At 36.5% G+C, this 576,716-nt stretch overlaps 3 protein-coding genes and 3 pseudogenes across 3 annotated transcripts; 4 read left to right on the plus strand and 2 right to left on the minus strand.

Annotated features, from left to right (window-relative positions):
• Positions 1-24,203: 24,203 nt before the first annotated feature.
• Positions 24,204-24,772, plus strand: LOC129065064 (39S ribosomal protein L40, mitochondrial-like; annotated as a pseudogene).
• Positions 24,773-40,515: 15,743 nt separating this feature from the next.
• Positions 40,516-43,567, plus strand: LOC129065065 (polypeptide N-acetylgalactosaminyltransferase 12-like; annotated as a pseudogene).
• A 53,428-nt stretch (positions 43,568-96,995) lies between these two features.
• Positions 96,996-429,508, minus strand: CFAP47 (cilia and flagella associated protein 47). The gene is made up of 64 exons (XM_054566336.1): positions 429,317-429,508; positions 425,373-425,524; positions 422,711-422,826; positions 415,682-415,820; positions 413,022-413,247; positions 412,204-412,364; positions 410,428-410,555; positions 406,211-406,446; positions 397,925-398,114; positions 396,725-396,938; positions 394,566-394,718; positions 393,745-393,931; positions 393,548-393,644; positions 387,610-387,826; positions 387,055-387,296; positions 381,906-382,036; positions 379,583-379,705; positions 377,684-377,815; positions 375,657-375,734; positions 371,699-371,843; positions 367,822-367,916; positions 353,222-353,363; positions 346,661-346,755; positions 341,202-341,361; positions 334,948-335,143; positions 331,559-331,795; positions 319,979-320,079; positions 319,070-319,298; positions 315,843-316,064; positions 306,505-306,587; positions 304,995-305,080; positions 296,099-296,291; positions 277,307-277,404; positions 276,901-277,017; positions 271,679-271,813; positions 269,077-269,192; positions 262,339-262,489; positions 260,410-260,498; positions 257,844-257,930; positions 250,534-250,580; positions 248,629-248,771; positions 239,576-239,690; positions 238,748-238,974; positions 232,513-232,672; positions 215,449-215,645; positions 214,357-214,500; positions 213,583-213,756; positions 208,153-208,264; positions 195,699-195,863; positions 195,229-195,231; positions 188,308-188,399; positions 182,413-182,588; positions 180,330-180,437; positions 176,525-176,633; positions 174,070-174,174; positions 169,346-169,502; positions 159,753-159,848; positions 129,820-129,979; positions 128,304-128,398; positions 124,774-124,926; positions 111,311-111,482; positions 106,774-106,935; positions 100,813-100,981; positions 96,996-97,208 (listed from the first exon to the last, which is right to left on the minus strand). The coding sequence occupies exons 1-64, from the start codon at positions 429,506-429,508 to the stop codon at positions 96,996-96,998; spliced, it is 9,345 nt and encodes a 3,114-aa protein (XP_054422311.1).
• On the plus strand, positions 356,438-356,737 carry LOC129065021 (small nuclear ribonucleoprotein E-like). Its single transcript, XM_054566309.1, has one exon. It carries the CDS (start codon positions 356,438-356,440, stop codon positions 356,735-356,737), a length of 300 nt encoding a protein of 99 aa, XP_054422284.1.
• An 83,201-nt stretch (positions 429,509-512,709) lies between the features above and the next one.
• Positions 512,710-513,693, minus strand: MAGEB16 (MAGE family member B16). Its single transcript, XM_054566337.1, has one exon. It carries the CDS (start codon positions 513,691-513,693, stop codon positions 512,710-512,712), a length of 984 nt encoding a protein of 327 aa, XP_054422312.1.
• A 44,861-nt stretch (positions 513,694-558,554) lies between these two features.
• LOC129065069 (28S ribosomal protein S28, mitochondrial-like) lies at positions 558,555-559,512 on the plus strand (annotated as a pseudogene).
• The last annotated feature ends 17,204 nt before the right edge of the window (positions 559,513-576,716 follow it).

The following is a 576,716-nucleotide window of genomic DNA, read 5'->3' on the forward strand; positions in this document are numbered from 1 at the left end:
TGGTATGTAATCTATAATAATGATGGCAGAATTGAAGAATCAAAATGTGCAAAATTCCCATAAATAACAGAAAACAGTGATATTATTTTTCCTTCTTCACATATGAGACATTCTTGAACTGTATGAGCTGTGTTTCCCCATAGTTCTTATGAAATATATCCTTGTCCAAACTGAAATAGTAATTTCCCTCCTCCATGTAAAGAAAGACCAATATATGGGAAATGTATACTCCCACATAAACTGGGGATACCAGACTGATCGAAGATCCTCCAGAGTATACTACTGCTTTGAGACCATCAAGGACTTTAGTAAACTCGAGATAATAAGAAATTTCACCCATTAAAAATGTACATGTTACAGAGCCTATTTATGCTCATAAAGGATGAAATCCTTAAGCATTCTTGAGTTGGCTACCCTATTCCTATCTTGTCTATTCACAAAACCAAGTTATATAAACTCAAAATCTGTTAAATAAGATACTTTATAAATTTTATCTGTTAATCTATTAATTATCTAGCTATCTTTATCTAAATATGTCCTATACATACACATACGAGTTCTGTCCAGAAGGTATCCAACCATGTAATATGAAAACTAGACATTTATTGAAAAAGATACAAGAAACAAGAAACACTGTACGTATGACAAGGACACCTCAGTTTCCTTCAAAGTAGGCACTTTGGGACCTCACAGTTCTTCTAATCGCCATCAGCTGTCCCATCGTATTTTCCTGAATCTCATCAACAGTCTGAAATCTTTTTCCTTTTGAGGGGGATTTTAGTTTTGGAAAAAGCCAGAAGTCGCAGGGCACCACATCTGGGCTGTAGGAGGGCTGGGTCACCTGGGTGATCTGATGTTTTGCCAAAAAAATCTGCACGAGATGTAATGCATGAGCGGGCACATTGTCTTGATGCAGCTGCCAATCACCAGTTGCCCATAGCTGTGGTCTTCTGAATCATCTGAACAGTTTCTGTGGAGGAATACTCAAGCTTCATGCAAAATCTGATGCAGAGTCCTTTCTCTTCTCACTCAGTCATTTGGAAAGCAATGGCCACACAGTACACATGCTCACTGAACAGAAATTGACAACTGAATGAAGTCTACTGCCCCTGCTGACTAGTACATTGTAGTCATCATTATTCATGCATGCACATTCCAGTTCAGTCTCCTTGGCTGTGAAGTTACAGCAATGTCACACAAACTATTCTTGTGCTATTAACAGTGGCTGGACTTTTTCCAGACAGACCTCATATACAAATATATCCATAGCCTTTTATTTGTTTGTATTTATATCAGTGTATGGCGTTGTGTATATCTATCTTTATATTCATCTCTTTATCTATCTCTCTATCTGGAAGATTGCACTATAAACTGATAATTGTATTTGCCTCTGAGGATAGAAGCCAAGGAACTCAGGCTCAGGAGTGAAAAGGAGATTTAGTTCTCTCTATATATTTTTTGAACAATTTCTGTTTTACAATTATGCCTATGTATTATTTAAAAGTAAAGAGAGACCATCAGTGAGAAAGGACCTGGAGCATGTTAGATACTTAAAGATGTTTATGGATGTACAGTGGACCTTCATGGATGTACATGAAAACCTCCATACACCTAAGATGCCTCAAATATCTCTACATTTTTTCCTCTCTTCCCCCAAAAAAGAGTTGAAGGAAATGTGGTATGTAATAACATGTTACACTTTGGCAATGTGTAGTGGCTTTCACATGGCTAGGTCATTGGACTGCCTGGACAGGCATGAACCCTATAACACAACAATTTTGAACCTTTTTTATCTCATGGCACATATAAGCTACTGACTAAAATCCTGTGGCACACCAAAAAATATATTTTTTGCCAATCCGACAAAAGAAATAGGTATAATTTTTATTCATTCACAACAGATGGCTATTGTTGTGTTGGCTGTTATTTTTTTATTTGACAATCTAAGAGAAAAGAGGTCAGTGCCCCTAACTAAATAGTTAGATATTGTATGTTTTAAAAATTCTTGTGGCACACCAGTTGAAAATCTCGGCTGTAATGCAGAAAGCACAGTTTAAACCTTTCTTGCTGCCCCCAAAATCCCTTCATGGAATGTGCAATACTGAAATAATGTGGACCATACCTACTACAGGCCTCTTCTCCCACTACTCCATCAAACGCCTCCAATCTCCCAGCATCCTCTGCTCAGCATTGAAAAAATACCAAAAATAAACATGCTGCTGTCTTTTGAGAGCAAAGACCTTACAAATACAAGAGGGGACCAAAAGCAATTGTGATGGAACATAAAATGCTATGTATGCACTTAGTGGAGCCGTAGCACAAAAACGGGAGAGTCAACTGTCTGGAGAGAGCAGCATGAGTGGATAGGAAAAGCAAATGTGTTATTTAATCAGAGTCTTGAAGGATGAGTCAGCATATCAGGACATGGGGATGGGGGTGGCAGGGGGCAGGGTTGGGGCAGAAGGAGGGGTTGCCAGTGGTCGGTCTGAGGGACAGAAGAGAAGGTGCAAAGGCACGATGCTCCGTACATACTGGATGGGGGAGGAAAGTGTGAGTGGGTAATCATGAACTATGTTTTATAATACTTTACTTTTCCAAAATGCTTACATATGCACTTTATTCACTGTTCACAATTCTCATGTAAAAAGGCCAAGGAGGCTTTTAGGTTATATTTCACAGATGGTGAGTTTGAGGTCCTAAGAGATATAAATGACTTACTCAGTAGCACAGGAGTGACACAGCTAAAATGTTACCCGGGCCCTATAACCATGTCATTGCCGCTTCAGTGTCATCAGAAACAGCAATGAGGATGGAGGTGGGCCCCTGACTCCTCCATCTCTATGTGTAAGCTTCGGCCTCCACCTCAGCTCTTAGTTTAGATACAAAACGGAGAAGGCTTTGTCTGGAATGTTCTATGCTGATAAGATTCCTGACATCACACCCAGCCACCTGTGAGGCCAGAACAATTTGTGTGGACAGTTTAGCTTGGAGGGAGCCTTCATGGCCACATCTGTGATATGAAATGCTGCAATGAAGCCAACAAGCTGTAATCATAAGACAAATCCTAATATTGAAATCTGATGTGATGAAGCAGACTACTACTTGTACATAAACTGATAATACACAATGCTCTTTATTCTACTGAAAGGTGTTAACATTAATTGTCTTCTGGGTGAAAACAATCCCCTTTGTCCTCTAACAGGTATACCACTTTCTTTTCACTGGATATTGGCATTGTCATACATTGTTGAAATTAAATCTTGCGGATATAGCAATACCCCCTTATCTGCAGAGAATTCATTCCAACCCCCCAGTGGATGCCTGAAACCACAGCTAATACCAAACCCCATATATACCATATATTTTCCTATACATACATGCCTATGATAAAGTTTACTTTATAAATTAGGCATGAAAGGAGATTGACAACAATAGCTAATAATAAAATAGAATCATTATAATAATATACTGCAATGAGTTACATGAACATAGTCTCTCAAAATGTCTTATTGTACTCTCCCTCCTTGTGATGGTATGAGATGACACAGTGCCTATGTAGTGAGATGAAAGGAGGTGGATGACATCGGCATTGCAACATAGTGTTAGGCTACTCCCAGAAGGGGGATTATCTGCTTTGCATGATCCTGGGTCATGGAGCCATGATGATGCCAATGGTTAGATGTCAGGAGCAGACCATGTTGATGATTGGGAAAATTTAATATTTTCAGACCACAGTTGACCACAGGTAACTGAAACTGCAGAAAGTTAAACAGGATAAGGGAGGCCTATTGCATCACCAATGATTATGGTCGATGATCAGCATTAATGTCAACAACAGTCCAGTGAGCAGCAAAGCTCACATCTGGGAGTTAGTTTGCAGCAAGGGAGCAGCCCAACTCAATAAAGTTAGGCAGAGCAATTTGTTGTGCATGTCAAAATTCATGTCAAAGGCTGATGTAATACAATAAGAAATGCATGAATCCTGGAGGGAACATCATTAATCAGAGTAGTTATCAGATTCCTCCCCAAATCCTTATTGTCAGCTTTGCTAGAAAAAAATACATATGTGAGAGACGAAACACTGATAAAAATTTTACATGACCCTTATCCCAATATGTCTATGATATATTATGAACCCAGAAAATGTGAAAGTTAACCCAAAAATCACTATAGAAAAAAGACTCCATTCAGAGTGAGTGGAATGGCAAAATGATCTATGTGACAATAGAGCAAAGAGGACTGACATTATGAGGGAAGATTGATGACAGGGTTACTTGGAGTTATCTCTCTTTTATACAAATTTAAATGTAGAGCCTCATCAAGTGTTTTACTTGCCTTAAATATATACATTGCAAAATTAAGCTTTTCTTTCTTGTTTCTCTGACCTGTTATAACAACAATATTTGCCCCATACCAGTCCCGTGCTCCACTGACTCCACAGAATGCATATGGAACATTTCTGCAAAGGGGTTCTCATCAAAAGGAAATTTAAAATATAAAATTCTGAAATTAAGAAATAGAAAATAAAGTCCTTTTCTCTGTGAATGAGTGACTGACTTAGTTTATCACCTTCTCTGAAATGTTGAAGTGTGATTTTGAAGTGTTTAGTTCAAAAAAGCCAAAAAATAAAAGTGAAAAATAGAAGGAAAAGTGAAGAACTGGAGATCAGAAAATCTATGGCAAATTTAGAAAGATATTAACAAATAAAAAATTGGGACAATATTTCCTAAGCATTGTGGATCAAGATTTTGCAACGATATTCATGTAAGGTAATTTTACCCTCTCTGAAAATCATCTGTTCATGGCTGCAACTAGATTATGTCAGGGTTGGCAAGACAGCATGTAGCCATACCATGAAATCACATATGGATGACAACAAATATAATAATTAAAAACTGACAATGGGTTCCTGTCTTCCCTCCTTCTTTCTCTCCTTTTTCCCCCTTCCCTTTTTCTCTTCTCCCTCCATCCTTTCCTCCTTTCTTCCTTTGTTTTTCCTTTTCTCCTTTCATTTTCTAATCTCCCACTCTGGATTACAGTCTGGACTAGTTAGCATACCATAATTTGTGCAAGTAGTTTTTGACAAACCTGAATTAACTGCCAATCCAATTCCAATTTATTTTAGTGGTGTCTTGTCACTCCCTTATACCTTGACACCCTCCAGGAATGACCTTGATTCACCACTCTTTGATTATATTCTTAGTGAAAAGAACATACATATGCAGCGGGGGAGTGTTCTAATGGTTCTATATGCAACATGCTATAGTATGACAAGAAAGGAGGCAACTGATCATACCTCGAGGAGTTTGGGACACTTTATATAAGAGGCAACATTTGATATGGCATGGAACAGTAAACAGGAATTTGCCATACAGACGAGATGAGGAGGAAGGGTATTCCTTGGAGAAGAGAGGTAGGTGGGAAATGTGGTTAATCCAGTCAATTAAAAATGGATTAGTTGATTTAGGAAATATTTTGTGAAATGTTATTTAAAATATGAATTTCGATAGTCAGAGTCTAATCCTACTTGCTCCCTACTTGAGTTAAGTGAAATGTATAAAGGCTCGTGTTGACACTACAATCAACTAACGCCAAAGTTAGCCTGAAAGAGCAAGAATATGCTGCTGACCACCACATAATGTTGTTCACACTGTGCTGCCAATGCCAGGGTGGTCTAGATCGCCCTCAAGGGGATTAAGGAAGATCCTGGAAATGTTAGCAGATCATGATGGCAAGATGTTGGAGAAACATCCTGAAAACGGGCATCCATAAATATATGTGCTCTAATTTGTGGGATTTCTTAGATATCAGAAACTGCTTACTCTCAGAATATAAAACAGCTTGTACAGGATATTATTTCAGACATTCAGATATTTCTTTTCACAACCAATAATATTGATGAAAACTCTTAGTTACTTATGGTGTTTCCTTTTAGGAGCAAGGAAGAGATATTCTTCATATGCATAGTAGATGTTTTCTTTTCCCCAGATTATTGGTATCTTCATGTAAATATGATTCCCAGATTACATGCACTATGAGTTTATTTCTTGTATAAATGCATTTTTGTACCCTGTTCTTGCCTAAATTACATTTTTTCCTATACATATAGACTGGAATTCTATCCAAAGAACAGGTGTATAGGTAAGTAAATTATAAAAAAATATTCCTGTATTTTTTTACACAGGAATATTATTGATGTGAAACATGAAAACTAACTTAGAAGTAAAGTGATCCAAAATCACCTTAATGCAATGAGATTCTGATGCATTGAAATTGTAGAGTTTATAGCCTAAAGTAATCTTAAAATGATTTACGTCAGTCTCCTCATGTCGAATATAGGAAACATAGGTCAAATGAGGTCATGACCTGCTCCTAATTCCTCAGTTATTGTAAAAATCCTAAAATTAGAATTTCAGTTTCTGGATTCCCAGCACCATGTTCCTCCTTTGCTCTGCTGTGTATATATGTATATATATATGACTACCCGTTCTTTAGACGCAATCATAGAGGAACTGCCAAAGACCATTTAGTGCCCCTGTTCTTTGAGTGACTAGAAGTATGTGTTTTGCATAGACTTTAAACTATAAGCTATTAATTTCTTAATAAACTGACAAATAGCAAATTAGAGTATTATTAAAATGTCATCCCCAAATTATCATCTTTTTCTAAATAAATGAAAGTGATTTTCATTCTTAAATGGAGTATTATATCTTGGTACAAACATTCTTTTATATTATAGAAAAACTCCACGAAAAATGGAATGCAATTTGTCAGCAACATATACATTCTAAAATAAAGAAACTTCATTATTATCTTTAAAAGAGCAGTATCATTAAAAAATGTTTAGAAATTATCTCAGTTGCCAAGGATTCATTTAATCCAAATGAGTCATTTTGCAGCAGAAGTCCCCTCTACCCCATCCTTTGGGATTTTTGCTGTGAAAAATCAGCCTAGTTATATTTCTGAAAAAAATAAAAGAAAAAGAAGAAGGAGGAGGAGAAGGAGGAGGAGGAGGAGGAGGAGGAGAAGAAGAAGAAGAAGAGTACTCAAAGATCTGGGCCATCAGCTCCCAACAGCTTGCAATCAACTCACAAAGGTACCAGGAACAATTCTGCCCACACAATCAATTATTTACCAGGTAACTCCAAAGTCCACTTGAATTAGATTTAGTCAACTGCACATAGGCAGCATTGCTACATCATTCAGAAGTGTCTACTATACCATGAACTGTGCAAGGTATGAACTTTGTAAACCGGGCCTCACACTGAACCATCCTGTTATCTTGGGCCACTCTCCCCTATATCTCTGACAGAGGGCTTTGGAAGCAACGTAGGTTCCAATTCCTGCTGTGGCACATGTTAGTTAAGTAACTTCTCTCTAATCCTCAGTTTCTTCATTTGCAAAACGGGAATAAGAATATCTAGCTTAAAAAGATCTAAAGAAGGCCAAATAAAACAATACTTAGAAAATACTTAAGCAAATTATCTAGAGTGTAATGTGGAATTGGAAATGTTTATGCACCAAATATTATGATTCACTTTGGTTAAAATAAAACTATAAACCAAATATTTTAATAGTATTAATACAAAAACTTTAGGGGAAATAATATTTGATACAAGTGTTTTTGGGAATGCAGGGTACAGGTCTCCTTGTGAATCCTTATTGAAAAGATAATAGAGATTGCTGGAAATATTTACAAATCAGTTATCATTAAGGTACAAGGTATAAGTAGTATTAGCTATGCACAGATTTAACTTAATCTATACATATTTCTTATCTAGCCCTTGTAAAATTGACCTGGGGGCAAGTTTGTTGCAAGTGGAAGAAATCTCTGGTGATATTCTATTACTATTTGCAGAGCTTTATTTTTATCCCTAATGCAATGTCATCTTTAACCTGAAGACTATGAGTAGAAGGGGCTTGTTGAATATGTATTCTATAGAAAATGTTATCTGTTGGAGTATTTATTACAGGAAATTGGATTTACTCACCACAATTGTAAAGCACTAGCCTTCTGATGTTTAGCTCAATATGTTTGTCTTTGCTCAGTGTAGTGACACATCTACTATATACGTGACATAGATTTACTTGTTCACAAGAAAGCTTTTTAACTTAAAATTTCTTCTTGTGGACTTGTTTTAAAAAATAATACTTGTGACTCTAATACAGTCATCTCTAAACAAAACACAGAGATTTATTCTTCTACGATGAATGGTAAATACAAAACCAGTGTTGACTCTTGCTACTAAGATAAGTACTTTCATTATTTATTCTCCCTTCAACCATTTGACAACTGCCCCAAAATTTATAGAATAATAAAAGTAGATTAATTTTGTCTTCTCTTAGGGGAAAACAAAGTTTGACATACGAGGGCTCAGGACTGAGTTGACTCTCCAGCTACCATCTGAACTTTTGTCTTTATCCTTGTCTCTACCTTCCCATAATAATTGCCTACAAATAATGAGGGCCCTTTGAATTTGGGGCCATGTCTACTCTTGCTATTTCCCTTACTAAATACTGGTGTCCTAACCAAACCCAAGATTATGGCTGGTGTCCAGCACCTGCTGAGCATTACCCCCAAATTTTAGTGCCTGTTGATCTGTCTGCTTCTCTGAATAATATCTTCCCCAAAATTCCTTAGGCACCTGTCAGTCAAAGGAATGACAACCAAATACTGACTTTGGGTGATATTGTGCTCAATTACATCCCACAGTGAATAAAAGTAAATGTAAAATCCTGCAGTTTGAGTCATGGACCTGGTGGTGTTTTTCGCTCTGAGTGTAAGGATCATCCAAACTAAAGGCACTGAGACAGAAGGCATCGGGTTAGTAATTGGTTATCCTCAGGAACAGAAAGGTAAAAAGGAACTCAAATGGTGAACTTGCTACTTCCTTTCATCCTCTGGACTGAAAATAGCCAGGGTTCAACAGTGACATGAATAAATTATAATTAAAGAGCAAACACAGTCTAACAAATATAACTCAATTTTGACACTATCTACCTAGAGACAGTGTCAGATCCCAGAGGCTAAGGGTTTAGTCCTATAAGGCTGCCCCTACCTTCACTTCAGACACCAGTCACAAGTCCAGGTTGTCACCTGTGCTTCTGAATGAACTGCTATAGATGGGAGGTTCCAATGATCCCTCCTTGTGTTTCATTCATTTGCTAGAGTGGCTCACAGAACTCAAGAGAAACATTTTACTTAATAGACCACTGGTTTATTATAAAAATTTGTAACCCAGAAACAGCCAGATGGAAGAGATGCATAGGGCAAGGTGTGTGAGAAGGGGCACAGAGCATCCAGGCTCTCTCCAGGTCGCCACTCTACCAACATATCCATGTGTTAAACAAACTAGAAGCTCACCTAACCTTGTCCTTTTGGGTTTTATGGAGGCTTCATTACATATGCATGACAAACTCACTGGCCATTGGTAATTTATTCAACGTCCAGCCATGTCCCATCCCTGGAAGTCTGGAGATGAGACTAAAAGTTACAACTCTCTAATCACAAGATTGGTTTCCCTGGCAAACAGCCCCCATATTTAGGTGCTTTCCAAAAGTCACCTTATTAATACACCCAGAAACCTCTATTGCTCTCATCACTTAGAAAATTCCAAGGGTTTTAGGAGTTCTGTGCCAGAAAGTGGATGAAGACCAAATATGTGTTATAAATTACAATATCGCAGGAATGATAGAACATTTCTATGACAGCTGAAGCTCTCATATCACAAGCATCCTGCTGTGTTTTCTTTAAACTACAAAAGCAAAACCAAAAATTATGTAATAAGCTATGACCATTAAGAAAATATAGCTAATAATATGGAAGGTAAGGCAGGATTAGTAGGTTGCTCAGGCCCAAGAGATTTTAGGAGTAGGATCACCCTACTCCTGGGAGACCATGAGGGTTGTCCTCACCTATGTTTCTTTGGAACCAGACAATTAATTCCAAGAGACAAACCACGACTCTGTCCTAGATGAGAAGGCAGGAACAGAGATTTGTGTTTTGGAGCCAGGCCATTTTACATGTACTTTCCAAACAGAGAAAACATTATGCTGTTTTCTCAACATCATTTAAGACTAAGCAGTAACCAGGATTAACATTTTTTGATTGAAGTAACTAAGAGGAAGAAGCAGCAAATGCTGAGGATGTAGTCTCCCAGCAGTAGAAGTTGAAAACATACCTCCCCAAGGAAGGAGTTGAACATAGCACCCAGGATCCTGGTCACCTACGTGATGATAGTGGGCAGTTTTACACTGCCTATAATATGCTTAACATTCTACACACACATACACAGATGCACACACATATATTAGATGTGTATCATTTAAACAGTTAGCTCAAACAATAACTTGGGTCCAGATACACTAAAGAACAATGCACAGTACCAGTCAGCTGCTACTCAAATAGGAAGTCTATCCTCAAGAGGCAATAACTGAAAGTGATTCTGTTCCTTAGTTTTCAATCAACAAACTGGGATTTGTGAATTAACATATTAAATATCAGAAATGAAAGGTTGGGGTGAAATAGGTATGTTGAATAGAACAAGGGTTTTTGTAAATGGACTCTCATAGAAAAATAAAAATTAGTTAAGGTTTACAGATTGACTGAATCTAGTGTAAAAATACTGCCCATACCTGTACAAAGAGATTTTGAGAATCAATGAGGTTGGTAGATTTTACCCTTTGGAATGAAGCCCAAGCCTAGATTGACTTGTAAACAGCCATACATCCCACTACTGGTTGAGAAATGTGGTTCTTAAACTTGGCTGCATATTAGACATACTTGAAATGTGATTAAAAAGTTGAAAATGCTTGAGCCACACCTTAGAACAATTAAATCAGAATCCTTGGGGGAGCAGTCCAGACATTAGGGGTTTTCAGAGCTCCCTAGGTGATTCCAACATGCAGCAAAGGTTGAAAACCACTAATCTGAGAAGATATATAGGGATTATTATACTGTTTCCAGATACCAGCCTCTGCAATGGGTTTGGATCTATCTAGACTGACCCTTTCATGCAAGAAGGTAGTTAAAGCTCCTAAAGGGACAGAAACCTGGACTTCATGAAGTTCACAGCATAGGTTGTATGAACTGTTTCATGCCTATTTGATAATGTTTGCTTAATCTATAAATTTACATGTGTCTGTTCTAAGATAATTTATCCTGACAGAAAAGTTTATGGGGAAGCAACTACCCTCACCCATCTGCAACATTTTGGCAGCATTTTTTAAATCAAAACTAAACTAAGGGTTGTGCAAGATCAAATTAGACTAAGATTGCAGTGGTTGCTAGGAATGTAATATTACCCACCCAACCATGACCTGTATTATGGACAGAGACTTAATTACTATATTCATCATATTCATCAAAGGGTGGATGATGGATGGATAAATATATAGATAGAAAGATAGATAATATGAAACTTCACATTGGAACTAACAACCCATGCTGGCTTTGGCTGAACCGTATAATCTTAATTGATTTATTAGTTGACAGGTATCCACTTCTTCTGAGAATCAAATGTCCATGTCCTTTCTGCTCTGTGATGCTCAGTTTATTGTAGACCACTGTGAATCATCATTTTCCAGTCATTTTGAGGACTCCTAGAGTCTCCTGCTCACTCTTAGCCATTTTTATATTCCTCTAAAGGGAAGAGGCTGTTTTTGGATGTTCTCCTACCCACCACATTGAGGAACATGTGTCACAATTTGTGACTCCAGATTTCAGATGCCAAAGTGGCTTTGGGATTTCTCCAGGGGCCTTTCATAAACCCCTCTTTATGTTTGGGTCCCACTAAGCCTGTCTAGATTTCTGTAACACATGATACCCTAGAACATGATCCTGTGATACTTAAGCCACAATTTAACTCCCTTGATCACCTCTGCCAAATGTTTTGCTTTCTTTAAAGCAAATACATGGGTTATCTGCCCAGAGGCAAGAAACTGTTCTCATATCCTCATACAATCATAAACTCTACGACTGCTTCCTTCATGGCTGAGTTTATTGAGATGCCAAGTTTTTACAACTCCATTGTTCTATGAGAATATAAAATATGCTCAGAAACTCTAACTTCTGTAGTCTCAGCTGAGTTAGCCCTCCCCCCTGACTCAAGGAATACCACTAACCCAATAGAGTGGCCAAGACTGTTAAAAATAATGGAAGAAAGAAAAGCCTTGATTGTCATCAAAATATTGCTTCCTGCCACACCTATAACAAAGACCTGTGGTTTAGATAGTTGAGCTTGGGATATCTTTATCTGGATATCTTCATCAGGATACCTCTATTAGCTTATGTTTTAGAGTGCCTTCTTGTGAGAAAACTGAAGATCTGATACGCTAAGTGACATGTCTGAGGCCACAGTGATAATTAAGAGCAGAACCAGAAAAGTACAGTGTTTTTCTGTTGCTGGAAGCTCTAAACTTGGATTGGAGAAATGGAAAGGGGCATCCAGGTAGCTCAATGTTGCTGATTCACAAACATGACTATGCATTAGAATCAACCACAGAGCTTTTGAAAAATATATATGACTTTCCCACAGCAAGCATGCAGATTCAAGATGTCTGGGGTAGGTTCCGCAGATGATTTCTATGTTTTATAAAATAAGCAAAGCTGAAGAGCAGGTGTAATGCACATCCAATCTGCCTCACATGTGGCCTTCCCTGGGCCTCCTTCCAGCAGCTCTGCCCTGGTTTCTGTCAGCGTCCTGAGACCCTCTGGGAGCAACTAGGCTAGCATCAGCTCTGATAGATGCACAGCTAGAGGCAGCGTTCTTCACACTTTTGTGGGCTTCAGGATCACCTAGGATTCTTATTAAAAATGCAATTATCAGGTGCCACTTCCGAGTTGCATGAACTGCTTTGTGAACACTTGATAATGGGTAATTAATAAGCGAATATATGCTAGGATTTGATCCAAAGCCTGCGTTTATTATCACCTGGAAGTGAGGCTGTGGGGCCTGTTCAACTCTTACCCATATCAAACCTTTGGCTGCTCCTGTCGTGTACTTACCAAAAAGAACCTAATAGATGTGCATGAGCAAGTTGATTTAGGTCATAGGGCTTATTTACCCAAGTGAGTTTGAACCTTTTGTTTTTTGGAGGCTGCAAACAGTCTGTCCCTGGTCCTGGCTTTGGAACATGGCCTGGTAGGCAGTGGGAGGGGGAACATATTTGTCTATTGGGGGACCTGTCAGGATGGCATGTAAAAATATTTCCCAAAGTATTTCTGAGCCTGTCCATAGAAATACCGACGGTCTTCCAAACCTCTAAAAAGAGCTGTGATGTTTACTAAGTGTTGAGTTTGAAGACACTGAATTTGTTGATTGATACATTCCCATTTGGAGAAGAGAGAATGCCTGCCAAGTGCACTCTGCCACTCAATAATTTTCAGGGAACACAGATGGCAAGAGTGTTTGGACTTAAAAGCTCTGGTGATGCAGAGGATTTGTTGGCAGTTTAATTACTTTGCAGGTAAAAAAAGGGACAGATGTATCACACCGGGGCCAGCAGCAGGATGAACCTATGCCTCAGACCAAACCATCACTCCTTGGCTCCTTGCATGAATTCCCCCAAAATACAGGGACAAGAGCCACAGATCTGTGTGCTGAGTTCTAAGTCCTGTGCGACCAGACAAGGCAGGTGAGAACCATTAGGAGAAATGCCCCATCAGAATCATTATTAGGGTAGCCTCTTACCAATGGATTGACAGCCAAATAGGAGGAAAACTTGTGAGAGTGGGGAGAAACATAGGAGGAGAAATAAGATGAAAGATTAAAGGTGATCTTGGCAAGACATTCAGGAAATCTCATTTCAGCCAAGAACAGCCTACCCTACTGCTTTGCTTTGCTATGTGCTTCAGTTCCAGGGACGCCTAAGAGCAGTGAAGACAGAAACTGTAAAAGTGATGCACCTGAGGAGCACTGGAAAGAACTGAAACAAAACAAAACAAAAATACTTCCTTATGGAAAAAATATGGTCCTCTTTGTAACTGGTTTTATTCACTGAAGTGACAGGGATGTAATTGCCTTTTTTACCTATTACCCTAACTGCACTCTGAAAACTGAATGGAGGCATGGTGGGATATTTATTGTGGTAATCCCAGCACAAAGTATAACATTTAACACATGGTGGGTGTTCAGTACATGTGTGTTTAATGAATGAACATAGGGACAATGTTTCTGTTAAAGTGGAAGGATACATTGACGCAGAAAATGAGATATAAATTCTACAGGCATATATAATAACGCTCATATTTCTAGATTTCTGTCCTTTTGTTTCCTTGCTCCCTCCATTCTTTATTTCCTTGTCATCCCTTCACTTGCCATGCTTCTTTCTGCCCCCGCTTCATTTCCTTCCTTCTCTCCTTCCTCCCTTCCTCCCTCCCTCCTTTGTTCCTTCTTCCCTCCCTCCCTCCCTTCCTCCTCTCCTCCTTTCCTTTCTTCTATTCCTCCCTCCTTTCCTTCTCTTTCTCCCTTTGTCCTTCCTCCCTTCTGAAATTGAGAACTGAGGCTGAAAGGGGCTAGAGGACATTTCCATGTTCCTCCATTAAGGTGATGACAGCTGAGACAAAGACAATTTCTTTTGTCACCCACGCCAGGTCTGTTTTTTGCTACATCACACATACTTTCCCTAGCTTAGATATACAATCCAAGAAAGTCAAGCCATTGCCATGACACCAAATGAAGCTCCTCATTATTCTCCATGCAGTGCTCTGTAATTATTACAGCTTAGGAAATGACTGGCACTTCACACCCTGCTGTAGTGCAGGCAGAGGAAATGCTTGACCAAGATGGTCATTAAAAGGACAGGCATGAGACCTAGGAAACAGATTTTGTTAATAAGTGTGTGTCCAAAAGTCCAATATGCATGGATTATCAACACAATAAATGTTTCCTAAAATTGACTGCTCTGAATTGCAATCACTATCTTGGGCTTTGTCACATTTCAACTGTATCCTCACAGCACCCAAATTAAAATGAAAATATGTAAAATCTGTCAGTTTATATTTGTTTGAGGATACAATTCCATAAATGTGCATGCAGTTTTTCCAGCTAAATCCATCTGTTATTTTGGTATCCTGTAGACATATTCACAATTGTAATTTTATTTTTTTGTATGGGGCAAGCGAATGTTTCAGGAGGCAGAAGACCTGAATACCCTTAGGGCTTTAACAGCCTCTCAGTAACCTAGAGAAAAGTTACTAAGTCTGAGTCCTACCTACTAATATTAAAACTAATAATAAATGCTATTAGGCTATTTCCCAGAGGATTATAAATGCAAGTTAAATCACATTCAATGCACAGAGAAAGCTTTCCAAGGGTCAGTAAAAGGCATTCGTTATTTTATATTTTAAGTGGAGTGAAATGGTAATATTTGCTGAGGGAACAGGAAGCACTAGGAGGAATTGACCAACTTTATTTTCCCTCATACATATTCTTACTTTTCCCTAGAACTAATAAGCTCTGACTCTCTCTGCTCAGAAATAATGAATAGTCACATCTGAAGTTCTACTCAAATTTTGTTCTACCGTTGGTTTTTTTCCCTCTTGCATTTATACCTTCTGTTTAAATTCATTTTCTTATATATACTTAGCTTATTAGAAATTGTGCTTTAGGGAACCTGTTTTAATTTTTTATTAATTTACCTTTAGCAATGATTATGACTTGATGCAATTTAATTTAAAGGACTGGAAGGGAAGAACTGTAGTCTGGGAAGGTAACTTGGAGGTCACTAGTTTGTGAATTGGTTAAGTCCTTGGCAAGTGATAATCAAGAAAGCCATAACTATAAACAAGAATCATACTACTGTTTTGTTTGTTCTGACCCAGAATTATCTGTAAGTTTTATTGGATTTTCTAAAACATGATAAACGAGGTTAATATTTTCTATGCACTGGAACTTTAGAACAAAAGTTATATCTAATGAAAATATCTGGTCAATGCCCCTTTGTTTTTTCTCCCATCTGAGCAGTAGTGCTAAAAATGCAAAAATGATTGAAAAGAAAAAACCAAAATGAGCAGTACAGAAAAAGTAGCTGAAGACAATTCATTAACATAATCTGCCTTAGAAATTATTCTTACCACTTGCAATAAAGAATCTTGAGTATTGGAAGAGATAGAATTCTATGAATCATTGTGTACCATGGGAAAGTTGAACAAGATGTTAGTGATGGGTGGGTGGAACCAGCTGGTAGATTTTTGCTGGGTTTTCAGGGGGGTTCAACATGAAGTTACCCTGAGGGAAGATAATGTGCCATAAATCTCTACATCTGGCTGGATTTGGAAAATTACCCCTGAGGATCCATGGAGGTTCCTTTGACTAAGCAAATCTAGGACTTGTTAATATACAGGGTCTGGCATAAATAACCCCCCTGTTTTATCACAAAATCATAAGCATGTCATTCTGTGACATAACAATATCACACTGAAGCACACCACATGACATTTTAGGTGAAATGTTCAAATTAAAACTATAAATTATTACACCCATATTATTACCCTACCAATCACTCATGCAGGCATTACTTCTGCCTGACCCTGTATTTTAATCAAGGGTTTCCTCATGGGCATCCAGGATCACTTCAGAAGCAGAACTATAGTCCCATGCAGAAACTAGTGGAAACCCATTTCTCTTTGAATAGTATACTTATGATATTTAAATCAACTTTAAGTTAAGCATTCTTCCTCCCCCAAAGTCTAAGAACTTCTGAAAATTTTTTATATGTGTGGTCATATTGTGTTATTTAATGCTTTATTACTTGTGACTCTTTTGGTTTCCTATGATGTAAAGCAATAAAATTCATGTTAACTAAACTAAATCACCTCCTGGATTTTTTTTTTTTTTTGCTTTTATCTATTGACTAGAAAGGCATTAGGCCGCCTTCCTAAACTCTCTTAGTTTTCTTATTTAGTAATTTGGGGAAGGGAAGTGGTATTTGGACTCCCTATCAATATAGTTATGAGAATTTTACTGATAATGGTTGTGAGAATTTCATTGTATACGATGTGTCAAGCACATAGTAAGCATTCAAAAGAGGTTAGTCATTATAATAATTATTCAATATATAAAACTCACATCTCCTATCCCAGTGACTTGATCCTTATCATAAAGCATGAATAGAGATTTAAGAGTGATGTCAACAATATGGCAGAATAGAAACTCTCAGACCTCACTCCCCACAGAGACACCAACTTAACAACAATATATGGTTCAGAAAGGCTTTATGAGGACTCCAGAAACCAGTTAAGATGACTCAGTACCCCAGGAAAAGGCAAAGCCAAAAATAGCCACACTGAAATTGGTAAGAAAAGTTGCTGCATTTCACTCCTGATAGCCCTTCCCCCAAGCCAGCACAGCTTGGTGTGACCACAAGAAAATATTCAACTCAGTGCTTCCCCTTTGGGACAGGAAGAGAAGAGTGAAATGCACAATCGATGTTCCAGTTTTGCAGGCGGCTGCCTGAGGGACTGGATTCTGTCACACCTGACTCAGAGTGCTTGTGGAGAACCAGCTGACTTTTGAAGCCTGGGGGCTGCTGAGAACAAGGCAGAGCTTGGCAGCATGTTGTAGCACCAAAGAACCTAGATAACTGAAATCGACACCAGAGGGAAGAGGAGAGCACAAACTCCTGAAAAAGTAACTGGAAAATATGTATACTTAAGAAATTACATGCACAAGGACAAAGAAGACACATCCTCAGAAAATGTTCGGGAGGTTCCTAGAATCTCTATCCAAGTTGATTGGTGAACGTCTTCTGTACAAAGGCAGTTCAGAAATACTGGAAGCAAGAAATAACAAGGTACCAGGAAAATATAGCTCAATCAAAGAAACAAAATAAATCTCCAGAAATGGGCCTTGAAGAAATAGAGATCTATGAATTAGTTGACAAAGTTGACAAATAATCATCTTATAGAAGCTCGAGCTTCTATCAAAAAATAAATTAAAAAAAAAGAAAAGAATGTGTTTGGTGAGAATGTAGAGAAATTAGAACATTTGTATACTGTTTGTGGGAATGTAAAATGGTTCAGCTTCTATGGAAAACAGTATGGAGGCACCTCAAAATATTAAAAAGTGAATTAGCATATAGTCTAGAAATGCCACTTACATAAATACATAAAAATATTCAAAACAGGATCTTTAAGAGATATTTGCATACCAGTGTTCATTGCAGTATTACTGTCAACAGCCAGGAGGTGGAAGCAATCTAAATGTCCATCACATATGAACAGATATCTAAACTAGTCAAACTCAGAAACTTTAGAAAGGGGAATGGCAGTTGCCAGGAGCTGCAGGAATGAAGAAAAGAGCTGTTTTTAGTGGGTAATGAAGATTCAGTTTCGCCAGGTGAAAATTTTCTAGATATCTATTGCACAGCATTGTGCTTATAGTTAACACTTCCGTACTTCATGCTTAAAAATGATTAAGATTTTAAATTTTTATGTGTTTTTAACACAAGAAAGAAAGATTTCATGCTAGTGTTAAGCCCTAAAATAACTATTTATACTTCATCTATTCTCCTCTATTCCTATGCCAGCATTTCATCATATTTTCTGTCTCTCTTCTCCTTGAACTTACCCCTATGAACATTTCTTTTGTCTTTTGAATTTCTCATTTAGTGCCAACTGTCTGAGAATACTTTTCAAATTCCTTTAATAAATCCCTATAACAAAAGCATAAAACTCTGGAGATTCAATCAATAGATGTTATTGTAAACCACAATTGTTTCTACGTGCTGGACTAACCTGTAACTATGATTAGCTCTTTGAGTAATCTATTGTTGGGGAGGAAAAATAATTTTACCTCTATCTTTAGGATCTTGGTTGAGATTCCTCTTTATAACAAGGTCAGAATAACAGGAGAAAAACAAACAAAAGTTTATTAACCTGTATAACTCCTGTATACATGGGACATACCCAGGAAATCTGAGTAACTTCCTGAAATGCCCCAAATTTTTACCGTAAGTACCATGTTCAGCTAAAGACAAAAGATGTTGGGGTGGGCGAAGCCAGTTATGGGAGGTTATCAGGCAAAACACAGTAAACAAGGGTATTTTTTTAATGTAGATTAAAGTCCAGGCCTTCTCCACTGATAAGAGTTTCTAGATTTGTAAAAAAGATTCTACTTATTATTTTTAGAGACAGGGGGAGGAGGGAGAGAGGGAGAGAAACATAGATATGTGAGAGAAACGGTTGCCTCTTGCATGCCTCTAACAGGGGACCTGGCCTGAAATCCAATCATGTGCCCTGACTGGGAATTTTTTTTTCAAATCCTCACCTGAGGACATGCTTATTGATTTTAGAGAGAGGGGAAGGGAGGCAGAGAGAGAAGGAGAGAAACATCAATGCTAGAGAGAAACATCGATCAGTTACCTCTCATAGATATCCTGTCCTGATCAGGGGCCAAACCTGCATTCTAGGCATGTGCCCTGACTGGGAATTGAACCAGTGACCTTTCAGTTTATGGGATAATGCTCCAACCAACTGAGCCACACCAGCCATGGAAGTTTCTATATTTTAATTATCCTCCTCTTACTGGTATGGAGCTTCTCCTATGTCTGCTGTTTCTTAAAAGTAATCAGATCAAAGTAATCATTATGCCAAAGAGGCAAATATTGGAGTGGTATATCCTGCTCCCCTTCAGAATAAACCAATTCTAAAACTAGAGAAGGTAGAGTGAAATGTACCTTTAAATTAGTAAAGGAAAAAATACATTACACTGAAGGTGTTCCAAACAGGCCTCCCCCAAATGTGCTACTTTGGCATGTGGATTATTGTGACCTGAAGGCAATCAGGAAAGACTTCTGCCCCTCCCTTATCTATCTAGAAGAATCTAAATTGGAGGCCTTGCTCATAATAAGAGTTATTACTAGAACAAACTTTGTATGATTTACCTATATGGGTGGCTGGGCCAACTTCTAATTACTGAACATCTGCTCTTCTAATGGTCCTTTCGGATTCCCTCTTCCCCTCTGAAGCCCCAAGGCATTTTAGGTCATTCTTTTACTCAGAATGACATACTGTTGCTCTATAGGCAAGGTGTTTACAATGCACCGTCAGCTTCTTTCAAGATTTTTTTTTGCCTTTGGTTTTTGTGCACTTTGGACGTGATGTGGATAGGTGTGGCTTCTTGGTTGTTGTTTTCTTTTATTTTGTTTTTTGGTATTTATCCGGATTTGTCTTCTCTGACCTTCCCAAATCTGTGGTTTGGAGTCCATCAATAACTGGGAAATTCTAGGCCATGAATACTTCAAACGTTTCTTTTGTTGCATTCTCTTTCTTCTGCCTCTGATATTTTAATTACATATAATTTATACCTTTTGATATTGTAACCTTGTTCTTGGATATTCTGTTCTGTTATTTTTTCTCTTTGCATATAAGTTTGTGAAGTATACATTATCTACTGATAAGCCATTGAAGGGTTTCTTCATTTTTGGTACTGTATTTTTTTTTAATTTCTAGCACACACTTCTGATTCTTAGCATTTCTGTCACTTTGCTAACTCCACCCACTTACATCATTCTTTCATATTGTCATTTTTTGCAATAGAAACTTTAAATTATTAATCATATATGTTTTAAATTTCCCTCCTAATAATTCCAACATCTGTATCATAGCTAAGTCTGGTTCTGATGTTTGTTTTTTTCAGCAGACTGTTTTCCCTTGCCTTTCGGCATGCCTTCTAATTTGTATTGAAAGCTGGATATGTTCTATCAGGTGGTAAGCACTGAAATAAACAGGTATTTAGTGTGCATATTTATGTTAACCTTGCTAAGAGTTTGCCAGTATTTAATGTTTGGTGTTGCTATAGTTGCCAGAGATTTCAAACTCCTCTAGAGTCCTTATTTTTTTTTTCCTCCTCTTCACTTTAGGTTTCCCTAAGTAGTCTTCAGCTCTTTCAACTCTCATCCAAAGCTGTTATACTGGAGCCCTGTAGGTGACATGGTAAAATATGGGAATGAGAGCATATTCTACAATCTTCTGATTCAATCTCAGTCTTTCAGTGGCCTTGTGTATTGTGGCCTCTGCAAGAATTTCTCCAGTGCTATATAGCTCCCTGTCCTCCAACTCCATATTGCCTTCCCCAGCTACAACATCACAGTCTATTTCCTTGAAGCCCCAAATCTTGTTGACTATGCCCCTCTACTCCCTTCTGTAAAACAGGAAGACTAGAGGAGGCTGGAATGTGAGAATTTTTGTGATGGAGAAGGCTCAGAACATATTTCACAATGGTTGCCCTTCCTTTTTCCTTGCCAGAACAGTAAGGGGATCTTCCCTGGATTTTTTGACAAGAGCCTGCCAAGGTTCCCAGAGATAAAGCCCACAAAAGTGTAGAGGTTTTCCTAAGACTGTGATTGTCTAAGAATTTTTCATTCTCACACTAATCTATACCCAGCCTCCAACTATTCATCAAAGTTACTCTTTACATGTCCATGCCAGTTACTGGTTCCATCAATGTCTACTCCAGGTAAACAGATCTTAGCTGTGTCTCTCTGGATGTACCTGTATCTTCTGATTGGGGGGTAGCAATTTGCCCTGTGACCTTAATTCCCTGATGGGTCTGAGAAAAGTCATTAAATTTCCAGCTTTTCAATCTTATTCTTGCAAGGATGGGAGCAATGAATTTCAAGCTCTTCATGTGTTTAGGGTGAAACAAGAAGTACAAACATTTCTATGTATAGATTAGGCTACTTATAGCCACTTAGTTCAAATATAAAATGTATTGCAGTTTATTTAGAAAATTAATATTCAAAGACAAAATATTTTTAGGAAGAAAGTTTTATGTCTAATAAGAATGTACACAGAAAAGCTGAAATAAAACTAAGTTTGCACTAAATTTATGCCAATATAATTGCATCTGGGTGAATTTGGTTCGCAACAATTATATACCCCAGGCTGTGTGTGAAAGGTACTCTGCCAATACAGAGATGCACGAGTAAAAAACCACAAAACTCAGGGAGCTGATCTTCATTTGGCAATAGACCAGTGAATAAAGAATATAAGATATGCCATAAAGAAATACAAATATGGTATTATGGAAAAAATGCAGTGATCTTCAATATAAAAGTGCAATTTCAGAGTTAGTTTTCCATATATTCATTCAGATTTCTGTTCTAAGCTCTTTGAAATGCACTCACTAATGGAGTTTGTTCCTTGGAGACCATGTGACTTTGGAGAATGCCAGGGACATGTGTCAGGAAACGTTCTGCACATAAATTGCATTAGCATCAGTATTAATCCCCATTTCCCTTGTTGGCTTACTGAAAACCATCTCTAATGTTGACATTTCTCTATCTTATCTCCTTTTCAAAGAACTTCAGGGTCCAGTTTTGACATGAATATATATATTTAATTCTCAAGAAAAGTACATAGAGCTATCACAACCTTAAATGGAAAAAACAAAATAAAATAAAAATAGTATAATTTCATCCTTGAACAACAAAATGTGACAGTCTCAGACAGTAGAGACAGGCACTTTACAAAGAATAATAGAATCACTGGACTGGCACCAGGATATGCATTGCCTAGCAACCTTCTGTGATTAGCATCGATTAAATCAGCAGGCCCAGTGGTGCCAAGGTATAAAACGATCTCTGCATAATTCTTTAAAATATTTAATTTTTGGCTTCCAAAATTTTCTTCTCAATTATTTCTTTTTGCTGTTATATTGTTACCCTGATTTCTGCATGGATTGGTATGTGACTCTTTTTTGCATTTTGACACTACATACAGACCATATGCTTACAGAAAAATACTGTAACTCTGAGCTATCTTTTGGACCATTTAATAAAACTCCTTTTTCCTATGCTTCTATGACTTTAAATTTCCTCTTCTCACACCCTCACCTCATACACAATATGTGCCTCACTTGCACACCACACCAGGGATATTGATGTTTCTTAATAAGTTAATAGTAGTACCTCTTGGTTTTTATACTCTCTAAAAGGCTGAGAAAGACTACAGCTTAAACGGAAAGACTGAAGTGCTTCCATTTAAAGTGGATTCACAACATCTTATTTTTATTCTTTAGGCAGCCAGCATGTTTTTTGTTGTTGTCGTTGTTGTTTTGCTAGACCAAAGAAATGGGACAGAGAGCTATGTGGCTATGTGCCCAAGTGGATGACTTATCAGAGTCATCTTCAGAGAGAGCAGTGGTGTTTCTCTGTTCGAGCTGAAGTCTGATGCTGAATAAGCTGTCTCCTTTTTCTGCCCTCTCTTCTTATTGCCCTCTCACAAAGGTTGTGGAAAAATTTAAAGGATAAATGGTTCTTATAATCCCTAGCACAGTGCATTCCTCTACCTATATGTTTGTAATCTTAAATGGCCTTTAATATGTCTCTGTACTTCTGGCTTCCTCTTTCTAAATGGAACAACATGAAACATGAATGACCTCCAAGGCAGGCCCTTGGCCTTGCCTTGCAAGCACTGGCCAGCCAGCCAGTGTAGTTACAGCAGGGCCTGATGCTGGCTTTTGTGATAGTCACTGCTTAAAGTGGACACACCTGAGGTCAGTGTCTTCATCCATAAACACACTGGATACAAGGACACAGTGAAAGACTAGAACACAAATATTTACTTGTCTGTTGCAGAGAGGCATATTTCTCTCCTCCTTTATTAAAGGAAGTTGCTTAGTAATCATGAAAATGAAATTCACTCCTATTCTGTGGAGATCAGAGTGGCTAATCTTTGTGTCTACATATTCCCCCTAGATCCATCAGGACATATTCGAAGTATATTTGAAGGACATTTAGGAACCAACATTAGCCTAAAGCCTTAGAATATGCTTTCTCCATCTGAGTGATTTTGTTATTAAAAAGTTTTTGGAAGAGAGAGCACATGAAAAAAGCAGAAGCTGAATCTACCAAATGTTCACTGGTTGTTCTAATATTTCCATGTGAGACTAAACTAATGGATTTATGGATTATTGGTATATGCACACATGCTGCTTGAAAATCCCTCTAGTTTTTTGGAGGCCACAAAAATTAGAGGACCACTTATTTCTTTCAGTTAGCATTCATGGATCCTGCAAAACATGATTTCCAAAGCCCTAGACATCACAAACACAAATATTAAAAACAACTTGGACTGTAGCGCAAGGCATCATGGGCTGGACTGCTGAGGTTCATGCCCAGGAGCAGCCAGTTGGCTGCTTTAGGGGCCAAGACCACCACGGTGCTGGGAGCTACCACGTACTCTGTGCTTGACAAGCTGACATCTGGGAACTTGGCAAATACAGATTAGAGACACCTACCAGTGAGCTTGTTGTCTTTCTGGGAACTCATTGCCAAGAGAGCAGAACCTCTGAGAAAGAAGAAGATAGATTTTTAAAAAGACCAGGCTGCAAAGGACCCTTTGAAAAAGAGGATCAGATCAGATGACTAGAAAAGGCTCACCAGGATTTAATTCCCATTGAAGATTTTATTATGCCTGTGAGTCTCTTGGATAACGTGAGACAGCAGCTTCAGGTATTGCTTTCCTTTGAGGAGGTTGAGTGGAGAACTTTGCTTCTGAAGAGCTTTGCTTCTGTACAAGCAGCGAGAGCATGGGATGGAGAGCCGTCTGAAAAGCCGTCAAGTCCATGCTTGAGGCCCAGCCGGAAGCCGTGCAGGAGCTGCAACTCATGTCCCAGAAACTCCATATGTAAAGCCATCAAGTCCCAGTCTGTTCCCCTCTGAGAGAGAAGGGCCAGATTACACACTACCGCTCTCCAGCTACCATCCCCCTGAAGGCGGGTACCATGTCATTGCCAAGGTGTATACACAGGTGGAGTTCAAGGGATAGAGCTGCAGGCAGCTGTTGGAACATGCTGCCCATGAAAACCAGAATGACCAGGGCTCAAGCCTGCTTGTCACAGAATTAGGCATGCTAAGAATAAATGTAAGTTTAATCAAGAAAAACATTCTATAACATATGCTCAAGAAAGACATAGTCAACTAGGAATTGGCATATGTTTGTCATAGCAAGTTGTAGATGCCAGTTTTGTATGCAAGTTGATGTCCTGGGATTATTTGATTTTGAGTGCTTGTACTCATATAACTAATTACATATTTGGCTCTTCCCCTCCTTGTTATCCATTCTTAAGTTTATGTTATTTAAATCTGAATAAAAATAATCAAAATAAGTAAAGACATTATTTCAGTAAGCATTGTGTTAGGAACATAGGCACCAGGAGAACTTGAGGCTTGATCTGTTCCCACATTGAGCTACAAATGGAGCATTGAGGAGATTCTACACATATCAAACTCAAAGACTGTTTATCTAAAATACTCAGTGAATAGAGCCTGTGGTATTTTTTTGGCTCAAAATCTTCACACTATTTCCTCCATGTTCCATCTGGCTTTCCATAAATAGTACCAACTCAAATTTCTGAAAGAAATTTCTTTGTCCCAAAGTATATCTTCTATGGTCACTGCTTCCACTGTGACTATTGGAACACATAAGGACTATGATGGTTGATTGGGGCCATATTGTTAAAGGCAGGTTGGAAAAGGAGATATAAATGGTGGGAGAGTCACTGAATAGGATGCTGCTTTCCTGTAGGAGATAGGTTGAACTTAGAATTATTAAGGGCTTTAGAAAGGAGGGGTGATCCCCAGAGAACCAACCAGCCAGACTTTTGGTGACCTGAAGGAGGTAAAGGATGATATGTATTTTTAAGATTTTATGTATTTATTTTTAGAGAGAGGGGAAAGGAGGGAGAAAGAAAGGGAGAGAAACATCCATGCGTGGTTCCCTCTCATAAACCCTCTACTGGGGACCTGGCCCACAACCAAGGCATGTGCCCTGACTCGGAATCAAACCAGTGACCCTTTGGTTCTCAGGCTGGCACTCAATCCACTGAGCTACACCTGTCAGGACTAAAGGATGATATTTTTAAAAATGGAACCATACTTATACTTCCAGCCAAGATGTTAATAAGGACTGAATTTACTCTTTCACATAAAACAACTAAAAAAAACTGGTCAAGATATATGAAAAACTAGTTTTCAAGGAATCATGCAATGAGAGATAGTGATTGCTGAAATCTGAAAAACAAACTGAACCACCTAACTATTGATGAGATGGATTGGGTAAATATGATTAAAAAGTGGCAATACATTTCAAAAGTTGGGAGATAGGACAGGTAATGTACTTTAAAAGCATGGGAGCTCTTGGACAAGCCAAGACTGTAAAGACAGATGAATTGTAGATGCTTTAGTTTGCATTTTTCTTTAGATTTGTGTTTTTGTTGTTTTGTTCTGTCTTAGACATATGCTCTAAGTTTATAGGTGAGTTGGAGAAGCCCTAAATACAATGCAATTTGTGGCCAAAGATCAGTAAATCAGGATCAGGAAAGATAATTTTTAAAAAATCATACATTGACCAGTGGCAACTTTACTTTAAAGGGAGCTCAATTCAAAACAGCTGAAAGTTAAGGCTGAGCCATTTGCGCTACAAAGTTATTGAGATGTATTTCATTTCCTCTTATACTAGATCTTTATAGCCCAAACTGTTGTAGAGGAGTGGCCATTGTCCACTGAGTTGAGGTAGTAAATAACTCAACCTGAATCCCACTATGTTTTCATTTTTTATAGTAGAGTTGAAAAGCATGTCTAAGAAACAGTTATCATTTGTCTGTGTTTAGGACATTTTCTTATCATTCTCAGTGACTCGAGTAAGAAGAAATTTCACAAGCTATTAACATTATTTAAATATTCACAAAATAAAAAGAAAACTCCCTTAGTTTCAGCATAAACACATAGGCACTCCTTCTCCCTAAATACTCTCTCATCTTCATGACATTCATTTGTTCACTTACAGCTGGGATTTCTGCCAAGCTTCTAGTGAAATAAGACATGTTTATGACTAAGACTTACCTTCATAGCTTCAAAAAACTTTCAGCTAGATACTTAGGAAACTTAATATCTTCCTTCCCTAAAAGTCACTATAATTCATGGAGATAGCAATGTCAAGAAATTTGAATTTCTTGTGGTTGCAGAGTTACAATCAGTATTTTACAGTTAGGGGATCTATTAAGAACACCATCAGTTCTTTCTCGAGTTTGCTGAAGAGTAACTTGATTTCTTTGACCTGCTTTCATATTTTTACCTATGGTGTTCCCCCATAGGGTTTTATATTAGGTTTCCCCATGGAAAATACAGAAGACTTCCACAAATTAGGGCTTGATATTTAAAATGTTCATTGCTTGTCTGATATATGGTTTGCAAATATTTTCTCCCATTCTGTAGATTACCTTTTCATTTTGTTGTTATTTCCTTTGGTGTGCAGAAGCTTTTTAGTTTGATGTCATCCCAATTTTTTTTTTACTGATTTTTGCTCTTGTTGCCTGTGCTTTTGGTGTCATGTCCAGAAAATTCATCGCTAAGAACAATGTCAAGGAGTTTTTCCCTATGTTTTCTTCTAGGAGTTTTATGGTTTCAAGTCTTAAATTTAAGTCTTTAATCTATTTTGAGTTAATCATTATATATTGTGTAAGATGAGGGTCTAATTTCATTCCTTTGCATGTAGATAACCTGTTTGCCCAACACTATTAATTGAAAACACAATCTTTTCCCCATTATGTATTCTTGGTACACTTGACCATGCAAATACTATATAATTTCACTTGTATGTGGAATCTGAAATAAGTTAAACTGTTAGAAGTAGAGAGTAGAACAGTGGGTTTGCCAGGGTCTGGGAGGTGGGGAAAATGGAGAGATGTTGGCCAAAGGATACAAACTTTCAATTAAAATGTGAATAAGTTCTGGGGGTCTAATGTACAGCATGGTGACTATATTTAATAATACTATACTGTGCATTTGAAATTTGCTAAGAGGCTAGATCATAGCTGTTCTCAATATACATAAGAAGTGGTAACTATATGAGGTGATGAATGTGTTAATTAGTTGATTGTTCTAATAATTTCACAATTTATATGTATACCAAACCATTACATTGTATACCTTAAATATATGCAATTTTTATTTGTCAATTATACCTTACTAAACCTGGGGAAAAATGAGATAAATGTTCATAGCTTCATAAAGTTCCCACTTGGCAATGAAATCCAGGATTGTGCTGTCACTAGCTAAGCAATGTATTTGAATTTTAAAATTTGCCCCAATATACACTGTCAAAACTTAGATAATTTGGTTTTCTTTTGAGTATGTTACCAGCAGAATATTAATTCTTGGATGACTTAGCTCAAAGTTCAATTCTAGAAGAGCTTCAGGCAACACCCACATACTTCTATGACAGATTTTAATGAGAAACAAAGACATATTACTCCTATAACCCCCAAGCTTCAGGCACTGCTTTGGACCTCAGAAAAGAATGGCAGTGAAATAAACACTATTGTAAATCTTCCATTATGTGAATTCCATATTGTTTCTCTATCAAGCCTACAAACTCTTATCTGACAGCCCTAACATCAGCCAGTATATTGTATTTCCTCATATTTATCAGGTATTTAAAAATATTTGTATTGCAAAATTAATCAGTCTAAAAATTCATAAAATCCAAAAAATGTTAAGAAGAAAATAAAATAACCTATAGTTCTGTATTCCAAAGAGAATTTCAGTTCTCTCTTTTTGTTTTGGCTACATTATTCTGACCATCTTTTCATATCCTTACACATTTTATAAAGTCAATTTTATTGGTTGTAAAATGTTTTACTGTATTCAGGTGATACATCATTTATTAAATTATATCACTATGGTTATAAGTATGTTTTAACATTTTTTTAATTATTGTAATATGGTTCATGTGCTGGAACTAATCCTCTAACTCACAGTAGATATATGCTTTATTTATGTATTTATCCTTTTGATTATCTAGTATCCATGTCTTGGCTCACCAAAATACTTCATCAAACTCTCTTGGAAACAACGAATAGCCAAGGGAAGATTTTGTGACCTAAGTAGGTCAATCCAAGGCATTTTTTTTGGTTTGATAGAGAGGTGGTATGAGAATAAGAAATGCTCTTTTATCTCTGGAGTTGCTAAAGCAAAGACAATGGGAATCTGCAGTTGTTGGGGGTCATGTTTCTTTTCTTTGAAAGGAAACCTATTTGAAGAATAAAGTCAAGTGAAACTAGCAAAGAGGAATAGTAGATGAAGTCCAGGAGAGTCTTGGCATACACTCTTTCTTATTACCTGAGTGTGTGCCCTGGGTGTTGCAACACTTTCCTCAATTATGTGAACTTTAGAATTCTTTCTAGTGTTAAGAGCAGTCACATTTCCACTTTTTGCTTAGATTATTTTGATTTGAGCAACCATGACTTAAAAATGAAAAATAAATTTTGTTTATTTTGGCATCTATGAGTTCCTTTTGAGGACCACATTTAAAAAGCAGAATTTATGGTCCAAAGAATACTAACATTTCAAAGGTCTTGATATGTATTGCAAAATTGAATTCCAGGAAATTAACACCAATTTCTACTCCATTAGTAATGAATGTATGCCACAGATAAGTTTCTGGAAAATCTCAAAATGGTGACGTATTTGTGGGTTTGAGGCCATTTATAATTCTTAATTTTCATTTTTATGTTCCTTCAATAACTATAGAGCAGCTGCTACAGTGTGTCAATAATTGTCCATGAATTAGAGTACAAAAATGAAGAATACATAGGCCTAACTTAAAGGACCTCACATTCAGTGAGCAAAGTAGAAGACTTCCCATCCAAATACATCATGATGTGATCAGGGATATAACAATAGCGTGCTAGGAAAGTGAGCAAACAGGAGGCTATCAGCACCTGGACTGACTATGCAAGATTGATAAAATATATACAATCTTATTAAGAGTCTTTCCACAAGAAGGAATAAGAAGTATGAAGCATTCATATCCATAGAAAAGATCTAAGAAAGCGTCAGGACTCCTAACAGAGTGGAAGGAAGGTACTTTTCTCCTGAAGTCAGTCACTAAAGACTGAAGGAGGTGACCAGCAATGCAAGGTTTCAAGGAACATGAAAAATCAAGGAGACATGACACCACCAAAGGAACATAAAAATTTTCCAGTAACTGACCCCATAGAAATGGAGATCCATCATTTGCCCAATAAATAATTTGAAATACCAGTTTTAACAAAGTTTAGTGAGCTACAAGAAAACACAGAAAGACAATTCAATGAAATCAGAAAAACAACACATGAACAAAATGAGTTTAATGGAGATAGAAATCATAAAGAAAAATAATAACCATAACAGAAACCCTGGAGCTGAAGATTATAATGAAGAAATAAAAAATGCAATAGGGAGCATCAACATCAGAGAGAATCAAGAAGAAGAGAAACTCTGTGAAGAAGAATACAGATCATTTGAAATTATCCAGTCATAGAAGAAAAATCAATGAGAAAGGGTGAAGAGAGCTTGTGTGAACTATGAGTTGTCATTAAGAGAAATAATCTAAAAATACCATTAAGAGAAACTACCTAAGGATATTGTTAAGAAAACATTTATACATTATTGGAGTTCCAGAAGGAGAAGGGAAAAAGGCAACAGAAAGTTTATTTAAAGAAATAATAGCCGAGAACACTCCAAATCTGGGGAGAGATCTGAATATCTAACTTCATGATATTCATAAATCTCCCCAAAATATCAACACAAAATGTTCTTCTACAAGAAACATTATTTTTTTTTAAATGTCTAAAATCAAAGACAGACAGACAATCTTAAAAGTAGCAAGGAAAAAAAATCCTCACATACAGGGGAAACTTAATAATGCTATCTACATTTTTTTTTAAACAAAAACCTTGCAGGCCAGGAGAGAGTGGAATGATTTAGTACTGAAAGAAAAAAACCTGCAAACCAAGAATATTTTATCTGGCAAAGTCTGTCAAAATGAAGGACAGACTTTCCCAAATAAACAAAAGTCAAGGGAGTTTATCACCACTAGACCTGTCTTATAAGAAATGCTGAAAGGAACTATTTCTGCAGATGATATGATCTTATAAATATAAAATCCTAAAGACTCCAGCAGAAAACTGTTAGAATTAATAAATGTGAAAAGCAGGTTTCTTGCTGGAAAAATTCTTGAAGATTCTATTTTTATGAGTTTGATGGATCTTAAAATAACTTTTCATTTAGGAAAAAATGGCTTCCTATACATGTCATACACTATCCATGTATTTAACAATATCATTCTCTTTAGTTTTCCCTGTTTTCATCATTTTTCCAATCACATCATCATTTCCCTTGGGAAGTCTCACCTTCTACTCGTGATGGTAAGGCACATGATGGTTGCAAGCATACCACTGGGGACTCCATTTGTGCTTTCTCGAGTCAGTGCACCACAAATCAGGATTCTGACTGAGGACAGTCCCTCCTTGCCTGACTGCCATGCTGGATGCACAGTCTCAGAGCAACCCATGTAATAGGAACACTCTTGACAACTTGGCCCCTCATTGATGGCCCCTTCCTTCTAAGCCCAGGTCCCCAGCCAAGTGGCTTCTTGGCTTTTTCTACAATGTAACGACGACATTGAGGAACATTTCTCTTTCCCTTCATTCTCTCTACCTTCTTGTAGGAGTTTATGGGATTCTACACAGTAAATTGCCCTAGAAGGCTGTCAAGAATCTCTCTTTTTATGCCCCTTTGTATGTTCTGACATTTAGGAATAAAGATCGGAACTTGTCCTGGTGGTTAGGGCCACCCGAAAGAAGCAGATAGCCTGTGTTTACTTGAATGATGGGCTCGCTCGAGAGGTTTTATACCAGTTTGCAAGCCACAAAACACGTCTTTATTTTGCTTTGCTTTTTTGTTCTTGTTAAGTAAAATGAGAAATGGCTTACAATATATTAATGGTCATTGCACCCCTTAGGAAAGGGGTATTCTGTAAGTAATACTTCCATGGGTATATGAATAAGCAATGGCTATTTATCAAGAAAAATGTGTACTATTCTAATAATGATTACTGTTTTCATTCATGCTGCCCTGTCACATAATTCTCCATTTCAGTGCTTACATAGATTTCCAGATAAATTTTTAAACTCCTCTAATAAAGAGATAGTCTTCATTCTGGGCTTTATTCACCCAAGACACTTAGCAAAGGCGTGTGTGTGTTTACATACATGTATATATACTAAATATGCCACATATATACATCATATATGTATCTTATCTATTTTATAATATATACATTACATGTATATATAGCTTTTATAGCTTATAAGATACATATGCATATTATACCTCATATAGATTTTATAATTAATATTTTATATCTGAAGTGGTTCTTATTTTAACAGGCTAAATTATTATCAATTTCATGTGTTAATACTTATATTTATACTAAATTAGTTTTTTCATACTCGATGTGATTCTTGTGTGTATTTACATACATATATGCTAAATATATTATGTATATGTATTATGTATGTACTATATATTTATATTTTGTACACATAATAAATATATCACATAAATATATCTTACATTATATGCCTCACATGCATGCTTATCTTGTATAGCTTATAGGATATATATGCATATATCATATCTCACATATATCTTATATTTAATATTTTCATACGTGGTGTCGTTCTTATTTTAACACTTAATTTTATCCTTAAGGAAGTGAAAGCCAAATATTAAAAGATTTAGAATCTTAAAAAGACCCACTTTCAAATATTAACAATGCTATGAATTCCTAAGCTGTGTGGTAACCAAAACATTATTAAAATGCTAATATTCAAATACTGTGAAAAATACCAGGGAGGGACAGAAGTGAGAACTGTAGTTTGTAGAGAGCAAACCAGAGACTCACTCTTGGGACAGTTGGGGAAATAAGGACACCAGAGCAGGAGGTGGACGGATGTCATTGTGAGAATTCTCCGTGGGGCAGGATCCAAACCCTCCCTCTACATGTTCTGATGCCGCGAGTGGGCTCGTTTCACCGGGACTAAAGAACTCCGCCTGGCTCCTGCCCTGCGGCAGGCACGGCCTGCGAAGCAGTGGGAGGCGGCGCTCCTCGGCGTAGACAGGCGTGATTTGCTCCTGCGCTGAAGGGGAGGGGGCAAACCCGGGAAGCTTCCCTCATGAATTTCACAGGCAGGCCTCTTTACCGCGGCTGTTTGTTGGACCTGCCAACTGAAATAAGTGGTGAGAAATAAAATCAGCTGTCCAGCGAGAGGCTAGAATGCCGGCTTGATCGTGGCCTTTGTCAAGTGTGATTGTATTTCAATGCAGTGGAAGTAGTTCCACAGGGAAAGACAGAACTGTGGAGACCAGTTTGGATCTGAGATTAGGCTTCACGTCAGGCCCCGAAAGGCTCGAGCTGAAACGATCTCCTTGAATCTCTGTGCCATGGCCTGAGGAGAAGCTGCCGTGGCCTGTGAGGAAGTTGCTCTCGCCTGTGAAGAAGCTGGTTTGGCCTGTGGGGAAGCCGCTGTGGCCTGCGGGGAAGCCACCTGGGCCTTGGCACGCTGTCCGTGCATTTGCACAGTCCCAGTTGTGGTTGTCAACTTGTCATCCTCAGCTGAATGACCTCTTTTCTAGCTTGTTCTCCGACCAGCATCTCATGCCGTGTGAATCTGCTTCCTATTGCACATCCTCATCGACCTCTTGGTGACTCCAATCTGCAGCCTGCTATGGTAAACACACTCGGAGCACCGGAGTTCATTTTCAATGCTTTCAAAGTGGGTTCTCATTGCCTTTCCCTTCCCTCCTCCCTCCTCATTCTAATGGCTTCATCTGTGCTAATATGGTCTACTCAAGCCTTAAACTGCATCTCCCAGTATACACATTCTAGCCCCTTCCATATCAAAAGTGAACGATCTTTGCTCTGACTTTCCCACTTTGGTAGGAGGTAGGAGGATCAATTCAGGGAAGCCAGGCAGGACAATAAAACAAATTCTTTCACACACCAAATTTTCCTAAATGGATTATTAAATGTATATTTCTAATCACATAATTTTGCTTGTGCAAAACAGAGAGAGAGAGAGAGAGAATGTCAAGATGTTATCCACTGCTAATTACAGATGAGAGGATTAAGTTGGAAAGAATTTTACTGCAGCAAAATGGCAAAGGAGAAAAATAAAGAAGCCTAATATTATTGTTCAACAGATAAGACAAATAAAGAAAACAGAAGCTTTTCTTCAGAGGAATTATAGAGGCAATTTGATAGATTTTTACAATCCAATTAGCTTATTTTTTTATAATCAAAAGTTCAAATTGTACCATAAGTGCATTTTTAAAACAAAAGAACCCATGGAATGGCAAAATCTCCCCAGCATAGACAAGAAAAAAGGGGAGTCAACAATTTCAGGGCAATATGTTCTTCACCATGAACTCCTTGATTTCTACCTCTTTTTGTTACTTTCTGCACAGTGTCCTTTGTTCCCTCATAACATCACAAGCTTTACACCCAAGCCATCTAAACAGGCACACTTTCCCAATATGATTTTGAAACTTTATTGGCCATGCTAAATTAATCTTAGCCTACAATACAGAGTACATGTTCTTGTGTCTCAGAAATGTATTTGTTCATCTTTAGGTGTTTCTAGGAATAAATTACTTTGCTGCATAATGCAACATAATTCCACGCCTCATTGTGTTCTTTATACTGATTGAATTTGTCTGCAAAGAGAGAGGTTTGGAAAGTTAACACCTTCAAATCTCCAATCCCAGTGAATTCGTTATTATCTATCAAACAGACATGGTGTGACCCACAGAATTGACAAGGGAAAACCTGGGCCATACTGCTTCTTCAAGTGGTATTTTAAATATTTGTAAATCTCCATCATTAAGTAAAGAAATGATTCCTCTTTTAACTTAAGCTAACAGTTTTAAGTCGGATAGTAGAAAATAAAGTTTTCTTACAATTTTTGAAATGATAGTCACTTTCATTATTTACTTCATTCATGTCCTATAAATGTATAATGTAGCTAGAGTGTCTAAACCTTCTATTATTCCTCAATAAAATATGGAACTATAACTATAAATATTTACAAAACTAGGAATACAAAACTAATGTGATGTTATTTTGTTTGTTAATGCAGATAAATCTGCCCCTAATAAAAGCCAGGGGTTTACTGCAAAACGCAGTTACGGAGAAAAGCTTATTATGATATGCATGCTGTAACTTCAGTTCATAGGGGAAGTGTAAGTAATTGAAATCTTTAAATCATTTCCACACTTTATTTCAGATATTCAGCTCTACCTTTTTCCAAAATAAATATTGTACCATATCTATTGTATTGTAACTTTAGAATATAAATCTAATAGTAAAAAGAGCCACTTGGATTAACATTTTTTATAATTGGCAAGTCATTCCATCATTTATTTCCCAAAATAATTATTGAGCGCCCGCTGCATGTGCTACAGGGTTAGAACTGTGAGAAGACATTCGCAGCCTGAGCTGAACAGAGGTTACAGCAGAGCTGTTGTGACTTTGCGCATTTCTCTAGTTCCCATCGTCTTCTAACTAAGAGCTGCCTCCGTGCTAGAAGGGTGACCTGTGGCTGTAGCTCAGAATTTTCTCATTTAGAAGACATCTCATTGGGATGAACCTGCCAACGCTGCCAGCATCTCTATCCCCAGAAACAAATGACGGAGCAGATCAACCCGCGCAACTTGGAATCCAAATACCGCAATTTGGGTTTCATTTTCTCAAGTTGGTTCACACCTCAGGAGGAGGTGCTAATAGTCTAGAGAAAACAAAAATGCCTGTGTATCTTCCTTTTTACGCCACCTCCTTTCATTTCAGCAAGGCGGTGCCTTCTTCCCCCACCCCTTGGTGAGTAAGAACACGCATTTCAGAGGAGAAGAGATAGAAGTACTGCTTTCTGTCTGTGCTACTTGGAACACATTATGCAGCATTCTGTTGTTTTTTACAGCTTTAATGAGGCATAGTTATCATAAAATATAATACATGATTTAAAAACATTCAGTTTGATAAGTTTTGGCATATGTGTATATCTGTAAAACCATTATCACAGTCCAGACAATGAACAAAGTGATAACCTCAAAATGATTCTTTTTTTTTTTTAATCCTTACCCAAGGACATTTTGCACTGGAGAGAGACAGAGAAAATCGATGTGAGAGAGGACCATCGATCCATTGTAGGGTAAATGGAGGCAATCTGGCTTCTTCACCCAGGTGTCTGGGGAACTAAGATAAGTAGTGTTCTCATAGCTGTAGAACTGGGCCCAAAAAGTATTCCCATAGCTTTGAGTCTGGGTCCTATAAATGGTTCCCATAACATTGAGTAGGCTCACACACGCAGAATCTCACTATGTTACACAGTCTGTTGGCTCACTGCTGGCTTTGTCTGTTTCCAGTATATTAAGAGGGTAGGGGCTCCCTGCTGAGGATGAAGGGGCATGTGGTAGGACACTCAGTAGAGAGAGGGGACAAGTGACATGCAGTGTGACACATGGAGACACACAGCTTGCAGCATGTGTAGATTCACCCATTCTTGAATAAAGGCATGTAAAGTATCCCCACAGCTCCGCGACTTTTCTTCCATCTGCCTGAGTCTCCAGTGAATCTGCCTGGTCTTGACAGGCTGCAACACAGCGCCCCAACCAGGGATCTAACCTACAACCCTTTGGTCTACAGGATGATGCTCCAACCAACTGAGACACACTGGCCAGGGCTGAAAATGATTCTTTACACCTGTTTGGTACTTAGCATTCTAAGCCCCAGATTCATCTGTAGAATAATCATAAACATAGCAACCTTATAATATAATTACAGAACCAGCTCAAAATGGTCCCATCCTGTTTCTAACAAGATACTGAGCTGCTTTTTAGAGACAACAGACCTAAACTGACCAAGTCATGCAGTCGAAGCATGTACAGAGGAAAGAACTTTGACCTCCAGCTGCACACAGAACCAAAGTCTCGTCCCTCACCCCCTCACCAAACCAAAGGACCTGGACAAGATAGGAACTTGAACACCAGAATCTTCTCAGAGGCAAAGGGTCTGTTGTCCAGGAAGATCTGGTGCTGAAGCCCCTTACCATAAATGGCCAAGTTTCAAGGTCCTCCGATTATAACTTACCCCTCTGGTGCTTCAGCATACCCCTTCCCTCTAACCCTTTAAAACGCCACCCAAAACTCTGGATCAGAGAGGCAGGTTTGGCTTTTCTCCCTGTCTCCTCCTTGGGCTGCTCTTGAAACAAACTTTTTCCTTGTATACTCAATGCTTTAGTGACTGGTCTTACTATGCACCAGACATACAAACTTGGGTTTGATTACAGTAACGTAGTAAGAATTTACAAAGTACAGTTAAAGAGCGTACTATGTAGCAGGAGTGAGTATTCATGAGCAATCAAATTCTAACTGATTCTACCATTTTTTTTGAATGCTTATCATTACCCTCCCTGCAATAAATCAAATCTTTCCTCAAGCTTACAACCAGAAATAAAAGATTTATATGTAAGCTCTGTTATGTGAGAAACTTGGTTCTTCTTACTGATAGAGTAAAGAATTACAGATCAGCGAATCTATTAGCATGTAAGCAGGGTTTATTTGTGATGTGTTCTCATGAAAGAGACTGAGTCTTGCTCAGGCAGGGGGGAAAAGGAAGAACAAGGGTGGCGAAGGCAGGCATGGCAAGAACAGGGGTGGCCAGAGGCCAGGTGGCTTGAGGCTGGGCAGCCAGAGAGAAAGTCCTTTATTCTGAGGGCTTATATAGTTGGTGGGATGGGGGTGAAGAAGTTACATATTGATTGACAGGTAAAGGTTGTGTATGTCAACTTTGGGGGCCAGGGTGGGGGGTGGAGGGCATGAATACCCAAAAGTGTTAATGGGCTTCTTCCTTTGGGCACTGTGGGTCCTTTCCAGCCTTTCAGGCCTTGGGATGAAGGCACAGTTTCAAAGGCTTTCTTTCCAGATAGTGGAGACGATACACAGAATTTCAAGGACTTTCCTCCTTCCATGTTAGTGTGGTGTTTCTTATAATGTAGTAACACCTGGTAATACTATTGGACCAGGCTCAGGACTGCTGAGTTAGTGGGTGAGACATGTCTCCCTCTGCCTCCCTGCCTTGGTTTGCTATCTATACTACCTAACAGCTCTACACAAGTTTGTTGAGCTCGCGGTAGGGAAGACAGAGCTAGACATTCTGAACTATCCAGGGAGTGGATAGTAACTACAGATACAAGCCCCAGAGATGGCTGAGAGCTGAGCAAATAAATTTCTGTACATGTGTGTGGAAGGGAGGGAGTGAATCAAAGGCATTAATGTCACTACCTAAAGGGAATTTGACCTTTCATCAATAGCTGACACCAGGGGATGAGGAGTCACAAAATTCTGTCAGCAATGAAATGGCTATGTGATTGAACAAGATGTCAGCGAGAAAACTTAGCTCCCAGGAGGAAGCTGTGCTTACCTGAGTCCACATGGAATTAGCTGGTATTCAGTACTGTAGATGTTCAAAGTAAAATGGCCAAGATGTGGTGATTCCTTAAGAATAGATTGTTTTCATGTGCCTCTGTAGGAAAGAGGGAAGAAACTGATGAAAAACAGAATTTGCCTTCCCAAAATATACCTCTTTGACAAAAGGATATATTTAAGATGATTATTTTTAAGAAAAGCAGACAGAGGAAAAGCTCTGAAAACTGAGAAGTTACTCTTTCTGTAAGAGGCATTTAATTTACAAGGGGAATCTCCATTCATAAGGTGTCTTCCTCTGTACCTAGAAGAGAAGAATAACGAAAGCTCTAGAAACTGTTATCTATTGAGAAGGCAAGGACTTAAATCTGCATAGCAACCATACCCTTATTTACTCTGCTTTTCTTGGTTACTTCTCATAAGTGACCCCGGACCATAACATCATTTTTATTTAACTGGAGATGGTATTTAATTTGGTGGTTTGGGCCATTTCAGGAATTACTCAGTTTTTCTGAGTTTCTCCCATGTATACAGGAGGTATACATGTTATTAAACTTCTGTTTCATTTTATTCCTGTTAATATGTCTTTTTATTACAGAGGGCTCTCAGCCAAGAACATAGAATTGTAGAGAAAAAAATTATTTTCTTCCCTCACAAAATTATCTTTAGTAATCCACTTGCATGTTTGAAAAGGAATGGATGGGATTTTATCACATTTTACAGTTAGAAGGAAATCCATATCTGACTGTGAACCATTCTCTAATTTTAAAGTTGCCATTTAGTTGGTTAGGTCATTTTGAATTGAATCCTGTGAGTTTTCTAACTTTAAAGTGCACAAGTTTAAATAACATTCAAGCACCAGATGATTCAAAGCAATATAAGGCTGTCGAAGTGGAATTTGGGGGGAAAAAAACAACACAGAACATTAGTAAATGATTCACACCCCTGACACACATAGGCCTATAAAATATTTCCATTCATTGTTTTCTAGCTTTGGATATCACAACATCAACCATTTTTATTATGCTTTTTTAAAAAAGTTTGTATATTGGAGACAGAGTTGCAACTATTTTTTAAAGTGTTGGAAACAGATGAAATGGTATTAGATTTAACCATAAGAAATTGCCACTTGCCAAGTAAAAATCATTCAAATATAGGTGATTTTTATGATTGATCCTTTTTGGAATCTCTTAAGAGAATCTCAGGACAGAGTCTACTTCTAAGAAATTAGTTTGTATTGGGTCTGTATGTTTTTTTCCGTAAAATAAATGACACATTTTTCACTTACACCAATAACTTTATTGATTTGGATATTTTGAGTATGTTGGCTATCTCCTGCGTGGTAGAATGTTGATTATTCTCAGGTAGTGTCTTGATTTGATCGCTATCAACTTCAGCTGGTCTGCTAGACCGTGTAGCATCATCCAGTGACAAATCTCTAGCATCAAACTTTGCAAACTGCTTTTGTCATATTGGGTCAGTCACAGCACCCTCTCCATACACTGCACAAACCTTTTTTTTTTTTTTTGCATTTAGTTGCATTTTTACCTTTCTTGAATAAAGCATAATATGCCAAAAATGTTGCATATTTTCTTCCAACTTCAATATTCAAATGGCTATACAAAAATTCACCAATTTTGATTAAGCTTCTTTTAAAGCACCCTGATATGACAGCTGTCACAATATAATCTAACAAAATAGTTTTGAATGAAGTTAAAGACAACTAAGCCCTACAAGGGCCATCTTACAGAAAAAAACCAAACATTCTTTTTGGTCAACCCAATGTATTTGGGAGTTTTCGTGAAGTATCTCTGTTGGTTATATTTTTTAAAAGGCATATGAGAAAGACCAGTAGTATTTATACTAATTTAAAGCTGTGTGACTGGCCTTATGTTAGCTGTTTCAAGCTACTGAAATCATATCTGCTGATGTTTGATTCTTCTATAATTTTAAAGGCATTATCATTGTTGTTTATTTCTATTCCCATTGAGTGACATGTCCTAATTATGTTATAACACTCAAGTTGCCCAGGGAGCTTGTTAAATGCAGATTCCTGGAACAATTCCCAGACATACTGGGAGCTGTGCTTTAGTCATCTTGAGTTGCTATAACAAAATACCATAGATTGGGTGGCTTAAACAACAGATGCTTATTTCTCACATTTCTGTAGGCTGGGAAATCGAAGATCCAGGTCCTTGCAGATTAAGTATGCGGTAAGATTCCACTTCCTAGCTTCAAGTCTTCTCTCTCTCTCTTTCCCCACCTCCCTTTCTTGTAAGGGCACTAATTACATGATGAAGACACCACCCTCATGACCTAATTTCTAATGTAAACCAAATTACCTCGGGGCTGCGCCACTGCCTCAGGGCACCTCTGTCGCTTGCAGCTGCTGGTGGGCATGTGTTGCGGGCATGGCATGGTTGTGCTTCCCGTTGGGGCTGGTCAGGCTTGGCCTAGTGCTTCAGGGTACATGGTGGGGCCAGGGTGGCGGAGCTGGGAACTCCGTGTACCTCGCTCTCCAGCCAGCACAAGTGGATACTGCTGCGGCCCCCTGCGGTGCTCACACTCTGGGTGCAGAGGGCAAGGCAGTGTGGTTGCAGCTAGATGGAGAGCAGCTGCCGCTTACAAGAGGAGAGAATACAGCTGCAACAAGTAACATCTACTTTAGCAACCATATCTCGCTGCAACGCCGCCTGCTGGAAGGCGGGAACCCACTGTTGTGCAATCACTTTGAAACACTGCAGATGACCTTTGGGGCTTACGGTATCCCATCTCCATGGTGAGGCAACTGCCCTGTGTCCTATCGGGCTTTGCTTATAGATCCTTCTGTGTCATTTGCCCTGAATCCAAACCCAGCGTGATAAGGAATATAAATGCCTCCTGCTTTTAATTCCTGCAGCAAGGCCTGTTGGGTTATTCTCGATTAGCTGGAAAGAAAGGTACAAAGAAAAGAAATACAATTATTATCATTTGCCCATGACATCTGTTATCGCAGCATTTTATGGTGAAGCCTGGTCAACTCTCCTTTGGACAGTTTACATCCTCTAGATGTCCCCAGACATCCTGCTAGAAGGTATCCTTATAGATGACTACGGTGATAGCACCTGAAGGAGTGCGTGGCCAATGAGCTATGGGGGCTGCCCAAGGTGACTCCCCCTCAACAAGAGGGAGGGTCTGGTGTGAGCCTGGCTGCTGGGGGCTTCCGTGGCAAAGTGCCACATGCTGACCTTCCAGGACTGCCACTGTGAGTGCCATCAGGGGTGGCTGGAGCCACTGCTGCAAAGCATCCACAAAGTGGTGCGCCTTGTGATTGATGTAATCAACAGTGTCAAGGTAAGAAACATTCAACCCTGTAGGGAATTTTTATGAGTTTATTTGAGCCAAACTGATGACAATTGCCAAGAAGCAAAATCTCAACAGGTTGAGAATTGCTCTGCCAAATGGCAGTTTTGCACCTTACTTTCTATACATTACAATCAAAGGAGAAGGCGTAAGGGGGTTACATGAAATCCACCAGTGATAGGTTAGGGCGGCAGGAGAAAACAAAGGGGGGAAACCTCTGGAACTGGATAAAAAGTAAAACAATAGACACATACTTCTTTTACACAGGTGGGTACAGGATAATTAACAGTCAATTAACAAAATGATAATAACAATGAGGGGAATCGTGATCTCTGCTCTGGTGTGTTTGTTGTGCTGGGAAGGATATGGAAAAAGGGAAGTTACCATGGCATTTCAAATGCTTGTTTATCAGGTATGGTACCCTAGGTGCAAAAAGAAAAGAGACAGGCTTAATTAAGGTAAAGATTGACTTTTGTGAGGGAAGAATCCAGCCTAGCACATGACTACTGGCCATAAACTGGTTTTAGCTAAATAAGTTTTAATTTCATACCACCCTTTGTGGTTACTTTCGGTCTCCAAGTTTGCAAGGCCACCGCGCAGGCCTCCCCAGAGTTTGGCAGGTCAGCATGTGGCTCCTTTTCCATCCAGAACAGGAACACCTTTGAGTACCCAGGGAACTCCAGGGAACCCCAGATCGGAGGTTTCCACTAGAGGCCGGTGTTCATGTGACACGTGTTTCCCGAGAGGGCGAGGATGTGGATGCGGCCACTCACTGATGTCATCAGATCTCCAACAGTGGCCAGTGGCCTGTTTGCTGTAAGAAACATTTTGAATATCTGCAGTCTTATGATACAGGAATGGAAGCTTGGGGCAGAGAACACCTTGAATTGTCCTTTAGAGTCTGGCAGTGCGGTGGGACCCTGGCGACACACCCCTGTCCTCACGTTGGCCACATTTTCCCAAGCAAGCTCCCTGCTCCTGCAAAAAGGCTCAGGCCAAGACTGTCCGTGCAGCTGAAGTGTGGGTGGGTGAGTTTAAAGAGCTGTATTACCACTCCGTTCTCTGAGTGGGAGATGAGAATGGGAGTAAAGGCTTTCAATTCTCCAATGCAGGATGTAAAATTTTGCTGTTATTGCAGCCCAAACTTGTAGCTAACTTTGGAGATAGTAAATTATTACCTACGCTCTTGGAGCAGAACATAAATTTCATGTGTTTTTGTGCAAAGTAAATTGACTATTTTGAAAGGAGGCAAGCTTTAAGAAAAAAGTTTCTATCTGATATGTAATAAAATAAAACAAAATCATGATATATGAAAAAAAAAAGAACTCTACTATCATCTCAATCCCCATGTCTTCTTGTAACCCTCTGGGGATGTGACAGAGAGGAAGTAGCTCTATGCCAAGCTTCAGTGAAAGGACTTCAAGTGGTTCTTGGAGACCATGTATTCAGAACTGTACGTGCCTAAAGATAGGCCTGGCTTGTTTGGGATGTTCAAGAACAAAGGACTGAAAGACCACTGCTTTGACTGTAACCCTCCCAATGAACACAAACTCACTGGACACCGGGTCCTCCTATACCTCTGTCACGGGATGAGTCAGAACCAGTTGTTTGAGTACATGTCCCAAAATGGAATTCACTATAACATCCACCACCCTGAAGCCTGTGTAGCTGTGGAGGCAGGAACAGATATTCTCGTCATACATCTCCATGAGGAAACGGCCCCAGAGCACCAGAAGTTTATCCTGCAGGAGGATGGTTCTTTATTTCACATACAATCCAAGAAATGTGTTCAGGCTGAGAGAAAGGCCTTCAGCAACAGTTTCGTACCACTCTTAAGAGAGACTGTACCAATTCAGAACATCAGAAATGGTCCTTCAAAAGAACGCATGTCATAGTGTGTCACCAAGTGAATACCTGAGATGAATACTAAATCCATCATTTTTGAGACCATGTTATATACTTTTTACATATCTTCCTAATTTAAAATTTATAGCAATTGTATGTGGTGCATTTTATAACTGGTATTTTAAAAAGGAGGACTGAAAATTCAGTGAGACTAAATAATTTGCCAAGGTCTGACAGCTACAAAGTTCAGACAGATTTCAAATATGTGATTTCACCACCATGTTTCAAGCCCTTTGTATGCCTATTAGTTTTTATCCTTCAGGAACCTTTTGCACATCAGTCTAAGTCAAATAACAGTAGCTTTACTGTATTAAGACTGGAAAAATATTGGCTATCTGAAAAGAACAGCTGTGTTCTGGGAAAAATAGACATGGTTGGTAATTCTAAGAATCGAAAATACTGTAGTAAGAAATCATCCAAAGAACATAAAGAGAGCCTTCTGAAAAATCTATTCTTCATCATGATAATTTGTCAGTTAGGATTTGGCTGATGATAGAACAGAGTTCTGAGGCAGGATGGAAAGAAGTCAGGGAAAGATCCCAAGATGTGGAGTGAGGAAGTAGGAGCTCACATCCTCTTAACAAGGCCCCCAGCTCAGGGTATGATCAAAGGGAAACAGTTAATGGCAGGAAACCCTGAGTTGGTTGTAGAAGTCACAACAACAAGGCTACCTCACAACTAGAAGGCAAAGTCAGAATTTGGTGCCATGAAGGTTGGAGACAACCCCCCAACATACACACACTTTTAAACATGTTGAGTTGGCCAAAAAGTTTGTTTTTTTCTGTAAGATGGCTCTAGTAGTGCTTAGTTGTCTTTAACTTCATTCTAAAGAATTTCATTAGATTGTATTGTGACAGCTGTCATATCAACATGCATTTAAAAAATAAACATCAAAAATGGTGAATTTTTATGTAGCCACTTTAATATTGAAGATAGAAGAAAATATGCAACAGTTTTGGCATATTATGCTTTATTATTTCAAGAAAGGTAAACAATGCAACTGAAATGCAAAAAGAGATTTGTGTGGTGTATGGAGAAGGTGCTGTGAGTGATCAAATGTGTCAAAGTAGTTTGCAAAGTTTTGTGCTGGAGATTTTTCATGGGGTGATGCTCTAGGGTTGGGTAGACCAGTTGAAGTTGACAGCAATCACATCGAGACATTAATGAAAACGATCAACATTATACCACGTGGGAGATAGCGACATACTCAAAATATCCAAATCAGTATAGTTATTGGTGAAAATGAGAAATGTGTCTTTTATTTCACAGAGAAAACCATATGGGACTTTTTGGCCAACCCAATAAAATCCCAAGAACTAACTGACCACAGGTGCAACTCATTCTCCCGTTGGCTCATGTCCACTCGGGCATGTGCTTTTCACTTCTTTCACAGCAGCACCTGCACCCATACCTCTTTCTTTCTTTTTTTTTCTACCTGAGTAAAACTTGCTTTGTTCTCATTATCACTCCAATTCATCCTTGAAATTTTTTTCTGGGCAAGTCAAGCACCTAGAGGTCACCTGGAACTCAAAGGCCCTGTTCCCTGAGGGGCAGGGCCAGCCTGAGGAAATGGTCTGGTAACAGTTTCTCTGTTTACAAAGGCTGAAGTAACCCAAACCTGAGTTTAATGACCTGTAATTTAGTGGAATCCCATTTATAAACAAGGCATGAAACACACTTGCTTCTGTAAGTCAAAGAGCCATGATACAATCTTTTGCCACTGATTCCTTCCCTCCCTCAGATGCCAGGACATTGCTAGTCACATCATCCGTGCACCTGGGAAACATCCTGCCATAAGTCCCCCAGGGAGGCCAGCTGCTGCTCTGGGAACAGTAAGCCGTCTGCTTCAGCTACTGAGCTGGGAATTCCTTGTTGTCCTTCTCCAATTGCACCTCAAGTGAAAGCTCATTTTTTCCCTCAGGATCTTAAATACCATCATGGGAGGGATTGCTTATTTGCAGCTTCTCTAAAAACAAATGTTCTTATTGATGACACACAGCAGCTGCAGGGGAAAACCTGTGGGATCCAGCATACAGAGAAATAAGCAGCACACCAGACAAAATAGATTCAACATAAATGAAAAATCTCGGGAAAAATGTATGTCTGCTGTGAAATAGTCCCATGAGGTATCAATAAATTGGATAACACAAATCTCAATTTATTAGTTTGTCAATGGCAAATGTGCTCTAACATTGAATTAGGTTAAGATGTTTCCTGAATATTTAATATAGCTCATAACAACCATGAAATAGAAATTTAGTGTACAGAGGGTTGACAAAAGAGGATCTCAAGAAAAAATATTTATTAGAGATAAAATTTTGAATTTTGAAGGTTTAAAACATCATCATTGACATATGCAGACCACTCTACTCAATGGCAGAATATATATTTCTCTCAAGTACACCTGAAATGTTCTCCAGGACAGACACTATCATAGGCTGAAAAACTAAAATTTTAAAAGATTGAAATAATACAAAATTCTTTTCTGATCACAATTAAGTGAAATAAGAAATTGTTAACAGAAGAAAAACTGGAAAATTCACAAATATGTCAAACGTAACATACTCTAAAACAACCAATGGGTCAAAAGAAATGAGAGAAATTGCAAAATACCTTAAGACAAATGAAAATGCAAACAAAGCATACAAAAACTTATGAAATGAAGTGATGCAGTTCTAAAAGGGAAATTTATAGCTGTGAATACATCATAAAAGATCTCAAATCATTGACTGATCTCAAATCTTAAGAAACTAGAAAAGGAAGAGAGAACTAAACCCAAAAGTAGCATAAGGAAAGAAAAAATAAAGATTAGAGGTGAGATAAATAAAATGGAAAGGAAAACAGAGAAAATCAAAATACCAAAGAACTAGAGCAAATAATCTTGAAATATGTATGGCACCACAAAAGACCCCAAATAGACACAAATATCTTGAGAAGGAAGAACAAAGTTGGAGGTATCACATTCATATGATTTTGAACTATACTACAAAGCTACAGTAATCAAAACAGTATAATACAGGCACAAAAACAGATACATAGATCAATAGAACTGAACAGAGAGCCCAGAAATAAACCAATACTTATATGGCCATTAATCTATGACAAAGAAGGCAAGAATACAAAAAAAAAATGAATCTCTTCAATAAATGGTGTTTGGAAAACTGGACAACTATATGCAAAAAATGAAACTGGACCACTTTCACACACCACACAAAAATAAACACAAATGGATTAAAAACTAAAGTGTAAGACCAGAAACCATAAAATATCCAGCAAAAAAAGCATAGGCAGTAAGTTCTGACATTGGTTTTAGAAATATTTTTTTGGATATCTCTTCAGGCAAGGACAACAAAAGCAAAAATAAGCAAATGGGATTATAGCCAAATAAAAATCTTTTGCGCAGTGAAAAAAATCATCAACAAAACAAAAAGGCATCCACTGAATGGGAGAATATATTTGCAAATTGTATATCTAATACATGTTAATACCCAAGATATATAAAGAACTCATACAACTCAACATCAAAAAAAAAAAAACCCCACAAATACAATTCAATTAAAAAAATGGGCAGAGGACCTGAATAGTGTAGCCACTATGGGAAACAGTGTGGAGAGTCCTTAAAAACATTAAAATTGGAACTGCCTTATGATCTGGTGATTCCTCTTCTGGTTACTGTATTTTGCTGTGTATAATGTGCACCCACATTTTTGTGTGCATTATACACGGGATTATTATACCGACTATTATACCCATGGTATGTACTCATTATGTCCATGTATAATGTGCATCTTTATTTTTCCCTCAAAAATTTGGGCAAAAAAGTATGCTTTATACAGGGCAAAATACGAGTATGTATCCAAAGAAACCTAAAACACTAACTTGAAAGAATATATGCACTCCTCTGTTTACTGCAGTGTTATTTACAATAGCCAAGATCTGGAAGCAACCCAAGTACCCATCAACAGATGAGTGGATAAAAAAGTCATGGTACCTATATAGGAAGGAATTTTACTTGGCCATAAAAATGAATCATTTCTTATCATGGATGATCTGGAGGGTATTATGCTAAGTGAAGTAAGTCAGGTGGAGAAAGACAGATACTATATGATTTCACTTATATGTGGAGTCTAAAGAACAAAATAAATAAACAAAATAGAAACAGACTCATAGATATAGAGAACAGACTGATGGCTGTCAGAGGGGAGGGTGGTTGATGACAAGGTGAAAAAAGGTGAAGGGATAATGAACTACAAATTGTTATTCACAAAATAGTTATGGGGATGTAAAGTATAGCATAGGGAATATAGTTAATAAACTGTAATAACTATGTATGGTGCAAGGTGGGTATGTAAATATGGGTGGGGCCACTTTGTAAAGTATATGACTGTCTAACTACTATGCTGTATGCATGAAACCAATACAAAATAATATTAAATGTAAGCTGTAATTGAAGAAGATAATAAATAAATATAAAAGAAATTAAAACATGTAAATAAATAAATCAGTCATGAGGATGTAATATACAGTGTGGTAACTATAGTTAATAATACTCTATTGCATATTTGAAAGTTGTTAAGAGAGTAAATTTTAAAATTCTTACCATAAGAAGAAAGATTTTATAACTATGTGATGGCAGATGTTACCTAGGTGTATTGTGGTGATCATTCTACATAATATAGAAATATCTAATAATTATGTTGTACAACTAAAAACTGACATAATTTATATGTCAGTTATACCTCAATAAAAAATAAGTAAAAAAATAGAAAAAGATATCATACCAACACTAATCAAACAAAAGTAAAATCAGTTATTGTATTTTACTGTGTATAATGCACACCCACATTTTAGTACTGATTCCCATGTATAATTTGCAGTGTACATGGGAGTTAGTATTACCCATGTATAACACACATCCTTATTTTTCCATAAAAAATTTGGGCCCCAAAATATGCATTATACACAGAAAAGTGTGGTATAGTAATTTCAGAGAGAAGATTTCATTGGAAAGAAAGTTATAAATAGGGGCACTTCCTAATGATAAGTGGGTCAATTCTCAAAAGATACATAACAGTTCTTAATATGTACACAAATAAAAACAGAACTTTAAAGTATGTGAGGGAAAAATAGATTAATCCAAATTTATAGTTGGAGACTTTGGCATCCCTCTATCAGAAATGGACAGATACAGTAGGCAGCATTCACTTAGGATATAAGTGAATGGTAGCACTATCAATAAAATGAATATAACTTATATTTATAGACTGACTATTCATCTACCAACAGCAGAATTCACATTTTTCTCAAGCTTACATGGAACATTCACCAAGATCACATTCTGGGCAACAATAAACATTAACATATTTAAAAGAATTTTAAAATTACCCAATGTCTGGTCTCAGACCACAAAGAGATTAAGCTAGAAAGCAGCAACAGAAAGACAGCTAGAAAACCCCAAACACCTTTATAAATAACACGAATCAAACCAGAAGTCTCAATAGAAATAAAGAATACTTTGAACTAAATGAAAATGAAAATACAAAATTTGTGGGATGCCAAGAAAGCGATACTTAGAGGGACATTTATAGCATTGAATTTATGTATTAAAAAAATGAAGAAAGATACCAAATCAATAATCTGAGTTTCCATCTTAGGACACTAAAGAGGAATAGCAAATTATATCCAAATTAATCAGAAGAAAAGAAATAATAAAGCCTAGAGCAGAAGTCAATGAAATTTAATAGAAGAAATTAATAGATAAATTTAATAGAAGTAATTAATAAAGAAAATCCAAATTTGATCATTGAAAAAGATTGTTGTGCTGAGTAAGCCAGCCAGAGAAACACACGTACCATATGATATCATTTATATGTGGAGTCTAAAGAACAAAGTGAACTGGTGAACAAAATAGAGGCAGAGGTGCAGATATGTGGGACTGACTAGTGGCTGTCAGAGGGGAGAGGGAAGCAGGAGGGGGTACTGGATGAAAGAAGATGATGGGATTAGCCAAAGAACATATATGCATAACCCATAGACCTAGACAACAGGGTGGTGACAGCCCAGAGGGAAGGGGAGCCAGGGCTGGGTGGAGGTGGGCAAAGGAGAGGGGAAGGGGAGACATAGTGTCAACAATGAAAAAAAAATCAATAAAATTGATAAGTTTTGAGCCAGAATAACTAAGAAAAAAAGAGAGGACACAACTAATATCAGAGATGAAAGAAGGGACTACACATCCCATGGACCTTAAAAGAATAATCATAAAAGAATATTATGAACAACTCTATGCCATTCATTTGAAACCTAGATGAAATGCACTAATTCATTGAAAGACATAATTTGCCAAAACTCACACCAGAAAAAAAAAATCAACAAATTGAGTAAGCTGATATCAGTTTTAAAAATTGAATCACTAATTAATAACCTTAACCTTTGTCCCTTATGTTGAGTAAGAGGCTCCATGGAGCAATTTAGGAGGGATTGAGCAAAAGAGAGAGAGTGAAAAAAAATCTCATGGACAGGGCCCTGCTGGTGTGGCTCAGCTGGTTGAGTATCAGCCCACAAAGTGAAAGGAAGCCGGTTTGATTCCTGGCCAGGGCATGTGCCTAGGTTGTGGGTTCAGTCCCTGGTTGGAGCATGTACAAGAGGTAACCAATCAATGTTCCTCTCTCACATCCATGTTTCCCTCCCTTTCTTTCTCCCTCCCTACCCCTCACTTAAAAATAAATAATATTTAAAAAAAAAACCTCATGGACACAGAAAACAGTGTGGTGATTGTGGTGGTGGGGGGGTAAAAGTAGATATAGGGGCATAAATAGTGATGGAAGGAAACTTGACTTGGGTGATAAACACCCAATACAGTGTACAGATGATGTGGTGTGGGGTTGTGCATCTGAAACCAGTATAAGTTTGTTAACCACTGTCACCCCAATGAATTCAATAAAAAAGGGGAAAAAATGTCTGTGATGTAGTCCACCACAGTAAAGATGGGAAGATGGGTACCTATGTGGGGCTAATCAGAAATCCAGTATACTGCTTTAGCTTTAAGGGAAATTGAATTTGATATTTGCATACAGACATTCCTGGTTTAATACTCTTATGGAACCAGTTAGATGGAAATTTAATAAAGGTTACATGGCAAAAAAACAAAAACAAACAAAAAAACCCATCTGAATGCCGAAGAACATATTAATCTCAAGAAAGCATCCAGCACAAATTGAAAGCAACACTAATTTATTATCATCTCACGACACAAAAAATGCAGGTAGTTCTTGAGCATCAATGATAACAGACCACAACTACTTTTATATATCCAAGGTGATTTTATCCTATTAACAGTGGAACTTATGGAGTGAACATTCCATTTATGTGATGTTCCCTATTATTAGAAAAATTCCTGGTTCATTGGCTCTTCTATGAGGATGGAAGTTTGCATAGAAATCTTTAACGTATGGAGAATTTTAGAAGCCCAAATGGCAGTGGAATTAGTTTAGCCTGCAGTGTTGTATGCCACCATTACTATGCAGGGGAGACATTTTCAAGATGGATACTTGATTGGTAACAGTATGATTCCTCAAGTTAATATCTCAAGCAAGCAGAATTAATAACCCCGCTGGCAACAACCATCTTTTCTGCACACTTGGCAAACATCAGAGTTTAAACAAATGCCATTTGAATGTTTTGAATCTCCTGTTTGTTTTGGAATGGCATGACCCTCTTTGACTTTAGAAATGATCATTTCATTTCCTACCCCTGACTGTCATTGATCATACCCATCATGCCTTCTAGCTCAGAAAGACATATGGCATCAGGGGCTGTCAACTCCATTATAAAATAGAGTAACGAGGCTTCAAAAACAATTGTAGAAAGTTTACTTCTCTCCATCCCCCTCCTTGCATGGTCTGAATATCTCTTTTATCAGCCTGTCTTAATTGTTCAACTGCCACACTTCGGGTTAAAGTACTATTTCACAGACAGCCCTGTTAGAGTGAATATAGAGACTGACATAAAGCAGGATCCCAATAAATGTTTATTGAATGAAATGTTTTTGAAATGCCAACACTCTTAAGCAGGGGTGTCCAACCTGCAGCCTGCAGGCCACATACAGCCCAAGATGGCAGTGAATGCAGCCCAACACAAAATCGTAAATTCACTTAAAACGTTACAAGATTTTTGTGTGTGTGTGTGATTATGTATCACAATGTATTTAATGTGTGGCCCAAGACAACTCTTCTTCCAGTGTGTCCCAGAGATGCCAAAAAGTTGGATACCCCTGCTTAAGTTTTCAGAAAGAGAAGAGTTGCTCAGATGAACTATTGCCTTCTGAAGCCCTTCTAGAGCATCTCTTGAGTCAAAAAGCTTCCTCCAATAAATAGTTCATCTGCACGGTGCCTCCCAGCAGTCATCAACCTTGCCTTCCTGTCTTCGTTTGCAATCTTCAGTGATTCTAGATTCCTTTCCAAAAACTGGTCATTATTATTTCTCATCAAGTTGTTGTGAGAATGAGATACACATAAAACCTGGCCCAAAGTAAATACTCTATACATTTTATTTCACAGTTGAGAAAGAAGGTTGAAAGCCTGTAACTAATTTGAAGCCATACAGCTGAGAAGTGACAGACTGTGTATGTTAGTGCCAAATTCTGAGTTTTTTCTACAACACAAATGCCTCTATTATCTGCTACAGAAGTTGATGTGTTCGGGGAATATTTACAAGGTAGTAAATATTTGCAAAAATGGCCCCCAAGATATACTCTTTAGAGTTGCTTTACCCCCATTCTGCAATTTTTAAGTGATCTGTGCAAAACACAAGCAAAGGCTGATGCATGAACCCAAATCTCTTTGGCTACCAGTACAACTTTTTCCCTATGTATTTTCCTAGACATACTCCTCCAAAGTTTTTCTAAAATTCCCGTCGTATGTCTTTAAAAAGAAAGTGCCTAGAGTTCAGAAACTGTCATTTATTTAAATCTGCACACATGAGGTTCTCCCACACAACTACATGCACACACATCCACATCCACTGACATGTGCTTTCACATTACACAATACTAGCACATAGGGCCCATATAATGATGTTTGTTGACTGCCTCATACTTCTAAAGATTAGACTTCTACCACTGCAACATAGGGACTATAGTAAAAAATGTTGAAATAACTATATTTGGTGACAGGTGGATACTAGACTTATTGTGATCACTTCATAAGGTATATAAATGTCTAACCACTATGATGTACACCTGAAACTAATATTCTCCATCAACTATAGTCGGAAAATAAATTAATGTTAAAAATAATTAAATAAATGCAAATATGACTATATGTAGGTCCAATTCACCTTTCCAACTACCACAGTTTTTTTCTATATTTCTATGCTGCCACTGAACATAGGTGATTTCATACCAATTACTATGAGGTACACATAGAAGTAAAAAACCTTTGAAGACTTTACCCAAGGTACTAATATCATTTATAAGCAGTGGTTTAGCCACAATAAACCAGCTGGTTACAAAATCATCTAGATATATGATAACTCAGCTATAGCTTTCCTCTTTTTTCCCCAGAAGAATAAAAGGACATTGTAATACACTCTCAAAATACAGATATGTTATTATATATTCTTCATTTGATTAGTTTTCCTATAAAAATAAATTTGACTTTTCTCAATTTATTCTTTTCTTATGTTTTTAAAAATTTTTGTCATGTTTATTCTATTAGAGTTGTCTCAGTTTTTCCCCCATTGCCCTCCTCCACCTATCCCACCCTGCCCCCCGCTCCTACAGTCAATTCCCACTCTGCTGTCCATGTCCATGGGTCATTCATACATGTTCTTTGTCTAATGAACCTATGCAAGATCCTTGTGATCAGGGCTCAGTTTTAAAATTACAGCATTTTAAAATCTTATTATTTATCCACAATAATGGCTAGCTTTCTAATGATACTACTCCAACAGGACTCTAGAGGATATAATTTATTCTCTTTCCCAGACTGGAAAATGGAAATATATATTTATATATCCAACATTCTGGCAAATGCTCACATCTTTCTGATTCTTCAGAGGATAATAGAAGTTTTCTGATAAACTCATTATATATTATTACTCTGTAGAGCAAAACATTGTATAAATTTGATTTTTTAAATAATTCTCACAATTTCAAGTCTTTGGATGCATTTTGAATCTGACACCTTGGCAGAACACTGGGAGTGGAAAGGGCAGTTGTCCATGCAGATTTTACTTCACATCAAAGAAACTAATTCTGGAAAGAACCAACAAGTACTCTAAAAAGCACAGTCGTTTTCCACTGGAAACTCTTCTCCTTCAAATACTTTACCAACTAGTAGCCTGTAACTTCTCTTTAATTCATATGTTTGTTCTTCAATTTATTTTAAATTAAAAAATATTCTATTTATATTTAGAGAGAGGGGAAGGGGGGGGACAAAGAGAGGGAGAAAAACATCAGTGTGAGAGAAAAATATCAATCGGTCATCTCTTGTACATGCCCCGACTAGGGACCAAACCCGCAATGCATGCATGTGCCCTGACTGGTAATCGAACCAGCAACCTTTTGCTTTGTGTGCTGATGCCCAACGAACTGAGCCACACCAGTCCAGGCTCTTCAATTTTCTTTTAAAACTCTTTCTACTTGATGGACAAAAACATCCCTTAAGTAACATGAGATGTGTGTTTGCTTTCTGTAATCTGTTATAACATCATCCCATCTCTTTTCTTATTCTATTTACTGCAAGTATAATTCAGTAGTGATTTATTCTTATTCACATTTCTTTCTCAAGCCTCCATTTATTATAAATTTTAATTGTCCTGATGCTAGTCTTATGGTTTTACTCTTTTCTATTTGCTCTTCATTATATTTTCTACTAATAACTTGAGGATACGAGTCTTCCTTTTTATAACAATACTGTTTCTTTGTAAAAAATGAACACTTACAAGTTCTTAAGTGATATAATTTGTGAAAATTTTAGAAAATTTCTCTTTCCTATCAAAATTCATTTATCATGTATATTGGCAACTAAAATTGCTTTAAAACAGATGAATCTTTCCTTCTGTAATTTTAAGATAAGCACAGAAATGCATATTTAGAGAGGCAATATTTTGAGATTAAATACCTATTAAATATTAATTTCTGAAGAAGTCACATATCAAATGAGGTTCAAAATGAAGAAAAATAGGGGAGACTATGTTTGTGGGAAAGTAAATTGGTGTAGCCACTGTGGAAAACGGTATGGAGTTTTCTCAAATAGTTAAAGATGGAACTGCCTTATGACCCAGTGATTCCACTTCTGGGAATATAGCCAAAGAAACATGAAATATTGATTTGAAAGAATATATGCACCCCTATGTTCACTGCAGTGTTATTTACAGTAGCCAAGATCTGGAAGCAGCCCAAATGCCCATCAGTAGGTAAGTGGATAAAAATGCTATGGTACATTTACACAATGGAATACTACTCAACCATAAAGGTAAAAAGGAAATCTTACCTTTACAACAGCATGGATGGACCTAGAGAGCATTATGCTGAGTGAAATAAGCCAGTCAGAGAAAGACAAACACCATATGATTTCACTTATATGTAGAATATAATGAACAAAATAAGCTAGCAAACAAAATAGAAAGATTCATAAATACAGAGAAAAGACTGACAGCTGTCAGAGGGGAGAGGGATTGGGAGGCTGTTTGAAAATGAGTGAAAGAACTAAACAACAACAACAAAAACAACTCATAGCCACAGACACCAGTATGGTGATTACCAGAGGGAAAAGTCATGGGGGAGGTAGAAGAGGACAAAGGGGAGATAAATGGTGATGGAAGGACACTTGACTTTGGGTGGTGGACACAAAATACAGATGATGCATTATAGAATTGTACATCTGAAACCTATCTAATTTTTATTAACCATTGTCACCCCAATAAATTCAATAAAAATAAAAAAAGAAAACATAAGGGAGAACACAACACTGCCTAAAATGGTAGGACACCCCGGAAACTGTGTCCTTTATACATGCAAGCATCTTTTTTTTTCTTACATAATATTCCTTTTGAAAGCCAGCCACATCACTAACCCTAGGGCCCCACAGTGCCCTCTATGTGGCTTTATCAATCACACTGGCCCCATCCTGGGTCTCTCAGCACTAGTCTTCCCCTACACCCCTCTAGTTTGTTTGTTTGTTTTAGTCTAACTTTTGGCTATATTAAGATCCTTAAACTTCTGTCCTTTCTCATTCAAGAACTCTCCCATACAACACATAGCCAATAATCCACTTCAGGCCTTTCTTCTTTGGAAAGCAAAGGGGTTACAGAGGAAAAGTGAGAATGATAGTGTTTTGATTTTGCCTGGCTTCAGGGGATTCTCCTTCTGCCTTCATACATCATAGGTGGCTTGAAGTATAAGTGCCGGGCTCTCTATTCCATCATTACAACCTCTTAGTTAAATAAAAGACCCATTTTCTCTTTCTAGGAATTATATTTCTGAGAGGTTTCAATGGAGTATCTAGAGCAAGGAATCGGGATGTGGACCACAAGAAAGCTAAGGGCATGAACACACTTCACTTTTTCTTGTAGGTCTTCAGGTGAAGTGATGGGTGCTGTGCAAGAAAGTCCTCCTCAGATGCTTGTTCAGCCCCAGGCCCCAGGCAATGCAAGGTGCTGTGGTTTGGCAGTGGTACTGATTATGCCTAAATATCATGGCCATTTGCTACACTATCATACACTGATGATCTTTCACTGTTAACTAGACAGTCCATTTGAGGGTCTGTCTACCTGCTTCTCCAAAGCTCCACTGATTTCTGATCTCTCCTTTTCTTTCTTTTTAATTTTTGATTTTAGAGAGAGGAGAAGGGGAAGGGAAGAAGAAAGAGAAGGAGAGAAACACTGATTGGTTGCCTTCCATACATGCCCCAACCAGATGCCAAACCTGCAACCCAGGCATGTGCCCTGACTGAGAATTGAACCAGCGACCTTTCGTTTATGGAATGACACCCAACCAACTGAGCCCCACTGGCCAGGGCGATCTCTCCTTTCTTTTGACTTTTCTTCTATTACTTCGCTCCTCTCCCTGCATCCCTAGGAATTCCTACAAAGCTTAAACACAGAGCCTCACCATTTCCCAGTCCTAGTCTCTCAAACCTACTTTCCAGTCCCTATAGGTCATAATGAAAATGAAAATATATTCTCAGCATTTTTCGAGTATCTCAAAAAATTTACCAAAAATGTTTTAATTTAAGAAAGCACAAATTCTCTATTCCAAATGAGTCAAGATTGCCTTACTTCATGCAACATGGCACTCTGGTGCTGCTAGAAACAGACTGTGTAACACTTTCTGTGAGAACAATGACCTGTTTTCTTTTTAGACAGCTGATTCTCAATCTGTCTGCTCATAGAAAACACCTGGGGGTCTTTAAACACACTGATGCCTGAGTCTCATCTCCAGACTGATTTAATGGATCTGGAATGAGGCCAGGATTTTGGAGTTTTTAAAGGCTCTAATGTGCAGCCAAGATACACACCATTGGTCTAGTCCATTTGTACCTAACTCCCTTGAATCATAGAGGAAAAGAACTGTCTCTTAACCTATGTAACCTGCATTACAAGACAAATTCTACCCCATGATACAGCTGCTATTGCTTTGATTTGGTAATTCTGTACAGTTTTTCAATGCCTCTTTGATTTCTTACAACAGATAAGAAAAATGCTTGAGGGCATCAGATATGTCTTAAGAAAGTAAGAGATCCATACATGCTTCAGCATTTTTTCCCTCTATGGAAGAGAAGAAGTCAAAAGATAGATATGTCTATTATCTTAACTATGTTGACAATTTTATGGGTATACAAAAGGTCCTCACTTAATGTCACCTATAGGTTCTTGGAAACTGCAACTTTAAGTAAAGCATAAAATGAAACCAATTTTACCATAGGATAATTGATATAAACAAGGGTTATTTTCCTATGGCATTTTCCTGGTCACAGAAACATCACTAAATTCTAAATGAGGACCCAAAAAGCTTCTAATATTAAACATTTAAATAAATGTGAGCTATGCATACAGCTAAGAAAGATGAATAAAAACAAGTAAGAGAATTCTTTTATTCCATTTTAGGGTCATAGGTAGCTGGAGCCTATTCCAGCTGCTCAGGGCTATGGTATTTAGTTAAGACATTAATTTAAAAAATAACCGATTATATAGATCTTACTCTATTGTTATCAGTGCTTCCTAAATATTACCCATTTAAGTTCATAACAAACTTTTAATTGATCTTGAACAATTCAGTTAATTTTTTATGTCTCAGTTTTCTTATATGAAGTTAACTGCATTATAGTTATGGAATAAAATATCCTTATTCTTAGGAAAATTCAGGCAGAGAGTAGACAATGGGAGATTCAATTTTCATAAGTCATACTGAGTATCACAATTCAAAAGTTTCAAAATTACCATAAAAAAGCAAAAATCATCAAAGCTTAGGCTTTCGTAAGGTTCACAAATAATAAAGAAGACTAGTGTTCCTGTCATGACAAAACTAACTGTTTTCCCTTCATAAAACAATGCTGAAATAAAATTCATGTTTTCAGAAATTGAAATATTAGTCAAACTGTTGTTAAAATGTCTGCCTCTTCCAAAAAAAATACTCAAACTGCAGGGAACTGAAGTTACAGATACTGAAAATGACCCGTATTTACAGCAATAGCGAAGTATTTTTATCTGAGTAAAATGTGTTAATATCACCACTGACATTCATTTTTGGGGAAAGAGCAAGAACCTATTTTCCCCAAAGTTCTAACCCTGATGGAAAATCAACTTATAAAGACAATAACAATAATGTTGGAAAAGTTTCTCGTCTGAGAGGCTCAATAGGGAAGGAAAGCACCCTTCTAGCTGTTGATAGACTGCGTTAAGCAGTAGACCATGATACAGAAAAATAACCTTCTACTGTGCACTAAGCCGGCCACTCAGCAATTGTCATCTGCTAGAAATTTCCAGCAAGCCCACGAAATGTCAGCAGGCTACTTAATGAGTAGCGAATTTCTGAAATGGGTGCGTTTATCTGTCATGGAGTGTAGAAATGCCAATGCATTCTGCACAAGATTGCATCTGGCCTGCATCTCCATTCTATGTCATATTTGTCACAGGGAAACACTATTGCCATGCCTAGTGGCATAGCAGCAGAAGAGAAGCTTTTAGTGAATTCTGTCATGGCAGTCTAGAATGCTTGGGGTGGGTAATGGAAGTTTGTGTGTTCTCAACTGATTTGGGCCCCATAACTGATGCTCTTAGTGCCCTCGGCATTCACCTCTACATGCTAAAGGCTGCTTATTGCATATACTCCCTTGCTACTCTCTGCCTAAGCACTTTGTTTGGAGCTAGATCAGTCTCTGGAGTGAGCAGAACAAAGTGCCCAAGAAATTTAGTGCCCCAAGAAGCAGCTCTCAAGTAATGATGAGCAGGGCAGAGGTCCCTAGTAGGACTAAGTTCTAATTATTCACAGTAGTTACTATTAGTGGCTTCCCCCCTTGTCTCACTTCACTATCCCTTAAAGAGTTTCCAAGGAATAGCTTCCAAAATTAAATAATTGTCTCGGCTTCTGCCTTTTAGGGAAGGCCACGAACACAAACTTCCATTGAAGAATTTTTAAAGCCCCTTAGATAGGAAGTAATATCCCCCTAGGTCATCAGACCCACTATGAATCATATACTCATATATCTTATTATGGATGAAATTATTTTATCAGTAAAAATGAATTATGGCCTTTAAGAATAAAAATTTCACAAAACAGATATGCAGCTTAAAAGACAATTGAAAGGAAGAAGTTCTGCCTACTTTTACCTGTTGGCTGTATGGAGTTCACATCTTACTGAATGCAATGTATGAGTATATATTTATATAGGTGACCCGAAGTATTTTAAGTATGACTTAAAGGAGCAAGTTTTTTCATTTTCTTGACTTTTGCCTCTGTATTCCCTGAGTCATTTCTTCACCTGGTCCATCAATATAAACTCAGATAAAAGCAAGATCTACCAACAAACATTTCTTAAACTTTGGGTAAGCTTTAAGTGGCTTCCCTGGGGAAGTTGGGAGTGGCATATTCAGAAAAAAGGTATGAACCAAGAGCAAAGGAAGGAATATACAGGGCCTGGGACAAATAACACTCCCTTTTTATTACAAAATCATAAGCATGTAATTCTGTAACATAATAGTATCACACCTGAGCACACCATATGGCATTTTTGGTGAAATGTTCAAATTAAAACTATAAATTATTACACACATATTATTACCTTACCAACCACACTCAAGCAGGCGTTACTTCTGCTGCACCCTGTGAATTTGTTAGAGAATGAGGGAGAGCTCTCAGTGTTGAGATCCTTTAGACTTTGCTGACCTACCTGTCCTTCTCCACCCTACATCATTGCCACTTATGAATCTCAGGTCTTTTAGATTTGAATTGGTGCTTTGGGGAGAAAATCCCATTGGTACTTTTTTCACGGTTATGCCCTCATCACCCTGAGAAATATATCCCTAGCACTCCTTGGTGGCCAGGCAGTCCTGGGCAAAGTTTAAAACGAAAAATTATCTGCTGGAGTCCATGACCTCTCTTTCTTTGACAATTCATGAACCTCTCATTCAAGCACAGTCATTCTCTCTTGTTTTACCCTTATTTAGACTACTTTCATAGAAGATTTTGACCTCAATTATTTGCATTAGCTCTTCTAAGAGTGGTGGAATTCTCCTTCATTATGTGATGGAAAGTTTAATAACTCACTAATGACATGTTTGGATACAAACAAATAGACGAGAAATGGATATAGGAGTGGGAAATCTTTACTTAGAAAGAATTAACTCACAATTACCTCTTTATCAACCATCCCTAGAATTTCCCACAGCCATTTCTCCATAGAATTTAGGTTTTTCATGAAACTTGGGTGAAAACATTCCATATGTAATTTTGGTCAAAGAATCACTATTATGTGATAACATGGCAAATAGTGTGTATTCACTGAACCACTGGGAATGAAAAGTGTGTCAAAGAATCATTTCTTGAAAATTTGCCACGTGATTCTACATAGTCTTATAAAACTCATGTTATTTGAGGGTTCAAATGTTGCTTTCCAGAACATAAGCATCATAAGTGGGAAGGCAAATTGGCCCTTTAGGGGAGTGGACTAAATGAGGCCAGGAGGTTTTCAAGAAAAGCGTGTGACCCAAGTAACACATGCCACCCCATGCCATTTTATTGAAAACAGAGAACTGCATTGACCCCATTTCTACCCTATGAGACCTGATGCTAATGTAATCTCAACTCAATTTAAGGTAAAAGTTTAGAGGCTGAGATAGAATGTAGCAATAGAGAAGTATTGGTCTCTTCCTTTCAGTTCTGTAGCATGTGTGGTTGTTACTCAATAGTCTTTCTTATATATTAGATCATAACACATTTTTCTTTTTAAATAATGCTAGTCATACTCATATTATTCTATGTACTCAGGTGCTTTCTTAGTAGTTAATGTAAAGATAAGCATTTAAAAATGAGAAATGGTGTTATCAGCTTGTCCAGAATTCATTCTTCTTGGATAAAAGGCTTAAGTCTCATATACATTTAAAAAAATTTTCCCTATTTTTGTGAAAAAGCCTTTGGAATTTTGATTGGGATTACAATGAATCTGTAGATAACTTTAGGTAGCATGGTCATTTTAACAATATTAATCATTCCAATACCAAAATTCAAGATATCTTTTCATTTATTTGTGTTTTCTGTATGTAGGTCTTTCATCAACTTGGTTAAATTTATTCCTAAGTATTTTATTATATTTGATGCTATTGTAAATGGGATGACTTTCTTAATTTCTGTCAGATAGTTTGTTATTAATATATAGAAATGCCACTGATTTATGTATGTTGATTTTATATTCTGCAAGTTTACTGAATTCCTTTAACAGTTCTAACAATTTTTTTGAGGAGTTATTAGGATTTTCTGTATATAAGATCATATCATCTACGAATAAACACAATTTTACTTCTTCATTTCTGATTTGGATGCTTTTTATTTTTCTTTTCTGATTGCTCTGGCTATGACTTCCAGTACTATGTTGAACAGAAGTAGTAAAAGTGGACACCCTTGTCTAGTTCCTGATCTTTGAGGAAAGGCTTTAATTTTTCACCCTTAAGTATGATGTTATCTATGGGCTTGTTATATATGGCCTTTATTTTGTTCAGGTACTATACCTGATTTCTAACTATTCTAACTCTTCTAACTATACCTGATTTGTTGAGAGTTGTGTTTTTTAATCATTTGCATTTTGTCGAATCCTGTTTCTGCATCTACTCTGATGATATGATTTTTATCGTGGATTCTGTTAATGTGTTGTTTCACATTTATTGATTTTCATTTGTTGAACATCCTTTTATTTGAGGGATAAATCTCACTTGATCGTGGTGTATAATCCTTTTAACGTGCTGGGAATTAGTTTTGCTAGTATATTTAGTTGAGAATTTTTGCAAATATGTTCATCAAGCATATTGGCCTGTAATTTTCTTTTCTTGCAGTTTCCTTGTTTGGTTTTGGTATCAAGGTAATGTTGGCCTTGTAAAATAAGATTGAAAACCTTTCCTTATCTTAAAATTTCTGTGTTTAAGGAGGACTGGTGTTAATTCTTTTAATGTTTGGGAGAATTCTCCAGTGAAATCATCTGGTCCTGGACTCTTCATTGTTAGAAGATATTAGATTGCTCATTTAATCTCATTATTACTTATAAGACTATTCAGATTTTCTATTTCTTCTTATGATTCTGTCTTGGTAGGTTATATGTTTCTAGAAATTTATCCACTTCTTCTAGGTTGTGTAATTTTTTGGCATATAAATATTGGTAGCAGTCTCTTATGATCCTTTGTATTTCTATAGTGTCAGTTGTAGTGTCTCCTCTTTCATTTCTAATTGTACTTGAGACTTTTCTTTTTTCTTAGTTTGTATCACTAAAGATTCATAAATTTTTCTTTATCTTTTAAAAAACAGCACTTATTTGTGATCTTTTCTATTGCTTTTCTATTCTCTATTTCTGCTCTGATCTCTATATCCTTCTTTCTATTTACTTTGGACTAAGCTTTTTTTTTTTCCCTAGTTCTTTGAGGTGTAGATTTAGGCTGTTTATTTGAAATCTTTCTTTTTTTCTTCATGTTGGTGTTTATCATTATAAATTTCCCTCTAGGACTGCATTAGCAACATCCCATACATTTTGGCATGTTGTGGTTTCAGGTTTGTTTTTTGTTTTTTTTTAATCTCAAGATATTGTTTGATTTCCTTTTTAATTTCTTCTTTGACCTACTGGTTGTTTCAGGAGTGTGTGGTTTAATATTCACAATTTATGAATTTTCTAGTTTTCCTCCTGTTATTGATTTCTAGTTTCATACCACTCTGGTTAGAAAAGATAGTTGGTATGAATTCAGTCTTTCTAAATTTGTTCAAACTTGTTTTGTGACCTAATATATGATGTATCCTGGGGAATATTTCATGTGTGTTTGAGGAGAATGTGTATTCTGCTATTGTTGGACAGAATGTTCTTTAACATTTGTTTCTTAATATTTGGCCCTTGGAGACTGGTTATACTACACTTCACAATGTACCCTAATTTTAAAGAATAACCTGCTTTGTGTTAATAACCATTTCTCCTTAATGTGATCAATTTTCAGGGCCCTATGAGATAAAGTGGGAAGCACCATGAATTTTCATGTTTGCTTCCCCCATAGCCAAAAGGAATCCTACTATTTATAAAACATCATGCAACTTTTGGGCATATAATACAACATTTGTTCTTAAAATAGCCAATAGCTTGCTCAAAATATTACCTAGTTATGGAAAAGTCTCATTCTTGTCATTCCCATAAAACAATACTTCAACTTGTCTTTTCAAAACTTTGGGAATCAAGTTGTTTTAAAAAGAAAGTAATTCTCTTTAAAAAGAAGATTAAATAATATGTTAAATAGGTTTATTTTTGCTCAGGAAGCCCACTATGCATTTTCATACCTTCTAAACTTGCAGAGGTAAGGTTAGCAAGTGCCTTAGATGGAGGATTTCCAAACCACAATATGCATAGACATTCCCTGGGTATCTTGTTAACATGCAGATCCTGATTCTGTAGTTGTGTGGTAGGACCTCTTATTTTGAAGTTCTAACAAGTTCCCATGTGATGCTGGACCACATATCATCATACTTTTGAGTAGCCAGTGACTAGACATGCAAAAATGACAAATTTATTCTGCCCAAAGCCCTGGTAGGAACACGCTACCTTAATCTTTATCACTTTTGATTTTGTATTTTAGCTTGGCATGAACAAAAGTGACCAACTGTAAGATAAAATTACAGAATTTAAGTATAGTTTTAGGTTCTCTGAGACAAATCCAAGTGTAAGCATTTTCGATGAGCTTTGCAGAAAATTTGGGCTATCTCTTTCTACAGCCTAAATTGCCACATTTACCTTTTTTCATTTGGCTTATTTTGAATTGCTCTACCAATGCACTCTCTGCCTCCTCCCTTTCTTGCTCCCAGACCTGCAGAAACCTCAAATATCTACACCCAGCACAGCTGCCATACATTCTTTTGAAAACCCTGTCGAGCACATGCACAAGGAGAAGCTAACTGCAAAATGTGTTCAAGGCCTGTTATCTGCCTTCCTCTCTTCCCTGTTTAATTTCTTTGGACACTAGCACAGGGGGCCCAGCCTTTTTTGATCACTGCAATCCCATAGATACTCTAGTGAAGAAATTAGCGACTGCCTCTACAAACCATCCTTCCCTCTGCCCAGGATCTTTCTATTGCTCATTACCATTTGCAATACCCTGCAGTGTTAAGTACAACAGTATTTTGATTAGTTGTAGCAAAGAAAACAAAACCAAAAGAAGGGTGGAGCTGTTTCTACAGGAGGAAACCTAAGATTTTTTTTCCCCACTACCACAAGTAGAAAAGCAATTTCACAGAAACTGAGTTGATTGATCTTATAAATCCTTTCTCATTAGAAACCAAGCTGATAGCTAACAGATTCTGTTCCGGTAACATAGTGTGTCTCCTTAAGGGACCAGCAGCATGTGGTTTTAGGAAGAGATGAGGAGGAAGAAGAAAAGGGGGATACTGTTTACCAAGGCTTTTACTAGAAAGGCTCTAATTAATTCTGCACCAATATCTTACAGTCCTCCTCTGTGTACTCTGCAAGGGATGCCATAAGGAATGGTGTTTTTAGGTGACATAATTTTCAGTACATACACTGCCCATAGCAGTAGGTTGCTATTAGGAAGTAGCATTCTTACTTTTAAAAACGGAGCTTTATTTTATTTTGTAATCCTTGCCTGAGGATACATTTGTTGATTTAAGAGAGAGAGGAATGGGGCTGAGGGGGGAGAGAGAAAGAGAGAGAGAGAGATACATTGATGTGAGAAAAAACATCAATTGATTGCCTCCCATATGTGCCCAGACAGGGGATCAAACCCACAACCTAGGTATGTGCCCTGACTGGGAATAGAACTCATGACCTCTCAGTGCATGGAACGAGGGTCCAACCAACTGAGTCACACCTGCCAGGGTGGAAATGGCATTCTTACTAAAGTCAAAGGAAAATGCTAGAACCTTTTCATTTCCTGGGCATTATTAGTGTAAGCCTGACAATTACTGATACCTAGTCAGAACATTGTGTTTTTTTGCTTTCTGGGCATCTCCTAATTATTAATAATTATTCCATTAATCATGTACTTGAAACAAGTAAATTATCCAGCAGAACATCATAATCAGTTACATCAAAGCCCCCCTGTGGCTTAGTGTTAGCCTCTCCATTTATAGCTCTCCCCAGGTTACTTTCAGGAAGTCTGGAGTCAATGGCTTGTCTTCTAGCACTGACAGGCACCCACCAGTGGACACCTTTACAAATGAAGTTACATCCTTTGAAACAACTGATCATTATTCACTTATTCGGGTTTTGTGGCAGCCCCATGACCTGCCAGACTTAACTCTGTGGGTGACCACCAGGGGATGCTACAGAGAGACAGTGACCACTGGCAAAGGACTGGTCCTTCCTGGGCAGTTAAGGGTTCCTGACATCCCAGCTACCAGCTGGACTTCCCTACTATATTAAGATGTCCTGATCCAGGAAGTAAAATTATCCTCAGTCCACTGATAAAATGAAAATCGTTATTAAATTTCCTCAGAGGATCCTCCCCAACTTCAAACTTTGGTGAAGAATGACTATCTGTAACTTCCCTCCTTTCCTCCCCTCTTCTTCCTTTCTTCCTTCCCTTCCCTTCCTCCCTTTCTAAATTTGTGCTGACAAATGAATGCCCGAATCCCTCAATCTGTAATACATCTTGCTCCTAGCCATTATTGTGGGTGCTGGGAAAACAGATTACCTTCTGGGGATGTCACTGGAATCGCAGGCCCCAGAAAATGGTATTTCAATTTTGTTTAATATTGCATTTCTTATTTTCAGTACTTCTTTTATTATCCCTTATTATTTAAGATTTTAATCCTTCTTTTATAAAGAAGAAAATTGAATTCAAAACCAGAGTCAGAACCACCAGCAATAGCAAATGGCACAAAGACTACATTGACAATGAAGGGAAGGGAAGAGGGTAAAACATTCTGTAATGTCATTCTATTAAACACAATGCTTAATTGTGACCTTCCTGGGCACCAGGTGCCCTGCCAGGTCCTATATTTTTTTTGTCTGTGTGTTGAGAAGGGAATGGGAAGATATGTATATGAATTAAAGATAATTCTTTTTGTCAGGGAAGCTGAAATGTGACACATAATTGAATCCAGCCACACATTCCAGGTCCATGTTTACTAAATAGATTCTTTGAGACAGCTTAACATACTGGGTATCCACACATTGTTTGGCTGCATTGAAGTGGTTGATGAGTATCTAATGAGACGTCATAAAACATTTATTACACTTATAAAATTAATAGACAAGCTGGGGATGCAGAAATTTAATGTGCAATCAGGTGTGGGAGACAGGGTTATACTGGCTTAGGTCTCCTTTCAAGAAAGAACTTGTTGTTCAGTGAGGGGTGCATTTGGCTGACAGCCCCCAGCTGCATTGCCTTCAGGGTCCCGCTCAGGTCTTAGCGGCTGAATGCTCGCGTGTCCTCTGAAAATTCATATGTTGAAATCCTACCCCCTAATGTGATTGGATTTGGAGGTGATGCCTTTAGGGGAGGATCAGGTCATGAGGGAGGAGCCCTCATGAAGACGATTAGTGCCCTTTTACTGAGGAGACATGGGAGATCACTTTCTCTCTGTCTGATCTCCACCATGTGAGGATACAAGGAGAAAACCGTTATCTTCAAATGAGGAAGTAGGCCCTCACCACACACCAGATCTGACAGCACCCTGACCTTGGACTTTCTAGCCTCCAGAACTTTCTTTCTCCAGAACTGAGAAAGAAACTGTTGTTTCAGCCACATCTTATAGTGTATTTCTTACAGCAGCCTGAACTGACTGTGACATTTTCCCACAAGATGCCATGCTCTTCCTCGGCAGCTCGTAGTCAATGTCTGCACAGAGCGACACTAGTAAGGCCTCACCATTCCTGCCCAGTACAAGGATCCCCTCACAAGAAATCTTTGTTCCGCAGCTCCCTACTAGGTTGGTTGAGACTGTGAAATCTGCATTGTGCACTAAGGCTCTTGTTGCTCAACCCAGTTCCCTTTCCCCTTTTCTCTTTCTCAGGCATTATTATTCCACTATAGCCTTCTTGTGCTCATAACTCTGTCTCCATGCCTGCTTCCCAAAGGACCCCAATGACCGCCATGGTGTCTGCTTAAACCTGTAATGGTTTAAAGAAAAATAGAAATGATTTTAAATCAAGGCCAGAGATTGTAAAATGTCTGCAAAATACTCTGCTCCTCAGTAAATTTCCTTTCCTCAGAAAAATAAGTTTTGTTTGTTTGGGCAAATCACCGAGCCAGGGTAAGTATCTTTGGGGGAAGTCCTCAACTGGCAGTCACGTAACAAGGGAGGTTTCATAGGGACTGCTCCAAGGGCAGGCAGTACATTGTCATCTTTGCAGAAATGAAAAATAATAATAAAGTCAACTAAAAGTTTGTATTCTTTTATGATCAGCATGGGCTCCGTAGTTTTGTTTTGTTTTGTTTTGTTTTAATGTTAGTGATAAAATACGTTTTTCCTGTCAGGGTGGAATACATGCCCCTGTCCCCTAGGCCTTACTCTGGTTCACCACTGTGAACTGGTTAAATTATAAGTCTGAAATAGTTGAATGTAGTTAAAAAGAAAGACAATGAAATTACAACTTATTTTCTGGTCCTCTATTATGAAATCAGGCAAATCCTTTATTTTTTAGATATTAAATTTTTGTCTTATTTAAGTATATAATGCCATAATTATTATGTTAAAGTTATTACAGTTAACACTGAGTTTGTGTGTCAAGAGGACTGGAGTGATAGGGATTGTGATCTATTCCCTTTATCACTCCTCCTTCGCTGAGTGTGCCTCTGTGTATGTGTGTGTTAGTGGGGTCTGGGTCTGGATATTCATTCTACCTCACTTCTACACATATAGCTCCTCCAGGTTTGGGAACAGGGAGGAAAATTAGGGGCACAGAGATGCCCATACCTAACTGTTGGCTATTGGAGCCCCATGCCTCACCCTAATTTGGCTTGATTTTGCCTGTGGCTACAGGCATTTAGTGGTATGGTTGATAATCAAGGTGGACATCAACTTTACTCGGGATCCCCTCAGCACTGAGGACGCCTATAGAGCAGTAATAGATTATCTCCCTCTGGCCAGTACTCCAACTTCCTATCCTTTCTCTGGGTTGAGCATCACAATGTTTGGCCAGACAGTGGCTTGAAAAACCCTAGAGCTCCTCTTAGAACTAAAGGAACTTCTCTTGTCCCATTTTCCAAGGACTATGAAACTGTAATGGGATGAAAATGCCTCAATACTTTTTTCAAGCCCTTCTATGTCATGATCTCTTGGAGTCTTGCTGGCCTCAACCACTGCGGTTGTACTCTCATCTTCAGAAACCTCTAGATCAGAAAGTGGCATCAATATTTCTATCCACTATGCCATGAACCTCCAGAGGATGCCTGGCAAACTACTTCTAAAATACTAATAATCCTTTTAGGCTATGGTACCAGGGCTTCCAGGTGAGAAAGTAGGAAAAGAAAACCCAGTCTCCCCTTCTTGCGAACTAGCCACAACTTGTAAATGATACTCTTAGAACAAACCCATCACTATTAGCAATTGGATTTAGGAAAAAAGTCTTGGAGAGGGAAGGCGGGAACCTTTCTTTGGGTACTCTGTACATTACAAAAACTGTCAAGCCTGACTCTCCTTCCTCCCATCTCTAGGTCTTGGCCAGTTCTGGGATGAAAGGGTGCCTGATGGTAGTAGAGCTGATTCTATTGCCTCTGAATGTCTTTGAGTAGATGGTGTTCATAGAAAGGCCTTCTTGAGATTAAAGGAATCACAGGTTGTGTGTGTGTGAGTGTGTGTGTGTGTGTGTGTGTGTGTGTGTGTGTGTTTAACCAACTGTTTTCTTTCATGGCCAAGGCTGGTCTAACAGGAAAAATCCCACTCAACATCCCATTACTGTAGCTCCTTACCTATAAAATGAGGAATTAGAGAATATAACCCCTAAAAGTTTCTTTCAGTTCTAATAGTGCATAAATCAGATATTTCTTACCAAAATCAGGATTATAACACTTTATCCCCACTGAAGCTATTTATTTACTCATCACACAGTTTTGGAATCCTTAAAGTTCTCTATATCACATCATTACATAATTTATTTACATATATCTCTTCCTATTATACTATTAAATTCCTGAACTGCAGCAGAACTATGTATTATTCTGGTTGTTTCCCTATCATATAATGGATGCTTAATAAATCTCACCTGATGGAATATGTCTTTTTTGGAAAATTACAGAAAACTGTCAGTTATGGCTTGTGGATAAAAAAGCATCATTGAATAAACCAATGTTTGTAATTCCATTCTTATGAGCCTACAATCATGCCATGATTCTGGGACATTGAAATAGAAGACATGGTTCCTAATCTCATGAAGAACAAAGCCTAACTGGGAAAGAAAACTTAAATTAAGGAAGACAGAGCTGTGTCTTAATACACAAATTAGAGAAGTTGTCCTAGAAAACATATGAGCAAGAGATTAAAAAGTAAATATGTTTCCAGTCACATGCTCTTACAACTACTATGTTAAGATGTGAAATAAGTGGTCTTGCACAGGGAATGAAAGGACAACCATTTCTATCTGAGGACCCTATGTAGCAAATAAATACCACATGGCCATTTGTTGCTGGTGCAGCCTTGTGAGGTAGGAGAATGTTGCATTTGAGCCCACAGTCTCTCCAGCCCCCACACACCTTATTATTTCTATTGTGTTGGGAAAGTTAATAATGCTCTTTGTGCCTTTACCTCTTCATATAAAAGATTAATAATAGAATTTTCCTCATCAGGTTGTTGTGAGCATCACATTGGTAAATATAAGTAAAAAGCATGGCTTGGCACTTATGTACCACAATATCAATGTTTGCCTTTCTTTTTTCTGAACATATCAAACTTCTAAGGTTGTGAAAATATTAATTTGGAGTTTGTGTTAATCCTAAGCTACTAAAAATCAGAGTCCTTGGTAGGAGTTATGTGTGTGTGTGTGTGCATGTGCGCACACACACATATACACATATGCATACACACACATTTTGTTCAAATATTGCTCTCCTGACTTCAGTGAGCATCTTTATGTTATTTTAAATTCTCTTCAGGTAATTCACCTATCTATATTTCATTAGGGTTGGTTTCTGGAGATTTATCTTATTTATTTGGAACACAGTTCCTTATTTCTTCATTTTCCCTTACTCTCTGCATTGGGGTCTGCACATTAGACAAAATAGCCACCTTTCCCAGTCTTCAAAGACTGGCCTTGTACAGAAAAAAACACTCATCATCCCAGCCAGAGATCTTTGGTGCCTCTTAACAATAGACAGATCATTCAGACAAAAAATCAACAAGGAAACTGGACTTGAATCATACCGAAGACCAAATGAAACTAACAGATATACACAGAACCTTCCATTTAACAGAATACACATTCGTTGAGAGCACACACAGACCATTGTAGAGGATAAATCATATGATAGGTTACAAAACAAGCTTTAGCAAATTTTCAAAGACTGAAATCATACCAACTATGTTTTCCAGCCACAATGATATGAAACTACAAATCAATGTCAGGAGAAAATCTGGAAAATACACAAATATATGAAGATTAAAGAACATGCTCCTGAACAACCAATGGGTCAAAAAGAAATAAAAAGAGAGATAAAAAAATATCAGAGACAAACAAAAATTAAAACACCATATAGAAAAATATATGGGATGTCACAAAATCAGTTCTACAGGAAAGTTTATAGAGATAAATGCCTACATTAAGAAACATGTCGATTATATCTCAATAAAAACATAAAGATCTCAAATAAATGACTTTACACCTTAAGGAACTAGGAAAAGAAGCATCAACTATGATCAAAGTTAGCAAGTAAAGGAAATAACAAAAATAAGGGCACAAATAAATGAAATAGACACAAGAAAAAAAACAATATAAAAGACCAATGAAGCTAAAAACAGGTTTTAAAAAAATAAACAAAGCTGACAAACTTTTAGCTAGACTAAGACAGAATAAAAGAGAGAATTCAAATAAATAAATAGAAATGAAAGAGGAGACATTACACAGATACCACAGGAATACAAAACTTCATGAGAGTACTATAGACAATTATATACCAGTAAACTAAATAACCTAGAAGAAACTGAAAAATTCTTAGAAAAATATAACTTACCAAGACTGAATTATGAAGAAATAGAAAATCTGAATAGACTAATAACAAAGAGATTGAATCAGTGATTAAAAACCTCCCAATACAAAAGCCCAGGACTAGATGCTTTCACTGGTGAATTCTACCAAAATATGGAAAGAAGAATTAACATCAATCCTTCTCAGACCTTCCCAAAAAACTGAAGAGAAGTAAACTCCCAAACTCATTTCACAAGGCTGCATTACTCTCACATAAAAGTCAGATAAAAACAGTAGAGAAAACCTAAAGACCTATATACCTGATAAATATGGATGCAAAAATCCTCAACAAAATATGAGCAAACATTAAAAAAAATCATACACCATGATCAAACAGGTTTTATTCCTGGGATGTAAGGATGTTCAACATATACAAATCAATAAATATGATACACCACATTAATAAAACAAAAGATAAAAGCCATATGATCATCTCCATAGATGCAGAAAAAGCATTTGACAAAATACAACATTTCATGATTAAAAGATTGAACAAATTGGGCATAGAGGGAATGTATCTCAATACAATAAAGGCTACATATGACAAACCCAGAGCTAAGTCATATTTAATGGTGAAAGTTTGAAAGCTTTTCACCTAAGATCAGGAACAAGACAAGGGTGCCCCCTCTCACCATGTCTGTTCACCTTAGTACTGGAAGTCCTAGTGAGAACTGTGAAAAAGAAGAAAATCCTGCCATTTGCAACAACTTGGATCAATGTTGAGGGCATTATGCCAACAAGGGAAAAACAAATACAATATGGTCTCACCTATATGTGGAATCTAAAAAAGCCAAAGTCCGAGAAACATAGCATAGACTGGTGGTTACCAGGAACTGGGAGTTGGGAAAAATGGAAAGATGTTGGTCAATGAGAAAAACTTCCAGTTATAAGACTAACAATTTCTGGGGCTTCAATGTACAGCATGGTGATTCTAACTAATAATACTGTATCACATACTTGAAAGTTGTTAAGAAAGTAGACCTTAAATTATCTTACCACAAAAAAAGAAATGGCAGTTGTATTATGGGATGGGCATATTAGCTAATGCTATGGTGGCAATTATTTTGCAAAATATAAATGTATCAAATCAACACATTGTGCACCTTAAACTTGCACAATGTTACAGGTCAATTATATGTCAATAAAGCTCAGAAAAATAAAGGTATTCTCATGTTTCTCATTCTGAAACACAGGCTTAATGGGCAGAGCTACGTAGGCCATATTTTTCTCAAGGCAGGAATCTAAATCTCCCAGAGGGGTGCTGTACAATGCCTCTTAAGACCTAGGTTTGGAAATTGCAAAGCATCACTTCTACCTATTTTCTATTGGCCAAAGCAAGCCACATGGGGAAGTTCAGCATCAATGTGCTGGGGAAGGGCAAGAGTACCCTTCTCAAGGTGTCAGGGATGATAGATAACTGTTAAAAACTAATATAATTAATCGTAGTCATAATTTTAACCATCCTTTGTTTTTTTTAACAATAAAGCCAATATGTCTTATAATGTCAATATCTACAGTCTGTGAATCTTTTTGTCAACATTCTTTCATGGTAATTGTTTCTTTGTTTGTATATGCATGTATGCTTTATTGGGATATTATATATCATAGAATGTTATCCGAAGTAATTTTTGGAGTTTAAGTACAATCTTCCAGAGATAAATTTTTTTATTTCTGCTAAGAAACTGATGATGTATTCAGCCCCAGAGATGGGAATACTAGCTCCCATGCTTTTTGAAAAAAGAGGCAGTTTATCAGGAAAGACAGAGCAGACAAATTAGCAAAGGTGCCAAATATTCTCCAGAGAAAAGATCTACATGGGATATGACTCATTTCCATTTTGGAGGTCCCACATTCTTCAAAAACCTTTTATAAATGAATTGGGTGAGAAAGCAGAAGGAAGGAATTTGGAGCAGTAACCAAGGTCTAAATCAAACTTTTAAACTATCAGGATGCATTTGATCAGGAAGGCTAATTACTGTAATGACCAACCCCCAACTTCTGTGGCTTAATGTAACTCAAACGTTGTGCTCGCTCATGCAACAGTTCAACATGGGTGTCGTGTGGATGGCCTTTGGTGGAATGACATAAGGAACAGGCTTTACCTTCTTATAGCATGGCTACCACATAGGAAGAACCTCAGTGTCTCCTGCTGAGTTTTCTTTTTCTGTCAGCCAGAAGAAAGTGGAGGGGAGAGCAAGAGATATTCTGTTGTGCTGGTCCTGGAAGTGGTGTTTAAAATATCCATTCACATATGCAAAGGATGTGGGAAAAGCGGCGTGTGCATAAAAGGAAATGGTTTTGGTAAAGAACTCACCAGTGAGCATGATGCATGCAGTTATAAGCATAACTGGCTGAACCTGAAACCTTCCTATAATGAAATAACTCAAACACCGTGGGGTAGCTTTAGTATTAGTGACTATATAATAATGGTAAAAGAACAGGTTATAATGTTAGGAAGTCTAAACTAGGGTGGTATGTGGTAGCCACAGCTGACTGTGACAGGGGAGGAGAGAGAGCGCTTTATGTCTGTGCTGCCTCATACTCTCCTCTCCTCCCTCCCTACCCCAGCAACCACAATAAGAGGACACAGAAGAAAACCTAAGAAGTTATACCTGGACTACCAAAGGCATCACTGTATCAGTAAGCATGAATGACATAGGACTGTTAAAACCACCTGGTTTTAAACTGAGGTAAGGGTAGTTTGGAGTTCCGTCTGGCTCCATGGATTCTGTTTATGGTGGGTCACCTTGGCAGGGGCAGTAGAGGTTTTAGAACAGTGTCCCCAGATTTCTGTGCATGAGTGTTAATCTCCAGTTTCACTATGAGCTGTTTGGCATCTGCTTCCAGTGGTGCATGCAGAATCCCTCCCTTTATGTTTGCATCTCAACTCGAGACATAACATAGTTCCTACAGAATAAGAATACGACCTTCCAGAAAGTGGGCTTCAACCATATCCCAGTGATGAGCCCTATGGGAGGAAGGGAGGACAGTCTTGCAGGGCTGACATGGGAATGCATACAAATGCTGACATTATGATTAAAATCATTGTGACCTTATTTACACACCTAGTGTGTGAAGAAGGTTTTGTCAGTTCTATCAAGAACAATTTTAGTGATGCCCATTATGGGTAGAATTAAATTGATCATCATAAAACATACCCAAATTTTACCATCAGAGTGATATAGCTGAGCACTTTCACAGTTTGCATGTCCGCTTGGCATGGGTTCAGTCCCCCATTAACTTCTAAGTCCCCTGCAGCAGCACATAGATATATATATACATGCAGGGACTGACTTTCCTTTACTCAGAAGCTGACCTTGAACACTGCTATCAGCTGGCAAAGTAATGATCCCACTTCCTGTAGAAATAAGCTATCCATTTGCTCCAAAGATATTTCTTGTAGAAGAGAAAAAAAAACCAAACAAACAAGGTTTAAAAATACTCCAAACCAAGAAGGGCTGAGCTCACAAACAGCATGGCTTGTTCCTTGAATGCTGCAGGCATTGCTTCAAGCCAGGCCGTTTTGTCTTGGTCATCTCACAAGGCTGCCGGGCCATGTCAGAGAAGAGCGGTGAACCCATGGTCTCCTGGAAGAAACCTGGCCAAGGTCATTTTTCATTTATATATCCTGCTTTTCATTTTCAAGAAACCTCCCACTTGGGTTTTTGTTTGTTTGTTTGTGTTTGTTTTTGTTTTTTTTTTACAGTGCTTGCAAGGTGCTGTATTTACGCTCTGTGTGCTTAAACAAAGACTCCTTCAGCAGAGGCTCCTTCACCTCTGATGTTCATGTCCTAGGCTGCATGTTCTGTCATCTAGACCAGGTTGTAAATTCTTGATTTTAGCATGAACTTCTCTGTCCCCATAACACCAAACTACACTGCTCACAAATCCATAGATTTTCAAGAGATGGCAATGATTTATTATAATGAATTGCTCCTTGTCTCTGACCCCTGACACTCGTTGCCATTAGATGTGGTAAATTATGTAGAATCAGGCATTGGGATCTCGAATTGGAGTTTTGCATCGCATTTGGAAAGTACTCCTAAGGCAGAGAGATTAACTAGGTGGGTAATAACTAAGCAAAGGAGATTCAGATTGCAAATTTTCAGGATGAGATGTCAACACATGCTACATTTAAGTAACAGATTGGATTGCTCCCCATAGCCTGAGCCCCAGGTCCTCCTGCGTAAAATAAGGTGCTTTTCGGAATGGAAAGTTTTATCACAAATCCAAACAAATTTCAGGAATGCAAGACAAAAAGGGACACCGGGGCTTTCCCCTGAGCAAAAATCCACCAAGATTGACTATGCAAACAATTCCAGTGCATGGTAACACAAGCAGGCATTGAGTGTTTCCAGGTTCTGCTCCACACATGACACAGAGAGGAAACTCAATAACATATATGCTCTTCTTGAATCAGGCCCCAGAGAAGGCCAAGTGAAAGCGTCCCCCGCAGGAACCCTAAGAGGAAAGTCAGATAGGTTCCATATATGTGCATTCAGGGGATGAGCTTCAAGTGAGGACCAAGTGGAAGGGAGTCCTCCACTGGGTCCCTCAGAGGAACAGACAGAAGTGGTCAGCATATGTGAGCTCAAGGAATCAGGCTAGAGAAGTCACGGTGAGAGGGCATCCACTGCAGGATTCCTAAGGTTTAAGAAAGGGAAAGTGCCTGCATGTTTGCACTCAGGGATCAGACCCAAGAGAAGGCCAAGTGAAAGGAATTCTCTGCTGGATTACTCCAAGGAAAGGGATGGGGGAGGGGTAGCAGCCTGTGTGCTTTCAGGGAAACAGTCCAGGGCTCTCACTTGCTCTTAAGTTAGATTCCTAAGAAGTCAAGACGGGAAGGCAACTTACACCAGGTAAGGGAGGGAAGAAGAGAAAGCATGAGGGTAGGTGCTCAGGCACATTTGTTATAAATGGATGAAGAGAATGTGTCTAGATGGCATTAAGGGACAAAGTGAATCTTGGCTAAGCTCTTCTGTTTCTTTCTTCCACTTTGGTTTTGCATCAGGACAGTGAATGTCAGAGCTACCGCTCCCTTTCTATATTGATTTATGAGAGTTTACATTATTGAAAACAAGGAGATGCTTTTTCTTATACGTCTTTGATATAATAACCCCAAGTCAAAAACATTGCCATGCATTGATAGTACATATCCCAGTGGTGGAAAGTAAATCACAATGAAGAGATCAACCTCAGACTGCAAAGGCAGGTCTGTGAGGACACAGTTCTTCATGGGTCCTTCCTACTCCTGCACATCTTGTGAACAGAGATTTTAAGTGTCTTTTTTATAGACTGTCTTTTCAAGGATGTTTGTATAATGAATAAGCTTGGAAGATGAAATGATGTCTCTCTCTGGAACAAAGGGTGAGTTCACATACTGTCCAGTATAATAAACAGTACTCTGTCCCTCCAGATCAAAGGGAAGGCATGTTTACTGCCCTTTATAGAATGATTGAGACGCTCTAATCTCAGCATTGCTCATGTGAAACGCAACCTTTGTTTGTACGGATATCCATAGAGGCCCATTTATTGTCCCTATGGAATGTGGGACAGAGGGAGCTGATGCAAATATTCTGAGGCTCATACTGCTTGTTGTGCTGTGAGTAATAATTTCATTTATCTCTGACACAGGAGTCTCATGTTTTCTGACAGTATCTTTGGAGCAGACTAACATATTAGCTTGCAAGCGTTATAAATTCTGAGACCCTTCACTGTTCTTGAGGCAGCCTAGGTGGGCACTCCAGGCCCAAGTTCAAATATAAACATATTAGTGATCTAGAGTTTTTACCTTAGGGTACTTTGTTGTTGTTTATAAAAATTGATTACTCACCAAAAACTCAAGACCTATATATTATATATAATTCTATTAGAGATTTACTTATGACAGTATTGATTTGTTACCCAAACTAAATCATGAAGTTAAGAATAAAAGACAAGTTGTAAGCCATGCAACAAATTTCCTGAGAAAATTAGCATTATCTGAGGATTATAATATGTTCATATTGAATGCTAGAAATAAATAATTCAAGGGGAGAAATAAAAGGGTAATTAACGGAAGAAATTCAGTGTACATAAATTATGTGCACATTTAATTTAGGCAAATTCAATTTTATGTTTTTATGAGAGAGAGTAATAGTGGCAATGAAAAAGATTGAGAATGAGGGAAAGGAGGGAGTGAGGGAGAGAGAGAAGGGAGAGACAGAGAGGAAGAATTTGAATAGAAGTTCAAGTAACGTGGGCAAATCAGTCTACCACTGCAGGAAGCACAAGGTGAGGAAAAACAAGGTGAGAGGTATGATGTTACATGGGCCAGTCCCAGTTCAGGCATGCATCTCAAAATGAGCAGCTATTTGTTTCCAGTGAGATTCCAGTGTTTAAAGGTGTGTGCTTTTCAGATAACAGGGCTTCTCCAGACAGCCAGTCACTTCATTTGGTGCTAAACTAAAGAAAGAGCAACCTACTCCCATGCTTAGGCAAGTATCATGTGTTGGACTTTCTAGGTAGCATTTTAGCAGCTGATGTGTCACCTTTCTAAGGAATTTTCAGTTGTCATTTTGATGTAATATGGGGTGGACAAAAGTAGGTTTATAGTCATTCATATGGAAAATAATACAATAATTAACAAATACTAATACAAGTATCAATTGTGTGTTTCACATACTCATGACTGTAAACCTACTTTTACCCACCCTGTATAATGACTTTTGTTCCTAATTCTCCAAGCACTGTTTTTCTCAGCCTAAGAGAGATCCATGACTGTATCCATCAGAAATAAGTCAGCACGACAGATGCCACCCTAAGCATCTCAGGGAGAAAGGAGTTTAATATAGGAAATTAGAGTATGAAACAACCATTGAAAGTGCTAGAAAAGTCAAAGTTAGAAATAACACACCTGTGTTATTTTCCTGTGTTATTTTTCAGGGAATCTGCAAGTGAGGGAATCTGCACAAGACGCTGATGACATCTCAGCTGCCCCACAGGAGCTCACACTATGTCTTCTGCAAACCCTTTGCAATTTCCCAAGAGTCTTCTTTTAATACTGCTGCATTGTAACATCTTCTACCTCTATTCTGCCTTCCAAATAAAATAACGTGTGGATCCTTCTTACTGGCAATATTTAACTGAAGCTTCCCCACTGTGATAGAGATACAAGTATAAATCAGGGTGTAGATTGTGCTGATTTGATAAAATCTGTCACACTGTACCCCCCTTTGACAAGTCCATATCTAAACCCACTATATGTAACTTTCAAATGACAAAAATGGTCCCAAATTCTTTCACCTCACATGATAGAAATAAGACACTTTCACTTTCTCCTCCCAATATGAAACTCTAAACTCCCAACATTCCTTTATTCATTTTTTCTGTGATATTTATTCCCCTTCTAGTTTAGTCACAATTTTTTTGATGATCTGTGACCTTAAGTTATAAGGCTAACCATCTTGCATATCCATTATAGAAACTAGCGTGTGTAAAGAAGATGGTGGACATAAATTTGTTAATATATGTGTACATATATAGACACATATACATACATATATATATGAATATATCCCAAAGCACACAGAAAAAATGCTTAACACGTAATGTCTTTATTTTTGTAGTTGGTCACAATGTAGGTGTCTATAACTTCCTTCTTTCTTTACCCAGTCAATTTTTCTTTTTTTCATGGCTAATCATCGTGGTTTACCTCTCCTAAAAGATATGACTCCTTAAAGATCCTGCCTGCCTTGAATTGCTATATTTTCCAGTCATTTTTAACACTAGCACAGAAGTCCTCCAAAGAATCATTTGAATTCCATACTCAACACATATCCACCTTGACCCCTCACCTTCTCATAACAATCAGGATCAATTAATGCAGAAAATAGAGTAACATTTTGCCTGTTCATTAACTGCTGGGCTGAATCCTAAATGGGTCATTTGGCAATTTTGGTTTTTGCATCATTGGGAGAATTGTTGCAGCTCTGGTGGAACTAATATTCTAAACCAGCAGAGCTCTCAATGATGTGAGGGATTAATTATAATCAATCTGCCACCTGGTAAATCATTTCCCTCTCCCTCACAATGGCGCCATGTTGAGTTCTCAGCATTTGTCCTTGCCATTGGCAGATTGGTCGCTCAGCAGTGGGAGTAGAGAATCAGTAGGAAAACTAAGAAACAGTGCCTTACCTAAGGTAAGCGGAAAATCAGGGCCAGCCTTTTTTCTCATACTTAGGTATTTTTTAACCTATATCATTGCTCACATTATTTATATAAACTTTTGTCATCATTGGGGAAAAAATCTACAAATAAATCTCTGCATTATCTTTCCTATTCATACCTCATTGGCTCCCAAGCAATTTGGAGACAAAATTATCTTTAAGATTGAGCAGCCAGATTATTCTATAACGTCTCAACAGCTAGATCACATGCTTTCTTCTGACTTTCTTATACAGGCAGCTGCAAACTTGTCTCGGAATAGAAAATTTAAAATTTTTCTTAAAATATTTTTCAGTTTCAGTAGGTGCAATATTGATATTGCCCAAATAATTTGACAAATAACAATAGTAAGCAATTCCAAGGCACTTAAACCACTGCATATTCTTTACATGTAATGAGTCCTTTGACCCTCATAACACCTTTAGGAGGTAGGTACTATGTATACCCATTTTATAGGTTTGGAAACTAAGGCAAGGTGTTAAATTACTTGTCAAAGGTCACACATCTACAGTCTGGTGGAGTGCAAATTTAAATGCAGGCATTTTGATTTCAAAGTGCATGCTCCTCCTAATCTCTTAGCTATCTATCTCACACTTGGCCCACCATGATACATTTTTACTAACCTCATTTTGAACTTTCATAATCTACCTCCTATATAGTTTGCTGTTGAATCTCTCTAGGAGAAAAATCAGTTCATAGACTAAAAACTGTCATGTTTAAAAGATGATGAGTTAAACCAAATTTTGTAACTTTATTTTAATTTAAGACAACACAATATTTTTTAATTTAGGCATTGATAGACTGTTTTGATTGTCATTAGAACTTCCACAGGAAAAAACCCTCTGATTTTATTTTGGCAGTGTTTAAGTTTCTTATCAATTAAACAGATAATAGCCTTAAATAATATATGTCCAAAGGCTTTGATTTATCTAGAGATTTTCCTGTGTCCACTATCCTCTCAGTTAAAAAATAAAAACAAAACAAAATATTGTGCAATTTTATGCTATATGAAGATTTACAACCTTTTGGCTAATCTCTGAGCCAGGATACCTAAACAGGTTTGAGAAAATTAAATTGGTGAAGATGGGATAAAAGCATTGCAACAGTACTGAACACATGAGTGAGCTCTGGTGAATATGTATACGTGTTGGTACCAAGTATTGGTTCAACTTGGTGTATTAAATCAGAGGAGGAATTGATAAGAGAGAAACCAAAAGACTGTTTGCCAAGTGTGTGGGATAACTATTGGCTTTCTGGCTGCTACTTCAGAGTCATTTGGGTTTTCCAATGAATATGTGGGAAGATGAAACATGGAGAAAAGACATGAGGAATACACTCCTGCTTTTATGAAGACATTCCATCCCTACCTCCAGATATTTCCGAACAACATAAAGACCATGCCAGCAATGAGAATTGAGGACATTTCTCTAAAATTGCTGATAGCATCTGTACCTGTGGATTGTCTGAGGGATATAGTATCTGCAATGTATATGGGTCCATATTTTAAGAGCAAAATCTAAATGATACTTTAAAAAGGTGTCAAATTGCATTATCCTGGGATGTTTTGAGGAATTCATAACCATGGATCAAGCCTTTCTCTCCTTCTCTGAGGCAAGCAATAGTACCTCTTTGGAGAACAAAACAGCTGCACTAACTCTTTAAATATTGGTATAATTGGCATAAAGAACTGTAAAGGAACAAAATGGTCACAGCCAACAAGCCATTTACAAATACTTAATATTCAAAGGAAGAATATTAGCATTTTATCATGGAAACACTCACACTTTACAATGGCATTTTAAATATTATTACTGAAAAAGAAGGAAGTGTGACCTATGTGTATAAAAGGAAAAAAAAAAACACCATTCCCACAGTCAAAAAGAACATTCACAAGGACAGACGGCATAAAGCTGGAGAGCAAGTATAAGCCTTTCCAACCATCCAATGTGAAATGTTCACTGAAGATACTTATTTGATCTGTGTTGCTCCTTTGATCTACATAAAATACAATTCTCTCTTCTGTCATTTGCCCATTTTTTTCTCATCTTTTCTTTCTACTCTTTAAGCCTATCTAACTTTAATTTCCTGCTTCTCTTACACATACTGTGGGTTGAATTGTGTCTCTCAAAAAGATATAACCTAATCATATCCTGACCACCAGTACTGGAGAATGTGACCTTATTGGAAATAGTACCTTTCCAATTATAATCCAGTGAAGATGAGGTTGTACTGGATTACGGTGATCCTCAAATCCTTATTTCCTTACCCTAGTGTCCTTACAAGAAGAGACAGGGACACAAAGGAAGAAGACCATGTGATGACAAAGGCAGAGTCATGAATCTCAAAATCTATTTTGTCTTAAGTCTATTTTGTCTTAGAAGACTTAAGTCTTTAAGTCTTTTGTCTAGTATTAATAAGGCCACTCCAACTTTCTTTTGGCTACTTTTTTAAAAATAATTTTTAGGTGGTCTGCCTGAGCAGGATGGCTGCTGCTGCATGGGGGATGGGTCACTGCAGGGATCCGGCCGGCTACTCTCAGTTCTATTCCCGGAGCCTCCTTCCCCGGTCTCTCCTTGGGCATCTCCAGCCCATTCTGCACCCCTCTCCCCTTTGCCGGAGAGCAGGCGAGAAAAAAGGAAAGGAAGGGAGAGAGAGAAGCTTCGATTGGTTGCTTCCCATATGTGCCTAGACCCGGGATCGCTCATGCCCAGATTGGGGCTCAAACCCAGATGCAGAACATGGACCTAGATCAAACCAATCAGCATATTTCATTGACTCTGGTCTTGGAGGCTGGTTTAAGGGAGATCATGTGAGCTAAGCCCATCTAATCCTAGTGAATCTTAAGAATTATTCTGGAAATGCAGGGACAAAAATGCACCCATTTTAATGCTGGATATGGACAGTTGTGGTAATTTTTTAACAACAGAGATGTAATACAAATAGAAAGGTTAAAGCAATGTTTAACAAGATGCTAGGAATGGCAACATTTTATTATAGAGTTAACTAAAAATATTTTGGAGGAAAAACATTTTTTTTTAAAGATTTTATTTATTTTTAGAGAGGAGAAGAGGGAAACATCAATGTGTGTGCGGTTGCCGTTCACGCGCCCCCTGCTGGGGACATGGCCTACAACCTAGGCATGTGCCCTGACTGGGAATATGAACCAGCATCCCTTCTCTTTACAGGTTGGAGCTGAGTGTTCACCTGTCTTTGACCAAAAAAATGGCATGGCTCCTGTGCCCCACCTACCCTATGCACCTGATCTCATGCCAAGAGATTTTTTCTTTTTGTTTCCTTGGATAAGAAAAGTCCTCAAAAGGAAATAGAAGAGGTGAAACAAAAAAATGGCAGAAGCACTAAAAGGCACCAAAATCAATGAGTTTTGAGCAGTGGAAAGAATGTCTCGATAGGTGTATTGCATCAAATGAAGAGTTCTTTGAAGGTGACTGAAGTCTAAACATATAGGAATAAATACACTATTTTTATAAATAAATTCCATTTTCTGGCCCCCTCATATCTATTTAGGATACAAAAACACAAACCATAAAATAAAAAATAATTAAACTGCATCAAAATTGAAAACTTATGCTCATTAATGAAGAGTGTTAAGAAAAATAGGCAAAGCTATAACCTGGGGCAAAATATTTCCAAAGCACTCATTTGACAAAGGACCAGTATCCTGAAAATAAGTATTTATCATTTGTTATCAATTAACATAAATGCATAATAAACATATATGTGCATTTTACAATTCAATCCTGAGAAGACAAGACACAAAAATTGGGAAAAAACTTGAAGGGATGCTTCAAAAAAGAACATATAGGAAAGACAAAAATGCACATGTGAAGATGATCAACATCATTAGTCATCAGGGAAATGCAAATTAAAGCCACTATGTTATACCAGCACTATCTCCCAGAGGACAAGTATTAGTGTGGATGTGGAGCAACTGGAACTCTCACACTTCGCTGCAGGCAACAACTTTTGATAACAATTTGACAATTTCTTCTAACACTAAAAATATATAACCATAAGACCCAGCCATCCCACTTTCAATTATTTATCCAAGAAAAATGGAATCATGTATCCAAATAAAATCTTGAACATAAATGTTCTTAGCAACCCTATTCTTAATATCCAAGATCTGGAAACAATCCATATATCAATCAACAGGTAAATGGATAAACAGACTACATTATACTCACATAATGAAAAGCTACTCAGCAATAAAAAGAAATGAACTACCGATATACACAAAAACAGATTTATTGAAAGAAGCCAGACACACACACACACACACACACACACACACACACACACACACACACACCCGCCAAACAGAGCAATCAGAGCAGATGTTATTTGGGTCAGGAAGTGGGGAGGATTGACTGCATGGAACATGGGTAAACTTTCTGGGATGATGGAGAAGTTCTACAGTTTGATTAAAGTGCTGGCCCAAATAGTATATAAATCTTCTGAAACTCCATAAACTGCGCCTTTAACATGGGTGCATATATTGTATGTGAATTTTACTTTAATAAAATTTATTCTGTAAAATAATATAATGGAAGAAGAGGATAACCATTTAAATACAATAATATTCATTTCAACATCACTTTCAAAAACAAAAATGTTTGAAAGTAGAGATGTATTCTGTTAGTTTGCTGGGGTGCTATAACAAAGCACTACAAACTCAGTGGCTCAAACAACAGAAATTTATTGTCTCACAGTTCTGGAAGCTAAAAGTCCTTGGATCAAGGTACCAGCAGATATCTGAAGCTGCTAGGGAAGGATCTACACCAGGCTTCTCTCCTAGCTTCTGCTAGCTGCTTGCATTGTGGCAGCATAACTGCAATCTCCCCATAGTAATCTCCCTGTGTGCGTGCTTGTCTGTCTTCATATGGTTTTCTTTTCATAAGGACGCCTGTCATATTGGATTAGGGACCCACCTTACTCCAGTATGACCTCATCTTAACTAGTTACATCTGCAATAACCTTACCTCCAAATAAGGTCACAGTTCGAGGGGTTGGAATTTCCAAATAGTGAACTTTTTGTGGGGGACACAATTCGACTCATGATGCTTTTAAAATTGTGCTGTGCCTATAAATCCGAATAGCATTCAGCTTTAATAAATCATACTCCCAACTAAGGATATTGTAAAATATTACATTTTGTTGTTCAATGAGTAAAACAGCTTAATACATGTATGTATCTATATAGATACATGAATACATATGTGTATAATTATTTTATATGAATATATATGTGTATAATTATTTTATAAGTACAATTCTGTGCATAAGATATTGACATTAATATTTTGTTATTTTTGTGATTGTACAATTAGAAATTTCTTGAATTGTAAGCTAAGTATATTATAAGGATGGATTTAGCTTTTTGAGTCCTCTTCTTCATGTGCCTCAACTTCACATGGAATAACAAAAGCTAATGACTTTATATGACAATTGGAAGCTCTACTACCATGTTGACATAGTCTTATTGATACAATAAGCTTATTGTATCATTTAAAAGATGTTTTTCCAAATGTCTCTACTTTTTAAGAGCATAATGGGAACATTTTATTTCAGATAGAGCTCATCAACTGATGTATGATGGGTTCACTGAGGCTAAAGCTTAAGATCCTGCAAATGAGTTGTCAAATTCCCTTAAAAGCCAATTTAAACTTCTGTAGCTGACTTTTACTCGTAATATTACTTCCACACAGACCAAAGAGTAGCCAAGCTTGACAGGAAAGAAACAACTGAGACACAAAGCATTGAAAGTAAGACTCTCTGAGCATAACAATAGCAATGATTTTGATCCTAAATATACTTTAGGCATTTCACATTCATATTTTGAATTATGGGAAGAAACTAAAAAAGTGAAAACTATGATTATATGCACTGGAAATAAAATAATCTATTTTTTAAAAAAAACATTTAGAGAGCTCTGGATGTGTTTTGAGTGGAGGATGGGTAAGTAAGCTGCTTCAGTTACCCCAATAAAACTGAGAACAGACAAGGCTAAGAGAGACTCACAGATTCAATGCAATACCTATGAATATCCCAATGGCCATTTTCCAGAAACAGAAAAAAAACAGTTCTAGAATTCATATGAAACCACAAAAGACCCCAAATAGGCAAACCAGCCTTTAAGAAGGCCAGTCAAGCTCAAAGCATCACAGTCCTGATTTCTACATATATTGCAAAGCTACAGTAATAAAACCAGTGCGGTACCGGCATGAAAACAGACACATAGAGCCCTGGCCAGCATGGTACAGTTGGTTGGAGTGACGTCCTGTATATTGAAATGTCACAGATTTGATTCCTGGTTAGGTCACATGCCTGGATTGCGGGTTTAATCCCAGTCTGGTGGTTCAAGAGGCAACCGATCCATGGTTCTCTCTTACTTTGATGTTTCTCTCTCTCTGTCTCTCTCTCTGTTTCTCTCTCTCCCCATCTCCTTTCCCTTCTCTTTAAAATCAGTAAGCAGGTACTAGGGTGAGGATAACAACAACAAAAAGACACATAGATAAATGGAACAGAATAGACAGTCCAGAAATGAACCCATGCAAATATAATCAAGTGATCTTTGAAAAAGACAAATGTATTTAAAAAGTAAATAAATTAATTAAAAAAAAAGAAAAAAAAAAGAAAAAGTGTGGCAAAAATACATCCTGGGGAAAGACTAGTGTGTTCAACAAGTGGTGATGGCAAAGTTGGATATCCACATACAAATGAATAAAATTGGATCCTTATCTTACATCATACACAAAAATCCACTCAAAATGGATTAATGATTTCAATGTAAGATGTGAAACTATAAAACTCTTAGGAAAAAAATATAGGTAAAAACATTCATGACATTGATCTTCACAATGACTTCATGGATATGACACTAAAAACACAGGCAGCAAAAGTAGAAATAGACAAGTCAGCCTATGTAAAATTAAAAATCTTTTGCATACCAAGTAAAACAATAGACTAAAAAGGCAACAGATGAAATTGGACAAAACATATTTTCTTAAGATTTTATTTATTTATTTATTTCTAGAGAGAGGGAAAGGCAGGGAGAAAGAGAGGGAGAGAAACAACAATGTGCAAGAGATACAGTGACCAGTTACCTCTCGCATGCCCCCAACTGGGGACCTAGCCCGCAATCCAGGCATGTGCCCTGACTGGGAATTGAACTGGAGACCCTTTGATTTTCAGGCTGGCACTCAATCCACTAAGTCACACAAGCCTGAGATGGACAAAACATTTTTAAACATATGTCTGATAATGGTTAATTTCTAAAATATAAAAGGAACTTCTGCAACTCAATACAAAAAAACCTAACAATCCAATTTAAAAAATGGGCAGAGGACCTGAATAGACATTTCTCCAAAGAAGACCTACAGATGGCCAACCCATATGTTGAAAGATGCTTGACTTCTCCATGGTCATGGAAATGCAAATGATATCATCTTACACATATGAGGATGGTTATTAACAACAACAGACAACAAATATTGGCAAGGTTGTGGATACATTGGAACCCTTTTACACTGTTGATGGGAAAGCAAAACTGTGCAGTTACTGTTAAAAGCAGTATGGAGGGTCCTCAAATATTAAAAGTAGAATAATCAAAATATCCACCATCTTACTTCTGGGTATTTATCCATAAAAAAATTGAAATCAGGGTTTTAAAGACATATCAGCACTGCCACATTCATTGCAGTATAATTCACAATAACAAAATTTTGGAAACAACCTAAATATCCATCCAGATTCATGGATAAAGGAAATGTGGTACACTCATACAGTAGAATATCATTCAGCCTTAAAAAAAAGAAGGAAATTCTGCCATTTGTGACAACATGGATGAACCTTAGGGACATTATGCTAAGTGAAATTAGCTAGACACAGAAGGACAAATACTACATGATTCCATCTAAGAGATATCGAAAGTAGCCAAACTCAAAGAAGTAAACAACAGAATTGTGGTTTTCAGGGGCAGAAAGGAAAGGTACATAGGGAACTGCAATAAACAGTTATATAATTTTAGTCATACAAGATAATTTGTAGAAACCTCCTGTACAATATTGTACCTGTAGATTATAATGCTGTATCACACAGAGAATATTTTGTGTTCTTAAGTTCTTAATTATGTTAACCACAAGAAAATTGATAGTAATAAGAAAAACCTTGCTGGTACCTTGATCTTGGACTTCCAGCCTACAAAACTCTGAGAAAATACATTTCTGCTGCGTACACCACTTGGTCCGTGGTATTTTATGGCAGCTCAGATAGACTAATACACCAGGGAATTCACAGCCATGTTCCTCAAGTCCCAAGGTCTGCAGGCATCTTTCTTACTGCCTTTCAGAGTATTCCCATGCTTGGTGTGGTGTTAGGTTCGGGGCTTTTAGTTATAAGACTGAAAACCTAGAGAAGGGGCTTTTCCATGTCTGGCACTGTCCTTTGAATGCAAGCACTTGAAGGTCACCAGGCAGAGGTATGGGAGAACTGCCTTACGTAACCCCATTTCAATTTATAAGGACCAAATGAAATAGGCTTATTTTAGATATATGGCGGGATTAGACCTATTTTTTTTTGTGACCCTCCTATTCAGATCACTATACCCTCAGCATTAATGGGATTAAAATATGCATCAGATTCAGTTCCCACAACACTGCTCTTCTCTCTTTTAATTTATTCTTTCAATCAGAGTACACACCTGCCTAGAGACCTCGGCCACCTTAAACACCTAGACTTATTTCTTCTTTGCTAATTCCTGCATCTCTGGAGATTTTAACTTGCTTTAAGGCACACATAAACACCTGTCTATAAATCTCTATAGCTGCAGCTTTGCAAGCCTTATATTTGCTCCCTGTACAGTTTAATTCTAGCCCATTACTGTCAATAATTGCAGGTATTAAATAATATACAGAGACCGGCAGAAGTAACGCCTCCTCGAGTGTGGTTGGTAGGGTAATAATAAGGGAGTAATAATTTATAGTTTTAGCATTTCACCTAAAATGTTATATGGCATGCTTGAGTCTAATATTGTTCTGTTACCCAATGACATCCTCATGATTTTGTAATAAAAGATTTTGTAACAAAATGGGGCGCTATTTGTGCTGGACCCTGTATATATTTTTTTTGCTTCTTAAAGTTAAGTACCTTGTTTATCCACAAGACATTTCAAATCTGTAAATAACAGGATACTATGGGATGGAAGGGGCTGCCTGTGGATTGTTACAAGAGAACTGACCCCTTTTCTCAGACCTGGATATGACATCCTCTGAACCCAGAGGTCCCAGTAACTTGACACTTTCCTGGTGCCCATTAAATTGTTCTTTAACAGTGGTTGAAAGGTTCCAGCAGCAACTCTGAGAGCCACCAGAGGTACTGCAGCATCTGTGGGGTTGCAGGGCCTGCCGCCTTGTGGCTCATCATATCTCAGAAAATGAGCTCCTGGCTTCTTCCACCTTCTCAGCCCAGCCCTGGTTACACCCCTCTAAATCCAATATGCCTTCCAGTCATTGCTATTGTTTTCACATGCTTAGCCTTGGTAATCTGGCAATTAATGTTGGCACTTCAAAGAAATTACTAATAATGCTTGACTCCTGGTTCATATACTCTCTGTCCTTCATTACGATGACTCACAGTGGCCCAAATTTCATGAGACTTTGAATTTTTAACATCTTTTTGTGACCCAGAGGAGTGTGGTTGACTTGTATAAAGACCTGACCAGGTTTGGTTCTTACAAGTCCTTTAAAATCACTTTTTGGGTGCACATTAAACTCTTATTTGTAAATAGTTACAATTAAGTGTTAGTTTTTAAAAATGTGTTACAGAAATAATTAGTCCCTACTCTGCATCAAATAGAATGCAGAGTTTTAAAAATACAAGTAAATAATCCCAAGTCATCTATGCTTAACATCAATAGTAATATCCAAACACCAATGCCGATTAAAATGAAAACCATTCACTATTATTTGTGAAACAATATTTGCATTTTGGAACTGTGTTTGAAAATGAAAATGAACTCTCTTCCATATATACACAAAGAACCATTAATTAAACACAATGGTTTAATCGTTAGCAGCTTGCAGAGTCAACCAAGCCATATGATTTTCCAAGCTCTGGAGAGCAGTTTCTCAGAGAGCACATTTCCTCACCTAAGTTGCATGTATCAGAGTCATCCTCAAAGGCCAAACTAGAAACAGACCAGGAGACAAGAAGATCCAGACTTCATCTGGAGAAGAGGGAACTGATGCTCAAGAAAGGTAAGTGGCTTGTCCAAGGTTATAAAACCAGATGATACTCAACTAAAATTTCTCTTAATGCCCGGACTGCTAATTCAAAATCTCAGAAGTTGCTGGGTGAAATTTGACACTGACGCCTGCACACTGAGGGCAAGGAGAGGATGAAGGAAGAGACCTCTCGATTGGTAGGTAGCAGGTTAATAAGCAAGGGAACTTGCTTACCTGGCTTGTCTCGGATGGCCGCCAGGATGAGTAGAACTCCACACCCAGCCACACAACCGCTCACCAGAACCTTAACGTTTATTCTGCGGCCTTAACTGGGTTCCGTCATGTGCACCACCCAGCGGGGTTCAATCACACATTACCCTCCCCAGGCTGAATTCTTGAAGTGATTCCTGGGTTGGTGGGGAAAGAGCCTCTTGAGGGCTCAGGTCCTGCTTGAGGGTCAATCAGCGGTCACATCTTCCTGATGATTTCTTCCAACACCGACCAATGCTATTTTTATTACATTAATGATTTTCACATTTTAGAGTTATATTGGTGGGACCAAAGAACTTGCCTTTCAAACAAGTTCCCAGATAGCTGCTGATGCTGCTGGACCCAGGAGCCACTCTTGGAGAACCACGGAAGGGTGGCATACGTTTGTGTATTATTTTAATTTTTAAGCACCTTTTTAAAAAGTGTTATTTTGGAGATTTTTGGAAATGCACAAAAGTGGACAGAAGTGTATAAGGCAGCAATTTTCAAACTTTTTCATCTCATGACACACATCAATTAATTACTAAAATTTTGTGGCATCCCAAAAATACATTTTTTGCTGATCTGAGAAAAATAGGTATAATTTTGATTCATTCATACTAGATGGCTATTGTTGTGTTAACTATTGTCATTGTTTTATTTGACAATCTAAGGCAAAAGAGATCAGTGCCCCTGAGTAAATAGTTGGGTATTGCATGTTTTAAAAATTCATGTAGCACACCAGTTGAAAATCACTGGTATAAGAAATAATCACAAATCTATTGAGCACCAACAACAGTCCAACAAGCAATCTAAAAGCCTTAACATGATGCTTTATTATTTTTTCCACACTTTCTCCTGGGAGACAGGCACTCTCTTAAGTTCCAAAATTATAATGAAAATTATGTTTTGCATTTTCACCTTACTAATTTTCAGTTTGCAGTGCTACTTAATGTACTCTGTCTCTACGACTCTAAGAAAAGGTGGAGACGGTGGTTTCTCAGCTTTCATATAACAATGAGGGAAATGGAGGCTCACAAGGTTATTAACCTAGGACTCATACTGAAGTCTGAAAACTCCCCTTATTATTCGATTGTTTCAATTAAAGTTAAGCTCATCTGATTTGAAGGCGAAAGCACATTACTAGGCTGCACTTCCATGAGCGTAGCCAGCAATGGTGACACAATCTCAGACTTGTGGCCAAGTGTTATGTATTTGGTGGCCCAGGTTGCTTTACGAATTTAATCACCACCACCTGACTTAATGTTCATGTCAGAGTATGGGCGTTCTCTTTTCAGGTTAGGACCTGAGTCTCTCTGGGATTCCCTCTCTTGTTTTCAGTAATGTGCACAGTTCTTGTTATTTGTGTGCCTTAGACAACTTGTGAGGCTTAATGAACTATCAAGAGCTTTTTAGATGAATGCTCATTTATAGTAGCATGTGTCTCTAAATAGTTCTCTATATTACACACTCATGCATATTCATATATAGAGTAATCCATATGCATTTGTGATTCAGTACTCAGAAAAAATTATAAAACACCTATGCATGTCAGATAAAACGCCACTGATATCTTAAGAAATCTTTTCCTAAACTGTTAACCTTGGCCTTGTTCTAGCAGTTTCCTCTGTGAGACGGAACTGACTTAGTCAGTGTTGTTATATGCCTCTCAGATAATTTGTGATGGACACTGTGCTCTGGCCGTTTTATGATTAACACAGAACAAAAGAGTGAATGGTCAAAAACTCTCTGGGATAGCTTGGCAGTTACAGTATATTCTTTTCACTGATCTGTGGCTTTGGTATGTGATTCTGGTTTCTACTCTTCAAGTTTATTGAATTATAGTAACAATAAATGGTTTTAGGGAATTTGTGAAAAAACAACTGTTTTCATTTAAGATCTGTAAAGAAATATGAAAATTTATGATACATTTTTTACTCAGGTATGATTGATATTAACGTTGTGTAAGTTTGAGATGAACCTGTTGGTTTGATCCATTTATATATGGCAAAATTATAACTATAGTAGTGTTAGCTAATACCAGTAGTATGTCACATAATTGTCATTTATTTTTTTGTTTTTTCTGTTGAGAACAATTAATATCTAGCCTCTTAGCAACTCTGAAGTTTATAACACAGTATTGTTGACTATAATCACTATACTGTGCATTAGATCTCCAGAATTTGTCTACCAGTTTCAAGTTTGTACCCTTAAACATCTCCTCAATTTCCCCACCCCAGCCTCAGTTTAGGTAACCATCATTCTACTGTTTTCACAAGTTTAGTTTTTTCTTTAGTTTCCATATATACGTGATATACAATAGTTGTCTTTCTGTGACTTATCTCACTTAGCATAATGCCTTCAAGGAAGAACATTGATCCACCTTAAGGCTTTATGATACTTATACTATTAAGAGGCTATTTTCCAGTTTGGACTGCTAATTAGTATACAAAAAGGTGCTCAACATCCTTAGTCATCAAGAAATGCAAATTCAAACCTCAATGAGGTATCACTAGAATAATACCAGAGTAATTAAAATTAAAAAGACTGCCAATACCATGTTGGCAAGGATAAAAAGTAACTGGAACTCTCAGTTAGTTGGAAGGTAAACTGGTGAAACCATATTGGAAAACTGACAGCAACTAAAAAAATTTACAAACATACCTAGGATCCAGCAATTTCACTCCCAGCTATATACACTACAGACATATCTATACGCATGCACCAAATAACATGGACAAGGATGTTCTTGGCAGCTTTGTACGTAATGAGCCAAACCTGGTAATAGTGCACATGTCCATCACAGGAGGAAGGATAAATACCTATATTTATATGTGATATATTCATACAGCGGGTTGTAACTCAGCAATAAGAAATGGATATATGCAAAAATGTGGATGAATGTCACAAAATATGTGAAAGAAAACCAAGCAGAAAAGAGGACCAATTATATGATTTTTTTAATATGGGAATCAAAACAACCACAATTATTTGCTAATGATAGTGTAGGAGATCACAGTGACCCTATGGAGAGTATTAACTATGACACGGTACAATGGAGTTTTCTTGAGAGCTCAGTATGTTCTGTATCTAGATCTGGCTACTGGTTTCATAGGTATATATACATACGTAAAAAAAATCATTGAGCTTCATAATTGAAAATCATTTACTTACTAAAATATTTTAATAGAAATATGATTATATGTCCAGTAGTGTAGAAAAGCCCTGTTGAAGGGACACTTCTGGTCTGGCTGATTTCCAAGCAGCCAGCCTTGGTCCCAGAGTGACCTTGTTTCTGGACAATATAATTTAAATTCTGTGCTTAGGAGCCAGTGATGCTGAAATGTAGATTCAGTGCCATTTCTTCTTCTTATGAAATGCCATGCAGTCATAATTACTTATCATTTTCTGTTCTCAAACACAGACGTTAGCAACTTAAAACCAATTTACAGACTGCTTATCCATCTATGTAGCCAGCACAACTTTCCCAACTCCTTGTAAGCTATTGTTTAAGTAACAACTAGGTGTATCTATTCTTGGAGGACTGTGATGTAAGTCTAAAAGAAGAGTTTCCTTAATAGTCATCTTTTTTGACTTCTAAAAATACATGTCCAATAAATACCTTATTTCATAATTTTTTCATATCAATGTCTTATTTTCAGACACAATATATTATTGTTTCAAAGGATGACAACATGGAGACCTGGATAAAGGTACAGACCCCATTTCCAAAGCATGCTCTAAAGGGCACTGTTTTCTATCTTGGCCCACAAGGCAGGAAGGCACACAAGCCACTACTGGAAATTCAGGCCACTACATCTGCTGAAGCACTGAGTTTTGCTTTTGTTGAAGTTTGGCATGGTCCTCTGTGAGCAGCTGTCCCAGATACAAAATCACGTAAGGGATTAGTTCCCTGGGGATGAAGCAGAAGTCACAGGTTTTGTTTGTCTTTGGAAAGCTCAGAATGCTGTTTCAGTACTGCCTTTCTGATCTTTGAGATGGAGCAAACCCCCATGCTCAGGAGATGATTTTGACACCAGAGGACATGCTTGAATGTCATTTTTCTTCTTGGGAGTGTTTGTTTCTTAAATGGTTACCTTGACATATTATTAAATGTGTCACTGCTCTCAATTAAAATCTCTTTTTACAAGCCAGGTGCCACTCTCAGTATTGCAATGGCTGAAACAAAGTAAAATATGGAAGATTTTTCACATCAATGGTCCTGGTAGAGCCAGAAAATTAATTGGATTCCTTTTAGATGAATCTTTTATGGGTCAGCAGATTTATTCAGAGTTACTTAAAAAGCAGTTAACATTCCATTAGCAACAAACTGTGATCTGTGTCAGCAATAAGACACTCTTTAGTCATTTATTTTAGTGCAAGAAGTCACTTCAGAAAAATGCAATTACTGAGTATCTAAGAGGCAAATAAATACTGAGGCTAGACGAGGTCATTTTTTTTCTTATAGAATTATGCGCATTCTCTTTGATTCTTTGTTTCATTTAATCAAAACATTTGGATGTTTTATTTTTGTCAGTTTATGATCAGGAAAGATGAAATGATTTTTTTAAAACAACACTAAAGCTAACATATTTTTTAAAAGTTCATAAGAAATCATTTCAGTAACAAGTGCTTGGAGCCATTGTACACAGAGGATGGAAAATGCTCTGTGGGGTTTCCCAAGCCCATGTTGAGGGACAGGGACGCTACCAGACATGAAGAGAGGCCTCACCTCAAATGCTGGGGAATCTCAGGGAGGCCAGCGTTCAGATGCTCATTAATGCACCGCACCCTTCACCTGGACTGCGTTGGGCTTAACATCAGTGCCTATACTTTTTGAACTTCTCTTGGTATTGAGAAGAGAGAAGCAGATAGTAGGAAAATACCAAAGGGGTCAGTTATGCTGAAGTTGGCTTCCTATACAATAGAGATGTTCACAGAGCTGAGGCCTTTTTGACTTTAAAAAATATGTATTTATTTATTTATTTTTAGAGCAGGGAAGGGAGGGAATAGAGAGTGAAACATCAATGTGCGAGAGATACATGGATCAGTTGCCTCTCGCATGCCCCCAACTGGGAAACTGACCTGCAACCCAGGCAAGTGCCCCGACTGGGAATTGAACCAGCGACCTTTTGGTTCACAGACTGGCATTCAATCCACCAAGCCACACCTGCCAGAGCACTTTTTGACATTTGAAATAAGTGGATGACAAGGATGCTGGAGGAAACTGAAAGCATCCATGTTATTTTTCTCTCTGAGTTAATGAAATGAATCTGAAATGAACCTCTTTTCCTGGGAAGATGGGAGTAAATTTATTTATCCCCTTTCCTCCCAATAAGTACAACTAAAATCTGTATGTATATACATATACCTATTTTTATATATATCTAGATAGGTGGATGGATATAATTCTGAAAGATGAAGAGGAGAAGGCTGACTGGCTAAAGACAACCTTGGAACTCAAGAAAGGGCCAGGAAAAGGTCAGTCTAGTGGACAGAAAATTTAAGACAGTAACTTGTCTACTCCAGCCAGACCCCATAGAAAGAACTGTGGTCTCACACTAACAATTTAAGGCCAAATGGCAGCCTCTACCTTTACACTCACACTTGCCAGGCTGTAATGAAGTGCCGCAGCCCCTCTTCAGAGGGGTGTCAGGGAAAGTTGAGTAGAAGGTAAGGCTTCCATACTCATAAACAGTAAGAAGGCTCTGCCCCCCACCCCTCACTGCCAGAGAGACTGCATGGAAAGCCTGAACTAGTCACATCCGGCAGTAACAAGACAGTTCCTGCCCTTCCCACCTTGGGTAGTGCAGAGAGAGGACTTTCACCATCTGTCACTCATGATGAGGACACTATCCTTGTGATGTCACTGGGGGCCATGTGAGGAACAAGAACCAGGCACTCATAGCTCTCCTGCCATAGGACGCCCAGTGGGGAGCAGGAACTCCCAGCTGACCCAGCAGTGTTACGCAGCCTCCCACCACTTGAGCGTCAACGGAGGCCGATGGGGAAACCTGGACTTGTACCCTCACTTGGCAGTAACAAGTTGGTATCATATCTTCTCCTGCTTGTGTGCTACTGTATGACACCAACCAAAAGAGAAGGTTTAAATAAGATTCAGGGCCTCATAACGTAATACCCAAAATGTAGAAGTTTCAAATAAAAATCCTTCTTCATATCAATAACCAGAAAGATTTTAATTTGAAAGAAAAAAAGACAATAAGCACCGGCACCAAGGTGGCGGAGATGTTAGGATGACCTGACAAAGATTTTAATGCAGGCATCTTCAACAAGCAGTAATGATAACAAAAGCTTCAGGAAGCAATTGTGAACATGTCTGAAATAACAGTGAGTATCAACAAAGAAACAGAAAGACAGCAGAGAAATGGATGATATGAGGAAGAACCAGGTAGAAATTTTAGAACTGAAAGACACGATAACTGAAATTAAAAAAAAAACAAAACTTGTTGGATAGCACATAATACTCCAAATAATAGTTATCAGAAATGATGAATCCTTCCATCTTATATGCTAATTTTACCATTAATGTTTTGAAGACTCATAAGCAACATCAACATGAGAAAATGAGCAGTACTAGTAACAGAAATAGTATTGTCATCAAAATCACTTTCTTCAGTTTTACAATAAATGTACTCCTGTAGTTTAAAAGCAAACCAATTTCAACATTTGCATCCAATCCATTAACTCATAAATTACACGTAACATATTCAGAGAATAGATTTACTATTAAAAATCAATACATAAGGACTATTATAATTGAAACAGTATTCCTCAGAAAATCAAAAGATGAAATAATCATGAAAATATGTTCAATTTTACTTAAGAACAAGAGATATTTTGGAAAAAATATTTTTTATTTTTTCTTCAACATCAAAGGAGCACCCTTGATGGGAGAGGACACCCCTGTCCTTATGATATTAGTATTTTCAATGACAAAATTGTGCCGGATAATTTGCTTTTTGTCCAAATTCTTGTTAGTTGTGTCAATTTTGGCTTTTACATTCCTTGGTGGCATAATGGCTTCAGGAACTCCATTGACAAGATACAAACGGTACATATCCAATGTCTGGAAACAAGGAGAGGAAGAAATTTTGTATAAAATATGCAGGGACTGAGAAAACTGTAGGAAAAAGTTTACCAAATTAACACCCATGTTCTCCATGTATGGTCTAGGAAAGGTACAAAACTGAAGTAACATGGATAAAAGCAAATAATATGGAAAATCACTTCAGAAAAGCATTTGGTTTAATGCATTAAGAAGCATTCACTGAAAAGTTTCTCATAACTAGAGGTCTGCCATGTGAATGAACTAATAAGCATCCATTTGATATAAGAGGAAGCAATCTACTGGTGTGCATGAAACTGTTGCCCAGCAGGAACTATAACTAATGGAAACAATACATTGCAAGGTGAACCTACACATGACAATTTAACTGTGGCAATAGAACCAACTGCTAAAATATGTGGAGCTGCTGCTACTTCTTATTTTTAGATTATGAAAGTACATAATTAATACAACCATTTGAAATTTCTAATCATGGTGTAAAATTAGTAATCATAATCTAAATCCAAGTCAGTACAACTTATACAGGGACTTATTTTAAAATGCTTCATTTCTTCTGCATAATGCACAAGATGGCAATATTACATTAGGCAGACTAGCATTTTCTGCATGGTTACATTCATACTTAAATCCCACTGCTCTTGCAGAATTTCCTGATGCTGCCTGTGTTCATCTAGGACTTCTACCTTGCAGTAAGATTTGTACCATGTATGTTCAGAAAATGCATTCAGGCTAAATCCAGGCCAAGTGAATACTGTAGTAACTTCAGGGTTTAATATCTATCAAAGAATGTTAAGGGCAGGCATTGCTTGCACATCTGGAATGGCCCTATTTTAATCATAACTGGCCCTTCTATCTAGTGTTGACAGTAATCATGCTTTCAGAATCAATGAGTTAAAAGCAGAACAAACTAAGAATTATTTAATGCAGGTGAGTTAAATAACATTTTACTTCATATGAGAATGTGAAAAACAAAGCTACATTTTGGTGATTGTGCTTATGTATTGTAAATTTGCACATTACAAATGAACCACTTCATGAGTACAAATGTATAAGCTACATCAAGAGACCTGTGCTAATGACCCACACAGTGTGTAAGAGCTCTGTGAAGGAGAACGTATATTCCTATCTGAAACCTATTGGGCATAAATGGGAAATACATGTAAGGATTTGTTCTTTCACTCAACACATCTCCAAGACCCTTTAAAAATAATTACTAAATGTTATTGTATGCATTTCAATATTTTAATATAGAGTGTATAAAATATATATATATATATATACTCTATATATTATATACACTCTTTTTAAGTTGAAGAGATATGAGATTTATGAGTCAATTGGTAATTTGAACACTAAATGGGTATTTCATATGTGCTGATCTTAAGAAATTATTGTTAATTTTTAGGCGTGATAACATATCATGGTTATTAATTTTTGTCTTTTACAGATTAATAGAAAATTGCCGATAATAAGATGTCTGGGATTTTTTCTTTTCTTTTTTTTTAAAGATTTTATTTATTTATTTTTAGAGAGAGGGGAAGGGGGGAGAAATATAGGGAGAGAAACATCAATGTGAGAGATGAACTTCAATCGATTGCCTCTCATGTGTCCTGACTAGGGACCGAACCTGCAACCCAGGAATGTGCCCTGACTGGGAATAGAACCAGCGGCCTTTTGCTCTGTGGGGTGATGCCCAACCAACTGAGTCACACCAATCAGGGCAGATGTCTGAGACTTTCTTCAAAATAATATGGAAGCTGGGGAAGGGGGTGGGAATATACTTGAAGAAGGATTTGCCATGAGTTGATAATTGTTCATAATGGATGATAAGTGCATAAAGATTAATTATTCTATTTATACACATATTTGGAATTGTCTATAATAAAAAGTAAATCAACAAAATGTTGATTTCTTAAACACAGTTCAATTTCAATGTCCTCCACACAAGCTTTATCAAAGTGTACCACTTCGTGACTAAATGAAACTCATATTCTCAGCTGATGCCATATACCAACTTAGTCTCTCACAAAAACCCTTCAGTTCTGCTTCCAGTGACTGAATTGTCAAATCAACAGAGGGAAACCAGGCACAGATTTAGTTGGCAAAGTCTCCTAAGTAGTTAATTCCAGAAATGTCCAATATACATTAGATAAAATGATCACCATTTTCATCTGTAGATTTTAAAGATGTCACTTCATCCCCTTGATTAAAAAGATGTCTTTATTTCTTAAGAAACAAGTACACCAACATGATCATCTTAAATCAAGGCTTTATATTTTTACTACCTCGGTTGCAAGAACTCTCAAAAAGGTGAAAAACAACCCTAGCTGGTATGGCTCAGTGGATTGAGCACTGGCCTGCAAACCAAAGGGTCACCAGTCCGATTTCCAGTGTAGAGCACATGCCTGGGTTGCAGGGCAGGTCCCCAGCAGGAGGTGCATGAAATGCAACCACACATTGATGTTTTTCTCCCTCTCTAAAAATAAGTAAAATCTTTTTTTAAAAGGTGAAAAATATAAATACTGTTCTCAAGCAATACTCAACATTGTTCTTTTTTCTATTCATTAAAGCAGTAACACCACCTTTGGCTGGCCATGACACTGCCTAATTAGTTTCTTATTTAGAAGTCCAGTGTTTACTGTGGCATCAATAATTGTGTCATGAAATATGACTACATGTCTTTTGTGCCTGTGCTCTGAAATAGACAGTGGCATTTTTTTCTTTTTCTTTTTCTTTTTTAAAAAAAGATTTTATTAATTTTTAGGGAGAGGGGAAGGGAGGGAGAGAAACATCAATTTGAGAAACATTGAAGGGCCACCTAAAGTCCCTGAATAGGTTATTATCCCGACCAGGCACCAAATCCACAACCCGGGATGTGCTCTGACTTGGGATTGAACCGGCCACCTTTTGTTCTGTGGAATGACGCCCAATGCACTGAGCCGCACCAGTCAGGGCGACAGTGGCATTTTTTTCCATAAGTAATTTGAAAGTTGTCTCTAGCCTCAATGTTCTTAGTAAAATATATGTGTAAAATTTAATGGAGAAATTTGACTTACTGGATAAATTTTCAAAATTGTATTTATGTTAACTCAATAAAATGATCACTTTAACAGACTTTTATAGTAATGACCCATTTTACATTGTGTTTTTTTTTCAATTCAAAATAAATTTTATCTTCTATTTAATCTTCTATATTTTAGGCTTTAACATTTTGACACTACCTTATGCCTTAATTAAAGGTTCCAAAAATCTCTATCTCAAATCACCTAAAGTCCCTGAATAGGTTATTATACAAAACATTATGTTACTATAATATCATTTTGCAGTCATTACTTGTCTCTTCCCCATTTCCTTAATATGGAAGGGAAATCATTTCTTACTTGCCACTGGTGATGACAGCATTTTTGTTGTAGTCCATAATTAAAAGTTCTTTACTGGACAACAGAAAATTCAAATAAGACAGAGCAATTGAAGCATGTCAACTTTTGCATGATAATGTTGCTATTCTTTATCTGTGATCATTGGGTGAAACCTTTTCTCCCTAGATCATTTAATGCATTCGGTGACATCAAATATCCTTGACTATTGCCTTTATACAACTCACCTGTATTACTAATTTTGCTCTGTATTTTCTACCATATATTACGGGTGTAAAACCCACGGAGATGGGAATTCCATCAGCGCCATAAGGAGGAAGTTCTCCGGACTGAGGTTTTACGGAAAACCCAGGGTCACTCTCAGGTAGGAAGTATGCAGTGAATGGATCAGGACATCTGAAACAAAAATATAAATATCATCTTTAAATTTTATCATTACTCCAGTCTCTTTGTGCAAACTTGATGAACAGAACTGATACCCTGCTGCACTGGCTACAGTTAAACACTACTGCTGCCCGCAGCTGTCAGTCTGATACTTGTCACTTTATGGAATTCTTAAAGAATAACAGGGAAGTCACTTAAAAATTACTGGAGAGTGTCATTCTTCTCAGTGTGACGAAATGGAATCTTAAAGATTTTTTCCCATCACATCTTATATTTACAATGTACAAATAATAAAATGCTTTCTATATTAAAAATTAGAATAACTCAATGTTTTAATTGAAAATTCAGTCATTTGTAAATAAATTCATATCTAAAATGCCTGACCTCGATAGCTGTTATAAAGCCTTTGTTTTGACTATGATTCCAATGTGCTATTTGCTCACTCCTTTCTCTTTCACATTGTGAAGTAAGAAGAAAGTAGTTTACAGGTTCATTAAAGATCCTTGGGGCTGAAGATGAGTTGCTATGATCTGGAGTGAATTGAGTGACATGTAAGATTCAAGTGACTATCTTCCTGTCAAGGTTGATTACATTTGAAATGAAGACTGTGAAAGAAGTTGAGGAACTTCATGGTAGAATAAAGCAGGACAGAGGCACAGCACATGGGGAGGCTGTGAGTAAGAAATTTAAAATCCAGACTGACAGGGAGACTCAGGGAGAAGGTAAAAAACAGTTTCCTAGAACATATCTACCAGTGAAACATAGAAGAAAATACAGGAGGTTCAGAGGGGGACTTATTCATCCATTCAGCAAATGCGTATTGAGTATCATGGCACAGGGTTTAAAAGGTGGACTATGGACATGGGTGGCCTGGATTAGAATGTTAGTTCTATGTGGGTGCATGACTTCAGGCAATTTACTAGCCTTTTTGTACCTGTTTTCATATCTGTTAAATGAAGTTAATTCCTATAAAGCCATTAAATTAATGCCTGACATGTGGAAACTGCTCTATAAAGATTAATCAATATTAACATAGTCATTGTTATGATTGTTGTTTTGAAACATTTTATTACTAGTGCTAGGCACTGATGCATGATCCAATTATGAACAAAGTCCACTACTGAAAATGCAAAAGACAGAGGGAAAATGAGAAAGAAATAAAACCTAGGCATTGCCTAGAGAATGAATATATATAAATGAAACCTGGCTGGGAAGATAAGGCGCATGCATTAAAAGAAAAAACAATGATTGGTTTACATAGTGCTACAGGAGTTTAAGGTCTAACTGGTCAAGTAAGATTTTATTGTGAAGAGAAGAACAACGAGTAGAATTCAGAAAGTTGGAGAGGCGTTAAAAAGGGCATGCAGAAGCAGAAAGAAAATGAAGACAAGTGAGAAGGAGCAATGGGCAAGATAGGCTCTGATAATAGTGACTTTTACCATAAGATTGAAACAGAAGATCTATTTTAGACAGCAAGGAAAGGAAATCTGGAAGGTCTGAGTGGGTTAGGACAATGAAGTGCATATATAATTTGGATGTCACCTTGGGTGAGAAACAGGGGACTATCAGATGTTTTTCACAAGGAAAATTACATGTTAATAACTTGTAATAATTTGCTCTAAGGAGATTGGTTTTATTACAATGTATAAAATGGACTGGAATGAAAGGAACTACATATGGTATTAGTGAAACAAAATATATATAGAATTAGGGGTAGTAAATGTTAACATTGTGTATAATTGAAAAAATATAATTTGAGAACCTTATGCCAACTGTTTTTTTTCCCAATATTGCATTTGAGGAAATTATTGGTTATGAGGAAATCAGTTGAAACTATTTCACTAGCCCTGAAAAATCTTTTGAATGCATTCAATCAATTTACATATAATCCAAAATATCTAATAACTTGAAGTATTTTTGGAAGTTGTAAATAGGACTACAACAGATTCAAAATGGCTAAGTGAAACCCAGGTCTCTCCAATGATCCAATGCGAGAGATCCAAATATAACAGGTGATTATATATTTAACTGTCCATCATTCATTTTGAACTAAGTACATAAAATACCTCCAGGCATGCCCAGTACTTTTGTAAACTTAATTTCTATGGTGCATAGAGGATCAGCATGAGCCATCATGAAACACAGGCAGACAAGTCATTCATTTTATAAATGAAGAAAACCAGTAAATTAAGCGCTGCCTTCACCTATTCCACTTCTCAGATCTTGCATAGCATAAATGGGGAATGTGCTCACTCTGACCCAGTAACATGAAACCCTTCACCCCCAACTTATCAAAGGTTAGCTTTCTGTGGTCAGTAAACAATCTTTCATTCAGAAGACATCTGACCTGTGTAGGCCCTGTAGCAAAGAAATTTAGAGTAATTATCATCAGACCTTAGTCAGTGTTTTGAATATAGAATTTCGGGAGGTATTTATATGCTGGTTCTTTGAAAACATCAATAAAATTCATAAGCCTCTAGTCAGGCAAACTAAGAGAAAAAAAGACAGGACACAAATTTCTAGGACAAGAAATGAAAGAGGGACATCACCACAGACCCCACAGAAATGAAAATGATCATAAGGAAGTACTATGAACAACTCTATGCAAACAAATGTGATATCCTAGAGAAATGGATCAATTCCTTGATAAAGACAATCTACCAAAAACCCTATATGATCTAAAGAGGCCTTTATCTAATAAAGAAATTGAATCAATAACCAATAACCTTCACAAAGAGAAAGCAGGAGGTCCAGATAGGTTCACTGGTAAATTCTACCAAATACTATAAGACAAAAATCAACTGCTTTCCTATATGCCAACAATGAACAAGCAGAACTTTGAATTAACATCACACCATTTATATTAGCATCCTCCCAAAATGAAATACTTAGGTACAAATCTAACAATATGTACAAGATCTACAGCAGGAAAACTACAAAACTCTGATATATGAAATCACATAAGAAATAAATAAATGGAGATATTCCATGTTCATAGACAGGAAGACTCAATATTGTCAAGATGTTGCTCTTCTCAGTTTGATCTATAGATTCTAGTCAATTCCAATAAAAATCCCAGTAATTTAGTTTATAGATATCAACAAATGGACTTTAAAGTTCATATGGGGAGGTGAAAGACTCAGAATAGCCACCTCCATATTGAAGGGGAACAAAGTTGGAAGACTGACAGTCCTTGATTTTAAGACTTACTATCAAGTTGCAGTAATTAAGTGTTGTATTGGTGAAACAATAAATAAATCAGTCATAGAACTTAAGAGAGCCCAGATATAGTCATAAATATAGTCCACCTTTGACAAAGGACAAAGACTATACAATGGAGCAAAGATAGTCTCTTCAACAAATGGTGCTGGAACAGACCATCCATGTGCAAAAAAACATTAATCTAGACACAGACCTTACACTCTTCTCAAAAACTAAGTCAAAATGGGTAGTAAACCTAAATGTAAAACATAAAACTATAAAACTCCTAGAAGTTATCATAAGAGAAAATCAAGATGACCTTGGGTATTGTGATGAATTGTTAGATACAACAGTAAAGATACGACTAATGAAAGACATAATCAATAAACTGAACTTAAGTAAAATTTAAAATGTTCTACTCTGTGAAGGACAATATCAAGGGAATTAGGAGATACCCAAGACTGGGAGTAAATACTTACCAAAGACACATCTGATAAAAGACTGTTATCCAAAATATACAAAGAACTCTTAAAAGTCAACAATGAGAAAACAAACAGCCCATTTTAAGTATGGGCCAAGGACCTTATCAGACACCTCAGCAAAGAAGATATGCAGACAGCAAGTAAGCATTTGAAAAGATGCATCACATCATATGCCATCAGGGAGATGTAAACTAAAACTACAGTGAGAGACTACTATACGAACCACTATATGAACTACTTCTATTAGAGTGGCCAAAATCCAGAACACTGGCACCATCAAATGCTTGTGAGGATGTGGAGCAACAGGAACACTCATTAATTGGTGGTGGGAGTGCAAAATGGTACAGCCACTTTGCAAGACAATTTGGTGATTTCTTTAATTCATTCATTCATTCATTCATTCATTTATTTTTATACTTGCCTGAGGACATTTCCTCATTGCTTTTAGGGAGAGAGAAAGATTGATGTGAGAGAGACACATTGACTGACTGGCTGCCTTCTCTTATATGCACCCTGACCAGGGATCGAACTCACAACCTGGGTATGTGCCCTGATCTGGAATCAAACTCATGACCTTTCTGCCTATGGGATGATGCTCCAACCAAATGAGCCATACCAGCCAGGGCTGGTGATTTCTTACAGAACTAAATATACTCTTATCATAGGATCCAGCAATTGTGCTGCTTAGGTATTGACCCAAAAGTGTTGAAAACTACATCCACATTAAAACCTGCGCCCAGATATTTATATCAGCTTTTTTGTAATTGCCAAAATCTTAGAGGCAACCAAGATGTCCTTCAGTAGGTGACTGGATAAATAAACCATGGTACATCCAGACAGTGGAATATTATCCAATGCTAAACAGGAATGATCTATCAAGACATGGCTAAACCTTAAATGTATATATGACTAAGTAAAAGAAGGAAATCTGAAAAGTTTATATACAGTATGATTCCAATTATATGACATTCTGGAAAAGGCAAAACCATAGAGAAAATAGACAGACTAGCAGTTGCTAGGGGTGGGAAAGAGGGATGAATAGAGAGAACACAGGATTTTTAGGGCAGTAAGAATACTTTGCATGATGTAATCATGGCTATGTCACTATGCTTTTGTGCAAACCCATGGAATGTTCAACACCGATAGTGAACCCTAAGGTAAACTATGGACTTTGGGTGATCATGATGTGTCAAAGTAGGTTCATCCTTGTTTAAAAATGTACCATTTGGGTGAGTGATGTTGATAACAGAGGAGGCTATCTGTGCATGTGTAGGCTAGGGGGTATAGGGCAATCTTTGTACCTTCCTGTCAATTTTTTTGAAAGCCTAAAATTGCTTTTTAAAAAGTTTATAAAAGACATATTGGGTGATTTTATTTATTTGAAATAACCAAAGAAGGCAACATTATAGAGATAGAGAGCAGGTCACTGCCCTCCTGAGACTGTGTGTGGGAGTCGGGGGTTATTGCAAAGGGGCTTGAGGGAAATTTGGGGAGAAGATGGGAGAGTAATAAACCTGGAATGTGGCTATGATAGGAAATTCTATAACTTTTCAAAAAAAATTACTGACAGGTACAGTTACAATGGATGAGTTTATGGTAAGTACATTGTACCTCAAAACAGCTGTAAAAACGTATTTCACATGTGAGACAGGTAAAAGTTGTGTGGTTGTGTTGCCTAAGTTATCACAAGTATAATAAAGATAGCTATGGCTGAGCAGAATAATAATACAGAAAACTGAATCAATAAGTGACCCAATCATCTCTTCTTAAACTACTTGATAATCCCAAACCATTAAAATTTACTAAAGAACATTCCATTTATCTTTATAAAAATATATTAAAGCATCAATTGAAAAACAAATAGAAACATTATCCTAAATTTCAATATCTAATCATTTAATTTTACTTCTTGTTTTTTGGTCTTCACTTCGTAGGCCCTATTTTCAAAATTTTAAATAAAAATTATGAAATATAAAAAGCTTTTATTCATAGAAGCAATACTGCTCTGGCTTAACCAGCAGAAGATGACGTAATCAAATTTTTCATTTTAAGTTTTGTTTCTCAGTTCAGCATAAATCACATTCATAAAGCCAGTTACATACTCTTGCTTGATATATTTACCTTTTCTGACCTGACAGACAGAACGTAATAACAGATTCCTTCAGTAAACCAATCCCTGCAATATCAATGACACCATCCACTTCAGGGTCATCAGCAATTAACGTTATGGGAAAGTTCCAGACCCCATCCGTTTTGCACTCTATTCTCAGTATAATTTGAGTCCTTGAATAGAAAAAGAGATTGTAATGGATACTACAGGATAACAAGCAAAGAGAATACAATATAGCAGATGAAAATCTAAGGTGAAAAGTATAAGCAAACTTTGTGGTGTCTCTAAAAACATTGGGACTATTCTTTTTTTTTCTTTTAATTGTTCAAATATTTTTGTCTCCATTTTCCCGCCACCACTTTGGGACTTTTAATTCTTAAAAACCGTAGAAGACTGTTAATTACGCTTTAGAAATAATTTTTAGGTCACAGGTTATATTATCATTCTCCTTTTACAGTAATTATTTTGTAGCACATCTTATTTACTCTCTAGTTATTTAGTAAAAGTCAGGAACATCTGTAGACCTGACTCAAAATTTTCTGTGACCAGAAGAGGAAAGGTTGGCAAATGGTTCCAAGTATTATGCTAATAGATGTTCCAAATGGAACTTTTCTGTTCAAAATGAAACACTGTAAAGTTTTTTTTCAACCCTTTCTTCACCTACAAAAATAATACTGTCTGTGAACACTTAACAAAGCCCCATAACACTGACTTATACTAAAGCTTTTAAAAATTATATTGTAATTGATAAAGATCACACACACCTTATACACTAACATAAAATTGGGTGACAGTTGAGTTAATGAAGAGAGTAGAGATAGCCTTTCTAAGCCTTTGTGCAGAAGGGTGGAGGCAGAGTAGTACCTGAAGTTGAGGAATGGTTACCTCTTTGCTTGCTTGGAGTGGAAATGACTCACACATGTTATGATGTGGCAATATCACATGTCACACTGGACAAAGAAATCACAATCCTCTTATGGAAAACTGTCAGGAAGAACAGTTCTGGGGACTCTTAAGCTCTTTAAATAGCTAGCCAACCATTTAGGGACTAATTGGACAATATCTTACCGATTTTGAAGCTGCACACATTAAACCAGCAATTTCACTATTAGTAATTTCCCCCAGAGATAAGCATCGAAGATTTCAAGTGATATATATGAGGATGTTCATTTCTGTATTATTAATATGCCAAAAAACTGGTGCCAAAAATTTAAAAATAGTCCTTCCATAGAGTGCCGATAACAGTAAAGTACATTGCATTGAAACAGTGGACGGCCCATAATGACTGATACAGCTTACTGAACATGTATGCAAAGTGTAAACCTTACACTAGTACTTCTTTCACACTCTCCTGCCATAGTAAATGAAACTATTCCTCTCAGCACTATTTCAAGAACACTCTTTCAGTAACTGGTCTCCCTGCTTCTAATCTTGCCATCTACGAAGGAGGAGAGGACTTCCATAATTTCAAGCTATTGTTTTATTTTGTTTTTTCTTATTTAACTCTGTATCTACCTTTGAACCATCCCAAATCCATATGGAGCAAGGAATGGCAGAAATAAATGAATATGCACATATATGCACAAAATAGAGTTGTTAAATAACAACAGATCATCACCCAGAACTTTTATGAATCATGTGCACAAATTATCCTAAATCATTCCTCCCTGCCAATTTACCCTTCAGTCATTTCCAATTGTTTCTATTGTAAAAAACAAATTCATAGCCTCAAGACACTATGTGATCAGATCCTGGCCAAACTCTCCAAAGTTACTTTCTCCTTTGCCCATGCATTAGAGAAACACTGGCCTCCTTACTATTGTGTTCATGTCAAATGTTCTCCTGCATTTATTTCAAGATCTTATCTATGTCTTTGTTCAGATATCATCTTTTCAAGGAATCTTAACTGTCCACTTACCTGATATACACCCTTCATAGCTCTCTATTCCCCCTTGTTTATTCTCGTCTTAGGACAGTCTGAAATGTTTTGGTTACTTATACATTCTCTCTTATCTATTATACTCACTAGGCCATTTAATCCAAAAATGCAGGGGTGTTTTTCTTTTTTGTAGATGCTAAATGATTTTTGAATAAATGAATGAACATGTTCAAATGAACGATGTTGACTAATTTCATTCAGCGGACCAATTCTTTGAGTTAGTAGAGGCCACTGAGACAGACTTTTTGGCCCATAGCAAGGTATACAACTCAGTTTCAGGGATGATCCTATGAACTACTTTATGGCCAACACTGTGGATTTCTAACAATGTACACGTGTGATATTTCTTTTTCTGTCTCCTCCAAAGTCTATAAAATTGAACTTTGGTTTCTCATTCTGTTCATCCCTTGTGCAAGTGAAAATTTCCAGGAAAAAGTTGAACTAAGATAATTACTATTTCTAAAGATGTCCTAAGACAAATGATATCTATCATATCACTATTTTTTGAAAAAGTTTACATCTGTGTTAAATTAGAATCATCAGAGAGATTCATGACAATATTAACTATTGCTCTCTTAAGTATTTGTATTAAATCCTTGATTTTTATTGGGGAAAAACGGTCAAGAACTTTAGGAATAATATTCCTATTTTATTTCCTTTCTAAAACCACCATTTAGGGCCTTGACCATTATTTTTATTATGTACAACACTATTCTGTGAAAGGATGGATGCTAAAAATTACGTTGTATTTGCTATTGTAAAACATGTTATATTTTCCTTTTACCAAAACATGAGAGTTTTTTTCTTTTTTACCTTGCCAACTAGGAATAAATAATTGAATTTAATACTTATTTTAATTATCTAGGTAAAGCATGGTTTGGGTATAATCATATTTTGTTCCTTTTTTTCATAGTTTAGAGTATTGATTTTATTTTAGTTTTTCTCATTTAACTGTGTGTCTTGCAGTGAACCATCCTTAATATATATGGGAGAAAGAATGACAAAAATAAATATATTTATAAATGTATGCACAAAATAGAATTCTTAAACTACACAGAACATCACACAACACTCACAAAAACTTATGAATCATGCATACAAGTTGTCCTTAAATAAGTTTCTCAAACATTCACAAAGAAGCTTTAAATCCACAAAATGTTAAATGAGTATAAATTCACATTGATTCTGCTCATATTCACTAATGATAATATTTTCCTCTTCTGGTTGTTGCTGGTAATTTGCATATCACTAAATTAACACAATACAAAGCTAAATGTATAAAAATACTGACAAATAAGCATAGGAAATTATGAAAATGAAAAAGAAGACAAAACAGGGTTATGTCAATCTTTATAGGGTACTTTCTTCTTGCAGCTTGATTTTATCACTGCCTCATGAAGATGACCCTGGTATCTTTTAGTTACTGGACTACATATTCACAGCCACTTTAAATATATGCCTGGCTATATCAGATACATAGCTGAACTACAGAAATGATTAGAAGCACAAGTAATACTTTCAATTGTTTTTTCATTGTCAGGCTGTATTTTGTATTTTGTGCATACTGTGGTTCTGATCAGTATCACTGCATTAAGATATAAATAAAACCCTATTTCAGATGTGACCTATCCCACAGTATTTGCAGGGACTAAGTATCAGTTGCCTACAAAGTAAATATAAAGACCCTGGATGAGGCTTCCCAGTGGACAGACATTTAAAGTTTGCTATTCTAACAGATTCCAGTATAACCCTCTTAAACATTACTAAACTACGTGCAACATTATGGCTTTAGGGGTAATGACAGAAATTGCAACGTTAGAAAGAACATAGTTTAGGATTTTTATCATTTGAACTGGTTTTGAGGAGTATCAAGAAACATCATGTTGCCAATGTATAATGCAAAGTCAGTATTTCTTTTTTCTTTCTTCATTTTTTAAAAAAGATTGTATTTATTTATTTTTAGAGAGGGGGAAGGAAGGAAGAGAGGGAGAGAAACATCAATGTGCAGTTGCCACTTGCGCACCCCTCTACTTGCGCGGGGATCTGGCCCGCGACTCAGGCATGTGCCCCAGACTGGGAATCAAACCAGCAACCTTTTGGTTTTCAGGCCAGTGCTCAATCTTCTGAACCACACCAGCCAGAGATCTTTTTTCATTTTTAAGACATTTTTCATTAAAGTATAGTTGGCATATGCTGTTCCATCAGTTTCAGGTATACAATATTTATGATTAGACATTTAGATGTGATCACCATACTAAGTCTAGTAACTATGTGTCACCATGCAAAAGTGTCACAATAATACTCCCTTTCACCTTTTTATTTTTACAAGGCAGACTCCTGTCTTTTGTTAATATTATACCCTAATGACCTTAGGGAGGTCACAATTCAGGAAGGGTATCTTAGATTTCTAATCATTTAGACTGCTTTTCCTCATCAGACACTTTTCACAGCTTGATAGCTAGAAAAATAATCTAGCTCAAAATATTTACCTCAACAGCATTAAATAAGTAATGCAATCCAAATATTAAAAATATGGAAAGAAAAATAAACACTAGTTTAAAAGAGTAATAATATTGTTTAAGGAAAAGAAAGGATAAAAGCAGGTTTACCTCAATGGTCTCTTTGGTGAAAATATCACATTGAAGTCCAATGTTATCGTCTGAGTCTTGACATTGTAAGATCTCGTCCTCAAATATATAGACACAAAGGGCTCCAAGTAAGACTTCACCTCTTCAGATTTATATAAAATTTCATATTCAAATTCACGTTTTATCGGTAAAACTAGGAAAATCAAGATTGAAATACATTTCAATTTAATTAAATATGTATAGAATGGACATCAGTTACATGTCAACACTAATCATACACAGGTATTTAGAGGGAGGGAGAGGGTAGATGTTATTTGTTGTGTTTACAATACTTAGTGTATTACCAGGTAAATAATAGTACTCAGTATGCTTTTGTTAAAAGGTAAATAAATAAATGAATGAATATAAAAAAAATCACCAAAGATAATTCCCACCATCCTTAAACCTTTAAAATTCAGAATTATAAAATAAGAAATAGCCAAATGGAAATGACTAGTCAATATTTACTGTAAAATACAAATAACATGACATGCTCTATATAATAAATGTAATAAAAGTGTATAGACATAATTTATAAAGAAAGATTTGAATTAAGTTTAATCAATATTAACAAGAGGGAAGGGGGGGCAGGGAAAGGGAAGGGAAGGGGAAAGTCAAGGAACATATAGCAAGGACTCATGGACAAAACCAAAGGGGAAGAGCTGAGGGAGGGAAGGTGGGAGGGGGCAAGGGAAAGAGGTGGGGGGGGAAGGCAGAGACAAATGTATTTAAAAAAGTAAATAAATTAATTAAAAAAATAAAAAAAAGTAATAGATATAAACAATAGCAGTGGCAGGCATTCAACAGATACTCAATAAATATTAATCTATTTGCCTCTTCAAAAAAAAAAAAGTTTAATCAATATTAAAACAGTATCCCAATCTATTAGGGCAGGAGTTTCAAGTTTTAGTTTATTTTGCTCAAAGAGAAAGTTCTTCATGTTTTAGTCTCTGAGTATTATAGACAATATGGTTAACCGTATTTTCTTAACTAGTCAGTTACCAAAGGAAAAGTTACAGCAGGGTGTGGTTAGGTACATTGTGAAAAAAAAGTCAGGACTGGCACATAGAAGAGAAGCACAAACATCTATTATATTTACTCTCCACATACATGTAAGCAGCCCAAATTCCAAGTCAAGGAGTTTGTTACATGTGGGTCATGGAAGGGAGGTCAGAGAACCATGACCTGGTCCACAGGCAAGCTAATTTCTAAAACCCATCTCTAGTGTATAAGGTAAAAGTGATCTTTGGGTATACCAAAGTGATGGCCACCTGGCTCTAAGAAACCCTAACAGAAACCAGACCACCTTCCAGATATAGGTGATTATAATTTCTGCAATAGAACTCTGAAAAATAGCTTGGGAATAACATGCCCAAGTCACATTTAATAATTACTCAGCAAACCTTATTAATGTAAGATAACTGACCCACACCCTTACAAGATCTCTTTTTTTTTCTTTTTCCACATGTAAAAATAAATCTCTGACCTTCTGAATTGCTGGTTTTCATCCTGTTGACAAAGCGGCAATTGTTCTTATTGGTAACTGTTCTTTGCTCTAGCAAAATAGTAGTCTACATATATTGTGTCTATTTATTTTGGGGATGGGATGTGGAAATGTTCTATAGGAAGCCATATTCCATACAGAGAAATGGAATTTAAGAAATTGAAGAGTGTTTAATGAAATTCCCATTTCAAGAAGCCAATACTGTAGTTGAGATCTGCATCCATTTCTGCTTAATTACTGAAGCCTTCATGGGAATGGTTGGGTCAGAATGATGATATGAAAGGAGAAGTTAAACTTAGTTTCAGGAGCTTTGAATGCCCTCTGGGGAATCTGTCACTATGGACGTTGTAATCCCAATCCTCAAAAGATCCATTGGTACAAAATACAGAAATGCTTATCAGCTAGGGGATGGAGAGTGGACGTGAGGCAAGTAGAAACCACATGAGTATATTTTTCAAACTACACATATCCCCTTTGTCTATAACTTGAATATATTGACATGAGTATCTAGGGGAGAGGAACAGAATCAAGTTGGACAAAATCATGATAAACTGACATTCTGTATTGTGTCTTAAAGCTGCTCTGTTGATTCTCTGCACTTTATTGGAAAAATTATATTACCCAGTAAGAAACATGCCTCTTGCTATGTTCCTATTTTGGAGAGAACCTATATAATACTTTCATGTGGACTGGGTTGATAAGAGGTAAGTTACTTAGGCCAGTGTAAATTAATTATCATCTGATCGTTAGATGAAATTATTCTCTCATCACAAGCATAGCTCATAACTTTAAGAGACTAATTACACAATTCTAAAAGAAATGTGTTTTAATAAATGTAGCTTTCTATAATACACATCACAATTTCAAAGTTACAAGTCAACAGTCCTTGGGACTAGTGTAACAATTTTTTCAATATTGGAGGGAAATTCTGTCCTTTTACAGCAAACCTTAAAAAGACACTTGAATTCATGAGATTAATAATAAGGATAACTACATATTTAACTTCAATTGTGTTTTAACAGGTATGTCAATATTTACTAACCTCTGTTTTTTTCTATCTTACAACATAAAATGGTTATCCCGTGCTTGTTTTAAAGCACCTCCCATTTTCAATTATCTCCTATTCTCTGAAGATTTGCATGAATGCTAAGACCTGTAGATTTTGCCCCAATTAAACTTTCTAGCTTTGGCTAAATTAATGAACATGAGGCAGATAGTTTTGTTCCCACATCAAACATTTAAACATACTTTAAAAACATAATATTTTTCTTATCATTTACTCATTTCTTTATTCATTCAGTGAATAATAATTGAAAGCTTTCCTTGAAATGATGGTTCTTGTCCTCATAGAGCTTATGAGTGAGAGGAAAGAACAGCCAATAAACCAGCAGTGATATCATTAGTTTTAAAAAATATTACTGTGATAATTGCTACTATGGAGAAGTAAAGGAGGCTATGAGAGCAGAGGTCCTGAGGAGGAGACCAATACACCAAACTGGAAGGCAACAGGAGCTACCTGGATGTAGAGAGAAACAAAATGCCTCCTAGGCATCAGAGAAGCATGAGGAAATTTTCCATGGTAGAAACCAGCTCAGCCCATTTGAGGAAGAACTTATGTGGGTAGAGCAGAGAGAATGGAAAGAACATGTCAAGAGGTAAAGCAGATGAATGCTTGGTAGTGAGGATTTGGGACTTCTAAGAATAATGGGATGCCACTGAATGTTTTAAGTATGGAAGTGATGTGCTCAGTTAATGTATACTGAACAGAAGGGGATTAGAAGATAAGTTACTGAAGATTCTACAGTAGTTTAGTCTAGGTTGTGACTGGACAGGAGAGGAGTTTGTACATTAAGATCAAGAAATGTGTCCTGACTGCTGAGGCTCAGTTGGTTGGGCGTTGTTCTGCAAAGCAAAAGGTTGCCAGTTCAATTCCCAGCCAGGGCATATGCCTTGGTTGCGGATTTGGTCCCAGGTCGGGGTGCAGGCGAGGGGTAACCGATTGATGTTACTCTCCCTCTCTTTCTCCCTCCCTTCCCCATTCTCTAAAAACTAAATAAGTAAAATCTTTAAAAAGCAAAGAAACACCCAACTATGTATAAAGTGGGAACTATGTGAGTAGTCATTAACTGGTAACTAGAATCACTGTTTATCAATTCAGTACTGTATTCATACCCTTAATATATACACAGAATATTTAATCAAACAGGTTTCAGAGAATTTCAGAGTATCATATATCTACATCTATCTATCTACATATTTATCATGTCATTAAAATAATAATGATAATAATCATTTGGGTATGCCAGCAAAGTCATTATATTGAACAGAAGACATACGTGTCCAACCCAAATATTGTCCTTGCATAATGATCATTCAACAGAATGCCTGTATCATAGTACCAAAAAATCATGCAGTGGGAGCTCCGTTGGCCAAAGGTTTCTGTTACTAGGGTGAATTTTCTCAAGACACCTGACTAAATTTTATTCAATGTGGAAGAATATCAGTAATTAAAAAAAAAAAAAGAGCTCTTGACTGAATGTGCTAAATAATCACAAAGTAGTGAATTATAACAAACTTATTTGCAAAATAGATTTTGAAATTACTCATTATTATACCACATACATTTTAATCTATAAGAAATACATTTTACAGCAAAACAAAAGGGCCTCAATTATGGAGAAATGAACATCAGAGTATAATAAACACTGTTATTCCTCTAAATTTCTGTGATGCTCTTTATTAATAATAGGCATATATATTTGTTTGGCAGAACATAATAATCACATAAGGAATGAATGGTGTACTGTAGACAAGTATGAAAAAGAATGAAGACAACAAGGTATTCAAAGAAGATAGAGGAGATAGAAGATAGAGCTATTTACTTTGAACAGATAATGAAGAATATGTCATGGGCACACTTATTATTTTTATAAAGTTGCATATTTTAAGAGGAATGACAGTTACATGTTTCATTCACTTTAATAAGGTAATTTAATAGATCAAACATGTTGATTAACAAAATAACTATATTCCTCTGATATGACTGCAAGTACACTGTTCTACAAAATGAAAATTAAAGGAAGAAAGCGGCCACATGGCAGATGTTTTTCTCATCAGAAATAAAACATAAAGGGATTAATTTTAACATAAATATTTTAACTGAGCTTTTAACAATTCACAACCAATTTCAGACTCTGTCCAAGATTTGGGTGCCATATTTTTGTACTTTTTTTGATAAAATATTCTTTTGCATATTAATGATAAAACTCACTGAATGACATTGAGAGGACCATGTTTCTATCCCAAAATATCATTTGCCAGTAAATAAGGAGAGGCCGCTAGTACATCACAATCATAGAATACCTAGCTAGAGCTTAATTTTTTAAAAAGATTTTATTTATTTTCAGAGAGAGGAGAAAGGAGGGACAAAGAGAGCGTAAGAAACATTGACATGCGAAAGAAACATTAACTGGTTGCCTCTCACACCCCGCAACCAGTGACCTGGCCTGCAACCAGGCATGTGCCCTGACTGGGAATTGGTTCACAGGCTGGCACTCAATCCATTAAGCCACATCAGCCAGGACAGAATACCTAGCTAGAGCTTTAAATGCTGATAATGTTACTATCTAATACTTAATGAACACTCACTGAGCAGCAGGTACTTTGAAGGATTCTATACATTTCCACTTAATCTTAAAAAATATCCTATGAAGGAGCTACCATTACTATCTCCATAGTTGAAGAAACTGAGTTTATAGAAAGGTAATGTAATTTTCTCAAGGCCCCACAGAGACTAAGTAGAAGAACTAAGCTGTCTGACTTCAGACTTCACAACCTAGAATATCAGGCCTTTCCTATGGCACGATGCCAAGCAGTCATCGTCAGCATCAGCATCTGGAAGCATGCAGGACATAACCTGTACAATAGGTGTGGTAGCCCTCAGGGCAGAGATCTGGGTCACTCAATACAGATTCTGGTCACAGGAAGAGAAGCAAACAATGGAGAGAAGGATAGCCACTGAGATAATAAGTTAACAAGGCTAGTCATGAACACAGTAGCAGATAAAATTCTCCAACTGAGTCAACTGGTAAATGCTGCTGACAAGTTGAAGAAGCTCAAAACACAAATCTGAGAATCAGATTAGACATGCTAGAGAAGGCTGCCCATTTGTTAAGGGCCATATCATTAGAGTAATTAGGACAGAAGCCTTAATGGAGTGAGCTGAGAAGGGAAAGTAAAATAAGGAGAAACCAACCAAAGAATCAAGTTGAGAGGCTAATGTGGGGCCATGGAGGACCTATGTGAGGTTTATCAGGGCCTGTTTGTGATTACAGACCAAACCTGAAATGGGATTTTATGTATGACATGCAAAAAACATACAGCCTGACTGGCCTAGGGTTAAAAGAGACGAGTGTAACATATAAGTCAGCAAATAAGACACACAAAAAAAGACCACAGATTAAGCAAATAAAAATAGCCTCAAGTGGCAGAATACCTGGGAAGTAAAAGGAAGAGGCATGAATCTGAATGCCGTTAAATGATAAAACCACTCTCACAGAAAAAGTCCCACAGAGAAAGTCACTGAACTACTCCTCAGAGAGACACAAAGAATGCATGGACCAAAAGCCACTTAGAAAGAAATACAATTAAAAGGGAAATTCTCCCCACAGAGAAGAATCTGTAATGTTATGAAGTGACATTGCAAAATACAGTGTAAATATCCAAGTATAATAATATCCCAGTAGAGCAATACCAATAATACAGGTACATAAATCCAATATGTTAGATAGATGTTCTTTGAATTCCAAGTCTGTGTCTTGCTCATTTCAGCATCCCTGGGGCTCAGCATAATATCTGGCAGCAAAGATGCTCATTAGGTTGTTGTTGCATGAAGAAGATATGAAAGTGATCAATCCTAGTTAATGCTATGCTGTGTTTGAGGAGTAGGGGAAGAGAGAGAGAGAGAGAGAGAGAGAGAGAGAGAGAGAGAGAGAGAGAGAGAGAGAGAGAGAGAGAGAGAGAGAGAGAGAGAGAAGTCCTGGCATTTTGAAGCCTCGATGAAGCTTCATAGTTTTATTGGACTCTCTGGGAAAAAAAGATTACGATAAAGGGAGAAGGATGGAAAGAAGAATGGTGGAGATTCTTATCTCTTACTTACCATGTTTACACAGACAGGCCTATTCACTCACAAGAAGGAAAAATTTAGGAGGAAAAAAAATATCACCATCAATTTGTTTCCTCCCTCATGACTTGTCATCAGAGGAAAAGTGACATATCTGATGAGTGTATTTGGGTGAAGGAATGGAACATGAGCAGAGGACACCCTTCTGTTCCTTTCCCAATGTCTTGAATCCAAGATGCATACTTTCCCCTCCTCCTACACAGAGTCTATAACTGGGTAGTTCGGGGTGAATGCACTCAATTTGGTAAAAGGTATTAATAAGCACAAATCAGTCCCTAGTACCAAATCATTTTCCAGCCCACCTTTATAATGAATAAAGATAACCTTTTGATCTCAATCTGCTGTATTTCAACATCTACTTCTCAGTAAACTCAGACGAGGGAATACAGAATATAATCAATGATCACACTGAAAATTCCACTACAATCCAAGCCACAGAATGAAGTGCTTTAATTTACACCATAAGGAGCTGAAGAGACATTAGAAAGTGCAAAATGGCACAAAGAGTACGACTCTGTTGGCCACTATTTGTTGAGTAAACTATAATTATACACATGAGGAAGAACAGCTGGTTTGTCTTTGCATGTACTAAAGTCTAAAAACAGTTTTGAGATTTTGTGGTCAGGCTTGTCCCTTCATAAAAATATAAGTAAGAATGGAAAGGCTAGTAGGAGTTTTGCAAAGAGTATAAGCAACTTGGTTACATCTTTGGAATAAGGGTAGAGAAAGGAATCAAGTTATTACCCAATGCCTTTAAGGCAGGGGTCCCTAACCTTTTTGGCACCAGGGACTGTTTTCATGGAAGACAATTTTTCCATGGATCAGGATGAGGGGGGTAGATGGCTTTATAGCCTGCCACCAGATGCAGCTTAATTGTCACTTGCCACTCACTGATAAGGTTTTGATATGGGTCTGCAAACAATTGATTTATTATGGCCTCTGTGCAGCCAGATCTTTCTGCTAATGATACTCTGTATTTGCAGCTGCTCCCCAGTGCTAGCATCACCACCTCAGCTCCACCTCAGAGCATCAGGCATTATATTCTCAGAAGGAGCTCACAGCCTAGATCCCTCCATGCACAGTTCACAGTGGGGTTCACACTCCTATGAGAATCTAATACCACTGCTGATCTGACAGGCAGCAGTGCCCAGGCAGTAATGTGAGTGATGGGGAACAGCTGTAAATACAGATGAAGCTTCGCTCACTCACTGCCACTCACATTTTGCTGTGTGGACCCGTTCCTACAAGGCCATTACCAGTAACTGGCCTGTGGCCTGAGGTTTGGGGTCCCCTGCTTTAAGGAATCCAGCCAAGGAAGAGGTGAGCTGATTTATCAGATATTCAGGAACTATAAAGACAGAGAAAAACATTAAAGTTGAGGGAAAACTGAAAAAACTCTACCTCTGGATAGCAGGGCAAGTTTCAGGATAGAAACATTCATAAATTAAAATGTCTTTATCCAAAAACTAGATGAGCTTCTTGAATTTGTTGGTACTGAAGAATGAAAAAGCTATTATAGAGGAAATGATAGGAAGAGAGATGTCTGCAAACCTTCCACATAGTTTCAATATTAAGTGTTATTTTTCATCATGAAAAGTACTGAAACAGTGAAATATGAGCCATATCAAAAGGCATATTTTGTTTTATTTATTTATTTATTTATTTATTTATTTAAATTAATTTATTTACTTTTTAAATACATTTGTCTCTGCCTTCCCCCCAAATATGACCAGCAACACTGAAAGGAAAAGAAATCAACAGAGACAAGAGGGAAGGGGGGGCAGGGAAAGGGAAGGGAAGGGGAAAGTCAAGGAACATATAGCAAGGACTCAGGGAAAGAGGTGGGGAAAAGGCATATTTTGAAAAATTGTTTGGTAGAGACTGTTTTCCTAATATAATATGACTTTAAGATCTCCCAAAATGATGTTGGCAGCTTCCTTATAGATCTTGCTTATCTTGAAGGAAGTAGATTTTTCCAGGTAATAAGATTTAACAAATTTCTATTATCATTATCAGAATTATAATTTCTTTAGCTTGCAACCTAAGAAGAACACAACTTAAGCAATTTAAGGTAGTAAGATCTTATTAAAATGGTTCCTCCCCCACATACAGAGCCATAATGCACTGAGGTGGGTTGTCCTGCCCTGGTGAATACATAAGACTCCACCCCTTACAACATAACAGGTGCACCAAGACAAAGAAATCTGGCCCAAATGAAAGAACAGACCAAAACTCCAAAAAAAGAACTAAGTGACAAAGACATAGCCAACCTATCAAATGCAGAGTTCAAAATACTGGTCATCAGGATGCTCACAGAAATGATTGAGTCCAGACACAAAATAGAGGCAGAAGTGAAGGCTATGCAAAGTGAAATAAAGAAAAATATACAGGGAACCAGCAGTGAAGGGAAGGAAACCAGGACTCAAATCAACAATTTGGAACAGAAGGAAGAAATAAACATTCAACCAGAACAGAATGAAGAAACAAGAATTCAAAAAAATGAGGAGTGGCTTAGGAACCTCTGGAACAACTTTAAACGTTCCAACATCCAAACCATAGGGCTGCTAGAAGGAGAAGAGGAAGAGCAAGAAATTGAAAACTTATTTGAAAAAATAATGAAGGAAAACTTCCCCAATCTGGCAAAGGAAATAGACTTCCAGGAGGTCCAGGAAGCTCAGAGAGTCCCAGAGAAATTGGACCCAAGGAAGCACATACCAAGGCACATAATTAAATTACCCAAAATTAAAAATAAGGAGAGAATCTTTAAAGCAGTAAGAGAAAAGGAAAGAGTTACCTACAAAGGAGATCCCCTAAGACTATCAGCTGATTTCTCAAAAGAAATCTTACAGGTAGGAAGGGGCTAGAAAGAAGTATTCAAAGTCATGAAAGGCAAGGGCCTACACATCCAAGATTTCTCTATACAGCAAAACTATCATTTAGAATGGAAGGACAGATAAAGTGCTTCCCAGATAAGGTAAAATTAAAGGAGTTCATCATCACCAAGCCCTTATTATATGATATGTTGAAAGGACTTATTTAAGAAAAAAGACGACGACCAAAAACTATGAACAGTAAAATGACAACAAACTTACAACTATCAACAACTAAAAAATAAAAACAAACTAAGCAAACAACTAGAACAGGAACAGAATCACAGAAATGGAGATCACATGGAGGGTTATCAGCGGGGAAGGGGAGGGGGGAGAATGGGGGAGAAGGTACAGGGAATAAGAAGCATAATGGTAGGTACAAAATAGACAGGGGGAGGTTAAGAATAGTGTAGGAAATGGAGAAGCCAAAGAACTTATATGTACAACCCATGGACATAAACTAAGGAGGAGAATGCTGGTGGGAGGGGGTGCAGGGTGGAGGTGGTAAAGGGGAAAGAAAAACGGGACAATTGTAATAGCATAATCAATAAAATATACTTAAAAATGGTTCCCATATATACAAGGATTTCTTTACCTTCTTCCATACTTAATATCATAGCATCATCATTTTGTCTTCAACAGGATAGATTTCAAACTGAATTAAGGTTTGAATACTCAGCTATTAACATTCACTCAAGCATAGGAGTTGACACACCGAAGATTTCACTTCAGAAAGGGACTAGATATTCACTATGGTACAGTTACTATAGGTTGGCTGCTTATTAAAATGACAGTCTATTTTTTAAATACATATCACTTATTCATTTTTAGAAAAGGGGAAAGGGAAGGAGAAAGAGAGGGAGAGCAATATCGATTGGTTGCCTCTCGAATGCCCCTAACGAGAGACCTGGCCCACAACCCAGGCATGTGCCCTGGCTGGGAATCGAACCAAAGACCTTTTGATTCACAGGATGATGCCCAATCCACTGAGCTGCAGCAGTCAGGACAGATAGTGTATTTTAATTAAAAAAATTATCACTATAAATTGGCAGCTGTGTTACATATTTAAACTCATGTTAATCTACATTAATATTTTTATCCATGATCTGCATAAATAATCAGAATTCTATTTCAGTATTGGTTACTGGTTAAAGAAAACAAAGCCAACAGGGAATCATTTATTTAAAGATCACATTTCCCACATTCCTCCAAGGCTACTACATGATTCACTAAAGCAAAATCTGTATCTAACTTATAATGATGTCTTTTGAGATAAATGAAAATTGTTTGCATTAGCCTGATTTCATTATTAAAAGACAATTTTTTAAGGAGTAATTGAATAGGCTTGTAATAGAAAATTCCCTTCTCATTTGAATTTATTTCATTTTTACAATAAATTTAAGGGGTCTATGATTAAGTTGTCATTTCTGCAATTATAAAACTAAAATTCAAAGAGAAAAAGAAATAATAAATTAACATAATTAAAAATTTAAAATCTCATTATGCAACCTAATAATAGGATTAGTATCTCCTTATCTCACATAGCTTACAAAATCAATAACTAGTCAATGACTAAAAAAAAAAACATTAGTGTGAACTAATTGTTTTATAATTCCAAAGATTTTATGAAATACACTGGACATTTATAAATACTCATTGCATAAGCCTATCTCCAGTTTTTAAAATACTGCCTTCCAAATCTTTTTTTGTTTTTTAATTTTATTTTTAAATCATGTTTATTCTATTACAGCTGTCTCAAGTTTTCCCTCTTTGTCCCCTGTGCCCATCTGGCCCCACCCCCGGCTCCCACAGTCAGTTCCCAAATCTTACAGCAAGATTGTATATGGAAAGATTATTGACATTTTTGTAATCCATTTAAAAAATATTGACTATTTCCAGACGCTCTTCTATATTTACTTTAAGAATGCTTGTTTGCAAATAACACAACCCTACTTTGAATGATGTTTTGGAAGTTACTGAGGGTGTCATGAAATAAAAGAAAGGACTGATTGATCATGACTGAGCCACATGTAGGCAGAGAAAGTAGGCCTGAAAAGGGAAGAGAAAAACAGATATGCAGAGAGAGAAAAAATACTCCACAGCCTTACTTATTGTGGCACCAGCAAAATGAAGAGAAACAGACTTTCTGTGTTCTGACTACAAAAGTTTTGGGGGAGAGGGAAAACTCACAAGGCCAACCTCCATTAGATGCCTCCTGTGAGCAGGGGAAGACTATATGACTGAAATATTGTAAGGATTATATGGCTAGTAGGAGTAGTTTCCACAAGAAAGGAGTGGAAGTTGGTAAGAGGGGCTGGGCAGGCTATTTCACAGACATTCACCACTCTGGGAAAGTAGGTGGTAATTGTACAAAAGTAGCAAGTGGTCCCTCCCACTCGGTTGAGTAACAGGTTAACAAGCTAGAAAAATAAGGTTGGAAAGATAGATAGTAGGGGGCTAATGGTGAAGGCTAATTCTGGAATATTTTATATAGACTGCATCATGTGAAAAGACATTTTTGTAGATAAAAAGATCAACTATCAGTGATTTCATATGAAACACATTTCTGTGGTTCAAAAATGGATGAATAGTGGTAATTTTATAAGTTTCAAGGTAATATCTTACTCAGAAAACAATAGGTAAACACTACTACTGAAAAGAAAGAAAAACAGGATCAAACGGGGTAGGAAGTATTGAGTTGGCCAAAAAGTCTGTTTAGTATTTTCCATAAAATAAAAGACACATTTTTCATTTTCACCAATAACTTTGTTGATTTGGATTTCTAGAATATGTTGGCTATCTCCCATGTGATAGAATGTTGATTGTTCTCAATTAATATCTCGATTTGATCACTATCAACGTCAAGTGGTCTACATGAATGAACATGGAGCAGTGCCCAGTCAGAGATATCCAGCAAGAAACTTCACAGACCACTTTTGACACATTCAATCAGTCACAGCACCTCCTCCATACACTGCACAATTCCTTTTTTGCATTTCAGTTGCATTTTTACCTTTCTTGAAACAATAAAGCATAATAGGCTGAAAATGTCACTTATTTTCTTCCATCTTCAATATTAAAATGACACTCAAAAATTCACCAATTTTGATAAGTTTTTTTATATGCACCCTGATATGACAGCTGTCACAATACAATCTAACAAAATTGTTTCAAATGAAGTTAAAGACAACTAAGTGCTACTAGAGCCATCTTATGGAAAAAACAATGAACTTTTTGGCCATCCCAATAAAATAGAACAGCATGCAATCATAAAGGAAAGTAGAAACAACTCTTGCTTACTGATTGGCCATTCTGTACCAGGCATTATATTTTGTTAGGAAACCTCTTAGAAAGCTTTGCCTTTGTAAATTTGTTTGGTAACTACAGGGCTTCGGAAGGGAAGGCAATTAGGTTAGGACTGATCACAATACAAATAGTTCAGAACCTACTACTTCACATCTAGGTTTTAAATCTAAAGTTATTTCAAATTTAAAAAAATGTTTTACAAAATAGTCCCACCTGGATTTATATACCATGCCTTCCACTGCTGTGTAGTATGACCCTGTACAAATCATTACTTACATTTCCTCACTTGTAAAATAAAAATAGTCATGTTACCTGTTTCATAGGTTAACTCATGATAAATCTTGTAATAACAGTGTAGTCTTACAAAGCTATTAACAACTATAATTATCATCATTTTGGAAATAATTACTCTGAAGAAAACAAATATGACTGAACACTTGAACACTATTTTAATGCTACATTGTAAATGAAAAATAAATGGTCATGGGTTTTCATGTAACTCACTAATCAGCAACCTCCAATTTAAGGAAAGTGAGGTTTTATTTATCATTATGTATCATATGCATGACTGTGGTTCTCTTACCATCAATATCTTCATAAGATGAGTATGAACGACTTTTTGGAATCACGACAAAATCTGATACATATATGATAGGATGCTCTCCAAAAAAATCACCAGTCAGTGAGACTTCCAGGTTCTTTTCTATCTGTTTCCTGGCGGGACACTCTACGACAACTACGAGAAAGAAAAGCTTCCAGTTAATTGGACTATTAGGTTATATGATCATTCTTGAACTAGAACAAAATAAATTATTAAATTGTGTCATAAAAAAAGGTTTCTTTGGAATGCTTTTACCTGATATTGTTTTTGGCATTCATACACAAGCACACATTCTCACACTCACAGTATCTATATATATTGACATTGTATAATAAAATATGAATATTAATATGTAAAAATAGCATGACAAGAGATAAATCTAGAAGATATAAATTAGGTAACAGGAGATTGTACTAGGGTATAGAAATCTGATTTGAAAGCTGACCTAGTTATATCAATGATTCAGAGGGTAGTCATGAAAATGTGAATTTTTCAGCTATCTATGTGTTCTGTGTGGTAAATATCAAACTCCATTTATATAATTGTACTATAGAAAATACATTAAAATAATTTAAAATAAGTTCTGTAATATTTATTTTGTAACAAGTTTTAAAGTATTTCCTATTATATTATTTACATGCACCTTAAAATTCCTTTTAAAAATATTTCAATAAAATATTTTGATTTTCACTTGCGAATTGCTTTTAAATTTAGAAAATACATAATTAACAGTTAAAAATATAATTGTTAGAAATTATTTAAAATTAATATTAAAATGTGACTATTAATTTATTGTATTGCATAAAAACTTTATATATTTATGTATATATTAAATTCCAGTATTTTCTTACATCAAGTACAGAAGTTGTTGTCAGTGACCTTGTGAGAAACCAAAATATTGTTTTTGTGTAAAAATACTAATTATATAAAGGAGCATTAATGTATTCCTTTGGCATTAGCCCTATATTATATTATGGGGCCATGCATGCTAGGGTCTACATCGATGAGAATATTATTTCTCCAAAATATATTAAATGCTATTTTTTTTCACTTTAGGTCAACACAGGGCATAAATTGAATATAAGGGATAAAAAGGGAACCATAATATTAAAAAAGCTTTGAAATGTATTATTCTATACTTTTTTTGTGGCATCAATAATAATATATTCACCTACACTGCAAAATTGGTTAATGTCCTCAGATTTTTGTGTTTTCAGTAGACACATGACATTTATAGTATTAAAATGTTTAAAATAAATTTATTTTTAATTCTATATTTTACAAGCTGAAAGTCAACATTGTGGACTCAATAAATGTGAAATGTATAAGAAGGGTACAAAGTTAGATGTAAATTGAGAGGGTTGAAATGGTTGAAGAAAATGTACAAGCTTTTCTGGTTATCCTTCACTTCAGTCTTAAAGCATTAAGTTGGAAATTAGTGTGATCAAAGTTATAATTAGTATCATGTCACTGGTCTTGTCCTATAAATCCGAGGAAATTAGTGCCCTGACAATAGTAAGGATCACGCAATCACAGTGGATTCACATTCCACTGTGACTGGTAGTGGAGTCCTTTTCCAATTATCTGCCCCAGTGGACAAGAGCAGATAAGAATGCACAGAGAGAGTAAAATACAACAAAATGACAAAAGTACCCTGAGTTTGAGAGTAACCTGGGCAATGGATACATAAAAAAAGAAAAGAAACAATAAATATTGAAAGTCATACTGTTGAGTTGGGAAAGCAATACTTTAATGTGTTCTTAGGAATGAACAATGGACTATACAGAAAGTAAATAATATGTATTTATAAAATTGTACCTATTTGTTTCTCCAGGGCATTTGTAGATAAAAATAATTACTAGAATAGGTTTTAGACTTCTGTAAAAATGATTTAATAGGTAGTACACAATCTGTTTCAGAACACTGATGTTCCTAATAGGTTGGGCTAATGCAACAAAAGCTATTTACAGAACTCACATTTAATTTAAAAATAGAATAATAACCAAGAGATATGACTGGATGGAAAGTACTTTTATGTGCCTGGAGCACGTTTAATTTTCTTTGAAGGAAAATGTACAGAAATTATGTTTATGTTCTCATAAGCTTTGGTTTAGACTGAAAAACAGCTTTCAATCTTTAACGTGGTTAAAACAAAACTGTGTCTACACAGATACAAGCAACACAGGACTGCAACAGAGTAATGTCTAGGCTTTATTACATCAGGTTGATCAGATGACTGCACTACAAATTTTAAACTGTCCAGCTCCCTAGAAAGTATACAGACAGCTATCTTCTAGAAAGAAAGAAACATTTTGACTTGTTTGTGAAGCATTCTGAAGATAATTCGGTATATTTAAAATATTTATATATGTTGATAATTTTTTAACTCCAAAGTAAAAATACTTCAAATAAAACAAATGACATTTATTGTCAAAGGTACTGCTAGATATGTGGGTTTTTCATTCCAGTTAAAATGAAACTCCATAGGGAAATATGTAATCTTGGCCTGTCTTCTAGTGTATTATTAGGGGAAATGGTGTTATTTACAAGGAAAACTTATGTACTCTTCTTTCAAAGTGTGGTCACATCATTTATGTCAGTAAAGGACTTTTTCACTAGCAAAGATTGGTAATGGAGGGAGAAGGAAAATTCAAATTTCAAGGACTTTTTTTCAGCTCATCCGAGTTGCTCAAGGGGGACATCCAAAATAAGTATCCCTTTGCTGTGCACAGCAATTCAGTGTTTCTTAGTCACGGAGAACTAGGCCTAGAACCTGGCAAGAGGATGGGATACTGAATTTCATTTTATGGCTAACTAAGGATGGGTTTCTTAAGCTGATCATCAGAAGAAAGTGGGAAAAGCAAGGAATGTGAAAGAAGCAGGAAGAGGGAAGACAACAAACAGAAGCTTGACAAAAGTCTAGAGCATGTGGAGGTAAAAAAAAAAAAAGGAGTCATCGAGGAAAAGAAAGGCATTTTAAGAGTAGCGATTTTAGGCTGTGGTTTATTCCTTCAGCAAACAAATCTTTTTGAGAAGTTTAGTACATTCTGACTACTTTTTGGAGAACATCATAAAAGCTGGTGTCTGAGACAACCAAGAAAAGAGACATAGGATAGTTCTTGGATAGAAACTGAGTTACACAGAAGCTGGAATATGGTGATCAAATGTGATGGGAGAACCAAAGTACCTGGGACTCTCACAAATCTAATGTAGGGCTTGGAGCGCCTCACAGAAACGTGAGATAAAGGGGCCTGAAGTTAATGCTATTTTGATATTAGCCAACTGGTGGACAGGGAGTGCACCAGGAAACGGTGTGGTTTTGTGGAAAGATCACTGGGCTCCTTGTTAGAAAACCAGATTCAGTCCTAGAACTCCCTCCAAGAGGGCTGGCTACTTCACAACTTACTATCTCTGGACCTCAATTTTCTTACTTGTACCAAGTAAAGGTGGGACTAAACAGCCTCTAAGGTACCTCCAAATCCTGGTGTTTTCTGACACTAAAATATACCTACCAGGAACGAATTCTTCATGTTTTGCCTCCGGGAGTCCAATAATAGGGTATATCCATCGTATTGCTTGGATTTCTCCACTCTCTACTTCCATAAGTCTAATTAGAAATTAAAACAAGAGTGAACAAAAAACATAAATACCGTCAATATTCGTATAAAAGAGCATATGATCTACGAACCAATGGCTTTTGAACAAAACTCGTGAATTTAAACTTTGGCATAGAGAAGCTAAATATGAAATATAAGACATTTTTGGCAAATGTTGATTTTATAAACATTTTAAAGCAAACCCTGGGAAATGATCACAAACAAAAATGGAATGCAACCTTTATGAGATGTATGGTAAAACTGAAAAACTTTTCCCCATGCATTTAAAGCTTGGTACCGATGTGAATAAAATGTGAATCAGAACTAATACAGTTCCCATGGATTATAATCTAAATTGGGCAGGCAAAGCACAAAAAAAGGTGCCATTAAATTAAGTATAAGGCTTCAGAAAGTGTTGAGTAATTTACTTCTGTGGCATGCCAGTTAAAAAGAAAGAGGGCATTTTCTCAAAATACTTTAAGTTCATTATACACAATCAGGAGGACAACAATTCTAGGAAAATGGTGCTGATCACTGTTGAAACATGACTTATGTTTCATTGTGAAAAATGAAACGTAAGTCATGGCAGGCAGGACCAGCTCTGTGGGCACATGACCTGTGCTACCACACAAACACTATGCACTTAGAATTGCTCCATGCTTGTTCAATGCACCACAGTAACTGTCTTAAAATTACTAATGCACAAGGCCCCCTCATTTTCATTTTATGCTGTGGCCCACAATCCCGTCAGCAGTCTTGACTGCAGTAATGTTGAAAAGTACGGCTGAATGGGCCCAAAGGAGAGATTTCTTTTCCAATGCACAGAAGAAATATGTGCAGGTAGGGCAAAGGAAGAATTTCTTTTTAATGAAGATTTCGAGACCATTATTTAATGAAACTATAAAAGCAGAGTAAACATTTAAATTTTGCATCATTACTGGAGTTTGCTGAAATTCCAGCGAAGCAAAGAAGGCATGAGTAAGCTGCATTCGGGCACTAAAACAGCATCCCCTAGTCACAGGAGACGTTCGTGAGGATGGCGTAGCCATCTGGCACAGTGCCATCGTCTGGTGAATGCCAGCATCACAAGCCCTATACTTTGCCCAGACAAGCTGTTTTAGGTCGTTCTCTAGATACAGATTATTTATTGTTTTAGCAGCAGTAACTATCTTCCCAGTCAAAAAGGAGGCCCTTTGCATGTCCCTGACTCTTATTCATTGATATGATTCTTAAGATTGACTTGATCATCACTCTGAACTTCAAATCAGCAATGATATATACCATACCATGTATTTTCCTCCCCTGAACATACACATTTCAGCATGTTCGAGAATATAAAATCATGAACTTTGCATTGCATCAACATATAAAAGAAACCGATCGTATCAGTGCCAGACGCGAAATGAAATCAATATCCTTATTTGAACGTTACCTTTTCATCTCTGTGCTCAATTCATCAAAATTGTCAATAGGCCACTTTTTTCCATTTGCCCTCATCATTTGAACAACGAGCATTGTTTTCTTTAATTTTATAACTCTGGGAGTAAAATGCACTGGAATATAAATAATCTCTCTAGGAGGCACTGCTACTCCTGGAAAAAACACAAAAATAATTTATAATGTGGTACAAATTTTCAGAATATAGTTTGAACACCAGAAAGTAATCACCTAATTCCTTTACTGATAAGTGATTTTTCAGGACCACTTTGGAAAAAAATACATTATACAAAAGTGTAAGTGCACTTTACTGGCTTCATCATTAATTTTCCTCAAGGGGAAGGGAGGAGGAGGGAAGGAAACATTAATATGAGAGAGAAACATTGATCAGTTTCCTCTCACATGCAATCCAACTGGGGATTGAACCCACAACCTAGGAATATGCCCTATCTGGGGATAGAACCAGCAACCTCTCAGTTCGCAGGATGATGCCGAAACTACTGAGCCACACTGGTCAGGGTGGCATCAACTCTTTAAAAAGTACATTTTATCCAGAGGCAAGAAGGTTCTCCAGAAGACGCTGGTGGGTGGAGGGAAAGTTAAGACTGATAGCTTGGGTTCTCCTGAGTGACAGAAGAACCATAAAACCAGTAAGTATTTTCAAGTCACTACATTTTGCAAAAGACAAAAGTATAGCCATTTTGATTCTTTAATTCCTTGTGTATTTCCTTCCTAGACCATAACACGCCAAGTTTCTGCTTGGAGCCCCCAAAGTGCTACCATAGACTGTTCATTTATTTAACTGATGCCATGAGAGAAACCAAAGCTTAATTGTGAAAGAGAGGGGCATCCGCTCCAAGTTGTAAAAACCAGAAGACAAAAAAAAACTGACAGCATTTTGCTGTGTTCTAATGAACATTAGAATTTTTGAATCTTTACTTTGCACAAGAACCACCTGGGAAATTGATCGGATACGGAGTGTGCCGAGCCCCATGTTTAGAAATTCTGATTTCTTCGGTCTGGGCTGTGGCCCAGGAAGCTGCATACTTAAGTAGCATCTAATGGGATACAGAAGCAGATTGTCATGGGACCATGCTCTGAAAACAAACCCTGCCTGTTGGACAAATATTAAGAGGTTGGAAGAGTGGTGAGCTTCTGTCCATTTGTAACAATGAGGGCTTCCAAGTGAGGCGTGTCTTCCTTTATTTTGAGGAGTAACACTATTTTTTTTACAAGAAAATAAGGGGTATTGACCACATTTTGTTTTTTAAAAATTCTTTGTTATAAGATCGACAATACTCACAGCCATTTCATTTCAGAGGAGAACACTGTACTAAACTATTAAGAACATCAAGAAAGGAAATAGAAAATTGCCCCTGTGGAAAACATCCTAACTCAAAATTCTTACAAGTTTTCAAATTTTAAATTTTATTCCTTCAGGAAATGAAAATATTGTAAAGTTTATTATAGTGTATAATAATTATTAGTATTTATTGAGTACTGACTATATGCCAGGCTTCATGCTAAGTATTTTTCACGCATATCTCATTTCATTCTCAGAAAATCACTGTAAATTAAGTGCTATTATGTCTCTTGTTTGAGAGATAGGGGAGTTGAGACAATCTGGTTGACCTGCCCAAAGTCCCAATGAAAGACTGTATTGTTTGCTAAGCAATCTAAACAATGACTTATCTTCAGCTTGGTCATTATGAACTCTATATTTTTAGTGAATCACTGATTCAAATGAATTAAAACAGCAAGAGCTGGAATAGAATAAAAACAGCAAGAGCTGAGTCAACTAAACCATCATGCATTCCCAAGGAAATGAAGTTTAGAAATGGTCACTTACCATTACCAAATTCTATTATCACTAAAATTATATTATATTATGACTGAAAATAAACCTAAACATTTGGTGGTCTAAGAAGTCAAGACAAACACAAAAAAGGGAAATTCATTGTGAGCACCATGCTTTGTTATGTCGTCTGAGTTGAAAGTGTGGAAAGATAATGCTAAGACACATAAGCCTATTTACTTAACAATGTAGTAGCCTATCTGGGACTGTAAGTATTTACCAGACTAGAAAGAACTATTCACTACTGAATTCACTATAAGTTTCTTTATTGTTATTTGCTTGAATAGTAAGAATCATTGTGATGTTAACTTATAAGAAATCACTGAAATTTAACATTGAAAAAAAAACTTTGAGAATTTATCAAAGTCATTTTGTCTCACCACTGAATTTTATTTCCTGTGATTCTCCCATTGTCCTTTGCAACACTTTGAGTAGAGACAGGAAAGCTGCTCTTACTTTTATTTTGTTTTTTAAGAGAGGGGGAGGAAGGGGAGAAAGAGAGAAACATCAACATGACAGACAAACATCAACTGCTTGCCTCTTGCATGTGCCCTGACCGAGGACTGAACCTGCAACCCACGCATGTGCCTGGACTGGAAATTGAACTGGTGACCTTTGGTTTCGCAGGACAATGCCCAACCCACTGAGCCATACCGGTCAGGGCTGTCCTCACTTCTATCTTATAAAGAATCTACCCATTTTTTTAAATACCTATATGCTTTCATTTTTATAGTTAAATATCCAATCAATATGTAATTTATCCATATGTATGGAATGAAGAATGTATTGAATGTTGTGAATTTTCTATAGGAGGCTACTTATCCAAAAGCTACTTATTTAAAAGTTAGCTGATTTGAAATGCTGCCTTCATGGAGTTTCTGTATGTATTTTGGTCTTGGATTCCCTAGATTTCTTTGGTCTTTCTCTTCTTGTGCAAGTACCACATCGTTTTCATTATAGGTGCTTCAGTTTCTAATAGGACTAACTGCCTTGTCCATCAGCTCATTTTTTAAAAGAATTTTTCTAAATTTGGAATGAACGTAGCTTCAGAAAGTGGATGACATGGGAAATAGTACTTCTAGAGAGATCACCCTACATTTATACTTTAGGGATAATTGACATTTTTTTTCCATTCATGATTTATCCAAGAACAAGACTATGGCCTTTATTTTATTTCTCTCATTTGAGTATTATTTAAGGTGCCAGTGTTAGTTTTCAGTGTTACTAGAGGTTTTTTCCAGCATCTTCCTAAGTGTTTAGCAGGAAGCTGGGAAAAAATACATCAGTTGCTTTTATCTTCTAACTGGGCAATCTAGCTAGTATGATGATTACTATATTCATTAGATTAAATAATCTGAAAAAAGATATTCTAAACTCAAAACATTTTCTGAGCTTATTGCTTTCTGTTTTATTCCATTTCCATATAATAACTATAAAAACCAATTACAGATGTATTAGCTTTTCAATATTGTAGTTATCATTGCTGATGTTCAAAAACCCAATAAGCATCTGGAGAAAATACATACATTTTGTTTTACATATTTATATATTTTATGAGAGGTGTACGTTATAGAATCTTTGAAACCCTGACAATACTTCATGTTTAGTATCAATAAATATTAGAAAGGGTGACTTTCCTTGAACTATTATTATTAGTTTTGCTTTTGAAATCTCTTATGGCCTAGTTAGACTTAGCATTCAAATTTACTTCATTGTCTTTTAAAATTGCTATTTTGATTAAAGTTGTTAGAAATATCTATGCATTGATATCCTACGTGGTATACAAAAATTGTACAATGTTTTAATGGCTATGAGGTTTCCTGCCTTCTTAGGGAAAAATCTTCTCAAGAAAGTTAATATCATCCTCATTTTAGTAATGAAAGTATTTCATCCAGGGAGATTCGTTTTTAATCACTTTACTGCTATTATATTACTGCTCCACACAGCATAACTTTTAATATTTAGCATGGCATTAGAAATGGCCCATGTCAGGCAATCAAAGAGATACTAAGGAAGATACTACCACCCTAGGTCATGCCATTATTTTTGTTACAGTGGTTTATTTTAAATAAGAATACAAGATTTTTTTAAACATAAGTCATCAAAAACCATTTTTACACCTGAAATCTATTCACTTTCTACTTGAATATTTTAATAATTTATTTAAAAATAATCTTTAACTTATGACTAAAAATGGAACAGAATCACTAATGTGGTGGTTTGGAGAAGAGTCCATTCAGTGGTTCTTCAGAGATACTATGGAGCTGAATTTTGTCCCTCCCACCTAAGTCATATCTTGAAGCCCTAATTGCCAGTATGTCAGAATGTAGCTATATTTGGAGATAGGGCCTTTTAAAGAAGTGGTTAAGTTAAAATAAGACTGTTAGGGTGAGGCTGTAACTCAATTTGACTGGTGTCCTTGTAAGAAGAAGATATTTGGACACAGGCACATACTAGGAATGCACTCACACAAAGGAAATACCATATGAGGACATAGTGAGAAGGTAGCCATTTACAAGTCAAGAAGAGATACCCCAGAAGAAACTAAACCTCCCAATCTCTTTAGCTTAGACTTCTAGTCTCCAGGATTTTGAAAATATAAATTTGTTTAAACCACCCAGTCTCATATTTTGTTAGTGCAGCCCTAATAAACTAATGTAAGAACTTATCTTTCTTTCATGTTATCTTGGAGGCCAATGTATGGGATGCCACTGAATTTGCTGATATTAATTCTAATTCCAGGATGTCAAAACACAGGGCACATAGAGAAACTTGGCTGTAATTGCCATTTGCCTGCTATGATCATGAAAAAGCTAGGGATGAAGCATTCTTCCCTTCCTGCCTGTATCTCACTGAATGAATGTGCACATCTACTGAATATCATGAAGGGCATTCCAAGGACTGAATTTTCTTTGTGAAGAATTAGAGACTGTTGCTTCTTTACCCCGTCCATCTTTTACAGAGCTAGCTAATGTTTGTGTTTTAAATAACAAGTTATCCACAGTGTCCAAAGGGTCTAGTGTAGAAAAAGCAAGCACTAAGGGAAGTTCACATTTACTCAGATGGGTAATTGGGGAAAAGATGCGAACCCATGTTTCTTAGAAAACAAATGTTCAGCTTAGGACATAAAATGTTTTTAAAGTGTATGTTGGGGTTATCCAACACAAAGATGATTGCTAAGGTAAATTTTATACTATGAACTAAAGCACTTGTAAGTTAAAGGTTTATGTTTGCTTTTTTAAATCTAAGAATACATTAGCAAAAATAAAATATTTCAAGAAAATATTTATTTTAATGTAAACATTTTATTGCTGGCTCAAAATGACTGAAAATCTACTATCAGAGCATCGTGACCAGAGACAAAGTGAAAGATGGAGTTTTCTGTCATGAAATGCCATCAAGCACATGCTGTGTAACCACTGATGATAGTGAGAGAAGAAACGGTTTTGAGCTTGCATGAGTATTTGGAATAGAATATCTTGATACTTCTTCCAGCCCTAATATTCTATATAATTTTCCATTATAAACAGAAAAAAAATACCTAAAATTCAAAAAAGAAATGTCAGGGAATTGATTACTTTCTTTTCAAGTAGGTAATACTAATTTCAATTAAAATTACCCACAGAGAATTTTAAGATTATGCCCAGTACTACCACTAACACTACTAGTACTACTACAACTAATATACCTTTTTAAAAAATATATTTTATTGTTTATACTATTACAGTTGTCTCAATTTTTCTCCCTTTGCCCTCATCTACCCAGCCCCCCTCACTCCCTCAGGCAATCCCCACAATGTTGTCCATGTCCATGAGTCATGCATATATGTTCTTTGGCTACTCTGTTCCCTATGCTGTACTTTACATCCCCATGGCTATTCTGTAACTACCAACTTGTACTTCTTCACCCCTTCAGCTTTCTCACCCATGTCCATGATCCCTTCCCATCTAGCAACCATTGAAACATTCTTCTATAGATATAGATATATGATTTTGTTTCTGTTCTGCTTGTTTGTTTATTTTGTTTAGATTCAACTGTTGATAGATATGTATTTACTGTCATTTTATTGTTCATATTTTTTATCTTCTTCTTAAGGAGCACCCTTTAACATTTCATGTAATAATGGCTTGGTGGTGATGAACTCCTTTAGTTTTTTTTCTTGTCTGGGAAGCACTTTATCTGCCCTTCCATTCTAAATGACAGCTTTGCTGGATACAATAATCTAGGCTGTAGGTTCTACCTTTTCATTACTCTGAATATTTCTTGCCAGTCCCTTCTAGCCTGCAAGTTTCTTTTAAGAAATCAGCTCACAGTCTTATGGGAGCTGTTTTATAGGTAACTAACTGCTTTTTTCTCACTGCTTTTAAGACTCTGTCTTTGTATTTAACCTTTGGCATTTTAATTATGGTGTGTCTTGGTGTGTGCCTCTTTGGGTTCATCTTGTTTGGGGCTCTCTGTATGTCCTGGACTTGTATGTCTATATCTTTCACCAAGTTATGGAAGTTTTCTGTCATTATTTTTTCAAATAGGTTTTTAATTTCTTGCTCTCTTCTCCTTCTTGCACCTCCATAATGCAAATGTTGGTACATTTGAAGTTGTCCCAGATGCTCCTTACACTATCCTCATTTTTTTGTATTCTTTTTTCTTCTTGCTGTTCTGATTGGTTGTTCTTTTGCTTCCTTATATTCCAAATTGCTGATTTGATTCTCAGCAACTGGAAACAGCTTGGGTGTGCCTAAAAGATGGGTGGGGCAGAGCTTTGCAGAATAACCAGGGAAGGGCAAAGAGTGTGAGCAGTGTTGATGGAGTCTCAGATAAGGCACCTGCCTCTCTTCTGGCTTTGTGGATCTGTGGGGAGGAGGGCTCAGAAAAGGAGTAATGGCTTTTGCCAGCACTTCTGTCTGAGAGAAAGCTGTCCTCCAGCTCTCACCCTGATGCCAGACAATTCAGTTCCTTCCTGTATGTCTCTGATGCCTTTCAATCTGCTGCCCCAGCGCTGGAGCTCAGAGGAAGTGAGTTTGTGTGAGTCTGTATTGGGCCATTTAAGAGAAAATGCCTGGGACTCCAGAAGTTTCAGTCTTTCACAGCCTCAATCCCCACTGGTTTTACAGCCGGAAGTTATGGAGATTTATCTTCCTGGCACTGGAACCCTAGGCTGGGGGGACTGCTGTGGGGCTGGGACCCCTTTTATGTGCCACACATGGATGCGGGACAAGCCCATTCCATGTCTCTGCCCCTCCAGGGTTTCCTCTTTAATTCTGTAGTTGCTTTCTTCTTTAATTCTATTGTTGTTGGACCTGCATTCAGCTCAATTTCTGATGGTTCTTTTTAAAGATTACATTTCTTATCATCCCTGCCTCTTGCCAGAGGGATGAAAGGAGAGTGGTTCTTTTTTTTTTTAAAGATTTCATTTATTTATTTTTAAAGAAAGGGAGGGAGAAAGAGAGGGAGAGAAACATTGATGTGTGGTTGTCTCTCAGCGCCCCCCTCACTGGGTACCTGGCCTACAACCCAGGCATGTGCCCTGACTTGGAATCGAACCAGCAACCCTTTGGTTCACAGGCCGGCACTCAATCCACTGAGCCACACCAGCCAATACACAATTTCTGATGGTTCTGAATGACGGTTGTTCTATAGTTTAGTTGTAATTTTGATGTAGTTATGCAAGGAGGTGAGTCGTGTTTACCTGTACCAGCATCTTGACCAGAGGTCAACACTAATTTAGTTTTTTGATTAATTACCCTGTCTTCCTTGTCCTCTGCACTGTACTAAGTAGTGTGTGTGTGTATGTGTGTATAAAATCTCTCTTCAGCTGCAGGAATACACTATGATAAAATATAGAGCATGGATTTTAGAAGTTTAAATCTATGCTATTACTTACTAGTTCTGTGAAACTGAAAAAGTTAATTAAATTTCTAAGTGAGATTTTCTTCATATGAAAAAAGAAGCTAATATAATACATACATCAAGCTATTGCTAAGGCAAAGGTACTACTCCAGTTCCATCCAGATAATCCCATTTTGTACAGCACACATTAATTCTGCACTATTTTACCCTCTTACTTATTCATACTGAAAATACTATGTGCCATGCACTGTAATAAGCAGCGAGGATAAAATAGTGAAGAAAATAAATCCCCTGCTTTCCTGCACCCTGCATTCCAGAATATGTTGGGAGAGTGAGGATAGAAGTAAAACAATAAATAAAATATACTGTATTTACAGTTGTTGAGTAAATAAATGTTTAAAAGCGTTAAAAAGGATGTGGAAATTAATTAATACAGGGTGATTCAGGAAGATCTCTGTGATACAATGAGGAGGGCACCTAAGTATGTTTGAGAAGACTCCTAGACATCTGTGGGGGGAATATTGAGATAACATGTGACTATAAGAGTCTGGATTTAAAGAGAGGCCAAGGCTGGGGCTATCAATTCACTAGTTGTTGGAAGTTTGCATGTGACTAAATGAAATTCCATTGGGAATAAGTGTGGAAATGACAAGAGGAGAGAAGACTAAGCTTTGGGTCTCTAGGAAGTCAGGGGGAGAGGAACAGAGGAAATACATGCAAAAGAGAATGAGAACTTACTAGAGGGAAAAAGAATCAAAGGAGAATCGAGCCCTCGAGGGCAACTGTTTCCAAAACAGTGAGTGATCAGCTGCATCAAGCTCATGAGTTGAGCAAGATGAGGACAGCATATAGATGATTAGATCTGGCAATGTTATGTTATTGATTAACTTAAAAAGAGCAGTATTAGTAGACAGATGGGGAATAAAGCCAGATTTGCTTGTATTCAAAAGATAATGATATAAGAAGTGAAGGCAGTAAGTACAGAGAAGCTTTCGAATTGTTTTGCTACACAGAAGGATCAGAGTAAGGGGACAGTAGCTGGCACAGATAAGGGATAAAGAGAGGCATATCTTTTAACATCAAGAGCTTTTCTTGCATGTGTATGTTGATAGAAATAATCCAATAAGAATCATTATAGAGAAGACAGAGAGGAGAACTCCCGGAAAGCTCCACACAGTTGAGTAGGTGTGCGATTCAACGAACAGGCAGAGGGATGGCCATAAGAGCACAGAGCTTTCTGATACAATGGGAGGGACCACAAGGCACATGGATGAAAACAAAATTAGGCTGATCGATATAACACAAGAACTAGACAATTAGACTCTGATTTGACTCTATATTGTTAATCAAATGGGAAGGAAGAAAATCAGTTGTGAGAAGGGGAGGAAATGATGAATGTCAGCAGTAGTTATCAGGTTTCAATGAAAGTAGGAAATTTTACTCTACCAACTTTTGTTAAAGGAAAACCAGGTTCCATTAAAAGTTTATCACTTGCTCACCATTTACCTATTTCTCTACAGTCCTTTCTCTCTATCTACCTATGTATATATACATCGACCATGCTACCTTTTTAAAAAGCCTTACGCTTTATAATTCCTAAAAAGTCCTCTCTTTGTTAGAAATATTTACCTGCATTTGTAAAATGAAGAAAAGTGCATAAAATGGTAGAAAAGAGAAATGGCACTATGCCTTAGGTTCCATTTTACAAGCCCAGACCCTGTATAATATTTTTATAAGTTCAATGTGTATTTTCATCATAGAAATGTTCTAGTAGTATAAGTAGGACTAAATTTCAGGTTATAGAGATTTTTCTGAAGGAGAGGCATCCAGGCATCTTTGCATAACAAGGCCTGTAGCTTTGTTTTTCTTTTTAACAATAAAATCAGTAACTTCAGTGACTACCCAAGAAGTCCACCTACTTTATGCTATAAATCATAATACAAATCTATGTGACTAGAACCTGAACTCATTCTTGTAAAAATTGGCCATTTGACATAAGAAAAGAAATTTTATAAAAAATGTGAAATCACGCTCAGCTGCCGACATAATTTAGTAAACATTCATGACAGTGATCTGAGATCTGGGCATGCTTTATGTGCAGGCAGCAGCATGCATCATTAAATGTCACTAAACACCGAGTTCTTAAAGACATTTTCCAATTCTTAAGTAGCAACATTTAATTTCAAAAACATTATTTTTGCAAATACCATTTTATTATTGATGTTGAAATACATGATACATGTTAACTAAGATCAACATGAGACATAGTAGTTATCTCTCATAAGAAAAAAATGTCTTTGCTAAATGCTAATGCTATCGCTCTGATTATTTAGCTTTGATTATTAGCAATCACATAAACACAAATGATGCATATTTTACCTTTAAAAAATGTATATTACAGATACCAAACATGGTGTGTCTCTATCTTTTTGACTATTCTCATATTGTAATATGACATAATCCCTATCCAATATGAAAATATGTGAGAAAATTATAAACATGCCGCTGTAAGTAATGAAAGCAAGATCCCATGTACCCTTTACCCAGTTATCGTCCATGTTAACATCCTGTAAGACTATACTCTAATACAAAACCTAGAATATTCATATTGACGGAGTGAAAATAAAGAGAGTTTCATCACAACAAGCATCCCTGCAGTTGACCTTTTATATACTTCCCTGCCTCTCCCACTACTTCATTCCTGAAACATTACAACTGCTCATCTATTCTCCATTTCTATAATCTATAACATGATTGATGTTAAGTTAATGGAATCACCTAGTATATAAACTTCTGCAGTTAACTTTTTCACTCAGTAAAATTCCCTTGACATTCAATCAAGTTGTGCCTATTAAAAATGAATTTAGTAAAATAACAGGATACAAAATTAACATTCAGAAATTGGTCGCATCTTTATACACTAATAATGAACTATCAGAAAGAAAAATTAAGAAAACAATCCCACTTAAAATTGAATAAAAAAGAATAAAATACCTAGGAATAAATTTAACCAAGGAGTTAAAAGATCTGTACCTGGAAAACTGTAAGGCACTGAAGAAACTGAAGAAAATACAATAAGTGGGAGGATATACTATGCTCATGAACAGAAAGAATCAACACTGTTAAACCGTCCATACTACCCAATGCAATATACAGAGTCAATGCAATCCTTATCAAAATACCAATGGCATTTTTCACAGAACTAGAAAAAATAATTATAAAACTTATATGGAACCAGAGAAGATCCTGAATAGACAAATCTTGAGAAAGAAGAATAAAGTTGGAGGTATTGTGCTACCTAATATCAAACATTATGACAAGGCTATACTAATCAAAGCAGCATGGTATTGGCATAAAAACAGATACATAGGTCAATGGAACAGAATAAAGAGCCCAGAAATAAACTCATGCCCACATGGTAAACTAATCTATGACAAAGGAAGCAAGAATATACAATGGGGTAAAGGCAGTCTCTTCAATAAATGGTGTTGCAAAAACGGAATGCGCGCGCGTGCACAGACACACACAAAATAAACTAGACCTGTTTCTTAGACCATATACAAGAATAAACTCAAAATGTATTAAATACTTAAATGTAAAACCCCAAATCATAAAATTCCTAGAAGAAAGTGTAGGCAGTAAATTCTCTGACATTGCTCTTAGCAATATTGTTTTGGATAAGTCTCCTTGAGTAACAAAAACAACAACAAAAAACAATGGGACTACATCAAATTAAAGAGTGTTTGCACAGCAAGGGAAACCATCAACAAAAGGAAAGGACACATACAGAAAGGGAGAACACATTCACTAATGATACATCCAATATGAGGTTAATATCCAAAATATATCAGGAACTCATACAACTCAACACCAAAAAACCGCCAAAAAACAAACCCTAAACATGCCATTAAAAAAATGGGCACAGGACCTGAATAGACACTTCTCCAAAAAGGACATACAGATGGTCAACAGACACATGAAAAGATGTTCAACATCATTCATCAGGGAAATGCAAATTAAAACCATAATGAGATATTAACTCACACCTGTCAGAATGGCTATCATCGGTAAATCAACAACCAAGTGGTGGAAAATATGGAAACGACCATCAATAGATGAATGGACAAAGAAGAGGTATACACACACAAATAGTGGAATACTACTCAGCTATAAAAAGAATGAAATTTAGCCATTTGTGACAACATGTATGGACCTGTAGGGTAGAGAGAGAAAGAAATACCACATGATTTCACTTATATGTGGAATCTGAAAATCAAAATAAGAAAACGAACAAAATAGAAACAGAGAACAAACTGATGACCACCAGACTGGAAAGAGAGAGTTGGGTGAATGGATGAAAAAGGTGAAAAGGATTAAGGATTATAAATTGCTGGTTTGTAAAAATAGCCACTGGGATATAAAGTACAACATAGGGACTATACAGTCAATAATATTGTAATAACTACATGTATGGTGTCAGATGGATACTAGACTTAACAGTGATCACTACATAAGCTATACTATAAATGTCTCATTACTATGTTGCACATCTGAAACTAATATAATATTGTTTCAATAGGTTAACTCTAACTGAAAAATAAATTTTTTAACAAGTTGTACTTATTAATGTTCATACCTTCCTATTGCTGAGTAATACTCCTCCATGCTACAGATGTGCCAGTTCGCTTAACCATTCATCCATTGAAGGGCATTTTGGTTGTTTCCTGATTTTGACTATTATTGATAAATCTGCTACAAACATTCATACACATGTTTTTTGTGTGGACATCCTTTTTTATTTTTTTGTTTTTCTGGGATAAATCTTCTAATTATGCATGTTTACTTTTGTAAGAAACCCCAAACAGTTTTCCAAAATGTTTGTGCCTGAACATTCCCATGAGCAAGTTGTGAGTGATCCAGAGCCTCTACATCCTAGCTAACATTTCATGTTGTCACTATTTTTTTTATTTTAGCCATTCCAATAGATTTGCAGTAAAATCTCATTGTAGTTTCATTTTGCACTTCCCTAAAGACTAATGATGTTGAACACCTTTTTCATGTGCTTCATAACTATCAGCATATTCTTTCTAGTGAAATGCCTGCTCTCATTCTTTATGAACTTTCTAATTTAATTGTATTTTTATTAGTGAATTTTCAGTACTTTTATATATTCTAGATACTAATCCTTTGTCATGCATGTGGTTTGCAAATATTTTCTCCCACTTTATAGCTTTCAATTTCATAATTTTGTCATGGGCTTTAATAGAGCAAAATATTTGTTTGATGGTGTCCAACTTATTAATTTCTCCTCAGGGAATTTGCTATTGGTGAAACCTAAGAACTATTTGCTTAGCATTATTATGTTGAGTTATTTTCTGCGTAAGTTGTTAGCATCTTGGTAGAAACTGCATTCAATTTATAGATTAATTTGGATAAAACTGGCATCATTGCTACATTGAATCTTCCAGTTCATGAATACAGCATATCTGTCCCTTTACTTATGTTTGATTTTGTCATTTTTGTCATACAAGTCCTGTACATGTTTGTTAGATTTATTTCTAAGTATTTCTTTTATTTGGAGAGATTATGAATGGTATGTTTTTAGTTTCCACATTTTCATTGCTATTATATGTAACTGATGTGTGTGTGTGGGTGTGTGTTATTATTGTTTCCTGTGACCTTGCTGAACTCACTTAATATTTCTAGAAGCTTTTTTTGGTAGATCCCTTGGGATGTCCTAGTACATCACATGATATAAAAATAGGGACAGCTTATTCCTTCCTTTCCATTCTATTTGCCTTTTGTTTCCTTTGTTTGCGTTCCAATGTTACATGAAATAAGTGGGGAGTGCAGGCATGCTTTTGTTGCTGCCTATATAAGAGAGAAAGTATTCAATGTTTCCTAATTAAATGTGATATTAGCTGTAGTTTTATCATGTAAGCTTTTGGTCAGGTTGTGGAGGTTCTCTTTTATTCCTTGGTTTTAAAGAGTTTTAGAAGAAATAATAGTGGGTTTATCCTGATGTTTTTTCCTATATTGATTGACATGTGATGTTTTTTCCCTTCAGTCTTTTTAACAGGATGGATCACCTTAATGGAATTTCAAATACTGAACCAGTCTTTGCTCTAGAATAAACAACGTTTGGTCTTGGGTATATATTTTGTTATATAGTGATGGATTCAGTTTACTGATATTTTGTTGAAGATCTTTGTGACTAATTTCATGAACAGTATTAGCTTGTAATTTTATTGTTGTTTTTTTGTTTTTGTATCAGGGTTATTAAGGCTTGTCTCATAGAGTAAGTTGGAAAGTGTTTCTTCCTCTTTTCTTTGCTTGCAGAAGTTTGAGAAGGATTGGTGTTAATGAATTTTGGCAGTTTGGAGTTTACTAAAAATGGATCAATTTCTAGGAAGCTGTTGAATGTATGTGTTTAGAGTTGTAATACATAATTTTTCTAATATCTTAGGTTATTTATAATGATATTCCTTTGGTTTTCTTGAACATATTAGGATTCTAACTGATTGATAGTGGTTTTTCTGTATATCACTTCATATAATTTTCTTAGTTCTTTTAAATGGCACACATGCGCACACAACTTATTGCTGTCCACAGGGATAAATGTTTAACTACCTTGAATGAAGTGCATATATCTTGTTTTAAAATGTATCTGGGATTTGTTTTAATCATGTATGATAGGATATTTAGACACTGAAATGACTGTCATGAAGAAAAAGTTTTTATACTCCCATATCTTTAGAAAGGGGAGGCATAGCCTGCCATGCAGGACCACATGAGGAAGCACTAGAGTTGGTCATGGGCTGGGGGAATGGGTAGGAGTCTTTACTGTGGTGTTCACGGGAATGAATGAGTAAAGTAGGCTAAGCAGGTTTAGGACTGGTTAGTTTGAATAATTTCAGTGGACTTTATAGTATAGGGATTCCTGACCCTGGGATGTAAGTGTAGGAGTACATTGGTCTGGAATGTAAAACCCTAACAGAAGAGGTGCTGGAAGTATGGGCTTTGGATTGGTTAGTTTGAATATGAAAGTAAATTACATCTGAGTAATCTACTATCTCCGGGAATTAGCTAACTCTGGGGGAGGCATTTTCTTCCCTGTCAGCAAGGCACCAGATATATATAGATCTATATAGATTTATATAGATCTATATATATATATACTGTTTTAAGACTTCCCTCTCTGTATATATCAATATGTAGATAGACATAGCTATGTAGACTCCATATCAGAGAGTTATAATTTTTGCCTCAGTAAGCAAATATGATTTAAGGAACTCAAAAGAAGTAGGATAGCCTATTATTAATATATTAATATTTATTTTACCCATTCTATCTAATATTCTTCACTTTCTGAAGTTTTAATCCTTCTTATATTTCCTATCTACTGAGAAAACATCCGTTAGCCATTCTTTAAGGGCTGATTTGCTTATAACAAATTTTCTATTCTCATATCTAAATATGTCTACATTTTCCTTTTATTCATGAAGAATTTATTCTTGGGATACTGAACTTACAGTTCACCATTCTTTCAGTACTTGAAAAATATGTACCACTTCCTTCTGGCCTCCATGGTTCCAGATGAGACATTTCTTATTATTTTAATTGATGTTTCCCTATAAGTAATACGCTGTTTCTCTCTAGCTTGTTTTCAAAATTCCTGTCTTTAGTTTTCAGATGTTTAACTATGATGGGTCTTGCCATGGATTTCTTTGGCTTGAAAATACTTGGGGTTGATTCAGCCTCATCAATCTAGAGGCAAGTTTAAATCTCTTTGGCAAATTTTCAAGTATTATACCTTTGAATAATGTTTCAGTGTCACACTCTCCTTTCCCTATGGGTTTCTGATGAGATGACTGTTACTTCTTTTATTTTCCTACAGACTCCTGGAACTCTGTTCTTTTCCTTTTTTTAAGTTTATGTTTTCTCTATTTTTCAGATTGTATAAATTATATTGATCTCTCCTGACATTCGCTGATTCTGTTCTCCATCATCTCCATTCTCTTTTTGGTCCCACTCAGCAAGATATTTATTTAACTTACTATATTTTATCAGTTGTGTAATTTCCAGTTGCTTCTTTATTTAACTTACATTTTCTCAGATTTTCTACTTCTTCTTCTGTTTCATGAGAATTCAAAATAATTTGTTGAAGTAGAATGTGGCGTATTGATTTGCACTACCTCATTGCAGAAGGGTTGGGTGAAAATTTTGTTCCTTGAGGGGCTCAAGAGAAGAAACCAAAAAGAGATAGGAGGAAGCAGAGTTCCAATTAGCTCCATCTCTCATCTCTTCATTCTGCCTTATTGGTGGTAGGTGTGGCTGGAAGCTCAGTTCCCATTCCTCACATCACTTCATTCCATCGTCTTGATGCGAATAGGGGTGTGGATTGCGATCCCCACCGGATCTCACAGACTCTAGGGACTGGGCTAGAGTAGGAGTGTCTACTGACCCTGCATTACAGACTACTGGATCTTGCTAATGCCAAGAGTGGGAAGAAGAGTGGACTGCGTACTAGTCCAACTTGCACCAATTTGCTCCATCTCACTCACAACAGGTGCACTTAGAGGTGATTAGATCCTCCAGGCACCATCCCTTTAAGTCTCATTATTGCTGGGTGGGGATGGATCCTCAGCTTGTGATAATCCCATTGACAGTACCCTGGTAGGGTACTTGGAGCTCTGCCTGTTTCTTCCAGGAAATAAATAAAAGATAAATTTCCCTCTCAGCCCCATCAACACTATTCTGGTGGGGAACTGGAGGTATGTCTATGTTAGGGGAGGCAATGTTAGGTTAGTTTGCTGCTTAGCCCCATCAACACCACAGATAGGAGAAAGAAAGGAAATCAGAGCATACTGCTTGTGAGACATGAGGCTGGGGCGCGGTAGAGTAGGAAATTAATTATCCACTTGGCCCAACACAACATATGGTGGGAAGGAATAGGACTAGAGTATGGTGGGAAGGAATAGGACTATGCTATCTTGGCAAAGCAAGAAGTATAATAAGTGAAAGTATTTTAAAAACATTTTCTCAAATATGAATTGTTTCTAATATTTACACACAATCCAATATAGACAGACCTTCTTTTGATTTATATATTATGATTATCTTAGTTCTATAATTTCTTTTAGGATGATAGAAAATGTTGCAAATCATTAAGATGCAAAAATCTAGGAATATAAATAAATTATTTAGGATTCTTAATGCCACTATCAATAACAGTAAAGTGATGAGGATTCTTCTAATTGTAGGGAGCCACTGACTTTTCAGGGAAGAGTCAGGTTTCAAGAAGGTACCGAAAACATTTAGATAATTTGGTTTAGGGAACAGAGGGTATTTTCCTTATGACAGATGATGCATTCTAGAAGATAGTGGGGTAAATTCTTAGGACTTGGAAAGCGGTGAGAGTTGTGGTTAAAAAAAAAAAGTGATTGCCCTGGCCAGTGTGGCTCAGTTGGTTAGAGTGTCATCCTGTAGTCGTGGGTTCGATTCCCAGTCAGAGCAAATGCTCTGATTGCTCTGATGAGCAGGTTGCAGGTTCGGTCCCCAGTTGGGTCATGTGTGAGAGGCAACTGATTAATGTTTCTGTCTCATATCAATGTTTCTCTCTGTGTCTCCCTCTTCCCCTCTCTAAGCATGTCCTCAGGTGAAGATTAAAAAAAAGTGAAAGTACACTCCCTTTGGATGTGAATGCTGAGAATGAGGAATAACCCAGAAGAACTGGTGTTCGTATGGTAACAGATATAAAGTGGGATGAATATACAGTCATACACCACCACATGGAAGAGAGATAGGTGGTGTTGGTTAGGATCTCACATTCTCACTATCTTTGGCGATATGGTCTTGGAGGTGGGCAAGAATGATAAGAATTGAGTGCTTGTCCCTAACAGAGATGCCCCACCATTTACTTTTCTCTTCCTATCCGTGTTCTTCCTGAGAGAAGTTGTGATAAAGATCACAGCACCATTTACTTGTGGTAAGAAGATGAAGAGCACTCAACGATGGCTTCTTCTGCTCTTATCAAGGGGTCAGGGATGGCATCCCATGCCCAATTGCTATAGGAAAATAAATCCATTATGGCTACCAGAATTCAGGAAGAATAAAAGTGGCGAAAGGGAATGAGTGGTTATGCTCAGTAAAAATAGGAAAATCTGAGAACGGATGTTTTCATAAAATGCATTTATCATATCCATTTTATAAGATAATTGAAAAAATATACATCTAATCCTTCTGTAAGATTTAATTATGACTTGCCCACAGAGCTTTTCACAGGAGAGAATTTCAGTTGTGTACTTATTTCCTATTCATGGAGACCATGCATTTATATCTGTTTGATCTTACTTTTAGACTTAAATATGCAAAGGGATGTCAGCTAAAAGAAGAAAAAGAAATGATAATTTCAATTCAGGTGTAATTGGATTTTTGACATATCACATAGAGAGAGGTCTGATTACATCTGACAGATCCATATTGATTTTCATTTTAAATTCTTCTTAGCTAACATACTTTGTTATTTCTGGAAATTTTTGCTTTAAATAAAATAAACATTTGAAGTGATAGGAAATTTTAATTAACCTCATTGACTGAATGTAATATCTACCTTGGAATTGGGGTCTGATATTTTTTCATACAAAAACTAATATAATGAGAAACTTAATATTTTTGGAGCCTAAACATAAGTTTTGTTTTTCAGAATGTACCAAACAGGTCATAAGTTACGGCTTAGAATGTATTTTCTTTTTTCTTTTTTAAATTTATTTTTAGAGAGAGGGGAAGTGAGGGAGGACAGAGAGAGAAACATCAATGTGAGAGAGAAACATTGATTTGTTGCCTCTCATACTCTCCCCGTTGGGGGACCAAGCTCACAACCCAGGCATGTGCCCTGACTGGGAATTGAACTGGCGACCTTTCACTTTGGGGGACGATGTCCAATTAACTGAGCCACATTGGTCAGGGCTAGAATGTATTTTCAGTTATCAGAGTCTAAAAACTAAAACAAAAATGTGATGATTACAAAGTTACATTAAGTTTCTCAAAAGTGACCCAAATGTGCTAAAGCTGTCACCACCTTTACTATCTCTCCAAACTCCTTTACAGTGTCTGTCCTCTTTAAGGCTCTTGCAGAAAGAAGCTAATACATTCTATGTTCTTCCATACCAGCGGTTTCTATGCCAGGGAGCTTTGGTATTTTTGTTTGGATTTCTTCTATATCTTAAGAATGTGGATAAATGCTCAATTTTAAGCATGTTTTAGTGTTTCCCCCCAAATATTATGTTGAGCCCAACATAATAAAAATATTATCAGAACAGTAAAAATGGAAAGAGTATATTCCATTTTACAAAGCAAAATTTCACTTTCTAACTCACATCTCGTTTGATTCCAAACCTAGTAGAGAAGTATCTAATTTGTCTTTTACTTTACTATCTGAGCAGTTTTGTTATAAATTATTCTTGCTTATGTCTTTTCTAGCACCTAAGGAAAAAAAAGTGTTCCATTTTTTTAGGGAAGAGAAAATATTTTAAACTAAGCATAGAAATTAGAATAATTGTTCTAAAAGCAAACAAACCTATATAGAACTATTTCTATTAATGTCATTAACCTAACAACAGAATGACAGAATCTTTGAGTTCTAACTTAATAGTCCTTATGTTTAACCTCCCAGTGAACGTAGGAACGTATTCTAAGAAGTCTTTTGGAGATGGCCCCTCAGCAACTACTTGGATGCATCACGCAATGAGAAATTCTTATTTCTTGTGGCACTCAGTTTCCTTGTGCAACAAAATTAGGGAGGTCTTCCTTGTTTTAGTCCCTAGTTCTACCACCTAGAGCTACCAGTCTCTGGTTGAAGTTCTGCTCTGAGCAGCAACATAGAAAACTAAACTCTTTTCTGCCACACTCGCAGAAACCCCTTTTCCATGCTCAATATAATTTATCCCCTCAAATGCTAATCATAGTTCTTTATATTCATCAATGGCCTGCTAGTTATCAAGCCTTCCAAGGATATAAGATCTTGGCTGTCTTATATTGACTAGGTACTTCAATAGTTGATCCCAAACCTGTAAGGGCAGCTATGTGTTATATTTCAACTATGATAAATGATTTCCCGGATCTCCAAATGCTATCATTGAATTCCTGCCTCCATGGACTACCTGCCTATTGGGTCGTCATTATTTCTGCCTAGATTATAACCTTATCTTTAATGTAAGATTTTCCAAATTTTCTATTTCACTCTTTCCTAACAACTATAACAATGTATAGTTTCTGCAGCACCAGTGTAAATTCAATCAGTAAGTCTAGCTGGAAGTTTTGGATACAAGTAGAATTGTCTAGCTATTTATCAGGTATATACTAGCCATTTCCCGAGCTATAACAAAAGATCTTTCATCAGTCGCTATCTGTGCAAAGTTCTCTATTTTCCAGTATCTTAATATATATTAAGTTAATTGACCCAAATTATCCAGGTCTGATCTAATTAGTGCAAAGTAGTTTGGAGCAATTATCTACATTCTTAAACCTGAGGAAAAAAATTTTACTATTATGAGTCAAATTTACTTTAGATCTTTAGATAATCTTCTTACAAAGTATGTTATCAGAAGAAAGTCAGCCCAAGTGCCTTCCTTGGGGCACGCCCACTCGAATCTCCTTTTCTAGTGAAATTCCGTTCTCCTAAACTCGAAGGGTCCCCATGAGACATGCAAGCAGGGGAGGAGTGGGCAGCAGCAGCTCATCCAGGGCCAACCCCCTGAGCCCGTCTCCAAAGCTCCCTTTCTCTGACTTCCCAGTGAGCTGCCAGCAGCCCTTCTTTGGTTCACTTCTTTCCCATAACGTTTCTACAGAGCCAAGGCAGCCCTGCCTAGGCACTCTCCTATTGCTTCTTCTATCCTAGGCCCTTCCTTAGTTCACCATGTCCAGCTTTAATAAATGTACTCTCAAAAACAAAACAAAACAAAACAAAAAGTCAGCTAAAACCAAAAATGTGCTCCCGCGCTGCACACCACCATATTCAATTTACGCTTGGCTGTTCTAAACCCACATAGCAGCCATTCTATTATTTCCTTAATACTTTGTCTTGAAAACCTCAGTCAAACATTACAGAGTACTGAGATTAAATATCCATTTGGCATATAGCACATTAGCTTCTCTTCTTATTTTTTGTGGTACATAAATTTCCTAAACAGTCTGTGGTTTTACACAGGGCATACATGGCACAGACTCAGATAAGACTCTATCAGCAATTTATTATTATGGCCATTTCTGCAGGCTAATTCATTTATTCACATTGGTCCCTTCGGTAAGAATTTTTCTAGCTCCTGTTCAAAACTGCACCTCCAACACCATGACTTTCCTTATCCTCCTTCCTTGCCCATTTTCTCTCCCATCCAATTTGATTACTGCCTGTTTCTTTCCACTAGTGCGTAAATACCAGCAAGGCAGAGATTTCTGTCTGTTTGGCCCCCTGGTGTATCTACAGAACTTAGAACAGGATCTTAGCATTTGGTTCCCAATAAACAGTATACAAATGAATTAAGCATGGAACTGTTCTAGTCTCTGGGGATAGTGTATGGAATTAGACAGAGAAGATCCCTTGTATCATGATCTCAAGTTCTAGTGGTGAAAAATAAATAAATAAATAAATAAATAAATAAATAAGAAAGTGTATAACAAGTTTTAAGTTAATTATTTAGGGAGAGAGAATTAGTGAAGGCTGTTTTCAGGAAAATTTCTCTAAAGAGGTGACATTTTATGGAGGCTTAAACAATTTAGAGGAAGTTAAACAAGAAGTGGGGATGCGAGTGTTCCTCAGAATGTTGATGTAGCAGCTCTGTGAAGGGTAGGAGAGATTAGAGAAGGTGAAGTCAGAAAGAAAAGCGTGCACCAGGTCATGTGGGGCCTTTCTGTTCTCACTTCCCAAAGTTGAACTGAAAAACATAGCGAGGTTTTAAACAGCCCAGTGATAGAGCCCAAATGGTGTTTTACAAAAGATCACTCTGTCTTCTGTGTAGAGATTAGAGCGAAGGGTTCAAACTGAACCAGAGGAAGCTACTGCCATAGTCCAGGTGGTATAGAGTAGCGTGAAAGTGGTGGAGGTGTTAAAAAGTGGCCAGAAATAGGATATGTATTTTATGACTTTGCTATCAGTATTTACTGAAGGGCTGGAAATTAGCAATGAGAACAAAATGAATCAAATATGACTCCTAGTTTTTCAGCAACATAAACTAGATAAATAATGGTGCCATCAAGTGAGATGGAGAAATCTTTGAGGAATAAATTAGCATAAGGGTGAGGGGACAAGTATATCAAGAGTAATATTTAGTAAGATATACCTACTAGATATCTATTTGGAGCAGAAAATATGCAGTTAAAACTCAGGAGAAAGTATGGAGTTAGAGATATAAATTAAGAGGTTATGGTATGTAAATGGTACCCACAGCCTGAAAGAAATGACAAGGGAGATAATATAACTGGAGAAGAGGCAAGGCTGAACGCTAAATCATGCCAACATCTAGATTCTGATAGCAAATATGTAAGTGAAATAAGTCAGAAAAAGCTAAGAACCACATGATTTCACTCATATACGGGATATAAAACTGAAACTCATAGACACAGACAGACAAGAGTATGGTGACTACCAGAGGGAAGGGGGTGGAATGACAGCAAAGGGTAAAGGGGGTCAAATGCATGGTGACAGAAGATGACTTGACTGTGGGTGGCGGGCACACAAAGCAATATGCAGATCAGGTGTCATAGAAATGTATGCTTGAAACCTGGATGACCCTATGAACCAATGTTACCTCAATAAATTTAATATATAAGAAATAAATATACATATTCATTCATTTAAAAAAATAGAAGACTCAGAGGCCTGAACAATGACATAAAAAGAAAACCAAAAGTCAAGTGAATACAACAGTTCAAGGAAAGAAAAGTCAACTATGTCAAATGTTACTGAGAAATAAAGTAAAATGAGGACATAGCATTGACCTACAGATACTGCAACGTGTGAGTCATGATTTTGTTTGTTGTTTGACAAAAGCAATTTCCTTTGAGTTGTCAGGATTAAATCTTCACTCAAGTGACTTAGATAATTGAGAATAGAAACAAAGAGGTAGAGACAGTGAATAGAGATATCTCTTTCTAGGAAAACATGGCTATTGCCTTTAAAGCTATTACATTTTAAAATACATGAAAGTGGTAACAGCAGGTAAAGCAAAATTATTATCCTATAAATTTGTATATACCGCTACATGTATAAAATGCCTTGAGACAGAGTTTTGGCTTCACATTTATTATCTGGATTAATGCTGAATTAGAACACCGTCTTAGTGAATCAGAACTGGCATAATTCATGTTGCTTAAAAATACACTTTCTCATTTTTAGGATTATACATAATAATTTATATAAACTATAACAACATAAAAATAAAGAAAACTGTACTACTTTATTCTAGAGAAGAATTTTGGCTTTTATTCACTGGCAATAACATAACCAAGATGTAACCGTGGAATCCTTTCTTGGGAATTTATGAAATAATTTTGTGAAACAAGCACTTAAGCTGAGTGTATGTGTCACCATTTAAATATTATAGGTAAGAAATATAAGTAGAAATTAAATAACTTATCAAAAAGTACATGTAATACTGTAAAAATTATTTTTTGAGATGAAACAATGTAGTCACTGATAGAATTTTTTTCTGCCTTCTCAAATATCCTATGACAATGATGGGCTATTTTTTAAACAACATCAATAATCCTGGTTTTTGATGTGTTATATGAAGAATAGAAAAAGGGACTAGCCTGATCAGATATCAACACATATTATAAAAATACCATGATTTATTAAAAGTAGGGTACTGCTTAATGATAGGCAAATCAATGAAACAACATATAAAGTGACCATGAATAGAACATGAAGTATGTGTGTGTACATATTATCTTATTAACATACTCACCAATATATTAATATTGAATATATTAACAGCTTAATATATATATTAAAATTTATATTTATATTATATATTTATATATAATTATATAAAACTATTTTTATTAATTAACATATATGTTTATTAATATATTATATAATAAATAATAATTATAAAATATATAATATAATTATATAATATATAATTATAAAATATGTAATATAATTATATATTTTATTAATAATTCATATATTAATATTTATATAATTATATAAATATAATATTTATAATATTCATATATTTATATTGATATATATTTATTATATCAGTATTCATATGTTAAGCTGTTAATATATTCAATATTAATATATTCATTAGTACACCATTGTATTGTAAAATGGTAATATTTTTCCTTATAAATTATGATCGATTTATATTAATTACAATAATTAATATATAACACAGCAATTATATATTAATTATATCAATGATTTCTCCATTCTATGCAAAAAAGCTGATTTACTTCACCAATGATACAATCACAATTTGCTATCTAGCTAAAGGGAAAATAAATAAAAAATTTTACACTACAAACACAAAAGTAAATTCCAGATGAATTGCATATTTAAATATTTTTTGAACTCTAAAAGTATTGGGGGGAAAATTTAGTAGTCTTTTTTTTCACAATATTTGAAGGAAGAAACCTTTCTAACCAAGCCAGGTGATCCAGAAAATACAAAAGACAGGACTATTGTACCATAAAATTGCAAAAAGAAAATTATAGGAAAAAGTCTATACTCAAACGCGATAAAAAATAATAGATCAGAAGAAATATCTCTCAGGGAGATATTAAAATGTTTTTAATCCAGCGTTAATTCAGATAATAAATGTGAAGCCAAAACTCCTTCTCAAAGTATTTTACATATGTAGAAGAATATACAAATTTATAGGGTAATAATTTTGCTTTAGTTTTTGTTGCTACTGCCTTCTTTATTAATATTAATGTCATTCTAATACTGGAATCCTTGCTACAATCAATAAAAATTACATACTCAAAGAATGTGTATTTTATAATATAATAGCTTTAAAGGCAATAACCATGTTTTCCTAGGAGTGTTGGATAATATGAAAAAGTTTTACAAATTAATGGTAAATTTAATAATGTATATTTAAACTAAGGAAAAGTTATGAAAATACAATTTACAAAAGTCAAATGCATACAGCAATGTTAGATCTGCAAGTTCTGCTTCCTGGAACTCAAAGGATGTATTGGCCAATTGAATAGCTTCATGTTGACACCAGACATTCATTATCAAAACAAAGAGGGGATGATACTTAACATTTATCTCTTTCTCTCTCTCTCTCTCTCTCTCTCTCTATATGTGTCTGTCTCTCTCTATATTTATGTTTAAAGCTAAAATAGCATACTGAAATCTTTAAAAGTTACATGAAAATGACACTAATTAAAGTTGTATCTGGTAAATTTTAATTATATGTATGAAATTATGTGGAAAATAAAAACCTGATACTTTAAAGAAAAAAAAATTAATTGAAGAGGAATAAAGCAACATAGTCAAATGTATCTAACCAGAAAAGGATTTCCTGATATTGTGATTACTCTGATGACAACAATCTAAATTAAAACTTTAAATCTTCTCTTTTAAAGATAAAATGTAATTAGCCCTTATAGAAATTACTAACATTGTGTAAAATGTTTTGAATAGTGTGCTAATTCTTTACCATTGCATCATGGAACATCAAGAGTACTAAAGTAATATAATAGTCATTATATAAAAATACTTTCAAATATATTAATATTTTTCATGAAAATGATTTCTCTTCTTCAGCACAGAAAAGTTATTATTTTAAGCAAAACCTTTATGTTTTTTAGGAAGCAATAAGAGAAAATATAATACTGAGCTATTATAATTAAAATCAGTAAAAAATATTAAGTATAAATAATCATAAAAGTAGCCTGTATTATCTTACAACAAATTGTGTATTTTCTGTCACTCTCATATCAGAAAAAGGATGATAATATTATTAATATTTTCATTATTTTTAAAAGGTGATCTAAAATGGTTTTGTGCATGATTTATGCATTAAAACACACGCAAAAAATATTAAAAAATAAAATTCAAACATTTCTGAAGAGACACAGTTGATGAACCAATGGAAATACATAAAATGAATACTGATAAAGTTTCAGTTATCATAGAAATGTCATTTCTTCGTACATGTACAGTTATAATTTAAATTATAACTTAGTTATAATTATATATAAATTATAATTTAGTTATATATAAATTATAAGTTACCATTTAAATTATAAAAATAAAATAATCTTAATAAATATCAGTTTTTTTCCAGAGATAGTCAAGTTTATTATAAAGTTCATACAGATAAATAAACAGGGAAGAAAAGCCAGTAAAACTCTGAAAAGGAAAGAAATGTAAGAGAACTATCCTTAACACCTATTAAAGCACATTATAAAGCTTCTCTAATGAAAACAGTGTAGTTTTGGCCCTGGCTGGTAGGGCTCAGTGGATTGAATGCTGGCCTGTGAACCTAAGGGTCACTGGTTCAATTCCCAGTCAGGGCACATGCCTGGGTTGCAGGCCAGGTCCCCACTGAGGGGCATGAGAGTGATAACTACACATTGATTCTCTCCCTCCCTTTCTCCTCCCTTCACCTCTGTCTAAAAATAAATAAATAAAAATCTTTAATAAAAGAGAAAACAGTGTAGTTTTGGTCTTAAAGACAGATTCAGTGGAATAATAGAGACAACCCAGAAATAACCCATATGGCAGTGTAGTCTATGACAATGTTGACATATCAAATCAGTGGGGATAAAATGAGCTTTAAAATAAATCTTGAAGAAACACAGCCATTTGGGTAAATGGAGGGAGGTATCATATTCTTAGATCAAAAGACTCAATAGCTCAATATTTCTAAGATGCTGGTTGCTCCCATATCAATATATAGTTTCAATACAATTCAAATAAAAGTCCTAGCAGGGGTATGTGTGTGTGTCTGTGTATCTGTGTATGTTTGGAAATCAACTAGCTGATTCTAAAACTCATGAAAGTGCAAAGGATCTAGAATAACCAAGAAAATCTTGAAGAACAGGGACATTTTGAATTTTGAAAGATTTATGTTATCACATATTCAGACTTGCCATATAGCTATCATAGTTAAGACAGCATGATACTAGTGCAAAGAGAGATGAATAGGCAACTGGAACTGAAGAGAGAGTACAGAAACAGACTTGTAAACCTACAGTCACTGGCTCTGGAAGAAAAGCGTCACTGGCTTTGGAAGAAAAGTGTCACTGCAATTCAATGAAGGAAAGGGTGCCTTTTCTATAAAAGGTGCTAGGGCGATTTGGTATACAGAAAATGAATTTGGTATGCATAAAATGAACCTTGACTCCTACATGTCATCAAATTTAAAATCATTGAGGTACCGTATTTTGCTGTGATAATGCACACTTTTTTTGCCCCAGTTTTTTAGGGAAAAGTAAGGATGCACATTATATGTGAGTATAATTATTACATACCATCGGTATAATAATGGGTATAATAATCCCATGTATAATGCACACAAAAACGTGGGTGCACATTATACATGGCAAAGTACAGTATGTATGAGAAAAAATAAACAATAATGCTTCTAGTAAAAAGAGGAATGTATCTTCATCACGTTATGCCTCAAGCTATTGAGATTATCACCAGTGCACAGTACCTAGATGTCAGCCTTTTGTGAGACCTGCCTTCAACTGAAGAGAGTCACCTGACCAAGGTCAAAAACTCCTTTCTAGGGCAGACTGCACCTAATGATGGACTGATGTGGGCAGCGGGGGACACGGGATGAAGGTGTAAAATCCTGGCCTCCTCATCCCAGATAGGGGCAACTCGGAAGAGCTATCCTAACTTCAGTGTTTGCCATGTTGTAGCTGAAACCCTTGTCTCCACCACCTCCCTCTGTTTATCTTGCTTCATTCTCTTCCCCTCGTGGTATAGACCATGAGAATATTCCCTAATAAACACCCTTCACAGAAACTGCTTCCCAGGAAAATAGTTTTGCCACAGTGACACTTAAAATACTTCAGAGTGAAACCTGAACAGATATTTTAAATTTTTATTTCATTATTTATTGATGCTTTACAGCTGTCTTCTGTTTAGGACAGTATTGAGTAGTTGCGTAAGAGCCCAAGTCCTACATTAAAACCCAAGCTCCAGCATATATTGTGGGTGTGACCTTGGACATGACTCCTACACATCTCAGTGTACTCTAACATGACAGTGTTAATAGATTCTATCTCATATGGTAGTGAGGGCTGAATCAATTACTATTTATAAAGTGCTTAAATAGTCTCTGGCAGAGTACATTGCTATTGCTCATGGCAAGTGGCATTGTTTTCCATTAAAATACTATTAAGTAAATTATCATACAGATGATACAAAGGTGGGCCAAAATTTGTGAAGGTGGCATATGAATAACTGAAATTTGGTGATATTTTTAAATGAAAATATTGAATAAAATAGAATATATATTAAGGATTAGGGATATGGAAAAGATTAACAAGGTTGATTATTTAAAAAAAATATAGATATATCTACAAAGTTGGATACTTTAAAATGTAGATATAAATATAAAACCAGAAATAGTTATCTACTGTTCTGTAAGAAATCCATTTTAAGAAAACTTGTATTCATCAGGGTAACAGGATTATTCAATCAGTAACTGATGAACATTAAAAATCGTTTGTCTAGTAATTGTTTCACCTAGATGACAAAAGGATTTCAGAAGCAAAATAACTTACTTCTTTATTCACTTTTCAGAAATATATTTCCTACCATGTCCTGGCAGAGTGCTAGGTCTTGTTTCCTATAAAACAAATCCTTCTTTGTGTTTAACTATTTTCACCTATACAAAATAATACTAATAACCCATACTTGTATATACTATTAGAGTTTAGATTTATTCACAAACACAATTGGATTTGTTCTTCAAAAAAAATATCCTACTAGGTAAAACTGAATTTTATTCTTTATACTGTCCAAAATGGGCTCTAGAAAGTACAGAAAATAGCTCAGACTAACACAGTTTTCCACATTGCAGTCAAAACCAGAACACAGACTCTCAGACCCGAAAGCCTAATAACCAATGCCTGTATCATCTTGGCTGCCCTTCCGAAGGAGCTAGGTCTAACTTTATACATATGTAGATTTGTAAAGCAGCACCTGTTCTCTAGTGCTACAGTATGCTATATAATAAATGAGGCCAAAAACCCACTTAGGTGGCTACCATTTAAATCAACATCTTTTTAAATATTAATGACCTTGAGCATAGTTTCAATCATTCTGTGGCCATCTGTACTTCTTTTGTGAACTGTTGCTCATAGTCCTTTTAATGTATTGCAAAGAAATACAAAACGAAGACCTTGAAGTCATGCATAACAAGTTCAGCTTTGCCATTAAGCAACTGTTTCGATTTTGTGTAAGTTAATGCTTCTGAATTGCAATCTCCTTGATTCAATAAGAATAATAATACCTACACTATGGAGCTGTGAATTAATGAGATTTAGAATGCTGACAGAAATGACTACAGTAAATATAAAAGAAAGGCACAAACCCATTTATATTGGCATGTTAGTAGTGGTTACTGATTTTGGGTAGGATATTTGTATGAATTATGTTAAGACAAATTTGTATTTTATTATATATACATAACTATTATTATATTTTTGTAATTAAAATATTACTTTAAAATATTATTTTAAGCAAATTCATATTTTGGGGGCTTTTGATTTTTAAGCAACCTAATTATTTATTATGCCTCAGGATTTTTTCCTACTCATCAATATGCAGGTGGGATGGATAATTAATATAAGTAAAGATACATGTACACCCTGGAATAATTTTTCAGGGAATAATTAGCTTTGTAAAGATGCAACTATTTTTCATGAGAAATTTTAGTACACTAGTTGTGTGTAATCTTCCAAAAGCATCTTTGGCTCTCACACTTATGTATTATGTAGCATAACATTGAACTATTTTGCAAGTTGTATTTATATAGTATGAAATGAAAAACAGCAAAGATATAATAAATATACATAAATGTTATACTATCCATGTTTTTTCTGTCAATTTACTAAACTTTGTGTCAAAATGTTTAATTTGTACATTTACTTTTTATCCAGTATTTATAAAGACAATAGACAGATTTCATCATCTCTAAAATGTGTTAGCATATAGACTGACAGAATGGAAGGTAAAAATCCAGTACCTTTTGTGCGACTCAAACCAAGCCTGAAGACAGAAGTCTCAATGAGGAAGCTGTCGCACTTAATGCCAAGGGACAGATTCTTGGGCATATTCCGACCTAATAAAAATATAAAGAGGTATTACAGTTCAATGTCACATTTAAGAGAAAAAAAAATCAGTGAAGATTGAAATAGACTCAAAACTCTACTCCAATGGGAAATTTCTTAGATGATTATTTTTCAAAATACATTTTAAGGTGAGATTTAAATAGCACTCTTGAAAACTATACCCAACATTATATACGGTTTTCTCTGTAATATTTAACATTATAAAATCAGCTCATAAATATTTGGGATTTTAATTTAAACCACTCAGATAAGAGATAATACTGAGATCCTGTTTGAGCCAACAATCTAAATTTGGATTGTAGTACTTAACTTTACATATGCATAAATATACATTTATGCAATATTAACAATAATATAAACCAATAAATACAAAAATCAGTCAATTATCCAAAACATACTTACTGGCTGAATAAAAGGTAATTGCTTTTAGTCTTATGCTACCATGTATAAAAGATACAAATCTCTGTCAGCATAGACACTTATAACTTTAAGTACATTAAACTAGATATCAGCTGATGCTATCCTCGTAAAGGAATGGGAGTGTATAATGTTCAACTCTCATAAAGGGAATTTTGTAACAGGTAGTAAAACAGTATATATATTTACCATTTTACCCATCAACACCACTTGTGGAAATATATCTTAAAATATATAGCTCAAACATGAAACAATATACACTGAGGTGTTATTCATATTGAAAATTATTAGAAATAATGAAAAGGTCCATGTACTGGAGACTAGTTGTATATAAACAATAGCGCAGCAAAAAATCAAGGATACTAAAATCATAAAAATCAATGACAAAGGTGTCCATTAATTATTTCCCTGAGATTCCAGACATATTATTATGCGAAGTTAGCAAGATACAAAAGAAATTATATAGTATTCTGCCTTTGCATGAGATAGAGGATGAAACAGAACTATGTGTATGTGTATACATTTATTCAAATACGCTAATTTTTGCAAACACAAACACTGTGGATAAGTCAGAATCAAATGAAGATAGTCATGCATACAGTTGGTTTGAGAATGTGGTGAGCAGTATAGGTATGAAGATGGGATTTGTTTAACTAGAACTTTTTACATAGCTCTGAGGTTTGAACAATGCATGTTCGCAAATTCAAAAATTAATATAAATTTTAAAAGTTTGAAAAAGCAAGCCTTAAAAGTGAATTTAAATTAAAACATGAGGAATCCATCTTTGTATACATTGACAACTAAACTACATAGAATAAAGAATTAATTAAAGAATATTTTGGCCATAGTTTCCTGACTGTTCTGAGGTAGCGAAATACATTCTAGGAGGAAAAAGTAACTGCAAAGATATCTTTAAATATTTAGTAGTTTTTGGTTTCCTCCCTCCCTCCCTCCCTCTCTTCCTTCTCTCCTAGCAAATGAACACTGAATTGATGTTCCAGGAACCAGATTTTTCATGTGGGAGAAGAGAGAGTGAGGCAAGTTGAGGAAAAACCCTGTGGTGTAGGGCATGAATGGGAGGCATCAGTATTAAATACTTTTTAATAATTAATATTTCTTTGCTCTGTCCACTGCGAGACATCCCAGCAGCAATGAACATGTCTGGTGCCCATATTGTAGACACTAAATTCCTTGTCTCTATAAAGTGTGCCTTGGAAAAATGCCTAATTTGAGCTTTATAGCAAGTTAAGGGAGAGATCACTGGAACATCCTGTTGTGCCACAAAGTAATGAAATGTTCAAAAACTAATGGAGACAATTCAAAGGATTTAGGGATTGACTTGTAAAAGATCCTACTGGCCAAATTTGAGGATATCCAAAAGAAGAATAATTAATTTTTTAAAAACCCATGAAAATAAAGTAGCCCCATTCCCCCTAGGCCCTCCCCATTATAACTAGAAATTGCCAGACAGCATGGACAAGCATGAGGAAACTGAAATGTGGAAAGGAGAAGGCAGCCTGCTTAGACCTTAGAACTTGAGGAATGACATAGTGGTGAGCTCCCAGGTTTCCATAGTGCCTCCCATATACACTGGACAAGGCACTGCAGAACCCCCCTACTCAGGTCAGGAAACAGAGGAGTCAAAGAAAAGTGGGAGAAGGGTGGGAGAAGGGGCTTTCTTCTAGCACTTGCTTGGTAGAAACAGGCAGCATTCCAATTCTCTTGTTGGGGTAGCAGGCGGAGGGTAAAGGTAGGGTAGAGCTGATGGATGGAAGGAAGGAAGGAAGGAAATAAACAAGTGAATAAGCAAGCAAGTAAATAAATATATAATAAAGCATGGTCCGACAATGTTCTGTCTACAAAAAACTTTTTCAAATTTAATGACATAGGAAATTTGAAAGAAAAAAGATGCACCATATAAATGTTAATTAAAAAAGAAATTGTTGCATTAATATCATATAAAGAAAACTTCCGAGAAAAGAAAATTACTAGAGACAAAGAAGAGAATTATATATTGACACACCAGGAAGACACACAATCCTAATGCGGCTATAACAGGCAAGAGCCTCCACTTACATAAAGCAAAAATCCATAGAGCTGAAAGAAGAAATAAACAAATGCATTGTCACAGTTGTGTGCTTTAACAACCCCCTCTCAGCAGTTGAGAAGCCTTCTAGTCAGAATATCTGCAAGGATATAGAAGTCCCAAATAACAAAATTAAGTGACAGAATTTAAATAATATATGTAGAAGAATACTCCACAAAACAGCAGGATACCTATCTGTTTCAAGCTCCTATGGGACATTGAGCAAGACAGACCATACCCTGGGTCATAAAACAAACCTCAACAAATCAAAGTAAGCTAAATCCTACAGATTGTGTTCCTCTGACCAGAGGGAATCAATAACAGAAAGACAAAGGGAAGAAAGGAATAGTCCTGAGCTGTCTGTCGCCAGTCTGCCCTGACACTGCTCTTTAAATACGTTCTCAAAACCAATAAAAATTGGCTATAATTCAAAAACTCAGCAAATGAGTTCAATTGCCCTCACTGCAAGAGTAAAAAGGAAAAGGGCTGAGAGATTATTCTTTTCTGTTGATGCAAGAGCTGTGGATTTGTCAAAATATTAGCTCTGGTTCTTTTAAATTGCTTGTAAAATCCCTAAGGTCCTACTAGATCAGAAGACAGAGAAATCCACAGAAGAGATAAATACCCGTCATTTCTGTTAATGTTTTGTTTTGTTTTTGTTTTTCCAAACTGAGGAACATTCATTACCCAGAAATACAGTGATAATCATACTTTTTTACTGATTTTTTAAAAAAGAGATTATATTTATTTTATTTTTAGAAAGGGGAAGGGAGGGAGAGAGGGAGAGGAACATCAATATGTGGTCGCCCCTTGCACACCCTGTACCGGGGACCTGGCCCGCAACCCAGGTGTGTGCCCTGACTGGGAGTTGAACCAGTGACCCTTTGGTTTGCAGGCCGATGCTCAGTCCACTGAGCCACACAAGCCAGGGCACTTTTTTATTGATTTTCAGAAAGAGAGGAAGGGAGGAAGGGAGAGAAGGTGGGAGGGGGAAAAAGAGAGAGAGAGAGAGAGAGAGAGAGAGAGAGAGGCTGGCAGACAGGCAGACAGACAGACAGACATGGATGTGTTGCTCCACTTATTTACGCATTCATTGGTTGATTTTTGTATGTGCCCTGCCTGACTAGCAGATCGAACCTGCAACCTTGGCATATCAGGATAATACTCTAACCAACTTAGCTACCAGGCCAGGACAAGAATGACACTTTTATACAAAGGGATCAAGTAGTCTTCCCTGAATAAAGAGTGGGCCATTAGACAACATTCGTTCAGTGATCAAAGAATTGTACAATCACTAGCTAGAAGCAACTATACATATGACCTTGTACATCCCTCAGTGTGTTAGGAGATAGAGAAGACCCCCAAAAGAAGTTCCTTGCCCAGGGTTACAAAGCTTGTGTCTTCTCAAGTTAGATCCCTACACATTTTATATATTGAATGTTCTATAGTCAAATGTGATATTGTGATAGGTATTTGAAAACCAGAAAAGCTGAGATGTAAAAGATTAAAAAAAATGATCCGTGAGTAAATACTCATACTAAAAATAAAAAAGGAGTTAAGGGAAGGGGAGGAAAAAGGTTGCTCTCTCTCAGTTATACATATATACATATATATACACACATATGTATGTATATGTATGTATATATATATATTCCAGCTAATAAAATCAGCGAGGATAATAGACCTAATTGATACTGAGAGGAAAACGGAAAGGATACCAAAACCATCAAGGAAAGGTTGTAAATAAGGAGTTTATTCACATTGTCTCAAATCAGCATCCCCTCAAGTTATTTATTGTTGGTTACATGAGGAAAAAGATGACCTTTACCATATAACGAACAGTCTGGCAGACATGGCTATAACCAAGTGATTAAACTTAGTATCCCCAATAATGGAACTAACATTTTGTGCCTCCTGATGTATTACAATGATAAGTATACAGTGCCTCTTATGTGATATTCTTACCAAAATGTTCAGTTTGAACTGAATAATGAAGAAACAATCAAGGACACCTTCAATGTGCAATATTCTATAAGACAACTGGCCGGGACCCTTAAAAATGCCAATATCATTAAAGACAGAATAAGGTCTTATATGACAGAATATAAGACAGAATAAAGTCTTAATCTTTAATAAGGTTAAATGAGATTTAAGAAATCGGATAACAAAATGCAGTGCATAATCCTTGATTGGAAACTGGATTGGAAAAAAGAGAAAGTAAGATATAAAGACTGTTATATATGTGATACTTCAACTTCCCTATCTACCAATCTCAAATGTCCCAATACTATTTATTTATTCATTCAGATATTGAAATAGCTGATTGTGTGAATTTGGGAGAGATTTGGAGAGTGTGGGACTTTTTTTTATACCTATTTATCTCTCTTTTTATGTATAAAGTTATGTGCACGCTGAGTGGCAATATACAATGATCACTACATATTTAACATTGATATTTATTCAACTCTGGAGGTACTGTACTCAAGATTTAGAGGGCTTCCAGGGATAAGACTTACATAAGCTAGTTGTAACATGTAAAATCAAATGCACTAAGTGGTGCCACTTGATGTCCTATAGCTGTGATTAACTTGTAACTAGGCTATATTGTTTGCTTTATTATTTTACTGCTAGTGAACACTTTGGTCATAATTAACTGAGTAAACAACTGAATATAGTACTTCGTTTACATTTATCAACCGACAAAATGAATGTTGATATTTGTAAAACTAACACACTGTGTTGATTGGTATAAACACCTTTATTTTAACTGTTATTTTGTTTTGCTCTTCCATAAAACTACACAATGCAATATACAGATGATGTATTAGTAGAATTGTACACGTGAAACCTATATAATCTTATTAACCAATGCCACCCCATTAAATTTTTAAAGAACTACTGATGTCTGGAAAAGAAACCACTTATATTTAAACATTTGAACAATTCACTAATATCATATTTAGTGAATATAATGGATTTAGTGAAATTTGGATTAAGTAAAAAGATTGAATAATTTCAAGACTATAGCTACTTTAATATAAAAGTAATCAAAATAGCTACTTTGCATGCATCAATTATCACTTCGTTCATTCATGCAATTTTCAGGTATATAATCCATAGTGATATTTTACATGTAGAATATACATGAAAATCAAAATATAATGTGTATATGTATGTATATTACAAATATAAGGTAGTTTTCAGATGTGCATGTGACAGTTTTCAGCACAAAATAGATGCTCATTAAATAGTCAGCGACTGAATGAATATTCACCTCCTGCTTTATAAACACATATGCCAACACTGAAATACTCATTGAGGTTGGAATAAAGCTGTGAGTCAATGTAACCGCTGCCATGGACAAGCACACAAATTAGCAGGTTTGGAATACGGTTATATCAGCAAGAGTACACACATACGTATAATGGGGATGTGTCTTAAAATCTTAATGTGCACAGCAGGCCCTAATTTCTAATGTTTCAACTCAGCTCTTTGCTTCCCATTCATGACTACCTTCCCTTGTTCCACCTTCACTTCTGGCCAAGCAGGGTGGAAACCTGAGAGCTGAGAGCTGGGGTGGAGGGTATAATTACTGATGAGAGAGGATTGTGGAAAAGGGTTCAGGGATACCAGTCAGTGTTCCAGGATACGTGTCCACGCTGAACAAGGAGGCCCAGAGGGGAAATCTTAAGTATGTGTGGATTGGGGGATAACCCAGTATGACAGTTGGATGGTCCTGGACAAGACAGACGTGGCGAGTCCAAGGCCCTGTTCCACCACTTATTCATTACACAGGGTAGGGCAAAAGTAGGTGTGCAGTTGTTCGCATGGAAAATGATACAATAATGAATAAATAATCATACAAGAATAAACTCTGTGTTTTGCATACTCACAACTGTAAACCTCCTCTTGTCCCACCTTGTATGGCTTTGGGAAATTTCTAAGCCTCAGGTTCTACATCTGGAAAGCCTCCAAGATTTTTTTTTTTTAAGATTGGGTACGGTCATGTTTACAGAGCACAAGTGTGGTACATGTTGGGTGCAAAACTAATCCTAGTTTCTTAGGCTGTTGGAGGGCTTTTCTGCAGCAATATGCTACTCTTGGGACTCACTCATGGTCTGCTTTGGGACAGCTCTGCCAGTCTCCAGGTGTGAGGCCATCTCCTCTCTAGCCACCCTATCTCGTTCATCTTTGGAAGTTGGCATGGACTAAGAGATAAATAGACAGCTGAAATAAAATCTTTCAACACCCTGCTTTGCATACTGAAAGAACTTTATGGAGAGACAACACACAATAGAATTAAAGAATTGAACATAATTTAATTAAATGGAATTAAAGTATTCTTTGAAAATCAAAGGGCAGGGCACTATTTCTGAGAGAAGTGATTAAAGTGGGATAGCCAACAAAGCAGCAGAAGAAAAAATGTTAGGGAATAGGGCAATATGAGAGTGTGATCATAAGTTTCCAACTCTAAAAATGTTGCCTTCTTGGCAAAAACTAGTAAATTTTGAAAGCTATCTTTCTCTCTCTCTTTCTGTCTGTTTATCTGAAGAGAAATTAAAAATGCAGGATCTGAAATACTGTGAGATCTCTCATCCTCAGCCATCACGCTCTTCGTGTTATATTATGAGTCTTGCCATCAACTTCCTTAAGGGGACTCTGTGAATTCTATAGCATCTGCAGGGACACTTACATCTTCTTTTGAAAGATACAAAGGGACTGCCCCTATCAAGAAGTAATTTTAAGACATTTACAAGTCTTTAAATGAGAAAGCATTACTTTAGTACCTTTTAAATGAGTACATTTGGCATAGAGGTTAAATATGTTTATTCCTCTTGTCAGTCATGTTCCCCTGTGGCCCTACAACAATTCAGGCCAATGATGAGGCTTAGTGGCCAGGGGACATGAGTACAAGAAGATGTGTACCTGGTGGCTAGAAAAAAAGAGTCCACAAAAGGAAAAAGGAGGGGGTTATGACACAGAAAGAGACTTCATTGCCAAGCAAAGGAAAAGGTGAATCTTTTCACACAGGAAAGGGAGAAAGTGGAAGAGAGGAAGATTAGGTCAGTATCTTTCTTCCTCCCTAGTCTCCTCAGGTTGGAGGGTGAAGGGGAAGAAGCTGGGAGTCTGAGCATTTTACCCAAGAGAGTGAGCTTCCTTAAATGAGACTGTTTTAAACTGCAAAGGAATAATAACTCTTAATTGTCAAGCTTCCTGTTTTCCCTGTTAATAGCAGGAAGAAGTTTGGACCAACTAAAGAAAATTAAGTCATTATTTATTTCACATTTTATTTCTAATGTTTAAAATCTTGATCCAATATGTTTTCATAACACTCTCATAGTCATGATTTGGCTTCACCGACCCTGGAAATTTCATTCCCTGGTGTGATCCATCCATCAGCCTCACGTGCTCTCACACCAGTAATTCTGAGACCTATGACCAGTAGAAACTTCACAAACACATTTTTTTGGGGGCGCTTACATAAATGGGTGGTTTGTGATCCCAGCCAAATACAACACAGTTATATTTGACTTTTCAGCTGTGTCTTCCTTTCCCCCTAACAGATGTTCCAAAGCACTGTTCCACCCTCAAATCTCCTACTTTATCTCCTCTTCTCAGCAGATGAAAATCTAAACAAAACTGCTCTCAATTGCCAAGCCCCTCAACTACCTACCAATTTGTCTACACACACATTTGTTTCATCCTGCCCCTCCTATTCAGAGCTCTTCCTTCTACCTCAACTCTGATCCCTGTCCTCCCAGAGCCTTAGCCTATCAGTTAAGCCCTACCTCCTTTACAGCTTCCACTGCTGCTCAGTTCTGGCTTATCTCTCTTGCTGAGGTCTCTTCCAGATTCAAATGCTGACTTCCTTGAGCCAGCAATCAATCTTTAGTAACTACTGATAGGTTTCTCCTCACCACAGCCGAAGTATTCATAAGGGACCTTTACCTACTTAATTTTTCTTATCTCATACCAAGAGCATGAGGACATGATCAGGAAAGATGAAAACTCCAACAGGTAAGTGATAGTGTTCAGCTTCAGCGTTAAACCAAAAAAATAGTAGACTTCTAACGATGATAAAATACTATTTTTATCCGATTGGATTGATGGCGATTAAGGAGAATGCTACTAGGCTGGGAATGCTACTAGGAGAATGCTACTAAGACTCAGGAAAATAGGTAATGTCTGTAATATACTCCTGAAGGCACCATGAATTGCAATAACATAACCATTCTGGAGAGTAAGTTGCTTACTTATATCAAAAACCTTAACATATGTGTTCCTTTTATCCCAACATTTGACCTATATAAAATGGATCATAGCTGTAGTAGTTTTAGTAGAAGCAGTAATAATAGTTGAAATGATAAAATTGGTAATGTCTAATACCCGATTTAAAATGTTTGACAAAACTCATAACAGCTGATTTCTATTTCAGACCCACATTATTTACCATTTAATAAAAAGTGACAAAAAATTCCAAATCATTGAATTTAAAAACATGAACTGCATCTTCAATATGATAGGAAAAAAAGGAATGAGCTTGATTGCAGCCAAAATTTAATCCAAATCTAAATATGCTATTTATAAAGAAAATGGGGAAAGGAAACACTATCAGAACACTAGACTTTCTATAAACTGTTAAGGAATAAGTGTTGGCATATTTGAATAATAATCATTAGAATCTTACAAATCTGCTAATTTAGATTTTTGGCTTTATAGATAAAATTAAAAGAACTTGAGATGTTACACAGATTTCCAATTTTTGATTCTGGCTCCACCATTTACATGTTGTGATTTCAGTCAAGATACCTCATCTTTCACACCTTATGTTTCCTTATGTTTTTTCTTTTATAAAATGATGCTGTTAAGCTAATGGATCTCTAACATGTCCACCACCTCTATAATACATCGAGTCTATGATAAAAAAGAGTTTGATTAATAATTTTAAAATAACATAGGTAAAGTATAAGAAAAACAACTTACTTGTTAGTATGACATTGATAAAAACATCTTCCTCAGTAGGATTTTCGAAAAGTATAACAGTAGTTGCTACTTGATTAAGGAATGTGGTCATTCTTTCTACTTCAAGAGGCTGGGGGAATAGTCCTACTCCAGAAAGGTAGAACTTCCATTCTTCAAACTGTTTAAAGATAAACATTCATAACATATATGTCACAATTTTATACATTTTATTTGCACTTAATAAATGCAATCCATGTAAAAATTTTGGCAGATAAAAAAAGTTTGGTTGTTAATATTTAACACGCCCTGTTTTATCTTTTCTTCCTTTTCCAAATTCCTTTTGATTTTATTTTGAAAAAAATCAATCAATCAATGTTTCTTCACTGATAAAAAGGAAAGCACAAGAGCAATATTCAAGTACTCAACAGATTTCAATGCTTATAAGGTTATTTATAGCAGCATTAAAAAGACATCTTAATTAAAACCTTGCATTTATGCTTGAGGATTTTTTTAAAAGACAACTTGTCTAACAAAGTGGCTACTATAAACTGCATGAAGTTTCCAAAATCCTAGAGCGAATTTCAAGTGAAATTCATATAGTTATCACTATCGCATGAAGGCAAAGAAGGTGAGGCAGAGGTTAACGTCCCATTACAGGGCAGTGTGTACAACTATATGCCATATTATTGATCCCCACCATGTAGGACACTGTATATTCTGTTATCACATGATAGGAAATCATGGCTCAAAAACTAAGTGAAGGAGACTGAATGTGGCCATTGTTCATATCCATGTTTCATAAGCCTGCAAAGCTGTTTGAAACGTTCTCTTTGTATACATTTAGAATAAAAGTCCCCCAAGGGTGCAATAGACTGCGACTCAGTTCGGCACTGAATACTTTACTAATGTTGTAAATAAATGAAGAGGTCATTATATAAAAACCAACAAATGCAACAGCCTACTTTATAATCTCTCAAACTACACAGATGTTTCCAAGCCTAAAATCCAGTAAGAGGAGGGAACTTGCTTTAAGATTGTTTCAAAGTGGAATGGGCAGTGATAGGAAATGCATACAATGCTGTCTCTGAGGAGGGAGAAATAAAGGCAAGTTTATCTGCATATTATCTTCAAATGACTGCATTACTTTTAGTAAGAGATTTTACTTGAATAATATAAGTTCACTGTATTTTCACTTATGTTGCCCTAATTTAATTACATGTAATTGGCTGACAGGGTTCAATTAAATTAAGAACTGTTTTATGTAAATTACTTACATTTTGGCTACTTAATTAAATTAATCCTGGATGACAGAAATAAGGTCACTTTGAACCATTGGGAATGAGCCCAAGTACGAAAACCAGAAGGTCATGCTTTCATGTTTTTGCCAAATGTCCTGGAATACTAGTGCTTCTAAGTTAAACCACGTACATCCCACCATTATGGGGACACTAGTAAACAACACTTTCCCTGGCATTGCTTAAATTATCCTCGGGTTCAGAGAGAGAAATTTTAAAGTATCCTAAAAAATGTGCATTAAAAAATAAGCAGCCGCTCTCTCTATGGAACAGACCTATGCTTACCCCACCCCCTTTCCTGCAAGCACTTTTTCCTTGCCTGTCTCTTTCTCCGAAGCTCGAAGGGCCCTTCTTTTGCCTCTAACTCGTTTCTTGAGCCCATTTCTTCTACAGCTCACTTTTTCTGCCTCTGTGACTTTCTAAAAATAACATTTTTAAGCCCATCTTTATCTCAAACTTCTTTGAAAGGAGACAGAGTCAGAAAAAAAAACCCCCAAAAACCTTTATAGATCCAATTCCAGTGTTTCTGAAAGATAAAACAAGTGGAAGTAAAAGATAGTAAAACTGGCTTGCATGCTGAGCAGAGCTCCAGGGCATGAGAGCTGGCTAAGAATCAACAAAGTTTGCCATAGACACAGGCTGCAGGATCACAGATGCATGCTGGGTAATAAAACCACTCTTTGTCTTCTTGCCTTCATTTTTGCTATTCTGACCTTTCAATGCAGCGAGTCACACAATAGAGTACACAAGGAATAAATAATGGCAACTATTTGAAAATAAAAATGAAACAACTGAAAACCAAGAAAAAAAATCTTAGAAGGCCCGATTACCATATTTGCTGCTTCCTACTATTCTTATAGGCAGTTAACACAATCTCATTTACAGAATCTGGTACCATAATATGAGCTCAGGATATATGTAGTTGTGCTATCCTAACCCAATTAATCTTAGGATTCAAAATATGCACCAACAACTTTAACCTAAATTTAGTTGGATTTTTATAATGCAGAGCTCTGTGCTTGCATCCAAATCAGAAACCCACGAAATAAATTAAAAACTGCAGCGATTTCCTTAAGTTCAGCAGAGAAACAATCAGAAGTAGTTAAAGCTTATCCTGTAATAACTGTCATACCAGATTTTATATAAATCAGCTACTCAGTTGTAAACATCAGTTCAAATATACAGGGTCTGGCAGAAGTAATGCCTGCTTGAGGGTGGTTGGTAGGGTAATAATATGGGTGTAATAATTTATAGTTTTAATGTAAACATTTCCTCTAAAATGTCATAGGGTGTGCTTGACTATGATACTGTTATGATACAGAATTACATGCCTATGATTTTGTAATAAAAGATTTTGTAATAAAAAGGGGCATTATTTGTAGGAGACCCTGTATTGCTCAGTGAAAATCAATAGAAGGACAGAAATCCATATGAGTTTTTCCCTAACGGTAAAAGATATTGCAATCTCTTAGCCTTAGAAAAGTAAACCCTAAAATTTTATTTTAAAAACTATCTTCTTCAGATGCCTACACACATATTATATATACTGCATTTTTTTTATTTTATTTATTTTTAGAGAGGGGGAGGGAGGGAGAAAGAGAGGGAAAGAGACATCAATGTGTGGTTACCCTTTGTGCGCCCCCTACCAGGGACCTGGCCTGCAACCCAGGCACGTGTCCTGACTGGGAATCGAACTGATAACCCTTTGGTTCACAGGCTGGCGCTCAATCCATGGAGCCACACCAGCCAGGGCTGTATGCTGTATTTTCAAAAGCTCATTCAATGACTACTTTAGGATGAGTAAGTTTTGCTTACACAGAATAGTGACTGGATGAATTAAATAAAAAAGGAAGGCCCAAATGATTCAGAGATGAAAAAATAAAGGCAAAAAAAGAAAAAGGAAAGACAAAAACATCAGAAAGGTTAGGGTAATACATTAAAAAGGTTGAAGGAGTCTGGACCCTTGTTGGTTAAAGGATGAATGAATGATTGGTTTGAGGTCTAACCACAGATGAAGCCTTGGAGATCTGCTACAACGTGGAAGGAGAAGCTTAGAGTGACTGAAATCCAGCAACAATGCAAAACTGATTTATAAAAGGTTTGAGTTGATTATTACTTGTTTGAGTTATTTACGTCCGATTAAGAATTTCACATTCAACGCATGCGCATGCGCTAGGACTTTCTAAAGCTATTATGATGGAGAACTGGTAATTGCCCTGCTAAGGTGCCACATTATCCTTGAGTAGATATAATTTCCATCTGAAATGCAAGCAACTAAATTGTCCCCAATAATTACGATGAAGGGGCTAATCCTCTTATGAAGCAACGATTTAAAAGTGTGCCTTGCTGAAATTATTTCTGTAAAAGAATATGATCTACACTGTATGAAAAGGACTACTATTTGTTTTCCTTTAATGTTTTTGGGGCATGCATACCTCCATAGTATTGTTTCAGGTCATGTATAAGACAGTAATCATGTAGGAAGTTTAATAACTTCAATTTTTTTTCTAAAGGTGAATTACACATTGTGTTCTAATTACACCTTAGAAAAGAGGACATCTTAATCACCCGCAAGTCTTGTACTGACAATTGGACCCCTATATTATATGTGATTCCACCGCCTCTCAAATGGCAGGCTCCTTGGTGCCCTTAGGATTTAAAGTTCCTAACTCTACTTACTTTCCTCCCCATGAACACTTGAAAAATGGCAACATAATAATAAATGTAAAAAGTTCTGTAAAATTTTCATCAGTGCTAAGAGAGTTATAATCAATTGGCAATCTGTAGGTAGCTGTAAAAATAGTGATGGAAATGGGTTGAAGCCAGGCGTGCTGGGTTCGGGTCTGCGTTCAACCTCTTACAAGCAACCTGTGCAAGCAACCTGATCTTCATTTCTGTATCTCAGTTTCCTGATCTGTAAAATGGGCTTGATAATCCTTTTACCTTAGGTCTGTGGTGAAAATGAACTGAGATAATTCTAAGAATGGCATGCAGCAAGCTTAGAGATGCTTAAAAAGTGATTGACTATTGTTGTTTTTAAAAATTATTATTATTCAAGAATGCTGCACAGATGAAATAGAGTGAAAAAGTAACATATTTGCAAGATCACATTTTCTGCAATTTGTATTTAAGTTCATGAAAATTTGCATAGTGAAACCCAAGTCAGAAAATTAACATAAATGCCAGCAATTTGGCATTTACATTAAAATACATATGTTTTAAAATCTGAGTATATATTTTCCTTCATTCAAGCAATCTAAGGACTTAAAAATGCCTTTTTTGATGCCCACACATGCACAATGCATAGTAAATTTCCAAAAGTGCATTTAATTAAGTTTACAATAAGCTTGTTCTGCTTGCAAAATATGTCAACTGGATGAATAAAATTTACTTATTTGTTGACTTTAAAATTTAATTAACTTAACTTGGTCTAAGAATACTGTATCATACCTGCTCACAGTAGAAATTAATACAACCTTGTTGACCAGTTCTGCCAAGAACAGAAGGACGAAAGCGAATAGGTATGTTTTCAGTAAAGTAAGGCGGTATAGTCAGCTGTGTACATTCACACAGAAGAAAAAGAGAAACAAAACAATCAGTAATTTTGGTTGAGTCAGCATCTTTGTATACTATGTATATGCTGGGTTGATGTTTGTGTGACTAATGTGTTGTCTTGTACACTCATCCAGTCTCAGTGTGCTTGCTTGATGAATTTTGGGTAAAACAGCTGGTGGTAAACAGTGTTTAGTAGCCCTTGCCATGTCGTTTCCCCAGAGAATGACCACATGGAGTTAGTCACTCTATATAAGGAAATCAAAAATAATTTTTTAATCTGAGTTTCAGCCTCCCATAACAGAGATATGGATTTTATTTAAGAATTACACATTATTGTTCATTCTAAGACACAAGGCAAATGCTGGGAACCTAATGTATAGCCTTGGTGATGTCAAAAGAAATGAACTGATTCTAGGCATAGATGTAAGTCATGCTCTTGAGTGTAACATGAAGTTTTCCTCCCTGTCCTATCACATACACACTCAAGGTGTAACTTGCTGGAATAACTTGATTCTGAACAATATTAGTTTGTTACTTCTTTAGAAGTCTGAGCCAGCAACTTCATGGCAATATACTGAGAGCCTGAGTATCCCATGTAATGAAAACGGTAAACTGTGAATAATAAAATATTCACTATCAACACATATAGAACAATAGAATGAGTGGTACATATCTAAAAAACACATCAATTATTTTTCACTAAGTAATTTTGCCAGATAACTTTTGAAAAAGTAAAATTGCAATTTTGCAGTGTCATTCAATCCTTGTTAAATATAACACTGGTTTCTCAATAATCTCAGGTGACAACGAAATATAAATACAGACTTAATTTTATATTTAGAACTGCATTACATCTTTATTATGTATGTGTGGTTTATCTACAGCAAATATTTTTATCTCAGACTGGTTCTCTGATACCTTGAATATCTTGAGGTTATTAGTTAATGTACACTTAAGAAGTATAAATTAATTTCAGTAAAAATCTTAAAGAAAAGTTGCATTTCATATATTCTTTAAATTTAGCAAATATGAAAAAAGTTTCTCTATAGAGGAAGGACATACATATATATGAAGTAAGTAATATATTTCATTGGAAAACACATATAATACTACATTAAATTTGATTTTAATTTTAGTACTACCACTTACTACCATTTATATATTTGATAAATGTATAAAAGGATGGAATAAAAGACATAGTTGGAAATATTAAAGCAGAGTCCATATTCTTCATTATGTAATATAAGTTGGCATCTGCAATATATTGCATTTATTTTCCTTTGGACCACAATTTACATTCTTCTGTAGAAGGAGTGATATAAAGGAATATGAGAAATTTCAGTTATATGTAAACTATATCCTGAATGTAACATTTCATTTTAATTTATGGAAAATATAGTGTTAAGTAATTTGTATATCCTTTAACAAAACTTTTTAAAGATTACACTATATATATATCAATTTTAACAATATAATAGTGATATCTAATTTGACACATGGCAGTTAATAATTTAGTATCATGATATCGTTAGTTAGCAATGAGTGACTGAGAAGAGACAGGTATTAAGATATAAATAAAGAAATCACATTGTCGATAGTTTAGCAATCCTTAAGAGGCAAATAGTAAAAGCCTTTATTTGAATACCTATCTATTAGTAGGGCTTCATGATTTATTGTGAGGTTCTGTGAAGAGAATAATCTACTGCATTTGTTATTTTGAAATTTACCTGAAAGCATGGTTTTGACATTCACTGACAATGGATACATGCTTTGGAAGCATAGATACTGACACTGAACCTTCACATCTTTCATTGTTAGTGGTGGAGGAGCAAAGCGACTGAGGGCCATTGACAGCCTCTACTCCCTGCTAGGGACCAAGGAGCGAGAAAATGGGGCTGAGAGAGGAGGAAGGAGCGGCAGAGCAGTCAGCACTGCCTGGAAATGGGGCAGAGCGGTGGGCAGGGACTCATGAAGGGCTGGAAAAGAGCTGGCCTCTCGGGACTCTGGACACACAGAACGACTGTTCAGTCAAAATCATGTTCCTGGGAACCTACTGCAAAAAAATGATTACCAAGTGGTCAGAAATAAAGCAGAATTTATGTAGAATTTAGTGATCATGACCATGAACCTAGAATATATAATTTCAAAAAACTATATGAACATTATGTTTGTGGTTTTTGAGAGATTAAAGTTGGAGATACAGATTATAATTATATAAATTCCATTTTTAAATTTTAGACATTTGAACCCTTATTAATAATTGAAATGCTAACATTCCACAATGTCCCAAAATCAGAATTAGAAAATACTCTGGTAGTGATAGGATACTTGGCTTTCTGAATATACTTACTGGTGGTTCGTGAGAATCCAAGATAAAATTATCAGGATTACTGCTTTCTACTTGCAATGTTAAGGTTTCATGTGTAGGATTAGCTAAAGAAATTGTCTGAATGACATACCTAGAAGGAAAAACAAAGTAAACGTTCATAAACTTGTTCAATGTTAATCTTATAAGCCTGATGACTATTATGGGTTCAATTGCGTCCCGTAAAAAGATAAACTGAAGCCCTAACTCCCAGTACCTCAAAGTGTAACCTTATTTGGAAATAAGGTTGTTGCAGATGTTATTAGTTAACATGAGGTCATACTGGCGTAGGGTGGCCCTTACTCCAATATAACTGGTGTCCTCATATGCAGATCATATGAAGAGATGTAAGAAAATGGCCATATGACAATGAAGATGGAGAACTGGAGTGATGCATCCATAAGACAAGGAAAACTGAGGATTGCATGCAAGCACCAGAAGAGCGAAGAGGCAAGGAAAGACCCTCTCCCTTCCTGGCCTCAGAAGAAGCATGGTCCTGCTGAAACCGTGACTTCAATCTTCTAGCCTCCAGAACTGTGAGACAATAAACTTACATTGTCTTAAGCCACCCAGCTTATGGTACTTTTTATGGCAGGCCTATGAAACTCATACCTGTATGAGTTTCAAAATAAGAATCATATGAACTAATGACATTTTGCTAAATTAGATCATCCCTGATTCTCTCTTTTTGACATCACTGGTATTCTACATTGGGTACTGGAACATATCCCAGTTTTAGAAGCAAAGTTTACCAATTATTTTATAACTGCTAAATCCAGACAAAAAATTTAACATTGTCTATAAATAATGACAAAGAGTAATAAACTAACAAAGTTATGCCCGATGCATCAAGAAGATCCAAACTGATGATGAAGGAATAAACCTGCCCCCTAAAATGTGGCTGGTATTTATGGTCAAAGCGAAGAAAAATCAGGAGGCTTCATAATTCTCACTGCATCATCATTTCTAATGCCTTTTGATATACAGCATCAGAACTGGAATCCTGTAGCAAAGCAAATGCAAACCACCCTGAGATATCACCTCACACCTGTTAGGATGACTTTTTTTTTTTTTAAGTAAAATATGTATTGATGAGAATGTGGAGAAAAGGGAACAGTGGCACACTGTTGATGTGAATGTAGATTGGTACAGGCACTATGAAAACCACTATTGTCTAGCCACTGTACACCTGCAACTAATACAAAATAACACTGAATGTAAACTATCATTGGATAGAAAAGACTATCAAAATGGTCTGTAAACATATGACAATGGAGTCAATCTCATTAGTCATGAGGGAAATGTAAAGTAAAAGTACATTGAGGTACCACTTCATACACACCAACATAGTTAAAATTAGTCTTCCAGTACCCATGCTTTTGAGGATGCAAAGCAAACGCAATTCATATAGGACTGGTGGGAGTATAAAAAAGGTACCACCACCGTCAAATTTTTTGTCATTATTGACTAAATGTAAATGATATTATATCCCTAGGTGATACACAATAAGAATGAGCACAAATGTGCAACAAAAACATATACAATGTTATAAACAATGTTTTTCATAATATACCAAATCCGGAAAAAAAAAGGTTTGTCAACAATTAAAAGGAATACTTTTTGGCAGGGAAGAAAGCAAATGGAGACTAGCACACAGAACAACATGGATGGACCCATAAGGCCCAACTATCAATTTAGAGCCTCACATGGAAATATGAGTGAAACAAGCATCAGAGAAAGTTTATAATAGGAAAGAACAAAAACATTAAGACAAAGACCACGCCTTCTTAAAATGACCATTTATACCTTAGGAAATATTAGAGAAAATATTACAACCATGAAATAAGAACAGAACATTTTATTTTTTACAACAAAGGAAATATCTAAATAAAAACAAAATAAAAAAATAATCTTGGATGTTGACAGCTGACATAAAAATAAAATGAAATACTGAAATACAAACTGAGTAAATCTGCCTAAGTGAAAAAACACAAATGTTGAGGGAAATGCAAAAAACAAAACAAGTAAGAACATTAATAAAATAGTCCCCAAGTTCTAAATCTAAAACATAGACATAGGAAGAGAGAAGAGAGAAAATAGCATAATTCAAGATTTCCTGAAAGTCTAAGCCATTTGTTTCCATACTGAAAGAGACCTCAACCGCCTGGAAAACCATATGGAAATAGAGCCACATCAACGTATGAAGAATTGTAAGGAAACTGGGTACAGTGGAAAACAGTGAAAACTTCGAAGAAAATAAGGATCCAAGACAAGGCTGGTTAAAAAAATAATTACTACCAAGTATATTTAAATATTATGTCTTTTAATTATATACCATATGACTTAAGATAAAAACAAATCAAGTTTTTTTTAAAAAAATACTCAAAAATGACAAGAAGCTAAAAAGAAAAAAAAAGCTAGTGCTTTTTAAAAATTTTTAACGTTATTTTTATTATATTTTTCCATTACCATTTATTCCTCCTCTCCCCTCTTCCACCTCCACCGTTCCCCTTACTCCTGCAATCACCGCCCTGTTGTCTGGGTCCATGAGTTCTTTCTCTCTTTTTCTTTTCTGCTCCATCCCCACAACCTACCATCCATTGGAATGAAAAAAAACCCCACAAAACCCATGGTTTTAAAACTGTTTGAACCAAATATTTTCATGAAATTGCCTTACATTAATTAGTAATTATATATATATAGTTTTAATCTATTTAGTGACTAGTATGGGAGTTTAAAAGCCCAGCACCTTGGCATCAAGACAAGACCACCCCTGAGATGTAATTTATGCTCCAGAGCTTTCTGCAGGGTCAGGTAAAGTCTGGGACTGTGCCCGAAATCATACCCTCGCTCAGCGTCTTCTCTTTTTTTATCCTGCTTCCCTCATTCTCTTACTGATTTTTTTTTCTAAATGGGATCACATCCTTAACAAATCACTTGCAGTGATGTTTTGGCTGAAGATCTGGTATTGGGGGTGTTCAACACTCTTTCGGTGTGCTAAGGGAGAGAAGTTAATGAAAAGGCACGGATTTGCCACTAGCAGAAACTGTGACTCGATCATCCTGACGCAGTAGCACCAAACTTGGTGCCAGCCATGTAATGAGAACTCAACCACCTAAATATAAATGGTCATATCTCAAGGGAATATGGTTGTTACCAAGTGACCAAAGTATTCTCAGTTGCCTACTGCTTACCCTCTGCTTTGTCTTGACCAAACTTTAGTCAGCCTTCTCTCTTTCCAACAGCCCCCTGGACTCTGCCTGTCTCTAAGCCTGAGAAAGCACAATAAAAGTAGAACATGCCTCCCTTCTTGGCTTTTCCTGGGAATCAGCTTATCCCAGTGAGATACTTTTCCAATCGGTTCCCACCAGTCATTTTCTCTTCCTTGTTTACCCCTTCCAAAGATGCCACTTAGCTGTCTCTGCTTGTCCCTCCTTTACAGTATAAAGTAAAAAAGCTTCTTCTATTTGACTTTGAGACACTTGCATATTTCTGAAATCAGAGCATTCTCCTTACTGCAACAGCCCCCCCAACTATTTCTATAGTCCCTTTCCCTCTCTTACAATAATCATTTCTAGTAAAAAACGTCTCCTTACTAAGCCCTGACTTGTTTTTCTTTCACGCAAGTATTCCACAGAGTAGTTTAAATATCAAACCTTCCCTGGTAAAAAAAATCAATTGAAAACTTATCCATGTGTTATTTAACAATGTTAAATACATTATAACACTACTCTTTTAGACAAACTTTTTTTCTTTCATAAAATAATTTTATCTACAAAGTAGAACTTACTTTCCAAGGTCACACTGCACTTCTGGCATTGTGGTTGGCTTTGGTAATTCGACAACAAATTTCAGTAAATACCAGAACTCTAGAGCGTTATCAGGCTGAAAAATAATGCTGGTGGCAAGAATATACATATTCTTATCAGTCGTTTTAGTTTGTATAATACATTTGGCAGAAAAAATATCCCAAATATGATTAATGGCTCTGTGACACATTCTACTCTCACTGTAGATGTATTTTTAAATTTTTCATTTTTGGTGAGAAAATCACCTCATTATTCAAGAAAAACAGTGCTCTTATTAATATCTGTTTAACAAAGGCCTGTTAAACAATGAAAAGTGCTTACACCTAAATAATTCAAATACCTTGAATGAGTACACCAAGGAAAGTTTGGCTTTCAACCTGTGGTTAAATCAAACTTAATTTGTTGAATTAAACACATGCATATTTTCCTGTGAAGGCTGTCAAGTGACATGCAGCTCTGGAGAACTTCCTTCATAATCAGCATGTGCTCATCTCTGGCAGGGTGGGGGGTACAGAGACAGAGCAGGTAACAGTCTGTGAGTATAGCTGGGCTGGTATCCCAGCTGTCATCTTTTATTTGTGCAGCCTTGAACAAGTCACCTAACACGCTAGCCTTCAATTGCATCATTTATGAAATGGAAGCGATTATTCCTACTTGTCTCTCATGGTTACTTCAAGAATTTTATGTGCGTATGAATGTAAAATGCATGCCTCAGGAATGATTAACAGAATAAAGCAGTCAGTAAGTATTACCCTAAATTATGTCTTCTAATGTATGCTGATAAAGAAAATTCAATATTCAGTCTAGGTTCACACAGCCTCTACAGGCATACTGGGGAAAGGAGACTAGCCCACATTTATAATGGTAATCTACCAAAATAGCGTCTTTTATAATTTGTTACGTTCTTATTTTCATGTTTCACATTACAAAAATGTTTATCCTACACAATTTCACAAGTATATTTATTTACTTATCATTCATTAAAATAAGAATTATTCTGACTCTGAAAAAGTAACAATAGGCATTTTCATGAAATAATAGAGGTATTTCATTACACATACCAGTACAAAGTCTAGTCTTTATAACTATAATAAATAAGTGGGATATTACTTTGAAACAAATAAAGCTGATTATTTTACTATAAACTAATTAAGGTAATCATGAACATATTACCTTTGTACATGTTAAGTTTTTCATAATTTTCATGCTATAAAAACACTTATCATTGCACTGTCAATATATGTGTATATACTGGTGCATTTTTGTGATGTGTGTGTATATATACACAGACAGTCCCCAGCTTACGATAGTTCAACTTCAATGGTTCAACTTACCATCTTTCAATTTTACAATGGTGTAAAAGCCATATGCATGCAGTCAAATCCGTAAATCTAATTTGGAATTTTGACTTTTTTCTGGGCTACAACTGATATTCTACAATGTATTCACTGTGCTAGATGATTTTGCCCAACTGTAAGCTAATGTAGTGTTCTAAGCACATTTAAGGCCAGACTAAGCTATAATGTTTGATGGGTTAGGTGTATTAAAAGCATTTTCGACTTAGGATACTTTCAATTTACAATGAGTTTATGAGTACATAATCCCATCATAAGTCAAGAAGCATCTGTGTATATAGTCATCATAGTATAACTCTTAATTAATATTCTCTATGTCTTCCAAGAGGATGATCTGTATGTAATTGAGAATAAAAATATAAATTAACTTTATCAAGAAAATGGAAATTTTAACCCCTAATCCTTGTTTAATCATTTTCATTTGACTCAAGTTTTTGTACCTAGAAAAATTTTATTAGTGAAAAGTGGACTGAAAGAAGGTACATAAAGAGCAATTGAGAAATTACTTAATTTTATATCTCAATACATATTTTTGCATTGGAGAAAACAATGCTAACTCTAAATTAGTACATTTTATAAATTAATGGTATTAAACAAAGCTAAAGCTATGAGCAAGTGTAATCTAAATGATTATAGTATGCAAATAATCATTTTAAAAGCTTAATTTAAAAAATCAACAATAAAATATAATGCCATACTGAAAACATACCTTTCTTTTCTACAGCCTGTAGTCGATGGACTATAGCATACAGCATAGTCAACAGAATCTTGTGGATTCATCACAAATTCCTTGAGTCCACTAAGGGCGGGAGTTGAAAATACCACTTCTATGTTAAGACTCATCTCTTTTATATTACAAAGAGGTATTGCAAAACAAACAGTCTCCTAGAATTACAGACCAAACATAATCAGCTCTTAGTGTCTGCATACAGTCATTGTTCTATGGAAGCAAATACAAAGAAAACTGCGATACAATATAAGGCTATTTTCTTTTTCTCCTTGATCCACTACTGAATGTATCTTGTTTGCTTTTAATCTTTTGTTTTCCTTGATTAGTCTTGGTAAATGGTAATGTTTTCTTCAGTAAGTACTCCAAAAGATCTGTCTAGCTAAATGCTAAGGACACTGTAAAATTACGCTTAAAATACGTTTTCCCTCAGTACCATTATTAATGAGGTCCATTTGTCAATTTCCTGTAGCTGTAGTATCAATATTGAAGCTTCAGCATGCACAGGAATCACCTGTAGAAATTGCTAAAGCATACATTATTGGCCCCTTACTCCAAAGATTCTGATTCAGTAGATCTTGGATGTAGCCTAAAAACTTGTATTTCTAAAACATTGTGGCTGTTGCTGCTGATCTAGAGGACAGACTTTAAGTAGCTCTGTACGTTAACATCAAGCAGCAAGGACAATTTGAACTAAGAAGTCAAATTACACTGATGATATGATTCCTTTCCTGTTTAGATTTCTATCTTCTGTTCTGGTTTCTCCTGTCTTGCCTCCCCACCTCCCCACAACCCCCAGCTACACACTCAGCCCTGGAAGGCTCTCTTCAAGTTCCAAGACATTTCCTGATCCTCATTCTGACCCATCCTGGCTAATAACTTATATTTCATCCCATGACAGCCACAATTTCCACTAAAGTAAAAGCTATTAATGGAAGTAAATGCGTCACAAAGTGAATAATAGATAGGACGTATCTCAATCTTAACAAAGATCAGTTGTCTACAATGCTTTAACCTAATGATAAGGAGAATTTTGGACATTCCATCACAATTTAAAAATTGGTAATGGATGTACTTAGTACATGGGGTTATTTTGAAATGTATCAAATCATATTACAGGAGTGACCAAAAAACAAAAAACAAAAAAAAACAAAAAACGTAATATTAAGCTGGTGGGGGCAGGTGGTGATGAGGAGAGAGTTAAGTTATTTACAAAACATATCTTCAAGATACACACTGCAGCTTTGTCCATGGAGCAAACATTTGCTTGATTACCCCAATATAAATAAATGAATGGATAAATGTTACATTCACACACTCTCTGAGCAGGAAAAATTTAATTCACGGAGTATTCACACTGAAAACTTCATACTTCCTACTCCCAATGGATGTGAGTAAATAAAGATTATGCTTTGGTTCATAAAACTTAAATTGCATCAATGGCAATTCAATATGCACTAACAGGAAGTATTTTTCACCATATTGTCTCCCAGAGGATAATCATTGAGTTCATTATAAAAGAATTATTTCTGAGGTCCAAAACACACAATAATATTCATTTAAGTAAGGTATAATATTGAGGAAATCTTCAATTTTTTCTTTATTCAATTTGAAAACATTAGAAAGTCAATAAGTAAACTATCCCAAAGGGTATTTTGAGATGTACCATGTAATTTGGAAGAAGTGATAACTCTAATGTCTCAGTAATTTTTCTAAACTGCCAAGTCAGTGCCAACAGTTTAGAACTCAGAGGAACCACATCTGTAATTATAAATTAGAAACACCACTGTCATTGCTCTGCTACTGCCACCTGAATGTCACTGTACCTACGAAAGTCGTGCTTCCCACCTCCTATTTCCAATCCTTCCCCATTGAACCTGAGATACACGGAGTGCAGAGGTGGGTGTTAATGCCAGATCAGGGGGTGAGCTGGGGATGAGGATGCATTGATACGCACTGAGGAGCTGTGAAAAACCCAGAAACTCCTGTAGCGTCCATAGGTTTGTTCACATGTATTCTGACTTTTCCCATAACCTTGTAGCAGAAAGGGGGGAGTGACTATAAAAGACAGTGGCAATAAAAAGATATCTAATTGCATAAACTGATCCCTAGGAATTACAATCCTGGTTAGCTGTTTAACATAGGTTATAGGAATTCTCTCTCTCTCTCTTTCTCTCTCTCTCCCTCTCTCTCCACACACACACACACACACACACAGATCTAACTATATATCTATAGTATAGCAGCATATGTATTTTGTGATTTAATGTAAAAGAGGCCAGGAGATACTTTTTAAAAGTCCAATTTAAGAATTTTTCACAATTTGTCAAGATAAATTCAAAGCAGAACATTTATTTTTTCCAACCTTAACTTTTCATGAGAAAGATATATTTCAATATCATGCACAACTCTCATTTTATGATTGTTCACCCAGAAAAAAACAAATATAAAGGAAAGAAAAAAATACATAACAAAATGAGTACCTGAAAATATATGTTTCATATTATGAAAGCTAAAATTTTAAATTAAAACCTTATTGAAAATGGCTGGCAACTCATATACATTGTTTTGTATTAATGTTTTTATATTTGACACCATTGGGATGAACAGTATCTATGCTCCTTCCTCTCTTACTAGCTTGTGGGGAGATTTCTTTGTCTCACCATTAACAATAGAGTGAATTTAATTGAGAGTTGACTACAGAATGCAAAAAATAAGTAAAGAAACAGTCATGCAATTATCATTGACAACACATCAAATATTTTGAAGGCTATCACTGACCTAAAACTTAAAGCATATAAAATTTTGCTCACACACTTAAGTTTTATTTTCAGAAAATATAGCTCGCTGATATGATATATACTGGGATTATTGTCAGTGGAAAAATGGTGGCTACACTCATCATTCTCCACTACATGACATACAAGAGATTTTCCTAGTGCAAACAAAATGGAACAGCAGATATTACATGTTAAAATTTCCAAGAAAATCCTAAATACTTCACCCCAACAGAAAATGAATTACTACTAAAACAAATTTATGAGCCGTGAGGGTCTATTTTTTTACACAAACCTTATCGTAGAGAGATTCTAACCATTCTTTCATCTCTAGAGAAAATGTGGAAATTGGGTTCAATGCAACAATAGCTGAGAAGCAGATAGAAAATCAGAGATGGCTTAGTATCCTGAAAGCTCCTTTGCCACATCTGATGATTTAAGGTTTAAGTAAAATATGTCTCAAAAGTCTTGCAAAAAAGCAACTGTAGTCAATACATTAGGGAACAATATACAGGTAAGGATAACAGTTTTAATGTACTTCAGAAAGTATTCAGAAAACATTTTCTTCAAGAAGCACAAAGGTTTATTTGATGGCACTATTTAAAATAACCCATACTATCTCTACCAATTAAATCTTCATGTCCATGAATCAGTAGCTCCTAAATTTGTACCTTAGGCAATTACTATTAGAAAGGTGGGAAAGCTTACTATCTTGACAAAAGTATCATTGTTATTGGTAGCCTACATGGATAGAGTTAGTGGAAAAAGACTCTACTTCTCCATCAAACTCAGTTGAAAGTGAACATTTAATTAGTACAGAGTATCTGACTATAGTGACAAAGAGAGCCATGTAGCAGCTGATGGTGCTAAGTTTTGCTCCTGTATTGTAATGTAAAACTACTCAGTAGAACAGGGGCTCAAAACTTGCATTTTCAAGTAGACCTTGAGAGGAAATTATTTCAATGTCTTTCTGAGATAACCATGTTAACTATTCACAATGAAAAAGAAAAGCCATAGTATAATTAATAATAATCTGAAATAATATACAAATAAGAAAAGTTATAGGTATCCTACTGCGGTATTAAATTAGGATTAAATAATAATAATGGAATTTATTGCATGGGGAGGGGAAAGTCCTTTATGAAAAATGGAGAAGGGCCCACTTGAAAGTACATTATTCATGAAAACAATATATTCCCAAAAGGGTATATACAAATCTTAATTTAAAAAATGGAAACATACTTAAGTGCATTAAAAGAGGCAGGATAATGTCTTAAGTACATTAATGTCCCTTTTGCTTTTTGCTCAGTCTTCTTACGTTTCCACATAAAGTGCCCTTATAGTGCATGATTCTCAGCCTGTGTGACAATCTTCACCATACAGAGTTGAGAGTTATAAAAATCTCAATTTCTACCAATATATTCTTGAGGTAAAGGTTAATAACTCTTTCCCCAAAAAGGGGCACTTTATGTACCACTTAATGAGAAGATGCAACAGTCACTTGTAATTTTATAGTTGCATCTATATTTGCTAGTTTGTGTTGCATATTTCTACTCATCTCTAACTCTATTTTAAACACATGGTTAATGAGAAAGCCGATGTCTTTTCCTTTTTGAGGTGCCACCTCATGGTCCCAATTTCTCCTGGACCCATGTTTAAAAATTTTTTCTCCTCTGTCTTGATAAAACGATGACTTTTAATCTAGAAATCATTTCCTACAGCAAGTGGTTTCATAATTAAAGTTATGTCATTTAAAAATAACCTTCTTTCTTTCTGCTGCAATAGTATTCCATTGTGTAACTGTACCACAGTTTTTTGATCCACTCATTTACTAGTGGGCACTTGGGCTGTTTCCAGCACTTGGCTATAGCTTTCGCAACAGCATTGCGTGGAACTGGAGAGTATTATGCTAAATGAAATAAGCCAGGCAGCAAAAGAAAAATACCATATGATCTCACCTATAACAGGAAGCTAATCAAGAAAACAAATGAGCAACATAGAACCAGAGGCATGGAAACAAGGAACAAACTGACAGGGACCAGAGAGGAGGAGGAAGGGGGAGGAGGATAAGGGAGAAAAGAAGGGGAAGCAGCTAGTTAAAGAACAAGTACATGTGACCCATGGACATGGATAATAGATTGACTGCAGGTGGGGGGGGGTTGTTGAGTGGGGCAGGGGAGAGCAATGGGGGAAAAATTGGAACAACTGTAATAGAACAACAATAGCAAATTTAAAAAATAAAAATTAACTATAATTTTTTTCAAATAACCTTTAAGAAAGATTTTATTCTGCAGTGGTAACAGGGTTACAGAAATAGGACATTTTCATTGAGTGAAAAGATCCTACCATCATCATATTAAGTGATTTTCCACTTAGTAGAAGAGATTGCTTTTGTGATCTACACTTGAGTGCATTTCAATAATTTCATCATCCATTTTCTATGCCTCAATGGAAATATACCCAGAAATCAGATGAGCAAATAATTGATTTATAGACAAAGTTTTTTTAAGTCTTATATTCTTTTCTTATATTCTATGTGATGGAGCAAAAGTTCAACATTCCAAGTTATCAATCTTACAAAGAAATCTATCTTCACATTAAAAAATGAAAATAACCTTTACCATGGGTTTAAATATTTGAGTACTAACAATAAGGAAATTTAACTGAATGTAAACATAATTAATGGCAATTAATACTATCTTCATGTTTAATTTAAAACAAGACTCTCAATATTTGACTCTTAAACAATCCTGGACATGGAAACACTTTAATAATTCACATTTTATCATACGCTGCTTTTATCATACGCGTGAGGGCAGGCATGAAGGTGAAGGTGAAGTCTGCCCTAGTAACTCTTGAAACATCCAGGTAGAATGTTAATTAGTGCAGCTACTATAAGGTACCATAGAACTAAAAAATCTTTTCCATAAGCTTTCAAGGTACACGTGACTGGATTTAAAAATAAAATGGCTATAATTTGAATAATTTATCCAAATATGAGTAATTAATATGCATATTTTTAGGGACAGAAGTTTAAATGTACAACAAAAAGCTCTGTCTGCAAAAAGGCAAACTCTATGAACATTTAATGGGTTCTTACCATAGCAACACATTGTATTTCAATAATGTTTACAGGTTCCTCAGGATGGATATGGATCTCAAGATCATACCAGAGTCGTAAATTTCCATTGCCTGGAGAAAAAAAAAGGCATTTCTTAATATAGGTTTCCAAATACTATACTTAACAGAAAAATTTGAGAAACATGAACAGATACCATTCTCAAACTCTTTTCGATGGACTCATTTGTGGACAGTGGCGAGGGGAGGGGAACAAGGCGATTTCATCACCATTTGGGAGCATTAAGAGAAGTTCTACCGTGGATGGCCACCCACAAGCATGCCCAGTAAAGGCTCCCTGCCTGGCGTCTGCCCCAGTAACTTTCATTCCCTCCTAAAATAAACTTATGGATGTTTTACTTAAGGATTAATACTTCAACAGAAATAATCAGACCATTTTCACCATAATTGCCAAAGCACTCACATACTGTATGTGGAAATGTCCAAATACGGCATTACAATTCACAATGGTACATTTTCAGTATGCTAAGAATCTAGCCTAGAGACAAATTCAGGAACACTTCAAGAGATTTCTGGTTTCTTGGGACAGTAAAATGGATCCTAGCAATTTAACCCAAAGAAAGCTGCAATGGGATATGGACCAAGTGGAGAGAAAGTTATGTTTATTATTGGCTAGCCAATATTGTTTAAAAGCAGGTATTTCTGTTGCTGGTAATGTCTAAAGTCACACTTTTAAACTCAGAAACCAGAACCCCGGTCTACCACAACAGCCCAGAGTAACAGGGTTTGTAACAGCATCAAACCCAGTTCTTTCCATTTGTTCTCATCTGTTCAGCTTCTCACTTTGATATTCTTTATTCTTCAGCATTAACCTAGTTTGCAGTTTGAAATGTCCTAAAGTATCAGTTAACTGTATGCATTGTCATAACAGTACTGCCATGTTTTAAAGATTTCAAGAAATGATATGTTTGACTCAATTACTTAGATAAATCACTAGCCTCTTTGGGCTTTAGTTTCCTCACCTATAAGATAAGAGGCCCAGGCTAGTGGAATTCTCAGTGTGTCTCTCTTCTGAGAGAGTGTATTGTTTTGGATTGCATTGCATTATATTGTACTGTACTGTATTGTATTATATTGTAAGGCACTGTAAAGCATTGAATGCCATTGTAGTATAGTGTAGTATATGGCATTGTATCTTCTTATACGGTATTTCACTCTTTTGTATCATATTGTATTGCATTATATTGTGTATTGACCTATTCTAATACTTTAGCTATCAAGAAGCACATACGAAATTAGTAGAGGCGAGAACATTTCAGACATTCAGAGCAATCATCTAGTAAAAAGGAGACGAGTGATCCAGGTGAGCACTTATTATAAATGTCTGTGAGAAGCTCTTGAAGAAAAACTCACCTCCACATTTTGAATTGCTTCCTGTGCTTATTTATTTCATGGACCCCAATTAATTACCTTAAAACCATTAATGTACAAAGAATAAGTTACCAAATTTATATTGATGTGAGGTTACTGAGAAAACCATTGGTCATGGCTATACTGGCTGCTCCTTCAATTTTATGAAAGGACTTGAAATGCTTTTAAAGCATTTTTAAATGTGACATCTCACAACAAACCAAATTTCTTAAAATGGAAAGTCTTTCCCTTTCTAGCTCATGTATGTTTTATGGATGTTTCCAGTGCTTTAGTCCACATTGGACTCACAGAGAAAATAATTCTGAAAATGAAGGGTATCTGTAACTAAAAAGATTGAATGCTCCATGACTCTACATTAGTACAAACAGCAGTAAAATAGTCTGCCCATCTGTGGAGACTGTATCACTTGGGGGTGCGTGTGTGTGTGTGTGTACTGTATTTGTCAGGGGGGTGTGTGGGGGAGGCATGTGTGTGTGTACTATATTAGTCGGGGTGTGTGTGGGGGGCATGTGTGTGTGTACTATATTAGTCGGTGTGTGTGTGTGTGTGTGTGTACTATATTAGTCGGGGTGTGTGTGTGTGTGTGCATGCGTGCGTGCGTGCGTGTGTGTGTGTGTGTGTACTTTTTGGAATTTAAGCTCATTTAACTGACTTAGAAAGTCCAAAAATCTGTAGGATAAGCCAGCAGTCTGGAGACTTAAGGAAGAGTTGTAGTTCAAGCCTGACAGAATTCCTTCTGGTTCAGGGGAGGTCAGCCTTTGTTTCATAATGACCTTCAACTTATTGGATAAGGCCCAGGCACATTATGGAGGACAATCTGCTTTAGTTATAGTACACAGATTAAATGTATTTCTCATCTAAAATCACCTTCATAGAAACATCCAGAATAATGTCTAGCCTAATATCTGGGCACCATGGCCCAGCCAAGTTGACACATAAAATTAACTATCTCAAGGACAATGATACCTAATATTTGTAATTGCTGTGACACTCACATAAAGCAATGTTGTGATGAAGATGATTTAATTCCTACAGTGCTAAAAATGTACATCAAATATGAATTCATTGGTTAGAGTGAGATTAGTGATGATTTATTAATGTGAAAAACAACAAAAATAATAATAAATAAATGTTTAACTGCAGGGCTTAGGTATGCTAAAACTTTTTTTCTAATTATAAAATCAGTAACATTTATTATAGTATTTTGAGAAATTCAAGAAAAGCTTAAAGAACATGGATATGATTCACCATCTCATAACCAAGAGTACACTACTTCATTTTTATGTATAAAATTCCAGGCTTCATACATCAATAAAGATACACACACACACACACACACAGATGTACATATTACATATAACTGATATGTCCATATATGTGTGCATACTCTTTTCTATCATTCACAGACTATTCACTATTAAAATTTAAGTTTCATCACTAGTCATTAGGGAAATGCAAATTAAAACCACAATGCAGTATCACCTCATACCTGTTAAATGGTCATTAATGAAAAGACAATAACAACAAATGCTGGTATGGATGCGGAGGAAAAAAAAACTTACGCACTGTTGGTAAGATTGTAAATTGTACAGTCACTATGGAAAACAGTACGGAGGATCCTCAAAAAATTAAAAATGGAACTACCATGTGATCCAGCAATTGTACTTCTGGGAACATTTCCAAAGGGAACCAAAACACTAACTCAAAAAGATAATCTGCGCTCCCATGTTCATCGCAGCTTTATTTACAACAGCTAAGACATGGAAACAACCGAAGTGCCCATTGACAAATGAATGGATAAAGAAGTTGTGGCATATTCAAACAACAGAATATTGTTCAGCCATTAAAAAAAAAAGTAGAAAAAAAAAGACCCCAAGGAAATCCTATGATTTGCGACAAGGAAAATAGACCTTGAAGGCATTATGCTAAATAAATTAAGTCACACAGAGAAAGACAAATATCTAAAAGACAAGCAAGCAAACAAAAAGCCCACAACACTCACAGAAAAAGAGATCAAACCTGTGGTTTCCAGAGGTAGAGGGTGGGAAAAATGGACAGAGGTGGTCAAAAGTACAAACTTTCAATTATAAGATAAACAAGTACTAGGGATGTAATGTACAACATGATGACTGTAGTTAACACTGATGTATGACATATAGGAAAGTTGTTAAGAGAGTAAGCCCAAAGAGTTCTAAACACACGGGGAAATTTTTTTTCCTCTGTTCCTTTCTTTATTTTCTTTTTATTGTATCTACATGAGAAGAGGAATTTTAGTGGAGCCTACTGTGGTAATCATTTCACAATACATGCAGTCCGTCAAACCATCATGCTTTATGCTTTCAACTTATACAGTGTTATATGTCAATTATTTCTCAATAAAACTACAGAGACATTTATGTGCAGATACTACCTATTTAAAATAAAATTTAAAAATTAAAAAGTTTCAATTATTCAGCATAATAAATTATATAAGAAACATTCTTTTTAAAAAATTGACTTGAGAAAGAGAGATGGAGGAAAGGGGGAGAGACAGAGACAGAGAGAGGGAAAGAAACATTTTGTTGTTCCACTTATTGATGCATTCATTGGTTGCTTCTTGTATGTGTCCTGATGGAGCTCGAACCCACAACCTTGATGTATCAGGACAATGCTCCAACCAAATGCGCTACCTGGCCAGGGCCATAAGGAACATCTTTATATAAAAATATTTGTGCATATCTTTAATTATTTTATTCCAAAAAGTTTCTTGGACCGAAACGATTGGATCAAAGAGGATAAGCAACTCTTACAAGTTTTAAACATATTGTAAATGCTCTCTTCAGATTTTTATAAATTGAAATTCCCATTGCAATGTATAAGATGACCTCTTTAGGCCTGCCCATCATCAATAACTGGGTGTTACCATTATTTTTCATATTTCCTTATTTGTAAGGTTAAACAATTCTTATTTAATTATTTTCATTTCTTTTTTTGTCCCAGCTTTATTGAGGTATAACTGATTTAAAAATTGTATGTATTTAAGTCATACCACTAGATTTGATACACATTTTGAAATGATCACCATATTCAAATTAATTAAGATATTCATCATCTTACAATGTTACCATTTTTTAGCTGGGGGAGGTCAAAATACATAAGATCTACCTTCTAAGCAAATTTCAAGCATACACTTTCATAGCGTTAGCTACAGTCACATTGTTGTACATCATATCTTCAGAACTTACTACTCATTTTGCATAACTGAAACTTCCCTAACTACAAAGTAATAGACTGCTGAGCAATTTATAAGAAAGATACCCATGTTATCACAGGCAATAGAAAGGCTAATCGTGTCCGAATAGTGATATGGGAAGGCCTGTCTGAAGAACTAGGGAGAACTGTAATGTTACTAGATGCATTTTTCCTAGGTCTTCATCTACCTTGTAACCTGTCATCCCGCAGCTTAGACTGTTAAAATTAGATAGCATTCCATTTGAGTCCATTAACGTGACAGGACAATATTCTGATTTTCTTTTGAACTCTTCTAAGCACTTTTAGCTCGTTTTCCTTCATGGTTCTTCTGCCTTAGATTTTGATAAGGGTTTAACTCTTAGCATAATCCATTTACAAGAGGCTTCTGTTCTTTGCCTCTCCTGCATGATTTCAACTGAAGAAACCTTTTTCACCTTGCCTTAGCTCAAAATATTCAATTGATGACTGAATATTGCCATGTAAATGGCTGACTATCACATTAACATCAGGAAACACAAAACTGTGCTAAGCATTATAATCTCCCAGACTTATTTATTCTTGTTGAGTTTCACTAAACTAATCCATTATATTATTGCCTCTGTGTGTATTTTGTGTGGCCAATAAGCCTGCAGGGGCATTGAAGTAACACTAGCTGCTCCCACAAGTATATACCCTAGAAAACAGCCCAGCTTCTAATATGAGTCCCACAACCATCCACGTGCTAAGTACTCTCCTCCGCCTCCCGGGACCTTCTCCTTGTGTGCTCATTAGATAGGACCTCCTATGAAGCTTACCAAAACACCACTCTTTTTGGTTTGAATTGACTAATCTGGCTTTGTAATTTTTCTAAAAAAAATATTTTATTGATTCATTTTAAAAGAGAAGGGAAGGGAGGGAGAACGAGAGAGAGGGAAACATCAATGTGAGAGAGAAGCATCGAACAGCTGCCTCTCGAAAGCACCCCAACCTGAGACCAGGCCCACAATGTAGGCATGTGCCCTGACTGGGAATCGAACCGGCAACCTTTTGCATCGTAGGAGAACGCTCAGTCAACTGAGACATGCCAGCCAGGGCTCCACCAATCTGGCTTCAGCCCAGGAACCCCAAAGCATTCCATCCAAAGACCTTAATAAAGGCACGTGCCCAGGTCCTCCCTCCCTCTCTGCTTGCACCCTGCCTAGATCTCCCCTTGTGGCCCCCAGAGGCCTCTAGAGTAGCCCTCCAGGACCTGTGATAACAAACTTCTCTATTTTACTTTCCCTTGCAGTCTTCTGTTGAACTCTGACTCACCACCATCTGACACTCCAGGCTCTACTTAACAAGTGTTAATTTAACAAAGTCAAAACACTTCTCAATTTACATCTTAGTATTTTTCTACTCACCAAGCTACAAACTTTGTTATATTTTGGAATCAACCCTTTCTTTCTCTTTTTCTCAAGAGAGTCATCTAATACTAGTTTCTAAAATGTTTTCCATGTTCAGAGGTATTTCTCTATCCACAACACTACCATAAAAGGCATTGTTCTTGTCACTTCAAACACCATTTGCTGTTGCAGCAGCTTCCCTGGCTCTAACTACTTTTCCCTTTCAAAGCCTAAATATTAGAATATTCCCTGAATATCATTCTTAATCCATGTACTCTGTGATCGGTAATTGTATGTGACAACTTGACCAGGCTATAGTGTCCAGCTGTTTGGTTAAACACCAGTCTAGATGCTGCTGTGAAAGTATTTTTTTTAATGTGATGAAATCTTGCATCAATAGACTTAAAGGCGATTACCCTGCATAACTTGGGTGGGCCTCCTCCATTCAGCTGGAGGTCCTCAGAGCAAAACTAAGGTTACCCAAAGAAGGAGCAATTCTTAGTTAAGACTGTACCATGGCAAACCTGTCTGAACTTGCAGCCTGCCTGGTGCGGAATTTGGACACGATACTACAGCAGCAACTCTGACCTAATTTTCCACCCTGCTCGTTTGCCCTACAGATGTTGGAATTGCCAGTCTCCACAATCATGTAAGCAAATTCCCTAAAATCTCTATATTTATAATACATTGCATTGCATTACATTACAATATTATGGTGGTATCTGTCTCTCTGAAGAATCTGACTAAATACAATTCATTTAATAAAGATTTCTTCCTTGGGATACCTTTGTCGCCACAACTTTGCTCCCGTTGACCTACTCTTCTCTAATGCCCTCTTAAATCCCTGCTGCTACTCACACATCAGGAAACTCATTCTCCCCATTCTCTAGGAAGTCCATCCTATTCCCACACTCTACTATCTCATTTTCTCTTTAATTCCTACTAAAAATATGATGTTTAATAGCATGCAAATAAAGTTTTATAATATAGGGAGGGGAAACAAGAGCATTTACTTTCTTTTCCATGAGGAAAATTGTTATCACATCTTATGTTGAAGAAAAGCATATTACACTGTTAAAATAATACACTCATTACTATTTTATCAGAAATGCATTGCTGTTTTTTGCTCAATAACAGAAATACAAAGTTTTTCACTTGTGAAAGAGTAGGCAGCCTTCAGGCTAAAGGATTAAAATCTATGAATGTTAATAGTAAAACTAATCTAGACATTAAACTACATAAACTTAATACCGAAATAATACAAATAAAATTCTGACAAATATATGCAACTTACATTCGTATATGTATTATGAAAGTAAAGTATCTATCTACTCATAAACCAGTTTATGAATACCAATCATGAAACTCTCCACAATAATAAATTTACCTGATTCTTCCTTATCAGGCTCGCGGTATAGTTTTGGCATTGCTTTCTGAGGAATAGGTACTAAAAATTGATTTTGACTTTGTTTTTGCTCTTGATCTTGATTTTTATCTGAGTCATTGTCAGAATCATCATGTTCACTGCTTTTAATGAAAAATGAAAGTTTACCTACAACACATAAGTACAAGATGTCAGATCAATCAGGGATTTGTTTTCTAAAATGAAAGATCAGTTTCAGATATTAAGCTTGCTCTAGCTGAAACTAATAAAAGCAAAGTCAAACATAAATTCTAGATTTTCATATCATAATTAAATCTGATAGTGATACAGAACAATTCAGTGGGAAGTTCAAGAAAAATTTTTTGAAATCTCCATTAAAATGATAATTTTTAAATAGCTTTCTTATGATAATTATGAAAATGTGGCAAATAATAGAACTGTATTAGCTTTCAGAAAACTAAATGAGTGGAGGGTGGTTCAACATACAAAAACCAATCAGTGTAACATACCACATTAACAGGTGGAAGGAAATAAAAAACATGATCATCTAATCTGATGAATAAGAAGTATTTGATGAAATTCAATAGCTTTTCATGATTAAAAAAAAAAAGAAATAGGAGAGAACTTCTTCAAAATGATAAAGGCCATATATGAGAAGCCCACAGCTAATATTATACTCAACAGTGAAAAACTGAAAACATTTTCTTTGAGATTGGTACAAGGATGTCTGGTTTTGTCATTTCTATCCAACATAGGTCTGGTATTTCTAAAGAGAGCAATTATGCAAGGTGTAGTAGTAAAGACATCCAAATTGGAAAGTAAGAAGTAAAATCAACTCTGTTTGCAGATGACACAATCTTGTATGTAGAAAATTTTAACAATTCTACACAAAAAAGTTAGAATAAATGCATTCAGTAATATAATATGCAGGATATAAAATCAACACACAAAACAAGTTAAATTCCTATATATTAGCAATGAACAATTTGAAAGGAAACTAAAAAAACAATTCTGTTAAATAAAACTGTTATTTAGATAAACCTGCATATGTTAAACAATATGTGTGCACAGAATAATAAGGAAACCTAGTCAATACTTCAAATACTAAGAAATACTCTCAAGAATTAAAAGTACACATTTTTTATTGTTTCTCATTTCAGTCCATTTATTTACTCAGAATATTTTTTCCCTCCTTCAACAATGTTATTACATTTTTATTATTCCTTAACAAAGAGAAATTGGACAAGCATTTGTAAAACAATTCAAAAGCCCTATATGAGTATAACGAGACCATATATTACAGACCAAAATGAGAAATTAAATATGTATCTTTAAAAAAAGGAAATGGATGATGAGAACTATGGAAGCAATTGCAGGTCTATTTAGTAGCTTATATTTTTATTGAAAAGACACTTAAAAAATGCACCTTAGTCAGAATGAGCCACTAATTTTTACTTAATGTTTTCTTGAGAAAAAAACATTTTTCTTGCCAATGGAATTTTAATATTATTTCTAAACAATGACATTTCTAAATTGCATCTGTATGTTCAGTTATAAATTAGCTACAGCAGAAGATACAAGCAGTCAAATTCTTTTTTAAAAAATAACATTCGACTCGGCAACCTGAGTCTAATAAACCAGCCATGAACTGTCAAGCCAAATGCAGTAAATACTGCCTATGATAAGAATGTGTTTCAAAAACTACTTTTTTCACAGTATATGTACATGTGACTACTATGCTCCCTATACTCCTCTGTTCTGGCCAACCGATCCAAAAGGGAACAAAAGTAAATAAAAGCTTGATTGTTGGTGCTTGAGTTTGTCAGAGTGACAGGAAAATTAGTAGATGACTTTGGAAACACTATACATACAACAAGAATAATAGTAGTGAACAAAAGCAGCTAAGACACAGCATCATTGATTTAATGAAGATTCTCAGTTTGTCTGAAGAGTTACCAAAAAATCTAATAGGAATAATAATTATAGCAATTATACTTTCAATAGCATAAGCTTGTATTTTGACAAATGGAGTTTTTTTTTTATCTGCTAAACACTCTAAATGGTTGACTTCTCCAAATGCTCTTTTAACAATAAAATAAACACTTTTCAGTATCCAGGTCATCTCTGAAATTAAGAATTGTTTTTTTCTAATTTCACAGTGTTTTGTGAAATGTGACTATCAGACTCAAGTTTAAAGACTGAGCAGTGCTATTTTTATATTAATGGTTTTTCTTTGGCAAATGAAAAACCATTTACTGAATGCCCATTCTATGTTCGGTGTATGCTAAATGCCTTTCATCCATTATCTATTTAACTCCTTTCATAGACATTAGTTAATTGATGATTAGACTTATTTTAAAGCTGAGTAACCTAGGCTGTAAAGAAGGTGGGTAACTGACTCTACGCTACACAGGTAATTAGTGGTGAGGGCATATATATATTTCTCTGACATAGAGTACGGGAAATTGTACATTAAGTCATGTCTAAATATCACTAAATATACCATAGAATAGGTGGATTTCTGATTGGCAAAATAGCAAAATAACTCACATGCTTCCAAAACATTTATTTTAATCTAAAGTGATAGGTCTAAAGTGATACTGCTCAATGATCACCTGAACTATTTGATCCCTTAGAAAACCTCCTAAAGAAAGTTTCTGTGGCAACAGTTAAACCTGGTAAAGATTTGACCTCTTTGCACTTGGTTCCCTCATACCCACCCTGTTCCTTGCACTGGGTTCATAGTGAATGAGGAACACTGTTAGGGAAAATATCTGTAGGGCTGAGCTTTTGTTAACTTGTAAATTTCTTGGAGCCACATCTGTTCCATCAAAAAGTTTTTTCATAAGTATTTGGTCTATGCACATTATATTACACATGATCAAATGAATTTTCACTGTTTTGTTTCTCTAATATACTACCCTATAAAATCTGAGTAGCAAGACTAAAGATGAAAGTCTAAGGAATCTTTTTCTAACCTCCCTCTTACCTCTATCTTTTTATTTCTTTAACCTTAATTCTAAGGTTAAACTCACTTTCTTTTGCTTTATTTCCCTTTCCAAGGCAAGGAAGAAAAACAAAATTATGTTCAGGGGTGTCTGACCTGCATCCTGCAGGCTGCATGCAGTCCAGAATGGCTGTGAATGTGGCCCAAAACAAAATCATTAATTTACTTAAAACATTAGGAGATTTTTTTTTGTGATTATGTACCACAATGTATTTCAGGTGTGGCCCAAGACAACTCTTCTTCTTTCAGTGTGGCCGAGGGATGCCAAAAGGTTGGGACACCCCTGACTGTAAATGATAAAGAACAGCAAAGAAAACAAAATAAAATAAAATAACCCCAGAGCTGTGGCCACATTTGTCTTTATTCTATGTATTATACAGCTCATCTCCCATTCTTTTTAACCTCCTAAGTTTTATGATAAAATGTACACAATTGACCCTTGAAAACCACAGGGATTTGGAGTGCTGATCTCCTGAGCAGACAAAAATCCAAGCAAGAGGGGAGGGAAGAGGAGGAGGAGAGATATAAAAGTTTTATCTTCTCAGTAACAATGCCATCTATATCTTGGGTAGTGTAAATTTCCCATATAAAGATTTTAACGAGAATATCATAGGTGGATTAATCAGCCGCTAGAGCCTTCTTCCAAAACCAACCTGAATTTATATTCAGTAGAGCAACTACAGCCTGCCTTGCACTCCCAGGGAGAACTACCATACATTCAAGAATTTCAAGTGTGCTCTGTGCTGATTAAATGTGGGCTTCATGGCAAACAATGGAATCGCATGCACGCCTTCCTCCAGCTTAACAGAGCATATGCAGTTTTCTAATGCTTGCTTTCCTCCAAGTTCGTAAATCTTGCTTGACTGCACTCCTATTATGGCACTAATAAGTAATTTTTAAAAATATTTTAGAAAAAATTTTAGTTTTGTAATGTATTGCTTCTTCCACTCAATACTGACTGCATACCTGCTGCTAAATGCCAGGTGCTTGTCTGGAGGCCAGTGCAGGCCTAGCAGTTAAAGGGCAGATTGCCTTTGCATAAAGGCAGAAAATGCAGTATACGTCATCACTCACTGATCTGTTGACGTGAATGAATTTATCTTCTGGCAACCATGAGTGCGATGTGAGAAAAGAATGAATACTTATTTTGATTCAGGGGTCAGGGGCAGGAAGAAAAGGTCTAGAGCTCGCAAGCCCTCAAGGGTAACACCATGCAGGTGGCTAAAGCTGAGAGGAAACATCAGAGTGTAGGCTACCTGGGAAAGCAGAGAGGGGAAAAGCAAAGAGAAGAGCTCAAAGCAGCATGAGAGGAGCCAAGCAAAACTAATTTGTTCTCTCCACAGTGTCTCAAGGCCCTGCTTTTGCAAATCATTTCGTTCACCTAAAAGAGAATGAAGGGAAGGGGAAAGTCAAGGAACATATAGCAAGGACTCATGGACAAAACCAAAGGGGAAGAGCTGAGGGAGGGAAGGTGGGAGGGGGCAAGGGAAAGAGGTGGGGGGAAGGCAGAGACAAATGTATTTAAAAAGTAAATAAATTAATTAAAAATAAAAATAAAAAAAATAAAAGAGAATGAAAATGCTTTACAGCCACCAATACTTATTTTGAAAGACCAGTGGCATCTGACTGGTTTTTATTCCACTACAACTAGGTGGCAGTCCACCATGCTGGTGGGGATAAGCCAGCAAGCTGCAAACTTAGTTTCAGCCAAGATTTTGATGGCACCCTCCCTGGCATTTTCATTGAGACAAACCAGGACAGAGTGGAGACAAAAGAAGCCGCAAATCTCCCCCATATTCCCCTATCATGTTAGGGAATTTTTTAAAAATGGGAGTTAGCGTACTAAATAAGAGTCATAAACATTGAGTACCTACTAGATAAGCACTTTTCATATATTCCTATTGCCCATAACAACCCTGAAAGGTTAGATATCTGCTACATTTTACATGTAAGAAATCTGATATTCACTAAAGTTAGCTGTATTACCAAAGTCACAAAACCAGATTATGATATAATTAGAGGTTGAAGTCCTGTTTGACTTCTGAATGTCTTCCCCTGCAGCCTAGTAACAGTGAAAAAGGAAATAGCAAAGTAAAAAATGTACAGTTTTGCCATTGCAATGTGGTGGTTTGCATGGATATACTGCCCAAGCTTTAAATGAAAAATAAAAATTGAAATGGCACTACTTTTGCTCAGCGTTACATTCTGAAAATATACATAACAGGCAATGCTTCTCATACCATACAATACTAGAAATAAAATTCTACACTAAATTTGTATTTCCAAAATAGCAACCTGAGAGAAACTCTGTCTCGCAGAGTCTCCCCGGTCGCCACAGATGAGGAAATAAACTGTACCAGACACAATTTGCCTGTCAGTAGAGGGGGTGGCAATTCCCTCTAGTGGAGAATGCCCCGAGCCCTTCTCTTGAAGTGGCTTCTACTGAGGATGAAAAACGCAGGGGTATAAAGCATGCATGCAAAGCCTATCAATCTACATCAAAAAGGCTATAGATAATAAATTGAAGAAATACAGTGGTTTGTCTTAAATCAAGGTCTGTCAGACAAGTTTGACGCCAGATGCTCATTAAGTCACAGTTTTGGGGGCTCAGGAATTATCTCCTTGCGGTGAAGTAAAACACCTGGTTTTTCCTTATCAGGGCAGTGCAAAGTAGAGCAAGCTTGAGTAATTATGTTGTATTTTTTAGGCCAGATTTCCCAGGGGACCATTGGTGTTAGTATCAGTCCATGCACCTCCCTGGATTCCTGGCTTTCCAGCGGAGGCTTACAGGCTCCGGCCTAGCTCGCGCGGGGCTACAATTCCCGATACCACACAAAGTGGTCCGCTACAGCAACTGGTACCACATCTTCCTAGATAGTGCATTATTTTAGAAAGTACTAGGATGTGAACTATGAAAATTATTCTATCGTGTTTAAACATAGGCCTAACATAAAAACTTAATTGTGCACATATTAAACATTTTATTTTGACATTAAACAGAAGTTTATAAAAAATACATTTTAAAAAGCCTTTAAAAAAGCTGACTAAACACTTGATTGCAATTGTTTGGACAAGGCTTTCTTGTGCCAGCGTCGTGCGAGATCTCATTCCCATGTATGAACTTCCAAATTGCAAACATACAGAAATGAACTTTCGCTATAACTCACAGTTGAGTTGTACTAAATGAATACAATCACTTTCCAGCAAGTAGAAAAGCACTTCAGGTTGCTATTACACACACACACACACACACACATACACACACACACACAGAGTAATTGGCTACGTCAACACTGATCATTGTCACCTACTTTCTGGAATTACCAGCTTACAAGGGTCATGAATAATAAGAGAGACATTCAGACTACTCTATCATGAATGCTCAGAGTTGACAGTAAGCTTACTAATATGACTGGAAATGATCTTAAATATAGGCTCTTAATATTTAGTTTTCTAACATGGAACAAACAGTTCAAGCACTTTGGTGACTGTGTGGCACTGTGTCCATGAAAAGCAGTGATTTTTGGCACATACGAACTAATTACTAAAACTCTGCGGTGCACCAAAAAATATATTTTTTTCAAGTCTGACCAAAAAAAAAAAAAAAAAAAAGAAGGTACAGTTTTGATTCATTCACACCAACCAACTATTGTGTTGGCTGTTGTCATTTTTTTATTTGACAATCTAAGGGAAAAGAGATCAGTGCCCCTGACTAAATAGTCAGGTACTGCATGTTTTAAAAATTCTTGTAGTATGCCAGTGTTCCATGGCACATCGGTTGGAAATCACTGACCTAAAGACTTGACATTCTTTGTAAATGTATATGAAAATTTTCATTTAAAATTAAAAACAAACATGATAACAGATATAACTGACATATAACATTGTATTAGTTTTAAGTGTAAAAATATTCTTGTATAATATTTGGGCATCATTTTAGACCCCAGGCCATGATTGACATATTTCACCCTTATATGTGTTTATATATTTAAATTACTTGTAATTCAACAAAAGATCCTTGCTATTGGCTTTTCCTGTTATACTTCCATCAATTCTATGAACAAAGGTAAAATATTCAACTACCTGAGTTTCCCCTTCCTGTTCCCCGTTTCTGGGGGTTTCACAAATAAATGTCATTAATGATATGAATTTTTAAGGCCTTTTCCTTGGAGATAAAATTATATTTGTTGCTCACAAGTAGGAGTAATTATGAGATAATTATGACGTCCCATACTTAGGGTTTAAAGAACTACTGCACTAGTTAACAATGAGAGAAACCATAATTTTAAAAATTTAGGGATTCCTATTTCTATAATATTTTGGAAGAGATGTTCAGAGAATGGTCTCCCAACTGAAAATTTAAGTTAAACACAAATACAAACAGACCAAGTAGGAATCACTTCAGTGATCTTGCTCTAGGACACAAGCTACCAAAGCAGGGGTGTCCAACCTGTGGCTCAGGGTGGCTGTGAAGGTGGCCCAACATAAAATCATAAATTTACTTAAAACATTATGAGATTTTTTGTGTGTGTGACTACGTGTCACAATGTTTTTAATGTGTGGCCCAAGACAACACTTCGTCTTCTAGTTTGGTCCAGAGATGCCAAAAGGTTGGATACCCCTGCTTGCTAACCACTAAGGCCTAAATGTCTTCACCTCAATATTAGTCTTATACAAAAAAATAAAGCTTCTACCTCAGACAAAAGGAAATTTCCTTGCACATTTCAGCACTACAAATAAGCAAAAGGCCATTACTGCAGTTGTATAATTTGTTACTAATCTTGTAATGGCCAGTAATATTAGCTTCTTACATTCTAATATTTATCCAGAACAGAGAAGTCACTTTCTGATTATTAAGGAGAGGATTTGCCATCATGTTTTCATGCATTCAGTCATTAACACATTATTTCTGCCATGCCTTCACACATGGTGTTTTTGTTTCTTTGTTTTCCTTTAAGGTCCATACTTCCATATCCAGGCTAACTGATTCACTATATTTCCATTTTTCTAAAATTTCTTGACATGAAATCAAGATAGAACTGGGCTTTGTCTCCCTAACTAGTAAATCTAGCTGACAGATTATTTCTCTCTCACAGTTAACGGCATCACCTGCCTCAGAGTTGTTTAATATCGAAAGCATTGCACACTTGACTCTCCTTTGTCCCTTCTCTCTCCACACCCAACTTACATCAAATGCAGCTGCAGTGGACATTTCATAGCATCAGTCATATCACCTGCTTTCAGAAATGAAGGACTTATTTCTGTAGCTATTGGGAATGATGCTGGAAGATGACCATCAATCAGGTCAGCCCTCTTTAGGCATTGCCTTGCTTGAAAAAACAAAGCCTTGTCTAAGGCCGAACCTCTTTCCACGTGTATCCCACTTTCAATAACTGATCAACACAGCAGTATAAAGGCTCAGTCCTCTTCTCCCAACTTGGGACAATTCTGAAAGGCCATCTTAGCTTTAACCCAAGGAGCTAACTGAACCCTTCACTGGGCTTGTATGGAAGCTCAACTTCCCTCTGTGGCCAACATACTTTTTACCTTTCCTTCCACAAGTGTTGATCATAACACATTTTGCTAATGAATGTCCTGTATGCTAATCTCCCATCTCAACGTTTGATTCCCTGGAAATCCAAGCTGTTCAAGCATTGTTCTCCCTTTTTATTTCTCTTGAAAGTGCTCCTCTGTTTTTTAATCCACTATTACTGGCTTAGTTCTCATGTAAGAATGATCTGTGCTAACTTTTTGTTCCATGGCCAAATAGGCATTCAAATTCGCACTTCCATACAGGCACACTTAAAACACAATTGCAGCTCCCTGCTGGATGATGTGAACATTCCAAATCCATCCATTTCTCAAAATTTCTACCCAGCAATCAATACCCACTACCCACTATAGTATGGACTCTAAGCGACCCATGAAAGCACCCTCTGCAGAGAGATCCTTTATACACCAGTGGTCCTGCATGATTATTTTTCAGTGGGGACTCACTGACTGAAGAGCAAACTTGAATCAATGTTGGATAGGAGGTAGTGAACAAATACCACAACTTCCTTGCTCTTCAGTGTGACAATTCTCTCAGAAGGTTCCCAATGAGGTTCCCCATGTCTCAGGGGTAATGTGACATCTGGCTTACTTTTTATTGATTTTCTCCCTTCAGAATCTTACAGTAAGTCATCATTTAATGCCATCAATAGGTTCTGAGACTTTAAGTGAAATGACTTATAACAAAACCAATATTACCACACACTAATTGATATAAACGAGATATGTTCTTGCAGCAGCCCATCAATATTATAACAAAAGGACTGACATTGAACAAAACCTCATTATTTGAGGACCTGCTGTGCTTCCCCATTTTCTCAGGGGGATTCCTGTGATCATCTCTCATATAATCTGCTTGCAATTAAATCCTTTTCTCAGGCTTTGCTTTTGGGAAAAGACACAAACTAATATTAAGAATTGATCAAAAAGAATATTGCTAAAGGCTGCAAAATGATCTCTCAGATTTGACTGCCCTCTCTTGCCCCTCCTAGCTGTCTTATATATTACCTCCAGATTTCTCTTTCTAAACTTCAGTTAACTGAGGCTCCTCGATAATCCTCAGTGGCTCCCATTGCAACACGAAGTAAAACAAAACTCTGCCCAACACAGTCTGCCTGTATTCCTAACTGCATGTCACTCTGCCTTCCTGCCACATACACACAGTCTAGACACAGCCCTCTATTCATTATTTACAGAAAGTGTCTCCTCTGTGTTTCCAATACAGTTGTTTCCTCTGCTGGAATGTGGTCCCCACCACATCAGCTGATAAATCTCAGTTTGTCCTTTGAGGTCCAGATCAAAGCCATTATCCCTTAAGAAGTCCTCTCAGACTCCTACTGTGAGGGGTAAATATTTCTACTACCATGTTCCCCAGTGTTATATTTAGACTTTTGGTACATCAGAGTGTATCTTGTACTGAGATGATTTATGGATATCTGTTTCCATAACCAGATGTGAATTCTTAGGACTCAAAAAGCCATATCGTCTATTTTTGTATCCGGTGGTAAGATTCAAAATAACGAACAAGCCTACATCCCAGCTCTGACCAACCAGGAGGAACACAGGATCAAAGTCCTGTGGCACCCTGATGTGTTAACTCTCTAGTTGCTGCTGGATTGTCAGGAAGTCCAGAGGGCCTGGGGGAGGGGCTACAGCGGTTAGAATGGCAAGTTACAGTAATAGTAGAGCTCAATCAACTGAGTATTTCCCAATGTATAAGGAAAAGCATCTATTATAGTATTGTAACGGAGCATAATTGGTTGAATATCAGTTTTGTTCATAACTACTATGCTTGTCAAGGCTTCCCCAATTACAGGCTTTTTGTGAATAATTGTTATATAATAAAAGCATAAATGAAAATTAGCACAAAGTGATGTTTTAAAGACCACTGGTACACACTGATATACTTCTTTAAACAGCACAAATAGGAACATTCTCATATACTTTATAGTCTAGTTTTCTTTATATTCTATCAGATTAACAGCTGTTCAGAAGCAATTACATTTGCACTACTTAAAATATTGTTGAAATCTTCTTCCAGTAACATCAATAAAAATGGTATTAGCCTTCTTTATAGGCTCAGTGTCTCCATAATACAATGGCAATACTAATTCAATTCTAAGAGATCACCCTGGGAAGAAAGATCATGATCACATCTTGAAAATATTTTCCAAAATTATGAAGCCTGCAAAATCTCTTGTGTATCCAGCAACACTTATTAATTCATTCTCATTTTACAATATACCCTGAGTTGCCTTTCACATCCCCAAATTCCTGCTGAAGTCCTTCAAACCAACACATTAAGAGTCCATATCTGATTAGTAAAACCATGTATTGAAATTTTATGGCCTCAGAAAAGCTGCCAAATCCAGCAAAAAATGACTATACAAAGAAACACATTAAATCTGATTATTTAATTTTTACTAGTTTCATTTCTATAACTTTATGAGTCTGATTCAGAGACCAGAGGCTTTGTTTTGTTTAAGGGAATCATAAATATTGCTAATTCAGCAATGTTCCACAGTTTGAGGTTCCTCTTATGTTCCTTCTCAGACACAGAACTCATTGCCTTTTATATTACATGAAACTGAGATTCATTATGTTTATCAAAAATAATGGCAAAAAGTTAAAGTTCTAAAATTAAAAAAAACCTCACCATTAGAACTATCATTTGATGATTAAAAATGAAACTGAAATTTATATTTCTTAAAACCAATTTTAATCTTCTGAATTACACAATGACAAAATATGGTATTTTACTGAAATGCTTGGAATAGGCTCACTATAGCTCAAAATCTACCAATCACATAGAGAATCATTAATGGGCTTTGTAAAGCCAAATGTCTGCAAAGTGATGGGGAAGATTTCAGAAGATGTTAATGACTAGGACGGTGGTGATATTTGACGTCAAGCAGAGAGTAGGGGTGGGCAGGCTGGCTCTTCCTTCACAACACATTCTACTACAGTGGTACTAACTGGATCATTGTTTGCCATTCTGAAACTCCCCTTCTGCTTGTTAATGGGACTGGAATCCAGTCTACTCTGTACTTTCTTTTTTGGTACAGCTTTCTATAACTTCTATGCTAGGGTATAGATCCTTTCCTAAAACATTCTTTACTGAGGTAAGCAGGGATGAGAGGCTAGTGCTGTACTTCCAGGGCATACAAGATCGCTGCTAGGTGTGTGCTTTCTGTACCTCTAACTGGTATCTGTTTACCTACATTACAATAATTTCCTCAGTAGGAACAAACCACCACAGGGCATTTAATTTTCTTCCAAATAGGATAACTTATTCCTTTGATGAATCACAGCCCCTCTGTCCTTCTATATTACTCTTGTACACTTTTCACCACCCGTGCCTGAAAAAACTTGTAATATGAACCTTTACTCTCATTCCTAAGCAAGCAATTCTGTTCAGGGACCACCAGTATAATTTGTATAAATGAATGCTTTGTTAGGCACACAGTAAGAAAACTTCATACCTACCAAAGATTTTTAACCTATTGTTCATGTATCAATTAAGTGCATGTATGTTTTTATTATACCTAGTCCTAAAAACAGACATTCTCATAGGATGCTGTCTGGTTCATAAGTTGCTATAACTATTTCAAAGTACCACAATTTTAAATGTCAATTCCTCCAATTAAATATTTCTACTTCTAGGAATTTGTCCCACAAGTAAATTTAAATAAATGGCCAAGAGAGTATAGCACTAGACATACATAAAACGTGTGCCCCAAAGCTCTGATTATTTAGAAAGATAATAATTGAAATGGAAAACTAAATTTCTGTCTGGGTCATTTATTAGAAAGGGAAAAAATAAATTACACTTTTATTTCTTCTGTTCATGTATCTGGACTACTGTGATAATTAAAAATATTTTACTAATGATTTGGTTACCTTTGAATACACCACGTTTCCCAGAGCTTATGTGTAGAGCATAAGGAACTGCACTAAAAGGAGCTACGGTGACGTGTCTATTTCCCCACAGTATTGGAAGATCTGAAGATACCTAGAAAAGAGAATTCAAAATCAAGAATTATATATCAGCATTTACATGAAATCAATGTAACATGCCAAATCATAGAAAAAAAGAAATTTAAACACTTTCATTGAAACTGCTTACTTTTAAATAAAAAGCAGGCCAAAAAAATGCTACATGCAATAAAAGAAAAATCTGAGACCTATAAAAAATAGAATAAAAAAGATTCCTACAAAAAAGGAACAATGTTTATTTTCTGTGGCTACTTGTAGCAAGATCATTGATGATTAGACAATCTGAGTGCCTTTTATAGGCCATTTCTTTATGCAATTTGATGTACAAAGGATGAACCATTTCAAAGAATTTCTACATCAATATTAATAGAGCATATAAAGAATATTTAAGCAACATATGTCCACAACTCTAGTTAAACCCAACTTTCAGCATATTGAGTATTTTTATCTTGCCACCCTCCACTGCCTAGTCAAACACTAATCTATGTTGTGTCTCTATAAATTTGCCTGTTTCTAAACAATCCAAAGAAATCATACAAGATGTGGTCTTTTATGACTGGCTTTTTTCATTTAGTCTAATGTTTTCAAGGTTCATCTACACTGTGATATATATTAATACATCATTTCTTTCATTGATGAATGACATTAAATGATATGATATGGCACATTTTGTGTATCCATTCACAAGTTGATGAAAGTTTGGGTTGTTTCCACTTTTGTCTACTATGAACAATGCTATTATAAAAATATGTACAAGCTTTTGAGTGGACATAGATTTTCATTTCTTATGGACAGACATCTTGGAGTGGAATTGCTCAGGCATATGACAACTCAAATGTTTAACCTTTTAAATTACCGCCTTCCAAAATTGGTTTCCAAAATGGCTATACCATTTTTCTTTCCCACCACTGTGTGATGGTTCCTATTTTTCTACATCTTCTCTCAAAGTTTTTATTGTCTGTTATTTTGATTATAGCCATCCTAGTGAAGTGATATCTTACTGTGATTTTCATTTACATTCCCTGAATGACTAATAATGTGGGATATCTTTTCACCTGCTTATTGCTCATTTGTTTATCCTCTTTGTAGAAATGTCTATTCAGATTCTTTGGAAATTTTACAAACTGTGTTACCTGTCATTTTATTATTGATCTTCACATACTCTAGAAATAAGGTCTTTATCAGATATATGGCATGTGGATATTTTCTCTCATTCTCTGGTTTGATGTTTCACTTTCTTCAAGGCATCATTTGAAGCACTATCACTCTAACTTTGAGGTACAATTTACTTATTGTTTTGTCACTTGTGCTTTTGGTGTCATATCTAAAAAATAATTGCCTAGCCTGACCCAAGGTCATGAAGATTTACTGCTATGTTTTCCTCTATGGTTTTTAGTTGTAACTATTAAATTTTGGTCTAGGATCCATTTGCAGTTTACTTTTGTACATGGTATGAGTTAAGGGTCCAAATTCATTCTTTTGTCTGTGACTGTGCAATCGTCTCAGCACCATTTTTTTAAAAACACTTTCCTGTCTCATTGAATTCTCCTGGTATTTGTCAAAAATTGATTATTATTATTATTATTATAAGGATTTATTTCTGGAAATTCTATTCTATTCCATTTATCTACATATATACCTTACGTCAGTATCACATTTTCTTTAATATTATAGTTTTGTAGTTAAGGGTTTGTAGTAAGTTCTAGAATCAGGAAGTATGAGTCATCCAATTTTTTTCCTTATTTCACAGGATTGCTTTCTCTATTCTGTGTCCCTTGCATTTCTATGTGAATTTTAGGATTACCTTGCCAAATTCTGCAAAAATGTCAGTCAGGATTTTGATATTGTGTTAAATCTGTATGTCCATTTGGGTGATATACTGCCAGCATAATGATATTATGTCTTTGGCCCATGATCATAGGGTATCTTTCTATTGATTGGAAACTCTTAATTTCACTCAATAATGTATTGTAATTTTCAGTGTAGAATTCTTGCCCTTCCATTTGCCAATCTTGCTCCTAACCATTTTGTTATTTTTGATGCTATTGCAAATAAGTATTAATTTCACTTTGGATTGTTAATTGATCTTAATATATAAGATCAATGTAATTTTTCTATATTGATCCTATACCCTGAAAATCCTCTGAACTCATGTATTAGTTTTGATAGAATATTTAGTGATTTTCTTATAACTTTCTATTTACAAGATCATGGTATCTACAAAGAGATGTATTTCTTCTTTTTCAATGTAGATGCCTTTTATTTCCTGTTCTGAACTTATTTCACTAGCTAATACCATCTAGTACAATGTTCAACAGAAGCGGCAAGAATAGAAATCCTTATCTTGTTCCTGACCAGAGGGAAAAATCATTCAATGTTTTCTCAGTAAGTAGGAAGTTAGTTTTGGGTCTTTCACAGATGCCCTTCAGCATGTCTCAAGAACATACGGAATACTCTCCAGGATAGACTGTCTTAGGACATAAAAGAAGCCTCAATAAATTTATAAGGGCTACCAGCATATTCAGTATGTGTTTTAAAAATAATGGAACTAGATTACAAATCAAAAATTAAAAAAAAATTTGGAAATCCTTAGATGGAATTTTAGATGACATAGTGCTACATAACCAACATGTTAAAGAAGAAATCCCAAGGGAAATTAGGAAATATTTTGCGCCCATAGAGTAAATGCTTCCTTTCTTTTACTGTACTTTTCAACTCCAGGATTAATTCTATATATTTATTGATAGTGTTTATTGAAACTTTCCATTAATTCTTCAGACAAGACTCCTTTTAGTTCATTGAACATATTTATAAAGGCTTGTTTAAAGTCTTTCTCTACTTAGCCAATTGTGGGCCCCTTTCAAAAATAGCTTCTAGTGACTGCTTATTTTCCTGTGCATGGGCCATACTTTCCAATTTCTTTGTTTCCTTTTTCTTAGCCTCATAAATTGTGTTGTTTTTGTTGAAAAATGCACATTATATATAACCTAGTATAGCCATTTTTGAAATCAGATCACTACTTCCCCATGTTTTGGTCTTTGTTGCTTTAGTGACTTTTCTGAATTAAATCTGCATTCACAGATGTGTGTGTGCCCACTGATGTCCCTGCTTAATCAGCTTAGAGGGCAGGAAAAATTTCTCACAGGTTTGTTTAAATGCCTTGAAACAATAAATCATCAAAGTGTGTAGTAACACATTTTGGCCACTTGGTAATTATTTATAACTCTGCCTTATCCTTCATTTCCAGCTCACTTAGTGCCTCTGTGTCAGCCAGAAATGAAAAAACTGGATCCTCTCAGATCTTTCCTCAGCAAGTGCACAGCTCTGCACATGCATGTGGCCTGCACGTTCCCCAGGGACATCTCATTCCCCCAAAATTCCTTTCAAGTTTTTGGCCAAACTCTTGTTGGCCACAACTGTTATTGTAGCTTCAGGCAACTGCTGAGTGTCAAGCAATAATTGTTGAATAGTTTTGGCAAATGCCCTGAGGCTAGAAGTATAAATATTAGGAAGGCCCAGAGTACATGAACAGTGTTATTGATGCTTTAATGAAATAAAATTTAATTAATTTAATGGATAATATCTTTAATTAAAGAAAGAGCTTCACTAAAAATTTACACTCTATAAGTAAAATAAGCAGGTTCTTCAGCTTTATTTGTGGACTAAAATGATAGAAATGTAGACTAATTATTGCTGTTTGTGAGAATAATTTTGTTATGAATAGAATTCTACTTTTAATTATAGTTGATACAGCATAATTATTACTTTTAAAGCCTACATTTAAAAAAATACATTCATTCTGAAGAATAAAGTATTAAAAACCTGTAGACATCATCTCCACCATAACAACAAAATGAAATAACCAATGTTGTGAAATTACAGATTTTTCTTTAACCTATTTTCATTAAACTCTTAAGACAGGATTCCTTGCCTTACAGGATTCCAGTAAATTCTGGAAGGGGGAAAGGAGTGATAGAAAACTATTTTTTTCCTAAATTTGAAATAGTAGTAGTAGTAGTCATGATTTTTCCTTCCTCTCTTCCTTCCTAATCCTTCCTTCCCTCTCTCCTTCCTTTGTTTTAAATGCCACATATTACATTTGTATCTGTTCACTAAATAAAACTTCCTTAAAAACTATTTATGTGCTTGATACTATGACTTATGCTAGTTATAAAAATATGGATAAATGAGGCATGCCATTTTTCTCACAGTTTATATTCTAGTGGAGAATAATAAACAGGCAACAGCAATATGAGGCACATATGATGGTAAAACAGGTACAAAGATGACGTGGAAGCACTTGAAAGGTGTCTACTCCAGGTTTATGAGAATAGGGAAGGATTTTTGGAAAAGTGGTGTCTAGGACTTGTCCTAGACAATGAAAAGGAGTTAGACAAACACAAGGACATGGAAGATAGGGAGTTGGACTGAGATTTCAAGATGGTAGCAAAAGGGAATGTTTTTATGCGCAGGCCTAGGTGTTGCTGGAGCCAAGAGTGGCAAGAGACGAAGCTGAGCACATGAGCTTTTGAAGGACAGTAAAGCCACTTTGAGGAGTGTGTACTGCACCCTGAAGGGAAGAAATGACATTGAAGGGTTTTAGCAGAGGAGTAACAAAAAGAGATTTGTATTTATAATATTGATTCCATCTGCAATCCAGCAAGGAAGGAAGAAGAAAACCAAAGCACATATTTTTCATGATCATAAAAAAAGCAGAAGGTAAATACAGAGAATTTCCAAATGTTGGCAGTACCCTGTAAAACTGAATTCAGGTACTTGTGATGGATAGATATTTGAAGCTTATGTCGAGGATTCTGCTGCGCACACAACAATCTAGATAAATGTGAGAGTGGGAGTTGATAATTTATTTTGTGATTGGCTGAAACAAATCAAGCAAGGAGAGCTAAGTATAAAACTCCATAAAAAATAAACATGCAAATAATTATGCAATCATTCTCACTATTATTCACACTGGTAAATGACAGAAAATACTTGTGAAATGTTGTGTTTATAAGTTTCATATTAAAATTTCAAAACTTTAAAAAATTCTTTTGAAAATACCATTTATTATCTTGTACAACCTCTTCAGGTGAAAATACACGTGACTCAAATAAGTAGATTCTAATGTCTTAGGATTATATACTAATTTTTAGAAATGAAACTTGTTTGGAACTAATTCAGCTTTATAATTGCAATGAAATTTAATAGCTGTTAGACTAATAAAAAGCAGAACACTATACATTCTTTATGTGTCATTGCTTCACACTAATATAATTAAATGTTTTTAAATATTCATAAAACTCAAAATACTCCTACTAAAATAAATAATCTTACCTTGTATGTTACCGTGTTCTTTGCATAATTGGGCACCCTTACGATTCTATCTTCTGGGATCCCCACTTTACAGTTTGCCACAATGTGTTCCAAGGCCACAGGTCTTTTGCCAACCCCTTTCAAGGCAATGGCATGCTCTGTACCATCTTTTTTATTTTGTAGAATAAGTTTGGCCTGTGACAAATCAACCAAAGCTCAGCTCTACAAGAGTCACAATTGGATGACATACAACTCCTACTATTTTTTTAATCTTGAATCTGATTAATGAAATGAGCACTCACAGAGGTGTTGTCCATTTACTCTTCCAGTTTATGTACAATACCTTGGCTGAAGGATTAAGATGAATTTCCTGTGAAAACCTTATATCTCTCTTTACTTTTTCTAAATACAGAGGTTAGATAGGCATTCTCTTACATAGCAAGTATATGCGTGTTTATATCCTTGTCAAATAAATGTCTTCAGAAAATAATTTCTGAAATACCAATTTCCTTAGTGAATAAAAACAATAGGAGTAATGATTTTACTTTGTTAAGCATTTTATATAAAAGTAATCTGGATATAATTAATGGCAGCCAATGGCATTACAATTTTCAGAATGTTTAGCCCTCAAGGTAAAACATTTATTAGAGTTTCAAGCCAAGTGAACGCAAATGATCAAATTCATGAAAATAAAACTTATCTGAAAAAAGATTTACTATAAATTATAGAGGTTAATATCATACATTGTTTTATTGACACATTAATACTGGGTAAATATTATCAATGAGTTCATACCATAACTTCACATGGCAAAAGAGGTTTGAATGTGAGGGGATACTCTAAAGTTTGGCGTGGTCCAACAGATACATCAGATGGTCCAAAAAACCGTTCTCCTTCTATAAACGCTCGATATTTGCATTCCTTCCATGTTTCATTACCCTAAAAAGCATGAAAAACGTAGATAGATATGAGAGAGATAATACTTACGCAGTTGAATTACATATTAATTCTTGGTGCTTTTCATAAAATTATATATTGTATTTTAAATTTTATTTCTTAAGAATTACCACTTGAAAGTCACTTTTTTTTAACAACTATCAAAACCATTTACAAGGCACATGAATGTCTATATGCTCATTCAGTGTCAGACAGAGGAGCCTTGCGTACCAAGTTGATCCATGGGTTATTTAATATCTAAAGAAATAGTGCCTTGTTGGACTTACTACTGGTTTAAATGATCAAATGCTCTTGGGGTTACACATTTTACTCCTAATAATGGGCCATAAAAAAGTGTTCTTACTAGTACATTCCTTACATAGCAAAGGTTACATATCTCATCACAGCAAGATTTTGTGCTTTGAGCAGACTTCTGTCATATCTTTAATAATTAAACAAACAAAAGACAATTTATCGGTCAAAAAATTCAAAGTTCCTTACAATTATATTATCTCCTTCTATGCTATATGATCACTTTGAGTAATAGATAGCCAAGCTACAGACAATCATTGTTTTTAGTGCCCATAAAACCATCTTAGTAAGGCCAAGATCACAACTGAATTTGGAGCGGAGTGATCAGAGAGTCCAGTGCACTGCTTGGTGGAGCCGGGAGGCATAGCTTTTGAGTGGGAATTTGATGATAGGTTAAGGAAGTTAAAGTTAATTTTTTTACACAAAGAGATCCCATTATTTTTTTACACAAAGTAATTAATCAGGTGAGTAGATGAAATTTATATTCAGGAATAAAACTCTGACTTCAATGTAGAGAAACAAACAGCAACAGATCATTTAGAAATCGGTAATAGTTCAAGATGAGAGGTTTGGAGGACTTCAGTTGAGATGGTGGCAGTGGGAATGAAGAAAAATACAAAAAAAAAAGCTTGTACTTACTATTGGAATCTTCTGGGTAAGGGGTTGAAATGTGGGTGATTCAAATTTAAATCCACCTTCTGGAGTGGCCTCACCTACCACACCTTCGATGTAATACTGACGCACGTCATAGTTTGATACCAACAAAATTCGACAAGGGTAGCGTCCAGGATACAAAGGAGCAAATCGTAAATGAACTAGAAAAGATCCATCTGGAACTATGAAAATAATTTTAAAACAGTGTAGTTATTTTAAATGGCATACATCCTAAAAATCATTTTGGGGTAAAGCAATATTTAATATTATTGTGTTTAATTGTATAACCTAGAAGAGACTAGTTTATGCCAAGGTAACACACTAACCCTAAATCTTTGGGGCATAACAGGCAAGTTTATTTGTCAATGACAGATAGGTCATTCATAGGTCAGAGGGGGGGTCTGCTCTATAAAGTCACTCAGGGGCCAATGCTGTGAAAGATGTACCATCAGATACACCTCTCCTCCTTCCCTGCAGGTCAGGGGAAGAGAAGTGGCTAGAAGTTTGCTCAAGGACTGACTTTTCAATGTTCAGCCCCAGACCATCACCCATTACATTTAGTTGGCCAGAACCAGTCACATGGCTCTAACTGAATGGGGGCTAAGAAATAAGACGGATGTATGGACTATTTGGTAAGCATTATTGTTTCCCAGATTTTCATGGCTTACGAGTGCTCTGTCCCATAACAATCAAAATAATTTGCAACTTGACCAACAGATAGAACTAATTTTTTTCTTAGTTAATAACCAAGGAAAGCACAAAGAGACATGTCTAATGACTACTTCTCATATCACCTTGCTATTCCATTTACCTTAAGTTAATAGATAATATCATTTTTTATGAGGGGTATACTATCTATGCTGGTCCTTTCTTTCCGAGCAATACTACTTTATCTCAGAAGATCAGCATTTTCCTATTCTCCATAAAATGAGAAAGCCATTATAAAAATCACTCAACCCTAAAGTAGAATGCAGTATAAGAATATAACAGAAATTTCACCACTAATGCCAAAGTATTTAAGTAGTACATGAAAAACAACCAATAAAAATATTTAGAAGCCTAATTCTGCAAAGAAGTTCCTTCAAACCAAGAAAACAAATCAAGCTTATCAACCAATGGAACAGACAGATATTATGACATTAATTGGTTGTAATTTTAATTGACCCTCATTTAATAACACAGATGTCAAAAATGGCAAACTTGTTTCCAAACACACTGAAGTTTGTACACCAAGAAAATCAGCCACTCCTGCAAGAATAACTGCTTCGAACCATTTTTCAAATAAACTGAAGATCTGTATGTGTCACAAGTTACATGTTATGTGCTACCTATTATAAAATACATTAATTATATATTATATAGCATACATTGCAGGTTGTATATTGCTATATGTCATGTATGCTATGTATAATGTTACATATTGTATATTGAAACACACTGTTAATGGATCACATTGGAAATCTATATTACATCTAACCAAATTCCAAGATTCTCAGTCAGTCTAAGGAGGAAACAAAGTGTTGTTATTATTATTCCATCCTTTTCAAGTACAAATCAAATTTTAGAATAAGATTTTCTCTTGTCCAGAGGACTCCAGGCACATTTTGTCATCTGTTATTCACTGATACTTTGATTCTGAAAGAAGTATTTGCATTGTGGCAACATCTTTAGAACAAAACAGGTGAGATAATGATTTGATAAAAATCTGTTGGTTTATTAACAGAAATAAGGAAACCTCATTTTTCTCTTGCATGAAGTGACTGAAATGAAAATTCTTAGATTAAGCAACTTAAAGAAAATTAAACTGTTTAGGAAATTTAAGAAATTCAACATTAATTATTATTTTCATCAAAAATAAAGAATAGCCATTTAATAGTAAACAATAACAGAAATGCACAAGTTCAAGTGTAAAGTGTCTGTCAAAAGCTTTATGTTATACACTGTTCCCTTTTCCTTAAAATACCCATTTCCTAATTACAGAGGCAAAAGTGAAAGCCAAGGACATTCTTTTTTTTTATTTACCAACTCTATTTTATTTCTGCACTTTTCATTGATATTTCAAACATTTGCCCTTTTATACATTTGGATGCAATGAGTTTTGGGTATGTAAAATTTGTTAACAGGAGATTTTTAAGTGTACATTTTCTAACTTGTGAAATGTTCAAAAGCAAAGACCCTAAGGAATGCACAGTGCCAGCCCCTCGCCCTTACAAGTCCAAAAACAAATCTACCATAAAGTAGAATTCATAGAAAGGATCATTCTATATATGAAGATATATTGATAAAAACAATATGTTTTTTCCTTAAACATATGAAATAAGTTAATTGAGTCATGCCAGAAACATAAGTAGGAATATTATCATATATTATCAACAAGAAGTTGCTTCTAGATGGAGCAGTTCTTCAGCCAGTATCCACATTTCCTTAGATGTAAAATAGTAGTGGTAGAAACTATCTTGATTCTTAGAAACATGGAAATTTTACTGGCAATTTTGTGCTACCATACCATTATTCTCTTTTAGGGACATGTTTTCTCAGTCCTTTCCAATTGTGCACTGTAACAGAGGCTATCTGCGTCCTGCCATGTCCTCTTGCATTTAAATCTTCCCATAGGTCAATAGCTTTATGGAAAACTGTGACATTCTTCTTGAGAGCTTGCTGTGGTCACAGGAGAGAGCTCCATGTATCAGGCCAGAAGTGACAATTAATGCCTACAGCAGCAGCCCTCAACAAATAATGTATCATATTGGTGACAAAACAACTCACCTTCTTTGTCTTTTGGTTAGAATAACTCTGGGGTGAATTCTCCACTAACTCCTAGAGATCCCCAGTGAAACTGAAACCAAAAAGCTCACATTGGCACCTGTTCATTTACACTCTCTGAACTGGCTGCATATCTTCACTGTCTCTCACTTTTTCACACTCCTACCTATGGTTTCTAGGATCACTTCTCAAACTACTGATCTCAAGACCTGGTCTCAGGGTCTGGGATTCCCCAACCCAACACACACCCTTAAGTACAGGAAAGAGAGCTTCCTGTCCCGGGCCTCTTGCTTTCTAGGGCCTTACTCGGAATCTTCTCTGACATTGTCTCTCCACGTGTGTACGTAAGGAATACATAAGCTCGATGGGGCAGTCCTACATGGACCCTAGCCCCAACCACGTTCCAACTTCATGGGATGCCATAATTCACAATTCAAAGTGATCCTATTTCTGGTGCTTGCAGAGGACTCTTGCCAGTGTCAGTCCTCCCACTGTGAGACTCCCAGAATTGAAGGGTCCTTAGGAGGTGGCTATTATGGTTGAAAGTGTGGACCGATGGTAGTTACGCAAGCTGAGGTACCCACACATTTGTACACAAGAGGCATTATTGCACATGTTAGAGTTGAAAGAAGGAAGAAAACAGGATGAGCACCGGACCAGGGTCCCGCTAATTTGTGCTGTCATATTCTAGTGCAAAACTCTGAGAAGGCCAAGAATTCTAAATTCAATCTTGGCTCTTTCAGGTTTGTGTAAGGTAATATTTGTCAATGTGAAAAAATAGAATGTATTCTATTTAACATTTTGTTAGTTTGATGTATTACTTTTAAAATTTAGACATCTGGTATGTGGGCTTCCATATATGCTTTTGACCTGGACATCACAAATATTAAAAACATTCTGGACCTGTCTCTTCCATCCCTGCTCTTCTCAGATTTAGCTCACCCGGGGCCTTTTCTTTACAAGTTATCCTGGTAACTGTGGCAGTTGCCAGGGTTCTGTAATTAAAGATAACCAAATGCAATGGTACCTTGGTACTCATTGTTAATTTGTTCCCAAACTCATGACGAATACCGAACTATGAAGCATTTTGTCTTGTGGGGCAGAGGCATGACTCATACAAGTTCTAGCAACTGCAATGAGTTTCGAGCAAGCGCCAAGTGCCGAAGCATTTTTTTCTTATCAAAATGCGTCAAGTACAGGGTTTCACGAGTTCTGAAGCCAACGAGTACCAAGGTATGACTGTATATATAAATTTATCATATTACAGTTACTGAGAAAACTAAAGGAACATAAGAGAAAATCTCAATAATGAAAGAATACTTAATTTTACATAACATTAGCTAGAGAAAGTTGGTGTGATCTACAGTTTTTGAAACGACTCAAAAACATGCTATACTCAGATCCTAGAATAGGTCACGGTTGAAACAATAAGTCAATACCACTATTTTGGTCAGCTATCCCTGCATAACAAAGTACACCAAAACCTATTGGTTTAAAGAAAGAACAACTTATTTGCTCATGATTCCATGGCCTCACCACCTCTGGGAAAGCATATCTGCTTCATGTGGTATTGGATGGACTCACTCATGAATTGGGATGTCAACTGGAAATTCTGGCCATAAGGTCTCTAGACTTCTATGAGATGAGCCTACCATTTTTCCTATAGTACAGAAGAATTACTAGTAGCAAAAGAAGGAGAGCTTTGATATACAAATGGTTATCAAATACCTGCTTCCTTCACATTCCTTAATAATCCATTGGCCAAAGCAAGTCATACAGCCAAAACCAAGGTCAGCAAAGGAGGAAAGACTACATAAAACATGCATACAGGCAGGCATAATCCACTTGGGCTTTTACTAAAACAATCTACCTCTTAACTACAAAGGAAGATACATGTATAAAACAGTTAGGTGAAAGAAGCAATCAATTGAGAGTTTAAAATCCTGTTTCCTACTTTTAGTTCCTCTCCTGCACTGTGTGACCTTGGGCAAAGAATTTAGACTTTAAAAAAAAAGATTTTACTTATTTATTTTTAGAGAGAGGGAAAGGGAGGGAAAAAGAGAGGGAGAGAAATATCAATGTGAGAGAGAAACATCAATCGGTTGCTTCTCATACACGTCCCAACCTGCAACCCAAGATGGTGCCCTGACCAGGAATGGGCCAAATGATGTTCAGCTCTGCAGTGGACAAAGCATGGCCAACTGCACCATGCCATCCAGGGCTAGACTTTTTTTTTTTTAAGAACTCAATTTCTTAATCTGTTAAAATCAAATAGTGAGATGTAATCAGCAGCTTTCAAGCATTTTATTTTTTGGTTTGGAGGTCCTGTGTATGAACAATACCTAAGACAGAATCTCAACATACTAAAAACATTAACATAGAGTTGATCTGGTTGAAGTAGGATGAGAAGCTAGAAGCTCCAATTCACATCTACAACCCCCCTGTAGCCAAACCAAAGTACTTTAAAAGAATGCCAGGGCTCTATAGAATATAATTTGATTAATTTATCTCTTAGGTTTCTTTGTGCCATCAGAAGTGTGGAAGAGACTAAATATACATAGTGAATTGATCATTAACTTCTATAGTTAATTATTTAAGTATATTATTGGCAAATAACACTTAGAAGCTGTTAATTCAGAAGATGAGGCATCAAGCGAGTGAACAGCTATATTTATATGAATTCATTTATAGAAATGAATTTATAATAAATAGATATTTATTTGTTCTAAATTCATGTAAGAGTAATTATATTTTCCGAGAATTTAATAGCCTATTTGCTAATCCTACTTCCCATTTGCTACTGCAAAGCTTTAGACTAGATTATTTTTTCCTATTCTCCAAGTAAAAAGCCAAACACATGCTAGTTGGAATTTTACCCATTTCAGTTACTTCACTATGTTCTTATCAGTACACTTGCCTCACAAATACTCTTGTAAAGAGAGTGATAGATTCATTGTGTACTAACTGCTCATTACTAAGTTTCTTCATGTAATATTGAAAATGTGAAGTGTGCTATGGGTTTCATATTAAAAAAAATTCGGCAATTACAAATATTAGTGTGTGTGAGATTTATTTTCTAAAATGTTTTCATTAGAAGTGTAGTATAATAGCATCTACTCAAGAAAATCATCTTCTGAAATGGTTTAGCCACTTATATTGTCAAATTTATTATACTACTCAATAAAATCACAATAATTTAAAATGATAAAGACCCATACTGATTATGGACAAGTTCCATTTTTGAAATATTGGTTAAAATGGGCCTTACCACTTCAAAAGGGGCTGGTACTACTTTGCTTTTCTAGCACCAGGAGGATCTAAAATAATATACTATTTAAGGGTGAAAAGAGAGGAAAAGATTGGGAAAGGGATAAAGAAAGAAAGAATGCAGGAGGATAAAGGAAGGAAAAGAAGATCTTGGGAGCTGTTAAGAGAACGGCATGAGACCTTTTTTCCCTGACCACCTCCAAATGGCTCAGACCACCAGATTTCTCACCCCGTGAAGGTTCTAATTATCTGCAGGCAGGAAAGACTGCTCTGTGGTTCCCTGTCAGATTTTACTGGAAGGCAATGCCTGTACATCCTCGCAGGTGCCCTAAAGCATAGGAGAAAGGCCACAGGAGGGTATCAAAGTACTAAAATAAGCAAAGGGCAAGAATTGCTTTGCCAACGCCCCCGCCACCCCGGCGCCCAGCACAGCCAAGTTAGGCTTAAAAGGTACAGGAAAACTTAATCTTACTGTGCCTGTCAGGTCTAGTAGGGCCATACTAATAACGTTCTGTCTGCTGGATTTCTCAGTTATCGAGAGATGTATAGTAAAATCTCCCACTCTAATTGAGGATATGTTCATTTTTCCTTCCATATTTGCCAATGTTTGCTTTATACCTTTTAAAATTATGAGGTTAGTTGAAAAAAAGTTTGAAATTTTCCTGTACATTGGATTATTTCTTTTTGCACTGATACATGTATTTTCCTTACAGTCTATTTATTCAAATATGAATATACTTATGTCAGCTATATTTTGATTTGTAAATACTTAGTATAGGTTTTTGGGTACCTATACTAAGTATAGGTATATATCCTTAGTCCCAGGTAATTTTGGGAATGGCATAAAGCTGCATTTCACTTTTCATTGTGAAAATATCAACTTTTATAGTTTAGTTGGTTTATATTTATCTTAATTAATGCTATATTTGTGTTTAATATCTCATTTTGTATCTCCTTACTATATCCTTTTTCAGTTATTCTCTGTATTCCATTGAGCTCATCAAATTTTCTTTTTTTTCCTTTTATGTATTTTACTGGTTCAGAAATTATACATTCTTTTCCTATTTTTTTTGTTTATCAAAATTTTCAGCATTCATACTTTATATAAAACTGTCTTAAGATAGTTCAGACCTCTTCTCTCCAAATATGAGAATCTTACATGCCTGTAATGGCAATAACCCTCTCCTTATAAAATTCATATTACTCTCTAGTGGTTGAATTTTCTTTGTTTTTATGCTACCTGGATTATTTATTATTATTATTTCCACAGCCAATGCTCATTGAAATTTACCCACATTTACCGATTATTTTATGAACCACTGTTCTTGAATCCCAATTCTTTCTTCTGAATTTAATTTCCTTCACCCATAAGCATATCTTCCATTTGTTTTATTTAGCAAATATCTTTGAGTTTTAATTCATCTCAACTGTACTGCTGGACTGAAAATATTTTTATTTCAACTTTACTCTTGAGTGATAGTTTACTGGGATTTAAAATTCTATAGTGACAGTTAATTTGCTTCAGCACTATACTTTCATTCTCTTTTGGTTTGCATTCTTACTGTTGGTAATTCCACCTTAAATATAATTTTTATTCCTTTAAAAATGTCTTTTTCTCTCATTTTTCACTATTTCTTCTCTTTATCATTATATTGTTACACTATAACCCATTTAGGTGTCACTCTTTTGTCTTCTAGCATTAAAAAAAAAACCTGCTTCTGCCTTTTCTTTTCTCACTTGCTCCTATAAATAGCAGAGAGTTATGTTTCCCAGGCGATTACCTGTACAGAGTCCTATTCCCCTTCCACTTTGCAATGATCTCTTAGATCTAAATGTGGAGGTAGCTCAATGCACATACCCTTGGGCCAATTTCCTGTATGAAAAATGTATCCATGTATTAGATGTAGGCAGGATATTTTCTGACATCCACTAGCAGTTTTCAAATAATCTAGGGGAAAATTTACATTTTAGAAAATTTCATTAACTTCCTGTTACTGAATAAACCCTACTCCCATGAATAATAACATGCACCACAAAAAAACTGGGACTCTTCCCATCTCTGCCACCAGCATCTGATTCCACACAGCCTTGATGGAATGATGTTCCTCCACATTTCCCCCTCCAGTTATAGTCACTGGAAATCCAGGAGGGGTTGTCTTTTCAAGAGGGAAGCAAACAAACAGGTGGTAGTAATAAAGGGCCACCCTGGAACTTAGTTCACACATATTTATTCATTAGAAAAATATTGAAAAACCCCTACTATGTGCCAGTAAGTAAGCAATGAGGAGTTACCTTCCCAGTTTTCTGGTAAGTGTAGATAATAAATTTCGGAGAAAAAGGCAGATAATGGGACTAAACTGTTTGCTCTTTAGAGCAAAATTATGTTTTCATTGAGTATGAGTCAGCAGAGGCTATTAAATGTGTTTTCCAATCAGGCCACAATAACTGTAATTATCGGGAATTCCTCATAGGATTTATGTAAATGGGTGGCTTTATCTTTTCTTTCCATTGCTATTGCATTTTTGAATTTTTATACGTCTTCATGGATTATTTAATGGAAAATTAACAAAGAGCCTATCATGGAGTTGTAGCTTGACAGTATTTTAACCAAGTTTTCATTTTCATATAATTTTTTAAGAAGATAAAATTTCCAAAAGAAAAAAACTAAAATAAGATTTCACTTTCTAATTAACCCCTCCTTGGGGAAGGAAGCAAGGGACTGCTGAAAACAAATTAACTTTGTGTTTTTGCAATTTCAAGTCTGAATACCATAAACTTTCTCTATCTGTGTTATATTAAGAATAAAATCTTCTGAAGAGAGTTGATTATTAAGGTTTTACAGATTGATTTACTAAGTGTGCAAATAAGTTTGAATGAGCTGTTGGCAAGCCAATGAACAGCACATTCTCTAGGACTTAAACTAGGGGGAAAGGCTTACACAATTTTTGATTCATCGCCTCCTTAAATATATTGTTGCCTAGCATATGTTTACCTTTGAAGATCTATAGAAAGAATAAGACACTGCTTAAAAGATCACCATTTTGGGGTTTTTTTTTTGTTTTTGGTTTTTTTCCTGGCAGGTTCATGTCCATAGATATAAAACAATGAAGACAAAGTAAGATATTTATCTAACAAAAAATATTTGTTAAAATTATGAAGATAAAGAATACACTCAAGTCTTGGATATTATAATTATGTTGACTAGGTTGTATCAAAGTATTCGACTTAAAGTATATTTTCTTTGATAATATAGGAAACAGTCATGTCTCATTACTGCAAGGTGTGGCACAGAAAGAACCTGGAACTAGCAAAAAAAATAATAATAAAACAACCCTCACATGTTAGGACAAGTCACATACTGGCAAGTGAACAAGTGCAGGGGCAAGATTCTTGTCGGAGAGGCCTTGGGCTGCTGACAACAAGGCAGATGACAGGAAGAGCATACCAGTACCTGGGAGGGGGCGAGGAGAGTCTGGCCACAACAAGCCTGGGTTTTAAGAAATCAAATAGAATTCTATGCCCGTACTGGACCGCACAGGACAGAAGGAGATCCAACACAAGTAAGGGAGCATACCAATGGGGAGCTGGTGCTGTCAGATTTAACACTGGAACGGGTCTCATGAGAGGCCCATTGAGATGGGGATGACATAGGAGAGCGGCGGCCAGCCCAGATGGGCTCCCAGATCCCAGGTCTGCAGCGCGAACCAGCCCAGCGCCTGGGATGGGGCATGCCAGCGCAGAGGGTACGGGTAAGGGAGAGAACCTGGACGTTGTCTATCTTGAAAGTTGCTGACAGTGTCGCTAGTAAAATTCTTTGACAACACTGCTGTATGGGATACACTTTATGGGCTTCCTGAGATTCCCTGGGTTCCACCACCTCCAGGAAACTCAACTGCTTTTGTGCTGCCCTCCATTCACATTCCTCTCTGCCTGAGGACGGCCTGTAACTTCCTGCAGAACTAATGGAGCAAACCCCTTGGCTGCCGTGCTACAGACAGGTAGAGGATTTCTGGCTCCTCTCGCCATGGTAGGGCACGGAAGCTGGCATTCCACGGGGCCAGGGAACGCCACCTTGAAGCCTAGGACCATTAACTCCCATGGAATAAAATCTGGCAAACAAGAACAGGAGTCAGGAGGTGAACATGCAGATGTAATTCTTTTCCTTCCTCTCTCATATTGATTTCTCAGGGATCTTGCTTTTCAAAAATGACACCTGCTGAATGACCCATGTCATTCATGGGGATGACTGGTGGACACTGAAGTAGCAGCTCATGCATGACTCACTGCTTTGCTTTCCTTTTCCTTTTTTTGCTTCCTTGTTTCTCCTTTCTCAGTCTCATCGCCCTGAATCTGCTATACCTCCGAGTAAAGCATTACTATAACCTTCTAGCCTGAGGCTTCAGTTTTTACAGAATTCAAACTTAGGCGATTACTAACCTAAGAATAAAGGACAGCGTGACGATTTTATGCAGCATGGCGTAATGCAAACGGCAATAGACGAAGTATTTAGTAAACTCCAGTGCTTACTCAGGACACTTAATGTGACCTCTTCCGTGGCCTCCCAAAGAGACTTAACTATTGTGAGCCCAACTTTCTCCAGCTGTAAAATGGAGAAGTAAAATGACGGCTTTATGTGGGGCAGCAGTGCTTTCCTGGACTCTTAATATGTGGACTGACTGCAGCAGTCATCTGGAGGGAACTTTTACAAGTTCCTCGATCTCTTCCAACCTGGGATGATTTGGCAAGCCTAGAGCAGGCCTCAAACCTGTACTTTTTCCATTGGCACACATACAGCCAGGGTTAGCAAACCTTGGCCATGCAGAAAGAGCACAGGCTTTTGAGTCAGTATTTGTGAAACCACTTTCATTTGTGAAGTGTCTGAAACACCACTAAACAAGCAGGAGCCCCGGATGTAATTTATTAATGCAATAACTGGCAGGTACAAAGGGAATGGATACCTTTACAATGACAGCATATAGAAATCATGAAATGACATCATGAGATTTCTTCTTTCTGTCTCTGCCTTCTGACTTGGCTTTTCTCTGTGCTGACCTGGTTCTTGGAGACTCTCCTTGTTCACCCTTGCATATCCTACCAGCTTAGCCAACTTGGCAGGAAAGAAAAAAGAAGCCATCCCTTCCCCAAAATGCCAGCAAAATTGCCAAGCCTCACTTTCTCTGAATCAACTGTGGTCAACTCAAGCCCTGAAACAGTTTCTGAAACCAGGTGAATAAACACCTCAATGATCTGAAAGGTTAGCAGACAAGCGATTAGCAGCTGGACCTGAAGACCAGGATTATTATGGGCCCAATACTGTTACTTCCACTAGACTATAAACTTCCTGAGGACAAGAACTTAATCTGATTTATTCATTCATCTGAATCCTTTATAAACAAATCTGAATCAATGAAGCCCTTTTTAATCTTCACTAAAAGATAAAATAAAGTTTCTAACCAATATAAGTTTTAACAAGTAACAAAGCATATGAAGAATGGAAGAGGCACAAATATTACATTTAAACCAGTATTTTTAGGGCAAATAAATGAAATGCAATACAGTTTAGATATTAATACAGTGTACCAACTAAATTGTTTTTATAGGTGAGCTCATATGTAGTATGCCCAGAAAAATCAATCCAAGCTATCATCCTTACATACAGAAATTTTTTCCGAACTTTTCCAGTAAGCATGTCCGGTTTTCTCTCTCCATATTTAGATTTGTCAGAATCACACAATTACAGCTCGATTATTCTGGTAAAGACTTACATGTTATTGTATAACATTCATCTCAAAAATCACGATGTTAACTGCAAGTCTAAGATCTGTTTTTCTGAGATGCACCAAGGTTGTTGGGTAGAAATGAAATGAGAAGAAAAATAAGACATTTCTAAAAGGGATTTCAGACAGAAGGGAGAAACTCAGTGTTTCAATCAGGTTATAACGGTCATAGGTGGGGGAAAAAAAGAAGTAAAGAAGAGTTACCCTGAAATGGAAAGAGAGGGGAGTGACAGTTTCACCAGCTCAATCATTTGGCCACCACAGAGGCTGCGTGGACAAGAGCAGGTGACTCAATGTTCTGATTCAGCCAAGTAATCTGTGAGCGGTGACATATCATTGTCAATTGAAGACAAGCCTTTGATCAATAGGACTGGACCCTGCACCCAGATGTGTGATTAGGGATCAAAGGAGAGGGCAAAGGATTCAGTTACTGCCCAAGAACACATTCTCCAAAGCTGATTCATATCAGCCACTGAGATTAGGATACAAAGCACTATAGAAAGCCCAGTAATCAATAAAATCTAACTATCAACCATCAGACCTTGAAATTTGTAGATAACGTATTCATGATTTCTATTTTAAGTGCCTGCTCACCTATCAGTCACTGAAACTAACATCATTCCTCTTTTCACTCCATCACCAGACCTCCCTTTTCTTAATATTCCATCTAGATATGCTTCTACATGAAATCGAACGGTGAGGTGCCATTGGGGCAGCCCTCCAGTAACAGGAGGCACCTCTCTGAAGAAAGACAGAATGATCATTTCCTTTCACAAGAACTATCATCACAGCCCTAGCCAGATAGCTCAGGTGGTTAGAGAGTCGTCCGGATACACTAAGGATGTGGGTTCGATCCCCTAGTCAAGGTACGTACAAGAATCAACCAATGAATGCATAAATAAGTGGAACAATCGATGTCTCTCGCTCTGTAAAACATCAATAAAAGAAAAAGTGAACTATCATCACAGTATCTGTTAGGATACTTTTCTTATTAAAACACAAAAGACAAAAATCAAAATGTTTCAAGCATGAAAAAGAACATAAAAATTCCCTTAAGATTCTAATTTTAATGGTAAAATAAAGAAACTTAATAATGTATAAATAGTAAGTAATCATAGACTAATGCTGAAAAGAATTACAATTGCCCACAGACTTAAAAACAAAAATTCTATTTCACACTACTTTTCTACTGACTTTTATTTTTAAAAAATGAAAACAAGTTTTATGTTCTGTTCAATAAAAAATAAAATGACATGGCAGTGACAAGCAAAATCAGACTCTCAAACTATGAAAGACAATTAACTTACCTAATTACTTTCAAGAATGTCTAAGTTTCAGTATACTAAAGTTCTGCGCATTAAAGTTAATACGCGTTAAGTAAAACTCATTTTGAACTCCCATGCACAATACAGAATGTATTCATAAAATAAAAGTGCGCCTTTATTTTATTTTTCTGTAAAATAAATAGTGACTTTCAGGTGTTCGAAGAAAAAGTAATCAAATAGGGGAAGAAGACCATGTGATTATTTTTAATCATATATTACGTGGGTAGAAATAATTGATTTAAAATATAAATGGCTGAGAGTTATGAACAAAGCTGATAATCTACACATCTAACTTGTCAATCTAGTGACTAATAATTGGAAAACCATTTGAAATTAAAAACCAGAGCTGAACCTTGTTTACTGAAACAACATTACTGAAGTCAAACTTTGGGTTAAGTTCACATGTGGCTAGTCATAGTCCTCTATCATACAACCACTTTTAGTACATCTAACTAGCTACTTATCAAAAAAGTAATAACCTGAGTCACAAGATGGAATAAAAAAAATGAGCCACAGAAGTGTGGGAGCCAATACTAAATGCCATTCAAAGTACATGGCCCAAGATGGCTGGCAAACACTAGGAACAATTTCCCACCACCAAATTTCTAAAAGGCAAGGAGCTTTTCTATTGTATTCACTGTTCTATCCCTGGTGCCTAAACACTGCCTGCACACAGTAAGCTCTCAATAAATATGTGTTGAATAAAGTGTCCTATCATCTGGCATCTCAATCAAAGGGGCTGAAGATACTATGTTCAAGATAGAATTCTGCACTAATACTTAATTCTACTTTATTTGATTAACCCCCTTGCCTCCGTGTTTCAAGTTCCTCATCTATAAGATGTGGAGTTTGAAGTAATTCAGTGGCTTTCAAACTGTATTCATCAGAGCCCCAGGCTTATGAGAATCTGCTTTATGAGCCACTGCTGGAGATACAATAGGAGGTGGGGAAGGGCAAGCAGACAGAGTTCTGGAACATCTTCTCTAGTTTTGAACAAAGAAACTTTATGTTTATCTAATTTATATATTGTGTGCTTTGTAATATTTCAACTTACCTCCCAAGTATCTATTGTTATTGGTAATACATTCAATAGGTTAAAAAAAAATCTTGCGAAATTAGAAAATAGTTCAAGATCTCACTTACAAGAGGAATTTAATGAACAACAACAACAACAACAACAAAAAGCTAACAAGCAAATGGAACCAGAGACATGGAAACATGGAACAGACCAACAGCTGCTAGGGAGAGGGGGATAATGGTGAAAAGAAGGGGAAGGGATTAGTCCAAGAACAGGGATGAGACAAAGGCGTGGGGATTGACAGTGGGCGGGGCGGGGGGCTGGGTGGAGGAGGGCAAAGGGGGTATAATTAGGACAACTATAATAGAATAACAATTTAAAAAAGAAAATGAATATTAAAAAACATAGGATTCAGCTGAAAGCAATGATTAAGGGAAATTTATAGCTATGAATGCCTATAACCAATAAAGAAGAAAATCTGAAATCAATAACCTAATCAATAAACCTTCTACTTGAATATATGGGAAAAGAAGAGCAGCCTAAACTTTTTAAAGAAAGTAGAATGAAAAAATAATAAAGACTGAAGGAGAAATTAGTGAAATATATAAAACAATACTAGAGAATATCACTGAAACCAAAAGCTACTTCTCTGGAACAATAACAAAATTAACAAAACTAGCTAAATGGACCCCCCCCCCAAAAAGGAGAAAATATTCAAATTATTAGACTCAGAAATGAAAGTAGGGGCATTGCTTCTGTCTTACAGAAATAAAATGGAATAGGAAAGAATGTTATAAACAATTGTCAAAACTTAGAGAACTTAATAAATAAAAAAATTTTATTTCAGAAGGGATGATGTAAGACCATCTCTAGATATAAATGACATTATCTTGTATGTAATAGAAAATCCTAAAGAATGCAGTAAAACATATTAGAATTAAAAAATCAGTTCAGCAAGGTTGCATAATATAATTTCAGTATTAAAATCAGTTTTTCTATACACTTACAATAAACAATACAAATAAGAAATTTAAAACACAATTTCATTTACACTATTATCAAAAAGAATAAAATACTTAGTAATACATTTAACAGAAGAAGTGCAAAACTTACACTCTTAAAACTACAGAACTGTCAAAACTTAAGGAATATCTAAAAAAGGGAAGAAACATTGCATGGTCACGAATCAGAAGGCTTAATATTATTAAGATGTCAGTCCTCCCCCAAACTGATCCACAGATTCAATGCAATACCTATCAGAAAGCCAGATGGCTTGCTTATAAAAATTGACAAGCTGGTTTTAAAATTCATGTAAAATTATAAGAATCTCAGAACCAAAACAATATGGTTTCAAAAGAATAATGTGGCAGGACTTCATGCTTTCCAATTTCAAAATTTACCACAAAGCAATAGTAATTTTAAAAAAGTGTCATGTGGATAGACATATAGATCTGTAGGGTACAAAAGAGAATTCATAAATAAATAATGTATCTATGGTCAACTAATTCTCAGTAAGGGTGCCAAGATCATTTAACACGCAAAGAATAGTGTTTTCAACAATGGCGAGGAGACCACCAGATAGCCACATGCAAAAGAATGAAGTTAGTTAGACCCTTAATTCAAAAAATATACAAAAGTAAAAATAAATCAAAGACCTAAATGCCAGAACGAAAGCCATAAAAATATTAGAAGAAAACAGAGACCCTGAATTTAGCAATGGAGGCATGGATATAATGTCAAAAGCAAGAGCAATAAGAATGACAAAATTATATAAATTGAACTTCATGAAAATTAAAACCTTTGTGCTTTAAAGGATACTATCAAGAGAGTGAAAAGGCAACCAACAGAATGAGGAACACTGTTTGAAAACCATCTATCTGAGAGGGGATTGCATTTAGAATATAGAAAAACAGTTGCAGCTCAATAATGAAAAGACAAACCAACTCTAAAAAATGGGCAAATTATCCGAATAGACATTTATAACATGGCAAATAAACACATGGAAAGATGCTCAACATCGCAAATCTCCTAGGAAGACAAAATAAACAGGTTTACTGTATCTCATAATTTTTAACCACCATTTTTGATATAGAAATATTTTATACTTATCACAAAGCCAAAGGCAAATATCAAATGACAACTTAACAAAACCATAATTAGCAATAACATAACTTAGAATCCATGACACATGGTACACTGTAGGATCAGCCCTAATAAAAAAATATATTCCTCTTATTATTATTCATCGGTTTGGAGACAAGAGAAAGAAAAATGTAAATTAATTTTAGCACTTTACACTACTTAGTCACATTGTTTTTATCTTAGCACTTGTATTTAATAATGTAATGTATTAATATTCTATTAAATCTGGCTTAGTCCTTCCTAAACACAAATCAAAACAAAGGGACACCAGGAGACCAAGAGTTAGGTCCTCAACTAATAAAGGGCCTAGTCCATATCAAAGATAAATTACTCATGAGTGGTAACTGTTCTCCTCTGAGATGCTCTTGACTTCAACATCCCCCACCCCTTTTGGGTCAGCCCAAGCCACAACTCCAGCAAAACTTTTGTAACCGGGTTCACTGTCAAAGCAAGAGCTCACTTTTCTCAAAGGGCACTTATTGTCTTTAGCATATAGGTATTCTTTAACAAAGACAACTCTGCAAATTTCAGTACCAGTAATTAAACGCGCAAATTCAGTACTTAGATTAGTGTTATGTAGTTTGTTATTTATTTATAACACAAACTGTTAGCCAATAATTGGCATTTATGTAGCTAAATTATCTTTTCAAATGTATTATAAACATCCTATTAGTAGAGATGATCTGTTCTTTGTATTTTATTATTTCACAGTTCCTGCAGCGGTGCTAGATATTGCAATCCATATGTTACCGTGTACCTTTCTTATTTGCAGGTTTATGTCCCTCAGCCTGAATTTCCGGATACTGAGGAATGGAGATTTTCTTGGGGATTTCAAAATATGCTGGAAGGCTCACTTCCGTCAGGTATAAAATGGACTTAGGCTGCTTCAACTTTGAGATATTAAAGAGCCTAGAAGTCTGCAAATAAACAGAAAGAAAAATTGGAATGTAATTCTCTTACCCTTTAACTCTAAAACACAAAAGAGAGTATTATGTATTTAGACTCCACAGGTTGGAGAAAATCAACGGAGGATCTGAATTTGTTCATTCCTTTACACATGTTTTTATTTAATTGGTGAGAGACAACACTAAGGTGTCTCACAGAATCAACGCAGTCATCCTCTAAACCCTGTTCTAATCCTTTCAGCGCTGAGGAAGTCACTGCCCCCCGAGGAAACCACTGCATTTGTGAACAGCATTGAGAAAGTGCTTCCCTGCTTGAGTAGAACCCTGAGCACCTGAACATCTACCCATCAGTTCTAGTTCTCATTAACAGTATAGTTAGTCCCCTTTGTGAATGACAATTGTGTGGGGAAAAAGAAACAGAAATAAACACACACATAATACGAGATCCTGTCCCTCTCCAGACCTCCAAATATCTCTTTGAAGTAAGTTTGATATTTTTACTGCCTTCGACCATTATTTATATAATGGTGGTTACAACTCACCACCATGTATATGCTCCTCAAGACACAGTTGAGTGCAATACTGTGCTTCCTAAAACAGAACACTGAAGAGAAAGCCAGCTCTCTACGTGTCAACCAAGCAACGCAGAGCCCAGAGGTAGGCAATCATTAATGTTGATAAGGATGCTCTACTGTCAATAACAAAGTACAGCCCAATGGCTGGACTAAGCGTGTTCTCGGAGCCAGACTACCTGCATTTATATGTTACGAATCTAGTAAGATTGGCTTGGCTACTACCCAAAACCACAAATCTTTAGTTGTAAAACATGGGTGATAACAGTACACACTGCCGACCCCTGGTGTGTTTAAAGTATAAACTAATGCCAGGTGCTTGGAGCATATTTTAAGAATTCAATAAATGTTGGCTATCATCATTGTCATTGTCATCATTATTGTCACCATCAACATGATCATAATCATGGTATCATTACTTATCAAAAATAAATGTTAGCAATTTAATAAATGTTAGCAATAAACCTTTAGCAATTATCTCATTCACTGGGTTCATGATCTATAAAATCCGCAAGAATTTTTTTTTCCCACAAAGTCACATTTTCTACCTACTTTATTTTGGCAATTCAAATCATGTAAATGCAGACATTTAAATTAATTCAATTTAACGTTTATCAATGTTTGGGTTCGGTTCATTTTTCTGGTCATTGTGAATAACGAATCTATTCACATCAGCAACTAGCTCTTTATCCTAAACACATGTCTGCCTTCTAGATCTTCAAGTCATTCAAAATACTATGCATTGACACAGACTCTCTTCTTGACCAAACTCTAGCCATGCTCCTAGAAGCCCTCTTTTCAACTAGGCGTCAACCTTGGCGTACAAAAACTGCAGTCCCAGAAGTGGGCACGTACTAGAACTGAGAGGGGGTTGAGGGATGGGATCTGGATTTAACTGATGCTTATTTGCAGTTACTTTATGATCTCACTTATAAGTGGAACCTAATCAAGAAAACAAACAAGCAAGCAAAATATAACTAGTGACATTGAAATAAAGAACAAACTGACAGTAACCAGAGGGGAGGGGAGAGGGGGGTCACTGGGAAAGAAGGGGAAGGGTTGTCAAGGAACATGTGTAAAGGACCCATGGACAAAGCCACAGCGGGAAAGGATTGAGGGTGGGAGGTGGGGGTGTGTGAGGGGCAGGGCAAAGTGGTGGCGGGAAAATGGAGACAACTGCACTTGTACAATAAAAAAAATGAAAAAAAGTTTGCAATTATAAATACTTTCTCTCTCCTTTGAGATGGAAATCTTCTATCAACCAGAACTGTCTTCTCAAGAACCTCAGAACTCCCTCTTTGAAATGCAAACATTCAAGGAGATAATGCTCAGGCCAGCTGGGTACCTTGCTGCAACTTGCAGCACTACCTCTGGCATAAAAATTCCATTTGTTTGTTTCTCCTGCAGATAAGCATCAATGAACAAATCCAGATCTAATCCATTCATTCCCTTCTCCCGTCTTGTAAATGTTCACTTCAGTGAATCTGCTCAAGACCCTAGTCATTCTCCCTCCTTACTTTTTCTCATCCTCCCTTTAAAACTCCCAGTTACTGCTGCACCAATTGAAGTTTTGAGTTCATTTCATGCTGGATCCTCCTCTCTGCTGCTACAGTTTACTGAATCAACTCTGTCTCTTTACTGCTTTAACTTATACCCAGTTGTATCTTTCATACTATCAATATGAATACTTCATGACTGTAAGGGTACTTGAATTATACAAGTACAAAAAACTTTGTCTTTACCCTTTCGAATCCTCACCAAGGAGATCTTTCAGATTTCCTTTTTAAAAGATATCAAATTTTGAAATTCCTATGATTTTTCCTGCCATTTATTCTGCAGTACACAGCATGGGTTCTAAAACATAAACATGAGGAAGCTAATAGAAAATATAAGAAACCTTCCCTGTAGGCCCTGAATCTTTCTAGGATCACTGAGTCTACCATTAAAGTTATTTTATTTATGGCCAGAGAATATGAATGCAATAAATGAGTGCTCAGGGAAATGTCAGAAATTCATGCTCCTGACAAAAGATCGTGCCTCTTACAGCAGCAGTCCCCAACCTTTTTGGCACTAGGGATCAATTTCTGTCTCATAGAAGACAATTTTTCCAGGGACCGGCAAGTGGGGGGTGGTTTCAGGATGATCCAAGTGCATTACATTCAAGCTCACCTCCTGCTGTGTAGCCTGGTTACTAACAGGGCCGGTTACTAACAGGTACCAGTCTGTGGCCTGGAGGTAGAGGACCCCTGTCTTAGAGTATATGGAGACACCATGTGGCTATTACCCTATAAATATTTCACAATTCAAATTTCACATTGTTGTATAATACATGTCACTTTTCTACATATATCCAATTAGATTTAATTTGAACAAATATATGTCAAGGCTGATTTTAGATTTCGTTATACAGTTATTTTATGCTATAACAGAACACTCTAGACTTTCATTTATTGCACTGTACAAGTTCACGTTGGTAGACTAAGAAGTGGACATATGATCTGGAGGCTATACAGGACAAGGAAAAGAGCATTAGACTGGGAGGTGAAAACCTGGGCCCATTTTATTCTGCCATAAATCACTGGTATGAACTTAGGGCATTATCTTACTATTTCAGGGTCTTGGTTTACCAGTCTGTAAGAGTAAGAGGTTGGACGATGTGTCTTTGATTTGTTCCCCAACTTTAAAATACAATAATGTCTCTGCCCTCATCTGGGTCGTAATCTCTGCCCAGTCACTGAGAGCAACTAAGGTCTTTTTATGCCTTACTCATTCCATTTTTTTTGTATTGTAAGTGCAATCCTATCTGCTCTAAATTTCTTTGAGAGGTAATCAAAATAATTTGAAAAGTGCACATAGAAGCATTTTGGGGAAAAAAGGTGAGGGTATTTTAAAAATGTATCTTGTTTACGGTTCTGCTGCAAAAAAAGTATTAGCATTATTGTATTTCAAGAGTGCACTTGACTTGAAAAGAAACCTTTATGACTAGATTTATGTAAGCACAATAAGATGTGTCTGTAAGTTCTGATTTGGAGTGGCTGGTTTTCTTAAATTGACACATTCAACCCTTCACTGTTTTCTACACTTAAAGAGTTACTGCTGAAATAAAAAAAAAAATGCATCATACTCAGAAAATTCAATGAAAAAAGTAATCTTCAGGTGAAAAAACTTTCAATTTAAAATTTTAGAGACCACTTAAAACATTTCAAATTTAATTTTTAAAAAGCCAAAGGTTACTCATAAATTATCATTATCGTTACTATTCCTGCCAACAAATTCAGAGAAGTGCACGCTTATAGCCACTCATCCTGTGAATGGGAGAGGGAAACAAGGGTAAGGGAATCGCTCTGAAAAATCAGGCTCTGAGGCAACCTGGACGGACATCAGCCTATGCGATGAAGGCTTGAGGTTTAAAGCGGCATTCATTTGTTCAGGCCCTTGTTCAATGCAATGCAACAACGACAGCATCTCTCACACACAAGTCATTAAAGGGTAAACAATAAAACATGCAACAAAAGTTTTTCAGTCTCTAGGAATTCACATCCTAGAGAAACATGTACATATAAAAATAAATCTTGGACAAAACACAACTTGATAAATATAATAATTAAAACAAAAGGTGTGCTGGGTTGCAGGAAGAAAGCTAAGTGAAGAGAGGGAAAGATAGAAACCCTATACATGCAGAAATAACAGAAAGAAGGTTCACGGGCAAAACCCATCTCCTTCAAGCATTTTTCATTTAAATAATATGCATTGACAAGAGGTAAGAATGAAGAAAATGGATTTTAAAGGAAAAAGAGAGAGTGCACGTGCAATCCAATAGGTTTAAAGTTTGAAAAGGCCACATATTGAACATTTCTATTGTAATAGTGTCCTAAAAGTTGCAGACAAACCTTCCCAGATTCACTGTTCTATAGTGGAAGGAAGCATTTTGGTATGAGCTGAAGAGCGCCATCAGCTTCTTCAATGCAGTGTGGGTGGGTCTGTCCAAAGTGCATCACAGCCTTAAGCCTTGATTTTTCTGAGATAATCAACACTTTAAAATCCAATTCATCCATAATGTAAGCATCACTGTTAGAAAATCTGTGATTAGACTGTATGGATTATAGCATTCTGACAAAAAAAATTCATCCCTACAATGCCGAATATTTTGTCATGATGTATGTAAATGAAAGTAATTCTTAAACAAGGATGAAAATGCATCATTTATTCCTTCATTGAACAAAGGCTCTGGGACTACCTTTGGCAGGACACATACTTTTCTAGGCGCTGCTGATATGAGAGTTAAACACATATCTTGTCACATATTCCCAGGTGATAAATTTTATCTAAAATGAAAACTGAAGGAAATTTAGGATTTGGAGAGTACCTCGCAGAGGTAAGTGATGCTTTTTTAAAAAATGTTAGTTGGTAAAGCAGAATCTCAGGTATAGCATCCAAGCAGACCTGAAGACAATAAGGGAGGCAGCCTCTAATACCTAGAGAAGAGTAACAAAGGGAGTGCACGGGCCATGGGGAGCATACTTGGGCATTTGAAGAAAGCAAGGAGGCCAGCGCTGAGGAGATGACTGAGTGAATGGGCTCAGAGGAAATGCTGAGGTCAGGGAAGGAGGTGGAACTGACCGGGAGGGTCCCGAAGACCATCCTAAGGGTTTGCTTTTATTCTGACATGAACTGGCAAGGCCGTAGAGGAGCAACATGAACAGGTTCAGAGTTTAGAAGAATCGCTTTGACAGCTCTGCAGTGACTACAACGTATCTCGTTTCCATTATAAAATAGAGTTTGAGCTTTAATAATAGAGTCTATATTAATGGTAGTAATAATAATAATAACAATGCCATATAGAGAGAGTACACTTATTATATACCAGGTATTATGCTAAGCATTTTACATAATTATCTCACTTATTTCCCATAAATTATCATTATCGCTAGAGTAAAAAATATAAAAATTGAAGTTTGATGGTTTTTAAGTAACCAGCCCACAGTCATGCAGGTGGATAGTGTTAATGTCTAAATTCTCAGCCTGGTCATCTGATCCCAGGGATAATCCTCTCTGGATACACAACAGAAATATCCTGGGCAACTTGTACAACATGCCCCACCCACTCTCTTCCAGAGATCTGTGTTTAATTATTCTGGAATGATGCCTGGGTATTCGTATTATTTTACGTTTTCTAGACTAGCATTCTGAAGTGCAGCCAGAACTGAAGACAACCACGAATTAAGCAACTAAAACGCAATGCCTACAATCAGTAGTATGCAGAGTTACTATTAATTTAGTTATTACTACTAAAATTGGTAGTAGCCCAAACATTAGTACAATGCTTTCTGTCAGAATGATTTTTTAATGAGGTAAGAAAGAAAAAAAGCGACTTATCTGTCTTTCTGGGGAAAACCAAAATTCATCCTTCTTTTTTTTTTTTCTCTCTCTATGAATAAACGTTCTGATTAAGTAACAGCACTGTAGAGTTTTAAGAAGAGAGAAAAATTGAAGTGCATCATCTGTCCACTCTCACCTCAAGTCTGGTCAGCCCCAGGACGGCGATGGCCACGCGGATGCTACTGCTCTCCAGAGTGCCAGTGATCCGTCTTCGCTGATACTCCACATCAGTCATCTGCCTTTGTGCTGCGAAAGCCAATGCCTTTTCCTTGGCTTCATTAGTCAGTGGCAATATGAGGTCTATATCCAATACTTCTCTGGGTTTGCATTTCAAATACAGAACTGACTCTTTCCGATTAACCACTAGTGAAAGCAAAAACATGCGTGACTTCAATGATCATTTACGCCCTTGACATTGTTCAGGAAGGATTTGGGAGGTTTGAAATATAAAACTGCAGTTGTGGCTTTCCTTAAAACAGAGTAAAAATAAATCGGTAACACATTTCTAGTAGTACTAATGCAGTAATTCACGGATAAGTCTTCAGGAATTAAAGATATCTTGTTGGCACTCCCTAAAAGGAGATCCAGTCAAATGGTCCTTTCATAGAAACGTCATCAACATGATTAAAAATTCAGTGACCACTGCGCTCCTATCAGTTATTAGAAGGTGTGGGGTAGAAATAAATGTAAAGAAAGAAAGATATGGTCAAGGACTGGCATGACCTGTCATACTCTTTCACTAACAACCTTACACTTTAAACTGGACTGTTATACATCTGACATAATAAAGTTACAAACTGATAATTTATTTTTCCACTATATAATTAGTGATGCTTTTCCACTATAATTAGTGATGCTAATTATATAACGGAAAAACTTGCTATGAGGATGCTTAGGTAACTATATGAGAAACAGTCCCATCCTTCAACATTATACATGAAATAAAACATATGCATACTCTTACCTTCTGGAGAATATATGTGCTTATTTGTATATGAAGATAAGGAAGTCATTGCAGGTAGGCTGGAAGGCGATGGGATCTTAACTTTTCCTTCCACAGCGTATATTAATTCTCCAATCTAAAATATAACCACACAATAATATTAAATTCTAAAATTTCAGAAATCAGGATAAATGTATCAGCTGCAAGAAAAATCTGCATGTTATAAAAACATCATTGCATTGTGCACTTTTAAGCAACCTATGCCCTCAATGCGTGGAAAAAGGTAAGACTTAAATATAGCTCACCATAGTGTGGGAGAAGCTCTGAATGCAACAGAACATAGAGGTGACTTAACAACATCCCAGGATGACAGTGACAGCGGTCGACCTTTATAGCTACAAATATCCATTGCAGACTGCCAGTTGAAAACAAATAAACGATCAAACAAGCAAGAATTTTTTTTCCTTCAATGTGTAATTTATTGTTGGAGAGGAGCAACATCATTTTTGCAGGGTATCTTGAGTCCCCAAGAGTCTATAATTTAAAGTACAGGTTTTCTAACTGTCCTTTGATGGATGATTGGATAAAGAAACTGCGCTGTATAAAGAAAACTGAGTAGTATACAATGGAATACTACTCAGCTGTAAGAGAGGATGAAATACTGCCATTTGTGATAACATGATAGATAAGTATCATGCTAAGAGAAATAAGTCAGATGTAAAAGACCATGTGATTTCACTCATATGTAAGATATAAAACAGAAAGCAGCAAACAAACAGACAAAACAAACTCATACATACAGACAACAAAATTGTTACCAGAGGGGAACGGAGCTGGCGGGGAGGATAAATGGGGTCAAATACAAGGTAATGGAAGGAGATTAGACTGGGGCCGGGGGGCGGTGAGCACCCAATGGAATATACAGATGGTGTATTACTGAACTGTACACCTGAAACTTATATAATGTTATGAACCAATGTCAACCCAAAAATTTAATTAAAAAAATCAAGTCCAGGTTTTCAAGATGATCACTGATGGTCTGAAGATCTTTTAGAATAAATAAGTAATTAGGCAAAAAGTAGAAAACTCTAAACAGAGAGAGTGAAAACAAAAGTGGGGTCAACGCAAAGGCAGCAACACAATACAGAGAAAGATTAACAGAGGTGGACAAGCCTAGTTCTAATTCTGGCACTGGCACTTATTAGCTACTAAGCCTGACGCAAGTTTACTAATGCTCTGAGCTCTGGTTTCTCCCTCTGTAAAATGGGATGGACAATGTTCCTTCATTTTAGGGACCTAGAGATTAAATGAAGAGATAAGGGGAGAGAGTGAGCCTCAAAAGACATATCACACGATCACAATGGATGAATATTATTTAGACCTCGATTCTGAAAGGTAGCAGAATATATCACTTCAAAAAATGATTGTAGGAGTTCAGGATAGGTCACCCCAAAATATGCCACTTTGGTATATTGATGCTTTTGAGCTGTAAGCATGTGAAAAAAGGCAAATGCAGGGAAACACTTTCTCTGAACTCTTCTTATCTGTCTAGAGACAGATCCTCCAAAAAGAGTGCAATTGTCATAAATCCCCTCCCTGGGAGTTTCATCAACAAAAGAAGACTGACTCTTTTCCCATAGAAGAGACTAGAAATCAACACTGTACCCAGACAAACTTTGTCACAAAATATCGTATCTCCCATCTATTATTCTATCATTTTTCCTAAAAATTGTTTACTTTCCTAAGAGGCCAACATCCCCTCTCCACTTTCCCTAATAAGATGATATTTAAGTTTGAATTCTAAGCTACCTTGGGAAGTTATTCAGTTTTTCTGGGTCTCTCTCATGTATACATGCGGTATACATCATAATAAACTTGTGTTTGTTTTTCTCCTGTTAATTTTTTAATACGGGTGGGGGTTCTCAGCCAAGAACTCAGAAGGGCAGAAGAAAAATGATTTTTCTTCCCCTACAATTCAAATAAAGAAATTCAAAGAAAAAGGACATAAAAAAATCATACAAACTACCATGAGACAATCAGGAAAATATGAACATTGCTTGGATGTTTGATTTTGTTAACAGAAATATTACACTATTTTTAGTAGTAATGGTATCATGGTTATGTTGAATTTTTGTTGTGGTTGCTGAGATAATTACTGAATTATGCATGGGAAAGGTGATGTGATGACTGAGATTTGTTTCATTAGAATCATGAAATATATTTGGCCATGTACTGCTGAATCTCAGCATAGGATACCAAGGGGGATTTACTGTCGTTTTATTTCTACAACTGTGTGTATCTTATATTTTCCATAATAAATAGCTTTTTTTAAAAAATGCTTCAATCTCAAAAAGTAGAGTGATATAAACTAAAGATCTAGTGAGGGCTACATGAGGTGGTACGTATTAGGATCTAAGAATTTGCTTGGCACCAACTAGGCACTTAGGGGATCGATTTAAATGGAGTAGGACCATTTTTGGAGAGCAGGCTTCCCATTCAGGTGCATTTAAATCACCTAAGGATATTGTGAAAATGCAGTTCTCACTCGAGAATCAATGAAAACAAGGATGGGCAAATTTAGATTTAAACCACACAATGGCGAATCTTGTACAAGAATGGACTGGTAAGAGGCATGCAACTAACCATAAGAAAGTAAAAGAAAACAAACCTAGATTTGAAGGTGGGATTGTAACTGGTTTGAACTGTCCCACAGTCTTAAAACAGTATTAACCATGTGCTTGAGAGGCTACTCCAAAGATATCTTTGAGTAAGCAATATGTGTAAATAATATAAAAGTAAATTAATCACATAATAAAAAATACATATTCTAAAATATTGTGACTATCTTAGATAAATGAAATGGCAAAAACTGAAAATTAATCTGGAAACAAAAGAATACTTAATTTCTGATTGTAAGGTCAACTTATTTATAGTTTCATTATCTCTCCAATTGCGATTTGTTCATAATAAAATTAATTTCATCATCTACTTTCATATGATAATGTTCCATAGAATTTTATAATTATGCTCCATAATTACTTTCAGTTCATGCTGATAAAATTTGGAAAACTTTGAATATTTTAGATTATTCAGCATTTTAATCTGTGCACTCCTGGTAATAATTAGTACATTATATGTAATTTTCACATAGCAATTTTTCCTAAATAGCTATGTACTTTGTAAACATAAACCCAAGCTGGCAATCTGATCCGTGTTTTGTGTGTTTGCGTGTTACTACAAATACACCTGAGTGATCAATACTGATGTAAAGTTTTCAATAATAATTCAAGAAGAGTACACATGCATAGGTTCAACAGACTGGAGAAAACAATATATTAAGATTTACTTTTATTTGTACCTTTTTCTCACCCTTATTTTTATCTAAAAATCAGTTGTTTTACCCAAAATATAATATTCATAAGAGATCAGACTCAGGGAGGATAGTTATCATAATTGCATGTCTTTATCAATTTCTACCTGAATGAAACCTGATCTATAGCTTGTCTACTCCAGGAAAATGAATACCAAGCCATGGGAGCTGATACAAAAGGAGCAAACTGCTATTTGCTGGAATATTTTTCTTAAATATAAATTATAAACAGCTTCCTAGCCTTTGATTAGCCAATGGAAATATCAGTAACTAGGAGTCCATTCAATTCCATTTAAATTCACATATTACACAGACAATATATTAGCACCTCTCAAAAAAATATTTTGTCTAACTTGTTAGCTTTCAGTACATTCTTTTGGTTTTAAAACAGTTAATATAATTAAAAATAATGCATGCTTTGTGTGTATCAGAAAATTGTTCAGGAACGTAATCTGTAGTAGTGTTTAATTAGTTTCCTTTACTTTTCGTGAAATAAACTCAGACTAGGAAAGAAATACAAATGCAACAAAGAACTCTTTTAAAGTAGAGAAGCCCCTTACCTTCCAAGTCTGGAGGCTGTGACAAGAGAAATAAAATTATCTGACACCTAACGGCTATTCTAATAGTCACCTACTACATCTCCTTTCTGCTCTTAATTGATATTTACTAGTTGGCATGTTTATTTGGATTTACATTATTATATTTTCCAGGAAGAACCACAGCCCGTGGATAATTATAAAAAACCCTCACAAACTATATTTTATTTTCCTTGTCTATCTAGTTAAATGAAGCCCTCAAATAACACAATTATATGCAACATTACGAGACCAACTGTTAATGACCCAGAAAGGAGGAACACAGAGACTGAATTGGAAGGAAAGTTTTAATTCCACCTCTGCCATTTAATTAGCTGGGTAACCTTGTACAGAACATGGACACCCTCCAGATACAAATAATCTCAACCTTAAAAGAAAAAACTTTAAAAAGCATTTCTAGACAGAAAATCACCATTTTGTGCCATAGGTCTTAAATTCTACTTACTTTTTTATCTTGGACCTAGATCTTACTAGGTTTTATAATTTATATGTTTGAATTGGATGAACAACATTATACTATTTTGATGATTTAACAGGCACATGAGAGCTAAGCTAAAATTCAAAAATGTTAAATTCTGTATACTGGAGAGGGATCATTAATCATTGTAGATGACTATTTGACTCTGCAATAATTATAATATGAAACTGACCAGTAAGAATAATCACTGTTCTTTTAAAATACTATTTATCATAGAATGATTGAGCTAGGAGGCTCAGTAAGGGTAAGAAGTATAAAAAGATTTATGTGCCTGCACTAAAAAGTTTAACTTTCTTAACACAATTTTAACACGATCTTAATTGCATGCCTGATAGATTATTCCGAAGACATATCAAGAAGGCAACATACATTTAAATGGCATAAAAAATGAATTGATTTTTAATAAAATATATAATATGTTATGGGAAAGCACTTCATTCAATAACAGAAAGCTGGGCCTAAGACTCTGGAAGTCATCGTGGCAATGAAAATTAACAGTCTCTCTTCTCTATTACCACATATTTCAAAAATAGTTTCTATTCAAATTTTTGCCACCAAGTTTCTCAGCAACATAATGAAAATTTGCTTCCCTTCAAGTATGAAAATCACTCAAATTGTTATTAAGATTGATCTTTATGCCTTGGGTCACTGTGGCTCAGTTGGTTGGTGTGCCATCCTGTATACCAAAGGTTGCTGATTCCATTCCCAGCCAGATGCAGGGTCAATCCCCAGCTGGGGCACATATGGGAGGCAACCAGTCGATGTTTCTCACATCGGTGCTCCCCCCTCTCTCTCACTTATTCTCTCTCTCTCTACCCCCCCCCCTTTCTCTTTAAATTCAATAAACATATTTTTGAAATTTTTTAAAAGATTCATCTTTATTTCAATATCCCTCTTAACAGTTCTCTCTTGTTCCCTTCTTCCTTCTGCCAAACCCAACATCAATCATCACCTCTTCTTTCACCATTGCTTCTCACATCTTTTTCTGTCTTTACAGATAGTAAATGAAAAGCAGAGAAGAGCAGAAAGCAGTATAGAACGGTGGCATGTGGAGTAGTGTAAGAGATTGCAAGTCTCCTAGCCAGTCTCAGTCTTCAGTTTCTATATCCACCTCTTAATCTACTCTGCTTTGAAGCCAGAGATGCTTTCTAAAACAAAGATGAAACCAGATCATGCCTCTGCTCAATACCTTCCTGCTTTCAATAGTAATAGTAATAATAATAACAACAATAATAAACTTATTTGATTTTAAATGCACTGCTCTCCTCCTCCTTTATCAACCCGAGTTATCCACCCAACCCATTTTCTGCTATTTCCAACGAACCATTCTCTGAAGTGGCAATTCAAGTGTCCTTGAATTTCATGCTTAGCTGTTTTGCCTCATGTTCTTCTTCAAATTTTCTGGGCATACTTCTCCCCAGCCCAAACTCTGCTTTACTGCCAAATTTTGACTCATCCTCCCTGACCAAACTCCTCTATTAGCCAATTATCTCTGCTCTTCTATCATATAGAAATGCACTCTTCCCTCTGTTCGAGAAATGGTCACAAGCTGTCTGGCTATGTTATATAAATGAGTGGACATGTCCTGCTAATTAGGACACCATGTACACAAGGAGAGATTAGGTCTTGCCAGGGCATCTTGTTGAGGGCAAATGAAATGTGGTTTACTGTTAAAGAGCGTGACAAATAACATAAATCACCCTCAAATAATACTCAGTCTCCCCAGCTATAGAAATAACTTTCATAAAACTGTAGTTTGCCTAAGCGTAACATTACATAAGACTTTAGTATAATACAGTGCAAAGTTTTTATCTTCGCATTCAATAAAATAAGCAAAAATTATTATTATTAAAGTCTGTACATTAATTATGATTGCAGAAAGTTGCAAATTAATTGTAGATTATTTAAAAAACATACATGAGTCAGGGAAAATGAAATGAGTGACAGTGCAAAAAGTCAGACGAGAGGTTCTACTTATATCTACACTGATAACAAAGGAAATGGCCACAGTGCAACTCATGTTTCACAACTGGTCTCTCTTTGGGACTTCGGGCCCTGGTGTGGGACAGGACCAATTTTTCATAAGTTGTTCAGAGATGCTGACTCCCATCCAACTTCCTCAAGTCATCAGTATCTGGACATTGGTTTTGACTTGTTCTGACCCATTTTTGTTGACAGAAAAGGACAATGAAGGACTGGAAGATAAATCTACCAGGGGAGAGAAGAGTCTGGTTTGGGTCAATAAAAAGCCTCATGGTTGGTGGGAGAGGGCTGGTTAGGCCACGACAAGCGCCTACAGCTGGAACACACTCTTACCCCAGGCCCCGTGTCAAGGACCCCTGTTCGATGCCACTGCCTCTCTCACATGGATGATTCCAGCAATGACAGGTGGTTTCCTATTTGGAAACCTAGTGCTACACACAGTAGATGTTCACAAGGGCGCCACTGTGGACACAGAGACCCAGGGTTGTGTCCAGACACTTCTTTGTGCTTTGCAGTGTTTGTGTGCCTTGTATGGGGGTCTATCAACCACTCCTTCCAGCAGACGCAGTTTCTCAGGGACTCAGTGGCTTATGATTTAATCTGCCCCATCCACACAGAGCACACATTTCTTTGGATTTCTGGCATTCGATAGCATGAATTTTTAGGGCTTTTGTAGGTTTTCCCCTAAGGTAAAAAATTCTAGGAACACTGATGGGAAGTTTTATAAAACTACTTGTACTTTCAAAGCTGCTATATAACTCATTTCATTTTTATTATTTGAAAGTTTGAATAAACCAGCCAAAGTGAGACAAACGGCTTTTCCTTAACAGCAGTGTTAGGAGAAATGTTTCTGTTTTACACATGGAAAGCTATCAAATAGAGGCCTAATTACTTCACAGTTTTCAACAGGTGGTTCTTAATAGCAAAGCAGTTATCACACATTTAATAAGAACAGGAGCTAACTAGGTGGACTTGGATATTTGATTATCTACTTAAGCGTGTAATTGCATTTTTCAATATAATTAGCAATAAAATTGAATGTGTAAATTAATAGATGTGTTTTCCCCACATAACTAATTGTAATTCAATGCAATCCTTTACATTAAGGGCATTATTTCTCAATTGATAGCAATATAACTTTATGATTATTTTTCTTAATATTTTTCTAATGAGGACGAATTATATGTAATCAAAAGTCATGTTTTAATAAATTGACATGCCAAGTGTAATTCTATTTTGATTAATTTAGATAAAATTTATGAAAGCAAACATTAATATTCCAATAGTGTAATTTAAGGGATAAAATCAACCTCCTTACTCTACTATTGAGAATTAACCTTAGTATTTTTCAAAGGATATATTATAAATTGATATAAAAAAGGGATTGTGAAACATTTGACCAAACTACTATTTTTCACAATATACAGAGGAATTCAGTTAAATCTTGAACTCCTTTAAAGGATATAAAAAACGAGATTTAGCATTATTATAAAACAGCATTTTTTATTCACAAATGGTAATTTTAACTATAAAACTAGACTATATTTTACATATTTCACAGGCTATATTGTATTTCACATGTAAAAAATCTTATAGACACCAGGTAAAAACACCTCTTTCCAATTGCCATTATTCCACTGTATATACATTCAAGACTGCATAATTGATACATAATTAATACATTTGGGGCTATATCCCGGGAGTTATGAATTCCCTCCTCATGTTAACATATGACAGCGTCTTTCTGGAAAGGGATAATGCCATCAACTTTTCGTCTATGCACAATCTCTCTTTCTCCCTTCCCAGTCCCCCTCTCAGTGTCTCTCTCTCTCCCTCTCTCCATCCTTCCCTTCCTCCTTTTCGTCTCTCAGTCCCTCTCCTTTGTTGCCTTTAAAGAAGCAAGACACACAGATCCCTCGTCCACTAGGAAATTAATTCTACCAACAACATGGGACAAATTGGAAGCAGCTCCTTTCTCAAATGAACTTCTTGGAGAACCCAGCACTGGCCAATCACTTACTGAATGAAAACTTGATAGCCCTTAAGCAGAGGACCCGTCTAGGTCATGTCTGGACCTCTGACCCATTATAAATGTAACATAATGCCCTGACCTGTGTTGCTTACTTAGTTGGACATCATCCCACAAATGGAAAGGTTGTGCATGCACGTTTGATTCCCAGTCAGGGCACATGCCTGGGTTGTAAGTTTGGTCCCGGGTCAGGGCACATACAAGAGGCAACCAATTGATGTTTCTCTCCCTCTCTTCCCTCCTCCCTTCCCCTCTCTCTAAAAATAAATAAATAAAGTCTAAAAAATTGTGATATAATACATGTGTATTGTTTTAAGCCACTTGGTGTTTGGTAATTTGTTATGCAAACATAGATTAATATACAGATAGGACCGCAGCAAAGTTAGGCATGCCTCTACTCTGCTTTCAAGGAACTTCCTTATGCAGCCACTATAAGATGTGCCCACAACTAGTGTAACTCTGCTTATTCCTGAGAATAAGCTATTTGTTTAGCTACCAGAGGGCTGAAATTGTTACCTACGTTTCTAAGGTCTTCAGCTGCCATCAAGTCACTTGTACTACTCATTCTATTAAAGGGCCAGGCCAAGATGAAAGCACACAGCGCAGTTTTGTTCTCACCTTTCTGTTGCTGAGGATGATAATACAGTAGCGCGTCTGCAGGTCGAAGGGAACAAAGGAGATTGCCATGTCGGAAATCCCTTTCGCTTTTAAGTGGAGAGTTGTGGGGGAGAAGAACTCTCTCATGAGACTGGACCTAATTGCTGCCAAAACAAGAAGCAGAGTTTGTTTACATATCTTTGCATAAGTGCTGTTCCAATAAGTAGCTGTTTCAATTAGTGATTCAAGTTTGGGAATGAGTAACAAAATGTTCCAAGCATGAGCACACACATTCAGAAGATAATACATACATTTTTTAATAACAATGCAATTGTGATACACTGTTAAAGATGTCTTAATAAATAATTTCTTTAAAGAGGGAACTTCATGAGTTTTTAAAATCAGCTTGATATATACATATAAACAGTAGAGTAGTCATCAAAAAATCTAAAATTTGGGGGGATTATGTAATGGCTTGCATTACAGGTAGTAATAGGCTAACTGAACTGCTGGTTGTCAAACCTGTCCACAAATTCTTCAACACTGCCTTCAATGTGGTGATACTGGCCAGTCTTAGTGATTTGATCCCAACAAACAGTATGTGAGAAAGTAGCAAAAGCCAACCAAGTGTGATTCCTGACACCAGGTCAGAAAAGGTAATACAACTTCTTACTGATCTCTCTTTCTTGGTTCACTTGCTTTTAGGATCAAGTGGTTATCCTGTGAAGAAGCCTAGGCCACACGGAGAGGCCACATGTGAGTGTTCAGGGCAGTAGCCCCACCTGATCCCAGATGAAAGGCATTAATCATCAGACATGTGAGTGAAGCAGCTTTTGGGATGACTCAAGTCCCAGCCACAATCTGACGGCAATTGCAAGTTCACCTAGCTGAGGCCATTCACCCCAGAAGTGTGAGAGGTACTAATCATACTTCACTTTTATTGTTTAATGCCAGTACCTTTGGGGTGGTTTATCTGTAGCTATAGAGAACCACAACATTCCTATATCCATTTTCTTATCCATGATTCTAGCCATATTTTCTAATCTGCATTCTCCTCATAATTTTAAACATGGTGATGATACCTGCACCCTAAATAGATTTCAGCAGTTCAGAATAAGCCAAAAGAAACATAAAGGTCATTTATCTAAATACATTCATTGTACAAGTAAGGAAAGTAAGACCCAGCAGGGAAAGAAAAGATGGGGGTAGGGTTCTCCAAAAGGTCATAAAATGACTGAGGACCCACCCTATGGCCTCCCAGTCAGCCTTCAATCCCCAAGGTCTGCCATTCTGTCTATAGTTTCACTTCATAATATGCTCTATACAGAAAAATAATACATGAAAACAAAAGATTTATTGGGTTGGCCAAAAAGATCTTTTTTCCCCCCCATAAGATGGCTCTAGTAGTGCTTAGTTGTCTCTAACTTCATCCGAAACAATTTTCTCAGATTGTATTGTGATAGCTGTCACATCAGCATGGATTTAAAAAAATTATCAAAATTGGTGAATTTTGGTGCAGCCATTTTAATATTGAAGGTGGAAGAAAATGTGCAACATTTTTGGCATATCATACTTTATTATTTCAAGAAACGTAAAAACACAACTGAAACTCAAGAAAAGATTTGTGCAGTATATGGAGAAAGCGCTGTGACTGATCAAATGTGTCAAAAGTGATTTGCAAAGTTTCATGCTGGAGATTTTGCGCTGGACAACACTCCAGTTGGGGAGACCAGTTGATGCTGACAGCGATCAAATCGAGATATTAATTGACAACAATCAATGTTATACCACATGCAAGAGAGCCGACATACATAAAATATCCAAATCAATAAAAATATTGGTGAAAATGGAAAATATGTCTTTTGTTTTATGGAAAAAAAACTAAACAAATTTCTTGGGTGCCAACCCAATGTTTGAGGTACTCACAGGTTTTAAAGATTTGGGGGGCTCCACAACTGTCCTCAGCACCATCACTGTCACTACAGTCATAAGTGAGGAGAGAAACAACATCGACAATGTAGATAAAACTCAAAAACAACGCTTTATCTTAATTTAATCTTACAGTTCCCTAAAACTATGGCTTCCTACACAGTATGATGTGTCAAGACCACATATTTCTTTCATGTCCCATTTTTATGTTTATATTGTCTTAGAAATTTTAAAAATAAGGAAAATGCAAAAAGGAAAATAATCATCACCCATATTTCCACAGCTATTTTTAAAAAATCTGGTAACATAATTGTTTAGTACTTTCAAGTGCTATCGAGAAGTAAGTATTTGATGACAATAATAAAAACCCAAATTCTGAAACTCAAAAGTGGGTGATTGCAACTGAGAGCTACATAGGTACTCTCTACAAAAGTGGTTCTAGAACTTGATGTCTTGAAAAATTCTCTTCTTTCAGCTTATTGCTTCCACATTTCCTTCTTTCTCAATAAAGGTAGAATCCATGAGCAGCTGTTTAATCTCTGCTTGCATTTTTGAAAATTAATTAGCAGCTCACAGCCTGAAGCAACTGCCTCCCTTGAAAAGCTCCATTCTTCTAGAACCCATCAATTTTCCCCAAATTGCTCTTCTCTTAGTATTCAAGATTACTTTGCTCAGCAAGCTATCAATTAGTATCTGGACTCTCGGATATTGTTTGCCTGATTTTTTTTTTCTGAGAATACAAAATAAATAAATAAATAAACAAACAACCATATTTTCTCAACTTGTCATCTGCTTTTGCCTAAATTTAATAGTTAAAATATATTGACTATTTCCAAGTAAATTTGTACAAATATCCAGGCCATTTCTCCAAATGTTGTCTTCTCTTTACACCACCTTCTTAATAAGGTAATTTACCTTGTCTTATAATTTATTCTGTGCTTTACTTCTACTTCACAGACATTCTCAGTAGCAGAATAAGTAATATCTTTTTTAAAAAAATTACTTATTTTAGAGAGAGAAGAAGGGAGGTAGAAAGAGAGGGAGGGAGAGAGAAACATCAATGTGTGCTTGCCTCTGTCACGCCCCCAGCTAGGGATCAGGCCTGAAACTAAGGCATGTGCCCTGATAGGGAACTGAACCAGCGATCTTTCGCTTTGCAGGATGACACCCAATCCACTGAGCCACACCAGTCAGAGCATAGTATCTTTTTTAAAAACTAAAGAACATTTAACATTTTGTGTAATTGGAGCATTTGATACTTTAAGGCTATCATAGATAGATGAATATTTCAGCATTAAGATGGAGACTAGATAGAGAGTGGAGAAAACAACAAAAAAAATGCTTATTCTCAATGCAGAGTTCTATTGCCATCTCTTTGATGATGGAGCTCTGGGTAGAATGCCTGATTAAAATCCTCAGATAATCTCCAAACCTCATTTTGTTCAATATTTGCAATGTAAAGCCTTTCAGTCATTTTTTTTTTTTTACAGTGAACAGAAAAGCAGAACAATTTGGGCTTCATCTCCTTTTTTCTTCTCTTTACCACTTTTGTTAGAGAACAGCTAATGAAAGGACATTTTGAAGAAATCAAAGAAGTGCCTCATCCTCAAAGGAGACTCTAAAACCTAGAAAAATTGAGTTACCTGTACTATTTATAGGAAAGATGAATAGAAAAAATATGCAGGCCTAGGAATTTTATTGACTTCCTCAGAAAGCTAATGATTATCATGATTAACTCAGAGACATCAAAAAGTAATTTAATAAAATAATCTGGCTCGTGAAATTTCTAATTTACCTAATCAGTGTTCTTGAGTTTAGATTTTCTGTGATAAACTCAACTTGCATACAAAACCAGTATCATGCATGTTCCAAAGAGAGAACAGGAAACAACTCATTTACTTTCTGTTAGTCCCTGCACTTTGGCCCATGCTATTATTTTCCTAGATGCTCATTGATTATTGTGGAAACCATAGCAGAGGGGGCATGTTGAAACCTTTCGTCTTGAGGAAGAAACAGCATCAAAAGAAGTTAAAATTATACAAAGTACTGTAGATTAAGCAGAGGAATATATTCTGCTAATTTCCTCTGCAGTAGTGGCATGAAACTCTTTCCAAGTGAAATGATCAAAATGACTTTAAACTGGCTCTAACCAGGGCATGAATAAATCAGCCCCAAGAATGACTTCCTATTCAAGCCGTTCACAGTAAGGAACAAAGATCTTTATTGTAAGCCTTCTTGAAACTACTCCCAGGCCAGCATTGAGGGCTGTGTCTAAACCAAATAGCAAATTACCTGGTTCAAGTCAAGTTTTCATGCATCATGGGAAAAAAATATACAAGGACAGATTTTTAGATTCATTCCATCCTCCATGTGTCCAGGAGTTCTTTAAATAACAAAAGGGCCTGGTGGCCACCTGGAGTGCAGTAAAAAACGGGATGTTTGCTGCTTTTGATACCCCTTTGGCCCCTAAGCAATTGAGAAGTCTCTGAAGCAAGGGGTGCTAACCTGGGGTACAATAACAGAGTGGATCTGAGAATTTAAATTTGTATGTGATAAAGTAGAACACCCGAGTATAGTGTATATAAGGAAAAAAAAACTGCTTCTTACCTCATTATTCTCTTTAAATGTATTCTCTTCCATGAATAGCCCTATACTATCTAGACAGTGATATTCCTTGCCAATTAGCTCTAAGCATTTTTTAAATACCACATACTACTGAATGTATTCTCCAAATAATTGCCTGCATTTGTGTAGATTTTTTTTTCCTTCTCTGCTTGATGGCTGGCTCCTTGAAGAACAGATCTGTATGTGACTTATTTATCCCTATACTTTCCTAGTACTAAGAACAGTGCTTGTGATAGCACTTGGCAAGAATTAATTGAATGATAAATAATTCAATATTGTTGGGAAAAGAGCAAGTCATATTACTGTGGGAAATTATTTACAAAGTGTTCATATCTGAGCACTGCTGATGGGTGATTTAATTTTAAAGTGTGTCTAAAATCAGTCCCCTCTCCTGATCCTTTCTGATAATCCTTTGCATTGAATTAGAATAAAAACATCTTAACTACTTGGCTTGTGCTCATGGATGGTGTTCCCATGGTAAAACCATCCATGTGGTTTCAAATGTGTTGTTTTATATGTGTCTGTTATTTAAGAGCAGTTTATAGAGTACTTTTTAATTTTTTAATAGGAGACTAATGTTTTTAATGCCACCTGAAAGATAATGTCTGCACTTTACTGCTCATTTGAAGAAAAAATTTTTTATTTGGGGATATACTGACTGAAGTGACTCTCAGAAGGACTATTAGTATAAACTAGGTCATGCTGCAGTAACAAATCCATCTCAGTGGATCAGCACAATAGATCATTTCTTGCTCATACTATGTGTCCACTCTAGGTGGAGAGGATGCACTCAGAGATCCTTGGTGAAGGAGGCTCCATTTCTGTATGTAGTTTTCTAATAATTGTCACAGGGAAAAGGAACAAGAATAATTGCTCACTGGGTCTTAATAATACCACTTGGAAAAGACAGGCATTCATGCCATTGGCCACACAATAACTTCAGTGATATACTGGGGAAGTACAATATTAAATTGTGCCTAAAAAGAGGAAAATAGGGATATCCGTAAAAAGCTCTAAAAATACAGCTAGTTAACGGAGATTTTTAAAAAATATTTTCTTGTTCTATTATGTTTCCTTCCTGATTAAACCTAGAGAGCAGGCCAGAGTTTTATTGAGACAATGTAATGCTTATTATATGGATGACTACAAACAAAAGTTAACCACAGAGGTAGTACACCACACTTCCATTCTGGTCATAATTTAAAATGCATGTTCTTAAATTTTATTTGTGTCCAGAAACCTATACAAGACAAACATCATGGGGAGCTTTAATAAAAACAGGATGTGTAACATTACTATTATTTTGTTAAGACACTGAAAGATCAAGAGACAGCATTATGCCAATGAAGCCAGATTGATAAAATATTAGATACCTCTGTGCTATCTGGAGACAAAATAAGTCTCTTCTGGTTCCCCTCATGGTGGAGATTGTTGGTTACCAATCCCAATAACCATTGGCCCTTTCCCCTTCATTGCCAAATCCCTCATTTTATTTTGATGTGTATGTGGAAAGGGGTGGTTTCATGGTCTTCCTCCCAGCTAGGTTCATTCACTTGATCAAGATTTGGCCAATGGGCTACAAGTGGAAGTATTTTTGTGTGGCATTTCTAGGAAGCTTCCCTAAGAGAGAAAGAGCACACTCTTATCCTTCCGCTTCCTCTTTTCTGCTGCCTACAAAGTGGATTTGATTGTTGAAATTCTGGATATTTTAGCTGATCCTTGAGAAAGTGAATAAAGACTGTGCCTGCTCCAGAACAGGAGCCTGGAGGAGTTACATAGCGAGCAGCCAGGACCCCAGAAAAAGGAGCCACACTAACTGTTTCTAAAAAATCTCTTCAGAATTAACAGGGGAAAACCACAGCCTTTTTGGAGAACTTGAGACTGTTTTATCTCAATGCCGCATAAGGACTTGGGGCTCACCATTCAGCCCACATCAATGCTGAAATGACCCAAGGACCAGCCTTTCTCCTTGAGAAACGGCGTGGCCTTTGTCTTTATAAGCTCTAATCTTGCCTTTGGTAGGGGAGACAGTATTATCGGAGGTGCACAGGAGTGAGTCCTTGATCACTTAATCTAATGGCTCTGAGTTATTCTTTGAGATTAATCTGCAGAAGCCTGACTACTCTATGTTGCACCATGTTCTTCCTGATGCAACACTCAGCATCACTGCATTTTTGTTTCTTTTCTCACATAAGGGTTTGAGAAAAGAACAAAGGAAGTACAATATTATAAATACAAATGGAAGAGACTATAGAGAAAGAACGATCAATAAATGCTTGAAACCGTGGTAAACACACTTCTAAAGCTGTACTTCATCCTAAACTGGCAATTATTTTGAATATTTCCAAAATTTCCTTTTCTTCCAAAATTAAATTATAAATGCTTTCATACTTGTTCAGCGCTCTTTGTTTTGAGATGCGTAAGAAAAAGAAAATGTCTTTACCTCAAGTGTGAGAGTGGATGGTTTCAATAACTTTAAGATTTTGGGTTCAATCAAAACCATTCCAGAATATTATATGAAGAAAAATCATGTTAAAATTTTGGATACAGAATTCCTATACTGCATTCCAAATTGTGAAAGTAGACTCAATTTTGCTGTTCATTGAACTGATCCAACTTTGAGTTACTTGTGCTCACAGATACCTATAGCAATGCTTTGAGATCTGACATAGTTTGATATGTAATACTGTAAATTACTTGCAATTAATGTGAAGAAATGATTTCAAGGCAATCCAGGCAAAATCTGTGATCACAAAGCAACTTCTTAATCAAGAAACAAGGGACTGAAAAAGCTTAAAATTTAGGAGAAATGTTTACTAAAGTTTTTTTTTTTAGCAATACTAGCATTTTATACTACAAAGAAATTAACATGAAATACCTACAATACTCTATTCTTATATCTGTAAATGTTATCTTAAAGCTTAATGTATTAATTCATATTTTATTGTTCACAACAGCAAAATGTAAAAAGAAGACTCTGAATGCCTTAGTTAAGCATGAACTCAGCATTCAATAAAACAAATGCAGTAAGACAAAAATGAAATTTCCTTCCACAATTTTCTCAGAGAAAAACCAATAAAGGAATGAAATATTTTATAATACATTCAATCTTATAATTTAAATTATTAACTTAAATACAATTCACTTTTTAAAAACAATCTATAATCATTTCAATCTAAACAAGATCTATACAATCACTCTAATGGTTTCTGATAACTTTAACATTGGGAATTCATATGGTATCAACATAGCCAAATCCTTGTTCCCTGGGATATTTATGCATCTAAAAGAATGACAATGAATGTTGTCAAGCATTACAGAGACGAAGGTAGATGCATTTCATTAATAGTCATCTGCACTATTTTCTTTTGGCCTGACCTTAATTAATCATGGCAACATTGTTTTTAATCCACTTCACTTTAAATAGTTATGCTATACAGTTGACCCTTGAACAACATGGTAGAGTGCTTAGGGGTGCCAGTACCCTCCCCCTCCCCCTCACAGTTGAAAATCCACATGTAACTTCTGACTCCTCCAAAACTTAACTACTAACAGCCTGTTGACCAGAAGCCTTACCATGAACACTAACAACTGATTGACACATATTTTGTGTGTGTTATATATATATAATATACTGTATTCTTACAATAAAGTAAGCTAGAGAAAGGAAAATGTAAATAAGAAAATCATAAAGAAAAATGTAATTAAGAAAATCATAAAGAAGAGAAAATACATTTACAATATTTATTTTTAAAAAATCTGTGTAAGTGGACCTGCACAGTTCAAATCCAGTTCTTGAAGGTTCAATGTAGTTAACATTTGAGAAATATAAAGCAAACTAACTTAAAAAAATTCAGCTTCTCTATTCAGAAGTCAAGGTTTCTTTCTAAACTAAATACAGACCTCATAAAACAATAATGTAGGTGGAATAAGTTTAAATACAGCCAATCTTCATTATCCATGAATTTCATTAACTGCAAATTCACCTCCTTGCTAAAACTCCCTTGTAATACCAAAGTCAATACTCATGGTGCTTTAAGAGTTGTCTACAGACATGTGCAGAGTAGCAAAAAACTCTAGTCACTGGTCATACAAGTTCCAAGGTGAGGTCAAACAAGGTAACACTGGGCCTTTCTGTTTCAGTTCCCATGCACAGATGACCAGAGCATGGAAGCCAGAGCGGGCAGTATAGAAGTGTTAGAAGGTCCAGCTCTGGGGCCAGGTGGACAGGGTTTGACACCCTTCTTTGGCACCTGTTAGTGGCACAGCCTCAGGCAAGTCATTTAACACTTCTGAACCTCATTTTCTTTGTGCAAAGAAAATAGAATCTATCAGGATGGGTTCTTTTTACAATTTATAATTAAAATCTGTGTTTAGATATATTTCTCCTAGGAGCAATGGTTCAGAATTCACCAACTGAATGTTCGCAGTAATTTTATAGATCCTAACTACCATGATTAAAGAGAATCCGCTGTATTTAATCATGTGCATATTTATTCAATTTTCAGGCACATAAACCTGTACCACATTAGAGAATAAGTAAGAATAATATAAATTATATATAATATAAATTGAATATTTCAAATAAATGAAAACTATTATGGAACAATATAACAAGTTTACATAAATTTCTCAGAATTTTTCCTCAGATAACTATTAGCATAAAATGTATGGATATTTACCTCTCGTTCTTTTGGCTAATGAATTGTCTAGATGAATTTAATTGCGATGTCAAGGTCAGAAATGTTGAGGATTCCACTAAAATGACTCTAAAATAAAGAAATAAAAGCATTACTTTGGATTTTACTATAAGAAGCATCAGTAGATGATTGGATCAAAAAACTATGGTACATATACACAATGGAACACTACGCAGCAGAAAGAAAAAAAGAACTACTAAACTTTGCGACAGCATGGATGGAACTGGAGAGCATTATGCTAAGCGAAATAAACCAGGGGGCGAAAGACAAATACCATATGATCTCACCTATAAGCGGAACCTAACCAACAATACAAAGATGCAAGGAAAATATGACCAGCAACACTGAAAGGAAAAGAAATCAACAGAGACAAGAGGGAAGGAGGGGTGGGCAGGGAAAGGGAAGGGAAGGGGAAAGTCAAGGAACATATAGCAAGGACTCATGGACAAAACCAAAGGGGAAGAGCTGAGGGAGGGAAGGAGGGAGGGGGCAAGGGAAAGTGGTGGGGGGGAGGCAGAGACAAATGTATTTAAAAAGTAAATAAATAATAAATAAATATATTTAAAAAAAAGATCAGATGACCACAAAACATGCTTCTTTTAAATTTTTTTCCATCTTTCATAAAATAGAATTAAAATCAGAATAAATTACAGTTTAAAAAGTCTAAGAGTTCTCATTCTACAACTAAAAATAAAGTCTTTAAAAAAAGAAAAAACAGAACACCAATCCTTCATGAGCCCTTCAAAAATAGAAAGGACCATTTTCCAAGTCATTCTCCGAGGCTAATATTAAGAATACAAAAAACAGATAAAAAGATATCACAAGAAAAGGAAATTACACTATTAAATCCTTTGATTATGAATGCAAGATAATAGCAAATCAAATCTCACTACATGTTAAAAAAATAAAGGTATTACAGAGCAAGTAATAGCTGCACTCTGCAAACAAAAAATTTGAGAACCATTGATTTGGCAGGCCACAGGCATGGGTCCTATTCCTGTCTCTGTTAAATCTAGACTGGGTTAACTTTTTTATTAAAAGTAATGTTAAATTTTGATTTTAAGAAAGATCAAATCTGGTCACTGTGCTACATAGAATTTTGGGGGAAATATACAAAGTTTTTATTTTATTTTAAAATACATTTAATATGAGATTATTAATAAGAACTAAATGCTGATCATTCTGTAAGTGTAATATCAAAAATTAAGTAACTTTATTGTTACCGTTTATAACATAAAAATAGTCTGTATAAATAATTAATTTCCTTTCTCAGCTATTTTACTATTTTAAAATTTGAAAAATAATATATATGCCTACTATAAAATATTGATTTTAAAAATGTTATGATCAGTTTTTAAATTTTGAGTTTTATAATTTTACCTAAGTTTAAGGACCATATTCATACAAGGGAATGAGTCAAATTTCCCCAATTAACAATCTTGTCCCCCACCAAACCATGCACCCTGCACAAGAAGTCACAATTGTATTGTGATCTGGGGTAAAACATAAAGGAACAATAATTTTTTTTTTTTGAAAACATACAACTATAACATTCTACCAATTCCTGGGACTTTGAGATTTTCTTGATCCTGATATCTTCTGAAGAACTGCAGTCAGTCATTTGGTTCATTTAAGGGCATATTTTAATACTGCATTAATGTCACATTTTCTGACATTTTATGCTCCTTACATTCTGATATAACACTTTAGTAAAATTATAGTAAATAAAATTCTCCCTCAGTGAACTTGGGAACCATAAATTCACCAATAACTGTTTAAACAAAAGAATTTCTGTTTTGTCAACAACAAATGATACTATTAATAAGAACCTAACAAAAGCCTAGATATACAGTGATTTAAAAAAACTGAAAATTATCAAACATTAATAAACATGCATATGACTTACAGTCTCAAAACAAATACTGTTGTAAGGATTTGATTTCTATAGTTGGTGGAAAGAGAGTTTCCAATTTAAGAAGTACACTAAGGTATCACTGTCATCTTCTCCCTCAACACGTAAGTATATAGCAAGATATTTTTCTACTGTGAACTTAAACAATAATTAAGCACTTTATTGTAGTTTCATCTCAAATCCATATTGTTGCTATTGTTGTTAAATCTCAAGATGCACAAATACACACAATGTTCAGTTTCAGTCAAAGATGCCTTAAGTAAAAATAAATTTTCTGCTTGAATAGATATTTCACTTTTGGAAATTAACATGAAATAAAATTAGAAATAAAAAGTCTGTTAACATAAATATTTGAAATGGAAAGAAGAGTACACCTCAACACACAGAAAGCTTATGTACAAAATTCATAAATTTGGTATTATCAGTCTTAGCTTTGTATAGATCAATAGCATTTCAAGGAAAACTGATTTACCTTCATTAGTTCTTCTATTTTATCTGATTAATGCTTATAAAATTATAGCAATGTGAATAGAAAACATTTCTCCTCAAAATAGTGCATGTTAAAGAAAATTACATATTTCCCTTAAGACTGGATATGGCTAACTATAATGAATTTAAATCAAAACAATAACTTACTTGAAGTCGCCAGCAGTATTGAAGGGGTTTGTAACCTTCACAGTGAGGTCTTTACATTTATAACATGGGGTTCTGCATTTTATCATGCTCTAAGGTAAAAAACAAAATAAAGACATACTAAATGGTAAGAACAGAAAAGGAATAACCTGAATTATAAAATATAAGCTTAAAGTATTTAAAAACCTGATGATTTAAATACTATGATGATATTAATTTATATAATTCTCCTTTTCCCAGAAACACTGTACCACAAAAACCTGAGTGGGAAGAAATAAAAACATATTTCATTATTTTACATCATCACTGATCCCCAGTACTATGCTAACAACTGAAAATGTGTCACATATTGTCTCTCAAATAGATTCCCTTAAATTTTTTTTATTAATGACTGAGCTTTTCACATTTGCAAATTAGGTAATTATCTATATATCTAATAACATGACATAAGAGAGAGGCAGGGAGGTGTGTGTGTGTGTGTGTGTGTGTGTGTGTGTGTGTGTACCCAGATGTGTGAGTGCATGAATATCTACATGTGTATGACATTAGAGAGAGAGAGGCAGGGAGGGTGTGTGTGTGTGTGCATGAATATCTACCTGTGTATGACTATGTGTCAGGGCGATAAGCCAGTGTTTATAATGCAGTGGCTACACTGGCATATTTTTACTATAATAAAAGCACAAATGTACAGTTTAAAATTCAAATTACCCAGTGGATTTCCAGAGAGGAAAAGATTCTAGGAATTCTACATTATCAGACTGATCATGTTCTTACCTTCTTTTATTCCTCCATTATTACCCACTCTGCCTCCTGGTGACTAAGACCAGGAGTAGTCAGATGGAAAAGTAAACGAGACCACATGAGTTTCAAGTGTCAGCTTCTCTGCCCCAGAGCCATGTTAATGACAAGCTAATAAAACAATCTACATCTCTTCCATACATGTGCCAAACAACACAGTGCTTTGTTTCAGAGGATTTGTGTGAAAGGTTTGGGGAGTGTAAGAGTTCACTATACGTGAGAAAATTAGAAGATCATAATACACATCTCAGTGACAATCAAACGCCTGCTTAGTGTTCTGGGTGTCATTATCTAAGAACCCAGTCTGTCCTTGTGAACACCTTAATGCTCTCCTTACACAACTTACCATTACCAGAGTTATTCTATTTACTTCCTACTCATTGCACTGCACACCTAAAATTCTTTATAATCCGTATGGAAATCTGGCAACATAACAAACGTACTTCTTCTTTCCCATATGTCCATGTTAGAAAATAATATTTGGCCAAAATGCTGACTACAAAAAGGCAATCATAGCAACATCACCATCATTTTATAGAAAATTTTAAAGTCCTTTTCCTTCATCTTTTGAAATACAAACAGAACTCTGGAACATCATCACCTCTCGATACATGTCAGTATTAGTATTATATTTATAATGGATTTAATCCACAGGGCACTGAAAATAAATTGATGAATGTTCCAGTTGAAGAAGAAAAACATTTTCTTCGCTGTGTAAACCACCAACTCTTAATTCAAACAAAAGTAGAAAAAGGCCCAGGGACTGCTTTAATTTCAATCACAAAGCTCCATGGTAGAGGGTATGTATGTTGCTACGCGTCCAGCGAATGACTCCTTCGGGAGAAGCACAAATAAATTACAGTAATCCTAAAAATCTGATCTTAAAATAACGTGTAATACAAGTCCTTTCAAATTCTATCATGAAACTAGAGGCGTATTTTCACAGAAGAAGTATCATAGTAAGAATATCACAGACACAGAGGCCAAAATTTGGGCAAATACAAGTATATACACACTGGATCTCAAGGAACAAGAGCTGCCAGGAGATAAAACTAGGAAGAATAGGTTTGCTTAGGATACTCCATTGTCTGGGAAGAGAAGTGGAGGCACACAAAATAGGTAAAATTTACTTACAACAGGATGAAATTTGTGGACTTCGCCCTTAAGAGTAAAAATCATTGCAGCGCCCCCTACTTCATATTTAGATTTTGAAATTAACATCAGTGAAGCTTCAGCAGGATGGAGGAAGCGACTGGTGAACAGCACATTGATATTGGTTTGGCCTCTATTTAATAAAAGATACAAGAAAAATGTTTTATTGAAAAAAGACAACTCACAACCACCTAGTCAGTGTAGTCCACGTGCCCAGTGCCTACCTCTGCAATATACTCACTTCTACAATAAAATTCAAGATTGTTGCCTATTTCAGGAAACCTACAATCTAGTTATTGTCATCAGTTAAAACATCTTGATCCACCACTACGTCGTCCTCTTTGGAGAAAAGTCTATTCTGGTATTCTGCCCATTTTTTAATCGAATTATTTGTTTTTGTGGTATTCAGTCATGAGTTCCTTATATATTTTTATATAAACTCCTTACCAACAGCCATATGAGAAGATGCTCAACATCACTAAGTATCAGGAAAATACAAATTAAAACCACAATGAGATATTAATCTTACACCTGTCAGAATAGCCACCATTAATAAATCAACAAACAACAAGTGCTAATGAGGATTCAGAGAAAAGGGAACCCTTGTGCACTGTTGGTGGGATTTCAAATTGGTGCAGCCACTACAGAAAATAGTATGGAGTTTCCTTAAAAAATTAAAAGTAGAATTACCACATGGCCCAGCAATTCTACTTCTGGGTATTTAACTGAAGAAATATGAAACACTAATTCAAAAAGATACATGCCCCTCTATGTTCTTTGCAGCATTATCAACAATAGCCAAGCTATCAACGCAATATCTAAGTGTCCATTGATAAATAAATGGATAAAAAAGAGTTGGTATATATATGATGGAATATTACTCAGCCATAAAAAAGAATAAAATCTTGCCATTTGCAACAGAGGGTATTAGAGAAAGACAAATATCATATGGCTTTACTTATATGTGGAATCTGAAAAACAAAATAAACAAACAAAATAGAAACAAACTCATAGATACAGATAAGAAATTGATGGTCACCAGATAGGAGGGGGATTGGAAAACTGTGGAAAAAGAGAAAGGCATTAAGTACAATTTGCCAGTTATAAAAACAGTCCCAGGAATGAAAAGTACAGCATAGGGACTATAGTCAGTAATATTGTAATAACTGTGTATGGCGTCAGATCGGTACTAGACTTATTGGGGGGGTCACTTTGTAAGTCATATAAATATCTAACCACTATGCTGTGCGTCTGAAACTAACATAACATTGTATGACAACTGCAATTGGTAAATAAATTAATTAAAAAAGAAAACATGTTGGGCCAGTCTATAAAATCTAAAAGCTAACCTCCAAAAATATGTATAATCTACCAAATATAGGATTTCCTAACAACTAACCAAAGAAAATCATATTTTTTTGTGTGAGAATTTCATAGGACATTCTGTGCTACTGTTCAGGCAAATTCTTAGTCATATCACTGGTTTTTGGTCACATGGAAGAAAACAATGAGGAAGAATAAGAATTTTAAAAATACTTAGAATTCTGGTTGCAAATAAAATTCGAATCTCAAATGAACTTAATGGTATATAAGTAACATTACGTTTATTCACAAGATATATGTAATTAAAAGAAGGAATCAAGAAAACATATCCATCTCCCTTAATCTTCAACTTCCTAGTCTAAAATATAGCAAAAAGGTAGAGTCTATGGCCTTGGAGATTTCACTTCCTAGTTTGTAGGGGAATGGACTGAGCCATGGCATCTTGGTAACCCTGCATGACAACAAGGCCACATATGCAAGCCTGAACTGCAGGGGATGTTAAGTCTTGGCACAAAGTTCTATGATCTTTCCGTAACATAAGCGCACAGAGGCTCATGAAGTGCGGCTACAAGAACATTTCTTACTTGCCTCCCCACTCCCCTGCGAGGCTGTCACCCGACAGTTTCTGAAGAGGTCTGAGGCTTCTTACCTAGCCCCTTTCAGGGTAGAGTTAGGGGCTATAAAACTACTTGGTTGCAGCATGAAATTGACTTTCAGCAACAGTGTGTTCTACTGTGTATGTCGCTGTCCTCTGGCCCTGTTGGTATTGTGTGGTGCACAAGGGCAGGTGACCTAGCCCATTGATGGGTTACTTTGCTTTCACTGCTTATGTAAATAAAGGACTCTTCAAGTAAAAAATGGTTTTCATTGTTTCTTTACTGGCTGAATCTTTCAGCCATGTCTTGGCTTGCTGCAACTGTGGGTGATAAATCTTAGGGAAATTTTACCTTTGTTTTTTTCTCTGGTTTTTAACATATTTATTAGCATTATACATCACATCACAGTTATTCTTTGTACTATCTCTGATCACCTTCCCTTAGCATACACATAAATGGACATGGAGATAAGAATAGATTCTCCGGGTGCCAGACTTTGGCATCATTCCCCAGAACGGCTGAGGAATTATTGTCGAATAGGTGAGTTTAGGGAGCAGCGGAGTAAAGTGAATGGGGGGCTTCCAGATCAATAGAAACATTCTCCAGATTGCTATTTAGGGAAAATTACAGCTCAAATCTACCAAGAGTGGGAATGGTTTTTATCCAGATATGTCATCACTAATCTCAATTTGTGAAACAGGACATTTTCTTGGCTATTATGAAAAGATCATGGACTTGAATTTGATTGAAAACAAAGAATATTTGTCCTTGTAATCTTTTTCTGAGTACAATAGGCTCAAACTCTGTGTTAGGCGCCTGTGAGTGATTTAGTATTTTTCCAGATACTCAAAAATCATCATTACATAAAACCATTCATTTCAGTAATTGATATCTATAGAGAATTCATAATATGCCAAGCATTATTTTAAGATTTTAGATACTGTAATGAGAAAAAAAACCCCACGCAATTGCCCTGGCTGGTGTGGCTCAGTTGGTTTAATTCCCTGCCAGGGCACATGCCTTGGGTTGCTGGTTCAGTCCCGAGTCTGGCATATGCACACTGATGTTTCTCTTTCTCCCTCCCTTCCCCTCTCTCGAAAATCAATTGAAAAAAAAAAAGAAAACACTACTGTTAATCTCCTAGCTCTTACACTTTATAGGACATTATGGAAAATATTTCATCACAAAATAAATGTGAAAACTACAGATTACGTGTGTGCTATCAAGTGGCATGAGAGCACATCATTGAGACTATGATATAGTCTGAAAGGAGTGTGTGTGTGTATACACATATATGCGTGTGTGTGTATACACATATATGTGTGTGTGTGTACACACATATATATGATGCAAGATATAGTGAAGGTCCTGCCATGAAAGCCACATGGACCATATTGAGATGTTCAGTCTATATCATGGTGGTTATGGGAAGCCAAAGGGATATTTTAAGTAAAAGAGTAACATAACTGAATTTGCATTTTAAAAAATTATTGTCATTCTGATATAGAGGATGGATTGAAGGGAAGCGTTTTTGGAATCCATTGTAGCAGCCCAGTTTAAAGACGATGATGGTACATTAATATAGAATGGAAGAGGTAGATAAGAGGAAAAGGTGACATTTAGGAAACACATGGTAAAATAAATAGCACTAGGTAATGGATTGGATCTCCATGAAGTTGATAGAAAAAGGTGTTCAAGAATGATCATATTCTAAATAACATGCACATAGTACATGAACTTATGAATGTATATTTAAGTTCTATGAAACACATTTTTAAAAGATTTTACTTATTTTTGGAGACAGAGGAAGGGAAGGAGAGAGAGGGAGAGAAACATCAATATGTGGTTGCCTCTCGAGCACCCCCTACTGGGGACCTAACCCACAACCCAGGCATGTGCCCTGACTGAGACTGAACCAGTCACCCTTTGGTTCGCAGGCCAGCACTCCATCCACTGAGCCACACCAGCCAGGGAAAGATTTTATTTATTCTTAGAGAGAGGAGAAGGGAGGGAGAACGATATGGAGAGAAACACTGATGTGAGAGAGAAATATCAATTAGTTGTCTTTCATATGTACCCTGGGGACTGAACCTGCAACCAAGGCATGTGCCCTGATGGGGAATCAAACTAGCAACCTTTCGGTTTGTGGGACAACACACAACTAACTGAGACACACCGGTCAGGGCCTATGAAACACATTTTAAAATACAGTATCCTTTTTATGAGGCCAATGGTTTTAGAACCATTAAAATTTGTGCTTCTCTTGAATATAGATACTCCCTTTGTAAAAATTCTGTAATCATTGAAGCATGTAAATGACAGGGATTCCTTCCTGAATGTGTCAGAAAGTTCAGAATCAAATGGGTGGTCAACCTCTGGTCATGTCTTAGGCCTGCAGAGATGTATATCACAATTAGAGGCTTTATTCTAATTTTCTCACCTTTTATTTTTCTTTTCATTCCAATTGCCTCCCCCTCATTTAAAAATAATCTCCTTCATGTTATATGTACCTCATAAGCTACTTCAACTTGGCTTTTGGAGAAGACGGAGAATAAATATATAACACATCAATGTCAGGGCCCATATGGCTCAATAAGAATAATGAGGGGAAAAAAGAAACAGAATGGTTTTCTAAAACTATACTTTCACTTTTACGACAGTCACTATGGTTATAGCTAAATTTAGTCATGAAGTTCGATGCAGAAATAAACATTTTTGTTTATATGTTGATGTAGCTGTTTAATCTTTCTATATAAATTATATCTGTGGGAATTTAAATCCACAGCTGGTAGAAAGAGCAGTTATTAATTGTGATTTAGACAGAATCTAAGACAGGATGTGGTACACACAGATAATTATATAATACCTGATAATGATAAAACCACAGGGTTTTTTGTTTGTTTGTTTAAGAAAACAAAACAGTTTCTGAAACCTATTCGCAAAAACCAAAAGCCATAAAATTACTGAGCCTACCTAAACAGATACTTAAAGAACCACCGAATAATAGTAGTCAAGCCCACAAAATAAAATGCACCCAAAAAAGTGAATAATTGTTTTCCACGTACATGGAGAATTAAGCATTAGACAACCCTTCTGTGTTTTCCTTGAGAACACATAGGTGGCTTCTTTTTTCCATTTTCCTCTGGTTCTATACACACATCACAAATTAAACAATCATCAGAGTATATCCTCGTTGTATATTTCCTTATATGGCACTCTGCTAGATTGTGAACACTGTGAATAGTGTTGATGTTTTCATCTATAAATCACCAGCACTTTGAATTGGGGTGCGGGGCAAATACTTATTGAATGCTCCCTGTAAGATCCAGTTACAGTACTAGGTGTTTTGCCTATACAGCTACACTTAATACTGACAACACTGTGAGTAAATATCCACACTTTCCAAATAAAATAAGAAAAATGAGGCTGGATCATAGAGCCTGTACACGTCAGTATCAAAACCTAGCATTTAATTGTTAAATGACATTAGAGAAGAGCTAGTCCACAATGGCATCTAAAACTCAGAGTATCTCGTTAAAACTCTAATAAAGGGATTTTTCTTTAAAAAAGGCTAATTAGAGGGATCCACTGAGGAATATCTAAACAGAGGCTAATAAAGGAAACAAAGCTGCCTTGTAAGACTCCTGGAGAAGCCATTTCCAGAAATGATTAGTTTCAGAGGGCAAAATGGAGTTCAGACAGCCCTACTCTTCCCAAAGCCCTAAACTGAAATCTACCAATTGACAAACCTGTGCATTTACTGATCACAATTTACTGTTCTATGGCCATTTTATTACATATGAATGGATAAACGAGTATCCCAAGTCATGAGAATAAGTCCTTCAATGTGGAAACACTGGGACCAAGAGAAACTAACATTAACTGACCTCAAAGAAAATGAAAATAATACAAGTAATGTAAAAGAGACATTTATAAGGCTATTGTAACCTCAAATTAAGGACATGCCGCTATTAAATAAAGATATTCAAAAAAAGAAAGTGCTCTTATAAATATATGACATCTATCTATCTACCTATTTATCTATCTGTGTATACATACCCAATGGCTAGGAATGGAGAAAAATGGGAACATTGGGGTTCTTTCAGGTATGATTATCAGTCTTCTACCTTTTTCTAAATTGTATACAATGAGCACATAGGGCTTTTATAATCAGAAACAACTATATAGAATATATAATGCTATATATATATATATATATTTAGCACACACTGCTTCTCGTTTTCTGCAGGAAACAGGACTATACTATATAAACGATTTATTGTTTAGTCTCTAGAGCCAATGTACATGAAAAATAAACTACAATTAAATGTATACATAAAATACAGCTGCTTTATGTTAGAAATTTTTTTAAATAAAATTGATGAGGAATCTCAGCAACATATGAATAATTTATCTAATTTATCTAAGTGTGAGTGATGGTGCTTTCTTTTTTTTTAAGAATTTTTAAAATTTATTTTTAGAGAGAGAGGAGGAGTAAGGGAGAAAGAGAGGGAGAGAAACATCAATGTGGAGAGATACACTGATCTCTTGCCTCTTGCATGCTCCCTACTGGGGAACCTGCCCGCAACCCAGGCAAGTGCCCTGACTGAGAATCAAATCAGCGGCCTTACAATTCGCAGGCCGACACTCAATCCACTGAGCCACACCAGTCAAGGTGGTGTTTTCATTTACATATATCTGCTAAAAACAAATCTTTTTTTTTATCGTTACAACACACATTAAATCTCTAGCTGGTATGTCCAAAGGAAAAAAAATTTGAAAAAATAAAAAAAACACTTACCTTGGAGAAATTGTCACAACACTCCTTGACTTTTGAATGGAGAAGTCAGCGGCATCTCTTCCAATAATTGATATTCTATATATTAAGGTTTTCTGGCTTGAATTTTTCACCAGAATCTATATTGCAGAACGAGACAGTAAAAATAAGATTATGTATTTTAAGAAATATGCAACTTAACATTTCTTATTTTTATCAGAGACAGTTCTACACTTTAATGATGCAAATATCTGTTCCTAATGTGCACTAACTGGAAGCAAACAGACTTTGTATTTGAAGACAGCATATATACAGTTTAGCCAAAGTGGGCAGGCAGAAGGAGCTTTCACACAAGGAAATGACATAAAGATTTGAAATCCAAAGTTAGCAACTTGGATTTTATTCTTATTGCCAAGGGAAATCTTTGGGGAATTTTAAACAGAGAACTTATACAGTCCAGTTTACAAAAAGGACACTCTGGCTGCTCAGTGTAGAAAGTTATAGAGTGTAAGTGTAAAACCAGAGGTCCAAGCTGGAAACAATGGTGGCCTCATCTAGACCCAGTAGTGTGGCTAGGGTGCGGCTGTCCCTTCCTTCCTGATGCTGAGGTGTGGAAAGTACTGGAAAATGACTTACTTCATTTTTAGAGAGAGTGCTGCATGAAAACTTAAGTGTAGAAGCCTTTGTGTAGAATATGATAGGGATTCAAAAAACATACACACATTAGGAAGACATTAGGTTATCATGGAAAGTAATGATCCAAAAGAGGGAGAAGACGCAGGGCAGATGGATGATTGGCCAAGTTACCATGAAGACAAGGTAACTGCACTTAAGCAGCCCAGGAACTGTAGTGACAGACATTGAAGAGTTCATAATTAGCACTATGTGTGACTATAGTGAATTGTAAGGAATATGGTAGAGATTTCTTGAGATAATAAATTAACTACTTTCACATTTTAATGAAAAATTTGGTAACTACCAGGACAAGTATGTTGTTGCTGAAGAGTTCATACATTCAGTTACCTCACGGATGTGTGGGAGGGTGTCTTTTAGAAAGAAATTAGAAAGAAATCATATTTCCATTTTAATGTGATTTTTTTTATTGTACCATGACAATTAAAATTTATGTTTCAATATGAGCTTGTATTATTACTTTTTAAAAATAATTAAATGCCATAAACAATTACAAACATGTGGTCAGAGTTAAAGTATTGTTAATAATACTTAACTGTAACCAATAAACCAATGCTTAATCTAATTCAGACTCCTCCTATCTTCTGCAGGCCTAAGCAAAACACTTCCAACTGTTCATACATTTTATTTTGAAGTCAGAAGTCATCTCCAATATAATTATAGCTTTAGGCTAGTTAGTACTCAAGGCCCTTGAATATCACTGCAGTTAGAGAATTAGCATAGTAAACAGTATTGAAAAAATTTTCTAAAGAGTTTTATATTTCATTTTCTGACAAAAAAGGGAAAGGAATAAAATTAGATAACAGGGATTGTATCTCATTATTTGCTAACAAAAAAATCACAAGGAGTAACTTTCCTTTCCCTAAATTGAGTCCTTTACACTTTGGGACAAGAACCTGAGTTTTTCCCTGAGTTTTAACTGAATCTTAGCAACCATCGCTCATATTGGCACAGTGGCTACACGGTTATTTTTTCAAAGAGGTTACAACTACAAATCAAACATCACCAGGACATATATTTTAAAGACCAAATATGGACAAGTTTTGCATTGGAAGTATAAACTTAACCCCCCACCCATAAATATGGGGAGGAACACATAAAACAGCCTGAGGAAAAGAAATAAACATGATCCAACCCAAAGCAGTAAAATAACTTGTGTGCACAATAAGATTTTATCAGCCCATAGTGTCCTGAGAAAGAAGCAAGGAGACCACATATAAATCTGGTTAAAGATTTTATGAAAACAATCTTAGATAAATATAAGCAATTTAAAATTACATGCCAGAAGATATTTCATGAGTGTTCATGTGAAACAAATTGTTTGAAATTGAGGGCAATTATCCCTGATAAGATATTTCTCAAAGAGAACACTTGTTATTGTCATAGGATTTTAAATTTCATTTTCAATTTTTTTTCCTGAGAAGAATCCATCATTACACATTTAGTACCTCCAGCATATATAATATCATTTAATGGGAATTAGGTGGCTCAGGTCAGGGGCACTTCCATTATTACTTCTTTTTCTATATCCTTATTTGAACAAAATGCATCTGGATGTGCAAACTGCTCCCTAAAGGAAAGTCAAGCACATTCAGGTCCCAAGTTTCCACTTATGGTGTCAGTCTTCTTGCACATGAAATGGATTTCAAGTTTCCTGAAAGGATTGGCCCTCCAAAGTACATAATCTTCATTTTCCACATCCCTAACCCCCAATCCTCAATTGCTTCAAAGAGTCATCATTTCCTTGCTCGTGGTGATTTTATTAAGCACAATTGTCCCTTTCACTCCGCTATACCTTTGGTTTAGAAGGAGCAATATTTGCTAATGCTCACTGTATCATATTGACACTTGTCAATTTCAGGTTGGGAAAGAAATATCTAAAACCCCTCTTAAGTGTTAACTGTGTACACTTTGTACCTACATAGATCCTTACCTGTCTTATCACAGTCTCATGTAGAGTACAATATAAGGTCATCAAATCCTTGGGGATATATGCAGGGAGTCTTTCGTACATGTAGACACAAAGCATGAGCATCAGGATTGGACTAGGGTCCCAGATGTCAGAGGCCTAGTTTTGAAGAAGAGAAATAGAAAGAAGAGGATACACAAATAAAATATATAACTAGAGCTAAACCACAGTAATCAATTGTTGAAATACTTTAAAACGTTTTCAAATGTTTACTGATTGGCAATGATACTGAAATGCAGATAGAATAAAGAAAATATTGTGAATCAGAAGAGCTTGACCTAAGTTTTAAAGGATGAGTAAGATGTGTTCTAAGTATAACAATGACCTCAGAGCCTCAAAGAGTCCACAAAACCTAGTCAGAGGTCAGAAAAATAATACACACTAGCAATTCTGACCAATGTGACTAAGACACCATCTCTGAGTCATTAGAGTATCATAGAATGCACTAAAAGAAAACTTGAGAAGTAGGCGAAGTACTTAGGTGAAAGATGGCAAGAGACTTTCAAGCAAAATCGCAAAGAGGAGGTAACACATGAGATGAACTTGAAGGCTGTTTGGACATCAAATAGTTTGTATTTGGTGTGAGGTAAAGGATATATTCTATCAGAAAGACAAAGAACTCTAGGGCAGACCATATGGGGAAGCAGAGTGTTCATTTGGAGGAAGAAGTACAATTTGAATCATGCGTAAGGTAAGAAGGGACAGGTACTGGAAGAAAAGACTGCGCAGTGCCAGAACCACATTGTGGAGGGCATGCATGCCACGGGGAGGGACTTGATTTCTGAACAAGAAATAACACAAGAGCAACAATTCAAGCAGATCAAGCAGTGGGTGGTTGGGGAAGTTCCTTTCCCAGACCAGACAAATTATAATAAGGCAGAAAATGTACTTACAGTGATAAACAAGATAAAAGAGTGATGGTTGTTGGAACAGATTTGAAGTAATATCCAGACTACAGAGGAATACCAGCAGAGACAATCAATATTGCTAGAATGCACACTGAAGCTAAAAAGTAGAGTCAGGAGCAGAAGGAAGAAGAATTCTTTCCATCAGTTTACATAGTATCTCTGATCTTCTAGACCAAGCTGGAGGGAGTGGGGAAGAATTATTCATAATAAAAAGGAATTGGGATTGGTCTGAGGAAAGGATTCAAAGATACATAAAATACCACTGATAAATAAGCAACTCAGTCACTGTCAATGTACAGGGAGCTCTCTAGGCTTCCATAAAATCAAGATCATAGTATGATTAAATGGCACACTTTCAAGCTAGCAACTGTAAATGAGCTGGGCCTGGCCTAGAAATGCAAATAGTGCTAGAGCTAAGGAAACCTAAAGTGTTATACTAGGTCCCCTTAGCCACGGCTTCACTTTCCACAGTTTCAGTTACCCATGGTTGAATGTGGTCTAAAAATATTAAAAGGAAAATTCCAGAAACCATTCATAAGTTGCAAATTATGCGCTGTTCTTGGCAGAATAATGAAATCTCGCTCAGTCCTGCCCAGGATGTGAATGATCCCTTTGTTCAGTGTCTCCATGCTTTACGTGCCACCTGCCCTGAAGTCACATGGTAGGTGACTCAGTTACCAGATCAACTGCCACAGTATCACAGTGCTTGTGGCTCAAGTCACTCTTAGTTCACTTAATACTGTCCCCAAAGCACAAGAGTAGTGATGCTGGTCATTTGGATATGCCAAACAGAAGCCTTAAAGAGCTTTCTTCAAGTGAGAAAGTAAGTTTTCGACTTTCTAAGGAAAAAAAAAATGTATGCTGAGGCTGCTTAGATCTATCGTAAGAATGAATCTATCCATGTAATTGTTAAGAAGGAAAAAGAAATCCCTGCTAATTAGCTGAGAGAGATTATATTTACATAACTTTTATTACAGTATGTTATTATAATTATTCTATTTTATTATTATTGTTGCTAACCTCTTACTGTGCCTAATCTAGAAATTACACTTTAACGTGTGTATGTATAGGAAAAAGATAGTATATAGTATATATACATAGTAAAGTGTTCAGGCATCTGTGGTCTTGGCTATCCACTGGGGGTCTTAGAAGATATCTCTGGTGGATGGGGCAGGGGCGAGTACACACTCTAAGTGGAACTAAGGCACTTGACTCTAAAATTTGGCAGCAGTTACCAGAGAATAATTTAAAGCTCGTCTGATCATCTCCTAATTCACATTTCCAAAAACATTCTTTTCCTTTTTTTGGAAGGAGAGGAGTTTATTCTTTCTTGTTTTGTCAATAAGCAGTAACATTTCCTGGGGAGGGAACTGTTAGTAAAAAATAAGGGTAGAAACTTGCTAGGGAGTATGATTTGAGAAAAACTAAGAAAGATAGCAAAATTCCAAGATTTATCATCAGGATTCTGTGGTTCCACATTTCTTCAATAAAGACAATGATAGTCAACAGATGTAGGAAAGTTATTTAAGGTAAGAACAAACTAAACACTTACATAGCGTTTAATTCCCACAAAGTGAAGAGTATGGCTCTGCTGGGCCCTGTGTAACGGGCCAGCTTGTGGGCATGATCCAAAGATGGCGGCCTAGGGGACGGGAAATGCGTGTGTTGGGGAAAGGAGAACTCTAGTGGCAGAGCACTCAGGGCTCAAGTCTGAGGTTAACAAAAGTCTTCTGGACATTGTTTTACTGACTACAATATAGAAAAATATAGATAGAAATATAAAAAGTATTTCAAAAGCTCATATCTGAAAATTTGGAAATGAAAAGCTAGGCTTATCTTAGTGGAAAAATATATTTGATAATTAAGATATTATATTGGAAAACCCGAGTAAAGAGTATTTTTACCTTTCTCGATGATAAATTTCAAAGAAAATAACCTAAATTACACTTTACACTTCAGTATAAATTACACAACTATACTTTAGACATTTCTAGGTTTAAAAGGCCAAATGTTAAGTTATGTTTTCTTAAAACAAGATTTTCATGTGAAGTATCTTTCAAAGACATAATTATTATTTTCTCTATATAGGTCTAACCAAGAAGAACTTTGATCACACTGATCTATTTTTACCCTTGATGAGAGTATTTCCTACTGAACTAACAAAAGATAAGGAATTAAACAAACAAACAAAAAATCATAATAGAGAAGGATACTGGAGTAGAAATCTGCCAAACTAAATTCTAGTCCTACAACTATACAGCGCCATGATCTTGACTAAATCAATTGTTTAACTAGGCCTCAGTTTCCTCATCAGTAACAAGAAGAGGTGGGATGGCACTGAGCTTCATGGTGGATTTATTTCATTTGCTACAACTTCAAAATATTACCAGCTTTCACACTACACATCAACCATAACTAGTACTCTCCACTGAAATACTGTAACCCCACAGAGAACACTGTTGATTGCCTTCCAAAGAGCAATTTTCTCTTTTCTTCTTTACTAAGAATACCAATTTTTGTATGTGCCCATTACCTTTATCAAACACTGCTTTAGCTGTAAGAATGAAATGCAATTCTGGTCAATGATACGCAATGGGAAATATGCTGTGGGCCCACTGAGAAAGGTTTAACTTAAGGAAAAAGAGAAGCACAATAAAAGGGTGCTACTCTACCAGCCCCAAGCAGAGCTGTGTGAAGGTGTTACATGGGAATTTCAGTAGAAATTAGTGCACAAAGAAGCCAGTAGGCTGAGAAGGGTTGAGGCAAAATGAATATCTGAAAACTATTTTGAAAACTTGAGTAGCTATCTCTATAATATTCTGCTGCCTGAGTTCATCTTATGCAAAATAATGAATTTCTTTATTTTTAAACCACTTTTACTGTGAATTCTGTTATTTAAGGCTGAAACAGCCCAGCTTTTAAAAAAAAAGAAAATTTTAAAAGTTAGATTATCTATATTCACCATTAGCTCTCCTCATTACTCAGTGAACTAAGTGTAGTGTAACCTCTATAAATGTTTATTATATTTATTTTTATGTCCATCTACCTGCATATGGAAATGAAAATATATTCTATGCTGAGTCCAAACAATTTCCAGATATTTTTGCTTTAAATATAAAGCACACCATGAAAGAGAGACTATGTAATAATTGTATATTTGAGCTCACAAGATTTCACAACAGGACATGCTATTGGCTCAGAAACTTATCTAGCTGATTCAACAGTTGCAAAGGATATAAAAAATAGGAAACATAAACATGAATAAATAAATCCAGTGCTGAATTTCACAGGATTCAAATGCGGACCAGTACTAGGCATCAGCATTAATACATTATGGCTAAGTTAATTTAAGGATGATATTTTTAAACTCTGCCATTTAATGTGTTGGTAAATCCAGGCTGATTAAAAGTTAGTGAATTGGAACTGGCTGGTAAAATCCTGGTAATTATGTGTTAATTGTCAATTTTCCCATTCGCCATTTCTCAAATCCTGGTCACCTCTACATCTTTAAGTAGTAGATACATTTTAATATATTTTCGCTATATAATTAAACCTCTTGAGTCAACATATGGTAGGAAATCAAAAAGCAAAGGACAGAATCATAACATAGTGAACTATATTTTCATTTTATTTAATTGATTTTAGACAGAGAGAGAGGAAGAGAGAGACAGAAACATCAATTTGTTGTTCCACTTATTTATGCATTCATTGGTTGCTTCTTTTAAATGCCCTGACTGGGGATGAAACCCACAATTTTGGCATATCAGAACAATGCTCTAACCAATTGAGCTATCTGGCCAGGGCATAAATCATATATTCTAAGTAAAGATACTTTAAGTTTTTTGTGAACCGCCAGAAAATTCTCAAGGGTCACCTTAAACACAAGTGTCCCATGCAACTTTTCCTCGTTTCTTTATTAGAATGACTTCTATCCCCTTTGCGTTCCACAAATAGCACATTGTTTCTGTGTTTATTGTGGCATTCACTGTCTGCTTTGCATCAGCTCCTTTTCATGCACTTGTCCCTCTTAGTTGGTTAACATCTTTCGAGTGTGGTTTAACCATATCTGTACCCATTGCAGGGTGTATCCAGTGTATTTCACAAAGGAAATTCAATAATTTGTACAACTGATGGAAACTGTAACATTTTTATTCTTCCAAACCAAAATCTTTTATTAGAGTTTATCTTTAAAGCCTTCTTATACAAAAACAAAAAAATAAGTAAGAGAAAAAGATCCTTATGAAATATTTATAGAATGAATGATATAAAGGCACTCACCTGTATGCCCATGCTAAGGCCAATTTCATGAAGACTATTTACAACTAACAGGCAATTGTGAAAACGCTGTTCATCATTTTTTGGTTCTGTGTACATATGTACAAAATAAGGCTCAATCTGAAAAAGACAACAATCAAACCTTTCCATAACGGAATAAAAGTGGCTGCTTTTTAACTGTATTTCTCTGTAATTCAGCAAAGAATCGTTTAAATAGTAACATTTGTCTGTTGCAGACTACTGAAATCAAAATACAAGAATAAACAAAAGGGGGATGTTAGCCATGCAGAGTCAGATGTTTACTTAAAATCAAAACATTTAACAGAATCAGTTCGCAGAAAATACTTTACATTTTAATGACTAAATTCTTTTAAATAATAGAAGAACATTATGCGTAAAAATAACTTACCAGAAATGGGCAATAGGCTCCCAACACTGTGGCAAAAACAAGGCCATCTAAAAGATCTTTGTCAAAATCTATTATCCATCTTTCTCCGGGAATATTACCTGTTCCAAAAAAAAGAGAGAGAGAGCAAATATAACCATAGCTTTACTTCTCTAAAAAGATATCAAGGAAACATTTGCCTTTGCTTGGAAAAGAAAAATCATATTATTTTGGAAATAAAAACAAAACTTAAACCTCAGAAGCTTAATACAAGGAGGTACAGCTGCAAGGTTTTATAAGCAACTGCAAAAGCTGTCTCCTTTATTTATACTTGAATCACTTTGAGGAATATATTACAATGTAGTAATGGAAGAAAAATCCAAGATTTCAAAATTACTCATTCTTTAGAGGACTTTGGAGATCACGTGTTTGATCATGATCATCACATGGGTAAAGGGGCTCAGAAGACATGGAGTTGTTTGTGACTCTAAAGTTTTAGGGACAGATCCCCTATTTGTTGCCGAAATTCCTCTACAAGAAGGGTATGTGGAAGGGGTTGGAGATTTATGGCTAAAAAAAGCCAAGCCGTAATTGACCTATAAAAGATAACACAAGATAGAGGAGCAATCAAAGGATTTCTCAGTTACTAAAATGACTACTATGCTGAAGCCAGAAGAAAAGACAAAGTATCTGGACATTTAGCAAATATCTGAAAGACTGTCTTATATTAGGGAGAGAAGTGGTGTTTTAGACATCGGAAATCACTGCTATGCTGGATGCGACATTTCCTTTTTTCAAGTGTTTCCAGAAGGGCCCAGATTATTACTGGATTGAGATGATTTCTTGTCTGAAAACAAGGGAAAAATTGGTGATCTTCATAAATCCCCTCAAATCCTTTAATTCTCACTTTCTGTGAAGAACAAACCATGACAAGATATGTTCATGATATGTGTATAAATTCCACAAAGCAGGACTGCTTTACATCTGAACTGCAAGGCTCAGTTTTCTCTGAAACCACAGATGTCCTGGATCCTTCACAGAAACAGTGCCCAGTACTTTTTCACGTGAGATGCTACAACAGTGAATGTTTCTATTGGACTTCCACAGCATATTATTGCAAAATCAACCTAGCAAACAAAAATCAGTAGGAATTTTCCACTAATATATAGCAAACAACACTCTGCACTATATTTTCCAAAGTATTTTTTTCCTGATAGGAAGCTCCAAATAACTGTATTTGATATAAAATGTGATACATCAAAGTAATAATTTTAAAATGCACATTTCTAGTTGGCTATATAATTATAACTTAAATGTGCTTCTTTTAATGTACACTTGCCACTCATGTCTTCTAATAACAGCAAAGGATCTCACTTTTGTAGCCAATACTCATTTTTCTATGAACTAGAAGCAATTCTAACTAATCTGAAAAAGACAATTTACTAGCCTTTTAAGTTGATGGTGAATCAGTCATTTAGCAGGAGATATAGACCGTGTCCACTAAATATCCCATCCTCATCTTGTACCAACATTAGAGAAAGGATAGAAATTCCCCGGAAGGAGTTTAACGTCTTGTGGAGGAAAGGTCACCCCCATAAAGAGAAACAACTAATGAAAAAATCTCCCTAACTGGAAGCTAATGAATAGATAACAATATAGCAAAAACTAAGTGTTATGCTGTCACTATCAACTCCACCAACTGCAATCCAGCACCACAGGATCCATTATGGCTTTCCCCACTTCCTTATCTCTTAACTTCTTCAACAGTTAAAAACCTGGCTCTCGTTATTCACAATATATGTACTTATTTGTTCAACACTAGTATACACATAAAGTACTTTCAGAATTGCACACCCATACCCCTGGCAAGAAAATAATGTGTAGGCACAGTTTGGTTTTTTTGTCTTTAGTTCTACAGTATGCAGTCATGATATTGTTTTCAAAGTATATTAAGTCAGCTCCTTTCTTTTCCATTTCATTCAGTGAAGTTGTCAGACATTTGTAATTCAGTTACATTTGTCATTCGTCACGTTCATTTGTCACAGTCTGCATTCCATCCTGGATTACATCCATGCCTTTGGTTTAAAAAAAAAATGCATGTACTAACATTCATTCACTCTTCGTGGTGTAGCTTCTAGGACTTCGAGATATATATTGTCATGTATTTACCACCACAATTCCATACAGAAAAATTTCATTACCCCTTATCCCAAAACGCCCATGTGCATTTTAGGTCAACATATTGATATTTACCAAAAAAAAAAAAAGTGTGGTGGGATTTTCATTGGAGTTACATAATTTTGACATCTCAAAAACAGTCTTCAGTTCTACGTGCATGCCATATTTCTCTATTTATTTAGTTCCCTTTGATGTCTTTCATCAGTGTTTTGTAATGTTCAGCATATATATATATTGTGCATATTTTGTTAGCTTTATACTTAAGCATTTTATTATATGTTAAATTATACCTATATATTTATTTCAAATTCCAACTGTTTACTGTCATTATATAGAAATAGAATTTACTTTTATATATTGGTCCTATATCCTACAACGTTGACAAACTCATATACTAGTTCTAGGAGCTTTTTTGTGGGTTGTTTGGGATTTTCTACTTCACTGTCATGCCAAATCCCAGCCCCTTTCCGGGGGTGGAGGTGGTATGAGTGTCCCTGTGTGTTCAAGTTTCTTTTTGCAGCTGCAGTGAGTTTTCACCATGGCCCTAAGGATGACAGTATGCGTTGCCCTTCTCCCCACAGATTAAAGTTTTTGTTCTATAGGAAATACAGGAGTCTGCACAAAATGCTTGCCCCTCCCCCAGGTCTGCATTACAGGAGGTATAGTCTACAGACACTCCAGCCATTTCTGTGAGCAACCAGTGAGGTTTGTGGAGCACAAACCTGCAAGAGAACACAGTTTCCCCCTTAACTGTGACCCCCAGGGATTTCGTGCTCTCTCACTAGCGTCCACTTGGCCTCTGCCAATTCACTGAACACCCTAACTCAACTCTTCTCGTCAGTGTCTAGCTGTCTCTACCACAAGTACACAGTTGTTATCACTCCATTTCTTCCTGTCAGAACCTACTCCTCGTTGGACTTTGGGCCACTTTGTTGGCCTACAGCTTCAGTTTCCTAGGGGAGCTTTAAAACACTGAGAATTTACTGTTGGTATGGCTTCTGCTGTTGTAACAACAGCCAAAGAAAACAAAAGCAAAGAAGCTCTTTCTAGTGTTCTACCTCCCTGAGAGGAAGCAGTGGCAGCCACAAATTTTTGTTTCACCCATCGCAACTTTGGCACTCCTCTGACATTACTTGTCAAACCAGTGGCGTGGGCTATAGCTGCTCAGACATGGCTCTCAGTATGAGCAGGATGGCAATAATGCTCCAGGGCAATGTTGGGAAGAGGTATGGACTAAACTCCAAAGCTCTTCTCTAACCTCTGATTCCAGGCCTGTAGCTGGCCATTCATACACAAAGCTGTTGCCAAGGAAGACCTACCACAATTTACCACAGCCTGAGGTATGGCAAGGATTTTATTTTCATGTAAGCTCCTTTGATCCAGGCTACTCTCTCTACATGCTCCTTCTAAGGTTTTGTTACCCATAGTGTGCTGTGTGAATCAGCAGCACCTTCAACTGGAAGCTTGTTGAAATGAAGAACTTCAGGCCCCAATCAACACCTACTGAAACATCAAAACAGTTTAACAAAATCTCCAAGTGGTAATCTATTCACATTACTGTCTGAAAAGTACTAATCTTGAATTGTTTATTATTATTTTTTATTTTTAATTGCTTTTTAAGAAAGATTTTATTTATGTTTTTATTGTATTTAAGATTTTACTTTTTTTTTTTAATCTTACAAAAAAGTCTGAAGTCAAACAAAGTAATTTACAGGGTAGGAGTTATCATCAGACCAATCTCAGTTTTTCAAAGCTCTTTTACAGGCAAAAGACGATGGAGTACTGTTCACAGATTCAGAGAAAAATAAAGGGTGATGCCCAAAATTGATTCTCAGTCAAGATCCATTCACGTATAAATTGAAGATATTTACAAAGAGAACCCAGAGACGAGAGTTTCTTGAAATGATAATTAGGCACACAAAATAATGAGGAAATCCAGCTATCTCATAGCTAAATCAAAAATAATTAAACATGGTGAATCCAGATAAAATGACACATCATTGAACACTGACAAAATAGAATGTGAGTGTTCCAAGTACTGATAATGGAGGCATAAAAAACCTAACAAGAAAACTAAGGCAGGAAAGTAAGAGGAAATAAGAGTAATAATTACCTCACCTGTCCAATCAATGACTGTCAATGCTATGTAAAATCAAAACAAAAACAAGAAAACCTCAGAAAGTATAATGCTATTCATAAATTTCTTCTTTTAAATTTGAGGCTTATTTTAGGAAACATGTCTTGTGCTGGGCAAATATTTATGTTACATGGTATCTTTGTATTATTTAACCTTATTCTCTATTTCTATATTCGCACATGTTTGAGTTTTTTACCTTCGCATTGTGCATCAGAAGCACCTAAAGAGCTTTTGAAGCTGCACGTGTACAGGCAACACCTCAGAGCTTGCATTTCAATTGGTCTGGAGTGGGACATCAGATATATGTACTTATGTATTTGTTCTATATTTTAAAAATGCTAAATTATGTGTATATGTGTGAATGTACATATCAATATGGTATCATAATCACACAATGTTTATGACTCTATTTGGTTAATGATTTTTTCAGTTCAGTGAGGAACTAAGGGTTCACTTTAATTAATCAACTTGTGAAGACACTGTGAATGATAAAAAAAAATTCTCATCTGCAACTCAAGAGACAAGGCTCATTACTTTTTTTAATTTTATTTTTCAATTACAGTTTACATTCAATATTATCTTGTATTAGTTTCAGGTATATAGCACAGTGGTTAGAAAGACTAGGCTCATTTCTAAGGCCCAGGTAGCTAACTTCCTTCTTTCTATTAGAATGTAACTTACGTAATAGAAAGGATTTAGGCTCTTTTGTTCTCTGCTGCATCTCTAATCCCTAAAACAGTGCCAGGCATATAAATTGGCAATTAAGAAATATTTGTTTAAAAATGATTTCTTTAGTAGATTCTGTTTTTGTTAGAATCTTTAAAAATCAACTATCATGCCAAACTCAGATAAAGATTATCTTATTCTTTATTCAACTTATTTTATAGTATTTGTTTTTATACTTAATATTTTTTCATACATTTAGAATTCATTTTTCGCATATGGTATAGACTACAGAGTTAACTTTCCCTTAATTTAAAAAGTGTCAGTTAATTGACCTAGCACTATTTACTGATAAACTAATATTTATTATGAATTTTGAAATGTCACATTCATCATACTAAATTGTATTATATACTTTCATTTTTCTGAGTTCCACATTATGTTCGATGCAACTGTAAAATATTATGACTCTTTAACATATTTAATAGTAAATAATACAAATTATTTAGTATTTTTGTAATATAGTTTATTTAAATTTTTCTCTATATTATTTTTTTAAATTTTATTATTATACTGCAACCTTGAAAACCTAGCAAGTGAATATAGCATCTAATTTTAGAAAAACATGATGGTAGACAAGGGTAAGAGGATCTTGCATTACTACATATTAAAGTATAATAAAAAGACTGTTGGTGATCCAGACTGGTGCAGCTACTGTGGAAAGCAGTATGGTGATACCTTAAAAAATTAAAAATGGATCTGCCTTTTGACCCATTGATCCCACTTCTGGGAAGGAACCCAAGACACTAATTCGAAAGAACGTAAGCACCCTTATGTTCATTGCAGTGTTACAATCGCCAAGATATGGAAGCAGCCCAAGTGCCCATCAATCAATGAGTGGATAAATCAACTATGGGGCATTTATACAATGGAATACTACTTGGCCATAAAAAAGAAAATATTACCCTTTGCGACAGCATGGATGGACCTGGAGAACATGAGGCTGGGTGAAATAAGCCAGTCAGAGAAAGACAAATACTATAGGATTTCACTCATAGTGGAATCTAATGGACAAACTGAACTAAAAAGCAAAATAGAGACAGACTCTTAGATAGAGAGCAGGATGACGGCTATGGTAGGGGTGGAGGTTAGGGGGTGGAGGAATGGAGCAAAAAGGAAAAAGGACTCATGAACAGGGACAACAGTGGGGTGATTTTTGGGGGGAGAGGGATATAAGGGGACTAAATGGTAATGGAAAAAATACAATAAAACTGTTTAAATATAAAAAAGTTAAAGTTTAAATATAAGAAAATACAGTATAATAAAAGAAAAAAGCTAAAGAAAAATATTTCACACTGAAAATACTGAATGTGCAACATCATTAGTCACTAAGGAAATGCAATTCATGCACAGCTAAAATGCTGCATGCATATCTAAACACTGTAGTCAAAAAAAAACCCCAAACAGTCACAAGTGTTGGTGAGGATGTGTAGAAATTGGAACCTTCATATATCGATGGTGGGAAAGTAAAATGGTGCAGCCACTTTAAAAAAAACTATTTGGAAATATCTCAAAATGTTAAGCATTCAGTTATCATATGATCCAGATATTCTATTCCTATGTAATACACAAATAAAATAAAAAAATGTAGGTCCATAAAAAATTTTACACAAATGTTAATAGCAGCAGTATTTATAATAGCCAAAAAGTAGACACCACCCAACTACCCATCAAATGATAAATGGATAAACGAAATGCAGTATAGCCATACAAAGGAATATAATTTGTCAATGTATGAACATTGAATACATAAAAAAAGTCTCAAAGATATTATATTACTCCATTTATGTTCAGAACAGGGAAATCCATAGAGACACAATGTTGATTAACGTTTTCCTGGTGCTGGAGGAGTGAGAAGTGATTTCTAATGGGTATATCCTGTATCCATATGGGGATGAGGAAAATGTTCTAAAATTAGATTGTGATGATGGTTGCGCAACTCTATCAACATATTGCAAACCACTAAATAATACACTTTAAATGGACAGATTTTATAAAACTGAATTATATCTCAATAAACCATTAAAAATATACAACTCAGCAGTTCCCCCTCCAAGAAATGGAAACATACGTCTGTAAAATACTTCTGTATAAATGTTCACACAGACTTGACTCATAATAGCCACAACACAGAAACAACACAAATGTCTATGATTCCATTAAAGAAAAATAAACGATAAAATATGTATAATAAATTCATAAACATTCACCAAATTCAACAAAATCAAGTCCAGCAACTCTCTTCTCTCCAAAAAGAAAAAAAAAAAAAAGGAGTTTTCTCTCTCTGTTCTGTGCTTTAATTTATCAACCCTTTTATATTTGTAAGGCACTTGACACTGATTTCATGGTTCTTGACCTCTGAGTCCCCAGTCAATACTGAGACAGTCGATACTGACTCAACATTGAGTCAGGCCAATACAGGTTACATGTTGACCTTATTCACTGCCAAAATGGGGAAAGAGTTAAGCTGTAAACTATTAGCAGACAGATTGTAATATTGATTATTTAAGCTTAGTAAATGCTAGGGAGTAATGGTTGTTAACCACTGCTCTTAAAAATATATGCTCTAGCCCTGGCTGGTCTGGCTCAGGGGACTGAGTACTGGCCTGCAAACCAAAGGGTTACAGGTTCGATTCCAAGTCAGGGCACATGCCTGGGTTGTGGGCCAAGTCCCCAGTAGGGGGTGTGGGAGAGGCAACCACACACTGATGTTTCTCTCTCTCCCTTTCTCCCTCCCTTCCCCTCTCTCTAAAAATAAATAAAATCTTTTTCAAAAAACACATGCTCTCATCCATTTACAAATGTAAAATGGGCTGGCCGTTGTTGGTGCCGACCTTGGTGACAGGGTCTGATTTCTTGGAAGTCTGATTTCTTCTGAAAACAGAAGCCGGAGGAGGAGAAAATGGCTCTTTCGTTTCTAAGGATAATATCGCAGGACTCAGTGAAATTCAGAGACATGGCTGTGGTCTTTTCTCCGGACCAGTGGGCTCATCTGAGCCCTGAAGAGAGACAACTGTATAAGGACGTGATGTTGGGTAACTGTGATTACCTCGTGTCTCTGGGACACTGGACTTACAAGGCAGAAGTGATATTCTCTTTGAAGCAAGGGAAACAGCCCAGCATGCTGGAGAGGGAGGTGACAAGTCCTCCGTGCCCAGCATGTCAAACATCGCTGGTGATTATCACGTTCTTAATTAACCTGTGAATACCTTCAAACAAAACTCTCACCATGCTTAGGATCAAAAACTTTGCACTGCCATCCAGCGGTAAGAATGTGATGACTGCAGCATAGTTTTCAGCCACATTTCACAATTTCCTGGACATCAAAGAATTCACAAAGTAGTAAAAGCCCACAGACATGGTGAAAATGCAAAGGCTTTCAGACATTGCTCATCATTCACAACACTCCAAAGACTATATATTCTAGATCAACACTTTGAATGTAGCCAATGTGGCAAAACCTTTGACAGAGCTTCAAAGTTTATTCAACATCAGAACATGCACAATAAACTGAAACCATACAAATGTGATATGTGTCAGAAGGTCTTTAGTTTTCTCTCATTCTTTAATGCACATCCAAAGTTTCATGTTGGCAAGAAACCCAACTTGATTTGGCATAGAAAACAAAATCATACTCAAAAGACAGTCTTCGCCTGTAAAGTTTGTGCTAGGGTCTTTCCCAGTTTCTCAGAAAGAAATCAACACCAAAAAATCCATGTTAGAAAGAAACACTACCCATGTAATTACTGCAAAAAGGACTTCCGTCCATATATGAAATTCATCATACATCAAAGATTTTATACTGAAGAGAGACCCTAAAAATGTTATGATTGTGAAAAATTCTTTAAAAGTACCTCAAATCTTAATAAACATCAAAAAACACACAGGAGAGAAGTCCTTTTCATGTAATGAATGTAAGAAAACCTTTCAGCAGCTCATAGATTTTCACTGCCATCAACAAATCCATACTGGAGAGAAGTTGTATATATGTACTAATTGTAAAAAGACCTTTGTCGGTTTCTCAGATCTAACTTGACACCAAAGAACTCATACTGGGGAAAGACCCTACCAATGTAATGTTTGTGAAAAAGCCTTTAGACATCATTCAAACTTTATTAAACATCAAAAACTTCTTTCTGACGAGAAGCCCTTTAAATGTAATGAGTGTGAAAAGACCTTTTACTTTTGTTCAGAGCTTAATCGGCATAAAAAAAAATCATACTAAAAAAGAAACCCTGTAAAGGTAATGAATGCCAAGAGAGTTTTAATAATCATTCAAATCTTAACAGACATCAAAAAATCCATACTGGAAACCCTTTGTATGTAATCAATGTGGGAAAACTTTTAGCATAAACTCAAAACTTGCTTGACATCAGAAAACTCATGATAAAAAGAAACCCTAAAAATATAAAGAAGACACAAGAAGGCATTTATAAATCACTTACTTTTTACTAGAAATTGGGAATTAAACCAAAGAGATCAATGTGAAAGGGCTTTGAGTCAAAGCCCAATTCTTCTGCATGAATTCATGCTGTATGGACTATTTTAGAAATATAAATACCTATATGTTGAAGAAACAGGGATATGTGACCAGAAAGGTACTTTCTCCATTGCGTTGACTTGATTCTTTGGCTAAACACATTCAACCAAAACCTGAAATTGGATAAAGCAGTTCCTATTGTGAGAAGATGGTTAAGAGGGAGCTGGAAGGGTGTAGGGAAAAGAACATATTCATTTTGCTCTCTGTTCATAATCTATTTTTACTGGATGAATAAAATCATACTTTTAACAGAGGCAGCTCTCTAAAGCTGTAAACTGTTGCAGAGGGACGATGCAACCCTAATCTAAGCGTAAGTCAGGAAAACAAAAACTATCCCTTTGAAATTAGGAATTAGAACTACTAGGCAAGAAGAATCTTTTTTAGTGAATAATGAAAAACAAAGATAATCCTGATGCAAAAAACTAAAGTATAAAGAGTTAAGAGGATAGACACAAGAAATCTAAAGTTCACCGGTTGGTGGGTGGTAAATGGTTTCTGCTGCCTTGTCTAAATGGATATGATTCTGAGACACCCAGCCTGCCTGAAGAGTTAGCATGATTCTTAGATGTTATCTAGAGAACCAAGAGGAGATGGAGAAATGACAACAGTTCCAGGACTTAGATTCAGGACACGGAGACTCTATTCTTTGTAGTATAGTCTTAATTGCAGTAAGCTGATTCCCTGTTTGCTTTAATAAATGCTAAGTTTTCTAGTACATGCTAAAAAAAACAAATGTAAAATGATTATGAGACCAAATCAGACGTGGGGTAGGGGACTGTGTCCTCTCCCACACACATACCACCAAACAATGCTCCAGACACCAGCTGGGTATTCTATGTCAACTCAATTCTGACACGTTCTACCCAAAGACAGCATCAGATTCCACAAGTAAAAGTCTCAGTCCCACAAGACCATCCTCCACTTCAGAGGTCAATAACAAGCTCGGTTGAACACCTGTTCTTCTGACCAGCCGCCTATAGATGGGAAGTTCCAAGGAACCCCTCCTTGCACTTCAGGTGCCAATCGCCAATCCAGGTTGTTAGACCTTTACTTCTGACCAAACGGCTGTAAGTCCCAGGTTCCTGTGAAGTTCACCTTGAAATTTGATTAGTTAGAGGGAGTCACAGAACTCAGGGAAACACACTCACCAGTTTATTATAGGAAGACATGATAAAGGATACAGACAAACATGCAGATGGAGGAGACGCATAGGGCAAGGTAGGTGGGAAGGGCGCAGAGCTCCCATGCTCGCTCTGGGCACATCTCACTGCCCACATCTCCACATGTTCACCAACCCAGCGGCTCCCCAACCCCATCCTACTGAGTTTTTACAGAGGCTTCATGACATAGGCATGATTGATTAAATCCTTAGAGACTGGTGAGCAATTCAACCTCCAGGCCCTCTCCCATCCCGGGTCAGGGGGTAGCACTTAAAGTTCCAACCCTCCAGTCACAGAGTTGGTTCTCCTGGCAACCAGCCCCCATCCACAAAATGTTAGTAGTAATTAATGCAATAATGTATCATTTTTTGAAAGCATTTCTAATGCTTCATTTCCAATGAAGTTTTAACAGTAATTCTTAATGCATTCTATTTGGTAATTTTGGTGTGTTAAAAAATTCAACTGCGTAAATTTGAAGATCTACTTGGCTTTATTAAGTGATTCATGAGTCAGACAGTATCCCATCTAGCAACCAGAAGGTACTGTACAAAATGAAAAAGGGCGGGGCAAGGGAGCTATCGACAGAAGAAAGTAAAGGATTATTTTGGGACCAGGAGGTCTTTTAAGTTGAGTAAGAGAACCAGAAGGGTTTTTATCACACAGATAAGCCCCTTCTCTCTAGAGGATGGAGAAGTCCCATTTGACAAATCACCTCACTGGTATTGACAGAAAATTCCAAACTGGTTAATTTAGATGACGTTTCTGGGAAAGGTTGAAACGGCAAGTAGATCAGGCATTAAATCTAGATTTGGTATCATGGGCTTTTAGCAGGAGTGATGCTTTGGTGACTGTGGTTTTCTCTTTCGCAAGTGAAAAAAAACAAAACGAGCCCCTGCCACTATGTCATGTTATTCTCTTATTGGACGTAAACAATCTCATAAAACACCAATATCATGCAAGGTCACTTTGCCACTGTGATGAAATGAAACAAAACAAGAGCATTTCAGAATGCTGACTAAGCACAGACAAAAACAAGCTCACCGTGTAAACCACAAAACACCAAGTTTCCCCTTCTCCTAACTAATGAGCAACTACAGCTTCTTTACCAATTAAAAAATTAGCCTCACTATAGTCCTCTTTCCTCTAGAAAAGGTTTATTAAATTACTCAACCCTAGGATTACCCCTGTCCCTAACAGCATGCAATCAAGGTGAATCCCTGTCCTTGAACCTTTCCGGAATTTACCTACTCAATGCACTAATCCTTTAACTGCTACTGGCGTTGGGGATCATGAGTTCCCCAAGATACAAATTGAGAGGAAATCCCAGAGAAATTTCCAGACAGATTTTATTAAGCTTATGCTCAAGGACAAGGAAGGAAGGTCTTCTGAACTGGCTGGTTCTGCTTGCCTGCTTTTATAAGCTGGGAACAATGAGAGCTTGCATGAAATGACAGGCTTTTTGAAAATGGTTTCTGGAAATTTCCATGTCAGGTTAGGAAAAGCAAGCAGGTAGAAGGGAGATAAAATGCTGCATTTTTTTTTTTTTATTTGAGCAGGGGTGGAGGGGTGGTGACATTACTCCAGTCAGTTTATCCTTCTGGCCACCTGGGCTCAAGATGGCTTCCTGACCACCCTGTAGTTTTCCATTCTCAGACCCAAGTGCCTATACTGTCTCATAATGTCTTACATAATAACGTTTACTGTGAGATAGCACAGGATTCTCCATAGTGTGTGGTCTCCCTCTTTGCACTGAGCACTAAAAGGAATTTGGTCAACTACAGATGTGGTCCAGTGGTCTGTGGCTGGAAGGCATTGATACTTAGTGGTATAAATATGAAAAAGAAAAAATGTGGTTACATCCTCCATTTCCCAGCATACCTGGCTACTGCCTTGGTTCACCCTGATTTTTTAAACCACACTGCTAGTCCACTGGAAATGGTTTACCTTCCTATATCACATTTGTTTGACTGCTTGGCATTTCTTACAATTTAGTGTTGAGCTTCACACTAATCATGATTTCTCCATATTGACTGACAGTCACCTTCCCAAAATAAAACACAGATGCAACATTAAAATGTCAGGTTTTACCATTTCTGTTGCCTGTGTGCATTTCCATTTTGCCACACTGGTGAAAAATATTTAATGCTATACATTAAAGGGTGAATTTGGAACTTCAGGAAAAAACTAGAATGTGCTTTGTAAATAATAACTATTTTTTTTTATTTAATGAAGTTGAAAATTAGACATATTTGAAACTAGCTATGCATACAAATGTAAGACCTCAATACTACATTAAAAAACTTTAAGAATAGATAACAAATTAAAAGGCCAATACACTCTCCCAAACGTATACTGAATATTGTTTACTCAAACAAACTCACATAATAAATGAAATTAGGGGCATCTTTATACAGGACATAAAAGATAAATTTTGCCAAACATACTTATAACTCTGCTTTATTAAAGAGAATTAAAAAAGTATTTTTCATTCATAAGAACCACAATGTTACTACATGACAAACTGTTAAAATAAGTATAAATTAAAAAGACATGTGTAGAACAGAGCTCCTTTGAACAGACAATTCAAAATGCACCAATTTCAGAATTTTGTTAAAAGTGTACTCAAATGAAACTACTTAGTCTTGTTAGAAATTAAATTTATATTACAAAATGCTCTTTTGCCACTCTCAAAATTACCAGGTGATTACAAGATGATAAAATTTTCATTAGCAATAAAAGGTAGCATTTGAAGCAAAGAGTGCAAAGAAACGACATAGACGGGGTACTTTATCATAGGCATGATCCACTGAAGAAGATACTGTCACTAAGGTGTGAAAAGATGGTTCATCACTGAAGAGAAGTTAACTATAGTGTTAATGATAAATGAAGCACATATAATAAAAGAGCCACTGGAAACAGATGGAGGAGTGTGTATAAGAGCAAATGTACCTCCTGGCAAGCACTGAAAAGGTCCCCTATTTACATCAAATAACTGTCCACTTATCACAAGAGAATTGTCTTTTGACTTTCAAAACATTTAGAATAAATCCTCACATTATGTTTTTTTAAACAAGGGTGAGTTATCTCTTTTTTTTTTTTAACTGAGTCCCAGCAACACCTCTAGTTAGGAAATGTAACTTTATCAAACTTTGACTGCCTAGCCCCACACAGACTTGGGCAAATTCATAGACAGTCCAGTGTTAAAATATCAATATATCAGTTTGCTCTGAGGGCTAAATTCAGGTGTGCTGATCGAAAGCATGTGACCTCGCTGCACTTGAACCCACTGACTTACTGCTGACAGACCAAATGCCCATTTTATCATAGCGGTCACCAGCTGAGCCATCTCCTAGGATTCTCCAACGGCAACAGAATAATGTTCTAAAACACCGTCCTAACATTCAAAGTCCTGGATGGCTGGACCTCAGAGCCAACTGATTCTAGTTTTACTACTTGATACTCTCCATGTTTTCCTCTATCAAGAGCAAAGCCCTGCTCACTTGTCACATCCTTCTGAGCTCCACCATTGCAAAGAAATTCTAAAGATAGGAATGTATCAGACCTGCCCTAACTGGGGTGGAGGTGCTGATAAAAAGACCACAGGAGATATGTGATGTGGAAACAACCTGTCCTGCTGACTCCACTGCTAAACTCTCCAGAGTTTCTGGGAAATCCATCACCAATTAAAAAATTATTTATTTGTTGCCCCATCAGGGTGACCATGACAGGCTGTCCATAGGGATGACGTTGAAATCTGCCAACTCATCAGTTTATCCAGAAAATGTGTAAGCAAGGCCCTCTGTTTGTTTATTCTCTGTAATGTTGTCTTCACTAAGATAACTTCGCAGGCTACAGAATCCAAGGTGTTTTTATTTCTCTCAACACTTTAAACATTTTCACTCCACTCTCTTCCAGATTGTATGTTTGCTGAGAAGTTAGATATAATTATTATTTTTGCTCCTCTATAGGTAAGGTGGGTGTTTTTTAAGATTTCTTTATCTTAGACTTTCTGCAGTTTGAATACAATATGCCTAGGTATAGGGGGGTTTTGGGGGTTTTTTTTTTTGTTTGTTTTGTTTTTAACATTTTTCCTGCTTTGGTAGTCTCTGAGCTTCCTGGATCTGTGGTTTCATGTCTGACATTAATTGGGGGAAATTCTCAGCAATTATTAGTTCAAAGGAATTATTGTTTAAAAGAGAAACTTTTTGGAAACGTAACTGGTGAACAAATATTCTGTGAACAATTTAAAAGCAAAAATGAAACCCCTTTTGTGATACTATTGTCTGTTTCATATATTAGTATGCACTAGAATCATATAAAATACAGATTGCTGGGTCTTACCCTTAGAGCTTCTCAATTAAAAGGTTTGGGATACAATCCTATCCATCTATTTGCCACAACATCACTGCAATAAATTGTAAGCATAATCAGACCTTTCCCGCGAAGTGGGGGTAAGTAAAGTAAATGCCAATGTTGAGAAGGTTCAAATCTGGGGCACTGATTATGACATTTTCTCAGTCCAAGTTAACCTAAGTGAAATACTTCACAGAGCTTCTACTCACATACTTCCACAGTTACTAACCATGAAAACCTGTACCCAGGTACATACTGCAGATGAAAAGTACCTCCTTCCACCTTAACCATTCAACCTGAACACCGCATTTGTACCAGAAGGTACAAATTAGTAAACTAAAATATATTCAATTATCTACAATAGGGTAGAAAAATGCATTTATTCATTCATTTATTTACTCAAACAATATTTGGTATCTATTATTTTCCAGGCACTGTTCTAGGCTCTGGGAACACAGTAGTGAAAAACAAAAAAGATAAGATTGTTCCTGTTAAGATGCTCACGTTCTACTGGAGGAGAAAGACTATACACATTATTTTTAGGAAAGTTCTACTGCAAAAAGTTGAGCAAGAAAGAGAAGGACTGAAGGTTATGCTATTTTAAAGTGGTTATTGGGAAAGCCTCTCAAATGAGGTGATATTTGAGCAGGACTTGAGTGAAGTAGAGAAGGAAATCATTAAGATATCAAAGAAAATAATGCTCAAAGCAGAAAGAATAGAAAGTACAAAAGTTTTGTAAAGTCATGGGTCTCAGCAGTTTAAAAAACAGCAAAAGGCTAATATATTCAATGGTGAAAGGCTGAATGCTTGTCCTCTAAAATCAGGTATAAGACAAGGATGTCCAATTTCACCATTTTTATTAAACAAATCATTGAAAGTCCTAGTTACAGTAATTAGGTAAGAAAAGAAATACAAGGCATCCAAATAAGAAAGCAACAAGTAAAACTATCACTATTTGCACATATATATATATATATATATATATATATATATATATATATATATATATATATATATAAAAAAACCCTAAAGATTCTACCAAAAAGCTACTAGAATAAACAAATTCAGTAAAGTGGCAGGTTATGAAATTAATAAACAAAAGTCTGTTGCATTTCTATGCACTAATAATAAATGATCAAAATGAGAAATTAAGAAAACAATCCCATTTACAACTGCATCAAAGAGAACAAAATACCTAGGAATAAATTTAACCAAGAAGGTGAAAGACCCATAGTCTGAAAGTTATAAGACACTGAAGAAAGAAAATGAACATAATACAAATAAATCTAAGGATATACCATGTTCATGAATTAGAAGGGCTAATATTGTTTTAAGTGTCCTTACTACTCAAAGCTATACACGATTCCATGCATTCTCTATCAAAATACCAATAGTATTCTTCTCAGAACTAGAAAAAAAAATCCTAAAATTTATATGGAACCACAAAAGACCACAGAAAGACAAAGCAATCTTGAGAAGAAAGAACAAAGATGGAGGTATCATGCTGCCTGATTTCAAACCATACTATGAGGCTACAATAATCTAACAGTATGATTTTGGCACAAAAACAGACAGATAAATCAATGGAACAGAATAGAGAGTCCAGAAATAAACCGTTGCTTATGCGGTTAATTAATATATGAGAAAGTAGGCAAAAACAAAAAGTGGAGAAATGATAGTCTCTACAATCAGTGGTGCTAGGAAAACTGGACAGATACATTAAAAAAAAAACCAAACTGGACTACTTTCTTATACCATGGACAAGAACGAACTAAAAATGAATTAAAGACAAATGTAACAACTGAAAGCATAAAACTAGATGAAAACACAGTTAGTAAACTCTTTGACATCAGCCTTGGCAATATCTTCTCCAATATGTCTCCTTGAAAAATAAACAAATGAAACTACATAAAACTAACAAGCTTCTGCGCAGAGAAGGACACCATCAACAAAAGAAAAAACCTAGCCTACTCAATGAGAGAAAATATTCACAAATGATATACTCAATAACAGGATAATATGAGAAACATATAAGGAACTCATACAGCTCAACATTAAAAAAAAAACCCGAACAATCCAATTTAAAAAATGGGCAGAGGACGTGAATAAACACTTCTCTAAAGAAGATATACAGATGGTTAACAGACATATGAAAAGTTACTCAACGTCACAAATCATCGGAGAAATGAAAATTAAAACCACAATAATATATCACCTCACACCTGTCAGAATGACTATCACCAATACATCTACAAACAACAAGTGCTGACGAGGATGTGGAGACAATGAAACCCTAGTGCACTATGGGGGGAATGCAGACTGGTGTAGCCACTGTGGAAAAAAGTAAGAAGTTACCTCAAAAACTTAAAAATTGAACTGCCCGATGACCCAGCAATTCCACTTCTGGGAATTTATCACACAACACTGATTTGAAAGAATATACGCATCCCTGTGTTCATTACAGCAATATTTACAATACCCGAGACTTGGAAGCAGCCCGAGTGTCCATAAGTATATGAATGCACCCTGTTTTTTGTAGTTTTTAATGGGTCAAATACATTTTTATAAGATATGAATCTTGTTAAATTACAGTTTCAAGTCAAACTGTTTGATATTATTAGCACCTTAATTAGAAGGTAATAAAATATTCTGTATTTACTGTTCTCTAATACCAATATATCTATTTCAAGCCATTTGATGTCACTGTTTGCTTCACTAATGGCTTTAAGTTAAGAGTAACTGTAAATTAAACTCTCATTTTAAATCATACTTTTAATCTTCCCTTACTTCTAAAGTTTAGTATATACTCCAAGGGTTCAGTATAAAAAATAAACTTAATTCGTATATGATAAAACACAACCCATTCCCAACATACCAGGATGGTATGTACTTGGAAAAGGGGAGCTGAATTGAAGTCAAAGAAACAACCAACATGAATACTGTCCTCTTCATGATAATCAATGCTTATGATGAATACAAAAATACAGTTACACTAGCAAATTGGATCTTTTTCAAAGAGTTTAATGCTCTTGGGGTAGACACGTATACAGCCTTATTCCTCCTAAAAGGCAGAACCAACAAGTGCCTGCCTGTACACTGAAGCAGGTCCATGAACACACTCTTCTCTCAGTATACAGGGTGGCATAAAAGTAGCTTGATAGTTGTTCATATGGAAAATAACACAATATTTAATAAATGATAATATAAGAATAAACTTTGTGTTTCTCACATACTCACAACTATAAACCTACTTTTGCCCCACCCTGTATGAACCTAATAGGACCTACCCATGAAGCATTATTGCACTTAGTGATTTCCAACATGACTGTAATGACAAAATGTAAGATGTTGTCTAGTCAATTTTTCACTTGATCTCAGGTAATTACATACAAGCCCTGAGCAGTGTCGCCTAAAGTTAATACCTTACAGAGCTGAAAATGCCATCAGTTATATTAAGGTTATCTTTCACTTCTGGAGCATCTATAAATAATTTTTATCAATTATTCTTCAAAATCAATTGGAGAAGCATCTTTTATTATTTCTATTTTACATGTAAAAATACTGATCTTGAAGATATTAAGGAATACTTTTTGTTTTTTTTGCAAAAGAGCATAAATGTTGCAGTCAAGTCTAAAATCCATGAATTCTCAGTCCAACCCACAGCTCCTTCTACACTGTCATACTACAACCTGTGATGATTTGTCTAAAGAAAAAATTTTTCTTACCATGGCGGCAGTTTTCCCATATAACATGTCGGGTATTCTCATAATGTGTGTTCATCCAACTAAGCAGAATTCTTTCAGGATCAGAATATATATTGCTATATTCAAAACAAGGATTGACTTTTGCTGAATTATACAAATATCCAGAGGGCAAATCTTTACCAGTATGTGGTACAACCTGAGATAGTATCAGAACCTAAAATTGAATAAAAGAGAGAAAAATAACAATTACTAGACCTGAATGGCAAAATAAAAATTTGAAAACTAAATTAAAAAAAATATGTTAGACAAACGAAGGCATCAGTATTTTCTGCTTAATTATATCCATTCAAGAATGAAAGAACAGATAAGATGACCTCTAACGCCCATTTAAAATTACCAACTTTTCGCTTCTATAGCATCTAGTCTATAAGGTACCACACTATGTTATTTACAAGAAGCAGCTTATTACATAAGGATTCTGGTCACCAATTTCCAGTGTGTGTGGTTGGGGGATGGGGAGGGACCCCTCATCCCTACACAGCCAGTCAATTCTTGAACATCAGCACAGCCTTCAACAATTCAACTCATTCTGACACTATCTTCCCAGTGATAGCACCAGATTTTACAGACTGAGGGTTCAGTCCTACAAGACTATGCACCCCCAACTACTTCAGATGCCAATCAGAAGCCTAGGCTGTTATCTATGCTTCTAACCCACTAACTGTACACTGGAGGTTCCAACGACCCCCTCCTTGGCAACTAAATTAAGACACCAGTCGCAAGTCCAGGTTGTTAACCCATACTTTTGACCAACTAGCCATAAATCAGAGGTTTCTATGACCCCTGGTTCGGTTCCATTCATTTGCCAGAGTGGCTCACAGATCTTAGGGAAACATTTTACTTTCTTGATCATCAGTTTATTATAAAACAATGTAACTCAGGAACAGCCAGATGGAAGAGAGGCGTGAAGAAAGGGCATGGCACTTCCATGTCCTTTCCAAGCCACCAGTCTCCCCAGATCTCCACATCTTCACCAACCTCTAAGAACCCTGTCCCTTCTGGGTTTTTATGGAGGCTTTATTAAATACTCATGAGTCATGAAATCATTGGCAATTAGCAATTGGTTCCCCCTTCAGGCCCTCTCCTATTCCATGTCACGGGGGTAAAACAAAATTCTAACCCTCTAATCACAGGATTGGTTCTTGGGATAATCAGCCCCCATAGTTATATGCTCTCCAAAAGCTACCTACTTAATATAACAAAAGACACCTTTATCATTCTCATCATGTAGAAACTCCAAAGGGTGTTAGAAGCTCTGTGCCAGAAATGGGAATAAAGACCAAATGTATATTTCTTACTATAAATCACAATATCACATGCATTGAGTGTTATCCAATCACTATCATATGCACTTCCAGTTCCACATGAATTTTGCTATTGCATTTGTTTTTCAATGACAGATTTTTAAACTTATATGATATTTTAACCTATTTTTTCCAATTGGCATAAAAAGCACAAGTAATTTAAGTAGTAATCAGCAAAAGTCAGACTAGATTTCATTTTTAGAAACTTACATTTCCATTGATCAGATTAAGTGGAAGGATATAAGTAATACACATTGCTCAAACAAACCGTAAATATTTATCACCATAACAAATCTTATTGCAGTCATTTATGTCTAAATATTATCAAGATCACAAATTTGTTGTAAATAGAATACAATTTAATTCCACAGGGTAGGAATTACAAAAAAGGGGGGATAAGAAAAAGGAAGAGAGAAAGCAAAATTGATAAGAAACATTCAAGCATGTTCATCAACAGCCCCTATTAAAGAGGACCACAAGGGAACTGATTTTGGGGTGAAGGTATAAGCTTCAGTTAGGACAGGAGGTGGAGAGAAAGCTCTAGGAGGAGACTAAAGCAACAGGGGAGTTTTCTGGTAGTGGAAGACACAGTCAATCTGAATGCCCATAAATAGACAAGTGGATGAAAAAGCTGTGGTAAATAAATACAGTGAACCATTTCTCAGCCATAGGAAAAAAATAAAATAAAATAAAATCTTACCATTTGCAACAGCACAGATGGACCAGGAGGGTATTAGGCTCAGTGAAATAAGTCAGTCAGAGAAAGACAAAATACGATATGATTTCACTTACATGTGGAATCTAAAGAACAATATAATCAATCAAACAAAACAGAAAGAGACTCATAGGTACAGAGACAAGACTGATGGCTGCCAGAGGGGAGGGGCTTTGGGGGACTGTGTAAAAAACGGTGAAGGGATTGAGAAGAACAAGTAGGTAGTTACACAACAGTCATGAGATGCAGAGTACAGCATAGGAAGTGCAGTCAATAACATTGCAGTAACTGCGTGCGGTGCTGGAGAGGTACTGGACACAGCAAGGGGAACACCTTGTAAAGTATAGGAATGTCTAGCCACTATGCTGTACATCTGAAACTAATACAAAACAATATTAAATGTAAACTGTAATTGAAGACAATAAAGAATTTTTTTTTTTAATTTTAAAAGCCAAAAACAACAAAAACCCCTATCAGAGTCCTAAAGCACTGCACACATCATCCATGGGGATCAGTGCCGGATGCTTCAGGAAACCTGAGATGTACCTGTTTCTAATTTAAAGATAAAGTCTGCAGGCCCAGAATTCACTGTTTCCCTTGTCTTCTCACTCCCATTACCCCTGGCTCCTGGCTTCCCCATCTTCTTTATCAAACCTCCCTCCTTCTCAGCCTATAACGCTAGCTTTTCTGAGAAGATCCCTTATCTCAACTTCAAAGAGAAAACGGATGACATCTTAATGAGCACATTGCATGTCCTACCATGTGTCCAAAAGCCCTCGCATCTGCATTCACTCTTCTTTCTCTGCACCTGCAATGACCGAGCAATCCCTTTTCCTTTCTCTTATACGAGGCACCAGGCCTCCTCATCTTCCTGGAAACAGTCCTGCAGCAGTAGCGCTTTTAGCTTTTGGATTTTTTTTTTTTTTTTACTATTTTATGATAAAATCTAACATTTTATTTATTTATTTATTTATTTATTTATTTTCGGGTTTTATTAATTATTTTTTCGGATACATTTGTCTCTGCCTACCCCCCACCACTTTCCCTTGCCCCCTCCCTCCCTCCGTCAACTCTTCCCCTTTGGTTTTGTCCATGAGTCCTTGCTATATGTTCCTTGACTTTCCCCTTCCCTTCCTTCTCCCCGCCCCCCCTCCCTCCTTCCCTCTTGTCTCTGTTGATTTCTTTTCCTTTCAGTGTTGCTGGTCTTATTTTCCTTGCATCTTTGTATTGTTGGTTAGGTTCCGCTTATAGGTGAGATCATATGGTATTTAACTTCTCCCTGTTGACCAGTTCTTTTGCAGCAGTATCAAAACACACTCACTTGTACAGTCAGCTTTTAGGGGGCTCTCCCAAACTGGAACTGCCATGGGTTCTTTTATCTGTTCCTTCTACCACTTACAACTGTTGAGTTTTCTACCCTCACTGTCACCACTCTCTTTCATTCGTTTAGCTCATCAAACCAAGGCCCACATGACCCTCCCCAGCTCTTCATTATCATCGTCAGCAACCTCTCAATTTCATCTGACACTGTGAAACACGCCCTTCCTCAAAGGCTCTCTCTTCCTTGTTCATGATGTCATAAAGTGTCGCTGCTACCTCTTTGCCTATTTCAAGCTCATTTGCAGGAACCTCTACCTTTGCCTATTTAACCATTTGGTTTCTTCAATATTGGGTTTCTGACCCATGCCATTTTTTTCACTCCATAGCTCTTTTCTCCCAATTGTATTCCCTATATGCCACTAAACCTGCATTAAGAAACCACACAGACCATCAACTTTTGTAATTCAACACAGTATTTGGGACACTATATTAGTGGTAGTAATGAGAATAACTATAGCTTCATATCAGTGAGATAAATGATAGTTATAATCTCTGTCAAGGTACCTACAGCTACCTAGATGACGGACCTACTGAACTCTCTATCACTTTATATATTCAGTACATGTCTCTTCTTATTTCCACTGAGAAAATCCTAACTCATAATATAGGTTAACGAAATGGGTGCTCACTTTGATTGTTACAGATTGTCAGGCCCACCATGAAGCTAGCAATTATAGAGATTTTTTTCTATTAAAATCTACTGTCCAACACCAATACTATGCTAAGCTGCTTGATGAGCATATCACACTCAAAGGCAGAAGGTAAAAAACTCAACTCTGGAAACAGTATTCTACTCTTCAATGGCATTCATCTTTGGAAAATGTTCCTTCAGCTTCCATTGCCAGGACTTCAATGAAACCTATATAGTGTCTTTGTGGAAATTAGAAAGTGGCACTGTCTCCAAGAGAGTGTTGTCCTGATGGTGCCATTATTTAAAGTAAAAGGCCTCCTTAACTTTGGTGAGTCGCAGCTTAGATGAGGATCTCTATTCTTAGCAAGCAACACGCAGGCTGGATTTTAGCATCCAATCATCAATGCAGCTGTGCAGAATTATACAATCATATTCCTCTTATTTATTCAATGACTGGATACATTTTTTTCTCCAATAAATCTTGGGAAAAAGCCAAGCTTTTGATACTTTAGTGATTTGTACCACATTAAAAATCATGATATTCAAATCCTATATGTACATGTCCAGTGTATCCAAGACATGGATAGCATCATTTGATGTTGTGAGATAGCCACTTAAAATAATGGAAGTGATATACACAGAAAAACACCACTGCTATGAAGATAATACTTTTAATCTCATTCCAATTGGAAAAATTCATCTGAGAGTGACCTTCTATTCATAACTAGAACACCTCAACACTGCAAAAAAAAAAAAAGGAATCTTGAATTCACAGAGATCAAAATAAAATCATGGAACTTGGTAGCCACACTTTGACAGTATTTATATTATTTCCATTTCCTTTAACTTTGATTTCACAACAGGAGCATATATTTTATTCACCAACATTTCCCTATGAATAAGTATTCATTTGTAACACCCTTCCTGTTGTGACCAATGCCTTATTCTGTATTGGTATATACCACCCATGGGTTTTCTTCAGTCCACATTACAAATTACCCTTTAAGTAATAAAAAATCACACCTCCTAAAGCTTGGGCTCTCACTGATAAAGAGAATAAAATGACATCATACACTTCATTCAGATATACTTATTAAACACATGCAAAGAGTTAATCATATGTTCCCTATTCATGGTTATATCTGACCAAAACAGGCAACATTTGTTATCACCTGGGAGAATAATTGTGTTTCCACATTGATGCCACAGACATTATGAGACATACTGCAAAGCCATTTAATAAAAGAATTTCACCAATTCTACTCCTCTCCAATCATATTTTATTAAAGCACTTTTAAATATTCCTCAGAAATATGATCGCTTGTACCATTTTAATTTAAGGCATGCAATCCTGAATAATGCCTAGGTAGAACTGGGGTCTTGCCTACCTTTAGCATCAAATACCCCAATCTTATTATAGAGAGAATTGAACTGGTTCAGGGAAAGTATGTTTAATTAACCAGAAAGATCATTGTTCTTTCTTTAAAAATATCAAAGTATTTGACAGAATTGTGTCTCTATTCTAAAAAAAAAAAAAAATCTTTACAATAAGCAGTACACTGGGAACAAATGAATAAAATTAATTAAAATTATTCATCAAATATTTCTTCCTGATCACCTTTTTCTCTTCCAGATTCTTCTGTAAAAACATCACATTCACTTCTTTCAGTTCATACAGATTCATCCTTTATATCCATGTGAGATCCCTATATATAATTTACATTTACAATAACATTCTGAGCTTGAGTGTTTGTTACCGTTTTTCACCTGTCTTATGCCTCAATGACCCCCTTGTTGGCCATTTTTGTCAACATTTTTGTGAATTGGGAATATAATGTAAGAAAAGAGCAACAATTTAATCATGCAAATCTAACAAGCAAAAATAACCAAATGACATAACATTAAATTCAGACAAACTATACCTTGTTATCTAAACTATTAGCAAGAAGAACTGACAGAGGCAGTCTCAAAGCATATGCATGACATCTAAGAATTCAACAATAAGAACATAGATTTGTGTGAAAATCAGTCTTTTATTTCTAACTTGTGAACTCATCTCAAAAACATCACTTGCTTTTTCAAGTGAAATTGCCAATACACTTCTGATTTAATAGAACATCTATGCTACCCATGCTTTAGACACAATATACGAAGAACAGCTCTGCAGCTATCTAACTGGGCAATCTTATCCATTCCGATGACTTTATAATGGCATCAGCAAAGAATCCCAAATGTGTGCTGCCACCCAAATGCCTTTCTGACTAGAGGATATACCCACCTAGTAATCATACCAGGCACTATAATACAGCAGGACCAAAGTTAATTTATCATGTCCTCTTACTACCCTGATCCACCCTCCACCCCCAACAAAATACTGTTATTATCCCTTGTCTTCTATTTCAGTGACTGAAATTCTACTCAATCACCCAACAAGAAATCCACTGTTATCCTTGACCTCTGTCTTCTTCACTCCCAAGATGTAGCCATTCACCAAGTCCTAGTTGAGTTCTACTTCTAGTATTTATAAAATTTGCCCCTTTCTCATCTTTCCCACTGCCACCAACATTCCTAGCACCAGATATTGAAATACGTCCCTGAACAGTTTCCACACTGTACCAAAGTGATTTCTCGAAAACACAAAGCTGATTACGCCAACCTTATGTCTTCAGCCCTTCAACAGCTCTGTACTGACCTTGTGCTACAGTCCAAAAAGTTCAGATTCCTTGGTTTGGCTCATGAAGTCAACCAATTTCTGACTGGGATCGCAGTCCACTGTGCTTACCTCTGGCCATACCATTTATTCCTCAAAATGTATCATGCTCCATCTAACCTTGAGTGTTTCCACATTGAATTCCCTTTGTCTGGAAAAATGTTACTCCCCTCCTCAACCCCAACAACTTTGCTGCAATAAAACTCATCTACGACCTCCTTCACAAAAATCATTCACTCTCTCTCTCTAAACTATGCCCTGCCTTGTCTGGAAAACACCTGTCATTTCTCAGGGCTCAGTTTAAATTGATCTTCTTCCCAAAAACTATCCCCTAACCACAGGAAAGTTAGGTTCTTCTCTATGGGCACTGATCTTTCATTCTTTGGGCTTCCCTTGTCATAGCACTTGTCATACTTCCTTTTAATTATATATACTTAGTTCTTATATACTCCAGGACACAAAATTCTCTAGGAGACAGACTACATCAAGTTTACTCTTATACCCCCAGAGCCTACTATAGTACCTGAAACATATTAACTGTCGAATAAATTCATTCAACAAATATTTTTGAGCTGATACTCTGTTAAGTTACAAGTCATACTTAGTTTCTAAACTCATAGACTTATAGGTTAGGGAAAACAGATTAAATGAACAAACATGCATAAACGAATAGGTGTGTGAATAACATCCACAAACCAAGATTAGGACTAGTTTGCCCTACACTAAGCCATGTGCTGCTCTTCTGTTTTGGAATTGCTCCTATTTATCACTGGGGAAAATTATAGATGATGCAGACCGGAGTTAAGAAAAGAAGAAAATATCTTTTCCCAATTCTAAGTTTGGCTGAGAGTCCCAAACACCCTCATACATTCTTCTGGGAACTAATCAAGAAAAAACAGGATTTCTTCTCTTGACACCCAAGCAAGAGAAACAGGGCAGGGTGAGGTGGAAAGAAGAGAAGAGGAGGAATAAGGGGAATAATGTAGGAAAAGGAACTCTTCAGGACGGAGGCCTGGCTCGCTGGCCACTGTGAAGACTTTAGGTGGCCAGAGGGCAGCAAGAGGGCCTGGGCACCTGGGCTCCCACAGAGACCAACCAAGAAGAAATAAACGTTTCCTGTATCAGATGGTTTTATATGACCAAAATCAGGTGACCTTGGAAGAAAGTAGGCATGAGAACCCTAGTTTCCTCATCTATACACTGGGGAATACTGATGGTGAAGATTAAACAAGATCATATTTAAAAAAACATTTTGTGACATAATACTGTTTAGCTTTTAATTTTGTCCCTTCCTTCGAGTGACGAAATGCTGCTTCTAGTTAACTTCATTTTAAGTCCCTGTCCTGCAGCTCCCGCTATCTGTCAGTGAGGGCAGAGCAGAAGCCTCCATTGGTCTTAGTGAGCAAGACCTATCGTGCCACATTTGGAACCCAAGGAAATGATTCCAGGACTGAAACCAGTACTTGTTTAAGCAATAAAAATATAGGTTTTGAAGGCACAATTTATACGTTTACTCACCCACACATACACCTTGGCATGAGGTCAATTGGAGAATCTCATCAACAGCTGGTCTTGCTACGGTTATGATTCCTAGTGAACATCTGTACCGAATAACTTTACAAGAGACTACTATGCATTACTGGTAGAGACCATACTTTTCACCAATATCTATTCTTTAATTCTTCCTTTTAATACTGGAAAAACTCATGTAGCTACCAATTTTACAGACTACATTTCTCAACTTCCCTTAAAGCTAGGTGTGGTCATATGACTAAGTTCTGCCCAATGGAATGTGAAAGGGAAATAATGCATTTTCCAGGCAACATCCTTAAAAGGAATTTACTTGTCTTCTTACTCTTTCATCTGTTCTTCCTTATTCTGAGAAACTGACCCAGAGATAAAAGCCCAGTGCTGAGGATGGAAGAGACATCCCACTACCTCTAAACCATTCACTTCTCCACAGTTCCATGGGAAAAAATAAATAAATAAACATTCTATCTCATTTGAGCCACTATAGTTTTCAATCTTATACAGTAGTATTACCTATACTTTGACTAATATTTTATCTCTGTAAATTAACCAAAACCCCCCGCAATGAACAAGAGGAGAAACGATACCTTGTATATCTGAAGGAATACGTCTGTCCATGCCCGTTTACTCCAGGCTTCAAAGTCAGACATATCTATAGTAAAATAATGCTTTTTCATTGGTTTACAGGAATGTGTCCCCCAGACATCCGTGAAAGACTTCAATAAATAAAATATCACAACATTGATTAGAATGCAATGCAAATGTAAGTTCAAAATTTTAACTACTTAGTTAGCATATTTTTTTCCTTTAAATAAAACCTTTACCTGTCCTTTTTATACATTTATCAAGATCTCTAATTCCCCATGTGCCAGTCACAGAAACTATCAACATAGGTAACTTCTGGAACTCATAGCCTTTTATTGAGGTCATAGATTTATTCATTCACTGCACCCATTAGCTGTGGGGCAGAAAAGGTAGAATGAGAAGCAAAGCTATTTTGAACTCTGAGCCTCTTAAGAGCCACACTGCGAATTAAGCCAGACAGACTCAGGAGAATGCCAAAGAACAGGCTCCTGGCTCTGCCACTAATATTGTGTGGTACCCCAGTAACAATACCACAGGTAGAGTTGCCTCAAAGCCTCCAGGCAGCTCAAAACAATACCCCTTCTGATTAGCTTTGCATAATTTGAAAAAAAAAAAAAGCTATGGCTATCTGGCTTAATTTCTCCCTATTCTCCTCTAAAACCGAAGGTTGGAAATGTGAAGTGGTGGGCAAATTAAACCAGTATTTTCTATGCCTTAGCTGGTATGGTTCAGTGGACTGAGTGCTGGCCTACAAACCAAAGGGTTGCCGGTTTGATTCCCAGTGCAGGGCACATGCTTAGGTTGCAGGCGAGATCCCTAGCACTGGGTGCGCAAGATACAACCACACGTTGATGATTCTATTCCTCTTTTTCTCTCTCCCTTCCCCTCTCTAAAAATAAATAAGTAAAATCTTTTTTTAAAAAAACCCAGCATTTTCTTTGGAAGATATGTATTCTAAAATTCATTTTAAGAAAAAGTTTACATAAGTACACACCACTCTTCATTTCTAAATTCCCTAAAAGAAGCAATTACTTACATATGTAAGAAAACCCCCCTGGGTGGTGTTGCTCAGTGGATTGAGGGTGGCCTGGGAACAAAAGGGTCACTGGTTCGATTCCCAGTCAGGTCCATGCCTGGGTTGCAAGGTCAGGTCCCCAGTAGGGGGCACGCAAGAGGCAACCACACATTGATGTTTCTCTCCCTCTCCTTCTCCCCCCTTCCCCTTTCTCTGAAAATAAATAAAATTTTTTTTAAAAAAAAGAAAATCATGTGATCATTTCCGCCTAATCTTCACAGAGATTTCTAAACAAATACAAAAATATATACGTATCTGTGGGATACACACACACACACACACACATACACACATATATTCATTCCAGAGAAACATAATCTTTAGGATATTACATAAATAAAAAAATCAAGGATTCTAAAATGAAATACTTAAGCACAGACCAAAAAATCAGCAAACTCAATATCTGCGCAGCTGTTCCAAGAATTTATATTTCCTTACTCTAATTTGAATCCACTTCTTATAATCTTCTGGTTCAAACAGAAATTCCGGCAGTACGTGAGAAAGACATGCTCCATGAGCACTAAAATTTAAAAAAAAATCCAAATTATTATGGTATAATATTCATGATTTGTATATCACTTGCATTTCAACTTCAATAAATAATTTCAATGTCATATGGTTTGTTTAAATTATAATTTTAATATTTAAAAAGTATATAATTAATTTAAGATTTTTCCCTTAACAATAAAATGTGTATATGATGTTTCCTTTAGAGAACTGATCAATAAGAAATATCTTTTTAAGTGTCTAATCGTCTAATCATCCACATCTATCCTTATATGTTAATGGGATAGAGTGTTATGATTTAGCCCCTATTGTCAAAGCACTAACTATTTTTTGTTATAACATTATAAAATTGAAAAATATGCGGAAAAAGCCTGAACACAGTAAAACATTTAATAAATAGATCATTAGTCACCCAATATTCATGGAATACCTATCACCACATATGCCTGAATATAAATAATCCCCAATATAACATAACTCATCACTTATTTTTCCAAAGAGACCATCTAAAATGTGTGGCCTCTTTGAGTATGCAAACTTATAGTAGCACAGTTGAAGCAGAAAATATCTATTTTTAATATTTTATACATTCAAAAACTAATACCTATTTGTATTATTTTATACATTTAAACACATTTATCTTATTTAGCTCTTTACACTTTTTTCACTGCAAAATTCCTTGAAATATTTTAATCCAAATTCTTCATATGCACATCCATCACCACAGAACCTATAGACATCTAACACAGTTTTGGCAGGAGTGTTTCCTAGAAGGCATTTGGGCATTTAGGCATAATTCATTTAATAAGCATAGAACTCTACCCACCATAAGCATTTACCAGAAAAGAACGCATTTACCATCTAGTACTCAACTCTGGAACACCCTCAGCAGTCTGCAGTCCTAGAACTACTGAGAAGTGAGATAAAGAAGAGGAAAAAGAAGAGTTAATATGATTCTCAAAGCTCAAACCTTGAAGACAGCACAGATGAACATAAGAGAGAAGTAAGGAAGGGAAGCCTAGGGGAGATGGAAGCAATGGAGATAGTTCTAGAGTTGTGAAGTGTGGCATGGCCCTGGGTCAGTGGAAGCTAATGGAAGAAATCGTACTGCACACATATAAAGTTCCTTTCTTTGGAAGTCAAACATCATCCCTTGTCTTTGATTTTTATACTTTTCCTGTTTGTATCTACCTATTTTTATGAATCTTCACTACATTGAAATTATTATACGTTTAAGTAAAGTCTAATTTGAATGGAACACTACTTCTTATCAGGAGGAGCAAACCTAAAGCCTGCGTAAGAATTCAATGAGATGTTGCCGCATTAAGTTGGAATCCTAGCAGGGGTGTCCAATCTTTTGGCATCTCTGCACCACACTGGAAGAAGAAGAGTTGTCTTGGGCCATACATTAAATACATCGCAACACGTAATCACAAAAATATCTCATAATGTTTTAAGTATATTTATGATTTTGTGTTGGGCCGCATTCACAGCCATCCTGGGTCCATTCACATGTGGCTCATGGGCCACAGGTTGGACACCCCTGCAAGTTAAATAAAGATATATGAAGAAACTGGAATACTTCCTTGAATCCAAAGCCAAGACAGGATCTTAAGAGGAAATGACCACTTTTATAAAATGCTACTGAGAGCCCAAGGAAAACTGTCAGAAAACCATTAAACTGAGAGCACCTTGAGGAGGGAAGACCACATCGTATTCATCTGAGTATTCCATAGTGTCCAGCAGAGAGTAAGTCCTCAGTAAAAAGCTGAGAATGTAAGAATGCAGTTTTGCATTGGTAAAGACAACAGGTCCAAAATGGAGTCACTCATGCTAAGCCCTGCATCACCACACCAAGACTTAATTACAGTTTCGGCTCTTCCAGAAACAGAATCTTACACCATTCAATCAGAATTGCCTGATTAACACTAATTAGGTCATCTGCCTGAGAGTGTCACTGGACAGCAAGTTGGGGTCCTTCTGCCTGTCATCACCCTCTAGGTAAAATTCCAGACACAAAGGTTTGGTGATAAAGGAAAGAAGTCTTTATTCAAAAGCTACACAATTCTGGAATAACAGCTTTCCACAAGCATTAGTCACTGACGCCTATCAATTAGGGCTAAACTCTAACTCTTTAGTTACAGCTTTAATCATTTAAACCTATTAATTAAGGCTATACTCTTTTAACACCTGAGTTCTCCTAGCATTTCCCCCTGTTAGTTTTTAATTATCATATTTCTATAGGGTTAGTTTACAAACTAAAACAAAATGAGATACAAAAGTCATACAATGGAAGAATGGCAGGTTTCTGATTCAGAGCTCATCCCTTCTGGAACATCCAAAGAAGAATAACAACCCTGTCAACCTCTGCCAGGCCAGCCTGATCCTAGGCTGTGCCCGGAGTTCCTTCCTATTCAAAATGCCATCTGTTGGGAAACGCAGGCAGCTGCAGCAGGATCATCCAGGTATCCTCAAGAAAGAGGAGAGCCCTTCTTTTATTTCAAATCTTCTAGCCCATAATTCCATGCCCTATGGAGGCATTCGGGTTCTCAGCAATCCTATCCTAGACTGTTTACCATCGCCTCGCGCAACCTCCTCCTAGGCCTCTCCTTACTCCTTCCCAGTGATCTGATCAGATCTCTCTGTATCAATAGTAGAGCCCTGCCATCCCCTAAAGGAAATGCCACAACCAATCTACTTTTTGTGCTGTAGGGGTGGAAAGCATTTCCCTTCCTTCCTTCCTTCTAGGTTCTTTGGCTGGTCTAAAATCAAATTGACAGAAGACAGATTTACAGGAGAAAAACAAATTAAATATATACCTACCAGAGCCCCACAAAAAGGTGGAACTCCCAGGTAGTCAGGTAACTGAGGAAATGGGGAGTAAGGATCGAGGACTTCAAAGAGGAGGAAGATAATTCACAGAAGATGAGAAGCACAGATGTTCGGCTGGCCATGCAGTTAAGTCTTTCTGATATAAAAAGTTATCTCCGGTAGTAACTCTTGCTGGGCCAGGCCCCCTGTCTAAATTCTTGGAGGTGGTTGGTTAAGGTAGAAGAAAGCTTTCCCCAAATCCACTGGGTCTCAACTGCCGTCAGCTCAAACCACACGCCAAAGAGGCACATTTTGGGGTGGCGCATTCCAAACCTCCCTTCACTGCTTAAGTACAACTTCCCTGATCATGCTCCCTTCTGCTTATAAAATCTCTTTCCTTGTATAACTCTTTGGAGCTCCTTCCCATCTGCTAGATCGGATGCTGTCTGATTTATAAATTGTTGAATTAAGCCAGTCAGATCTTTAAAACTTAGTTGAATTTTATTCTTTAACAGCATTTTACAGATGCTGGTATGAAGTCAAGTGGAGCGGAACAGGTCACCCCAAAATCCGCCTCTTTGGCATTTTGATTATTTTGAGAAACTACAGACACAGGGGCTCTGAAAACAGGGTAGAAGTTACCCTTTTGTAATGAAAATCTACATTTATAAAGAAAATTTACATTAGAAAACAAGCCCACACCTGGAAGAGAAGTATTACTAGAGAAAACTTTTCACCTGAGAGACTTTCCTGCTTGGCAGGGCAACCCATGTTTAACAAACATTTCCGCCTCCTCTCTCAGACTCCTCCCCCCTCCGCCTTTTGGGGCCCTGGACTCCTACCCCTTTCAATAGCTCAGGTGGTGTATAAGCCTCAATCTCTTGGCTGTCTTTGAGTCTCATATCTTTGTGGGGCTACCATACTTAGCCATCTAATTAAATTGTTCTTTTCCCTCCTGTTAATCTGTCTTTTATTACAGCCAAGAACCTTGAAGGTAAAAGGAAAATTTATTTTTCCTCCTATATAAGAGACTTGTTTCTTTTTATTTTGCATCCATCTTAAGGCCTAACTTCATCAGTCCCTCAGACAGCATTTAAATTATGTTTTGCCAGTAGTTTATGTCTGGTCATTAGTTTTATAGTGTTGACTTTCAAAATTGATTTGATTACACTTTTACATTCTAGGCTTTCTATTGGCATAGTTCTTCCAAGTTTACCATTAGTAGAACAAAATAAAATTAGATGTAATGTGTTATTAAATTTTAAACTTAACCTCCAAAAATTATAGAGTTTCTCATTAACTGCACAAGATAAATATAATTTCACTTGTACAGAAGTCCTCACCCACTGTTACCAATCTAAAATGGGGCAACTAATAAAATTTATTATCATTTTGAATTTAATTCCTTTATTTCCATGATGAAACATATGCATGCATTTTGGATTAATGACCCAGTTTTATGAGCCACACTGCCATATTCTGGATGTTGAGGAATTCTATCAGAGTCAACACATCCGGATAGGCTTACATTTACTGATAAAACAGCAATAACTTTGAATGGCTGGGTTTTAATGCCATAATCATTCTTCCATACCTGCATCCTCATACCGCAAAATGTCAAAACAGAAACCTCCCGTGTTAATGTCAACACTACTGGAGCTGTGCCAACAATAATGCTACAAGTGTAGCATGACCATCACAAGTATCATAGAGTTTAATGATGCTATTAGAAAACTATTTGATTTTTATATTGCACAAACAATAAAGATCTAGTTAAGTATGCAAACTTCCCCCTTTTGTTCACAGTTAATATTCCAGTAGGTTTTAAAAGCACGACTTCTAAATAAGAATGGCATTAGAATTTTTGCTTTATTGAATTAAAGCATTTTCTTTCTTAAGTCCATCAAGGACCAAGAGCATGAAGTGGTAAAATTAAAACAAAACTCACATGCCTTTGGTTTTAAACTTATGAAAATTTAAATAAAGGTGCCATTGATCTTATACATATAAAGGCAATGCTGATAAATACTGGTTTTCTGGTATTTTTATGTCAACAGACATGTAAGCCTAATAGAAGAACAGATTTTTTCCAATAGGCCATTTCAACGATAGTGATACCAAAAGAATCTGTTTTCATTATGTCACTAATGGTTATTGTATTGGAATAATTTAAGAAAATATTTTGGCACATGAAAGCCATTAATCATCATTTATTACACTTCATCATCATCATTGTCATCTACTATGCATCCATATTTTATTATTTGTATTCTTTAATTAACCAAGTTTGAGAATCATAACTCTCAGTTTTACAGATACTGAAACTGGGGCTTAAACAGGTTAAGCAACTTGTACAAAGGCACAGGAGTATAAAAGAGACAGAGTTTAAGCCTACATCCACCTGATTTAAAAGTCATGCTCTTTTACCCCACTTCAGCTTGCTTCAGAATCACTGACTTGCTTTGAAATATTTTCATTCTTAGGTGCAATTCCATTTAATAAGACATCATAATGGGCATGCATAAGTAAGAAGGTACAGTTGTAAAGATAAAAGAAGTAAGATCACACATGGAATTGAATTTACTTGTAAAGGGAAGTAAGTTGTTTTTTCCTAAGTGCATTTATTTTAGTAAATGAACAATTTTAAAAAAAAATCAATGGAATTAGAAATAAGACTTATAGTAGCTTTATATTATCCTACTTTATAGTTTCTGTGTAGAGTACACAGTGTTTATAGTCTGCTTCTGTTTTAGTTTTATATTATGGAAATTATAAACCAAAAAAGGGTTTTTTTCCAACAAAACTTAATCACATCATAAAAATAACTGTTGGTTATAAACAAATGAAATTATATCAGAGGATACTAGACACCATATTAATCTGCTCAGGCTGCCATAATAAAGAACCACAGACTGGGTAGGTTAAACAAGAGAAATTTATTTTCTCATGGTTCTGGAGGCAAAATGTTCAAGATCAAGACACCTGAAAATTCGGTTGCTGGTGAGGCCTCCCCTCCAGTTTGCAAACAGCAGCCTCCTTGCTGTGTCCTCACATGACCTTTTCTCTGTGCTCCCACAGAGGAGGGAAGAAAGATCTCTGGTGTTTCTTCCTCATTTTACAAAGGCACCAGTATCAATGGACTTAGGGATCAACTTCTATGACATCACTAACATAATTACATTGTTAATGGTCCTATCTCCAAAAACAGTCACACGGAGGGTTAGGACTTCAACATGTGAACTTTGAGGGAACACAATTCAGTCCATAACAGGCACAAATCACAAGGAACATTATTTCACATATAGCAATACGAAATTTATTGTAAGCTATAACAACGAAGTATATATTTTTTATAACACATGTGACACTGTTATGAGATGAATTGTGACTCCCCTAGTCACAGGTTGAAACCCTAACTCCTCAGTACTTCAGACTGTGACTATTCGGAGTTAAGGCTTTAAGGCAGTGATTAAGGTAAAATGGGGCTGTTAGAGTGATCCCTAATCCAATCTGACTAGTGCTTATTAGAAGATGAAATTTGGACACACAGAGAGACAGCAGGATTGTGTACATATAGAGAAAATGTTATGTGAGGACAGGAGAGAAGGCAGCTGTCTGCAAGCCAAGCAGAGAGGCCTCAGAAGAAATCCAATCTACCTGCACCTTGATCTTGATGTCCAGTCTCCAGAACTGTGAAAAAAAATAAATGTGTATTGTTTAGGGCATCCAGTCTGTACTATTTTGTTATGATAGCCCTGGCAAACTAATATAGGTACCTTAATAATTAAAGTCATTCTTAAGAGTTCATAGTATAATACTATAACTATAGTGCAATGTATAACATTCAGAGTACCCACCCTAATTTTCTCTAACGTGACTCTCTCACTGGTTACAGCTTCCCTCCTAGAATACAAATGCTTTACTTTTTCTTCCTTTACCCCTTAATTTCATAAATCATGAAATTTTCCTTGTTCCTATTAGATAGACTGTTCTGAGACTCAATTTTAAAGTTTTATTCCTTTTAGGACAGGAGCTCCAAAAGCAAAGCTCTGTGAAAGAAAATGATAATAAATATTTAATGACCATTGGGCCTATTCTGTGCTATTAGTGACCCTGAGTGTTAAGAGATGCCAGAAGAATGAGATGTGGTTCCTGCCCTCACATGCTCATATGCTCAAAAACAGGTGAGGTGCACAGACTCATGTGTGAGTCTGTGGTGCGCTGTTTCCTTAAATGACAGAATCTTTCTCATTCTCCCACCCACACTGGGTATGGAGGAGTAGAGCGAAAGTGCAGACTTGACTGTTCTCATATCTTAGGCTCTTCTGACCAGAACAGCCTCTTTATGGTAATTCTGTTCTTTGGGATAGACAATCCAAATTTCAGACTTCTCTACCCACTGCCTGACGGCACCTGGGGAGAGGTAGGTTTATTGTTAAGTAAATAAAGCTTTAACTTCAGGTTTCCTCACTTGCGTGAGCCACTTCTAAACCCATATATCTACTTTTTTTGTATTTTAATTTGGTATTATTTTATAAAGGAGGAATCTCCACATCGTATATGGCATCATCTCAGGGCATGGATCGCCCCTGCACTTGGGCTTCCATGAGGTGGGTGAGAGGGACTCTTGTATCTGTATGTGAAGGTCTCTGACTATGTTTCTGGATGCTCAGTCTCTTTGACAATGTCCCCTCTCTGCCGAAAAGCCTAGTCATCACGTGGGTATCTGCTGCTGAGGCCTGAGTTGGGGATCCTGTGTGTCACCACTTAACTCCATGAAGGGCCTAGAGGACCCTCATAAGTGACTCAGCCACTCTCCAGTTCTCCTACATTCATCATTCACATTGTGGCTTCAAACCAGCCACCCTTCTGCCTCTTTATTTGCCAACCAGGCTGTCGTGGTCTGTCGTGAGTGTCGTGGTCACTCAATCTCCTTCAATGACTTAGAAACTTCTAGATCTTTTCCAAGCAACAGGAAACTCAAGCTAGTTTTGGCTATTACCATGATAGTGAGAGCCTAAGAAATGAAGAAAAGCTACTGTATGTTCCTCAGTACCATTTCTAATTTTGAAGACCATAGTATTGCTACAGACTGAAAAAGTCTGATGTAGACATTTTAAAAACTGAACACCAAATCTTTCATTTGCATTCTTGCTAAAAGTATCCTCTTCTTCCCCTCCATCCCCAGTCCTGTTAAGGTAGATGAAGATCTCTGGCCACCTTTGGGGTAGATTCCATACACAAGTATGCCAAATATAAAAACACAGTAATATATTTCAACATATAGTAACCCTAATGCATAAACAATTACCAGTAACAAATACTATTTTAGTGACACAGGAGCATGTGAAATGGAGTAATAACACCGCCTGTGAATGTGGGAAATGTAGGTAGGAGTGCTAGATATTGTCAACCCCCCCTTACGATTTCAATGAGCACTGCTTTTCCACTTCTTGGCCACTTGCCATTTAATCTTTGCAGGAGAACACAGGCATTATGATGACAAGTATTTTCCATCAACCATTTATGGAAAATTTCACCTGCCCATTATTTTAATATTAAAAGACTTTATGCTATTAGCTCACAGTGTCCATAACTTCAGATTGTACTAACAGGAATCTAAAGAATAAATTATTGGTTTCACTTATTTATTTATTTATTTATTTATTTATTTTCATTATAAAAATTAATTATTTTATTATATTATTTTTAATTAATCTATTTATTTTTTCAAATACATTTGTCTCTGCCTTCCCCCCACCACTTTCCCTTGCCCCCTCCCTCCCTCCGTCAACTCTTCCCCTTTGGTTTTGTCCATGAGTCTTTGCTATATGTTCCTTGACTTTCCCCTTCCCTTCCTTTTCCCCGCTCCCCGTCCCCCGCTCCCTCCCTCCTTCCCTCTTGTCTCTGTTGGTTTCTTTTTCTTTCAGTGCTGCTGGTCTTATTTTCCTTGCATCTTTGTTTTGTTGGTTAGGTTCCGCTTATAGGTGAGATCATATGGTATTTATCTTTCGCCCCGTGGCTTATTTCATTTAGCATGATGCTCTCTAGTTCAGTGGATTTATATACTTGAGTTACATGAGGATTCGCAGAACGAGGCCATGGACCAGAAGTATCGGTATCACTTGAAATTTGGTATAAATGCAGATTAGCATTATAAACTCTGTGGGTAAGGGCCAGCAATGTATTTACCATGTCATCCTAATGGTTGGGACGGATGATAAAGTTTGAGAGTGACTGCCTTAGATTATAAATTTGGTAAGTTATAAAATGCTTATTTGCTATCATTTTTCCAAGTTATATATTACATGGTTATGCATAGCGTGGAAATTTAGTAAAAATTTTCTTTAAAAAAATCATCAAAATCTATCTAGCTATCTACCCACCCATCTATACTTAGTTATCTATCTACTGAAGCCAAAATTACATTTTCAAATTAGCACATTCATGCGCTTACCTGAGAAAGTCAAGAACTGAGGCATGTTGCTTATAAAGCTGAATCACTCTTTCATTGCAATCTGTAGGTAAAGACTGACTAGGATGAATTCCATCAGGCATTTTTCCACTCAAGTGTTGTATCACATCATAAATGGTTTTATTATATTTTAAAGAGTTACTCGCTTTAGTGGTGTCTTCGCGTGATGGGCCTGATGCGCGGCTTTCCATTTTACTCACATCCCTATGGGAAAATTATTTTTAAAATCTCTTTAAATCTCAAAACGTTATATTACAGAAAAAATGTTCAATGACTAAATAAAATTCTATTCCAAGTTACCAATCAAAAAAGAAATTACAAAACTCATTTATCCAGCTACTATGTTAGTAAAAATTAGCTTTTTATATAACCCCAGAGCTTTCTGGCATCTTGTTTTAAACACACACAATTGTCTAATGGTGCAACTGTCAAGTGTCTGAAAGATTACATTGTAATTAGAAAATGTAAGTGCTTTGGATAAACAGTACCGGGATTAAACCTTGGACCCATCACCTACTAGCTGTGTAATTCACTGAACTTAATTTTTTATACTATAAAGATAACAATGCCTATAATAGTTTCCAAGGTATATTTCACAGACAAAGGTGCATACACAGACAAATTTACACATATTTTCTCAATATTTGTATTTTAATACTTAGAAGGGCACATCGTGCACATTGGCCTCATGAGTAGGAATCCTCATTTTAAAGATAAAGTCCAGAGATCTATTGTTCCCAGGTATTTCTCTGTTCTTTAAATAGAACAATGCAATCTCTATTTCTTGACACTTTCTGCACCATGTAGTTATATATGCTAATTTTTAAATGAAGTAAAAACTTCCAGCCAGTTTTGCTATCTATACTTTATCAAATATCTAATACTACACTATTTGTTTGACAGCAGTCTCAAATCTGTTACTAGTTTAGCCTGACAAATAAAAAGTGCCCAAGGGGCCAGTTGGAAGAGCAGTTTGCCAGTTTGCTAGCTCATAGGTCTGTATCACATACTACAAGAGAAAGAATGCTGATTTAGGGAAGGGTTTGCCTACCACTGCTCAGACCATGGCTCTGCCACTTACCATATGACCCATAACCCCTCTTCTGGGTATCTACCCCCAAAATTTGAAAACATTTATTCACATAGCTATATGCACCCCTATGTTCAATGAAGCATTATTCGCAGTGGCCAAGACATGGAAACAACCAAAGTGTCCTTTGATAGATGACTGCACTAAGAAGATGTGGTACATATATACTATGGAATACCAGTCAGCCATAAGAAAAGAAGAAATGCTGCCATTTGTAACAACGTGGATGGCTCTTGAGAATATCATGCTAAGCAAAATAAATCAGACAAAAGAAGTCAAGAACCATATGATTTCACTCCTATGTAGGATATAAAACTGAAAGCCACAAGTGAACAAAAAAAGAAAAACTAACAAAACCTTATAGACAAAGACGTGAGTATGGCGGTTACCAGAGGGAAGGGGGATGAGGGTAGTGAAGGGTACAGGGGGTCAAATATACGGTGACGGAGGACTTGACTGGGTTGAGGGCGCACAATACAATATACAGGGGATGTATTAATAGAATTGTACATCTGAAACCTTTTTATGAACAGTTACCCCAATAAATTTAATAAAGTAATTAATTAAAATAAAAAAGTAACCAACATTGGTAACATAAAGAATGCAAACTATTGTTCATAATCATACTTATCACAAGATGAAAGTACTCATGTTTTTGACATCCATTTGTCATAGAGGTGATATTTAAGTAAAATACACCTCCTTGAGTTTACAAAAAAAATGAAGTCATTAAAATTTACTCAAATTAGGAAACTTTTCAGTAGAACAAACACCAAAGGAAAAAACTGAAAAGTTGTAATAGTATAACTTCTCTCGAAAATCCCTGGAGTGCCCTGACTTGTGAGAGTCAGTTGGTTGGGTGTCATCGTGCAAAGCAAAAGATTGCAGGTTCGATTCCAGGTTGAGGCGCACATGCCTGGGTTTTGGGTCCCAGGTTGGGCTTCTTACAAGAGGCAGGCAATCGATGCTTCTCTCTCACATCAGTGTTTCTGTCCTTTATCCCTCCCTTCCCCTCTCTCTAAAAATAAATAAATAAAATCTTTTAAAAAGAATTCCCTGGAGTCAGATGATTTTATTATGATTAAGCTGGTAAATTTTCAGGGTACATGCTACATTCAGTTTCTCTCACCATAGACAAAGATGAAATATTGGCGAATTTCTTCTAGGAAGCTGATATTGTAATATTAATTTAAAAAATGGAAAAAGTTAACTTATAGAAACACTATAGACTTAACGTAACCTAGCTCACTCCTAAATATAGATGCAAAAACTCTAAGATAGTTCTTGCTAGGGATTAGTACTTGTCCCTATGGTGCCAGCAAGTTATACCAGTGCTGAGAAAGCAGATACAAGAGCTCTGACAATCCCTATACCAGCACGTAATAACAAGGGAGGTGCCTGACTTCCTGTTTAAATGAACAACAGGATTAAGTGACTTGATGTAACCAATGCAGTTTAACTATTTTAAGCATGTGGAGTAATAAAACAACACATGAAAGACTGAGGTAAATGTACTGGCAAAGAGGAGATAATGCCAAAGAAACTGACACTTCCTGTTCACTAATACCACTATCTACCTGACTATAGTCTAAATCTAGGGCTGATATTTTCAAGTTTAAAAGGGCTTTTCCTAGCCATAGTTTTCCCTTTGTTTAACAAATGAGGACACTGAAGTTCAGAGATTTTCAGTGCTGCCTAAAATCACTGGATATTCAAAAGGAACAGAAAAATATGTGTATGGTACAGAATTTAGCCCTGGCTGGTATGGCTCAGAGGATTGCACACCAGCCTGCAAACCAAAGGGTCGCCAGTTCAATTCCCAGTCAGGGCACATGCCTGGGTTATGGGCCAGGTCCCCAGCAGGGGGCATGGAAGAAGCAACCACACATGGATGTTTCTCTCCCTCTCTTCCTCCCTCCCTTCCCCCTCTCTAAAAATTAAATAAAATCTCTTTAAAAAATAATTTATATTTGCATCTTTTTCCTTAATAGTGTCATGATTTGTCGGTTTAGAATAAATTATTTAATATTGCTTTTCACGTAAAGCAACCCGAATAGATAGATGATATTTTTATCATATGATACATAACAAGGGATTTGAAGAAACATGCAACTGTTACCTTCTTATAGTCACTGGGATAGACAATGAATGTGGTCCTTCAGGCCAGCCGAAGAGGCTGAACCAGGTCTGAGCTGCACTTACAACCTTCTGAAAGTGGTAGTACATATCTGTTCCTGGTTCAGGACAAAAATGCTTCTTTTCTTCCTTTGCTTCCATTGATTTAGCACCTTCTTCCTTTGATGTTCCATTTTCATCTGAGTTCAATATTTCAGCTGGTGTTTCTATTCCTAAAATTCATTTTTTTTTGTAAAAACAGTTACTTGACCATAGAGTAAAATACTGTCAGTTATCGCAGTTTGTAGGGAGACCAATAGAGCTCATTCTACAAATTATTCTATGCTCTCAAAAACGTTCTGATCCAATTTACTCTTATCTTAAAATAAAAAAAATAGATTTACTCTCCAATACCCAAAAGAAATGCTTTAAAAATAGATGAATTACAATAAGAAACCATGAAATTTTCTTCTTGCCATAATAGTATGTGAAAACGCTCACCAAAATGGAAGCTTTCAGTTTTCATTAGGTATGTAAAATATTTTAACAATTATTTAGCTTTAGCTCTACACACATGCCCTCCCCTCTATATAGTCATCCTGGACCCCCAACATCTGCATTACCCTCTCTGCACCACTCCCATATTCCCAATACTCCAATTCCCTCATACACAGAGCTCTTAATTCCATCCTGTTTGTATTAACTTATTCATGTGCCCGTCACTAGACTGTCGACTTTTGGAATTAAGAGAGACTGCCATATTCTACTCCCAATACGAAACATGGCTCCTAGCAATGGCAGGAGTTCAATAAACATCTGTTAATTTTTAAGGTCACTTTACTTAGATGGCAGCCTTGGATAACACGAACATATACAGTGGAAGTTAGAGCGAAAATAGTCCTATGCAACTTACCATCACTTAAAACAAGGTTTTCCGTATCAACATGAGCTGCCATATATGAGTAAATAGTTAGAATACAATTTTCCGCTGTTGCAGTAACTGGAAGTGAAAACCTTAAAAAGGAAATATTGTACTTCAATAAATTAAAATTTTCAGATACAGTAAATACAATAAAATATTTTTTAGGTATTCTGGATGCCTTTAAAAGTCAAGACATAAATTAGTCATTTTTTCTTTCCACCTACTTTGTCTTTCTTAACCACCTACTGTATATATTTTAATGGTCTAAGAATATTTACTTCTAAAGCTTCTTAACAGAGATGATAAATCTCACTGTCAAGCGTGCTCTAGAACACAGCTTGTAATTATTCAAGCCAGATTCAAGAAATCTTAGAGTTGAAGGAGCCTAAGAGTTAATTTGTGCACCTTCTTCTATAGCATCCCCGACAAATGGTATCTAGCCTCAGATGACACTAGCAGGGAGACACTACTCCATGACTCAGGGACAACCCATTTTCTATCTGGAGAGCTGTAACTTGAGATGTTCTGTTTCAGATCAACAGGGAACAAAATCTACAACCTAATTACATTCCTTCAAATATTTAAACACAGTGTATCTTCTCTAAGGTTTCTCTTCTGTGGATTCCCAACATTTAGATCAGTTAAGGACTCTTTCAACTGCAAGGTCTCAAAAACCATCTAACTTTTTTAGATGAGCTTTTGTTTTGTGTTTGTCCTCCTTTAACTGTGTCTAATAACAGAAAACAATACTGTAAGAGTAAGTAACCAGTGGAGAATACTATTACCTTGTACAATGTGCATTCTTTTATGAAAGCATTGTGAAAGTGCCTTGTTATTTTTACCAGCCACAAAACACTTAGGTTACACTGGGCCTGTGTAACTTATGTGACAATTCTGTTTTTATACAACCAATTTTTCATAGAACTACTACATGTAATAGCTATATCACGGTCATATTTCCTTATTTGCTTCTGTTCTGCGTTACAATATTGTATCAAGATAATTTTAGTCTTGAAATCAGCCATGTATACATACATACACACATACCACGTGCCATATATCTTTCTCCTCATCCAAGAAGCATTACTGCCTTAGTCCTATTTCATCATTCTCCATACTATTGCATTCTAGAAATGAAGCTACTACATGCTAGAGAAGATAAAACCAGTAAGAAAAAATAAATTAGGAAAAAAAAAGTCAAGTAAGAATGTTTATGTCTTTGGCACAGAATAACCAACAAAATGCAAGTTATATTTTTATAAACCATAATTTTGATATTGAATGGCATGATGACCACATATGATTCATTAAATAAGGTGTGGAAAGTCTCATCATTCATCTCTCTGGTCATTAGCTGATGAATAATTAATACTCTAATTACACATCTCTAATTCTTTCACCATCCATAGTGAAGATTAAGAGACTCTTACGCTTGTCATCCCAAATCACTTCAGGGATGAAACTTTGAAGCTTTGTGTTAAATCTATGTGATAAATGGCCTGGTAATTATCACTTTCCAAAAGTGTATGAAGTACATGTCAAACACCATGAGAAATATTATGATATTATTTATATCTTTCTCATCTTAACTAAGGCTCTCCCCCTGGCCGTACCATTTACAGGCCAACCTTACATTCTGAAATCAGAGCTGCCGAACATGGTTTGAATTCAGAGTTGAGCCGAGCAAGAAGGGGCAGGGCTGCAGGGCATGGTGTTGGAAGCTTGTCTCCTCAGCCTTAATATGCTTGTGTGTGCAAACCTTTCTCCACAAGACAGCTAGAAAATTATAAAATTGCATGTTGGAAAAACTGGCAGCGGCTATGAAAAGTTAAAGAGGTTAGCTGTAAACTAACACTACTTTGGGTTAATCTAGATTTCTATTTACACGACTGAATCAAGTGAGAAATAGGAGCAGAAGCAAATATCTGGGTCGGTCCCTTCAAAGTGCTTTTCGTTATCAATCCCACTGCCCCCCACCATCCCCATCAAACACAAGTGCCCAGTCTATCTACATGGTATTTAAATAAAGACTTACAAATAATGGAATGGTGCTGGATGACTGTATTTGCTTTAGAACTTATTACATTCAAAAAATATATATCCTTGAGCAACATTTCCAAAGCAGTATATCCACATCTATTCACAATGTTTCCCAATTCAATAACTGCTAGCAAGATAATTCACATGTAACTTTATTTACCCATTGGATGTTTTACTACAGCTGGCACATTTCTGTTACTTAGGTCAATCAATGGAATTTAATCTATGTCTAATCGAGGTCTTAGATGATGCGGTCAGACAAGAATCTCTCTATCACAAGTGAGGATATGGAATGTCATTTCGTTAATCAGCAACAAAGTTACAGAGTTTTATTTATTTTTCATACGTCAAAGAGACGGAAAACATTCCTGATGACACTGTGATTTTCACTTATTTGTTTGTCAGTATTTTTTCTTGAGTGGAGAGAAAAGGAATAAAGTTACAGCTGTTCTTCTGGGCATTGCAATAACCCACAATATGTGCTGTCTGCGGCCTGTCAAGACAGTGTTATTTATGAACAGTAATAATTCTGGAAAATATGCACCATTAACCAATTTAGTGGCCTTGAAAAGATTTTAGGTTTGATCTAAATGTGCATAAATCCATGGAAGTACGTTTCACATGTGAATGGATTTCATTGATTTGTATCACAGCAAAGGTAAGGGCAGAGAATTCTTCTTTAAACACAAGGGAGATCGATAGATAGTCATCAAGTCTAGAAATATATGCACATTTCACAATATTTTAAATATGCATCAATTCTTTTTACAAGAAACATCTCATTTTTAGTCTGCCCAGCAACCTGGAAATAATTCTGTAATCGATGTAAAGCATTTTTTAAATCTTCAAATCTCTCTTTAGGGGCTCTTTTCAAAATGTTAAATCACTAATGTTGATTAATATATATCAATATATTTGATTTTTAATTCAGTGTTCTTATGGGAAAATCCTATGGTTGTTAACACAGTTTCCATTTCCAATACGGTTTCCAGGAAAGAACTGGGGCAGCCGGCAGCATGGCCGTGCATGTAACTTTCAGGAGCTCTGCGAGGACCAGCAATCTGGTGGGGGCTCACAAGCGCTCAGGGAGGGACAAAGAGCGAGACACTGGAACTTCCTCTAAAATGAAAAGTCTCTAAGCAGGGTAGGGGCTCTCCAACCAGCCATCACTGGCTTCAAAGAGATGGGGGGTGGTGAAGAAAAGGAAAAGAGAAACCACATCATCCATAGATAACTTTTCTTTCTGCAACCTAGTGTTAAAAGCACTATGATTTTAATAATCTGAGAAGACATGCTAAATATCATCTTGGAATTCCATTTCTGGGCTTTTGCAGTTTCCATACAAATTTTAAACACTCCATTTTGCTACGAGTGAATGATTAACAAATCATAATTATAAGTATTATTCTGTATAGTTTATTATAATATGCTAGTACCCTATGTTTTGGTTAAATGTAAATAAACATTCTACTTTAGAATAGATACTGTGCTACAGTCCTGTGACTTGGTTGAAGATATCTACTATGAAAATAATGATCTTCAGGGAATAAAGGTACCATTACAAACAGCCTCCCATGGAGCTAGGTCAAAAAATAAGGACCAGATGCTTATGTCAGAATGATGTGCGGCCCCTTAAAATCCTACTCCCCCTCACTGCCTATTCTATCTACACACACAATACCAAGAAAGGTGTAAAACTACAGTGTGTTATGCATAACCTAGCCCTGCAAAACATGATACATGTTTTCAGGCAAACTCCCAACACTGCCTTCAGTTATGATCTAGTAGATGATTATTGAAATACTCCTGAGATTCCCACTGGCTGTCTTTCACCAGCCATGATGCAAACATTCTAGGTGGCTCATTGGCAGCAGGTTTACGCTAAGAATGGAGTCTCCAAAAGATGAACGTGTCCTAAATGACTGCTCTTCTTTATCCATAAGGAGAGCTTTGAATACCTCAAAAGTTGCTTCTAACTATGTGGCAGTGCCCCTTAAAGGTTCTTGACTCACATTACATCCTTATTTTAAATATCCAAATATCCCATAAAGGCACATAAAGAGCAGATATTAATGTACACTAGAGTTTCTAAAGTCGTGTTGCAAACTACTCAACATGGTTGGACTCTGGGTCTAATTCATGACCTGCTAGTCTCGCTTACGTGATGCAGTAAGGTGTCTAAAAGAAGCATGCCAAAAATACTTTTAAACATACTAGAAACAGATCCCAAATCACCAGGTGTACCCTACACAAATACCAAATTATGCGCTGAGTAAAACAATAATTAGAGTCAATTTTAATTATTCCTTGTTTCCTTTTTTATTGTACTGTTTTTAAAAAGCAGTATCTCAATTTAAGTGACTCTATTATTATTTTCATGAGAGTAACCATAACAAGTTTTACTATGCATCAAAAGTATTTTTGAGCCCTGGCTGGTGTGGCTCAGTGGATTGAGTACCAGCCTGTGAATCAAAGGGTCGCCAGTTCAATTCCCAGTCGGGGCACATGCCTGGATTGCAGGCCAGGTCCCCAGTGGGAGGCACTTGAGAAGCAACCACACATGGATGTTTCTCTCCCTCTCTTCCTCCCTCCCTTCCCTCTCTAAAAATAAATTTTAAAAATCTTGAAGTATTTTTGAATCCACAACAAAGGCAATAAAATGCTACCATATATAGAAAAAGAGTGAAATAATTTAGAGCTGTACATTCTCAGTTTTCAACAATAAATCCTGTTTTTCCTTTCCCTTGCTTTAATTCCCATTCTTATGTTTTAAGTTCACCAATAAAGAATGAGAATCTGCAACCCTAGGCATCCCACCCTCAACTCCAATAAAGACAGAACCCGAGGATCTCCCACGCTCTCTAGGTCACTCTCTGTCTCTCTACCAGGGACCTCACTGTGTGGCCCCAGGGGGCCCCAGGCTTGCCTTTTACCCTCCAGGACTTGTCAGTAATAAACCTTGTTTTTCAAAGTTCCCCCAGTAGTTGTTTTTGAGGAATATCTTGTAATCATAACAAAAGCCACAAGAAGCCAGTCCAGCCACAACAAAAGGGAAGTGTCTGTGGGGGCCTGCCACGAGTAGGAATAGCCCAGGTGAGTGTCCCAGGCATTTCTAGGCAATAGCATCACCATCTATAGATATAGATTTATATAGATATAAAGAGAACGACTGAGACCCACCCAAAACAAAATAGTATAGGACCCTTAGAACTCTGGCTATGATAGACATTAACCCTTTAGTCACTAGGTCTTGAGTAGGTTCAAGGTCCACAAGGAGTATGTTTGAAGCAGGTCAGGCACCAGATCTGAGGACTTAGGACAGTGGCTGGTTACCAACCAGTAAAGAAATATTTCAAGATTTTACCCACTGGCAAGGATATATCGGTGTGTGCCAGCTCATAAGCAGCCCTGATTTTAGGTCAACCTCATCCACCAAACATCTCCTGTACTATTCTTGCTGTACGATTCTGACTGGCCTCTCATTTAGAACATAATGTGTAGTTTAACTAGCATTAAAACATCAACATCTTCCTATTCATAGGGGATTATATACTACACAGCATATCAAACCTTAAAAATAATCTTATTCTGTTCTCTTACTAAACTGACCGTGTTATAGCAATAAAATCCTAGGACTTGAAAAGCTAAAGGGAAGAAAAGCTGTGTGATGGACATGATGGGACTTGATCTCAAATCTAGGTTCTTTCACTCTAGCTGGTGAGGGTCCAAAAGATAAAAACAGCAAAACTTCAATTTCCTCTGCTGCGAATTTGGAATCATACTTCACAATGTAACCCTCTTTACCAGATGAAGTTCGGTCATGCAAACTGAACCAAACCTACTCTAAAAGAAAGTTGGGTATCCAGTCCAAGGGTTCTCATAGCAACACCATTTTCTTTTTTTTCTTTTTTTTTAAATGAAAAGATTTTTTTTATTTATTTTTAGACAGAGGGGAAGGGAGGAGAAAGAGAGGAAGAGAAACATCACTATGTGGCTGCCTCTCATGCGCCCCCTACTGGGGACCTGGCCCGCAATCCAGGCATGTGCCCTGGCTGGGAATCAAACCGGCGACTCTTTGGTTCACAGGCTGGCACTCAATCCACTGAGCCACACCAGCCAGGGTACCATTTTCTAGTAGTAATGTTATTTCCTGCCACATTTTTAGCAGTGTTCCACCCTTTAATCTAATCCCTTTTGATGACATTTTCCCTGATTCACCAACTTTACTGTGCAGCCGATTCACCTGGCGGTAGTTTCAAAATACAGATACTGCTGATTCCTTAGATCTGGACTGGGAGTGGAAATTCTGCCTTTCAAACAAGATGAAAGTCTGTGCCCAGACTAGCAACCTCGGCATCAAATGGGAACTTGTGAGGCTTGCAAACTTGCAAGTCCCACAGAAGACTTACTGGACCAGAAACAGGAGGTGCTGCTTGAAATCTGTGGTAACCAGCCCTCCAGGTGGGTCCTATGAGAAGTGCTCTTCTAGAACCAGGGCTTTCAACTCTAATTTCCTATTTGAATCAAACAAGGAGCTTTCAAAATTTGCAATGCCTAGGTCACCCTACAGACAAGTTATATCCTATTCTATGGATGGGACCAAGGCACGTGTATTTTTTAAAACTCCCCAAGTTCATTTCGGTATCCATCCATTAGAACCACAGCTCTAAAGGAAAAAGCAGCTGATATCTGAGTAGCAGCACCCCATACCTATTTGATAAATAAGTCATTTGGATTTCTGTCATTTGGCCTAAATTTTAATTCTCAATTACTCACGTTAGCTCTCTTATAAAACAGCTGATTTTTTTTCATTTGCTCTAAAATTATTCAAATTAAATTTGTCTACTAAAAACCTAGGTAATATATAGTCAGTTTTGTGTATAACGGATACATGTTAAACATTTGTGAGAATGAAAAAATATATGTAGGATCTGAGCTTTGGACATAACGCATTTCTAATTAGGAACTCTCAATTTGTGTTTGTGGTTTTAGCAAGGAGGCAATGCTAACTCAACCTCCTGGTCACCTTAAACATGCAGTGGAGATCAACTTTATTTTACAAAAGGAAATACCCTATGTGTGGAGCTCATAACAGGAAATCATTAGGCTGTCTTTGGCATTCTTAGCAATTCTATGATATTAATCACCCAGAACCATAACTTCCATTTTTGCAAGGCCTAGGGAAAGTATCAGTCAGACAGTGAACATAAAGCAAGAGCAAGTGGCAAGACTTCATTCTCATAATTACAGGTTCCTTCAGGATATATTTTCTTCTCCTCAACCTAGAGTGGAAACCATGATGCAAAATAGGGGATTACAACATTCTGGCAACTCCTAATCTATTTGATCTCTGCGTGAATTCCCAGATAATATGCATTTGTAAACATAAAAACAAGTATCAACTCTGAAACACAATATAAATGATTTGGAGATTACCCAAAGCAATCTCACCAGCATGACAACTGAATTCCTCCTCCTACATTGTTACCTCATATGTCAAAAGTAAAAATAAGAGAGGTCAGAAAGAAAAAAGCTGAATTGATGAGGACATAAAATAATAATTTAACCTAGAGCAGAGGTTGGCTCGTAAAGCAGCAATAACAGGAATTGAATTTTATTATTGTATTCCTTGCTTCCCTCAAAAACCATTCTTAATATCATTTAAACTATTTCATAAACAGAAAAAAAATCCTTCATAAAACCATAAACTTCTAAGTTGAGATATATTTTGTTTCAGTAATAAGCACATTTCTTTAATTTTTTGTAGGAAAAGAGAACATTTCGATTCTTATAATATGCATTGTCTACTTTGAAATTTTACTGATGTGGAATGTATTATTTTGAGGAAGCATTTTAGCAGTTGTTTTAATACTAGATTTTGATTTAATACATTGATTTAAAGCCTTCTGCAGAAAACATCGAAATGAGTTGCATGATATCTCATAAGTACCCATATATAATAAATTTATTTTTAAGTAAAAATCTTCTGTAGATTTGACTGGTAGTAGTTGCAACACAGGCTCTTTTAGTGAAACCACAAACATTCACTTATTTATGTTGTAACCATGGAGATAACTTGAGTGTTTGCCTCACCAGTAAATTAATATGTCGATAAATAAATAAATAATATTCCAGTTTTTATTGGGTAGACTTTAATTATTATCATTACTATAAAGCAAACATGGAATCTTCATTAGTGTGTGTGTGTATGTGTGCTGAGAGAACGACAGACAGACATGCAAAGGATCAGGAGAAGAGGAGAATATACCATCTTCTTCCTGTTCTTTGGAAAGTTTGTACATGACATATGACAGTGTTACTCTCAAGAAAGTGTACCTACAATAAATAATCCCAAATGATTCTAAACAAATCTAAGTGGTGTTAAAACAAAGTGACCGTATAAATAATCTTTGGAAACAAAAATTCAGTTCAAACTCCTGGCTCCTCCACTTCACATCTCTGAGTGGACTTGGACAAGCTATATCGCACTACGGGCCTTAGATTCCTCTTTTATAAAACAGAGATGGAGATCTATAAACATCTACCTTCCAGGCTGTTGTGTGGATTCCATGATACCAAGACTAGAACCAAGGACCTGACTTGTGTTAATTAATGGCTGTCGACCTCCTGTTTCCTGTGTTTATCCAAGCAATGATTTCCATAATCAGTCCTGGTCCTCCTCCTTTGCCTCACTCATGGACACCAAAGCAGAGCGTGCAAGACCTTCACCATCTGCTACTGCTGCCCTTTCAGCATCACCTCTCATTTCTGCCCTGTCAGTAACCATCAAACTGAGAACACCAAAAATATTTTGCAAACATGAGCCTCCTTCAGCCTCCAGACCTAGTGTATTTTTTTCACCATTTGTAATAATCTGCCCACATCATCGGCCCTCCCACAGAAACATACAACCTCCATCCCCAGATTTTTGGGGAATTTGGGGATACGACAAGCAGGGTGTGCAACCTCTGAGCTGAGGGCACATGAGTGTGGAGGGGACCATTATCAATGTCAGCAGACATACTAGCAGGTACCTTAGTGGCTATAATTTAGTCTTGGGCCAGTACAGACAATCCAAATATGACAAAGTCTACAGATGGAAACAAAATTAAAAGCCAAGCACCCAAGGGGAACCACAGTATGAAATGCTCTTATATATTAAAAAAAGAAGGCAAAGCAAGAAGGAATGAGTGTTTTATTTTTTACTGAACCCATGCACTTCCATACGGACAAACAAGATGCCAAAAAAAAAAATGGCGTCAATTTAGGATAAATACTGGCAAGCGCCATTTGTCCTTTGAGAGTTTACTCAGAAGCCTATGCAGCCATCTTAGATTCCCCCACCACTCAGGACATTATCACCAATTCCTTTTGTGTTGCATTTTGTATTTGTTCTATTGGCACTGACGAGTATATAAAAAATTTGCTTAAAGTCTACCTTCCCTACTACGCTGACTTCCATCAAAGAAGAGCCCCTTTCTCAAAATCTTGGGCAGAGCCCACAAGGACTACCCACACTAAATGCAAACAGATGAAAAACAATGACAGAGTCCAGCTGACTCCAAAAAGAACTTCCGAGGTGAAAAGGAAGCTCTTGAGGAATTTCTTGCCAAAAGACCTCTTTATCTCGAGGGGATCAGAAGTGGAATGCCTAGAAAGAGAAAGGCAAAAACAGTTTTGGGCAGTTGAGAGAAGGAAGATCTGATTACACACACTACAGAAAACTAGGTAAGCAGCTAACAAGGCAGCAGTGAAAGAATTTGCCAGTATTGTGGTTCCAGAGAGTACTCATGACCTGTTACCTTTTTCGTCTAGCTGCACGGGACAGCTTTTGTAACCCATCAATGATTTTCGAAGTCTCTAAATTAGTTCCAATAGCTGTACTTTATCCTAAACCTGCTGAGGGTTGAAAAGAAGCTTAGTGGAAAGTGAGGTAAAATGGCGGGGGTGCGGGGGGCAGCGAGGAATTCAGGTAGAGAGTAAACAATTCTCATGGCTAAAAGTAAACATAAAATGACAAAGACAAGAAAATCATCAAATGTAGAACCCTCCTCCTCTTAGAGACTGTTTTCAGGTCTCTATACCATCCCGTTTGCTGACCAGACCTGCAGACATTGGCACAGTGAAGTCTGGTAATGCCCCTCAGAGAAGCAGTTACACCTTCATTTCAGAAGCCATCTAGCTCACACAACATTTAGTGCAACTATTTCCTTCCCACCCTGTTAATGTAGTCCAAGTCTCTGTCAGTTTAAAGACATTCATGGACTCATATTGGTGAGCTCCAATGTACACCTTATGTATTGCTTTGGGCGAAGTATGAATTTAAGGACTAGAGCAAAGTGAAGCTAAACTTTTGTGAGCAAGGTCAGTAATGTACAAAAAGACACAATGCTTCCTAATGCAGAGTCACAGAGTTCAGTGCTTGATAAGACCCTAACGCAATGCCATTATTTTTTTTAATGTCAACAAAAGATGGACTACTACCATCAAAAGAGAATAATGGACATCTAAGAGGTGTAACTGAGATTTTATTTATCAGTGTATACAAGAAAGAGACCTGGAAGCTGGAATTTCAGAACTCCATGAACTGTGTTCTGGATACAGCCATACTTCACCTTGGATACAACATCTGTTTCGCTCCCTTCTAACCCCTAACACATCAATCAATCCTCTGATTAGGAATGAATGCACTATGTATTATGTAATATAGTAATATATACTATAATATACAATATTATATAGTATACAATATATTAGAATAATGCTATATAATACTATACTAATATACTATATAATAGAGTAATCCCACTAAAAGTTAATAAATTGTCTACATAGAGTAAACATACACTAATTTAGTGTAAAATTCACTCTAATACTACTTCTCAGTATAAGCATTTTTAACAAACGTTATTGCTGTACACATTAGCCTCTTATCACCTGGTAAGTCAAATCATCTCAAGGTATAATGTAAAAGTGGGATTTCTGATCCTCAAAGGTAAGAAATTCAAAAACGTGTTTTCACCAAGTTGCATTTGAATTTTTCTGAGCCCATTAAAACAACATGTAACAATCATATTTTAGAAACTCATTATGCTGATGTTTCTCAGGTTCATTTAATATTTATTTAGCATTTCCTTTGTGCCAATTCCTGACAATTACTCCATAAGTACTTCATTACTCCATTAGTACTTCATTACTAACACAATGAATTTCTCACAATTACAGATGAGATCGGCTATCCCCATTTTATAGATGAAGAAACTGAGAGCCACAGAGATTCCGTAACTTCACCAAAGTTAACAAAGCCAGGATTCACATCCATGGAGCCTAGTTCCAGATATGAAGCTGGTGACCACTATTATGATATTTCTAATGAGAACAACGTTGCATTGGGAACTTCTAAAATATCTTTATGTCCAAAGTTATTATTTTAGATGTCTCTCCTTTAACATTTTACAATAGTGTACAGTAATACAACCCATTTCTTCTTCGCTGTCAAGAAACAAAAGAATCTGCAATTAAATGTCTTACCCGTTACCTCTGTTGTCACAGAAAACAATACTGGTGATAAACGACACAGGTTTACGTGACAGGAAGCTAAGGTAGCAAATGATCTCAGTGCTGATTCCGCTGGGAGAGGCTTTGATGGTAGTGCCTTTGGGAAACTGCACAGAAAGCGGCTGAAGCCTCTCCTTCTCCTCTTCCTCCTCACCTTCATCGTCATCATCAAACTTTGCTGGGGGAATCAGGACACTTAAAGTTGCATCTCTGCTGAAAATTTAAAAACAAAAAATTTTAGCTCAATGGGTGCAAGTAAATGACTTTAAATGTTTTCCTTTTTTTTTGATTATTAGAAAAATTAAAACAACAAATATTTATAATTACATGCCCGATAATTAAAGATATTTTAGTATCATCTCTTATTTTCTGGTCACAATATAAGACTGATAATATATTTAATTTAATGAAAAACCACATAAGATGATCGAAAGTTCCTTTTGCCTTCTAAGGATTAAAAAAATGGTTAAAACACCTGATTAAGTAAAATGTGTTTTAAATCACAGCCATGATATAAATTGTACTGCTCTTAAATATATCCTGACAAAAATTTACTAACTAGAGCTTTATCACATGTAAACTAAATAATTTTCACAAATGAATATACACATAATTTATTTTTAAATATGGATATTCTTAAGCACTATATATCAATCATCATACTAAAAAATTTCACTTAGTATTCACATATTTCACTGTATATCTTTAAAATATCCAGCTAATCAAAAATGTTTGTAATTTTGAATAATATAGTATGTAATACTCACTTTTAGATCTAATTAATATTTTATAACTTTTAGTGGTCTATAAATATTTAACCATATTTGTTTTATTTTATTATATGTATAGGCTCCTATAGCAAATAAGAAGTGCTATCAAATGAGAATAATAATTCCATAATATTTTAGTTAGAATAAGGATTATTCAGCTAATAGAAAAAGCAAAGAAAGAGATCAACTTGAATTAGTTAAACCAGTATGGTTCACTGGATAAAACCTAAAAAAGTAATTTATAAATCAGGTTTGAATACAATCCTGTCATTAATTATCTGTCATTGGATAAGTCATTAATGTTGTTGATATTGTTGTACACATGAGAAGACTGAGTAATTTCATCTCTACAGTCCATTTTAAATGCTCATTATACCTTATTTTGCAAGACTCAACTTTTGACTTGAGATCATTTTTAAATTGATACCTTTGCACATTAATCCAAAAGTTGAAGGATTAAAATATTAATTCATATGTGAGACAATATTCCAAGATAAGAAATACTTTTTAGCACTAAATAATTTAAGACACTTTTATTTACTGTTTAAGCAACCAAGGGTCTTGAAAGATAGGGTCTTGAAAGAACAGCAAATCCCAAAGTTATGAAGTTAAAGTTTAAATATATTCTCGCAAAAAGTGGCATTTAGACCAAGCTCCACATCATACGTAAGCTTTTGTTATATCTTGCAGGCGACGCATGAGAAACTAAAAGTTGTTCTCATTTAATAATTCTCATTTATTATCAACCATTACATCACACTCAGAACTTGTTTTCTCTGGATTTCAGGATGCTTAGCTATAAAATAAGGGACTGAACTAGAGAAGGTTTCAGGGGAAGGGAGGGTTACAGAATGTAGAAGTTTATGAAAATAATGCTTATCAGCAAGTCACATTGGTATACAAACCCTCACGATTAATACAATTTTAAATGTTAACTAGCTACTCTTTGTATCTCTTTTTATCTATAGATAGGTGCATATTTATAAATAGTTTGGCTTTCTTTGTTTTATATAAAATAACAATATATGTAGTCTTCCTTGTATTTTTAAATTTATCTCAATATTTTGTTTCTAAGAGTCCTAACACAATTGTCTTATTAGCCAAAGTTCATCCACTTCACAATAAAGTATTCATGTACACATATAGTATAAATTACCTACCCCTTCAGTTGTCACAGGATGTTTGTGCAGTTCTCAAATCTTGCTATTTTGAATACTGTGACTATGAATAATTTTGAGCATACCTTGGAGAGGGGCAAGGAGGGTGAAATGCGGGGCATCGGTAATAGTGTCAACAATAATAAAGAAATTTTCTAAAAAAAGCCCTTTGTGTGGTTTTAATATATGCTTACATTTAAGAACCACCGATTTGGAGAAGAGATGCTTACTTTTGCTGAAAGGTAGAGGTTACATGGAACAATGTTAGCCTCTTCCAGTGGTCCTGGATTAATAAGATTAAGATATCTAAGATTAAGTTTTCCTATCTTGAAGTTTTCCTGTGACTGGAGAACAAGCCTGCATGTGGCATGTTGTTCCAGCTCACCACTCCTGCCCTGCTTTCAGCTTCTAAGTACATATTTTTTTGGTTTGATTTAGTTTGAGCCCTTTGGAGACCTCCGATACTTCTCAGAAGCAATTAAGCGCGCACACACATGATCTACTTATTTTATAATGTGAGGGCTCATAAAGTATCTAGGCCAATATATTGATACTGTTGTGGTTTTGGCTGTCTATCCATTTCTTTAAAAATGAAAACTAAACTGACTGCATTCAGCTATAGTATATGCCTAAGGTAGGAAGAATTCCAAGATGGCTCCCAAGAGTCCTGTCCCTTGGGTGGCAAGACCTGCAAATATGATGAGATATCACTTTAGTGATTAAGTTATATGGCAATGATAAAGGGACTTATCATATGTAATTAAGGTCCCTAGTCAAATGAATTTGGGTGGATTAGAGTTAATCATATGAGATCTTAAAAAGGTTATAGGTCAGACACACACATTGAGAGATAATCTACTTTTGGCTTTGAATGAATAACATACCACATTGTGAGGAGGAACCCCATAGCTAGGACTTGAGAGTGACCCCAGTCAATTGCCAGCAAAATGGTGTCTTAGTTCTATGACTGCAAGGATAAATTCTCCCAAAAACCAGGGAGCTTCAAGGAAGACTGAGCCTAAGATGAGACTGTTGCTACTGCCCACCCTCTGATCTCTGCCAAATGAGGCCGTGAGCAGTGCGCACAAACTGACCCAGACTCCTAACCCAAAGAAACTCTGAGATAACAAATTCATGTTAGAGGGCACTAAGTTTGTGGTAATTTGTCACACAGCAATAGAAAACTAATACCTTGAGTTTTTAAGCTTACTTCTTAAACCATGAAGACACAATTAACAAACATTTTTACAAAAAACTTAAATGACTGTGAGGTAATTAAGTGGGTTTTTGTATTTTTAATTTAAATGTAGTTAAATATTTTAATAGTTTGTTCCAACTATAGAAATACGTTAGACATTGCTCATGGCTCATGTAACACAACTACAAACAAAAAAACACATAAAGAAAATATAGTAAATCTATATTAAGCATTTACCTGTAATAATTTTGAGGTAAAATCTTGATAGCCTTCATAGTTAATACCTCCAAAGGAACAGGGGTGAAAAATGCGCCTGGAGGGTCAAACAATAATGTGGGTAATTTTATCTCCCCAACCAGATGAATCATTTGATAGCAAGTTGGGTTATCATTTAAACGCACAGGAACATTTGCTGTGTATTTTTTATGATGACCTAACAAAAAAAAAATTAAGTATTTTAGACTAGTTCACACAAAAAATATTTACACAGTTTAAACCTTACTAAATATTAAAATGTACTATGAAGTTACAGTTCATGAAGCAGAATAGATTACCCAGAATCTGGATTTATCCTCCAAGGAACTTAAGATATGTAATGAGGAGTCATTGAAATAAAAATCTTTCAAAGTGCACTACGTCTAAAAATAGAGCAAGTCGCCTTAAAGTAGGTTTTCACTGTTACGGGTGAACACATATATCTGAGGAAACAGTGCGACAGGCCTTTTCTGATTGTTTTCTGTGCCTTAATAGGAGCTACGCATCCCCTTAATACACGCAGTATGAAAATGAGATCAGATCATCGTTATGAGATGAGAGGAAAGGAATGTACTTTCTCCCAGATATCTGAGTTTATGAAAGGCTGACAAGGCCGACTGGCTAATTTCACCTGGCAGGAAAAGACAGGTGATTCCCACATAGCAACTTACTATGTGGAAGTGCAGTCTCTGTCGGAGAAAAGGGATCAGCCTAGGAGGCTGCAGGCCAGTCCTGGAGGACAGGTTCCATCACAGCAAGTTGCCAGTGCCCTTTCCAACCAAATCCCCAAATACAGTGTCTCGAAGGAAGAAAATGTGATCTGGGAAGTATGAATTCAATGTATTACCTTAGAATTCAAGAACTGGACACCAGAGTGGCCTGGCAGGGATCAGGGCCATTAAGGGTATCACCAGGGCAGAGGAGGAGAGTTCTCTGGATGATACAGAGCCATGTTCAAAAGTGGCATCACTGTGAACCATAAATAAGAGCTATGGATTCATTGAACTGGTCAGATGCACTAGTTTTCGCTGTACTGGATGCCTTCGCTTGTTCAAAAAAGCCCTTTACATGTTCAAATAGCCTGAGATCCTTGGAAAATGGGAGCTAGCTGAAGAGGGCAGGGAACAGGGACTTCCTGCTACTAATGACAGATGACTACTAGAAAGACTATGTGAAAATATAAGAGATTGTATCTGCAGCTTGAGCTGATAAGTTATAACAATTAACTTAAAGCAGCAGTCACCAACCTTTTGGCCACCGGGAACTGGTTTTGTGGAAGACAATTTTTCCACACTCGAGGGCGGGGGTGAGTGTAGGTGGCTTTTTAGCCTGCCACCAGGTGCAGCTTAATTGTCACTTGCCACTCACTGATAGGGTTTTGATATGAGTCTGCAAGCAACTGATTTATTATGGCCTCTGTGCAGTCAGACCTCTCTGCTAATGATACTCTGTATTTGCAGCCACTCCCCAGCGCTAGCATCACCGCCTCAGCTCCACCTCAGAGCATCAGGCATTGCATTCTCAGGAGTGCGCAGCCTAGGTCCCTCGCACATGCAGTTCACCGTAGGGGCCATGCTCCTGTGAGAATCTAATGCCACTACTGATCTGACAGGAGGCGGAGCTCAGGAGGTACCGCGAGCACTTTGGGAGCAGCTGAAGCTTTGCTCTCTCACCTGTCGCTCACCTCCTGCTGTGTGGCCTGGTACCTGTCCATTGCCTGGGAGTTGGAAACCCTCTGATTTAAATCATTATAAATCTATAAAGATAGTTTCATTTAATGAATCTGATACTGTTAAAAATATCTGGGGGAAAAATAACATTAATTTTAGAGTTAGGCAAGGTTTTAAGACTTATTAAATTCTGAATTTTGGATGGGCTATTTTGAGATTATTTTGTTCTGACCTGCTAAAGGTTTCTGGAGTCATAGAGAAGGGGCTTCACTGTGTAACCTAAGACTACTGGGGAGTCAATGGCACTTTTTTTAAGTGCAGGCATGCCTTCTCTCTCCTCTGAGATGTAAATTATATAAATGTGTAAAAGGCGTGTGTAATTAATTTTTTCACAGGAACATTGAGATCCTAAGGAGGGAACCCTGGATGTGACTGCTTGGTCTCAGTTCCATATTGAAAGGAAAGTCAAATGGAAGTGTTTTTTATTTCCTTCTAAACTGTCCAGTCCATTTCATCTGGCTATAAATGCTGATAGGGACACAAAGGAGAAGCTCTGCATAGAAATACGGACCATGAGCTGAACTAGCTACTTCTTTCAGGACCAGGCACAGTAGCAACTGAGGAGAAATACACAGAAATATGTAGTGAAAACTAATTATTTTAACAAAATATACTTCAGAATGCAGAGAATATTTGATGTTTTCTATCATATTTTCAGAGTTTGAAGCAGAGGTAATAACAGCTGAAATATTTTTTAAGCTACTAATCACAGCATCGTATGTACTTTTTCTCACACATCAAACTAAAGCAATTATACAATGCCATGCTAACAGACACAAAGACATCAAGTTAATTCAATGCACTGCCAACAGAATATTACTGAGAAAACACATAGCTCAAGGAACTCTAAAAACCTTAAAAGCTAGCATAGGTTCTTATCCTGCCTTTTCTATTGATCACATAGCTAGTCGTAGGTATTTTATATATTGCCGCACGTATAAAACACAGTAGTGTCCCAGAAATTCTGATGCAAATGATTTACTGATGATGTGCTCTGGAAGGAGGCGGGGGCGGGGGGGGGGGCTGCAGGTAAAGAGAGGAGCAGAACAGAAGCGATGAATAGCTGTGGTTTTAGAATGTGGGATGTGACTTGACCAAAGGGATTGTCCCACAGGAGGGAGTGGGTTGGGCCACCTGAGGCAGTGGTGTTGGTGAAGCTTAAACTCCTAGGCATCTTTGCATGAGATGTCTTCTCCCCCACCCAACCCCCGCCAATGGGACAGACATAAGCTATCAGGAATCAACACCCGTAACTGAGAAATGGAAAGAAAAGCCCAGTCATGAGAATCTGGATGGGCCCAAACAGTGTAAACAAAAGGATGCAATCCTAATGTTGATTCCTAAGTAAGAATAATTAGGAAGAATAACAGGTAAGTTACCGTAACACCTTTTAAACAGAAAAAAAAATAGTTTGGAAATGGCATTTGGTATAAAAACTAACATGCGGTAACTAATAAGCACACACTTTAAATTAGACACAGATACCAATACAGAGTTTCTCAAAAATAGGAAAAAAAAATCTTCATAGCTGATATTTTTTCAAGCACCTTCCTGCTGCTCCTTTGTTCCGGTCTGCTTATGAAGCTAATTGTCAATACTCTCGCTTCCTGAAGCTCATTACCTGGAAGAATCTGTGTATTTATGCAGCAGGGATCCTCATGCTGAGAATGTTCTAAGGTACAGCACCCTGGGTGTCAGGCTGGGGGAAACACCGAGGCTATTTACATGAGAACAAAAACAAGCTTATCCAAGGGGGGGGCGAGGGTCTAGGCACACAAATTACATTCAAGAGTAGTGATTCAGATTCAGAAGGAACTGGAGATTTATTTACTCAGAGACCAGTCTGAGTCACATATACAATCACCTCCCAGCCTCCATCCCTGTGGCTGTCCAAGGAAAGGTCAACAAGGGCCGACTGAAAAGTAAAAGCCACCTCACAGAAACTCTTCAAAGCCCTCAGAGTACAAGGCAGCCCTGCTCAGTGACCAGTTGAACAGGTTCTAGCCAGGGTACGATCCTTTCATGTGCTGTTGGGTTCAGCTTGCTATTTTATTTTTCATTTTGCTAGTATTTTGTTGAGGATTTTGGCCTTAGTTTATTTTCATATTGTCTCTTTGTCCAGCGTTGGTACCAAGGTAATGCTATCCTCATAAAAAAGAGTTTGAAAGTGTTCCCTCCACCTCGTCATTTTTTAGAAGAATTTGAGAAGGGCTGTTATTACTTCTTTAAAAGATTTGGTAGAATTCTCCAGTGAAGCCATCTGGTTCTGGGCTGCTATTTGTTGAGAAATTTTTAATTGCTGATTCAACCTTCTTACTAGTCACAGACTGAATCAGCCCATAATTTTTAAAAAGATACTTTAGAAAAAAACGAATGCTTCCATTTTTAACAAGGAAGATAAGGACCAAAATACTCAAATACCTAAAGTAAGATACAAGTATATGTTAAATGTGCTCAGGTGATGTTAGAGGAACGGTGCAACGGTGCAACAGGGACCTCTGAAAATCCACTCCTCCATGAAAGCAATGACAACGTAGGCAAAAATTGATAAAAATCAATCGTGGCTGGTGGAATTTTAAATTGTTACAGTTGCTTTGTACAACAGTTTGGCAGTTTCTTAAAATGTCAAATATCAAATTATCCTGTGACTCAACAATGTCACTCATTGACATATGTCCAAGTGAAAACATGCGTCCACATAAAACTATACATGAATGTGCATAACCATGCTATTCATAATAGACAAAAAGTAGAAGCAATCCAAATGCCCATTAACTGGACACTGACTGTTTACAAATAGACAATATGTGATATAGCCATACAATTATTTAGCAATAAAAAGGATAGAAATACTGATTCATGCTACAACATAGATGAACCTGGAAACTATTATGCTATGTGAAAAAAGCCAGTCACAAGAGGATACACATGGTATGATTTTACAAAACACACTAGCCAGAAATAAAATTCCAAATTATTTCAGCAAATTCTTGAGATAGTAAAAGTAGAAAGAAACTCATATTATGACTTTTATTTTCTAAGTTCATTGATACCATTTCATCTCAGAGCTGATAGGAAAATATATTTTGAAATAGGTATTTTTAAAGGTTTAAATAGAATCACATATAGAATAGAAATAGGAGGTATAGTATGGAAAACTTGATCAAAACATAAAATTAAAAAAATAAGAAAATATAAATAAAATTGCATTAAAATGAATAAATATATATATTATAACATGAAATATAAATAAGTTCAATTCCCCTCCTAAAAATTACATTTCAGTCTTGCTCAAAAAGAAAAGCAAGGTCCTTTGATTTACAACACTTACTCTACATTTATAAGACACAGATTGAAAATATAGTAATATATCAGCCAAAGACAGAAAAGAGGAAGACAAAATGGCAATGTATCACACAAACAACGTTTAAGAAAAAAGCATTTTGTAGGAAAAAAGAACAGTTTTAAATGCATATACTTATTTATAAAAGACACATTAGACAAAGCTTTCATGACATCTAAATATACAAAGCAAAACTACTGGAACCAAAAAAATTTTAACAAATTGCCATTATAATAACACATTCAGACAGATTACAGTAATAACTACAATACAATTTTAATGTAAATGTAATATAATTGTAGTAATATTGTATTAACAGATTCAGGGTAGGAGATGGAGTAGGAGGAGAGGGGGAAGAGGAAGAAGAAAGATATATTATAAATAGACAACTTTATTAGTTACCATGCTTTTATGTTATAAATTATTTACTTAGAGAAGAATGTAAAATAATATTTGCAAAACTTCCAGATTTAACCAGAGAAGATCCATATGAAAGTGCCAGATAAAATATAAATATATTCTTTTTATACAGTGATAGTTAATTTAAAAGAATAATGGGGAAAAATCTCATTAGCAATAATGATGCATATAAAATAAAACTTTAATTACTGAAAAAAATGCTATTCTCTAAAGTAAAAACTCAATTATGTGCCTTTTTCTAAAAACTGGAAGAAAAATAGACTATAGTTCATTTTTGAAAAGTAAATGTGTAAGAATTGCCATGAATTTTTGTAATAGATATTTAATGAGAGAAAATTTGTCACACCAATTATAGAAAGATATAATAAAAATTACTGTAATTTAAAAAAAAATCACCAGAATTGAAGTGGAAATATAAATAGAGATGCTGGTCAGCTTTCCCCAAAGCAAGAAATCCAGAAGTACAAGCCAAAAGATGCAACACCTTTTCTCAGCCAGCCTTGGAATGCCCACGGCATCACATCCATAATATCCCATGGGTTATATATCAGCCCTATTTGATGTGAGAAAGATTACAATGGCATGCACAGCAGGGGAGCCATTTACTAAGGATGGTTACCACAAAATTCTGGTAAGAAAATTCTTAAAACTGTTTTAAGAACATATAACACATTAACCTCTTGTACACATGATGAAACAATATATGGAAGATAAACTGAAATAACAGAGGAACAGCTACTTACGTGGACAAAACATTATGGAAACAGTACACTTTTCATATGGTTGTAGAGTCCCACTCAGCTCACTAAATTTGAATGTGCCATCTTTGAAAAGGTTGCCAGTTTCCCTAATATCCAAAGCCCAATCCACAGTTTTTCTTGACAAATTACGAAAGACAAGCTCCTGTTAACACACAAAGCATACAAGAAGCAATTTGTAATATCAAATTTAGTTGGCATTACCATACAAACTTGATGGACTTATGCACAAAGTCAAGCCAGTTGAGGAGCCTACAAACTGTTTTCTGTAGTGGCTGTACCAGTGTTTGTATTCCAGGATTTTGTACCATATGCATGCACCTGTTTAATAATAAATAAAGAAACAGAACTCAGAGCTCATTTAAGTTTACATTTTTTGATAACTAGAGGTTGAACACACTTTTCTTTACCTATTGTCCATTTCTATTTCTTATCTCGTGAATTGCCTTTTCATGCTCCTGCATAAGACATATCTTTCTAAAGCTCCTATAATAGTATTAAAATCTATAAGCAGTTTTGGAAAACCTAAAATATTTCATAAAGTATAGCTGCGTGGTACTGTGCTCCCAGTTGCCATGCTTTCACCTAAGGAAAGGCTGTTACCGCATATACCACTGTTGCCTGAGCAATGAGGGATTTCCGTGGGCAACAAAAGCAGCAGGGAAAAGCCGCTGAGGCACAAAACAGTTTCCACATTTGAAAAGCTACAACTGTGATGAATCCTGGAGAGGAAAGACTTTTTATCTTGGGGATCTAAAAGTCGATCATGATCAGTGTACCTTTTTCGAGGTTTATGATGCATATGTGCAAGGGATAACATGAACATGTCATACTAAAGTGAAAATAAGACATAATCTTCCCAATGCAACTTATAATAAATATTACACTTAAATATGAAAGAACTGAGAAGGTGACTGCATGCTGCTTTTGTGGTCATTTTCCCCCTCATATATTTTCTTAAGTATACAGTTTGAAACTACATGGTGGTTTTGTCTAACTCCTTCTTCTTATTCTCTTTTTATTTGATAGAGGCACACTCTTGGTTTTCAAATACCAAGTTTGTCCTACTGGAATCAAAAGAACCACATTTGAGTAGACATGTGTTAACGTCTCCTGGGAACGGGAGGCCCCGTAGCAGCACCCTCCGTCTGTCCTGTCAACCTCGGGCCATGTAGGATTTCTTCACCGACTTAAACGTTGGTCTGGGCAAGGGAAACGGGATTTAAATATCCCTTTCAAAAATGTATTGTGAGGATGACATTAAATAAGATATAAACCTCTTAGCATGGTGCCCTGCCCTAGGAGTGCATCTAACAAGCTGTGGTGTCCTCATCATCAGAGAGAACGAATACCAGAATATGGCCATTTATCAAGGTGAAGGCAGGACAGACACAGAAACCACAAATGAATCTGCACACCACCATTCTGGGAATATGAGGGTCTTTCAGTAAATATTTCCTGACAAGTTGCAGACAAACTGAACAAAATAAAAAGCAGCTATTTTGCTAATTCAAGTAGCACTTCATCCCACAGGGCAGACATATTGCTCCCTCTTCCCATCTCTCACAGAACCTCTCAACTGATACAACCAACCAGAGAAGGATGGGTATTTGTAGAGAACTGAACAATGAAGGGTATAAGGGTAAGCGACTACTGAAAATAAATTCACTGGAAAATATTTTGGTGATTTCTCAAAAAGTTAAGCACCGTATGGCCACATGACCCAGCACATCCACTCCATGTGTACACACAAGAGAATTGAAAATGTACCACCTGAAAGGCATGGAGTTTCTTTGGGGATGATGAAAATGTTCTGAAATGAGAGAGTGGTCGTGGTGGTACAACGTATGGAATATACAGGGTCCGGCACAAATCACGCCCCTTTTTTATTACAAACTCTGTTATTACAAAATCAGAAGCATGTAATCCTGTGACACAACAATATCACACTCAAGCACACCAGATGACATTTTAGGCGAAATGTTCAAATTAAAACTATGAATTATTGCACCCATATTATCGCCCTACCAACCACACTCAAGCAGGCGTGACTTCTGCCAGACCCTGTATTAAAAGCCACTGAATTGAACACTTTAAAATGACAACTTGTATGCCATGTGAATTGTATCCTGATTTTAAAACAAGAAATGAATTGACTGACTGCTCCAAAGATTACCCATATTTCAGGTTAGGTGGTGTAATTTGGGAGAATGGTTTTTATGTGTCCACCGAAGAAAAAAGCAGATGCAACAACAGCACCAAAGATAAGTTAGACACAAACTAGTAATAGTTAAAATAAAGAACAGGAAGAAAGAAAAAAAAAGAACATCCTGAAAAATATGCCAGACCAGTACTCTTTAAAACTGTTACGGTCATAAAAAATTCAGCAAGACTGTCACATATCCGAAATAACTCAATGAAATACAGAATCCTGGCTCGAACTGTGGGGAGGTAAAAGGACATCAGTAAAAATATTGCTGAAATCCAAATAGAATGTGTTGTTTAGTTAATATTATACCACTGTTAATTTTTTAGTTTTAAAAAATATTCTATGGCTATGTAAGTTGTTAACATTCCAAAAAGGTCTGAGAGAAGTACCTCTCAGCACTGTCTTTCTAATGTTTTGATAAATCTGGGAGCTATTGGGATGACTTGTGTGCAGACTCATCTTTCCAATGCAACATATTATTAAAGTAAAACCTTAAACCATTTTTTTTAAATTAACGATACTCTTCAAAATTTTTGAAGAGTATAGAATGGCCCATACAATTGTAACCACAACAAAATAATGTACTTCGTTTCTTTCTAAAGCATGATGGTTTTAAAATGTTTAAAATTAAACGAGTTAATTTTACTCTGGATGTGTCTTAGTACTTAAACAGATATTTAGTTCTAATATGTGTATAACAAAGTTCATTTGTACCTTATAAAGAAAACAACATCTTTTAAAAGAGAAAGAGGGCATGAAATCATACTAGCTATTTGCATGACTCATTTTTCTCATTTTGAAATTAAGGAAATGGTATGAAATCTCTAAAATACTATCCACTTTCCATATCCTATCCTAAGAATAGAACCAATACAGTCAGCTATAGAAAAATATTGTTTAGTTTGTTTAGTATGTGTTGTATAATTTTTCTTTATAATTTTATTAAAATAATACTGTGCATAGGTCACACAAACAGCTAAAAAATGCTTATAAAAAAAACTGCTGTCCTATTCAACCCCTCCTTCTCAATAGTTTTGCTTCCCAGAAGCAACCAACTGTACCCAATTCTGATTTGGATTTTCTCTAGTAGCTATACCTTATTCTAAATGTGATGCTAATATGGCTGCCATAACAAATCACCACACAGTGGTTTCGAACAGCACAAATTAATTAATATTACAGTGTTGTAGGTTAGACATTCAACACAGATATCACTAGATTAATATAAGTGGTGTTAGATGGTGTTAGATGGGAGGTGTTAGGAAAAAAACTATGATGCTTTCTGGAGGTGCTACGAAAGCATCTCTTTCCTTGTCATTCCTGGTTTCTAGACATCAGACACATTCTTTGGCTGGTGGCCTCCTTCCACTATCTTCAAATCTAGCAACATCTCATTTCTCAGTCCTTCTTCTATCATCACATTTCCTGCTGTTAACAGCTAGAAAAGCTTCTCTGTTTTTAACCACTCATGTAAGAAGATTGGGACCACCTAGGTATTCTAGGATAACCTCCCTTGCTCAGGGTCCTTAATCTTAATCACATTACATGTCAGCAAAGTATCTTTTGCAAAACAAGGTAGTGTATTCACAAATACTGGGGATTAATAATGAAACAAATTTGGAGGACATAATTTTGACTACCACATGGCTATTTCATGATTTATCAGACTCAGATATCATGCCTTGATCACCTACCAGCAACGATGAGGTTTTAGCTCATTTGCACTACCTCTGCCTCTCTCTCCACCTTCCAATTTTGGATATTTGTATTATTTTAATTCTTCCATTAGTCACCTGGCAACTTTGAACAGTGTATTTATAACTTCAGTTCTTTTTCTGTCTACTTTAGACAATTCCCTTTCATTAGCCACTATGAAAGATGGGTTTCACTCCTCTTCCTTCTACCATTCCCAACCCTTCCATCAACTTAACTAACTTCATATACACATTGTAGGTAGCATACTTGTCATTTTACATATAATGTTCTATATGATATTTTAATTTTGCTACATAAACATCTTGACTTCGCTGTATTATATATTTTATTGTGACTGACTGTAAATACCATTCCTGCCAAATCCAAGTAGTATTATTAGAGTCACGGTTCCTTCTCTGTGAGGCCAGTGTGAGTCCTTTGCGAGTTGAGAGAGAAGACTCTCTTTGTCTAGATTGTATTTTATCACACCAAGTGAATAAAACTGCAATTATATAAAAATGATATAAAATAATCTTGCATTTATGAAGGGATGGTTTTTCTCTGGAATTCAAGCCAATTCAGTTCACTTAATCTTCCTTTCTAGCCCCACATACATGGTCTTTTGCATCCTTGAATTTATATTACAGTTAGAAGTCTTACTGACATCATATGCTTTAAAAAGTCACATTTTAATTTTAGAAGAGAACCTTTCCTGTTCTCTAACTATAACTGCATATACCCTCAGCTATTATTTTATGGATGCAATGTTAAATGCTTTCCTCAGATAATTTTTCTTCAAGCTATAAAGGCTCAAAATTTATTGTAGGAAAAGCAATATATAATACAAAAAAGGAAAACTACAAATACAAATTTCTATAATGTATACATAAGCTTCCTTCATATACATTCTCTAATTTTCTAGATAGATTCATAAAGAAAGGCAAAAAATAATCTATTAAGAAAAAAAGAGTAGATTATCATAAAAGTCACTTTATTACATATCTAGACTTTTTCATTTGTTATCATTGCCTCGCCCCACATTTCCTTATCTATATGGAACATACTTCACATTAATTTTAATCATAGTTTCCATTTGTACAAGGAGGGAGGCAAAATTTAATTCTATTCAACACATTTTAAATAGTCCTATTAAATATATACACATATAAAATAAATGGCTTTATATGTGTTGGCATACTTGGACAATTACTTCTGAGACATCTGAGTTTTATATATATAACATACAGGGTGGAGCAAAAGTAGGTTTATAGTTGTGAGTATGCAAAAGACAGAGTTTATTCTTGTATTATTACTTATTCATTATTGTATTGAATTCATTCAAACAACTGTAAACCTATTTTTGCCCCACCCTGTCTGTACATACTTCTGAGAAATATATGTGTATGCAAATTATATATATGTATATGCAAGTTCTCTAAAAATAAAAGACTTCTTATAACATACATTTCACAATAACTCAATCAACTAAAAACCATAATCAGAAAAACAGTTGTAAACTGCACCAATTCTCTATACAGACCTTTGCTTTTGTGATCTTTTCCATGCGATTCACAGTATGTGGCAGGACATCGAATATAAATTCATTGCTGGATAATTTCAATGGTGCTTGCAACACTATGAGAAAAATAAATAAATTGATAAAATAGAAATAGATAAAAGCTCAGAGATAGTTCTTACCATAGTTTTCAACATGAAACAATAAAATAATTATTTTCTATTTTTATATCCACAGCAAAACAAAAATTAAATTTTAAACATTTTTAGAATATCTTGGTTTAGCACACCTACAAAATTCCAATTTGGATTTTTAATGGTAATTAATTACAAGTAAAATTTAAAAACTACTCTTGAGACAAAAAGATATATAAAAATATGAGAAATATCGAGCTGAGAAAAAAGTAAACAAAGATAAAATGATCTCCATACTACAGTTTGACCAATGCAGTAAAGAAGTGAAAAGAAACATAGAAGGAAAAATTATGGGAATAAAGGAAATACATAGATTGCTTATCCTAACATTCATGCATGAGAAAAGAATATAGCTATTTTAGTAAAGGGTGAAATTGGTGGAATCTGTAAAAATACGAGAGAAGATATTATCTGCTGAAAAATCCTATCTTTAAAGAAATTATTAAATTTATTGGGGTGACATTGGTTAATAAAATTATATGCGTTTCAAGTGTACAATTCTATTAATACATCATCTGTATATTGCATTGTGAGCCCACCACCCAAAGTCAAAACTTCTTCTGTCACCATATATTTGATCTCCTCTACCCTTTACTACCACACACCCGCCTTTTCCCTCTGGTAACCAACATATTGTTGTCTGTGTATGAGCTTTTGTTTGTTTTTCTTTTTTGTTCATTTGTTGCTTTCAGTTTTATTTCCAACATATGAGTGAAATCATATGGTTCTTGATTTTTTCTGTCTGACTTATTTTGCTTAGCATGATATTCTCAAGATCCATTCATGTTGTCACAAATGGCAGTATTTCATGCTTTCTTATGGCTGGGTAGTATTCCATTGTATATATGTATCACATCTTCTTTATCCAGTCATCTATCAAAAGACATTTTGATTGTTTCCATGTCTGAGCCACCATGAGTAATGCTTCAATCAACATAGGGATGCATATAGCTATGTGAATAAACATTTTCAAATTTTGGGGTAGATATCCAGAAGACGGGTTGCTGGGTCATATGGTAATTCTATTCTTAATTTTTTGAGGAACCTCCATACTGTTTTCCATAGTGGCTGTACCAGTTTACATTCCTACCAGCAATGAATGAGGGTTTTTTTTCCTCTTCAACCTCTCCAAAACTTTTTACTTTTCTTGTTGATAACAGCCATTCTATCAGGTGTGAGGCAGTATCTTATTGTGGTTTTGACTTGCAATATCCAGATTTAATGCAAACCCCACCATGCCAAAGTCCCCATGGTATTTATAGAAAAGAAAGAGAACAAAAAAAATTCATCAGTTTTGTATGAACTACAAAAGACCCCAAATAGCCAAAGCAATCCTGAGAAAAAAGAACAAAACTGAAGGTTTCATACTCCCTGACTTCCAATTATGCTACAAAGTGACAATAATTAAAACTTTTCTGCATGGTGTTGGCAGAAAAACAAGCACACAGACCAATGAAACAGAACTGAGAGCCCAGAAATAAGCCCACATATATATTAAGCAAATAATTTTCAAAAAGGAGCCAAAAACATACAATGGAGAAAAGAAAGCCTCTTCAATAAATGGTGCTGGGAAAATTGGAAAGCCACATGCAAGACAATGAAACTAGACTGCTATCTGTCACCACAGGCAAAAATTAACTCAAAGTGTATCAAAGACCTCAATATAAGACCTGAAACAATAAAATACATAGAAGAAAACGTTAAGTACCAAACTTATGGATCTTCATTTCAGGATTTTATTAATTGTACCTCAAAGGCAAGGGAAGTAAAAGCAAAACTTGTATCAAACTAAGAAGTTTCTGCATAGCAAAAGAAATTGCCAACAAAACAAAAAAGCAACCAACCAAATGGAAAACGGTGATTTGCAAACAATAGCTCCCATAAGGAGTTAATATCCAAAATGCATAAAGAACTCATATAACTCAACAGCAAAAGAAAGAAAGGAAGGAAGGAAGGAAGGAAGGAAGGAAGGAAGGAAGGAAGGAAGGAAGGAAGGAAGGAAGGAAGGAAGGAAGGAAGGAAGGAAGGGAAAGAAAGAGAAAGAAAGGAAGGAAGGAAGGAAGGGAAAGAAAGAAAGGAAAGAAAGAAAGAAAAGAAGAAAGGAAAGAAAGAAAGAAAGAAAGAAAGAAAGAAAGAAAGAAAGAAAAAGAAAGAAAGAAAGAAAGAAAGAAAGAAAGAAAGAAAGAAAGAAAGAAAGAAAGAAAGAAAGAAAGAAAGAAAGAAAGAAAGAAAGAAAGAAAGAAAGAAAGAAAGACCCAATTAGAAAATGAGCAGAGGACCTGGACAGAAACTTCTCCCAAGAAGACATACAAATGGCCAACAGATATATGAAAAGATGCTCAACTTCACTAGCCATTAATGAAAAGCAAATAATCTTTTTAACAAATTTATTTTTAGAGCAATCACAGATTCACAGAAATACTGAGCAGTAGGATATAGAGATTTCCCATATACCCCCTGCCCACATAATGTGCATAGTCTCTTCCATGCTCAACATTTTCCACCACAGTGGTACATTTATTACAACCTGATGAGTCTACAATGACACATCAATAATGCAAAGTCCACTGTTTACATTAGGGATCCCTTGTTACTGGTGTCCATTCTATGGGTTCGAACAAACATATAATGTTATACAGGCACCATTGTAGTATCATACAGAGGCAAATCTCTGCCCTAGAAATCTGTGGACTGCCTAACTCTAGCCCCACATCCACTGGAAGCCACTGATCTTTTTACTGTCTCCATAGTTTTGTCTTTTCCAGAATGTCACACAGTTGAAATGATACAGTATGCAGCCTTTTCAGGCTGGATTCTTCTACTTAGTATTGCAAATTTAAGGTCCATGGGATCTGCATCAATGACTTGATGGCTCATTTCTTTTTAGTGCTGAATAACAATCCACTGTCAGAGTGTAACAAAGTCCATCTATTCATCTCCTGAAGGACATCTTGGTTGCTTCCAAGATTTAGCAATTATAAACAAATCTTCGAGAAACATTTGTGTACAGGTTTTTGTGTGGATATAAGTTCTCAACTCCTTTGGGAAAATACCAGGGAGCATGATTTGAGGGACCATATGGTAAGAGTTTGTTCAGAAACACCAAATGCCCTCTTCCAACATAGCAAATCATTTATCATTTGCATCAGCAATGTAACCTCACTAGCAATTGCGTTCCCACCAGTTCCTCGTGCCACATCTTCTCCAGCATTTAGTGTTGGCAGTGTTCTGCATTTTGGCCATTCTTATCAGAATGCAGTGGTATCTTATTGTTGTTTTAATTTGCATCTTCCTGATGACAATGTGAAGTATTTTTATATGCTCATTTGTCATTTGTATATCTCCTTTGGTGAGGTGTATATTCAGATGTTTGACCCATGATTTAATTGGTTTGTTTTCTCCTTCAATTCTTGAATTATCTCTGTATTTTTGGAGAGCAGTTCTTTCTCAGATATGTCTTTTGCAAATATTTTCTCTCAGCCACTGGCTTGTCTTTTTGGCACTTGACAGTGTCTTTTGCAAAGCAGATGTTTTTTTATTTGAATAAAGTCCTGCTTATCAATTCTTTCTTTCAAGGATCTTGCTTTTGTTGCTGCTATATCTAAAATGCCACTGCTAAATCCAGTCATCTAGATTTTTCCTATGTTACCTTCTAGGAGTTTTATAGTTTTGAATTTTATATTTGGGCCTATGATGCATTTTGAGCTTATTTTTGTAAAGATTTTAAGGACTGTGCCTAGAATCTAGATTCTTATTTATTTATTTATTTGTTATTTTTGATATCCAGTTGTTCAGCTCCAAATTTTGAAAAGACCTTTTTCTGAATTGTACTGTCTATACTACTCTATCAAAGATCAGTCAACTGGCTGTGGCCGGTGTGGCTCAGTCGGTTGGAGCGCTGTCCTGTGGACTGTAGGGTTGCGGGTTTGACTCCTGGTCAGGCAGGGCATGTACCCAGGCTGTGGGTTCAGTCCCAAGTCAGGATGCATATGAGGGTGAGTAGCCAATCGATGTTTCCCTCCCTTTCTCCTTCCCTCTCCTCCCCTCTAAAAATCAATGAGCATCTCCTCAGGTGAGGGGGAAAAAAACAAGATCAGTTGACTACATTTCTGTGGGTCTGTTTCTGGGCTGTCTTTTCTATTCTGTTGATCTATTTGTCTATTTTTGCCAATACCACTCTTTTGGTTACTGTACCTTTGGAGTAAACCTTAAAGTTGGAGAGTGTAAGCTCTCCCACTTTGTTCTTCTTCAAACATGTATTGGCTGGTGTGGGTCTTTTGTCTTTCCATATAAACTTTGAATCAGTCTGTCAATATCCACAAAATAACTTGCTGAGAATCTAATTGGGATTGACTTAAATCTCTAGATCAAGTTGGAAAGACCTGCCATCTTGACAACAGTATCTTCCCCTAAATGAACATGAAATATCACTTCACATCTTCATTTATTTAATTCTTCTTTGATTCCTTTCATTAGAGTTTCATAAGTTTCTTCATATAGGTCTTGTAAATACTTTGTTAACTAAGTGCCTCATTTTGGAGGCTGCTAATGTAAATGGTATTTTGTATTTAATTTCGAAATCCATTTGTTCATTGCTAGACTCTAGGAAAGCAATTGACTTTTGGATATTAACCTTGTATCCTGAAACCTTAATAGAGTTCCAAGAGATTTTTTAATAAATTCTTTTAGATTGTCTACATAGACAATCACCTGTAGAAAAAAAAATAGTTTATTCCTGCCTTTCTAATCTGTTTAAATAATTCGTAAGTTTCAAATTGCACATTGTGAGCTGTGTGATAAAATTCTGTGGCCTCCCATTCCATTCTTCCCGAGACATGAATCATCCCTTTGTCCAGCATCTCCATGCTGTATCCTCTCCAAGCCTGCTAGTCACTAAGTAGCCATCTTGATCAGCAGATTGACTGTCACAGTGTCACATTGCTTGTGTTCACCTAACTCCTAATTTTACTTAATAATGCCTCATTCACATAACTTTCATTACAGTATTTTGTTACAATTGTTCTATTTCATCATTAGTTATTGTTGTTAATCTCCTGTGCTGAATTTATAAATTAAACTTTATCATAGGCATAGATCTACAGAAAAAAACACTATGTGTGTGTGTGTGTGTAATGAAAAGAAAGTGAAAAAAGGAAAGAATCTAAATACTTCTGATTATGGTTAAGTAATCTATAAGAGACACTCAGTGGATGAAATATTCTGCAGTACTTACCGGTCTTAATTTATATATTTAATAAGGGTTTTGTAACATCCAAGTAGAACTATATTAAGAACAAACAAAACAATGGGGGGGAGGGTTGAATGTGGGAGGTGGGGGTGGGTAGGGCAGGGATGGGGAGAGTGATGGGGGGAAATGGGGACAACTGTAATTGAACAACAATAAACAAAAAGACTGAACAGATTTCAACTTAACACAGGCAGTAAGACCCCAACTAAGTTAAAAAATAAACTAATAAAAGCAAAGTATAGAACAAAAGAAAAATACAAAAATATTAATAATAGTGTGTTCTAAATATTCACTTGCAGATGACATTTACTGTGTTTCTACATTTTCCAATTTTCCATAATGATGAAACATTAATTTAACTTCATGGAGCCTCCCAACCAGCTGTGAAATTCTTAATTCTGTATTTTAAATGGGAGTAAAATAAATCTTTATATGGTATATGCTACTTTAATGAGGCTTCTCTTACTAGGTACAAGTGTAATTATTAGCTGATCACTATTTTATTATTGAGAACTTAATGTCAGAACTATAAAAACAAAATATAGTGTAATATAGACTAAACTTATCTTTTCTGAAAAATATTCAGTACTTAAGCATATATTATAAACAGCAAAGCCAGAGCTTTTAAAAAGTACATTTTGTGGAGTACATTGGTTTTATACTTGAATATTTGGAGAAAGCAAGTAAATAAATATTCAACTAATATTTCAAAATTTTAATATACTTATCTTTCTTTACATGTAGTTAGTCCTTTAGTAACCTATCCCTATGATAAAAATATTTTTAACGTAAAATTTCCTTCCTTTCATTTTATATTCAATGTTTTTATTTTAATGATTTAAATATTAATATAATCATTTAAAAACTGTCAACACAGTGAATACAGTACTAAACTGACCTTTTTTTAAAAAAATTACATCCTTTTGTTAAAGCAAGGGTCACTCATTGGAGACTATATCCATGCTGTTATCAAAATTCAGATTCACAGACTCAAAATGTAAGTGAAACATAGCAATCACAGCTGTTTTACTTTCTAACATTTATATTTTTTAAAAATATCATATTCTGATTTTTTAAACTTTTAGGTACTTAAGTGTAAATGTTTGGTTTATGCACATCACTTGAATGTTTCATATTACATACCAACAGCTTGAACATAACATGGTTGAATCAGTGGTACTGTGTTTGGAGATATAGGAGAGTTTAACAAATGATATTCAGTGTAAAGTTCTGAAGATTCGTAGAAATTAATTCGAACTTGAAAGACAAAGTCATACACTCTCACCTGACAGACAAAAAATAGATTACATCTGTGACTATTTTGCTATAAAAATTGTGATAATTTTATTGTATATACATAAAATGTACAATGTGATTATTTGATATACATATATACACATAATGAAATAGCACCACAATCAAGCTAATTAACATATCCAGTACCTCACACAGTCACCTTCTTCTTGTCTTATTTTTTGTGATGAGAACACTTAGGATCTACCCTCTTAGCAAATTTCAAGTATAAAGCATAGTATTGTTATCACAACTATTATATTACCCAGCAATCTTACCTCTGAGTATTCATCCTAAGGAAATGAAATCAGGACCTCAAAGAGGTACCTGCATTATATTTATTACAGCATTATTCATAATAGTCAAGATATGAAAATAACCTAAATGCCCATGAAAGGATGAATGGATGATGAAAATGTGATATGTACATGCAATGGAATATTTTTAAGCTTTAAAAATAGAATAATATCCTGTCATTTTCAACAACAAGGATGGACCTGAAGGACATTATGCCAAGCAAAATAAGTCAAACAGAGAAAGACAAATACCATAAGACCTCACTTATATGTGGAATCTAACATAGTCAAACTCACGGAAGCTGAGAGTAAAATGGCAGTTACCAGGGGTTGCGGGGAGGGAGAAATGGGGGGATGTTGCTCAAGAGGTACGAAGACTCAGTTATTCAAGATGAATAACTTCTGGAAAGCTAACAAAATACTATGGATTTAGCAAAATAGCAGTTTTAAGAAAGACAGCTTCAGCCCTGATGAGTGTGGCTCGGTTAGGCATCATTCCACCATGCAGAAGGTTGCGTGTTTGATTCCTGCTCAGGGCACATGCCTGGATTGTAGCTTCGGTCGCCGGTCAGGGCACATACAGAAGCAACCAGTCGATGTTTCTCTCTCACATCAATGTTCCTCTCCCTCTCTTTCTGCCTCCCTCCCCTCCCTCTAAAAATTAATAAATAAAACCTTTTAAAAAGAGTTTCAAAAAGAAAATTATTTTGTAATATTGAAAGTACATTTTTCAAAATAAGACTTGGTTTATTTTTCATGACTCCAAAACTAAATCGTAAAAATAATAAATAGAGTTTAGAAATGACTATTAATTCAAAATGGAACAAAGACATAAATATAAAATCTAAACATATAAACTTTGTAATAAGAAAATGTAGGGAAAAAATCTGTTATCCCTATTAAATATCAAAGATTTCTTAAATGCAATACCAAAAAATCATCTATAAAATGAAAAATTATTAAACTGTAATTTGGTAAAATTAAGAACATCTGTTTTCTGAAAGATGTTAAGAAAATAAAATTACAAGCTAAACACACATTCCTGATAGAAAAAAAATCCAATTTGTATTCAAAATATCTAAACAACACACAAAGATCAATGAAAAACAAAGTATCTAATGGAAAACTAGGTAAAAGTTTTAAAAAGACAATTCATAACAGAATCTATACATATAATATATTATTACATGAAAAGATGTTTTAACAACATCCAGCATTAAGGAAATGCAAATTGAAATCAAAGGAGATAACACTTCACACTTATCACAATGGCTTAAACAAAAATGACACATTGCAGGACATTTGGTCCTATGCAAAACATACATGGAGGCATTTTGCCCACAATAAAACGTCCTTAAAATTTGGTCCTGTCTGAAACATCTATGCATAGGCAAAATCCCTGGGTTCAAATAACCTGTAACATTTATTTCTATTTTTGGTTTACAGAAGTAATACATAAAAAGTACTATCATGCTTTATTCATTCAATAATTGCATTGTGGATGTATTACCAATAATAACCTTTCTTGCCATGGAAGCCTAGCTGGTCATGGTGCTTGGGGTTCAGTAGGTGAGTCAAGGTTCAAATCTTGAAGAAGGGGATTTATAAAAACTATGGACCATATGTCTTCTAATTAAATGACATTACCAAGTGCTGATAAAGATATGAGCACCTAATACATTTGTACATTGCTGATGGAATGCAAAATTTTATAGTCATTTTGGAAAATAGTTTTTGAGTTTCTTATAAAATTAAATATTTACTTAACATGAGACCCAGAGCTCCCAATCCTAGGTATTTACCAGAAAGAAATGAAAACTTATTCATATAAAAACCTGCATGCAAATGTTTATTGTGGCCTTATTAATAATTACCAAAACATGAAAACAAACCTAATTCCCTCCAAATCGTAAATGGATAACAAACTTTGATAGTTCCATACAAGAATATTTTTTAACAATAAAATGAAATGAACTACTGTTACACATAATAATATGGATGAATTTCAAATGTGTTATTCTAAGTAAGAGACACCACACTAAAAATGCAACATACCTTATTATTTCATTTGTATAATATACAAGTGAAAAGACTAAATTATACAAACAAAACGAGATCAGTGTCTGCCACGAATTGAAGGTGGGGAAGAGGCTGACTTACATGGAGGCACAAGAAAAATTTAGGGAAGGTGATCAAACTGTTCTCTATATTGATTTTCGTATTTGCTATAAAACTGTATAATTTGCCAATCCTCATACAACACAGAGAATTTTACTGCGTCACAATTTCAAAAATAAGTGAAATGAAGTTAAATCTATTCTTTAGCTCTGATTTTTATATATCTGGATTCAAAATCTAAATCAGACTAATATTATACAGAGCTAGTCAGGATGAGTCATAGAAAAACAAATACTTAGAGTTTCATAACATCTTGAGAATTATATAGTGGTAGCCCTCACTTTTAAAAGAAGTCTCTGTGACTTCTGGCGTCTTCATTTAAAAGTGAACGACAAGTTTGCATGACATTACAAGTTTGCATCAAGGAGAAGCAACAGTGACAATTTTGATGTTTAGGGTCTACACCAAAATGAAAGGAGAGGGTAACATCAACCAAATGGTTGATCAGAACTCTGGAAAATAGTCAAAGTTTTAGAGCAACCAAGTGAACACTGAATCAAGAAGAAAACAACTTAAAATATTAGGAAAGTAACTCTGGAAGTAGCTTTCTGTGGTAGTGTGTACGTTAGTGTGGTCTCTGTCAGTTTCCACCATGGTGTGCTGTGGCCAAGGCCAAAAAGCGAAGAAAATGATGGTGCAGCCCATCAACCTCATCTTCAGATACTTGCAAAATAAATCTTGGATTCAGGTGTGGCTTTATAAGCAAGTGAATATGTGGATAAAGGGCTGTATCATTGGCTTGGACAAGTATATAAACCTCGTATTTGTTGATGCAGAAGAGATTGATTCTAAAACAAAGTCAAGAAAACAACTGGGTGCAATCATGCTAAAAGGAGATACTATTGCTCTGCTCCAATGCTCTACAGTGTCTCCAACTAGAAATGACTCATGAAGTGAGAAATGGTTGAGGAGGCAGGACAGTCTGTGTTTTTTAGGTGTCCTTTGACTGAAGCTCTTCAAGATTTATTCATATGGCTTTGATTGCCCTTATGTTATTATCAGATGACAATAAATACTATGGGATTGTTTATACTTTAAATAAAATTATCTTATATTATTCTGAAAGAATATTATCTTATTATTCAAGTTTTTTTATATGATACGGACTCATGTTTTAAAGTCAAATACTATATAAAAGTATGTTTCCCAAACCATCATGCTCATCTGATCGTGATGGAAGATGAGTTCCCTATGGAAGAAGCTGAGGCAGAGAGAGGAGAAGGTCAATAAAAACAGAGAAACTGAGAGGCCGGTGTTTATAGACAGGCCCCATATGGATACTGAAATCACTCAGAAAATGAGAGGAGTGGGGCGAAGGGTACTAAATGAGCCTGGCTGGGAAGAAACCATGAAAGGTAAAGAAGACTTAAAAACACAAGGACTTATTTAAGTATAAAGATCCTAGAGGACAGAGGGGAAGATAAAGAAAGCCAGCTGGAGGGAGCTCAGAATTAGTAGGGTGGAGAATCTAGTGAGAGAGGGCTCCACTTTGGGGATGAATGAGATAACGAGTAAACATGATGGACTAACTCCTGACGGTCAGTGGGTATTGAATCTTGACTGTCACTGGGTCCAGTGTTGGGTCCCAAAGTCAGGGATGATAGGAGTGGAAGACTGAAGTAATGGGAGAGGTTTAACACACAGTGTGACTGTGGGCTTTACTTAAGAATGTCTGCTGCTGCTGTTGATTCTGATGATGTTGGTAATGATAATTCAACGTACTGATCTCAACCCCCAGCTGTCTCTTATTTTAAGTATGAGGCCATTCCTCTCCAGAAACATATATATTTTCTAAAATACTGTGTGCTGAATTCACAGAGCTGAGAGTCAGACCCTGCCTTCTCTAACTGCTTATTGCATGTGCATGGGAAGTCATACCGCACTTGCCTTCTCTTAACTCTTATCTTCACAAACAGGTTACCTAAAATATGTTTTTACCTAAGGTAGCCCTGTAATTACTCAGAATGCAAAATTGAGAGGTACCATGATTTCTTCACCCATGTAAGTCTTATACCCTCAACCAAACTGTAAAATACAAGACATCTTTTACACAGCAACTCAGTGGCATGTAGGAAAATAGATGAGTTCTATCATTGTGAAACCACTGAGGTGCCTAATGAAGAGGGGAAACTTGGAAGGTTTTGTGATGTGTGCTATTCTTAGTACTTTTGTAGATGTTGTCATTCAAACACAATAATGCCTCAAGTAGAAAATCATATTCTGATAAAGAAAAGATTTCAGTCCCCCAGCCACTGTTTATAGACAAGAATGCTTAGGACTACAAAAGGGGCAGGTAGCATTCAAATACTTTAATCCTTTTTTTTAAAAGATTTTATTTATTTATTTTTAGACAGTGGGAAAGGGAGGAAGAGAGGGAGAGAAACATCAATGTGTGGTTGTCTCTCGAGCTCCCCCTGCTGGGGACCTGATGGGCAACCCAGGCATGTGCCCTGACTGGGAATTGAACCAGCAACCCTTGGGTTCGCAGGTTGTCACTCAATCCACTGAGCCACACCAGCCAGGGCTCTATTTTAAATCTTTGAAGGATCTTTCCTAGCTCCCTGTAAGAATGACTGTAAATCTGGAATAACCACTGTGAAATGTTTATCCAAAGATTGCATATCCTTAAAGAGTAGAAAAAGGTTGGTGTAAAAAGAAAAGAAGGAACAAGTCTCTCTCATTTTCAAAAGCTTCAGAGAAAATACAGAGCATCAGGCATGGGAGCTGCAGACACCTGGAGGGATGCTGAGCCATGCAGGTAACCACTCTGTGCCGCAGGGCAGAACCTGGGCCATTGTAGCAGGAAAAGGGTAAAAATAGGGAAAGAGCTATACCAGTGCTTTCAAATACAACCTTCTATGGTGATGGAAATGTTCTGCATGTCCAGTAGCCATATATGATACTGAAAACTTGAAAGGTGGCTATTTTGACTGAGAAAATAAAAATTTAATTTTATTTAATTTCGAATAATTAAAGGCTTGACTTAAATGTCCACGTGTAGCTAGTGACTATCACAAGGGAGGCATAACACTAAATACTGGCCCAGAAGACATTGGGTGGCCCACAGGAAAGGAGGGGCTTCGGTGACGGAGTGTAAACAAACCAGACCACCGGATATCAAATGCAACTACAATTGCCCACCAGCACTTTTTATTGTACCCAACCCTGGTGCACCATAGGCAAGAAGGGTTACAACTGGAAATAAATCAAGCCCCTATTGTCGATTTCACATTTTCCCACTACAAAGGTCAACTGGGAGAGGTCCCGCTGGCTACTTACATCTACACACGCACACATACACAAACCCAGACAACTTACTGCCAGCTGTAAATATAGTGAAGTACATTGGAATTAACTGGAAACCAGGTAATCAATCTGCCTCACGGGCACATATCTCACAGAGTGTGCTGTCTCCGCAGGGTTTTTTATGTTCTCATTGTTGGACTGAATTACACTCCAAGACACTAAGTAAGTCTCCCTTTAAAATACCCAGTGAATATAGAACAATTCAAAATCTTAAGCAATACGTAGCACTTCAGAGAACTGTAAGTAGATATTACACATTTTAATTTTAAATCAATTTTTAGAATCCACAACCTAAATATTAAAAAGTAGATTTATAAGATTTTAGTTGTTGACAACATTAAACAGTACATTGGACTCAAAAAATGAAAATAATATTAAATTGCATGTGTATCTTCCCAAAAAGTCATATAACAATTCAATTGGATTACATATTTTTTCTAATTTTTGTTACCCTTAAATTAAATGTTTTTATAGATAAAAGATAACATTAAAAACAATATATTGCACCGTTGTATGATAATATAAAATATAGATTTACTAAGAAAAGATAAAATTTGATCTTGACATACTTAAAAACCTACAGATTAAAATTACTGAACAAATATATTAATTTCCCTAATTGAAAAAAGTGTGTGTGTGTGTGTGTGTGCGCGCGCGTGCGTGCACACGTGCGCATAACTGCATATATGCAAGATGCAGATACTGGGTGAGAGAAAGATGTGCCTTAATGCTTCAAAACACTACCTTGTCACAGAAGATTTATTTTCTTTTTATTTTTGAGTTTTTGTTTTTTATCAAAATTATAAGAGTACACATATGAAAAAACAAAACACAAATAATCCTACAAAGCTTATTTTGAAAATCAGCATTCCCTTCCCTCTATCATTGTATAATCACACACACACACACACACACACACACACACAGTCTCACCCACAAACACACAAATCCTGATGCAATCATTTTCATCTCAATTAGTTCTTTCTTTTATATTTACCTCAACATAGCTAAGTAACTTATATAGGTATAATAAAACAAACCTCAGTAAATTTAAATTTATTTAAATAAGACAAAGTTTATTCTCCAATCACAATTAAATTATATCAGAAATCAATAACAGAAGGAAATTAGGTAAATTAACCAATGGGTGGAAATTAAACAACACATCCTAAATAACGAATGGGTCCAAAAAAATTACATAAATTGTAAAACACTATGATGAATGAAAATGAAAATACAACATAGCAAATGAAAATACAACATAGAAAAACTTTGGGGATGTGGATAAAGCAATGCTTAAAGAGAAATGTATAGCTGTAAAACCCACACAAACAATAAGGAATATCTCAAATCAACCTTTCACCTTAAAAAAAACCAAGAAATAAAAACACTAAACCCAAAGTAAGCAGGAGGAAAGAAATAATAACGTGCAAATGAATGAAATAAGGAATCAAAAACAGTACAGAAAATACTAAAAGTTGAATCTTATAAATATCAACCAAGTTGACAAACCTTGATAAGCTGACCAAGATGAAAAGAGAAGTGATTGAATTTAATAAAATAAGAAATGAAAGAAAAGACATTACCTACATTACAGAAATAAAAATAATAATACTATGAATAATTTATGCCAAAAATTAGATGGTTTAGATAAAACTTCTCAATAGGAAGTAGAAAATTTGACCATCTTCACCTATGAAGTGGGCTATGGTGGTCAAAAAAGGTATACACTTCCAGTCATAAGATAAATAAGTCCTGGAGATACAATATACAGCATAGTGACCACAGTTAACAATACTGTGCTATTTACTCTGAACTTGCTGAAAAGAGTAAATCTTAAAAGTCCTCATCACAAGAAAAATATTTGTAGCTATATGTGGTGTAGAATGTTAGCTAAACTAATGGGGGTGGCCATTTTGCAATATGTACATATATCTAAACATTATATTTTACAACTAAAACTAATACAATACTGCTTGATGATTATATCTCAGTTCAAAAGAGAGAGAGAAACAGAGGTAAACTTGCCTAGATGTACAAGAGAAAACTACTGAGATATAGAATGGGGGAGGGGAACAAAAAGAGAGTAGGGGAGAACTATTGGCCTTAGTTTCCTCAAGCAAAGGCAGAAAACTGACTCCAACAAAACAGAAAGCTACTAAAAGAGAAAACATCAACACTTAAGGAATACTGGGGCACTTCAGAACAAGCAATAGGAAATTAAACCAACATTCAATGGGCTCCATCCAAAGTCAGGCATAAGAAAAAGGAAACTCATGTGAAATATATATGAAATCTAACAGGGAATACAGACAAAGAATTTAGGAATGAGAAACAAGGGAAACCCTCCTTTTGTGAGCCAGATGATACAAATTTTTACAAATAGAAACATATGCAAAAAATTTTTTTAAAGCCTTCCCATGATTTGACCTGACACAGAAATGCTATTTATGTTTAAGAATTGGTATAGCAGATACTTTGTATCAGGTAATGTAATCATGTCACCTCCAATGACATGGATTTAATTTTTTGAGGTGTCATGTACAGTTTATTATCTGTTTTATACAAGACAATGTTTTCCAGTAGTCTACAAATTCCTGAAAAAAATGCCATCTTTTTCTTTCTTTCCATTTTATTATGGGATTTTATTGTATTTGCTTCTACAGATATCGTGGTAAATATAATTAAAGGCCTAAGCATCTACAAAGTATTCCCCAAGTAAACTTAATCCCAGAAGAAACAAATTGTGACTGTAAACTTCTTTTTGTGCATATGGAAAATGGAACATAAAATAGATTATACAATATGGTAATTGACATTTTGATGTTTGCAAATTTATTAAATTGAAAATTTTGAACACTACTGACTAGGAGGAAAGTAAAAAAACCTAAAGAATAGATATGAGAATCCTGTGTCTAGAGGCTAAAGGAATATATATTATTCTTTATTATGCCTGGATTCCTAACATGACATTATGAAGGCCAGTAGGCCAGGAGGCTGAGAACCTAGCATTGTATGGACCTTGAGAAGTCACCTAGCCTCACTGTGCGTCAGCTTCTATGATGAGAAAGGGGAAACATCTACATGCTTGTCATATTGGACTTATGTGAAAATAAAGTGATATTGGATATGAGGGCACTTTACAGACCCTAAGTCCTATATAATTATCAATAAAGGGACTGTTATTTAAAAAGAAATAATAAGTAAATAGATCTATAACAACCAAACAAATTAGTAGCTTAAACAATATGACACAAAAAAAGTACAGGACAAGATGTTGAAATATATCAATAATTTAAAGAAGAATTAATATAGTCCACAAATTATGTCAAAAATAAGAAAGAGAAGAACGCTTCTCACTTCATTCTAAGAAGCAACTATTACTCTGCTATCAAAACCAAAGATAGCTTAAGGAAACAAAAATATAGAGCAGTCTTCCTTATGATGTACCTGCAAAATCACTCATCAAAATACTAGAAAACTGAATCCAGAAATATATACAAAGGACTACACTCCATGACTAAGTGGGATTTATCCCGGGAATGCAACCTTGATGTAACATACACAAAGCAATCCGTATAAGGTAACATATATCAATAAACGGCAAAATCATGTGATCATTAAAATTGATGTTTAAAAAAATGACAAAATCCAACGTTCTTTCATGATCAACGTACTCAACTAGAAAAAGAAGAGCATTTCCTCAACCCGATACAGGAAATCTACAGAAAAAAAAAAAACAACCCAACATTGCTAGCACCAAATTTAAAAGTAAAAGGACACTTTCCTGTAAAATAAGGAAAAAGATAAAATATTTGCTCTCACTCACTACTTACACTCAATTTTGTACTGGAGGTTCTAAAATTCAGGCAGTAGAAATTAAAGAGCACCCTAATTGGCGGATGGCATGTTCCCTCTCTCTCTCTCTTTTTTTTTAAGATTTCGTGAATTTATTTTTAGAGAGAGGGGAAGGGAGGAAGAAAGAGAGGGAGAGAAACATCAATGTGAGGCAGAAACATCGACTGGTTGCCTCTTGCACATCCCCAACCAGAACTGAACTCAGACCATTTGTCTTCCAGGACAATGCCCAACCCACTGAGTGACGCCAGCCAGGGTGGCATGTTTTTGTATATAGAAAATTCTAGGGAATCTACTAACAGACTTCTAGAACTAATGAATAAGTTCGACATGCTTGCACAATACTAGATCAATATTTAAAACTGAGTTTTCTATACACTTGGCATGAAAAATTTGAAAATAAGATAAAATAATTCCATTTACAATAGCATCAAAAGTAATTATTTACAAAGAAATTAATAAAGAAATGGGAAATTTATACACTGAAAACTATAAAACATTGTTAAAGAAGACCTAGATAAATGAAAAAATAGTCTATTTTCATGGATTATAAAAAGACTTAATATTGTTAAAATGGCAGTACTCCTCAAATAGATCTACAGATGTTTTATCAATTATATCAAATTCCCTGCTGGATTTTTTGCAGTAAATGACAAGGTAATCCTAAAATAAATTTTTATGGAAATTCATGGAACACAAATGAGCCAAAAATATAATTGAAGGCAAATAAAACTGATGAATTCACATTTTCCAATTTCAAAAATTACTACAAAGCTATAGTAATGAAGACATTGTGTTACTGGAATAAGGACAGACATATATCTATTGAATAGAATTGAAAGTCCAGAGACAAACTGTTATATCTATGTTTACTTGATTTTAGACAAGAGTGCCAAGAGAATTTAATGGGGTAACGTAATCTTTTCAATAAACAGTCCTGGGAGAAAAGGACATCACTTGCAAAAGAATAAAGGCGGCCATTTACCTCATACCACACACAAACAAAACTCAAAATGGATCATAGGCTAAATGTAAGAGCTAATACTATAAAACTCTTAAAGCAAACACAGAAATCTTCACGATTTGGGTTAGATAATAGGTTCTTTGATATAAAACCAAAAAGCACCAGTGACAAAAGAAAAATAAATATATTGGACTTCTGTCATGTGTCTTTTATATTAGCAAACAATAATGCCCATAGTAAAGAAGAAAAGAGAGCATGGTGCCATAGTAACATATAAGCTTTCCACTACAACCCCAAGGTCAAGAATAATGCAGGATATCTGACAGCTGCCTAATAAATATTTCTGAACGGTGACTACTAATAGAATTATAAATTGATAAAAGTTTTGTGGTAGCAATTTGGATATATTGATATGTACCAATAACTAAAATGCACATACCCTTTTCCTTGTCAATTCCCATTTGAAGTATCCAAAAGAAACAAGAGAACAAGTTCTCCAGAAGTTAATATACAGGTTTATTCACTGCAACTTAATTCATTCATTGAATTGATACTTATCAACTGCTTGATGTGTTCTAAAAAATATACTAATGCTACAAATATAATGTTGAACTAGAATATATGTTTTCTCCTCCTTTGAATATTATGATTTGTGGCATATAGGTATATAACTAGATTTAAAAATTTACATATATTCAGGGTTAAAATTTGTGTTAAATTAGTACTAGAGAGGTATTTCCCAACATAGACTTAAAACACTATATTGCTTCACAGAAAATCAGGAATAAGATAAGCCAAAAATAATAATTTGACCTTGTTCTCAAAATTCTATACAATGTATTATTAAAAATAGGTAAAATTTATAATTATTAAATGGAAGAGATAAACAATCATATTTGCAGTCTACAAGAGTATTCCTGAAAAATCTAAAACAAATTGAATGATAATTAAACGTAAAGTTTAAAGTAAAATAGGCAGTTTTATACCACATCAATATCATTTGTTTTCAACATATAGAAGAACATAAAAATAGATAAAACCTGAACTTTGCTGAGGAGCATAAAATGCTTTCACAAAATAAGAGGCATATCTCATTTCTGAGTAGAAAGCTCAGTTTTATAGAAAAATCACTTCTCTCTAAATTTTAATTTAAGGCAACACAAATCAAACACCCATAGAACTTCTAGGCATAAACTTGTGAAATGATTCTGGATTTATCAGAAAAAATAAAACAAAAAAATGGCTAATTACCTTTGGAAGAAAAGAACAGAGACTACTTATCCTACCAGAGAGTTAACAGAATTTTAGCAGTTCAAACAGGGCCAAATTACTAGCAAATGAATCATTACTGTGGTAGGGCGGTTTGTTATACAAAAAGAATCAGAGAAATGCAAGTAAAAATGCATCTTTCACCTATCAAACTGACTGAACTTTATATAAGCATACATATATAATTGATGCACTCTCATTGTACAAAGAAAGAAGACAATGAACAACCTTTTTACATTTTTACTGGTGGATAATATAACTGGCATAACCTTTCTGGAAGCAACTTGGCAATACATATCAACAGCCTAAAATATGTGCATAGTTTGACCCAACTATTCAACTCCTACAAAAATATAATGAAAACACACAATGTGAAAGCAAACCTTTGTCTACAAGGATGTCTGTTACAGTATCATTTATAGAAACAAAAAAATGCAATAATCTTAAGTGTACAGTAAGAAGGATTAGTTAAGTAACTACTCATAGCATAGCCATAAAATATAATATTCATCCCTAAAATAATAAATTGTATTTAGAATACTTAATGACACAAAAAGCAATTCATAACATTTGAATTGATAAATGTAATAAAAATATAGGTTGAAAATAGTTCATAAAGTATTATTTCATTACAATGATAGCTGTAGAAATATAGGTACACAGATAGAGGAAGTGGGAAAAACAGAGACACCCCAAAATACAACCAGGAGCCACTGTAAAGTATTATAGTTTATTTGTTTATATGTTCTGTCTGCTTTTCTAAACTTCCCATTTAATTTTAGCTATAAACTTTAATAATCAGGAAGAGAATGTCATCGATATGCAAGATTACAATATAAGTTGTTGCAGGCAAAATTTGCAATTGGTTAGGGTATGTAAGACTTGAGGAGGCTTTAAAAGATACTGGAATACTGGAAAAATTTTAAAAAATCCTCTGAATATCTTCAAATAATTTAATTACGCTTTTTCTAAATTAGAAAGACAAATTAGAGACTGTATTATTCAATAAATAATTGTAATACCCCAATGGTATTTCATGCACTTTAAAATCCTTGCTGAAATGGTTAAAAGAAAACCTAAATAATATTTGTATTGTGATAGCCTATATTAAGCCAAAAAATATTCGTTAGATGATTTTCAAAACAGCAAAGATGTTCTCTCTCTTCTTGAAAACTTGCTAAACAGTATCTATTTAAATAACACTGTTCATTAATGTACATGAGTAATTATTTTACAAAAAGCCTATGGTGAATATAGTATAGTATACATCTTATCACACTTAATGTTGTGTATAAGATACAAAAATTTTCATTTTCTTTAATGTCAGAAAAGTAGCCTTTGCTACTTCATCCTTTATGCTAAAACTAGAACACACACAGGAGTGAACTCTGTAGGCAATATCATTCCATGGGAATCATTCATGCACAGAGCCCACAAAACAGAGCCCAACTACTGTATTGTACTTAGGAAGACAAAATTATCCTTAGCATTTTCCTAAAACTTAAAATGTCCTCAAAGTTTCTTTACTCTTTCTTCCTAAAAGCTAAATAAAGCTATTATTGTTCCTAAAAGAAAATTTCAATCTCAGTAAACTATGCAGTTGAGTATCATTATTAATATATAAACTATTAAAGATAGCACTTTGCATTTAATACCCTTTCTTATTGTGCTATTAATTATTTTCACTTAGTTCAGTACCATCATTAATAAATAGACTATTAAAGATAGCACTTAGCATTCAATACCCTTTCTTACTGTGTTATTAATTATTTTTACTTAGTTCATTCTGTTCATATTGGATACAAGGAAGGCATCATGCTAGTCATGTTGGAATACCAAAAAAAAAAATGTTTTGACATAGTTCTAGATTCTAATTGCCATATAGAAGTTTGATTCTTGTTTGGGAAGAGGTAGCACAATGCCTTCACTAACATGGGCAGAGAGAAGCTCTCTCCTTGGCACTTCTCTCACAGAACCTCTGAGGGAAAAATATACTAGAAATTTTCCCTGAAATTTTGCCAGTGCTATCCTTTCCTCCCTAAGTGCATTCCAGGAAAGGCGTTTTCTAGGATAGTTTGTTTACTATTGATGTTGTGGTTTTTAAATCGCTAAACACAAGGTGCACTGTAAAAGGAACCAGTATCATAGTAACTCCTCCTAAATCTTCGTAGCGCATCTATAGTAATTTCAGGTAGTGATTCCAAGACCATTAAGCATACTCCACCTTAAACATAAGTATAAAGGACACACTGGCTCAAATATAAGTGATTTTGGGGTTAGCCCCAACTTGCCTCCCCTTCATACATGTTGTCTCTTGAGTTTTCTAGACAGTATAACTGGGGCAACAAGACCATGGTTTCCTTGGGTGTGTCCTGTGCGCTGCTTGAGACACTCAACAAGCATGAGCCAGACACCTCTAGCAGTGATTTTACTCAATTAAAGGGTACACCCAGGCATGCTCACAAGTGAGAAAAACCTACTACCAAAAGAGCTTAGGTGATCTGTGATAGCTTCTTGGTTACCATTATCTGTAATTCCACCACTCCCCAGTAATGTCAGTAATTGAAACTTGAACTTACTTCATCGGGCGAAAATATCATGCCACCTTCCGTAGATTTCTTTCCCTCTAACTCTACATAATACAGCTTAGGAAATGAAGGGTCTGTGTAGTTCCCTGTACGAAAGGAAAAAGTATATGTAAAAGAAGCCAGATACATATCTATAACACCATTGTTAAATGTGGAAATGCAACACTGAGAAACCCCATCAATGTGTTCATAGCAATCAAAAAAAGCAGTTGCTCTAATATCTGTGCAGGGCTGCTGAGGTAAAGAATTGCTCTAAATACCAAAACTCTAATCAGCAAAACTAATATCTAAACATGGAGCAGACATACATTCAACAGGAAAAACACATCACAGTCCTATTCAGATGAATGTAGAAAGGAATAAAGGTCAAATTTATATAACTGACAGAATCTTGGGTCTGAGAAAGCTGGGAGACACCCTTTCCAGCAAAGACAGAGCAGGGAAGATTTAGACCTCCTCTGATGCCTTGAAGAGTCCACAAAGAAGAGAAACACAATTTTATACATGAAAACATTTTGACAAAATGGAGTAACTCCAGATTAAAAAGGAAAAAAAAAAAGCACTGTGTGATGATACAGAAACAAATGTCCAATAGCAATGCAAACTTCACGTTCAAAAATCATAACCACTTAAATTAACATCTAAAACCATTTCCTGAAAGATCAAAGGTTAGAGTAGAACCTCTGTACTCATCTAGACAAGTTTTAAAACTCTCTTTTCTCCCTAAAGTTTTCAAATTATGCCAAGCAATGACAATAATTTTAATTATCCCTATCCAGAAATGAACTTCAATAACTTCATTCCACCCTCCTTCATCCTACTCAATTTCACTCACCTTGATATATAATGTAAAAACCATTAAACAAATGAACAAAAAATCCATTATGTTTATATAATACAAACATTGTCAGTGCTATGGGAAAAGATGCAGATATTATACAGCAAAGAATATCCACATAGAATGGATGTATGTCTGGAACATAGAAGACATAACACAAATTGATAAGTAAATCAATATTCATAAATATATTTGGAGTATACAAAACATATAGTTTATGAAATACAATAATCCAAGATAGTTTCAATAAATATTTCTTGAGTGCCAACAGTGTGCACAGCACTGTACTGGACAACGCTAACAGAAAACAAGAAGTATAAATATAGTCCTTAATCCCATGGAGCTCACAGTATACTAGGGGAGACAAACAGGTACACAGCCCTTTTTAATACAAGGCGGACATTGGTTAGTTCTATAATAAAAGTACACAATGTCCTAAGGGAGAAAATATTTTTAAAATAATTTCAAAAAACTGGACAGGGGTGAGGAATGGGACTAGTGATCCATAGGACACAGGAGATTGAAGCTAATTTACTATAAAAGGCAGGATCTCAGGCAGCAGGGACAGAAGAAGAGGAAACATCCTGGAAGGGAAGCCCAGTGCCATTGGGAAGAAACACAGAAGAGAATCTGGTGGCGGGACAGGTGACTGGGAAGACAAAATGATGTCACACCCAAATGGATCTCCACCATTCCTCTCCTGTTAAGTCATTATAAAATGATCCTGAAGCTATCATGTAAAGAACCAAGTCTAATTTGCCAACAAAGGGCATTTATGTGTTCAAATATTTATGATAATCAGATATATCTTCAGGGCATTTTAAGTATAAACTTTACTGCAAATTGTTAATTATTAAGATCAGCTTCCATACTTCGTTAGGCCGTATCAGCAGCAGGCTGGTGAGAAACACTGCTATTGGTAACTGGGAAGCAGCAAAGCTTTTTAAGCAGAGGTGTGAGAAGATCTCTGCTTTGAGGAAACTGTGGGATAAGTCTGAGGAGAAAGGTTTGGAGGCAGAGAAAGCATCTGAAAAGATGATGCAGTGGCCTAGACGGGAGGCTTGAGCTAGAGCTAGCAGAATCATGGAGAGAAAGGCACTTTGCAGACAGAGTAGCTCTGCAGAATAACCAAGGAGAGTCTGTGATCTACCGAACAAGGCACATAAAAGTATATGGGCCAGTCAGTGAGAGTGAAGTGTTAAAACCATAAAAGTTTCAACATCTAGATTTTATTTTGAAAAAATGAATATAGATAACATATTTATTTCCTACTGCCTACTGTTACCATTCTGGGCTATTCCAGTCTCCTCAGACACAGGATGCTTACCTAAACCTGCTCCTCCTGCGTTACCTCAACTATGAAGTGTACCTCTAGTCACCTGCCTCTTAGAATCAAAACCCAGGAGTGATTCGACACTTCCTCCTCTTCCCTAATACCCATGTCCACTTGGTAACCAAGTTAGAGCCTTTCTCCCCCTTCCCAAAAGGAAAACTAATGAAGTGTGAGCCTACTCACACCATTGCATGGATGTACATCCTTTAATGGTGCTAATATCTAAACCCTTAGTAACCTCAGTCTCACTCTCCCTTCAGTCCTGGCCTCCATACTGTAGATATCCTGAACTATTTCCATCCTGGCTCATCTCTAGGCTTTTATTTGCAGTCCTTCACATATCCTCTTTTCTTCTGTATCTCCTCCTCATTCTTCAAAATTACACATCAAATTTTCCATAATACCTTTCCTTATTGCTGATTCTTGGCTAGTTTTCCCTAGTACATGCTCCCGTGGCATCACGCACTGACCTGTCTTATAGTATCTACCGTGCTGTATGGCAATAATGGCATTCTTTATCCTCCTCACCTACTGTTATAGGCGGTCTCCATTTGTCACCTAGCTCTAATAGCCATCTTTCTCTGCTCTGTTCTGCTCTGGCCTGACCTCCACAGGCCGATTCAGCTAGGCCCCCTTGCACCTCTGCCTCTGCTTTGGTTCAACCACAGGAAGACACCAGCAGGATATGAATGGGTAAGGGGGATTTATGCCCTCACGTGTGCACTGCTTTGGCTACATTTCTGGCAATGGCTGCATTCCTTTAGAGCTGGAGCTTTTAAAGTGGGCCCATCTTTCATAGTTTCACCACTCACAGGGCTCCAACAATATCCTGCCTCCTCTTGCTCCTTCGGACCCAGAAATAGTAGCAGCTTTCATCCCTTGTTGGTTTCTTTGAACCTGGGTACCACCTCCATAGATAATTCCTTCATTAAACCCTCATCACTTAAGCCCTTTTAGTGAATCATCTGTTTACTAATGAGGCCTTGACTAACAAACTTACTGTTCATTTCTTGAGAAAATGTAAGATATTTTATTATCTTTATAGACTCAAAGTGTAGTATCTGGCCTATAATTGGTATTCAACAAATATTTATTGAAGAAGAAATGACTCAACCAATGCTTAACAAATTTTTTAATAAGGGTCCAAATAGTAAATATTTTAGGTTTTGCAAGCCACATGGTTTCTGTCACAACTACTCAATTCTACAGTTATACCAGGGATGAAGCCATAGACAAAATACAAATAAGTGTGTATGTGTTCTAATAAAACTTTATTTATAAATGCAGGTGTCAGGCCAGATTTGGCCTACAGGTCTTAATACGACAACCCCTGGAGCAAACAAATGAGATGCACTTATAAAAGTGCATATTTTTAAAAACTTAACATAAAAATACCTAATACATGAAGAGACATATAGAGAGAGCTTTCCAAGGACATTTATCTGAAATCCATGAGCAATTAAAATTAGAAATTAATAATTTTATTTTCATTTATAGTATATCCTTATACATAACATACCTAACTTATTATATTAAATCAATGAATATGTACATCAATAAGAAAAACATGCATTGAATCATTAAAAATAGCTAAGAATAATTGCCCTTGATTTACAGTATTTTTTAACATTATACCTTTGAGCAACTTAAAACTGTTTTACTTTTACAATAATATCATTGTAGTATAAAATATATACCTGATCTTTTTTTAAACTTCATTGAAAAATGTTGATGGCCTTCTAGATTAAACTCCACCCTGACACGTGTTATAGTTTTGTTTCTTACTAAAAATGGAATAGTCTGGGTACCACCAACAAAGGTTCCACTGAAGAAAAATACGTTCTAAAAATTAAAAAGATAATGAGAAAGTTGTGTAATAGTTTATGAGAATAATATAAACTAAAAATTATACTGTAAGAGAGTAGATCTTAAAAACAATGTAACTATGTTTGGTGACAGATTCTAAATAGAGTTATTGTGGTAATCATTTTGCAACATATACAAATGAAATCATTATGTTGTACACCTGAAATGAACATAGTGTTATATGTCCATTCTACCTTAATAAAAATTATACTATTATGTTCACCAAAGACATTAACTAGAATACTATATAAAAATTAGTCACATTTTTCTTCCTCCCCCACCTCCTATATGTAATCAGTTAACAAATACCATTAATTCTGCCTCCTTCTTCACTTCTTATCATTAGTGTAACTGTATGAACTTAGTAACTCATCACTTTTCATTTCATTTCTAGATTCCGACTTCCTCCAATTCTCTCCTCAAAAACTAAGTCACAATTAAGCTCACTGAAAATTTGACCACACTGCTTCATGTCTTAAAATTTGATGATTCTCCTCCATCTACAGGAGAGTGTTCAAGTTCATTAGCAGTGTTCACAAAGTTCACCATGACCTTCCTCTGCCTCATGTTCTAGGTTCACCTAGCTTCATTCTCACCCTATCACTTCACACTGCTGCAAGCTCTATGACTTGTCATCTCCAACCAATACCTAATGTTTCACCTTTCTGTATCTTTATAAAGGTGTCTCTGTCCTGAAGGCCTTTTGCTAACTTATAATTGCCTGATAAAATATTATGCATCCTTTAATCCCCAGTTAGATAAGACTACTTCTATTCCTAATATTTACTTACATTACACCATCCCAAAGTCCATTTATTTAGTGTACCTTAAGCCTAATTCATTTTGAATCCCTAGCAATTGATGCTTAACCTAAATATGTAAGGAATTGAAGATATCTTAACTTGACCTTACATGTCAGAAGGTGCCTATAAAACAAAACTCTATAGAATCCATCCTTCTGGGGGAGATACTATATATACCCTACAGTTCCTTAGTAAAAGAAGACAAACAATCCGATTAAAAAATGGGCAAAGGACCTGAACAGACACCTCTCCAAGGAGGACATACAGATGGCCCAGAGACATATGAAAGGATGCTCAGCATCACTAGTCATCAGAGAGCTGCAAATTAAAACCACAATGAGATACCACTTCACATTGGTCAGAATGGCCATCATAAACAAATCAACAAACAACAAATGCTGGCGAGGTTGTGGAGAAAAGGGAACCCTAGTCCACTGTTGGTGGGAATGCAGACTGGTGCAGCCACTGTGGAAAACAGTATGGAATTTCTGCAAAAAACTAAAAATGGAACTGCCTTCTGACCTGGCAATTACACTGCTGGGATTATACCCTAAGAATCCAGAAACACCAATTCAAAAGAACCTACGCACCCCAATGCTCATAGCATCACTATTTACAAAAGCCATGTGCTGGAAGCAAACACTGTGGTACATTTACACAATGGACTACTATGCAGCAGAAAGGAAGAAGAAATTCCTACCCATCACGACAGCATGGATGGAACTGGAGAGCATTATGCTAAGTGAAATAAGCCAGGTGGCAAAAGACAAATGCCATATGATCTCACCTATAAATGGAACTTAATCAACAAAACAAATGAGTGAGCAAAATTGAACCGGAGACATGGAAAAAAAGAACAAGCTGACAGTAACCAGAGGGGAGGGGAGAGGGGGAAAACAGGGGAAAGAAAGGGAAGGGTCAAGTCAAGGAACACGTATAAAGGACCCATGGACAAGGACAACAGGGCACAGGGAGGACTGAATGTGGGAGGTGGGGGGTAGGTAGGACAGGGGAGAGTAATGGGGGGGAAATGAGGACAGCTGCAATTGAACAACAATAAAAATAATAATAATAAAAAGAATTACATATAACATTAAAAGAGAAAGAGGTTAACAGTATCCTAAAGTTAAGGAAAATAATTCAGTAAGGTCAACTGGCCACTGTTTGTTTCACTTAAAATATCAACCCAGTTGTACAGATGAAATCTGTAAAATCCAAAATGGGTAATGAAAGTTTGGTGCTTTGTATATATAAAAAATTATTCCTCTTATCCCATTCTGGCCTTGTCCATTTGCTCATTTAGATAAAATCTCCTAATTGTGACTAAGATACACAGTCAATGCCACACACATGTGAAATGTATTGCTGACAATACCTGGTAATATTAGAATATTGTTTTTAAGGGCAGCCAAACAGCTATGTTTAAAGTCCCACATAATTAGGAAATAATAAATACCTATCAATGTAATCTCCTATAAATTACTCAGTTGCACCACAACCTAAAAAGCCTGCCACAAATGTCTTTAGGATGAGGAAAGAAAGTAGCAGAAGTCTCAATACTTGTCTCATATTGTTCAAGGAGGGACAGACACCACAGCAATGGAAAAAGCACTCTAATACTCCAGGGTTTCATCTCCAGGAAGGTACCATAGTCTTCGACTAGCTAGCTTCATTTCTCTCAGTCCATGTGGACTTCTAATTCCTTCAATACTGAGCAAAATAAAGTTTAGAAAATCATAACTTAAAGTGGTATCCTAAAACTGTGGCGTTGCCATTAAAGTGCAGACTAGTAGTAAGGTCTGCCTGAGGCAACCAGCAGCATCATCAATTTCTGCTCAGTCTGCCTAAGCGTCAGAATGGTGACAGGTGGTGGGGTACTATTGAAAGAGAAAAAGGAAAGTGCAGATGACCAGAACGTAATATGGCAATTGCTATAATTAAAATGTTCCCAGAGTTGAATATGTCTGTAACGTCTTATAAATGTCATAATAGAGAGGCATACGGGTCTGCTGTGAAGGATCAGGATAAGTTTCTCTGGGAAGATGAGAGCAGATCTAATTCTCCCCGCCCCCCAAAAAAGCATATGTGTGTGTGCACTCTATAAATTACAGAAAAACATTTTATCAGGATACAGACCAAAAAAAAAAAAAAAGAAGTAGAATTAGAATTCTCAGAAAATGCAAATCAAAACCACAGTGAGATATCATTTTATATATTCCATAGATTGACAAACATTGTCTTACAATACAATGTACAGAGCAGTGGAATGTGGATCAATAAAATCTTGAGAAGAAAAAAATGGAAATTATCTTGTGAAGTCAAACATGCATACATTCAATTTCCCAGCAATTCCACTCCAAATTAACTCTTGCATAAGTATCTCAGAAGGTATGTATATGAATGCTCGTAGGTATACTCTTTCTAATAACAAAAAAGCAGAAACACCTAATTTATGGCCAACAGAATGAGTCTATAAATTATAGTGTGTCTACATAATGAACTATTAAAGAGTGATGATAAAGAATAAAATGCAACTCCACACAACTTAGGTAAACTTTGGAAACACTTTAATTAAAAGCAACACACCAAAGACTTTACATCTTTGTTATAAAGCTCAAAAATGAAAAATTAAATCAAGCAATGAATGGTTAAGGAATTCATACACATGTAGTAACCCAGTAAGAAAAAAGTAAAGGTGTAATAATCACAAAATTAAGGAAAGGGGTTCTCTCTTAAAAGCAGTAAGGTAGTGATGAAGCCTACAGATGATTGAATGGTACTGGTAGTGATACTTAAGTTTAGTGGTGAATTCTTAAACCTTTATTTAATATTCTGCTTCATTATTTATGTACATTATATTTATTAACCTCTGGGTCAAATTACTATGTAATAAAATTTTTAAACATTAATGGACTGACTAGGGACATACAGCAAATGAAAATCACCATGGTCATAAACTGAATACACAAATAGGTAACACACTCACCGGTTTGATTTCAACATCAGCGACTTCAGCACTTCCAGCAACCCTGAGGCTTATGTCATTTCCATAGCGAATAGCAATCTAATATTTAGGAGAAATAGAAAACTCTGTAGAAACCCCATTAAAATATACTCATACACTGCTGAAGTATTACCTGGCATCTATGTAACATTTTATAATTTAAATAAGCATAACATACTACAAACGTCACAAGATTTTTTTCTCGCGGTTGTTAGCACATTTCTTATTACGCAGAACTGATATTCCGAAGAGGAGTGAGTGAGTGTTCAACTCTTAAAAACCGTCCACCACAAGTAGGACCGGCTGACAGCTTGTGAATTCTACCCATTTGAATGGACCTTATTGCCTCAAACTCTCTGTGGCCCTTTTGTATTTACTTAATCTCATTGGATTATTAAACTTAAAACAAACAGGAAACTGAGTGCATACAAACTTCTTTCCACAGAAGGATACTAATATCCACCACTAAAACGAGAGCAGCTAAAAAGTGCTGAGTATATGGGCCAAGTATGGAGCTAAATTCATTATCTTCTTTCTAATCCTCAGTATTCTGTGAGGTTACTACTATTGATAATATAATTTCCAAGTGAGGAAAACTAAGGCTTAGAGAGGCCAAGTAATTTATCTTTTTGTTGGGGTCACAAAACTTGAAAGCAGCAGCATGAAACGTGAACCAAGAAATTTCTGAACACTCAACTGTTTCCAGGAAAATTAAGATAGTGAAATAAGAATTTAGGTGTATAATTCCTTGGTTGATTTTGCATCTCTAGCATCTACAAGAGAGACTGTGTTGAATGAATGAATAAGTGAATTTCATTGTGTTATGCTGTTAAAAAGGTAAGCTTTGTAAAAACAGCATACTCCTCTAAAATACAGCAGAAATTGATCTTTTAGTAAAATCTGTACTTTAGTGGCTATATTTTTCAACTTCTTTTAGAATACTATGTAAAAAAAAGTTCTGCCCAAATCTCAGACCATATACCACAACATACAATTTATAAAACATGTTTCAATACATATTTCTCTAAAGAAGATACAATTCTTAGGTTATTTATTTGGGGGCCAGGCAAACTGGTGTGTATTATGTTAAGCTACATATAATTTTAAAATTGTTATGGGAAATTGAAAAGGATAAAGAGGGGGATACATCTAAAGCTATTGATTTTGATCTGATGACAGTGTACATATTAATTTTTTCATGTGAGTAAATGCACACAGTTGATCATCAAACTGAAGATCAAGAGTATTTTAGTCCATGAGTTTATAATAAATAAAATTTGTTACAGACTGGTCTTACATGTTTTATTTCTTCTATTTAATGAACAGAGAGAAGTCCCTAAAATCAAGGTAATATCTTTTCATTTACATAATTCCTAGAACATAAAACAGTAAAACAATTGACGTGTGCTATAAAATACAGATGTGAACATCATATAGAATTTGCCTATAATTCATACAGTCATTAAAGTTATTGAGAACTAGCATTCCAAAATTGATTATTTTTCCTAAGGTACCTAATTAACTCCATGAAAAATATCCTTGGCTCTGTGACTAGTGAGGACTTGTCACAAGTTAGAGATATGAAATATAAATCCAATTTCATGTGAAAAATGCCTCATATTGATAAAAGGCATTAATTTTAATTTAGTACAAATTTCCATTACCAGCTTCTACCTAAAATATTTTCTACAAATCCTCTTGCCAAGTTCTGCTAGTCATTTTTATAATAGATAATATAGGTAAGGTTGCTTCTCTTTTAGACTGCTAAAATCTGCACTTCATTACAGCTAACTCAATTGCTAAAAAAATAATAGAAATTTTTTAAAATACTTTTTACCATCCTATCATTAAAACACATTTTCATTAGAAATCATTAAAACAAGCTTTCTAAAAATAAACATGTTCACAACATGTTGTAGCATTATACCTACCACTACAAATAGCTTAAACAACCAAACAAATCCACATAGACATATATATCATGCAGGGAAACATATGTATAAACATACCTTTGCTTTTGTTTCAAATTTATCTGTCGCGGAAGGTGTAAAGGACATATAAAGAGAAGTCAGCCCCCCAAACGGAATTATTCCTTCCGGTGGAACAATATCAATCGTAGGCAAAAGACTCTTTTTGCAAACCTGTAATTGAAAATTTGCAGAAAATGCTCTATTATCTTTTCTTTGTAATTTAAGTATAGTTGGTATATCTTATATTTGTTTTATTAGTTTCACATGTACAATATAGTGATTCAACACTTTTATAACTTACAATGTGATCACCCCATTAATTCTAGTAATAATTTATCACACGCAAATGTCTCACAATATTATTGACTACATCCCCCTTCCCCTCCATTTCACCCACCTCCTCCCTTTTGGTCACCGTCACTTTGGTCACTTTCTACAAGACTGGTTTTTTTTTGTTTTGTTTTGTTTTGCTGTTCATTATTCTTTAAAGTTACTCTCCCAAAGCTTTCATAGAAAAGCTTCCAAACTATTACCTAGAGAGAGAACTCCTAGGCACAGGCATGAGATGATTCTGTAATCAATTTTCAAACACCACATGCCCACATAGCTTGAACTTCAACAAGGATTTGCACCCCAAAACCAGCAAACAGAACATTCAGTAGTGGTGACTTCTAATTCGAAAAGAAAGGATGAAGTTTATTATCTGAAGTGTTTTCAAGACGACAAAGTTTACAAGGATGAAATCTCTCTCTTAGGGAAGATGCCAAAGATCTCAATACTGCATCAATAGTTTGTCTTTTCCCTGATCATAAAAACTGAAGGCAAAGTTAGTGGGGAGGCAAGATGACAAAGCAAACCTCCTCTTCTTTGTTATTTCCTTGACAGCCTAACGTCTAAGCAGGATTGTCCAACCCGCAGCCCACAACCCGCATGCTGCCCAGGGAGGCTGTGAATGTGGCCCAACCCAGAATCGTAAATTTACTTAAAACATTATGAGATTTTTTGTGTGATTACGTGTCGCAATGTATTTAACATGTGGCCCAGAGATGCCAAAAGGTTGGATACCCCTGGGCCTGAGGTATCGTGTTGACATTCAGAAAAGGAACTTAGCATAAGGTTTTATGGTGTGGTTTGTCAGAGAGCAATTTAGCCTTATCTACCATCCTTTAAACCAGAATAATTTAAAGGAAAATTCAACATTTAAAGGGAGATTGGAAATTAATATATTTTGGGGGATGAGGGAACAAAGAGCCTACAGACCTAATTCTGAAGAAGCAGAGTAGAAAAGGGTATCCTCACTTGCTTATTAGGAGAGAAGATGACATGTAAATAAAAGCTGGAATGAAAAGATCTCAAATGCTAACTTCCATTGTCACTACAGGGAGATCTAAATAGATTTTTTTCAGTTAAAAAGAAAACCCTATCACCACTTTAAACACTTCTCCCCACCCCCGCTTCCTGCAACGTGCAATTTAAATCAGGAGAAATTGTGAATATAGCATCTTTAGAATGGTTAGATCTGGGTTCCACTTGCTACCATAAAAGTCCTGATTATAGAGGAGAAAAGGAAAAGCATACCATTAAATATGGAATGTAATATCAACAATGTATATTTTTATTATATTTTTAAACATTGTTTTCTTCAAATCACTTATCTTTTTTCAACATATCAAAATAACAGAAAGACAAAAGAGGGTAAGAGGAGAAGATAGGGAGAGACTAACTAAGAAAAGAAGGGAGAGAGAAATGAATTTCACAAAAAATCAAAAGAACAAAGTAGATAAAATGTACTCAGATAAATCTCATATGAAATATCTCAAAATTAGCATTAGTAAATTTATAAAGACTAAAATATTAATGCCATAATGTTCATAGCAACAAATTAATTCAAATTATAATGCCATTTGATCTAAGTAAGATACAAAGATTTTACATCACCTTGTAAAAAGCATGGTTTTGTCCCACATTTTGAAGAATAACTTTCTTCCAAGTTGTCAAACCTTGAGGGCTATCATAAAAGAGTATTTTTGACTCCAAAGATAAAACCTTGGCGCTACCCACCTTAAAATAAAAGAAGGAAAGGAAAATGCAATTGAATAGCAGTAAACACTTTTTTTAATCCCCACCAGATAACTCCAATTTTTTTCAGCTTCGTGGGAATTTCTAAAATTCCCCTGAGGTGTTACCAGATTTTATGGTGTGCTTAAGAGAAAGGGAAATAGAATGGAATATTTAAATTACACTCCTAAATGGAGAAAGGCAGGGAGAATGAGATAACTCTATGGAGGAAGTAAATCCAGGATTGAGAATCACGTATTTAAATAGATTAATAATTGAAGGAGATGTAAGAGAGAATCTACCCAACAATGTACAGTGTTACCCTGTGCTATGCAAAAGGAAAGAATTCTAGGGTCACCAAAGTATGGGAAATAATGTGCCAAATGAGAGGGTCCAGGCGTGTTTCTAGTAGAAGTCTTCTTGTAGCACCTAATATGCTGATCATGTACATTTAGCTTATCTGAGAATGGGGAGGGTGTTTACTGTGATTCATAGCATCACTCAGGTGCAGGACTCCCTCACCGTATCCTACACAAATCATTTCACAGAACTAGTGCATCAGAAAACACTTTTTGGAAATGTTGATATTATCCACCTCTCTCATTTTACAGGAAAACAAACTATAGCCAAGGGCAACTACAACCCATTTTCCAATTCCTCGTTCACTGCTCTTAATGCCACACACTATCGTCCTTATCTATGATACACTATTTCTTTTTATCATAGGAGACTTTAGTATATTGTTATAATTCTTTGGCATGGGTAATTGGAACAATAATTTTCAAACAAAGCTAAGAGAAGAGGAAATGGTCAAGTCCTTAATAAATTAATGACAATCTTGAACATTTTATTCAATCACTTCATGTTGCTCCATTTTTACTTTCTTAAGAGCTACACCTCACAGTCCTTTGAACTTTAAGGGCTTCACAAATTTACCAAAAAGAATCTAATTTATCATTCTCATCTCTCAAAGTTTAATTATTAACCAATCCTAGTGCAGAAAAGGGGAAACGCAAAATTTATCAGAGGGTAACAGCAAACACTGGAGACAGAGAGATCAGAATATAAATTCCAGCTAGGGCACTTACTGTATGTATAAACTTGTAGTAGTTAAATTAACCACTCAAATCCTCCATTTTCTCACCCATCAATTGAGTTATTAGTACATACCTACAGAGTTGTCATGAGGATTAAAATAAATAATACATGGACAGCATTTAATATCATGCCTAACACTGTAATTACTCAATAAATGATACCCATTATTAATGCCAAGTCTACATTACTAACCTGCTCATCTTTTATATGTCAGAAAAAACACACAAGGGATGGGTATGTGGGCAAATTTATATTAGTAAACTTGCCAAACACAAAACAGGGAAAGCAGCAGGACCTGGCTTATTTTAAGCCTGGAGCAGTGGAAACACGCTACTGATGTCGGACTGCCACTTGTCATCGTTAAAATAGATGAATCTCTTATCTCTTAAGGCTATAAGCTCCTTCATAGCTAAACTACATAAGAGCATGATCATGGCATGGAGACAGAGATGGGATTTAGTAAAACAGCATTTGGCTTGTGTTAAATTACTAAGAATATTGGGAGGGAAATTTGGTGCACAAGTGGTTTATTACTGATTAAGAGGCATGAAGTTAAGACCTTCTGGGCTCTATGTAAAGTCAAAATTATATAGGGCAGCTTTCGCTTCTCTTACATTTTTAGTACAAGAAGTAGATTCTATAAAAATAAGAATTTTCCATATTTCATTGCTATGTAAATTACATGATCCATTTCATACTAAATATTAATTACTACTAGAACACTAAAAATGCAACACAGGAAGGCAAAAATATAACTTTTTCTATTTTTCTTTGGTGTCTATTAATGAAATAACTTAATTTCAAATGGCTCCCATGGTAATACATATTTATACAGGCTCTAATAACAATCTAGTATTGTTGGCACAAAAGTCTTGGATATATAAATTAATTCTAGATAACACATTTTTTTTAAGCAAAGTCTTCCTTTATGTAGACAAGTGGCTCGAAAAAGACGCTAGGATAATTTAGTTAACTAAGTACTGCATGCAAAATCAATGTTTACTAACATAGTATACATATCCAACTACTCTACACGCATATTTATACCCAACCAATATAGGATAGGGCCCTCAAAATAAAAATCATATTCAAGGGAAATCATTACTTTTACAACACATTTTAGTGTCAGTGTGTTTCCTTCATCAACGTGAAGAATAAATCCTCCCGTTTCTGGAGAACTAAAGCCCGGATGCCATGTTACTTCACATTCCAATGAAGAGAATGGTTCAACAGTGCCTACAAAGGATTTACAGAGAATAAGACAGTTTCACATTTTAATTATATTTATTTTTTAATATCCAAACTAAGGGCTGGCATACAAATATGATATTATATAAAAATATTTCAATTAAACTTAAAATATAGGAAAATACTAAGTAAGCAATTATCAAATACCTATAGAGTTTGATTAAAATCTAAAATGCTTACCTTGTTTTCTAATTTTAATAGGCAGGTGAGAATATTTCACAAAAATATGCCAATATGCCAATATTTAGCCAAAAATAGAAATTTATCAATGAAGCAAACACTCTAGCATTAGAGATTACTTTATACACACACAGTTGAAAACCATTTGTGATCCTTGAAAAAGGAAGGGTCCCCTCCATGATTCCCAACACTCTTGAAATACTTATTAACATCAGAACTCATTCAGTTTTCAGGGGGAGTTTTCATTTTCTTTTAAATGTTCACATCCCTAGAAATGTAACTTCTGATACAGCTATGAGTAATCAACACATTTCCATAATTCAAATGTACCAAAAACCCAGAAGGTATCAGGCACCACATTCAGTGTGAGCTGCTTTATCTGTTTAAATTCATCATTTCCTTTAAAGTAAGAAATTAATGCTTCATGGAAAGGATAACTCAGAAGTTCTTCCTTCATGACGAGAGGAAGTTCCTCCTTCATGCCGAGAGGAAGTTCCTCCTTCTTGAAGAGAGGATAATCTGAGAGACAAAGACAATGGACAATGAACAAGGAGATAGTGAGCATCACCAACTTTGCCTTGGGTCAGGTTGACTCTCATACGATGGCAGTTTCCTCAATCATAAAAAAAGATATAGTGCCTACTTCCTGTGACCATGAACAGAGATGACTATAAATGCAAAGGAATTAACACAGTGTGTGATGCCCAGAAGGCACCCAGTACCAGGTAGTATTATTAATACCCTTGAATGCCTATACTTTAGTAGGCACAGTAATTTATAAAAAGAATAGAAACTGGTCATGGAAGAACTAACAGTCTAGTGGGAGCCCATCAGGATTATATTTGTCTATAAGTAGCAGAAAGTTGTGCTACAGTGTATTAGGCAGATAGGGGATTGTTTCTCTTATAAAATTAGAAGTCCATGAATAGGTGTTCCAGGGCTGCCTTAGCAAGTTGACAAGGCCTTCAAGAACAATGCTCCCTCTAGCTTCCCAAGCTACCATTCCTTACTGTGTGGCCTTCCTCAGTGTAGAAAGGTATCACAGCATCGTGGTTAAAAGAGCACAGTTTCTAGAGTCAGGCTCCCTGGTTCAAATTTCAACTCTGTGACTTACTAACTGAGACCTTGGACAATTTACTTCACATATGTAAGTCACATGGTTCCCTTATACATAAAGTGGGGATAACAACTGTATCTAACACAGAGAATCTATGTAGGGGATTAAGTAAGATATATAGAAGTACTTCAAACAGTGCCTGGCACAAAGAAGGGGGGTGGAAGTAAAAGAAACTTCTGTTCACATCTCACTGGCAAGAAGCTTGGGAAAAGAGATTTCTAGAAAGGAACACTGTTTCCCTAAACAAAATGAGAGTCCTGTTAGGAAGGTGAATGGATATCAGATATGGGCTTAGCAACATCTACTACAATAGGAGATATACAGAAACAAATAACTGTAGATAATATTAAAGAAATACACAGTGGGAGCTGAAAAGAAGGGGAGGGGAGTCTAAGTTAGCCCAAGAAAGTGAAGAAAACCTCATTGAAAATGTCATTGGAGTCGTGACTGAAAGAAACAGCAACTGTGGAGGAGGACATCGCTGGGGGAATGTAAAACTCCAATGACACTGCTGGAAGAGACTGGTGTGTGGAGAAGAATGTGATGGGAAGCAACGTGGATGTAGAAGATTCAATACTATATATACAATTGAGGCCAGGTAACTCAGTTGGTAGAGTGCTGTCCTGATATGCCAAGGTTGCGGGTTTGATCCCCAGTCAGGACATATCCAAGAATCAGCCCATGAAATGCATAAATAAGTGAAACAATAAATTGATGTCTCTCTCTCTCCCCCCACCTGCCTCCCTTCCTCTCTCTCTCTCTCTCTCTCTCTGAGATCAATTTTTAAAGAAGACAATTGAACAGGGGAAATAAATTGAATGGCTACAGTGGCCAAGGGAGGGATTGGGAGGGCAAGTATTACAAATGGTCAAAGAGGGAGAGAATTGAGAGAGCAGACTCAAAGGATCAGTAAGGTTAAAGATTATAAGGATGAAAACAAAACAAGCAGGAACATGAACAATACTTAATGAAAACTCATATTAGAAGCCAATTCTATCTTAAGAAGCACCAGTCCACTCTTACATTCTTCCCTTACAATATCCACTAACCAAAAAAATCCAAAATATATCACACTTCAGAAAGAAAGGGTAATCACAACATAAAATTTAATTTAGAACTATTCATTTTAGTTTACAAAAATATACAAAGGGATATGACTAAATGTATTATCTGAGATGCAAATCCAATATAGCAAAAGGCATGTAAGAAAAATAACAAAAATTCATTTTCTACTTATACAAAGAAGCAAAAACAAAATTGAGTGATTACTTATTCTGAACATCAAAGGAAAAATGACACAAGAAAAATCTATGTATATAATATAAATTATGCATACTTTATTCGATGCTATCTGAACTAGATTTGAGTATCATTTGTGTTCTAAAAAGATTAAAGGTACTTAAAGACTAATGGAATTAGTCTTATAAACACTTTATTTGGAATTAAATGTCATTGTGTTTTTGTGCTTTCATTTAAAAAATTCTGCCCTGAATGGTGTGTCTAGGTTGGACATCATCTTGCAAAGTAAGAGGTCACTGGTTTGATTCCAAGTCAGGGCACACGCCTGGGTTGTGGACCAGGTCCCCGGATGGGGCACGTGCGAGAGGCAGCCAGTGGATGTTTCTCTTTCACACCGATGTTTCTCTCCCTGTCTTTCTCCCTCCCTTCTCTCTCTCTAAAAATAAATAAATAAAACCTTTTTTAAAAAAATTCTAAGAGGTGTTACAAGCAACCCAAAGAAAATAAAAATTCTAAAATATCCCCTCTACAAATAAGTTCTAAAGATCATCACTGGTTTCCAGGTTACAATATTGTAATACCACTTCTATTTTGACAGATTTAGCATCATCACTGCATTTCCATGGTAGCCACAAGGGGTGAAGTTCAGCCCATTCAGCCCTCGTTATGATGGGGAAATACAAGGAAAAATGCTGGGCACTGTGCCCTTCAGACACCCATAGCACCATGTCATGTGCTTGATCAGAACCCTGTAGCTAACGTGCAGATAATGTAACTAGCACTGCTTGCTACCAGTTCAAAAAAAACTGGATAAGATTTATGTTGAAAATCTGAAATGTGCAGAAATAGTTTCTCCTTCTGATTTTTCACTCAGCTTTTCACTTGGCTGAGGCAGGACCCTATATTATCAGCATTAATAACAAAAAAAAAGAGCTTGATCAAATGAATCTGTTAAATAATAATGAGAGTATACCTTGAATGTTTAATAAATAATCTGGACTGTGCTAAATCTATCCAGGTTAATAAAAGGTTAAATATGGCTATATTAATGATCTCCAACCCCAGCGAAGGAGCAGTCTGACTCTTCCACTTGTTAAGTATGTCAACATCTCTGCCTATATCTGCACTAAAATTAGGTGAATTTAGATTAACAGTTAAACTTGTTTATAGCGCTCTTTGTTACAAACACTGTAGAGTTATATAAAAGTCATGATTTGGAAAAAAAACTGATAGAAGAAAATACAACTAAGGTAAGATTTCTACAAACTAGAATTCCTCTGTGATCGGATATATAATCTATTTAGATCACAAATGAAGACTATTCCTAAGTTAAGAGATAAAGAGGGAGGGAGCTGGAGAGTCAGGACATGTACGTAAAACAAAGATACCGTATTCATCAGTCTGTCTTTTGACTTCTTTAAATGATAGTTTGTGTCCTCCTGAAATTCCTCACCCAACATCGCAATGATGTTTGCCAAATTTGACAGGCTGCTAGTAAGTGACAGGTTAGCAGGTAACAGGGGTCAGTTTTGTAACAGGCACATGATGTGGAGTTACCAATTCCAGGAAATGGCAGAAGCAAGGTTAAGAGGTTAGTTAACAAATACAAGGAACCACCAAAAATGGTAAGTCTCAGATTATTTCTATAAATTAAAAATTCTTATTTAAATGACAGTTTTAAGTTCTTAATTTTGTTAGGCTTTATCACTCGTATTAAATATTGACTGTAAAGAATTTGTGGATCCTTGTAAACTAATTCCCAATCTAACAAAATCTGAGTCATTCTGAATCATATCTTAACATCATCAAACTAAAACTAAACAAAGAAACAAACAAAAAAATACTGAGTTCATCAGTATCTGTGACAGTTAATGTTATTTGTCAACCTGGCCAAGCTATGATGCCTAGTTGTTTGGGCATACATCAGTCTAGGTGTTGCTGTGCAGGTATTTTTTCAGATGTGATTAACAGTTAAATCAAGAGACTTTGAATAAAGCAAATTACCTTCTCCTATGCAGTAGGGCCTCATCCAATAAACTGAAAGTCTTAAAGGAAAGACTGAGGTCCCTTTGGATTCAAGACTGCAACATCAATTCCTCCCTGAGTTGCCAGCCTGTAGGCTTGCCTTGGAGATTTTAAATTTGCCAGCCCAAACAATCATATGAGCCAATTCCTTAATGTTGCTCTCTCCCTAACATATATATATGTACACATATATATATATTTACATATATAAGCATATATATTTATTTCCTATTGTTCCATTTCTCTAGAGAATCCTAACACAGGATCCATATTTTTAAACCAAATTTATATATGATTTATGTATGTAAAAATAAATACCCAGATGACCCTATCAGATTTACTTCTATGATCTTAGCACCATTATACCATATACATGCAATAAATGATTAATTCCTGAATATATGAATAAATGAATCTAAATGATACAAATAGAATGAACTATTACCTTTTACTGGAAAAATAGAAAACGCTATTCCTTTTTTTGTGCTTAGTGGCATCCATTCAAAGTAAACAATATAATTCTGATGATTATACAACCTAACCGTCTCCCTAAAATATGTTTGCAGTAAGAAGCCACGTGGTTTTAACACAAGCTCGTTAGAAGATAGCTCAAGTCTTACTGGCATGACAATGGCCATCACTAGGAGGTGCCCACCAGGTATATTGTTCACTGTAAAGGTGAAAGACCTGTAACACAACAAAGGTATCCAAATGTAAGTGATCAGAACTATTTACGATTACAGAATTAAGTTACACGTAAAAACGCATATACAACTGACTAACATCCACAAACGATTCTTAGTAAGCAACACATCAAACTAATAATGAAAGGCAGACTATAACAGAAATAGGAGTCTATAAATCTACAACTTGGTACATATATAGTTTCTATGTTTGGGGATCAAATATAATACGTACTACATTATTGGGACAAATAAAAACATATTCTACAGTAGGACACTTTGATTATAGAAAATAGAAATTTGAAAATAAACCCTACTTCCAATATTTTCCAGTGGTGGGAGTCTGAAATATTATTGAAACATAAGTACTGGATGAAGGTGGAATCACATATGAAAATTGTTTGGTATTCTGAAGTTCTTTCAAATTAACATCTAACTTGATCAAAACATGCCTAGGTAGCATATTAACAACATGCAGGTGATGAGTATTCATGGAGTTCACACAAACATCGCCAAAATTAAGGACAGAGGGCCCTAAAATAAAGAAAAGTTATTAAGTTTAATGTTGGTAACTGTTCATTTTTTAAAGTTTTCATTATTTTTTGATCACTTTATTTTTAAAAAGGTACTCAGAAAAATATTCATTATAAATCATAACAATTTAAATAATTATTCCTTATCCTGCTTTTTAAGTTTTATTTAATTATAACTGATACACAGTAAACTATATGTGTTTACAAGTGTAGAATTTCATCAGTGTTGACATGTCTACTCCTGTGAAAAAATTCCAATGAAGAGCGTGAACATCCATCACTCCAAAAAGCTTTCTTGGGCCCCTTCATATTCTCCCCTCCCACAATCCTCTGTATTCTCCCTTCCCAGACACTTATTCATGCTCTTTAGGTCACCATAGACGAGTTTGCATTCTAAAGTTGTATGAATGGAATAATGCAGCATTGTACAGTTTTTCTCTGATTTCTTTCACTCAGCAAACTTAAGAGATTCATTCATGTTGTTCCATGAGTCAATAGTTCATCCCTTCATATTACTAAGTAGTAGCCCATGAAAGAATGCGAATGTTTGTCTATTCACCTGTACTGACACTTGAATTATTTCCAGGTATTGGCTATTACAATCAAAGCTGCTAAAATACTTGTGCACAAATACTTATTCAAACATATACTTTTGTTTCTTTTGGATAAAAATCTGAGAACGGAATGGACAGAACATATAATATGCATATATTTAAGTGTATAAGAAACTGACAAACTGTTTTAAAGTGGCTGTTTAATTTCACATTCCCACTAGCCGCATGTAAAAGTCCCAGTTCCCTCACATCTCCGGCAGCAACTGAAATGGTGATGCTTTTTTCTTTTACCTTTAGCCATTCTAATAGATTTGTCTCACTATGGTTTTATTTTGTGTTTCCCTAAAAACCAACAATGTTGTGCATCTTCCCATGTGCCTATTTGTCAACTGTAAATCTTCGTTAATGAACTATCTGCTCAAATCTTTTGCCTGTTTTTAATTGGGTTGTTTTCTTAAAATTGAGACTCAAAAGTTATAAATACATTCTGGCTGCAATTCCTTCATCAGATATATAATTTGCTAACACTTCCTCTCAGTCTGTGGTTTGTTTTTATCCTCTTAGTATCTTTTGAAGAGCAGAATTACTTAAAGTTGATCAATTCCAATTTATCCATTTCTTTTCTTTTTCTGGATCATGTTTTTGTGTCATATCTAAAACATCTTCGCTTTCCCCATGGTCACAGATATTTTTCCCATTCTTCCTTCCACAAGGAAGCACATGGCTTCTGATCTATTTTGACATAGTTTTGCTATATGATGTAAGATAGAGACACAAACTCAGTTATTTATTTATTTGTTTGTTTGTTTATTTATTTATTGGGTATGTGGCTCATATGTCCCAGCACTACTTATTGAAAAGACTATCTTTTCTATATATACTTCATTGCTTTTCTTTGTCAAAATTCAGTTCTCCAATATGTGTAGGTCTATTTCTGAACATTCACTTATGTTTCATCGGTCTACGTGTCTATATGTATGCTTACTGTAGCTTTATAATTCATCTTGAAACCAACTTGTTTTCCTATTTCACAACTGTTTTGACTATTATAATTCTTCTGCATTTCCATGTGAATTTTGAAATAAGCCTGTCAATTTCTACAAAAGATACTTAGGGAATTTTGACTGAAACTATGTTGAGTCTATAGATCACATGATCATTTTTGCATATTTTCTATATCACTATATAACTTTTTGAATATATGGAAGATGATTATAAAAACTCTTTTAATGCCCTTGTCTGATCATTCTAACATATGTATCAGTATTGGGTAAGCTTAATTGGTGAATTTTTCTGGTTATTAGATGTTGTTTTGCCTGATTCATTTCATCCCTAGTAGTCTTTAATTGAAAGTCAGATGTAGCACATTACACCAAATGAGGTGCTGGGTATTTTTTGTACTCCTATAAATTTTCTTGAGCTTTATTCTGGGAGAAAGTTATTTTGAATCAGATAGATCCTTCCAGGTCTTGCTTTCATAAAAGTTACCTGGATCCAGAGTAGTGCTCTGAATAGTAACATTTACTCTTCACTACAGAGGCAAGAACTTCCGAGTAATCTGCCCCAATGTTCTATGAATTATGAGGTTTGTTTGTTTGTTTCCAGTCTGCCAGACAGGAACTTTCAGTCACTACTCCTGGCCTATGTGAATACTGGATGATTCTATAAACCTTTCTAATGGTTTTCCTCCTAGCTTTACATAGTTTCCTAACAATATCATTAACCAATTAAAGGAATCTAACTGACATTTAAAGAACATTCCATCCAACAATAGCAGGATATAACTTCTTTTCAAGTCACATGAACCTTCAACAAGACAGATCACATCCAGGGTCAAACTTAACAAATCTTCAAATATTTAAAACAATCAAATCCATACATGTGTGTACTCTGACTAAACAGAATTAAACTAGAAAAAGAAAAATCTTAGACTGTAAACAACACACTTCTAAGTAACTAAGGAGCCCAAGGTCATGTTTCAAGGAAAATTAGATAACATATTGAATTGAGAGAAACTGAAAATGTGTAAGAATATGTGGGATGTAGCTTAAGTACTGCTTAGTCAAACATTTAGAGCACCAAGTGATTGTTAGGGGAAAAAAGGTCTAAATCAATAATTTAAGCTTCTACCTCAAGAAACTAGAAAAAAGAAAAGCTACCCAAATAAAAACACAAAGCAAACATTAGGAAATGATAAATACAATAGAAGAAGTCACTGAAATTGAACACAGAAAACCTATAGAGAAAAATGAATGAAGCTAAATGCCTGTTCTTTGAAATGAGCAACATAACTGATAAACCTCTACCAATACTGAAAAAAGGAAAATAAGAAGAAAAACATGTTTCCAATATTAAAAAGGCTATATCACTATAGATGCTGCTGACTCAGACATTAAAAGGACAATTTGGGAATGCTACAAATAATTCTGTGCCTATAAACATGGCATCTTAGATGAAGGGGGTTAATTCTGGGGGGGGGGGGGAGACAAACTACTAAAACTCTCCTAAAATGGTGTAGATTATCTGAATAATCCAACTATTAAAGAAATTGAATTTGTAATTAAATATCATCTGAAGACAAACTCTCATTACTCAGAATTCTACTCAATCTCCTCTAGAATATAGCAGAGGAGTAAACATTTCTTAACTTTCCAAACTCAATTGAGGAGGCCAACATTAATGCCAAAACAAAGACATAAAAAGAAAAACAAACAAAGAAAAAAGGCAGACTAATATATTTCATGAAAATAGATGCAAAATTCTATATTATGATGTAATGACACTACAAGGTAGAGAAAAAAGAAGTTGCCAACAATCTGAGTGATATACTGTAGAGAAAAATACAGATTGTGAAAAAAGAATGAGAAGGAAAATCAAGACAGAATGTTAGGCTAAAAAAGACCTAATTTCAAATCCACTCCCTCATACTAAATATTTGAGCCATTTGATCAAGGTGTTTCACCTCTAAAATGGAAATAAAAGTATTTACCTCGTAAATTAGTTGTGCCGCTTAAAGGATTAAATGAGTCATGTCTGTAAATTGTTCAACACAACGACTGGCTTATGCATCAATAACTGGTAGCTTAAAACCAAAATGACTGGACATATGCCGATGAAGCAAACAATACCTCACATAACTTCCAATGTAAACCAGGCTCCTATCCCAGTTGTCACTAATCGACTCACTTAATCTCCGCATCCTCTATTGTGTCTCTTGACAACAATTTCCATGTTTAAAAATATAAATATAGAGCAAAATTTTCTTTAACTACAATATCCTTCAATAGTACCATTCCCTGTTCTGTGCATAGGCTCATAAAGTACCTTTAAGGTATAAAAATGAGAGTGACCCTTGAGGAGAAACAGAGTAACTAACCCCAAAATGTGCCACTTTAGCGTGTGGATTATTTTGAGCTGACAGCAATTAAAACCTAGCAGACTCAAGGAAAACTTCTGCCTCCCTCTTGACTACCTAAAAGGACTTAGACAGGGGGCCTGACTTGGAGAAAGAACTATTACCAGAGATAACTTCTATCTGAATGACCCATGTAGCTGGGCAAACATCTGCCTTCTTGTCCTGTGAATTCCCCTCCTCCCCTTTGAAGCTCCAAGCTCCTATCCAATTCCTTAGCTCAGGACAGTATATAAGCCTCAACTGTCTGACATTTCCTTGGGTCTCATATTTTATGGTGCTCCCATACATATGAAATTAAATTTGTTTTTCCCCTGCTTATCTGCCTTAAGTCAATTTAATTATTAGACAAGCCAAAGAACCCAGAAGGGTAGGAAAAAAAAAAGTTTCCTCCTCTACACCTCCCTGCCAATTTCATAAACTGCCTCCTCCATATATGTTTCCTCCAACTGACTTTGTAAACTCAAAGACAGGGGCCCTGTCCCCAGGGGGCCATTATTAAAATGCCCAGGACCCCAGGTAAAGAAGGGAGAGAAGTTGGTGGAGGAGTTGTAGAAGAGGCACTGAACAGTGTCTTCTTTGTTCCTTTTGCATTCACAGAGATCTGTTCATTTGACTAGCTGGTCACCAATTTGGAAGATACAAATCATTTACCACCCAATAGTAAAGGTACATTCCTGAGACTATAATGCCGGTACCCATCTACATGCATGGCACAAAACAGAAGCATAGTAAATGATACTTAATCACCTCCCACTGTTTTGCCTCGGACCTTGCACCTCTTTTGATGTCTCCTTGAATCGGGTTAATACCAGAGTTAGTAATCAGTGCTTTGCGTGCCAGGTTTTCTCTAGAGAGAGAATCAGCACTTCCATACTGATCCATCATCCTGTGCCCACACCTCGGGGCCACCCTAAGCCTGCGTAGCATGAAATGAGAACTCTCTCATCAGACAAATATAGTCATTACCGGTATTTCTTTAACCATCATCATCCTGTAACAGGCTTGGTGAAAGCGACTTAGAAAGGGACACAGCGTAACATCGCTGCAGAGGTTAAGGAGGTGTTGTCACTTGTTTCCTAACAGACTAAAGGTGTTGCCAAAATATGTTGCTGGTGGGACTGTAACTTGGTGCAGTCATTTTGGAAAATGTTTTGGCAGTTTCTTTAAAGTTAGACAGAAATTTACCATACAACCGAGCAATTCCACTGCTAGGAATCTAACCAAGAAGAAATGAAAATGTATGTTCATTCAAAGAATGATAGGTGAATATTAATAGCAGCATTATTCACAATAGCCTCAAACTGGAAACAGCTCAATGTCCATCAACTGGTACATGGATAAATAAAATGTGGTATTCTGATAAAATGAGACACTGTTTAGATATGAAAAAGAACAAGTAAATTATATCTACAACTATAAGGATGAACCCCCAAAACATTAGCTATGCAAAAGAAACAATGTAAGAGAGAATACGTATTATATGATTCCTTTTATATAAAATGCTCACAACAGGAAATTCTATAGAAAATTGATAAATGGTTGTGTGGGGCCAGGGGTGGGAATAGGGAGTAACTGTCTACAGTTAGGAGACTGAATTCTAAAATTGACTTGTGAGATGATTGCACAATCCTGTAAATTTACTAAAATTCATTGACTTGTATACTTTAAACTGGTAAATTTAGTGGAATATAAATTATACTTGAATAAGTCTGTTAAGAAACAAAGACATTAGTAGGTATTTATAAATTCTTACCAACAATTACTTGATGAATTTGCCTTGGTGTCAAAATTAAGCTGCAGTCATGTTCTTCCTCAGGTGTAGATGGGTTCGATTTAAGTTGATCTAGGACCTGTGAAAAATCAAATGATTCCCAAATTAATTGTTCGATATTAGCAAAAGGTAATTTAAGAATTCTCATGGCATAATCAAATGTAAAATATTGCACATACCTTTCTTTCCACAGCCTCTACTTCCCTGGATTCTATATTTCTGGTACATAGCAGTTGGTAAGGTTTGGGCTCACTCTCTACTACAGGTAGGTCCTCTTCTATTTCCGATTGTGAGAGTGACGGTGACTTTAGACCTGACTTTGGCTCTTCTCCTGTGTCATTATCGTCATGTGAATACTCATCTTTCCTGTTGATACCATAACAATAATGAATTGAGGCCGCGTCTTTTGAAAAACACATCTGTAAACCCAAATAGTCCCCATATCACATGTGCTGCTGCTGCTCCACTCAGATCCACTTAAAGCAGAACGACACACTAATCTGCACTAAATTACTTTCTGCCAAGGAGACCCCACTCTCAAACACCTCCCCAAAGAAGTTAGGCTCACCACGCCACACCCAGGAACAGCTCACAGTCAATGACTGCCATGGAGCACAAACGGCAAGCCCCTTTGGCTCAAGGCAGGATTGACTATGTATTATAATTTATGCTCAAGAGACCCTAGGCATCAGTTGCCTCCCTTGCCCTATCCTGCCTCTACTCATTCTGTACAGGTTTCTCCTGAAAGAACACTCTCCAAAAATCACGCATGCTGGCAGCCCTGTCTTAGGATCTGGCACTGTGGAAACCCACCTAAGACATTCCCAGATCAAAGGAGAGAAAATAAATCATTGCAGTTAAAGTAGTTTAAGGTTTTACTATTTTCATATATGAAAAAGTCATTTAAATCATGAAAAAGAAACTAAGGAGCAAAGGAAAAAATCTGGCTCTATAGATACCATGATCTGTGTTCCCTATCGCTTGAAGAAGTGAACTTTACCTTTCTGCTTGTTTCTGCAGGCGCACATTTCTTAAATGTTCAATGTATGTTTTGTAATAGTCATTATGTGCTTTCTTTTTTAATATTTCAGAATCAGTATATGCATATTCAGGATCCACATACTTCTGTCTTGGAATCTTTGGGAAAGTTGTCCTACAATATCAGTAAGCCATGTTAATATTTACATATATGCATTTATTTAATCAGTGTTAATATTGAGTGCGAACTATGCCAGGGATTGGGCATAGAATGTTGACCAGAACAGATTCTAGTCCTTTCCCTTATATCCTATTATATGTCAAGACATTATTACATAGAGAACTAGAAAAATAGAGACAAATGTATTGGAACAAAAAAAAAAAAGAGAGAGAGAGAAAGAAAAACATCTACTTTCCTTCTTACCTAAACCAGAGAGAATGCCTAATATCATGGAAATCTAAAGGCCCCTACCCTGAATGCATTCTTGGAGAATTAGTCACTTAAGCAACTTGGACTAGATCTAAATCTCATCTAAGTGTTTATCAGCTCCTTAAAAACTGAACTTCAACAAATACCTCCGCAGTTTTGAGTAGGTGATTTATTTTCAATGTGCAAAGTACAGGGGACAAAATTACTATGTAAATAAAACATTATAACTCATTTATTTATTAAAAAATATTTACTGAGTGCCTACTATATACCCGACACTGTTCTAAGCACAGAGCATGCTGCAGTAAACGAAAACTAGACAAAAATTCCTACTGCACTTTCTTCTGAAAATTTGAAAAGGTAAAAGTGTATTAAAAATAAAATCGCAATCATAATTACCAACAATTTAATATACTACAAAATGTCATTACTTAAAGTTACTGCTAGTGAGAAAATAAAGACTAAATTTTGTATTTCTATTAGTGTGAAAAAGAGTGAACTGAAAAAAATAATTATGGCCATGGAATAAATAGGAAATACTTAGGCGTCTTCAAAGAAACTGTGATATTTTTAGATCATCTGGTTAATATTTAGACAGAAAGAAAATGTTAATATTAAAGTCACACATTATATCTCTACACAGATCTATTTAAGCATAGGAAAAAATTAAAAAGGACATATTACAAAATTGTTTCCTGCAGCCACCTCTGCAGGGTGGGATGGAGCACAATGGGTCAGATGTAGACACGCGTTTTCCTTTTTTTATTCTATATATTTATTTAAAATGGAATCTGAGTGATTTTTATGCACCTGTGTTTTATGGTACTTGTCAAATATTAAAGAGAGACAGAAAGCCTGATCTGGATGAAACTGTAAAATAATATGATAAAATAAGTTATATAAAAACCCAGAATTTTCTGTGAATAATAAAGCAGGTATGGCCTAAAAATCAAATGGAATTGCTATAAAATTAAGTGAGCTTAAATGCCTCACCAAAGGAAAAGAGATAAGGAGAGAAGGCCCAGGGAGGGACATTATCAAGTTTAGATAGTCTACTAATAGCACCTGAGCAGACAGAAAAGAAACCCATTTCAGTATCAAAGATGTAAAAACCACTTCTAATCTAATGGCCCAGGTACAGATGTCAGGATGCCTTGGTTACTTCTCACTAAGTGTTGATAAAGAAGTAGCTTATCTGAGGTTTGACTAAATGTTTGAGAAACGTTTAAAGGTTTAACATCACTTATGGTCCTAATTAGAGACGTTTTAGTTCAGTTTGGGAAAGGTTGCTGGAAACCCGACTTTGAGGGGATGGAACAAAGATGATGATCACAACAATGACAAGGATGACTGGTTTTTCAGAATTTTAAATGTTTTTTTTTTTAAATCTTGGATAAATTCAAGCTCTCGGACACACATAACAAATGCAACCACTGTGAGGACTTGATACAAAGTGATTATTTCTATTACTATTCAATAATTGTCAATAGCATATTGTAAGAACAATCTGGTAAGGCTTTCACTTCCTGGCAGGAACAGAGTAGAGGTGATGAAAGGTTAGATCAAGCAAATACCGTAGCATTCAACAACCATATCTAGTGTTAAAAAAAAAAGAGAAATAATAAATTTTATTACTATCATCATTGTTATTACCATTATTAGCTTGTGACATCAGTATACAGTAAGACCTTTGTATATCATGTTGATCACTGACTCTTTCAAAATTTCAGGTTTTTAATATAGCATGTTACCTGGAATGTTCATCCTGCTTTCTAGGCCCGGCACTTGCAGCTTGGTCATTGGGAACGGGTAGCAGCACCTCCGTCACTGAATCTGTACTGAACTGATCAATGTGAAGGGTTGTTGCTACTGGTGGAAGCACCGTAACAGGTGCCTGTTCCTTGTATTTTGCCAAATCTTTGCCCATAATCTGTTCCGTAGGACTACTGATCAAAGGGGGTATGCCTTTTATAGAATTAAAGATAAAGTTTAAATATTTTTTTGGAATTTCAGTTCTCTAAATAACATCCACGAGTTAATTAATACACTAGAGACCATCGGTTCTAAATTAAATCTAAATCCCTAAATAAACAAACATATTCAGAAAATATAAATCATTCATTGAATAAATGAACCTACACAAAGCAATAGAGCAAAATAATAAATGCATAAAAATAAACATAGTAACTTGAAGGATTGGGTTGGCCTACACGAAACAAATTTGTACAGGTTAAAAAGAGTTGAATATGAGCAATTTTATATGGTTCAATTTACAAGATAACTGAGGACTGGATGAAACAACAGCCTTGACCAGTGTGGCTCAGTTGGATGGGTGTCATCCCGCAAAGGGAAAGGTCGCCGGTTTGATTCCTGGTCAGGGCACATGCCTGGGTTGCAGGTTCGGTTCCCGGTCAGGGAGCATAAGAGAGGCAACCAATCGATGTTTCTCTCTCACGCTGATGTTTCTCTCCCTCTCTTTTTCCCTCCATACCCCTCTCTCTAAAAATAAATAAATACAATCTTCTTAAAAAAAAGATGAAACAACAGCAACAAGAGTATTCATAAAATTGTCAAACCCAGTTTATATTATACACTCAAACAAAAAGTAGAATAAGATAGAAAAACCATTAAAATATTCAATAAATATTATAGATCACGAAACCAGTATATTCAAAGTGTGATCCTCAAAAAGGCAACATCAGCACCTGCTGGGAACAAGTCAGAAATGCCAACATTTGGGCTCCAATACTGACCTACTTAATAATCAATGCTGGGATATAGGCCAGCGATAACTATTTTAACAGGCTTTGGAGGTGATTTTGAGGCATTCAAAAGGTAAGAGCCAGTAGATTAGACCACATTTGATATCTACAGCTGAGTAATTAGCATAGTAAGATAATCTTATATTAGCATTAAAAAAAAAAAAAAGGTAAGGGTCCACCATAGCTTACCACGATTAATTTTCATCACAGTTTTCTTGGCAGGAAGTACACAGGTACTTTTGAAGACTAAGTATATTTGATGAAAAGGTTTTAGTGATAAACAGTGAAAATTTTCATCTGCCACTAGGCCAATAATCTCTATGAACTGCTTCACTTTAAAGACTCCAAATTGATGTGGGATGAATGAACATGTCACTTTCTAAAAGAAAAAAGAGAGAGAGAAAGAAGGAAAAGTAACCAGTTGCTATAGGCTCAATGTCTATGAAACCCCAAAACTCATATGTTTAAAGCTAATTAATGCGCTGTATGATAGGATGAGAAGACGAGGCCTTTGGGATGTGACAGGTCATGAGAACAGAAGACCTCCTGAATGGAATTAGCGCTCTTATAAAAACGGCCCTGCGGGGCTCGTGAGCCCCTTCTACCACGTGAGGATACAGGCTCTGCCACCAGGAAGAGGGCCCTCGCCTGACCACATGGCACCCTGTTGTGGGATTTTCAGCCTCCAAAACTGTGAGAAATATTTCTGTTGTTCATAGACCATGCAGTATAAGTTATTTTATTATAGCATCCCAAATGGATTAAGAAAACAATACCGTACTGATAGAAGGGAAAAAAAGACAATTCCAAAAAAAATGTTTATAAAATTTTAAGGAGAGCAAGTTCATCATGATGATATTAAAGTGCTTTAGGAATATCATAGGCAGTACTGAAAAACCTTTATGATACATATTATTAGAAAATTATTTAAGAAAAAGTCAAGAAGAATGATACTTAAACACTTCCAGAATAGTAGATTAAGGATCTCCAGAATTCTATTCCTCTACAAACAGAAAAAGACCACTAGAATAAATGTCAAAATCAACTTTTCAGATATTTGAAAATTACCTAAAACTTTGCAAAAGTTCAAGGAGTATATATTTAAGAAAAAGTGGTAAAAGGTTATTTGGTATTTTACTTACTGCAATCCCATCCTTCTGTTCCTAGTTTTGTGCTCTTCTTAAAAAACAACAGCCTTGCAACTATGGCATCTATGGAAACTATTAGCCTAGCCACCACTGAAGGAGAAGAATTGGTTTGAAGCTCTCCAAAAACCCATCCCCAGAGAACTGTCCCTGTCTGTCATATCTGGAAGCTGGCTGACAAATCTGTTATGAGGGCATGCCTTTAATTGATCGGACTCAGAGCTCATTCTGTGTGAACAACTCTCTCCCCACAGTTTTGCACCCCAACTCCAAAAAAAATCAGTGGTGATTGTTGAACATTACAGCATTACCATTTAAGCAAGAAAGGAAGGAAGGGAGGGAGGGAAGGAGGGAGGGAGGAAGGAAAGAATGGAAGGGAGGGAGGCAGGGAGGGAGGGAGGGAAGGAGGGAGGAAGGAAGGAATGAAAGGGAGGGAGGCAGGGAGGGAGGGGGAAGGGGAAGAAGGGAGGAAGGAAAGAAGGGAGGGGGTGGGGGAGAGGGAGGGAGGGGAAGAGGAAGGAGAGGGAGGGGAGAAAGGGGGGAGAAGCACAAAATGAATTATTCACAGGGTATTTGAAAAGCTCTGACACATTCCTGGGAATCTCAATTACAACACATACGTGCAGAACAGTGTATCTGTCCAGCAAATTTTGAGAAAGCTCCAATTTCTCACCTCTAGCTGATTTTTAAATCCTGTAAAAGGAGGAACTGAAGGCCAGCAGGAGGGGTAAACTACCTGACAAAACACCCAACACATTTAGAGGCTCTTGGCAAAGGCTATGTCACTTACTGATACAGAGAATGAAAAGAATCTCTGCCCAATCATTAGCTAACCTCTAAATCAGCTCAGCAGAGACCTCATACACTACACACAACAAAGAAAACAACATTTACAGAATTAGCCAAGAAAGGCATTAAACAAAAGAACAGAAAACAGCAAGGACAATAAATTCTGGGGGCTGATTTCCAGAGTGGCCAAATTATATCATTTACGATACTTAGATTTCAACAAAAAAAAATCATAGGGCACCCAGAGAAATAGCAAAGTATGGCCAGCACACAGGAAAGATGTAATAAACATAAACTGTACCTGTGGAAACCCAAACCTTGGACTTGGTGACAAAGATGATAAGTTGACTATTTAGTTCAAAGAACTAAAAGAAAACATGTTTAAAAAATTAAAAGAAGACACCAAAAGCAAGACAATAAAAATAAAAATAAACTAGTGGGACTATATCTAACTAAAAAGTTTCCACACAGCAAAGTAAAGCATTAACAACAAAAAAAAGGCAAACCTATTGAATGAGAGGAAATAAGAGTAAATCGTATATCCAATAAGGGGCTAATATCCAAAATAAATAGAGGACTCATACAACTCAATAGCAAAACAAAAAAACAAAAAACAAAAACAAAGCAATTTAAAAAACAGGCAGAAGATCTGCATAGACATTTTTCCAAAGACACACAGATGGTTAACAGGTACATGAAAAGGTGCTTATTACTGATCATCAGGGAACTACAAATCAAGAGCACAATATCACCTCACACCTATTAGAATGGCTATTATCGAAAACACTAGTAATAACAAGTGTTGGCAAGAATGTACAGAAAAAGGAACCCCTGTGCACTGTTGGTGGGAATGGAAATTGCTGCATTCACTATGAAACACAGTTTGGATATTTCTCAAAAAATTAAAAATATAACTACCATATGATACAGCAATTCCAATTCTGGGTACTTATCCGAAGAAAATAAAAACACTAATTCAAGAAGATATATACACCCCCATGTTCACTGCACCATTATTTGTAATTGCCAATACAGGAAAACAACCTAAGTGTCCACTAACATGGATTAAAAAAACATGGAATATTATTCAGCCATGAAAAAGGAGATCTTGCTATTTGTGACAATATGGATGGACTTGGACGGCATTATTCTAAGTGAAATAAATCAGAGAAAAATTGCTAGCCTATGATTTCATTTATAAATGGAATCTTTACAAAAAAGCAAAAAACAAAACCAGCTCATAGATACAGAGAACAGGTTACTGGTGACTGCCAGAGACAAAGGGTGGAAGATGGAAGGAGGAAGGATGGTGGGCAAAATGTGTGAAAGGGTTCCAATGATACAAATTTCCAGTTATAAAAAAATAAGTCATGGAGATATAATGGACAATATGGTGACTATAGTTAGTAATACTGTATTTCATATTTGAAAGTTGCTAAAAATGTAAAATTTAAGTTATCACAAAAAAAGAAATTTTGGTAACTAAGTATGGTAATAGATGTTAGGTAGCCTTACTGTGGTGATCATTTGAAAATATATACAAATATTTAATCATTATAACTAATATAATGTTATTGGAAATAACATTGATATCATTGATAACATTGGTATTAAATAACATTAATAACATAAAATAACATATAATAACATATGTGGAAAGGAACTAACATAATGTTTTATATCTACTGTACTTCAATAAAACAAAGTAAATATGAAAACAACATTTGACAAAAATCAAGAGTATGAATAAAATATAGAAATTGTTAAAAAGGACTAATAAAGAGAAGGAAATGTAGGAAACTCAGAAATATATAGAAATTAAACTGTAAACTCCTAAGTACCTAATGTGTCAAAGAAATCTCACAGGAATTTAGAAAATACATTGAGGCAAAGGAAAACTAAAACACAACATACCAAAACTTGTCAATGCAGCAAAAGCAGTGGCTATGATACCAATAACCTGGCCAGTGCTGGGAGTGCCAGTGGGAGCAGAGGAGAGATGGCAGGGGCAGTGGCAAGTTGCCTGGGTAACTAGTGCTTTGTGCACATACCACTCCCACGTGGCACAGGAGAACTGATTACCCCACCCCCGGTAAAGAGGCAGGAGGAGGAAGTCATTTCATTGAGCATGTGCATGCCTAGCATGGTGATTGGCTGAGGGAAAAGCCTTCCTACTTCCTTCCGGTGCTTGGGTGAGGGGTAGGACTAGAGGACGCAGTTTGTTGGTGACTGTAGAGGTCAGCATGGGAGCAGGGATAGGTGCTGTGCCGGAGAAAGACCTGTCAGTCTAGCCTTAGCAAAAGGCAGGATTGGTTGGAGGGCCAGACCCTGTCAGAGTGTGCAGAAGTTTGGGCTGGGAGATATAAACTGAGGGGAGGGAGAGATGCACTCTATTGGATCCACCCCGTGGACGTGCTGGCCAGAGCATTTGCAGGATCCGCTGGCCCTGGAAGCTGAGTTGCAAAAAGCAGCTAGGACAACACACGCAGACTCGAAAAGGGAGGAGCCCGAAGCCAGAGAGCTACTCGCTTAGCTGCCTGGGGCTCCAAAGGACAGATTGGGATGGAATGGAATTCTGGGCATTTTGGAGATTTAGTCTTTTGGAAAAAGGCTGGATTTTGTTTGTGTTTTGCAGAAGAGATGAGCCTGAAGACAGAGCATCTGCCACCCTCCCAAATTGTGCAGTATTTTAAGTAAAGACCTCTTTCCTTCCTCACCAATCTTTGCCTCCGGAATTTGCCTATTGGTTACAGTGGGCAACCAAACTCCACTTTTGTTTGGTAACAGAAGTAAATTTATAGCTGTAAGAACCGATATTAAAAAAGAAAAAGGCCTTTAATCAATAACCTAAACTTCAACTTCAGGAAATAGGAAAAAAAAGAGCAAAGTAAACCCAAAGTGAAAAGAAGAAAAGGAATAATAAAGACAAAAGTGGTAATAAATGAAATAGAGTATCAAAGAGAACAAAATAAAAAAATCTGAAATTATGTCTTTGAAATGATCAATGATTTTAAAAATCTTTAGGTAGACCCACCAAGCCAAAAAAAAAAAAAAAAAAAAGCCTTCAATTTATTAAAATCAGGAATGAAAGAGAAGACATCACTATCAATTTTACATCAATAACAAAAGGCAGGAGGGATGATGATGAACAATCATATAACAACAAATTAGATAACCTAGATGATATAAACAAATTCTTAGACATAAAATTCTTTAAAACATTCTAGAAGAAATAGAAAAACTGAATAGCTCTAGGATAACAAGAGATTGAATTAGAAATGAAAAAAATTTCTGACTTAGAAAAGCCCAGAACCAGATGGCTTTGATGGTGAATGGCAACAAACATTTAAAGAACACTTAGCACGAACTTCAGAACCTATTCCAAAAACTAAGGAGGAAAGATCACTTTGAAACTTGTTCTATAGTACCAGTTATTCTCTAATGTCAAAACCAAAAACATTCAAGAAATCTATAGACTAAGGTCCCATACGAATATATATATACAAAATTCCTCTAACAAATACTATCAATCTGAATCTAACAACACACGCAATGGATTGTTCACTATGTACAATTGTGATTTATCCCAGGTTTAACACTGAAATGTCAATTTATATAGTATACCACATTAATAAAGGATAAAAACCGCATTATCGCTAGATACAGAAAATGTATCTGAGAAAGCACATTTTCACACTAAAAACACCAAAAAAAAAAAAAAAAAAACACTTCAAATAAAAGAGGACTTCCTAAAGTTTATAAAGGCAACCTATGAAATACCCACAGCTAACATCATACTTAATGGTGAAAGAGTAAAATAAAAGCTTTCCTCTAAGATTAGGAATAAGAAAAACATCCTCTCTTGTTATTTCTATTTAATAGTATACCGGAGGTTCTAATGAGGGCAATTAGGTAAGAAAAAATAAATAAAATCCATCCAGGTTGGAAAGGAAGATGTAAAATTATCCCTTTTTACAAACAACATGATCTTGTATGCCAAAGAACCCACTAAAAATTATCAGAACTAATAAAGGAGTTTAAGGTACAGGAAACAAAGTCAAAATACAAAAGTCAAATGCATCTCTATACCTTAGAAAATTAACATTTAATTAAATTTTAAATTTGTTTTAAAACTAATTTGAATTAATTCAAAATTAACAATATATCTCATTTGCATAGAATCAAAAAGAATAGACTACTTAGGAATAAATTTTTATAAGAATAGCAAGATTTAAGCACTGAAAACTAAAAAGCACCATTAAAAGAAATTTTAAAAGACATAAATAAATGGAAAGATATCCAATTTTCATGAATTACAAGATTTAATATTGTTAAAATGGTGACACTCCCAAAAAGACATAGATTCAATACAATTCCTATCACAAATCCCAGCTGTTGTTCTGTTGTTGTTTGCAGAAATTTGCATACTTATTCTAAAATTCATGTAGATTTTCAAGGGTCCCAAATTGCTAAAAAATATTGCTGACAAAGAGCAAACTTTGATGACTCACATTTCCCAATTTTAAAAATCACTACAACAGTAATGACTACACTGTGGTACTGGCATAAGGATAAATATAAATAAGTAAAACACAATTCTGAGGTCACAAATAAACTCTTATATTCACAATCAATTGATTGTTTTAGTTAAGTATGCCAAGATTCTAGAATAACTGAACATCTCTATGTAAAAGAATGAATCTCGATCTCTAACTAAAACCATATATACAATTCAAAATGGTAGTACATTTCATCTATACGCTACAATTCCTAAGAAAAAACAGGAATAAATCTTAATGACTTTAGATATTCTATGACTACCTAGATATGATACTAAAAGCACAACAAAAGATATTAGAGAAAAATGGACTTAGAAGCAGCCACAGGCAGTAGGCGAACAAGAGCAGGTATATTACAATAACAGTTAACCTCAAAGAACAGGCAGCAGGCCAGATTCAGCTTATGAACCACAGTCAGCCAAGCCCTGGTTTAAAGGTTGTGGGAATGAGTTATCCAAGTACACTAGTGAGAAAGAGAAAAGCAGCCCCTGATATCACCGGGCGACCTGGTTCTGGTTCATGTGTGACTGTCATAGGAAGACCTTTCCACCTAGCTGCAAGTTAACAGTCTAACCTTGGAGTTTCTACATCACTTTGTGACAGATCTTTTTAACACATTTTTTCAGTCTTCTTAATCCCTGTTTGTGTATGTCTTACATTTCCTTAGTGCATTCAAAAAAATTTTACCGGGTGGAGCAATGGAGGGAAAGAGGCTGAGCTGCTCTTCAAGCCAGTCTCGGCTGCCCTTGGAGGAGATACCAGGGCGGCTCAGGCTCTTTGTCTCGCGTTCCCTTTCCACCACCACCACCACCACCAGGCAGCCTGAGCAGTCTGCTCACCACAATCCCCGCTTGCTCCTCGCTGCAGCTGGAGTGCATCTACAGTCTGAACAGCCACGCTGCCTATGTCCCAGATGACTGCACAAGAAGGTGGTAGGGCTGCAGAAGGCCACTGTGGGCCCTTTAAATGAGGATCCTGGTATGTAAGTACCTGAGCCTATGCCTGGACCTGCCATCCGGTCTGCACTCGGACAGCTCCTACCCATCCGATGCTGGCCTATCCGATGATGAAGGCCCTCCTGATGCCAGCCTGCCCCGGGACCCGCCAGCCCTCACTGTGCCCCAGACACACAATGCTGGGGACTAGTGGCTGTGGGATGCCTTCCATAACAGCCTCTGAAGAACTGGGGGCTGAAGGCGAGAGAGGGGACATGTGAAAGGCTCAGAAACTCACCTCTTTAGCAAGTACTCAGACCATTTGCCCCATATCACCTCCCTTCACAGGAGGACAAGGCCTGGGCCCCTCGAAGGCAAAACTGCCATGACCCCTCTCTCCTGTCTCGGGTTAGCTGCCACTGGGGCGGGCACCTGGGCTACAGTCTCTGCCCACGGCACTGGACCTTCACTTCTGCCACATGTGTGCACCCCAGTTTGGCCAACCTTCAGTCTGGCAATGGACACCAAGGACTGTGCTCTCCCCTGGCATCTCTGGGATTGGGATGAGTGCCCGCCTCCCACCTCCTTTTCACCTTTTGTTGCTACTGGCAGCTACTGGCCTAGGGGCATCCCACGGCTTTCCCTGGGTCCCACTGCCTAGACAAGGGCTGCGGGACCCATTCCTGCACCCACTCACGCAGCGAGTGCCAAGACTCCGTGCTGGATATTTAAGCTTAGGGGCCAACCTCTTGGGCACTAGATAAATAAATACTCTCTCAGAAAAAAAAAAATGTTTAGAAGCGGTAACTATTTTTCGCACTTCTTTACATTGCCTATAGTGTCAAATGCTTTTCTGGGCACATGAAAGGCACTTAAATAATTATAGATACCATGTGAGTACCAGTACAAAAGTATTCATAACTAGGCCACAGAAGAGATAGAATTTAGAAACACTGGTGTAACAAATGTAGTTTTTAATCCTCTCCAAGGCATTTTAGCAAACCCTAAAATATTTACAGTATAGAAACCATAGAAAAACTATCTTACCTGCATGCATCCTTCACCAACCTTGCCTCTTTCAGGGTCAATTCTAAAATTTGCAATTTTTTTAAAGTGGTATATCACAGGAAGTGATTTGCATAGATTTTCCATAGTAAACGAAACCTCTGACTGCTCACCCATGGAACAAGGTGCAAAATTAAGAATCTTTCCTGAATCAAACTGTAATACAACAGGAAGTCCCGAGCCCGTCAGGGCTAATTCCAATTTCTCAAATCGATCAGCTTTAAAAGAGAAAAAGAAAAAAAAGGAAAAAGAAAAGAAAAGCAGCTTGTTAACATAAGAAGTGTTTTGGGAATCCATGATATATGTGCCCAGTCCAAAAAGCGTCATCTGAAAGACTTGATGAGCGCTCTGGGTAGCTCATTCAATCTTTCATTCAGCAAAAACAGTGAGTGCTTCCTGGGTGCCAAGTACTCTTCTAGGCCTTGGGGATAACAGCAGTGAGTAAAACAGACAACATCCCTGCTGTCATGGACTTTACATTCTAGTGAGGTGACATTGGTAATAACATAAATAAGTAAATACATGGCATTTCAGAAACAGTAAGTGATATGGGGAAAGGTAACATAGGGTGAAGGGGAGCAGAATTTGTCACCCCTGAATATGCCTCTTTGGCATAAGGGTTATTATTTTGGAAGCAGCAGACACAGGAAAAGCTCTGAAACCTGGAAGTTAGGTTTTGTAAGGGATATTTACATTTAAAAGGGAACTATCCCTTTGTAATGGTGTCTCCCTCTCTGTACCTGGAAGGAACTCTTATGGATGGAGAAGCAGAGGCTTAAACCTGCATGACCTTACCCTCCTTTGCTGGGCTCTGCCAAAGAAGCTGCCACAATGGCTCCCCACCCCCAACATCTTCTTTTGTCTTTAGCTGGAGATAGTATTTAAGGTGGGGGCTTGGGCATTTCAAAGAGTTACTGAGTTTTCCTGGATATCTCCCATGTATGCTGGAAATACACATTAGTTATTGAACTTCTCTTTGTTTTTTCTCCTGTTATCTATCTGTCTTTTAGTATAAAGGGTTTCAACCAAGGACTTAGAAGAGTTGAAGGAAAATTATTTTTCCTACATTACAATGGCAAGACAGAGCACATCATCTTGGGACTGCTCTTTTATATGGGGAAGTCCAAAAAGGCATCTCTGATGGGGAGACATTGGAGCAAAAATATAAAGAAACTCTAGAAGAAAATCTAGTAAAAGTGCATTCCAGTTAGAACAGCAAGGACAAGGACTCTAAGATAGGAATTTGCTTGGCATGTTCCAAAATCCTAAGGAACCAAATATGTCTGAGTAAGAGTAGTAGAAGGGTGGGGAGAAATGGTTAGATTTAAGATATAGTTTTGAGGGTAGAGTTAATAAAACTCGTTGATGGATTGCACATAGAATAGGAAATAAAACACATAATCAATGATGCTGCTAAGGTTTTTGGCCTGAGCAACTGAAGTGATGGAATTGCCACTTCTTGAGACAAGAAAGAATGCAGGAGGGACAAGCTATGGGGAAGCCAGGAGTTCTTGTTTTGGACATGTTAAGTTTGAGATGCCTGGTAGACGTCCAAATGAAAATGTCTACTAGGTCACTTAATGTATTTACAAATTTAGAGTTAAGATGAAGGAGGAAGTACTGAAAGTTTGAGGTGAAAAGAGAAAGTGTGATATCAATCTCATATTGTTAGAATGTGAATGAATGGAAGAATGCAAACAGCTTAAACCAGCCTCTTTGGGTTAGTGATTGTAGATTAAAAAGTGAAACCTCACAGGATGGTTTTGTATTTTCTCCATCACAATTAGCCTCCCAGGTGCAGACACAGAGTAGGCTGAGATTAGAGATTTTCCACTCAGTCATTACAGGAGATGGGCCAAGATATTTTCGTGTATGTGGAAAAAGGTGACTAAAATAATGGACAGTGGGAATATAAGCTGGATAATAACAGAACCATGAACTTTTGGAGATACTAGAAAAAAGATAGGACCTATGAATTGTACGTTCTAATTGGGAGAAAGAACAGTTTTGCAGGGAGAGCAACGTAGCTAGAATCCAAATAAAATGTTTATGTTTCTGCACTGATGCTCTTACTAGCCAATCCTAGAGTCTAAATTACCTTTATGGCAAAGCTAGCACCTCCATCTCTAGCCACTCAAAACTAGATTGACTTGTAATCCTTGAACAAATGTTCTATCAGACAGAGCTTGGAGCTCAATATCACAAACCATGACATAAATATTAACAGAGCAATCAATTCCTGCCCTATGAACACAGTTCAGCCCTGCTCAGTAATCTCCAGTGTGGGGCAAAAATGGGTTTACAGTTATTCACATTGAAAACACAGTAATTTATAAATAGTAAGACAAGGATAAACTCTGTGTTTCGCATATTCACAACTGTGAACCTACTTTTGCCCCTCCCTGTGTATCACTGTACTGACAGGCAAATCTTTTAGATTCTTGACTTGCCATGGCTCATCTTTCTGGATTTGATCCCTCACCTGCCTATATCTTTATTTTCCTATTGATCTGTCTTGTTAAGCTGACCTCCAAATCTTCTTCCATTTTTGCTCACTGCAGCCCATCCAGTATTACCCAAGAATGTAAAAAATGCAATGTATCTTGAATGCGGCCTGCAAAGCACATGCACTTATAAATATCCTATAATAGGATACTGTACCCTATTTACCAGATCTCTAGGTGTTGTTCTTGGAGTGTTACTGTATATAGATTCTAAGAGCTGAGGATCTGGTAGAGACGTAGTGGGTCCTTTGTTCCCATATCAATCTCTAAGAGACAACCTAGGACTGTTAACAGGCTGAAAAGCCCGAAAAACCCACTAACATAGCTGGGGGAAGGGGTAGCAGAGCAGGGCCATTGAGAGATACTTTGCATATCTAAAGAACTTGGCCAGTGTTTTAGTAATGCTAATAGCTATGCCTGCCAAGCTCAGAGCCAGGGAGATGGGTGTGACTCTAACCGCCCCCCCCCCCATGCAGCCCCAGGGAGCTCCCCAGCCACAGCACCTGCAAGAGAGCAGGAAGGCGGTTCCTGCTGCACGGGGCCAGGCCTGCCCAGACTAAAAATGGCAGCTGAGAAAGACGGAAGAGACCAGAGTAAGGGCGGATGTAACCCTCTGTGGGAAGAGTTGGAGATGGGATTATGGAGGAGGGGCAGGGTGAGGATTTAAACTCAAGCTTGGGGCAGCCATGAGGTCTTGGCCACGCAGTTTGAAAGGATGCAGAAGGACCCTCACTGGCCTTCCATGAGAAGGGGCCACCTGGTTTTGGATTAAGAGCGGGAGCGTAAGCCAACACAGACGACTAGGAGAAGCCAGAATGTTAAAACGGGAATCCTCCTAGCCAAGATACAGACTTCTATTTCTTTTCCTGAGAAACAGTACTTCTGACTGGACTGGTTTGACAAAGGGAGGCAGGACTGTGTGTGTTTATAGGTGTTAAGATTTAAGGGACCTTAGGACTTAAAAACAGAATTTGGCTATTATTCTGAACCTGCATAACTTTTGAATAAATAGTTACTTATTTTTCATAAGACTCCAGCGTTGGGAGTCACGGTTTCTTTGGTGGCAGGCAATAGAAGCCAGTAGTTCCATTACAGAATTACATAGGAAAAGAGGCCAGGTTTGGGGGGGTTTTTTATTTGTTTTTTCACTCCTTAAACTATGATCAGCAATTTTCAACCTTTTTGATCTCATGGCACATATAAACAAATTACTAAAATCTGTAGCACACCAAAAAATATATCTTTTGCTAATCTGGCAAAAGCAATAGGTATAATTTTTACTCATGCACACTGGCTGGCTATTGTTCTGTTGGCTCCTGTCATTTTTTCACTTGACAATCTAAAGAAAAAGAGGTCAGTGCCCCTGATTAAATAGTCAGGTACTGCATGTTTTAAGAATTCTTCTGGGACACCAGTTGAAAATTGCTGCTCTAGATCACATTTGTCTAATGTCATTTTAAAATAATAAAGCCTTCTAAGTTTCATTTGGAAGATTATTATATAAATGATTATGAGGTTGATTTTTTTCTTTACATGCCACAAAAGACAGTTTAAGTTCTCTTGATTATGTTTGCATTTTCCTTCTATTCAATAATTGTATATTTTTATTATATTGCCTCTATAAATATTGATGTCCAAACTCTTAAACAATTTAAACTGCTGTACACTTGATGATTACATTCATTTCACACTTACTTTTGATGGCTTTAGTGTTATCATCTCTCAAAAACCCATCCTTACTTCCTACAGTGTCAAATCTCAGAAAGACAACATAGTCTTGCCTGTGTGAAGGATCGCCATCCATTGTATGATCACCGGTTAGCCTGTAAAAAATTACAATCAGTTATTTTTAAAGCAAAGATAATACACTTTGTTACCTCTGACAAGGGAATATCAACTGAATCCTTAAATCTATGCAAATAGATGAAAGTTCAGGAATAAAAATGGCTGTGATCCATTTTCCAATATTACTGCACAGACATAGAGACTTGCCAAAAGAAGGCCACAAAATGTAAAGATCCAAAAAAAAAAAAAAAGAGTTCAAGCCAACATTTGCAAGACAAGGATTATTTAAAAGCACTAAGTCATCAAGGTCCAGCTCTAATGCCACTTTTTATGTAAAGTCTTTCTTTTTTCTTTACTTTTTTTTCTTGTACGTACAGTTCATTGCTGGCTAAGCAGTCTGTTCAATTCTCTTAAATATTTCCTCTTACCCCTGGGTGTAATTGCAAACCTCTGTTACATAACTGCTCCTCCCATAGACTAAGCACATATTGCTAGCCACACTCTTGTTAGAGGAGAACAGCTAATTTGGAGAACAAGCAAGGAAAGATGGGAAGAGGAGAAGCAGGACCAAAGACAGAGGTAGGTTACATCACAGGCCTATACACGGGCTGTCTTCACTTGCCTTGACTAGAGGTCAGCTTTTCTAGCAGTGGGTACTCAAATACATACACAGAAGGCTGATGTGACATATTACATAAGAATGCAAATAGAATGCTGGGAAAGCATACAACTATGACTTCAAATCATACTCATATCTGTGAGTTTATACTAGACTCTCAAAGTAACCATGCTGCCATGGAAAAAAAATAAGTACTTAGAACTTCAAAGATTATGTATCAGACAGAATATTACAGATTCACCAAAGAAATTTCCTATATGAAGGTATGAGAAACAAGGCAAGTAAAGATTGTACAAATAGAACAATTACTTGGTGTATTCCCTTCCTTACCCAAGTCGGTTTTCAGCAAACAGCTGGTGTCCCCAAGGGACCCTATAGCCCTAGAAAGTAGGATATTAACCCTTCAGACTTCTTACAAATAAGAGTAAACATACTTATAATTAGATGAGTTATCACCACACACTACCACCTCTCAAGTGTAGCTGAAATTGCTACTCCATATTTAAAAATAGCATTTCCAAATATATTTTCAAACTAAATAACCAAACCAAGGACTAAGAATTGTGAAAATATCTATCAGCAAAAGCCCTCAAAGTCTGTATAAATTTCAGCAACCCACTGTTGTTGATCCCGGCTACTGTTTTGGCTTAAAATTCATGATAGTCAGCAAGCACTTTTTCCCTGGCAGAAGCACCATATCTTCTCTGGAGGCACCTAGAACCTACTGCTGACAATGGCCATAACCTGGCTGCTTCTGTAGGGACAACAAGGTCTTGGTTGCACAGATTGGTTTGGAGCAACAATCCCAAACAACCCAAAACTTCCACTTCTACCACCCCATGGCCCCAGAGTCTGGAGAAATTTTTAATTTAACATGAAGTATTTAGAATCATATTTTTAAGTATTGGAAATATCATTAAGCACATTAGAAATACTTAGAACCATAATAAGAAAAAGCCAATTTGTCCCTCCTGACAAGTTTTAATATTAAAGTCAATCTGATGAATGTATGGTTAATGTATTTTTCATTAATAAGTAACATCTCAAAGGAATTAATTTTTGCTTACTTTGGGCTGAAACAAAATGTAATTTTAATCTTTTCATAAGGTAGTAAACTCCCTTCATTAGGAAAACAGGCCATAAAAGTGGTAATATCTATGTTCCTTATTTGTCTTAAGTAGGCAAGATTATTTATAGCAACATCTGTTCTTTGTTGAATATTCGTACCCTGTAATATAAAATCAGAAATAAAAGAGTATTAAGGCAAAATACAAAGTAAAATATTTTAAGAGGTCATAAAATAATTATAGAAATTCCAGCAACCAGAAGATAGAGAACACATGTGTCTTTAAAGTTTCATACATAAATTTGAACAAGGTACATCATAAAATTTAAAGAACTTTTAAGAAACTGATGAGAGCAAAAACCCCCACAATTAGTCACTGATTTATGAGAAACACTTGTCTGATTTACTTCAGATATATCACTATCAATGTTAGTTCAATTTGCTGAACTTTTTCAGGTTACTCTTGAAGACACATGAAATGAAAACTTATCCATCTGCATGTTAAAACATATTTAGAATAATGAAACAATTAAACAGCTTGTTGGGAAGATGGATTTGAGAATTAGTTTTCCCATCTTCTCAAACTGGGTCTTCTCAATCAAAAAATCTTTCCTGGCTCTAAAGAAAAAGAAGAGAAGTGAAGGGAAGAGAAGGGGAGGGGGATAGGGGAGCGGGGAAGATGGGAGGGAATGGGAGGGGAGGGGAGGGGAGGGGAGGGGAGGAAGGAGAAAAGACAAGACCAGCTTGTTGTTATAAATAAATTCAAAATAATCTGTTTGAAAACATAATACTTGATCTTCTGTTGCACTATTTACTTACCAATTCTTCTCCAACTGAATCATTTTGTATTATAGCCACCCAATTTACAGATGCTGGGCTATTGTTGTATAGATATGCATGTCTAATCTTTGATGTTCCAAAGTAAGCAGAGCCGAAGTATATGCATTCCACCTTTGTATTATTCTCGTTTAACAGCTCAAAAATCTGCTCAACCACATGAACTTTGATATTCAAGAGTATTTCTGGATGACCTTCCAATATCACTCTATAAGATAATGAATTTTATTTATACACACACACACACACACACACACACACACACACACACACTTAATTAGAATTCTATATACTTTATTTTTGTCCTAAATATTTATATAAATAGAACTTTCATAAAACCACATTATAATTAAAATTATTACAATTCAAAAGCCTAAGAGCAGTTCTTTTCACATTCTTCCCAGAGACTGTCATGCCTTCTGTCTGAATCTACACAGCTGACATATGTGCAACCAGCCCTGGCCGGTGTGGCTCAGTGGATTGAGCACCGGCCTGTGAACTAAAATGTTGCCAGTTCGATTCCTGATCAGGGAATATGCCTGGGTTGCAGGCCAAGTCCCAGTTGGGTGTGTGCAAGAGGCAGCTGATGGATGTGTCTTTCACACATTCCTCTCTTTCTCCCTCCCTTCCCCTTTTTCTAAGAGTACATAAATAAAATCTTTTAAAAAATGACATGTGCAACCTAATTCATTGTCTCCAGGAGACAACAAAGTTGGCAAACAATAGTGTGAATGGATCCCAAGGAGAACTTATCGGTATGTCCATACCACGAATTATTTTGTAAATACTGGAGTTACCTCTAGTTCTAGAATTTTGAGATTCTTTTCTAACTCATCCTACTCCCCCAAGTCAAACAGCCAACAAGGTACAAATTGGGAGTACGGCATCATCCCCATCCTGACAAGCCAATGCCCTGCAAAGTAAAGTATCTCAGCAAAATCCCACACTTTGCTGAAATGAATATACCCCATAAAACTTCATTTCGCAGACTAATTTGAATGCCCTATTGAAACTGGCCCCCAGCCCAAATTTATCCTTCTCTGGCCTAAATGCAGTCCTTTTGAGTATCAGCCCATCAGATACCACAGACAACTGACCACTCCACAACCTAAGTCCTTATCATACACTCTGTCTCTGTCACACTGAACATGGTTCCTACCATCTCTTGACACACCCCCCCTTCCTTAGCTTCCTTGACACCATACTCTCCTGGTTTTCCTGTAACTTTTTCAGACTGTATGTTCTCATTCTTCTAAGACTTAAATATCTTGTAAACTCTGTAATTAATGATACCTGTCTCGTACTCTTTCATACTCTACCCTCCTCGTAGTTATTTTCAATACCTTATGCTTCATCAACAATTTATCCATCGACAACCTTCAACCCAATGTACCAAGACCAGAACTTTTTCTGGGACCTGAGATAAGTAAATCTAATAGGGGCTCCAGTATTCTGCAAAGCAAATCAATTCCAACATTTCAAAACTGAACTCAGATCTTCTCCCGCAGACCTGCCCCTTCTCTTTCTATAACCAGCCACTAAATCTAGTCAAATCTACCTCCATAACATACCTCTAACCTGCAGAATTCTCTCCACACTCCCGATTTGTACCTTAGCTGATGCCTTTATCATTCCTCTATTGCTTCACTTATAGATTCTAGTCAGGCTACCCATTCCACATCTGTACTGCCTGATTTGTTTTGCACAAAGCTATTAGCATGACCTTTCTAAAATGCAAACTAATTAAAACACTCCCATCTTAAAACCTTCCTGAGATTCCACAGCCTTCACAATAAAATCTAAGCTCCTATCAGGGCTCACAACTCTTTCTCAAACATTTTTTTTTTTTCGGCTGTGACCTTCAGTAAGAAATATATTTTACATTGTCATGTAGGAAGCACAGACACAGACATAAAGTTTTATAAATCAACATTTGCCCTTCCTAGGTGAGATGCATTTTGATATATTCCATTTCATTGTTTTAATACTGGTAGTGCCCCATTATAGTGATTGCATATCCCACTAATGAACTGAGACATACAGCATTAAATAACACTGTCCTAGGAGGTCCTTTACTGGTTTTCCTGGTCTGATCTCACATCACTCCTTACTTCCATCTCTTTGCCTCTACATTCTTCATATGTCTCATTGTGTAACACTGTCCATTTACCTCCAGGAGTTCAGGTCTTCTACTTGCTCTGCCTGAAATCACTCCTCTAACCCACTCCAGTCACCAACACCCACCTCCCACACACACACACACACACACACACACACACACACACACACACACTCAGCCCCAACCACATCACTGCCTGTGTCTGGCTAATTCCCACTCACTGATAAGTGTTTGGTTCAACTATCACCTCCTTAGTGGAGCCTTTATTTGATCCACTCTCTCCACCCACAAAATCCAGATTAGGAGCTACTATTGTGTATACACATAGGCCATCCTCTGGCTCTTCCCATTTTTTAATCCCTTGTGCTTAGCAAATATTAGAGACTCAATGAATTAATACTGACTGGGAAAAAAAAGTAGCTAACCCACATTCAAAGACAATAGGTATATCTGAAGAGTGAAACAGGAAAACAGGTAAGTGTTAAGTACTATATTAGAATTAAGAACCGTAGTACACACTCACTTTGCCACTTCATTTACAACTCTGAGCTGGTCTGCACAGAAATCCACTTTAACAGTCGTTGAGGACATGGGCTCCACAATACCATCAGTTGGAAAAATGGCAATTGGTAATTGGCCCTGGTATTCTATGGTAAATATACCTAAGGAGAACAAAAGCAGATGGTTTTTATCTGGAGCCTTAAAATATTACGTTCATACTCTTAGTAGGGGACAGACAAATATTACAGAGTATATGGTCTATTGAGGACTGAGAGTTACAGCTTTGATCATAAATCTGGGTTCCAGGGTCACCAAAAATATGTGAGCCCAGTGTTAGGACTCAACCCTCATCCATAGCTAAAATAGATTGTCCGCTTACGGTGTTCAGATACTTTTGCTAAAGGCTTTCCATATGGTATTCTTTGTAAACCTCATAATGATTCTATGACATAGGTTCAATCATTACCTCTATTTATAAATAAGGAAATAGGAGATTAGAAAGATTGAGTGACTTGTCCAAAGACACACAACTGTTGTGGTAGACCCCAATTCTTCGCCCTTCTCTGCATTTTTACCATTTCCCTACCACGGACAAAGTATGTTCTCCTACTCCTTGACTTTGAACTTGATCATGTGATTCACTTTGGCGAATAGCATGAGGCTAGCAGTGACAACATGCCAGCTCTAACCCCAGATGTTCTCTTGCACTTCTACCATAAAAAAATGCATCTCTCGAAGAGCTGCTGGCCCTTTGGCCTGCGCCCCAGGATGAGCAAATATGGAGCATGGCCACCCAGCTGAGTCACAGACCTGCGCTGAGTAACAGAACGGCCCCAGCTGCTTCAGCTTGAAGCAGAGCCACCCACCTGGACTCTAGCTTAGATCAGTAAAGTTCCAGCCAACCTGCATACAGATGAGAAGTTTAAAAATCATTGCCCTTTTAAGATACAGAGTTGTGCGGTGGTTTGTTACATAGCAATAGTGGACTACAAATGCTGGTAACTAAATTGAGCTGGGATTTTCACCTGGCTGATTCTAACCATAGGACTCATAGCCACTGCCACTTCTCCATAAATGAATTAATACAGTTCACACAGGGAAAGGGCAAAAGGAATGGGTTTCTAGAATTCAAAATGCATATGAGAGGGAGGCTATAAAATTGTTTCTTCTGAAAGCAGAAATGGTTCATATTTATGGTTGGTTGGTGCCTGTATTAGAGCACATAGTCCTTGAGATCAGACACTATCTTTTCCATCTCTGTAGTCCTGGCACCCCATCCAGTGCGTGGCACAAAGCTGTGCTCAAAATATGACAACAAATGGAAGCAGCCAGATACACGTCTCTGAAATATCATTATACAATATTAACACAAATGAGCATACTGCCAACATAAACAACTTTGCAAATTCCCAACTCGACCATTTTAAATCACATTTTATGACATTTTCCAAAATTACTCGCTTAACTTAGGTGAATAAAATATTAGCATAATAAAAGTACTGAAAATATAAAAGGACAATAAAACTTAAGTACAGAAATGACTTGATGAAAAAGGCAAATTCACACTAACAACATTTGCTAATCCAATCATTTTTAGGAAAGTGCTAACAGCGTAATATTTAAGGTTTATTTTCTGTCAAAAAGTAAAACAAATATTTATAAAATTCTATCCATTTCAAATAAATAAATATTATTGACTCAGTTCCCCAGAAAAAAGAGAACTGCATGAGTTCAGTTAAGGCTGAGTGAGTATAATCATTCCTATATTGTAACCACTTTGAAGTAATTTGTCAGGAGTTTGAGTAATGTTTCAAAAGCTTATTCAGCAACAATACTAAAACCAAAAGAACATTGTTCAGCCTTCTAAATATATGAAAACTGTGAGTACACAAACATTATTGTGTCATATATAACTTTAATACCATTAGTAATCGTGATATATTTGACTGCTGTATTTTTGTTGTAGCAAATGGCAATTTTTTTTTTAATTTTTAAATCATGTTTATTCGATTACAGTTGTCTCAATTTTCGCCCCTTTGCCTCCCTCCACCCATCCCACCCCTACCCCCCTGCTCCCACAGTCCATTCCCACTCTGTTGTCCATGTCCATGGGTCATTCATACATGTTCTTTGTCTAGTGCCTTCCCCTTCTTTCCACCATTGTCCTCTTTCCCCATTGTGGGGGACAGTGAAGGCTGACGTCAAAAGCCAGGTTAAGTGCTTGGCAAGGCCACACTCAACCACCTGTTATCTGCAAGGTGGAGCAAGCTAGCAACTGGCGACAGCCTGGGGACGGGGGCGTTGAGAAAGGAGTAGATACCCGCAAGCTTGCACTGAAGACAACCGCAGCCTTTGCAGAAGAAAGCTTTATCATGTAGATAACCTGGGGACGGAACAATCCATGCCCACAGGGTTCCCTTAAGACTGTAAAACTCCCTTGAGCTTTAGGTAACCCACCCCTATAAAATAAACACGGAGACCGTGGTCCTTGTCATTGTCTCTCCATCAGAGGACAAAGTCCCACCCGGCCCCTGCTTTTCTCTAAACTGTCTTGTGTTGTGTCTTTGTGTTGTGCTGTCCTTTCTTAATCTCCCGTCACTCTCACCCAGGGACCACCAATCCATGTGGGTCACGACACCCCATCCCCACTGGTCACTTTCAGTCAGCTCCATGTTTCCATGCCTGTGGTTTATTTTGTTCGTTAGTTTATTTTGTTGAATAGATCCCACTTATAGGTGAGATCATATGGTATTTGTCTTTCACCGACTGGCTTGTGACAACATGGATAGAACAGGAGAATATTATGCTAAGTGAAATAAGCCAGTTGGTGAATGACTGTTGTATTTTCTAATTGCTAACAATAGGAGCAAGGAGATTGCCCTAAGAGAAGAGTGTCATTGAAGGAAGGATGCTACAGATGAAATTCTGCCACTGATTTTCATTTCTTTTTAGATATAACACTGACTAACATGTGCAGAGTAAACTACAAGGAGAGAAGAGACTTCAGAGAAATAATTTAGGTTGGTGTAATGACTAGGCAAGAGATGACAATGGCCTCTTGTGGAGAAGTGGCAATGGGACAGAGAGAAGTAGAATTATTGACATGATCAGGAAGTGAATAGGCAGGATTTAATAATTGACTAAGGGGGTAGGAAGTGACAAAAAGGGAAGCCTCAAGGATTTTGCCAAGTTTCTGACTTTCGCAAATACATGGTGGTGACATCTAATGAAAAAGAGAAGAGGACAAGTTTTGGGGAGGAGCCGAGGAGTTTGATTTTAGACATGTTAAGTTTGAGAAACCTGAAGGAAATACAAAGTATTGCGTATACTTCAGTGAAGCAACAGGAATGGAAGTGATCGCCTAGAAAAAGCATGTTGCCTAAGGAAACATGAGGGTCCGTGGCAAATCCTAAGCAACACACACATTTAATGTACCAAAAAATGGACAGCAGTCCCGAAAAGAGAACTGAAGAGGGAGGCAGTAGAAAAGGAATAATTCTAACATCAAGAGTGAGTATTTATTGAAGACTTAATGCATGTCAGACAGTGTGCTAAGCATTTTATTAATCATCACCGCAACTGCAGAGGACAGGAACTAGGTGTTTCTCTACAAGTGAGGCAGTAGGTGTTCAGGAAGTATATATTCCTTGCCTAGGGCCTCCCAGCCAGAAAATGTTGTAACCAAGATTTGGGACCTGGAAGACCTCAGACCTCAAGGCAGGACGTGAGCTATTATTAACCATGATTTTATATAGGAGGGTCAGGGGTCACAGAAGCCAAAGTGGCCAACTGTGTCAAATGTTGTTAATAAGCCATGTAAAATAAACACATGGACTTGTCCACTGATGAGACTTAGGAGAGCACATACAGCTGTGGTCCCTGAGATAAAGGGGCTTTTGTACAAACATGTATGTGTTTTGAATCAGAGTTGCTCTCCCTTTTCCAGAAAAGCAACTTAGGCATGGGGTGGCAAAATACACGTTGTTATCTCGGCTTTACTCCTCCAAAATACAAGTAAACTGTCTGTAGTTTTACCGAATGCTACTGAAAACCAAGAGTTACATACCTGAGGCCATTTTTATTGGCTATGTATGCTTTTCTCTCCCTTTAGTTTCCTTGGGTCTAAGCATACCAAAGATGTACCAGTCTCTACCTGTCTCCAAATGACTAAGTTCTGGAGCCTTTCAGAATGCTCATATGTGATTAAATGGGTCACTTCCGAAATCACCATTCATTGAAAACTTAATGGTTCTTTACTAAACCTCTGAGATCAGTGAACCAAATCAATTAAACAAAGGTTTACTGAATGTCTACTATATGTCCAGCATGGTATTATGCATGAAAAGTATATTGAGATTCCATGGCATCAGTTTCCAAGAAAATATGCATTGCAAATAAATAATGGGTGCTTCTGGGTAGTTTGGGAGGATCCCAAGGACCACACGTGGGTCAGATTCAATTGAATAAATCTTCTGGTTGACAGATGACGCCAGACTTTTCTAGACAGTGAAGTGGAGAGGTGACACTGACAATCAGGAAAAGGGGGAGAGTGGGCATTAAGAGTAAGAGAAAGGTCATATATTTTGTGCCAAATGACCCGAATAAACCTAAAGGGTGATGAGTTCTAGGGTAGCTATTCAAACCCAGAAGTGGTGTACAAAGATCACACTAGGGACTTTAAAGACTGTTCTACATCATAACACTGTAGTAGGAAAATGTCTACTCAAATATTGAAGAATACTGAGGGTAAGAGGTAAATGATTGCAATTCAAGGCAAGCTAAAATAACAATGTTCTTTTCAATCTTTGAAGATAACTGAGAAACAATAAAATCATAAGAGAGAACATGGAGTTCACCAGCTCATAAAGTACTAATAGCAGAGACATCTTACAGATTGAACCGTGCCTTTTCAAAATGAAAAGATAAGTGCTTCTTTGCACAGTCAGGAGTGAACTTCGGAGACATTCTTTTAAAGGGTCAGAAAACAAAATGTTCCGACAACATTTGGCTAAATCCATGGAGGGATACTTCATAAAGAGCTATAAAAATGAAACATCATGAAGTTGTTAACAGAGAGAAACTTGGGGGTCTACAAAATCAAAGATAATAACCAAAGTGACACTACCAAAGAGAGTAAACAAAGCCATACAAACCTTGAATCTGCTGAGTGTAGCTTTTTACGTCCCCTTAAGCATACATATAAACTTGTAAACATTTGATCTTTGACTCTAAAACTATAAAATATTTGGCACATAAAATTCTTTTTTAAAAATGTATTAAAATCATCTTTGGTTGCTGAATCTATTTTCTGCATAAGTGTTTTTCTTCATGAAAATACACTGCTATTCTCATGAATATTTATATATTGTGCTTGTAGGTAATAAGGACTTTATGACACTTTGCAGGCACTTGCTGTAAATATAAAACATACTAACAATTTTGGTAATGGTAGAAAAATAACATTATTCAACTCCAAGAACGAGGGACAAAGTCAACATTAAGAAAATGTGTTTCATTGGTAATATTTTGTTTGTTTGTAAAGCAATTAGCATTTCACAGTTCTCAATTATAATTTACCAAACGTAGTATTCACTACAAATACTATGCACACATAAAACATTAATACAATATTAAAAGCCAATGTAAATTACTCTTCCTAAAATATATGGTCCCAGATCTGAAGCTTAATTTTATTTATTTTATTAAGTAAAATAATATTAAATATTCAATTAAAATAAAACCATTTCTTTACTTACAGAGAGCTTTTATATGTAATAAAATTGTACAATTTGGTGAGATTTTAGAAAAAGAGAGGAAATGAACAAAACTTTGAAGGATTTGTTATGGACAACTGTTAAGAGAGGTTTTTGGAAAGTAAAATAATAAAAATAATATTCTCCCAATCACATATCATTGCTGTAAAATATAACCAGAGAGCCTAAAGGACCATAGAGCCCACGATCACTTGCCATGAGAGACTCTATCTTTAATATTGGGGTCAGACCACAAATAAGCCTAATATTCTACAATCCCACAGGCACCAGGAATGCAATCACTTAAAAACCAAAGTGTTAAAAGCAAAATGAGCATCATTCCATGAGGAACAATGATCAGTTTTATTTGTTTCTATCCCAGCCGAAAAAAAAAAAAAATCAGTAAAGTGACAGACTGCCTTTGTCCTAATAATTCCCGCTCCTCAATCAAACAGCCCAGAGAACATCCTCACTTAGTGTCAGACAGTTTATGTATCCAACAAGCAGTCTCAGAGAGAAATGTCTGCCCTGTGTGGAGCTGGTCCTCATTCTGGCTTGGCAGAAATGACAGCCTTGACACCCCAGGTCCTGACCATCCACTGAGAATGAAGGGACAAGTGCTTTTTATGCCTGATGCATCCAGCAATGAAGAGTGCGCATAAGCAGAGACACACATGCCTTTATGTAAACCCTTAGGTCACAGCAAAAGTGTCCGGAAATAATCTAGTCTGGAGAAGAGAGAAGCATTTACTCTTTCAACACAGAGTTAGTAAGAGCTTTCTAGGGACCATCATGTGAATTCAAAGTCGAATACAATAGAGAAAAAAATTTTAACTGAGTATCTATGATAAGTACCATATTACAACCTTACATATGTACATAATTAAGCACAGTGTATTTTGTCACCCAATTTATAAATGGGGAGTCTCAAGGTCAATGTCCTAAAAGATGCTTGTACCAGATCACACAGCTTGTAAGTCACTATGCTCTGTTTCCATGTCAGGATGACCCTAAGGACTGGGTCAGTTCCATGACACCGTCCCGCCTTCTATCGCCGAGTTCATCACCAGTCATCTGAGAGTGAGCGTGTGTTAATCAGAATCATAAGCTGACGGAGTCATCTTTCCTGAATAATTGCCTATCAGTCTTTTACAGTCATCCTACTTAAGGGCCTGATAGACATCTGCAGGGGTAGGTGTGAATCAGAGAACACGCTAATTATACGAGGCATATTTTTCAAACTGTATCAACTTTCTTCCAAAGGTGTATAAGTTAATTTTTATGACATGAGCATTTACCTTTAACCTTGCCATGATTAGTGATTTTAATCTCTTTACAATATACTTTGCTATTGGCAACCACAGTGCCAAAATCAACCTCTGGCTCAATTTCCAATTGACAGGTTGGAATCAACCTAGGAGAGGAGAAAAGAGGACCACATAATGAATTTTGACAATTATAACCTTGTGGTTAAATCTACAGGTCTACTTACTGGTGGCACATTTGTCAGTAAAAGGAACTGTGCAATGAAGACATGAAAACAAGATAAGAAGATACATTTTAAACAAAGAAAACAGAATTTATGCATCATAGTATATCCTCCCAAGTACTCACCTTGAGAGGCTACCCACATGTTTCAATATTTTTGCTGCTTAAAACACATTTGGAGTTCTGTTTTGGAATCTCCACCTAAGCCTAAAAAACGCATTCTTTTGACCCTCCTCAAAAAAGGTAGAATTGACCTTAACGAAGTAAAGTAGTTTGGATGATGCCACATCTGATTAAATAAAAGAAGGTGTGATGCTATGGTGGGAAATGGAATGCAAATACAAATTTGAGGGAAAGAACATGAGGTAAAATTTTCAACAATTAACAAGTCACTGTATTATTCCATTTTACTGGACACCTCTGAAAGAGGCATGTAACTATCTTATAGTGACATTTAATATACATAAGCACTTGCATCTTTGCAATCTTTGAAATTTTTAAATATGAAAGAGGGACATAGTTTTTGGGAATACATGAAAAAGAAAGTGTTCAAAACTCTACTGATTTTATATTTCTCTAGTAAAGCACTTCAGGAAGATCAGATGATACAAACTTCTGGTTCCCCGACAAGATTGCATAAATCCATTTTTATGTGTTCCTTCCCACTAAACTCAACTATTAACCCTAGAAATGGCACACGAGGCAATCGAAGGAGAATGATGAAACTTGGTGAGAAGGTAGAGCTGGCTGGTTTGGGATCCGAGGACTGGAGGAGTAACATGGCAACATGGCAATGCAAATTAAAGCTAAAATGAAACTCCAGTACTGAAGTGGTCAAAATTAAAAATAGTGACAGCAACGAATGCCAGTGCAGATGCAGAAAACAGATTGCTCATACACTGCTCACTGGAATGTAAATGGTACAGCCACTCTGAATAGCAAGTTGGAATTTTCTTAACATGCAACTACCATATGACCCAGCATATGAAAATGAAAATTTATTTTCACACAAAACTTGTACATGAATGTTCAGAGCAGCTCTGTTTGTAATGGCCAAAAATTTGGATCGGCCCTGAAACCTTTCAACAGGTCAACGATTAAACAAACTGTGGTATATGTATACCATGGTCTAGTTCTCAAGAAATAAGCAAACTATTGATATATTCAACAACTTGGTTGTATCTCCAGAGAGTTTTGCTGTGAAAAAAAGGTCAATCCCCAAAGGTTATACAACATATTTGAGATGAAAAAATTTTTACAAATGGAAGACAGATTAGTGGCTTTCAGTTTAGTGATGGTGCTTGTGAGGCAGAAGGGAGGTGGGGGTGGTTATAAAAAAGTAACAAGAGGGATCCTTGAGCTCAGTATCTTGATTGTAGTGGTGAATACAAAATCCTACACAGGTAATAAAATTGGATAGAACTCAAAAGCCTATACACACACAATTTTAAGTAAAGCTGTGGCAATCTGAATTCAATAGGTAGATTGTTTAATGTAAATTTTCTAGTTCAGTATTATCCTATTGTTTTGCAAAATGTTGCCATTGGGGGAAACTGGGGAAAACATACTAGGAGTTATTTCTTATAATTGCATGTGAACCTGCAATCATCTGAATTTTTTAAAAAATAGAAACATAGCAGCAAGCTTAGTCAGGACATCTCCCTTCATCCCTGCCCATCCACTTTAAGGAGGCAGTGTAGTCTTTATGTTGCAACTCTGGCGAGCAGCTGGCCTCCAATGAGAGAGGGTATGTTATGGGACTAAGACAATATCCGTTCTCAAAGGCAGAAGCATCTTCAATACTTCTCTCCATATACAGCACAATCAAGCAAATCTGAATGCTGGTCATAGGTATGTCAATGTGCAAAATAGGCCCAAACTGGTTTTACTTAAAATAAAATGTAAAATGTAAATTAAATATTTGTAATAGCTTAATAGCTTGTCTCTTTCCTAACATGTATCAACTGTTTTGATTCCTATGCAGAATAGAACAGTGTGCAAAATCAGAACTTCTCAACAACACAGAGAAACAAAATAATCTAAATGTGGTTTATAAAAATGAAAAAACACAAGGGAAAAAATAAAAAGGTACATGTCTAATACCAAAATCATATTAATATTTCAATATTAATTCTGCTGCTGGTAGACAAATAGAGCTTTCTTTACTAAGTCTTTCTCTCTAAATGTACCAAAATATAGGGGAAATAAAACAGGATGTGAGATCAAGAAAAAAAAGAATACATGCAATTGTTCAATGTTTTTAAGTTATCTCAATAAAAAAAATACCAGTAAATTAGTCTTCATTTCTTTTAAACCAAAATTTGCTAAAAATTTGCCCTTTAAGTTCAGTTGTAAGGAAACTATAGATAAAACAAGCCATGTTTGTCAGGCAATATAAAGAATATTACTTTGACCCTAATTTTTATTTGAAGAGTGCTCAAAATGTCAGCATGAAATATGAAGAATACATACCCAATAAGAGGGATCTCTACTGCTTTGTTTCCTACTACAATACATAGTTGGTCAAAAGTGTTTTCATCTTTATTAGGATGATATTCCACCATAGCTGTCATCTGAAGTCCTGAAGCAAGTTCTTTATCCATACTGGGCAAAATCACTTTAAACTTCAGTGGAAGAAAAAAAAATCAAATTACACATCTTAACTCCTAATAAGAAAATCATGTGAGCAACTGTAGCTAGGAATGTACATTATTTCAACAGATATATCAAGAAATAGGCAATATTGCTGCCCTAAAGGCAATGACTTAATAACTATTTACACCTGTCAGGTTCTAGGATCCTTCAAATATGCTCTTAACAGTAGGACAATTGAAACTGACAATGCATTCAGTTGAGAAATATGTAAATGCTGTGGGGTACTTAAATACAGAAAAAAAGAAGAGCAAACTAATAAAAATGTTACTCAATCATGTATACATGCATAATACATTCAAGCATATGCATATACATAAATGTATACATATATACATACACACACGTAACTTTTTATGCACTTTCCGCATGGGAACTCCTACTTCATAATTTGCAGGAAATGTAAAAAAGAAATAGGCCAAAGAGGGGAAAAAAAACACTTCTGTTCTTTCCAAATATTTGCTAGACTCTGGGAAAAAAATTAAGGGGGAAAGAGAACTGCTATCTGTTGAGCACTTATAATAGGTAAAGCACGCTACATCTCAATGCGCTTCTACAGTCCCATAAGACTGATATTATGACTCTCAGCCCATAGATGAGGAAACTGGAACTTGTGGAGTGTAATTGATGTCTAAGGTCACTCAGGCAGTGTGGATTCAAAACACACATCTACCTGCCTCTAAAACTTAAGTCCTTTCACCACAACTACACAGAGTTCCTATCGTGAATACACAATCTCTTTAAGGAAGCAGACTTATCTGCCCCTTGAGAGTTAAATAATGTAAGTCAGGGACTAATGAAGTGTCATATGAGTGACACAGCCGTGAGTATCACGAAAATTCTTGGGAGAACATGATCACTGCGGGCAAGAAAGAAGTGCACTTGGCCTAGGCTTAGAGATGGATGTTACAAAGTTGAGAAGCATGAAAGGTGATCCCTGTGGGGGCAGGAGTATTTCAGACACAGAGAAAAAAATAAGCAAAATAATCTCTCAGCAGGCAGCTAATAAGCTAGCCTCTGCTGAGCAAAGAGCTTCAATCAGCAGCAATGGAAGTCATGTTAAAATGAATTATTCAGGGATTTCAGTGCCAGGCTGAGTCTAAGCAGTGCTTTACAGCCAGGAAGGAGATAGAGCACCGGAGTGATTTGTTGATAACCACCAATCTGAAAGCATTATATCTCCAACAAACAATGATTCTGATACTTCATAACTATCACACTCCAATCCTCAAGCTCCTTGCAATTACAAAACAATTAGAAAACAATAGACTGTTCCTCAGATGGGCCTTTGGATGCTGGCATTCCACACATCAGGTTTGACTGTCTTCCCTGAAAGAGGCTCTGTCTTCAGGAAGGGAACCCAGGGCTTTGGCAGCAGGTGCGTACGGTCAAACTACAAGTTGCTGAGCACTTTGAGTGGTCTGCAAAAGTGTGTAAGGCACCTGCCTGCTTTTAGGAGCTTCTGAACTGACCATTAAGATAAAAATTAAGATTTACCAGTATTCATGGGCACACAAGTCCAAACTATACTGAATGTCTGTAAATGCAATTGGTATCCAGTAGGGAAGAAATAATTGGAAGATAATACAAGAGAAGACTTGTTAGAAGAGACGGTCAACTCACAATGACCCTCAAAAATGGGTGTAATTTGGAAAGGGGTGATTCTTGCAGGAGAGGAAATGAAAACATGGTTCAAAAATTTTTAAAAAGTCTCAGCCACGGCAGTAAGGGGACAATTATTTACGAGTAAGACTGGCCTGACTAAACCAGAAGCCACACAAGTCAGAATTGTGTTGTCAAAAGTGTCTCCTTTATTCTATACCAGCAGCCCACAATAGGTGGTATATAGCACTTCATATGACACATAGTAGGTGTTCACTACATAGACAATGCAGGATCTTGCGCCAGGGTGGAAAACAACTACTACTATGTGATAGAATCATTTTCTAAGTAATTATAATAGCGGTGATGACAATGCTCTCTACATAGCGCCTTGTTTTTCCTTTTTCCTCCAAGACAGGTAATGCATTTTCTGCTAATCTATCTCTTCCCTCCTTCCCATTGTACCAATGAAGGATCCAGAGTGCCTATCATGGTCTTGCAACAAAGAGAAGTTCACAGCGTAAGGGGCTCATGGCTTTGGCCTCTTAACTAGTAAGCCTGTCTATCATTCTCTTGTCAAAGTCAAGACATGCGGTCTACACAGTTCCTTTTTAACTCTAAATACAAACCAAAGTAAAATAAACTAGAACATTGTTCTGTCTGCATAAAAACCAGGAGACATCCATTAAATAGCATTTGCCCACATCTGGGATTACTGCCAGCTTCAGGTTTAAAAGAAAGTATTTTCAGACATACATTCACTTGTTCAATAAATATGTAGTACGGTAGTGAAATAAACTTTTCCACTAATTATATAGTACTTGGAGAAATCAGGTACTTTTTGATGTAATGAGTAATGAATAGTCTCTTGCAATGTACTTGTTGCAAAATACACACATTACTATTGTTAAAACATGGAAATACAAAAATGAAGAATGTGTGGTTCCTTCCATTTATATGAAACACAAGAACAGGCAAAACTAATCTTTGGTGTTAGAAATCAGTACAGTGGTCATCTCCAAGGGGTGATTAGTCCAGGTACTGTAGAAAACCTCCTTGAGTAGTAGAAATATTCTATGATTTGGTCCAAGTGGTGCCTACATGAGATGGGTGTGTATGTGTGTGTGTGTGGGTGTGTGGGTGTGTGTGTAAACTCTTCAAGCTTTACTTTCAAGATTTGGGCACTTTAGTGTAGATAAATAGTACATTAGTTTTTTTAAACGTGTAAAAGGTAGAACATGAATGTCCTTTTTCTCCTCATTCTCCTAATCACCACCGTCCATTTTTCTATGTATATTCAAACAAATATATGTAAGTTTAACACACACAAAAACATGGACACGTTTCCATTTCTGTACATAAAAGTCCAGCTGAATCCAGTATTACTCATCATTAGGAATATTCCATGAAAAAGTCAGTTATTCATCACCTACATAGCAAAAATTCTTACTACCTTTATTGTATCAAAAGTCTCCCGGATAACAGGTGATCATAGTAAACTAATAACCAACCATTCACACCCATTCTTTAACTGTAAGCTAAAGATGAAATTGTGTCAACTTGTGATGGGGACAGCCTCTCAGAACATTAATTTTGCTGATGATTAGCTGTTTACTGACATCCTCTGAGTTTCTAAGTCCTAAGAGGGAAGGGCTATGTCCATCTTGCATTCCTCACATCTACTGCCTATTATATAGTAGGTGCTCAACAAATACTTATTAAAATGTAAATAATAAACCTTCCCACTATCCTATAATACATGGAGTAATCAGGCATTTTATGACTCAAAGGTTTGTCGTCATTAACTCTATAGCATCATGAGGCGCAGATTCTGGGCCAAGCAGAGACAGACATGGAACCCCCTTCCCTACCTTCCATACGCAGAATAAAGAAACTGGGAGGTTCTAGATCGAATTTCCCCACCCTGTGTCCCAACCCAGAGTAAAAAGGATAAACAAAAAAACAAAACAAAACAAAAAAGCGAGCACAGGTATACACAGAGACACCTAACTCACCGATCCCCAGGAAATCCAGTCCAGCCCTCCATCCCCGCAGGAGCCCAGTGCCTACTCCCCAGGACAATGCGGGCACCCAAGTGGGGAGGCAGTGTTAGAGCCCCAGTCCTCCTGAGGTCCTGCTCCGAGCACTTCCGAGTTTGTTACCTGTGGCTTGACCGGCTCGAGAAACCGGATCTTCTGGTTGGTGCGGCCAAGATTGTGAATAGTCATTGACTGGCGGTACACCTTCCCCGCCATCGTGTCCTGAAACTTCAGCTCCGAAGGAGTCATCCGCAGCTGCAACTCCTTCGGAGTCACCACATCCCGAGGGAGCAGGGAGGCCCTGCGTGTACTCATCTCTGCCCTCTGGGTAGCCCGCAAACTGAAGCGGACTTAACCCGCTGAGGACTAGCGTTATCGCCCGACTAGCGGTAACGCCCGACTAGCGTTTACGCCGTCGCTAGGCAACCGTCGGGCGTCGCGCGCTCCAGAAGGCTAGCCCGCCACGGCGCCGCCCACGCTGCGCCAGGTGGAGATTCGAGTTGAGAAAGCAAGCCAGCGTCTCGCGAAAGAGCGCCAGGATCACAGGTGTCATCAGAATAGCCTGAAAACATGCCACAGCAGTCCAAATCCCAGAGCCATCTCACTTTGCCATGACCTGGCAGAATTTTAAGAAGACACTGGCGGGGGCGTTTTCCTAGACTTTTCTCAAGACTAAGCCTAAAGAGCAGCGGAAGCGGTGTGCCCGCGGGGTCTGTTCAAGCAGCAGCAGGCAACAGTAATGGAGGAATTCAATGGGAACACGCTGAGGGCCCCTAGGGGTCATACTCAGTGGACTTGAGGCTAGCGCTTCTAAAAAATGTAATAGCAATCCTCTGTGTCTTTTGTTAAAATACAGATTATGTTTCAGTAGATCTAGGGCAGGGCCTAAGAAAATGACTAACAGAGTCCCAGGTGATTCCAACGCTGTAGTCCAGGGACCACACACTGAACTTTGTTAACTACTCTAGTTTGTTCATTTATGAAACCAAGGCCCTGCTCAGATGACTGACATCAAACATCTTCATAGCTAGATGAGCACCTTTCCAACAGGCCATGATTTACAGTGCCCAGTTCCTACTCTCTCTTCATCCTCCTACTGTAATGGCCTTCAGGTTTCAAAATATACTTGGTAAACCCTGGCTAGTGTGGCTCAATGGATTAAGCAGCTGGCCTGTGAACCAAAGAATCACTGGTTCAGTTCCCAGTCAGGGCACATGCCCAGGTTGCGAGCCCAATCCCCAGGAGGGGCCCCTCAAGAGGTAACTACACATTGATATTTCTCTCCCTCTCTTTTTCCCTCCCTTCCCCTCTAAAGAACAAAGAAAGAAAGAGATCTTTTTAAAAAACCATATTAGGTGAGTGGTATTTCCCTACTTTAATCTACCTCTAATCATAACCGTATCACACTTCTTCTACAGACCTTTATTAATTTGGAGCCAAGCACTGAAGAAATGGCTTTTATTTTTGTTTCTTATTTTAAAAACTAGATGGAATTTATATATATTTTTTTTCTCGTATTTTCATTTCCACAAAGCGGTTACTCATCCTTCAAAAACCTAATATCTTTGTAAAACCTTTTCCATAACTGTTTTAAAAGATTCACACAGTATCAAGATGATAACTAAGTTATTATTACTTCCATTTAACATTGCCCTGAATATAAAGACCAGTTTGAAAATTTCTTGGAATTGTGGTTGTCGAAAGTTGAAAATAGTACAAGTGGTGGTGTTGATGATTACTCTTTGCAAATTCTTACAAGCTGATAAAAGCATCTGCATCATTTTCAAAAGTCTATAAATTTTGGCTTAAACAAGTAAGAACTAGCTGGATTTTTATATTTAGCACTACTATGATATCATAATACAAGTCTGGCCCATGTCCTTGAGCCCCTATACAGGGCGGTTTTACAGTTCTGAAAGGATGACAGCTGGTCAAGGAACTTGACTAAACCAAGACCAGTGTCCACGCAAAGCCATGCTGCAAAAATTGGAAACCCCAAAGAGGTCTCAAAATTGTTTTCTCAATTTTGTTCCCTCTCCCATAGAAGCCTGACTTCTATGTAGACTCTAAAGATACAGTGGTTTAAATCAAATGAAGGAAAATTTTGCTTCTCTGTTCTGTTGGTACTTTCATCAGCTAAAGAAGGGTTTCACTAAGCTCAAGCCACTGCCCTTAGTAACTATAGTTAAGCCTCCTTGATTGGTTGCCCACATTTTTACCTACTCTAAGTGTAAATTTTAGATGAAGTTGAAGGGAAGCAGAGTTTGCCACCCCAATATATGCCTTATGGGATTTTGATTATTTTATGCTGGTTATTTTTAAGAAACAAAATGTTACATAGAAGTTAAGAAAATGCAGGAGGAAGGTAGGAGGTGGTCCACAGCACTTAAAGAAAAGGCCCATAAAACAGCTTTGGTTAATTGCCTGCCTCTGGTCACTATCTGTTTTAAAAGGGTCCACCGTGCTCAATGAAAAACCCATAAATAACTTTGGTTACTTGCCCTAACTTGAATTAACTGCCTCCAGTCACCTATCTGTTTTATGAATGATGACAAAAGGTGGTCTGGAGCATGGTAAGAATCTGGGTTAAAAACCCTCCACAAATACCTACATTTAGGTAGCCATGTGTCCCACCCCAGCCCCCCATGGCCGGCACCACCTTTACCCACCAATCAATATGTAACTCCCTCACCCCCATCCTCACAAACTATGTAAGTCTTCAAGACAGGACCTGATGCTTTTTGCCACCCAAGCCTACGCCTTTCACCGCCGTCTTGGCTAGGCTCATTCTCTCCCATGAGAACTTATCACTAATAAACTTTGCTTGCATGCTAGTAGACTGCTGATCTGTAATTCTTTACTGCATAAGAAGAATCGAGTTTTTCCTGTAACAGAAAGACTCAGAAAGATACTTTGAACCTCCCTCCCTCTACCTGCTTAAAAGAATTCAAATAGAAAAATCTGCTTTAAGAAAGGTAGCTATCACCTTAGCATAATAAAACTGACGTGTGGCAGACAGAGAGGAACCTATAACCCTCAACTGCCCAATGCGTCCTCAGGCCTCATGTTCCTATAACTCCCATATGTTTATACATAATAAATTTTCTCCTGTTAATAGGTCTCATGTCTTTTTTACCTCCAAATTCTCTTGTCCAGTTTCTATTATCAAATAATGGCTATATAAAGGCCATTACTGTAAGTTGTTTTTAACCAAATTTTTCAACTGTGCATGATTATGTAGTTACTTTAAGGTTAGACAAAAACACATAATGACAAGATATTTTACATGATAGTAATTCTAAAGATAAATAGCACATTATATGTGTCATTTTTTAATCTTCTGGAAACTTCATGGAGAATAATGTTGATTATATATCATGGATGAAATGGGCATTCATCTTTGCTTAAATTTCCAAGACAGCATAGTTGGCAGGACTTATGTGTAAAAATCAAAGTGGTTACTCTGACTGGAAAAGTCATATATTACAAATAAGGTTAAGTTTTATTCCTCATTATAATAAAGTATGAATTATATCCTGTTATGGAGACTTGGGTGTTAAGGAGAGATATGCTAAATATCCATCCCAGACTTGCCACTCTTCTCTTCTGAATTCACTTAAAATAAAAATGTAAATTCTATCTATTTACTATAAATTTTTCTATGTGAGCTCTGGCTGGTGTGGCTCAATGGACTGAGTGCCGGCTGGCAAACCAAAATGTCGCCAGTTTGATTCCCAGTCAGGGCATGTCCCTGGGTTGCAAGCTGGGTCCCCAGTAGGGGGTGCACAAGAGGCAACCACACATTGATGTTTCTCTCCCTCTCTTTCTCCCTCCTTTCCCCTTTCTTTAAAAATAAATAAATAAATCTTGTAAAAAATTTTAAAATAATGCTTTAAAAATAATTTGCCATGTGAACTAGATATCAGAAGTCCTACTTCATACTTAGCTAGTGGAAGCTCAAATAATGGCTAGACTTTCTAAACACCGAGGAAAGGATTACATTGAAGAAATAAGTAAAATGATTTCTAGTAGACTTTTTGGATGTCTACTTCTAGACATGTTTAAAGGACTAAAAAAGCTGGTGACAAAGGGAAAACAGGTGAAGGGAACCAAGCTTTTGCCACCCCAAAAACTGCCTTTTGAGATTGATTTTAAGCTGGTCACCGGGAAACAAGACTCCAGAAGAGCCTTTGACCTTCCCCTTTCCTTCCTAAGAGATTCCAATGGAAAGGCCTTCTTCAGAAAAGAAATCTAAGGATGCTTGCCTTAGTGTATTTGAATTGAGTATAGGGAACGGGAGGGAAATGGGGGTGGGGGGAAGACAAAAAGGGTAAAGGGGGGTAAATGGTGATGCAAAAAGACATGACTTGCGGTAGTGAACACACAATACGATATGCAGATGATATATTATAGAATTATACAACTTGAACCTATGTAATTTTATTAACCAATGTAACCCCAATAAATTCAATAAAAATAATTTGACAATTCCAAATCATTAAAATGTCAAGTAATTTTTTGAAAATGGAGATTGAATGCAATCCAAGAAAATCTGTTACAGTGGTTAGAGTACTGAGATAGAAACAGGAGTTATTAAAAAAAGATATGCAAAACACAAGGGAGGGAGGGAGGCAGGGGGTGTGGGGGAGAGCGAGAGAGAAGAGCAAGCTTCTTTGTTCACCTGGGATTATATTAGCTTGGGTTTGGGAAGGACCAGGAGCATTTTCAAAAGAATCAATCAACTTCCCTACTTTGTGTGGGCTTTGGATGGGTTCACACCCCCTGGTAAGACTTACAGGCCACTTTGGTCAAGCACCTCCCCCTGTGCCTCCTACCAATCCAGTACTGGAAGCAGGGAAAGGAAGAGTGTTAACCCCCTCGGTGTAGCAATGCTGTCATCCCCAGAAGTGTGAAGCTGTAGCTTTCTGGTAAAGCAAGCAAGTGTATGTTCCCCAGTTTATTAAGCTGAGTGTCTATTTTTCTTGGCTTTCCTTTCTTATTAATAATTAGTTAATACTTAGGATAACGATTGCATATGATTAAAGGTTCTTCCTAATAGCGAAAAGCCATGCCAATAAGAATATGTTATAAGACTAATGAATGTAAAATATTTCATGATATCCTAAAAACAAGGAGGCCCTGGGTATTTCTTTTATTTATTTTTTAAAAGATTTTATTTATTTATTTTAAGAGAGAGGGAGAGGGAGATAGAGAGGGAGAGAGACATCAATGTCAGAGAGAAACATCAGTTGGTTGCCTCTCTCATGCCCGCAACCCAAGCATGTGTCCCGACCAGGAATTGAACCAGAAACCTTTCAGTTCACAGGTTGGTGTGCAATCCACAGAACCACACCAGCCAGAGAAACCCTGGGTGTTTCAAAAAGGTAGGGTTTTTTTTTTTTTTACTTTATTGTTATTGTTTACACTATTAGAGTTGTCCTCATTTTTTCCCACTTTGCCCTCCTCCACCCAGCCCTTGCTTCCCCTTTCCCTCAAGCCATCACCACACAGTTGTCTGTGTCTATGGCTTATGCATATATGTTCTTTGGCTAATTCCTCCACCCTCTTTCATTTAGTCCCCTCCTACCTCCCCTCTGACAGCTGTCAGTCTGTTCCATGTATCCATGCCTCTGTTTCTATTTGGTTCATCAGTTTATTGTGTCCATTAGATTCTGCATGTAAGTGAGATCATACGGTACTTGTCTTTATCTGACTGGCTTATTTTGCTTAGCACAATAATTTCCAGGTTCATCCATACTATCACAGAAATAAAGAGTTCCTTCTTTTTTCCACTGCATAGTATTCCATTGTGTAAATGTGCCACAGCTTTTTCATCCACTCATCTACTGATGAGCACTTGGGCTGTTTCTAGAGCTTGGCTATTGTAAGTAACACTGCTATGAACATAGGGGTGCACATATTCTTTTGCGGTGATGTTTTGGGATTCTTAGGCTATATTCCCAGAAATGGGATCAGTGGATCAAAAGACAGTTCTATTTTTAATTGTTTGAGGAAACTTCATACAGGGCTGCTCAGGAAGGTAGATTTAGAGCAGAGTTTCTCAACCTCAGCCTATTGAAATTTTTGGCTGGATAATTATATTTTGTAGGGTGCTGACCTATGCATCGTCAAATGTTTAGCACCCCCCCTGGCTTTTACCTAGTAAATGTCAGTCACACCCTGTCCCCCATTGTGACAACCAAAAATATCTCCAGACGCACTATGTGTCTCCTCAGTGGAGGATACCACGGATAACACCCTATCATGCCATTCACCTTCTGCTTATTTCACTCAGCAATACATCTTGGAAGTCATAGCAGTACACAAAAAGTCATTATTTTTATTGCAGCATGGAGTCCATTATGTGGTTGTGCAATCATTTATTGAACTGGTTCATTTCTGATGCACTCTGGGTTGTTTCCAATCTTTACTAATGCAAACAAGGCTGAGATGAATATTGTTGTGCATATCTTCTCTCATATGTGTGAGGGTATCTATAGAGCAACATAGAATTACTCGAAGTAGAATTAGTGAGTCACATGTCTATGCACCTCTCATTTCAATTCATGGTGCCAAATAGCTCTTGAGAGAGCTTATAACTATTGCAGTCTGACTAACAATCAGTGAGAGTACGGTTTCCCCTGCAGGTAAACTATTACCGTCTGTGTAATAGGCAGGATTTCTAAAATACCGCTTTTAAAGATACCCTGCAATACTTCTGAGAACCTGTAAATATGATAATTTATTACCCTCAAGAGTATGTAATATTATATAGCAGAGCTGATCTTAAGATAGGGAGACTATCCATGTGGGCCTGATCTCATATCAGCCGTTTTAGGAGAGCTTTCTCCAGCTCCCAGCAGGCTTCGAAGTCAGAGACATTTGAAGCATGAGGAGGACTTAATGCAACGTGGCTGTTTTGAAGACGGAAGGATCCACCTGAAGAGAAATGGATGGCCGTAAGGGACTGAGAGAGAGGTTAGTGAGTGAGGGATGGGGCTGTGATTCACAATCTGAAATTCAGGATTGGCGCCCCGTACACGAAGGGCAAGAAAATAACAAAGAAAGAGGCAGGCCACTCCAGATTGGTAGGTGGCAGGTTTAATAAGCAAGGTAACGTACAAATGAGGCTTATCTTGGGTGCCACAAGATGAGTAGATCTCCGCACCCACCACCAGAATCTTAAGGTTTCTGCAGAGACCTTAAGAGAGCCCTTTCATCTATACCACCCAAATGGTCTAAATGGCACATTACTGTCTCAAGGCTGCTTTGGAGCAGCATCTACTGTGGGGAAGACAAACAGAATGCACATTCCAAGGACAGGGGTCAGGGTAAGGAGCCCCCATGTCCAGCTCTCAGGTCAAAGGTCAACCGGTGGTCACATCCTCTCAGTGACCTCCTCCAACAAATGGGCACCTTAGTTCTGGATGTCCAACCTCTGGCCCGCAGGCTGAATGCGGTCCAAAATGGCTATGAATGCAGCCCGACACAAAATCTTTAATTTACTTAAAACCTTTTTTTCGCTCATCAGTTTTCAGCAGTGTTTGTGTATTTAATGTGTGATCCGAGACCATTCTTCTTCCAGCGTGGCCCAGAGATGCCAAAAGGTTGGACACTCCTGTTACAGCCTTAGTTCTACGAAGGAACTGAATTCTATCAGCAACCTAAGTGAGTTTGGAAGTGGGTTCTTCCCCCGGGGCTTTTCTCGAGAGAGAAATGCAGTTCTGGCACCTTGGTTTTGATCTTTTCTATTTCTGAGCAGAAAATCCAGCCATGCAGCCTGACCCAAGGAAACTGAGATATAATAAATCTGTGTTGTTTAAAGTTGCTAATTTTGTGGTGATTTGTTATGTAATAGTAAATTAACAGTGTGTTATTAGCATTTTGATTTTTATTACTCTCTAAGCAAGAATATTTCCATGCAGTTTAATTTTCATTCCTCTATGATAGAAATGAACATCTTTTCATTTATTTAAAAGTCATTTTTATTTCTATTTTCTATATTTTAATCTATACAGAGAAGTTTTCTTGCAATGTTGATTTATTGTTTAATCAACCGTGGACAGGCTTTATGTATTAAGAAAATTAGTTTTGCTTTTGATTAGATGTACAAAATATGTGTGTATCTATCTCTCTATTTTTGTTGGGTTTTTTTTTTTTTTACTTTTCTAATGATTATATTAATCAAATAATCATTATTTTTCTTACAGTTGCAAGGTATTTCAAAGTACTCTTATTTGTTCTTAGAAAGGCCTTCCTTATGCCAAGATTATATAAAAGTTCTTTCCATGGTTTCTTCTAGTGTTTTACTGTTTTGATTGCAACATTTACATCTTATTTCCTTATGAAGTTTATTCTAGTATAGAAGTGAGATATCAGTCAAACCTACCCCAACATCATTTATTGAATAGCCTACATAAGAATTTCAAAATATAGTCCCTCATAAGTATTATTTAGTGCTGGGTTAGCAGCACTTAACAACTGGACATTAACTCTGTTTAATTATCTTTAATTAATCCTCACTTTCCAATACTGGAACCCCACAGAATATTATTTGTGACTTGTTATTTTACTACATATATTTGTATATGGAAAAATTTTTTCATTATATATGAAAGTTAATGTAAACTTTATATACTTTCCATTCTGTACTTTTCAGACTATACCCCAAAAAGAAAAAAAGAAGGTTTCACTTTCCCCTATATTTTTTTCTGGAAACTTCTTGTTGAGATTCAATACTTCTGTCAAATACATTATCATTTTTGTATACTGGTTTACCTTTTTTCTCTTCCATTTTTTATTTGTAATTGCTCTTCTCTGTATGATTTAGTGTATCTAGAGAATTGTTTCAACTTTTTAAAATTGATTTATTTATTATCTTTAGAGAGAGGGGAAGGAAGGGAGAAAGAGAGGGAGAGGAACATCAATGCGAGAGAGAAACACTGATAAGCCGGCCGCCTGCTCCCCTCCCCACACACACTTTACTGGCCTCGACCAGGGACCAAACCAGCCGCCCAGGCCAGGAATCAAACGAGTGACCCTTTATTTTGCAGGACAACACGCAACCCACTGAGCCACACCAGTTGGTGCAGAAATTGCTCCAAATTTTACTAATAATAATTAACTTTATTTTACTTTTGACTCTGATTATTTTTTTTTTCAGTTTCAAAATGCCTAGCATTTTTGCCCTTTTCCTCTGTCCTACATTTCCAATTTCATTGTCCTCATTTCTCCCTTAAAGTGTATGCTTTTGCTGGAGTAAAAATTGCCATTACTTTCCATCATTTATTCAGTATTTGATTGGTGAACCACATAACACCAGCATTTTAGACAGGGCTAGTTTCATAGTATAAGCTTTGTATCAAATTTTATTGGGCTATAAGATATTGATGTCTATTGAGTTATAAAATGCAGCCACCATCAAATGAGGACCTGATAAATGGGACTAGTTGAAGGCTGAAATCAATGTGAAAAAAATCCCAAAGTGGTGATTATGAAAGCTATTGTTCATCAAACTATTCAAGGCTCTCTCATCCCTCAATTCATTTATATCTCTACATGTACTTTATTTGCTGTTTGACCCCAGTGAGTCCCAGAACCCTTTTGGAATTACTTTATACAGAATAAAAAATCTGTTTCCAGAGGGCTTGTGAGGCTGGCAAAATAAATGAGACAATTAAAAAACCCATTCTGTAACCAAAGGGGAGGAAAAACCTGTAAAACAGGTAATGAAAAAAATCTTTTCAATTACAGATTCTAAAGGAAATATATATCTATATATGTATATATAATTTGATATACACTATTCATTTCAGTATGCTTTCCTTATCTATACCTTTGTAAGTAGCTGATTTTTCATAAGACAGAGCAAGTCTTTAAAAGGACATTGACGTTTTGAAATCAAAGTGTGCCAAGAATTTCGGTATGGTGATGGTAGACAAATGCTTGGGATGGTGAGGGTAGACAAAGGAAAGCTTTGTTTCTGTATACCAGTTGAAGAAATTGTAACTTGTAGTGTATCTAATTCCATTATATAAGTCAATGTTGGATAAACTACCTTTTTCAACCCTGTAAGCATATAGCGAAAACTCTTTCCTTTGCCCCCTTCCAAGAAGGAGCTTCTGAAAATTTCCTTATTTTGTCTCCACAATGCTCTCACTCCCCCTTCTCCTCCTTAATCCTCTTTTTTTTTTTTAGCTTAACACTCAGTAAAGTGTCTTGCAACAAGATTTACATGCAGTTTCCACAAATAACAGACTTTTTATTTATATCAGTGAAAGAAAAAAAGAGAAATTCTGATACCCAGACGCTTGGTGTAATTGTAAAGGGACGCTATGACATATATTAAGTAGAACAATTTTTGAAATTTCTAATAAAAGAGTTAGGTTCAGAAGCTTTAAAATTTAATTGTCGCTCAGTTTCCAATGTTGAACAGAACTATACATGTGGGCGAGTGGGTTTCATGATTATATGTACACACACAGAGAGAAAATGGGGGAGGAGGAGGGAAGGAAACAAGGAAGGGAGAGAGAGAGAGAGAAGGGAGAGAGTTGAATTATCAAATGAAAGAGTATTTTTATTGAGAGTATCACACCTCAAAGTGACTTATAGATACTATTTTCTATGTGTGCCACAATATGAAAACAGATTGGGGAGCACTGTTGACAGGGAATTTCTGAAGCAGTGCAATACAGTCATGCACTGCCTAGCGACATTCTGGTCAAAGACTGACCGCATTTATGACTAGTAGGCTACACCATCCAGGTTTGTGTAAGTATACCCTATGATGTTCACACAGTGATGTAATTGCCTAAAGATGCATATCTCAGAATGTATCGTTGTTAAACAGCCCACCCTGTAGTCCTTCAAACTGAGATGTTAAGTCCTTTATGTAGTAATGGGAATTAGGTGAATCTTCCCTCCCTAAAGCAGAATTTTTCCCCAAAATCTGCCTTTTGCTTGAAAAATGTTCATTCTTGAGAAATGTGAGTGTGTGTTCTTATTTGTGTATTTGATTAGAGAAGATAAAGATATTGAGTAGTTTATCTCAAACGGATGCTTGTCAGTCCATGAACACTTGGTCTCTGCTCCATGATAAATATAGAAATTGAAAGAAAGTTTACATACCTTAAGAGCAATTTACTATTTTGAGGCCTATGTTATCTCTCTTCATGAGGAAGGAAAGATTCTGACAAGACATTTGACTGGATTTGCCACAGGACACGATGTTCTGGACTGTTGATGTTCCACACATGGTTCTGTTTCAAGCTGAATAAACCAGATTTTTGCAAATGCATTGTTGATCATTGTGACTGGCCTGGTCAACGTTAGAATGGGCCAACCCACATTCCATGTAAAAGTGAGATGTCCTTAAACCTACATAATCATAGTATAGAAGAGGAGGTACGTTCTGATAGCAGAGAGGGAAGAATTTATACTTTCTGCTGGGGCCAAAGAGCAGAGAAACTCGCAAGTGGGTGGAGCTGACTGGAGAATGCCTTGGGTGAGAACTGAGCTAGCTCCTGTGTGGAGATCTGATGGAATGAGGCTGAAGCTTAAGAAGAGGTCAGGGGTCTTTGGGCCCTCAAAACGGCTTCTTTAAGAAAACACGAAGGCATCTCCTCTAACAATAAGCCATCAGTAGAGTCCAGTTAAAAACCATAGGCTGGACCTCATTTGCGCTGCTGGGAATTCATTCATTTGGAGCTGAACCTCAGTCTCTATGTACCCATAGAGGGTTCGCTCTAACTGACATCCATTCTGATTGGTCAGTACCGTTTGTGTACATCCCAAATAATACCTACGTCAATGTTTCTCCTTCAGGTTTTCAGAGCAGGTACAGCATAGACTAGCTGTTCTCTCTTGAAGAATATCCTCAACCTTGACAAGAAGAATGAAATGAAGACCTTAGGAAAAGAACTGAGAGATTGTTTTGGAGTGTAGGAGGCAGTACACTTGTCAATTCTGAGAAACAGACAGAAAGGAGGTATTTTTATGAGAGATTGTCTTAGGTTAGGTTCTCACTCCATGTCCGACAAGTGGCTACATTCTGGGAATGAGGTTATTTTTGCTGTGTGTGTGTGCATGCACACACATGCATATGCGCTAAAGTAAATTTGATATAAATTTTCATTGTTTGCATTTTTCCATTATTCTTTAAGAAGAATGTGTATCTCATGTCATAGTTTTTGGATATTTATTCTGCTCTTCCTTCACACCCTCTGTCCCCTCATGGAATTTTTCAGTCACAGAGATAAACTTAAAGGCCTATGGAACTGGGGTCTTCCCAAACCCTGAATTCACATCTTGTTAATAAGTAAGGTGATTATCCACAACAGTTTAATAAATGTGATTACAATAGACTGAAAGAGTTATTATTCCATTTAAATGTCCATTGTATTGAGAGGACATAGAAGAGAGTTTGCTACCTTCCTTTAATTCTGATTTAGTGCAATGCTGCAGATAGAAGCAATCAGTTGAGGAAATTAGTGCTCTTGGTAATTCAATTATAAATATATTCCAAGTACAATCTACACAATTGGGAAATATATACTATCCTTTACTCTAGCTAGTCCCCTATGAAAGCCAGATTTTCCAGTTGGAATTCGACCCTAATTTGTATGTGAATAATTGGAAAAGCACTCAACTAGGAGGTTCCAGTAACTGACTGCATATTTTAATAATTACTACCATTTATTTAACGATTTTTAAAATTTCATTTTCATTTCACAAATATTTATGTGGTACTTACTTGTGTGAAATGTAACTGATTTACAAAGTAATGTCCAGTGATTGTTAATATGAGAACAGTTTGTGTAACATCGATGTAACCTTGTCGCCAAGGAGAGCAGACTGTAATGAGCATGCGTGAACAACGAAGATTTCACTGTACCAGTTGCTGGGGGGCAGAAGATGCCATTGAGCTATCATGTGTACTGTGTGGCCATCACATTCAAAATGATTGAGCGAGTACAGCAACAAATCTGCATCAAGTTTTGCATTAACCTTGAACATTCTTCTGTGGAAATCATTTGGAAGATTCAGAAGGTTTTTGGGTACGATGCAATGAGCTCAGTGCAAATAAAAGTGTGGCACAAACACTTAAAAGATGGTTGAGAGTCTGTTGAAAGTGATGTGTGTCCCGGAGGGCCTGCAACAAGCAGAACACCTGAGAATGTGAACATGTACAGGCTGCAATCAACAGAGATTGGTGACTGACAGTGCAAGAACTAGAAGCTGATCTGGAGATTCCAAAAACTACTGTGTCCAAGATTTTGACACAAGATCTTTGTGGCAAAATTTCTTTCATGGCTTCTGCTACAAGAGCAGAAGGAACATCGTGCTGCAGTTGCTAATGACTTGATTCAAACCACTACCAATGAACCAGATTTCCTCAAGAAGGTCATAACTTTGAAAGGGACTGAGGCATCACTGTCCTATGTACAATGTTTCTTGTATCTTGTGTCTTCTTCAATAAATGTCTCTATTTTTCGTATTACATGGATGAATACTTTCTGGAAAGACCTTGTATAAAAAATAATTATTTTAATCTTCTGTAAATCCCTATGGTGGTACTGTTATTTCCATATATTACAGAAGAGAAAACTGAGGCACAAAGAAGTTAAATACATTGCTCCAGGATACACTGCTAGTAAGTTAGCAAAGCAAGGATTTGCAGCTGGATGGTATGGCTCTAGAGTTTATCCTCCATAATCACTATATTGTGCCATCTACCTAACCAGTATGCCAGAGTAGAGAAAGCACATCCTATTAGGATTTCATAAATCATGCTATGTAGGCCACTAACCACTTAGTTTATGAATAAACCAGTTGGAGAGATCAATATATTCTTATACATTATACATATATATAATATAATATGCATAATATGCATTTATGTATGTTCTTAAGTATATTCTCAATACGTATATCAATATGTAATGTTAACATATATTCTTATTCATTAAAATATGTATTATACTACTTTTGATCACTTAACATGATTATTACAGCCTTTGTTCCTACTTAGATATTTTAAAGTTTTAATATATTAAAGCTTAAGTGCACCCAAGTATGGTCAGAAGTAGTGTTCAAATGCAATGACCTTATTCTACATTTCCTGTCTTGCATTACATGTTGCATTCCTATGTCTTATTGTGTCAGACAGGGGCCATGATATTTAATACATACATTTTACCACTATTTATAATATACTACAGGCTTCCTTGATTCTTGTTAAGACAACATATGGTAACAAGGTAGACATATACCATATAATTTAAAATAACTTCTTCATATGAGTAACCTAAGTCATTATTTAAATTTAATCACATGAATCCAGGCTAAGAATTTGCCTTCCCTTCTCTAACCACTTTTGAATATAGTATTTGTCTGCCCTTGTCCTAACCAGGTCAAAGTTATGAAAGCCCTTGAAATTTAGCCCCACTCAGTATTGGACATTGTTACTCATTTACTCAACAGTTATTAATTAATAACAAACTTCTTCATTGCTTAATGTGTATTTGCTAAAAATAAATAAATTAGATCAAGAGTTGCCTGGGGATAAAATTCCCAGCCCCATAAAATGACTGATGATGGGTCATAGGTTACCAACTATGACAACCTTGTTCTTTAGATCGCCAGTCTAGCTTGCATCTAGGCCTCTCCTGTGAGACCCAATTGGGGTTAATACCATCTAAGAGTAAGTTTGGAAGAAATACAGAGGCCTCTGGTAAAGCTTTGTTTTTGAAAGGGACAAATTTCAGGAGCACCATCCTTACTCTTCATTCCTACCTTGAGATGAGGTACAATGGTTAAAGATACAACAGTCATCTTTCACCTACAAGTCAACAAGCATAAAGGAAAAGAATGAATACACTAAGTGCAGGGAACAGAAAATAGAAATTGCAGGAATATTTGATATAATCATTTAGCAGATGAATTAATGCCAGGACGGCCTACTCCAGAGTTCATGATACATAAAATCAACACTTATTTGTTTAAGTCCCAGGTAGCATGGATTTCTTGTACTTGTATCAGAAAACATATCCAACCAATACCACCAAAGAGATCCCAGGCACTCAATATATTGGGTTTAATTACCCAACAAATAAAATGTTAACCAGCTAGCTATGTACCTAGCTCACTTACTACCTTCATCCCATTCTACCCACATCTTAAGATCATCACTATGCATAACAGCAGGCAATAGCGTCTTATGAGCACTTGTCATTCATTAATTCAAAAATATATAGTTATTATTATTGAGCACATTCTATGTGCCTGATACTCTGCTAGACAGTTGTGAAAAAAAGTGTTCAGAAACAGGCTAGGAAAATTGTCACCCTAACATAACTTATAGTCTAGTCTGGGAGAAAGATACTAATTACATAATCATGAGATAAATACATTCGATGTAAGTCTAATGAAGAAGAGGAATATATTGCTATGTGAGCCTAAATTAAGGAGATTTAATTAGTTAAATAGTCACAAAGTCTCTCCTAAAGGGGTGATTTATGTTTTCCTGAAAACTAAAGAATGAATAAGTTCATAATATATATTGGTCTATAGTTTTCTTATAATGTCTATCTAGTTTTTGGTATCAGATATACACTGACCTCATAGAATGAGTTTAACAGTGTCCCCTCCTCTTTAATTTGCTGAAATTGATTTTGTATAATTGGTATTATTGACAGTGGTTTTATTTCTTCTTTGAATGTTTGCGAATTCATCAGGGAAGGCATGTTAATCTGGGATTTTCATTGTGGGATGCTTTTTAACTACATATTCCATTTCTTTAATAGATATAAGGTTACTGAGATTATATTCTCCTTGTGTAAACTTTGGTAGTGTCTGTTTTTCAAAAATTTATGCAATCATATATGTTACTAAATTTATTAGCATAAAGTTGTTTGTAATAGCCCCTTATTTTAGTATTTGCAGAATTCATAATGAAGCCACCTCTCTCATTCTTGACATTGGAAATTTGTGCCTTTTCTATGATAAGCCGGGATACAAATTTATCAATTGTATTGAGCATCTCAGATAGCCAGCTTTTAGTTTCATTCATTTTCCTTATTTTTTTCTCTTTAAAATCCATTGATTCCTGTTCTTATATTTACTATTTACTTTATTCTGCTTAATTTATGATTCATTGGCTTTTATTTTTCTAGTGTCTTAAAGTGGAAGCTGAAGACATTAATTTGAGGCTTTTTTTCTAATATAAGAATTTTAATACTATGAATTCCCCACGAAATACTGCTTCAGCTGCATTACACAAGTAAACTAAAATCTTTTTTTTATTTTTACAAAGGTCAAAATATTTTCTACTTTCTCTTTTGATTTCTCCTTCAACACATCAGTTATGTAGAAGTATATTACTTAGTCTTCAAATATTTGAAGAGTTTTAAAAACTTTTTATTATTGAGTTTAAATTTAATATTGTTGCCGTCAAAGGATGTATTTTAATGACTACAATCTTATACATTGAATAAGATTTATTTTATGACTCATAATATTGTGTATATTGGTAAATATTACATGTGCTCATGAAAAAATGAGCAATCTGCTCTCGTTAGGTGGAGTGTTCTATAAATGTCATTTAGTACAAGTTGGTTGATAGTATTCTTCAGGTCTTCTATACCCTTACTATATTTCTGGCTATTTGTTCTATCAATTTTTGGCAAAGAAGTATTAAAATGTCTACCTATAATTGTTTATTTGGAGAAAGATTGGGAGTGAGGTGAATGTTGTCGTTTCTCCAAATATGCATTTCCCTCTGCCCCACTGTGCTGTGTTAAAAAATCACATGACTTGGAATGAATTGAACCTATCCCAAGCCCTAGAAGCTGACAGTACTTGGTGTAAGCCAATCAAGACTATCCTGCTTGCTTCTCAAAGTGACTGATTCAGGTTTCCAGAAGAAAGTCAATTAATATGTGATATTCTCCTAGTTAACAAGATTGGTTTAGAACTCTATTTGGGTGACTCAGTTTCAACTAGTGGTTTGTGAGGGCCTCTTGGAGTAAAATGTCTATGCTATTTTTAAAGAATCACCAGAAGGGGTCACTAGTCTTCCTTTCTGAATGTTGTGGTAAGTGGATGTGATGACTGGAACTGCTGTAGCCCTATTGCTACCGAGACGAAAGCCAATATAAAGAAGCCGTTGACATCATGAAGTTGAGGTTGAAATATGGTGCACATGTTTATTGTAATCTTTGATCTACTGAATCAAATAAAATCTAGGTTCATATTAGAGCCGGACTGTTAGTTACTTGGGTCAATAATGCCCTTTATTGGTTTAATTTTCCTCGTGCTACATTTTCTGATGACTGGAATTGAATCTATCCTGGTTTAGGAGGGTACTGGTAGCTCATTCAGATTTAACATATTGTAATCTCAAAACTTGGATAAAATACTTTGAAAACTATGTTAACATTATGGAAAAGTTATTTAACAGAATTTTTGGTAAGATAAAATAAGGCAATAAGATATAGTCTATTAATTTGTCTAAATTTAGGATTTACAAGATTTAGATATCTTGACCCTTACCTTATTCATGCCTAATATTGCATATTTATTTACAGAGGCATGTAGTACAGGGAGCTTCTGGATCGAGGGACACCAGGCATTGCTGAGGGAGGAATACTATACTAAAAACAAGGGAATTAAGTTAAAGTTTATATACTGAGTGCTAAAACTTTTCAGTCCTCTTACTTCATTTAGATATCATGACAGCCAAGTTAATAACAGCTGGAAAGACTCTGACTAACCCAAGGGAAAATACGTAAAGATACCAACATTGCACATTATCTTTAGGTATAGAATTTCCCTAAGAAAATATTCTTACTAGATTGCTGATCTGGAAAGTCCAGAGTAAAAAATGCACTTATGTGTACAGAACTTTCCGCATTTTAGTGCCACGTTCTTAAATATGAACAGGTGGTCAAGGTTTTCCTATTATCATATTAAAAATGCTAACACTATGGAGACTAAAGAAATAAGGCATAACAACTTAAAGGAAAGAGAGGCCATATTGGTAGATAAAAATCTTTTTAAAAAAATTTTTTTAAAGATTTTATTTATTTATTTATTTTTAGTGGTGGGGGGAAGGGAAGGAGAAATAGAGGGAGTGAAACATCAGTGTGTGATTGCTTCTTGTGCACTCCCTACTGGGGACCGGGCCCACAACCCAGGCATGTGCCCTGACTGGAAATTGAACCAGTGACCCTTTGGTTCGCAGGCTGGCACTCAATCCACTGATCCACACCAGCCAGGGCTGGAAAATAAAATCTTAAGAACAAAAATTATTTACATCTTCAGAAAGATAATAGGAAATATTATAGCCATGAATTAAGAACAGGATGCTATAAATAGAACTAATGGAAGTTGAAAATATGAACACAGATATGAGAAATTCAGCACAAAATTGAAAACAAATCTGTTAGAAGACATGTTAACAAACTTTTTAAATAAATGACCAGATATTAAATATTTTAGGCCTACAGGACATATGGTCTCTGTTTCAACTACCAAACTCGGCATTTGTAACAGAATGGACATGTCTGGGTTCCCAGAAAACTTTATTTAGAAAAATGGGTGGCAAACCCATGGGCCGTATTTTGCTAACCCCAAACCTAAAAGATACTTTTAAAAGTCCAAGGAATGGTAAAAAAAAAAAAAAGGCAGAAAAATATAAAACAGATTGGAAGTCATCCAGAGGTCCAATAGCTAAATAATAGGTGTTCCAGAAATACAAAAGCAAAATAAAGAAGAAAACAATAAAAGAAGTAGTCAAGACAATTTTATGGAATTTAAGATTTTAAGGATATGGCTTTCCTGATCAGGAGGTCCCATTATTTTTCAATACCATAGACCCAAACGCATCTATGACAAGGTAAAAATGTGGGAATTTCAAAGTAAAGGGGCAAAGAGAAAAAACTTCAAGCATTTCCAAAGAGGCAAGTAAAAAAGAAAAAAAGTATATATGCAAATAAAAAGGACTCAAAATGGCCTTGGTCTTCTTCAGCAGAATATTGGATGCTAGAAATTGTTGCAGCAATGATTTCGAGATTTAAGAAAAAATTATTTAACGTACATGAAATTAAACTATTGGTTAAATGTGTGGATAAACTAATGGTCTTTTCTGATAATCAAGGTCTCGAAACTTTACCTCACAGGCCCTTTTACCAGAAAATTACTTAAATTAATGTGTTCCACTTCAACAAGGCCAAGCAAAAGAAAAATGGTATTCAGGAAACAGGGCCTCTAGCACAAGACAGTGCTAATGGAAAACCACAATGAAGTTCTTACATCCATGTTCATATTTTCAACTTACTTTTTCTTTTACTGTTTTTTCTCCATTACGATTTAGTTCCCTTATACCCCGCCCCTCTGCAATCACCACACTGTTGCCCATGTCCATGAGTCCTTTTTCCTTTTTGCTCAATCCCTCCACCCCTTATTTGCCCCCTCTCTTAGCTGTCATCCCGCTCTCTATGAGTCTGCCTCTATGTTCCTTTTTAGTTTGGTTTATTCCTAAGATTCCACATAAGAGTGAAATCATACGGTATTTGTCATTCTCTGACTGGCTTATTTCACTTAACATAATGTTCTCCAGGTCAGTCTATGCTGTAGCAAAGGCTAAAATTTTCTTCTTTTTTATGGCCGAGTAGTATTCTGTTGTGTAAATGTCCCATAGTTGTTTTATCCACTCCTCTACTGATGGACACTTGGGTTGCTTTCAAATCTTGGCAATTGTAAATAATGCTGCAATGAGTATAGGGGTGCTTATGCTCTTTCAAATTAGTGTTTGGGGTTCCTCTGGATATATTCCCAGAACTGGGATCACTGGGTCAAAGGGCAGCTCCATTTTTAATTATTTTGAGTTACCTCCATACTGCTTTCCACAGTGTCAACTTTCATTGGTTTTATTTATAGCATCTTGTTTTTAACTCATGGCTATAATATTTTCAATTGGTGATGTTAAAGAGATGATAGCTAGGCAATAGGCTTAGCAAGCAACCAATGAAGACTGGAGCAGGTCAGCGAGCTACAGGGGCGACGTCTCCAAGGAGGTTGAATTGGATGGAGGACTTTATGAGTATGAATGTGTTGATGCGTTGAGAAGTGATTTAGACAATTGGGGAAGGTTTGGGGGAATACTTTAGTGATAAACACATGAAAGTAAACCAAAAACACAAAAATATATTAAGTGCTTGGAAAAATGAAGTTATGCATGAAAATAAAAATAATAAAGCAATGCATGGCTTAAAAGTAAGTGTCATTAAGAGGATATAATAATATAAAGGTAGAATTTTGATCGAAACAAAATTATGATATAACTTCATCAAGAAGATGGTGTGTGTATGTGATGATGAGCTTGTGGTGAGAGATCACTAAATCATCACCTACTAAAATAAAAAATAATGACAACAGTAAATGCTAGTGAGGATGAGGAGCAACTGGATAATTCATAAATTTCCAGTGGGAATGTAAAGAGTATCACCATGGTGGGAAAAAGTTTGACATTTTCTTATTAAACTAAACATGCAACTACCATAAGGCCCACCAAATGCACTCATGGGCATTCGACTTAGAGAAATTCAAACTTATATCCACACAAAAACTGAATATTCAAAGTAGTTATTCATATTATTCAAAAACTGGGAAGAGTCCAGATTCCCTTCAACAGGTAAATAGTTAAAAAATAGTGATATATCCATACCATGGAATATTATTCAGCAATGAAAAAGAATGAACTATTGGTATATGCACTAACTTGGAAAATATCCAGATTATAGTAATTGAAGTAAGTCCATCCCAAGAGCTTACATAGTGTATGATCTATGAAACGTGATTAAAGTGATAACATTTTAGAAATGGAGCACACGTCACTGGTGAGTTATGGGTGTGAGGCTGAAGAGAGCTGAGTGAGGTTCTAAAAGGGCAAGAGGAAGGGTCATTGTGGTACTGAAACTCTCCAAGATTTTGAATGTAGTAGCAGATACATGAACTTACACAAGTTATAGAATTATATAGGATTGAACATACACACACACAAATGAATATTGGTAAAACAAGCAATATGAATGATATCAGTGCTTTATATCAATGTCAACATACTGGTTATATTACATTATGTCTTGCAAAATCTTACCATTGAGGAGAAGTGGGAAAATAGTGCATGAGCTATCTCTATATTATTTCTTATAACCACATGTGAATCTATAATTATCCTAATACAAAATTTAAATTTTAAATAAAATAAATTTAAAAAAACTTCAAATAAATAAAAATTTTATGAAATCTCCCACTCCTCACTCCTCAAAATGTTACCATTGGGTTATCTGGACAAAGTACACATGAGATTTAAAAATTAAAATTAAAAAACCAACCAAACCTCATTGTTTTGGTACACAATGCTCTATGGCGAGTATCACACGGTTCTCAAATTCTAAATCATTCCACTTTTGTTGTGCATTTAAAGGGAGATTTACTTCCTGTGTAGGAAGTGCATAATTCAGCCAGACAGTGAGAAGAACATAAAAAACACTGCAGAGACAGCAAGCTCTGTGAGAATTTGCTCACTAAATTTGTGCCTGCAAGGCAGATTGATTATCTGGTTTCTAGTCGTTTCAAATGTCTTCCACTATATTTATAGGTAGCTGGGAGTTGTCTGTTGTTTTCTTGTGGAAATGTAAATAGCCAGTGAGTGATCTTCTGGTTGACCTGTGCAGCAGGAAAATGTGAAATCAGCAGTTAAGGGCTTGATTTATTTCCAGTTGTAACCCTTTCTTTCCTGCGCTGCACCAAGTTTGGGTACAATCAAAAGTGCTGGTGGGCAAATGCATTGTATGTGACTTGGTTTGGTGACTGGACTAGTTTGTTTACTCTAAGTCACTCAAGACCCTCCCTCCCATGTAGGCCACTCACATATCTTCTGAGGCAACATTTAGATTTGTGCTCCCCTACATGGTTGCCACGAGCCACACGTGACTATTTAAATTAAAGCCTAAATTAACTGCAATTAAGTAAAACAACAAAAATAGTTACTTCATAGCAGTAGCCACATTTTAAGGGCTATATAACAGGGATAAATATTCCAACATTTTATGCTTCTGTAATTCTGTTATGAGAACAAACTATTTCCAAATGATTCTATGACAAGAGAAGAAATTGACCAGCTTCTGTCAAATAAAAACAAAATGAAAACTCAAATGTTTTGCCCAGTGGGCCAATACACATGACTGGAGCTGAAAGTATTCTCTTTATATTATTTAGCTTCTTATCCTGTTTAAATTTTTTCAGGCTGTTGGCATGAAATTTATGAGTATAGCACAGCACTAGGTATAACTATCTCTGAAACCATCCATGCTTGTCATGGTCTCAGAGGCTTAGGTGTATCAGCGGGACTATTATTCTTCCTTTTCCCACTCTTGAAATATTCAATATTTGTCATTCTCACTCTCCTCCTCCTACTTTTAGACTCTGATCAAGGAACCACAGAGGAAGAGTGTTGAATGTTGAAAACTTATTTTTAAAATAATCTAAATAATCTAACATTGTTAGGTTTAAATAAAATTAGCATGTGCATAAGAAAATTAAGTCAGTCATAAGAATAGTGGTCTAATTAATGAAATTTACTTTTCAGAGTTGAGATTTGGGGCTAGAACCCCTCTCTAGTCCTATGGCTCATCACATAGAACGCAGAGAAGGGGAAAAGATATTCACCTTCATCCTTGTCCCCAATGTCAAGGCAGAGTGATAGGCTTTCTTTTTTTTTTTAAGACTCTATTTATTTATCTTTAGAGAGTGGAGGAGAGGGAAAAAGAGAGAGAGAGAAGCATCAATGTGTGGTTGCTTCTCACGTGCCCCCTACTGGGGACCTGGCCTGCAAACCAAGCATGTGCCCTAGACTGAAAATTGAACCCGTGACCCTTAGGTTCTCAGGCCAGCCCTCAATCCACCGAGTCACACCAACCAGGGCAAATAATAGGCCTTTTTATTCTCACTGCCCAATTCCTCAATTATTTAATTCTTCTCTAAGGAGCTTGCATTGAGGGAGGAAACTTCCAGTTAGAGTTTTTGGATTGAGAACACCTCTTATTTTAAATAAGCCATTTGTCTGTTAGAAATGAATTTTTAAATTGCATAGAAGCATAATCAATCTTGGTTTTTTTCATATGCATTATTGTGTTATGTTTGCTCTTTAATGTTTGTAAGGTTTTTGTAAATTAGATGACATGGAGCTTGAGGATTTTGTATTTTTTAAATATTTTTATATATTTTTGAATTTATAATCACTTTATAAAGTGATTATAAGTGAATTACTTTAATTATAAAGTAATAATTTTCCATGATTTACAGTCTAGGATACTTATTAATTTCCTCTGCTTTAAACATATGTGTTGCTAAAAAAAAATAGTAGTACAGTATTAAAGAAAATCTTATCTACCCATCTTCCTACCCTCTAATATAATCATTTGAATGTGTTCATTTTACCTCAATCTTTAACCATTGATCAGTTAACAGTAGTTAATAGCCTATATACATATTTGTACAAAGTCTGTCCAGAGAAAGTCCAGCCATTGTTACTATAACAAAAGTGGTTTGCACGATATCGGTGTAACCTGGCAGCCAAGGAGAGTGGACTGGAATGTGCATGCATGAAGGATGACGACTTCACTCTACTAGTCACTGGGGGTGTTACATGCTGTTGAGTGAGCATGCGGACTGGGTGGCCATCACATTCAAAATGACTGAGTGAGTAGAGCAATGAACCTGCATCAAATTTTGTATGAAGCTTGAACATTTCTCTGTGGAAACTATTCAGATGATTCAGAAGGTGGCAGCTATGGACCACTGGTGATTGGCAAATTCATCATGACAAAGGCACCCACTCATGCATCACGTCTCATGCAGAGTTTTTTTGGGAAATGTCAAATAACCCAGGTGACTCAGACCCCTAAAGCCCAGATTTGGTGCCCTGCAGTTTCTAGCTTTTGCTGAAACTAAAATCACCTTTGAAAAGGAAGAGACTTCAGACCATTGTTGAGACTCAGGAAAATACGACGGGGCAGCTGATGGCAATCGGGAAAACTGTGAGGTCCCAAGGTGTCTACTTTGAAGGGGACTGAGGCATAATTGCCCTAGGTACAATGTTTCTTGATTCTGTATCTTTGTCAATAAATGTCTCTAGTTTTCATATTACAATTGTATACCTTCTGGACAGATCTTGTATACATTTTGTTTATTTAATATTAGTTTAAAATTATTAGCTAATGATCACTTTTAATCATTTTGGTTGTTGCATAAGGCCCATCAGTTTGTTATGCTAATATGACATAAATACTCTATATCGTATGATTTTTATAAATTTGTTCTTTTATTTTTCTTGATATATAATTTTGTTAGCTCCCAAGATGGCCCTCAGTGATCCTCTCCTCCTGATATCCATGTCCTTATATAATCCCCTCCGATTGTCTAGGGCAAACATGTGACCCACGGGACACTGCGGAGACGACAGTGTGTAACTTCCAAGGCTAGGTCATAAAAAGCATGGCAGTGTCTTCCTTGTGTTCTTGGATTGCTCACTGTGAGAGAGGCCGGCAGGCATGTACTAAACGAGCAGCCCTGTGGAGAAAGAACTCAGGAGGAGAGGAACTAGTGCCTTTTTCCAGGAGTCAGCACCATCTTCCCAGCCAGGTGAGTGAGTCACCTTGGAATATGATCTCTCAGTCAAGCTCAAGCCTTCCAATGACTGCAGCTCTGCAGTCTGAGTCCTTCCTGAAACCTTACATGAGACCCAAAGCCAGAAGCAAACATTTAGGCCACTCCCAAGTTTCTGACCCATAGCAACTGTGGCAGACAATAACTGTTTGTTTATTTGTTTTTAAGCCATTAAGTTTGGGGATAATTTGTTATGCAGTAATATCTAACTATGTAATACACTTTTTAAAAACAGATAACCTAGAATGCAGTTTTTGTTAATGGACAAAAAATGCTTTCTATACAGTGTGTTATTGTCATTTATAAAATAGACCTGTTACTTCATCTAAATGCAAAGTTATGTCAACAAACACAAAGGCAAAAGCAAACGAATATCACAGACGTTACACAAGGTCTGGCAGAAGAAACACCTGCTTGAGAAAAACCTGCTGTAGGTAGGGTAATAATATGGATGTAGTAATTTATAGTTTTAATTTGAACATTTCACCTAAAATGTCATATGGTATGCTTGAGTGTGATATTGTTATGTTACAGAATTACATGCTTATGATTTTGTAATAAAAATGAGTGTCATATGTGCTGGACTCTGTATATATCAGACCTGAATGTAATCACTATCAACATTCTAATTTTTTTCTAAACATACTTTAATGTACACATTTTAAGAAAAATATGTACATACTCTAACATTGCTTTAATTTTTTTTTCTTTAACAATACTTACTGGCCATCTTTGGACTCTACACAAGTATCTAAATCATCATTTTGATGGTTCTGTATTATTCAGTTTTATAGATATACCCAAAATATTTCACTAATACTCTCTTTGGACATCTAGGTTATCTCCATCTATTAAGTGTTGTACCAGTATCATAATCCTTAGCTTTTTACTGACATTTATTTCATACTTGTCTATGTATTTTTCTTATGATTGCTTTCTTAGAGCTTAGAGGCAAATCACATGCATACACATTTACATTGGTGAGAAACGTTGAAATCTATTCTTAGGGAGGCTGTGGAGTGAATATGTTGCAATATTTGTCCCTTCAAATTTCCCTGGTACTCCAGCATTATTTGTTGAATAACATTCAGTGTCTGCAGTGATTATAAATGATTCATTTATGATACACTAAATTCTCTGGTGTTGCAATTTTTTGTTTTGAATTACAACAACTCTTTATATTACTCTTTGCTATTTGGTACAAAAACATATTACTTCAAAGACATCCATTACACAGATTTCTTGACTCTTCTCACCACGTACTCGTCTAGGTGTAACAGATAAAGAACAGAATAATTTTTCCTGTTTCAAGCAAAAAGTCTTTTTATGTTGTTGAATTGGGATGAGTTTATACAGGGTGGGCAAAAGTAGGTTTACAGCTGTTCATATGGAAAAACACATGCAGGTCATGATTATTACAATAGCCTTATTAACTCAAAAGAATGTCACAGTGCAACTCTTGCCAGTGGGAATGGGGTCCTTCCATGGAGTCGCAAGAAAAGCATTTCCAGAGACCCACACTTGAAAGGATAAGGCATAGCGGTTAAGATTTATTGCAGTAGAAATAAAAGACTGTCCCCAGGTTCCCAGTGTCTCATCTCCTTCTGTCCTGCAGTGGAAGAAGTCCAGCCTAGCCTTCATCAAGCCCAGAAAAAGGGCCAGAGACTAGAAATTCCGTGCCATTGATTTTTAGTCCAGGTCAGTCTCTTGTCCGCATTCAACTAGCTTAGCCTCTGTTCCTGCCTACCCTCTGCTGGTACTGCATTGATGTACCCAGTACGCAGGCCTGAACTTGAGGCCCAGATGGCTGCTATGGACAGAGAACATGCAAATGAAGAACCAGTGAACCAATGCATGTTACAGAACCAGAGGCTTTTGTTAGACTTTGATTATATTACCTCTAGCTTGGAAAAGATTAGACACTCTTTCAAATATCCAATTCATTTCCCAGTCCTTCAAGGGCTCCTGCTTGGCCCCTTCCCTAACCATTCCATTTCCTAGATCTTTGCAGGTTTGTGCTAGATCCGCCCCCTCTAACCAATCTGGTCTTTCTCCCAGATTAGACACTTGTCCCTTACGGCTGCCATGTTAGCTCCTACTGCACATGCCTCAAAATAGAATGACCTCCCCCTATGCCATTTTGGCTTCTATTGGGCATGTGCCTACCAGAGGAATTTCCCCTTTATTGTTTTATGTTTCTGTTGGTAATCCTAGTTAATGACTGATAATGATCATTCCTGCCTGCTTTTTTACGGGGGAGAGTTAGGTCCCAAGGGGGGATAATGCAGGTATTCCCTGGAGTGTGTGTGAAGCTGTAACTTCTAACCTAATTAAGCTTAGTCAGTTTTGGGCTCTTCTTTTTTATTAATCTCTAGCTATGTACGTTAACACACTCTAAATCTACTTTGCCTACTACTCCTGTGTGTGTATGTGTGTGTGTGTATACATATATATACACATATATATACATATATATATGTGTATATATATATATATATAAAATTTGGAGAAAACTGATATATTTAAGATATTCAGTTTTCCCAGTCAAGAAATACAAAACTTTTCCATTTATTTAAGTTTACCTTTATATGCATAAGCATCATGAGACTATTTTTCCACCATTCTTTTAAATTAGTTATTGTTAGTATAAAAGACAGCTTAATTGTATCTGGTTCCCTTACTGAACTTCTCTGATTAGTTCTAGCATATTTTCAGTTACTCTTCATAGTTTTCTAACAATTCATCAGTCTTATATAATGGTAGTTGATAACTGTTTATTTTCATGTCAAACATTTATGCTGCATCATCTTCTTCATCATCACTATCATCATCTCCTTTTTTATGGTTAAAACATCCAGAATTATATTAAATTCTCCTATTGATGTTGGGCAATCTGGCCTTGTTGCTACCTGTAAGAAAATGCTTCTAGTGTTTCAGAATAACTGCACCAGTTGGGGATACATATGGCAAACTCAAAGGGAGTAATTTAGTACAGCTGAATTAACTACAATCTGTATTTCTACTTCCTCATCTTCCATTCCACCCTCTACTCCACTCTACTCAAACCACTCTTGCAAAAGTGACCAAGGAAATCCAGCGGAAAATTCTCAGTCTTTATTGCTAATGGAATTACTGCAGTATTTGACACCATCGACCCTTTCTATGATTTATTGATACCCTCCTACCCGGGCTTCCCCAATACCTCTCTCTCCTCTTTCTCGTTCCTTCTCCAGACTCTTCCTCCATTCATCTCTCAAGAGATGTTCTCTCTCAGAGTTTTATTAACCACTGGCAAGTCTCTGAAACTGATCTTGTAAGATGAGAGTTTCTGCCTCTGAGTATATTCAAGAACACTACAGGTTAAAATAAAGTCTGCAGTCTGTGGTCCCTATTACTATGTGCACCTTCAAGTCTGGCTTATTGACTCTTATCCCTAGCTTTTATGATGCATACTTTAGAAGCCCAAGACTGAGGTTCAAAATGGTCTGTTTCACACAAATCCAACCATTTTTATTTCAGGTTTTGAGATCCCATTCTTTTGCCATCAGTGCCCAAACTTTCACATGAGAAATCTGGCAAGCCTGTGACTTTAACTGTCATTTTAATTCAGTAACCCACACTTCAACTTTGTATTTGATTTTCAGCAGCGTCAGCCCTGTGACTATAAGAAGCAAGAGCTTCTTTTAGGACTGACAAGGAAACTCTTTGATTCTTGGGCTCTAACTTGAGCTGGGATTTAACAGTCTTGAGCTTGTCATTTTCTCTTTGTGAGCACTCAAGTGAACTCAGAAGAATCTATCCCAGATCACAGGTCCTTTCAGTTATCATTACTGCCATCGTAATCAAGTACAGCAGTCACTTGGATTTTTAAAGCACAAGTTTCATTTGGCCTTCATCACAATCAACTGTGATAGGTTGATTAACTGTGAGGTTCACTGCATGCTGTTTTCCTAGCATCCCATTTCCCATTGGCAAGTAGCTCAACACTGTATCCAAGCCCAAAGGCATGACCAAACCAAAATCCTATCTTTGAGAGTATCTGCTGGGACCACTGCTATACCAACTGCATATCAGTCTGGATCCAACTGAAAGAGAAACAACGTTGTACAGGTGATCCTTGAACAGCTCAGGTTTGAACTACGTAGGTCCACTTATACACAGATTGTTTAAAAAAAACTATTATTGTGGGACTTCTTCTTCCTTGTGATTTTCTTAAAAACATCTTTTCTCTAGCTTACTTTATCGTAAGAATATAGTATATCATACATATAACACAAAATATGTGTTAATCAACTGTTTATGTTGTTGATAAGGCTTCTGGTCAACAGCAGGTTATTAGCAAAGTTTTTAGAGAGTCAAAAGTTATACATAGATTTTCAACTGTACATGGGATGGCACCTCTAACCCCCACATTGTTCAAGGGTCAACTGTAATTTGAACAGGAAAAAACTGTTATATAGAATCATTAATTATAATGGGATTGGCACGATGATGGATTGGCTAGTAGGAAGGAAAGATAGCTAGAGTTTAGACAGAGCAGATACAGGGAGCAGCCACCATGCTAAAGCTAAGACAGAGCATACTAGGACATTGTCTCTCACCACAGGGCAGAGATCCAGACCTTGGAGAGGACTCAGGCATGGTTCACTGAGTGGCAGACAATTTGTTGTGGTACCACCAGGGCAGAACTTGCTGAAAATCTTCCCTTTAGGGTTAGGAGAAAAGTAGTTCATGTAGGAGTGTCTCATCAGAGTCACTCTGCTACAAAACTGCTTAAGGGAGGATGCCAGGGGATGCTGCTTAACTGTTGGCTGGTGCTAGACACCACAGAGAGCAAGAGCTGGGCACTGGAGAGACTGCCTGCCTGCTGGAGCCTGATGGAGAGAGTCATGTGAGTTGTAGGAGCCAGTCACCCAACAAAACCCGGAAACAGGAAGCAAAATGCTTCCTCTTGCGATGTATCTCTAGAGCACTCTGTTGACAAAGGTTCTGTGTTCAATTGGGAAAGGTAAAATATTGAAAGAGCCCAGACTCTTTCACAGAACAGTCAAAAATGGTGCATTTGGAGCTGACAGGTAATAAATTAATAACCAGAATCAGAAAATATAGAAAAGACTAACAATGCAAATACTTTCTTCCAGTGTGTTTCTTGTTTTTAAACATTGTTTACAGTATTTTTCACCTTAACAAAGTTAAATTTGTAGACTGTCAGAATTATATACTTTTTCTTAATGATTTTTGTTTTTAGGAATGGTCAACAATATTATTAATAGGATTGAATTTATAACATAAGCATGTAATTTTGCATCCTGTATTTTTCATTCCAAATCATGTATTATAAAAGATTCCTGAATGTAATTATGTTTCACTTAGTTGTTTTGAAATTACTTTTTTAAATATTGAATGTCATAGATTACATAATATATCTACATTAACTAATTCTGATGAAAAGATAACCAAGACAATGGAACTTATTCCAAAGAAAACTTTGCAATAATTTTTTTCAGAATATCATTTTACTGTTTTTAAAAAAATCTCAAAACCATAAGATAATGTTACCCCAGAATTCTATTCAATTCCTGTTCTATGTTGTACATTCATAATATTTAAATAATATTCTTCATTTTCTCTTTTTTTATTGTTGTTTAAATACAGTTGTCTCCACTTCCTTGACAGCACTTTCCCCCACCCCACCCACCCCCACCTCCCACCCTAAGTCCGTCCCCCCTTTGGCTTTGCCCATGAGTCCTTTATACATGTTCCTTGACTTGACCCTTCCCCTTCTTTCCCCATTATCCCCCTCCCCTTCCCCCCTGGTTACTGTCAGTTTGTTCTTTATTTCCATGTCTCTGGGTATATTTTGCTTGCTTGTTTGTTTTGTTGATTAGGTTCCACTTATAGTATCCTTCATTTTCTACTAACAGTTTAAATATGATCTATTCTCTGATACAATTTTGATATTTTACTTTGAAATATTCTATTAACAATACCAGGAAATCTTATACTAGATTACTCAGTGTCTTAACTTTTGGATATATCAACTTGGTTAGGTTCAAGTCCCCAGTTATTTAGATACTAATCAAGGAGTTGTGAAGGTATTTTTGTCGATGTGATTTCAGTCCATAATCAGTTAATTTTAAGTAAAGTAGATTATCAGAGATAATTGGGATGAGCCTGATTCAATCAGTTGAAAGGTCTTAAAAGCAGAGCTGAGGCGTCCTTGAAGAAGAATAGATACCACCTGTGCACAGCAGCTTCCGTTTGTGCCTCTCAGTTCTAGGCTGCTCTTCCTGATGGCCAGCCCTATTGATTTCCAACTGGCCTTACCAACCCCCACAATTGTATGGGCAAAATCCTTGCAATAAATCTCTTAACATAAACTATTGCTTCTGACACTCTGGTTGGACTTTTGTGTGCAATAAAATTGTTTAAAAAAAGGAAATTAAATTTTGTCTTCATAGAAGTAATAGAAATGCCATGGTAGAATATTGGTAAAATAGAAGAGCAATCTTGCCACTCTAATGTAACAGCTCTTCCTATGTGTGAGTGTGTTGTGTGTGTGAGCTATCATCAAAAGGCTAATATAATTTTGTTTGGCCTTCCAATTATTATTATTTTTAAAGATTTTATTTATTTATTTTTAGAGAAAGGGGAAGGGAGGGAGAAAGAGAGGGAGAGAACCTTTGATGTGAGAAAGAAACATTGATTGGTTGTCTCTCATATGAACCCCAAACTGCGATCAAACCTGCAGTCCAGGCATGTGTCCTGACAGGGAATCGGACCAGCAACTTATCGCTTTGTGGAACCACGCTCCAATTAAGCCACACCAATCAGGGCTGGACTTCCAATTATTGAAAAGGTAAAATAGATGTGTTTTTCTCTGTCCACCTACTAAATACAATTAAAATCCCTTATTTTATAAGGGATTATAAAATATAAAACAAACGTAGGAAAACTTTCCAAAATGTTGGGGAGAATGAGGCAAATTTGCTAGGGTCCTTGAGACTTGAAGAATAGCATGGAAGTGAGTTCCTTTGGTTTTAGTTTCCTTTTTGCCTCCTGTGTATCCCAAACCAGATAATGGAGAAATTCACAGCTCAGAAAAGCCAATGGGTACAGACAAAATGTTAAATACTGTGTGAATACAGTTATATAACATTTCTGAAATGACAAAGTTATACAGATGAAGAACTGATTAATGGTTACCAGGGGTTAGGGATGTTTGTAAGAATAGAACTATAATGAGGTAGCACCAAAGAATTTCTTTGCGGTAATGGAGCTGTTCTGTATCTAGATTGTTATGGTGATTACATGAATCTATACATCTGAAAAAATGCACAGAACTACATACACACACATGCACGCATGCACACATACCACAAATCAATGCATGCAAAAACTGGGGAAACCTGAATAAATCTGTAGTGTCCTTAATTGCATTATACCAATGTTGATTTCCTGGCTTTAATATTGTTTTATAATTATATGATATTATCATGGTGGGAAGCCAGAGGGAAGAAAGGTACATGAGCCTCTGTATTATTTTTGCAACTTCCTGTGTGTCTATAATTATTACAAAATATATTTTTAGACATATATTCCTTGTTCATATATTCAGACCATAGCAATTCCCACTTGAACATCATTACATGTTCAAAAATAAACACAACTATTTTGATTCCATCTATCTTAAGGTATTCTAGCAAATTACAGAGATACTAGAAGTAACCTAATGATATATGTAGAGATGCAATGAAGGTGCCTTAATTCTGGAAATTCAAATATAAGACATGTTCTTAGTTTTAGGAAATAAGGTGTCATATTATCTACATACCCAAATAGTTTTAGAAACTATTAACAAGTCAGTTTGTTCAATTCTAACATAGAATTTTATCAGATATAAATATAGAATAAAAATAATTTGTGATTATTGTAAATGGTCAATCATTCCAGATCTTAGTCACACCATATAGGATCCCAGTGATTTGTTTACTTTGTTGTGTGCATGTGTATGAGTCTCTAAGTGGGGTGTGCGTGTATGTTTGTGTGTGTGTGTGTGTGTGTTTATGTGTGTGTGTAGAGACACAGAGAGAATTTTATTTTGGCTTTAATAATGTTCATAATTCAACTCTATTGCAAGGCAGAGAAAATACAATTCAACCTAAGTGTTCACTGATGAATAAATGAATAAGGAAATATGGTATATATATGTAAAATAGAATATTATTTAGCTATAAAAAGAAAGAAATTTTGACATTTGTGACAACATGGATGAATCTGGAGGACATTATGCTAAGTAAAATAAGCCAGTTACAGAAAGACAAATAACATATGATCCCACTTACATATGGAATATTAAAAAGCCAAACACTCAGAACCAGAGACCAGAATGGTGGCTGCCAGGGGCTTGGGGAGGGGGGTAGGAAATGGAGAGATGTTGTTCAAAGGGTACATACTTTCAGTGATAAGATAAATAAATTCTGGAAGTCTAATGTACAGCAGAGTGATGATAGTTATTAATATTGTATAGTGTACTTGAAATTTGCTAAGAGAGTAGGTCTTGTGTCCTTAGGATGGTAACTATGGGAGGTGATGGTGGATGTGTTAATCAACTTCACTGTGATAGTCACTTCACAATGTATATGTATTTTAGATTGTCACATTTTACAACTTAAATATATACAATTTTTACTGTCCTTAATAAAACTAGAGAAAAGGAAAGTCCTATTTAAATGTCAAATTTGCAGATGCTGGAAACCTGGGCAAGCTACATAATAGAACAGATGGATGACAGAATCAAAATTCACATCTTGACAAACTGGAATAGTCTGAAACTAACAAGATGAAATTTAATTAAAAAATAAAGAAAAACAGAAAAATCCTGGCTTGATAATCTTTGAATTGTGTTAGAGTACAAATACTAGCCAGGGTTTGAATCCTGGTGCCACCAGTAACTGACAATGTGAATGATCACAATGAGGGTGACGATGATGATGGCAGTGATGATGATGATTATGAGGATGTTTGATGATGTTTATCAAAGGCTGACTGTGAAGGTTAAACAAAATACAGAAAAAGCAGCTATAAGTATCTCTGGTGCACAGTAACCCTCAATAAATGTTTGTTGGTTTTACTGCTTGAAAGATTTGCATAAAAGTAAGGCCTATAAAGTCACATACAGATAAAGCTAAGAAAAATGAAGAAACCATGAGAAAGCTGGGGCATCACTATTCCCATTTGAGCCAATCATATGTTGTCTTGTGGGAAGTGTAGTAACTGAAGTTTAATGAATGGGCTTTGGAGTAGGACTGACCCAGAAGCAAGTCCTGCCTCTGATATTTACCAGCTATGTGACTTTGGGAAAATTACTAAACCTGTATAAGTCAAATCTTGTTTTTTCATTTGTAATAGGGAATAATAGTAGTGACTGCATCCTAAAGATATTATAAGGTTTCAAAGAGGTGTTGCTGAGACCTGGAACTGTGATATCTCAGCAATGACATCAACTTTTATTACTATTATGTCACTGTAAATGCTGCCTTTCATTTCTTAAACATAAGTCTAACACTGAAATGTCAAAATATTGTGGGAGAAATTTTTGAATTTTCTAATCAAGAGAAGAAATATTTTTATTTGCTTAGTGCTAATCTTTTGGCTATACTAAGCAATATGTCTGGAACAGCAAGTCCTGTCCTTTCTTCCTTCAATGGCTTTCTTGGTTTCATTCCTTACTTCTACTCTTTTTTAAAAATTCTTACCTGAGGATATGTTTTATTGATTTTAAAGATTTTATTTATTTATTTTTAGACAGAGGGGAAGGGAGGGAGAAAAACGTCATTGTGTGGTTGCCTCTCACGTGCCCCCTACTAGGAACCTGGCCCACAACCCAGGCATATGCCCCCGACCAGGAATCAAACTAGTGACCCTTCGGTTCACAGGCCGACACTCAATTCACTGAGCTACACCAGCCAGGCCTGTTTTATTGCTTTTAGAGAGAGAGGAAGTAGGAGAGAGATAGGGAGAAAGAAACATCGATGTGAGAGAGAAACATTGAATGGCTGCCTTCCATATGCACCTGGACTGGGGATCAAACCTACAACCTAAGTATGTGCCCTGACCAGGTATTGAACTCACAATCTTTTGGTGTACTGGACGAAGCTCTAACCAACTGAACCGCCAGGCCAGGACCCTTATGTCTATTCTTAATGTTACCTCCTGTATTCAGTTCTAATTCTTGACAGCTTTAGCCTGAACAACAACAAATGCCTTCTAAATATCTCCCCCAGCTTCTTAAGTTAGTGAATCTCAAGATGGTAGAGGGCAGGCTGGGCTGGTTTTGAGAATCATAATTTTCAACGGAGGGTGTTGACTGATATATCCATTCTTCTTACATCTGTCGGATTCTGTTCTCAAAACATCTTTGAGCAACATAGTATGTACGTATTGCATATTGTTGATGAGAATGTGGTAAAAGTCTCTTTTCATGTGCTACTGAACCAAGCTTTCAAGAAACAGTGCTTTCAATTGTGTCTTTAGAGGCTAATTAATAACAGCACATTTATCGACTATTCATTATTTGTCAGGCATACAGTGTCTCATTGAAAAATTTGCATAAAAGTAACTGAGATGAGAATAGCTCTCATGCTCATTTTAATTATGAGGAGACTGTAACTTGGAGGCATAACTCCACTAAAAGAAGCTAAAATTCAGTGCCAGGTCTGTTAATACCAAGAGCCTAGAAAAATGACAATTTTCTGTGTTGGGTTTCATGAAGTTTGCCACAAATGTATAAGATACAGTTCTTGTCCTTATCCTTCAGTTGTTTTTAAAGCATTTGGGCCATAGCTATTTTAAATACTCAGAAAACTTAGCTTCTATTGTGTGTAGTATTCTTATAACCATAGAGTGAGTATGAGGAAGAAAGACACAGATTACCAGAGATGACCTACTGAAAAGGCTGTTTGGACGGAATATGGAAGATGGAGGAAATATGTCAGGTTAACTTTTAAGCAGTCCTAAAAGTGGAATACGTAGAACCAACTTGACAATAGGCTTGGAGGTAATGAATGTTGGGAGATAGAACATGGAAAATAAAGTTAATTAGGAATTACTGAGCTATTTAATTGCAATGATTGGTAAATAAACACTATGGAATCATTTCAATTTCTTGAGCAAAAGACTGAAAGATTCGTGGTGTGTTTTCAGATGATTAGTCTGGTAGAGAAGTGTTAGAAGATAAGCCAGAGGAGAACAGGATGGCAGATGTGGATGAAAAAGGGGTGCTGTAATAAATCACAAATTCCTAATACAGGACAGGGAACGGTGGGTAGTCATGCCCTAGGCATGTAAGTTCTTTAGTGAAAGGTTTTAAAGCAAGCCCTGTTCATTGTTCTTGTACATGTAGGTTAACACACCTTTGAGATGCCCAAAGTAATACCTATCAAAGGCATAACCACCTATAAGAAAGCACATAATGTTGTTGAATATCCTGTAATCCAGTCCCTGTCTTGTTTTCTTTCACCTCCATGTCATCTTCCTTACATTCCTTCATTAATTTCAAATGCATTAAAGAAGCTGCAAAACTGTTATTCCTGGGAGCACTCAAGATCTTGCTCCCTGGCATCTATCATCAGTTTGGCTCTACAGGCTTGGGTGGTTCTTACATGACACAGGGGCACTGGTGAAAGTTGTTATAATAAACTTTTGGTTACCATGGTGATGGCAAGGCAAGGATATATCCTTGAGTAAGGATGAAGTGACCTTTGTGTCCCCCTTTCTCACCAATGTCAGTCCTATTGGCATAGATGAACATCCTGGGCATTAATTTTATACTTAAAATACACTTATAACTCACTCTGGGACTTTGAAAAATGAATCTGTATCTTCATGTTATAAGCTGCAGCAATCATTTTCTCCCACATTTTTTCAAAAACAAGAAAACCACAGGTATTTCTGTGCTTCTGTATACTTCAGGCGCATCAAGATGGCTCCAGTTTTGTTTGTTTGTTTGTTTGTGTGTGTGTTTTTTTGCTTTGAGAAGCAGAACTACAGCTCTTTGATTAGGCCAATTCTCTACTCAACATTCAACCATACCATTTTGTTTTTCAAATTAAAATTTGATTTTCTACTTCCCCTAATTCCTATCTATTCCCAACCCACTTATGTTACATCCCACCTATGTTCAAACCATGATTCCACTGATATTATGAATGTAACTTTGTCTTTTCACCCTCAAGCCACAAGATAAAAATGGGTTGATTAGTGTGAAATACATAAGCTGCGCCTCCTCGTGTCTCTTCAAGGTAGGGCATGCTGCCCAATCATGGGTACTGTTGTTGGGAAACGCCTGGCCTGGTTTCAGGAGCTGTAACCCTGCCGACAGGCTGGAGGGCCCCAAGGATGGGAATAATCAGGAGGCCTTGGAGAAACAGGCTCCTGAGGAGACTAGACCGACATGTCCCCCTCGGGGCAGGGGCCTAGACACTGCCTCTCTGCTTTGCCTTGGGATGGTCCCTGCCAATGACGGGTAAGACCTCTCAGGAGAGGAGCAACCTAAACCAGGCATCGGCCAATATAGGCAGCAGATATGAAATTGGGGGACACAGAGAAGGGGCAAAAAGACCCCCACACCTCTGGGCTTGGCTTGGACACGGCCGGAGTCCTCATTGCAGCCGAGAAGCAGTCTCCCTATCTCTTGGTGGTTCCCTCCCCACACCTGGCTCAGGCTTGAAACAGAGCAGGAGTCAGCTCTAAATCAGGTCTGGCGGTTGCCAGGGAAATCAAGCCTAAAAGTAATTTCTTTAGAGTGTGCTTTGTTCCTTCCTCAGATCTCTGGCCAGCTCATGCCGCGAAGGACTTTCACATTATTTACACCCCTTAGCCTTTATCATTAAGGCGCTTGCCCTTACCTTCATTCTCTTTTGTTTAGATTGGTCTCCTCTCGGACCCATATAAATCAATGAATTCCTGTCACTTGTTTTCTTAAAAGTATCTATTCTCTGTGAAACTTAACATGCTAATGTTATGAGATAACCTATGCATTCCTGTTACCTAGCCCACTGATAAGTTTTTCAGTAAAAGCCTTGGAACAAAGGGCGATGGAGCCTTCTGCACTAGGGGGATGTGCCACGGCCTTCTCCAGTGAGAGGGAAGTGCCCCATCTGCTCTCCCGGAAAACAGAGAAGTGTTTGCGACATTTTGTGTTTTTCCCCCTCATCCGTGACAACCCCAGGAAGGACTCTGCAGATTTCAGATCCCTGCTCCCACCTCAGCTGGCCCCAGCCGGTTTCCCTCAGGTTCAGGGAGACTGCGCTCTCTGCAGTGCTCCACCGCGGCGGTGTGACCCCTATAGCCGCCCGGCAGCGCGACATACTGTAGTCAGGCTACTGCCTCCATTTGTTGATTACTACAGTGTCCGCCTCAGTCATCTGGCTTCAGGTCACACCCCGCCAGGCAAGCCTGCATCCGCTGAATGACTGAGTCAGGGTATAGAGGCTCAGACATTTTGCACTGATGCCCAAAATTCTGAAGGGCATTCCAGAGCTCCTGGTGAGGATGTTGGCCAAGGCCTGATGGGGCCTGTGTAGCTCCCCGTATTTTGGTGTGTATAATGCGCACTTTTTTGCCCAAATGCTTGAGGGAAAAATAAGGATGCACATTATACATGGGTATAATGATTATATACCATGGACATAATAATCTTGTATATAATGCACACAAAACATGGGTGCACATTATACACGGTAAAATATGGTATTTCACTTCTGCCCAAATCTGCTTCCTCTCCATACCTTACACAGAAATTGATCCTTAATAAACCTCTGACATCTTAGGCTCTGCTTGTAGAAAACTCAATTTGTGACAATTAGAGATCGAATGTTATACATTTAGGGTCCCTTCAGATGGTTACAAATCAGTCTTTTCCTCATAGTTCAATTTATCTTGAATGCCAGGATCAGACTCCATCCATCTTTGATCCATGTTTACTGTCAAAACTTCCAAGTATATTTTATGTTCTGTGTGCTGGTCTTTAACATTAAGGAGCTTCCAGCCATCTGGAAGAGATATGATATTTATGTGCAAGTTGACTATGAAATGAGAAAGCGCAGAAGTAGAGAGATTCGTAAATAAATAACCTAGATTGATGGTGTGGAAGAAGAAGCAACTGTCCTCTACTTTCAAGGATCTTCTGGCTGGTCTAATAGTCAATAGACATGAGACAGGTTAGCAAGAGAAAATAACCAAATTTAATGCATACACATGTAAATGAACCCCATATACACAAGAGCGTCAGAGACCCCACATGCAGGAGAGGCTCAGGGCTAGAAAGGGGGATTGAGGTATATAAGGCCTACTGAGCTAGGGATGAGGTAATGCTTCAAAGGGCCATCTCAGGATGATAAGAAGGGCAGACCTTTAGTAATAGAAGTTTACCCCGCTCCGTAGATAGGTCAAAAGAAGTTATCTCTGGTAATTTCTTATGGCAAGGCCTCTAATTCAAATTCCTCTAGGTAGTTAGAAATGGAGGGAACAAAAGTTTCTCTCCAGCCAAAAGCTAAAATTACCTTGAGCTCAAAGTAATCTGCATGCCACTAAGGTGCATCTTGGGGTGGTTTGTTCTGGACTCCCACAATGGCAAAGTAAATCAGGTCAATGGAGTAAGGAGCTACGGAAATACAGTGGTGGTAGTTAACCTCAGGGTTTATTATACTTTAAGGATTTCATTTTCCGCTATCCAAGTTCAGCAGCAAATATTGGCTCCATGATCTTAAAAATTATATCTCCTGTAACTGTGAGAATCAGTCTCCAACTACATTTTGTAACCAACACATATTTGTATATAATGGAATCTGACCTTTTCCAGTGTCATGTTAGACATACTGGTTTCCTGTTACCCCTAGATACATCTATGGAAAGAAGCCTCAATTGAGTTAATTTCTTCCCTACTAAAATGCAAAAGGTAGTTCAGAATTCTACTTCAACGCTTGCAATGGCACCTGCCTTTTTTCGACTCTAAATGATCTCAGTTTTCCATAAACCAGCAGGATCCTGCAGTTCTCTATTTTAGACTATATTCAAATTGAAGAGCAGTGGTTCCATGTTTTTCAAGTTCAGCAAATGCTTTTAATCTCAAACAATTTACTAGATCCTCTGTGTTCGAGTATTTTTGTTTGACTCTCTGTTGTTTGAAAGAACATATGACCAAAAGTTACTCGGAATTCATCAACACTTGAAAATAAATTTTTCATTTTATGAAATATTAGAGCAGACACTGACATTTGTAAGATGTTTAAAAACATGTATTTGGCAAATTATTTCTCTGTTTGTTGTGCATACGGCATATAGAGGCTTAACTCCCTCTTATGTTTCTAATGCCTCTCACGAGTCCGCAGTCTAGAGTTAGGGTTTGTCACTCATACATGACAAAACCTGTCATAATTTCACCATTACATGTCTGTTATTGCTACTGAGCAGACATTGGATGGATTTCATTGACATCGTATTAGAAATGTATAAAACATTGTAATACAAATAAAGTTTGTCTACTTTCCTATCATTGGGTTCACATACGATGGGAATGTTCTGAATGAGGTCACGTACCTTTGAAATATTAAGTAAGTTAAGAATGCTTTGTGCTGTACTTGGAACATCATAATTCCTAGTTAATTTACTTTTTCCCTTTCCTTGCAAGCCGCTCATCCAATACCATGGGTCCCCCAGTGGACCCCACCCTCTATAATCACACTCCCTATGAAGATGATGTCAGGCCTTCTTAAGGTTTGCCAAGTCTCTGTGGTCATTTCATCATGATCTGGTTGTTTCCTTGCTTAGGTGGGAACGAATGGACTATTTATAACCTTTAAGCTAGTAATTCATAGGCCACCAAACACTCTTCTTTAGCATTGCTCTAACCAATGAGAACACACATTTCATGGTAAGATTTCACATATTTGACCAGGTGATTGAGGAAGTACATCTCAGCAAGGAATTCTATCCAAGGAATTCCATCTTAACGCAGTCTTGATGGCCTCTTTTAGTACCTTGTTAGGCCAGCTCTGACCTTAGTCTGTGTTACCATCTGTTTCTAAAAATCTCTACATTAGAATAGATTGATTCCAGGTATTTCAAAATATAACTATCCCTTTTTTTTAATGCTCATTAAAAACATCCTGAAGTCTTCTCACAGATAAAACGAAAATACCCTATAAAAATTACTTAGTCTATGTTTTAGCTAGTTCACGGCTGTCTTCTAAAATAAGTACATTACATATTTCTAAAGAACGGCTTAATGAGAATGAGCTTGCTGTGTTTATATGGCTTCACACCATCACAGTAGGAGTTTTATCTTTTGGTTACCAGCAGGTTGCGGATGTTGATTCACATAATATATCTAATGGCTATTGCCTCTGCTCAGAGTCTTTGGAATTAACCATTAAAGATGTAAATGGCATAACAGCTAATGGTTCTTATGATTTACAAATAATTTCTCAACTCAGCTTTATTAGGCATTATAAGGCTGCATTACCTGCATTACCATAATGATTACATTACCATCACATACTACCGTATATAGAAGTCCTACTCTTTGGGAGCTAAGGCAATGTGATTTATTATTTTGAAGTAATCTGTATAACTTTCTGAATATTTATGTTTTGTTTTTGTATATTTTTATAATCATATTTATTTATATATATACATATGTATATCCATTAAGCCAAAAAAGTATATAAATTAAAAGTATATACACATACTTACACATCCATGCATGTAAAAAAATTTGCCCAAACTTAAGTATGTTTAGGGAATGGTAATTTTTCAATTTTGCAACAATTCATTCCTCAAAAAAATTTTTTAATTGTGTTAAAAATAGATTACAGAATTTTCCCATAGGTATGCACTCTTAAAAATATGTACTGGTAGATATTAATCAAAAGTAATGTTTTAAAATGGTGAAAGTAGACGTTAATTGAGATTTTCTGATTTCTCAAATGTTTTATAGAAATTGCAGTCTCTGCTTACTTTACCTGATTATTGGGTATCCAGCAAGTGAGATGACTTGTGTGGAAATAATTTATATAAATTTACAGTTTTGATCAGTGGGCATATATTTCTATACATGGTGAGAGTTTATGGAAATTTTACATGGTCTACAGAAGTGTTCTAAGACCTTATTCGGCTCTAATGAAATCACTGGAAGATATTCACTTGCAAGAACTTAGGTACATTTAGAGCAAACTTAAAAACATTTGAAGGTACTAAATTAGTTCATTAACACTTACTTAGTCTAGCAACGTTCATGTTCATCAACAATAGTGATTTTGGGGCTTCAGATAACATGTAACTAATCCTATTCCTCTTACTCACAGATATTGAAATATAAGTAACATTTATATTATGATACGGAATCTTGTGAGTGTCTAGGATCCATTAAAAAGAAATAACTAAATTAAAACTCTGGAAGATTACAATTGACTAAAAGAATAACTTTTGATATTCTCAAATGTGATAGAGACATTTTTGCATGTTGTAACATTATGGATGAGATGTACCGGTATAATTATAAAAAATACAGCACTAGCATTAAAATTCACTTGCCCCTGTAGAAAAAAAATACTAGCTATATTAAACATTAAATGTTTAAATAAAGATACCAATTTTTATGTAAATAAAGATAGATGTAAAGAATCTTGCTACCAGTTATTAAATTAAGAAATTTGGATAGGTGTAAATAGTACAAGCTTCTTTAGGAAGCTGGCTAAAGGAAATTTCTTTTTTTGTAATAACTTCTCTGAAGCAAGTATAGCATTCAAAATCACTCCATTGATTTTAAGTCTTTACTTAAACTAGATGGATAGTACTAAGTACTTATTTTAGATGGGTATGTTAGTGGTAGTGGGTTTCACAATGAATAGCAATTTCAAAAGGCTGATCCAACATCTTTTCCTCTTTTTTCTCTTATTTTTCACTTATTCAGCCTTATAGAATTGTAGATCATTAATAGAAAGCAATGTTAGCAGTAAGCTCTTTCTTTAACCCTTCACAGCCACAGCCAGTTCTGCCAACATGTAATTTTGGTCTAGCAGCCTTGAGGAGAAAGGTTTAGACAGGCAACCATATTAAGACTAGACAGACTTGCTCCTATAAACCACACCCTGCCCCTTTCTCTTGCTGTTTCTGTTTCTATGCATTAAATCCATTTTCAATAGAAATGCCTTTTGAACACAAAATCTGCTTTCCAGTAATATATTTAAGAGCATGAACTTAGTTAAAATCAGAAAGAAATACATCATAAAACCATCTCATGGTGAAACAACACACAAATCCCATTGAGTAGCATAAAAACAGTTCTGTTTCCTTATATCACATTGTCAATTAATGCAATCCTTGAGTTATTTTCAGAGACAGCATTGCGCCTGTGTTACCCCTGTCCTCAGGATGACCCTGGAACCAAAAATCTTTAGTCGATGGTATTCAAGTAACAAAAGTATGGCGACCAGAGCCCTTTATGAAGCAAGAAGTCCTTCAGCAAGAAAATCTTGTGTCTAGACCAAATATGGACAAATACGGAAATGACCAAATAAACTCTGCTTGATTGGAATTCCTCTGTGCTTTCCCTTGCCCCTTGACCCTATACCGTCAGTCGCCAAGTTCCAAAACCCTTCAATCAAAGCTTGCCCCACCAGCATTGCCTCATGTCACCCCATTTTCCCTAACCCTTAGAACTTGTCCAGACCACAGATCAGGGAGACAGATTTGAGCCATGCCTCCTGTCTCCCCATGGGTTGAGTCAGCAATAAAGGTTTTTTTCCTTTCTCAAAAGCAGGTGCTATAGTATTGGCTCCTATGCACATTGGCAGTGAGCCCTTGCTTGGTAACAATGGTGCCTGGCGTATTGACAAAACATTACAGTACTTCATATATCATTGGAAACACCACTTACCACAGAAATTGAAAATAAAACTTCAAAATTCCAACTCTAAAATAATTTATGAAGGTAAATGATAAAAGTCTTCAATCTCTCCTAATGAGGGAGAAAGCCTTAGAGATTTGAGACTATTCATATTGCTCTAGTGATGAGTAAAGGCACAAACAAGGAGATTTTACAAAGTGCTGGGCAGTTATAGGAGGTTATCACAATAAAGCACAGTTAAAGATAAAGTTTGAAATGCAGATTTAAGGCTGTGCCTTTTCAATTAACAAGAACTTCTGGAGATTTAGTGTCATCCTTCTCTTCCTGGTATAAAGAATAAATTCCATGCTGTTTTAGAGATTCTTCTGAGTCTCCATGTCTCCTTTTCTCAAAAATAATCAATTCAAAATGATCCTTAGGCCAAAGAGGAAAATTTGGGAACGGCGTACTTCTGCTGCCCCCAGTAGTCATCATGTCACTCAGTGTCTAAATTATGTTTCCTTTTTGCTGTTGAGTTGTATTTTATTTATTTATTTTTATTTTATTACATTTATTGGAGTGACATTAATAAAATTATATAGGTTTCAGCTTTACAATTCTCAAATACATCATCTGTGTATTGTATTGTATGTCCACCGCCCCAAGTCAAGTCCCCTTCCATCACCATCTATCCCCCCTTTACCCTCTTCCACCTCCCTCCATCCTCTTTCCCTCTGGTAATTACCATACTGTTGTCTGTGTCTATGAGTTTTTTTTCTTTGCTTAATCCTTTAACCTTTTTCACCCAGCTCCCAACCTCTTTCCCCTTTGAGCCGTCAGTCTGTTCAAAATTATGTTTCTTAAGAGGATCACTTAAGGTTTATTGGTAATACTCTATCATGTACTTAAAAAGTTCTTCAGTGGTTTACCTTACTTTTTCATTTAGATATATTTGTTTGCTTTCCTTCTTATAGCAGACAGTAACTTCTCTATAATCTAGCAGTGGGGATAACTGGAAAATATAATAAGACAGTAGTGGTGTTAAGGGCGAAAAAAAGGTTTATCACCATATAGTGAAAGGTTGATGAGGAAAGGGATGTTCACACAATCTTAATGTTTACCCACAGATTATTTATTAATTACCTGATATATTCATTGAAAGACATTATTGTTATCTCTAGACTGTTAAAAAACAAAAATCAACTGAGTGCATTTTAAAGATCTTATTGGATTTATTCAATGATTCATGAATCAGGCAGCATCTCATTTTCCGTCACTCTATAAAATGATAGACTTTTATAGACAGTAAGGAGCCAAAACAAGGAAGTTATACTAGGCAACAGAGTGGCTTGGTTATTGTAAAGGAGCAAAGCAGGACTCGTGTTGATGGAAACAGGTTTTTATAATATTCCAACCTGGGGGGTTTTGTTGAGAGCACCCCCTCTCAGACCCCTGTAGTCCCATGAGATCCAGCACTTCCTTTGCTCCCCACAAGGCTATAAACCAAAAAACATGCCCCCAAATTCCCCATATCCTCATCTGTACATAAACTGGCTGCACAAACAGATCTCCATCCCCTCTGGAAGGTGCTCTTGTGGGTTTCAGAGTTGCCATCCTCTTGCAGCAGCTCTCTCCTTCAGGATTCTCAGCCTCCCTGTAATAGTCCAAAGAAACATGTGTCCGGTTGCACTGGATTATGGCGAAGTCCAGGAAGGCACACATCCCAAGAGAGTGGCCTTTCCGTATGTCCTACAGAGATGCAAAAGTCTACAGTCTCAGCATTCCTGGCCATAGTTCAGCATCCAGGCATCTCCCAATAATCCGTGCATGGCTCGGCAGATTCTTGCACAGCTCCATCAACTTTACCAGATCCTTGCATAACTCCGTCAGCTCTCTCCTTATACAGTTTCCTCCTGCATGGCTGCTACTTCACTACAGACCACATGCCTGCTTCCTTACTACACCCGACCCTATGGCAGAATTTGGACTACCAGCCGGCATGGCTTCTATCTTACACACCGGCCCTCATGGTGGAATTATAAGTACGGATTGCATAGCTGCTTGTTGTTTTCTCTCTCAGACCCCATGGTTGAATCCCTCATGCCTCCTTCCTCATGGCTACCTGCCCAGAGGAACAGAAACTCTTCCCTCACTACTGGCAGCGTGGCTGAATCTCTCTCACATGGTTGCCCTCTTCACTACAGACTGGTACGGCTGCTTGTTGTTTCCTTACTACTCCCTGGCAGACCAGCCCTTCTCTCTCTGCCCCCACTTATTTTAAATGCTGACCCGGAGCTTCCTATGTGACCTCATATCTGACCCCTCTTACAATGAGCTATGTTTGCCAGTTCTTCAATATATTTTTTTGGCTACCATTTATAGTCAGGGCAAGAGTACTCTAGGACTTGGGAGCCTCTACCTCCCTGCCTCTCCTGCAGGTGCTGTATAAGTTCCTCCAGCTACATCATGAGTCACTACACATTCTGAAAGTCAAGTATGCCTTTTGCCTGGGGCAGTAACACAGCTATCAACTAGCTATTGTAATGCAAAATATCTTAATCACCAGATCATCCCTTTCCCCCAATCCCCCAACCATGGGCTGTGGGGAATATTCTTGCAGACCCCTGCCTTACTCTGCACCCCATTACATTATGGCAAGGTTAATTTCCTTTAGGAGATGGCAGGGGCCTATAAGGCGAACCTAATTAGTGCTGATCAGGCAGTTCCTAATTGACTAGTGTAAGATTCCATCTACTAGAGAGCCAAAACTAGAATTAAGTAGTGTGGAGTTTAGTATAATCAACTCCATTTGGGGCTTGTTGTCTTGTTTTTAACAATACACAATTTTTGTTTAAGATTTACATAGATATTAGAACAATACATTAAGAATGATAAATTCCATATATAAAATGGAGGAAATAAATCAACATTTTATAATAGTGTTAAATGATTTATTGATTTATATTGCTCTTGAATTGAATTCAGGAACCATGTGTTATTGATGTGATTTGAAATATCATACTTTAATTTCTTCTTACATTATTTGTGTAAGAAAAAAAGTCACTCTAAGCCATGGAAGTTCTAAAGGCAATGTCCATTAATTCTAGCTTTCTAAGTTTCAAAGGAGGTTGAGAGCACCCATACTATGAAGATGTAGTCATTATAAAAGTACAGTTTTGGAATCATATTAGTACAATCATTTCAGCTGTTGATATAAGAAATGTCCAAACCTGCAGAGAATTTTTTAAAGACTTTATTTGAACCAGCACTAATGACAATTGCTGGGAAGCAAGATCTCAAATGCCTCATTTGAATGACAGTTTTGCAGTTTCTTTTATGCTTTTGAGGTTAAGGAGGAAATGTAAGGAAGATTACATGGAGGTTGGAGAAAACAAGGTAAAGACTGAATTTCCGGATAGTTTCTTTTGAGGGTGGTTATGCTTATTTCAAAGATATGTTATTCCTAAAAGCACAAAAACAAAAACAATGGACAGGGCTTGCTTAAGGCAAAGACAACCTTTTACTAAAGAAGTTATATGCCTGGGTCATGATTAACTACAATGACCTGTCCTGTTAGAAATTTATAATTAGGTAACTCTGAGGTTCATTTCCATAGGACCTCTTTTTCATCAACACGGTCGCGAGCCAATGGCATTTATTGTGTACTGATTTATAGTGGAAACCCACAGATTCTTGTCATTAAAGTCTTAGTAGAAGTTAGCCAAATGATTTGGTTGAATGAATGAACTCAAATCCTGTGAAATACGAACCAGCAAAAGATTAACACAACATATTTGAAAGTGAAGTTATACAGAAAGAATACATCATGGTAAAAATGTTAACATAAGAATAATTGATTTGCATAGAAATAGATCAATTACCCCTATAATTCTTAGCTTTACATGCTTCTAAAAGACTGCTATTCTTAGACAATCCCTTGGAGGAATGCAGAGAAGTTGCAGAGGGCTGCATGCATGGCCTGATGTTTGTAACAAAAGAGCAATAATAATTTATGACTGCTTTTATTAAAAGAAGATGTACTCATTTTGTAAATTTATAATGCAGAAAACAAATGAACACATTCACTGTCTCATAATGCTGCAAAAGATGTCTGGTTTCTGTTTCTTCTTGTGATGCTGCTGTCTTGCACTGTGCTTTTTGGTTTTAGAGCATGACTCAAGAGTTTTCAGCCCTAAAAGCCACTGACCCAGATGTTTGGAGAAGTCCTTCCAGAAGGCTTTACACAAACCAAACATAGAGTGTACATTTTTTATGCAGGACTAAAACTGAACAAAAACCAGAATTCAGCTGCTTGTTGTCACAAAAGCCAAACTTGTGAAGAAGATGCTAGTGCAAAAGGAAAGAGGTTTTATTTGAGTGCTGAGCGACTCGGGAGAATGCTGGACTCCCATCTCGAAGCCCATCTCCTCTTTCTGCTGGTATAAAAGTCTAGCCATCTTCAGCAAGGCCGAGACAAAAGCCAGTATCAAGAGTTCTGGCTCCATTTAAAAATATAGTCCTTTGGAGCCAATCAAGAGCTGCTAAATGGGCTTAGTCTCCAGATAGCTTAGCTTGTTCCTGGTTGCTGTCTATTTCAGGCTCCCTCCTGGAGCCTGCGTGTGGAGCCTGCAAAGCCATGGGCCACGCAGCTGCTGGAGCCACCTGGTAGCATGTTCCCAGGCAGGAGAGCATATGAATGTACCAGTGAGTGCAGCACCAGATGGGCACGAGAGATTCTCTCTTGGGAGCTGTGCACCATGTGGTGGTTAAGGCCACATGACCCATGGAGAGAACAGGCCAATGCACCGTGTAAGTGCAGGTCACAAGCTAGAGAGAGCTGCTTTGTTCCCTTGGGATTTTATGAGTTTGGGCGTGGGACAGAATAGGTGCTTTCTCAAAACGACCAATTAACTTCCCAAACCTTTGCATGCTTTTAGTGGGTCTACCTCTCAACCAATACCTTCTTTCCCCACGCTATACTGACAGGCCTTTTTGGTCCAGCACCTCCCCCTGTGCCATTTTGACTTTTATGGTGGCACATGGACCTGCCTTCCCCTGGTCCCACCCCCAATCTGGTACTGAAAGTGGGGGAGAAGGGCTTTTTTTCTCTCTGCAATCATCTTGTTAGTTTTTCACGCTTGGGCCCTATCCATTGATATTTCTAGCTTTCCACATGCTCAGTGTAAGAACTTCCCCCTGCCACCACTTGACCAATAGGGGAGACTCCCTGGCGCTCCGAACAAACTGTCTACCCATAACAGGGAGAGGTTGATAAGGAAATGAATGCTTACAAGGTCTCCAAGTCTCATCTACAGGTTATTTGTTAATTACTGAGGAAGAAAGATAGCTTTAACATGAAGACATCTGTGGGTCACCACCATAACCAGATGACTAAACTCAGCATCACTGATAACTTGGCATTCTGACCTGCTGTGTTTCCTGATGGGACACACCGAGAACTACAGCATAGCACATATGAATTTTCCTTGCCAGAAAAGTTTATTCCATCATGAAAGAATAATTAAAACAATTAAGACACTGGCTTCATCTTTTCAAAAATGTCAAATAAATGTGGAATTTAAATCAGTGTATCATCAGCCTTAGCCTGATTGCCTGGTATTCTCTGGCATGAGGATTATTTTGGCTGATCATAAGAAAAGCAAGAGAGGGAGAAGCTTGAAGACTGAGCAGAAGTTATCCTTTTGTAAGAGATACTTACATTTATAAGGGGAATCTCCAATTTTAAAGGTATTTCCCCCTCTGTACCAGGAAGAGGAGGATGACTCTAATGCTCTAGAAACTGAAACTCATCAATGGAGAAGACAAGCACTTAAATCTGCATAACAACCATACCTTTGTTTACTGACCTTTCCTTGTTCACCTCCAATAACTGGCTTCCCTCCCCTCAACATCTTCTTTTGTCTTTAGCTGGAGGATAGTATTTAAGGTTATTGCTTGGCCTATTTAGGAAAGTTACTTGGTTTTCTTACTTTCTCTCATGTATACAGGAAGTGTATGTTATTAAATTTCTGTTTGAGTTGTTACTGGCAATCTGTCTTATGTTTTCAGGGTGCGGGGGGGTGGTTTCAACCAAGGATCTAAAAGGGTAGAGGGAAAATTATATTTCTTCTCATACAGCACCATAGTCACCCAGAGGATGGGAGCACAGTGCAAGTAAACTAGATGCCAGAGAATAAAGGCAGAAAAGCAGAGCATCCAAAGCATTTGCTAAAATGGTCTTTTGCCCCCGCCCCCTTCCTTCTGGAATCACTGTTAAAACCACAATAACACTTTTGATTCTATAACAGTAACGCTGATGATGTATGTGAATAAAATGATGTATATAATTGAGGTAATTAGGAGTTAAACACAGTTGATCAGCAAATAGATTTTTTGATCTATCACTCTGTTTAGCATACAGATACAATTTAGTTAAGTAGTGATTCCTACTGGTATGGAATTTTAAGTTTCGTTTGTAAATGAGAGAAAACATTAAATAATTACACATACGTATTATTTCCTCTCGTTTCCATGCCAAATTAGCACAAATTCAATGACTTAAAGGAATACCCACTTTTTATCTCACAGTTCTATCATGAAAAGTCCAGCGTGGCATGGACTTTTCTCTGCTCAGCGTTCTCTGCTCAGGCCCCACAGGATGAAATCAAGGGATCAGCCAGGCTACATTGCTGATCTGTGGCTCTTTTTTCCCCAAATAGAATGATTGGTTTGGATAGATTGTATAAAAAGAAAACCGAGTATGTGGGTTTTGCAAAATAAATTGGAAGAAATTGAAATGGTGAAAATAAATAGATACGATGCATTCCACAATGAAGAAATCGTTTTAATATTCTTGAGAAGTATTTATGTATGAGCTAAAATATTTTCTTAGTTCCGTGACAGGTGACTTAATGCAGTGGTAGAAATTTAGTGAGCTCAGTTTTAAAGTTAATTGATAGAACAAGTTTAAATCACTTTCCTTCTGATTATAGGTACTGGTCTCCTCTTTCCTCTCCTCCTCTCAGACATATACCAATTTTGTGTGCATGTACACATATGTGTGGACACATATACATGCGTCTGGACACATATACACTAACTGGAACACACACAATTTTTTTAACCCATTGATTGATTTTATAGCTACAGAAAAACATTTGGTTGCAAAATCACTTAGTGGCCATTTTAATAAATATAAATCCATCAGCCAGTGGCTGATATACTCTAGAACTGGCCAAACAGATTGTGCTCGCATAAGAAGAAAGAAGAAATAGAAGTATCAAAGGCATGTTCTGGAGGGGCAATATGAAGAGAATTTGAAATTTTCTGTCATGACAACATTAATATGTCCTAAAGTGTTTGAAAGTTTATGATGCTTTATTCATCAAGAAAGAACTTATTAGTTATCATCCAAGGAAGTATGAGGAATGAAATAAAACCTATGTCTAAATTTAGGTCAAGCAAATGGCAGGGGGAGACTCTATCAGCTAATCAGAGGGGGGCAATGAAATCACCAAAACTTCTATGACTTGCTTCCCTGCAAATTATTATGATGGTGAGAAATCTAGCAAATGTATAAGTCTGTGTCCTAATATAAATTAGTTAATAGAATAATGCTTATAAAATTCAGTGGACTGGTAGTAGTTGGAGGGGAATTGAGGACAATTTTGAGTCAGGAACACAAGATGAACTATTAGAATTCAAAATTTGGTTGTTGAAGGAGACCTAGAAACTAATAGATTATTTTGATCTTTGGGGTAAGTCCCTGTTTCTATGAACTATCAGTTAAATTATAGTTTTCTAACCAAGACATATCACGTTATAAAATATAAATTGAAATTCTCATACATAGTGACTTCCTTAGAAGAACTATAAGGTAAAGACAAAGCCAGAGTAATTTAATTCAGTTGACACAGAAAGAAAAAAATAGATGTCATATGTGAGAAAGAAATGGGGATTTTGTGATATAATAGTAAAATGCTAGGATCCAGATGCTTTGATAGCAAAGGTCCAGAATAACAAGTTTTCAATTTCTGGGTTAATTCTATTAATAAACTATGTTCATAAGCACTCAAGCAGGGATGTCCAAACCACGGCCTGCAGGCCGCATGTAGCCCAGGATGGCTATGAATGCGGCCCAACACAAAATCATAAATTTACTTAAACCTTTTTTTTTTTTTTTTTGCTCATCAGTTTTCGTTAGTGTTCGTGTATTTAATGTGTGGCCCAAGACAGCTCTCCTTCTTCCAGTGTGGCCCAGAGATGCCAAAAGGTTGGACACCCCTGCTACAGATACTTAATTATAACATCTAGATTGAGTTTAAATGAATGATTTTCATTAATTAAAGAACATCCCCATCTCCACCCTGATGATCATAAAAAATTAAAAATGTTTTAATAAAGTGTCTGCAGTAGACTGGTCATGGTTATTGTCTCAAAGATGGTTTAGTATATTTAAATCAGGAAGGGTTTTAGAAACTAAACCTATGCAAAGAAAAAGAATAGTTCAAGCAAAACAATGCAAATACTTTGAGTTATTTTGTAATTATAAACACTAAACATACTACCATCCTGAATAATTTACAAGCACATATAGGTATGCTATATTTGGATGGCATTTATCATATGCCCTCATGTGGTTCACATCCAAATTAACTTTTAACTTAGAATAAAGTTTGAATAACCATCTTGTTCATGGAATCACAATGGATACTTATAAACTTAAAAAAACTGGCATTACTTTTATGATTATAAAAGTAGTACATACACATCTGGATTGCATCCAAATTAAATAACTTAGAAGTTACATAAAAAATGGAGGAAAAGTTCAGCATGATTGTACGTTTCTAAGATACACACTGTTAATATTTTAGTATTTTGGGTTTTCCTTGCCTATCCATACACTCCTATCTATCTATACAGTGCCTATAGCACACACAGATAATGAATTTAAAAAAATATGTGTAGGTAAACAAACTTGTTCCTCACATTTTTATGGAATGCTCCTCCCGTCACCCCTCCCCTCTCTCCTCTACAAATATACATGTCACCTTCTCATGAGGCCAGCATTTTGTCTCCCACACGCCAGATATATTTTGTCAGGAGGTGGGTCAGCTTCTTCTTGAAACTCCATTGCCACTGCCAGATGATCTCCCGTTCTCTCTTATCTAAATTCTCCTGCTACATTCGGTTTCAAGGCACCTGACTGTTTTGCCTTCTACAGATCTCATTCCCAATCCCTGGATTCAACCAACTCAATCTTTTCACTCCATCCGCTGAATTACTAGCTCCATATTTACTCTTGCTGTCTCCATGTTGATTTCCCCCATACCCCGGATGATGGCAATGTTCAGGACTTTCAGGGCAGTTCTTCACTTTCTAACTGTCAATGTCTTTTTATCCAGATTCCACTTCACCACCAACTCCATGGCTGTGTCATAGACCCTGTCCCCAACCAGAACTGCTATACTGACATCATATACTCATACTTCTCCCCAATAACCCCAAACACTTGTCCTCTCATTCTCACATTGGGGAATTTCCATTTTGCCTGTCTTCTGACCTCTGGACCTCTTGCTTCTAACTCTTATGTCTTGCTACATTAGATTCAACTGTTTGTCACTCTACTGTCTCTCTTAACAGTACCTAAGACCCCTTCCTTCACAGTCTTTATTCAGAATTGTTTGGCAAAATCCCATGGATGGATCTTCGCAAATCTAGACGTTCCTCCAGCTTCTGAGAATGGGAGAATACCCCATCTGTGTAGATTGTCAAGGCCTTCCTGGTCTTTGTGTTCTTACCCAGTTTTCCCTGATTGTCTATACTTGCTTCTTCAAATTTTTAGCCAAAGGATAGAATGAGGCTTTCCCACAAAGAAGGGAGCTGAATTGTCTGTTGCTTTAGGCTATTCCTTCCCCAATGGAATAAATCTTTACCCAGGGGCTTCATTTTAAATATCCCTGCTTAGCTGTGACCTTCGACTTTTGCCAGGAAGAAAGAGGAAACTAGCACAGGAAACTGAGCATTTAGAGTACTTTATCTCCCTCTAAATGGAAAGAAATGTCAGAGCTATAATGACTTCTGAGCAGCACTTGATACTGTGACTATTGTCTCTTCAAACTGTCTCTGGGCTCCGCATACCATACTGCCCTCTCATCTCTCCTCTCATCTCTCTGACTTCCTTCTACGAATACCTCGTGGGAACTACTTCATCTACTTATCCTTTTAAATTACAGTGCTACCTCGGTACTCGTTGTTAATTTGTATGTGAACTCCTGTGAGTGCCAAAACCGACGAGTACCAAACTGTTCTCGAGCTACCCTGAGACTGATGAGTTGACCTCTGTTTCATTGGGACAGAGGGGCCCAGAGTGGCAAGCAAGCGCTGAGTGCTGAAATATTTTTTTTCTCATCAAAATATGACGAGTACGGTGTTTGATGAGTTCTGAAGCTGATGAGGACCAAGGTATGACTGTATTTGTGAGAAAATGAATTCTTAGTTCCTTTGTTTTTCCCTTCCATGGTTACAATTATAATCCATGGACTGTATCTCCAAACTAGATCCCTATGCAGAGATTCAGGAATCTCTGTTGAACAGAAACATGAAACAAACTGAACTTCCCTTTCTGAAATCATCTCCTCCTTCCAGATGCCCCATCTCTGTGTTTGTGCCTACCGCCTATGCCGAGATCCAGTCCAGAAACCTGAGTGCCATCCCAAACAGTCTCTTCTCTCTCACACGCCATTCCCAGTCCATCAACTCCCATCCGTTTTGTCTCCTGAGTATCTGTCAAATCCACTCCTCTCCCTCTCTACTGCAACTCCCCACATTCAGGCAGCCACGATACCTTTCCAGGATCACTGCAAGGGTCTCTAAACCGCTTTTTCGTCTACAGTGTTCTCCCCTTTCCCACACCATCCTTCACTCCGTAGCCACAGTGGTCTTTTGAAATTGAAAATCCAAACCTGTCACCCCAGGCCTAAAATCTGTCCACAGAACCCCACTGCTATTAAGATGAAGTCTACAAAGTCCCAATGCCATGGCCCCAGCCAATGGCTTCCTTCTCATATCTGGGTATCTTTCTCTCTATGTCCAAACCACATTATACTTCTTGAGTTCTTCTAGCATCTATATTTTTCCTGATGATCCTTCTTAGAACTGGGGCATTTTTCCCCATCACAACCCACAACCCACATATGTACAGGAGATCCATGCCTCTGCATGTAGGAGTCGTATGCTTCCCTGCTGTACCCTCATAGCTCTGCAAGTCTCCTATCATGGCTCTTCACCACATTGGGATTTAACCTTCCTCCTATCCATATTCATTCTAAATATTGATATCTGTAAAGTTGGTGAGAGCAGAGATCATATTTCTCCTTTTCACCCTATATCCACAGTGACTAGCATACTGCCTGGCATATAAAAGCTATTCAATCAATACTATAGAATACATAGTGTGAATTGAATGGACAGTATCTTAGCTATACAGTTTCATAAAGAAGTTAATTTTATGTGGAATAGTGTATTCTGAATGACAAGAATTTTTTTAAAAGTAATTTATTGAATAACCTTGTAGGCAGGATAAGAACTTTATATATATAGATATCTATATCTCTATCTATATATCTATATCTATCACTATATATCTCAATTTTACAAACATTGTCAAAATTAAAAGGATTTTATGACTAATCCTAATGTTGTATTCTAATATACTAGGGAGGAAGATTTGAGATAACATAACATAGTGGTAAGAGTAGTAGATGAAGAGTTATAGTATCTGAATGGAAATTTCATTTTGTGTGTTAAGCCTCCCTAAATTTGCCATATGATTTTATCTATATTTTTTAGAACTTCAAACTTCACAACTACTATTAAAACAAAATATGTTAATTGCTTGGGAAGATGGCAGGATATTAATAATGTCTATTTTATTTGAAGGCTTTGTGAGGACAAATAGACCTGAAAGGTGTTTTTTATTACTACTGCTATTATAACAGTTATTGTTTTTCTACTGTTTCATTTTCTTATAAGATCTCTCCACAAAAATAAATGAGGAATTGCAATACAATAAATAATATTTATATATCAATAAAATCTGTTGTTCTTAGATTATTTGGGAAGAAGTCTGTAGGTTAAGAATAATGCATACATTTGGAGCAATATTTCTAAAGATGAGCATCATAATTCTGAAATATTTTAAAATATCTTTAGAAATAGGTGTGATAATAATTGCTAATATATGTTTAGTGTTTTTCTGGTATACGATGCTCTGCTGTGTGCCTTAATTTATTGTTTCTCTTACTCCTCCCAACAATACTGAGTTGGATAACCTTGCTGATCCCACTTTACAGATTAAGAAACTGCATCCTAGAGAAGTTGAGAAGCATACTCTTAGAGGTACTGTGATCCAACTAGATAGAAAATTGCCTGTCTTGTGCTGACTTAGCTGTGTGTCGTGTGTCTATATTGTGATTAAATTATATTTTGCCCTTGAAAATATTGTTAACTGAGATATGCTCTGTTTCAGCTAAAGTGTTTCATTTGGATATAAATTTATTTTGAACCTGAAGCTGTTTTTACTTCTATCACATTTGCAGTTCCAGTTTTATTTAGGCTAATTTGGAATGCTGAGAAATTTCAAGATGATTTCAATGTAGTTGAAACTAAAAGAGTATTTTGAGGAGGATGTTTCTACATAGTGGTCTGATAATAAGAAAAATTAAGCTGTTTTGTTTGTTAGTATTAATTTGTTTTCTGGGCATTGTTAGATCTCCAAAAAGAAATATATATTTTTAAGATACAGGTAATTTACTAAAAATTCCTGCTTGGAGAACATAGAATAAGTAGAATGGGGTCTATTTGTCTACATACAAGTAGTAACAACAGAATATTTTACAATATTCAAGGAACTTTATTTGATCAACACTTATAAGTACTTAGGTGTGAATATATTATATAAAAATTTAAATTGGGAGGAAAACAAAACATCAAAGAAAGAAGATGATGGATCTAAGGAAGAGGTAAAGGGAAAAGACAAGAAGGCATATAATTCCTCTCAGAAGCTTGTACATGCAGCCCAGTCCTGTTTTGGTCACTTCAGCTGTCCCCAAGGATTCCATTCCTTTCCTATTCCATAGGCAATAACAAGGTGACTATTCCATCTTTCTCGAAATCCTTTACTTGGTTTGTGTTATATAATAAAATACAGTGCATTCTTTGGAATCATTAAAACAGATACCATAACTTTATTCTAAACTGTAAATTATGAGAGGGTTGTGAAGAAGAGCAACATTTTGCAGATATAAATTGTTTAGTAGCATGTGCTTTTCATTTTTTCTAAACATCTGATGTTTTAGTTAAGGACTAAAAAACTCTAAACTTCAGTTTCTTCACTTGTGAAATGAGAAACTTGAACTACAGGTAAGAAGAGTACATTTAAACATGGAAAACTGAGAAGTTACACATTTCTGTATAAATAAAGTATCAACCTTAAATCTAGCACACAGTCTTGTAGTCACATAGTGGTATTAATGAATAGGGAGGGCTCAATTTTCTTTGACATTGTCTCCTCTTTGACAACACATTTACCTCTATTCATATGTGTTATTTTACTTAGCGTGTCAAAACTAGTTTAATTGCATTGGCTATATCAAGCTATGTATATTTCTTATTAATTTAAACAGGAATTTAGGTCTGTTGATAGTTTTAGCAGTCAGAGATTCTTTGCCATCATTCTCACCACTAAGCTAATTTACTGGCACAACAGAGGTGAGTCTTGATCACTGTAAATAGAAGGGTTATTTTCTGCATCCATCATGAAGAATGAGCTAGATTGAGCTAGTTCAATATGTTTCTTATATATTATTTTTTTCAGCTTTTGAATAAGACAAACCTCCATAGAATTAATTAGCTAATATTTCAAGTTTCTATACAGTGAGAAATTAATGTAGTAGATATCTTAAAAGTTTAAAGACTTGATCATAAAATAACCTTAATCTGAGAATTCTTTCTTTTTTGGGAATTAATTCTATCTTTCATTTTCTGTTTGAGTTATTGAAATTTTTGCCTAAGTAAATTTTAATAATTTACTTTCATTTTGGAGGAATCGTTCATTGAACATTCAAAATTCATTATCCACAGCTGTGACATATGATTATTTTAAAAATCTTTCTTCGTGTAGTTTTTTTCACCTAATATGGAGAATGAGAGGGAAGAATTGGCAATATTTTATTATTATAATGTACTTGTACTCCCTGTGAAGTTTTATAGTGTTATATGAATGTGGACCTAGGTTAGTTGTAAATGTGTATTGTAAACTGTAGGGTAACACTAAAAAAAGTTTTAACTGTCATTTATGTGCTAAGAAAGGAGAGAAAAAGGAATTTATAAAGTGCTCAATTAAATCCACAGGAGGTCACTTTATACCTGTTAGAATAGCTATATCAGAAGGACAAGAGATAACAAATGTGGTGAGCAAGTGAAGAACAGAGGACCCTTGTGCACTGCAGGTGGGAATATAAATTGGTGCAGCCACTATGGAAAACAGTATGGAGGCTCCTCAAAAAATTAGGAATGAAGCTACCATATGACCCAGCGATCCTTCTTCTGGGTATTTACCTAAAGGATTTTAAATCACTAACTTGAGAAGACGTCTGTACCCTAAGTTCATCGCAGCATATTTTGCAAAAGCCAATACATGGGAACAACCTAAACATCCATCAACAGGTAAGTGCATAAAGAAAATATGGTATATAGTAGAAAATTACATATGTAATGGAATATTACTGTCATTAAAAAAAGGAAATCCTGAGACGTGTGACAACATGGATGAACCCTGAGGACATTATGTTAAGTGAGATAAGCAAGATATAGAAGAATAAATGCTATAGGAGGAACTTACATGAGCTATCCAAAATAGTCAAACTCATAGAAGTAGAGAATAGAATGGCAGTTGCCAATCGTCCTGGAGAAGGGGAAACGGGAAGGTAGTAGTCAAGAGGTATAAGTTTGTTACACAAGATGAGTAAGTCCCTATACTCATCAGAACTTTTTCTTTGTACAACAGAGTGCCCATAGTTAATAATACTGTATTGCAAACTGAAAAAAATTTTTATAGGGTAAAACTTATGTTGTGTTCTTATTACACAAAAAATAATAAGAAAGAAAGAGAACAGGAAGAAATATTTTGAGGTAATGGATATGTTTATGGCATAGATTGTAGTAATGATTTCATAGATGTATACTTATTTTCAAAATCATGTTTTACACATTAAGTATATTCACACAAATCCTTTAGGGCAGGGTGTCCAACCTGTGGCCCCCGGGTCACATGCAGCCCAGAATGGCTGTGAATGCAGCCCAACACCAAATCGTAAATTTACTTAAAACATTATGAGATTTTTGTGTGTGTGTGACTCTGTGTCACAATGTATTTAATGTGTGGCCCAAGACAACTTTTCTTCCAGTGTGGCCCAGAGACACCAAAAGATTGGACACCCCTGGTAGCTTTTAATTGTCTCATTCCTAGAATTCACACATGTACTCCAAGGCTGCTTTCGTCAGTCCTTCTCAGCTAATGGTTTAGATAACATGATATAGTTCATCTCACCCAATTGGCTTTGGTCATTTGATTAGTTTTGCTTTTTAAATTTGCTTGTTCAATTGCAGCTATAGTTTTGCATTATGTTAAAAAAAATCATCAAAAATATATCTATGGCTGAACTACCACATAAATAGAAAAGGTAAGTAAGTCTGTATGTGGTTAAAGAAGAGTATCTGTATATATGATGATTTTACAGAAGAAGCTAGAAAGAAAAATGTGATAAAGAATACAATAATAAATATCTGCAAAGCAGTTTTTTAATTGAGGTATAACTGACATACATTATACTAGTTTCAAGTGTACAACATAATGATTCAGTATTTGTATATATTGTGAAATGATCACCACAATAAGTCTAGTTAATATATGTCACCCTACATAGTTACAAAAATTTTTTCTTATGGTGAGAACTTCTAAGGTTTACTCTCCTAGCAATATAGTATTCCTAACTATAGCCACCACGTTGGACATTACACCTCCATGACTTATTTATTTTATAAGTGGGAGTTTGTATCTTTTGACTCTCTCCGCAATTTTTCCCACTCCTACCCCCTGCTTCTGGCAACTACCAGTCTAATCTGTTCTCTGTATCTTTGAGTTTGGGTTTAAAAAATATCTCCAGTGTTTTTTTGTTTATTTGTTTTTCTGTTTTTTAGATTCTGCATATAAGAGAGATCATACAGTATTTGTCTTTCTCTGACTTATTTCACTTAACGTATTGGCTCTCCAATTCCATCCATGTTGTCATAAATGGCAGTATTTCCTTTGAAAATCTGTTTAATTGGATTGTTGATTAATTTCTTCCAAGTATTTTCTGTCATAAAGCTTTGTCAAATTGTGGCATAATTCCATTATAAAGTTTAACATTTTCAAAGAGCAAGATACCTGTGGTAAACCAATAAAGTTTTCTCAGAATCAGGATGAAATTATACTTCATAAAATTAAATTGATGCTTTTTGTTGCTGAACATAGAAGTTGAGACTAAAACCACAGAGGCATGTTAAGAGGTTTATGAAAATGCAACAAAAATAACATCATAATAATACATGGATCGCATACTGAGAAAGAGCTTGCAGTAACAAATCAAAAATATGATTGTAGAGAGGACAAAATAAGTGAATGCATTTTCTTAAATATCTCTGTAAGATATTCCACAATATTCTGACATATGACGTGGAAATACAACTATTTACATGTTAGCAGTCATTTCCCAAATGATACCTGTAAGAGGGAAAGTACCTACAACTGTTTGTATGTGTGTGGTACATATATGTGAGAGAAATATCTGATGGCATTGTATTCTGTTTGTAACTGAAAGCCCATGACACAGGAAAAGATATTTGTGTCATTATGCTAAAAATTCATGAAATCGAAGAGACTTTAGGACAAGTATGACAGAGCAAGAGGCATGGAGACAGTAAGGGAGAAGGGTTTGTATGAATAAAGGGAGGTTGCTACTGAAACCTTATTCACAGGGAAATGTGGCCAGTTGGCTTTATCCTCTTTATTCAATGTTAATGAAATGGTAAAATTGCAAATACTGTTAAATGATAGCCACTGGGTTACATATTTTTTATTTGAGCTGTGAAGATACAGGTTCCATTTCCCAAATGCTGAGAGGGCATAGCTGTTGTTTATCAGTATATCACTGAGTCATAGCAGAGGTAATAAATGTTGATATCCAGCCTACATGCTATTTGCTCAGCCAATAAATGTATTCAAAGCTGTGTCTGCCTAAAGAAACAGATGAATTTTTCTTTTCACAGTGATGCCATCAGCTAAAACCATGTACATCCAGGATTATGCCCTTTCAGATAGAAGGTGGGGGGCACATTTGAAAAAATTATACAAAGGTACAGGTTAGTGAAGTTCTGGTAACAGAATCTAAAGAAATTTCAAACAACACTGAAAGTTATTCTTACATTTGCCCCGCTATCCTAAGTTAAGTCATTTTGCCTTCTGTTATTGAATATAATAAGCTTGTTAGCAACCTCGGACCAGGCCCGACACCCCGCCATGGCCCTAATCAGGAATCATCCTGGGACCTTTCACCTTTCAGGGCCACGCCCAACACACTGAGCCACGTGGTCAGGGCATCCAGACAGCGCACACGTGGGGAGGTGAGGGACCTCCTCTCACGGTGGGCCTGAAGTGCTAAGCGTGGGCACACAAGGGGCGGTGATGGGCCTTCCCAGGGAGGGCACGGAAGGGGGATCGAGGGCAGAATCCTGCCCTGGCAGCCTGCTCCCCACCTGTGACGTGGAGGGTCCATCAACCGATCACTGAGGGCACCTGCGATCGGGGTGCGGAAGGGTGTGGGCGTCCCCGCGGGGCACCAGGCAGGTGCACAGAGGCCGGCTAGAGCTCAGTGCGCAGTTGGAGGCGGGGCGGGGCGGGAGGTGGGCCTGGACCCTAACGGCTCTGGGCGCGCCTCAGAACGGGTCAAGACATTTTAAAAATATACATAAAGACCTATCATTGCATGATGTTACCAAATATGCAGGAGCTGGGAGATCCAAGGAACCATCTCTCCACTAAGGAAACATAATCTGAACTAACTTAATATAAATAAACCGGTAACAAGCAAAGAGTTTAAATCAGCACTCAAATAATTTCCAACAAAGGAGAGCCCGTGCCCAGGTAGATGGTTTTACTACTCGGTTCCATCAAATATTTAAAGAAGAACTAACAGCAATCCTCAATTCTTCTAAAAAATAGTGGGGTGATTACTTCATTACTCTGTGATGCTAGTATTATCCTGTTACAAAAGCCAGACAAAGACACCATAAAAAAGCCTACAAACCAGCATCCCCTAAGAATATAGATGCAAACATCCTCAGCACGATACTAGTCAACTGAATCTAGCAGCATATTGAAAGGATTGTACACTTTGACCGAGAAGGATTTATCCCTGAAATACAAGGGTGGGTCAATGTGAAAATCAATCAATTTAATACACCTTATTAATAAAATAAAGACAACAAGCTCATTTAATTTAATGCAGAAGAAACATTTGACAAAATCTAATACCCTTCATAGTTAAAAAAAATAAGAAAATAGGAATAGAAGGGAACATCCTCAACTGGATAAAAGCTTCTATGAAAAACCCACAGCTAACAATATACTAAATAATGGAAAACAAAGAGTTTTTTCCTCCCTAATATTAGAATGAAGACAAAGATGCCCACTCTTGGCATTACTATTCAGCATTGTACTGGAAGTTCTAGGCAGGGAAATGGGGCAAGAGAGAGAAATAAGAGCTGTCCAAATTGGGAAGTAAAAGGTGAAACTATGACACATGACATCCATATAAATGAAAACCCAAGAGGCCACTAAAAAGCTATCAGAGGTTGTGGAGAAAAGGGAACCCTCATTCTCTGCTAGTGGGAATGTAAACTGGTACAGCCACTGCGGAAAACAGTATGGAAGTTCCTCAAAAAATTAAGAATAGAATTACCACATAACCCAGCAACCCACTGTATGGGTGTTTACCTGAAAAATTTGAAAGCATTTCTTCTGAAAGATGTATGCACTCCTATGTTCACTGTAGCATTATTCACAGTGGCTAAGACATGGAAACAGCCGAAGTGCCCTTGTTAGATGACTGGATAAAGAAGATGTGGTCCATATGTACAATGGATTACTGCTCAGCCATAAGAAAAGATGAAATACTGCAACTTGCGACAACATGGATAGATCTTGAGAATATTATGCTAAGCGAAATAAATCAGAAAAAGTCAAGAATGATATGGTTTCTCTCATGTGTAGAATGTAAAACTAAAAGCAGCAAATGAACAAACTAGAAAAACAAGCAAAATATCACAGACACAGACAACAGTATGGTGGTTATCAGAGGGAAGGGAGGTGGGGTTGTAGTAAAGGGTAAAGGGGGTCAAATATATGGTGATGGAAGATGGTTTCACTTTGGATGGTGGGCACACTATGATATAATCTATGGATTATGTATCACAGAATAGGATACGTGAAACCTATATATTTTCATTTCATGTACTTTTAGCAAAATCTGGCAATTGGGGCATTTTGAATTGTCTGTTTAAAGAACTACTGTTCTATATAATAAAGTATTACAATTTACCTTATGCTTATTCTAACATTTTTATGAAATAATAACTGTAGTTCTTATGAATGAAAAATACTGCAATTTGGTTATTTTCTTTAGAAGAGCAGAGCTTAAAATATTTGGTAACATTTACATTTAATTTTATGTACCATCTGAAGACGCCCTTGACTTTCTGCATGAAATTTGTGTGTTCATTTTGTAGTAGTTTGCTACAGTAAAGAATATTCAATAAATGTATGAATCATTGTGATGGTCTTATAGTAATTTTTTGTATTCTTAAAATGAATGTGGTGTCAAAACCTTAAATCTGTATGTATTGAGTTCTTTCAAATGTGTCTAATTTTCAATTTCATTGAACCAGAAGGTTATTACTTACAAAGAATTTTGTCTCTCTTCAGAGGTTGCAAATCATTTCTTTAAATTTCACCATTAAGTATTTATTATTGATGTTACAATGGTCTGTTGTTATCATTGATATTACAAGATTGGGATAAATGTGGACGATGGCAAGAGGGTAGGTCATGTAACATCTTCTGCGCGGGTGCATTCATGATTCACTAAGATTCAGTGCTTTTCCAGAAAGCAGGAACTACCAATCTTAGCACAGGGGTCTCTGTCCTGTATTGATATTCTTTATCTTAGTCCTGGGGCACCTCTGGAGTTTCCTCCTTTCTGACTATTTCCTGCCTCATTTGTATGGTATGGTGTAATCAGCATAAAGCTCAGCCCTAAATTCAGAGAAGTGCCAAGGAGACAAATGAATGTGAAAACAAAAAGATAAACCACTTCCAGTGGACTAGGGGCATGGTTCAGTGAACGTGGATGAACGAAACTATAATCGTGTGTCCTGGAAAATGGAGAGTTTAAAAATAAACTAACTTCCAGATTCCATTCTCTCTCTCATATTTATACTTCCACAATGAGGTATATCTGTCATTCTGGACTAAGGAGGAGGTAGGGGCCTGAGACTTCAAAGGGAAGTAAGGCAATTTATAGGGAGATGAAAGTAGTTACAGTTTAGTAAACAAAAGTGTGCTGGACCATCTAGAGATCACAGATGACAGAAAGGACTTCGATCAAGTGGGCCTTGCTAATTTCCTCCGTTTATCACACCTAGTTCATATTATAGTTATCTCTGGTGACAGTTATTCCCAGAACAACTTTCTATTTTAAATTCTTTTAGGCAGTTTGGGGAAAGGTCAAAGTTTATTCCTTAGTTATTTGTTTTGTAAAAATAATCTTTATGCCAGTGAGACATATTTTGGGATGGCAAGTTTTGTTTCCTTACAATATCAATACCAACCTTCAATCGCCAAGAAGAATAAATCAAAGTCTCTATTTGAACTCCATCTGCCTGAATCGTTATGACACATAATTATTATTATGTGTAAATAATAACAAATAAATGCATTAATAAATACTGTTTTTAAATAAATGAGAGGGCAGGAGATACTGTGTGGAAAATCTCTGTACCTTGCTCTTAATTTTTCTGTGAACCTAAAACTGCTCTAAAAAACATAAAGTCTTTAAAATGAATGAGAGCTTCTATTTTTATTAAAAACCATTATCAGCCTTTTTAAAATAAGATTAAATGACCAACATTAAAATTTGCCAATAAGTATAACCTGCATCTTAACCCTTTCCCCATAGAAAGAGTGGGGGAAAAGAATAATAATATAAGGATAATGTAGGCAGGTATTGAAATGGGATGCTTTCTGACTCAGTTTTGTTTGAGGTCCCAAAGGTCAAGAACAAATCAATTATGCCATATTTATCAAAGGTATACAAAGGTTGTCGCTGATGAGTCGGGGAGACTGTTTCCTTGGAGGGAGTAATTCATGTGGTATTGTTTGTGCTCCTCTCTCATGGGAGAGTAGAGAGGGTGCATCCATCTCATGTGAAGCCAAGTGAGAGAAGGGGCTTTAAGAGACCATATAGGAAACTTTATACGTGACATTTATGAGAATCTGGGAATATAAATATCGATATTAGAACCAATGGCTAGAGAATGAAGTTTTCTTTGTGTAAGGGAGGAAAAATAATTTTCCCTTTACCCTTCTAAATTCTTGGCTGAGATCCCCTCTAATAAAAATACAGGCTAACAGGATAAAACAAACAGAAGTGTAATCAATGTATGTCTCCTATATACATGTGAGGGACCAGAAAAACTGAGGAATTCCCTGAAATTGTCCAAGCTACCAACTTAAATACTTTCAGTTAAAGACAAAAAAAGATGTTGAAGGTGGGGGAGGCAGTTGTGAGGTTATCAGGAAAAGCACAGTAGACAAGGATAGAATGGCTATGCAGAGAGTTTCTAGATTTAGAGGCATCCCCTGTTCCCTGGAACAGAGGAGACACCCTTACAAATGTATATACCTCTTACAACAGGATAATGTTTCTTTGGTTTTCATAGTTTCTCTTGTGTGTGCATTTTTAAAAAAAATAACTATACAGTTACTTTAACCTATTCAAAAAATGGTACCAGTAAAGGTCTAGTGTAATAATAATAAAAAATAATCTGCTCAAAATAGAATCAGAGGCATAGAAATGTGGAAGAGACTAACAGCTGTGAGAGGGGAGGGGGGAGGTGGGGACTGGTTGAAAGAAGGTGAAGGATTAGCCGAAGAGCACATATGCATGACCCATGGACACAAACTACGGTGTGGGGATGGACTGTGGAGAGGGGGGGAAAGGGGGAAAAATTGGGACAATTGTAATAGCATGAGCAGCAAAATATAAAAAAATAATAATCTGCTAAAATAATACTTATACTAAAAACATATTTTGGGGTGACAGATTCTGCTCTCTTTCCTTTGAGAGGGAACAACATTCCACTTACAGTAGAGTAAAAGTCACTGTAGAGTAAACCATCAAATATGCAACGGCTATGGGTTGAAAGCTTATGAGACCAGGTGGGGAGAATGCATTGACCGCATCTTCAAAAAAATAACTTCAAGTTTCTAGTGGGCGTATATTTGGAATCCATAAAATTCCTGTAGGAAAGCAAATTTAACACTGGGAAAGAGTCATTCTGTATAATGTTGGATTATCTTGCTACAGGAAAGCTCAGTTCTTCTGGCCAATGCAGCAAAGAATTAAAGATCAGCGAGTCTACTAGAGTGCAGTCAGGATTTATTGGTGATACGTTCGCTTGGAAGAGAAGGGGCCTAAGTTAAGGTAGGGGAGAAAGGCAAGAGCAAGGATGGCAAGGGCAAGGGTGGCAAGAGCAAGAGAGCTAGAGCAAGAAAGTAAGAGAGCAACAGAGATATCTTTTGTTTTGAGGTCTTACATAGTTGGCCCAATGGGGGAGGGTGAAGAAGTTACATATTGATTTACAGGGAAAGAAGGAGCACGCTTTCCAGGAGGGGAGTGTGTGTGTTGGGGGGAGGGAGGTTGCAGGGGTTCAGCATGAATACCCAAAGATATTAATGGGCTTCTTCCTTTGGGCACTGTGGGCCCTTTCCAGCCTTTCAGGCCTTGGGATGAAAACACGGTTTCAAAGGCTTTCTTTGCCAGAGAGTGGAAACAAAACGATACATAGAATTTCAAGGACTGCTGAGTCATTGGGTGGGACAGGACTCCCCCCATCCTCCCTGTTTGTTATCTATTCTGCCTCACGACCTCTGAGCTGCTCAAGCAACACTTTCTTTTTGTCTCTCCAATATATTTATTTTACTGATGCTGGAGAGCTAAATTCAGTCATCCTAGTAGGGAGTGGAGTTGAGGTGGAGGTGGTGTGAAGGGGAGATGACAGAGTAGTGAAAGATAAAGGGGACTTCCTGCTAGATTGCAAGCTGAAGAGTTTAAGATGGAGGAGGAGAAACATTTCCATTGGATAAGATCAGAGTTTGGGTGTTTTTTGACACTAGCGTGGACATTTATTTAATTACTGAAGTGGGATTTTTATATATGACATATATGGGAATACAGAGGTTTCATGTTTTCCCTTCATTCATAATTTTAAGTAGCATAACCTCAAAATCAAATGTATATATGTGGTTATATAAAGAAGTCTTCAAAAGACTACATTTTAATACTTTAAAAAAGTAAAACCTTTAAAACATATTTACACATGTTAAGATATTGAAAATATTTTAAAATTTAAGAACTAAGATGTATAAATAAAGGAAAATATAAGTGAAATTGTAAGGGTTTGCAAAATATATGCTTATGTACCTGGAAAACACAGAAGTAGTAAGTGAAAATCCATTAAAACTCAGAAGAGAACTTAGTGATGTCGCTATTTATTAAACAAAAGGTAAAAATCAATAGCTTCCTATATGTAAGCAATAAACATAATTTCATAAAAATTACTACTTCAATAAGAAAAATATATAAAAATAACTAGAAAGAGCTTAATAACATATGGAGAAATACTATATGAAGACAATTAACCAAATAGCTTTCATATTGATATAAAAGAAACTTACATAAATGTAAATGCAAAATATTTCACAGTGGGTAAATTAAAATGTATAAATGTCAGTTCTCATCAAGTTAATTTAGAAAGTTATGAACAATAGTACCAATAGGAATTTTAAGGAAGTTGATAAAATAATTTTAAATTTGACTTGAAAAATAGGTTGTGAACACAAGACAACGTTGAGAATAAACCAATAGTGGAGGGGCAGCAACTTTTTATTAAAAATGGCAAAAAATATATTATCAGGTGAAAATGATTTAAAGCTTTTGCATGAATAGACACACAAAAGAGACCATAATATAAAACTCTGAGCAATAGAAGTCCATATTGTAGAATTTACACATCATAGTGCTTCTCTCTAAAATAATTAAACTTTTAAGAACAGTGACTTATTTCTAATGGCAATAGAGGTTTTATTGCTTGTAACATCTATTGCAAACAGGAAAACAGGGAATGAGGCAAACAATGAACAACCACATTCCAGCATGATTAGAGTTCTTATGTGGAAAATATATCTTTGGTTGGGTTCTTATATATTTATTTTGGTTTTATTATCTACAGTTCTTTAGTCTGGGAAATTGTGAGTTCCTTCCATCAATCCCAGGCAATAAGCAATTTATACATATTCTCACAATATTTAGCTTTTACTCAAGATGCTTTAAAAATATTCCAAATGTCTTTCAGTTCTTTGATGAGAAGCAGACCCAGGATTATTTATAAAATAAGTAAGAACTATTTTACCGCCTTATGGAGGGAAGGCATGTATGGATAAGAAAAAAAATAAAGCAGAAATGGCCTTATAATCTGTTGTTTGATATAGTTCACTCTAATTTTGATAAAATGTTCAACAAACCTATGATTAATAATAATAACCAACACTTGTTAGTGTCAGGAAAGGACTAAGCATTTTACACATATTTGTTTCATGCAGTCATAAGAATAAACAGCATATTAGATATGATTATTACTATTATTATTAAACATATGGAGAAACTGAAACTGTTTAAGTTACTCTCCTGGAAACATAAATTAATAAGGAGCATGCCTGGGATTTAAATTCAGGCAGTTTGACTCCAGAGCCCATGATTTTTATTGTTGTGGCTTACAGCTTCTTTGTAATATTAATGTTAGATCTCTTTAACTTAAATCTCTGAAGTTCTCAGAAACTCATCCTTGTCACCAAGGAGATGTCTCACTTCCTATTGCAAACACAGCAGTTATTTTCAAACCTTGAGTAATATTAAAATCACCTGGAGAAATCAAAGAACTATAGATGCCTGGGACTTATTCCAAACCAATTAAGATTGGATCTGTAGGATGTGTTTTTGAAAGCTGTCCAGGTGATTCTGATGCACAGTGAGGGTTGCAAACCACTGACTTGTGCAGACAAAATTAAGTAGTAATTTCTCTGATACTTTATAAGATAATTTACATACACTATAAATGGCATAAATATATACCTTTTGTATTTGTAATGATTTTATTTCTTATCTATTTTTATTAATTTCCCATGGAATTAATAAGCCTAAACATTTGTTTTAATTTTGGTAAAATTATATACCCATCAACGTAGCTCCAAATAGATCCTCCCACCTTGATCTTCTACAGTAATTATTGTCTTTACCATTTAGCTGCTAGCTATGTAAGGTCTCATAGCAACTCTTCTGTTTCATATTGGAACAAGGGGGGAGTTCTTTGGTAATTTTTAAAATTGGAAGAATAAATTTGAAAATATAATGCATATTAAATATTTAGAATTCAAAGATAGCAGAAAAGTAAAAAGAAGAATGTGAAAAGTCTACGATGCATGATTGATCAACTTTTAATATTGAGTGAACACCATCACAGGCTTTTCCTTTGCTTAAATGTGGATGAATGGATGGATGGAAAGCTAGATTTTTTTTAAATTCAGCTTTATTAAGATATTGACATATAACACTGGGTAAGTATAAAGTGTACAGCATGATGATTTGATATACATTGTGAAATTATCACCATATTAAGATTAGTTAATACATCTGTCACCTCTCATAAGTATAATTTGTGTATGTGATGAGAACATTTAAGATATAGTCTCTTAGCAACTTTTAACTATATAATATAGTTAATTATAGTTACCATGCTGTATATTAGATCTGCAGAACTCACTCATGTTACAACTGGAAGTTTCTACCCTTAACCATCACCCCATTTCCCCAAACTCCCAGCCCCTGGCAACCTCCATTCTACTTTGTTTCTATGAGTTTGCCTTTTGTTTTTAGATTCCACATATGTGGGATCATACAGTATTCAACTTTGTCTGATTTATTTCACTTAGCGTAATGCCCTCAAGATCCATCTGTGTGAACAAATGGCAATGATAGTTGGAGGAAAGATAAAAGGTGAAAGATGTCAATGGTTCTCAAACTTGGATGTCTATAGAATTGTGTATGACGTTTATTGAAAGTGAAGAGTCTTATAATATATCTAAGACTTTGGTGCAAGTAGGTATTCGCAATTTTTTCAACAGTAACCTGTGCAATTTTGATGGAGGTTGTTGTCAGACCACATGAAATCAATCTCACGAAAGAAGGGAAATAGCCATGGGGTAGTGGAAAGATGCTGATTCCACCTCCTTGGTCTATATTCAGGGGAGGTATGGGGAAAATGGTATCTTTGGAGAGAGCTGGATTCCAGTTAATCATAGTTGTTAAAAGAAAATAATAATGATTCTTGGGTTTCAAGACCATATGTCTCCAAGAAACTTGAATTTTAGTAACTCGAAATGTTACCTTCAGGATTTTTATTCACTTCTTTGTTTGCGTGTTTTTTTCTCCCTCTTTCTCCAGTGAGGATAGTAACATCCTCGGTGGAGAAAATGATGAACTGGCCATTCTGAAAGTATTATTCCAGGATCAGGCATTAGAATCCACTTTACCTTCCACCCCAATTGCTACTTTGTGCTGAGGATTCTTCATGTCCTAACTTAATCACCAGATATGTTGGGTGTAGTTTACCTCAACATGTCTCCTTTTAAGACAGGTTTTTTATGCAGTCAGATTTTCATGCTGTATTATCCTTTTGTAAAGTTCGTGTATCCCATTAGTATTGATGACTTTTAAAATATTATATGCTGTAAACTCAGGGTGGAGAGAAAATATGTTTGTGTTTCTGCAGAGTTGGAGATTTATGAAAAAATTTCACTTATATTTGAGATCCTAGCATAAGAGCAAGACTTGGGAAGTTACCAAGAATTCCAGAGAGATTTAGCTACATCCAGAGGTATGTATTTGCATTTCAACAGAAAATGAGAACTTGGAAACATCTCTAGTTTGTAGAGTCCTGGCACATCAGAGCTTATCTGGCCCTTGGAAAGATGTGTTTATATTCCAAAAGGTTAGAGTGAGACTGGGAGATTTTTCCAGCCCACCCCAATAGAGCAAAATTAAAAGGGAAGGAGAAGGAAGCTGCTTCTTACTTCTCGTTATAAGCAGAAAAAAAACCCCAAACAAACCCATTTCTCTTCATTCCCCACCTATTTGCAACAACTCCAAAGTTTGTAAGCACAGGACACTTGACCTGGTTTTCATCATATCACCTCTGAAGTAAAAATCAAGGTGTGACAATCAATGGTCATTATTGGCATTTAAGTGAATTTGAATTTGAATCTGTGTCTTATCCAGAACATATTATGTAAGAATTCAGGGTGAAATGAATAAAGATGATTATTAAAAGAGTAACAGTGAGTCTTATTCTCATTATGTGTGTGTGAGAGTGTGTGGGTGTATGTGTACATGACTGAACAGGCCTGAGCTGCATGATTGACTTATTATTACAGAAGTTCTTTGTGACTTTGTATTTAACATGGACAGAGAAGTGAGTGCCTTTATAACACGCATTCTATAAACATTTTATGAGGTTTCTTGTTACTTTACTCCTTTGTATTATTGTTCTGCTGATACATTTTTAATATCTGAATTGCAAAAGAATTTTCAGGGTTATTACTACTGAGTAGAAAGTGAAATATGACTCTGTATAAATCTACTGCATTAAACATATGTGTAGAAGAGTGTACACCCAAATGTGCATAATTAGAAAGTACTCCTAGTGAGAGGTCCAGGTTTCATAAGCTGGGAGAATGAAGGTTGAGTACTTTATTAATATTATCCAAGCTCTAAAAATAAATTTAAAAAGCAGAGGCATTCATTAGATGTTGTATTATTACTTTCTATTTTAGCAGCAAAAAGAAAGTTTTTCATTTTTGTTGGTTGTAAATTAAGTGTATGTGTGATGATCTCAATAGTAATAGCATATTTTGTTGTGTTTGGGTCTCCTTTTTATAATTCTATTTGGCCTTTCATATCAAGTCCATAAGAACAATCATTAAAATATTTTTTTGTTCTGCTTATGCTTTTTTGAGTCCTATCTTTGTTCTTTCGGGGGAATTTTGTGATTATAAAAATGGTTCCTGCCTTTGAAGTAATATACAAACTAACAGAGAGATGTGCAGAAGAGAAGAGTAGAATTCAGACATAGAAACAATGGGTTATAGGACTCAAAGTGGCTGGAGGACACTCTGATAAAGGTACCAGGCAAAACTGCATGGGACAATCAATATTTAGGATGGCCCTTGAAAGTCTGGTAGGTGTTCACAAGAAGCTAAAAATAATTGTTTAAAAAAATGTATTTCAGCATGCATTATAATTTTCTCTTTTGCTTTTTAATTTTCTGAGATATGCTGACTCACATGTTCATTTTATTATATAGTCCAAAAAATAATGAAAATACATTAGATAACATGTAGAGGGAATATCCAAGGTTTGCTAAATCGAGAAATTGACAGTTGACTTAGTAGATTATTACCAAGTTTCTACCATCCAGTCCAATGTCCTAACTTAATCAGCCTAAAGTTTCCAGCCATATTAAATAGCAGAGCAAGTTTTAAATTGTCACTCTTAAACGAACTTCCTTAGCAAGTTTCAAGTATGCAATACAGTGTTGTTAACTATAATCAGACTTAGCAGATTTCAAGTCTGCAATACAAGTATTGTTAACTATAATCAGACTGCATTAGCTCTCCAAATTGTGCATAACTGAAATTTCGTACCTCTTGACCAACCTCTCCTCATTTCTCTCTCCCATTCCTCACCCCACCTTTGTCCTGCAACCACTGAAATAGAATTCAGAAGACTTTTACTGTCACCAGACTTAAACCCAAATTATTCTATCTTAATGCTGGCTCTTGCTCCATTGCACATATTTCCATCATCTATAGACTGATCTCCTTGGTTTACATCTTAGGTTGGTCCATTATGCAGGTCCCAGCAGGAGCAGGCTTCTCACTTTGAAGTTTAACTTCTTCTTCTAATGGTTTCAAAGGAAATCCAAGAAGCAAACTATGTAATACATTAAAACATTTTGTTCTCTGAAGCAGTTTCCTTACATCTGCTGTAGCATATCCTCTCTATTGAAAAAATGTAAGACAGCAGAAATCTGAGGAAATGCTTTGAAATCAGGTGGATCTCTTGGTTTTCCTTAAATCCTACCCAGTCAGCTTTCTACCTTACTGAGAGTGGTCACCTCTCTTATTTCTTGCTAACAAGCCCTTTCTCACTCCCACGACCCTTCATTGGTAAATTTTACTGCCATTAACAAAACAAGAATGGATATGTTACAGGAGAAACTCCCAGAAACTCAGTTCTTCTTGCAGGTGCAGTAAAAGAATTATAGATCAGCCAGTCTATTATCATGCAAACAGGGTTTATTGGTAATCCATTCTCATCAAAGAGAACAGGCCTAACTAAGATAGGGAAGTGAAAGACATAGGTTCAGGGCAAAGCAGGGTAAGGGCAGCCAAAGGCTGGGGTGGCAAGCACGCACCCCAGGTCCTTGGTTCTGAGGACTTACATAGTTGGCAGGATGGGGTGAAGAAGTTACATATTGATTGATGGGTAAATGTGGTGCCAGCTTTCTCAGGGAGACATGACTCCCCAAACATAGGTATGTGTGGGATTCTGTTACCCCGAATCCTGATCTTGCTCCAGACTCCATTTGTTCATCTTATTGTAAAACAGATACGTGACTGGAGGCAGTTAATTAAAGTTGGAGCCTTACCCGAAGTTACTTATGGGCTCTTTCTGTAAAGCACTAGGGACGCCCTCATAAAACAGATAGTGACCAGAGGCAGACAATTAACCCAAGTTGTTTTATGGGCTTCTTCTTTCGGCACTGTGGATTCTTTCCTCTTCCCGCTTCCAGGCCTTGGGATGAAAACACAGTTTCAAAGGCTTTGTTTCCAAGATAGTGGGAACAATACATGGAATTTCAAGGACTGCTCTCCTCCTGTGCTAGCATGGTGTTTCCTCTGATGTGGAACACCTGGCAATATAATCAGACCAGGCTCAGGACTGAGTTAGTGGGTGAGACATGTCTCCCTCCTCTTGCCTGCCTTGGTTTGCTTTCTATCCTACCTAACAGATATAGCCTCCATTTCTTCAAAAGAATAGTATATGAGAAAGTGTGAATTAATGAATTAGCAGGAGAGATAATGTCATTCTCCATTGACTGCTGCCAAATATCAGTCAAGTGTACTACTCGCAAATGATACTTTAGGCCTCCTGGGCTCTTGGACCATTTGTGTTGCTAAGGCCAAGCCTAGATTATCTTCAATTGGTAACTTGACCATGTGTCAGTAATCCATAGCAGATCTTCATTTCATGGAAATACAGAAAACTTCCTGTACATTGACAATGACAGAGTTAATGGCTCAATAGGTGGCGATGTGTATGTCTGTATATCCCTTCTTTTCATCAATCTCAATACTTCTTTGCTATAAATAATTCCCCTTCACTACCTCCACCCTTCTCTAGGAGAATTTAGGTACTCTGTAATCTAATAGAGGACTTCTTTTTTCTGATGCTGGCTCTCTTTTTGACTGCAGTTTACATTCTGGCTACATATTGTCCCTTAGGTTATTCCTCTGCATTTTAAAATTTTATCTCAAATCCATTCTAATCCTCATCTAGAATTTATCTTGTTTATGAGTATCATTGCCATTTCTGCCTTACTATGTCTTTCCTGGGAAAAATACTTCCCCCAAACACTTTTGTTTAATCTGTCTGAATTGTTGCTCTTGTCATGTTATTCCTTGTTCGGAAACAAAGTCCCTCGTGCTGGCATTTAAACCCTTCACAGTGTGACTCCTGCATCCCTTAGTCTCATCGTTCACTTTTTATCACCTTTTTCTTATGCATGACCCAAATGGTACCTCTTCTTTCTTGAACAAACACTATACTTACCTACCTCTTTGCCTTATACCACATTCCTTTTCTGATATAATACACCCTTCCCTTTGCCCCAAACACTACCCTTTCAAAATTCTAGCATTCTTCAATGCCCATCTCAAATGGCACTCCCTTCCTTGGGCTTTTGCTTGAATACCTTGTCATCTTTTACCTAATAGCCCAGTAGTTTGCCTACTTGTCATAGTTCTTTAACTTAATTAACTATTTCTTTAAAGCAAGGGATCATGTCTTCATCATTTTAATTATTGTTTGTAAGTGCATAGTGTTCCCTCTGATGTCTTTTATGGGATCTTTGAGGGTCTGAGGTCAGTGTTATTTTTAGAACACTCGTAATGCATATTTTAACTCTTCTAATTTGTCTTTTAACACTTAGGCTAAGATCTTGTGGTTCATCTCAATATATTGTTTGCTGTGTCCACATTTTAGTGTCTTTGTCACTTAGTAACATTTTTATTTATTTTATTTGTATTTAAAAATGTTTATTGATGGGGGGGAGAGAGAGAGAAAGAAAGAGAGAGAGAGAGAAAGAGAGAGAGAAACATTGATGTGAGAGAGAAACAGCTATTGGTTGCCTCCCATACACACCATTAATGCAGGTTGAAACCGCAACCTAGGTATGTGCCCTGACCAGGAATCGAGCCTCCAAACTGGTGTATGGGAGAATGTTCCAACCAACTGTGCCGTATTGTCCAGGTCAGTAACATTTTTAAAGTAATGCAATGATTCCTGTACTATGTTTCAGTTCTCGGAATATATTTTAATTATTCTGCATGTCTTCTTAGTTTATATTTTTCTTCTTTGTAACTAAGCTACTGACCCAAATCCAATTGTGATGCATGCTCATGCTTTTTGTCTCCATGTATGAGAGTTTTCCTACATACCTCCCGGAGAAGGGGAAGCCCTTTCTTTCATTATACTTTCTCACCTCTGTGCTGATACAGATATGGATGCATTAGGGCCCAAAATACACAGAAAGTTAGGCACTTAAGAAGGATTTTAGCTATTTTTTCCTCTAACCTGAAATTCACAAGTACCTATATGTTGCTCATTCTAGGTGAAAAGTTTAGAATAGTAAAAGAAACATTTTTTAAGCTTTATCAAGGTATAATTCACATACAAAGAACTGCATACAGTTTATGTACACAATTTGATGAGTTTTTACATATGTAACACCTGTGATACTATCACCACATCCAGGTGACAGGTCTATCCAACACCCAATGGACATAAAGTTTCAGTTATGCTAGATGAATAAATTCTAGAGATCTGTCATATAACATGGTACCTATAATTAATAATATGGTATTATGCCCTTCAAAATCTGTTAAGGGGGTAGATTTCGTGTTGAATATTCTTGTCACAGTTAAAAAAAAAAGGGACACAATAAAAGACAAGCTTTTATTTAATCACCACTTGCAATGACATGACTGTCCTTTCATTTCCATTCATGGGTAAATGGAGGATCAAAGCTTAGCATATTTGAGGGTCTCATCCTTCGAGGCCACCTGAAATTCATTTCATGTACGAGGTGACTGGCATTTTAAGTGTAAACATGTGATCTGAATGTGTTCAACTTTCCTTTAGGGAGTTTAGACATAGAGATGGATTTTGTTCAAATGAGGATATAGAATGGGAAGTAATAATGGAAGTGCTCCTAGCCTGGGTTACTTAATTCCCACTAAAGGATTTTATATATGCTGGAGCTGCTAACAACATAGAAATATACTTTTCAATTTACAGAAGAAATTGTGGCAATAACATTTCTATGTAAATATACTCATGTTTACGGGTGTTCTCTCTGGTGGGGAAATATCTTGTCAAGGTATACTGATTTCAAAGTTTTAACCATTAGTTTCTTATTAACACATATAAAATATTTTCCAGTGTAGTTTTTAAATTGCTTATGTAAGACCGTCCCTTCTACTAGTTTTTACAAAATCATTAGCCAGATTTATAGATCCCTTCAAACTGCTTTCTCAGAACACTAAGGGCTGATACACTTATTCTGTATAAGTTTCTGTATAAATTATACTTATTCCGTATAACGATTAATTTACCACATTATTCTAGTTCATGTTTATTCCTTTCCCTCAGGCTGTTTTGTTGTATTCTTATTTATATTCTGTGTGTGGGAGAATAATTTTATACTTTTGTTGCAAAACTTGTAAGCATTTTTTCTGATAATCTTTAATTTGTAATTGTCATCTCCTTGAAAATTAATTTTGTAGCCTCTGTGACAGGTTAAGTGGTGGTTACAAGATTTAAGTAATAAATTGGGAAAAACTACATTCTTGTCTCTAAAGGTAAAGGGCTTGCTTTATGGAAAGAAGACAACTGTCTTCTGATTTTTTTTTTTTTTTGCAAGCAAATACTAAGGTGTATTTCCTTTTATTACTTTTTCCATTTTAGTGAAATGGATTTCACTAATTTATTTCACACGTTTATTAATGTTTTTCAACAGCATGTCCTAAGATAATTCTTTAAATGCAGCACTATTTAAGAGCTTTGGGTACTCACTGACCTAGGGCTGCATTTACATTGCCGAGGGTTTTTGACATTAAGATAATGCTTCACAAGGGTTAGAAGATTGGCTTAAACTCATGGTTGATTGGAAAAGATTGATTGGATTAAGAAATTAAGTATTATTGCAATTATTACAAGTTCTCTATTGCTATTTACATTTTTTATTGGATTATTGACATCCATTAATAAAATTATATAGGTTTCAGGTGTGCAGTTCTGTAATACACCATCTGTGTATTGTATTGTGTGTTCACCACTCCAGAAATAAACTCACACCTTTATAGTCAATTAATATTTGTCAAAGGAGTCAAAAACATACAATGGGGTAAAGATAGTCTTATTCAATAAATGGCATTGGGAAAATTGGACAGATACATGCAAAAAAAAGAAACTAGAACACCTTCTTACACCATATATAAAAGTAAACTCAAAATAGATTAAAGACAAATGTTAATCTCCAAACCATAAAAACCTTAGATGAAAACATAGGCAGTAAAATCTTGGATGTTTCTTGTATCAATATTTTTTCTGATATATGTCCTCAGGCAAGGGAAACCAAAACAAAAATAAACAAATGGGACAACATCAAACTAAAAAATTGTATTTCTTTATATCGCTTAATTTTTATCATTTAAAAGGAATATTAATGCTGGATAACATTTAAACTAAATTTTAGTAGTGATAATGAAAATCAAGGCATATTTAAATGAAAATGTGCCTTCTTTCTTCATTTACTTTTTTACTAGAAATAATGTTCAAATTTTAAGACTATAAAGGAGATTTTACAGATATCAATTACAACCACCTTTGACCTTAAATTCCATTAAAAAAAAACTTACTGGGAAATTGCCAATTGAAATGTTTGGCACAGTTTGACCCTGTGAACGAACACGGTGAAATGACAGTGCTTAATGAAAGGATAAAGTCAGCGCCATTTGCTATCGTGGCACTATTTGCCTAGCAGGCCTATGACCCCATTAAACATGACTGTCATTTCACTCTTCTGAGCTTCTGTCCCCAGGACTGGAAATTACTGGAAGCAAGAACAGAACTAACTGTTCCCTACAGCCACAGGCAGAAGATAACATTGGAACAAATTGCAGCCTCGTGTTACAACAGCCTAACAGCCCAGGGGCCACATCACAGCACCCCCCCTCCTTTTGAATCCAATTACAATCCAATAAAAGCTCAAAGCCCCCACCCCTCAATGTTGGTGCATCTCTCTGCACCATGGCCCTCTCCTTTCTTAGGGAGTGAATAAAACCTTTACTCCCTATGCTTTCTTCTCTTTGTGAATTCTTTCACAGCCTGCATCACTGTCCACTAGCATCTAAGTCATAGGATGTCATTCTTACCCACCCTTTCAACTTCTTAGCATTTAGGAAATAATCTCAAAGAGTAGCTATTACAAAGGAAAATGAATTTCTGCAGGTATGTGCCACTAATAGAAATAAGAAAATACTAGCTCCAGAAAAACAGCAGTGATGTGATTCAATGGTTTTCTGATATTATTTTTTCTAAAAATTGAACTGTTGTATTTTTCCTTTTTAAACCAAAATTTACACAGAAGCCCAGTAGTTAAAGTAAAAACACCTTTCTTGTAAAAGAGAAATAGAGACTATTTTTTCTCCTTTTCCCGAATAGTTTTCCTTCTCCTCATCTACTTCTACCACTGCATGAAATACTAGTTTAGTGGAACAGATGTGTTCAATGTCTTTGTGTCATTAGACATAATTAAACTTAGTGCCTTCCTTAAGTTCTCATGGCTGGTTGTGGGAGTTCCAGGGCTATCAACTAATAATAGTTCATGTTGAACATACTATGGTTTTCAAAATTTCCTTCTTAACCATGGAAATTACCAACTTAAATCATATTGCAGATGATATGAGAAGTAAAATGATCTGATATCTTAATGAGCACTAGAAATTAATTAAAAGAAAAAAATTTGCTCACATTATAAGTGACATTAATAGGTGTTTGAGCAGCCTGTGATGTCTGCAGGCTGAAATACCATCTTAGAGGTGGGAATGCTCACAATAGGACGGTTTATGATGCTTCTTGCTTTGGCTCTTCACATGCCCATCACTCCCAGACAGTTAAAAAAGGAAGAGTACAGTTTCCACAGGTTCTGAATCAAATCTGAAAATCTCTGCACCTTAGCTTAACCCTCTCCCCCAGGCAGTGGACCAGTGATTATAGTCAGAAAATACTCACTCTCTGGTGTGCCATAAATTCAGAAACCATGAGAAGCAATTTGTATTGGCGAATACCACCTGGATTATTTTAGAAGACATGGCCACATCTAGCCCTTTACCTGAACATCAGCTAAGGAAAATAGTACTAGGATATCCCCCTTCAAATTTCCTCTTCCTTGCAGTTGCATGCCATCTTCCTCTGCTCATTGGTACTTCTGTCCTGTCTCAACAATCTTTCATCACTCATTAACATTCATATAGCCCAGAACTCAGTGGAGAGGGCCCAGCATACATGGAGGACAAAACACCCATTGCCAGCAGGAATCAAAGCAGATCCCAACCCTGATATACTGGCAAAGGACTCTAAGACCTGCAACTTCCCCAGAATCGACCAGTAACATTACTGGATGATAGAGGACATACAGCTATACTTGGTCTAACAGTAGGTAGGGAAGTTCCATGGGATGATGCACATTTCAAATAAAACTCCTCACTCAGATAACCACACAATTTCTGTTAGTGGTGATTCAGAGATTTCCCAAGTCTGTTCCGGTGAGTTTTCTGGGATACTTCCCCCACTTTCATTCTTTCTGGTCCTTTCTCCATTCTACACTGAACTCTGGATTCAGAACTTTGACTACCAGCCTGTTCTTGGTTCTCTCTATGTGGATTTACAGGTAGTTTTTCTCATTGATCCTGGACATTGCTCTTTCCCCAAATCTTCATCCCTTATTAAATATTAGTCCCATTCCCTGTCTACTGGTCATTTTGGTCAAATCCTTGCTTCTCAAATTAAGCACTTTGGATTTTTAAAATGATGTGTATGAGTGTTTATGGTTTTCACTTGCATTAATTTGTTAAACTATGAATTAGAATAAATTTGAGGATAAAATTTTTGCAATATTTATAAAAATTTACAATCTTCACACATTCTCCACTTTAATCCAATTTCTACCTTGCTATCATGATCGACAATAGACTTTATTCCAGTAAGTCATGTTAAAAATAGTTCAGTTCTATAAGTCATAGCAACAAATGGGAAACAAAGTATGTGCCCAGCTGAAGGAGGCAGTTAAATTAATTATGGCACATATATGCAATGGAAGCAATTACAAAAGTGAAGTATATATGTTTGGTCATAGGAAGATCCTGCATTCGTGTTAAGTGAGAAAGATATATGGCAGAATCTGTATATCACTACCCCATTATGTTTTCTAATCACAATATATATTTTTTATAATACATCTGTGTGTGGGAAAGCCTAGACTTGGCTATAAGATAATACACTAGATTGTTAATTGTGACAACCTGAGAATGTGGCTGAATTATGAAAGAATATTATACAGGTGGAATATGTGACCTGTCTCTATTTCTCAAATTTTTGCACTAAGAATATGTGCAGTATGAGCTTTGTCCCTTCTGCAATGTTTCTCAAGTACTTTTAATTTGTAAGACTCAATATGCCAAAATGACATGTTCTGAGTGGCATTCTAGACCTCCACACACAAAAGAGCTGAAGCTGGAGAAAAATGCCAGCCCCTGGGCAAAATCAACTCTCTGAGGTAAAGGGTAGCAAGATTCTTGGGAAATGAAGCTCACAGACACTGCCCTAATTTCATCTGATTATCATTTTCACCTTTCTTGTTTATATGCATTTTTAGCACTTTAGGGGTCCTTTATTTAAAATGGTTTTATTTATTTTTAGAGAGGGGGGAAAAGAGGGAGAAAGAGAGAGAGATAAACATCAATGTGTGGTGGCCACTCATGTTGGGACCTGGCCTGCAACCCAGGCACATGCCTTGACTGCGAATCCAACCAGCAACCTTTTGGTTAGCAGGTCTGCGCTCAATCCACTGAACCACACCAGCCAGGGCCCTTTTTTTTCCTATTTTTTAATCCCAAGAGGCATTAAGGAGTAGTGAGAAATGAATCAAGAGACAGAAGATAGGCCTCAGGCTGGAGGAATGGAATAGAGTGAGCTCTAGAAGAATTCACACCAGAAGTCTAACCTCGGCTTTGTCACATAACCGGACCTGTGAACTCACATTCACAAGCTTTGTTGACTCTTAGGCTCTTCACCTCAGGAGTGAGTCTGATAAGCCCTGTTATAATTTACTGTTGGAAAAAGTGCAATGTATGTAAAGCAGCTGGCACAGTTCCTGGCATACTTTAGGTCTTTAATGAATGGCAGTTATTACTGCCAATGATTTTGACCACTGACCCCACCACCCTCACCTAGGTAACTTTTTAAAATCCAGTATGTCTCAGAGAACAGGAAGTACTATAAGGCATGGGATATTAGATCTACCAAAACACTGCTTAACAAGTAAACCACAGTAAATAAATACACTCTAAAGCTGTGTTCTTTAATAATGGGTGAGGCAATTTCTTCTCCAGCTGATGCAACTCAAAATTCCTAGAATTTCTAATGAGAACAAGTATTTCCCCTTTCTGTTTATCTGTTCCATTCAAACTACCCCTATCGATTTTACACTCATCAAAATGATAAGCATTTCTTAGACTATGACAAATTACACTGAAAATAACACTTTAAGATATCCTGAAATGGAGTCGTCTCTGGCTTTCCCAGAGGACAGCAAACACTAACAAAGTGGTTTCTGGGAATCTCATTTTAGAAAAGTATCACTGTTGTCTCTCAAAAACTCTCTGAAGATGATGTGCTTAAAAGACTGTTCGTAATGGCACAGAGACAAGACCACAGAACAACTTCCATTTCTGCTCCAGTGGAGATTTCTAACCATGACCTCAAAGTTAAATGTGAAGAACAATTTTCCCCACCAGGTTTTCAAGACTCAACTCTGCAACCCATCACCTGTAAGTCTGACACTCATCACCAAGCCCAGCCTCTTCTTGCCCTGCATCTAACATTTAACTTAAAATTAACTCTCATTTAAGGAATCCCAGGTTTCATAAACCCCCAACTTCCTTGCTCTAGGGCACTTATGCTTGACATTTTCATACAAGACACCTCCAATCACCTGCTATCTCCTTATTTCACTTGCCCTGGAGACATTAGAAGATATCCCAACATTATTATAGAATTGCCAATTCTGTAAGTAAAAATTATCAGGACAGACTCTAGGCCTTGTTTATCCTGGAAAGTCCAGGATTAACATGGTGATTTCCAAACAGCAGGAAGTTCAATAAAGTATGGGGAATAAAAGAAACAGAGAGCACAGGATCTAATTTACTGAGATTTATTTCTTATGAATACACAAAGAAGCAAATTCAAGCATTTATCATTTAATTTTATAAAACAAACATAAAAGATATGAGAGAAATTGATCTTCTTTTACTTGAGTTCTATTTCTTAAACTCAAGTATCTTAAAATTGATTTAGTTCACATTTCTAGTAAGTGCCTATAGCAATGCAATGTTTTCTTATTCCAGGTGACAACATGAGATGGATGGTTGCACAATTTGTTTTAGTAATAAAAGCTTTTACTATGAAACCTCCTTAGAGCATTAAATGCATGGCCAATATCATTCATAAACTCAAGAGATTTTAAAGCTAATTAAATCTATCCTAAAAAACCAATAATTTGATTAACACACATTACTAAACAAAAGAATAGTTTTTCAAGTTACATATATGAAAGAGAAACACAAGCGTACTGTGTTTCTTTCATTGCCATCACTGACCTAAATTCTGTGAACATGAACCGCCTCTTCAAACAATGCATGAGGAAACTATCCCTGACTTCTCTAGCATGGAAGGAGCTGCCAGGCTTGGCCTTAGAACTGGCAGTGGCCACGATAATTGATAGCCTAACCAGAAGCCACAGTGGCAACTCTGGCCTGAGATCTCTCTTGTTCTTCCTCAAACGCCTCTTCATACTGAGATGTGAAAGAACTTGGGTCTGATCCATGAATCTTGGCCAGAAACTTCAGGACTTGCATCTTGGTAGTTTCAGCGTGGGCTCTCGGACCCCACAGGTATTCAAATTGTGCAGGACCACTAAAGGCCATCTGCTTGTAAATCAGGTAGCCCTCCTCCACGAAATATTTGGTGATGAGACTCCTGGGGTCTCCAAAGATGTAGTGCTTCCTCCCAGGATATAACCCTATCACACTCAAAACTTCCCAGATTTCTTTCTCAGTGGCACTGTTGCCATTCATGAAGATGGCCCCCAGGAGAAGTAACAGGACGCCGGTCTTGGGCACGCCCTTTACACCATGCCGCATCCCATCATAGGTGAGGCCCAATTTGATGAGAATGGCATAGCGGTGGTGGATGGGATCCACTTCCTTCACATCAAGGCCAAAGATTACCTCCATGCGCGTAGAGGCTCTCAGTAAGATGTCAGTGAAGTGATCTCGGTACTTTTTGTCGACTATCTTTAACATTTCTGCCTGGGTTATTGGCTCTTTCACTTCATACTTGTGCAGCAGGAAATCCACCAACCAAGCCGCCCTTTCATCTAAAGCATCTACGGGCACATTCTTGGGATCAGGAACTGCCTCTGAGCTGCTACCCTTCCCCTCTTGGCTATTGGATCCCTCACCCGATTTGCTTGATTGGGTGGCTGTGGTGACAACAGAGGAGGTGAAGACACTCTGAGGACTCTCAGGAGAACTGAGGACACCAGCATCAGGAGCCTCCTTCAAACTGCCAGGCATTGGAGGGTGGGAGGAGAGACAGGCCTTCTCTGCAGCCGCGGACGCCTCTGCACCCTCCAGGCCTTGGGTCCTACTACAGGTCTGAAGGGGCTGATCAGGTGAGCACTGTGCATTCTTCTGACAAAAAGCCATGAGGACGCTTGTAGGTGACAGTAATCAGGAGGGCGAACAGGAAGGCAACGGGGAATCTCTGCCTAAGGGAAAGAAGGAAGATGTGAGTGGCCTCAGCTGCAAAGCTCAACGGTGGTGGCTCTAATAAAAGCCGCCTGCAATGGACCTCTCCAGACAGCAGTGCTACACCTGACCTCCTGGTTGTTGTGTCCCCCTAGGACAAGAAGGGAAAATGCTCAATTCTCCTCAAGGTGCAGCCGGCCAAGCCAGGCTGAGAATTCTCAGGAACGACAGCAGGCAGGTTAGGCAAGTGTGGCTGTGCTCTGTAGAGCCATTTGTGTTCTGAGGAGGGCGGCCCCTGCAGTGCTCACTCAGTTTCACTACCGGGCCATTCCATAGGGTCTGTGACATCTTCCTCATGCTAAATAAGGCTGTCCCCCTAACACCAAGTCACACCTCCTTTCGGTCATTTCTAGACCAAAACTGCCAGTGTATGAAGTGAGGTATTGAGACCAATACTCGTCCACACAAACCAACAAAAGGAAAGCACAGTCAGTGTTAGAGAACAGAGTGATGGCTGCTTGAGGAGAGGCAGGTTGGGGGACAGGGTGAAAAGGGAATGGGATTGAGAAGTACAGATTGGTAGTTATAAAATCGTGATGGGCATGTACAGTGTAGCACAGGGGATGTAGTCAGCCATACTGGAATAACTACGTATGGTGCCAGGTGGGTACCTGCAATATCGGGGGGACACTTTGTAACGTACAATATATGACTGCCCAAGCACTATGCAGTACACCTGAAACTAATACAAAATAATACTAAATGTAAACTGTAATTGAAATCAATAAAATAAATAAATAAGTAAAAACAGAAGGACGCTGGAGGATTCGGAGTGAGGAGTGAGAGCAATGTGACGATGGAAACAGAGATTACAATGATGCTGCCCCAGCCGGGGGATGCCAGTAGCCTTTGGAAGCTGGAAGTGACAAGTAACAGATTCTGCCCTGGAGCCTCCAGAAGGAAGCAGCCCTGCAGACATCTTGATTTGAGCCAAGCAGACTCATTGTGGACTTCTGTTTTGTAAGCCACTACGTTTGTGGGAGTCTGTTACAGCAGCAATAGGAAACTAATAACTGGTCATTCTTTCTTGCTAATGTTAAAAATTCTTTCGAGAAACTAAAGTCTTGACTCTATGCAGACAAAAAAAGTAAACACAAGCTAGAGATTTTTAACTCATGAGAAAAACAGGCAGATGTTTTCACTGGTTCAAAAAGAGAAATCATGCAGCACAAATGTATTCAGAATAAGGACTGTTAAAATGAGGTTCAAATGGAGCCCCAACTTTAGTTTTTCACTGAGAGAGTAAGGAAAGTCATCACAGCTTCTGCCAGATAGGACTGAGTTTGCATGTCTGACACTTTGCATGCAGGGTGCTGGTGGTGATGAAAAATCTGCCAGAGGGCTCAGGCCTGAGCCGGTGTGTAGGGAGAGCTCAGCGGAGGATGCGGTCCTGCTGAAGCTGGTCCCGAGGGCCAGCCTCACAGTAGCCAAGAATTTCACCAGGGAGTGCTCGTGGGCCAGACCTGGTACACGGCAAGTGGCCCACTGAATGGCAAAGAAACTTCCCAGAGAATGAGAATCCTGGGCCTCCTCCATGCTGATCTGGCAGTTGCACATTCACCCAAATATAAGGAACCAAAAATGAGCTAAAACGGTGAGGAAAGCGCTTAAGCTTTGGAACACTATGTAGTGGTCTGCAACTTGCTTTTCTCACTTAACAATCTACTGAGGGCATCTGTCACTGTCACTGGCTACAGATCTATCTCTTAGGAGCTGCAAGGTACTCCACTGCACAGGTGCCCTATAATTTAATTTACCATTTGCTTACTGATGGACGATTAGATCATTTGAAAGTTTTCACTACGACCAAAACATACAGTGCCATAGGTACATTATGCTTCAATAAAAGAGTTGCAATATGCATTCTCTTATTTAGCAACAATGGATAGGCATAGAGAAAACTCTGGAAAGAGGTACACCAGAATATTGACTCTGGTGGTCTTTGGAGGTGGGGGTTTTGGAGAATGTTCTCTTTCTATGTTATTCATAGCTGCATGGTTCAAAGTGTTTCTTACAAGCATGTATTGTTTTTTATAACCAGGAAATACAAAAAATAGTTTGATATTGAAAACAAGTACAACTTTGTTAAAATTGTAAACTGCAAAAAACAAAAACAAAACCTACTAGCCACCACTGTCTGAAACCTCCCAGGGATGACTACACGGGCAGGGTAGGTCCCATGGGGTCCCAACTTTACTCAAGGGGATGGTCAGCTCTTTGCTCACACAAGCTCTACACCTTCAAGCTGGACGGTATGTGAGACTCTTCCCCTCGGCTAACCTGATGTCACTCCCTCACACTCAACAGTTCCGTCCTTGTGGCTTCTCTGAATTCAGGGGGCGTCACATTGACAGTTCCCCCAAGTGTCACACCAGAACAGGGATCGGTTGAGAACATTCTGTTCTCAAGGGGGTGCCCCCAGCAGCCTCCTTTCGTGTTCTTCCCACGACTAATGATAGGCACCGAGATCAGACATCACTTCCACTGAACAGTCATCTTCAGCCATAGTTCAAGGAGCGGGCAGTGACAGTGCTATCTCTGCTTCACAGCTCAGCCCGGGGCCTCCCGCGGATGACAGCGGGGCTCAGCAGAATTCTTTTGGCTCTTGACTTAGGCGACAGGTGTTTACTTACCCCTCACTCAAGGTCTTGACTTTGGCTACTGCTCAAACCTCCGTCTCCACTTTCAGACACATAAAGCCACCCCTGCCAAGAAAAAATAAAATAAAATAAAAAAGTCTATTCTCATTGAAACAGCTGAGAAGAAAGGCATGAGATGGTGCTGCCTTGCGCTCACCACCTGGAAGCCTGGCATGGCCTGGGACTTCTCATTCTGACCGGAGTTTGCCCATCACAGGAAGGCCTCACTTCTCAGTGAACATCATGGGGCAGTGACTGGTTGTCTCGTAGAACTACCCTAGCTCGGGACTCCCATGGGTTCCCCGGGACCCCGAGAACACCCTTTTACATGGTGAATTTCCCGTTCATACGTAACTCAATGACATCTGCTAGGGCGAAGGCCTCCTTCTGCTGAATAGTCTATTTAGAACAAATTCTTCACTTCCTGGGACTCAGAACAGCAAGGGAGGGGTGGCCTCGGGCTGCCATCCCTTCCCTGGGCCATTCCGGGCTGACAGCAGGGGAAAACGCCCTCTGGGGCGGGCCCTGCGCCATCGCTCGGTTGGTCCCACAGTCCTCGCAGGCGCTTTCCAAATTGATACAGGGTGATGCGTGCCCTGCTGTGCTCCACTGCCTTAGGCTCCACCTTCCAATCGAGGCCCTGGCTCTCTCAGACCCCCAAAGAGTAGTGAGCAGACACCTCATGCACACGACTACCAGGGCTGAAAAGAGCGCCTAGACGCTGCACCACACCCGCCCCCACGGGGTTGGCGGACCCGTAAGAATGCCCCGCGGTCCCCCCGCACCCCCAACCACGACTCGCGCAGGGCCTGAGACTCCCTGCTTCGTCGACCTGACACCGCCAACCTCAGCCCGAGGCCTCACATCCCTCAGACTCCGGAGGCCAAGATCAGTCGGCCATACTTCCAGCACCCGGGCTAGGGGCCTCCCACGGTTGAGGAAGGGGTCCAGTCTCAGGGAGGCCGCCACTATGCCCAGAGGGTCATCCCCTAACTCTGTGTCCTTGCTCAAGGGCCTTTTCATGACGACTGGTGGTCCTAGACTAGTACCACCGCCATCAATGCCCCACCGCCACCATTTCACCACCGCACACTCCCACCCCAGCCCCCAACTCCCTACCACTGTCGCATGACAACTCCCACACAGACTCCCCCGCACCGCGCGCCCCGCAGAAAGCCCGTCCCCTCAGCTACAAGACACGGAGGAGACGTGGGGTACGTCGGCTCAGAACCCTGAAAGGGTCTTCCCAAGGAGGGGTTCGGGCCTCGTATCTCGTGGGGCTTCCTCTTTTCTTCGGGGGTGCTACCCTTAGCCCTTCTTTAAAGCCTCACCTGGCACTCGGGGACCACTGGTTCCTTTCCCTCAGCGGTGGAGAATATGGCGCGCCTCGAATCGAAGCCGCCTCAGCCGCCGCAGAATGAAAGAGGAAGTCACGGGGCGGGACATCCTCTTATCCCTGCCAGAAGCTTCTGGGGTCAACCGCAGGCGCGGGCTTTGCACACCCCCTTCCCCACTTTCAGGTCAGTTTCACGGGGGAGGAGCTGGTTGCTGGTCCCGGCTCACAGTCCCCGTTCTGCCATCTCTCAGACCCTGGAATTAGTCCCTCTGTGAGCCAGTGTCATTCCCTTCATGCCAAGGCCCTCAAGTCCCTGGGTACCCTGAAGGGGACCTGCGGGGGTGCCTTAGACTAGAGTCCTGCCTGGGCTCTTAGGGCTGAAACAGGCCCTGGCTCATCTCTGTGCGACTCTTCTTTATTCTCTGGTGGTGTTCTCTGTCCTCACTCATGGGGCTTCTCTCTTTTTGGCTCCTTTCTCATGGCTTAAGGCTTCCTGGGAAATGCAACATCCCAGCAAACTATGGATGAGTTTACTTATTGCAGGCAAGCCTTGCAGAGCTTAGAGCAAATCATGGCCCAGCCTTAATTTCAAAGGATGAAATCAGAGCACAAGGCAGGCAGTGCCCAGTACAGCTGGTGGGCTGTCAGAGAAAATCATGCGATCTATTCCTTCTCTTCAACAGTTAGACTTAGCCTCATGAAACTCTCCTTTAAAATTTTACTTTTTACAGGGAGGGACTGAGGTGAATATTTTGAAAGCTGCTGATTTTTTTAGATTTTTTGACATTGTACTATGGAGGAATCATACAGACCATGAATATAAATTATCCCTCTTTGTATTTCATACTTTTTTTGTAGTTATTTTTTACATTCTTTTTATTGTATTTTATCCTTTACCATTTATCACCCTGTACCTTCAACCTCCACCGCCCCACCCCGCAATCACCATGCTGTTTCCGTGTCCATTAGTTCTTTTTTCCTTTTGCTTGAACCCTCCAGCCCCTACCCCACCAGAGCTGTCATCCTGCTCTGAGTCTGTCTCTATTTTGCCTGTTAGTGCAGTTTGTTCATTAGATTCCACATATAAGTGAAATCATATACTTGTCTCTCTCTGACTGGCTTATTTCACTTAGCAAAATGTTCCCCAGGTGCATCCATGCTGTCCCCAAAGGTAAAATTTTCTTCTTTTATATGGCCAAGTGTTATTCCATTGTGTAAATGTACCATAGCTGTTTTGTGGATTACACTTCTTTTTTATTTTGCTGTTCTATCATCGACCTGGCTATGTGTTCCTGTCCGGCTTTGAACAGTGCAGTGGGCTTGGCTCAAATATTTTCTTTTGGTCTCTCCCATCTATGAGGTCTGTATCAAGACAACTTAGTTTGTGAAGCTGTGTGGGGTGATTTCATATCTTTTTGTGTGATTAGGAAAATATTACCTAAGAAGTTGATTAGTTTTTGCCTGATTATACAGTGCAACTGGTTTCCATACCTGATCTGATATGGGGGCTTTTGGACACGACTTTCACTTTGTAATCTTTGATTACCATTTTTTACTTCTAATGGTCTGTCTTTGAAATTTATATTTTGCTTAAAAAAAACATTTCACTTGGGTATTCAAATTTAAATGTGTGATATTTATAATCAATCATTTTCATGGACTTTCTAGTCATATATTATAATATACAAAACAATTCAATGACACGCAGGAAAACAATCACCAGTAGGCATAAGTAGAAGCTGGGTCAGGTTAGTATTTTTTGGTCAATATATATGCTCTTTGGCAAGATCTGTCTAGAGTTGCTATTTTATATTCCAAATAAGAGGTATGTAATGTGTATGTGTCATCCTTTTTGGTGATCTTGGCACTCTGATATTGATGACCATTATCAATCTCCATTAAGGGCCTATAGAATGCTAATTCTGTCATTTATTTTTAACTTATTATCTGAAATTCTTCTATAGGTGGACATCTTTTCTTATCTTCCATTTGTTTATAGTGCAATATTGTTATAAACCTATTTCTAGTCTTCTCTTATAATAGTTAAATCTCTTCTGCACCTATATTTTATACAATATTATTTAATTAATATCATTCACTTGTTTCTTTTGTCATTGACAACACTTATAAATTATCAGTGATATAGATCTTACATAACAGGGAAAAGGTATAAACAAATCTTCACATATTTTACTAACTAGAGAGCCAGGAGCATTGATCATTAAGACCATTAATCAATCTGGAGTGTAAAGAGTGAAAAGAGTCTGGGGATATCTATCATGTCAGTAATAGGACTTGAGAGCATATGAACAAGGGAGAAGAAGAAATGGCAGCTCTTTCTCCCCATGTTCCACAGACACTTTTTCTTCTTGTGCTTTCACTTTGATACAGGGTTGGTGAGTTCGGGGCTACCTGGCCTCAGGCTGTGCCTTCACTTTGAAAAAGTGGGAACTGGGGATTGTTGCTGGATTGGGAGAATGCTGTCTGAGCCAATGATTTGTTCATTTTGCCTCCCATTGCATCATCCCCTATGCTGGCTGGGCACCTCCAAGAGTTATAACCTGGACTGTACTATTCCAAAGAGTCACCAGGAAATATCGTGTTCATTGCAAACACACTGAGAACCAAGAGGACATTATTGACTTAAGTGCATTTCTTTGCCAGGTTGTCCAGGTGTGTTGGGAAGAGAGTCCTACCTATTCTTCCACCAGGACAGGTATTCCTTCTGAGAGTGAGGAAATTGGGGTAGTGGGTTTTTCTCATTTTTTGACCAAGTTATAGTTTCCTGCATATTCTGCAGTTTAGTTTAGAGACCCTCTTACAGAGGCCCCTGGTGAGGGTTTGTAGTATTTTAATTGCAAAAGGGAAGCTCTCTCTACTCACTGAGAGGTCAAGAATCCAGAACCCTGAGCTAATTACATGGTGGGCAGCCAGCTTGTAGTGAATCTAGAGGGAGGGCGTCATACTCTAGAAAATAAATTATCATCAATCTTGGGAGGATGTGTTCTGGAAGTTTCTAAATGAGGGCCTGTCAGGATCTAAATGGCATCTTGGACTCCACGTTTGAAAGACATTAGGCTGACAACCATTGCTTAAATGCCAAGGGGGACTCCACAAAATAAGTCCCCAGGATCTGAACTGAGAGGGAACTTGAGCAAGATAGGTACCATCTTGGTCATCTTGTTGACCATGGATAATTACTAGTCCAGAGTAAGGCACACACCCACCTCTGGCCCACATTCACATACTTCGTTCCAGCTGCCCTCACACTGGATACTCAGGGAACAACTCCTGCTTACTCAACTAGGACATGAACCTATTTCTGCTTGTCATGAGGTAATCATTTTAGGTTTCAAATATGAAATATAAGAATGAATAAAGAGAACAAAGAAGAGTTAATTCCTGAGGAAATATACGCATGATTTTTCTATTGCTGTGTAACAAATCACCGAAAAACTTACCAGTTAAAAATATACATGCAAATTTCTCATAGTATTTTGTGTGTCAGGAGTCCAAGCAGAGCTCAACTGCATTTTCTGTTTCAGAGTCATTTCCACTGTAATTTCAGGTGTTTAGAGTTGTGTTAGAATCTGAGGGCTTGTCTGAAGAAAAATCCACTGCCAAGCTCAATCAGTTTGCTGGCAGAATTCATTTTTTCTTGCCTGTGGAATTGAGAGCTTAATTCCACCCCCTGACATACACTTTTTGCAAAATCAGTTTGAATGGTTCTTAAAAATAAGCTGCAATTTCAGGCTCAGTAGCCCTCTCCTTTGGAAGTTCTCAATATAACAGATTTCTCCTTCAATGCCAACAGGGGAGTGAGAGCAAGGCTTCTAGCAAAATGAAGTCATATGAGGTGTCTGTAATCAAATGAATGATGTCCCATCTTTTTTGACACATAATATAATGTGTAATGTAATCATGGTGTGACATATCATCAATTTTGTCACATTTGGTTGGTCTGAAGCAAGTCACAGGCCTTGCTCACACTCAATAGGAGGAATATATATAGAGGAGTGAACATCAAAACTTTTGGATCATGGTGTCTACATTAGACTCTACCACAATTTTTGTTCCAAACTCAGTGATTCAAGTCTCTTCTTCATCCAAAATACATTCACCTTCTCCCAAGATCCCCCAAAGTCTGAATCCACTATATCAGCTATATTAAAATCTAAATCTCATCATCTAAATGGGACTGACGTACAGTTGAGGCTTTTAGAGTGCATATAGTGAAGTATACCAACTGGGGCACAATACTTCTCTATTCGTGGACCTCTGAATGAAAAGAAACAAATTGTCTGGGCCAACACACCCAAGATATAATAGTGGGACAAGCATAGAACAATTACAGGCATTGCTGTGTAATACAGGAAAGATAAAAGGTACAAAACAGTCCCTGGACCACACCATGGTAAAATCTTGTTGGGTAAATACTGTGAATTCCTTGATTACATTTCTAATGCTTTCAAAGGGTTTTCTGAGGGCCAGTGTCTGGGTTCTCAGTTTATCTGTTGGAGTTATCCTTCCTTTATCATGGAAGGTAACATGTGTTTACAACTGAGTGTGCCAAACAATTATTTTGCAAATTGTCATCAAATGCATTGAAAAGGCCCAAAACACCTACCTTACTTCTTTTAGTTAAACATTCTTCTCTAGTTTATCAAGGATTCAAGAGTAAATGTTAGGACCCATTTTGCATTCCAGGCTTTAGTCTCTCAACTGTGAGAGTGATCTGGCCTCTTTTGTACACTCCATCACCTTTGATTTGCCCGCTCCGTAGCTGAATTTAAAATTTATTCTCACTAAAGAACATGCAGTTTCCTGAAGGCACAAAAGGCCATGCCTTGGGACATTTATAGATGACTGTTCTCACTTGGACTCATGCCTCTTCGCTCCTTTTTTATATGTCCTTTTGGTTTACCATGCTATCTCACTCACTTCCAACTTGACACAAAAACCTGAGCGTTACAAATAATAGCATAGTGTCTTCCAAGGAGCAGATGCTCAGTATTTGGAAATGAATGAGTAAATGAGCTCGCTGGGTATTTGATTTATTAAGAATTAATTTCTTGTACATTCTTTATAGCTAAGCATATATAAGTATATACGCTTTATTTTACAAAATGACACAGTAAAAATTAATAGGAAAGCCAAGATTTAACCATCTTTTCATTTATATTTACTTCTTGAGCCAAATAATTTTACTACTGAGTTCTTTGAAATTAAAAAAAAAAAGGATTGAAATACCATATTGTTTTGTTCTGGGGTGCAAAAAGTGTTTTACAAAGTAGCAAAACTTTTACTCTCAAAACTGATACCAAGCATATAAATGAGTAACCAAAATCATTCATAAACATATATTATAAAGTTGTCTAAACCTTCTATGAAGAGAAACAGTGTTCAAAAAATAATGAAATAGAAGGAAGAAAGGAAGAGATGGTGAAAGGGAAAAAGGAAGGAAGCAGGGGGAAGGGAGGGAGAGGGGAAAGAATGAAGAAAAGGAGGAAGGTCATGCTGGTTCTGTGTTTCCAAAACAGGTTGTAGTCAAACTCATTGGAACATTCATGTCAAGATAAAGCATGACCAGCCCTTAGAACTTGTCTATGATAAGAGAACAGCCCAAGCCTTTCACTACACTTGGTTTTAAAGAAAAAATACCACTGCCCTGGCCGGTGTGGCTCAGTTGCTTGGAGTGTCGTTCCGTAAACTGAAAGGTCATGTGTTTGATTCTTGGTCAGGGCACATGCCTAGGTTGTGGGTTTGCTCCCTGGTCGAGGCAATGTATGAGAGGTAACCGCCTATGTTTCTCTCTCACATTGACGTTTCTCTCCCTCTCCCTTTCTTCCCCTCTCTCTAAAATCAACGAGCATGCCCTCAGGTGAGGATTTTTAAAATGAAAAAAGGAAAAAAATAGAAAATACCACCAAGGACCAAGAGGAGAGTAATGGGATTCAGCTGTTGATCTAGAGATACCACTCCAATGAAGGGAAAAATACTGCAACTATCTGTTGTTCATTGCCATCTACCTGGCTATAGGAAGGAAAAAAGGAGGAGAAACTCAGAGAAACACAAAATAGAGTGAGCTTACTTAAAAGGAACTGTTGTGAACTGGAAAAAGCGTGATATACCTTTGGTTGGCAAGTTTACTGTTGTTCTAGCTATATAGCAGAAAAGAGTTTAAGCCAATTACAATAAATTAAGACATGTTATTTCACAATTTACTTTTGATGTTAAAATATAAATCCAACTGTATATTCATAACACTTTCATGTCCATATAATGCTTTATTAATTATTTGATCTCTTTGTTCAAAGTTTCCAGAAACAACATCTCTGGCATTTAATGTAGCAAATCATTTTTGTTTACTATAAGGTGGTTCAAATTACACACACACACACACACACACACATATGGCCAAGCATGCATTTATAAAATAATTTATATAAATAAAATTTTTACTATCAAGAGGATAAGGAAGGAGCTGGCACACCAGTGCCAATTGCTTGTTTTGTAAATAAAGTATTATTGGAAGGTAGCCATGATTGTCTGTGTAAATATAGTCTATGCCTGCTTTTGTACTGTAACGACAGAGTTGAGTAGTTGCAACACAGGCCATATGAGATCCAAATACCAAAATATTTACTATGTGTCCTATTATAGATAGTTTATTGAGCTCTGGCATGAGAACCCCGTCATTGCAGATATTTGACTTTCTTTTTTACTTTCTTGCAATACCAACAATCTGTCTCTAGAGCCTCTGTTTGTTGGGACTTCCTATCACATATAGGTTAAGGTATTTTCAGAAGCACATTGAGTATCTGAATAATTATATAAAGATTTAGGTGGATGACAGAAATCAGGTAACTTGAAACCACTGAGATGAGAGACAAGCTACAAAAAGAAGAGTTGTGTTTTCTCATTTCCCTAAGTGCCCTGGAATAATGGTGTTTTTCTGTGCTTCTCTGCTTAGACACATTCTACTATGATTGAACACAATAAGCAGTAGAACACTAATATCCACTAATACCCTAGCCATTGCTTAAATTACCCACTTGGGTGCAGAGAGGAAAATTAAAAAATAACCCAGTGATGAAAGTTTGACCAAGAAAAAAATAACTAAGTAAGCACGTGCATTTTTAGAAAACAAGTAACGTTTTTAGCTCTTCTTACTTGCAGAGTCTTCTAAAAAAGAGGCAGTAAAATCTTTAAGGCTGAAATTTCAATGATTCTAAAAAATAAAACAACAAGGATGGCGGCAGAGGCAGACATGGCTCACTTCTTTGCACAACACATCAAAATTACAACTAAAATACAGAACAACTATCCCCCAGCCATCAGAAATCGAGTTGAATGGAAGACTGACAACTACAGAATTGAAGAAACCACATCCAACCAGACTGGTAGGAGGAGCGTAGATGCAGAACAGGCTGGTTCCTCACTCTCAAGTGCTGGATAAAAATTTGGGAGGGATACCTAGAGAGCGAGGAGTCCCAGCCCCACCCCAGGCCCCCAGCATAGGTTTCCCTATGCTAGGGAGATAAGTCCCCACAATTTCTGGCTGCAAAAACCAGGAGGATTGAGTCAGTGGAAGAAACTTCTGGAACCCCAAGCAGTTCCTCTTAAAGAACTCACACACAAACTCACTTATTTTTGATATCAACAGAGCTTTCCATAGACACAGGCTGCATGGAATCATAGACTTATGCTGGGTTATTAAAACACTCTGATTTTTTATCTTCTTCCTTCATTTTTCTTATTCTGACCTTTAGGTGAAGAGTGTCTAACAATCAAGTAAGAATCTAATAAATAATGTTAACTCTTTGAAAATTAAAAATGGAATACCTGAAAACCAGGAAAGAAAATATCAGAGTATAATGTTTGAGACCAAAGAGAACACCCAATTTCCACATTTGCTGTTTACTACTGTTCATATCATTTTTAAGAAAAATTTGTGAGTTAACAGTTAATAACATTATATATATTTCAGGTGTACAGCACTATATAATTCAGTATCTGCATACTCTACTGTGTGCCCACTACCCTGAGTCTAGTTTCTTTCTCTTCCCATACATTTGACCACCAATAGTCAATTCACCCTCCCCCAAACCCATTCCTTTCTTTCTGATATGCAGTAATGCAGTCTCATTTAGGGACTCTGGTAGCATAATATGAGTTTATGATATATGCAGTTGTGATGTCTCAGCCAAATTAACTTCAAGATTCAAAATTTGCACAAAACAACTCTAGCCTAAAGATTTTTGGAATGCAGAACTCTTTACAGGAATCCAAACTAGAAACAGATGAAGCAGATGATAATCCACAGCCATTTCCCTCAGTTCAGAAATGAGGCATGATCAGAAATAGTTAAAGCTTTTTCTCTAAGCGTAGCCATTAGTTGATTGTAGATGCGTCAGCGACTCAGTTGTGTGTGTCAGTTCAGATACATATAATCAGTGAAATCAAGAGAAGAAATAAAATCCACTGAGTTTTCTTTTCCTAATGGTTAAAAGTTATTTCAAACCCTTAAATGTAGAAAAACAAACCCTGAAATTTTATTTTAAAAAACTCCCCTGGATATCTGCACTGACATGGTATATTATATATTTTCAAAACTTCATTCAGTTAACACTTTGCAATGAACTGGTTTGAGAAGGATGCCAACTAGATGAATCAAATAAAAGAAGTAGACAGGAATGATTCAAGGGTGAAAGGGGCAGGAAAAACACAAAGTTTACAACAATATATTGAAAAGGTTGAAGGAGTCTGGAATCAACAGTTGAAAGGATGAGTTATTGATTCAAGTCCAGCTTCAGACAAATCTTTGGAGATTTCGTATAACTTGAAAGAAGATGCTTAGAATGAAATCAAGCACCAGTACTCAACTGGTCCACAAAATATCTGAGTTGATTATTTATTGTTTGATTTCCTTTTTATAAAAGATTTTATTTATTTTTAGAGAGACGGGAAGGGAGGCAGAACAAGAGAGAGAGAGAGAGAGAACCATTGCTGTGTGAGAGAAACATCGCTTGGTTGCCTCTTGCATGCTCCCATCCAGGGATCTGGCCCACAATCAGGCATGTGCCTGGTGGGATTCGAACAAGTGACCTTTCAGTTTGCGGGATGATGCCTATGATGTCCAATCCACTGACCCATACCAATCAGGGTTGATTTATTTGTGTTTGATAAAGAATTTTACTTTTAACTTATAGGCTAGGACTTTCTAAAGTTATTAAGATTCAGAACTGATAATCAGAATGCTGATCTAGCTCTCTGTGTAAATGAAACTAATCTCTTCTATGTTTTCCCTTCTGCATAAGGATTAGTGGGTCTTTTTTCTTTTTACTTTTTGGACAATCAAGAATATTTGGTTCAGATTATGTATTAGTCAGATATCTGTTAGTCTCAAAAACAATTCTTCTAAAAGTAAATTACACATTTGTCGAAGAGGCAACATTGCCAGTCACCCACTGGCCCCGCATTGATTTTGGGACTCCTGTATTACATTTGATTCTCCTGCCTCCTAGATGGCAGCATTTTCAGACCTCTTTGGTGTTCACCAAGATATAAAGTCCATTCTTCCACTGGATTTCTTCCCCCACTAAGACTTAAGGTGAAAATGAATAACAATAACATTAAAATGCTCTCTAAAATTCTCATGAGCAGTAAGAGAGTTACAATTACTAGGCAAATTATAGGTAGCTTTGAAATGTGAAGATAAGCTGAAGCCAGATAACGTGTTCAGGTCTCTGCTCAACCTCTTACTACCTGCCTGATTCTGATTTCTCTGTGTCTCAGTTTCATGATCCATAAAATGAAGTTGAAAACAATACTTCCACTATAGTATTTGTGGTGAGGATGTGTGGGTAAAATTCGTAGGCTGGTGTGTGGCACACTCAAAAAATGAAGAACCATTGTTGCTTTTGAAAATGATTATTCAGGCATACTGTACAGATGAAATGGAGTGAAAAATAACATTATGTGCAAAGTCACTCACTGTACATTTTTACATTTATGTTCCTGAAAAGTAGAGTAATAAAACTCAAGCTAGAAATTTAACATAAATGCCAGCAAGTTGGCATTGACATTACACCTATCTTTTAAACCTGGGTAGATTCTGCTTGATTCAAGTAATTTAGTTATTGAAATATTTATTGATTTTGACATTTAATTAATTTGACTTGGTGTAAGAATAAATTCATATCTTAACACCGTGGAAGCTGATTGAAGCTTGATGAACAATCTCTCTGAGTACAGAAGGAAGAAACTAAACAGATGCCTGTAAGGTGAAAGGGGGAGATATGATCAGCTGTGCAAGTGTGGAAAGAAGCAAAAAAGAGAAATCAATACTTTTGTTTGAGTCAGCATTTTTGTGTACTGGGTGTAGGCAGGGTTCATATTCATGTGACTAATATCTCGCCTTACACACATTTTTCATTCTCAGCATGCCTGCTTGTTAAATATTGGTAGAGCAGCCCTTGGTAAATGGTAATTAGTGGTACTCACAGCACATTAACCACATGGAATTACTGGTTGTATAAAAGGAAGTCAGGATTAATTTTTAAAGCTGAAACCCTAAATGGAACCATCAATATTAGGAATATACCATTTATTTGAAGCCCATAGTGTATTGTCTATGCCGTTGTACACATCAAAGCACTGGGAAACTAAATTGCAGGCTTGATAAAATCAGAAGAAATGAACTGATTCTAAGCACAGATGTAAGGCACGCTTTTTTATTGTGCAATGAAGTTTTACTTATCCTCTTATCACATACAGGGTGTGAAGGCAATCAGCTGAAATACCTTCAGACTGCATGATATTAGATTAAGGTAGCATTTTAGAAATTGTGAAAGAAGCCAGCAATTCAATAAGAACCTAATGAGAGCTAAAGTATCTGCTGTAATCAAAATGCTTCAGTGGGCATAATATACTATTTAATATCAACATCTACAAAATGGGTGATAACATGTTTGAAAATTAAGTCAGTTATTTTTTACTAATGCACTTTGCCAGATAGCTTTCCAAAAAATGAAAGTGCAATTTAGCAGTGTAATGCAACCTTTGTAAAATATAGCAATGGTTCTCAATAAACATTGATAATTACTATGATATACAAAAAACCGAACTATTTTATAGCAGTGTTAGCTTCATATGTGTGTGTATACTCGTATATGTATATGTGTATATATACACACACATATATACATATGGTTTACCTACAGCAAATATTTTTATCTCACACTGACTCTCCTGACACCTCAAATGTTACTGGGTTATCAGTAAGTATACCTTTTTTCAGGAGTGTACATTAATTTCACTTTCAGCCTTAGCATAAACATATTGAAAAGCAAATAGGAAAAAAATTACATTTCATATACTCTTGCAACTTAGCAAATGTGACAAAAAGTTCTCTCTCACTCTCTGTGTCTTTCTCTGTCTTTTTCTCTCTATTCTGTTGTCTATCTATCTTTACATATAGGCATCCATCTATTTCATTGTAAAGAAGATAAATTACTGCATAAGCTTGTGTTTTATTCTAATTCTATCACTTACTAACCATGTGGTTTAAGTCTTTTTGCCTCGCTATCCTCAAGTTCACCTTCTATAACTAAATATAAAAAGACAATGGTGAGGGTTAACTGAGGTAGCATATAACCAATCAGTAATTCAATAAAAAATCCTTTATTTTTCCCAAAAAAATCACTGAAACTCACTGAAAATACATCTTCCATGTTTTCAAAGAAAGAAATATAAATATTATTGGCAAGAATTTAACTGCACCAAACTACTGGATTAGTTTAATGAGATCTATTGAATATGTTAAATGCAGGAAATTTTCAAATCTTTAAAAATATTTCATTAAAAATAAGTGTCAAGAAGTGATGTCAACAAGATGGGAGAATAGGAAGTCCTAGACTTCTTCCTCTCACAAACACACCAAATCAGCAACAATTCATAAGCAAATTCTCTTTGTGAGAAATCTATAAACTAATTGAAAGGCTCCTACATCCCAGGTGAATGCAAAACCAGATTCTCAAAAACAGTGGGGAGATTCAAGATACACACTCACTGGAGTCCCTTCCTCTAGCTAATTTCCATATACTCAGGAAAAGACTCCTTATCTCAGTTTCCCCCAGGGAAGGAAAGGGCTTGGTTCACGTGTATAGAACTCCAACTTTACCTAAAAGGCTCCCCTGAAGACTGGCTTCTGTCTTACCAGAAGGTCTTGGAGCTCTGATGGTTCCTGCACAGTCTAGCCTCCCAGGGTAAAATGTAGGTGATAGCTTGGGGTAACAGATGCCATAGATTCTCCCCTTTGCTCAGCAGAGTGAGCAGATAGATATTTCCAACTTCCAGCTTTGCTCTGGTGAAGAAAAATGTTGATCCATGTGTTCTGTGCCTCAATTTCCCCAGGGCTGCCCAAAGAACTAGCATCTAGCTTGCATATTAGATATGGCATCTGAACTGGTATATAGGAGCTCTGGTAGGTATGGTGCAGTCTAGCTGCCTGGAGAGAACACTGAGAGTGGTTTGGACAAGTAAATGCCATAGGTCCCCAATACCTTGGATAAGCACAGAGTGAAGAGGCAAACCACAATTACCTGCTTCTTCCTGTGGAGTAAAGAGTTGAGAGAGGCCCCCAAAATCTCTGGCTGGGCTGATTGGTAGAGATCTCTATACGAGGCCAGTCCATGACTGTTGGGACAGTCTGCTTTATCTTATGTGCAGACACCAACACAGAAAGTCAAGGAGCTTGAACAGTCAGGCAAAAATATTGCAAGCAAATGGTTACGTTAAATCTCCATAAATCAATCTTAAATAAATAGAGTTATATTATTTACATGACAAAGACTTAAAAATAACTGTCTTCAAGATACTTACTGAAGTCAAGAAAAATGCATGAACATATAGAAAATACAAAAATATATTAAACAGAAATCATGGAGCAGAAGAACACAATAACCATACTGAAAAATTCCCTAGAGCGATTCAGCAGCACGCTATATCAAGCAGAAGAAAAGATCGGAGACATCAAAGATAGGTCATTGGAAATAATTGTCATTCACAGGAGCAAAAGAAAAATGAAATAAAAAAGAGTCAAGAAAGCTTAATGGACTTATGGGACCTAATCAAGCAGACCAATATATAGAGGGAACAGACAGAGAAAATGAACCAGAAAGTTTACCAAAAAAAAAAAAAAAAAAAGGCTGAAAAGTTCTCAGGATTGAGTAAATAAATAGATCCAGATCCAAAAATTTCAAAAACACACCAAACAATGTGAATCTAAAAAAAAAAATCAACATCATGACACAATATAATCAAATTTTCAAAAGTGAAAGACATAATGGGAATTGTGAAAGCAGCAAGGAAAAACAAACTTGTCACATATAGGAGAACCTCCCCATAAAACTCTGATTCCCAGTCAGGGCACTTGCCTAGTGTTTGGTCCCCAGCTGGTGTGTGTACATGAGGCAACCAATAGATGTTTCTCTCTTGCATCGATATTTCTCTCCCTTTCTCTCTCCTTCCCTTCCCCCTCTCTGTAAAATCGATAAGCATGTCCTTGGGTGAGGATAAAAAAAGGTAAACACTATAAATAGTTGTAAATTGTGACAATGACATAAAGTGTCAATGGGAGAGAAGTTAAATGTAGAATTTTTGTACATGATTGAACTTCAACCTAAGATTTGTCAGCTCGAATACACTATTATCACTGTAAGATCTATTATGTAAGCCTGAAAATAAAAATGCATATAGAAGTTACAAAAGACTAAATTAAATGAAACAAAACCCAGAATGGTGTCAAAGCATATCAATACAAAAATGAACAAAACACAAAGGTAGACAGCAAGATAGGAAAAAACAGACAAAAGAACTATAACACTAATAGAAAACAATCAGGAATATGGCAATAGTGAATCTTTGTTTTCTCTCAGTATTTGTTTATTTTATTTTTATTGTATTTTTTCCATTGCCATTTAACCTCCTTCTACCCCCGCCTTCCCCTGCAATCACCACACTGTTGTCACGTCCATGAGTCCTTGTACCTTTGTGCTTGATCACTCTACCTCCTAAATTCACCCTCCATAGCCGTCATCCTGCTCTTTATCTATGAGTCTGTCTCTATTTTGCTTGCTAGTTCAGTTTGTTCATTAGATTCCACATACAAGTGAAATCATGTGGCATTTGTCTTTCTCTGACTGGCTTATTTCACTTAGCATAATGTTTTCCGGGTCCATCCATGCTGCCACAAAGGCTAAATTTTTCTTTTTACTGCCAAGTAGTATTCCATTGTGTAAATGTCCCATAGTTGTTTTATCCACTCATCTACTGGTGGACACTTGGGCTCCTTCCAAATCTTGGCTATTGTAAATAACACTGCAATGAACAAGGGGAGCTTATGTTCTTTTGAGTTAGTGTTTTGGGTTTCTTCAGATAAATTCCCAGAAACGGGATCACTGGGTCAAAAGGCAATTCCATTTTTAATTTTTTGAGGTACCTCCATACTGCTTTCCACAGTGGTTGTACTAGACCACCATCAAAAACTACACACAAGAATAAATTCAAAATGGATTAAAGACTTAAATATTAGACCCGAAGCCATACAAATCCTAGAAGAAAACATAGGCAATAAAGTCTCAGACATTGCTCATAGCCTTATTTTTACTGATATATTTCCTAAGGCAAGGGAAACTAAAGAAAAAATAAACAAATGGCAAATGAGACTACATCAAACTGAAAAGGTTATGCACAATAAAGGAAACCAACAAAATAAAAAGACAACCCATGGAATGGGAGAACATATTCATCAATATATCTGATAAGGGGTTAATATCCAAAATTTATAAAGAACTTACAAATCTCAACACTGAAAAAAACCCAAACAACCAAATTAAAAAATGGGCAAAGGACCTGAATAAACACTTCTCCAAAGAGAACATACAGATCGTTAATAGACATATGAAAAGATGCGCAACACTAATCATCAAAGACATGCAAATTAAAACCACAATGAGATATCACTTCACATCTGTCAGAATGGCTGTCATCAATAAGTCAACCAACAAATGATGGGGAGGATGTGGAGAAAGGGAAACCCTTTTGCACTGTTGGTGAGAATGTAAATCTTTTCCTATGAATAACTACTTTAAATGTAAATGAATTACATTCACAAATCAAAAGACAGAGAGGCTGAATGGATAAAAATATAAGACTCAACTATATGCTGTCTACAAGAAATTCACTTTAGACATAAGGACACACATAAATGAAAGTGAAGGGATAGAAAAAATATTCTATGCAAATATTAACCAAAAGAGAGTAGAGGTGGTTATAGTTATATCAGACAATATAGACTTCAAATCAAAAATTGTCACAAGAGTTCCGTGGTCAGTGTGGCTCAGTTCGTTGGAGCGTCTCCTATAAACTGAGGTTGCCGGTTTGATACCCAGTCAGGGCACATGACTGGATTGTGGATTTGGTCCCAGTCATGGCGCATGCGAGAAGCAGTCCTCTCACATCGATGTTTCTCTCCCTCTCTCTACCTCCCTTACCCTCTTTCTCTAAAAACCCATAAGCATGTCCTCGGGTGAAGATAAAAAAAATTGTCGTAAGGGACAAAGATAGACAATATATAATGATAAAAGTTTCAATACATCAGGAAGACATAACACTTGTAAATATTTATGCAGACAACATCAGAGCACCTAAATATATAAAGCAAATGTTGACAGAATTGAAGAGAGGAATAGATAACAACACAATAATAATTGGATACTTCAATACCTTGCTTTCAATAGTGGGTAGAATATGGAGACATAAGATCAATAAGAAAACATGTTTTGTCTATAATATTATTCAAGTCCAAGGTGATCTACAGATTCAATGCAATCCTTATCAAAATTCCAGATGGCATTTTTTTACAGAAACAGAAAAAACTTTTAAAATTCATATGGAATGACAAAAGACTAAGGATAGCCAAAGTGATCATGAGAATAAACAACAAAGCTGGAAGCATCACACTTCCTGATTTCAAAATACATTACAGAGCTATAGTAATCAAAACATGGTACTGGCATAAAGACAGATGTAGAGACTAAGTGGAACAGCCTACTAAGTGGAATCAGAAAAAAATTCATGCATAGAGTCAGCTCATTTTGGACAAAAATGCCAAGAATGCGCAACAGGGAAGGGATAGTCTCCTGAATAAATGGTCTTGAAAAAACTGAATATTCATATGCAAAAGAGTGAAATCGGATCCTTATCTTACATCATATGCAAAAATAAACTCAAATTATATTGCAGACATAGACATAAGACCTGAAATAAAGCTCCTAAACAAAAACGTAGGAGAAAAGATTCATGGCATTGGTCTTGGCAGTGATTCTGTAGATATGAAATCAAAGACACCAACAAAACCAAAAACAAACAAATGGGACTATTATCAAAATAAAACCCTCCGTACAGCAAAGGAAATGACAAACAAAAAGATAACCAGTGAAATGGGGGAAAGTATTTGCAAACCATGTATCTGTTAAGGAGTTAATCTCTAGAATATATATGAAACACCTATATCTCAACAGTAAAAAAACTAATCTCCAGATTAAAATTTTTTCATAATGAAAAGTTGAAGGGAAACGTGTTTATATCACATTTGCAGTGATACGCAGTTCATGCTTATTGAAAAAATTTGGGGTAATCATTAATTTAAAATTCTTCCTCATGTAAACGTAAGTACTATGTAATGAAAACAAAGACTAGGATTAAATATAAATATAACCATAACTATATACATTTTCTTTCATTATCATTATCATTAATGTAAATATCCCCCCGTTCTATAAAATAAAATAACATTTTTCCTCACATATAACTTTATTTTTTAGTCGTTTCTTAATACTGGAGTACACTGCATATATTAGATGTTCAATAATGTTTGATTGATTTATAAAAGAATGAATGGACTGGGAAGTCACAGTTAGGAGTACTACACCACAGTCCATGTTCTTGGTTATCTGGTATAAGGTGTCACCTGCTATATATTGCATTTGTTTCCATTGGAACCTAGATTTGATTCTTTCCTAAAAGTAATAATATAAAAGGTATGACAACATTGCCCTTAAATGAGGAATTTCAATTATAAGTAAAGTACGTCTTAAAATATCATGCTCCATAGTATTAAGAAAAAATATAGTGTTGAGATAGCTGCATGTACAGTAAGTCCTCACTTAATGTTGTTGATAGGTTCTTGGATGTATGACAAAATGAGGTATAATGAAACTTTTCTACCATAATGAATCTAATTTTACCATAGACTAATTGATATATACAGGAGTTACCATATTTTGCCATGTATAATGTGCTCCCATGTATAATGCACACCCACATTTTTGGGCCAAACTTTCTGGAAAAAAAAACCTTTCTTTTTAATTTTTTAATTCAATTATTTATGTATTTATATTTAGATACTTGTTTTTTGTATTATAAAGGAATTTTTGCATTTATTTTTAAACATTTTATGGTACAAGAAATTTTATGTAACAAATAATTGCAAAACACAAGAACAGATACAAGGTATTACAGGTACTACCCATATATAATGTGCATCCTTATTTTTCCCTCAAAAATTTGGGCAAAAAAGTGCGTATTATACACAGCAAAATATGGTAAGTTTCTATGGCATCTCATCAACATTATGACGAAGGATGTTGAATGAAATGAAGTTATTTGAAGACCTGTAATGTACATTTAATATAATTTTTATATTATAGAAATATATGCACCCATTTTAGCAATATAGTGTTTAGTGATGTCTAATTTCATATATTATGGTAGCTGGGAACAAATATATCATGATATTATTTGTTGGCAATCAGTCATTGACAAGAGTCAGGTATGGAGAAAATATAAATAAATTAGATTGTAGATTTGTTAAAATCATTAAATGAAAAATGGTAAAAATATTTAAGTGCCACATCTATTTAGTAAGACTTCAAAATTTACTGCAAGGACCTCCGATGAAAAATATCTATTGCAATTATCATTTGGATTTTTACCCTAAAATATGTGGTTTTGGGTATTCACTGCAAAGGTTTGATATCTTATACTTTGATATCAAAGCATAGGTAGTCATGCTAAATCTTCAGAACTTGTTTTCATACAGGAGGGAGGAGAAAAGTGATTGAGGCAGATTGACTGACTCTAGTCTCTGCCAGGGACCAAGGAGTGAGAAAATGAGGCAGAGAAAAGAGAAGAGAGAGGTAGAGCTGTCAGCACTACCTAGGAGTGTGGAATGTGGGCAGGAAATCAAGAGAGGCTAGAAAAAACTAGTCTCCTTGGACCCTGGATCAAGATAATGACTTGAGTCAAAATCAAATGACTTGGAGATTATTGCAACAACTAATTACTACTGTGGCCAGGAACAAAATAATCCAGTTTATTTTGGATGCAGCTATGATCATGACTAGCATATATATATTTCACCAGTTTATATTTCATATTTTATTGAAATATATTTGGAAGGAAAACTATATGAGATACTTTAATTATTTTTAAACTTTGGAAATTTGCAAATTTATTAATAATTCAAAGGATAATATTCTGGGGTGACTCAAATGCTTAAGTGATAAATATTCTAGTAGCAGCAAGTTACTTGGTTTTTTTAAATGTACTTACTTGTAACCCTCTATTAACACCCAGGACAAAATTTCCAGGATTAGTGTTGATTTCTCATAATTCTAAGATTACAGTTGTAAGATTAACCTAGAAAATGGTCTAGGTGGCATTTATAAGAGAAAAAGCATATCTAAGCAACTTGATTTCTCAATGATAATTCTTTGAACTCAGTGGCTTTTTTAGTCTTAAAATAAAAATTATCATGTATAAACTAAAAACATTTTGCTCAATTCTGTAATCCCTGATTCTATATTTTTAAGACCATATGTTATTCCATATTGGGTATTGGAAAATACATCAGCTTTAAGAACAGTATTTACCCATATTTTTATAACTGTTAAATGCAACTAAAGAGCTAACATAGCTTTGAGTGGTGTGACTCAGTAGGTTGGACGCCGTCCTGTAAACCAAAAGGTCACTGTTTGAATTCCCAGTCAGGGCATGTGCCTGGGTTGCAGGCCAGGCTCCTGGTTGGGGGTGTGCAAGAAGCAACCAATTGATGTTTTTCTTTTGCACATCAATGGTTCTCTCTCCTTCTTTCTCCTTTCTTTCCCCTCTCTCTAAAAATAAATAAATAAATAAATAAATAAATAAATATTTTTTAAAACAGAAGCTAACAGTCTAGGAATAATAACAAATGGTAGTAAATATGAAAAGGTTTCATCCATAACATCAACAGAACCATATTAAAAATAAGTAAATGCAAAAACATGTCTGGTATTTATATTCAAAGTAAAGAATAGTCAAAAGGGTTCATAATTTTCAATCGATAATAATTTCTTATGCCTTCAGTGTACAACCAAATTGTCATCCTGCATTATCTTTCTATAAGCTTGAAATATATATTATAACAAAATAATTTTATCTATGTATACTTCTGCTTATCTTTCTCTTTACTGTCTCTTGCTCATAACTCACAGTGATCAAGATCAAAATATTGAGGTATCAAATCTGTAATAAAAATAAGAGAATTATTACCATGCAATTATTGTTAATTTCACAATGTTCTGTCCTTCTGACAGAAGGAAATTAGTGCTAAATGCTGAGCAGAATTCAGTTTCTTATTTAAATTGTATACTTTAAATAAAGGGCAATTTTCTTGATTATTATACAAAATATAGGTATATAGCGATTCATCTTATAATAAAAATAACATTGTATCTCTGTGCTGTGATTTTAAATTAAATATTTAACTATTCTCTGTAAATCATGGATGTGTTTATTACTAGGGGCATATATATTTTACTGAAAATTTTAATGAAACTGACATAAATTTTATTGTACTAAATAAAGCACATTAAAATAATGCTATATTTTGAGGGTGAGCATCCATTTGGTATATTGTACAGGCAGCCAATTTTCTAAGTTTTCTCACAGGTGATACAATAGAAAAATATTAATAAAATATTACCCAACTAGGTTTCTATCATACTGTGAGAGAAAATATCCAAACATCATTAAGAAACAAGTTTGACGCAAAATTCTGTACTTAATGATCTATGTTTCAACTCAGAACCCCAAGATTTCAACTTTTTTTCTTGCCTGGATCAAGTTCAAACATTATCTTGTGATTAATTGAAATGAGAAGTCAGACATAAATGCTCATGTTTTTTTTTTTTCCAGAGCTTAAAAATTCTTTTTCTTAAAATTTTTATTTTTTGTTCAAATACATTTGTCTTCACCTTCCCGCCACCACTTTCCCCTGCCCCCTCCCCCACCTCCCTCCCTCAATCCTTCCCCACTTCGGCTTTGTCCATGGATCCTTTATACATGTTCCTTGACTTGACCCTTCTCTTCCCTTTCACTGCCCACCCCTCCCTCCTTCCCTCTTGACTTTGTTGGTTTATTTTTTCTTTCAATGTCACTGGTTATATTTTCCTTGCTTATTTGTTTTATTGGTTAGGTTCCACTTATAGGTGAGATCATATGGTATTTGTCTTTCGCCCCCTGGCTTATTTCGCTTAGCATAATGCTCTCTAGTTCCATCCATGCTGTCGTGAAAGGTAGTAGCTCTTTTTATCTTTCTGCTGCATAGTATTCCATTGTGTAAATGTACCATAGTTTTTTGATCCACTCATTTACTGATGGGCGTTTAGGTTGCTTCCAACACTTGGCTATTGTAAATTGTGCTGCTATGAGCATTGGGGTGCATAGGTTCTTTTGAATTGGCATTTTGGGATTCTTAGGGTATAATCCAAGCAGTAGAATCACTGGGTCAAAAGGCAGTTCCATCTTTAGCTTTTTGAAGAAATTCCACACTGTTTTCCACAGTGACTACACCAGTCTGTATTACCACCAACAGTGTACTAGTGTTCCGTTTTCTCCACAGCCTCACAGGCATCTGTTGTTTGTTGATCTGTTTATGATGGCCATTCTGACGGGTGTGAAGTGGTATCTCATTGTTGTTTTAATTTGCATTTCTCTGATGGTTAGTGATGCTGAGCATCCTTTCATATGTCTCTGGGTCCTCTGTATCTTTTCCTTGGAGAAGTGTCTGCCCAGGTCCTTTGCCCATTTTTTAATTGCATTGTCTTCTTAGAGTGGAGTCATGTGAGTTCTTTGTATATTTTGGAGATCAAACCTCTATCTGATGTATCATTGGCAAATATATTTTCAACTTTTCAACTTTTTCAACTTTTTCTTTTGCCTGGATCAAGTTCAAACATTATCTTGTGATTAATTGAAATGAGAAGTCAGACATAAATGCTTATGTTTGTTTTTTTAAAAATCATGTTGCAGACACATGCCTTAGATTTGGTTAGGAGTAAATAACAGAAAATATATTAATATTTAGATCCATTCCTCTATTTCTATTTAATGTGGTGATGACATGTGACTCACCTTATTACTCTAAAAATATTTTAAAGGGAAAAAAGTGAGGGTGTCATGATTTTCTAATCAATTTGAGCATTTCTTGAAATTTTTATGTATACCCATTCTATTGACTTCTTCAACTGTCATTAGCATTTAAATGTCAGGTAGGTTAATTACTTCATATGGCATGGGGCTTACTCCATTTACGTTTGTTTTTAGTAAGTAATTTTTTTCAAATATCTATGATTTGGAATATTGAGTTTCTGATAAAGTCTCTCTCTCTGCCTCTCTCTCCCTCCCTCCCTTTTACTTTTCTCTGGTTCTGCATTGCTCTTTATGCTGATTAATCATCCAAACACTATTGCCACATAAAAGTAAAATCGAATTAGCTTTCAAGTGACAGCAAAACATATATTGAGAAAATTAAACACATTTACTCAGTAATTTAAAAACTAATTCTAAAAATCTCCAACCTTTTGACATGTTCTTGGGTATTAAAACCCTAAGTAATCAAAAAAGGATTTTCAGTCCAACCTTTTTCTACACAATTCTTAATGCCTTAAGTGTTCTTACAATTAGTACTTTGACTTTTATATGTTTTCACCACCAAGTTTCCTGTTATTGGATCTTACATAGAAATTGGAAAAAAAATATAACAATTAGAAGAATATTGAGCAACAATCAGTCTATATATTTATTTTTCTAATACAATTTGCAGAAGACACTGAGTGTTGAGTTTTCTCCCAAAGTGGACCCATATTTAGTTATAATGAAATAATCATAGTTACTTTTGATAATAAGAGTAAGAACTAAGCTCCATACCCACCAGTCTCATTTCATGGATGTGCAAAGTGGTTTGAATGTGTGAGAAAAACAGTGGCTTCAAATCAGTCCTACCTGGGGCTTACTATATAGCCAGTTCTCCCACCTCTGGGCTTGGAAAGATAAGTGAAGCATGCTCTCTGATTTATTGGTGGCTAAAATGAAATTGGACCACTGATTAGGGGACAGAATAGGAAGGGCATCCCATACCCTACCTACTAAAGCACTTTTATTTCTCTTTGAAGGTAGTAAAGTGGCCTTAATTTTTTTGTTGTGTGTTTTTTTGTTTTTTTTCATTCATTTTTTAAACAGGAGAGTGACATGCTCAGATATATCTATGCCAGATAATTGGAAAATGAACTGCAGTGAGAAGGGAGTGTAGGCATAGAGACTAAGTATAATTCTTACAATATGATAACCCAGGTGACAAGAAGGGCCTGAGCTAAGGCATTGGCAGTAGGAATAGGGAGGAAGTAAGAGCTTCTAGAGGTATTGGAGGTATCTATAGGGAGGATAGTTGCAAAGTGGCAAAAGCCTGTGTTTGGAAGGGTAAGTCACAAGAGGGAAGAAATGCTGTATGTGTGGTCCACAGGGCATGTGGGTGGTCCATTGGTGTATTGTTAAATTAATTTGGTAAGCAGCAGTCAGTAAAATAGTTTTAATAAGAAGATAGGCACAAAAAGGCCACATTTGTTTGATTCCAATATAAAATGTCTAGATAGGTAAATCCATAGGCATAGGAGGATTAGTGGTTGCCATGGAATGAAGGGAGTAGCAATTTGTAGTGTAATGGGTACAGCATTTCTTGTTGGGGTGATGGAAATTATTTAGAACTTGATAGAGGTGGGGGTTGCACAACATTTTGAATGTACTAAAGGCCTATGTATACATTTAAATGGTTGATTTCATGTCATGTGAAGTTTTCCTCAAAAAATAAAAACAGGCCCTGGCAAGATAGCTCAGTTGGTTAAAAGTATCGTCCTGATATGCCAAGGTTGCAGGTTTGATCTCCGGTCAAGGTACATATAAGAAGCAAACAATGAATGCATAAATAAGTGGAACAACAAGTCAATGTCTGTCTGTCTCTCTGTCTGTCTCTCTCCCTTTCTCTCTCTGAAATCAATAAATAAAAAAATAAAAATAAGAAATAAAAACACACAGGGAAAAATTGAATGGGATAGATAACATTGGAAGTTACCACACATGGTTTGAGTAAGTATTGTTCATGATGTACTTATTTCAAGTGTGTGTTGTTTTCTAGGTTACAAAATAAAATAGATTTCTTAACATGGGCCACAGTCAGAAAAAGCTTAACTTACTTGCATGGCTGGCTGCATGCCATGGAAATTTAAATGAAATAAAATACAGAAGGAAATTTTGCTGAGAGATAATGAGTTAGTAGTATAGTTAGTTGAATGCCTATCATGTAGATGGAGGCATGAATTTGAATTTTAAGAAGGGTCCCAGCTCAATACAAAATAAAACACATTTGTTCCAAAATATGTACTTAAAACATTCATGAGTATAACTCAATTATAATCTTATTTATATTTTAATTTTAACTTTAAAAAATGACCTTGCAATATAAAAAAGAAATTACAATTTTAAGGGTCTTTTTCCAACATGTATTGCATTAATGAAATAAAATGAACTATATTTCAGAGTTCTGGTCAAAGGTGGCAATATAGGAGGCTCCTCAAATCACCTCCTCCTACAAACACACAGAATCTACAGCTAGAAGGGAACAATTCCCTCTGAAAGAAATCAAGAAATTAGCTGAGCAACTCCTACACATCTGAGAAAATACCCTCATCATGCACACTGAAACAGGAAAGCAAGTCAGAGAGTCACCATAAAAACTACTCCCAAAATAGTGCCATACAATCCAGAGGAAACTCCTTACTCCAAGGTTCTCCTTAAGGAGTGAAGAGCTTGGGTCCCATATCTAGCCTTAACTTTTTAAAAAGATTTTATTTATTTATTTTACAGAGAGGGGACGTGAGAGAGAAAAGGAGCAAGAGAAACCCTGATGTGAAAGAGAAATGTCAATCGGTTGCCTCTCATATGCACCCCAATGGACGGGGCAAACTCACAATGTAGACATGTGCCCAGACTGGGAATCGAACAAGTGACCTTTTGTTTTGTGGGATGTTGCCCAACCAACTGAGCAACACCAGTCAGAGCTAGCGCACCAGTTTTTAAAATCCCACCTGAAGAACAAGTTCCCAAAATACCCAGCTCTGAAAGCCAACTCGCGAGGTCTACCCAAGAGACCCACAAGACCATTGCAAACGAAGAAATAGTACTTAAAGAGTTTCAGAGATCTTGGGGGTGCGCTCTTCCACAAGGCTGGAAGCAGAAGGAGCAGGCAGAAAACGCCCTGAAAGGTCCGTGTGCTGCCTGAGGGTCAATTTAACTGGCAACTACAGGCCGACTGTGATCCATCCCAGGGACCAGGGAAGCCAGCTGATACCACCTCTGCCTTCCTCTCTCCGAATCACCAATATCTCCCTGGAAGGAAGAGCTAGCACATATATTTGGCTCCTCTGCTTTTGTGATTGCTGCCCAAGGGATGGGGCCTAGATCATCTGGTTATGACAGCCTATAGGATTTACATTCACGAGTTTCACAGAACTGTAGCAAACAAGCAAACAGGTCTTAATCAATTGACTCTCCTCCCAGGGCTCAATGGACAAAAATGCTGGTCACCCAGTCTTTCCCTAAACTGGTCTACTTGCATACTTTAAAAACTGCTACCTGTGGGTCAGGCTTCTAATTCAGCACACACCTAGGTGGCTGATGGTGACACTTCCCAGAGACCAGGGAAACCTGTAGACACCTCCCTTGCCCTCTCCTTCTAGCCCATTCCAAGTCACCAATATCTCCCTGGAGGGAGTGTCTATAGGCATTTGGTACCCCAGCTTCTGTGGATGTTACTCAGAAGTGGGACTGCAAAATCATTATGCTAAGTGAAATACGCCAGCGACAGAGAATAGCGGAGTAGACAGTTAATAAATACTGCATGATTCCATTTATATGAGGTGTCTAACATAGTCAAATTTGTAGACGAAGAGAATGGTGGTTGCCAGGGGAAATGAGAAGGGTATAAACTTTTAGTTTTACAAGATAAGTAAATTCTAGAATTTTTCCCCATAGTGAGCAATAATGTATCATGCATGCAACCGCAGAAACAGCTCAAAATGATTATATCCTCTTTAATGAGATAGTGAGTTGCTTCTCCGACACAGAGTCAATAGGCCAAAACCCCAAACTCATATAGCCAAAGCGTGCACAGAGGAGAGGGCGCTGACCTCCAGCTGAACCTGGGCCCAAAGTCTCACCACTGGGCCTCTCATTGAACAAAAGGATCAGGACATGACTGGAACTTGAACCAAACCCTTTCAGATGCGACAGCTTCACTGTCCAGGAAGATGTGCCACTGAAACCCCTTCCCATAAATGGCCAACTCCCAGTGGTTCCAAATACCTGTTGCCTCTAACCCCTTAAAAACCCTCAACCTCGTCCAGTGAGCAAGATGGATTTGAGGCATTGCTAAATCTCCCATCTCCTCAGTTGGTGTCTTTTCCATCAGTAAACCTTTCCTTATTCCAAACTGTGATGTTTTGAGTTTTGACTTTTCAAAACAATGCACAAGAAGCACTTGAATTTTTGTTAAGAGGGTAGATCTTATGCTATCACCACACACACACACACACACACACACACACACGCACACGCACACGCACACGCACACACTCATACACGAAATATAAAAAGTACCTGCTCAGAGAAGACAGATTGTCTCATTGATTAATAAAGAAAACTCTTTGGTTCTTTTTTTTTTTTCAAGAAACGTGATTAAAGAAATGAGAGCAACATTTTAAGCCATTTTTCCTTTTTAACATTTTATTGATCCAAAAAGTAGCAACTAACAGGCTGAACTTTCAACTAACACGTAAGTCTGGGGGCTTCGTGGAAATGCATTTCAGGGCCAATCATGAAGAATGAGTCCTGGAAAAGACACTAGACTTTCCACTGGAACCATAAACTAATCCACTCGGAGATTAGGGCATCAACTTCAAAGCATCTCAATTCCTGATTGGATTAATGTGATCTGGCCTGCTGGCTCACCTCTCTTAGCTGACTGCTCTATTGCATTATTTTTTTTTTTTCCTGGCATGAAAAGAAACTATTTTTCAAGGTCACAAGTTACTTCTGGTATTGTGGTTGGTTGCAGCATTTCAAAAGTCACTCTCAGTAAATATCTCAACTGTAAACCTATATCAGGCAGAAAACAAAATCTAGAGACATTTATACAACTTCATCATTGCATTTAATTTTCAGAGTAATTTTGATATAAAAATGTACAAAATTATTGGAATTATATGGTTTAAAGTGCACTGTTGATAACTACACTATAACACATTCAGGGATCACAGTGGTGTATTTTTAAGCATTTTTTTGTTTTATGGTCAGGAGGTTACTTCACTGTCTCTTATTTTAGGGTACTAGTGAACACATATGACATTATTACTTCTTAAACTTAAGGAAGTTAAATGTACTCTCTGAACTGACACAGACAATGTAATTAAATTGTATTTGGTTTGTTAAATTGAATGCATGTATATTTTCTTATTTATTTACTTTTTGCAAAGGAGAACTGTATTGAACGAGTTATCAAAATGGTTTTAAAACCCAATATATGATACTGTAATATACATGCTATTAAAATTAATACATTAAATAACAAATTCAGCAGCCGGTCCCATAACTGCTGTAATTTTGAACAGTAAAGAATGTAAATAATATTTCAAAATTTTTGCAATCACTATAATGATTTCTGAAAATATCTGTGATTTTTTTGGTGTGTGTTTCGTGGTTATCGGGCTATATAGCTAGGCTATAAAAAAAGAAGGAAATCTTACCCTTTTATGACAGCATAGATGGACCTGGAAAGTATTATGCTGAGTGAACTAAGCCAGTCAGGGAAAGAGAAGTACCATATGATTTCACTTAAATATGGAATCTAATGAACAAAATAAACTAACAAACAAAGCAGAAACAGATTCATAGACACAGAGAACAGACTGAGAGTTATCAGAGGGGGGAGGCTGGGTGAAAAAGATGAACGGATTAAACAAGAAAAAATAACCAAACAAACTCATAGACAGACAACAATATGGTGATTACCAGAGGGAAAGGGGGGTGGAAGGAGGTAGAAGAGGGTGGAAGGATAAGGATATAAATAGTGATGGAAAGAGACTTAACTTAAGGTGGTGAACACACAATACAGTATAAAGATGATATATTATAAAATATAGCTGTCTATAGATATATTATAGAATATAATTTTATTAACCAATATCACCTCAATAAATTCAGTAAAAATTAAAAGCATAAATAAAAATATTAATATATTTGGAAAAAAAGAATCCAAGGGGGACATGAACTTGGATGGGGCAAAACCAAAATCTTTATGTTCCTTAACTTCTAACTAAAATTTAGTACTTAATTCAATTATGAATATATGCATGTATATTTTCATGTGAATGTTATCAAGTGACATGCATCTCCAGAGGACCTCATTTATAATTAACATGTGTGCAGGTCCATCGGAGAGCTTGGCACTCCAAAAGCATAATTGCTGGTATCTCAGCTCCATCACTTTTATCAATCTATCTGTCTATCTATCTATCTATCTATCTATCTATCTATCTATCTATCTATCACCTATCTACCTATCTATCTGAGAGAGGGGAAGGGAGGGAGAAACATCCATGTGAAAGGAAACATCAATCATTTGCCTTTGTATGAGCACCAACTGGGGACCGAACCTGCAACCCAGTCATGTGCCCTGACCAGGAATCCAACCGGCACCTTTTGCTTTGCGGGACAATGCTCAACCAGCTGAGTCACACTGGCTGGGGCCCTATCACCTTTTATTTGTGTAAATTTGAACAAATAAATTAATATCTAGAAGCATCAGTTTCATCATCTATAAAATGGGAAGATGCATTCCTACCTCTTAAGGGTGCCGTGGAAATTTTATGTATGTATATGTGTAAAATACCTGTTACAATAAAGATAACAGAATGGACAGTAAGTACCGTATTAGCCAAGATTATGCATTTAATGTGAACTGATGAAGAAAATACAGTATCTTAACCGTGCTTACAAAGTTCATATAATCACACTAGAAAGATGCAGTGTGATAAAAGGTGGTCACCCAAATGACATGTCCATGTCAAATTCCTGGAACCTGTAAATTTTACCTTATTTTGAAACAGGAAATTTGTAGATGTAATTAATTTAAGGTGTTGAGATTAGGAAATCATCCTGAGTTATTCCTGTGGGCTTTGAGGAAAGAGTGAAGAAATAAAATGGAGTCACTGCAGTCAAGCTGCTAAAGTACTAAAATCAAGTAGGCTGAAGCAGGAGGAAACAATTCTATTCTTGCTTTAACTAGCCTAGGAACTTAAACTTCTGAACTCTCCAGTAATTCCTGAAGATATATATCCTATAGATAACCCTCTGATCACATGCTGAAGGACTTATGACAGATTGTTCATGTGACCACACTGCTGGATACCTATTATCCAGACCACAAAATATCTGGAAGATTATTATCATAGACCAATCCAGTAAGATGCAAGGCTGATTCATCTCAAGAATGTACTTCTTTCTTGTAAGAACTATTAGCTTTTCTTTCTTCTTTGGAACACTCTGGGTATTGCCTAGTTGTATTCCCAATTTGTAAACCCTAAAATCCTTGAATCAATTTTTATCCTTTATTTCCAGTCAAAGCCTCCTATTCATTTGTCCTTGGTCAACAGCCTTTAATAATATTAATACAATAAGGCTCCTCATGACAGAAAGACAGGGGGATATCTGAGATAGAAGAGAAAACACAGAGAGATGAGGGAGAGGCAGTGTGACCATGAAACAGAAATTGGAGTGAGAGACACAAGAAATGCCTGCAGCCAACAGAAGCTGAAAATGGCAAGGAACAAATTTTCCTATCAAGCTTTTGGAGGGAGGGAGTGTGGCCCTGCTGGCACCTTAGTTCAGACATCTGGCCCCCAGAACAGTGAGACAATAAATTTCAGTTGTTTTGAGCCACCCACTTTTTGGTAATTTATTATGGAAGCTCTAGGGAACTAATACAGGAGATGATAGCTTCTAAACTAGCAAAAAAAAAAAAAAATTCATGGAATAAAATTAAATGCAATGTACAAATCATACCTAAATCATTTATGGACCTTGAAATAGTAATAAATAACTTGGAAAGTACTTTTGAAACACATAAAAGTTGATAATTTTACTAAAGTAATTGAATTACCCATGTGCATATATATGTGTATGTCTTTTCACAAATAAATTAAATGGTAAAAAAGCCCCAGTAAGCATTTTTAATTTAAATTATTTCTTGTTCTCCAAATGAATTCTATGTGATTCCCAAAGAATTAAAGTAGAATTAATTTTTATTAAAGGTATTGAAAAATTCAGTCCTCCTGATTTAATAATTTTCATTTGCTTCTAATTTTTGTTTTTGGCTAATCAAATGGAAAAAAAGGAGGGAGTCAAAAATGAATTTAAGGGTTATTTAATTCAATATTCAATAAGTCTACTTTTAGGCAGGAATCATTTTAATTTTAACAAGGACCAGCTGTATATCACATCTTACCTTAAGAAATAAAGAAGAGTGGCCATTTTTGTTATAAATCAGAAGAGGTAATAGAATGTAATTTAGACCCAGGAGATATTTTGACATTTGTCAAATCAACATTACAGAGGCTACAAAACAACTTTGATAATTTGGTAGTGAAATGAGACACATTCACAAAAACATATCTTCAAAATGGCCATAACAGCTTGGTCTATGGCAGGTTCAGAGGGCCCAGACACCAGAAAATATGTGTAGTTACCTTGCACATAACTAAGTGGGCAAATGCTATACTTTAGGAAAACAGAGAAAACATTTAGGGAATGAATGGTATCTGATGGGGAAAGAAGGAAATCAAAGGTATCCACAAGTTTATAATTTAACATCAGCAGACACAATTTATTACAAATAATTTTAAATTGTAAAAACAATGAAAAGGGCTATCTACAATAGTTACAGAAGATATAAGAACCATGGATTCATGTGATAAATGAACATTTAAAAACCTGCAGTAAAATATTCAATACTTATAAAGAAGGATGCATAAAAACGTAAAATGTAAAACGCTGGACAATGATTAGTTTCCTAGTCAGCCTAGCATACTTTATAAAACCAGTATAGGACTCGGCCTCCAAGAAAGTTTCCAATGGTCAAAGAAATCAACAACTTAAGCAAAGGAATATGCCAGGATAAAAAACATCATCAACCATACATTGCCCTAGAAAACTGGCACTCCAAAAGCATAATTGCTGGTATCTCAGCTCCGTCACCTTTATCTATCTATCTATTGGCTTAGGGCTTAAGACAGAAAATTAAAATGATATGTAATGATTTATCACCAGATCAGCCAAAAGAACATTAAGACTAGAGGGAAGTTTCTTCTTCCCCTACATGAGATTCTCTAATATTTTTATTCTAGTTTATTTTTTTTTAAAATAATGCTAGTTTTGATCCACTCATGGGTTGACACCTGCATATTTTTAAATCCTGGTCTAAAGAGAACAAAATACTGGAATATAGAATTGGTCTAGGTCTTATCATCATTTGTAAGCCTTCAACACAAAGTAAAACAAAACCACTTTAAACCTACTGTTTTCTTAAGCCAGGGGGCGAAAGACAAATACCATATGATCTCACCTATAAGCGGAACCTAACCAACAATGCAAAGAAGCAAGGAAAATATGACCAGCAACACTGAAAGGAAAAGAAATCAACAGAGACAAGAGGGAAGGGGCGGGCAGGGAAAGGGAAGGGAAGGGGAAAGTCAAGGAACATATAGCAAGGACTCATGGACAAAACCAAAGGGGAAGAGCTGAGGGAGGGAAGGTGGGAGGGGGCAAGGGAAAGAGGTGGGGGGAAGGCAGAGACAAATGTATTTAAAAAGTAAATAAATTAATTTAAAAAACCTACTGTTTTCTCTGTGAACTACAGCTTATCTAACACAAGCATGCGCTCACATTATAAAGGTATTATAACATTCTATGGCTGGCCGAATCTGAAGAGTAGGAAATGGGAGTAGCAGCTACGGGACACTTATGACACAGCTCGTTCTTAGATTCTTGCCACATCCTTGGTGAGTATCACTAACTGATCACTTCACTCTTATCAGTAAGTCTGGACACCCCTTCAACGTTCTTCACAGAGCAGCCCAGCCAAATGTACATCAAGGGATGAATGGATAAAGATAATGTGGTATATATATAGAATGGAATATTATCCAGCTTTTATTAAAGATGAAGATCGTGTTACTTGTTACCATGAGGACATTATGGTAAGTGAAATAAGCCAGTCACAAAAAGGACATATACTCATATGAAGTGTTTAAAGTAGTCAGTCATAGAACTAAAAAAATAGAATGGTGGTTGCCAAAAACGGGGAGGGGTAGAGGAGAATTAATGTTTAATAGGTAAAGAGTTTCAATTTTATAAGATGAGAAATTCCAGAAATCTGTTGCACAACAATGTGAAAAATAACATTACTGAACGGTGCACTTGAAAATGGTGAAGATGGTTGTTATGAATTTGTCAAGTTAACACTTATGTGTAACACTGGATACCAGAGAGTGAGCAATGGTTTAAAAATAGGCCACACAGGGAGATCAAGGCAGAGAGGAGGGGGGTGGAGAGAGAGAGAGAGAGAGAGAGAACGCCTGGTGAACATGCCTTTAATAAAGTTTATGGATAGCGTGCTTTGAGGATTCCAGGTTATGACTGAACTGGTCAATTCAAACCCAAAGGGTGGGGTTTGCTAAGCTCCACTGGGGATTTATTCAAAGGGAGCATAACAGGAAGGCACTGGGAGGCAGGAGAGACTGTTGATCACAAGGACTTTTGGGGAAACTGGATCAGAAATTTATACTTACTTGTGACTCTGCCAGCTGAGGCCTGCTGGAGCATGAGGAGCTAGAGATAGTTTAGGGTCCCTGCAGGCTCTATGGCCAAAAAGATGGGCATGGAAGCAGCAGTACCATAGAGTACGTGAGCTAAACCCTCAACAGTGGTAAATACAATATTATGTGGTTTTTTACCACAATAAAAATAAAGCTTTGAACTTTTAATTAACCATAATGGGTCTTTCTAAGGTTAAAAAATATCAAACTTAACTATAATATTATAAAAATAATTTCTAAATTTAGCAATAGTAATAATTTCTAAACTTAGTTTGATTATTATTCCCTTCCAAGTTTAAATATAGAAAAGTATCTAAATCACACCTTTAAATTATGTTATTACATAAATAACTTTAAAAATATGAATCCGTCTGCCAAAATATTATCACTGCAAAGCTAATTTAGGAAGTATTAGTTTTCTAGCTAAGAAAAATTTTAATGCTAAAAAAGTAGACCCATTTTAAAGTATATATTATGCTCAGTAAGTAAATGAGAACATTTTGTTATTTATCATTTTATGAGATAGCCAAAAATATATAAGGTCATTCTTGAAACATCTCCCTTATGATAATTATATAATTCCAAAAAATGCATAAAGATCTTGAGCAAGCAACATGAAAAATAAAATTTACCAAAAAAAATCCATATTCAAAACCAGCTTATCTTATTGTCTATGGTATCCTGCCCCCATTTCATTTTATAATGACTCGTACATAGAAAGTACAGCAAGTACAAAAGTTTTTGAATTTCTATGAATACTTTATATTAACATTTTTGAATATTTGTCTAGTATCTGGTTGACCAATGGCATATTCCTCCACTTTCATGGGTGAGGTTTTATTGCTAATTTATGTTTAGAAATGTTTGACCGATTTTAAAAAAGGTCAGGTATAATAATAATTCCTGCGCATCATGACTCCAGAAAGTGTCTTTTCATCTTCACATGGAGTCTTTTAGGTTCAATAACACAGGACATTCCTTTATAAGGTGTCTAAAATTTTCTTTTGCTTGTACTTTCTAAACTATCCCTAAACTATCTCTAGCTCCTCATGCTCCAGCAGGCCTCAGCTGGCAGAGTCACAAGTAAGTATAAATTTCTGATCCAGTTTCCCCAAAAGTCCTTGTGATCAACAGTCTCTCCTGCCTCGCAGTGCCTTCCTGTTATGCTCCCTTTGGATAAATCCCCAGTGGAGCTTAGCAAACCCCACTCTTTGGGTTTGAATAGCTTAACCAACATAACATACTGTCTTAACAATCTCTGTAAAAGAATTTCTGCCTATGGAGAAAAAAATGTTTCTATTTCCAATAATCTTTTGTAAAATTACAATACCATGTATATTTAACCTTGTCGAATCTAAGTAGAGATTTTAAAATCAGAAGTGCATCCAAAAGATACTAAAATTTAGAAAATTAAAAACTTTAAGTAATCAGAAAATATTAGGATACTATTTAAAAATATGAACAATCCAATTAATAAATGGGTAGAGGACCTGAACAGACACCTCTCCCAAGAAGGCATACAAACAGTGAATGAATATATGAAGAGATGTTCAACCTCACTAGCTATTAGGGAAATGCAAATCAAAACAACCATGAGATACCACCTCACACCTGTTAGAATGGATATTATCAACAAGACAGGTGATAACAAATGTTGGAGAGGTTGTGGCAAAAAAGAAATCCTCATTCACTGCTGGTGGGAATGTAGACTGGTACAGTCACTATGGAAAACAGTCTGGCAGTTCCTCAAGAAAATAAGAATAGAGTTACCGCATGACCCAGCAATCCTTCCCCTGGGTATGTACTCAAGAAACTCAAAAACATGTATTTGCAAAGATATATGCACCCCTATGTTCATTGCAGTGTTATTCACAGTGGCCAATGCATGGAAACAACCAAAGTGTCCCTCAGCAAGAGGACTGGATAAAGAAGGTGTGGTACATATGTACAGTGGAAAAGATGAAATACTGTCATGTGTGACAACACGGATGGACCTTGAGAGTATTATGCTAAGTGAAATAAGTCAGTCAGAAAAAGCTAAGAGCCATATGATTTCACTCATATGTAGGATATAAAACTGAAACTCGTCCACACAGACAGCAATGTGGTGTTTGCCATAGGGAAAGGGGTAGGGAGGTAGGAGGTGGAGAGAGTCTAATATATGGTGATGGAAGATTGTTTGACTGTTGGTGGTGGGCACACAATTCAATATATGGATCTAGTATCATAGAAAAGTACACTTGAAACTTGTATGATCCTATTAACCAATGTCACTCCAATAAATTTCATAGAAAAAATTTAAAAGACCTTGAACAAACAGATCTATTGAATTGCAAGTTTTAGAACTTTTCAGAAGAAATTTGTGGACCACCTGAATATAAGACCTGGCTGGTGAACTTCAGAGGATAGGGAATAGTGGGAACAATTTTTGGAAAACAAGTAAAGGCTTATAGAATTATGACTATTTTAACAGCAAGTGAAAGAGACAAATTAAAGATATAACTGATTTCCTTTATTCATTCTGCTATGAAAATTCCGATCAAAGAGTATATTGTAAGCCTGAAAAAACTATATTTCATAATAGTCTGATTTTTAAAAAGAGAATCTTTTTTTTGAAAATTTCTGCTTGCTTAATACTGACTTCAACTAATTAAACTGAGAAAAGGGATTTTTTTCCCCTACAAAGGAGCCTAATCATTTTTGCATTAAAAACATTATGTCTATTATTATTATTATAAAATTAAACAAAACTATAGTGAAATCTTATTAACCACTGATAATTTAACAATAACTTTAGAGGTCACTGGAAAAGTCATTTCTAATAAAAAAAATTCCAGGTTTAAAAAATACAGCATAAGACCCAAAGAAAACTTAAAGTAACCTTTGAAATGCTTTGATTTAAAAAAATGAGTGTCCCAATATTATATAACTTATACTTCCATGAAGAGTTTTTCTTTCCCTCTTTAAACATTTATTTTCCTTAAAAATTCTAGTGTATATTCAGATAAATTTGTTATCCTTAACATTGCCTATACATATTTGATAACAAATAAATAAATCAAATGTGGTTTTATAGTATTTTTTTTCTCCTAATAAAGCAAACAAAACAGAACTTATATTCAGAAAGCCTGAATAACAGCAGTTGCACAGCCTGTGTAAGCCCCAGTTTCCTGATTTGAACACAATACCTATCTTTCAGGGATATTAAATTGTACAGATATTTATAAAATATTAAATTTCATTATTCTCCCTCCAGATGATTGATAAGAATTATACTCACTTTTACTGATATTAGAACTAAACCCTCAAAGAACCATTATTCCCAGTCTAAATTATTATCCAGCAACAATCATGGCCCTCAAGAAAAGTAGTTACAGGTTAAAGTTCGGGCAACAGGGAGAAAATTACTTTGATTTTTGCATGAGGGCATTGGTAGAAAAAGTAGGATTTTTTTAAAAAAATTGCAGATAAAAATCATCAATACCAAAGATGTGCTTTCTAATACTCTAGTTCTGTGCTCTGGTAAAACAAGACAAGAGGCCCAAAATGGAGTGGTTTATGCTAAGCCCCGCATTACCAAACTGAGAATTACAGTTTCTGTACTTTCAGAAATGGAATCATATACTAGTCAATCAGGAGCCAATTGATTAGCACTGGTTAAGTAATCTGCCTGATAAACCGCTGCCATCCCCCAAAGGAAAGAAAGTGATTGTGCAATAACCAACCTTATTTTTTGCCTGGCCTGTCCAGAAGGTATCCAGCCATGTAATATGAAAAATAGAGACATTTAATGAAGAAGATACAAGAAACATTGTACATAGGGCAATGACACCTCAGTCCCCTTCAAAGTAGGCGTCTTGGGATGTCACACAGTTCTTCCAATTACCATCAGCTGTCATATTTACTTGAATCTCATCAATGGTCTGAAATCTCTTCCCTGAACCTGGAGTCAGAACAGCTTTTACAGAGCTATGATCCTAACATATATTAACAATGTGATCTTCCTCAATTTACTTGACTCATCTGACAAAGGTTGATAAATTAAACTTGGTTACTTTACTGTCGAGTGTATTGGCCCACTTCCATGCTGAAATCAGTGAGCTTTTCATGCAGGTAGTAATGTTATCTGGGGATCTCAATTTTTATAATGGGATGTCAACTCTACACCTGATGTAAAATCCTTTAATAACAAGGCAGGAGCCCACATTAAGGAGTACAGTCTCGAATTCTCTGCTATTCAGTTCCTGTAAAAATTTTATACAGAGACATGAAACTTAGAAAACTTTATCTGAAGTTTTAGTTCTCAACAGAGTAATGTTTTTATAAAAAAGAGGTATTATTATCATTCATTGATAATAGCATGCATTAAGACCATTGATAATAATATCTGTTATTAAGAGCCTTACACATAAAATAATATTGTTACCAGGCAAGTTTTCTAAAAAAATTCACAGCCTGTAGTTCTATTTTAGTCACATCTACTACCCAAAGTTTTTGCTAACATGCCAAACTGTACCAAGGTAGGAAAGATTAGTAAGTGAACCAGAATATTGTTTTCTTTCTAGCAATGATAAATTTTCTGTTAATAATAAAGAACTTGGTGACCTATTACTTCTAATGACTATGTAATTGATTACGCTTCTGTTTTCTTCTTTGTTAAAAAAAAATCTCAAGAAAATTTGAAATTTATAACAACTAGGTCTACTCTAACGTTTGATGTGTGTTCCATTAACTATTGCTGTAAAACAAACCACCCCAAAACTTAGTGGCTTAAACATTATTTTTAAGTATTCTATGGGTTAATTCAGGATATCTCATGCAATTTCAGTCAGAAGGAGGCTGGGCTGGAGCCATCTAAACGCTCAGCTGGGCTGGGTATCAAAGATGGCTTCTTACTGACCTTAGCTGAAATAGTTAGCCCAAATTTGGGCATGACAAGTCTGTCTGTTTGTAGGTCTGTCAGTCTGTCTGTCTCTTTCTCTTCCCTTACACTTGCCCCCCTACCCCGCCCCTTGTAGCCTCTCCACGTGGCTTCCTCACAACATGGTGGTCATAGGGTAGCAGAACTTCTTACATGTCTTCTGGTTTCCCAAACAGTAAATATCCCAAGGAAGAAACTGGGGGTAGAACTAAGGTTTTTTCCTGACTCAGCCTCACAACTGAGGCAGCATCACTTCTACAGCATTTTATTGGTGCAAAGAAATTCACTGATTCAGTGCTGATTTAAGGAAAGGGGACTACAAAAGCACTCGAATACCAGAAGATGACATGATTTATCTTGGACCATCTTTAGAGTCTGCTTACCACAGTATAATTAGTTTCCTGTTTTTCTTATAGTAGGCTTGCTTTTATTTTATTACTTTCTTATATGTATTTATTATGCTCTTGAGTTTTATGGACAAGTCAAATAATAATAAAATATAACTTAATGTTTGTACAAATGGAATAGTAATACTACATAATACAGGCTATGTTATAAGAATTGCTTGAGTTACTACAGGTATGAATAATTTGTAAATAAGATCATACTATAGTAATGGCAAGTTTAAAATTAGTTTGTCATGGATATTCTTCTTTTTGTTAGAATTCTAAGGATTTTTGCTTCAGACTGATGTTCTTAATGTCAGTCGAGGGATCTATAAGTCCATGATAAGAGAGAGAGGAACTTGGTGAACTGAACAGAGGCAAAGGGAATTATGTCCCAGGAAAATTTCTGGAAACTCTTTACATGCTTCCATTAAAATATAATCAGCAGAACCAATTATTAACATTCTATATTTCTGTTTCTGTCTGTGTTTCATAGAAGTAACTCTTAATTAATACAACAGTACATGAATATGTATTTCATTTCCGCGCTTAAAATTTGATGAAAAGTGAGAGTGAACTGAATAATCTCAAAATTTCTTTTATGGACGATTCTAACAGTCTTCCTTAAGATTTTATTCTCCATTCCCACTACAGCCCAATGCATAAAGTGTCACTAAAGAGTTCTTACTGGTATCTCTTCCTTTATATTTCTCCTTCCCCTTCTATCCTCTTATTTTTGAAACATTGTATAGTAAGGATTTTACCTTGTGATCTTTGCCCTTAAAATTATTCCAGTGTTCCTGTTGCCAGAAACCCTTCCTTTAACCAAAGGGCCTCTTATTCTGCTTGATTTAGGACTATCGAGCTCTTGGCTGTATGTGGCTATCCTGCAGACTAACCCCCACATGAACTGTGTTCTCACTGGCTTCTATATCACTAAATATGCCACTTATTCTATTCAGGGTGTCATCCACACTTTTCAGTGTCAAAGTCATCTGCCTCACTCATTAAAACCCTTCTCAAGACCAGTAATTCTAATTATACAATGAAACCTCTTCATTTAGCCTTTTTACCAGTTTAAACACTTAAGCACTTAATGGGAACATCTATAATTGCCTCTCTAAATGTTTTCGACATATGCATAATTTTCTTTGGTTCTTTCATTAAATCAAACAACTGACCAGGAAACTTGTCTTTTATTTCCCTTGAAACTCTTCACTGCCTCCAGCAAAGGAGCCACCATTTACTAGACACCCAACAAAATTGTTGACTAAGAAAATCAACACTAGATCTTGGTAAACTATTGCTCTCTGTGCTCCAGTGTTTTGCAGTTTACAGAGAGGAATATTGCAAAAGCAATTTACCATTAGAAAAGTGTTTTTGAAATCCTTGAACTGAGACTACTTTTCAACAATTGCATGAAATACTGCCACAATTGCAATGATTTCTGGATGCCACTCTGCTACAAATCTGCCACCTAGGAACAAAAGATGATGCCACTTGAAGAAAATTGGTTAACAAAATGATGTACAAGACCAAAGTGCCACCTACTCTACCCTACATCAAACAGTGGACTTTGCTTTATTCTCCTGATAATAGAAAAAAACAATTTTAAGGAAATTTTGGCTAAGGAAAATCTTTTTTTAAAAAAAGGATTCTCTATCATGAACAGCTCAGTCTCAGTCTGGAATTCCTATTTTCTTTTTTCTATTTTATCTGATAGAAAGGTTCTACCAGATAGACTCTCGACTGGAAATCAGTTTAAATAAGTGGTTATTTAACACCATAAAAGTCTATATAAGTTTTTGAACTAGTAGCTAGGAAAACATTTAACTAATCTAATGACAATGACATAATTAAAAGAGAACATTCAAATATTAAATGCTCATAACTCAAAATTGAAGAAATAATATAATCAATATATTAAAATAAGCCTTTGAATCTTGAAAGATTTTAAGAATAATATTTTAGAAAGTTAGTTGGTTTGATAATAAAATTAAAGTTGGACAAGTTTTAGAAAAACTACTGACTTCCATTATTTAAAGCAATTCTAATGTCTTGTAATGCAAATTGTTTGAATAATATCTTTGAATTGCTCTTATTATCAAGTTGCTGTTTTTCCTTTCTAGAATGATTCATACCTTTCATTTTTCCCCAGAGTAACACCTTTCTTATGTTTCAGACCTCAGCCTAATTGTCACTTTCTCAAAATGGCATTTTCTTAACTTCCAGATATTACTATTGTCTCCCTAATATCCTCTCCCACTCCATCTTTGTATATTCTTGCAAAATATTTATCACAATTTGTAATTGTAGACTTGTTTTGTGTTTATTTCCTTAATGACTGTCTCTGACACTAAACCTTGACTTCCATGAAGATAAGGCATCTGTCTCTATCCTTTGACTTTCTATACCTAACAGTGCCCAACTCTTTGTACGTGAACAATGAATACTTGTTGTATGAATGAAAGAATAAAAAATGATAATGCCTCATGTTATTCAATTTTGTCAGAACATTGATTCATTTTGCTAAATAAAAATGTATAATTTAAACTTAGGAAGAATTATTGGATCCTTAAGTTACTCTCCAATGAGTGGTATCAGTTAGATAGGCAGTCTGTTTTACTTTCCTTTCTCATCCTTTTTTAAAAAAATATTTTATTGATTTATTTTTAGGCAGAGGAGAAGGGAGAGAGAAAGAGAGGGAGAGAAACATCAGTAGTCTCTTGCATGCCCCCATCTGGGGACCTGGCCCGCAACCCATGCATGTGTCCTAACTGGGAATCCAACCTATGACCTTTCAGTTTGTGAGACAGTGCTTAACCCACTGAGCCACATCAGCCAGGGACCTTCTCATCATTTTCAAACCCATCATAAATTGGTTTATATAATAAGATTTCAATTAAGGATTATTTATATAAACCTTTAGGAGTTAGAGTTTATCATAAAAACTTTTCCTCTGAGACCAGATAATGCAATAAGCTTACAACTTCCCACCCTCCTCGTAAGCACTTCTGAAAAATAGGAGAAATGAATATTAGGGTCCACTGAAGCTACTGCAATACTACCTAGGCATTGCATCCAGTGGTTTGCACCAATATAGCAGTCGATATGTCGATTCCAGAGTTAAGTAACCAACAATATCCTGGTAAGCTTCAATATCACACAACCCAATTCTCTCTATCTAGTATATACCAGTCCAGTCCAACCCTTTAGTTCAGCCTGTTTATTTTTTTCCTTCTCTCCTCTAATATCTGCCTCATTTGGCTGGAAGAAAAAGCAAGCAGGGGAAATAAACACATTTTCTAATTTCCTAACTTGTCTCCTCACTTTTCTCATTTATTTTTACAACATTCTTATTTAGAAGCCTGTGGCAATAAGACATTTGCAGACAATGGGTAGGATTTGCCGTATATAAATGCACACACTGACATTGAACATGTAGAAGACAGAAGATAGTTCCTTAAAATTACCAGGACTCGGTCATAGGTTCTGGAGCCGTCAGGGCGGCGCTGTGTCGGACCTGTGTCGTGACTGCCCAAAGTCAGTTCCTGTGTGCGGCCCTCTTTCTTCAGCTCTGTTGAGGCGCAGGCACTGAGAACAGCTCGCGAGTCAGTCCTGAGTCCACGGAATCTAGAACATGCCCAGGTGGCTTAGCCAGTGCTCTGGAGCGGAGCTGCAGCGGAAGGCAGAGAGAGCCCTGGTGGGCAACCGGCTCTCTGAGAAGTGTGTACTCCTTCCTATCTAAGCTGAGACACATTCTCCTCTCCTACTGATGGGACCGGCCAAGGATAAAATACTCATTGGACAAATCTGTTATGTTGTGGAGAAGGATATTTTTATATAGATTCTGGTGGCGAGCTTCAGTGTGTGTGTAAAAGACCAGAAGTGGATGGAGAGAAATACCAGTTAGGAACCACAGTCTGGCTGCAGCTATTAGATCTGTAACTTACATCTAGGTTTCTGGGGGCCGCAACAGACACAGCTATATTAGAGGCTGATGGTAGTTCTCTTAAGACTCCAGGAGAGCAACAACTCCAAACCAAAAGAAGGACATCGTGAGAAATAAATAAACCTCATTTGGAACATTCACTCCTTCTTTGAACGACCTGGATATTCATCAACAATGCAATTAGAAAATTGTAAATAAATAATTGAAAGAGGACGTAGTGGAAACTATAATCATCTCTTATTTGTTAGAGCTTTCTTTACTTGTATCTCCCTTCCCCTTTTTTTATACCCCGTTTCTCTTTGTTTGGGATAGTGTAAACTGTATTGAGAAATTCTGTCATTGAATATAATGTTTTAAGTGAAAAAAAATCACCAGAATTATGCCACATATATATATCATAATACCTTCTCTCTCTCTCTCTCTCTCTCTCTCTCTCTACTTTTAAATTATTTCTTACATTAATCATTATGGAGATCTCTGTCTAAGAAAGAGGAGATATTATTCATTATTATCTTATGTTGTATAATTGGAATTCCTTTCAGTTAATATAGCTGGCAACCATCAATGATATTTTCTATATTCCTAACAATAATTGTTTATCCATAAAGAGATTAGGAAATATAACTGAAGTCTCAAAACATAATTTTAGTGGACAGAGATCTCCATAATCATTAATATAAGAAATAATTGAAAAGTATTTAATATGTAAAGTAATGAAGAATATCTATTTAAAATAAGAGTACAAAAACTAAGATAATTATAATATTCAATCCCAAGGTAGTTTCAATTAAGTTAATCAAACATATAGTTTGACATATGTAAGGATTTCACTCAATTATTTACAAATGCATGTTCTGATTTTCTCATAGTTTTATTTTAAAATTACTTTAATCAGTGCATTTATAAGATAAAACGCTAGTCTCTCTAGAAGTACCATAGAGCTGTGCTGTCTAATACAGTAACCTCTGGCCACATATGGCTATTTAAATTGATTATAACAAATAACACTTAAAATTCAGTTTTTCCACTGTACAAGAGACATTTCAGGTGCTCAATAGTCATATGTGGCTAGGGCAACCATATGGGTGATACTGTATTCTATATGAACATTTCCATCATGGCAAAAACTTGTTTTAGAAAGTAATGATATATACAAAGAACACACTGGTGGTTGTCAGAGGGGAGTGGGATGGGGGTCTGGGCAAAAAAGGTGAAGAGGAATAAGAGGGACAAACTTCCAGTTATAAAATAAGTCAAAAGGATATCATGTATAATATTAGGAAAATAGTTAATATTGTAATAAGTATATGGAACAGATGGTTGCTAGTGTTATTGTGATAATCACATCACATGATAAAGTCAAATCACTCTGATGTACATCTTTAATATAATATTGTATATCAACTATACTTTAATAAAAATGAATTTAAAAAGTGATTTTATACAGTTGATTTAGTGATTACCAGGGCTAATGGACAACACGTTTTGATGCATGTTTATAGTTATTATTAACAAGATAAGTTTTTCTGGATATATTGTTATTTGGGTTCTGCACCCAATTCCAATGGAGGGGGGTTCCTTTCACACCACCACGCAATTCAGTTCTGACACTATCTACCTGTAGGTAGCATCAGATTCCACAGGTTAAGGTAAGGGCTCAGTTCTACAAAACTGCCCCCACACCCATTTCAGATGCCAGTTGCTAGCCCAGGTTGTGACTTGCATTTCTGACAGAATGGCCATAAGTCAGAGGTTTCCAAGACCTTCTCGGGTTTAGTTAGTTTGTTGGAATGGCTCACAAACTTTAGAGAAACATTTTATTACTAGATCACTTGTTTATGACAAAATGATAAAACTCAGGAACAGCCATATGGAGGAGATGCTTAAGGCAAGGTGTGAAGAAAGCGACAAGGAGCTTCAAGGACCTCTCTGGGTACCCTACATTCCTAAAATCTCCTGGAAGCTTTCTGTACTCAGTCCTTTTGACTTTTATGGAGACTTCATTACATCGCTATAATTGATCAAAACATTGGCCATCAGTGATTGATTCAACCTCCAGCCCCTCCCCGCTACCCAAAAATCAAAGGGTGGGAATGAAAGTTCCAACCGTCTTCAGGGTTGGCTCCCATACTTAGATGTTTTCCAATATTCACTTCATTAATATACACCCAGTTGTGGTGGAAGGGAACTTGTGAATTCTATGACACCCATTTCACCTTTATGTATATTAAGTAATCTTAGGAACTGACTATAAGAGACAAAATATTGTAACAAAAGATGCTCCCATTGTTTTTATGGTCCAAAAATTGCAAGGATTTCAGAGGCTATGAGCTAAGAAACATGATGAAGACCAAATATTTATAAGAAATATATTTTGGTCATTTAGATCACAATATAAATCACAATATTGCAAGTGCAAAGTACAGAATACACAAACTTCCATTAGAAGTATAATTTAATTTTACATATGAAGTTTTATACAAGCTGTTAACTAGTCATCAAATTTTATTATAAATCATCTGGGAGTCTTGATAAAATATATTCATTCTCATAAGTACATTGATTCTGTCTTCTATAGAAGGTTTAGGAAACTAGCTGTGATCTATCAAAAAAAAGTTATTTTATCCATTTTTAGGACCTGTATTTTCATACCAATGACAACAGCCTCTCAGGTAACCAGAACCTTAAGATAACAGCAAATGTCAAACCTGTGAGTTTGCAAAAGTATTACCGAAGCGTAACACTCCACAGCTTTAAATTAAAAGTAACATGGTATCTTACCTCAACTGGGATGATTTTACAGAATTGTAGGCATAAAACCATAGTGATAAAAGTGCTGGTGGTGCATGTATGAATTAGTTATTTTGATTTTAAAAACAAAAACATACTTTAAGTAAAGTATCTATTCTAGAAACCAGAAATTAAAATAGTTGGAAAGATTTTATTGCCCACGCAGAAAGCTAAATGACCAGTTTACAAAATATCTCATGAAATGTCTTTATCTTTGTGAATTAACCACAATAGGATCTATGTCTTTTGGTTTTACAGCAGATAAATGTGTAGAATTACTACAGAAATATTTAAAACCATGAAGACTAAATTTTCTAAGTCAGTTCACAAGAGACCAATAATATTACAAAAAATATTCTCCAGGGAAGGGCAGATTTGCACTGAATGACCAGATCAGCACATTCCCTTTCTTTAGTGGAAAGGAAATTGTCTTAAGGTTGCTTGATCAAAACAGGATCAAATGCAAGGAAAGCTAGTGGCTTAATACAGACATTTAATGAAATCAGGCTCTGATAGATTAACACACATTTTTAGCCCTGCCAGTTGGGATTCTACTTGCTAGCATGGGTGGTAGGTGTTTTCCTATGCTTTGATGGCCATTGTTAAAAAGAAAACCACATACCCAAAATGGCATCACTTGTGCTAAAGCCCGTGACACCAAATCTAAATTTAATACTTGGTGTAATTGCTGCTTTAACCTCTCCCAGACACATAATCTTAATCAACCTGTCTGGAATTTTCTGGTCAACACCAATGAGGTAATTTGTCAGACAGGCACCCTCCATTTCCATCCTCCCCTACCCAAACCTTAGAAAGAAAAGGCAATCTGCATGATAAAAAACCTTGCCATTCCTTTCCCCCTAAAGTAAGATGTCCTGATGTAAAAATAATCCTTTTTTTTTGTTTGTTTGTTCCTAGCTCCCTTGTTCTAACCTTCTTCCTATAAAATTCTTCCATTTTATACATCCCCTTGGATCGCCCTTCTAGTTGGTAGATGGGACGCTGCCCAATTCATAAATCACTTAATAAAGTCAATTAGATCTTCAAATTTACTTGGTTGAATTTTCTTTTTTAACAACACACTATGATCCTCCGAGTCTTGTCAGAGTTCTCTGCCTTTTGTATAGCATAGTCTTTCTCCATGCATGTGAACACTTCCTGTTGTATCAGTTTTCACCTGGAACGCATTTTCTTCCTTTGCAGAACTCTTTTCTGTCTCTGATTTACTTTCTTATATGTTTATTTTATGCTACTGCTCAGAACAAACAAGTATGTGGTTGGTAGTTGCTTATAAAACTCCTCCATTTGTGCTCTGCATACACATATATCCAAATAAATACTATAAAGTATAATAAAAGTATAAATGCTGCCCAAAAGAGAGCTGTGTTTTCCAAATCAATATCACATAATGAAATAGACATAGATGAAAAATTTTCTTGTTATCTGGAATTTAAACTGAAATCATCAGCTAGTGTTTTATTAAATATATAAATATGAAACAACATTGATGTTTATCATCATCATGATTAATTAAATTCGTGAATATTTTATTTATGCATACATTTTTAAAACATGCATTTACCTTCACCAAAGAGCTTCTGTTTAAAGAGAAACGACATGTCATAATCAATGAGAGAAGATGCTTATGGGACAGAACACTAGATTGGAAGCAAGGAAAAACATTCATTTAAACTCTCTGGGATTCTGTTTTATTAGATGTAAAATGAAGAAGCTGGGTGTTATTATTTTTGTCACAGCTTCTAACATTATGTAATAACCCCAATAAGAACATGAGGCCATCACAAAACACAGGGTTAGAAAATCAAATCAAAGTCAAATCAATAAAATGAGTGTTATTGTTCCATTAAATAATTCTGCCCCATCTTGGTGATATTAGTCTTCATAGCGTTACTGTAGGCAGTTAACTAGTTATTAATACAAAAGAGAGCTAAGGGAATTAGACATTGAGTTTAATAAACTGAGGAGCGTAAGCCTGCTTGCTTAGCCAAGAAGTGATAACATTTACAGACTTATTCACACACTCCAGGGAACTGCTGCCAAGGAGACTTAATCCTAGGAGCGCAGGAAATCTCTCCAGGGTCACTACTTGCTCAGGTACTGGATTGTTGGGGGGTGGGGTGGTCAGGGGGAGGTGCTCAACCACAGAGGCCTGTCAGTCTAACTAGGAGGTGGATCCCTTATAATACACAAAAACTTGGAAAATTGATTGGTTATTCTGAAAAAGCTCCTGGATATAGTCTCAGGGGAACAAAGATAAACCTTCTCTCTCTCTTCCTCTCTCTTGCTGGGTGACCCGTGCTTTTCCTGTTTGTTCTTGCATTCTCTATTACCTGAGAACACATGCAGCCATGGGGGGCTAGCAGCTACTGGGGCCTACAGCAGCCTGCATGGGCTCCAAAGGACAAAGCTTTAATATGAAGCAGAACTCTGGACACTGGCCTTTGTTTTGACCTTGCTGAAGACACAGTTGGACATTTTCCATAGTGGGATGGACAGAATTGAGACATTGAGAATTCAGGAAGGGCATGCTTTTGGTTTTGCATCAAGCACCCAAATAAACCTTACTACCAGATCTCATCCTCCCTTGCGGGCCCCTGAAAATATTTTTTCTCATGACATGACAAAGACTCCACTTCCACCAGCAACAATAGCATTTTCTTAGTAAATCACAATGAGTAAATAATATTACTCCTTTGCAAGCTAGGTATTCTGTTCAGTGTGTTAATCTTTTTTCTCAGAACTCTAAGGAATCATTTATTGAGGACAGTAGTGGATTAAGAGGATAAATGGTATTTTAGTGGCCTTAATCTGTACAATCAAATTTTTTTAATCTACCCTAACTGTGGAGAAGTGTCATTGAGGCTTAGGGAAACAATCAGAGAGAAAGAACATTTAAGGAAGAAAGCAATTTTTCTAAAAAATTAAAAGAATATATAGAAAAACTATTTATTGAACAATAATATAGCTGGATAATTTACTGTAGAAAAATCTAAATGCTTTGATAAGGAACTTTGTGGAAATAAGGACCCTGGCAAGTGAGGGGGAACAGGACACAGCCACTCCCAAAATGTGCCACTTCTTCAGTGGGTTGTTTTGAGCCAAAGGTAACCGAGACCCAGCAGACTCAGAAGAAGCTCTCCTCTCCTTTAACCGCCAAAAAACAATTTAGACTGGCAGCCTGGCCCGGAAAGAGCTATTACCAGAGATAACTTTTTACATCAGAAAGACTTATCTGCAAGGCAGAGCAAACTTCTGCTGACCAAACAACTGCTTTTCTCATATCTCTGCAAATTGTCTTCCTGCCCTTTGATGCCCTGGACCCCTACTCCTTTCTCCTTAGTTTAGGATGGTCTAGAAGCCTCAATTACCTGAATGCCTGGCAGTATCTTGTCTTTGTGGGACTCCCGTAGGTACATGGTTAAATTTATTTTTTCTCCTGTTAATCTGTCTTATGTCAATTTAATTATCAGACCAGCCAACAAACCTAGAATGGAAGAAGAAAAAATTTTTCCTCCCCCACACATAAAATCCATAAATACTTTTTGGGTCAAGGGGAGTTAATCTGGAAAATAACTCCTTTTCACAGTTTGACAATTATCTGACTTAGCACTAGAAACAATTATAAAGTTCTTCTCTCTCTGCACCAGGCCTAATTCTGGTGAAGAATTTGACTAAGTTATGAATTGGCCTAATATTTACAGATGATATACATGGGCAAATGACACTGAATCTGCTGGCTTTTCCTTTCTTTGTTTTCATCTTTCAGAGGAAGAGCACTTATGTTCTCTTTGTTGTTACAAAAGCCTTTCTTTGTCACAATATTTCCACATTAAAGGGCCATAACATGGAATTTAAAAGTCTAAAAAATCACACAAAGGTATCTAGAGGCAACTGGCACCTTAGTACTTAATTATTTGTATAAAATCAGGAATGAGGGCACCGCTGAAAAGCATACTTTAAAACTCTCCACTTCAGCCTTTCTTACTAATGACTTTTTTATGGTATGTGGGCTGTTATGGTGACTGAATGAGACTGGATTTAAAAAATTGCAAGGTGCTATCAGCACATAAGAGCACTGGTTTCTGACTTTAAGCCCGGTTTCCTGAATGTGAATCCAGGCTTAGCCATTTACCAATTATGTGACACTGAACAAATCACTTAATCTTCCTGTAACTCAGTTTTCTCATCTGTAAAAGGAGGATAATGGTATTACCTCAAAAGGGTATTGTAAGAATTAAATCAGCTACTATTTGTAAAATATTTAGAATAGTGTTTGGAGTATAGTTAATGCTGTATGAGTGCATGTTAAATAACATTAAAAATTGGTAAAACATATGAACATTTCCTTCTCTGAATGCAACTTGAGATGGAGCCAGACTTGATTTCATGATGCCAGAGGGCATTGTGAGAGCAATAAAGCACCCTAAAATTCACTGTGCCTAACGTTCTTTGTCTTTTATTGGATATCACAGAAAATTAAAGGATGATGGCTGTAGGAAACCCAAAGTGGAGACTAAGTAAATAATTCCATCTTATTAAAAATGTGTATCTTAGATTTCATAATTTTTACACAGAAAATCAATACATTTCATTTCTGTATTTAAAAGTTATCACAAAGCATAAATTAATGGAGCTCAAATTAATGAGATTTAGCTGAGATGTTTTAAACTAGCAAGATCTGACACATTAAATTGAAATTATACATGAAATTAAAGCACACAGATCTCATTTGGGAAATGATTCATTCTTTTCTTGTGTTGCCAAGGTTCTATTTAGCACATCAAAGGAGACTTTGCCACTTATTAGCTGTGTGACTTTGGGAGAATCATTCAGATTATCGAAAGCCTTTTCCCCATCAGTAAAATAAAGCTGACAAGAATTCCAAGCCCTGTCCTCCAACTCTCAACCCATCCAACCTCCCTGACAGTGCAACTGGGAGAGTAAGACAGTTTTGTGTACAGTAGAGCTATATAGATTAAACTGAGTGTGTATCTTGGCTTGGGCTTCCCTGACAGCAGAGCATGCAGCAAGTTTTGGGGAATAGGATATCATTTGATAGACTATCCATGGAAAAATAAAGGAGAGAGCAGAGAGTGTCAATAAGGAACTGGTTTTCCCCATGGACAGAGTCAATATCCCTGTGAATCCTTTGAGAAATTACATAAAATTTTCTGTGGAATTGGCTTCCCCCAAAGGACAGGAGACTGGAGCATTTCACTACAGACTCCCATCCTCAATTGGTTGATGTTCTTCCTTGAGGGCATTAAAACCCTGATTAGACTTATCCGTAGGCAGGAGGTAGCCTTGAAGAAAAACAATAGAAGCAATAATGCCCTTAAATTGGCATTCTGGGAGAGTGCAAGGTACTGTGCACTGTAACAATAGACAAAGCCAGAGGTGGGCAGCAGAGATGTGCCCTACACCGTAACAGTACCTACTGCTGTGTGTTTTACTATGTCATTGCGAGTAGAATTGAAATGGAGGTACTGTGTAGGGAGTAATAATTCATTCTGGTCCATCAATGCCTTTTCATTTGCCTAGCATCTGTTCGTGCTCTAGTCTTTCCTACAAGTCAGCCAGGCAATTGCTCGGCTCTCTGCTTGCTGAGCAGCGTAGCACCAAGGAATAGACAAGAGTCACACACAGGAACTATGCTATTCACTCAGCTTTTACTAAATGCAGGTTCACTCAAAGTAGAACATCAACGCACAATAACATCCTATTCACACTCTAACAGTATAAGGGAATTATAAGACACACACAGAGTAATCAATAAGGAATAACAAACCCGAGTCCGAGTCTCAGTCTGCAGGTCTGGGAGACAGCACGGTGGGCAAGAGAGTTGTCAGCGTCTTGCAAAAAAGGATCTCTGGAGCCAGATGGGCAGCAGGGCAAATGAAGTTTCAGTCCAGCAGGGCAGAGCCTCTGGCGGCCGATGCCAAGGGAGATCAGCGTGGTGTGGAGCAGCACTCTGCTGTGTAGAGCTCAGCTGTCTCAGCAGTGGCCTGGAGCCTGCCTCAGTTAGACCTTGAAAGTGGTGCATTCCACCCTTCTGGGTCTCTTGATAAGTGTCTTGGCTCCCCTAATTGTCTCGACCTGCATGGAGTGGTGGGCCCTGAGTGGGAGCGACGGGAGATTGAGAAGGGACAACACAATACAAAGAAACAACACAAGAGAGTTTAGAGAAAAGCAGAGGCCAAGTGGTGTGTTGTCTTCTGATGGAGAGACAATGACAATGACCATGGTCTTGGCGTTTATTTTATAGGGGTTGGTTAGATAAAGTTCAAGGGAGTTTTACAGTCTTAAGGGAACGCTGTGTGCACGGATTGTTCCGTCCCCAGGTTATCTACATGATGAAACTTTCTTCTGCAAAGGTTGCAGTTGTCTTCAGCTGAAGCTTGCGGTTATCTACTCCCTTCTCAACCCTCCCGCCCCCAGAGCTTGGGCTGTCGCCTATTGCCAGCTTGCTCTGCCTTGCATAGACAAGCTGTTGAGTGTGGCCTTGCCAAGCACTTAACCTGGCTTTTGACGTCAGGCTTCACCGGCCCCCACACTTAATGACAAGTGGGGAATTTCCTCAGGAGCCTTTCTGCGGGTGGTCCACTCTGCAGACATGGCTATTCTGATCATGTGTGCAGATATCTTAGGTGTGTCTCCTTGCCGGATGTGTCTGCTCTGACTTAAGTAGCTTCCCTCTTGAACCAAAGTGTCATGGCTGACTGGCAGCCATCTTGGCTGACATGAGTGATTCCACTTTGTTTTACATACTTTATGCTATCTTGACTGGACCAATGCCATTTTATTGGTCCTGCTCTCCATACTGGGTTGTGCTGCAACAAAGTGTGCTTACTCACTCTATTCTTCAGAGCAAGGACAGCCTTTTCTCATCAGCTCTCTATGATCCTTTAATTTCCCTAATTCCCTAGACAGATTCTCCCACCCTCACATGTGGAAGGCAGAATTTAACAAGTCTATGCCTGCTAAGATCTTCTTGGCCATGGCCACCATTACTAAAACTGGTATTCTGTATTACATTTCCTTGTATATCTAGCTTATATCTGTTTTCATATTTATCACATTCTGCTGTAGAAAAAATTTGGATTTCTACATTTTCTCTCCCTACCTTAATCCATATCAGACTATAAACTACTAGAAAGCAATATTGATTGATTTGTAAATGCAAATGATTACATTTTCTACAACCTCCAGAATATTTACTAAGTCTGTGTGGTGGTTAATTTTAAATCTCAATTTTATTGGGCTACCAGATTTTCAGATATTGGATTAAACATTATTTCTGGGTGTGTCTGTGAGGGGGTTTCTAGATGGGATCAACATTTGAATCAGTAGACTGAGCATAACAGATTGTCCTCCCCTCTGCGGGTGGGCCTCATCTAATTAGATGAAGGCCTGAATAAAGTAAAAGGCTGAGTAGGAAAGACTTCTTTCTCTCTTTCTGACTGTTTCTGAACTGACACACTGATACTCCTCTGCCTCAGGACTCAGACTTGAATTCGATGGGAACTTACACAGTCAGCTCCTGGTTCTAGACTCCTCAGCTTCTGTAATCAAGTTACCCAGTACCTTTAAAATATATAAATAAACATACTTACCTAGAAATCAAAAGTTAATTTTTTTAAGCAACAAATGTCATATTTTAAAAGTGCCTTCAATACATGCAACAATAATTAAGCTCATATGTTTGCTGTATTGAGTAAATAATTTTTCCTTTGAAAAATTATCAAATATTTTATAAAGATTTATTATTAAAATATAACTTAATTTAGAGCATCTATCTTATTTTAAGCTATATTACCCTCCAAATGTTATACAAAGTCACTATAAAGTTTGGATTTATTACTGTTATCATAAACTCTGATAATTTTAATCATATAAACATAAGTGAAAAGATGAATCATAAAACCATTAAATTACTATTGTCATGGATGCTCTGGCAAGTAACGTCCCCCCGGAGATGCGTATTCCCCAAAACTGTGACTATATTCCTTTACACAGCAAAGCACCTTCTCAGATATGATTAAGTAAAGGATCTTGGGTTGGAATTATTACCCTGGATTCTCTGACGGGCCCAGTGTGATCACAAGCGTTGTTGTAAGAGGGAAGCAGAAGAATCAGAAATAAAGAAGGAGATATGATGATGGAAATAGAGACTGGAAAGATGTTGCCATGGCCAAGGAACACAGGCAGCCTCTGTGAAACAGGGAAAGGCAAGAGACAGATTTTCTCCTTGGGCCTACAAAAGGAATGAACCATGTTGACACCTGAAACTTAGCCCCATGAGACCCATTTTAACTTCTGACCTCCAGAATTGTCAGATAACACATTTCTGTAATTTTATGTAACAAAACTTATGATAATTTGTTACAGCTGCACTGAATGCAGTTAGATATAATTTAAACCTCCCATATTATAGTATCGCTTTTTCATATTTTTAAAGATATCACTCACTTAGCTTAATTCGGACCTTGTGAAAATATGAACCATATAATTGTTATAATTCTAATCAGTAATCACTTGATTATAAGAAACAAAGATTCACTCAAACTAGTTAAAATAAGTAGAGAATTGATTTTACTCTGCAGGAGGAGAATGTTGCAGGGCCCAATATTTGGAAGTACAGCCGAATTTTACTGAAATTAGAAAAGTATCAGGCACATGGTTTCTCACTCTCACTCTTTAACTCTCTGACTCTTGTTCTTGCTCTCATTCTCTTCTCATTTCCCCTCTTTCTCATCCACAGAGCACCTTAACTTTGCTTTTATTCTGCAAGCATATCCCAGCCTCCTTTCTGAACACTGATGTCTTCTGAAAATACTTAGGATTTGCTACCCCATAACTTTGATTTGTGTAGAGTTTTAAACTTCTGTAGTGCTGGGTCGAGTCTTGATACATTATTGCAGGTCTGCTCTCTGCACATACAGCTCAAAATGCCCTTATTCAAATTCCCCAGAAAGATTGTCAAGTATCCACTCTTGGTCCAATCAGCTGTAGTCACAAAGATCCAATCACTTCTCCCAGATATGACCACCGAGGCCTAAAGCAAAATTTCTTTTAAAAAAAGAATGAAAGTTGAGCCAATGGCAGAAATTAGACATGCAGATATTTTATAAACAAATTTACCTGGTGACTTTTTTTATATACAGTGTGTATTGTGTTACTCAGCTACAGCTAATTCATTGAATCTTAATTATGTAAATCAATACTAAGTTGTTGTGAAGAACAAGTACCAAGCACTGGCCTGCAAAGACAGTAGTACCATAAATCTTTTAGTATGGAAACTAGACATCAGAACAATGGAGCAGTTTTAATTGCTTATCATAATCCAAGCTGTCCTAATTAGAAGAACTTGTCAAAATGACTTCTTCAGTGGTAGCTTGACCTAAAACTATTTTATAGGATAGAAATAAAAGAATTATTTGATAGCCTACAGAAAGCAAGTCATTGTTCTGCCTATAAGGCAAGGACATTCCTGTTCTGCAAAAATAGAGTAACCATAAAATGGCTTAATATTTCTCCTCTTTAATGGAGTGTCTATCATGGGTCAGAGCCAAGTATCAGAATTATTAAAGAATATCTCTTGTAAAATAATCAATCTTTTTTCAGGATAACTATTTTTGATCCTCATTTAACAGAGAAGGAAACAAAGGCTCAAAAAAACAAAACAAAACAAAAAAACCCCAAAAGCCACAACAATTTGCTTAGCATAAAATAAGTAAGAGGTAGAACCAAAGTCTGAACTAGATCTGCCTGATCTGTGGAGGAGGAAAAATAATTTCCCTTCTCCCTTCTAAGTTCTTTTAGCTGGTCTAATAATCAAAATGACATAAGGCACGTTAACAGGAGAAAGTGGAAAATTTATGACATATGGGGGGTTCCATAAGGATATGCCACCTGAGGACACTTTGTGCAGTTGAGGCTTCTATGTCTCTTCAGCTAAGGAGGTGAGTTGTGGTTGGGGACTTCAAAGGACAGGAAGGTAATTCACATGGAGATGAAAAGCAAATGTATGGTAAACAAATGTTCGCTCATCTTTAACAATGGGACACAGAGAGGACCTTGATCCACAAAGGGCCTTGCTAAGTTCCTCCCTGTCTGTCACACCTTGTTCATGTTAAACTGTAGCTACCTGTGATGATAGTTCTCTTCCTGGAGCAGGTCCTCCGTCTAAATTCTAAGTAATTAGAGGGAATGTCAACATTTCTCCCTGAGTCCTTTGTTTCTTAAAAATAACCAGCTTAATATAATCAATATATCTTTGATTGAGGCATATTTTGAAATGGCAAACACTGCATCCCTTGAGATCCAAAGCTAATATTCTGTCCCTCATATTAAACTACTCCATGTTTGTCACTGTAATGACGAGAACATAATTGATTCTCCTTGCCGGTTATAAAAAATCACTTCATACACAGCTTTAAATGTACAGTCATTCGATGCTATTATAAGCACATTACAAAATAGACAAAAAGAAAAAGTAAAACCAAGATCAATATTTTTACAAGCTTTACTACAGTATGTTTACATTATTCACAAGTCACTTTCTTGAATGAGAAGAGACTTAACTAGACCATCTCTCATCGCTCTCAGCCTAGTTCCATCCTTATCTCAGCAGTAGCAATGAAATAGCTATCACATGAAAAAGCACAGTATGTATCTGGAACATTGACAGTTTGTTTAGGAGGCTTGCCTAGGCATCAGATATTATAACAAAGGCAAAAGTGTTCTCAAGTTTGTGATTGGGTGTGCTCAGGGGCAACCCCAGGTTCTGTGGAGCTTGCCACTTGGATGATTTGCACAGCTTTTTAAACAGAAGAACATAAAATTAAAAAATTCAGTGTAAAAGGACCATTGACTACAAATAGGAAAATAAATCACAGTGAATTATAACTTTTGAAAGCTTCTAAACATGACGAGCACCACAAAATCCAGAGAAAATAATATAACAACTGTTTGAGCTGCTTGCAGAAAGGTTTTATCCCTACTTGTCCGCGTACTTTTTTAAAAAAGGATTTTTATTTATTTTTTAAAAATATTTTATTTTTTAGAGAGCAAGGGAGGGTAAAAGAGAGGGAGGGAAATATCAGTGTGTGAGAGAAACATCCATGTGTTGCCTCTTACATGACCAGGACCTGGCCCTCAACCCAGGCACGTGCCCTGACTAGAAATCAAACCAGAGACCTTTTGGTTCGAGGGTAGGTGCTCAACCCACTGAGCTACACCAGCCAGGGCTATTTCTTATTTGTTAATTCTCGTCCAAAGATATGTTCATGGATTTTTTTTTTTAAAGAGAGAAAGGAAGGGAATGAGAAAGAGAAAAAAAAAAACATCAACATGACAGAGAAACATGGACCAGTTGCCTCCCATACCCGCTCAGACCAGGGATTGAGTCTTCAGCTTTTTGTTGTATGAAACAATGCTCCAACCAACTGAGCCACCTGGCCAGGGCTCTATGTACTTTTTAATTCTCTCTTCATGTGGCAATGATTTTATAGCATCATTTTCTATACATAATCTCTGTGTGATGGTTAATTTTATGTGTCAATATGACTGGACTAAGGGCTGCCCAGATAGCTGGTAAAACAGTCTCTCTGAATGTCTGTGAGGATGTTTCTGGATGAGATTAGCATATGAATCAGCAGAATGGGCACTCATCAATATTGGTGGGCATCATCCAATCCACTGAGGGTCTGAATTAGAACTAAAAGGTGAATTGTTCTCTGCTTGAGCTGGATGTTCATCTTTCCTGCCCCCAGACATCAGTGGTGCTGGTTCTCAGGGCTTCCGGGAACTGGGGCTTTCACCATTGATTCCTCTGGTCTCAGGCCTCACGTTCAGACTGGAACTACATCACCACGGAGTTTCTGTCTTGCAGATGGCAGATTGTGGGATTTCTCATCCTCCATAATTGTATGAGCCAAGCCTCATAATAAACTTTTTTATGTATATGTATATATATCATATTGGCTCTGTTTCTCTAGAGAACCCTGAGTAATACACCAATCATTCTACTAGCAAGACTAATTAGTCAAATATGGTTCAGTAAAGTATCTTTCATGAGTATCAAATGCAATGTGCTCATCTGGTTGGATCCACTGCACAGTGGTGGCTGCTTCTTAAACTTCTATGTAAAGCTTTCAGTTTTAAAGTTTCAGAATTGCTGAAGGATCTGCTATCCATACCAAGTCCAACAGGCTGTTTCATTTTTGAAGGGTGCTTTAAATTTCAAAGTTTCTAAAAAATGCATGATACTTGAATAAAATAGTTTACAATAAATCTCTATATCTGAGAGTCTTATGTAAATGCCTTACATGAAAAAACTTGTCAGATCACATTTTCATTAGACTATAAAAAATCACTCAAAACATATACAAATTCTTTTTGATTGGCCATGCAGGATACACACACACAAGCACACACAGTTTTTATTCTCAAAATAAATGCAAAATACATCCAGGCAGTTCAAAATTTAGTTATGATGACCTTAAACAAGATGTCAAGGATTAATTCATTGGCCACCCTAGACTTCTTTGTAAAGTAACTTGAATTTATATTTAATAGAGCATCTACCAACTACCTTGCACTCCCAGGAAGAACTATGTCTATAAAACATAATCAAGAATTATAAATTAATGTTGTTTCAATTAAATATAGGCCTCATGACAAACCCTGGAGTTTCAGGAATGTCTTCCTTCAGACGGACAGAGTAGAGACAGTTGTCACATGTACATTTTTCTTCAAGTTTGTAAATTTTCCTTGATAATGCTCTTGTTTTTATTGTACTTCTATTATTGCACTACCAAATACATCTTTTATATTTAGCAACAACTTTATTTTTCAAAGATATTTCTCCCTCCATTCAATATTGACCAGATATCTACTGCTATGTGCCATATATTTGTCTGGAGGCCAATGCTGGATCATCTTATGTAAAAACAGAAAAATACAGTATATATCATCACTCATTGATTTATTTAAATGAATAAATTTATCTCTAGCCAATCATCTGAGTTGCACTTGGGGCCACAATTAGTTATATCTTGATTCGAGGGACAGGGGCCAAAAGAAAAGATCAGGGCTCACAGTCCCCGGAGGGTAACAAGCATGAAGGTAGCTAGAGCCATCGTGAAACATCAGAGCCACCTGGGAACGCAGAGATGGTAACAACAAAGAGGAAGGTCCAAAGGACCATGCCAGCATTCAAGCTAACCAATTCTATTGTCTTTGCAGTGGCTCAAAGCCCTGCTTTTGCAAACCATCCCTGTCCTCTAAAAGAGCACGAAATGGGCTGTAGCAACACCTGTAAGACGAGTGATACCTGATTAGTTTTAATGCTTCTACATCTATGCAACTGACCACACTGGTGATGGGAACAAGACAGCGAAGTAAAAATTGGATTTCAGCCAAACTTTTGATATTATGCTTCCTGGCTTTCTCATTGAGACAAACTAAGATAGGGCGGAAGACAAATGAAGTCCCAAAGCCACCATATACCCTTACTGTATATGAAAGTTTTCAAAAAAGGGATGTAGAACTAGTCATCTGGTCATAGCTTTTACATATTTGCCTGCCAAGCTAAGAAGATAATAGTAAGGAGAAAGAGAAGATAGAAAAAGCAAATGTTTACTTGAGCTAATACTTGATCATTTTCTGTGGTGCTACAGTCACTAGGCTTCTTTCAAAATTTAAGAGACAGTATGGCACAGAGATGCAGAGCAAAGCCTCTGGAGGCCAACTGCATGGTTCAAATCTCAGCTCTGCCATGTAAGCTCTTTTGTGTCTCAGTTTCCTCCTCTGTAAAATGTGAAAATAATACCTATGTCAAATGTTTAATAGATATATATTTATGTATACAAATATGTCTATATAAATATTTCTATTATATGAGGGGGGGACCCAAAAAACCTAATTATGTGCCTCTGATGCAAAGCTATTTTTCCAACAATTTATTATAAAAAATTTAAAACATACAGCAAAATTGAAATAATTTTTATAGTGAATAACTTTATACCCATCACTTATGAGAGTGTACCCTCCAAAAACCAGAATTATCTTCTGGAGGGTGGGTCCCTTGTGGTACAGGCTTCCTCTACTAGGTGAGTGTTCTAGGAACTCATCTGTATCAGTGTACCAGCTGGCACTGTTGTGAGAGGCTGCATTTGGCTTCAGTGAATTATTTTTGAAGACTTTTTCAATGTGTTTGCCCATTTCATGATGGGTGATTTATGAGCGCACCTGCCTACACCACACTGAGTGCTCAGCAGCATTTTTTTTTTTTACCAAAATGGCATGAGCCCTAGGCCCCACCCTCCTTATTGACCCCATCTCACCCTGAGCAACTTTTTTGTTTCCCTGGACGAAAAGAGTCCTCAAAGTATTTTGCTGATGTGGAAGAGGTGAAACAAAAAAAAAAAGGCAGAAGCACTAAAAGGCATCAAAATCGATGAGTTCAATACTGTTTTGAGCAGTGGAAAAAAGTCTCAATAGGTGTA

This window comes from Pteronotus mesoamericanus, unplaced genomic scaffold (assembly GCF_021234165.1).
Source record: "Pteronotus mesoamericanus isolate MK-2021 breed Mesoamerican mustached bat unplaced genomic scaffold, CSHL_Meso_final contig_173, whole genome shotgun sequence".
NCBI lineage: Eukaryota > Metazoa > Chordata > Mammalia > Chiroptera > Mormoopidae > Pteronotus > Pteronotus mesoamericanus.

Bases quoted from the DNA above. Each gene is read 5' to 3' on its own strand.
- CFAP47 (XM_054566336.1), bottom strand. From the start codon at position 429,508: ATGAGTACACGCAGGGCCTCCCTGCTCCCTCGGGATGTGGTGACTCCG. The intron at 375,735-377,683 runs GTATGTTTATAC...CCTAAATATTAG, and splicing joins AATTTGAAACAAAAGCAAAG to ATTGCTATTCGCTATGGAAA. The intron at 176,634-180,329 runs GTAAGTTCTACT...TTTTCCTTCTAG, and splicing joins GTGCAGTGTGACCTTGGAAA to GTATGTCATTCAGACAATTT.
- LOC129065021 (XM_054566309.1), top strand. From the start codon at position 356,438: ATGGTGTGCTGTGGCCAAGGCCAAAAAGCGAAGAAAATGATGGTGCAG.
- MAGEB16 (XM_054566337.1), bottom strand. From the start codon at position 513,693: ATGGCTTTTTGTCAGAAGAATGCACAGTGCTCACCTGATCAGCCCCTT.